General features: G+C 40.7%; 3 protein-coding genes and 1 non-coding gene across 9 annotated transcripts; 1 reads left to right on the top strand and 3 right to left on the bottom strand.

The window, feature by feature from the left end:
• Positions 1–140,831: 140,831 nt before the first annotated feature.
• Positions 140,832–214,995, bottom strand: IRS1 (insulin receptor substrate 1). Of its 2 annotated transcripts, none has more exons than XM_010355686.2 (2): positions 210,228–214,995; positions 140,832–145,570 (listed from the first exon to the last, which is right to left on the bottom strand). In XM_010355686.2, the coding sequence occupies exon 1, from the start codon at positions 213,984–213,986 to the stop codon at positions 210,249–210,251; it is 3,738 nt and encodes a 1,245-aa protein (XP_010353988.2). In that variant the 5' UTR covers positions 213,987–214,995; the 3' UTR covers positions 140,832–145,570; positions 210,228–210,248. The 2 variants fall into 2 exon arrangements, with proteins under 2 accessions (XP_010353988.2, XP_010353994.2); XM_010355692.2 differs by lacking the exon at positions 140,832–145,570 and adding an exon at positions 207,365–207,597 and having other exon boundaries at positions 210,228–214,028.
• Positions 214,996–258,840: 43,845 nt separating this feature from the next.
• On the top strand, positions 258,841–439,666 carry RHBDD1 (rhomboid domain containing 1). Of its 5 annotated transcripts, XM_030916558.1 has the most exons (8): positions 258,841–258,994; positions 288,191–288,713; positions 290,792–290,924; positions 330,846–330,934; positions 332,841–332,897; positions 338,233–338,376; positions 414,715–414,841; positions 439,652–439,666. In XM_030916558.1, the coding sequence occupies exons 2-7, from the start codon at positions 288,281–288,283 to the stop codon at positions 414,807–414,809; spliced, it is 951 nt and encodes a 316-aa protein (XP_030772418.1). In that variant the 5' UTR covers positions 258,841–258,994; positions 288,191–288,280; the 3' UTR covers positions 414,810–414,841; positions 439,652–439,666. The 5 variants fall into 5 exon arrangements, with proteins under 5 accessions (XP_030772418.1, XP_030772413.1, XP_030772417.1 ...); XM_030916553.1 differs by lacking the exon at positions 439,652–439,666 and having other exon boundaries at positions 414,715–416,691; XM_030916557.1 differs by lacking the exons at positions 258,841–258,994; positions 439,652–439,666 and adding an exon at positions 259,088–259,106 and having other exon boundaries at positions 414,715–416,691.
• Positions 387,619–387,753, bottom strand: LOC115893373. The gene has a single exon (XR_004053385.1). It is a non-coding gene; the product is annotated as a small nucleolar RNA SNORA48 (small nucleolar RNA).
• On the bottom strand, positions 431,876–565,636 carry COL4A4 (collagen type IV alpha 4 chain). The gene is made up of 47 exons (XM_010375626.2): positions 565,534–565,636; positions 562,644–562,686; positions 558,293–558,370; positions 537,427–537,561; positions 536,308–536,352; positions 535,058–535,174; positions 531,345–531,413; positions 528,401–528,436; positions 526,062–526,124; positions 525,670–525,705; positions 525,424–525,465; positions 521,397–521,477; positions 520,544–520,597; positions 520,172–520,231; positions 519,248–519,292; positions 518,870–518,923; positions 516,985–517,054; positions 516,058–516,162; positions 511,502–511,666; positions 507,294–507,383; positions 506,161–506,324; positions 499,108–499,180; positions 497,441–497,547; positions 494,492–494,675; positions 486,193–486,261; positions 483,765–483,872; positions 483,039–483,257; positions 481,082–481,243; positions 479,587–479,757; positions 478,234–478,377; positions 475,648–475,755; positions 474,333–474,514; positions 473,422–473,485; positions 470,802–470,876; positions 466,649–466,756; positions 465,740–465,847; positions 457,578–457,649; positions 456,294–456,422; positions 456,091–456,201; positions 454,680–454,835; positions 452,182–452,289; positions 450,454–450,462; positions 446,334–446,459; positions 437,174–437,290; positions 435,305–435,493; positions 433,097–433,383; positions 431,876–432,668 (listed from the first exon to the last, which is right to left on the bottom strand). The coding sequence occupies exons 1-47, from the start codon at positions 565,602–565,604 to the stop codon at positions 432,405–432,407; spliced, it is 5,073 nt and encodes a 1,690-aa protein (XP_010373928.2). The 5' UTR covers positions 565,605–565,636; the 3' UTR covers positions 431,876–432,404.
• Positions 565,637–576,716: the final 11,080 nt, after the last annotated feature.

Raw genomic sequence — 576,716 nt, 5'->3', positions numbered from 1 at the left:
AGCTCTTTGATGTGAGCATTTTAGTGCTATAAATTTCCCTCTTAACACTGCTTTAGCTGCATCCCAGAGATTCTGGTGTGTTGTCTCTTTATTCTTGTTAGTTTCAAAGAACTTGATTTCTGAATTAATTTCATTATTTACCCAAGAGTCATTCAGGAGAAGGTTGTTCAATTTCCATGTAGTTGTGTGGTTTTGAATGAATTTTTTATTCTTGAGTTCTTATTTGATTGCACAGTGGTCTGAGAGACTCTTTGTTATGATTTCTGTTCCTTTGCATTTCCTGAGGAGTGTTTTTACTTCCAATTATGTGATCAATTTTACAGTAAGTGCCATGTGGCAATGAGAATAATGTATATTCTGTTGCTACTGGGTGACGAGTTCTGTAGATATCTTGGAGGTCCACTTGATCCAGAGCTGAGTTCAGGTCCTCAATATCTTTGTTAATTTTCTGTCTTGATGATCTAATATTGACAGTGGGGTGTTGAAGTCTCCCACTATTATTGTTTGGGAGTCTACATCTCTTTGTAGGTCTCTAAAACCTTGCCTTATGAATTGGGATGCTCCTGTATTGGGTACATCTACATTTAGGATAGTTAGCTCTTCTTGTTGAATTGAACCCTTTACAGTTATATAATGTTCTTCTTTGTCTTTTTTTTTTATCTTTGTTGTTTTAAAGTCTGTTTTGTCAGAAACTAGGATTGCAATCCCTGCTTTTTTCTGCTTCTGTTTGTTTGGTATATTCTCCTCCATCCCTTTATATTGAGCCTATGTCTGTCTTTGCACATGAGATGGGTCTCCTGAAGACAGCATACTGATGGGTCTTGTCTCTTTATCAAGCTTGCCATTCTATGTCTTTTAATTGGGGCATTCAGCCCATTTACATTTAATGTTAGTATTGTTATGTGTGAATTTGATCCTGTCATCATGATGCTAGCTGGTTATTTTGCAGACTTGTTTATGTGGTTGCTTCATATTGTCACTAGTCTGTAGTTCCATGTGTTTTTGTAGTGGCTAGTAATGGTTTTTCCTTTCCATATTTAGTGCTTCCTTTAGGATCTCTTCCAAGGCAAGACTGGTGGTGAAGAATTTTCTCAGCATTTGCTTGTCTGAGTAAGATCTTATTTCTCCTTCACTTATGAAGCTTAGTTTGGCCAGATACGAAATTCTGGGCCAGAAATTCTTTTCTTTAGGAATGTCGAATACTAACCCCTAATCTCTTCTGACTTTTAGGATTTCCACTGAGAGGTTCACTGTTAGTTTGATGGGCTTCCCTTTGTAGGAAACATGGCCTTTCTGGCTGCCCTTAACATTTGTTCTTTCAACCTTGGAGAATCTGATGATTATGTGTCTTGGAGTTGATCTTCTCATGGAGTATCTTACTGAGGTTCTCTGCATTTCCTGAATTCGATTGTTGGCCTGTCTTGCTAGGTTGGGGAAGTTCTCCTGGATGATATTATGAAGTACATTTTCCAAATTGACTCCATTCTCCCCATCTCTTTCAGGTACCCCAATCAGTCATTATTAGTTCAATCTCTTTACATAATCCCATATTTCTCAGGGGTTCATTCCTTTTCATTTTTCTCTCTACTCTTGTCTGCATGTCTTATTTCAGCAAGACAGTCTTCAAGCTCTGAGATTCTTTCCTCTGCTTGGTCTTTTCTGCTACTGATACTTATGATTGCATTGTGAAGTTCTCTTGTTGTGTTTTTCAGCTCCATCAGGTCAGCTACGTTCCTTTGTAAACTGGCTATTCTGGCTATCAGCTCCTGTATTGTTTTAACAAGATCTTTAGCTTCTTTGCACTGGGTTACAACATGCTCCTTTAGCTCAGCAAAGTTTGTTATTACCCACCTTCTAAAGCCTACTTATGTCAATTCAGTCATCTCAGCCTCAGTCAAGCTCTGTGCCCTTGCTGGAGAGGTGTTGTGGTCATCAGGAGAAAAGACCCTCTGGCTTTTTGAGTTGTCAGCATTTTTGCATTGATTCTTTCTCATCTTTATGGGCTTATCTACCTTCCATCTTTGAGGTTGCTGATCTTTGAATGGGGTTTTGTGGGGTCATTTTTGTTTGTTTTTCTTTTAACAGTCAGACCCCTCTACTGTAGGGCTGCTGTAGTTTGTTGGGGGTCCACACCAGACCCTAGTTGCCTTGGTTTTCCCCTATACCTGGAAGTAACACCAGTGAAGGCTGTGAAGCAGCAAAGATGGCAGCTTATTCCTTATTCTGGAAGCTCAGTCCCAGGGAGGGTCACTGACCTGTTGCCAGCCCAAATGTGCCTGTAGGAGGTGGCTGGAGACCTCTGCTGGGAAGTCTCACCGAGTCAGGAGGAACAAGATCAGGGACCTGCCCAAGGAAGCAGACTGGCTGTCTGTTGGTAGAAAAGGTGCACTGCATTGAGGGGAACCCTTCCTCATCTGGACGCTTTGTATTCTCCAAATCTGGCAGGCTGGAATGGCTGAGTCTACCAAACTGCAGATATGGCTTTTTATTATTTTGAGGTATGTGCCTTTAATACCTAGTTTATTGAGAGTTTTTAACATGAAGGGATGTTAGCTTTTATCAAACCACAGAGATGGCAGCTGCCCTTTCCCTGGGAGCTTCATTCCAGGGAGAAATGAGAGCTTTGTCTGTAGAATAAGCCCCCACAGGGAGGTCTTGCCCAGTGTCCTGGAGGAATGGATTGGGGTTCTACTTAAAGAAGCAATATGGCCACAATCTGGCAAAGTGGCTGTGCTGTGCTATGGGGGACCCTTACTTGTCCACCTGTAGTCTTCAAAGCTGGCAGGCTGAAATGACTGAGTCTACTGAACCACAAGGATGGTGGCCACTCCTTCCTCTGGGAATTCAGTTTTGACTCAAGCAAACTCCAGCCTGCTGCTGCTGGCCAGCTGGAATTTCAAGCCGGTAGGTCTCAACCCATGAAGCCTGGAATTGGGGCCACAGAATGATGTATCTTGGCTCCCTGGACTCAGCCCCCTTCCTAGGGATATGTATAGATGGATCTCCCACTTTGTCATGGATCCCAGGGCCAGAGTATGCAAAACTCCTGGGTTTCTGTGCATTCCTGAGCAGCCACTCTGCTGAGACTCCACACAGCTCCATATATCAGACCTAAGGCCCCGTGGTGTGGGCTCATGAAGGGATCTCCTAATTCATGGAATCCAAAGATCCATGAAAGAAGCATGATTTCCCAGGCAGAGTCATACAATCACTCACCACTTCCCTTGGTTGGGGGAGGGAGTTACCTTTGCTCTATGTTGCTCCTTGGTGGGTGTCACCCCACCGTGCTTCTCTTTGCCTCCATGGGTCAAGCTGTTTGCCTAGTTAGAACCAATGTAAGAACCCAAATATCTAAGTTGAAGGTGCTAAATTCTCTTGCTCCTTTCATTCATTTCCATGAGCATTGCAGACCATAGCTGCTTCCAATCGATCTTCTTAGCTTTCCCAGAAACCAAGTATTTTAAAAATTGCACAAAACAATCATTCTTACTATTGCCCTCTTTCAGAAATTAACGTTTAACATATGTTTTTATAAATAAGTTAGAAGAGCTCAGTCAGTTCTCAATAAGATAAATTTCCATTATGGTCTGGAAGAGTGTGAAAAAAATAAAGTAATAAATATTGGCCAAGAATAGCCATCTATTCCCTTTTGATAATATCTCTAACCAAATTCAAAGGCTGGACTTTTGCAAGAGTGCTAATGAGCAGATATAAGAGAAAGGGAATGGAAAACAGAAGTACATTTTTGAAAACGGAAGTACTTCTTTTCAAAAGGCACTGGAATAGGCAGCTTATTGACATCACAGGAAATCCATACAGCTTTCCAGGTCTGCTCATATTTTTTGAGGTTTGGGGACATGGAATCACTTTTCCAACCTCCCACAATTCACTCAAAGAACCAAATGAGTCTTAAAATATCAGCTTTATAATTGGCCCTTCCTGTTCTGAACCTTGACCTTGGGACTCCCCCACCCCATCCACCCCACTCTCCACTCCTTACTCCAATGCTGAGCCTCCACTACCCCTGTTTCTGGAAGCAGCAGACTTTCCCATGGGAACCTCCATTCTCCGCATCACTGTCCAAAGTGGTTCTGTAAAGTAAGTGCCCTCCTGTAACCCTCCATATATAGGGATGGGCACATTTCCCAATGTAACCTGTACCTCTATCTCATTTCCTTGGTCATGTGACTGGTTAAGAAACAGGCATGAGACTCACATTGGTCCACCAAGAGTCCATCCTGGGGATTAAGAATAAAACCTGCTTTCCACTCATGTCTGCCGTGCTTTCCCTGAGAATGGAGATGCAAGACAGAAGCAAACACGACATGCTTCTTAATTAGAAAGCACCTGCCAGAGGTCTCTCTAAAGCAACCTGTGTGACTCACATTTTGTGTTAGACACATGTCCCATATTTCAACAATGAATTTACTGAGAAACAGGGTAATGTGTGAACTAAATAGTATTACAAAATTATCATAAATGTTAAAATTTCAATAAAAGGAGACAGTAAATACTGCTCATGGGTTGGTGACCTACATCTACACTTATCACCAATGTACTGGAACTGGGTATTGATTAGTCTTCCCAGTTGGGAATCACAGTCATTTTCTCTTCAGTTTGAATGAGATGAAAATTGCTGAAAGTAGCTTTCCCCACATTACCTGTGGCTAGGTACTGCATACCAAATCAACAAAAAAAGTGATGAAGAGGATTATTTTTTCCCCAACAGAAGGCTTCATTAAGTACCTCAATTCTGTGGGCTTAGAACCTATGATAAATGGAGGGACAGTGGGCAATTGGGATTTGGCAGTTTGTTTCCAAGTACTTATTCTATTTTGTGTTTAATAAAATTTTCATGGTATTTTACCCCAGCTCCTCTTTCTTTGGTGATTTAAACATATAGATGCCAAATAAAATGTAATTAGTGTTTTCTTGCATGTTTTAATCAAAAAAAGATGTTTATAAGAGACATTAATAATTACTAAATAATCACAGCATATTCTATTTTGAACTGGGAGTGAATTTTTGCAAAAAATAAGCCAAAATGGAAGGTCAAAGATATGGTCAAGATCACAGCTAAATTTGTTTCAAAATAGGGCCAGTTCCTGGGGAAGGGAAAATGGGAACCTTCTATGGTACTGGAAAAGTTTCATATTCTGGTCTGAGTAGTGCCTACACAGCTTTATTTATGTAAATATTCATCAAGATTTAGGTGCATTCATTGTACTTCCAATATTTCACCTAAACAGTTTAAAATGAGGCCATTCTAGCTATCTCTAGATAGAAATTTCAACACAAAGCCTTCCAAAAAAAATGTAAAAATTCTTTAAAAAATTGAAAATTTAAAATAAATTTTTTTCTAGAATCTAGGAATAGAGATAATTGGGAAACATGATCCGTTGCCTACAAGCACTTTACCCTTTGAATGCAAACACAGCCAGCAAGAAAGTTGATGGGAAGAAAGTTTACACACACACACACACACACACACACACGCACATACACAGCCCTAAAACCCACTCCTCTCCACCCCAGTTTATCCTTACGTTAGTGATTAGATTTGTATCACTAGAAACCTGAGTGTGCTCAGCTCTTGATTTTGTTGACTACTCCCTTCAAAGAAAGAACTTTCTATGACTGAAAGTCATGACCAGTTCCAGTCCCTAACCTATTTCCAGCCTGAGGAAGGACCACAAACATAAACCTAAAATCTTCATCTAAATGCTTATGTGTTGGCAAGTTATGTGTTGACAAATGCTAACGTGTTGATGTATTGATGACCACCATCATCTATAATTCTCACACTTTCAATCTTGAAGACATGCCATTTTTTGGTTAAAGATACAGCAGTTTTGGTTGAAAGAGAGGAGGAAAAGAGAGGAAAAAAATAGGAATTTTGAAGTGTCCCCTTTCTTCTTGACTATCCCTATGTGTTCCAGATATTCTTGGGGGCAGTGGGACGATGGGAACAGCTCCAACTTGGATCCTACAGGTCATTTATTCTGGTGCAACTACTCATTAGTGACAAGATGTCAGGACAGTTGTTTTAATTTCTCTGAGTTTAAGTTCCTTCATCAAGAGAAGGAGGAGTTGTGTAGCATTATATGTGAAAGAACTTTACAAGCTACAAAGTGATATAAAAATATAAGTTCTCAACACTGCTGTCAAGACCCCTTTGCAAACACTGTTGGATCATGTCATATCTGTGTTCAAACCCTGATGTTTTCCCATCTCCCTCAGAGTAAAAGCCAAAGTCTCACCTCAACTCCAAATCATCTCCCCTCAAATCTCCTCCCCTCATTCTCACCCTTCAAGCAACCCCTTGGCTCACAGGCATGTTTCCACCTTGAGGCCTTTGTATTTTCTGATCTTTCTGTCTAGAATGTTCTCTTCCCAGGAACCACATGGCTCATTCCTCACTCCCTTCAGCTTTTCATTCAGAATGTTGGTTCTCCGTGAGAACTTTCTTGTCTACGCATCCAAGGGTCTCACCTCACTTTCCCTCAAGACTTCATACTCTCCTCTACTTTATTTTTCCTTCTTAGAATTTACCATTATTTATCTCATTCGTTATCTTCCCCTAGGTTTCTTGAGAGACATACACATACTGATGCCAAAACACTGCTAGAATATTCTGAAACAGTGCCTGGCATATGTTATGCACTAAATACATATTTGTTGAATGAATGGGTTTATTATCATCCACATCCTCCCCTCCTTCTCTTAATCATCTCCTTCATATATTGCCATTTTCCTTAAGAATCTGAAATCTTGGTCGGGTGTGGTGGCTCACGTCTATAATCTCAACACGTTGGGAGGCCAAGATAGGCCAGTAATTTGAGGTCAGGAGTTCAAGACCAGCCTGGCCAACATGGTGAAACCCCATCTCTACTAAAAATAAAATTAAAATTTAGCCAGGTGTGGTGGCGCATGCCTATAATCCCAGCTACTTGGGAGGCTGAGGCAGGAGAATTGCTTGAACCCAGGAGGTAAGGTTGCAGTGAGCTGAGGTCATGCCACTGCACTCCAACCTGGGTAACAGAGTGAGACTCCGTCAAAAAATAATAATAATCTTAAATCTCATTCATGATTCAAAGTTCATGCGTTCACCTCCTTTGTGAGGTCTTCTTCATTTCCCTCCCTTTTTCCTCTTCTTCCTCCATAATATAATTAATTAATTCCTTTTCATTTTCCCTGTAGTACATGGTTTACAATTGTTGTCTAGCATTTATGTTTTATCACATTGTATTACAATTTGTGTGATCATTTGCATAGACACACATCCATATATTGTGTTCAGTCAGGGTTGACTGTCCAAAATTATCACATCAACTATTTCAGTCCCTAATATATAGAAATCTCTCAATAGATATTATTAAGTATTTACATATACATCTTAAATGTTACATTTTAAATGTTATTTCCATTAACAATGACGAATGTGGTTTTCAGCCAAATGTCTACTCGCATTTCTGTTTTAGAGAAGATGATAGCAGCCTATGCACTTGCTGTCCTCTCAAAATCTCCAGCTCAGAACAGCAAGGTTAAAAATTACCACTGTTTTCCATGATGACTCTGTTATGCTCTCTAAACACTCTCCATTTTGCTTTTGTTCTTACCCATTCCTTTTTACCAGCCCCATTGCAATCAGAGACAGAAAATTTGGGGTTTTAATAACTTGCATAGCATGTAGAAATATGAAAAGCCACAGAAATATGTACTTTGAAAAAACAAAAAATTTAAGATCTTCTTTATTAAATAAGAAAATAAAGATCCTCTTCAAAATAGACATCTTTATTTGAACTCTTCAGAGATTTCAAGGCTCTCAAATATTGCTCTCATTTTCAATGACATTAATTCTCAAATTGTAGCCTCCTCTCTACCCACATACATAATAACTACTATGAACAAGGGAAACCAATGACTCTTTTTATAGCGTCTTCACACAAAATCTTCAAACCATTTGTTCAGATGACTGATCTCAGCAAAGTGGGTGAAGGGCATTAATAGACATTTGGAAATCCCTGTAAATCCATCATCCTGAAAGACAGTGCAGCAGTGTTCATGGCGACTCCAGAGGGAGTGAAATGAAATATGCCATCGACTCTCCAGAGGTTAATCATCGATCATATTTCTGGTGCTACTTGGTTTGACATAACCAAATTTGCACTGAAAATCAAGTCATCTATCTTTGTTCTGGTCAACTTTAAAAATTTAATCCTATTTGACCTTTCCCGAGGTGCAGTCAAAGAAAAACAGATTCTTTTCTGAGCTAGGCAACCCCCCTCTTATCTCTATTACAGTCACCTGAGCAGGTCCATCTTTGCTCCAATTTAAGAGCACTGAGCAGCCCGTGACAAATCTCGTCACTGGCTTTTTGGCCCCCAACAGCATGAAGACTGGGAGATTTTATTCGTTTTACTTCGAGATGGTAAAGGAAATTTATTTTAAGAAAAATTAAAGAGAGAGAAAGCAACAGAGGAAGAGTAACATGATGCTTTGATTTACCATATGACTGAGGCTGAACTAAATCCAGATAAATCATTAGGTTCCCACAATCAACTAATTTTCTCATGGAAACAATCACCACTGCCCGACTCTCACTGTGACCTCCAGAAAGCAGACTTGTTTTTATTAACTTAATTTAGAACTTAATGGAAGGATGCTACATACAAGCTTTCTTCCCAGGAACACAAGAGAATTTGAAGTTGTATTTCAATGACTTTATAAAGGGATTTTTCCCTCTCCTCTGTCTCTTTCTTTCTCTCTCTCTTGAACACTCTTTTGTTCTCAGTCTCTCTCTCTCACCAAATATTGCTTTGCATACCCTTTGTTAGATGTCTGAAACCTCTAACGTTCATCATTGTTGCCAAGAGTCCCTTGTTACAAGAGAACTTCCCAGGAAAGACTCTGAAGATAATGGGTGCATTTGATATGTTTAAAGTGGGGCTAAATTTCTGCAGGAACTATTCAAGGGGAAGGCAAGTCAAGCTGACAACAAAGAACACGTGTATCCACTCATGATGGTGACTGGAATGTGAACCAAGCAGAGAGGATGAGTATCTGGAACCAAAAAGATTCACCTGTGAAAAAAGGCCATTTGAATGTGATACTGTAATGTCCATCTCACATATAGTCTTTGGGGACCCTCAGGCTCTTCACACACGCAATGTATGAGTGGACAGTGACCAAAAAAAAAAAACAAGTTGTTCTGTTTAATATTTGATTCTACCACTTGGTTCTTCATGTGTGTGTGCACATGCATGTGTGTGTAGAGGCTAAATCAAGCTCTTGGTCCTTTTAGCAGAGATAGGAGAATGTGAGTAGGTGACCTTAGGATTTTCTTTCTTTGCCAATTTTACTTTTCAGGGTTTTTTAAAAATATAAAAATAAGAAAAGATATTTATTTGCATCACTACTAATAGGTATTGTCCTCAGTTTTCACTGAGATACAATTCAAAATGTCAGCCAATGCTTTAAAAAAAAAGAAAAAGAAAGAAAAAGCTTTGAGAAGAGAAGCACTTCAGTCAACCCCCTCTCCTCTAATATGCTGAAACTCAGCTGGATGGTGGCATCCCTCACCTCATCCTGCATCACAGGGTAATCGCTGTGATCACCTGCAGAAGAGAGCAATATAAATGCAGGTGATTTAAAACCCAAGCAAACATCCACTTTAGAAAAGTTGGTCCTATATGTGTTCTACAATGCATAGGAGAGCATTTTTACCTGATAACTAAAAGTTAGCAAATTCTGCACTAGAACTCTAGGGGTCTCTGAAACATCCTTATGTCGAACCTCTCAATAGTATAATCATATGAGACATAGATATATAAAATAATAGCATAATATATGTTATATGAATAACACAATATAAACTTCTGTTAAACTTTTATACTAGGTAAGAGTCATCTAAAACAGAAACAAACGCTGATCAAGCACTAATACAAATAATGTTAATATTTGTTTACATTCTTTGTGCACTTACCACACACATGCTAAGACTGTTTTAAGTACTTTATATGTTTAACTCATTAACCTTAATGACCACCCCAGTAGCTACAGTAATTTTCTCCATTATCTAGATTAGGAAATAAAGGCACAGAGAGTTTACATAAATTTTTCAAAGTACTATACGAAGAAAACTATAAGCTTCACAACTATAACAGCAAGCATTTATTGAGTGTGTACTATGGGGAAACCATTGCACTAAGCAGTTAACACGCATTATCTTTCTTAAACTTCAAAATAAAAAAGTCCCATGAGATAGGTACTGCTTTTAACCCTAATTTATAGAACTATAAAGAGCAAGTAGAGTCAATGACGCCCAGATACTAAGCTGTGTCACAACTCTCAAACTCAAAGAGGCCTACCACAAAGACAATATTTTGTCCTGACTCTTTCTATGGACTATTCCATTATTTGAAAAGGAAGAAAGACAGAAATGCCCATCTGCTGTGACCCTTCCTCCATGGCAGGGATTGGCTATTCTCCTTTACATATATTATCTTGCTTAATGCTCCCAACGACCTGTTATGCAAGAATTAATACCCCATTGCACATATGACGAAATAGTTTGAGTAATGTTGTTCAAGATCCCATGGCTACCGCGGGGTGGAAACAGCATTCAAACCCAACTTCTTCCAATACCAAAGTCCTAATGTGATCACTTCATGGCTTTCTCTCCAGGCTTTTGATCTAAAAGAATGCTGAGGATTCTGCAGCACTTCCTGTAAGCGTAGGTTCCTTCTGTATGCCTCAGGGTGGAGGGATAGGAATGGAAGAGGATGGAGGAGGTGGAAGAGGGTTTTCCACACTCTATCCTCATCTCTCCCTTGCCGTTTTAGTGGTGATTGCGTGAACTATAGCTAAACATGTGATGACATGACCTAAAGTAAACAGTGCATTGTTATGAACTCTAGCAAACCAAAATAAATGAAGTTTCATATATGTTAAATATGTGACAACTAGAACAATGTTTCTGTGATAGACCTTCTCACATGGCTCCCCAGAGTCCCTGCTTCCCAGCATTCACAGCCTCATGTGGTTCCCTCTCCTTGACTATGGGCTGAGCCTAGGAACTTGCTTCTAATGAATGTAAATATGAAATATGGCAAAAGTGATAAGATGTCACTTCTGGGATTAGATAAGAAAAGACTGTTCCTTGTGCCTTGCTAGCATTCTCTCTCCCTTGCCATCTGTTCACTGGCCTTGATAAAGCAAGATGTCATGTTGAAGAGCCCCATGTGACAAGGAACTGAGGGGGCCTCCAGCCAACAGCCAGCGAGGAATGAAGGCTCTCAGGCCAGCAGCCCACAGTGTCCTGAATTCTGCCAGTAACCATGTGAGTGAGCTTAAAAGCAGAGTTTCCCAATCGAGCCATTAGATGAGAACAGAGTCCTGGCCAATGCCTTGATTGTGAGATGCCTGGAGACAGAGAACCCAGATAGGTTATTCCCAGACTTCAACCCACAGAAACCATGAGATAATAAATATGTTTTAGTTTAAGTTGTTAAGTTGTAAGAAAATTAGTTATGAAGTAATAGAACTTACTTATGAAGTAATAGAGGATACATAACCTCCTTCTTCCATAAAAAGCTCTTCCAGAAAAGTATTTGCTGTCACTTTAAGTTTAGCCGGATGTATTTACATCTACAGAGAATGAAGAACACTGATGTCAGAAATCTCAGAGAACAGAGAAAGCCATCTTGTTTTGCTCACCTCATTATTGCTGGAGAAGTCTATAAGTGGTGGTTATAGTGAACAGAACCCTGAACTTAGAGTCAAAATACCTGTTTCTGCCATGAGCTCAATGTCAGTTAATCTCTCTGGGACTTGCATTGCTATTTGATAAAATGGAGTGAAGGTGCCTGCTGGAAATTACATCTGAAATTTTTTCCAGCATGATGTACACAGAGAGTATCCTCAACAGCACTAGGGTCCATTAAAAGTGTTACTATTCACTGATAAACAACTCCATTCGCTGTTTCACAAAAAACATCTCAGCTAGGAACTGTTGCTACCTAATTAGTATAAAAGATTGGCCTTTCCCCCTTAAAATGGATTACAACCCAAAACAGGGATCTAATGAGCCATAGCATTGAGTTACCACCTTGCTAGGGTCCTACCTCAGGCCAACCTGATTCTAACAATGACCCAGCGGGAACGCTGGAAGTCAGAATGGATCTCTTCCCCATCCCAGCCTCCATGCCTGGAGACCATGCCTTCATCGGAGAGTTCAAACGCTAGAAGTCAGAATGGATCTCTTCCCCACCCCAGCCTCCATGCCTGGAGACCATGCCTTCATCGGAGAGTTCATTTAACCCTGAGACACAAGAGTATGTACAAAAGATGTCCTCAGTTATAAGTTATATGCTATGCTACAAATCACATTTCCAGACCACATCAAGGCTGATGGAAAAAGAACTAACTCACTAGAAAACCATGTATGGCTAAGAAGTAAAATACCTAAAAAGCCATATGTTCTTTAACAGTCTTATATCAGCAGACACAAACAAGAGTCTTGTGGTGAATCACTGGCACTTTAATGATTTTGAGAAGTCTGAACTCTGCAATTCTGAGTGACAGGAAACACCATCTGAGACAGTAGCCTTAAATGACAATATTCTTTTTAAAGTGGAAAATAATTTGGCAAAGATTTAGGGAGATCTATAAACTATTTGTAATCTAGCTGGGAAAAATCTAATAAAAAACTAAAATTAGTTCCTTATGATTTTCACAGGCTCACAACTGGAGAGCCATCCAATAATTCACCAGGAGGGAGTGGTAATTTGCTTTTGCTTCTATGCATGAACATATATGCCTTTTCAATGAAGAGACAGCTTGGCATGTGACTTTGAGGTTCACTATTTGTTAACCATGTCATGTATGTTATTTTGGCAGGAGTTGTTTCTATTGTCTTATTAAATCTAAACAGCTCTACAGTGGAAATAAAGACAACACACACACAAGCACACATACACACAAACAAACAATGTCTGCATTGTTTCTTAAGTGAACTATATCCTTTCATCTTTCAACTGTTTAGCAATTCTCCAATGAATCTAATCAATATAGACAGCCAACACAAATAAGTCAGACATAACTGATTTTTATGAAGTAGTCAGTATGTAATAAGCCTTTACTGCTTGTTAGCATGAGTTCTGCAGATAATTGACTTCATTCTCCTTTTCCCTTTTGTGTCTAGAAGCAGCTCAAAACAGTAGCCAAAAGAAAAAGGTATGGCAAGTATGGTTTGGTTGGCAACCATTTATTTTGGAGACCATTAAAGAAATAATTTGGGCTGTGGTATTTTCCACACTACTGTTTCGCATCTCTGGCATGCATGTCTCCTCTAGCATATAAGTCTCTGATATTTAAAACCTTGGAATCAGTTGTTCCTGGTTCTGGAATCTCTGAGTGTTCATTTGTCAGTCTTTTCTTCCTTGAGGCATGAATGTTTCTTACATGTAATCACTCTCTCAGACACAAGCAAGTGGTTGCAGTATTAGGACAAACTCATGGGATCAAAACTGCCTGGAAATATGCTGAAGAGTCTGATCTTGTTCCAGAAATTAATGCTTTGTTGAAATTTAATACCACATATTTTACTAGTATATATTTAATGTACAGCAGTGGAAAGGATTTGAAATAGCAAATTTTAATGCTAATCCATAAGGTGCTATTTCCAGACACTGCTTACAAGATCTTTTTAAAATTTTCTTAAATTCCCATGACCATAAACACTACCAACAATAGTAAGTAGTAACATCCCTGAGAGCACCTTTGAATCTGCAAAACACTTCTGTATGGGTATAAAAGCCCCGTGAGACAGACAGGACAAGACTGATTATTTCCAATCTGCAGATGAGGGAATGGAGCCCAGGAAGGGTAAAATAACTAGTTTACAGGTAGAAATGGAATTAGAATCCAGGCCCCTACAGTAAGCCAATTCAGCATGCTTTAGGACATAAGAAGACCAGGTTTAATCAAAAATATATAAGTAAAATAGCAACAATAATCATGTTGACATTTTTATCATAACCGGGAGAGACTAAAATAGAACATGGGTAACATTTGGAAGTAGCAATTGGGAGGAGGTACGGTTCACTTGGAAATATGAGTAGAGATTTTCTATCTAAAAAAAGAACTGAGACTCATCTATGGACCTGTTGGTCCTCTCAATTTCCATTAGCTGCAAGGGTGCCAGATACCTGAGGTTACCAATAAGCACCTCTCAGCAAGACAGATGAGGCCAATGTCTTCATTGAAGAATGTCTTTAGCTTTTGCGATCCCAGTCCCTGACGTGTGTGCAGCTCTTTAAGACTGACCAAACATTGCTTACTGCACGATTGTATTCTGTTTTCCCCACAACCCTACAAACGGACCAGAGCAGACATCATACCCCCTGTTTCCTTCAGAGGACTCTAACTTACAAAAACACCTCATCGCTCATCTGTGCATGCAAAGGTTAGTACATCCTGGGTGGTGACATTCGAATTTGGGATTGACAATGTCCTGTTTGAAATTGATCTCTCTATACCAAGCTCCATCTTATTAATGACTATTTCAGAGTCAGAGTCCAGTCAGCAGAGAGCAGAAAGGGTATAGCATAAAATTTTTTACTAGGTAAACAATGAAAACATTGGCTTCATCCGTCTCAGTGAGAGATGCTTATTAGTAATCTCAGGTAGCTAGTATATTTGCAGCAAATGGAGATTGACAGGACCAACAGGTCCATAGATTAGTTTTAGTTCATTTTTCAGACAGAAAATCTCTACTTATATTTCCAAATCATCTCCTTGATACTCCTCATCTACTTAGAAAACTGAAAAGCCAGAAAGAGAGTGCTGAAGTATCAGAGAGGTAGCAGCTGCAGGAAACAGCTACCACCCCAAGGGCTGGGAGAAATAAAGATTAGAATTTAAATTTCTAGAATCTTGGAGAGGAGCCCTGCAGAAGAAACACAGACCCCTGAGAAAAAGGCATGGCTCATCAGGTGCTTTTGTCCCTGAGGGGCAGATGAGGAGTGCTCTGCAATTGTTGCAAATGCTACAAGCAGGACTCTCATGCTGCTCCAGGAAGGCTCTCTCACTTATGAACTGAAGAAGCATAACCAGAGTCATTTTCACAGGTACTAGAAGCATCTTGGAAGAAGCAGTCTCTCTTTATCTCCTCTAGCCTCTAAGACCCCCATCTAGTGTCCCCTATTAGCAGAGCATAACCAGGAGCCATCTAGCTAAACAGAAATATGGTTTGCACAGTCCTAGCCAAGCAACACTCAGTTGAGTGTAAAGGGGTAGATCTGGAGCTAAGAGGTAACATGAAGAAGCAGGCACTGTCCACACCCTTGGGTACTGAGCATCCGTGAATATCCTTCTATTATTTTAACTTCTGTACAGTGATAAAACCAACTTTGTGTTTCAGCCTAACAAGATGCAACTATTCTTACTACAAATAAAGGAATTCTCATTCTCTTCCTTAAATGAGGAGACACAAGTCCAGAGAGTCTTTGTATCCATCTGGGTACTATGTCAATTACTCCTTGAATCCAGCCAAAGTCCTTTCTGAATTGACTTTTAACCAAATACTAATTTGTAAAGTTAGCCTCCAACAAAACTTGTATAAAATAGTGAAAGAAAGAAGAGGCAAGAAGATAACAGATAATACAAACAAAATAAACAAAGAAACAACATGTGTATTTCCTGTGACCCTAAGTGGACATGAGGCCATAATGGAATTTGTCACTTCCTTCTTTCATTATTCTTTCCAAGTTTCCTTTGCCCCTAACTGGGGCCTCAGCGAACTGGGAGTATTGGCATGGTGGGTGATCTGAACCTTCTTGAAGGGTCTAAATACTCAGTGGTCCAGCCTCTTTATAGTTACTCTAGTTCTTCATTAACTTTTCACACTGGCTATGAAAGTACTAAGAGGCAACCCCAGAGAACTTCCTAGGTTCCAGACATATTATTTGTCCCCAATGTGAGTAACAATCCAACTTCCTCAGCGTCACTCACACTGGCTACTAGAGTAACCCCTTTCAGATTTGCTGGTTCAATGGTGTGAGTAGCCCAGACTGGCCAGATGGCAGTCTCTCATCTTCCAATTCAATGGAACACCTGTTGTGGGCCATCGAGGAAGCATTTACCCAAAACCAAATGGAAAGCAAAAAAAAATGATGATTCAGTTATTAGTGAGATAAACTACTAAATACATACCCAAGATCCATGTCTTCTGGCCATGGGAGAGACAGTTCCAATGAAGTTCTGATCTCAAACACATAGCGACTCTTCCACTTAGGATGTTGTTTCCTAACTGACAAGGTAAGTCTAATTTTAGAGCATGATAATATAATTGCATCCCTTTTGATGGCACCATGGAACAAAATGCTTGTATGAAGGACATCGCTTCCTATATTCCTGTAGTTTGTTAAACTGAGCCCAGAAAAAAAATCTTCTCCTAAGCTTACATTGTCAAAGTAAAGATAGTTCCACTAGAGACAAAAGAAGATCACTTTGTACTTTAAAAGAAACAGTAATCAAAGCAAGTCTAAAACGGCTGCATATTGTATGATTCCAACTCTACGACATTCTGGAAAAGGCAAAACTGTGGGGATAGTAAAAAGATCGCTGGCTGCCAGAAATTGGAGATAGAGAATGAATAGGCAGAGCACAGAGGAATTTTAGGACAGTGAAATATGCTGCATGACACTATAACAGTGGATACATGTCATTATATATTTGTTTAAAACCTTAGAATGTAAAACACTAACACTAATGTAAACTACGGACTTTGGGTGACAATGAGGTGTTAATGTAGGTTCATCCATGGTAATAAATGTACCAATGTGATTCAGGGTGTTAATAGCAGGTGAGGCTGCGAGTGTGTAGTGGCAAGGGGTATATGCGGAATCTCTCTACTTCCCACACAGTTTTATTGTAAATGTAAAAAAAAAAAAAACTGCTCTAAAAATAGTCTATTTTTTAACAAAGACATTAATCTGATTAAAGAAGAATCAATAATTATGCAAAAAGGACACAAATTTGGATATACTATTCATTTTAAAGAAAGGGTAGAAAAGTAAGGTCAGATGGTAAAAGAGAACCAAGAGCATCAACATATTTGAAAGAAATAAATGCAAACTGGTAATATGGCAAAAGCCCTGAAGATCTTTGGATGACTGCTTCACCCCACCATTTTCCCCTTCAATTCACACCCTGGAACGCACTAGCCACCTTCCTCACTCTCCTTAGTGACCTGTAGCCCCTATAGCTGAGATAGCCCCTTTGATCAACACCATCCTGGTTCTTTGACTGCATTTTCAGGTAGCACTAATGAAGAGAGAGCATTCCTCAAAGCTGATAAAAGCTGGCATCATTTGCATGTGTGATTTAGATGTTTTGGGGTACATTTTTGTATTTAGACATTCATTGTGTACTATTTCTTTGATCCTCAGTCCAAATGCTAGGTCCCTATAAATCTGCAGAGAGAGCAAGTCCTAGGAACAAGACATTCAAAGAAAAATCACAAGGTATTATCGGGGAGGGAAAAGTGAGTGAGATGGAGAGGATATGTCGAAGGCTCTGCTCCCTCTGGGCTTCAGAGAAGATGCTCTGGATTCAGAATCTCCACTTCCATCCAATACTGGCTGCCAGAGCCCAGATGCTTCTCCCAGAGCCTCCCCATCACCCACACCCCTCCTTCTTACAGCAAGCCAGTGGCCATGAGGTCTTTTCCCAGATAAGATGATACAAAGCCAGGAAGCCAGTGGCTTACAGAGAGGTAACTTGGACAGTGATGAAAAGACCATGCCTACATTTGAGAAAAACACCAAATGGCAGACATAAGAAGGACGGTCCCAGCCCTACATTAAATCACTACTGTGAACTTTCTAGCTCACTCACTTTCTTATCTCACACTCTTTCACCGGATTCTTGCCATAATATTTTGTAATGCCTGGGAAACAGTCGATTCTGACTAAATTTTTGTTGAAAGGTAGATAAATGGGTGGATGAGTCACTGTAATATGTCTCCCTGAGTGCAACCTCTTTTCTTTCTAATTCATCCTTCACAATATCAAGTAAATTATCTTTATGTATCTATCATGTCTATTTCACCCAGCAACACACTCCACCCACAAACAAACAAAAGACCTTCAAAAGCTCCCCTTATTCCCAGAATATTAAATTAAATTCCTTAGCACAGAATTAAAATGTGATCCCTACACCACTTTCCACTACATCCCTCCACACTCCTTCACTCTCCTTAAGTTCCTGCCATGCCAGTCACTAACTAGTTTACCTTGGGAAGTTATTTACCTTTATGGGCCTCCAATTTCCAATGCATGCTATGTAAGGTTGACAGTACTGGCCACACATTTCCTCCTGCCCTTCCCTATCCCCACCCACCTCTGACCACTAGTCCACTTTCATAACTTTCATCATTTAGAAATCATTGTCTTCTTTTGAGGTGCTCTCATATAGTATTTTGTATATGTTTTACCTGTGATTTATTCTGCCTTACTTTATTGTTATCAGTTGTTGTTTCTTCCCTCTCCTACTAAACAGTGAGATGTTTGAGGGTGGGGACTGGTTTTATTATAACTATTGTATCTCCCACAACATTTGGCTTTTTGGCTTAAACATTGCAAACTCCCTTTAATGACTCGTCCAATGGATTCACTCTAAAAGAATAAGCAGTCTGTTAATTCAGGACGTGATTAGAGGGGAAGTGAGAAGCCAACATGTTTTCTCCCCTTCCCTGTCTGCAAATTCTTTCACACTAAATTACTTTTAAAAAAATACGCCATCACAGAATCACTCCTGTAGCTTAAAACCTTGTCTTCTCAGAAGTAAAATGGATATCCTTCTTGGAAACAATAGCCCTCTTCTGGGGATCATGCTTCTAAGTAAGAACACGTGTATCTGATCTCTTCTGAGAAGCAGATTTTCACAGAAAAGTGGAGAGCCTAGTGCTACTGAGACATGAAGCAGATTGAAAGACACAAAAATGAGAGCCTGGGAACACCAAGATAAACTCCAACCACTTCATAATCTTGCCCAAACCGATCCTGACTGGTGTTCCCAAGTGCCTCCTAGGTGGTCCATAGACGGGTTTCTTGAGGAATTCATGTTTATAATATGACTATGTCTTTGTTTTTGTTTCTGGAATGAATTAATCATTTAGTTAGAATAGTAAATGAGGATCAGACGCTGCCTTTCAACAAATGCAGTTCCTTTTGTCTCATTAGTCCTTCAGAAAATGTTGGCACTGTAGAATGTAGGTAGGTGAAATGTGTCAATTACAAGGTCTTCTCTCCTGGTAACATGATACAAAAGAAAGACAAGTATGGTATTCCTGTGATTATTCCTCCTGATTTTACACAGTTTCTCTCTAAGCCATCAAATTACAACCATCGTCAATATTAGGTTATCAGTTCACTTGAGAATGTCATGTTATTCCTGGTCTCCAAGTCATCTTCTGGAATATTCATTCCACAGAAGAGACTCCCCCTCATCTGTCCAGAAACATTTTCATCTCTCGAAGTTCAAGTAGAATACCATTTCTCCTTGGAAGCCTTTTCTGATTCCTCCATATAAGTGTAGACAGCCACCTATGATCTCTCACTTGTCTATTTTATAGCCAGTGAATTGAACTTGCACACTTATTTGTCTATCTTTGTTTTAGTTATGTATTACTATGTAACATACCATCTCAAAACTTACTAGCCTAAAACAATAGCATTTTTTAAAAGTTTTCATGAATTGATGGGCCAACCAGGTTCAGCAGGGCCATTCTTCTGCTAAGTGTTGTAGTAGTTGAGGTCACTCATGTAGCTGCATTCAGACGCTGAGAGCAAAACATCAACGATGACATCTCATCGTCTAAGGCCTCTCTCCACATGCTGGTTAATCACTCAGTGATTGAGCTTGGGCTTCTTACAGCACAGCAGCTGCACAAGAGAAAAAAAGTGGGAGTTGCCAGTCTTCTTAAGGGCTGAGCCTAGAACTTGGATAGTACCACGACCTTCACTTTTTATTGAACAAAGCACGTCACAAAGCCATCCAAGCCTGGGACAAGGTAGTAAGAATGTACCTCTTGAAGGGGGAGCAGCCAAGTATTCATAAGCCTCTTTAATCTACCACCTTTCCCCATCAGACAGTGAGTCTTTCCAGGACAGAATACTACTGACATTTCTGAGACAATATTGGAAGAAATCAAACCTCTTTGGACATAGTCATCTTTGAGAAGTTAGGAAGACCATTTAAAGATATGTCAAATGGAATTTAAAATTAAAAGCAAGAAAAGAGGTCCCATAAACCACATTCTGAAGTTTCATAAAATTCTGGCTTCGACAGGGTTCAGGAAGAACAATAGAAGGAGAGGGAGTAGCCACCCATCTCATCTGCTGTCTCTCCAGATGCCTAAGGAAACAAAGCTTCTTGTACCAGAACTATTATGAAAACATGCACTTCTTAAAGCTCTTTTGAGCTAAAAAATCCTCCATGTTCCACCTCAATCCAAAGGTCCAACTAACATGAGATTAACCTGACATTAGGACTCAGGCCACTTGATACATTTAAATACATTTTCAGCAATAGTTTTATCTAGTACACAATTATAAATGAATTAATAGGACCGAACCTCTAGAATTTCAGGTGTTAGTTCTGAATATGAAATTGTGTACTTCATTTGTTAAAGGCAGGATTCATGCAATGGAAGGAAAATAGAAGATTTAATAACTAGTTGCATCATTTATCAGAAGAACTCATGTAGCCAGATTCATAACATAATAAGGAATTGATTCCTGATTGTAATTTTGGGGGAAAATTTTGCTGGAGTTAAATTTGACAACATAAATAGCAAAAATGTTAAAATTTTTACATATCCTTTAACCTATAAGTTCTCCTAAGAATTTGTCCTAGAAGAAATAGTCATAAATACTTACAAAGATATAAGATGTTTGCTGTAGCATTATTTGTAACAGTGAAAATACTTGTGACAAGCTATATTCAAGTGATATGAGATTATAAACTACAGCACATCTGTAAGATGGGATTGTAGGTAGCCATCAAATTTATACTACAGAAATACATCTAATATGAAAAGGTAATTTATGATATAATAGATAAAAAGCAAAACATGAAATAGTTACTGACCATCAACATATATGTGTGAGAATCTGGAAAGCTATATACCAGATAATTATAAGTGATTAACAGTGATTATCTCTGGGTAGTAAAATTTTATTATTTTTAATTATTTACATTCTACATAAGGAACATAGAGCTGTAAGAAATGTAAAATTGTGCACTTACAGTTTTTTTTTTTTTACTTGTACATTACCAATTTGTGGACTGTTTGGAAGGTGTTAGAGCAGTTTAATTCAGTCAAGTCAGGTGACTAGATCATGGAAACTGTTATTTACTAAGCTATTTCCTGAAATCAAAAAGTTGTTTGTTTAATGAAAAGTTATTGAAACATGCAATAAGTCAGACACACCATACTACACAAGAAATTGTGTTTTCTCATTATATGATGTGACTTCAGAACACACTGAATCTGAAATGTCTCTGAGATTGAGACTAAGGAATGGAACTGTAGTTATAGGCTGTAAATTCCAGGAAAGTAGAGATTTCACTGGTTCCATTAAATAAATATGCTTTGAATGGATGAATGATGAGATCACACGAATCATTAATCTCCTACAATATAGTCCTGAAGATAGCTTCCTAGATGACCTGAGGTCTCATAATTATGTCCTCTGCTGTGGCTGCCGCAAACAGCCCACATCCCAGGAACTTCTGAAGACAGGTTTTAATAGCTATTTTTATATACATACAGAAAGAGAGCTGGAAAAGGTCTCAGTATATACTGAGGCCATGAGGAAGTTGAAACCAAGGAGAGTTAGGAGAGAAAGACAAAGGACAGATTTTGAGGAATAAAGATAGAAATGAGCTTCACTGTATTCTCTGCCCACATGTCCATCTGATCTTCAGATGTGGGATTTCACAGCTTCTCACAGCAGACTGACTTCACCCTAGGTTCAAAAGAGCACAAAATCAGTGCTCAAGAGATCCCTGCCTGGCCAGACAGATGTCCTGCCTTATGCCTGAGATCTAGACATCACATATTTATCCAATTGTCTCATATTTGACTTTTATTCTAAGTGTCTTATTCCTTACTCCAGGTTTTTTTAGACAAAGTGTTCTTGCTTTGTTTGAGCCAGAACTCTCAGTTCTGGAGTCCTGAATTCTGTCTATCTGAGACCCTCTGCTTCTCTGTACCTCTGCTGTTTGCCTATTGCCAACTCCCAATTACTCCATCCACCTATTCAAATTCCCTCTTATTGCTCATTGCCAGACTTTGTCAGATTGTTTGTGTTGGCAGTTTCTTCACAGTGGATTTTCTTGAGCTGTCTACCTTCTGTTGACCAAGCCTAGGGTCTGACAGGTAAAGGAAACATTTCCACAGCGACCCTCATTTATGCTTTCCTTCTCTGAAACAGGAGTCATTTAACTCCTGTTATATGTATGGAACTGGAAAAAATTCTACGTTGGTTATTTACTGGCTCAGTGTTGAGTCATTCTTGATACTTTAATTTTGGATTAACTGGATTAATGACTTTTCTTTCTTTTTTTTTTTTCCTTCACCCAAGTTCTTTTCCTTAGAAGGGAAAAGAAACACAGGTCTTCTTGGGCCCAGGTCTCCAGTGCTTGCTGGGTGTTTGGACAGTCCTCCTCTGAAACCTCGGTCTATCCTTGTCTCTGGGATCTCTTTTCTTTTTTTTTTTTTTTTTTTTTTTTTTGAGACAGACAGACTCTCACTCTGTTGCCCAACTGGAGTGCGGTAGGGTGAACTCAGCTCACTGCAACCTCCGCCTCCCGGGTTCAAGCTGTTCTCATGCCTCGGCCTCCCGAGCAGCTGGGATTACAGGCACGCACCCCCACGTCCAGCTAATTTTTGTATTTTTAGTAGAGACGGGGTTTTGCCATGTTGACCAGGCTGGTCTCAAACTCCTAGCCTCAAGCAATACACCCACCTCGGCCTCCCAAAGTGCTGGGATTACAGGCGTGCGCCACTGTGCTCAGACTGGATCTTTTTGATCCTACATGGATCTCAAGTCTAAAATCTTGGACTTATTTTTAGACATTTGCTGAAGGTACTTGTGATGCTTTCCAGTTGTGTTTGCTGTGACTGCCTTCAGGATGAAAGCACTCAGTTTTGGTTGAGTCCATTGGATGTATATTCTAAATGTCTGTCCATGTAATATATTTTTGCCTTTTTTCTCTCTATAAATTTTTCACAGTTACCAAGGCCTGGACTTTCAAGTGATTTCTCTTGCTCCTATCTATGACCAGACCCAAAAAAAAAACGTTTTCACTAATAAAATAGCAGTATGTTCCCAGTGGATGTTCAGGAGCAAGACTGATGATACAAATTCTTAATTTTCATCCTCGTGCTTTAAAACTCTTCTTCTTTCAAGTCTGCCTTTTTGCTTCTAGACAGTTCTCTAGATATACTATTCTTCCTCCTCCTTTTTCTTCACATTAAAATTTTGAACAAAAACAACTCACTGGTCCACAGGTTGAGCTGTAGCACCAGTTAATGACTGCAGCCCCTCATGGCCACCAGGATGCCCAGCAGTGCAGCTGTCTTGATCCTCTCATGTCAATACATCAGTCAATTAGTCGTCCTTAAGAGAATATTGATAAAGTAACTATGTTTAGAGCTTTTTGGTCCAGTTTTGTTGGGATTTTTAAATAAATTGCATTCATTGGATATCCAATAGTAGCCCAAACACATAGGAACATAATTAGAAATATCACAGTTTCAAATTTCATAATTTGAAACATCACAAGAACTCAAAATAATCTGCCTTACTAATAATCTGCATTAAGGCTGATGGTATTCAATAAGAAGAGTAGAAAGTTCTTACCCAATGGGTTTAGAGCTGCCAACTTGGGTACAATAGAAATGATGTTGTTTTCAAAGCCACAAGTCAAAGATTTTACTTGCTGTTTTAGGGAATAGCTAATATACTATTTCATTTCGCCTGTCTTGAGTTTTCTAAATGAATTAGACCCTAAGACAAAGGATGGTGGGCAGCTGATAGACATCACACACCACACACACACACACACACACACACACACACACACACAATTTTTTAATTAAGTTATAGAAATTTTGTTCCCAGATTAGCAAAGCAATTATTCCATAGTACTTTACGCTTCTCTGTTTTCTCTGGATTATCAATTATAAATCAATTGGAGATATTCAAATGGAGAAAAATATATATTTGCCCCATAAGTAAAAATCCCACGGTCAGTGCTGAAATGAACACGGCAGGATTTAGGGCCCACATTATACCATCAGATTCACTTTTCCTCTATCTCTGGGCTTAGCCTTTCAACCATTTTGATAAAGCCAATGTAAAGGTAAAATAGCAACAGAAGCTCTAGCCCCACCTCCTCTCAGGCTTAAGACCCAGTGGAAAAGCTCAAACAGAAGTCCCAAAATTGAATCGTTTTCATCCTGATAGGTATGACTTTGGTTATGTGCCTGTAACAAATCCATCCTCCTAGCCAGTGGGATGGAATGTGCTGACTACTTTGGGCCATGGATGCAAATGCTTTCAAGGCTGAAGTCTGGTGGCTATTTTTTTTAAAAACCAAGAGTTAATAATTGTTGGCAAGGATGTGGAGAAGAAGGGACTCTTTAACACTTTTGGTGGGAAGGTAATTGGTGCAGCCATTATGGAGTTTCCTCAAAAAACTAAAAATAGAACTGCCATACAATGGATAGATATTTGAAGGAAAGGAAATCAGTAGCTTGAGGAGATATTTTTATTTCCATTTGCACTCTCATTAAGACCTTATTCATAATAGCCACAGCGTGGAAACTAAGTGCCTATTAATGAATGAATGAATGAATGAATGAATGAATGAAGAAATTGTGGTTCATACATATAATGAAATATTCAGCCATAAAAAAGAAGGAAAGTTGGCCATTTGCAGCAACATAGATGAACTTAGAGGACATTATGCTAAGTGAAATAACCTCGAAATAGACAAATACTCTATGATCTCATTTGTATGCAGAATCTAAAAGAGTCAAACTCATAGAAACAGAGAGTAGAACAGAGGATGAGAGGTGAGAGAAATGGGGAGATGTTGATCCAAGGTTACACATTTTCAGCTATAAGATGAATAAGTTCTGGAGAGCTAATATAATATACAGCATGGGTGATGATGGATGTGCTACTTATTTTGACTGTGGCAATCATTATACACAATGTGTACATTTATCAAATCATCACATTGCACTACTTGGATATATCCAATCTTTACTTGTCAGTTAAATATTTTAAAATTTAAAAGCAGATATATGGATAAAAAAGACTGAAGTTCAGGATGACATCTGCTTCCCTGGGAATAAATGGTCAGAAGAAGGCTGAGGATTTTCTAGAGGAAAATTCAGGTAGGTACCAGATGGAACATAAACAGCATCTCACCGATAGGCAAGGCCTTGCCCTCAAAGAGTTCATGTTCTAGAAGATAAAGAGACAATGAGCAAAATACTTAAATAAGATGAATGTCAGACAGTGTTCAGGACTCTAAAGAAAATAAATCATATGATGACAGACTTACAAGTATAATAAATTAGAAAAGATGACTAGAAAAAGCCTATCCCAGGAGGTAAATTCTCCATATAAGATTATATTGAGGCAAGTGAGGCTTTGGTTTACATAATTCTTCAGTAAATACAAATTATTTCTTTTCAGGTTATTTAACACAAGTGTTTCTTAAGCATTGTTCAGTTTATTGGAGACGATTTATACAGATTTTCAACAGATGCTGGCAAATCTAAATATTTGTTCAGTTCTTAAGGTTGTTTGCTGAGGGAAGTATTTTATATTTTTACATAATGGCATTTGTTTGTATGTGACCTGGGTTTGTTGCAACTAATTGTCTGATGATCTCAAATTTGTCTGCAGTTAGTACAGTGAGAACTCTTCTGTTGTCTTTTCCACTTTAATTCTTTTTTTCATCTGATGATTACCATTGTCCAAAGAATTACAAAAGGGACCACACTAAGAAAAGACCCGCATGGGAATTTTTTTTCAAAAACTAATTTGGACAGCTAATTTATTCGATTAAATAAGTGCTCCCGCCTGAGCCAGAGGTACCATCTTTGCAGACCACATCTATGAGCAGAGGGACACAACTACATTTTGTGGGAGATGCATTTCAGCATCAGCAGGCAGTTAAGTTTTCACAGGTCATCCAAGGACTAAATGGACAATAGCTCACAAGTCTTTACACCTCAATTCCAGAGACAAGCTCTGTGCAATTACTATTGTCTTACAGTTGTGGAGATTGAGGCACACACTGGCAAGAAAATTGCTTTAGGAACTACCATCAAGCAGGATCAGGAAAGAACTGGCCTCCGCCGAACACCGCATTCGGGTGAGCTCGTGTCCTAGATATCAGGGTATCAGTCTGTCTAGGTCCCAGCTATATTCCCAGTAACTGGCAGAGTTTCTGGGACAAGGTAGGTACCTGCAATAGAAGGTGTTCTATTGTCACAGTAACAAATTACCACAAATTTGGCAGCTTAAAACATTTACTATCTCACAAATTCTGTAAATCCAAGGTCCAGGTGTAATACATTGTGGCTCAGGGAGAGCCCTCAGCTTAGAGTCTTATAGGCTGAAGTCAAGGTGTCAGCAGGACCGTGTCCCTTTTGGGAAACTGTGGGGAAGGACCCATTTTCAAGTTAACTCAGGCTGTTGATCAAATTCAGTTCCTTGTGACTTCAAAACCAAGGTCCCTGTTTGTTTTCTAGACGTAAACTGAGGACTAATGCAAAAGAGGCCATCTGGCTCATGACCTCCTTCATCTTGAAAGCCAGCATCGATGCACTGAGGCCCCTCTCGTGCCTTGGCTCTCCCTTGCCTCTTCTTCTGCTGTATTTCTCTCTGATGCTTCTCCCTTCCCTTTAAGGGTCCATGTGATTATATTGAATAATCCAGAATAATCTCCCTATTTTAAAGTAATCTGCAATATCCCTTTGTCACATGATGCTAAAATATTCACAGGTTCTAGGGGTTATGGCGTGAATATCTTTGGAGGGGGCATTATTCTGTATGCTGCACTTAATTTTTTTTTCTTTTTAAATTTTTATTTTATTTTAAGTTCTGGGATGCATGTGCAGAACGTGCAGGTTTGTTACATAGGTATACATGTGCCATGGTGGTTTGCAGCACCTGTCAACCTGTCATCTAGGTTTTAAGCTGTGCGTGCATTAGGTATTTGTCCTAATGCTCTCCTTCCCCCTTGGTCCCCACCCCCCAACAGTCCCCAGTGTGATGTTCCCTTCCCTGTGTCCATGTGTTCTCATTGTTCAACTCCCACTTATGAGTGAGAACATGCGATGTTTGGTTTTCTGTTCCTGTGTTAGTTTCCTGAGAATGATGGTTTCCAGTTTCATCCATGTCCCTGCAAAGGACATGACCTCATTCTTTTATGGCTGTATAGTATTCCATGGTATACATGTGCCACAATAAATGAGGAATTAACACCTAACAGCAGATGCTAATAATATTGTCTAGGCCGAGCAGCAATATACCTGAAGACTGAATCTGATGCATCGGGTACTTGTGTAGACAGAAGAGGAAAGAAGAAAACATTATTGCACACACATTCTGTACCAGGCCTAGACTTAAGTGTTTTCTTATGAAAGCTTTCTTTGAACACAGACTTTGTGAGCAAGCATGTCATCCCTCATGTTTAATGAGGACATTGAGACTCAAATTAATTATGTGAACTGTAGCAGAGCCTTCTACATTGAAGTTCATGTAGTTTTCTGTCACACACAGTCTCTTCATGCTTAGATCTGTGCATGTTATACCCATATGTATTAGGTACACAGACTCTGGAGCAAGAATGCCTAGGCTCAAATTCAGGTCTAGGACTTACCAACTGTATAACCTTGGGCTAAATGCTTAATATCTCTGTGCTTCTGTTTTCTCATTTGTAAAAACAAAAATGAATATAATAATTGTACCAGGATTATAGAGTTATTGTGAGGATTAAATGCATTAATATAAGCAAAGCTCTCAGAACATTGCTCTAGGAGTGTTAGTTATTACAATCTTACATGTTTGAGCAATTGGATTTCAACCACATTTGTTATCTTTCAATTGATAGTTTTTAACTATCTTCCCATGAATAGAGTTTATCATCTCTGGATATATTTGTGTTTGCACTGCCACGTTTATTGTTAGTCTTTCTCCATCAGCTCTACTAAATGATAGAGAAAAGGAAGTGATAGTGGTAAGACAATACTTTTGAAATGATGACCATACCTAAATAATAGATTAGGAAGGATAAGTGTTGCAGGAGTCTGCCAGACACCAGAAGGTTTCTCCAGCGTGGCATAAGAAGACACAAACCTGAGAGAGGTCAGGGGATCCCAGACAAGGTGGCTGGATGTAAGAAAATTATAGAGGTCAGAGTGGTGTCACTCTGCAGACACCAACCAGCCTCCAACCCTCACACAAGCACACTCACACAAGCACACTCACACAAGCACACTCACACAAGCACAGGCTGGCTGGGCTCCATTTGAGAAACAGAGAGCACGGCCCCACTCAGGAGCAGCGGGGTGGTGTCTACGGATGACTTCCTTTCAACAGCTGCAGACACTGCCCATGGATCATGAAGCAGGAGCGTGCTCATCCATTACAAAGTTTTATACCCCATTACCCTCTTTCTCTTCTCTCCCCCTCTCTTTCTACCCCTCTTCCTACTCCCTCCTCTTTGGCACTAAGATTATGAGAGCACCACTCTTCATAGCAAGGAAGACCACTGTCAAGGTCCCGAGGCCCAGGATGAGCATCCAGCGCCACCTGAGCTGACCACTGCTCCCAATCATTCCACAAGTGACACCAGACACAACTTCTTTCTTGTCTTTACGCGAGAGAGGAAGAAATCTTTACTAATCCAATATGAGTGCCAAGTAATCACCAGCAACATGAAGCAGAAACATGTGTTCCCAGTGGAAATACATTACTGATCACTATAACCTAATGAACACCAGAATTGAACCCACATGAAGACATTTATTCTTTCACTCACAATGAGTGAGATTTCACTATATTGAAGGAGCACTAAGAACGGCGCTTAAAGAAAGAAGTCATGCGAGGAAAGTGAAATCTTTTCATGCTGTCAGTAGTGTGTGAACATTCATTTGATCATTCCATTCTGTGATCTCTTCATAGCAACTGTTGGATCATATAGCCGTCCAGCAAACAAGTCTCTTCCATAAATTCTATTTCCCTCTTGGGCCATATGCCAAGAATAACAGATTGAACTTTAACTCCAAGTCTGAAAAGTTTCCTTTTACTGACTAGAGTTCAACCCCAGTCTATTATCCTAAACTAACTGATAAAGCAATCCTTTGATGCTGTCCTTTGAACAAGTTGTGCAGCTAAAACTCAGTAAGAAAGAAAAAAGCAGCATATAAAGGAAGCTTTTGAGTTAGCAGCTATGCTAATTCTTAATTGCAGACACAGTACAAACATTTCACACCTTAGGGTTGCAATAACAAGACCCACAAAACTTCAAAAGTACAGGCGGATATTTCTGACTTCATTCCTTCATCTCACACAAAAACCTAAGTGGCCATATGTTACCTTATTTTTCCTGAGAGCTATGATTCATGTACATTCCATTTTCCCCTGAATCTGGAAGCAATTACCCCTGAATATGAATGTGAAGGCAATAGAGGAGGGAGGGTAGGAAGTGCCGTGTTCACCCAGAACAGTGTTTACATCCCTGGCACTCTGAATATACTTCTAATATAGGGTGTGGCTGTTTATGTTGCAACTATTTATTTAAATCTGCTTACTTGTTTATTGCTTCCATGAACCATATGCTAAATTACCAGCCAGGAAAATGTGTGTGAGCCCTTGGCAAAAGACAGGCAGCAACAACACAACAACAACAAAAAAAAAAAAAAAAAAGAAGAGGAAGCAATAGAAATATTTTGGTAGATATTTATTTTAACAAAATTATTGAAATAATCACTCACTACAGGAAAAACTCAGTACTTTGTTAGACTTCCTTCCACTTAGTTTAGTGTTGTTTGAGTTTGAATTGTATTAGGGTGGGAAAGGGCCAAGGTAACCTTTTCATTGCCTGGAGCTTTTCAAGGAATTGATCTGTCCCTCCCACTCAGTTCCTAGAAAAGAGGGAGCCTCCAGTGTTAATCTTGGGTAAAAACGTTCAAGAATGGGTCCTGAGCCAGAGTACCGCCTGGCACATAGGAAGAGTTCAACTGTGAAAGGATAGAAATTGCTATCCCTAGTACTTAGCACGTGCTTTACTCCTTAGTAAGCATCAATATTCAATAATCAATGTTCACTGACTTATGACAGGGTGGTGGCAAAGTTTAAGTTTTTCTCCTAGAAAGCCAGGCGAACAACTAAAAAATAAAAGTATTTGCAGATAAATATATCAGGTTACATATACACACACACACGCACATACACTCCACAACATGCCTTATAACCAGATTCTTCTGAAGCCACGTAGCCGCAACCTGCTGTTTTTCTTTATACCAGTAAGTTATTTTATTTTCTCCTCCATGTGTTTTGTTTGATTACATTTGTTGTATCTAATGACTTGACCAGATTGAAGAATGATAACTGCGGGCTTGCATGGTTGAAGATGCCTGCAAGCCAGGCACAGTGGCCTGCACCTGTAACCCCAGCTATTCTGGAGGCTGGAACAGGAGGATCCTTTGAGCACAGAATTTTGAGATCTGCCTGGGCAACACAGCAAGACTCCATCTCAAGAAACTTTTTAAAAGATGCCAGGAAGTTGAACTAGCTATGTTCCCTAAGGTGGCCCATGAATTGGGGTAAGGGTTAGGAAAGAATCCAGGGGCAGCAATGGTTAAGTAGAGGGAACATCCTGGCCAAACAGTGACAAGCAGCAGCCATAAATATTGCAAACAGCTATCACAGGGGAGGTCAGGGAGGAATCATGGTCTTTCCTGATGGGCCATGGAGCTTGAAAACAGGGACTTGGGAGCAGGCACTATTTAGTCACTCTGAAAAATGGCCAAGGTGTCTGAGATTAAAGAGCATAGCTCATGACAGATCTGGGCTCATATATGCATAAAGTGGACAAAATACGGGCAAGACAAATTCTGCTGTCAAGTACCTGCTGGGCTCTTGTCTTGGGAGGCCTAACCGTGCAGCTAGGTTGACAAGGCAGGAATTTAGGCACAAGAGAATTGATAGCCATCTACTAAAACTAGAGTCTGTGGTGGGGACTCCGTGCCATGAACAGGGCAGAAACCCAAGTCAGAACAAAACTGATGCTGGTAGGTGCCTTCCGTTCAATCTCCCTCACCTCCCGATTACAGCCTGCAATGAGACTGACCAGAGGTGGAGATGTAGGTGCCTCGGCACATCTTCATCGATTTGCTTCTTCATTTAGAAAACATCCTGTGGCTGCCACCTCTGTGCCAGGCACCAAGAACTAGTGGAGATGACAACGGCATAGCCCAGCAGAGAAAGAGAAGAGGGAGCACATTTCAAGCCCTAGGTGTGCTGCAAGGAAGCCCAGCAGGGAAGGGAGGTCTTCAAAAGATGGATCTAAGAAAAGTGGAGAAAAGGAAGACAGGAAAACTAAAACATTTCGAGTTACACTATGTTTTCTTCATAACTTAGGTTTTTCTTTACGCGTGATATTCAGTGACTTGGTCTTTAATTAGAACTTACAACTTGCAGTGAATTGTCTTTTCACTATGCTGTGTTTATATTAAACTCTAGAGACCATCATGAAGGGTGAAACTAACACAGCCAAAACAATGCGTGTGGTTTTCATCCCCAGACCTGTTTCTCTTCACCTCCCCGCTTCTGTAAGGGTACCAATTATTCACTATTTGGAAAAAACGAAAACCTAGGAGTCATCCTTGTTTTCTCTCTTGGTCTCATCACTTCTGCTCCCAACAACCAAACTATTGGCACACTCTTCCATTCGAAGGCTACTTCCAGAATATATCCTGAAATCATTCACTTCTCTCCATCTGTGTGCCACCTCCTAGCCCAGGACACCCATCTCTTACCTGTACCATCTCAACAGCTTCCTAGCTTATCTCCCTGCTCTCATGGCTGCCGCTCCCTAAATCCACTGTCTGCCAGAGTAGTCACTTCATTACCTGCCTAAAGGCAGTCAGTAGTGTGCTGCCCCATTGCAAGACCTGGCTTGGACCTACCTATTCCTGTGTTCTGGTGCCTAACGCCTGTCACACCATGCCTCTCCCTGCTTATCCACTATATCCCAGCCTCACACTGCCTGCTTCTTTTTCCTTACTCACCAATCCATTCCCATCTCAGGGTATATGTACCTTCGGATTACTCTGCCTAGAATGTTCACGTCCAGTCTTTGCATGGTTGGCTTCTTCACATGGGTCAACTTGGATTTCCTCTCCTTAAAGAGGTTTTGTTCTAGGCCGGGCAAGGTGGCTCATGTGTGTAATCCCAGCACTTTGGGAGGCCGAGGCAGGCAGATCACCTGAGGTAGGGAGTTCAAGACCAGCCTGACCAACATGGAGAAACCGGGTCTCTACTAACCATACAAAAATTAGCCAGGCGTGGTAGGGCATGCCTGTACTCCCAGCTACTCAGGAGGCTGAGGCAGGAGAATCAGCTGATCACGAAGGTGGAGGTTGTGGTGAGCCGAGATCGCGCCCTTGCACTCCAGCCTGGGCAACAAAAGCCAAACTGCGTCTCAAAAACAAAATAAAACAAACAAACAAAACAGGAGGTTTTGTTCTTTTAATGTTAAATCTTAAAGTGTGATTATAAAAACAACCCTTTTGTTACTGAATTTTAAAATCTTCCTCTATTGTTGTATATATCATTCTGAAGATGGTGTCCATTTTCTCCAGTTAAAAATAAACATAAAGAACAGTGGGCTCGCTGAAATCTTTCACCTTAGAAACTGCTCAGTTCACTGGCCAAAAGGAAGGCGTTTTGACCACAGGTGTCTTTAGCAGGTTAATTTTGCAAATCTCCCTCTGCTGGAGTTACTGTGGTGGGTGAGGTCACTGGGAGCTCTGCTGAGTTCCAATAGAACCTATCTGGTAGACGTAGCCATTTATTTTTTAAACGACAGACATCTGAAGCACCGTGTCCCGGCAAAATCGAGTCCTGGAGTTTGACTTTGCCAGTTACTGCATGTTGAACTATGGATAGCAATTTTCTGATTAGTATGTGATAGCAAATTTAACATTTCAATTTCAATGCTTAGAGAAAATCACAGATGTGGACTTACAATTCCTACCATCAGAGCCACAGAACAGCGACAGAGGTTCCATTCAATGGTACTGTTAAAGGTCTTTAGTAAAGAGTATTTCACTCCTCTTGGTGATAATTCCTGCCTCCTTAGAGAAAATGAACCTCTGGCTAACAAACCTAAACTTGGGTGTCCAAGATAAGAATAAGCACTCTTTACTGGGCCAGAAATCACTTTAAATGCTTCACATTCATAATGTCTAACTGTTACATTATGAAAAGGTCTGCCTCATTTTTTATACGAGGAAACTGAGGCTGAAGGACCACCCAGTGAGTTGGGGGATAAGCCTGTATTCAAATTCTGGTTCATCCAGCTTTAAGTCCCTGACTAGTCCTACTGCCACCATTGGCCCCCAATCTCTTCAACTAACTAAGCTAGGACTGAGGCTAACCTAACACCGCTAGAGAATAAAATGAGTCTTGTAATACGAAGGAAGTGAAACAGAAAACAGCATAAAAAGAGAAAGGGCAGAGATGGTAATAAAGGAGAAAATTGGCACAAACCCTTATTATTCTTCGAAGTGGAGAGAGTTTATTGGATTTCTAGCAAATCCACTTTATCTTCTCAATTCAATCAGATTGATAAACCCTCTGAAGATTTATACCATGCTGTCATTGTTTTTCTGACCCATCTGGTGACTGTGATCATGTTCAAACATTAAATGAGAGGAAAATAAATGTGCATTCTTTCTGGAATGACAGACACATATGTTCTCAGCCTGACAAGTCAGATTCAGCTGAAGAAGACACACACCAAAAAATGGATTTGCTTAAATGGGAAAAGGCTCAAATCAGTTCGCAAGCAGCTGCTTTATTTTGAGCAAAGCTGCATGTAATACTAGATGGGATTAAACCTCTCTTTTTCTGATGAGGAGCCGGCCAAATGTTTCCTAGTTTCTAAGTATGTACCCTGGTTAGATCCCGAAGAGGAACTAAAAGGATTTTCCAAGATATCGTCTGTTGAAGATGTCATTAAGGATTCTCCCTCACCAGACCTTTAGTAATTGGAGAAAAATGTCTCTAGGTGAATTGTCTGAGAATAAATCATTTTGATCTGCAGAGCACTTTAGTCTTTATTTAAGCATTCTGAGGCTTCGGTGAAATTCTTTTCCTTTTTTTTTTTCAGTCAGGTGCTAATATTTATTGTGGCTTTTAATGGCATGCCAAAAAAGATCCCCCCACCATGTGTGTGTGCATGTGTGTGTGTGTGTGTGTGTGTGTGCATGTGTGTCTGTCTGAATGAAGATACTGATTAGCTGGCGGTAAAGGCTCTCTTTTCCGTAAGAGAATCACAAGAATATTTTGTTTTTAAAGAGCATTGATTCCTTAGGCACAAAAATTATTTTTCAGGAGGTACACTAATAATTTCATGTAAATTCCTGTGAATCATTTAAGGGACACACAGCCTTTTGTGCCCACTTCACAAATACAAAGAGAGGCCAGAGAGGCATGACATGACTTTACTGGATGGTAAATTCCAGGCTGTAGAGACTAAGCCAGACCACCAGCCAGCAAGTTCTTACAAACTACGTTTCCTTCCTTAGGTATGTTTTACAACTTTTTAAAAGACTGCTCTATGATTTTCCCATTTATAGCATATCCTACTAGAAATGACTGTGTTAGTCAATTTTGCATTGCTATACAGGAATACCTGAAGCTGAGTGATTTATAAAGAAATGAGGTTTATACAGAAAGTAATCCCAGCACTTTGGGATGCCAAGGCGGGCAGATCACTTGAAGTGAGGAGGTCAAGACCAGCCTGGTCAACGTAGCAAAACCCCATCTCTATTAAAAATACAAAAATTAGTGGAGCATTGGGATGCAAGCTTATAATTCCAGCCACTCAGGAGGCTGAGGCAGGAGAATCGCTTGAACCCAGGAGGTGGAGGTTGCAGTTAGCTGAGATCTTGCCACTGCACCCTAGACTGGGTGACAGAGCAAGACTCTGTCAAAAAAAAAAAAAAAAAAGAAGTGAGGTTTATTTTACCTCATGGTTCTGCAGGCTGTACAGCAAGCATGGTGCCAGCATCTGCTACTGATGAGGCCTCAGGAGGCTTACAATCAAGGGGGAAGACAAAGGGGAACCTGCATGTCACGTGGTGAGAGAGGGAGCGAGAGAGAGAGGAAGAAATGCCAGACTTTTTTACATAACCAGCTTTCACATGAACTGGGAGTGAGAACTCACTCCATCACCAAGGGGATGGTGCTGAGCCATTCATGAGGGATCCACTTCCATGACTCAAACACCTCCCACCACGCCCCACCTCCAACACCAGGGATTACAATTAGACACCAGATCTGGAGGTATATTAGTCCATTTTCATGCTGCTGATAAAGCCATACTTGAGACTGGGTAATCTATAAAGAAAAAGAGGTTTAATGGACTCACAGTTCCACACGGCTGGGGGGGCCTCTCAGTCATGGTGGAAGGTGAAAGCCATTTCTTACATGGCAGCGAGGAGGAAAGAATGAGAGCCATGTTAAAGGCGAAACCTCTTATAGAACCATCAGATCTTGTGAGACTTAGTCATTACCATGAGAACAGTATGGGAGAAACCACCCTCCATGATTCAATTATCTCCCACCAGGTCTCTCCCACAATATGTGTGAATTATGGGAGTTACAATTCAAGATGAGATTTGGGTGGGGACACAGCCAGACCATATCAGGAGGGGACAAATATCCAAACCATATCAATGACCAAGTGTTTAATTTTATATTTGTCTTCCATTCCACAGGATAAAATTCAGTTTCCTCTCGTGATCTCCTTTTTTGATTTCTGAAGTTTTCTGAAACTTCTGTGAATAAAACATTCTTGTGTCAGTGAGGGGGCAGAGGGGTGCTACAGTATGCACCAGAGGCAGGTGCTACTTTGGGAGGAGTCGGGAGGCAGGGATGTCCCTTGGTCTTTGCTTGTCACCATCCTTTCGGTTTATTCTTGTATTCTCAGAGCATGAATTACTGACCTTTGGAATTTGAAGACCGTGCTTCAAGTGAGATCTTGTCTCTACAAAAAATAAACAAAATTATCCAGGTACGGTTGTGCATGCCTGCAGTCACAGTTACACGAGAGGCTGAGGCAGAAGGATCACTTGAAGCGGGGAGGCAGAGGTTGCACTGAGCCAAAATAGCACCACTGCACTCCAGCCTGGGAGACAGAGCAAGAGAGCAAGACCTTGTCAAAAAAAAAAAAAAAAAAATGAAAGAAAGGAAGGAAGGAAGGGAGGGAGGGAAGGAGGGAGGGAGGGAAAAGTAAATGATCCTACTCAAGAAAGTTCCATTTGGTTGAAAATCAAAGCATGGCAGGAGATGGGCATATTCTAAGACATTTCTTAGCTACCGTGATAATATTCTTTATAGCACCAAAATGTTAGAAAATATCTCTGGTCAGAGATCAATTTGGTGGCTTAGAAACAGACATCTTACCCTTGTCCCAGCATATCTCTTTGTTTTATGAGTGCTGTAGAAACACACGACCTTGCCTTTTGAAAATGTGGCTTATCAACATGTCATCTCATCTGTTATGGGTCACTTTCACGAAAGCTTGCTTCAGAAACTTGGATTGATGGGAATTTTGCTTGTCTGGTTGGTTGGTTAATTGTTTAAGATACATCTTTTCTGCATTACAGGTGCCACAGATAATAGAAATAATTCATTATTGGATAGTATCATGCTTTTATTGCTTACACTAATGTAACTTTGCTTGCTTATCAACTGGAATTTATTGGCAGTTACTTAATTATCTATTATTTCTAACACAAATAAGCAATTTTTAAATCATTGCTCCAGATATTTTACTGAGAAAAAGACAAATTAAACAAGGAGAAATGAAATACAGATTTTTAGCAAAAAGGACTGGGTTGGTATCACATGAAGGGAAACAGAATTAAAATACTGATATAGTTTGGCTGTGTCTTCACCCAAACCTCATCTTTTATTGTAGCTCCCATAATCCCCATGTATCATGGGAGGGACCTGGTGGGAGGTAATAGAATCATGAAGGTAAGTTTTCGCCATGCTGTTCTCCTGATAGTGAATAAGTCTCAGGAGATCTGATGGTTTTACGAAGGGCAATTCCCCTGCACATGTTCTCTTGCCTGCTGCTGTGTAAGACATAGCTTTTCTCCTCCTTCACCTTCTGCCATGATTGTGAGGCCTCCCCACCCATGTGGAACTGTGAGTCCATTAAACCTCTTTTTATTTGTAAATTACTTAGTCTCAGGTATGTCTTTATTAACAGCATGAGAACGGACTAATACAAATACATAATTTTGCCTAGCACTAATCTGCTTTCAGTGGTGGAGGAAGGAGGATTAGCCTAGGTGAAGGGATTTGCAAAGTCAAACCTGGAGGAGAAAGACTCTTCCCTGAAGTTGTTAGGATCATCAAAAGAGTTCAAAACCAAAAATTATGCAAGGCATGAAGTTCAAGAAACCAGGGAGTTCTGTGATGGAGGATGCTGACCAAGAAGTGCAGGTTGAGTGAAGTCAGAAGATCTTGGGCCTTTTAACTGGAAATGACTTTATGTTCTACAGCCAGTGTTTATGTGCTAGCTGCTGCATGCAGGATGAGAGTGCCCGCTGTAGGTCAAGGCAGATGGTATCAACTGCAAGTTCTAGGTGAATGTTTTCCAGCTACAGGTCTCTACCCATTAGTGGGTCATAAAATAAATTCCTGCATAGCAAAAGGTGTCTGTTATCTTCATGAAGTAATAGAATGTGATAGAATACATAGATTAAAATAGAATAAAGAACATTCCACATGGTAAAGGACGTATCATTTGGGGAAACTCTATGTGTGCATGTGTGTGTGTGTGTGTGTGTGTGTGTGTGTGTGTGTGTGTGTGTGTTTGTGTACCATGATACAATTTGTTTTTTTTTAAATGTTTTTTGTGGGCACACAGTAGATGTATATATGTATGGGGTATGTGAGATGTTTTGATACCATCATACAATGTGAAATAAGCACATCATAGAGAAGGGGGTGCCCGTCCCATCCATCATTTATCCCTTGAATTACAAACAATCCTATTACACTCTTTAAGTTATTTAAAAATGTACAGTTATTATTGACTATAGTCACACTATTGTGCTATCGATGCAATGTAATTTGCATTTCTTAATATATATCAAGGTCAAAAAAGGCTCAAGAACCACAACTAGTATTCCAGATAGACCCTGCCTGCTCTCATCCCGATCATGGCAGGCTTTGAACAGGCAACTTTCAGATATAATTGGGTCTGTATCCTGTGTTCACTTGGCTTAGTATTTGGTTAGCACCACTACCACCATCCCATCCCACCAACTCCATCCTTGGGGCCATCTTTAGTTGCCTTAAGCCTAGTCAAGGTCATCTTCTTAGGAATCCACATAGCCTCCAGCTCCAGCCTTTCCTGTGAGCCCAATACATACGCAAGGCCCTTTAATGAGTCTTCTATCCTTATTGGCACTGAAATTCCCAGCCAATCCTGAAACTTTGCTCTTAAAACCCAGAGTACTTGACAAAATTCCTAACAACCTTCCTAAATACTGCTTGATGTGTCTTCCCAAGGATATAAAGACTGCCATTTTACTCTGCAGATGAGCTGGAGTCCCATGCTCATCCATATGCCTCCCTCTTGGAATTCTGCCTGTGCCATAATTAGGAACATCACCACTGCTAGAAACTCTGGCTACTATGTCCCCAGGGCAGCCTCAACTCAGCTCCCAACTGAACTACAGATTATAATTACTCATCTGAGCTTAGCATTGGGATTCGTCTAGAGGAGTGATTCTCCAAGTGTAGTCACAGATGAGCAACATCAACATCTCTTGGGAACTTACCAGAAATACAGATTATTGGGCCCACCACAGACCTAGTGAATTAGACACTCTGCAGGTATGGCCCAGCCATCTGAGGTTCAACAACTCCCTTAAAGTCTGCACACTAAAGTCTTTGGACTATTGTTCTAGCAAATACACATGTACTAGAACATCTATCGATATATGATGACCAGGATAGAACATCTTTTTTTTTATTCGCTCACATGGATTGCTATGTGATGGTGTCATGCTCAAATGAAATGTGTTCATTTATTAACTTTATTATGTTAGATTAGGAATCTTCTCACTGCTGTTTGTTCTTACAGTTTTACTCAATTGAAATGTCAGGACAGTTAAGTAGCGACCTGACTAAATAAAAACGGAGCACATAGCAGCAGAACTGTTTTGAGGTTTGCAGGTTTACATAATGCTAATAAAAATTCACTTGTTAAGTTTCACTGGCTACATTTCTTTCTTCCAGCTGGGACTATTAGTAAAAGACATGTGAATATCATGAGGCATCTTTTTTTTTCTCAGGAAAACACAAACCAGTGTTTGCTTTTTTGTTTTGCTTTGTTTTGTAATGTATTCATCCATTTTCTGTTGTTATAATAGACTACTATAGACTGAGTAATTTATAATAAAAAAAAATTTATGTCTCACAGTTCTGGAGGGTGAGAAATATAAGGCTGAGGGGCACACCTAGGGAGGTCCTTCTTGCTGTCATAACATGACAGAAGGCATCACAGGGTAAGACAAGGAAGCCACCATGCTGGCTTTTATAACAGAGCCATTCTCAGAGATAACCAACCCACTCTTTTGATCACCCATTAATCCACGAATTCTTTCACCCAATCACCTTTTGTAGGTCTCACCTGGTCCTACCTCTTTAAACCATCACAATGCCAATTAAATTCCAGCATGAGTTTTGGAGGGGAAACTCAGGTGATAGTAAAGATGGTTCAAGACATTGGGTTCCTTATCACATATGTGCATTTTTTAGTTTGCCCATCAGCCATTGCCTTAAAGCCCAGATTACTGCTGCATCTTATAGTACTGTAATTCAAAGGTAAACACTTGAGATAGCAGCATACCTTCCTGGAGAACAAACTATTAATATTTTTTGGTCTGTGATGCATTTATGAACTTTCTTATAAAGAGACAGCTGCTTCCAGGCATTAACCTACTTCTTTACTCCAAACCCAAGCACGGATGTGTCTGTGTACGCTGACAGTTACACACATACACACATACCCACCAACTCTGGTGTTTTTGCTTCATAGACTGGACACGCTAATTAGGCAGAGAGTAGAAGCTACCAATTAACCATTACAGATAAACATGGAGTTGGTATTCCTGTGATATGCTTTGGCTCTGTGTCCACACCCAAATGTCATCTCGAATTGTAATCCCCACGTGTGGAGGGAGGGAGGTGATTGGATCATGGGGGTGGTTTCCCCCATGCTGTTCTCATGATAGTGAAGGAGTTCTCACGAGATCTGATGGTTTTATAAATGGCAGTTTCCACTGGGCTTTTCACTTTCTTCTCTCTCCTGCCACCATGTTAAAAAGCTCCTTGCTTCCCCTTCACCTTCTGTGCCAGATTGTATGTTTCCTGAGGCCTCCCCAGCCTTGTGGAACTGTGAGTCAATTAAGCCTCTTTCCTTTATAAATTACCCAGTCTTGAGTATTGGGTATTTCTTTGGAGCAGTGTAAAAACAGACTAATACATCCTGAGTTCCATTTGTAGCCCTGTCAGTGACTAGCTGTAGTGTGCAGGTATTTTTTCTGATCTGTCCAGCATCCCATCCTTTGGGGAGTCACCCCTCCACCATTTTGGGAGGGACCTCTCCTTAGACCATGTTGTGCAGGTGAAATTGATATCACCTTCCTGCTGAAGAAGCAGCCATGACCCAGGCTAGGTCATTCAGGGAACTGAGCCCACATCCTGGGCATGGTGGTTAGGTCAGGAAAGGGTTCCTTCCTCAGACTGAGCCATATCATAATGTTCCCAGCACTCTTGCCATGACAGATGGTTTCTCTTTCTCTGTGATTATGAACATTGAAAGCCACATGCATCTGGAACTCTTGGGGGTCATTGTGCTACTTCTTAGGGAGAGGATGAGAGGCAAGCCAAGCCGAGGAAAGCATCTCCAAGAGGTCTGAAACCACGGATGCCTAAGGTCAAGTATATGTCTTTGGCTCCCTAGTTACCCCTGTCAATCTACTCCCCTTTTTCACAAAATCTAGTTTGAGTTGGGTTTTGGTCATTTGTAATCAAGAGCCTCACAGAGTTGGCTGAATAGTCCTATAAAGTTAATTTTCTAATTGACTCAATAAATGGGCAAATCATTCTCAATGGCCTTTTTCCAGACCTATGACTCTAAAAAATATTCTATTCCCTAACTTGTGCAGGTTATTTTCTAATAGAGCAACTAATTTATTTCTGGACCGGTTTTATGTTGCTTAAAACGATATTGAATTTATCCCCCCTTAATTTTCTGCAAAGATGAATTAAGTCCAAATTTATGGATGCTGTGAAGAGAAATTCCCACTCTGGCCTGCTGCAAAACAGTTCAGTGACTGTTGCACAGGCACTGGATTCTGCGAGGCCAGCTGTGTGAGGTTCGTCTTCTTGCCATTGACCTTGTTTTGTAACTGGTACATCAGCCCCTTATTTGGTTCTGGTGAGAGCAAAGGCAAAATGTGCTGATCATATTTGCTGACGTATTATGAGCAGTCAGAGCATAAGAACTGAAGCATTGGCGGCCCTGATAAACCCGAATGAACACAGGAAAAGGTTACATTGCTCTATAAACAGTTTTTATATATAAATGTCACATGAAAGGCAGTGGGATTAAAGATTTATGCCGTGGGGTTGCCTGGAAAATATCACTCGAGCACTGTTGTTCCTTTGGCAGTAGATGTGGTGGCACTTACTGCTTCTTTAATCTGGGCTTCTCTTTCTTAGAACTCCACACTGTCAAAACAGTTCTTTGTTCTTAGTTTATATGTGTAAAATTTTATTAAAAAGAACTGAGGCCATTTTATTTCTTTTATATATTAAAAAAAAAAAAAAAAAAAAAAAGACCAGAGGCAAACAGGAGAAAATGTTAACAAAGTCTTCTTCTGGGTATCGGGAAACCAGGTGTTTTTTGTACAGAAAAATGGACTTAGAGCTCTAATGGTTGCACCAAATTATTACTTATAAATAACAAGACTCCAGAAGGATTCATGAATTCATTTTCTGTCCTAATAGTAGCACTTAAAAAAAGTTCTCATCGAATAATATTACACTAAGCCCGGAGATGAAAAATAAACTACACTGAGATGAGAATACTTGAAAGCTGCTCAAAACATCAGTTGCTAAACCTGGAATTTACCTCCAAATCTGTCTGAGTGGCAGGCAAGGAGCAAAAGCTTACCCACCATTTATTAAAAGCAATTTCTTCACCTTTAAGATGAGAATTTAGGTTGTGCAGGGACTAAAACTACAAGAAGAATGCTGCAGAAGGCCAATAAAGAAATTTTATGTGCAGAGGAATTTGCCATATATGTGTAAATGGTACAGTTATTTTGTAGATGATATGCATTTTTATTGCTTTAGTTTTATTTGTCATTTTCATTATTACTTGCCAGTGCTTAATGGCAAGAAATGGTTTTTTTTTTTTTTTTTTTGTAGCATAAAAGCAATAGCTGTGTTCACTTATGCATATTGATTTAATCAATGTTATTAACACAGTGCTTACTCTAGGAATGTAATATTATAATTATACACCAAAGGAATTTTTCAGACAAACGTTCCTTTCATGTCATTTTGTATGTCAATTATAGGACAGTGTTATTTATTCATGGAATCTGGCATTATAATCACTCAAAATATATTGTTCTAAGCACAGCCTGCTTCAGAGAGATACTGAGACTCCAATGTTCCAAATCTCTCACAGTGATTATTAGATCTGCTCAAAGAAAAGGTCCCTGGCCTTACATTCAAATACGGGCAAATAAACGTGCATTTAAATGTGTAAGGTAAGTACTATTTTTTACGATTCCCCAAAGTAAAGTGCTACTTTCATCAAATAGAGAAATTGACAATCACAAGTCTTAGTTGAGCAAAAACTTATTATAACATCATAATTTATATTTATTGGTTTTCCATTTTTACAGTCAACCTATAGACACAGAATAATACAAGAGACTTAATTACATTTACAGAACATGATGTAAATGCTGAAATGGTGACTAACATAAATGGAAAGACAGAACTGACAGAAGTCAGCAGTAAGAAGAAAGAAAGCTACCTGATGTATAGGAGGCTAATTTCCTCCACCTGTGTAGTTAGGCATCAAAGAAATACCACCTCAAATTGAGGAATTAAGAAATAAAATCGGCCGGGTACAGTGGCTCATGCCTGTAATCCCAGCACTTTGGGAGGCCTAGGTGGGCAGATCATGAGGTCAGGAGTTCTAGACCAGCCTGACCAACATGGTGAAATCCCATCTCTACTAAAAACACAAAAATTAGCCGGGCGTTGTGACACACGCCTGGAATCCCAGCTACTCAGGAGGCTGAGGCAGGAGAATCGCATGAACCTGGGAGGCGGAGGTTGCAGTGAGCCGAGATTGCACCACTGTACTCCAGCCTGGGTGACAGAGCGAGACTCTGACAAAAAAGAAAAAAAAAAGAAAGAAAGAAAGAGAGAGAGAGAGAGAGAGAGAGAGAGAGAGAAAAGAAAGAGCAAGAGAAAGAAAATCAAGAAATAGAGATATAAGCATAAGCAAAGTGCATAAAGTAACATGAGTTATCATGAACTAAAAATAACAGAACCTATAAAGAAGAGGTTAAATCAAAAAAGGTGAATATACATAGGACAAATCCTTATCTTTAAGAGCAGAAATCAATGCTGATATATTTGATGAAACAAAGAGAAGTATAAATATATTGCTTTTTGTCACAGTAAAACTATTAAAAAATGAAACCAGAAATGGTAAATCCCCAGTCCTCCCCTTATTTGACCTGTCAGCGAACTTTTTCCCTGACATCTGGCCTCTCTAGGCTTTCAGCACACACTCTTCTCCTCTCCATCTTTCCTCCTGCTGCACTTGCCCTTTCCCAGACCTCCTGGCTGCTTCCTCCTCTCTAACTGGTTAATGTCAGCGTGTCCCTGGACCAGTTCTTGGCCCTCTTTTCTTCTCTTTCTGCATTCATTCCCTTGGTAGTGACAGTCTCTTGGCGTAGGATCATCTGCATATTTCTCTGAGATGTTGAAAAATGCAACCAGTTGTAATAATTTTAGTCGAAAAATATTTATGAGGCACTTATGATATCAAAAGCATGGTATGAGGTTCTCAAAGAGTGTTATTCACTAGAAATTTCTGTTAGGTAGAAGCATTCCATATCTGCACTGCCCAGTATGATAGCCACTAGCCACATGTGATTACTGAGGGCCTAAAATGTGGCTAGTGTGTATATGAGAAATTGCATTTTTAATTTTAAAAAATTTTAACGGCCACATGTGGCTAGTGGCTACTATACTGTACATTACATTTCTAGAGATGTGGCTATGAACAAGGAAAAGATCCCACTAAAGAAAAGACAGTGTGAGAAAATAGAGGTTAAAACAATTCTTTATCTCTACTATAAATGGGCCAAGTTCACTCAACTACATCATGTAAAGATTTTGGAAAACTAGTTCTAATTTTTACTGGTGAAACATAAAGATAGCCAAATCAACTTTTGTCATTCTTACCATTATTTTGCTTATGATATTAGAATATCAATCCCATTTTTAACTCTGTAAATTCTGGTGGTTAGGGAATACAAAGTTAAGAACTAAACTAAAATCAAGGCACAATAGACTCATTCTAGCCAACTTAAATTTTCCATCTTCCTTGGGTTTCAACATTTTCTCTTCAGTTTCAAAGCTCTCATTAGAACTGTTGTTATTTAATCGGTCTCTAATTCTGGGCTTCTTACTCTGATTTTATTTCCTGATATTTATCACAGGCATTGTGAATATTTCCCTGCATCATTGATACTTGCCTTTTATCATGCAAGCCTTCTGTGTTTATAGTCCACTAACAGCTGCAATAATCTCAACTCATTCCTGGCTTGGAAGGGAAATATCTGACATTTCATCATTCTGGTTTACATATCACCATATTAGAATTCCTGTTTGTTTATTGTACATTTTCTCAGGGCAGATTTTCATATGGTGAATATCTAGGTTTTAGTTGCTTAGTCATTTTGAGGTTTTTTTTTTTAATTCCTTGTTTAAAATTTTTAAAACTATGTTTAGATGAATAAATGTCTGCTATACTTGCATACTGTTAACTACTCCTGTCTATTTCATATTCCAAAAGCCACACCCACCATTATTTTTAAGACATGCCTTTATCTCTGGCCTTCACTCTTGGCAGTGGAGCATGAGGCTGCTGTGGGACCAGTGACATTCATAAGTTTTCTAAGATACATTTTGTCTGGCTGAAAGGGTATTCTAGTCACCATTTTATTCCTTCCACAGGTTTTTAAAAGTTGTTAACAGCCCAACTTTTGCTTTGGTCTTTAAGCCTTGGAGCAAAGGTTAGAGTGAAAGGCCATGTCTTGCTGGAGTACCTAAACTTGACCTCTGTGATCAGGCTGTATCTTCATTTAAGAATCTCCTACTGAATGGAGAGATGGTCTGAGAAACTCATGTTTTTCCGAACCAGCAAGTTCTGGGTTTTCTACAGTCCCTTGAAATTCTATTTGCAAGCCAGCTGGTTATTTTCTGAGCTCATGATATCATATAGCTAATATTATATATTAGCTGGCTAAAAGAAGCCAGCCAATACTTCAACATTCTCATAGAAACCATCTTTCCCAAGTCCACAAGTTCATTGATTACATAGCTACCTTCCAGTTTACCACAGTTAGAGAACATGGGCCATCCCTTTTGCAGGCTGCTAATGATGGTTTCTTCAGTATTTTACCAACATATACCACCACCCAGTCCCACATAATTTAGGTTTTACTTATAGCCAGCACACCACTTGTTAATACGAATTTCTATATTCATTTGCAATTGGTACGGAAATCTTGCATAACGAACAGCTTTAAAAAACCTCAGTGGTCGGCCGGGCGCGGTGGCTCAAGCCTGTAATCCCAGCACTTTGGGAGGCCGAGACGGGCGGATCATGAGGTCAGGAGATCGAGACCATCCTGGCTAACACGGTGAAACCCCGTCTCTACCAAAAAAATACAAAAATCTAGCCGGGCGAGGTGGCGGGCGCCTGTAGTCCCAGCTACTCGGGAGGCTGAGGCAGGAGAATGGCAGGAACCCGGGAGGCGGAGCTTGCAGTGAGCTGAGATCCGGCCACTGCACTCCAGCCCTGGCGACAGAGCCAGACTCCGTCTCAAAAACAAAAACAAACAAACAAAAAAAAAAAAACAACAAAAAAAAAAACAAAAACAAAAAAAAAAAAACCTCAGTGGTATGCAACGGATAGTTTGGATGTCCTCTTCAAATCTCCTGTTGAATTATAATCCCCAATGTTGGAGGTGGGACCTAGAGGGAGGTATTTCAGTCATGGGGGCAAATCCCTCGTGGCTTGGTGCTGTCTTCACAATAGTGAGAGTTCTCTCAAGATCTGGTTGCTGTAAAATGTGGTAGCTACCCCCAGCTCTCTCTTTCTCTTGCTCCTGCTCTGGTCATGTGATGTGCAAGCTCCTGCTTTGCTTTCCACCATGACTGTAAGCTTCCTGAGGTCTCCCCAGAAGCAGATGCCAGTGCTATGCTTCCTGTACAGCCTGCAGAACCATGAGCAAATTAAACATCTTTTCTTAAAAATTACCCAGTCTCAAATATTTCTCTATAGCAATGTAAATACGGCCTAACACAGCAACAATAAACATTTATTTAGCTCACGTTATCCGTAGATTGGCTGGGGAAGGGTCTGCTTAGCCATGCAAATATGGCCTAACACAGCAACAACGAACGTTTATTTAGCTCATGGTATCTGTAGATTGGCTGGGGCAGGGTCTGCTTATCCAGACCCTAGGGCAACTCGGCTGGGTGGCTGAGCACTATGTATCTCATTCCCCTTCTGGAACCTGCGAACTAACCTGGTCATGTTCCTTTCATGGAAACAGCGGATGTACAAGAACCCAGGACTTACCATACAAGAGCATTTTCAGCCTTTGTTGAGTCACAACTGCTAACATCCCATTAGCCAAAGCAAATCACATTCTAAGACCAAACTCAAGGAGTGGTGAAATACTTTCTATCCACTATGAAGCCAAAGAAAGCCATATGGTGAAGTCCAACTTCAGAGAAGTTTACTCCTTTCATGAAAGTGAGAAGGGAGGGAATATATCTGACAAGAGGTAAATCTCACATACACATGCACACACCCTTCTTGTTTCTACTTTACTTTCATAATTCCTACATAAGTTAGGCACCTTTTAGTATATGCAACTAAAATAAATCTGGCGAAGCTAATCACAAAGAAATTCATCAAAAGAGTATGGGGAAATTCATAGAATTAAAAAACAAAATCTGACCATACAGACCTCAGAAAGGATTAGAACCAGAAAACTCAAAAGGTCTAAGTAGCAGAAACTAGTAGGCAGTCTCGGGTCACAGAATGGGGACAATTTTCCATCAAGTCACTCAGCTGAGGATTCAAATTCTCAAGGGAGACAGTCTAATTGAGAATTCTGCCCAGCCTTGGGCCAGTAAGGGGTCAAGACACTGTCCTACCAAATCTGCAAATAACAGGGAAAATCTGACCCCAAAGGAAAATCAATGTTTTGTTATCAGGAGTTGAGAGGACTGCGTGCTAAGAAGACAAAAATAACGGGTGTGCCCACCAGCTACCTTATGAGCCGATCTCTCAGGATTTAAGGACATTAAACTTGTCAAAAGTAGTATATTATGCAAACCCACTTACATATGTTTATCCAATTAAAATTTGTATGAAGAAATAAACCTATGTTACCGTGCCAGTCACAGTGACTCATGCCTATAATCCCAGCACTTTGGGAGGCCAAGGCAGGAGGATTGCTTGAGGCCAGGAATTCAAGATCAACCTGGCCAACATATTTAATTTTAATAAAATTTAATTTAAAAAATAAAAAAGGAAACAAGCCTATGTTAGTCTAATACACATTGTTCATCAGAGGTCTTGGAATCAGAAGACTTAAAGTTCCAAGTCTACCTTTTACCATTTATATGACCATGGGCAAGTCACTGGCCCACAGTCATAAAACAAGAAAAACCTGCTTTATCATAAAACAAGAAAAACCTGCTTTATCAATTTCAGTGCATTGTTGTGAAGCTCGAATGTATTCACAGATACATATACAAAAGTGCTTCAAAACCTGTAAAGTTACTCCCACGTGACAGCAACTCTTATGTGTCTCATAAGAGTCTCATAAGAGGGGCTCTCCCTTCCCCGGTAGCTTGCTCATTCATGACTGCTACTTTCTACAGTCATGCCCCAGGTTATGTCTCACCTTGTGACTGATCTCTAGTTGTTCTTCCATTCATGTAGCAGAATAATATTTTTGCAGGATTATCTTATTTGGTTTTATCTCATGGTAATTTCCCCTCACACAAGCAAAGTTGTAAACTGGTATCAGTTTACAATTTCTTACAAGACTCATCAGCACAACCTCCACAACCTGTGCCTATTTATTGTTTCATCTAGAAATGCAGGCAGGTCAGAAAAACTTTTCCTATTTAAGTTAATTAGTTATAATTATAAGAAAAAGACACTCTGAATGTAGCATCCCCAAAGAATAAAGAAGGGAAGAGGGAACGGTTATTTGCATGCCACTGTTGGAATACAGTCTTAGCAAGGTCCAATGCTGGGGTCTATTACTGTATTCCACTATCATAAGAAGTACTTAGGATACTTCCAGTTCAATATTCCATTCGCACAAGTACTAGGTTGGGAAAGTATTCAATAGTCATACAAGGTGAAGTGGCAGAGGCAGACAGAGAGAGTCAGACAAAGGTATAAAGAAATACTTTTCTGCACTGAAAATTCGAACTCACATGATCACACCACTGCACTCCAGCCTGGGCAACAGAGCAAGACCCTGTATCAAAAAAAAAAAAAAAAAAAGAACAGAAAAGTGAAGTTCAGAGTTGGCCGAATGAATAGCAGAGACTGTGTATATGCTAAACAACACCTTACTTAATTCCATACTTAATGCCTTTCACCCTTTTGTATATTTTCCATTGGAACAAACTTGCAAAAGAAAAGGAACAGGAAATAGCAGAGTATCCGAACAACCTTCATGTATTCTGCTGAGGGAGCATAAAATACACAAAAGTGGCTCAGCGAGGCAGTCCTTGAAAGATTCGCCCCAGCTGGGGCAACACTGCCTTACCTTCCACAGCAGCTTGAAGTTGATAACTTGGTGAAGACTGTACACAAGGAGCGGGCATCAGCTCCCCAAGGGCCCCACACAGAAGCCCTGGTATCTTGAATTCCTCCTCGAAGGTCTAGCCACGCCCACAGGGGCACAGAGGGACGCTCAGCCCTCACCGCTTAAAGATGGAGCCTCCCGGGCGCGGTGGCTCACGCCTGTAATCCCAGCACTTTGGGAGGCCGAGACGGGCGGATCACGAGGTCAGGAGATCGAGACCATCCTGGCTAACACAGTGAAACCCCATCTCTACTAAAAATTACAAAAAAATTAGCCGGGCGTAGCGGCGGGCGCCTGTAGTCCCAGCTACTCGGGAGGCTGAGGCAGGAGAATGGCGTGAACCCGGGAGGCGGAGCTTGCAGTGAGCCGAGATCGCGCCACTGCACTCCAGCCTGGGAGCAGAGCGAGACTCCGTCTCCAAAAAAAAAAAGATGGAGCCTCATCGGGCTCTCCCTTCCCGGGTGGCTTGCTCATTCATGACTGCTACTTTCTACAGTCATGCCCCAGATTACGTCTCACCTTGTGACTGATCTCTAGTTGTTCTTCCATTCATGTAGCAGAATAATATTTTTGCAGCATTATCGTATTTGGTTTTATCTCATGGTAATTTTCCCTCACACAAGCGAAGAGTAGGCTCAAGGGTCCCTTGCCCCAGAGGAACTGGTGTGGCAGAATCTCCAGGGCATGTGTGGCTCCAGGAACTTCCGCCCCTCGGAGATCATGCTGGTGCCTCTGACGCGGACATCACCGCAGGGGTCTGCTTCTGGGAAGATGGAACAAATCAATGGGGGAAGAAGTTCCCTGCAGGTAGAAAAAGGTTTCCTAAGCTGAGGTAAGAATAAGGGAGAAAGTGATGCGGGCAAAGTCCTGAGTGGGTCTCAGGTAGAACGCCTCCCCACACAGACACACAGACACACATGGTCACAGAGACCCAGACACACATGGTCACAGAGACACACACACACATACAGATAGACACACAGAGACATGTATGGTCATAGCAACACACATGGACATATATACACAGGCACACAGATGTATATAAACACAAATATACAGCTAGAGACACATAGACACATAGATGCACATGCACACAAACATATTTATACAAATGGCACACACATATACAGAAAGCCACACATAGAGACACACATGGACATATATACATGAGCACACATACAGATAGACATGGACACACATACACACATGGACACATATATAGGCACACAAACGCACATGGACACACAAACAGATACACAGACACACATATGCATATAGGCACAGACACGGATACCCATGGACACCCAGGACACACACAAGGACATACACATGAAAACACCCTCCTCTCCTGTTCTCATTCTTGGACAGGCCTTTGTGGACTGTGTCCAGGTGACTGGGCCATGGGAAGCCCCGCTAAAATCACCATATTCCAGCTTACAGTCCCTCAGTTATTAGACTTAAAGAGGCCCAAAAGGAAAAGAATAAGATGGTCTCAATCCATGGGCACCCAAGGACCAGGCAGCTCATACAAGTCCCAGAAGATACCACAATGGAAAAAAAAAAACACAAGAGTAAACATTTTCTTGACATCCCTAGCGTTCTTACTTATATATTTAATAAATATTGATTCACTGAAGAAATGGTATTAACTAGAAGATAATTGATCGTTTTAATGTCAATTCATTTAGCATAGTATTCTGCATTCTCAAGTGATCCATCCACCTCGGCCTCCCAAAGTGCTGGGATTACAGGCATGAGCCACTGTGTCCAACCAGGTTAATTAACTCTTTGTGCACATATCCAGAGTTATACCCAGATAGACACACGTGGATACATATCCAGATCAACACATATAGATGCACAGACACACAGGAACACACATGTTGGGCACATGTTATCTCATTGAGTCCATAAAAGAACTACTTTTATAAGTGAGAATACTGAGGGCCATGGTGATAGTGACTAATCTAAAGCCAGACAGTGAAAGACAAGGAATGGATTTGAACCTGATTTTCTGTTATGTTCTATTCTCTTCCCAATATCCTAATGAACCAAACTTGCCAGAAAGGCATTGTTATAAGTGATTGTTAGGCCTTTCATTCAGGCCACAGTATTTTATTGCTCAATAGGAACTGGCAAAAGAGATTCTTACCTTATTGGTCAAAAACATCATTTTTATTCATGAAAAAGACTTTCACAGGGTGATTGCTCATCAGAAGGCATCTGATTTCCATCTGGAAAACAGGCAACAATCTCATATGTGATTCAGTTTAAATATCCTTCTTTATTTCAAATTCTTTCTGGATTTATTTGCCTTTCATGAAAGACAGACTTACTGTCCCAATGGTTATTACTATACCGCTGAAGACATTGTAAGTGCTCAGAGAGGCAATGTCTAACAAAATGAGGAAAAACAATTTATAAAAGATGTATAGAATTAATACTTCTGGTAGTTCATTCGTGCATCTTCTGTTTGCAAAGAAATTTCTCTCGAACTCTACAATTAAATTGTAAATGAATTGTAGAGTAAAACTGATTATGTCATCTTTCAGACAAAATTCTTAGGACTGACATGCTGCCCTAGGGTTGGAGAAATGTCAGGGAGCTTAGGGGAGAAACACAGGTGAAATAAGTCCATAGTACTGCACCTGAGACCCTCATTAAATTGTGAGTTGCATGATGAAGAGACCATGTAATATCTCTCCTGCTATACCTGGAATTTCTCTTCAACATAATATACTTAATTTAGCCAACACAGTGCCACATTTAGACAGAGGTAAAGAAATGTACACATTAAATGAATGCTGCAGCGTGCATACAAAATTGAATTAGTCTTGGCCGGGTACAGCGGCTCACACCTGTAATCCCAGCACTTTGGGAAGCCAGGGCAAGTGGATCACCTGAGGTCAGAAGTTCGAGACCAGCCTGGGCAACATGTTGAAACCCCATCTCTACTAAAAATGCAAACATTAAATGGGCATGGTAGCGTAATCCCACCTACTTGGGAGGCTGAGGCAGGACCATTGTTTGAACCCAGGAGGCAGAGGCTGCAGTGAGCCAAGATCGCACCACTGCACTCCAGCCTGGGCAACAGAGAGATTAAAAAAAAAAAGAAAGAAAGAAAGACACCACAAAATTCAATTATTCTTGTAATTGCTTCAACATAGTAGCAATGCAGCTAGTTTGGGGTGACTGTCACAAGGCAGAAACAACCTTGATACCCATCTGCCAGAACCAGGAAACCTTGGTTTGCCCTGGACAGCCCTGGTTCCCACTGTCGAGCCAATACAACCATTAATAGGTCTTCTCTTCACTTTCAAATGTGTCCCCATTACAACAAATTATATAGTCACTTTATTTCTGAGTGACTTTCATTTCTGCACAAACATCACTGTTTCTTAATTTGCCAATTATGCTGGGAATCCTGCCATGCAAAGAGAAGAGTGATGAGTATAGATGCAAGTGTCTCCAGATTAAAGAAAGCATGGAGTAAATCAATAGTAACAATAACACCACCTTAGATCTCCATCACGAATACCTGAGGAGACATGAATTTTTAAAAAACTTTTCTCATTAAGTTCTTACAGAGAGGCAAATGCAGTCATTATCACCACATGACAGGTGAAATCAAGCAAAGTTAGTTAAAAAGCATCTGACAACCCGATTCCTCAAGGATCTAGAACTAGAAAGACCATTTGACCCAGCCATCCCATTACTGGGTGTATACCCAAAAGATTATAAATCATGCTTTTATAAAGACATATGCACACGTATGTTTATTGTGGCACTGTTCACAATAGCAAAGACTTGGAACCAACCCAAATGTCCACAAATGATAGACTGGATTAAGAAAATGTGGCACATATACACACCATGGAATACTATGCAGCCATAAAAAAAGATGAGTTCATATCCTTTGTAGGGACATGGATGAAGCTGGAAACCATCATTCTGAGCAAACTATTGCAAGGACAGAAAACCAAACACCGCATGTTCTGACTCATAGGTGGGAGTTGAACAATGAGAACACTTGGACACAGGATGGGGAACATCACATACCGGGTCCTGTCGTGGAGTGAGGGGAGAGGGGAGGGATAGCATTAGGAGATATACCTAATGTAAATGAAGAGTTAATGGGTGCAGCACACCAACATGGCACATGTATACACATGTAACAAATCTGCACATTGTACACATGTACCCTGGAACTTAAAGTATTAAAAAAAAAAAAAAAGCATCTGACCACCTACTACTTGGTGATGAGCATAATTATACGTGATTGGACATGAAAGCACCTAAAAATAAAACATATTGTTCTATCCTCAAGGTGCTTGGAACCTATTGTGGGAAAGCCCAGGCCAATGAAGAAAAAGTAAGAAGTACTAAATGACAGGTACAGACTGTTACGTGCAGATGTTGAAAGATCCCTCTCCAGGTTACATGAGAAATATGTGTCAGGGTTAAGAATAGAAGGAGTAGAAAGAAAATAAACATTTATCAAGCACATACTATAAGCTTTACATCTACGCACCAGCTTTATGTCTTATCTCACTTAATTCTCATTACAAGCCCTAGAAACAGACTCTTAAAGGAAGGAACTGGCCTGAGGTCACCCAGGGTCCACTCCAGACAACAGAGGCCAAAGCCTATGTTCCCTCCCCTATACTACATGAATTGCCTTCATTTTTCATATCCCAGGGCAGAATTGGCGAATAACAGGAATCCATCAATTGTCTATACTCAGGAGAAATCAATTCAAAATTGTACAAAATGTAATACCAAAAAAAAATTAAAATCAGATTTTTTTTGAACTGTAAAAAAAAAAAAAAAATGAAAGAAGACTGCTACACCACATTTCCCTCATTCAATTTCAACAGCAAATTCCCACGCAGTTGTGTACGATTAGAGAAAGAAAGAAAAAAATGGGGGGATTGTGTAAAAAGACATAGTGATCCAAGAAGTGTTTGTTGAGCTCCTCATGTTGAATTCCGCAGGAAGACTCCCCTATGGAATATATTACCATCTGTTTGCTCTTCTCCTAATGCTAATCAGAACAAAATCCCCTATTCTGTGCTGCCATCATTGTATAGTAGGGTCAGGAATTGCTGAGCTCTGCTGAAGGCTTCAAAGCCTCTGTCCTGTTGTTGATTCAACTCCCTACCCCTCCATTTATCAGATAGTTTGCAGTTGCAAAGCAAGGTTTTGGATGGAGAAAGGGAGTTGGAAGGAGAATTGAGACACAATTCCTACCCACTTGTACTATCCAGCAGGAAAGCAGAACCAGTGTGTGTACAAGAGAAGTCACAATGCAGTGAAACAAGAGTGAGGTAAATCATGTGCCCTTGAAGACACTAGTGCCCAGTCACAACGAACTCCCCTCTCCTTTTCTCTCCCACAGATGAGCATGAATGTTCTTATTGAAACAGGGCACCTAATACCGTCTAGGACTTCTTCACTGGTTTGTTATAAGAATGTAATTTTTTATTGAAACAAAATCACTGAATGTGCACTTTGAAAACTCTAGTATACAAATGAAAGGTATTATTTTTAAAGAAAACTGAGGCCCACTGTTTAATGCAAATCCACACTGTCCTGCTAAATGATGAATCAAACAGGCTAACGTGCATCTGCTGAGAACTGCGAGTGCACTTGGAGTCTTGGGTTCCTCCCATCTCTGCAGCCTCCCTGCCTGGTCTCTGTCCACTCTCCTCTAGCAGCCCAGCCAAGGCCGTCTTTCACATTGAACTGCCTTCTCCGATGATCTCATGCACACTCATGCTTCAGTTCTCTGTTGACCCGAAGTTATGCCTCCAGCCCAGACGTCTCTGAACTCCAGACTCATACATTTCCTGCCTAGTGGAGATTTCCACTTAGAAGTCTCTAAAGCCTGTCCAAAAGGAACTCGCTATCTGCCTACTCCTCCAAAGAATATGTCCACTTCCCATGTTCCCATTCTCAGTGAGTTCCGCTTGCCATTTACTAGTTACCCAAGTCAGAACATGGCCATAAACTCGGCACCTCCTGCCCCTTCTCCTTCTATACAGAATTTTCTTCTTTCACTTAGCTTGTTTAGGATATCATAGAGGGAGGGAAGTTGGAAGATAATATTTCTTATGCATGGGCTTCTAGGAAAATGCTTTTTTTTTGAGACAGGGTCTCACTCTGTCACCCAGATTAGAGTGCAGTGGCACGATCACAGCTCACTGCAGCCTTGATCTCCCCGGCTCCAGCAATCCTCAGCCTCCTGAGTATCTGGAACCACAGGAGCATGCCACCATGCCTGGTTAATTTTTGTAGTTTTTGCAGAGATGGGGTTTTGCCATGCTGCCCAGACTGGTCTTAAACTCCTGGGCTCAAGCAATCTGCCTGCCTTGGCCTCCCAAAGTGCTGGGATTACAGGTGTGAGCCACCGTGACCGGCCACCAAATGGGATTATCACTCTAGCCCCAAGAAATGAACAAGATGATTCCACCTGCTTAGAACACACTGACAGTATAATTTGTGTACAGATGTGATGTTTGACTTTAAGACGGTGACTCGTTTTTTTGCTGTTGTTGGGCTTGCCTGCTTTTTGATGTACCTGAGCGAATCATGAGCTAGATGAGTCTCTGCACCCTAGCTTGCATGAGCTTGGTTGTTTTCACTGGCAGCCCTGACTCTACCAGTCTGTCCTGCCAAAGGACGAGGCCTCAGGTCCCTTCCCAAAAATGGACTGAGGTAACAGGACCCACAACCGACTATTGCTGTTGCTCCGCTGGGACCTGCCACCATACTGGCTATCCCCACTCTACTCCCAGTGAAGTATTATACATTAAATGCAGATGTGGCTGGCTCCACCTGCCAGCACCATGCATGTTACCCTGCCCAGGGTCTGAAAGCAGTGACCCTTCCCCTCTCCAGAGCTGGACTCGCCCTTTACCCCCAGTAGGTGTAGGGGTGCTAAAGGCAGTCACAAAGTTTGCTTTACTTTTACTCTTATTTTATGAGTCTGTATTCTGAGAGAGGCCCAATCAGTTGAAGGAAAGGTACCTATGCTTTGTTCCCTCTTTGGCATTAGCACTTAACCAGTCTAAAGCACAAGGGAACCCTACATACTTGAGCCTCATTGCAGAGCCACAGTACTCAGCAGCACAGCAGTGTATCTGAGGAGTCCTGCCGCCAGGAACCTGCTTGCTTTCCTTTAGTCTAGTTTCCCAAGCTATTTTGAACATGGAACACTTTCGGACAACCTGCTTTATAGGGATCCATGTTGATAAAGACTGGCAAAAGTCCTGGGGGCTTTGCAAGGAGCTCATGCTGCAGGATGCTCTGGGTGAGCCCAGACTGATTTAAGCTTTCATTTGGGTCAGAACAGGTGGCCTAGGAAGGGTTGAAATAATCTGCATGTGAGCTCCAGATCTTGTGCTGGTGAAGTGGGTGGAGTTGGTGCAGGAGAACCCGAAAGGAGGAAGAGAACAGGGAGCAGAGAGGCCAGAAGGAACAGTGTGGGATCTGCCTCCTCCTGCCACCCCTACCCTTCCTACACACCTTCCACGGCCTCTAGCTTGAGCACCTGGACAAAGAAAGCTCAGAGTAGCTCTGAAAACCATGGCATGGTAGGCGCAGTAAGACTGCGAACACAGTGGGAGCCACTTGGGGCCTAGAGCAATACTGAGTTGAAAAGATAAACATTCTCTTTTTAAATTTCAACTTTTATTTTAGATACAGGGGGCACATGTGTAGGTTTGTTACATGGGAATATTATGTGATGCTGAGGTATGGGTATGGCTCCCACCACACAAGTAGTGAGCATAGTACCCAATAGGTAGTTACCCACCCATACCCCATTTTTTCCTCCTCCCTCCAGTAGTCCACATGTCTATTGTTCCTATATTTATGCCCATGTGTGCTAAATATTTAGCTCCCACTTACAAGTGAGAACATAGGGTATTTGGTTTTCTGTTCCTGTGTTAATTCACTTAGGATTATGGCCTCCAACTGCATCCATGTTGCTGTAAAAGACATGATTTCATTCCTTTTATGGTGGTTTAGTATTCTGCCACGTATATGTACCACATTTTCTTTATACAATCTACCACTGATGGGCACCTGGGTTGATTCCATGTCTTTACTATTGTGAATAGTGCAGCAATGACCATACAAGTGCATATGTATTTTAGGTGGAATGATTTATTTTCCTTTGAGTATATATGCCCAATAATGAGATTGCTGGGTCAAATGGTAGCTCTGTTTTAAGTTGAGAAATCTTCAGACTGTTTTCCAGAGTGGCTGCACTAACTTACATTCCCACCAGCAGGGTGTAAGTGTTCCCTTCTTTTTGCAGTCTCATCAGCATCTGTTGTTTTTGGACTTTGAAGTGATAGTCATGGTGACTGGCGTGAGGTGGTATTTCACTGTGGTTTTGCTTTGTATTTCTCTGATGATTACTGATGCTGAGCAATTTTTCATGTTTTTTGACCACTTGTATGTCCTTTTTGAGAAGTGTCTGTTCATGTCCTTCACCCATTTTTAACGAAGTTGTTTTTTATCTTGTTGATTTGCTCAAGTTCCCTATAAATTTTGCATATTTCGCCTTTGTGAATGTCTTCCCGCATTTGGTAGGCTGTCTGTTTACTCTGCTGACACTCTGCTTTGCCACTTCATCCCCATCCCCATTTTCTGGCTACAAACTGCAGCATAACTTTGGCCCCTAAGCTCAAAAAGAACGGCCTGGAGGGAGGCAGCCACTGAAGAACCAGTAAAGGACCAGGCCAAGGTGTCCAGAGGGGAAGACAGATCCAGACTTGTCACTGAGCACAGGCAAGATATCAAATGCAGGAGCATGGAAGGATAAAACCACCACCAGTAGGCCTTACTGTGCCTATAATTACACTCAGAGGCTGGGGGAGCCCGGGCACTCGGACTCTATTCCTTTCGCTGTTAACCTTCTGGTTTCCTCCTTCCCTTTTTCCCAGGCCACACTTTCCCCTCCCTCACAGTCTCTCTGGAACAATCAGATTCAAGGAGGAAGTAACTGACAGGCAGGGCCTTTTCTGTTTTATTCAGGCAACTCAGTGGGTGGTGGTGTCAAGGCCCCCCATGGGGTTACTGTACATGAAACAAGTCCATAAAACAAACGGTCAAACTCGGGTCGGGACTGTTGCTAGTAAAGGGAGTTCCCGTTGTCTTAAATCACCCTGGATTGTTTACTGCAAAAGGCAGCGGTTAATCTGAAACACAGACAGAAATAACTGCAGCCTTGTGCCTCTGCATGTCTTGGCTGAGCCCAACTTTTGCATTCTAAGCACTGGAAGTAGCAAGTGGCCAGGATGGCTGGAAGCCAAAAAGTAATGTTTCCTTTTGCTGTTGTTGAGAAAGGCATTCAGGAAAACAATTGAGCACAATAAGGGCCTTCCTGTTCCGGCAAGCAGGCAGCCGTGTGAACCACCCAGCAGACGTGGAGTGAGTCATCCTGGTGCACTGAGAGCTTCCTTTGCCTTTGTCAATAAGCTCGCTCAGAAGCAGCTGTGGGGAGCATACAAACACAGCCCCAGCAGGCTGCAGTACTGCGGATGGCTCCCCTATTCTCATTTCCGAAATCCATTTCTCCCATTTCTCCAGGCACCGCAGGATTCCCCCCCAACAAAGTCAGTGTTTACGCAGGGAAATGTCACAAACACATTTTGGTTGGGAAAGGCATTGGCCATACATTTCCCTCCAGCCAGGAAGCCAGTTCTGCAAGGGAAAGCTCACTGAGGCTTACTCTTAGAACATTCGAAATGCCTAAATTTCATGGGCTTTTCATTATGTGGTGTACACAAACTGTGGTGACTAACATGCCCTTGGCTAATTGTAGCTGACCATAAGGGGCAAATGACAATGATTGAGTTCAAATGAAACCAGCTATGAACAAAATTGGTTAGAATGAGACAGGAAAGAGAGAACACCTTAAAATGTGTTTTGACCTTTAATTTTTCAGGCAATGAAACTGAAATACTAAGTTGTACTGAGATGTCCTGGGTCACTGAGAAGGACCTGGAGAGATGTAGGATGGTCAGTGATTCCTTCATAGTGGTCAAGACGGAGCATGCTCTCTCTCGCTTTTCCTTTCCCTTTCTATCAATCTCTCTCCCTTTCTTTTTGCCTCTCTCACCTACTTCTAGGGTATTCCATTTTGCCATGAATGGAATCTAAAGTCTAAAAGATCTTTCAGAGCATAACCCAGTAGAGATGGTAGACTTGACGTCATTCCTCATACCCTGTTTCAGGACCCCACCTACAGTGGTGCTTACACCAGAGTTAGAATGATTGACATTAAGTTTTAAGCATCCATTTTGCCTGCTCAAAAAGAGTTGCCACTAGCCATTCATGTTTTAATACAGCGAGACAATCTATTTAGGTAAGAGACAATATGCTGTATAGTATTTTGGAACGACTGTGAGTTTGGAGTCAAATGACACTGTTTGGGCCTGAACTGTTCTGTTTTCTAGATTTACCACCAGGAGAAGTCATCTGACTTCACTGTGCCTCAGTTTCCTCATCTTAGAATGGGGATAATAATAGTGTCTACCTCACAGAATTGCTATGAGGATTAAATGAGATGACCTACATAGCTAATTTTACTTAGAGTCTTACTCAGTGCCCAATAAATGTAATTAATAATACTACTACCACTACTACCATCACTACTACTACAAACACTAATAAACTAATCAAATAGCCATTCAACTAATTATTTTAATTAAAGGTCTAATAAACCGGGTTTGGCCAAGCTAAAAGCATATTATCACCCCTTAAAAAGGTATAGCCTCTCTCTTCTGCCAAACTAAAACTAGGCTTCTTAGGGGAAGATGTTTTTGATGAAGGATGAAGGTGATTTCAGTTGAAGAGTAGTATCATTTTGCAATTATAGTAGAAAATATTTCAAAAACATGCAAGGTTAGAGAAGAGTAAAGCTATCAGATTTCTCTAAAAAATTTGTTGATCATGGAAATTGATACATAGTTACTAGAAATTTACATTTAAAACACACTTAAGTTTCAACTGAAGAAATCAGTTAAAGCAAACAAAAACATTAATTTGTATTACATTGAAATACATGCCAGATTTGTGCACTAACTGGATTAGGCTTATAATTAGAGGAAATTCTAGGCTATGTATTCTCTTCACTCAATATGAAGCAATCTAAAAAACAAATACACTTGAAAATCCATTCTTACAAGTCAGGTGGCAGCCTCTTGCACATCTCCGTCAGTCAATAAGAAAACATTTTAAACTGAGCTACTCTGAAGAAGCTCAGACATTCTTTAAGTTAAGGCACATCTCATTTCCCAGCCACAATCTGCATCCCTAAGAGAGATGCAACTTTGATCCGAACAGTTCTGTGAAAGAAACATTTCCACAAAATCAAGAAAACCCAAACTTCAGCAAGATTTTGGCAGTGTGGCCAGAAATTTAAGAATAATTCTGGTTAATATACCCAAAGTTTTTACCAGTGGTCTTAGTGAGCAAGGTCCATTTTCAGCTCAGTCAGATCTTTGGGAAACTGAACCACAGAAAGAACGTTGATGCTGAGTAACTCAGACATATCCCGTGGTTTTGTGCTTCAAAGGTAGCCACAAATTCTTAAGATATGATTCATAGTCATCAAAATCTATGAATCTCCTCTGAAATTGTTCTTTCACTTCTACTAAATAGCTCTGTAATTCTTCAAATCTGTGACGCCATTGAGGTCAAGGAAGTTCAACAGTAAATTATGAATGCAGTAGGAAATGAGAGTAGTTATTAACTGCTTGACCAGTTGGCCAGTTAGAACCTGCGTTTCCTTGAACAAGGAAAAGAGAGAAGTCAGGGTTCATGGAAGAGCTACTGAAACAGATATTCAAAGCCCACGGGCTTCTGTCATCCAGGATTATGTGCCAAAATTTGAAAATTCTATCAAACAACCTAAGTCCATACATATGCCAGTCAGGAGAATTTAGGAGCTAGGCTACATCAGAAAAAATGCTAGGGAGAAGAAACCTATTGATTCCGCCAGAAGAAATACTCTATTAATTCTTTACTCCAAAGCAGGGAACCATAAAAATGCTCAGGGAACCTATATAAGGAATGCCACTCTAGGCATTCCTTATCAGTTAGTTTTTATTATATAAGAAACCACTACAAAACACAGTGGCTTAAAACAGTAGCCATTTATTTAGCTAACAGTTCTTCAGGTTGGTAATAGGGCTGTGATCATCTGGACAGTTCTTCTGGTTTCAGCTTGGTTTATAAATAGGTCTGTGGTTGGCTGCTAGGCCTGTAGGCTGCTCTAGAAGAGTATCAGCTGTGATAGCTAGTCTTTATTCCACAAAATCTTTCATCCTCCAAAAGTTAGCCAGGGCTTGTTCATAAATTATCTTAGCAGTGTTCCAAAAGGGAACAAGAAAGGTGCAAGGCCTCTTGGAATCTATGTTCAAAACTAGCACACTGCCGTTTCCACCACATTCCATTGCCAAAGCAAGTTACAGAGTCAACCTAGATTCAAGAAGTAGGGAAATCAATTCCACCTATTGATAAGAGGAGTTTCAGAGTCAAATCCAGGCATAAGAAAATGTGGCCACTTTTGCAATCCAACAAAACCCTCTCTCCCACGTGCTCCTTAATGTCCCACTAGCTAAACCAACAAGACAGATCATAGTCAGCATTGACTGAGTGCAGCATTTCTGTTTAAGACAAATCAGAGCAACAGCAAGAAGGCCTGATGTTCCTTCATGGCAGCCTTCCCACTATTTGGTACTCTCAAGATGGGAGATAATCCTTTTTGCATGAGTAGTAGATAGCTACTGCTTCCCAGAGTAGTAGACAGATGTCCCAAGTAACTTTGTAGTAAAGTTCAGCTTTGCGTCTCTGGACAAATAACTGGAAATGGTGACATGAAGGAAAGCACAGTTGGAATACCTGAGCTGAGAGAGCCAGAGGAAAAACACGGAGATCCTGATAAAAGAGGACTCGTGCTCCTCTGGGAAATTGAGATTTTATTTTATGCTTCATATAAACTAAAACTACTGTGGGAAATTGAGATTTTATTTTATGCTTCATATAAACTAAAACTACTATGATAGTTCATTTTACATGCCAACCTGACTGGGCCATGACATACCTAGATATCTGGTCAATCATTTTCCTCAGCATATCTGTGAGGGTGTCTTGGGATGACTTTAACGTCTAAAGCAGTGTGCCCTCCCTAACATGTATGGGGCTCATCCAATCCATCGAAGACTTGAATAGAACAAAAGGTTAAGTCTCCCCCAAATACCAGGGAACTCCTCTTGCCAGATTGCCTTTGAACTGGGACATTGGTTACTTCCTGCCTTTGGACTCAAGCATCAGCTCTTTCTGGGTCTCAAGCCTGCCAGCCTTCAGACTGGAATCACACCATTGGCTCTCCTGGATCTCTGGCTGCTTGCCAACTTACAGATCTTGAGATTTGGCATTCTCCATAATCATGAGCCAATTCCTTATAATAAACATACACAAACACACACACACATACACACACACACACACACACACACACACACACACACAACATCCTATTGATTCTGTTTCCCTGAAGAACTCTAATACAACGACTTATTGGGATATTGTGCCAGGCAAAAGGGCAAATGAATATTTGATGCCTGGTAAAGGTAAATGACTGATTTGTACCCAGGTTTGCCATCCCTTGTTTCTTTCACTGTTAACAAATAATCCCAGGCATCATGGGAAGAATATAAACCTTGAACTAATAACTCTCTAGTGTTGCTGTTGATCTTGTTATACTGTTGTCACTCCAGTTGCTCTTTTTTGTTTTGGCTGTTTGTGTTTTGTTTTGCTTTTGCCTAAAATGGTTAAGCACCTCAAGTTCAACTGTGAGATGTGCACCTGTGCCACCTATCAACAAACACTCCCAATGTGGAACTTCTCTAGGAATCTTCCAGAAATCCAGCCCACAAGATCCAGTGTGCAAAGAAGCTCTGTCCTTGGAACCTGATAGCAGAAATGCTAGGAGTAAACTCATGGTGACCAATCATTTTTTCCAGTTTGCTCAAGTATCTCTTGCAATGATGAGAAAGTTTACACAGGTACCAGAGAAAGACATTACTAGAGAAAGGCATTTCAGTGGTGGGCTTTGGTTTGTTATTGTGTTGGCTTTGTAATTTTTCAACCTGGATCAATTGAACTACAATCCCCAGAATTCTCTTTCTAGTTTGTTTCTGGCTAGCATGAACTACAAAGAATATCCTTTCCTGGAAGGAGGATGGAAAGGGGGCGGCAGCCATATTATAGCATGTACCTACCTTCTCCTAGTGATTCAGCAAACTCTTATCCAGGTGCCAGTGTAAAGGGATCTTGCAGGTGTAATTAAGGTCCCTACTCAGTTGACTTCAAGTTAATTAATAGGGAAGTCCTGTTGATCAAGGTGGAAGTCCTTTAATCAGTAGGAAGGCCTAGACCTTCCCTGAGTTGAAAGATTCCACATTCCAGCTCATGCTTCTTGGGTTCTGGCATGCTCATTACTTCCCTTCTGACCATCTTCCCTATGGGCCTCAGACCTGCATAACCAGTCCCCATAATTGCATAAACCAATTTGTTCAGATAAATCTCACACCAGTTCTGCTTCTCTGGTTGAACCCAAACTGATATAATTGTCATCTGAAAATAACAAGAATATATTCAAGTTTGCCATTTGGATCTTCCACAAAAACATGGGCCCCTACAAAATATAGTGGGGAAACCACAGACTCAGGGGCCACGTGGCCTACACCTTCTCCCAGCATCTTTCTTCACCAGCCAAGTGACTTTGGGCTACTAAGTCTCATAACCTCTCAGCACTGTCTTTTTACTTGTAAAATAGTACTCGTACTAAATCCAAGCTTACCAACTTTCCAGGGTTGTTTTGAAAAATCAAAGGAGATACTGTATGTGGAAGCACTTTGTAACCTGCCATACAAATGAGAGGTGTTTAGTTTTAAGATCACCTAGCCTAGCATTTTTAGTTAGGGGAGGCAGCGAAATAATAAACATTTACTTATGCCCACAGTGTATAGGAAATATGAATATATTCTCCTATGCAGTCTTCTAGACTTTCTCATGAGGCAGACAGTGTTTGCCCCACATGAGAGATGAGAAAACTGAAGTTCTAAGTAGTTGGCTAACTTCCCTGGATCACAGAATATGATTTGCAGTCCAGTGTGAAAATGGTTCTTACAACACCAAAGTCTGGGCTCTGTGTGGCCATGCCAACCTCCTTCGTAAAAGAAGGACGTTTCTTTGCATGTGACACCATGATAGTCATGCTAACTCCTAGAAAACTTTCAAGACATACTTTCAGTATCTCTTTGGAATTTACTAGTTTAACTGGAGCAAATAATCTGTTTTAATCAGTGAAGAAGTTATTTCATCTAATATGCTTTGAGTCACAACACTTAAGAAACCAATAAAAGAAAAAACATTTTTTCCTTTTTATATCCATCAAATTTTCTTTTTTCTTTTTTTTTTTTAATTATACTTTAAGTTCTAGGGTACATGTGCATAACGTGCAGGTTTGTTACATATGTATACTTGTGCCATGTTGCTGTGCTGCACCCATCAACTCATCAGCACCCATCAACTCGTCACTTACATCAGGTATAACTCCCAATGCAATCCCTCCCCCCTCCCACCTCCCCATAATAGGCCCCGGTGTGTGATGTTCCCCTTCCCGAGTCCAAGTGATCTCATTGTTCAGTTCCCACCTATGAGTGAGAACATGCGGTGTTTGGTTTTCTGTTCTTGCAGTAGATTGCTGAGAATGATGGTTTCCAGCTGCATCCATGTCCCTACAAAGGATGCAAACTCATCCTTTTTTATGGCTGCATACTATTCCATGGTGTATATGTGCCACATTTTCTTAATCCAGTCTGTCACTGATGGACATTTGGGTTGATTCCAAGTCTTTGCTATTGTGAATAGTGCCGCAATGAACATACGTATGCATGTGTCTTTATAGCAGCATGATTTATAATCCTTTGGGTATATACCTAGTAATGGGATGGCTGGGTCATATGGTACTTCTAGTTCTAGATCCTTGAGGAATCGCCATACTGTTTTCCATAATGGTTGAACTAGTTTACATCCCACCAACAGTGTAGAAGTGTTCCTATTTCTCCACATCCCCTGCAGCACCTGTTGTTTCCTGACTTTTTAATGATTGCCGTTCTAACTGGTGTGAGATGGTATCTTATTGTGGTTTTGATTTGCATTTCTCTAATGGCCAGTGATGACGAGCATTTTTTCATGTGTCTGTTGGCTTTATGAATGTCTTCTTTTGAGAAATGTCTGTTCATATCATTTGCCCACTTTTTGATGGGGTTGTTTTTTTCTCGTAAATTTGTTTGAGTTCTTTGTAGGTTCTGGATATTAGCCCTTTGTCAGATGAGTAGATTGCAAAAATTTTCTCTCATTCTGCAGGTTGCCTGTTCACTCTGATGGTGGTTTCTTTTGCTGTGCAGAAACTCTTTAGTTGAATTAGATCCCATTTGTCAATTTTGGCTTTTGTTGCCGTTGCTTTTGGTGTTTTAGACATGAAGTCCTTGCCCATGCCTATGTCCTGAATGGTATTAGATAGGTTTTCTTCTAGGGTTTTTGTGGTATTAGGTCTAACATTTAAGTCTCTAATCCATCTTGAGTTAATTTTCGTATAAAGAGTAAGGAAAGGATCCAGTTTCAGCTTTTTACTTATGGCTAGCCAATTTTCCCAGCACCATTTATTAAATAGGGAATCCTTTCCCCATTTCTTGTTTTTCTCAGGTTTGTCAAAGATCAGATGGCTGTAGATGTGTGGTATTATTTCTGAGGACTCTGTTCTGTTCCATTAGTCTATATCTCTGTTTTGGTACCAGTACCATGTCCAGCAAATTTTCTTTTCCCAATTTACAGTAAAACTATTCCAAGAATAATGAAAGCGAAACTTTATTATTTACTGATTTTGATTGCCCCGGTCTTTAAGTACTCAGAAAAGACACTTTATTGTTTGCGCCCACAGGGAAATTATTGTGATTACAAGTTAAAGTTATGCAAAAACAAACAAAAACATTAATGTGCCTTTTCCTCAAAAATTTAAAGCAGCCAGGATAATTTATGGGTTAGGCATTTGCTGAGAGTTGATGATCAACTATCTGAAAAGTCCTTGAGACAGTTAGTTTGTAAATGGCCAGGAAGTCCGCTCCACTGGGCACTGGGGATTTTGCGACATTTGTTATGCAAAAACAGATCCTGAAGTAAGCAAACATATATCATAGAGACTAGGATTTTTTCAGATCACTATATTATATATAAAATTAATTCTACTCTAATTAACTTTAAAAATACAGGAAGAAAACATACAATATTTATTAAATACCCACCAATTATTATGCTTGGCATTTTAAATCACTTTTCTCCTAATTCTCACAAAATTTTCATGTTTATTAACCCCATTTTGATGAGAAGGAAACTGTCAGTTCACGGACTCACATAGCTATTAATAGTAAGAGCAATGCTGGGATTCATAGTCAGTTCCAGTCAAAGTACTTGTAGTTTCTACTTTTTGCATACCCGTAGCCTTTTATTTAAATGTTCATCTATTGTAATTATAAAATAAGAAAGAGTTCTATTTTAATAAATAATGTGTTAACCTTACAACTTGGCTCAAAAACAAAATGGAACCCAATGTGAAAAAAAAAAAAAAAAAAAAAAAAAAAAAAATTCATTAATGCTGTTTAAAGCTTTGTGACGCGAATTCATCTTTCATCTCTCACAGAATTTAAATTTTTATTACTTTTTATGTGGGGGCCAAAGAATTTTAGTTCCTTCTTGGTTCATGGGCTTCTCCTAGTGCAATCCCTGATGGTAGGGATCTTGTTTTTACCCTAATCTGTATATTAAACTTGGATTAAACTAAGGTTGTCAACACACAGTAAGTGCTCAATAATTGTTGATTAATGAATCCAATCTTACATATGCCTGGTGCTTTGAAACTTACAAATCATTTTCACTCATTATTGATTGTGACTACCACAATAAGACTGTGTGTGAGTTAGTGACAATCATTGTTAGCATCACTTTAGAGATAAGAAAATTGAAATGTAGAATAAGTTGAGTAATCTGCTCAAAGCCTGTTGGATTTGACCACAAATCAAGGTCTCTTGAGTACAAAGAACAAAGTTTTTGTCCTACTACAAACACTCCTCCATTAAGGAATATCAATTTTTGTCAATGTTTGGCAAAACTACGCCTCTAATTTAAATAAAACTCTGAAATGAACAGACCCGGATAATACCAAACTGCATGTTAGAGTTTGAAGTCACCAGTTTATTTGAAGTGCTTGAATGTGCTTTTATCATACTGACCATCTTCTAAGATAGATCAGTGTTGTCAACCATGATATTGGGTCAGCAGAGTATTGATGCATCTGAGATCAACACATGAGAAAGGAGAGGATTTGGAGCTGGAAATTGCAGAATTATCTATGCAGCAACTCTGTATGAGCGGCTGTTACCAATAGGAAGGTTAGCCATGAACAGCATCTATGGGAAGAAAGGTGGGGAACTAGTGAACTAGAATGATTATCAAAAGGCCAAAACAAAGAAAAGATAAATAATGGAGGTGATGAATATCCCAATTATCCTGATTTGATCATTGCACATTATACACATGTATCAAACAACAAAAACAAAACAAAGAAAAGATAAATAATGGAGTGATGAATATCACATGTACCAAAATCAAGTATACCCCAAAATACGTACAACTGATATGGATTATTTTTTATAAAGGCCCGAACAATGAGAATTGTATTTACTTGGTTAACTATGTGTTGACGTGGCCTTTTTTGAGATTTTTATATTTAGATCATTTTGATAAAATTGGATCATTTTTAAGAAAAACTTTTATGTGCTTATGTAACATCAGGTTTGCAAAACTACAGTCATAGTAAAACCAATACAAGCCAAAAACTAAATGTATGAGTGTGTGTATGTGCATCTCTTATAATATGGATTACATTGAAATTAAAATGTTTAAAGGGATTCATTTCCACTGGAGCTATCCCCATGTGTGAAAATAAACACATTTTCTTCTCAATTACCTGTGGTCTTATTGGCTCTCCACAAACACTTGAAGGGCTTGACTAAGCCAAGTTACGTATTACTCAATGCTTTTTAGCAGTATCTCTTAGACTTTTGTACCTCCATCTAATCCCTGGTCATAGCCTCTGGGAAATTCAACACTATGGAGAAAGGGCCATTTGCTTCCAGGTCTTACATAAAAGAAGTTATCACCCAAAAGTCATGGGATATGTTGCTGACTCAACCTACAGAAGGATTTCAGGTTGGACCTGCAGCATATCCCAGGAGCTGAGGCTGCCAAACCTCCTCTTAAGGCCAAGTCACAGCAAGTTTACTGAGACAACTGGAGAGATACCTGTAATGACTGCTGGAACTCACTCCAAAACCAGCATCTATAAAAAGAAACTTCTCTTGAATCTCCAGTCCAAATCATGAAACCTATGTGTTTTCCTAACAGGAAATGGAGAAGAAACCACTTCTCCTCTTCACTTTGGCCTCTCTTGAGAAAGAATACAACTTCTGAATATTCAGGAAAAGAAAGTGCTTTTTGGTGTGACAATGTAAGCAACTCTCTAAGTCCCCAAGGAGCAGGAAATGTGTAGAGAATAGGCACCTGTGTGTATATTACCTATTTCCAGGCACTCTTTTTTGTTAGCCAGCAGCCAGGTTGCAAGTAGATAATCTGTACTTGTGCACCATTTGAGGACCACCAGATAATTCAGTCACACTCACATCGAGATATTTCTCCTCTGTCTCCCTGGTGTAGGGAATCCTCAGTTCCCCTACACTAGCCTGGGAGTTAAAATAACACCACAAAATAGCAGTGACCCTGTCTCCTTGACTGTCACTTCCCCTCACATATCTCTAGCCCCACTGAAAGTCCTATCTACTCGTTAGTAAGAGTGTTCCCGGGGTGACCTCAGGTGCACCGGGAACCATCCAATTCCCTCTGTCCCGTCCTTACTGCAGCTATCTCCTACTGTCTTTCTATGAGGCCTCTCTGAACTGTGAGGCCTTGGAGGGGGCCTCATTGCCAGCCCTGCTCTGGGCCCCACAACAAGAAAATTGCCCTCCCGTCCGAAGTGTGTGTTCTCTGTGGAGGTCCTGAAGCTCTGTGGTGGCTTCAGCCACTTCCACTGCCAGCTCCACCAACCAGGCACCACCCGACGCAATTATCACAGGAATCCCTGGATTTAATGCCAAAGTGCGAAGAATAATGACTGTAGTAGTCTAGTAGTCAGGATTCTCCAGAGAAACAGAGAAAATAGCTAAGAAGCAGAGATGAGAATGTGTGTGTGTGTGTGTGTGTGTGCATGTATAGTGTGTGCGTGTATACATATATTCAGAGAAAAAGAACCAATAGAGAGTGTGTATGTGTGTGTCTGTGTCTGTGGGTATCTGTGTGTCTGTGTGTGTGTATATATATGTGTGTATATATATATATTCAGAGAAACAGAGCCAATAGGGAGAAAGAGACAGAAAGAGAGAGTGTGTGTGTCTGTGTGTATATTATATATATATATATATATATGTATATATGTATATGTGTGTGTGTGTGTGTGTGTGTGTATCTTCAGAGAAACAGAACCAATAGCGAGAGAGAGAGAGTGTGTGTGTGTGTGTGTGTGTGTAGAGAGAGTGGGGGGCGGTGTGCAATTTTAGGGAATTTGAGCAAGTCCTGAATCTGCACAGCAGGCCGGCAGGTTGGAGACCCAGGGAACAGATGACACTGCAGAGTCCGAAGGCAGTCTACTGGCAGAATTCTGCTTTCTGTAGCGAGGTCAGTCTTTGTTTTTTCTTTTAAGGCCTTCTACTGGGTAGATGAGAGCCATCCATATTATGGAGGGCAATTTGCTTTACTCAGCACCTACTCATTTAAACGTTAATCTCATCTAAAAAATATTTTCGCGAAACATCCAAATGTTTAACTAAATTTCTGGGTACTGTGTCCCAGACAAACAGACACATAAAATTATCCATCACCTTCTGTGTTTGACATTTTAGTAACTCTCCTTAGGGTCCCACCTCCCTTTTGGTGGGCTTCCAGCCCAAACCAGCCATTCTCAACTCCAAAGGACATTTGTGGCAGTCACAGCTGGGGGAAAACTACTTGCATCTAGTGGGTAGAGGCAAGGGATGCTGCAAAATGTCTTCTAATACACAGCATGGTTCCCAACAACAGAACTTTCCAGTCCTAAATGCCAATAGTAGCATTGCAGCTGAGAAACCCTGCTCCAAATGACCAGTTCACTTCCTGTCTCTAACCCTGGTCATTATTGCTTCATCCTCTCTGGCCTCCTTTCAGGTCACAGAACATGCCAATTCCTTCCCTCCTTGGGGCCTTTGCAGTCATCATTCTCACTGCTTGAAACACTCCTCTCCTTGCAGGGTTGGCTCTTTGTCATCTCTCAAGTTTCACCACGAAATCCCACCCCCACATGCCCCTAATCCCTGTCAGTTTCATTAACCTGATTATGTCTTCATCACCAGTTGACATTTGCTTGCTTTACCTCATACATCTGGATCTTGTTCTCCTCAAATATAAGCAGGATGAGTACCTATCACTGTGCTCCAGGGACAAGTGCCAGGCCTGGCACATAGTAGGTGCTCAACAAATAATTAGGGAAGGAAAGAAATTAAGGAAGGAAAGAATGCTGTAGACTTTTTTTTTTTTTTTTTTTTTTTTTTTTTTTTTTTTTTTTTTTTTGAGACAGAGTCTTACTCTGTCACCAGGCTGAAGTGCAGTGGCACGATCTCAGCTCGCTGCAGCCTCCGCCTCCTGGGTTCAAGTGATTCTCCTGCCTCAGCTTCCCAAGTAACTGGGACTACAGGTGCATGCCACCATGCCCAGATAATTTTTGTATTTTTAGTAGCGACAGGATTTCACCATGTTGGCCAAGATGGTCTCCATCTCTTGATCTCGTGATCCACCCACCTCGGCCTCCCAAAGTGCAGGCATGAGCCACTGCACACAGCCAGACATTTTTAATGAATGTCAGTCTCCCCCTGTGTTTGATTTCCAAACACACACACACACACACACACACACACCACCACCACCACCAACAGCAGCTCAAATATGTGTTTATAGGATCCGTTTCCAAAAGTTACCATAAGAGGAATTCCTGTACACTGACCCTGCCCCCAGAATGCTGAGTTGTTTTCTATTGAACTTAGAACGTGTACCCAGACTTTTTCTCAATGACGTCCTTCTCCCAAGACACAATGTGGCCCCTCATGCCAACATGTGTGAACTCTACTCCCCACCCCTTAATCTTCCTAACATGCAGAGATCCCTTAGATTTAAAGTGCAACCCTTGCTATGAATGAATAACTTTAGAAGGACTTACCACAAAAAGAGATGAACATGAGAAAGCTAAGCACATATCATCAAAACAGTTCACTTTAAAAATACCACCACTCGTTCTATCTGTGACTACAGATGCCTCCTCACAGAAGTGGGGCAAAGGTCACTAGCCAGAACCATCTGGCGGGTCATCTGTGTCTCCCCCATCCACCCCGATTCCATTCCCCACTGTCTCCTTATGTGTTAAGTTCTCCCATGTTCTTATGGTGTCAGCGAAGAATTTATACATGCCTCTAAAGTGACTCATTGCATGCATGAGTGTTACTGTTTATTTTTAGCACCTTGTTGTTTTCCCTATAAATCCATCTAAATGTCATTTCTCACTGCCTGGCCCCTTTCAGGACAACATGGCATGCTCCTTGAAATGTCCTCTCACTGTGTCCCTGTGTTCTCAGTTCTGCCCACAAGGCCACTGCACATGGCTGCCCACGATGGAACTGACCTGCCTCTGCCATTTCTAAATCTGGAATAAATCCCATTCTTAAGTAAATATCCATCCATCAAGTGGGCAGGATAACTATTCCCTCCAGCACACCCACTGTTCAGGAAGAGAGATGGAGATCTCTGAGATGGGGCCACCAGGAAAACCATCCACAAGGGAAACAACTCTGACCCTGGACTCCCTTGCTGCCTCCATTCGAAGCACCCCGTCTGAGAATTAAGTTGGGATGAGAGATCATCTGCCTTGCAGGTACAGAGGCAGCAGAAGAGCCACCTGTGTTTTCCCTCTGCCTTGCACGTGGGTGATTGCAATACTCTGGATATGCACCTTCCACAGCCGTAGTTTGGATTCACTGGCCTAGAAGAAGACACTGGCCGAGAACAGGTGGCAAAGACCCATGTTTCCCATGACACTTGTGAAAATGAAGAGTAGAAACCTCTGAAGTATCACTCAGTCTACCTAGAAAAGAGTAGAATCTGTCCAGTTTAATTTTTGATCGTTTTATGACCAAATAATCTCAAACTTTAAAGAGGCATTAAAGACCATCTAAACCAATTCTCTCATGGTACCAAGGAGGCAAGGCCCACAATGGGTGAGTACCAGGCCTAGGGCCACACACATAAGTTATGGTACAGCCGAGTCTGGACTCCAATGCTGTCTTAGTTGATTTTCTGTTGCTATAACCAAATAACCGAGACTGGGTAATTTATAAAGAGAAAGAATTTATTTCTTACAATTCTGGAGGCTGGGGAACCCAAGGTTGAGGGGTTGCATCTGGCGAGGGCTTTCTTGCTGGAGGGGACTTTGCAGGGTACCCAGGTGGTACAGGGCATTACATAGCAAGGACTTCATGACACATAACCAAATTGGCTTTTTTAACAGACCCACTGTATGATAACTAACCCACTTCCTCAATTGCCCATTAATCCATTAATCCAATAATGACCCCATCACCCCTCAGATGTTCCGCCTCTGAACATTGTTGCATTGTGATTCACATAAACTTTTGCAGGACACATTCAAACCATAGCAGATGCCTTGACTTCTAGGGTTGATCGTGTAACAACTGCCACATCATCTTTTCTTTTTCCTCCTGTCCCTTCTTTCTTCATCTTATAAACTATCTATTCCCATTCCACATGTTTCTGCTGGGGGTTAAAAGTCCCTGCCTCCCACCAACTTCCTGGAAACTGATTAGTCCAGAGAGTAGCCAAGTGACCTAAATTGAAGTAATGAGATTTTTTTTTTTGAGAATTGATACTGATATACAGATCACGAGAAGTGTATTAGGGCAAGCTCACTGCTGTAACAAACAACACCAAAATTGTAGTGGCTTAACACTGTAGAGGTTGATTTTTGTTGGCTTGTTTACTCACTTAATGGCCCAATGTGGATATTTGCTGGTGGCCTTCCACCGAGTCCCCCTGTATCCCCTGGGCCATGGAGTCCTCACTGAATCCCCTGCAGTCTCCCAGCAGCCGGGGGAAACAGACCTGAGGTGAAGACTCGTGGGAGGGAGGGACACGCATCTCTTCTGCCCACCTCACATTAATCAGAAACCATTTTATGCTCCCACCTAATTGCAAGGAAGGCTGAGAAAAATAGTCCAATTGTGTGCCTAGGAGCAAAAGGAAAGAGTAGGACAAATGACCCAGAGGGAGTTACCAGGATCCGTATTTCCTGCCATGTGGAAAAAGAGCCGCTGGTAGATGAAAACAAAACATAGCAAAGCAGAGATTAAAAATAAATAAATAAAAGATGTGAGAAATGTTATCTGATCCCCTGGATAGGCCATATCTGATGTTGGACCAATTCCTGCTCCTATCATTTCAAAGAAAGCGTTCTTATGTTTATCAAAACATATTCAGCAGGATAATCATTCAATTGGGATGGCAGATGAGAAATTTTAAAGCTTAAATAGGTGTCTGGATTGGCCTATGCTTGTGTACAACTTATGCATCCTCTTGGGCCCACCTCTTCCTCCAGCCACTTCTTTCAGAGTCCAGTTCTGCCAGGCTTTGACCAGGCTCTCCCAGGTGCCAGCTGGCAATGCCTCACTTTGGCCCAATGCCTAGAGCTTCTCTCTTCCTGCCTTGGGCTTCTGTGACCCTGCAGCCCAGTTCTTCCATGGGAACTGCCCAGCCATCATGGAGGGGCAACCCAGAGGTACAGGGAGCCAATGCACATGGGAATCACTCTTGACCAAGATGGTTCAGGAGCCAGTGGGTAAATGCTCCCCTTTTGCCTCCTCCTGGGACAATTCAAAGACACAGTTGATAAGGCCCTAGTCAGAGGCTCAAATGATAGTTCCCAAGATTCCAGTCCCTCTTTCTGAACTTTTTGCCCTGCTTTCCCAGGTTTTCTTTTTATTTGGCAGAAAACCCCACAGTGTTGAGCACCAGGTGCCCTTCATGGTGGCTGACTCGTGACACATTCTTCTTTTTTTTTTTTTTTTTTTTTTGAGGCGGAGTCTCGCTCTGTCGCCCGGACTGGAGTGCAGTGGCCGGATCTCAGCTCACTGCAAGCTCCGCCTCCCGGGTTTACGCCATTCTCCTGCCTCAGCCTCCCGAGTAGCTGGGACTACAGGAGCCCGCCATCGAGCCAGGATGGTCTCGATCTCCTGACCTTGTGATCCGCCCGTCTCGGCCTCCCAAAGTGCTGGGATTACAGGCTTGAGCCACCGCGCCCGGCGACACATTCTTATATTGGCCTCTTCTCCTTCCCTTTCTCACTCTCCTTTGCTTCTTGCCCTGCCCTCTGTCTGCATTTACACTTGCAAATAAATTTCACACACACAATGTTTGGAAGTCTCTGCTTTTGAAGAGACCCAGGCAGCTCTACTGAAAGAGAGGAATTTTAATATGCCGATATGTGCTGTGATCCTCCTAGAAGTAGTAGGCAAAACTTCCCAAAGGTATCTGACTGGGCCACTCCTTTGTGTTCTTCCCAGAACCTACAGAACTAAAATAAACTGCCTCTGTATTGATTTTGCTCCTTCATTATAGGGTGTCTGATTCTCTAATTTTTTAGCATCTCCAACCAGTTCACAGCATTGAAGGAGCAGACATTGACCCATTGATAACCCCAATCTGCCACACAGCAGCAGGCACAAAGTTAGACACACAGTAAATACTCAATAAACACTTGTCATTGGGTCAATAGGAGGCTCACTGGTTGAATAACACTCAAATTTTGAACTATTTTCAATGATGGTTTAAATCAAAATGTTTTCAATTTTTATTTTTCTTAATTAGAACAAAATGAAATATTATCCTTTCAGTCTCTGTGACAGCACACTGATTTTTTCTCTTCTTCCTTTGCTCACCTTTTTTCTCCCCTTTTCTTCTTTCTCTCTCATTTCCTTTTTTCCCCTCATTTACTTTCTTCCTTGCTTTGCATCTCTTCTACCATTCTTTATTTTCTCTTTTTTGTTGTTGTTTAAAATTCAGAGGAAAAGACTCCAGGGACAGTGAGTCAGTAAATGAAAACTGTATCGACTCCCTTGGTAGAGAAAGTTGTAAACCACTGAGAATTCCAAAATAGACGTATTTCTTGTGGGAAAATCACCACCATGTCTTCCACTCCCATAGATTATGATGTTGATTTGCCTGTATCATTCTTCAGTGTTTATAATTATCTTGGGCAAAGTATTTTTTAAAGAGTGTCTTACCTATCTCCCAACTCCCACCTACCACAAACTCTGCATTTTCTTGGTGGTGCTTGCACAGCCCAAAGACTGGAACCTCAGTGAGAAAGTAATAAAGTGCTTAGAAGTAATAATTGATGGTCAGCCCGTCTTACATTTGGGGGTGTAAAGGCAGAGTCCTTGTAAGCTCTCCTAATCCTATGTATTAATGGTTAGCAAATTGTGATTATCAATCAAAATCAAAGTGTGTGTGCTGTCTCCTTGAGCTTTGGGTGGTAGAAATTCTTTTTACTCCTTCAACTCCTATGTGTTTATGTGCACCTATTAGGACCTTTGATATGTGTAGCATGTGATAAATTTATTATTATTAAGAGCCATTGTCTATTAAGAGATGACTATTTGATTCCATACCTAGTCTTGTATATACATTATTGTGTTTAACTTGATTTTCACAAAGATTCCCTAAGGTAGGGATTGCTATCCATACTTTATAGGGAGGTTAAGTAACTGGCCTACCATTACACAGCTAATCAGGCGGCACAGGTGGGATTCAGACCCATATTCATCTGAATTCAAAACCAGCACTACATGAGTAAACATCCATTTGACTGACATGAGACAAATCAGAGATCCAAAATGTTAAATGACATAATATATGTGCCTAGCACTGTCCATATAGCACATAATAAAGTCTAAAAAATGATTACTGCTAGGAATATTATGATTATCATTATTACTGTCATTATTACTGCTACTATTATTTTCATTATCCAAAGCTCTAAACCTTCAGATCTAATTTCCAGGACCTAGAAATATCTAAGTTGTTAAAATGATAGGTACAACTTTAAATTCCCTAAACCATTCGCCGAAGGTGAAATAACAAGAATCCAACAAGTTCATAAACACATTACCAAAATGCAGAATAAATTAGTGAATTTAAATAACAACTATCTCTAAAGGGCTCACAATTATTCACAGAACTTCACATCTTTAATTGATTTTTTAAGGAGCTATCCAGATGAGAAGTATATTTATTTCCATTGAAGAGAAAATGTTGAAGATGGAGAATTATGTGACCTAGCTATAGTAAGGGCAAGCAGGTAACAAGTTTCTGGAACATAAGAGACTAGTGTTTCTTATCATACAAGTGAAAGATCATATTCCAATTTCATGATGGACATATCCCACGTTGATGTTTATACCAAATGGCAGAGAAATTGCTGATAAAGGAAGTCAACTTCTGCAAGCTATTCAACACTGAGTCGCTTTACCTAGAAAGATGGTAAATTTCCTTTTCCAAAAGTGCAGTTTCTGGTTGAGTATAGTGGCTCAGGTCTGTAATCCCAGCACTTTGGGAGGCCGAGGCAAAAAGGTTGCTTGAGCCCAGGAGATCGAGACCAGCCTGGGTAAGATGGAGAAACCTCTGTCCGTACAAAAAAGTCCTAAAAATTACCTGGGCATGGTGGTGCGCACCTGTAGTCCCAGCTACTCAGGAAGCTGAGGCAGGAGCATCCCTGGAGCCCAGGAATTCAAGGCTGTGATCGCACCACTGCACTTCAGCCAAGGTAACAGAGTGAGATCCTGTCTCTAAACAAAATAAAAATTAAAAAATAAGCGCAATTTCTAACTCACAAACAATCTGTGTTCTAAAAACAAGTCAGCTACTTGGTGTCTGGTGCTCAGAATGCTCTTTTCCACCTTCATATGGTGTAGTCAGGTCTAGGGCCAACCCACAGATATTTTTTATAGGCAGAATACAGCAAAAGAGCCCTGTAATCACCATGACCCACATACTGTGGACAATGGGAAAGTGCTCCTGGGATTCCAACCCAGGATAGCAAGAATGTGTCTGCCAAGCTGCAACCCTAGAAGCAGGTGAAAGTTACCCTTCACCTCTTACCTGCTAGCCAGGAAGTAGAAGAAAAGACCCTACTGGATCTCTGAGGCCTGGGATAGTGGCTTTGGTGGAGAAAAGGCCAGAGAAATGGTGAAGGGTTCAATCAGGGACTCAAAGTGAGAGCAGCTAGGAAAGGCTGCAAACTCTTGGAAAGTACTGGAACTACTTCCCATTCTGTGTGTTTACCTAGCCCAAGTCCGCAGGCTAACTTCTTCAAGGGCTTCTAATGGTATTTCCTCTTCCCCTTATACACGGAAGAGACAACCTCAAGTTTCCTTGCCCTTCTTTGAGATTCTCAAAGGACTTTTCTAAGCTATTTTATTGCATCTGATGTTTCTCAAAATGTGAGCTGCAGACACTCTTCTGTGGGGCTCTAGAATACGCTATAAGGATAGGCGGTTAAATTCCAGCCCCAGGTAATGGACCACGCCTTGCTCCTCGGTCCTTGTTTAGATAAAACGTTCCCAACTCCTTTATGGAAATTACCCCCTCCCCACTGTTGAGACTCTCTAACGGGACTTCACCTCTAGTGGGAAGCACTGCAAAGTCATATGGCAAAGGGATGGATGGAGAATGGAGAATGATAACTCTTCTCAGAACCAGGGAGCCACTGAAGGTTCTAAGCAGATGAGTGACCTAGTCTGACTTTCGTTTAACATCGGTGTGGCTAGTATGTTGAAAATAGAGAGTAGGAGAGCCAACGTGGAATCCAAGAGGCCAGTTAGAAGCGATCATGTTACTCCATGAGAAACACGGTGGTGGCATGGAGCAGAGAAATAGCAGAAGAGTTAGTGACAAGTGGGAAATTCTGGAAATATTTTAAAACTATAGTCAAGGGATTTGCTGATGGACTGAACATGAAACGCGACTCAACATTTTTTAGTTAGGCAACTGTAAGGATAGATTTGTCGTTTTTCAGATAAAAGGACTGTAGGAAGAGTGAGTTAGAGGAAAGGGGATGTAGAAAGTCTAGTCTGGGACATGTTAAGTTTGCAACATGCATTTGACATCCAAGCAGAGATATTAAATAAGCAGTTGGCTATCAGACTGAAGTTCGGGAGAGAGGCCTGGACTGGAAATATAAATTCTGGAGTCATCAACATGCAGATGGTATGTTAATTTGTATTGCTGCATAACAAAACAACAGAAACTGAGCTTCTTAAAATAATATCCATTGTCTCACAGTTCTGTGGGTCAGAAGCCTGGACACAGCGTGGCTGGGTTCTCTGCTCAGGCTCTCACAGGCTGAAATCAAGGTGCCAGCTGGGGCTACAGTGAGACTTTGGTCCTCTTCCGAGCTCACCGGTTGATGGCCAAGTTCGGTTCCTTGTGACTGTGGGGCTGAGGTCTCCATTTTCTTGCTGGCTATTGGTCAGGGGTCCCTCTCAGCTCCCAGGAGCTACGCACGGTTCCAAGCCTTGTGGCCTCTCTACAACATGACAATTTTCTTCTTTAAGGCCACCAAGAGAATCTCTTTCTCATAAAGACTTTCACTCCAGCAAGGGTCCGGTCCCTCTTTTCAGAATTCAGCTGATCAGACCAGGCAAACCCAGGATAATCACTCTTTTGATGAAGTCAGTCAACTGATTAGTAATCCAATCACAGAGGTGAAGTCCCACCACATTCATACTCCCACTCCCCGTCAGAGGGAGGGGATTACACAGGGGATAGGAATGTCAAGGCCCCCGTCTTAGAATTCTGACTACTATAGATAGTTATATACAACCTTGGGATTAGATGCAATTGCCAAGTTGAATATAGAGAGAAAATATAATTAGTTCCTTCTACCCAGAATCCCCAAGCTGCCCAAATCCTGGCTGCTTATAACATCCAGAGCAGATTTCTGTTACTTACAACCAACAAACACCAATGGATTCATCCTTGGATGAGTCTTACTCACACCAAAGTTTCGGAACCACTGGTTCAGACCATCAGAGCAAAATTGATGCAAATAAATGATAATGAGTCTTTTGTACCCCAAATTCAGAAATGAGATTTATTTTAGTTATGTTTCAGAGGAAATCCCATCTAAATGATTCTCTCAGTAGTTGCTTAATGGAAAAGAGAGGAGCCTCTGAGCAGAAAATGTAGGAATATGGCAGAATAGTGTTTTCACGTTTACTTTAGCTGACTAATTTCTTTTACTTCAAAATCGGTGACAACTAGCATCTTGGTTCATCTTGCTGTTTTTTGCCTGGATGTGGCGGATAGAAAAGCCAGGGGGAAAGTGCAACAGAGAGAAAGTGTGACAAATATAGAAAGACCATGTAACCAACCAGTGGCCTACATCTCATCCCTACCTTCTCAAAACTTTGCTTTTAAAAAGGCAGTAGACAACAGTAACAAAAGCATGGGCTTTAGTGACAGACAAATCTGGGTTTAAAGCCTAATGCTTCCATTCACCAGCTGTGCAACTTTGAGCTCATTACCTAACTTTTTCTGCATCTCTTTTTTCTCATCTGTCAAATGCAATAATATTACCTTCCTCCCTGGGTTGTTGAAAGGATTAAACGAGATAATGGATGTAAATGCATTTATATCATGTGCTAAGTAACTATTTCGGTGACTACTGCTGTGGCTATTGTGACTGTTTTTCTCTTTGAAACAGGAACTAGAAAGATGACCTCCCTTTGTCTCTTAGCGTTGCCAAACACACGCAGATCAGAAACCTTAAGAGAGAAAAGCTGTAAAAAGCATGAGGCAGCAGCATGGCTAGTTCATATCCTTTGCCCTAATTGTGACTTGCTAATATTATCCATCCCTCATCTAAGCTTCACTTTGGATTGGACAGAATATTAACAAGCGGGTGGGGTGGGGCAGGAAAGGGAACCTGTACCATTGGGCTATGCCACATGAGTGCACACCAAGGCAACGAGATAGGAATGACAAAGTCCAAAAAAAGTAAAAGCAAGTTAGAACATTAAAAATCTTTCCTTACATGAATGCAAATTCTGAATGATTGCACAATTTATGACTTTATTCCAGTTAACAAGTTCTCCTGGATCAATCTGGAGAAACAACACTTTAAATGTGCATGCCATCGTGTCTGTTCATTCGAACATTTTTTACTACATACACGGTATGACAACTGAATGTTATGTTTTCAGATTTTGAAGATGTTTTTCCATGCTTACCTACACCATAACTCTCTCTTCTGGTGTATTTGAAATCCTTATATTGCCTTCTGCCTATGAACAATTGCAATTTGTGCCAAACCCAGCTATTAATTTTTCTCAATAAATCTCACAGTTCTACTAGTGAAACTAATGAGATGCACCCACCATTACATGGTTTATTTTAATGTTCCTTGATTGCAAGGATTCTCTGCATTCTAAAAGATAAGGATGAGTCAAATATTCTCTCTCAGAGTTCCACTTATTCATCAATGCTTTAAACAAATCAGCTGCCACCTGATTCTAAAAGACGGGGTTCACATGTGTATGATGCTCACCCTATCATTTTTCCTGGGTATAGACCCCTGAACACCCAAATATCTTCCATGTCAGGGGATTTGAAGACATCACAAATAACAGAGAAAAACCAGAGGTCTAGAGCAAATATGATTGAAAGTTCTCTTGACCTAATAGTCCCTGGTTGACATGTTCTAATCCTCCTCCAAGTATCACCTCAGCTAAACTATAATATTTATAGGACAGAATATAAAACAATTGCATCTTCACTAAAGCAAAGAGAGAGGGATTTTAACAATCAAAAATGCAATTGACGTGATTGTGGTGGCTCATGCCTGTAATCCCAGCACTTTAAGAGGCCGAGGTGGGAGGACCGCTTGAGACCAGGAGTTTGAGACCAGCCTGGGCAACATAGTGAGACCCTGTCTCTATTTTTTTTAAGTTTAAAAATTAGCTAGACATGGTGGCACCCACCTGTGGTCTCAGCTACTCTGGAGGCTGAGGTGGGAGGATCCCTTGAGCCCAGAAGATCAAGGCTACAGTGAGATTTGGTTGCACCATTGCACTCAGCCTTGGTGATAGAGGGAGACCTTGTCTCGAAAAAGATGCAATTCTACAATAGGATGAAGGATTAAAATTATATTTAACCTGTGAATTCAAAACTTCTACTTCCCATTTTAATTTGTAAGGGCTTAGGGGGAGGAAGAAAAGTAAATAATTTATAGAAAACAATCAAGGCCATTTTATAACTTATCAATATCCTTGCATGAGATTCAATAAATAAACAAAGGTGTTTTGGGGCCAAATCAACTGGGTTTGTGAGTCAGTAGGTTATATTAATTTCATCTGCCATTTTGTCAGGTGTTAACCCAATGTCATCATTACACAAATGACTGATGTAATACATTCAGTTGTACTCAAGAGCCTTGGTAGAAAAACTAATTTTGTTCACAAAACAATGCCTACATTAACTTAAAGATGGAAGAAAAACTTTAGAGGTCAGAAAACTATTGCATGTGTATACTTTTTGACTCCCAATGTTTGCATATATATTTATTTCTTCCATCTCTCCCTTTTCTCCTATTTCCTCTTCCCTTTTCATTTTTTCTCCCTTTTTTCTTTTTTTCATATTTATGGTGAGACATCAGTAGTTTCACAGGTGTTATTAAAAACCAAAGAGTTAATTCACTCTTAGCTCATATTATTCAGGATTACTAATATCTGTTCTATAGTCTCATAGCATTTCCTGGGAATTACTTAAGATTCACTAGATTCACCATTGTGTGGAATTCATTCACTTGAGTTTCCTTTGAGTCAAATGCAGAAAATGACTCCAATTGTCAACCCAGGGTGTTCATACCTCAAAGCCAACAGGAAGCCTAGTAAGGTAATGATGAAGAGAGAGTAGATAAGGAAGGGGATTAGATGTCAAGAAATAAAGCCCTTTTTGTGGTTAGAGAAATCTAGCAACCACAAACTGATAAGAAAGGCCCTGAGGCGGCCTTCCCAAGGAGATGCCAATAAGGAAAGCTGATTATGAATTCAGAGGAAGCAGCTGCCTGCCAGAGAAGGGTGGAGGCCAAGTGGAATGGCAGAGAGATGGTGGCAGCAGCAAAGCCCCTGAGTCCAGCATCGAGTCTTGCATGTGATATTACAAGCTACATGGCTCCATGCCAATCATTTCATCTCCCTGAGTCTTAGTTAACCTCCTCTGTACGACGTAGATCATAAGTTTACTCTAGAGAATTGTCCTAAGACTCAAATGAAATCAGGTATTAGGGTAGTAGCAGTCCCTTGCAAAGTGGAAAGTGATTTATAAATGTCAATGTTAGCCCTTGTTATTATTTGCTGGACTCATGGCCCAACCTCATGATCTTTGTCTGGAAATACAGGACAAGTTTCTGCATCAGTCTGGTGCAATTTGGAGGGTTTCAAGGAAATTTTCAAAAAATGAGTCTTTAACCTTGATTAATGGGAAAAAATAATCCCATCTCCAGACTACTTGGATAGAGTGCTGACTCTCAGGCATGTTTCAAAGTATGAAAAGTTCGTTTTCTGGTATTCCTAGCTCCCTTTCCTTATACCCTATTCCATCCAGTCCTCCTCTGGGAAATACTTTTCTTTTCCCTCCTTCATGGCTCTATTTATTCTCCAGTACTCAAAACCCTATTCCAGAAAAAAAACACTAAGAAACCCATTGTATTCATTACATTTGATTTTTTAATCCAATTGTTTTCAACAAGGCAGAATGTATGACTCACTTATCTGGAAGTCTTGACAAGGGCTGGACAATCCAGAGGCTGGACAATGTAACACTCAGGTCGGTACTATCTCTGCTCTGCTAAACACAATATCAGCTTCATTCCAAGGTTGTTTTCCATGTGGTTATAGGGTTGTTATGTGTATCAGTTAGGGGTCTATGCTTCATTGTTCATGTCCAAGGAGCAACAAGGGACTGGGGAGAGAGGCGAGAGGAACAGGAAGGAAAAGAAAAGAAAACAGCTTTTCCCCAGACATTGAATCAAAGCTGTCTCTTCTGTCTGATTGGATCAACATATGTCACTTACCCCTGAGCCATCATACATAGAATACCACACTCTGTCTGAGTTTTTGAACCAGTTACTGACAAAGGGAAGAAGGTTACCATGCTTGGCCAAGAATAATCAGGGTCCCTCTCTCCCTGGAGTTGGGTCAATATCCAATCCCCATAGCTGCTACCCACAGTGGGAGCAGTAGAGTGAAGATTGTGGAGTCAACCCCAATACCCAGCACATACCAAAGGAAAACATTGTTGATGAGATTTCTTGTGTCACTTCTCCCAGATTTATCTGCATGCTATCAAAGATAGAAAGAAGATGAAGGAATTAATACTGAAATGTTATATTTCGGTACTCTGATTTTAAAAAGTTTCCCTTAATGACTCTAATATTATATCCTAGAGATGATTGTTGGTATTTGGGAGGCAAGAAAACTTCTCAAAGTCAGTGTGAGAGAAAGCATTCTCACTTATAAATGGGAGCTAAATGATGAGGACACATGAACACATAGAGGGGAACAACATACCGTGGGACTTAACGGAGGATGGAAGGTGTGGGGAGGGAGAGGATCAGGAAAAATAACTAATGGGTACTAGGCTTCGTGCCCAGGTGATGAAATAATCTGTACAAGAAATCCCTATGAAACAAGTTTACCTGTATGACAAACCTGCACAGGTACCCATGAACTTAAAAGTTAAAATAAAATTACTTAATAAATCCAATAACCTAATTTTAAAAAATCATAGAGCATAGGCCAGTCCATGAGGCATTTTACCTTAAGAACTGTTTTCAGGTGTGCACAACCCAAAGGAGAGAGGATAGCTTGGGTTGGGGTAGGAGGACATAGAAATGAGATCAAATCTAAGAAACTGCAAAATGAAGACAAGATGAAGGAATTAATGTTGACCAAATACAGAGGTTGGGGGTCAGCCAGTGAGGTCAGAAAGTTTGGAATTAAATCAGAAAGAGCTGGGTGTGGGGTCTTTTGGGGAAAGCTTGGTAGTAGTAACACGTTCTTAGAGGAGTCACTGAGACTTGGCCAACTCCAAGGTAATATTTATGACCACCAAGGGAAAAAGGAAGATGTTCTCCTTTTCTTTGACTCCAGTGTGCTTTTATTGCTTTCCAGGTTACCTTGTAAGTATACATAACTCAACAAACTAAATGAATTATCTCTACCAAGAGGATATCCTATGTAAATATACAATGTTCAATTGAAGCAGAAATCATAAAGAAATGTAACATAAAATTGTTTTTTGAGGCTAGGCGCAGTGGCTCACGCCTGTAATCCCAGCACTTTGGGAGGCCAAGGCGGGCAAATCACGAACTCAGGAGATCGAGACCATCCTGGCTAACAGGGTGAAATCCCGTCTCTACTAAAAATACAAAGAATTCGCCGGGCATGGTGGCAGGTGCCTATAGTCCCGGCTACTCAGGAGGCTGAGGCAGGAGAACGGCGTGAACCTGGGAAGCGGAGCTTGCAGTGAGCCGAGATTGTATACACCCACTGCATACCAGCCTGGGTGACAGAGGGAGACTCCATCTCGGGAAAAAAAAAAAAAAAAAACTGTTTTCGGAGGTCTCTAACAACCTTTATCAATATATTTTGTTGAATTAGCAGGACTATCTTCCAAACTGTATCTTCCCACGTAGTAGAATAGACCCGGTTTTGGTAGGATTTGTAAGTAGTGATTACACTTAGTCCTTCTATTCAAGAGAAGTCTGTTTTCAAGATTGCTTAACATACAAGTTACTCTCTGAATTAATCATGACTCTTTGTATTTCAAATGATGGAAATTCAACTCAAACTATTACTTGCAAAAGAGGCATTGCTTATTTCTGGAAGGTCTAGAATGAACACTAGCTTCAAGCACAACTGGTATTGGGACATACATACTATCCTCAGGACTCGGCTTCTCTGGTCCTCATCTCTCTTGACCTAGCTTGGCTCCATTCTTCAAACTGAGTCTCTCCAAGATGACCTCCAGTGGCTGCCAGCCACATAGTCTCGGTGTAGCAATTCCAGCAGAAAAACAATTAACTGAAAGTTAACAATTTTAGGAAATACAGTGATTGACTCAAATTAGCCAATGTGCCCTTCTATGAACCGATTACTCTAGCCATGGATAGGGACTATTCTGGGTCATCTGCCCCACTGCTGTGGTCAGGGGAGGACAGGCACTGTGACCTCCAGCCCCACCAAGTTCACGCTGAACACACGGGGTTAGCACCAAAGGGAGAACAGAGGGCTGCTATCAGAAAGACCCTGAAAAATCACGTAGGGTAGAGAGAGGCCACAGTTACCACTGTCCCTCCTGTTCTCTGGGTCTTAATCTTTACTCCATGATGTCCTGAAAGGTCATTTAAATATGTTCAGTACCCCACCTTGAATATAAAATCATGGTAATTTCCACTCACCCACATCAGAGTAACTTTGTAAAATCACCTAATAGACGAAGAGTTCAGCACATTTAAAACAATAAAATGTTTAATAATAACATGATAGAAGAGACCAAGAATATTACCGTGATGAAAGTGTTTACTCACTTCCAGTGGAGTCTGACCTAATTAGATGGTAATCACATTTATCTGGTACACAGTGTTCATACATAAGAAATAGGCACGGTGAATGTTTGATCTGAGTACCAGTAATCCTGGCAATGTTCTGCTTTTACACACAAAAGTCTTCAAAGGAGGAAACTTTTTACCTAAATATTTTTGTATGTGCTTTGCTCCTTTGTAATTAGCTTTGAAGGATTAAAAAAAAAAAGAACTTTCCCAAATCGTATGAGCATAGATGTGTTGCAGCGTGCCTAAATGTCTTTCAAATAATTCTCCATTAAGATTGTGCCTTCAGCGCTCTCACAAAGTGAGCAGAGCTGGGAGGCATAGCAGTATTTGTTTGACTGAGAGATTCTACCGCCCTCTGTTACCCTGATTTGGATTTCCTTTGTAGTATATCACAGGGCAATTAAAGACATTGTTCCTTAGATACATAGCTAGATTGTTTTTTTAAAAGTCATTTTGCTAATTAGAAATTACAACATCAATATGTAACTATCCAAAGTTACTCTTTGTAACTATCCTACCCATCCAAACACTGACTTCATATGAGCATCTCTGAAAAACTTCCCCCATCAAAAATATCTTTGGACATGAAGGTCTACGGAATACTTCACATGTAATGTATTCACCTAGTAATAAATAGCAGTTACGTTACTCTCACTAATAAAAGAACTGCTTACTTATCTGTAACAGAGGAACACATATAGAAATATCAACTTCGCCGCCGGGCACAGCGGCTCATGCTGGGTGAATCACTTGAGGTCAGGGTTTTGAGACCAGCCTGGCCAATATGATGAAAAAAAACCGTCTTTACTAAAAATACAAAATTAGCTGGATGTGGTGGTGCATGCCTATAATCTCAGCTATTTGGGAGGCTAAGGCAGGAGAATCGCTTGAACCCAGGAGACAGAGGTTGTAGTGAGCTGAGAGGGTGCCACTGCTATCCAGCCTGGGTGGCAGAGCAAGGCTCCGTCTCAAAAAATTAACAAATAAATGAATAAACAAAAATCAACTTCACAAGATGGTTGCAAAAGTCAGCCAAACAACAGCAAAAATCTCCTTTCCCTTCAAGGGCTGTAAAATTCAAAATGGTTCACATTAGTAAAAAGCCCAGGCCTTTTGTTTTTTGGGAAATAAATATTACAATATAACTCCCCTGAATAACATTGGTCCCATGCCCAAAATAAGGCAAGGCGCAAATTGCAACCTATTTGTGGGGCTGCAAAGAGCTGCCTTTTTTTTGTAATTGTCTGTGCCCGCTAGAGATGCCTGACCTTGCTTATCTAAGCATGAGCTCACTGCTGAGTTCAGTCTGGACCTCTCCATATCTACACACGCTGGCAGGAAAACTAAGCAGGCCTCTCCACGCAGGTGGCCTGGCTGGCATATGCACTGCCTTCGTGGCCCACTCACATGCTTGGTGTTATCATGGGTGTTACACACAAAAATCCATGGAGACGTTGGAGAAGTCAATGGGTCTGAAGTCATAAAGGAAAGTAGGCACATGCCACCTGGGCTCTTTTATTTCAGCGTGTTTCTATGACACTTCTCTTTTATATTACTGTATATCGAGGTAGGGGTAGAATAATCATCACAGTTATCTATTTTGCGGAGGGGATTTTACGATGGAACAAATATGTTTGGTTATTATTCCATATGTATTTGTATTTGTGTACATTGTCTTCCAAAAGAAAAAATTACCAAACAACCTAATTTAAAGATCATGCTTCGCCGGGCGCAGTGGCTCACACCTGTAATCGTAGCATTTTGGGAGGCCGAAGCGGGTGGATTGCCTGAGCTCAGGAGTTTGAGACCAGCCTGGGCAACACAGTGAAACCCCATCTGTACTAAAATATAAGAGAAATTAGCCAGGCATGGTAGCATATGCCTGTAGTCTCAGCTACTCAGGAGGCTGAGGCAGGAGACTTGCTTGAACCCAGGCGGCAGAAGTTGCAGTGAACCGAAATAGTGCCATTGCACTCCAGCCTGGGGGACAGAGCAAGACTCCATCCAAATAAATAAATAAAAAACATCATGCTTCACAAACAGAAAGATCTAGATTTAAGTGTAGCTTAGGGACGGTCTCTCTTTGAGGGTAGGGACTATGTCCTGTCTACCTTTCTGTCTCCGCTGCCTAGGACATGCCTAGCACATACACATTTGCCCTATGAATGAGCAAACAATAATTGTCAGAAGTATTTGATTCATCGTAGAGTCTCATCTCCCTGAAACGTCTTCCTTCTACTGTCCCAATCTTTAGAAGAAAGAAGTTCTCATCTGTGTGTCCCATAATGAAAGGAGCCTGTGCGAACTAGCCACCATCAGGCCGCATACTGTCCTGTAAGGCTTTAAGAAGGACATGGCATTTTGGCTGGGTTGTACATTTCCGCAGTGAATGGTGGAAAGGAAAGGCACTTCAGGAGGAAGAAAAGGTACTGAGAACGCAAAGGTGAAAACCTGCATGGGACAACCTGTTGGAGAAGAGACTAGGAGATAGAGCCAAATTCTAGAGGTTCTTAAATGTCAAAATAATTCTTCTGTGTTCTGCTCTCCTGAGTTAGCTCAGCTGTCAGATGGGTTGTGTGCATGAGATGACCTACCACAGTGCCAGGAGGTAACACTATAACACGATCCTCCACTTCACTTTGTTTCCCTTTACCAGGCACAGGGACTTCACAACCTAAGGAGGCTGTGCTCAGCTGGTGGGCTCTTGGAGCCATGTGCCTGCTGATAATCCTTTTAGAGCCTCTGCTAAATCAGTCCTCACTCTGTTCTTCTCCTAAGAGAACTAGACATTAAGTCTTACACGTTTGAGAGCTGAGATAATTAGACGTATAGGGACACAACACAGGAGTTCAAGAAATATCATGGATGCTTTAAAGTAGGCTTTGAATCCTTTTTTTTTTTTTTTTTTTGAAATAGAGTCTTGCTGTGTCACCCAGGCTGGAGTGCAGTGGCACGATCTCTGCTCACTGCAAGCTCCGTCTCCCGGGTTCATGCCATTCTCCCGCCTCAGCCTCCCGAGTAGCTGGGATTACAGGCGCCCGCCACCACCACATGGCTAATTTTTTGTATTTTTAGTAGAGATGGGGTTTCACCGTGTTAGCCAGGATGGTCTTGATCTCCTGACCTCATGATCCACCTGCCTTGTCCTCCCAAAGTGCTGGGATTACAGGCGTGAGCCACTGCGTCTGGCCTTTTTTTTTTTTTTTTTCTTAATGATTGCTTAGGAACACTGAAGTCCAAACTGTAAGTTGAGAGCCTTACACAGTCTCAAAATCTAGCACAAGTCATCAAATAATACATAATAGACTCTCAGGAGCCTTCCCTTTAATAACAATAAGGACACCAAATGACCTCAGCACTACAGCAAGATCCTGCGGACCCTTTTAGTTGGAGAAATTCAGAAAGTCCTGGGGAGGAGGTAGAGTCTCTTGAGGACTGAGAGGCAGTGAGTGACTATTTAACAATTAGTATGGAAGTACTAGGTTAAATCACATGCTATTACTGATTTAACCATTTGGGGCCTATAATACTGTCCATTTCATAGGGTTCTGGCTAATAACTCACTATGTTAATAACAACACAGCCCTATCAGTATGTACATGCCAAAAAGGAAGCAGAGATAATATCTCCATAATAATGGGCAAAGTTCAACTCTTGAGTTACATTTAAGTAGCACAAATAAATATAATCTGGTAGGTATTTAGTTTACCTTATCCATGCAGGCAAGCAGATATTTTAGATCACAAGTAGAAGGTACTGAGACTGGAGGCATACATTTCTCCACACCCCATGAAGAAGCAGTTAACCTCTTGGGAGCATGTCTTAGGTTCTCCATATTTTTCTAAAACCATTCTGCGAGTTCACTTACTAACTTCTTACACAACCCTACATGGTGGGTTCTATCATCACCCCCATTTTATGAAGAAACTAAGAGAGAAAGATAAAGTTTCCAAAGTCCAATGTGAGTGATAGTAGAGATTGGTTTTGCATCCAAGCTGTCTCCAAACTCCATGCGTTTGCATTGTTCAGGGTTCTGCAGAGAAACACAACCAACAGGAATACATACATATATAGAAAAAGTTTCAAATCAGGGATTGGCTCACGTGATTATGGAGGCTGAGAAGTCCCACAATCTGTTTTCTACAAACTGGAGGCCCAGAAAAGCCAATAGTGTAGTTCTGGTCCAAGTCTGAAGGCCCGAGAACCACGAGTACCAGTGTCTATGTCCATGTCTGAAGGCAGGAGATGATGGATGTCTCAGCGCAAGCAGAGAGCAATCTGCCTTTCCTCCACCTTTTTGTTCTATTCAGGCTGTTAACGGTTTGAGTGTGCCCACCCACACTGGGGACAGCAATCTTCACTCAGCCTACTGATCCAAATGCCAATCTCTTCTGCAAACATCCTCCCAGACACTCCCAGAAATGTGTTACCAGCTATCTGGGCATCCCTTCGCTCCGTTAAGGTGACACATAAAATTAACCATCACAGCAGTTCAGCAGCACTCTAGAGCTGGCTGGGGATCCAATGTGAGGTCAACAGAGGCAGCAGGGCATAGCAGACATTCGAAGACCAAAATCGCAAATTTATTACCAACAAAAGCTAGGTTGGAACACAGGGCTTAGTACCACTGTGGAAGACGTTAGACATCCACCTCTGAAAGAGACAGATTTGCCACTGGGTCAACTGCAGGTCCCCCTTATGGGGGTGTGCTGCTCCAGCAGGACAGAGAGTGGATGGGAAAGTCAGCATTGTGCAGACAGGCTAGAGAGAGAAAGAGAGCCCTGCAAGAGGCTGAGCTGAGCTGAGTTCCTTTTTCTAAAGTTACCAGTCAGATACTGTCTAAAGGAATAAGGAAAGGGTGGCCAACAGAGGTCCCTGGAGAGAACTCAGGCTGACCTATGAAATTGGAGAGGGGAAAAATTGCTTCTTTATTGTCTGTCTGTTAAATTGCTTCTTTAACCTCTATCGGACCTACTAACGTGTAGCTGAAATTTAGCATTTCCTTCAGTGGTGAAAGGAAGCTATAAGCCAGACTTACAGGAGCAGGGCTTGTGACTCTGTCAGCAACAGCTGTCTCAGACATTTTCATACTACGCTACGACTGCACAGAGATGTGGAATCTCCCTTGTGTATATCATGACTACAAAATTTTGGAAGTTCAGACCTGCTGCTAAATCTTGTTATAGTTTATTAAGAAATACATATATTGGCCAGGGGCAGCGGCTCACGCCTGTAATTCCAGCATTTTAGGAGGCCAAGGTGGGCACATCACTTGAGGTCAGGAGTTTGAGACCAGCCTGGGCAACATGGCAAAACCCTGTCTCTACAAAAAATACAAAAATTAGCCAGGCGTGATGGCGCGTTTCTGTGATCTCAGCTACTTGGGAGGCTGTGGTGGGAAGATACCTTGAGCCCAGGAGTTGGAGGATGCAGTGAGTCGAGATCATGCCACTGCATTCCAGCTTAGGTGACAGAGTAAGGCCCTGTCTAAAAAAAAGAAAAAGAAAGAAAGAAAAGAAAAGAAATACATATATTACTAGATGATAAATTTCAGTATTTTGATAATCACATTCTGGGATAATTAATCTCTATAATTCTATGTGTTGTCTCATATAATTTTAAAATATTATTCTGAGAAGGAATTCATAGGCTCTGCCAGACTTCCGAAGAGACCTCAAAAAATGTAAGAACCTTTGCTCTGGAAACAAGAGCCCCTCCGACACTGCTCTGCCCTAAAAGATGTTTCTTTTACACCAAATAATCTTGTTTCTCTAGGTTTGATGTCTCTTCCCTCTACTTCATGCATCTGGTCACATCTCTCCGTTACAGTCTTTAAAACACCGGGCTCTAAAAGGAAGTCTCTGATGCTAGAGTAGCAGGTTGGAGTTTTTCTTCTTTCTATCCTGTCTTCTGTTCATCACAAATTGCTTAAACTGTGCATAAGTGTTAAATGTATATTTTTATTTTTGTTTTATGTATTCATGTCCTGTCTTGTTCCAAAAATAGTTTTAGGGATTATTAAAATGATGCCTTTTAGGATCATCATGCTGCAGTGTGACTGATTCTAGTGATTGTTCCGCTTACAGCTGCCCAAGCACCTTGCCCTGAGTTTCCTTTTAAGCTCTGCTGGCAGTCCAGGCACAGGGCAAGGCAGAGGCTCCGCCTAGAAAAATGCCAAAGAAACTGCTGCCACCAACATTGAGGGATGATTCACTTCTAGTTTACAAAAAATAGAAACAAAATTCTTGTTCTAGATACCACTTTAAGAGTTTAATTACATGTGTACATCAGGAAAGTTTTCACCAAAATGAGTTTGTGTCACCCTGAGGATAGATCACCTCATTGTAGGAGTCTTGGTAAGGATCAGACTCAGCTTTGCCTGGAGTAGAAAAAAACAAGTGGAGTTCATGCTTTCTTTTTGTTAACATAATTTCTCATTGTCCGACTGGGAAATTGAAATTCAGAGTGAAAAAGAAAGAGAGAGACACAGCCTGATGATTTAATGCCGACTTAATCTTAAGTCTTCAATTAGATTTTATTGGTCTTCTACTAGCTTCTTTTTGGAGTTTCTTTTTTTTTAAATTCTATTCATTTTATTTTATGTATAATTACGCATTGTAATTATGTAATTAGGTCAGCCTGTAATAAATGTTTAATAAATTATTGGGTAATTTTTTTAATTACACTTTATGTTCTAGGGTACAAGTGCACAACGTGCAGGTTTGTTACATATGTATACATGTGCCATGTCGGTGTGCTGCACCCATTAACTCGTCATTTACGTTAGGTATATCTCCTAATGCTATCTCTCCCCCCGCCCCCTTCCCACAACAGGCCCTGGTGTGTGATGTTCCCCTTCCTGTGTCCAAGTGATCTCATTGTTCAATTCCCACCTATGAGTGAGAACATGCGGTGTTTGGTTTTCTGTTCTTGCAGTAGTTTGCTGAGAATGATGGTTTCCAGCTGCATCCATGTCCCTACAAAGGACATGAACTCATCCTTTTTTGTGGCTGCATAGTATTCCATGGTGTATATGTGCCACATTTTCTTAATCCAGTCTGTCACTGATGGACATTTGGGTTGGTTCCAAGTCTTTGCTATTGTGAATAGTGCCGCAGTAAACATACATGTGCATGTGTCTTTATAGCAGCATGATTTATAATTCTTTGGGTATATACCCAGTAATGGGATGGCTGGGTCATATGGTACTTCTAGTTCTAGATCCTTGAGGAATCGCCTTTTTTTTTTAAGTAGTAGCCCACATATTTGCTCCGAAAACTCAAGTCTTTCTCTGTATTCAATCATATCATCACTTCTTTATGTCGCTATTTTGAAAGCCTTAAGAATTTGATTCTCTCCTGAAACTTCGAGGAAAAAGAAAATATGCAAATGGATTTCCCTCCCTATCTCTGCCAAATATAAACAATTCGTGCAGGACCACTAGCAAGAGTGCTGCTGACTCACGCAACATAGACTGTGCCCAGGGTGGAGCAAGCTTATCTGGGCACGCTCTGGGAGGAGAGCTATGTATGTGGTCAGCCTCCTCAGAGGATCTGAAACTCATATGAATGTATCAGTGCATTCCACCTGGTACTGATATGTGTATAAAAATATCTGAACGGGTTCTTTAACTCAAGATTTTATAAAGAATCTATTGAAAGTGACAAAATAAAAATTCAGAGGGAGACTACTAATTAATATAAGCATGTACACACACACACACACACACACACACCAGTCACAGCAGTGCCACAGCTGCCACCACACCCAAAAAACAAATTACAATTACCATACTATAAAGTTCTGGTATTCACTTCTCAACCTTTCTTACAAAGGAATTGATAAAAATTCTTGGCCAGGTCCAGAAAAGGGTACTGCCCTGGTTTAGCCTGTCCATATCCTCTCTTGCTATCACGGTCTCAATTCTGCTGCCTAAAGACCTGTTTCTAGTGGCTCTAAACCTATTTGCACCAGTGTGTTCTTTCTTTGTAGCAAGCCATTTAATATTGGCTGCAAATGATTCTCAGTCTGCAGTTGCTTTAAGTGGCAATTTTAAGTACACAGTCTTTAGCAATCTTATTCCTACCATGATTGCTTTCATTCAATGCCTCCTGAAATGCTAGCCACCTGTCAACATGGACATGGTCATTGAGCTTGCAAGGCACTCAAAATCTGCCTTTATTCTGCACCTAGAGTCACTATAACGTTGGAGTCCTGTCCAGCCTCTGAGAGGCTACAGCATTTCAGAGGACTTTTAAAGCAACTGACATTAATTTCCAGATTGTATCCAAACTGAAAGAGGTCTCCTCTACATGTGGAACTCATGGACATCCTGATAGTTCCTGGGTAGCCCCTTTCAACATGCTCCTAAGGGCACATGCAAAAAGTCTTAGAATTATACCCTTTTTCCCATGGTCTGGTAGGCAATACCAGGCGTTCTCAATCCTGAGGCTGTGACACTATGAATATTAGTCAAGCACAAGATATTTTGGAAATAAATCATTACTGAAATTAGAAAATGATTGGATCCTTTAATAAGTCAGAGCCAATTCCAGGTTATTCCCATAACAGTGGCAACTGTACTTACCCTTCTTTTTATGCAAGAAAAACCTATGGACATTTGCACCAGGAATAAAATGTAGTCTAAGACCCAAGTTATCTATGCCACGGACCCTTAATTCTTGTGATGATAAGAACTGTTATTGCTGTTATTTCCTCCATTTCCCCCCTCCCATTTTGGGGTTTCAATGAAATCTGAGTATATACAGGAAGTATGTGGTATCAAAGATGAACAAAGCTGGACACTAGTCAGAGTGGTAAGGATAGATTTTAATCAGTACTACACTACTGCACTGAACTCCACCTTGATTTGTACAGCGGTAGCTGGGTGTTTTAAAGTGAGAAAGAGAGAAAAAGGAGAAGGGTGACCAAGGACTCAGAAGAGTTAGGGAAGTGAAAATTACAAAAAGCAGGGAGGGAGGCATCATTCCATGTGAAACCATCTGGTTACTGACATTTACTAAAGTTAGGCTCCTACCCTCCCACAGAGGCTGGGAGACAGGGGCCCTATCTTCAGGTGTTGACTGGAAAAAAATAGTAAATTCTTGGACAGGCACGTTGGTTCATGCCTGTAATCTCAGCACTTTGGGAGACTGAGGTGGGTGGATCACCTGAGGTCAGGGGTTCGAAACCAGCCTGGCTAACATGGCAAAACCCCGTCTCTACTAAAAATACAAAAATTAGCTGGGCATGGTGGCAGGCACCTGTAGTCCCAGCTACTTGGGAGGCTGAGGCAGGAAAGTCGCTTGAACCTGTAAGGTGGAGGTTGCAGTGTGCGGAGATCGTGACATTGCACTCCAGCCTGGGCATCAAGAGCGAGACTCCATCTTAAAAAAAAAAAAAGAAAGAAAGAAAGAAAGAAGAAAGAAAGACAATGAAGGAAAGAAAGAAAGGAAGGAAGGAAAGGAAGGAAGGAGAGAGAGAGAGAGAGAGGGAGGGAGGGAGGGAAGGAAGGAAGGAGAGAGAAAGAGAGAAAGAAAGAAAGAGAAAGAAAGAGAAAGAAGGAAAAAAGAGAAAGAAAAGAAAGAAAGAGAGAAAGAGAAAGAAAGAGAGAAAGAGAGAAAGAGAGAGAGAAAGAAAGAAAGAAAGAAAGAAAGAAAGAAAGAAAGAAGAAAGAAAGAAAGAAAGAAAGAAAGAAAGAAAGAAAGAAGAAAGAAAGAAAAAGAGAAAGAAAGAAAAAGAGAAAGAAAGAAAGATTATTTTGGCAGCCTTCAGTTTCTCAGCTGGACACTTCAAGGGGTGCTGGGGTCATCCTAGGGTTCAGCTTGCACTGTTTGAAACTGTGTTACTACTTGTGCAAATCTTCATAGGCCAAGGCTGAGGCCTCGACTCAGAGGATGCTGGCTAGAGTTTGGCCAGGGAAAGAATCTTTGTCAGTAGTTGTGTCAATGTCAATAGCTATAGTAGTAAAGAGGTGTGTGGAGGTGGTGGGGGTGGGGCATAGAGAAAAGTTAAAATGTCTGATATAGTTTGGATATTTGTCCTCGCCCAAATCTCATGTTGAGTTGTAATCTCCAATGTTGGAGGTGGGCTCGGGTGAGAGGTGTTTGGGTCATGGGAGCACATCCCTTATGGTTGGGGGCTGTCCTTGCCATAGTGAGTGGGTTGTCAGGAGACCTGTTTGTTGTGAAGTGTGGCACTTCCCATCCCCCTGCTCTCAAGTTTCTTGCTCCTGCTCTGACAATGTGATATGCCTGTTCCCACTTGGTCTTCCGCCATAGGTAAAAGCTTCCTGAGGCCTCCCTAGCAGCCGAACAAAGGCCAGGACCCTGCTTCCTGTACAGCCTGCAGAACTGTGAGCCAATTACATCTCTTTTCTTTACAAATTACCCAGTCTCAGGTATTTATTTATAGCAATGCAATAACAGCCTAACATAATACCTGAGCCACTACTGATCCCTTTTGCAATCACCCTGGGCAATACAAACCGAAAAATAACCATTCTAAGTGAGACCATCAGAAATGGCCAATATTTGACCATTTCTGACCCATAAAAAGAGAAATTTCATATGGTTTAATTTAATATTATTCACATTGCATTTAAACATTTAAATCTGGAAAACAGATTGACAAAATTTACCCCCATCTACCCTAAGGGTCTGCAGGTGGAGGAAGCAGACAGTTTAAAATGGTTTTATATTGTTTCATTTCATTCCATTTTAACTAAGAAGACTGCAACGATATAGATTGTTGTAAATGCTTCCTTGTTTACACTCATGTTTGGATAGTACATCTGAGAATAGTGATGAAATTTCTTCCTCAGAAGAAATTGCAAGGAGAGTACTTCAACACTACAAAAAAGTCCATCAGTAGAAATTAAGAATAATTGCGTTGCCCGGCGCGGGGCTCAAGCCTGTAATCCCAGCACTTTGGGAGGCCCAGGCGGGCAGATCACGAAGTCAGGAGATCAAGACCATCCTGGTTAACACGGTGAAACCCCGTCTCTACTAAAAATACAAAAAACTTGCCGGGCGAGGTGGCGGGCGCCTGTAGCCCCAGCTACTCCGGAGGCTGAGGCAGGAGAATGGCGTAAATCGGGGAGGCGGAGCTTGCAGTGAGCTGAGATCCGGCCACTGCACTCCAGCCTGGGGGATAGGGCGAGACTCCTCTGTCTCAAAAAAAAAAAAAAAAAAAAAAGAATAATAGCGTTAAATTCTCCAGAAATGGATAGCTGTTCTTTTAAAATTTCTGAGGAAACATTTAACACAGAGGAATAAATTATCTCAACTTGAACTTCTCTGATTGAGTGTCTCCATCAGTAAAGGGCGCGATTATGCCTGACACTATAAGTTTAGCCCAAAATACAAATTAAAATGACTTAATGTGTGAAGTTGAGGAATGATTATATTCTTTTAAAGTTTTCACTACATTTAATTTCTCAAGATAATTTGGTGGTTGTTGGTGTTGTTACAAGAAGGGCATTAGGCAAATACATTATAAGTAAGCTTTACCATGCTGGAATTCTTCCTTAATGTATTTAACTATATGTATGGAACTAGATCATGCTCCATTGCCAAGATCATAACAATTGTTATTTCAAAACAAAGATGTGGCCATAGGTAGTTTAAACATTGGCAGTCTAGATCTTCCTCTTTTTAGTACTTAATTGCCATAAAATGAGAAATGCTCAGCACTTCAGGTCTTGCCTTTCAATTAAACGTTTAAAATATATGCGTCGTGAAAATGCCTTAAACATTGTATCAAGTCCAGGCCAATCAGAGAGTGTATTCAGAGATGTCTTTACCAGTTGACATTTCCAAAAGATTTCAACCTCTGATAAGGGAGGAAAAAAGAATATGGAGAGGGGAAAAAATGTTCAATTGGCCATTCCTTGATTACTGAGCCATAACCATATAATTTTTTCAACTCAACAGTGGCAATGCAAGTTTTATTAGTCTGCTCAGGTTGATATAACAAAATACCACAGTTGGAGTAACTTAAACAACAGACAATTATTTCACACAGTTCTAGAGGCTGGAAATGTGATATCAAGATGCTGGTAGATTTGGTTCTTGGTAACATCATCTTTCTGGCTTGTAGACATCTGCCTTCTTGCTGTGTCCTCGCATGATGTGGAGAGAAATAGAGGGGACTCTGGTTTCTCTTTGTCTTATAAGAGCACTAGTGTCTTAGATTTAAGTCCTTGATCCATCTTGAGTTGATTTTTGTATAAGGTGAGAGATGAGAATCCAGTTTCATTCTCCTACATGTAGCTTGCCAATTATCCCCAGCACTATTTGTTGAATAGGGTGTCCTTTTCCCACTTTATGTTTTTGTTTGCTTTGTCAAAGATCAATTGGCTGTAAGTATTTGGGTTGCTTCCTGGGTTCTCTATTCTGTTCCATTGGTCTATGTGCCTATTTTTATACCAGTAAAATAGGCACATATTTTGTGCCAGTAAAATATTTTGTGCCAGTAAAATAGGCACATATTTTGTGCCAGTAAAATAGGCACATATTTTGTTTTGGTGATTATAGCCTTATAGTATAGTTTGAAGTCAGGTAATGTGATACCTCCCGATTTGTTCTTTTTGCTTAGTCTTGCTTGGGCTATGCAGGCTCTTTTTTGGTTTCATATGAATTGTAGGATTGTCTTTTCTAGTTCTGTGAAGAATGATGGAAAAATTCTGGATCATAACATCAGAAAAACCCTTCTAGACATTGGCTTGGGCAAAGACTTCATGACCAAGAACCCAAAAGCAAGTGTAACAAAAACAAAGATAAATGGATGGGACTTAATTAAACTAAAGAGCTCCCGCACAGCAAAAGGAACAGTGAGCAGAGTAAACAGACAACCCACAGAGTGGGAGAAAATCTTCACAATCCATACATCCAACAAAGGACTAATATTCAGAATCTACAATGAACTCAAACAAATTAGCAAGAAAAAAAATGCCATCAAAAAGTGGGCTGAGGACATGCATAGACAATTCTCTAAAGGAGATACACAAATGTCCAAAAAACATGTGAAAAAAATGCTCAACATCACTAATGATAAGGAAAATGCAAATCAAAACCACAATGTGATACCACATTACTCCTGCAAGAATGGCCATAATTAAAAAATAATGGATGTTGGCATGGATGCAGTGTAATGGGAACACTTCTACCGTGCTGGTGGGAATGTAAACTAATACAACCACTATGGAAAACAGTATGGAGATTCCTTAAAGTACGAAAAGTAGAACTACCATTTGATCCAGAAATCCCACTACTTGGTATCTACCCAGAGGAAAAGAAGTCATTATACGAAAATGATACTTGCACATGCATGTTTATAGCAGCACAATTTGCAATTGCAAAAATACAGAATCACCCCAAATGCCCATCAGTCAATGAGTGGATATAAAAATTGAGATTATATATATATATATATATTTATATATATATATATGATAGAATACTACTCAACCATATAAAGGAACAAATTAATGGCATTTGCAGCAACCTGGATGGAACTGGAGACTATTATCCTAAGTGAAATAATTCAGGAATGGAAAAGCAAACATCATATGTTCTCACTTATAAGTGAGAGCTAAGCTATGAAGATGCCAAGGCATAAGTATGATACAAAGGATATTGGGGACTCAGAGGGAAAGGGTGGGACGGAAGTGAGGGAAAAAAGACTACAAATTGGGTTCAGTGTATAATGCTTGGGTATACCAAATCTCAGAAATCACCAGTAAAGAACTTACTCATGTAATCAAATACCACCTGTTCCCCAAAAACCTACGGAAATAAAAAATTTTTAAAAACAAAATAAATGGCCAGGAGCAGTGGCTCACGCCTGTAATCCCAGCACTTTGGGAGGCCGAGGTGGGCAGATCATCTGAGGTCAGGAGTTCAAAACCAGCCTGACCAACATGGAGAAACCCCGTCCCTACTGAAAATACAAAATTAGCTGGGCATGGTGGCACATGCCTGTAATCCCAGCTACTCAGGAAGGTTGAGGCAGGAGAATCAACTGAACCTGGGAGGCAGAGGTTGCAGTGAGCTGAGATCACGCCATTGCACTCCAGCAAGGGCAACAAGAGCGAAACTCTATCTCAAAAAAAAAAAAAAAAAGAAAAAGAAAAAAACACCAAATAAATAAAACTGACAAAAGATAAATAAATAAATAAGGGCACTAGTGTCATCCTGAGGATCTCAACCTTATGACCTCATCTAAAGCTAGCTATCTCCCAAAGTCCCCACCTCTAAACATCACCACATTGGGAGTTAGGGCTTCAACATATGAATTTGAAAGGTAGACACAGTTCAGACCAAAGCACTGATTAACAGCAAAAAAACAAAAACAAAAACACAGTTAAAAGATCTAATTCATCTTAGAATGCAGCTTTCTATAGATATTAATTTAACAAGTATTAATAAAACACAGAGATGGTCATTTTAAAACTAAGACCCTGAATGTCCTTCTGTACATATATTGCATCTTTAGCAAACTATGGCTACACACCAAGAAGCTTACATTATCCTTCTCTTTGAGCAGTTACATTTCCTTTCTTTCTACTCACTCCCTGTATCTGTTTGTGTCTATGTGTGTGTGTGTGAATGGGGCGGTGGAGGGGGGGTTTGTTAGTTTAACAATTTGGCTTAGTGTGCTAAAAATAGCCTCTGTGCACTGTTTTTCCTTTTAGCTTTACTGTTGCACACTAATTTTTAATTGTCTCTGAGACTAGGAAAATCTCCTGTGAATGCAGTAAGCACAATTGATGGAAGCCGATGAGCAGACTGATGCAGCCCTAGATATGGGGCCACAGTTCTGATAACTTCAGCACTACCACTTCTTAATCATACACTCCTTTGGAATTTATTTCTGCCCATGCAGAATCTGGATATTAAATGCTCCAGTTGCTATAGTTAGATAGACTCTATTTTTAGTAACAAACTGTTTCCCTGAGATACATACAGCTGCTCATTAACACTGGAAGCCTTTTTCACAAAGCTCATATTCTCATCCTTCCTTTTTAATGCCCAATAGGCTTAGGAGGGAAAATACAAACAGGGGTTATATTTAGTTCTCTACTCAGCTATGTCAAGCCCTAAATCTAGAGGAAGTTATAAATACACTACAAGGAAAATGCTCTCATTTCCTTTTAAGAAGCATTTTAATACCACAGCATTGTGGTATAAAAAGTAGAGGGAGCCTGTATTAAAGTAAGAGGGTAAGTAAATTAAAATTTGACTTTCTGAAGACATTGTCCTGTATGTGGAGCTGACGTTCACACTGGGTAATATTGAGAGCCCAGGATATAGTAGATGCTCATGAAATCTTTGTGGAATGTAGAAGAATTCATGCTGTGTAGCACACACCCAAAAAGGGTGGATTGCTTGAATGAACATACCATTTTGTATTGTTTACTCTTTAAGATCACAGAGAACACTCTCTGAAGCAAATTCCCTGAAAAAGGTGAGCATTGCAAAACCACAAACTATTCCACACACCCCCAGCAATGGATCTAACAGTCAGCGTTTGCAAATTGTCTCAGCTGCTTCCTCTGTGGTAAGGAGCTTTCATTAACGCCAACAGAAGAGGCATTCCCTGCATTTGGAACCCCGGCTCCTTAAAACTTGGAAACCTGCTGCCAGCCAATGGTCTTGCAATCAATCCCACCTCACTCCTCACCTGCTTTTAACTCGTTTCCTAAGCTCTCTTGGGGACTTGGTGATTGGCACCAGAAATCAATTTAACACTCCCCTTCAGCACCTCTTTTCATCCTTCTCAAAAGACGCCTACACCCCACGGTCACCCACCTTTCCATCTCTCACCCCACACAGGGTAGCACTAAGCAGTCAGGAGGATTGGTGTAAATCCAGGCTGCCTTTTTTTTTTTTTTTTTTTTTTTTTTTCGAGGCGGAGTCTCGCTCTGTCGCCCAGGCTGGAGTGCAGTGGCCGGATCTCAGCTCACTGCAAGCTCCGCCTCCCGGGTTTACGCCATTCTCCTGCCTCAGCCTCTGGAGTACCTGGGACTACAGGCGCCCACCACCCCGCCCGGCTAGTTTTTTTTTGTATTTTTTAGTGGAGATGGGGTTTCACCACGTTAGCCAGGACGGTCTCGATCTCCTGACCTAGTGATCCGCCCGTCTCGGCCTCCCAAAGTGCTGGGATTACAGGCTTGAGCCACCGCGCCCGGCCCAGGCTGCTTTTACCTGGAGGGGGTGGGATATACATTGAGTGAGCTGTTTAATCTCTAAACTTCGGTTTCTCCATCTGAGCAATAAAGGGAAAACACCTACCTGCTTCAGATGGTTGTCATGAGAATTACATGAAATAATTAATGTAAATGATCTAGTCCAGCTCCGGGTGATGGGTGGACATGCTCTCTCAGTGGAGGATGGTTATTGTTATTCACAAGTCTGTGAATTTCACCTCCAGCAGCCATCCTAAATTTTGACATTGTCCTTTTTTCTTTCTTTCAACTTCTGTCCATTATATATCAGTTCCTTTCTTCCTCTCAATTTTTCTTTATCTCCTTCTCTTTGTTCCACTCACAAATCAAAATAAGGCTACTTAGGGAGTCTAAGAACAGCATTACTAACATGCCTACGAATACGAAAAGCTAAACCATCAACTGTGAAATGAAATATTTGGAGCAAAATATAGGGTTAGGATAAATAAATGCAAACACCCTTAAAAATAAGCCCAGAATATTCAAAATGTCTTCTTTAGAATGTCCCCAGAAGTTTCCCTCTAATTCTAAGCTTAATCTGCTTTTCACTGAGCAGTCAACACTTAAAAACAAAACAAAACAAAAACTAGTTTCTATGTAATGTTTATTTCTTTATGGAGAGTAGTATTAGTGAATTAATATTGCTGGATTTTGATGTGGGCTTCCATTAACTTCTATTCCACAGAAGTATTTTCTGATATTTGTATTATAAATATACCACTCTTCAGCCCCATCATGGGCAAAATTGACTACCATGGATGAGCCTTGGAAACTAGCAAATTATGAAAGTGCTTCCATAAGACAGCATGTTCCAAATTCCAAATAAGTGATGTACAGTCACGTATGGACTGACCTGGTAGCAAGTTGGGACCTGCCCTGTTCAACGTTTTCTCACACTGAGCACATCTTCCTCTGTCTGTTATTGTTTTCCTAATATGTGGCTTGGAAAGGAGTTAGACAGCTCTCCAACACCGACGGAAGTGCAGAAATCCAGCATCCAAAAATGACTGGTAGTGGTAAAATGCTTGAAACATACCACTTTTCATCACAGCAAATGTTGGCCAAGAAATAATCATCAGTCTTTCTCCAGGAACACCTGTAACCTCAGGGTTTTTTTATTTTCTTTTCTTTTTTTAATGAGAGTCTTATATTGCAGAAACATCTTATTTTATGATCAGCCTTGCAGCTTCACGAGAAAAATTAATAGAAACTCCCAATACGTTAAAAATATAAACTGAACATTGTCTCCACAATTTTAAATTGTACATGAAGCAGGTGATCACATTCCTGCTGCTGTTTTTCTAGGACTGTGCTGTCCAATATAGACTCCACCAAACGTACGGGGCTATTTAAATTTAAGTGAATTATAAATAAGTAAAACTAAACATTCAGTTCTTCAGGTTCAGTAGTCACATGTGGCTTGTGGCTACCATGCTTGGACAATGCAAATATAGAATATTTCCTTTATTGAGGAAAGTTTTATGGAGATCTACACTGTCCCTATATGATACACTCTTGCAAGGAAACTTTACTGTTCTTCACCAGTATTCAAATAAAGCCTTCTTGATTTTAATACATGACTACTTTGAATGTCCCAGTTTGTGACACAAGAAAGCCATCACTCTGCTCTTCTAACTTAGTAGCTTGTTGCTTCAGAAATATATAAAGCCACAGATTCAGACTTCTCTCTTACACAATGCAGAAGGCAGTGAGCGGGCAGGCAGTCAACCTTTGTTCTAACCCACTTTGTTAGCAGGCAAATTGGGCAAGGACAAAAATCTAGTTATCATGTTCTCCCTGAATGCAACAGGGATTACGTGTATAGCCAAGGTCATAACACAGCTCTGCGAAGAAAGCTTCCCTAGTTTCCTGTATGACATTTATGACACTTATAAAAATGCCTCTTGACATTTTTGAAAACTTCAGCACATGGACCACCTGCTCAGGAAGGGAAGTCGGATAACAGAAAACCATTTCCACAAAAGACTGGGCCAGTCTTCTGCTGTAGTCATCTCAGTTCAAGCACAAGAAATATTCTTCTGACCTACTTCCCTTTATGGTTTGGATACAAATTTCCACCTTCTAAAAGCCATCTATTAAATTTGGTATCCCAGTAAGTGTTTTTGTTAAATGTGGGTTGAGCTGCCTTTCACTTAACTCTACCATGAGCTTATTACATTAAATAGAAAGTGTTAAGAAGATCAAAGTTCCTTCTTTTAATTCCTTTAGATCCTTTGGGGAGACCACTGTTTATCTCTGTAAAGTTCAAGTCTGCATAACTCTAAGTCAGCCAAATCTGACATCCAACCATGGAATCTTGCAGAGACCATTTCCTCCTCCTTTCTCAGTCTTCATATTCCCATTCCCTGCCCAGACTACAGTTTGGAAGTTGCTGAATGAATTCACAAGTACTACCATTTGCACTTTCACACACTGTTTAAAGGCAGAAGTATCAGATTTCACAGCACTGTGAAGAAGTTGGCAACTACTTCAAAGCAATTTCGAAGCATCTATTACATTATTAAGCAAGGGCAATAATGATCTACAAAATGCCAACCAGCTCATGTTTTCCTGTCCTTCCTGCATTTCATTGCAAATATCGCGTTCTCTATTTTCCTGTTTAAACATCAGTTATTACATTGCCTTTAAAATTATAGATCTGACAGCAATCACAAATAAGAACTAAAACCACGTAACTAAATGACTTGCACAGCTATGAGAGCTGTGGTGGGGTAGAAAAGTCTGCTGTAAAATAATTTGTCTTTTGTTGTTTTGTGTAGCAGTATGTACTTTGCTCTCCCCCTCCTTCTTTTCTGCCCTCTGTCTGTTTCTACAGATACTGTGAGACTCAATAATAGCCCATTACAAATGGTCAATCCCTGCAGTAACTCGGCAGATCTTTGAATGTTTCCATTGGGTGCAACATTTGCTAAAACCCAAGTAAAGATGATATGAGTACAAATACGCTGTCCTATATTCAAGGAATATACAACCCAACCTTGGAAACAAGTCTATCCCACATTAGGCAGCAATGAAAAATGCTAGAATAATTAAGTGTGAATTTGGGAAAATGAATTATCCTCCTTGGCTCACTTTCTATTTTAATGCCTTATAAATTCCAGGACTGTATAACTAGTGGGCTCCTTCATGCCTTACAGGCTGTAAGTTGCAGATGTTAAGAGCCGAAGTGACAATTGAACTGCCATTCCTGAAACTTGACCTTGTCACTTTTCACAAGGCCTGTTCTTACCAAGTGATCCCTTGCACTTAGAACCTATTTGTCAGCAGCTAGTGAAACTCTACCCTAACTGATATCTACACTGACTTCTCCCCTCCCTGATAGTCCACGCTGGGTTAGATACATGGAGATGAATGACTTTCAAAGTCACAGTAACCAAGTCTGCCTTTTCAATGTTATCCATTAGTATTTGGTCCTGTCCAAATTTTCTTCAAGTTTCTATAAAGGAAAGAAATTCCATGAATTCTAAATGTTTAATCTATTATTGATCTTTATTTATTTATTTTATTAGTAGTAGTAGTTTTGATACGGAGTTTTGCTCTTGGTGCCCAGGCTGGAGTGCAGTGGCATGATCTCAGCTCACGGCAACCTCTGCCTCCCAAGTTCAAGTGATTCTCCTGCCTCAGCCTCCCGAGGAGCTGGGATTACAGGAGCCTGCCACCACGCCCAGCTAATTTTTGTATTTTTAGTAGAGACAGGGTTTCACCCTTTTGGTCAGGCTGGTCTCAAACTCCTGATCTCAGGCGATCTGTCCACCTCGGCCTCCCAAAGTGCTGGGATTACAGGTGTGAGCTATCATGCCTGGCCCAGCCTTTCCATTTATATGTAAAATAGGCATGGTTTAGCAATTACAATCCCTCTAACACACACACACACACACACACACACACACACACACACACACATCAAATCAAATGCTGGAGAATTTGGAAATAATATCTTCCCAGGAAAGCAGAGGCAAGCAAACTTCAGGGATTATCTATCAATATAGACAGTCATATGAGTATTTGAGAACTCAGGCCTGAGGCCAATGTCTATCTGATGAGTATACTTGGGTATAGCAGGGCATAAGGGGATGGGAGAAGTGAAATAGGTCACTGAGTGTCTTCAAATCTGTTCACAAGATGGAGCCACCTCCCAACTGCTCCCTTTGATTAAGGTCAAAGTTAAATACCTCCTTTGACCAAGCCAATGAAGCTCATCTAATAATTAAATAATGACCTGCAATGGCATTTTATGAAAAATTGGAGTTAAAAGATGAATTTGTGTTCTTTGTCCTACATTGTTCTTGAGTCACAGGAATAATTTCTTGCCATCACAAGTAATCTAAATTCAAAGGGGGTAAATCCCAATAGATATGGAAGCAGAGGAAACATTTCCATATGCAAAGGGCTAGCAAAAGTAGTTTGGAGAAATGATAGATGAGAACTGGAGTGTGAGGCCCTGAACAGTATTGCCTGGCTTGATCAGTCACTTTATTTACCCAGCTTGACCCTCAACTACCGTTGGCTTTTCTCAAAATACCATGTATGTTCTTAGGCAGCAAGAAAGTTCAGAATGGTTGGGGCAAAGATAGTATCGTTGGGATGAGATTTTAGTTTACAGTTTCCCAAGAAAACATTTCTAAAGAACCCACAGGTAAACACCTAATGACTGTTTCATGCCATGGTGCACTTCCCAGTGCCACAACTTTGCACAGTCTTCCCCACAACTGATGTGCCCTCAGACACACACTACCCCTCTACCACCATCATCCCTGCCCCATAGGTCTCATCTCTTTCTTCTTAAATCTTGCACCAAAGGTTAAGTTTTGTATTTTCCAGGAAACTTTTCCTGACGAAGAATCCTACTCTTTGTCAACTCATAGCCAAAGTTGATTCGATATTTGTTATGGACTGAATGTTTGAGTCCCCCCCAAATTTATATGCTTAAATCCTAACCACCAATGTGATGGTAGTAGGAGGTGGGGCCTGTAGGAGATAATTAAGGTCATAAGAGTGGAGCCTCGGGAATGGAATTAGTGCCCTCATAAGGGTCCCTAGAGAGCTCTGTAACCCTCTTTCCGCCACATGAGCATAAAATAAGAAGTAGGAAATCTGCAGCCTAGAAGAGAACCCTCACCAGAACCCAAACTTACTAGCACCATGGCCTCCAATTTCCAGCCTCCAGACCTGTGACAATATATTCCTATTGTTTATAAGCAACCCAGTCGATAACACTTTCATTATAGCAAACCAGACTAAGACAATATTCCTTTAGCTAATTCTCTTTTTCTACCAGAAATGTCTCATATTCTTTTTCTATATTGGTCCTCAAACCCTGTTATTTATCTTTTCATACATTGTTTCATGTGTTCTTCCCCAATTAAATTGTAAAATATTTGAAGGCAAAGATCTCTGTTGGGCTTTATTATATTCACCATACAATCCAACACTATGCCTAGGATGCAGTGGACACTCAATAAACATGTATTAATTTATCAATTGCAAGATGACTCTTGTTATCCTCACTTGTATCTAATATTTTCTTCTTAAAATTTTTGGATATGTAAAAAATAAAAGAAAAACACATAGGCCATTGGATATACTCTTGACTTTGCACAAATGATACAACTTTCATCCTTGCTTTCAGCCAACAAATATTTATTGGGCACCTCCTCTATGACAGCCATGATTCCAGATGCTGAGAATACTGCTGTGAAAGACTGGAGATTACCTCTTTAGTGAGGGGAAGAGGGACATAGTTGATTAATAATAATAATAACAAATAAAAAGTAAAATAGATATGATGTCAGATAGTGACAGGTGCTACGTAGAAAGAAAAAGACATGGAAGAGGATTGGGGAAAATGTAGTGGGGGCCCACGCAGAGGGTACAATTTTAAATAGGGTGGTCAGGGAAGGCCTCAATAGGAGGGTGCTATTTGAGGAAAAACCTGAAGAGAATGGGATATCTACCCACGTAACATGTAGAGACCATGGAATATGCTCAAAGAAACAAGGATTCATACAAGTGGTTGTAGAAGACCTTAGCATTTCAGTGGGTTCCCTTCTGAGGCTGATGTTCCCTTTCCAGAGTCCCCAAGGTAACTCCATATGCCCCTGTGCTTACTTACACCCAAATATGAATCACTGTGTGCACTAATGTTTTATAATATGTCTCCCTCAAGAGACTGTGAGTTATTTGAAAGCAAGAGTTATCTCATTTATCAATACAAACCTCATAGGATTTAACACAACTCTAAGCCAGCAGTGAGAAATCAATTAATGTTTGTTGATTATTGAATAAATCTTCATTCAGGTAAACAATTCATCACTAAATTCAAAACAGAGCTTATACTAATTTGGGTAAAATGGCATTTGCTATTCATTTATTTATTTATTTTGAGACAGAATCTCACTCTGTTGGCAGGCTGGAGTGCAGTGGTGCGATCTTGGCTCACTGCAATTTCCACCTCCCAGGTTCAAGCGATTCTCCTGCCTCAGCCTCCCGAGTAGTTGGGACTGTAAGCGCGTGCCACCATACCCAGCTAATTTTTGTATTTTTAGTAGAGACAGGTTTTCACCATGTTTTTCACCATGTTGGCCAGGATGGTCTCGATCTCTTGACCTCATGATCCACCCTCCTTGGCCTCTCAAAGTGCTGGGATTACAGGGGTGAACCACCACACCCGGCCGATATATTTATTTTTTAATGTAAACATTTGGCAAACTTTTCTTGAAAAAGAATTAAATTTCTTATCAAAAGTCAGATAAAGCTGGCCACATTACCTCTTTTGTCACTTCTGACTGGATCATAGAGAAGTCACCAAATATGGCTTTGAAACTGGGTAGCATATTTGCTACTATTCACTAAAGGAAGTACAGCTAGTACAAGAAGAGATGGTGCAGGTTCCCATAGGAAAATTTTAAACTAGTACACAGTACTAATTTAGCCCTAGAGTTATTAACGTGAAGAAAGAGTAAAAGTTCAAGTTGTCCAAACACACAAGAACAAGTGAGGTGACTGTACAGCCTCCCTGGCATGATCACGGTTGTGTAGAGGCATCACTTTCTTGCTGGCTTTTAAGTGGGTGGGGAGGGTGGGCCCGAGGAGGGGAGGGGACTATGAAGAATGCCGGTGTCTTCTAACATCTCATGAAGGAGATGTTTTCTCTCTTTTAACTCATCTTCATTCGTTCCCTTAATGACGGTTAGGACCTCCAAACCAGAGCGGTCTAGCGGTCTGTCATCCTGGTCATCTGTCCAGAATGGTTGGACAAAGGCTATCCATTGAGCAGCCCTGAAGGCTGACATCAACTCCCTGTTAATGAGCTTCCTAGCGACACAGTATCCTAAGGAAGTGTATTCCAATCAAGTAAAATCTATTGTAACGATAGTTTATACAGCAGGCCAAACAAAGTCATTTGGTGTCACTCAATACCCAACTGTGAGCATTGCACAGTGTCTCTTGAAGCGCTTCAACAGAACACAGATGACTCAGGGGCTCCCCCGTATGCTCCTTGGCTCTGAGCTGGTGTGACAGTTCCAGGGAAATCTGCTGCTGGCTTCCAGCCAGTCAGGATCCTGCCTGCTAGGACTGTTCTAGTCAGTTAATAGTTGGCTGGGTCCAGTTGTTGCCTTAGTGGTAGCTCTCTGCCATCCCCAGTGGTGATAAGGTGCCTGGAAAAGGCTGCTACAGAGGCCCCCACAGCCACTCTCAACCCTCTTGACTCATCTGGTTTCCCTCCTATTGGCTGGACTATTTTCTGTGCATGCATCCTTCAGATTGGCAAATGAAGCTAGATGGTTTTATCTGATTTTATTTCTGTTCTACCCTAGATGCTACTTCCTTCCGTTACTAAGCATTAGCACCAAGGGCACGGGATGGCCATCCCTGACCCTCTCAGTACCATCCAACAAGTGTCCCAGGCTACTGCTCATCTAGGAGGGGACATGCATGAAACATCCTCTATGACTCTACATCAAAAAAAAAGAGAGAGATACAATGTATCAGCTTGCACAATGGCTCACACCTGTAATCTTAGCACTTTGGGAGGCTGAGGCAGATGTATCACTTGAGGTCAGGAGTTTGTGACCAGCCTGGCCAACATGGCGAAATCCTGTCTCTACTAAAAATTACAAAAATTGTCTGGGCATGGTGACACGCACCTAAAATCCCAACTACTTCAGAGGTGGAGGCTTGAGAATCTCTTGAACCCAGGAGACGGAGGTTGCGGTGAGCCAAGATCACGCCACTGCACTCCAGCCTCGGCAACAGAGTGAGACTCTGTCTCAAAAACAAACAAATAAACAAACAAGTTATGTATCAATATTTACATGACAGTAGAAATCTGCCATTTTTTCATTCTAAGGCACACTCTAAGCCGAGGAATAGTGTACAGAGAATCAGCTATGTGCTCCCGGATGCTCTGGGCTGAGTATGGCCAACACACCAGAGAGAAATGGATGTGCTGTTCAGATGAGTGGGCACAAGGTAGATGGGGACATGATTTTGCCAATTGATTATAAAGACAAATATTTTGAAGAAGGTAATCATGGGGTAGCTCAGGAAGATTTTTTTTTTTTTTTTTTTTTTTGAGACGGAGTCTCACTCTGTCACCCAGGCTGGAGTGCAGTGGTGCAATCTCGGCTCACTGCAAGCCCTGCCTCCCGGGTTCACACCATTCTCCTGCCTCAGCCTCCCGAGTAGCTGGGACTACAGGTGCCCGCCACCATGCCCGGCTAATTTTTTGTATTTTTTAGTAGAGACAGGGTTTCACCATCTTAGCCAGGATGGTCTCGATCTCCTGACCTTGTGATCCGCCCGCCTCAGCCTCCCAAAGTGCTGGGATTACAGGTGTGAGACACCGCACTGGGCCAGGAAGATTCTTAAGTCTCATTTGTCTATGACCTTGAAGTTCTACCTTTAGAGAGCAGTGAATATTATGAGGCAGCGTGGAGGTTATCTCTAAACCAGTAGGCAGAGACCCCTGAAGCTTAGATTTTGAGGAGGGTTGGAGCTGGGCTTGAAATTTTAATTCTTTATTTTATAGGTGAAAAACCAAGGCCTTGGGAAGTTAAACGATCACCACCAGGACTTCTGCTGGAGCTTTTCCATCTTTCTTTCTCTCTTTTTTCAGACACAGAGTCTCTGTTGCCCAGGCTAGAGCTGCTGGAGTTTTTCTCCTTTTTTTTTTTTTTTTTTTTGAGATGGCATCTCGCTGTGTCACCCAGGCTGGAGTGCAGTGGTGCAATCTCAGCTCACTCCAACCTCCACCTACCCGGTTCAAGTGATTCTTCAGTAGCTGGGATTACAGGCACCTGCCACCATGCCCAGGTGATTTTCATATTTTTTAGTAGCGAGAGGGTTTAACCATGTTGGTCAGGCTGGTCTTGAACTTCTGACCTCAAGTGATCCACCCTCCCCAGCCTCCCAAAGTGCTGGGATCACAGGTGTGAACTACTGCTCCCAGCCAGTTGCTGGAGTTTTTCTGTTGAGTCTATTCAGACCTCTGTTTCTAACTGTTGATTTGAATTCATATGTGCTTTACACTAACTCTCATTCCTCTCCAAATTCTGATGATGTTGAATATCCCTTCCCTGAGAGAAGAACCGCTAAATGTTATGAAATAGGCAAATTACATGTGGTTTCCCCAAATTACTCAAAGAAATGAACCCTGAGGTCTCCCTCTGACTCAATACTCCCAGATGGCGCCTACCTCTTCAGAGGCTTCTATCTCCCCAACTCAGCTATAAGCCTCATAAAGCCAGAGACGGTCCTCACTGTGGTTTTTCCCGGGGCTTAGTACGTAATTCATTATTAGCACACAATATGTATTTATTGAATAAATGAATGAATCCTCCTAATGTTAAATGTAGGATGAACATGTGGACACATGGGCAACTGTTTCTTATTATCTCTGACTAGTAAGCTCTCTTGGTTAAATTATTTCAGCAAAGTCATAGTTGGATTATTTTATTAACTGGTTGTTTGTGTTCTATCCATAGAAATTATTTTCATCCATAATCTACTGGTCTTCTTGAAGCTAGGCACTATAAATGAAAAACCGTTTGCATCAAGGGCCATAACAAGGTTTGTGCTGTATGACTTGGTAGTTATAATTTTAGGAAATCAATTTTCAGGAAAGAACCCCGAAAGCAGGTGATTTTTAAATATGCCCAAAAGTATTCATGGCAATATTATTTATTTTAAAATATTGTCCACAACTGAAGAGTAAATAAGCTAATTAAAGCTCATTCATTAATATATGTGAACATTTGGTTACTCTCTATTAATTGCCTACTGTGTCCAGGCACTACCTTAGTCACCTGATAAACTCTGGTTAGCAAAATAAACAGCTCTAACATTTTGGAGTTTGCACAGTGAAAAAAAATATATCCTTGAGAGCATTTAGTTAAATAGAAAAATGCTTGACATTTTATGTTAAGTAAAAAAAAAAAAAAAAAAAAAAAAAAGCGGGATACAAAATTATATATTCAATACAACCTTTATATAGCTACAGAAAATTATTAAAAGATAATAAGTCAAAATGTCAACAGAAGTTGTCTCTGAGTGCTGAAATTGAGTTATTTTTCTTTTTGTTTTCCTATAGTTCACTTTTTAAAATAAATTATTTCTAATGAGCAACTTCCATAATCAGATAAACATTGGAGCAGGCAGGAGAGTAACACACTCACCTGAGTCACAGGAATCTGGAACTCTTGTTCTAAAAACGCCTGCTCTGTGTTCCTTGCAGGCAGCGTCATTTCTTTTCAAGCATAGGTTTCCCAATCTACAAAGGCTCTTTTTAGCATTTCTTCGTCTGGCAGCTGAGAATAGCAAGCAATAGCCTGCCATGAGACAATTGCTGCTCAGTGTTAAATGTGTTTGGAGCTGATAAGTTAATGAGTTGATTAGGCAAATGTAAACTGTGATTTGAGATATTACATATTATAATATCCATGGAATTATTTATATAATGCTACTTGTATACAAAGTAGATTGAGCATCTCTGAACATAATACACCAGGACACACACACACACACACACACACACTCATCAAACGAAGTGTAACAATCCAATAGCCGGGTGCTGTGGATTTCCTAAAACGGTCTAGATGTTATCTCACTTTATTATTATCAACACAAGTAACTTTTAAACTAAATTATTCTTTAATTTGTATCTCTTATTTGTATTTTGAACAAATAGATATTTAAACATCAGGGGAAAAATGCTTTGTCAAACCACATGTCCTAATTTTCGTCTCAGAATCTAAGGATACCAAAAGAAGAGCAATATAGAAATGCTCATGAAATAACCTGAATAAGGAGTCTTACCTTTTTAAACCCAAAGAGATTATCAAGTATGCACAAACATATCTAATTGTTCTACTATTTGCCTGTTTGGCTGTGTGTTTTAAAACACATACATGCACACACACACACACACATAAAAACTGAGCAAGAAACTAAGATGAGCAGGAGGAGGGTGCCTTGAAAGCATAATAAGTTAGGTGAAAAAAGGAATAGGCACAATGATACAAGTATCAGAAATTATATAGCATCTCAGCTCTGGTTAATAGGATTAGGGGAGATAAGATATGGGATAAAGGGAGAGTTGGGTGTCTGGGTTTATTATTATTATTATTAGGAGCCATTTAATCAATACCTTTGAAGAGAAAAAGGAGCCTCAAGTACTTGATTAATACCTGAAGCGGAATAAGTTCAAGATTATTTATCTAACCAAAAGATTACCTTTTGGGGCAAGGTTAATGACCGCACATTAAGAAAGAATGTCATGTCACAACCTATTGCAGTAGGTACAACTACTGAAATCGCCGTACAATAAGTGGTCGCAACTTATTGCTGCCCTTCCAACTAGGTGACTTGTAGAAGGAGCTCACTACAGAAGGAAAGAAAGGGAATACAAAAGACTGTTCAAAATTTTTCTCTAAATTAGTAGTGAAAAGAAAAGCAATCTCTTTCAGCCCCAAGGACCAAAGAGTTTACTGACATGTGAACAAGCCAAGCTTCGAGAAGCATTCTGGGGTCAGAAAGTCTGCAAAGCAGATGCCTTGGTTCAGAGGGGACAGCTGGTAGGAAGAGGGCTGTCTTCCCCGGGGAGTATGTATAGATTCCATTCCCTAAATAGCTTAACCTTCTACCGTGCAAAGAACACTGCACAAGGGGAAGGGATACGGACTCAGATTACTTTTTTCCTGTCGCTGTGTTCATTTTTTGTATTGACAAATACAAATTGCCTTGTTGTGTGTGTTTCTTAATATAGCAGCAGTGCACATTAATACATGTTTATTATGGGACATATAGAAGCAGGACAACACAAAAATAGCAATTAATACTACTTATAATCTCATCACTCAGAGATGCTAAACTTTAACATTCTGACATATACCCAAGCTGCCTTGTATTTACAATGCATAACATTTTTATTTTTATTTATTTTTATTTATTTATTTTTTTGAAATGGAGTCTCGCTCTGTCGCCCAGGCTGGAGGGCAGTGGTGTGATCTTAGCTCACTGCAAGCTCCGCCCCACGGGTGCGCGCCATTCTCCTGCCTCAGCCTCCTGAGTAGCTGGGACCACAGGTGCCGCCACCACGCCCAGCTAATTTTTTGTATTTTTAGTACAGACGGGATTTCACTGTGTTAGCCAGGATGGTCTCGATCTCCTGACCTCGTGATCCACCCGCCTTGGCCTCCGAAAGTGCTGGGATTACAGGCATGAGCCACTGCGCCTGGCCAACAATGCATAACATTTTTTAAAAATTGGGAGTCAATAGGAACACACTGCTTTGTAACCTGCCTTTTAAATTTTAAATAATATCATGGTATCTGGCAATATCATTAAACATTCTTTTAAAACATGATACCTGATGGATGCATGGAATGCTATATCATATGGACACCCTCTAGTTTATGTAACTATTCCCATTCTCATATTTGGAATGATTTTGACTTATGCAGTTTTTGTGATACATATTCTCATGTATAAGACTTTAGCAAATCTTCTTTTTATTTTTCTTCTAGATAACTTCCTAGAGTTGAAACTGGGTAAATGGCTATGCACATTTTTCGGGCATTTGGAAGCTGATGTCAAATTGTTCTTTAGAAAAGTCTGCTGATTAGTATTTCACCAGCAGTGTGTGAGACCTTCTTATTCTCCCATATCCTCAATAACATTAAATGTCACTCTAAAAAGAATCTATTGGAGTGATATTTAATTATTATAGTATATTGTAGTTTCCTTTGAAATTTTGAAACTTATTGCTAAAGTTTCCCTTACATTTATTCGTGTCTTATGTTTTAATATGCAAGATAAAATCAAAATGCAATTTTCTATTGCACACATCTTTCTACATGAAAATAGATGGGGCACACAGACTTATCTCCACTCCTTTCCCACTCTTGAAGTACCATGTTCCTCACTGTCATTTTTCTACTGATATGACAGCAAAATGATTAATAAAGAGGAAAGAAAGGAGAATAACAGGAAAGGATATCAAAAAAAGTTTAGAAGGCTGGACGCAGTGGCTCATGCCTATAATCCCAGCACTTCGGGAGGCCAAGGCAGGCCAATAACTTGAGGTCAGGAGTTTGAGACCAGTCTGACCAACATGGTGAAATGAACATCTCTATTAAAAGTACAAAAATTAGCCAGGCATGGTGTTGCCTGCCTGTAATCCCAGCTACTCAGGAGGCTGAGGCAGAATTGTTTGAACCCGAGAGGCAGAGTTTGCAGTGAGCCGAGATCACAAAACTGCACTCCAACCTGGGCGACAGAGCGAGACACTGTCTGAAAAAAAATTGTTTTTAATTTAAAAAATTACAAGTTTAGAAGAGGGAAAGCAGATGGACAAGTGGAAAGTGACTTGGGTTTCAACTTCTGTGGTCTTGAAAGAGAGGACTCAACAAGAAGCGAGTGAATTTTTGCAAGAGATCGTTGGGAAAACTCAAAAATGAGAGGCACTAGTGCCTCTGACAGTCTGTATTAAGAATAGTTCAACCTCCACATTCACTTTTTCAACCCACAGGGCCTGCAGCTGTTCCTCATCCCTCCCAGGGGAAAATGCGGGGAGCATGGTTAGCTGGAGGGCGGCCATACAGCCCACTGTGCCCAGGCGAGGATACTTACTATGTGGCATTCCGTCCAGTTTAGTATTTGTAGATTCCAAACATGTCTTAGTTTGAAAGAAAACTATGCATTTACTGTATTGGGTTGAATTGTGTTCCCTGCAAGATATCCATCCACCTAGAACCTCAGAATGTGACCTTACTTACTGTAAGGGTCTTGGTAGGTATTATAAAGGCAAGGATCTCAAGATGCTATCACTCTAAAATAGAATGGGCCCTGAATCCAATCAGAAGAGCTCTTAGACAGAAAGATTGGCTGAGTGTGGTGACTCATGCCTGTAATCCCAGCTTGGGAGGCCAAGGCAGGTGGATCACTTGAGGTCAGGAATTCGAGACCAGCCTGGCCAAAATGGAGAAACCCCGTCTCTACTAAAAATACAAAAATTAGCTGGGTGTGGTAATATATGCCTGTAATCCCAGCTACTAGGGAGGCTGAGGCAAGATAATTGCTTGAACCCAGAGGCGGAGGTTGCAGTGAGCCAAGGTCGCACCACTGCACTCCAGCCTGGGCAACAGAGCAAGACTCTGTCTCCAGAAAAAAAAAAAAAAGAAAAAAAAAAAGAAAGATGCAGACAGAGACACAGGGGAGAAGGCCATGCGAAGATGAAGGCAGAGACCAGCGACTGTACTGCCACCAGCCAAGGAACACCAAGGATGGCCAGCAGCCACTTGAAGCCAGGAGAGAGGCGTGGAACTCTCCTTGAGACCTTCCAGCAGGAAACCACCCTGCTGAAATCTGAATTTGGAGCTTCTGTTCTCCAGAACTGTGAGAGAATATGTTTGGGTTTTAAGCCACCCAGTTTATGGCATTTTGCCCTGGGAAGCTAATATAGTCACCCTGATTTGAAGAGGACATCCGAGGAGCTTGAGAGAGTAAGGCAACTTCCTGGACACAGGAAGGTGAAGTGAATAGGTAGATACCTTCATCAGCCTCCTTTTCCTACTTAGCTTCGGAACTCAGTTTTCAGGTTGATTACATCCACCTCTTGCTGGCTCAGGCAGGAGATGGGAAGATATTTCTCTGGAGAAGCCAACTGCTCTGACTGATGGTCCTACTGAACACTCTCCTGTGAGGCCTTCAAGTCAGCAAGCTCTGTCCTTATGGAATCGGCTCCCAATCATCTTTCCATGTAGCACGCTTCACTATACATGGACACCAACCAATCAGAAAAGGAAACAAATTCAGAGAATCAAAAGAATGGCATGCACAGAGATATACAAGTTGTCGGAGCATTGCATTCTGTAGGAAACTGTCCCTCCTTCCCACAGCCCCAGATCCCTCTGGTTTCCTCTCGATTCTTACAGTATGACCCAGCTGCCTTAGCCTTGTGACAATTATTTAAAAAAAAAAAAACTTTTAGATTTATTTTATCATCTCTTTCAGATGCTATGTACCAGGAAGGTTGGGTCTAAATTTTATACATTTCTCCCTTCCTCATAGCATTGCCTCCTGTAAATAGTCTCTATCTACAAGACTAAAGATGAGACTCAGTACATTTCTCCTCACACATATTGTCAGCATAACCTTGGTGAGTCAACCAGCAAATCCATGTCCTAAGAGTCCCCAAGGGGGGACACATTATCCAGAAGAGCCATCATAAGTTGAGTGCTTCTAGATGCCAGGCACCATGCTGAAAGCTTGACTCAGATTATCTCATTCAATCCTTGCAGCAACCCTAGAACTAGGAACTGCAATTGTCTCCATTTTATAGATAAGGCAACTGAGACATTGCAAGATTTTCCGACTTGCCCAAGATCATACAGTCCAGATTTAGACCCAGGCAATCTAACTCCAGAAACTGGGTGCTTAAGCCTTGTATCTGTTTGTTTTCATGTTGCTGATAAAGACATACTAGAGACTGGGCAATTTACAAAAGATAGAGGTTTAATGAACTCGCAGTTCCACATGGCTGGGGAGGCCTCACAATCATGGTAGGAGGCAAGGAGGGGCAAGTCATGTCTTACGTGGGAGCAAGTCATGTCTTACATGAATGGCAGCAGGCAAAAAGAAAACCTGTGCAGGGGAACTCTTCTTTGAAGAACCATCAGATCTCATGAGACTTATTCAGTATCATGAGAATAGCACAGGGAAGACTTGCCCCCATGATTCAGTTACCTCCCACTGGGTCCCTCCCACAACACCTAGGAATTCAAGATGAGATTTGGGTGGGGACACAGCCAAACCATGTTAAGCATTAAGCTGGTTCTTTGTCTGACATCATCTGGAATTCACAATATCCAACTATAGACCTCACTCACTCCTCCATATAGCATCCCTAGCACCGTAGGTCACATGCACTAAGGGCTCATGGCAAGAAGTCTGAGAGGGAATGTACTACTCAGTGTCATAGATGGGGCTCTATGTTGTGGAGTGGAAAGTAGCCAAGTCCACAGCCTCATACAGGATCTCTGGAGGATCCCAGGCAGCAGGGCTTCTTGTCAACGCTCCTGCAAGGTGATTAGACTTGCATTTGGAAAGATAAAGGGCACAAAAGAAGAGAAAGGGATCACCAATCATCTTTCTTTTCTTTCCCTCCATTTCCACACAAACTCAGGCAAACACTGCTTACTCTGGTTAGTCATGCAGATTGAACATAAAGTAGTGGTAGTAGTTGTTACCGATAAAAATCTAACCTGGTTCCCAAGCCCCTCTGTGGGTATAAATTAGGCCTTCAGAAAAGTAGATGAACTCCTCCTTGGGGCCTCTAGAATAGCACAGCTTGCTGGCACAGTGATTATACCCATGCCTTAAAAGAGGGCCTCAGATGTACCCATGAGGAAGCTTTTGATCTTGCAAACAGTGGTTGGCTGAATGATGGTCCCCTAAATATGTTGAGGATGTAACCTCCAGAACCTGGCTTATTGTAAATAATACATAAGAGTTTTTGTGTGTATGTATGTTTTCAATTCTTAAGTATATACCTAGGATGGAATTGCTGCATGACATGATAACTTTATGTTGAGATTCTGAGAAAATGCCAGGCTGTTTTTTAAATGGCTGCAACCATTTTACAGTCCCAAGGTATGAGGATTCTGACATCTCTATATCCTTGCTAACACTTCTTATTGTGTCTTTTTTATTTTTATGTATTTATTTATTTATTTATTTTGTGCTTTAAGTTCTAGGGTATATGTGCACAACGTGCAGGTTTGTTACATATGTATACATGTGCCATGTTGGTGTGCTGCACCCATTAACTCATCATTTACATTAGGTATATCTCCTAATGCTATCCCTCCCCTCCCTCCCCACAATAGGACTCGGTGTGTGATGATCCCCTTTCTGTGTCCAAGTGATCTCATTGTTCAATTCCCACCTATGAGTGAGAACATGCAGTGTTTGGTTTTCTGTTCTTGCAATAGATTGCTGAGAATGATGGTTTCCAGCTGCATCCATGTCCCTACAAAGGACACGAACTCATCCTTTTTTATGGCTGCATAGTATTCCATGGTGTATATGTGCCACATTTTCTTAATCCAGTCTGTCACAGATGGACATTTGGGTTGGTTCCAAGTCTTTGCTATTGTGAATAGTGCCGCAGTAAACATACGTGTGCTTGTGTCTTTATAGCAGCATGATTTATAATTCTTTGGGTATATACCCAGTAATGGGATGGCTGGGTCATATGGTACTTCTAGTTCTAGATCCTTGAGGAATCGCCTTCTTTTTTTTTTTAAGTAGTAGCCCACATATTTGCTCCGAAAACTCAAGTCTTTCTCTGTATTCAATCATATCATCACTTCATTTATATTCGCTATTTTGAAAGCCTTAAGAATTTGATTCTCTCCTGAAACTTCTTTGAGGAAAAAGAAAATATGCAAATGGATTTCCCTCCCTACCTAAGCAACTTCAGCAAAGTCTCAGGATACAAACTCAGTATCTTTTTTATTATAGACATTGTCATGGGTGTGATGTGGAATCTTGTGATTTTAATTGGCATTTCTCTGATGACTAATGTTGAGCATCTTTTCATGTCCTTATTGGCCATTCATATATCTTCTTTGGAGAAATGTCTAATCAAATTCTCGGCTCATTTTTTAATTGGGTAATTTGTCTTTTTATAGTTGACTCGAATGTTCTTTACGCATTCTGAACACTAGATTAATCAGATATATGATTTACAAATATTTTATCTTTTTCTGTGGGTTGTTTTTTCACTTTATTGGTAGTATTCTTTGAAGCACAAAGGTTTTAAATTTTGATGTTGTCTAATTTATCTGTTTTTTCTTTGTTTGTGCTTTAGGTGTCATATGTAAGAAATCACTGCCTAATATAATGTCATAAAGATTTATACCTATGTCTTATTTAAAGGGCTTTATCATTCTTGCTGTTAAAATAAGGTATTTGGTCAATTTTGAGTGACATTTGTACACGGTGTGAGCATTTATTGTATCTTGACACTGCATTAAAAATTCCAGGTCAGCATCCTGTTGCATAAGGACATAAATTATATTTTGATAAATAAGAGGTGGCAAAAATATGCCACTAAAGAAAAGTGTTTAAACACCTTAAATAGCTATTAGTTACTAAAATTAAAATATTATTTGTATGTATGTTACAAATCATCCTGTGTATTGAAAGAGATAATCTAAGGTCCTTATAAGGCAACAGAGTATTGCCTCTATTTGACTTACTATTTTTACTTGAAAGTAACACAAGTGATATTTCTTTTAAAAGTCATAATGTATAACTTTTAATGCATTTGAGTTTACTCCAATACTTAATAACTAATTTCTCTAAGGAAAAATATCCATACAAATGAACTTATTAGTCTTATGACTATAACCCACATTAAGCATGTGTTAACAAAAACATTTTTACGCAGAATTGTTTTTGCTAAAATTTGGGTACTTGGCAAAGAGAAATATCCTTGCAGCCTTCTGAGTCCTTCTTAAGTGAAGTCTTAGATAAAGTGTCAAGGAAGAGAACTGTTGGTAAGCTGCCATCAGAGCTCACTGCATTCAGAAATTCATGAAAGCACAAAGAAGAACTTTCTAACTCAGTAGGTGTGAGAGGAGAAGCGGGGAAGGAAAAGCAGTGTTCAGAGATGTAAGAAAAAAATCTTATGATAGAGACAACTGAAAAATAATGAAAAATGTGCTTCTGGGGTCAGGCTTTCTGTGTCTGCAACTCTGTTCCACCACCATCCAGTTCTGAACTTGAGCAAGTTAACTTCTACAAGCCTCAGGTTCTTCCTCTGTAGCATAGATTTTATGGTAGTCTGTCTTGTAAGATTGCTTGAAGATTAAATGAGTTAATGCATGTAGAGCACCTAGCTCAATCCCTTGCTTATAGAAAGAGCCCAATAAATGTTAGCTTTATTAATTATCATTATTTTAAACAACAGATTGCTTGCACAGGGCTTCCAAATTGCCAAAAATTCTTGGATTCAGCAGTTAAATTCCAATTCCTTGGAGTTATTATACGATACATAATTTCAGGATAAGACCCCAAGCAAAACGTTTCTGTATGCAGGTAAATTGGATTGTCATTCCAGCCTTTGTCATGAAATTTGGAGATCTAATTTTACACACAGGGAAAAAGCTTGGGAGACCCATGGAGTAGTTATTACACCATGAACACTGAGGAAGAACCACCTTAGTAAAAATGAGGGAGCCAAAACGCAGAAAACGAGCCCTATAAATTCAGTGAATCAGTAGGAAAAAGCAGGACACCTGAATTCTAGCCCGACTCTGACAATAGGCAAGACAAACCACTTACTTGGGATTTCATCCGATGATCATTAAAATCAACTCCAGACAAAAGGTCCTATGGTTACAATTTCAAAATGATTGTGACCATTCATTTATTTTCAATTGAATGCAACACTGTACCAGAAAAGAACATTTTAAAGATTATCACTTAGAGTGAGAATACATATAATCATGTTAGCACAGAATTTTTAACTTCCTTTTTAAGTTATCTGTTTGATTTTTTGAACAGGTGATACATCAATGTGACTCAAACAAGAAAGCTTACAAAAGGGTATACCGTAAAAAGCCTTCATTCATCCCAGTTCCAAATCTCTCGGTGACTCCCAAAACACGTACGCACCAGTAGCTGTGATTTCACTTTCTTACTATCCTTCTGGACACTGTTTATAAATTTATATGTGCAAGGCAACACAATGGATCTCTTTTTTCTCCTTTTCTACACACTGATAATATACAACGCACTGTCTTCTGCACCCTGCTTTTTTCAAATGATGCGTCTTGGAGATCTTTCCACATCAATAACAAAGATTTTCCTCATTCTTATCCTTATAGGGATATAACATTTCATTGTGTGTATGTAACATTTCATCGTGTGTATGTTATCATCATTTATATAACTAGTCCCACTGATGACTAGACTGGTTTCCGGTCCTTCTTTATTACATGCAATGCTGCAGTGAAGAATCGTGTGCGTACTCCCATTGGCTAGTGTACCTACTGCATAAAATTCATGAGACAGGATTGTGGAATCACAGGTATGTGGATTTGTAATTTTGATACCTAATGCCAAACTGCTTTTCATACAATACCAATTTACACTTTCTTCAGCAGGGAAGGATTGCCAACCCACTGTGTTTTTAACTTTTGAAATTTTTGCTAATCTGATAGGTGAAAAATCATTTGTAGAGTAAACCACATATTCCCCATGGATTTGAAATGCCCCTTCATTCATAAACAAAATTTCCATAAGCGTATTTTAGTTTTTTCTAGTTAGCCCTTCCCCCATTATTCATTCCTGACAGAAATTCTCTGGCTATTTTTACTTGCATACTTTTCCATGTTAATGTTAGAAAAAAACTTCCTACATAGGAAAACAAAACAATTGGTATTTTCACTGGGACAATGTTAAATGCACAGGTTAATTTAAGGAGGATTAACACGGTTATGAGGTTTTACCTTCCAGACCCAAATTGTGGCATGTCTTTTTATATATTTCAGTCTTATGTTTTCTTCCTCAGAATTTATAAGTTTTTCTCACATTTGACTTGCATATTACTCGTTAAATTTACGCATAGATAGTTTATCTTTTCAGAAGCTATTTTAAATGGTATCTTTTCTATCATTATACTTTCATACTGGTTTCGAATATCTATAAAAAGGCTATTGATTCTTGTAATATAGTTGTTATGTATGTTATAATCTTATACATAACATTTAATGATATCTTTTCATCTTTACTGGAATTCTTCCAGTGTTTCTCCACTGGGCATAATGATGGCGTGTGTGGTATGGATGTGTGATGTGTGTGTGTGTGTGTGTGTGTGTGTGGTGGGGTGTGTGTGGTATATGTGTTTATGTGGTGGAGTGTGTGTGTGTGGTGTGTGGTGTGTGTATGTGAGGTGTGTGTGTGTGGTGTGTGGTGGTGTGTGTGGTGTGTGTGGGTATGAGAGGAGTGCGTTATGTGTGTGTGGGGTGTGTGTGGTGGTGTGTGGTGGTGTGTGGTGTGTGTATGTGGAGCGTGTGCGTGTTGTGTGTGGTGGTGTGTCTGGTGTGTGTGGGTATGGAAGGAGTGGGTTATGTGTGTGTATGGCGTGTGTGCAGTGGTGTGTGGTGATGTGTGGTGTGTGTATGTGAGCTGTGTGTGTGTGTGGTGTGTGGTGGCATGTGTGGTGTGTGTGGGTATGGAAGGAGTGGGTTATGTGTGTGCATGGTGTGTGTGGTGGTGTGTGGTGGTGTGTGGTACATGTATGTGGGATGTGTGTGTGTGTGGTGGTGTGTGGTATATGTAGGGTGTGTGTGTGGTATGTGGTGGTGTGAGTGTGATGTGTGTGGTTGTAGGGGAAGTGGGTTGTGGGTGTGTGTGGTGGTGTGTGTGTCGTGTGTGTGTGTGTGGTGGTGTGTGTGGTGGTGTGTGTGGTCTCTGTGGTGGTGCATGGTATGTATGTGGGATGTGTGTGTGGTGGTGTGGGGGGTGGCTTGTAAGTGTGTGTGGTGGTATGTGTGTGTGGGTGTGGTGTGTATGGATGTGAGAGGGTGGGTTATGGGAATGTGTATGTGGTGGTGTGTGTGGTATGTGTGTGATGTGTGTATATGGTGTGTGTGCACATGTGTGGTGTGTGTATGTGGGTTATGTGTGTGTTGTATGGTGATGTGTGTATGGTGTGTGTGGGGGGGTGTGGGTTTGGTGGTGTGTGTATGGGGCATGTATGGTGTGTGTGTGTGTGTGTGTGTTGAGGTAAGCTCCTATTTCTCTTTTACTAAAGGATCTTTTTCATTTAAAAAATGTATGTTGAGTGTTATCAAAAATATTTTCTGCATATGTTGAAACAAATGACCTTCATAGTTTCAGCTACTGGGTTGCTAAATTATATTAAACTTCTTGATTTTAAATTATGCTTATGTTTCTAAAATAAACCCCACTTGATCATGGTGAATTATTCTTTTATGTGTTACTGGAGCCTATTTGCCAATATTTTATATAGGATTTTTGCACTGATAGCCATGTAATATTGTTTATGGCACTCTCTTTCTGCTCTGTCAGGTTTTGAGGTCAGTATTATCCTGGCCTCATAAAAAATCATTTAGGAGTGTTCCCTTATTCTGCCATAACACAACCTGAGTGACACTGGAGTTATCTGCTCTGTGAGGGTTTGGGAGAACTTTATGAACCCAGGGCCAGGGGCTTTCCAAGGTTTCGTTTTCACAAACTTGTATTTTGTTTATAGAATTGGGCCTGTTTTCATTTTAGTTTAGTTTTGTTTTTTAAGCCTCTGGTACAGAAGGTTGGGTTTGTCATACATGCCCCTTAACTCATGACACAGTATTACTATTCATTTCACAAGGCCCTATGTTTTTACTTTTAAAAACACGTATTTTTTTCACCCTCTTTTCCCTTCCATTCTCTTTTTTTCTCTTATATAGGCAACCATTCTAATATGTGTAATGTATATTTTTTTTAAATCTCTGTAACGTGCAAAGTGCATGCATTCTTTTTTTTTTTTTTTTTTTTTTTTTTTTTTTTTTTTTTTTGAGACGGAGTCTCGCTCTGTCGCCCGGGCTGGAGTGCAGTGGCCGGATCTCAGCTCACTGCAAGCTCCGCCTCCCGGGTTTACGCCATTCTCCTGCCTCAGCCTCCCGAGTAGCTGGGACTACAGGCGCCCACCACCTCGCCCGGCTAGTTTTTTGTATTTTTTAGTAGAGACGGGGTTTCACCGTGTTAGCCAGGATGGTCTTGATCTCCTGACCTCGTGATCCGCCCGCCTCGGCCTCCCAAAGTGCTGGGATTACAGGCTTGAGCCACCGCGCCCGGCCGCATGCATTCTTTTATTTACACAAATGATACTGTTATAAATCTCATTCTATTCGTTACCTTTTCCCTCAAGCACTATGGTTTAAGATTCATCCATGTCACTTTGTGAATATCTAATCCATAGCTTCTGATTGGTACAGTCAACTCCAAGGAGTGGATCCACTTGATTTGACATCACTATTCTTCCTGTGATGGGTGACCTTCTTGCCACAAGTGGCTATGCAGTTAATACCACTGCACATGCCTCCTTAGGAACCCATGTGAGCCTTCATCTGGTGGAACTGATGGATCATAGCCTATGTGTCTATTTAATCTGACCCCCTGTCCATGGCTCCTAAGGAACATATGTGAGAATTCATTTGGTAGAATTGCTAGATTATAGCCTATGTGTCTATTTAATCTGACCAAGTAGTGCCAGCTTGTTCTCCAGAAGATCTGACTGGTCTACACTCCCACCAGCAGTACGTAAGGATTTTTATTCCCCCAAATCCACCGATTATTTAGTTTTCTAACTATTGTCAGTCCAGTAGGGGCACACTGATGTACCACTGTTACTTAATTGTGAATTTTCTTCAGCTACTGGTTAGTTTTGGGGGCATCCTCATAGGTATTATATCTTTTCATATCCTTTGCCCGCTTTTCTAATGAACTTGTTGTATTTTTCTTTTTATTTTCAAGGGTTTCTTGATTAAACCAGGTGTTAATCTTTAGCTTTAGACATTGCAAAGATATTCTCTCATTCTGTCATTATTCTATCCACTTAAGTCGTAATGATATTTGCTGAACAGGAATCCTTAATTTTGATTTAATCAAATTTCTCAGATTTTTTTTTTGTTTTTAGTTTATGATCTTGTTTTTGAAGTTTTATTTTAAAAATCTTTCCCTGCTCTAGGTAACAAAGGTATTTTTCTGTATTTTTTCTATTAACTTAAGAGTTTTTTCTTAGATTTAATTTTCTAATTAAATCTATTTTGAATCTGCCTTTATTTGAGATATCAGGGAAAGATCCAGTTGTATTTTTCTCCAAGTTTTCTTACTACCACCTTAACCGGATATGTAGTTATAATATTAGGTTAAATTTACACATCAACTTGGCTGGGCCATTGATTCCAAATATGTGATCAAACATTATTCTGGATACTTCTGTGGCGGTGTTTTGAATTAGATTAACATTTAAATTGGTGGCCTTGATTAAAACAGGTTGCCCTTCATAATGTAGGTAGGCCTTATCCAATCAGTTGAAGGTCTGCATAGAGCAAAAGGATCACCTCCCATAAGCAAGAGAGAATTCTGCAACAGATGAACTTGGGACTTGAGCTGAGCTGCAGTATTGGTGACTCCTCTGTGAGTCCTCAGCCTGCAGTCCCATCCTGCAGATTTTAGGTTTACCAACCTTCATAATCTCATGAGCCAGTTCCTTAAAATAAATCTCTTTCTATATAAACACACATTCTGTTGGTTCTGTTTCTCTAGAGGACTCTGACTAATACAGGAGCTTTAGCTTTAAGTATAATTTATTAAGGACCGTACATTCAAGGCTTCAGACTTGAGTTCTTTATTCGTGTCATTGTTCTATTGGTATAATTGGTATAAATATTTCTTTTTTATTACTGTCTGTGTAGTATGTCATAGTACTTTATAGGACAAGTCTTACTTCTAGTCCCCTTTCTTAAACTGACTTAATAATTTATAGACTTTTATTCCTCTATGTACATTTAAGGATAAGTTTATTAAGCTTCCCTTTAAAAATATAAATGTATGGCGAGGCGTAGTGGCGTATGCCTGTAATCCCAGCACTTTGCGAGGTCAAAGCAGGCAGATTACTTGAGATCAGGAGTTCAAGATCAGCCTGGTCAACATGGTGAATCCCCATCTCTATTAAAAATACAAAACTTAGCTGGGCATGGTTGTGTGTGCTTGTAGTCCCAGCTACTTGGGAGGCTGAGGCAGAAGAGTCACTTGAATCCCGGAGGTGGAGAGTGCAGTGAGCCAAGATCATGCCACTACACTCCAGCCTGGGTGACAGAGTGAGACCCTATCTCAAAAAAATAAAATATAATATAATATAATAAAATAAAAAAAAATAAAAATGCACTTTTGATTAGGTTTGCCATGAAATTATAGGGAAATTTGTCACAACCAAGAGCATAGGTATTTCTCTACTTTTCTTAATATCTTTCATGTCTTGTATTAATATTTTCTCCATAAAGATCTTGTGAATTCTTGGTTAAGCTAGCTCCTAGAAACCTTATACTTTTGTTCTCATTGTGAATGGGGTGTTTTTTTTTAATTATATTTTCTAGTTGGATATTGTTGTGAAATGCTATGGATGTTTTAGAGAATGATTTTGCATTCAGCAGTCTTATTTAACTCTCTTATTCATTCTAAAAATTTTTGCAATTTTTAATTTTTTCAGATTTGTGATCATATCATCAACAAATAATCACAATTTTATCTCTTTTTTTCCACTGTATACACCTTTGATTTTGTTTTGTGTTTTGGTCCTTAAGGCATTGGTGAGAACTTCAATTTAAAGAAACTCTAAACCTGTAGGACTACTACTCTTTCCAGAGTGCTTCAGTCCGTTTTCACACTGCTATAAAGAATACCTGAGACTGGGTAACTTATAAACAAAAGAAGTTTAATTGACTCACAGTTCCACATGGCTGGGAAGACACAAGAAACTTACAATCATGGCAGAAGGTGAAAGGGAAGGAGGCTCCTTCTTCACAAGGCGGCAGGAGACAGAGTGCACAGGGGAATCTGCCACTTTTAAACCACCAAGACTTTGTGAGAGCTTCCTCACTATTATGAGAACAGCATGGAGGAAACTGTCTCTATGATCTAATCCCCTCCCACCAGGTCTCTCTCCCAACATGTAGGGATTACAATTCTCCATGAGATTTTGGTGGGGACACAGAGCCAAACCATATCACATAGTAAATGGGTATTAACACATATGGGAAATTTCATTTGCATCTCTTGAGACAAACACCTTATTTTTCTTCTTTAGTCTATTAATGTAACAAATTACATTGAAAAAGTTTACAGTGGCAAACCCTCCTTGTTTTCCTAAGATAAAAATCTTAGGAAAGGAGATAATTTCCACCCCCAGTTAATTTTTGTATTATTAGTAGAGACGGGGTTTCACCATGTTGGCCAGGCTGGTCTTGAACACCTGACCTCAAGGAATCTTAGGAGATTGCCCCACTGCACTCCAGCCTGGGTGACAAAGAGAAACTCTGTATCCAAAAAAAAAAGGGGGGGGTGTATAAGTATGATTGATCTGCGTAGGTAGGGACATTTAATCATTAAAACTTGGATTTAAGCGGTCAATGGGAGCCCCCAGGCTAGACAGGCTTAGGAACATTTAGACTATATCTGAAATTAAAATGTGACTCAATGGGAAAATGCATTTTTGTATATTAATAATAAGGTTGCTTGAACAGAAATGTGAGATTGTAGATGTGTATATGAAGCTCTTACTCTAACAGATACAGAGGTGCACTTTTGTCTTTAAATAAGAATCCAAGTTAGAACTGTACACAATAAGAAAATACTTCCTACTACAACTACTACTTTTGAATAGAATTCAAATTCACTTTGTCTTTCTCTCTACTGTACCATCCTCTACTATAATGCACAGACACATACAACATGAGAGCCTTCTGGCCTTTTCTATCAACATGCATTGGGATTTCACATTCTCCCTCCAACAGTCCAGATCCCCTCACCATAGTTCAGAAAAAGAAAATCACCTTGTCACGAACCCTTGCCCAGAGACCATTTCTTCCTCCTTTGAATTCCCATGATGTTTTATCTGTACCTCCCATGAGACTTACCTCTTTCTATCTTATCTTATAGTTGTTTACGTGTGGTACATGTCATGGTCAAGAGGGAAGAAAGTCTGCTGGCTTTAGAGTCAGACCTGCCTGAGGACAGGTCCCAACTCCATCCCTCACTAAGTGGGTGGTCTTAGGAAAATACCAACTCTTGGGAGCCTCCATTTTTTTTGTTTTGGCAAAATGTAAAATTATCCTCTCTCTCATAATTGTTTTGAGGACAGTGCTTGGCAAACCAGAAAAGAAAAAACTCAATCATTTTTATTGCTATCATTACTAGTGATGTTATTCTTGTTATTTCTTATGCCCCCTGCTAATGTATTTGTTTATCCATTCATTCAACAGGTGTTTATTGAGGACAAACTATGTGTCAGGCACTGGTTGACTACATGGAAAAAAAAGACAGAGTTTTAGGGGTAAAGGCAGCAAATAAACAGGCAGACAAATAAATGCAGAGATAATTTCAGATAAAGATGTCCTGTGAAGGAAAGAAAACATGATATGCAACAGAGCGTGAGAGAGACTGGGGGAGATAAGGGAAGGCCCCTAGGAAGGGAGCATTTGGGCTGAGACAAGGATAAAAGGGAAGCACCTACCTATGAGAAATTCTAAAGCCAGAGCATCCCAGAGGTGGGGGCAGCACAGCAAATGGGGAGCCTCTGAGTGGGTAACGAGCGGACAGCAGAGTAAGCAAAGGAAAACATGCTGTGTGGGATACTGAGATATAGGCAGGGCCAGACCCTGCAGGACCCAGTTGGCCCTGATAAAGAGCATGGATTTTATCCTCAGTGTGACTGGAAATCTCCCTGAAGCATGGTTCACTGGGTCATACTCAGAATCATACTTACCTCCTGGAGAGATGCTACCCAGCAGCCAGCCTACAGATTTTTGCAAGAGGTAGAGGTGGAGAGAGGGAAGGAAGTCTGAAAAGAAGACAGAGAAGGGAGGAGAGCTGGAGGGAGCAAGGAAGGAGGGAGGTAGGGAATATCACAGCAGACAGACATCCACGCAGATGAATCTGATGGTTCTCCCCACTGTCAGGGACTCAAGTCCAGACTGAGGCTGGCCTTGGTGGGTGGGGGACATTTTCCATCCTCCTGTGAACATTTGGTGTCACACTGGTCTCGTTCCTCGGGTGGTCCCAGATGGCGGTGGGGGGCTGGGGAACTGGGAGGTCTTGCAGAGGAACAACTCATCACGGCCTCTGGCACTCATCGCTGGCAGTTCTGTCTCTCAGGTCGCAGATAACAACTGTCAGATGGTCTCACTGTGAAGCAATAAGCTTCCCCAAAACACGGAGGCAGGCCAAGCCCCAGAAAGCTGCAGTCTGGACAAAACACACAGCCTGGAAAGAATTAAAAGTTCCTGTGCCATGAACAAAGCACCTCGGGGAAATGCAAGGGGTTAAATATAAGCACACAATGTTCCCAACGCCCTTGAACACACAGGCAGGAAAATCTCACGCATCCTTGGTAAAGGGAAAAAGAAGCAAGGAGAGAAACAAGTTGATGCTCCCATATGAGAACTAAAAATACTGCTGTGAAAGGTTGGCCCCGCCTAAAAATGGAGGGAGACAGAAATGAAAGACCGTAGGGGAAGGTAAGAAACAAGACAGGAGGAAGAGGCAGAGGGCAAGGCCTGCTCGGTGCAGCCCTGCTCAAGGCTCTCGGCTCCTTTCTCACGCTCAGGGCACTCCCTTCATCTGGGTAACAGAGCCGGGATTGGCAGGGTTTCTCAGGACACCCTCCCAGCCCTTCTCCCTTTTTTAAAGGCACTGTCGTGAGGGGAATCCAATGCACGAATGAAAGAGAAACAACAGGCTCTTCTTAAATATTTTTCTTCTTACATTTTGATCCGAAATACAAAAAGAACTGAACTCAAACCTGGCCAACCCCAGTGGCAAAATGGTGTATGAGGTTATTTTCTAATGGACCAGCATCTCCAAAAGAACACTTCTGGTTCAGAACAGAACAGTAACACTTAAATGAGCAAGAAGTGTGAGAGTGAGAGAGTCTGGAATCATACATGAATGCGCCTTAAAGGTTAGCGAGCCTGGATTGATGGGAGTTTCTGGTCGCAACTCCTGTCTGGAGGAAGCAGTACAGTAGTTAGAATTAAAGGCAGAACTAGCTGGCTTGTTCCTTATTCCTGACCTCCGTTTCCTCATCAGGGCCAGTTTGGTGCTCAGAAACTGTATGAGTGCAGTTCTGAGAAGTAGTGCCATGATCACAAAAATCCCATCTTGGCTTCATCCTGAACTTTCCCTGAACATTTTTTTTTTTTTTTAACCACAAAGATAGGATAAGGACTACAAGCAAGGAATTTCTCCTCTTGTCTAAGGCCTTTTAAACTTCACAGTTACAAGAAGGTAGAGCAAACTGGAATGAAGGAAGAGATTTTGTCCAAAAGTTGTAAAACTGTTGAGAATTAAAATTATTATGTAATGTCTACAAAGTACTCAGGGTCAGCTATGGATGAAGCATTTTCAAAATGCTTTGCCTACGGTGGGGTGCCTTTAATAACTTCCCAGACCTCTGCAAAGTATCATCATCCCCACATTGCAGATGGTAAAACTATGGCATGGAGAAGTTAAACAATTTTCCCATGGCCTCTTCGTGAGTTAGTGGAATTCCCAGGTTGGCCTAGGGCTACCTCATTTCAATGCCAAAGCCCATTTTGAGAATATAAACTCATCTCTCCATAACTGATAAAAAAAATTAAATGGCAGATTTCAATGGCATGGTCACCGCTGGTGAAAATCTTTAATGGTTGATTATGGCTTCATTGGGGTTCAATATTTTTATGGAACAAGCACACGGTGCGCAGACTTCTTACCTGACGTGCTATAGCGTCGGTTATTAGAGAAGGTATTTTGAGCTCATAATCTCCAACGAGTAATGTACTTTTTTTTTTTTTTTCCCAGAGACAGAGTCTCACTCTGTCACCCAGGCTGGAGTGCAATGGCGTGATCTCAGCTCACTGCAACCTCCATCGCCTGGGTTCAAGCGATTCTCCTGCCTCAACCTCCTAAGTAGCTGGGATTACAGGCAACCCCCACCATGCCCAGCTAATTTTGTATTTTTTTTAGTAGAGATGGAGTTTCACCATGTTGATCAGGCTGGTCTCGAAGTCCTGATCTCAAGTGATACACCCACCTCGGCCTCCCAAAGTGCTGGGATGACAGACATGAGCCACCACACCCAGCCTGTACTTTAAAAATTTTTGGCTGAGGGTTTCTTTGTGTCATGAAGATGAGCTCCATCACTGGGGTACGGAAGAGTAAAAATAGATTTCCCATTAGTAGCAACAAGGAGTTGTTTGTCAGCCAGAAGGAAATTCTTTAGTTCTTTTCCTGTTTCAGTTCTTTTTCTGCCAACATAATTAAGCAAGGTTCATGTTGGGGTAGGTCAGAGCCAGCTTGATATACTGATGGAATCAGGGGTCGTCTATAGAAGATGACTTCAGAGATGTGAGAAAAAGGGTGTTGAACTCAGACAGGACTTGAGAGCACCAGTCAAGCAGGGACCCCCGCTCTCCAAAAATAAAGGAGAGGAAAAGTATATCTCTGGTGAATTTATCCAGAATTAAAATTACTCCAAAAATTTAGAAAGGAGCTTTTTTCATTTAGCAAACATGCAAGTTCTATATCATTTGTAAAGTCAAGTTATTTATTTATTTATTTATTTATTTATTTATTTATTTATTTATTTATTTTTGAAACAAGGGTCTCACTCTGGCACCCAGGTTGGAGCAATCATAGCTCACTGCAGTTTTGACCTCCCAGGTTCAAGTGATCCTCCCACCTCAGCCTCCCAGGTAGCTGGGACCACAGGCACACACCACCACACACGGCTACCTTTTTTTACTTTTTGTAGAGGTGGAGTCTCACTATGTGACCCAAGCTGGTCTCGAACTCCTGGGCTGAAGCAATCCTCCCACTTTGGCGTCCCGAAATGTTGGGATTACAGATGTGACCACTGAACCGGGCTCAAAGTACAGTTCCGTTTTGTTGTTGTTGTTGTTGTTGTTGTTTGTTTGTTTGTTTTTAATGACATGGAAGGGAAAAGGACCACTTCATCATCATAGTTTGCAAGGCTCACTGTCTGTAACATGCTAGATGTGTCTCAACTCTCCCCCTAAAATATGTCCCCACACTGATACCTAAAATGCCACCATTAGAAATCAGTCCCTTTTTGCTAAAGTGTCTTCTTTCTTCCCTCAGGGTAGGTTTTCTTTTTGAGGCAAATACCTAGGAGCTAATACATGAATTTCATATACCTCTGGGAAAAATAATAAGCTTATCAGATACATATTTTCCATTCCAGAAAGACTCTGGGTCCCATGAAAGCATTTGGTAAGGGGGAGTACCCACTCTCAGCCAAGGTGTAGCGATGAGGGGAGAAAGAATAGGGTGTCCTAGGGCAGTTCCTAATTCTATAAAATTTGCGAGGGAATCACAAAAATCATGCTTCTCATAAACTCAAACACAGAATTTTATTGCAACTACAAACTACAAAACCCAATCATAGCCTTTTTTCTCTAATAAACATGTCTGAGGAGCTAGTATCAACAACCTAAAGAAACGGCTAAACTAACACATCTCCTGCTTGAGCCTGTGGCCTCTCTCTGCCTGTTCCTGTAAGGTGCTGTTGACTGTGGAGTTGGAAGGGATGCTGGCTCACAGCCTGCTGTCCTAAGGAGGATGACTTCTTTCTTCACTTGCTGTCTCAGCTGACCCCCTCAGGAGGCGTAGCTGAAAGTTTAAAATCATGAAATGTTATGCTTTTACAAACCATTTCTCTGCAATCACAGCATCCTTGGTGAATTCGCTGGAAGTCACAATCCCTTTTCCCCAGGAAGCAAAAATGGACACAGCCACACCCACAAAAAACACTGCATTCAATTTGAGAGTGTTGAGAAAATTCTGAACCCCAGGTTAAGATCAGATATCCCTCCTATTTTATAAACAAAGAGCTGGAGAGCCAGAGAAGTGCTTTGCTTGAAGTCACAGTTAGTTAGTGGCAAGACAAAACTAAGATCTGAAGTTTTCACACGGTCATTAAAAGAAATGCTCCCCGTCAGATTTCCATCTGTCAAACATTTCGGCAAACAGAAATGGGAGGGTTACTCTATTCAGGAAGAAGTTTGTTTAGCTCAGCCAAACTTACTTTATTTTTCAACAGATGAAGTAAACCAGACTCACAACTCTACATCTTTTTTTTCACATATGGGGGATGGGACTCTCCTAACTGGAATAGTTCGTGTGTGGTGGGAAGGAGAGGAGGATGTATAATTAAATGAAGCATTTGAATTTAAACCAGAAACACCCTGCTGATGTAAAAAAACAAAAAAACAAAAAAACACACAAAAGTGCCCCTTTTAGACAAATCATTAACATTTCCTCCTTGAATTGTGTGTGTATATGAACGGGGTGTGTTTGTTGGTGTGTGTGTATGGGTGGAATGTGTTTGTGTGTGTGTGGCTGACTGTATGGGTGGGTGGGTGGGGTGAGGGAGTGTGTGTGTGTGTGTGTGTGTATTTGGCTTCCGTTTTTTGTGAAAAGCAAATGAGACGCAGCGTGTACCCCATTAGGGTAGGAAAAAACTTTTAATTAAGAGTTGTGTGTTAAGAGGATAATAAGAAACAGTCAAGGAGCGCTTCCATCCTGACTCAACCAGAAGCCTTCAGAAGCGCTGGAGAAGGAAGTTGGATTGAAGAGTGGGCCCTGGGGAGGAGCATGACTTGTGTCTGGAGCATCAAAACTGAAAATCAAGAGATTCTCCACGGCATTTTTTGTCAACCAAGTGACGTAAAGGTATATCAGGATTTTAAAGGACATGGATTTCTTTTTCAGTTTCCATGTGTTTGGATTATTAATGAAACTAAGTTGGAATCCCACTTTCCAACTGGGTGGCCTTGGACAAGTCCCCTTCTAGACCTTAGGGTATGATGAATGAATATTGGGATTTTATGATCAAAATGCCAAGGAAATGCCTTACTAGTTTATCTATGACTCAATTTAGAACAATGGTTCTTTTTTTTTAACCCGGTAATCCCCAAATATTTTATCCTCCTCTGATAGGTTACCGTGCACTGTCTTCCTGGACAGAATTCATGTTCCTGGAACTCATCTCTATTCTCAGCACTGGAGCTGATCCCCTAAGTTAGAAAAAGAGAATGGAAAAGACCTGCCTGTTTATTGTCCCTCCTATGGGGTGAGGTCCTGTCACTCTGGGTGCCACAATTGGCTCTGAACTTCCTGTGGACCCTTGGGGAAACCCAATGTCTATTTGAAAAGGACCACTCTAACTGATTGCTACCTCTTTTGTTTATCTAGAAAAATTGAGGCATCAACAAAAAAGTGTCATCCTAGCTCTCCTCTAATTTAGCTCAACTGTATTTACTTGCCCAGCTGTAAATGCTCTGGTGTTTGTAGATAAACACTTTTAAGAAGTCCTTTTAGCACTTCAACAATGAATTGCATAAGGAGTCAGAGGGGATCATGAACTCTGTCCAACAGCACTTGTAATTGCAGCAACAAAGCTCCAGCATCTTCCAGGATAGCTTTTTCAGCAGGTCCAGGAGAATTTCAGAAGCCCAGGGCAAGGAAGTTTGCCTCAGATCCCACTTCTGTCTTGCAAACATCTATGGCAGGGGCCAGCAACTATTTTCTGTGAAGGGCCAGAGTATTTTACTTTTCAGGCCATTCAGTCTTCGTTGCAACCACTCAGTTCTGCTGTCATAGTGCTACGGGCAATGCGTAAATGAATGAGTGCAGTTATGTTTCAATAAAACTTTATTTACAAAAACAGGCAGCAGGCTGGATTTGGCCTCCAGGTCCTAACAGGGAATTGATCTTTGATGTATAGACTATGGAGTAGCAAGATTAAATGTGGGGATTCACTAAGATTCTCATCCAACCCCCTTTGTATTTTTAAATAATATTTTATTGTTTTCTTTCTCCTGATAAAGAGATATGATTATTATGAACATTTGCAAAAAAATAGAAAAGAAAATTATCCACAATGCCATCAGACATACCACTTCTTAATATTTTGGAACAGAGCCTACTATTTACGTATATATATATGCATATATATATATATGCTTATTTTATAGTATTAGGAAAATTCTGTATGATCCTGTATATATAAAAATTTGCCTAATACATTTATTTTCATGCTACTTCCTACATAAGTTTAGACAAATTTTACTAATTTTTACTTTATGGGTTGTTTGCTTTTCAGGAGCAATGAGGAACTCCAGCTGTATGATTTCTTCTCTCACATTTACAATTATGGGACTTTAGTCCTTGAGATTTGGGGCAACTAACATAGAAATGGAAGCAGATAGGATATTGCCTAATGAACTCCAATAATGTGTTTCTCCAAGGTCAGGTGTAGAACGACCCCAGAGAGAAGGGAGAAGGGGTTGTGTGTGTGTGTGTGTGTGTGTTTGTCTGTGTGTTATTGGGGAACCGTTTATTGATATAGTTTCCTGTAACCCTTGTTAAAGGTATTGTTTTATGCCCTGTTGAAACTCTGATGCAGGTGATGTGCAGCTCAAGCTCTGAAAAACACTGAGTGTATATCAGAGAAGAGCTTCAATCATTCATTCGCTTCAGGTGAGGACTCATTCTCCAATTCAGATGATACTCAAGCATCTGCTTCACATTTTTCCCATTGCCAATCTTGGCCATTTTTCTAATCACTGATATCCCTAACAGATAATAGTAGGCGTTCTCATTTAAAAGGGTTTATAGGAGGTAATACATAAAACCTAATGTCTAAAACCACAGCTGTTAGGATTTCATGTGGCTTTCACGTTTAACCTACTGTCCCGTGTGTTCCTAAAATAAAGCCAGATATTTCAATCCTGTTGCTGAAAAGAGGTGCACTTATTGGGAAAATCAATAGGAACCAGAAAATGACTTGACACAAATGATCTAAGCTAGACACCAAGACAAAGAATGGAAATAAATAGAATAAGGCCCTGTTACCTTGTAGGGTGAAAGTTATCAGTTGGACAGAACTTTACTTTCAGGCTCATGTGAGATGATGTTTGCTCAGCAAATTTGCTACACAAGGCAGCTGGAGTAACAATGTTTTTAATTAATGGAAAATTATTTTTGAAGTACTTGGAAACCAGAGATTTGCAGTGGTGTCAATGAGAATATAAACCATCAAGAAGTCGTCAGGCCAAGCACAGTGGCTCACGCCTGTAATCCCAGCACTTTGGGAGGCTGGGGTCCTGTCCTTGAGTGGACTACTTAAGGTCAGGAGTTGAAAACCAGCCTGGCCAACACGGTGAAACCCTGTCTCTATAAAAAATATGAAAATTAGCTGGCATGTTGGCATGCACCTATAATCCCAGCTACTTGGGAGACCGAGGCAGGAGAATCTCTTGAACCCAGGAGGCAGAGTTTGCAGCAAGCTGAGATCCCATCACTGCACTCCAGCCTGGGCGACAGAGTGAGACTATGTCTAGGAAAAAAAAAAAAAAAAAAGGAAGTCCTCAGTGTGGAAAGCAGTTCCTCCTCTTAGCATCCTGTGACCACAGACTTACTCCTTATCTACCTCTGGGTTGCTGGGAAATTAAAATAATTGATATAAATTCTAGTGGCTAGCCTACAATGAACGCAGAATGAACGTTGCCATTGTTTATAATAGAATCAGTGAAGTGATTACAAATTTTCCTTGACCATTAATTCTTGAAGGGCTTTTGCTGACGTTTTACTTGCTGTTTTGTTTCTGTATGTATATAAAGGTAATAAGACAATTATGCTATAAATTGCACTGTTCATTCATTCCAAGTAGACTTCCCTCAAATTAATACTAATTAGTGATGTTTACATATAATTTCAATAGGGATTAGAGTGATGTTTGCTTTGCAATATCACTGGGAGGGAAAAATCAGTGTTTAAGTATAAATGGAGGAAGATCATATAAAGTGTAGATCAAATAATGACTTCTAAGTATTTACTAAATCATGTTGTGTGCTGCTTCCTCACAATAAAAAAATCACTTACACTGGCAGACAGAAGGAAGATCCCTCTAGCCTGGTGCACCCAATAAGGGTGGAAAAGTCAGTCTTTATACTCTCAGTGGAGCATCACGCTCATAAAAATTTTTGTAATAATATTACATTTTTTTAATTAAAATTTTTTTGAGATGGGGTCTTGCTCTGTGGCCCAGGTTGGAGTGTGGTGGTGTAATCATAGTTTGCTGCAGCCTCAACCTCAGAGGCTCAAGCAAACTTTCCACCTCAGCCTCCCAAGTATCTGGGACTACAGGGGCACACCACATCTGGCTAAATTTTTTAATTGCTTTTACTGATAGGGTCTCACATTTTTCTGCAGGCTGGTCCTGAACTCCTAGCCTCAAGTGATCCTCCTGTCTCAGCCTCCCAGATTATAGGTGTGAACCTCCTGAGATTATAGGTGTGAACCACCATGCCCAGCCTTAAATACTAAAGCGTCCATTAATGCGAGTTTGCCCTAAAACATAGGACACATCAATCATATTCTATTTTAAGTTGTTTAAGCAAGATAGCTCAGAGAAGCAGGGGAGGGCTTGACTGCTTCGATATTGGCAACATGATTTATTATTTTCAAAAATTACAGGTGTTATTATCCTTTCTAGTGGTGAAATGGCCCACAAAGCTCCGGTTGTACAGAAATCAGGATTTCCCAAACTTTCCAAGCAGAAGAGTCACCTGCTTAAAAATACACATGCCTAGACCACTCCAGGGAATCGGGATCTCTAATAGCTGCTCTATGGTAATCTGATAAGTTTGGGTAACTCTTTCCAGCACTGGTTCTTAGCACTGACCACTTGCTAGGATCTGCTGGGAAGCATGAAAAACAGCAGCAGCAACAACAATGATAACGGATGTCCAGGCCCCACCTCCGACCAATTCAGTCAGTATGCATCTCCTGACTTGGACTGGCCATGGATGTGTTTTCTAAAGCCACTCAGATCATGCTGATATGCAGCCAGACCTGAGAAACACCAGCTGCTTTGCCTCAGTACTCAGTGTCATCAGAACTAGCAGGACTGGTCTCTTCTGGGAGCTGGGTAGAAGTGCAGGATCTCAGGCCTGGCCCCGGGACCTGAGATGGCGATCTGCATTGTTTTTTGTTTTGTTTTGTTTTTTTGTTTTTCCCCAAGATGGAGTCTCGCTCTTTTACCCAGGCTGGAGTGCGGTGGTGTGATCTCGGCTCACTGTAACCTCCGCCTCCCAGGTTCAAGCAATTCTCTGCCTCACCTTCCCGAGTAGCTGGGATTATAGGCGCCTGCCACCATGCCCAGGTAATTTTTTTGTATTTTTAGTAGAGACAGGGTTTCACCGTCTTGGCTAGGCTGGTCTTGAACTCCTGACTTCATGATCCACCCACCTCGGTCTCCCAAAGTTCTGGGATTACAGGCATGAGCCACTGCACCCGGCTGAACAAACTCTTTAAGAGATCTATGTGCACACTAAAGATTCAAGTATGCGTGTCAAGGGAACAGAAACCTTTCCACCGTGAGGATGGATTTTTACTCCCCTCTCCCCCCTCCCTTTGCCAGCACACCATCAAAAGCAGCTTAAAATCTTGACTGAGGTTTTTTCTTTATACACTTGGCCAATCGAAAGCCAACTGAAGAGTGGTAGGGTGAGGTCCACGTATCTGCTCCAAAATCATTTAGGAAAGTATGTTAAATAGCATACACTGCTCTTACCCAATCAAATGTCCCAGCCCAGCAACATTTAATTGGCAGTTTGTTTCATGTCCAGCAATCAAAGACATTAAGGACCACTAACATTTACATTCATGAATTCATTTAGACAGTTTTCTTTAATTGATGATAAAGACACTACAATTCTAAGTACCAGACAGAATCAGGAAAAAAAAAAATTGAAAATAAGCATAACACTATAAAGAAAACTTGGAAAAGTGAAACACTTCTAAATAAAAAATATATACCTGGCCTGGTACCCATTACATATATACATAATACATGTTATACACATATATACAGTAAATGTTTTGGTAGCAATACAGACCATGCATTGGTCTTTGTGTACACAGATGAAGTAGCACCAGGGACAGCACCACCATCTTAAGATGACAAACCAAACTACACATACATTAAATGAAAATACATATGTGTTTAATTTGGCCCACCCTGTAGCCCAGAGGTGTAAGGAAAGTACTTTGCAAGAAAAAAATTGTTTGGGGAACTACATTCTTAAGCCAATGGCGAAGTTCTAAAAAGGAAAAAAAAAAAACAAAAAACCCTACAAATGTCTATGCAAATACGGACAAGTTTTCTTGTTTACTGAATTTATCCTATCCTATGGCATACTGGTTAACAGCATAAGGAAAGAGAGATTTAAATGCCAGGTGAATGGCAGAAGTCTAAAACACCAGATCTTTTTGGTGTATCTGTCACAAATGGCAAGTCATTCACAAACTAGAAAAGAAAGATAACTCTCCACGTAAGTCATGTGTTTTCTGATCATATTAGCTAATTATAAGCTCTTTATTCATAATAAATTCCTCGAGGAGGGTTAAGCACCTCCAATATCATTCCACCTCCTCCCTGCACTTAATATGATGCTCTGTTTACAAGCAGTGGGAGACACACAACAGGTTACACTTTCTCTACCCATACTTAGGAGACAGACTTACAGAACTATGGAAGGACTACGAAGATCTTCTGTGGTGCTGCCTCCGAAATGACCCACGGCACCAGTGTTTATCCTCGGTGTTCTACTGACTATGGGGCTGTTTTTGTTCTCCCTGAGCTCACATTCTGGAGGTGTTTTAGTCTTGGCAAGGTCATATTTCCTCACATTCCTAGAGCATGCTTCTTCCTCTCAAGTTTCTCACAAGCCTATACACACATATACATATACAGATGTATATATACATCTATATATCTAGTGTATATCTATATACACACACACCCCACACACACGTCACATACACACACACACGTCATATATATATACACACACACACACACACATATACATTACCTCCAACTAACATTCATCATTCATGGTATCCTAGGAACATTAACTCCCATGTCAAGTCATTGCAAAGAAGAAATTTCATATTGGCTTCCACCCATTCTCCTTCCCATTCCTACCAAAAGGGTCCTGTCTCTCCCCAGTCAAGGTCTTGATTCACAGTGTCTGGATTCAGGGCCTCCTTGTGTGATGGACTGACCTACAGAGCACTCTGCAAAAGCAGCATGAGATCAAATATAGGATCACTGTCACCAGCAGTTGGAAGACTGCACATGGATACTATTTTTCATGGCTCTCATTGTCAGTGGATGGTGAAACCCTTACCACCTCCCCCCCGGCCCTTTTTTTAACCATCTGCAGTAAATAAAAGTTTCCGACTTTGTGTTATATTGCATTCAGGATGCAAGACTGAATAAAATAGGGCTTCAGTATTGTAAAATACTGTTTCTTACCATACAGAAAAATTGTTTCTTAATACTTCAAATGTCTCAAATTTAAATGATAGCTAGAAGACAAAAGCCAGAGAAGGAAAGGTTAAAAATCTCTACTTCTGGCTAGATGATTTTTAGTAGATCCATTTTTGCAGTCACTAGATTAGTCAAGAGAGTCCTTGACCTTTGAAAGTCAGCAAGAAATAGCCACAAATGTAACATCGGTACTGATTTGTCATTATTGACTCAGGTGGTTGATCATTAATGGATTCTCTTCCCTTCTAGCTGGTTCTAGGGCCATTCTTTTGCCCAGAATGAAGATATCATCAAAGTCATGAAACATATTTGTTCTTTTCATAAAAGAGGATTTTAAAACTCTGCCTAAGTCTCTAAGGAAGAACGCTGTGAGAGGTTGGTGTCATGAAGAAAAACCCACTAACTTCTAGGTTAACCAGAGGCCACTAGAAGCCTCAATAATGAAAGCCCTTGGCTGGCCTACAAATCCTTTGAAATGGATAAAAGCCAACTCTCCTCAATGGGAACTGAACACAAGGACTTAGCAGCTGACTGACATTGCTCAAAGGAAACCCCTTGTGTTGCCAGAGCATGAGTTTTTGGTTTGAGTACCAGCAACTTCCAGTTTTAAATTGGTAGTTTGATGCCACCATCAAAACCAGCTCAGGTACCACTAGAAGCAGCTTAAATAAGAATTTCTACCTTTATGCTATTTGACTCAAAAAGTCAGAGAAATAGAAACCAAGAGATAGATTTTTCCAGTCTGTTCATTTCTGCTCTCATCCAAAACATGTTGATAATTCCACATGCAGAGGTATCTCGGTAACACATATTCAAAGTGTAGGTTCCTTGAGAAATAATAACCAGCTTTACAGGAAAACGGTTGGGAGTGACTTTCTTCATTGATTTCTCTTTAACTATTTCAGTCCTCAAAGGAAAAGAGCAGGGCAGCTTGCTCTCGTCTTCCACTAGCAAGCGTATGAATCAGAATGCTTGAAAATATGAAAAGTTAGTTTGACTAAGAAAGTCTTTTTTACAAAAGAGTAAAAAACAACTTTCATATCAGATTTTCAAAATGGGTAGTCCTCTCTACTAATAGGAAATGATGTAATTCTGCAAGTTCCTTGAAAACAATGGATTCTTATGACTCTAGACCCTATTTATCTTAGAAATTGATGAGCATGCAAATGATTAAAATCTGCAACAATGAACATTGCACAACAGTCTGTGAGGTACATGCCATCTGGTTGAATGAACAGTAACACGGGCCTCAGCAGTGTGAGGGGTTCCATTTATCTCTGCTCCCTTTTGAGTAGAGCTGGGGTCCCCACACAGTTCATCAGGAGGCAGCAGCCACCACAATGCCCTCCAACCCTGGCCCCTACTTTGTAGTCCCCACTCCCACCCAGGGAGCTTAGGTGTTCAGAGAAATAAAATGTTGCTCCTTCCAATAGTAGGGCTGGGAATTCCTGAGAGAGAGATAGAGGCTCACACAGACTCAGAAGGAGCCTGATAAGTGCATTAATTCATTTAACCTTTCAGAAGTGTCCTGGTAAAAAAGATTTAAAAATCTGTCGGCAATATCTTTAAATGCATTCATTGCCATTTCTTTTTCACATGGAAAAAATTCCAAGACGTGTATACTTTCCAAACAAGAAAAGAATTAACATTTTCACTGCTGGCTAGATGTTTCAGTAGCAGATCATTAAGCTTTTATGTGCTCTCTGTATACTGTGTGTTATTAACTAATCACTAATAGGCCAGCACCCACCAAGGCAAATGGGCCAATTACATTCAGTTAAATAATGTAACACTGGAAGTTCTCAAAAAATACGAGATAAGGTAAGGGTCTTAGGGAAAGTGACACGTAGCCCTGGTCATAATGCAAAACACTTTCTGGAATTTTAATTTCTGGTTAGCAAGACCTCACTTGTCTTATCATCTTTCTCAAGACAATGCAGGAAATGAAATATATCATAATGTGTGCACAGAAAAAAAATGGTGGGAATAGAGTGGAAACTTACAGAAGTGGTGGGGGGAGGGAGAGAAGAAAAGATCAACAGTATCTAGTTTATTATGAATAGAAAGACATTTCCAGAATTTATAAACACCCACATTGTTCATTCCAAAGACAGTTTTTGATTTGAAGGAATCACCCATCTCCTTCTCTTTACAATATATACAATGGAAGACTTTGATTTCCTCTTCTTATAATTTTGCTTCCATTCAATTGCCAATTTTAAGCTGACACTTAAAAACACCCAGTCAAATATATCCTTCTTCAGTTTAATTAACATGGCCTATTGTCTTATAGGAAAAAATACAAAATTAAGAGTACTTCTTATGAGGAACTCAGCTCAACATCAGATTTATATTACAAGAGATAGTATCAGCAAATATAACTATACAATTGAGGACCATCTATGGCACTATGATTCTTATATTATTTTTTCTGAATTACAATCTTGAAAACAAGGATCATACCCTATTCTACTCTTTTAAGCCTTGTTTTAAGCATTTGCTCCACTCTTTACAACAGAACATTGTATATCTCCGTCCCACATCCAAAAAAAAGATGTGCTGTAAGAGAAGTTACATTTTCATTAAAAAAATTACACATATAAATCAAAACCTATGTTAAATATTTAATACTCTCTCCACCCAACGTGAACAGTTTTGTATGAAATAATTTACAATGATGCTTTGTCGTACACAGTTTCAGCAGCAGATGAAATGGATCTTGTAAATGCATTGAGAGTAAACCCATTCTCTCATGACATGGTGATGGGCACATCAGCTCATTGTAGCCAGCTAAGTCCTTAAGGTTGAAGATGAAGTTTATGCAGACTCCTTGTTCTGGTGTCACAGTGCTTTTTTTTTTTTTTTTTTTTTTTTTTGCTTGGCACAATATAGAACGTGCAGTTCAGTCAATAAAATCCTGAGGATTGGATAAAGTAAACAAACTGAAATGGATGCATCGTACCATCTACTGATGAGGAAGACATGAGGTCCTAGTTGTGAATCGTGAAATATTTAGAGTCTGGGCACCCATGAGTTAGAGGAGGATTTGCTGAGGTCATTTAGGTCTTCATTCTGAAAAGAAAAATGAAAGAATTCATCACCACAGGCATCTCAAACTGCACAATCACTATTTCAGAACCTTTCTTTTACAAGGAGCAGTGTCGTATAAACTGAAATTACAGGAACAAATAGTACTGTCCACCTAAATACAATCAACAAACTGTATTTAGCTTTTTATTTATTTCAAAATGCAGGAGTCTAAAGAAATCACTAACTAAAAGTCATCAATGTGGAATCTGTAAACAAATCAACATGAGCTGGATGTTTCAGAGGTTTAGCAAAGGAAAAATAGAAAATTCTTTGGTGTTGTGATGGAAGCAAAAACATACATTATAGTTGCTATGTAAAATGACCATCCAGTATGAGCGGGTTGTAGTCAGTCTGTGTTCCATCTCCCTCTGGTTAAAAGTCAGCTGCAGAGTTGCAGAGCTTCACATGACAGGATCGGAAATCAATTTTTAATGTGCACAAACATTGTTTGACATGAGAATTTTAGATGCAAAGGGAGACCCAAGCAAAATAGACCTACTTAATGATTAAATAAGAAAACAAAAGGATTCAGATTTACGTCTAATAGAAATAAGTTATTTAGGCAGAAGCACAGCATTTCTTCTTCGCAAGTCAAGGAGGTAAATTTTAAAGGGGCACTATCCATGATTCCCTTTCAGAGTGAAGACTCTTTTTCAACCTCATAGAGCATCTTTTACTCAAAGATTACATTACATAGTCTTTTAGAGGTCCTTATTTTTCATGCATTCAAAACTTATCTATAAATATCAGTATCTATAGAGTGCACCAAAGGGTATTTAGCAGAAAGTAAATAAGAAATACTTGTTGAATGAGTACATGGTTGCACTAAATACTAGGAATTGTAGAGAGTTGAATTCTGTTGGAAACTCTGCCTTTTAGTAATTCCAGAAAGGAAGGCAAGTTCTGTTCATAAATACATGGCATGTGAAGTAGACATCAGTACATGCTGTGATACATGCATGGGGGCAACAGCTCTAGACACGTGGAGGACAGAAAGAATCCTCCCAGCTGGGGGTGTAAGGGAAGCACCTCACTGACACACCTGGCTTGGTTTTGGAAGAAAAAGAATAATTTGGGGAGGTGGAAACAGGGATTGTGTCTATGTTGCTTCAGTGTTGCAGTCCCAGAACATAACATAAGGCTTGCCACATAGCGGAACTTAATAAATAGGAGTAAAATACATGAAAAGGAAAAGGACACTTCCCATTGAGAACATATGACAAGGTCCTACAGGGTGAGATCGCAGCCGTGAGCAGGCTCAAGTAGAGGAAGTGGCTTCACTGGACCCCAAGATATCTAAGGAGGGATAGAAGGAATTAAGTCTATGAATGTAGGTTGAGGTAGATGGTGAAGAACCTTGAATGACAAGCTAAGAGGTCTTTATCTAATTATAGAGACAACAAGGACATGCTACATTGACATATGGTCAAGATGTAGCAGTAATAATCCACATCACCTACAAGGATAGTGACAACTTCCAAAATACACACGACGTAAGTGTAGACCAATATATTAGGTTGGTGCAAAAGTAATTGTGGTTTTTGCCATAAAAGAAATTACAAAACCCACAATTACTTTTGGACCAACCTAATATCTTTTTCCCTCTGTCTCGTCTTGAAGGGAATGATCATGGCTGGGATCAGTCATCATTCATTACGCAATGGTTTTCTGATAAGTGAAAGTTTACCAAATGAGGACTCTAGTTTTAGGAGATTTCTGTTTATTTTTAAATATTAACTCTGCCTCTAAAAGACAGGTAAACAAACTATTTTTTTAACTGACTAATGAAGACTTGGCATGACGATCCCAATGTAAAAACAAACGAAAAATGAAAGCATTCCAATTTTGCCCCTTTAATTGCCAGAGAAACAGGATTTACTCTGTGTGGTGTCTACAAATGAAAGGAAAGCCCATCCCTTCACAAGCCATTGGTATGCTAGGAAACTCCCCACAACAAGCTCCAGATCTCTTTCTTACTGTCAAGCTTCTCCTGAATGCATATAGGAATGTTCCCACTAGAATTTCTAGATTAGTGCTTAACAGAGCTTCACAGCTCTGGGCCTCTAATTAGGTAGGAAGGCCATACTTTATTAAAGGACTTGTGACAAACAATCAAACTGCCGAATATAAAATGGGGGAAAAGCAAAGGGCATATGGTATGTTTTTCATTTCCTATCTGGCTCTTCTCCAGAAGGGGTGGGTGAAGAGCTTTGTACAGGAACACACTGTACCCTCTTTTATCATCACACGTACCAACCTGCATGGATGCATGAGGACAGAGACCCGGGGCCCTTTGAGGAGAGGGAAAAAAACGTGGCTTCACTGGGTGCTGAAATTTACTGCTTTGGGCCACTTGGAAATGATCCCTGTCATTATCCACAAGTATGTTCAAAGGGCAGGGAATAAACGGACATATCAGGTCCACTGATACCTTCCTTCCACAGTCTTACTTAGCACACTACTTCTCAAAGTCCCTTATCTGAAGTCCTGATCAACACTTGTCTCAGCCACAAATGCTGTCCGTTGGTGGCATTCAACATCAGAGACTATGAAAAAGTGAAAGTAAGCGGTAAAAAGTGTGAGGCAATGCTGACGAGGGGGTGGCAATGGGAACAGGCAATAGAGATCTGGACAAACATAAAGGGAAAGTCTGAAGTTCACACCTGTTTGTCTTTGTACAGGACGTGTGTATCTGTGTATGCACATAAAGTTCAGCTACATGGACATCCTTCAGTGAGAACTGTCCTTCACAACAGCCACCTTGGGGGCTGCATACTTATTCCAGTCATGTAGCCATTGTTTGCAGCATTTTTGGAATGCCTGCTCAGCCTTGGGCATATTCTTTTGAATAGTCTCTATAGTAGCCAGTCTTAGCCCTCTGAGAACATGTTTCATCTTTGGAGACAGCCAAAAAGCTTCAAGAGCCAAATATGGTGAATAATGGGACTGACTAAGCTGGGTAATAGTTCCCAGTGAGGTATTATCTAAAGCCAAAGAGCTCCGAGACTGAAGTTCCAAAAGCAGAGTTGTACACAACACTTGCTCTGATGAGTCTGTTGGTAAGGAAGTCTCCTGACTTTAGAGACAGACCGCAACACAAGCTTAATGAGACTAAAGTTCATCTGTCTGTATCTGCCTAGCTCCACACACTTACAATCAAGCAAGGCTGAACTTGAATAAAGCAACTCACTCAAAAAAGGCAAACATTTGTGTAACTTAATATATTTTTAAAAAAGAAAAAAAGCAATGCCCATACTAGGGTATTGCAGTCTGTCATTCAATGCAGTAAGCATAAATACAATGATAAGGACTGGAATAAGCAGGGAAAAAGCCTGCATAGCCATACATGTTTAATACACTTTATATATACACCACTTCAATTGACTGAAAGGAGACAATTGACTGACCAGAGGTAGCAAATATTGCTACAAAGTTTTACAAATGCAAAAATTCATTTGTAACATGCAGAAACTGGAAACAAAAGGCAAAACATTTCCTTAAGAGAAGACACTGAAAATATCAAGTGGTGATGTTTCTACAATACATTCTGGTTACATCATTGGGGAATAACTTCTGAAGGCAGAAATACAATGCACCTGTCATGAGATTTAGTAGCAGGAAATTACATTTTGACAAAATTTCATCACCACATCAGTATCTACTATGCCCCTCTGCGTGTATATTCTCGTAACATAAAACCCACCTAATCCTGTTGCCAGTAATGAAAAATGTAATTTTTAAAGCATTATCAAATAAGTCAACACTTGAGCAATGCAACTTGAGACCTATGGATTATTGCATTATTGCATCTAGTAGGAATTTACATCTTCTGGGTTCTACCGACTTAAACTATGCCTACAATAGCTGAAAAACAAATAAAGGCTTTGCTTCCTTTTACATTGTCTCAGCTTACTGATCATTTTACTGGGAAAGCAGCTGGAAACAGCACGAGGGTATAAGTATGATGGAAAGGTCTGTACACTTTCAGCAATGCATTCTTGGTCAAAACAATTGACAAATGTTTTTATCCTGTATTCATATGTTTTGAAACTTCTTGCCAATATGTTAAATCAAGTGCAATATAGTAATAAAAATCTAGTTGGGGCATTGCTAGTCGTTTCTACTTTTACTAGGGAAATAAGAGTAAAATATTCTAAGTTTCTTGGCTACTGTCATAAACTAAATTGTTAGAAAGTAACTCTTCCTTATCCAACTGTGCTTTAAAAGAATGACTGTAGTGATGACTTTTTTTTCAATAGAGGTCATTGTTTGAAATCTTATGTTGTAGACGGAAGTAGAAAATTCATATAAATTAAATTCCTCCACTTGAAGAAATGAATCAAAACAGCATATTTCGCTTTCAGTTAACACAAACAGCTGTGTTTTTTAAAAAATATATCTTGAATATAAGACAGAAAATGTATAAAATACAGGAAGATGTAAAGAAGGAATAAACATGACTTATATTCCCCGCCACCAGGAAAACCACTACTCAGCTGTGGTAGTAATTTCACAATCCACTTAAAGGATTTGAACTTTTAAAATGCTACATTTAATGTCTCCCAAAAAAGTCTAAGTAGGAGAGGAAAATACTGTTTTAATCATACTTCGATCTTTCCCATTCTTAAAAATCCATGATGAGAAAATTTTTTGAAATGTTATCCAACTTTTTAAAGCCTCCTGGTATTCCATCCCATTCTCATCATCCCAATGCATTGTATAATATGGGGAGAGCAGGAATTTGAAAGTAGGAAAATCTTCTGGCTCCATGGCTTTAGTTTCCAAAAGCCTCAGTATTTAAGGGAATGGCACAGGCAAAATATTTGGAAGAGCCAGGAGAGCAGAAGGATTCCTCTCAGGTTAGAAAAGATTCCCTTCATGAGAGCAGAGGGGTCAGTGGGTAGCTCTGTACCTTGCAAGATTCTGATAGTGATGCCTGTGACCTCTCTCTATTCTGTCTTCCCCCGTCTGTTGATTTCTTATTTCTACATAATTACATTAAACTGCATACCCTTCCCTCCTACCACAATTCATTTCTTCAGTTACCTCACTGCTAATACACTTAATTCATAGTACCACTAACTGGAAGCAAATCATGTCTTCTAGAATGCATATTAATAAAGCACCTTACAACACACACATTCAGCATACCTGAATCTGGCAAATGAGCCCAGTAAACACACACACACACACACACATATTAGCAGCAGTCTCAAATACCTTTATAGTTCTGGTAATAGATGGGTGTTCCTCATTCAAATTCATACTTCAATAAAATCCCACTATAAAATCTCAGATGAATAAAAACGACCACTGACCTATGGATAGACTGTGAAACACTTATTAAAGGAATTTCCCAGCTTAAAGCCTTGGTTCTAGCATTTGAGTTAGTAGCATAGGAGTAAGCTGCATTCTCTTGGCCTAGCGCTATTAGCTATGGTCATATTGCTGATACAAAAAGAAGGGCTAAATCCAGAGAGCCTCTAAAGTCTGGGACGTGGGATAAGCTCTCCGTTCTTTACAAGGGACAGCTGGGAAGTATGGGGGCAAGCTGAAGCTTGGAAAAGGAGAAAACTAACCCGTGAATTCTCAATTCTCAACTCTAAAGCCTTCAGATCATACTCACCCACATCAAGTGAAGATTGAGCTAAAGTTAGAGGTAAGACCAACATGTTTGCTACTTGGATGTTGAAAGGAGAAAGCCATTTTAGTTAAAGAAAGGAAACCAACTTCTTTTAAAATAGGCCAGGATTGAGCTGGAAAGACTTGGTTTTGTGGTCTTAAATGGCAAAGGGTAAGCCAACCAGCCAAGTCAGTGCTTTAATGGAGCTGCTTAAATAGCACTTTTGCCTGGTGCAAGTCACATGGGAGAGGGCTGGTGAAAATAACAAGGTTGCTGGCCAGACCTTCCAGTGTGCAGCGTTGCCAAGGAAGAAAATTCAGGGAGAGTTGCCAACATGTGAGAGGCCATCTCGCTCCAGTTCCCCTTTTGTCCCAGTGAAAGAGCTTCTGGCAGGGCTGGTGACTTCAGGAGACCACCAATGAAGAAAGGCACACGCATTACGAAAAAAAAAAAAAAAAAGAAGACCAAAAGGCAACCATCAAGTCTGTCAGCTCTGGCTGAGGCTACCAGGCTGAATTCTGTCAGTCCCGTGAATTTCTCCTTCCCCAGCTACCAAAGGCAGAAGGAGATTCTGGAAACCTTTCAGGATGGTTAGGAATTTGTGGAGAAGACAGACTAAAACAACATTTAATTCTCAGTAATTAAAAGTAGTCTGTCAATGATATATTAAGGACATCTGAATAAATACTAATACATCTTTTAAGCCAAAGAATATCCACTTCCGTTATTTCCCATTCTTTTTATTAACAGGAAGCTTGCTGATAATGAAAATGAGGTTAAGACCATAACAGCTCCTCCCCTCAAATATAAATCAAAATGTTTCCAATCTCCCTTTTACCAATACTATAGTTTGTCCTATGTACATGACAGATTCAAGGTAAAAGTACTCAGGAAAAAAAACAAAAAAAAAAAAAAACAAAAAAAGTCCCTCTTCAAGTCAGACCACATGTACTCTCAGGCAAGAAGATTTAATTTTTTCTTTTCTTTTCTTTTCTTTTTTTTTTTTTTGAGACAGAGTCTCACTCTGTCACCCAGGCAGGAGTGCCATGGTGCCATCTCGGCTCACCGCAACCTCCCACTCCTGGGTTCAAGCAATTCTCCTGCCTCAGCCTCCCGAGTAGCTGGGATTACAGGTGCACACCACCACACGTGGCTAATTTTTGTATCTTTAGTAAAGACGGGTTTCACCATGTTGGCCAGCCTGGTCTCGAACTCCCAACCTCAGGTGATCCACCCGCCTCGGCCTCTCAAAGTGCTGGGATTACAGGTGTGGGCCACCGCGCCCAGCCAGGAAGCTTTAATTTTAACAGAGTTCAACCGAAATAAACCGGTTACGAAAAGACATAAAGGTAATATGGCAGAATAGTCCCTACCAAGTGAGAATGTCATACTAATGTCTTCCTTCTGCTTTCATGAGCACTATTTCTGCAGCGTCTTTTCACTCACAGAAATTGCATTTCAGTTCTGAGGTTTCTATTGTAATTTCACATCACTTTTGGGTTTTGGATTTTGTTTGTAATGGTCAGATTACAGGATACAGGTTTTATAGGTCTGGCTTTGATACAAACCAGTAGACTTACATTACAATCACAACTTCATTTAGTGTATGGATGGTGAAAATTGTGTGCAATACTGTTTCTATAATTAGACAAAAGGGAATCAGACAGACCCTATTTTCACTGACTTTACTTTTTGTTAAAAACTGATATTTCATTCTTTGCCCTCTCCCTGGAGTCAATTTGCTTCAAGAAAGCAAGCGTCTGATTTTACATTTGAGGAACTGTCTGACTACCCAATTGTTTCTCAACCATCATCAGTTTTTCCATAATAGCCCAGGAATCAGGCACTGAACAACCATTTGCATAGACATCCCTGGTCTTCAGCGAACTGAGGTAAGAATCATTAACACCACTGACATCACTTTTGGCAGCTAGAGAAGTGGGAAAACCTGTGTTTAATCTATTTCCTACTCACCGCAAGTTTTAGCTGGAGTCCCCGATAGTATGGGTTGTGGTTGACTTTATGGAAGAACTTGGTCATGTAAGAAAAATCTACTGAATTGAGCAAGCATCTTCCAAAACAAGCATGAGGTACCTCAGCTGTGGCGCCATGATCTTCCCATAGGTTTTTCTGATTCCTAAACAGGCCTAACAGAGGACAATGCCACTCCCAATAGTTCCTAATAGGAGCAAGCTCAAGCTCAGTAGGTTTTCCCTACAACATACATCTAAGGCAGGGGTCCTCAGGTCCCAGGCTGTGGACCAGTAGAGATCCATGGCCTGGTAGGAACCAGGCTCCACAGCAAGAGGTGAATGGTGGATGAGCAAAACCACCTGAACTCTGCTTCCTGTCAGATCAGCAGTGGCATTAGATTCTCACAGGAGTGTGACCTCTATCATGAACCGTGTATGCAAGGGATCTAGGTTGCATATGCTCCTTATGAGAAAAGAATGCCTGATGAAACCATTCATCCCCCCACCACCAGCCATGGAAAAACTGTCTTCCATGAAACCTGTCCCTGGGCCAAAAAGGTTGGAGACCCTGATCTAAGGAACCTCTCCAGGAAGCCATCATCTTACAGAAGCAAAAAAGGTTCAGCCGTTGTTTTCCTTTTTGCTTTGAGGAAAATATCAGGGGGAAAATGTTGAGAAGAATTTGATCTGGGATTCTTTGAATTGAATTGTTCTTTAAAAAAAAAAAAAAAAAACAAAGTGATCTAACTATTGAAAAAGGACTCCCTCTCTGAAACCAATTGAAACTGATTATAATACAAGTATATGGCAGCATATTTCAAATGTATTTGACCCACAATTCTCATTTGCTTTACCTGAAGAATATTTGTTATGGAAATGCAAGGCATAAAGATTTCTGGGCTATGATAGTAATTCTTAAACAAAAGTCAATGTAAAAGGAGTAAGGAAAAGCATACCATTCATCTTAGATTTCAGAAGGCCATACATAGGCAGGAACCATATTAATTAGCCTGATGAATTCAAGAGAAAGCTATGAACTGTTGCTTACAGTAAAGCAATAATGCAATAAATGTGTGTTTCCCTGGAGTTGCCTCTTTCTGAGTGACAAGTGAGTAACCTGCGTGTGATTTTGAATTAAAAAATGTACTTTAGGGAATTCAACCCCAAAAAAGGTTATTTTCAGAATGAAGACGGAGCTATTACATGGCTGTCATACTTTTTAAAGACTGATAATTTTGTTTAAGTCAAAACTTATTTCTGAATTAAAATTCGAAAGGAAACTAAGACAAGTTCCATTATCCCATCTCTCACTGTTCTTTTCTCTGTGATTTCAGGCAAGTTGCTCACCCTCCAACATCCCAAATGTTTTCATCTGTAACACAGGAGAGCATTGCCCATTTCACAGGGTTATCATTGAGATTAAATGAGATAATACATGACATTTTCTTATCCTTGTGCCTGACACATAATAAGCCTTCAATCATTAGCTCTTAGTGTAACTACTGTTATGAAGAACTAGAAACCCTTGGATCCCACATCTTTTCCTGATACCTGAAAACACACCAGCCAAAAACACTGTGGTGGAACTAGCAAGCATGGATGACTCCACCAACCAAATGCTAGGCAAGGATTGAATCTGAAGCCAAAATGAGGATGCATTTTGCGAAGAGAGGACAAAGTTATCTCAGAAAGGAGGAATGGGAAAATGCCAGAACAAAAAGAAAAAGTAAAAGTCACAGCAGTAGTAGGGCTAAAGATATGATTTGTAATACAATGTTATACAAGAACCTGTCTACCTACACAGGCAAGAGTACAAATTCAGTATCGAGACAATAGCAGTCACCTAAAACGGGGAAGATCTCAAATGAATGCTGTCTACAGAAATATCAGAAAGGCCACTTTTATTGCTTGAAAAAAATCAGAAGTTTGAAGTCCCCTACTCTTTCTAAGTCTGCTAATGAAAGACTTCTAATACTACTGAAAGTATTTACGAAGAAATCACATGAATATCCTTAAATGGGTGTTCAGTGAGATTCTTAGGCATTATTTCCAGGTTCTAAAGCATGTTTATAATTGTTGGGGGTGGGGGCAGGGAATTGGGTGGCTTTTGTTTCCAAATTCTTTTCCCCAATCTCTCATCTGAAGGAACTGAACAGGAGTGTGATCTAGCCAGTCAATCCTGCCGGAGTAACTTGACGAAAAACTGAAATTGCTGCCAGATGCACATCTAATCGTTGGCAGCTGGAAGAGGAGGGGGGAAAATCTGAGAAAGATGATCTAAAATAATTGATAATGCATCCGCTGCTTGCAGCTCTAAGGTCACTGAGGCAGACAATGGCGCAAATTTCTAACTGACTGCAAACACTTCTTTACTGCCTTGTGTAAAGAGGCAAAATTTTTCCAGTTGACAAAGAGGGGCCGACCTTTCACCTCCTGACCCCAAAGCTCCTGGTCCTTTGCTTTCATCTTTCAAGTCTTACTTCCACTTCGTTCCTGCCCCTCTCTATTTTCTCCATTATCTGACATTTCAGCCTCTTTCTTTTTAATGTGGAAAAAGCCTCTTGCTTAAAAGTTCCCTAACAGCATTCTTTTTTTTTTTTTTTTCTTTTTTGAGGCAGTCTTGCTCTGTCAACCAGGCTGGAGTGCAGTGGTGTGATCTCAGCTTACTGCAACCTCTGCCTCCCAGGTTGCAGCGATTCTCCTGCCTCAGCCTCCTGAGTAGCTGGGAGTACAGGTGCGCACCACCACGCCTGGCTAATGTTTGTACTTTTAGTAGAGACGGGGTTTCACTATGTTGGGTAGGTTGGTCTCAAACTCCTGACCTCCGATGATCCACCCGCCTCCGCCTCCCAAAGTGCTGGGATTGCAGGTGTGAACCACCGTGCCCAGCCCGTAACAGCATTCTTAAATGAAACTGCATATCACATTATTGCAGTGTTGAGCTGCCTGTCTGGCTGAGCTAAAAGCAGCTCCCCGTGAACTGTTGTGTCCCATTCTTAATAAACAGGTAGTGACAACTTTTAGCTAAGGAACCATCATTAAGAAATATTTATAGTGACTGTTATGGACTGAAACGTGCCTTTCCTTGCAATTTATATGTTGAGATCCTAACCCTCAACATGCTGGTCATTAGGAGGTGGGGCCTTTGGCAGGTAATTAAGTCATGAGGGTGGAGCCCTTATGGGTGGGATAAGTGCCCTTATGATGAAACATGAGAGCTTGCTTTCTGCTCTCTATCACAAGAGGCTACAATGAGGAGACGGCCATCACAAACCAGGAAGAGGGCACACCAAACCAGGGTCTGTGGTGCCTCATTCTTGGACTCCCTCACCTCCAGAACTGTGAGAAATAAATGTGTGTTGTTTAAGCCACCATCAACTCAATTTTGTAATAACAGCCCAAACTAAGACAGAGACTCTGAGGGGACTGCAGTCCCAAGGGAGATAAATGGGGTAACCTTTAGGCCCATGGAAGGGCCAGACAGAAGCCATCCATCTGGCCTTTGGCAGAAACATGCTCGTGAGGCTCAACCAACTTCTCTTTGCAGACACCCTCTACTCTCCAAGCATTTCATTAAATCTCTAGGGTAGTAGTGGTTCTCAATTTGTGTGGGTGAAAACACTTTGCCCCACAGGGAACATTTGGCAATGTCTGCAGATATTTCTAGTTGTCACAACCGGGATGGGGTGGCGGGGGAGAGATGCTTCTGGCTTCTAATGCGTAAGGGCCTGGAATACTGCTAGACACATTACAACACAGTGGACAGCCTACTCCAACAAATGAACAGTTTAACAAAATGGAGAAAATACCTGGTTTCACAATCATTTGCAAAGTTCAGGGAGATAATAGGTAAGGCTGCAGTGAACAAGGAGACACATTACTTACACAACCCATTCATCACGCTCGTTGCCCTGAAATCTCTGCGAGTCAAAAATAAAAATAAAAATAAAAAATCCTCAAGGGCCGGGTGTGGTGACTTACACCTGTAATACCAGTACTTTGAGAGGCCAAGGAGGGCAGATCACATGAGGCCTTAGGAGTTCAAGACCAGCTTGGCCAAATGATGAAACCCCATATCTATTAAAAATACAAAACTTTGCCAGGCATGGTGGTGCACATTTGTAATCCCAGCTACTCGGGAGGCTGAGGCGCAAGAATCACTGGAACCCAGGAGGTGGAGGCTGCAGCAAGCTGAGATCTAGCCACTGAACTCTAGTCTGGGAAACAGAGTGAGACTCTGTCTCAAAACAACAACAACAACAACAACCAAAAAAAAAAAAAAAAAGAAACAAAAAACCCTGAAATATTAGATTCCCTCTGTTCCAGAATTTGTAGACTTTAAAAAATAAACCCACTAACTTTATTCTCTAAGAGGCTGTTCCCAAATCAGAACACTGTTTCATAGAGGTTTTCTCTACTTTATAAGATAAATATCCACACCCACCTCGGAAGATAATTTATGATCAAAAAACAAAACACACACACACACAAAAAATCCAATAGTCAAATGCAAGACTGAGATACAAATTGTAGTTGCTGTTTCTGTGGTTTAAAATGTCTTCTCAGGAAGACGCTTTTAGGTCTGCTTTCCCCAAATTTAATATTGACAAAAAACAGCAAAGGGGGGATACACAGGGCACATATATTATTATCCATGAGTACACAGGGTTCCAGATTCTAAAAATTAGACACTGAACAGAACAAGTTGATTTCCAGGTGGTTAAATACCAGGGTTTTCAGATTGAACCCTAAGGCAGTGGTAAGAAGAACAGATCCTCCTTAAATACAGCAACAGGAGCTGCTCCAGGTCCCAAAGTACACCAAGAAAACAACAGCTTCTATTCTTCCTAGACCATAGCCTGAGACGCTGACAAAATGCTTTCAAAATAAAAGGGAGCCACACAATTTTACCTTACTATCAAACATCAACAGGCTATAATTAACACTTAATTAACAGCATTATGGTGAAATCTGCTTATTCTCCTCAAAAACTGCCTGAAGCTTTTTTTCCCCATAAAATTATTGTATGTCACAAGCCGGCCATGGCCTACCTGTTCATTTGGTTTCACCATGCTTTCCTTCTGTAACAATATAAGGAAGAGTTGTGGCCAGGCAAATGTCCTTGGAAAGCCTTACCCCTTTAGAGATAGTTTTCTTCCTTCCTGAATTCTCTTCACTCCCAACCATCAGCAATACTCACCAGGGCCCCTAAACACAGCCACTGACTTGCCCCACATCATTTCTTCTCGCATTCTCTTTGTGGGAATTTCTAGTAGAAACAAGGACCTTTCCAAGTACTCTTGAGCAGAGATGGGAGGAATGCTAAGTCCTTGCTAATTTCCCACCTCTCTAATGCATAGTTAGAAAAAGTCAATAGGAAGTTGACTTGAGAACCATTTGCCATAAGTCAATAAGCTGGGACCCTTCTCCATGGTGGCCTCTTTCCTCTGCCTTCGACAATTTAGTGGTTTACTTGCACTTTTTCCAGAGATAGATCCAAGAAATAAAATGAAAACTGAACAAAAATTCAACTTAGTCCATTTTTCCCACCTGAGAGTTCTATAAAAGTGGGAAGGAAGATGGACTGATGACTAACCAAAAGATGCACCTGGATGAGTTATTCCAGTGTTTGTTTTAAATGCCCTGTTCTCATTTCTACAGGCAGCATCCACCACATGACCAAATCACCCCATAAAAAGCTCATTAATCAATATGGACAGAGCAATCAAAAAGTCCCAGGCCTGGTATTATGAGGGTTTCCTTGATTGTATGGTATTGTTGACTTAGAATCATTAAATGAGTGGCCAGGCATCATGGCTCACGCCTGTAATCTCAGAACTTTGGAAGACCGAGGCGGGTGGATCACTTGAGGTCAGAAGTTCAAGACCAGCCTGATCAACATGGTGAAATCCTGTTTCTACGAAAAATACAAAATTAGCCGGGTGTTACGGTCATGCCTATAATCCAAGCTACTTGGAGGCTAAGGCAGGAGAATCACTTGAACCCAGGAGGCAGAGGTTGCAGTGAGCCAAGATCCCGCCATTGCACTCCAGCCTGGGCAACAAGAGCGAAACTCCGTCTCAAAAAAAAAAAAAAAAAAAAAAAAAAAAGAATCATTAAGTGAGTTGTCTGAGTTCATGCAACTTGTTAGTAGTAGCACTAGGGTGAGACTAAGGGGTCTCCTCACTCCCAAATCAGTGAAATCTTAACAGCATAACTATTTAGAGAAACAGAAAGATCCTAACAAAAGACAGAAAACAAGGTGATATTCAATATAAGCGCCAAAGAAGATTCTTAGCTGCCAAATCACTAAATTAAAATATGGGGACTTCCACAGGTGAGGGGGGTAAACATATAGCAGTAAAAAAGACCCAAAAATGTCGTCAGTGACTACAAATGCATTGTAAAGGAAGAATACACATCAAATTTAGTTCAAAATGTTTTAATATCATGGGTATTAAATTAACAGAAAGTTGAGGCACATAAATACTTGCTAAAACATTTCCACTATACTTGGTAATGTCCAAGTCATCAATATAGGACCATGTCTAGTTTTAGTGTCCACTTTTAAGCCATACTAAAGAAAAGCACAGAGAAAATATCCAGATTATAAGGATATGGAATAAAGTAGCACTTCTCTAACTTAAATGTGCTTAGGATCTCCTGGGGGTTTTGTTAAAAATGCAGACTCTGCTTCATTACATTTGGGGTGGGATCTAAGATTCTGCCCTTCTAACCAGCTTACAAGTAACCCCAAGGCTGGAGGTCTGAGGACCACACTCTCAGAGGCAAAGTAGTAAAGAACCAAAAAGGAAGCAGGAAACCTACCATTTAATTACTGTAAACGAATACTAAGAGGCTTAGTTGAGGGCCAATAAGGAGGCTACAAGCCATGTCTATAGGTTGAATGGGCTTCGACTGCAGAAAAAGTTTTGAATTAAAACATGAAGGAAATTTTCCAGGTGGATAAGGTTTTGTAAGAGTTAACTAGAGAAGAATGAGAAACTTCTGCCCCCAGGGCTCTTGAACAATACAGATTTGGATGACTGCAAAGAGGACATTGGGGGAAACTACAGTAGTTAGAATTCCTTAAAAGACTCCACACAGGTATTTTGTTTAAAAACCCTGCTTAGCGTTCAGGCTAAGGAGAAAGGAAGGCCGAGTGACAGAGGCAGATGCACGGGGGAGGGAAGAGGGATCGAAACTGTGACCCAATACATTTCTAGCTCTTTACAAAATCAATGCAGGTGGCTCTGACACCTGAGAGGCTCAGTTAGGAGGAAATGAGGTAGGGCCATGTACGTTAGCTCAAAAGTGACAGAACCAAAAAGAAACAGGCATTCCCGGCCGGGCGCGGTGGCTCAAGCCTGTAATCCCAGCACTTTGGGAGGCCGAGACGGGCGGATCACGAGGTCAGGAGATCGAGACCATCCTGGCTAACACGGTGAAACCCCGTCTCTACTAAAAAAAATACAAAAAACTAGCCGGGCGAGGTGGCGGGCGCCTGTAGTCCCAGCTACTCGGGAGGCTGAGGCAGGAGAATGGCGAGAACCCGGGAGGCGGAGCTTGCAGTGAGCTGAGATCCGGCCACTGCACTCCAGCCTGGGCGACAGAGCAACACTCCGTCTCAAAAAAAAAAAGAAAGAAAGAAAGAAAGAAACAGGCATTCCCCAAACTCAGTGAAATACATCGCCCTGCCCTACAGCCACGTTTTACCAAATAAACCACAAGGCACAAATTGGAGGCTAGTTCCCAGCTCCACATCTTTACTGCTTGAGAGGATTGCAGGTATATAAAGTCACCAAACTGCCAACTCGATCTCATCCCAAATAAATGAGTAGAACTGACATAACAGGTAAATGACTCTCATGGTCTATGACACCTTCAACTTTGAAATATCAAAAGTACTGATATTAAGACATGCTCGCTCCCATGTTCTGCTGAGTATTAATTCATCCTCAGAATCTTTCTTAAGAACAAGAAGGACTCCTTGTGCAGGTAGCTCATTACCAGAACCGTAGATGCTTGCAGAGAAAGATCCCGAAGCAGCACATTTTGTATTATCAGGGGGAGCACAGAGGCATAATGACTCAAAGGTACCAAAATTTAGAAAAGACTAAAAAATAAAAAAGAAAGGATGGTTCGTGTGTGCTAATAACTTCCACTGAGGCCAGCAGACAGTAGCAAACTGGTCCCCGATTTCTATAGGAAGGCAAACAGGCCCTGAATCAACAGCACACATGTCAGCCCTACTTATTAGGAAGTCAGCCACAAGATTCTCTTTTCCAGTCAATGAAGTTTTATGGCAGTCAGCAGGCCTTAATTATTACATGGCAATTTCATTCATCAGGCCTAACTCTGGTCTCTAACCCCAAGGTGAAGCTTTACCACTGGTCTGCAAACATAGGCTACCAAAGGCTTTAGGAAATGATGAGGTGGCCAGAGATACTTCCCAAGAGCTAATTTCCAAACCACTGCTGGGCAATGCAATTCACATATCGTGTGATTCACACAAGTTGTCTTCCTAACCAGTTGAACAGAGTGAGAATACATTTTGCCAAGGGATATGGGATACAATGAGAATGTAATATATAACCTTTAAAACGGTATCCAGTATATAATCCTACCTATAAGGTACTCACTGCTGGACCCATGTGACCACTGGACAGCAGGAAGACCCCAGCTCCACTTACTGATATGTGACCTCGGGCACTTGATCAGCCTCACTGAGCGGTGGTTTCATGGTAAAACAGTGATAAAATTACCTAACTCACTGTTGTGAGGATTAAATGAGATGGTGACGGTAAAGCACGTGGTACAGATCCTAGCAACTAAGAAATGACAGGACCATCAATTCATTCAATCTAGTAGCAAGAAGCCAGCAGAAACCAAAATGGCCCCGAGGGGGTGGCAGAAAGAGGAACTGAAAAGGGATGGAAGGGACTTGACACTGAAGCTCTGCCTCTTTGCAGTTCTATCTGTTTGCAGAGAAAAGAACCTCAAAAAATCATGCCATGAAAACCCAGACAATTACATGAATCATGTGATATCACAGGCCTTCAATAAGGAATATTACCAAATTACCACTGTTTTATCACTGGGTATAAAGGTACTTCCTATTTTGCTTTAAACTTATAATTTTAATCATTGACTCATTATTTAAAATGGATTGTCCTTAACTAAAAGGGCAATTCAGAAGCACCCTAAACTTTTGTAACCTGCATTATTACACTTCATTAGCTGAAAGGTAAAATTGTGTCTAGGCAGAGTAGAATCATACCATACTCCAAATATGCCATGAAATGTAATTTTCTGAGACTGTGAATACACTTACATTTGATTACAACCCTTTACTAAACAGTTTAAGAGGTTTCTTACGTCTAACTTTCTACCTGATCCATTACAGTGTTTTATATATAACTGGTACTCAATTAATAAATGTGTATACCAAGAAAGGATCTATAAGAAAATCATAGGTACTGATACATATAGTCTAAGATTCATATGACTTGATTAAGAATAAGTAATTTCAGTCAAATCAAAGATAATGAACTCTGAAGTCTTTGTGACGAGATCCTCATAGTTGGCAGTGTTTAAAGGGGTTTGTTAACCTTTTGAAAGTGTTATTTTCTTTTGATAATATGTTTTTAAAACTCAGCACTGATTGATTGATTGATTGACTGATTGATTAAGACAGGATCTTGCTCTGTCACCCAGGCTGGAATGCAGTGGTGTGATCATGGCTCACTGCAGCCTAAACCTCCTGGGCTCAAGCAGTCCTCCCACCTCAGCCTCCTGAGTAGCTGGGACTACAAGCACATGCCACCATGCCTGCCTATTTTTATTTTTTTGTAGAGATGGAGTCTCAGCATGTTGCCTAGGCTGGTCTCAAATTCCTGGGCTCAAGTGATCCTCTTCCAAAAGTGCCAAGATTACAGGCACGAGCCACCACCCTTGGCCTCAGCCTATCTTTTAATGCCACAAATTAAATCTCTCTACCAAGAAAATAAAGCAATTTTAATATTGATGATAACTGTTCTCAAATTACACTAGTATTCTCCTCCCTCCCAGTATATTTTAGTAAACCATTCCTGGAGTGGGGCGGGGTATGTAAACTAACCCAACCCACAAACACATGCACAGTAATTTAGAATTGCCAAAAACAATATAGCCATCATTTATTACATGTCAGGCACTATGTGAACAGCAATAACATGCATTATTTCATTTCATTCCAGCCATGATCCTGAGACTGCATTATCATTCCTGTTTTAAACACAAGAAAACCGAGGTTTAGAAAAGATGAATAAATAAATTCCTCAAGATCTCAAACTAGTAAAAGGGCAGTTAGGATTCAATATTCATGTTATTAACCAAAAATTTATAGACAATGCTATAAAAAGCATGGGTGGAAGTACTGTCAAACCTTTCATCTAAATAGAGTTCACTGGAATATACAAAGTTATTTTTATAAAAGGAAACAGGGTAAGCTTTGTGTTTACAAAGGTAATGAGAAATTACATACTGAAATGCCATTCTGTAAATCTAAACTAAATCAGTTAAAACAACATTTCACTTAATAGGCACTTGGATATCAGAAATACCTTCACTTCTAGAAAACAGCTTGCAAAAAGAGACTGTCATTGTAAAAGCATGTTTTTTATCTCTTATTGTATGTCCTCCTATAAAAACACTAAATATGAAATCTCATTTCCAGAACAATCTAGACAGTGGTAGACACAACAAACTGGGTGTGACTAATAGATTTTGATAAACACAAACAGCCAAAAGGTAAAGTGTGAGGCCTGACATTTATTGATCCCATAAAATAGAAACCCTTTTAGCTCTCCTGCCACACTGCATGACCTGGTAGGCATGGGGATATTTTTATTCAACAACTTTCCTTCAGTCCTTCCGTCCTTTTTTAGAAAGCCAAAATAAAAACCAGAAAAGGCATACTTATAAAGTCATAAGCCATATGCTGTAATAGGTAAATAAAAGTCCTTTGACATTAGAAGCCACGAAAGAACAGAAGATTAAAAACTAAATCATAAACAGCTGCATCTTGCCTCCCAGTGTTTACATTCTTAGACATCCACTTTTTAAAAATATTCCCTCTGTAGATCAAAACATGCTGTACTTTGAGAAGGGGAAAACAATGACGTTAACGTTAAAATATTGTACAGTTTACATATAAACAGAGCTAAGTTTATGCACATCATTCTAGTTGGCAGCAACTCATCTGAATGGCTCAAACTGAGAGCTATAATTAAGTGTGTTAATTATCTGTCTACACAAAAATCTAAAATATATATGTTCCTTATTATAGAGCATAGAATACAACTGGTTTAACAAATCAAAATAATCCAAAAAGCTTTTTCAAGTTAAACTTGGGTGCTCTGAAGCTGGATGAAACTAGGTTCAATTATTGGGGGACCTCTGTTTCTTCATCCCCTCCTTCCCCTCCCCACAACTTTTTATTCCTTTCCCTCAGTAGCTTTCCCCTTTCAACTAGTGCCACCCACAAATACTGCTCAGCTTATTACTGACATTCAGGCTTCAAAAACTGGGTGGCCCCATACCGATAACCACTTTAAAAATTACTGCCTTCAAGCATTAAAATGCTAACCCAACAGAAAGCTAAGCTTAAGAGCATGGAGCTCCTCCTCCCAAAAACATACATGTATATGGGAGAGAAGCAAGGATGAGCCACGTCTTTAAAATTCTAGTTTGTAACATATTCAAGAGATAAGCAGTTGGCAGAAAGTTTTCAAAACACAATGCCCATTCACAGACTTTCTGCACTCACTTTCAATCATCCTTATAAAGGGAAATACTTCATCCTGAGAAGGATGTAAGTTTTAACATAATAGAGGCCAACTTCCATCAGAAGCAGCAAATTAGTATCAATGGTAAGAAGGCTAATAAGTTCAGGCAGATGCAAGATTCGAGTGCTCTGAATTATCATTAAGAAAATATTTATCTTATACCCACATGTCTAAGGTACAAGCCAAGGTGAATCACCAACTCATTTGACTGAGGAAGTTGTGTTGCTAAAATCTGGTATCGCTGACCTCACTGAATCAAAACATACATGCTCCTTTGAAGGTGGTGAAACATCTCGAGTCAGTGAATCACCATCTCTCAAAAATCTCCAAGGATTATAGGTAATCACGAGCCCTGCCACTACAAGTCAAAGTCTTGATATCCAAAGAACTGGCTCTGGTGTTAATACATGCCCAAGGTTTAATGAGGATGAAGAAAAGAAAACAAACAAACATATTTTCCCTATAGAAGACAAGTAGGACACATGGTTTTTTAAATCAGATGACTTATTGATCAACTATAATATGCTTACTGATGCAGAACAATAGCAACATGATCTAAGGCTCAGGGATTCAATCCACAACTGGGATAGGTTACAAGCAAGAACAGAATTGTCTCCTTTAAAATACAATGGCTCGGGCGGGCAGCGGTGGCTCACGCCTGTAATCCCAGAACCCTGGGAGGCCGAGGTGGGTGGATCACGAGGTCAAGATATAAACACCATCCCGGCCAACATGATGAAACCCTGTCTCTACTAAAAATACAAAAATTAACTGGCGTGCGCCTGTGGTCCCAGCTACTCGGGAAGCTGAGGCAGGAGAATCACGTGAACCCGGAAGGTGGAGGCTGCAGTGAGGCGAGATCACGCCACTGCACTCCAGCCTGGGTGACAGAGCGAGACTCCGTCTCATAAATAAACAAATAAATAAATAAATAAATACAATGGCTGCTTTCCCTAACAGGCCGTATATAGCCAAAGAGAGGCCTAACTGCTTGTGTGCTTGCTTCCAATGACAAAGTGCGTGCATAAGAAGCACAGATATACTTGACTGTTTATAAACTACTGCAATTAATAATTTATGACAACGACTGCAAGTCATACAACATCTGAAGGTACCTATAATATACACAGCAAGAAGCTTTCACTACTAGAGGATGGTATGGTTTGAACTCTCCTGGAGCCCTGGTCCTGGACATTCAGTGGGCCAGCAGCTCCTAAACATGTTCTACAGAACATGAGCTCCATGAGAAACAGTCTTGTGAGGCCGTGGCACAGTGGCTCACGGCTGTCATCCCAGCACTTTGGGAGGCTGAGGTAGGCAGATCACCTGAGGTGAGGAGTTCGAGACCAGCCTGGCCAACATGGCAAAAACCAGTCTCTACTAAAAAATACAAAAATTAGCCAGGCATGGTGGGGTGTGCCTGTAGTCCCAGCTATTCAGGAGGCTGAGGCAGGAGAATTGCTTGAACCCGAAAGGTGGAGGTTGCAGTGAGCCAAGGAAAGAAATAAGTGTCTTGTGTCCAAAGACATTTAGGACATATCTCTGTCCTGACGTCTCTCATCTCATATTAGAGCTTTGACATTTTGTTTAACCATGCGTTTCCTACACTTATAACCAGAAAATACGCAGTTTTCATTTGCTGTCTGTACTAACTACTCTAACATCTTTAAAATACATTTTGAGAAATATTGCATTAAAATTCTCCCTCAAAAAGCCTTTTCCCTTGAACTTTGTTATTCACAAAGCATTCTGATAAACTATTAGACAAAAGATATATAGGCATAAGCAAAAAAAATACGTTTTAGAGTAGAAAAGATTTAAACATTAACAACAAAATGTTTTATTTAAGAATATCATATTTGTGTTTTTAGCCCTAAATTTTTAATATGGTTTGTAGTCAACAAGAAAGATACTAACATATCGATAATTTACAATTTGCCAAAACATTTGTATGTCAAAAGAATTCTTTCCTTCTCTGATTTTGAAGGAAAAGAAAATGAGAAAGGCAGAGAGAGAAAAAAATGGATTGAAAAGTGGAGAGAGAGCTTCTTCCCCTAATTATTCACAGATTCCATGTGAATTCAGAAAACGATTCTTCACATTTCAGGACTCATGTACGAAGGTCATTGTATTTTTACTTCATGATGTTGGTAGATTACTGTTATATAAATTATTATCACACAAACAATTTTAAATAATACTTGAAGAATGAGACAAAAATAATATTTTACATTTCTAGAACACCAGCTATATCATTAGTCTACTACCATGATCACCACCATGACCCAACACGTGATGAGTATGTCTAAAATCATAAAAACACCATAAATGAAACCAAATACCTTTATTTTCTAAAACATTAGGCAGAATGTTATATTACTTTTTAGCCTAAATACTTTCCCAATATACAGTTGAATATCAGGAATATGCAAAATTTGAATGCCTACATATAAATATTTAGACTTGGGTGGAAATTCTCCTCTTATTAGAGGGTTAAACTTTGATATAATACAGAAATAATTATAATGAATCATTACTTTGATCCCCTTCTTGGTTTCCAAGAGGCTGTGATGACACACAATATTTTCTAAGATATCCCTATGTGCCTAAAGTATATACTGCTAGAAATGTGGAAATGAAACATAAAAGTCATCATGTTTGCAGGGAGTTTTTAAAAAAAGGTGTCAGTGAAGGGATGAGGTTAAATGATTGGATGCAAATGGAAATAACCGCCAAATTAGCCAGACAGGACACACCCCATCTACCCTTCCTAAAATGTCCAAAGAAGTGAAATTTGTGATGATGCTCTACAGACAGATACGGGGATTGTCTTTCAAGATCTTCTTGTAAATTCCTTTAGCAAAGATGCTCATTGGACATTACAAATTATTTTGCCCAGCAACTGTGGAGTAAGTGGTTATGTAATCATACATTCACTTCTACTTGTGTCCAGAGTATGACTCAAAGAGGCCCAATGGGGGATAATGAAAAAGTCAGCTCTAATATCCAAAACTGCCTGTGTCCGGGGCTGGTGCAAGGGATTACACAAGGCTCAAAACACAAATAAAAGTCACAACTAGCAAGTCATATTCACTAGGCACCCATGTGGCTTTGAAAGACAATTTCAAATGCTTATATAAATGTGAGATATGGTTGCTAGATTTTTATAATGCCATGATAGAAAATTGAAAAATTCTTTCTACAAAGGAAAACATTTAGTCTAGAGAAAACGTTTACAGAGGTTTGCAGCAAATAAACTTCTAAATATAGTACCAGCACTTAATAAAGGGACAAATAAATTCTGGGTTCTTGAGCCTAAAGTTTTCAAGGATTTTGACACAGCCCCAATGAACCATGGCAGAACCATGGCAGCTGACAAATGCTCTGAACCATTAGCCACCAAACAGCTGCTGAAGCAAGTCACATTCCACAATTCTGTAGCACTTCCTATCGTATAGTAAAAGTTGGTATGTGCCCAAATTTATTTTCTCACTAAAGCTGAATGAAGATCATGTGAGCAGAGAAAAGCTTTTATGATTAAAGCAAATATACATTTTCAGATGTATTTTTTAAATGAATGGTAAACAACAGAAACTTTTTCAAAATTCATGCAAAGACAAATAAACACCCTTTTCTGATCTAATTTAAAACTACGTAGTTTCTTTATAGCCGAGAAAACACAAGAGAATCAGAAGTCACAATAAAATGCAAATATGCCATGAAAAGCAAAGCCATGAAAATGCACTGAACGTTTTGTCTCCTAGCACTCTGTTGGAACTTGTACATAGGCTTAGCCGAGAAAGAAGAGTTATGTGCTGGGTGCTGTGGCTCACACCTGTAATCCCAACATTTTGGGAGTCCAAGGCAGGCAGATCGCTTGAGCTCAGGCATTTGAGACCAGCCTGGCCAACATGGCGAAACCCCATCTCTATTTTTTAAAGTACAAAACAGCCAGGTGTGGTGGTGCATGCCTATAGTCCCAGCTACTTGAGGGGCTGGGACTGGAGGATCACTTAAGCCCAGGAGGTTGAGGCTACAGTAAACCATGATTGTGTTACTGCACGCCAGGCTGAGACCCTGTCTCAGAAAAAAAAAAAAAAAAAGAGTAATGCATACAGAATAAGTCCACCATCCAAATGAGTCATTTAATTTATGTGCACAAATTAAAATTTTTTCATTTTTTTTTGTCTTATTGCAAGATTAAAAATTAATTTTAAAACTACAATTCAATAAGTGGCTTTACTAAAATGTCCCTTGAAATATTATTTTGACAAAAGCTGGCATTAAGAATCTCCTTCTTACTCCTCGGAGAGAGTTGAAAATACCCAATTACTTTATAAAATGTCAATATGAGAGGATCTCACAGATAGCAAATCCAACAGTGTCCGGTCCACACTTCCCTACAAATACATGCAGTCATACTTTTTTTTAACCTCTTAATCTGCTGTGGCTCCATTAGTAAGCCCCTAAAAATGCAACCTGGCATTTACACTCTTGTCCATCTGGAATGTCTCTGCATCAGAGGAAAACCCTCAACCCCACCCCGCTCTGCAAAAGATGAACAAGTGCACAGCTGGTAGAAATCTGGGCACACATGAGGGCAACCACTTGCATGCATGCATACGCAAGGCTAAATGTTTAATCCCTCGAGCACCCTCTTCTATCCATTTTCAGATGATGCTAGGAAGGATATGATTTGCTTTCTTAAAAAATTGAATTATGTACTTTTATTAGACACCAAACAATTCCTTGTTAAAAAGATATTGCAAGAAAAAAGCTTGAAAACTTGCCACCAAAGCTGTCTGCAGTCCAAAGTGCTGTCTTTGCCTGTCACCAGAAGACTTGGAACCAAATAGGCAGAATGCTAAGGTCAATCTTGTGAAAGAATCATTGTGAAACCTAACCCTAGACCTTTGTCCTCCTCAGAGCAGCAGATTCACATATGTGCATTTCAGCAGAGATGCAGAAATTGCTGAGGTTTTCTATGCTGCTTCCATGAAAACCAGCACTTGTAGGGTTCACTGCCAGCTCATGATGTGAAGCTAAACTTAGAAATCAAGTTGGGTTCTATATCAAGCTACACCACCTAAATAGCTGTGGGCAGGAATATGACTATATAGGCAACTCCAATTCTTAACTATTGGTTTTTAACGAGCAGAGCAGACCAATAAAATTCAGCTCTCTAAAACAACATAATTGCTTTGGAATGCATTTTGGTAATAAATTTGGCTGCTGTAACAGAGATTTTGAGAGGACAACTACAGGGGGCACTATTTACACCATTCTGGGTGTAAAAACAGTTCCATGGAATTGTGCCGTACACAGCCCAGGTGACTGCCGGTTTTATTGACATTCTATACCAACTTCCAAGATCTCTATCCCGGGGAAAAAAAATGATCCATTGTATCTCTGATACTTTCCTATTTTGCTATATTCCTCTATTTCTTTCTGGCCCCCTTCTCCATTCTGGTCAACTGTTACTTATAGTGACAGCTTTGTTTCTTATCAAACTTTAAATCAAATAAAAGCTAGTTGAGGTTCCAAAGACCTTTTCTCTTCCCACGAAGAATCCTAAGTTGTAGATGATTCAGATACTAAAATTTGAACAGAAGTAGAATTTTATAGGTACCTCAATAAACCCGAAATTCCCCAAATCCAAAACTTTGAAAGAGTTCCATAACCTAATTAAGCTACACATTGTCAATCTTGAAACTTAAATGACTGTTTCATGAATGCAGTTTGGAAATCATGACAGAGCCATAAGTACAGACATGAACAACAAAGGTTGCCAGGTGGCATTACGTTCCATCATAAACTACAGAAAAATTAAAGTATTTCATTACTTTAGCCAAGACCCCTGGTTACTGGATTACACGGGCACTGCATTCCGCTTGTCCAAAAAGCAAGTCAGAGAGAACTAAAATGGCAGTACAGAGGCTGAGCTGTTGTCCTGCAACAACATAGCCCTTGCTCATTACAGAAGCACTAGGCACCCTAAGGTTCATTTTGTTCCAACAACTGGCAATCATTATTTTCCAGAAAAATGGAGATGTGAGTTTGGTTTATTAATTTAGGTATTCAAAATCTTGCCCTTAGTGACTGTAAATATGCTCTATCGCCATTCAAGGGTGGCATCCTCACTTGGAATCTCTGGCCAGAATTCTTTGGGAAGTTATCATTGATATCTTATTGCACTGATACTTAATAGACAGATAGCTCATTCCTCCTGAGATATTACTATCTAAAATGCCATCAGAACATAAAAATGCAAAAAAAAAAAAAAAAGTGCAAATCTTTATCTAAACCGAAGCTTTACCGACCACAGGTAACACTAGTGAAGCATCTGTATAATTTACTCATTGCACTAAAAGTTTTAACCACTGATGCGTCGGCAAACTTTCTAATAGGGTCAGATTGCAAATATCTTGGGCTTTGTGGACTATGTATATAGTCTCTATTGCAACAACTCAACTCTGCCATTGTAACCCAAAAGCAGCCAGACAATACATAAAGAAATGGTTGTTCCAATGAGTTCTACAGAAACAGGTGGCAGCTGGATTTGGCCCTAGTTTGCTGGCTCCTGGTCTACTGTAAAGTCAGTAGAACTATAGGTTGGTGCAAATGTAATTGCAGTTTTTGCCGTTACTTTTAAAATGACAAAACCTGTAATTACTTTTGCACCAGCCGAATACATATTTCATTGTAAATCAGGAATAAAAATCCAAAAGGGGCTAATAATAAGCACAAAATCAGCTCAAAGTGACAAGCCTACAAATATAAAACACCTTCCAATGGAAGGAATCAGGTACAAATATTAGCTAACAAGTGGTCTGCCAGAGGCTAACAAGTGGTCTGCCAGAGCATTAATGGGCATGTATTTGTTATTCTTACAAAATGGTATCATACTCTTGTGATCATCCAGAAGGGAAAACTCATTTGGGAACATTTATATCATCATCTTCCTTTAAACGCTTTTACAACAAAGAATGTACAGTAACTTTCTGAATAGAAAGATAAAGGGGGAAAAATGATGAGACGGTACCTCCAAAGGCAAGAAAGGGAAGATGGTTGATTTCAGGAAAAAAGAAAATGAAGAGAACGCATTGCTGAAGGCCTTGTACTGCTGGAGGGTCGTCTCAGTTTTAATTCACCATTCCCTAAACACTTCTCATACCATCCTATTTTAGGTTTCTTTTTATTCAAATTACTACATTTTTGGGGTTTTTCTTTTTATACCATGTTGTGGTTTCTACAGTCTTGAATTACACAAGATTCTCAGAGTCCTGCATTAAGTCTCTCTTGGAAGACTACTGTCCACATTCATGACAAAAATACTACAATGAAATCCACAAAAACTGCCATTCATGCCACATCTCAGATCCTGGTGGTTACCCCCTTTGAATGCCAACATGAAAATGAAACGAGCAATCCAGGGAGCTTGAATTTCAAGGATATTTTTAAAAAGATGCCATCTGCTTTCCAAAAGCAACACAGACACAGAATTAGTTCTCTCCTTGACTAGCACCTACACTCCAAAATATTAGATCATGGTGAGTGAATCCCATCACTAGTGACCCAGGTATCCACATTTTCTGGCCTTTCTCTCTTGGTTTCTGTGATACTAGTCAAGTTTTATTTCATCTGGAACTATTCACTATCCTCCCAGTAATTCCCAATCAACTTTAATTGCCATTAAAAAAAAGAGCCTACATAAGTTTTCCATTCAAACAAACAAAAACTGACTTTCGAATCAAATTTCTCTTTAGCAATACCCAAGCTACTCTTTTCTTCATTGTGGAAAACTACAATGAATCTCGGGGTATTAATCTATCCTATGATAATCTTTGGGCCAATCACTTAGTAATCAGAGCTTCCAAACTCATTTGTATGACTGTTGTATAGTAAATGAACTTCAAATCCAAATAAAATGAAAATCCCTATACACAACTCTGTAGTTCATGCCAAATGATGAAAAATGGAGCACGGATAAACTTCAGCAGAACACACTCCAAGAATCATTTCCATTCAGTCTGAAAGTAAGTTTTGTGATTATTCCCCATACCAGATTTCCTAAGTAATATTTTCCTTTTGCTTTTACTGCACTGCTAAGGGATATGTTGCTTTAGAAACATCAAAGGATCACTGATGGAATGTGGCAAGAATCAGAGCTAAAAACATAGCTTTTTGGCCAGGAACAGTGGCTCATATCTGTAATCCCAGTACATTGGGAGGCCAAGGTGGGAGAATCATTGGAGGCCAGAAGTTTGAGACCAGCCTGGGCAACATGGCAAGACCCCTTCTCCAAAAAAACATAAAAAGTTAGCTGAACATGATGGTGCTCATCGTAGTCCCAGCTACATGGGAGGATGAGGCAAGAGGATCACTCAAGTCAAGGAGTATGAGGCTGCAGGGAGCCATGATCACTTTACCACATTCCAGCCTGGGCAATAGAACAAGACCCTGTTTCAAAAAAAGAAAATCTATTTACCTACAGAGAGACTTTTAAAATTATCACGAAAAGTATCTCAAAGCCTGAAACATACGTTATTAGTCTCAGTGAAGATCAGAATAAGGAGAGAGAATTAAAGAGGGTGACATTACCAGTTCTAGAAAAGGGAGTGAAAGCAGATCACAGTGATGGTGCACCACACCATAACCTCTGTGAATCCTCATGCAATTCACCTCTTGGGTTGCCGTCGTCAAGGTTTAATCGCTCATCTATATGCGAGCAGATCAGAAATGGACCAGCTGCCTAGCTTGTTGTTCTACAAGATGTACCACAAGACACTAATCAACTACTCCTTAAAGACAACAGTGCACATGTATATCTAAGCAGTGGTTACAGAAATGCCGTCAATCGTGTACTTAGAAGTCTATCGCACAAACTTTGTTTCTTGTTAATTTTCCTCAAAGCCAAGAAAATCTACTTATACTTCTGTGTCACTCCTTTTGAATTATATATTTAACTTTCCCAAGCTTACCCTATAGCTTCACCAATTCATATTCTTTTTATAAATATTACTCATTCATTCATTCATTCATTCATTTGAGATGGGGTCTTGCTATGTTGCCCAGGTTGACTCAAACTCCTGGGCTCAACCAATCCTCTGGTCTTAGCCTTACGAGTAGTTGTGGCTATAGGCATGTGCCACTATGCCCAGCTCACCAATTCATATTCTTTCCTTAGAAAAAAATCTGCTAAGACTTACCTCCCTCGGGAAGTACACAGTTGAGCTGAAATGGAAATTAGACAAAAGATAATGCCTTTAAATTTTTATTGACTAAAAGGTAGCAAAAACTCTTACTGAATCACTATTGTTGTCATATAAGCTTCTTTGAAGGGTACTCTGTGCATCCTACCCCCGGACTGGTCCACCTAAGGGCCAGGAAGACTTTTTATTGCGCCCCTGTGGGGAACTGCCAACTTATTTGGGTTTCCTACAAAGTTGACTAATACTGCTCTCTGAGTTCTCTAAAACAACCCTATGAGCACTAATGGCCTTTCCTAGACTCACAAGAGTAAAGTATTCATGGAGCTTTTCCACCTGCCTACTCAACAGCTGGCCTCACAGCTTTGGAGCAATGAGAAAACTCCAGTTCCTACTTCGCAAAAATTGGGCAGGAACAGTAAAGGCCTTCCCACATTTCTCCTCTGCCACTTCTATAAAAGAACTACGCAGGATGTCTTCATCAGCTGAACATAATCGGAACCAAAGAGAAGCTACTTCATTTATTTATTTATTTATTTATTTATTTATTTTTGAGACGGAGTCTTGCTCTGCCGCCCAGGCTGGAGTGCAGTGGCCGGCTCTCAGCTCACTGCAAGCTCCGCCTCCCGGGTTCACGCCATTCTCCTGTCTCAGCCTCCCGAGTAGCTGGGACTACAGGCGCCCGCCTCGTCGCCCGGCTAGTTTTTTGTATTTTTTAGTAGAGACGGGGTTTCACCGTATTAGCCAGGATGGTCTCGATCTCCTGACCTCGTGATCCGCCCGTCTCGGCCTCCCAAAGTGCTGGGATTACAGGCTTGAGCCACCGCGCCCGGCCGAGAAGCCACTTTAAAAAGCAAATCTGTTGAAAACATGGACCTAATTTTTATTGTAAATGGATTTAACTGAAATTTTACATTAGGGAATAAAACTGAAATATAAGGCCGGGCGCGGTGGGTCAAGCCTGTAATCCCAGCACTTTGGGAGGCCGAGATGGGCGGATCACGAGGTCAGGAGATCGAGACCATCCTGGCTAACACGGTGAAACCCCGTCTCTACTAAAAAAATACAAAAAATTAGCCGGGCGAGATGGCGGGCGCCTGTAGTCCCAGCTACTCGGGAGGCTGAGGCAGGAGAATGGCGTAAACCCGGGAGGCGGAGCTTGCAGTGAGCTGAGATCCGGCCACTGCACTCCAGCCCTGGGCGACAGAGCCAGACTCCGTCTCAAATAAATAAATAAATAAATAAATAAAACTGAAATATATGAAAAAACTATCTTGCCTCATGTTTAACAAAGAATGTTTTAATTGAATCTACTAGAAAATTCTTATAATGAACAAAGTTGGATCAAGTGTTCATGTTTTTGGATTACTTTTCCTTCACGTTTCAACTTGGACTTCTTGCTTGGTCTTCATGGAACAATCATAGAAAGAATCGTTTCTGTAGAACTATTCAAAGGTTTTATCAATTTTCCCAAGGCCCTCTCTTAATCCCATATTTTTATTATTATTATTATTTCTTTTGAGACAGGGTCTTACTCTGTTGCCCAAGCTGGAGTGCGATGGCACGATCTTGGCTCACTGCAACCTCTGCCTCCAAGGTTCAAGCAATTCTTGTGCCTCAGTCTCCTGAGTAGCTGGGATTATAGGCATGTGCCACCAACCCCAGCTAATTTTCGTATTTTTAGTAGAGATGGGGTTTTGCCATGTTGTCCAGGCGGGTCTTGAACTCCTGACCTCAAGTGATCCACTTGCCTTGGCCTCCCAAAGTGCTGGGATTATAGGCATGAGCCACTGCGCCCAGCCAATCCTATACGATTTTTATCATGTATTTTAGACTAAAGTAGTCATTATCTTTGATTTGTTTCTTCAGCAGTTGACTCATCTAATTCTGCTAGATCTTTACGGGTCATTGACTACTTGTGAAACCCAGCAATCCTCCAGCATTACTTTCATTGACTTTATGAAATGCTGCATCTTTCACAAACGGTATATTTCCACACTGAATAAAATTGGATGAAGGATCACTGGTATTAAATATAAAGAGATAATAAGCAAGGGGAGAGTTCAGAAGTGCTTAGTTCATTTGTGAATATTTTTATATCTCCTACTTCCCTACTAAACCCTTATAATTGCAGGAACTCAAATAATGAAGATCACTCTCTTGCCACCATCCATATGGTAGGATTTGGTTTCATCAACCCACTAGCGTGCCTTCATGAAACCATACAGCCAGCTGTCCAGAGCAGCTCAAAACAAAAATGGTCACAGAATTAACACCTAAAAGCAAATGGCATAATAAAAAACATCATTAAAAGTTTACTCAGCCAACACAATTTTCCAGGAAGTCAGTAAAATCAACTTAAAAAAAAAAAAAAAAAGGCAATGAAGGTCAAAGCTAACTCACATTTACCTGATTAGTGCCAAATGTTTCTACTACAGGTTTTGAATGTCACCAAAAAAAGGCCTGATATGTAAGTGTTAGAGCAGAATAGTATCTAGCCTACAGGAAGATTAAAGGATTAAAATGAACTAATACTCTGCTTCCTAAAACATACAGACTTCTACACAGTGCCAGTCAAATGGCAGCCAAGTGTTATCAGCAAGGCTAAATTTGGATCACATAACCTAAAAACCACTTAAGATAAAAAGAGTGCTGAAATAAATGCAAGTCATAATAAGGGCCAGTGAGAGAACGGGTCATGTCAGGTGACATGGTTTCCGAAATAAAAAAAGGCCAACTCAAGATACATAAGAACTGGGATAAATTCTTGATAGCTGGAATGTTTGGTGGAGGCTTAAAATGAGCACCTTACACCCCACCCCCAACAAAAGGGCCCTTAGCCATTCTTTATAGAATTGAGATCCTGCTTTAAAGAAACCAGAGCACACATGTCTTGCAAGGAATGCATCAATGATCATAACCTGGGTGGCCAAGCATACAGACAGGCCTGGAACTAGGAATCAACTCTGGTGGCAATATGCAAAGGGCCTGGTTTGACCAAAGGGTATCTCAGAAGCTAGTGCAGCCTGGCGCTGTGGCAAGACTAAAAAGGAAACCCTTTGGATCCACCCCTAAAATATGTCTGCGTGATGCTGGTAATGAATGTATGAAAATGTAGGGTAGAGGTGGCTTTAGTTCATATCTAAGAGGTCTCAGCTGTTGGCACTACCAAACTTAAAGGCATGAGGAGTAACAGGTCACACAGAAGAAGACCATGTCCCTCTAGAATAGAACTTAATACCATGGTGAGTGGTCCAGGCACACATGCTGACATTCCTGGGCTTTCATCATATTTTGAATGAAATTCAAGCCACTTCCCATAGCCTATGAAGCCCTGAGAGACCCTAGCCTACTACCCCAATCTCACCTTCTACCCCATCCCTGCTGCTCCAGATGCACCGGAACATAGGATCGTTCCCAGCATAGGATTCTGCATCTGCTGCTTCTACTGGGACACTCTTCACCAGCACACAGCCTCACCCCACAAGTCTCTTCCTCGCCTCACTAAGGTGTTTGCTCAGTCACTGCCTCCTTTCTGGCTACCCCTATCAAAAATGGCCCACCCTATCCATTCTTCTCTATCCCTTTACACTGTTTCATTGGTTATCATTTGTTTCTTCCCTTGAAATAATATAAACTCCACCAACACAGAAACCTACTGTCTGCCTGATTCACCATATAGTCTCTGTTTTCCAAAAATGTGTCTGGGCACACAGCAAATCTCAACAAGGAATGATGTTTGGAATAAATGAATGGACATATACTCATTGCATTGATACAAATACATGTTATAAAGTAACAAAATATTAAACAAAAATAATAAGTAAATAATAATCAATAAGACTAAAATAAACCAAACCAAAGCCAAAGGGTTAATCAAAAATTTGAATGTTTGTGAGCTAAATATTGTACCAACAGTGGCTTGGTAAAACCACCCTGAGCTCTCCTCTGTACCTGCTGACCTTAAAATCCATTTGAAACTAGGTTCCGGCTGTTACTAAATCAATCTGAATGCCATCAGAAGTTCTCCAAAACCTTGACCCTTTTTTTTTTTTTGAGATGGAGTCTCTCTCTGTCACCCAAAGCTGGAAAGTAGTGGCACACTCTCGGCTCACTGCAACCTCCACCTCCTGGGCTCAAGCAATTCTTCTGCCTCAGCCTCTGGAGTAGCAGCGACTAAGGGCACATGCCACCACGCCTGGCTAATTTTTGTATTTTTAGTAGAAACAGGGTTTCACCATGTTGGTCAGGCTGGTCTTGAACTCCTGACCTTGTGATCCTCCCATTTCGCCATCCCACAGTGCTGGGATTACAGGCGTGAGCCACTATACCCAGCGGATCCTTCTTTAAAGTAACCAGAGCTCACTGAGACAAGAGAGATGGTGCCTTCGGTGACCCATTCTCTAACAACAATGTTGTAGCACTTGTTTGCAAAATAGCAACTCATGTTCAATATGTTTTATTTAACTATATTCAATATATTGCAATATTGTTTATGTAACTGAAGAGACAATCAGAACCTAGAAACTAGTAATAGGATTCTCCTAATTCCATACTCCCACTATAATCAAATCACTCTGTGACCATAAATATATTCTTAAAAGCATGGAGTACATGGCAAAGATGAAAATCCGCTAAGCAGAGTCAAAAAAGAGTTAAGAATAGATGATGAAACTGAAGACAACTAAGGCCACCAGCCTTGCCCTGCCAAAGATGGTCACTGGCAGTGCAGCACACATGGACACTGAACTCAGGACAGTCCAGGTTCAAATAATCAGTGACCGACAAGGAAATGGAAGCTGCTGCAAGACTGCCCGGAGTGTCTTCAGGAAGCAATTAGGTCTATGGAAGACTAGACCAAGGCAATGCAGGCCTGCAGCACCCCATGGAACCACAGAGCCATTTCGAGGCTGTCCTTCCAGCCAACCAGACATAGATGGAAGATGTAGACATGCAGATGTTATTTTATGCTTCCTATGCATTTCATGGGAGGCTTAGAAACTTAACTTTCACTTGAAAAGCAACAACTTACCAACTCATCATTATACCTCAAAGTTGTTTAACAAAGCTATTGTTTTAGTAGGAATGAGGCAGATAATGGGGAAGGACTACTCTTGTCATTATCTCTAGAAAACTTTCTATTTATGACTCCAGAAAAACAGGTACATATAAAAATGTGTCATAAGCCAATGGAATGGAGTCTTCCAACTTTTCTGAATGTATCGGGCCACTCACTGATCACAAATATACATTCGTCTTAGTTGAGACATATCAGCCATTGATCGCCTTACTGCCATATAAGGTACGACCCTTCAAGTTTTACAAAATGTAGCCTCCCAGTTTCACTGCTCTCCTGTCTGGTAAGCAGTGGAGGCACTAGGAAACCTACTCCTCTCCCAGAAGGGAAACAGGAGGTTGAAAAAAAGAGCACTAATAAAGTCCTAGCAGTCATGAATGCATTTTGAAAACTTTATGACTAGGGTTGACTATGTCATAGATACAGGCAATTGATTACCAGTGTTCAGAAAGTATTTTCAAGCAGGACTAACAATCAAACACTCTACATGAAAGAGAAAACTTCATTTAACAAGCTACCTTTTAAAGCCTTTGATTATTCTAATAAATTATAATTTTTCCCCTTAGACATATGTATGAATCTCTGAATGGCATCTTGCCCAGTAGAATTTTTCAAAAGAAACTTCAAAAACAATAAAACTAAATATGGGTGTGGTCCACTTAGCTTCTTTGATAAATTTAGGATGATACATTGTTCATAAACTCCTCTACCCTGCCTGATTTTTCCAAAGAGTACTTACCACTATCTGAATTAACTCGATCTGTGTAGTGCCTATTTCTCCCACTAGAATATAAGCTCTAGAAGCATGGAAACTAAGTCTTATTCCTAGCCCTATTCCCAGCACCCAAAATAGTGAATGGCTTTACGAATATTTGCGAATCAAATGAATGAACAATGACATCTATAACATACAGTCTTTGGATACATATATATGTGAATATGCAACATATATGTACAACATGTTGTATATATAGATACAAAACAGACAAAGCATTTTACACATGCACAACCTGATGTAGTATAGCACGGGAGAAAACATTAACCTGGAAATAAAATATCAAAATAGAATATCAAAAAAATATTGTTTTTGTTTTTGTTTTTGCTAACTCTACCATGTAACAGCTATATCATCTTGACCAAGTTACTTACACTCTCTGGTACTGAGTCTATTTGTCTGTAGAGAGAACATTCTGAGCTTTATTATCTTTAGGGATACTTTTAACTTGAATATTTTTCTCAACAAACTCAAGACTCTTTGGAAGTCTGAGGTGGAAGGATCTCTTGAGGAAGAGTTTGGGGTAAGCTATGATCACGCCACAGCACTCCAGCCTGGGCATCAGAGTGAGACCCTCCCTCTTTAAAGTTATATATATATAACTAGAGTGAGAATGAGAACTAGCTAGATCCTGTCACTGTCAGTGACGGAAGAACGTTGGTAGTGTGGGCTGTGTTGTTTATGATTTTAAAGGTTACCCTATTTTTATGGGAGGGAGTGGTGTATGTAAATATGAACTCATTCTTGGTCCTGCCTGTGTTTATCAAGGTCAGAAGGTGTTGAGGAAGGATGATAGTGATGGGGCATAGCATGGCTGCTGAGGAGTTTATAGCTGGGGCCCCTTTCCTGTGCCCAGACACATGGTATTAGTCGGCTGTCCGGTGGCCCAGTAGGCTCATTTGTGTTCCAAAATTACTTCAGAGCATTCGACCCCACCACTCAAGGAAAAGGAAAATAGAAAATGAGGAGAGGAACAAAGGAGTAGGTTGGAGGAGGGGTGAAATTCACTGGACAGTTTTATAGAGAGCCATGAACTACAGTTAGTTACTGATTTATAATTACCCAGAGGCCAGGAGTTAGAATTTTAGTAGTTTCGTTATTTTGCTTTCTTTACTGCATGGATTATGTAAATTGTTGTATATATGTCTCTCGAATATATATATTATATATGTATATTTAAACATCTATATATATGTTTATATACATATATAAACCCATCTCTTTAAGATGCTCATGCCTTCTGCCCAGCACAGCACATAGCACTGGATCTCTCTGTCAAAGAGTCCTGAGACTCAAGAGCAGGGACAAGAATTCTACAGAAGAAAGCATTCAGCACTCCCCAGTCATACTTTTATTTTCAATTTTTTATATATAATTAAATCCACAGGAACTATAAAATGCATGTACCTAGCTCCCTTTAAAGTTTAATAAATATATTTCAGCCTTTGATCCCGATTTATACTTACAGCTTATAACAGAATTTAGCCCATGAGTAGAACTTTGCTTTTTCTATGCCAAGCTAATAAATGCAACCCAGTTTCCTAGAATTTAACAGTACACCATACTCATACTTCGTAAAATAAATATCTGAACAAGAGAGTCAACATTGGTGTATCTTTTCAGGCACTCAATCATGATATACTCTTACAGCCAAGAAATCTAAGAAGCTGACTGAGTTCGAAAAATATTTTTAATAAGGAAGGAACAAAAACCAAAACCACCCCTGTGTTCTAAGGGTGAAAGGGGCGTTGGTGGGATATAACTCAAACCATGACAAACTCTATGTACGAGAGGAATTCATAGTTTACAAATTTACTTTCATATATTATTTCATTTGATCCACAAAACAACAATATAAGACAGACTGGGGCAATATTACTATCTCCAATTTTGTAAACCAGAAAATCAGGTCAAAGAATGACAGTTCCCAGGAGGTGGCAGAATCGGGAATAAAATTCACATCTCTTTTCTTGTCCATGATGGTTCTATACTTTCATTTGATCTTTCACTTACAATAGTCAACCTAGTCTTGCACTAAAACAAATACAAAATCAATACTATCCACACAAAATAGATACAGCTAATGAATGAGTGAACAGTAGCATATAATTTGTCTCTTAGCCAAGCAAATACTATGAGTGGCAGGAAATGAAAGGACCTTATCAAGACAGGAAAAATGATGCTGGTAAATTATTTCTCTTCCCCCTATCTGGACTTTTTTTTTTTTTTTTTTTTTTAATTCTAAGTCCTCTTATAGAAGATGATTACAAGAAAATAAATCTTGGGATCAGGAAAGCAGAACTGAAACCTAAAGCTTATCACGCTGATAAGGATATTTACACAGGAAGCAATAAGTTACCACTGCTTCCTGTTTCAAGTATCTTATCTGTAAGACACTAAATTTTTTTTCACCACAGAACCTCACATTTAGGACACTTCCCAAAATAGCATCTTCTGATCTTCAGCTGTCAGCTGAAGTTGTTTCATAAATAGCCCAGCATATGTACTCCAGAGAACTGGTCACACTCTAAAATGCAAATACAATCCAGTAATACCAATTCCTTTTAGGCTTTGGTGACAACATGAAACATACAAAATCAAACAGCCACAGAACCTTCTGAAGCGAATACCGTCTGTAGCTAATGACCTATGTAACTCTAGCTGGACTATTTCTGGAAACTTTGAAACAAAGGCCATTAGCAGATATATATGCCCATTTTTTACTATCGGTTTATAAAGGAACATAAGGTTTGTTTCCGGTTAGTTAATATTTAAACAATTAAAAACTCAACTTTTTTGCAAAGATTCATTTTGGTGACTAGGATGTATATATAGAAACAGCTGGGTTCTCTATTTGAAACAACTTTTCTGGGACCCTTCAAGGTCAAAGAGTACAGACAGCAAAACTGATTATAAGGGAATGTGTTTGAAATATTATACATGTAACTCTAAAGATATGGAGAAAACACATACATACACACTAATATAAAAGAAGCCTCGCTGTAATCTGTATGATCTAGCATGTCAGGAATTCTACTGCCAGAATTATACAATAAGCTGAGACAATTTCGGTGAGAGAGAAAGAAAAATCAATGTCTCTGTTTTTAAAAGAAATAAAGAAAAGATTGTATAGAATGGGACTGTATAATCTGTTAGCTTGCAAGTTAAAAAAAAAAAAAAAAAAAAAAAGAATGGGACTATGGAGTATACCTGGGATTTTATTTTCTTTTGCATCTCGGTCCTTAAACAAAACATGTGTGCTTTTGTGACCTCCTTCCCACACCACCCCCTGCCTTTACCCAGCAGCCCCTCCCCAACACATCTGCCCCAGGAAGGCAGAGAAGGGGTTTTGCCTTGGTTAACTGTAGCCACTCCAGGGGAGTAGTCTTAAAGTTGCTTCCATGCTGTACATAGTAAAGGTTCAAAAATATTTGTTGAGTGTTGAAAGACTGTATAAATATGATCCTCAAACCCTTTTAGCTAATAGGATAGTAGCTGCCTTTTTTCACATAAAGGTGATAGACAGTGAGGCATGGCAGAGTGGCCCTCCTTATGATCCCAGAGGTAATTCCCTGTGGTCCAACAGAGAAAGCCCTGTTCCTACACTACAAATCCAGACAGGGATGCTCAGACCAGGCAGTCCAGGCAGTTCCAGATTCCCACTGGATGTCCAGAAAGCACAACAGCCAAGCTTCAATGGACTTCATTAACTTGATTTCCTGAGACTTAAGAGTCCATTATAGTAAGAAAGAATAAAAACGTTATAAATGTCTATACTGAATGAAAATCACAAAACACGTTTTAAAAAAGACTATACTGCTAGACGGGTTCAAATAAATCTGCTTTTTAAAATGCAAATAACTATCCTTCAAGGAAGAGAGCTTAAAAAGGCTCTGATGATCATAGTGGCTCCAAGGTGGTACATAATCTACAAAGTTCTGTCATTGAAAAAGTAAAACACTAACATGGGGCAAATTAAAATGGAGAGAACATGGGGAAATCAGGAAGCAAATGTCTAACTATGTCCAGTCTGGAGTTGGTTTGAAACACTGTACTACAGAATGTTGGACAATTTGGGGGAGGAAAATGATGTTAAAAAAACCAAGCAAACAAAAAAAATTCAAAGTTTGGGAAAGAGCCACAAAATTAATTGAAGATTTGAAAAATAAGAATGATAAGTAAAACCTAAAAATGATTAGCATTAAAGGAAAACTGAGACCTGACTTCACAAATGTCTTCAAACACATCTAGAGAAACATTCCATAAAAGGTCGGTGGTCTAGGTAAATAAACTAAGTTTCATCCATAAAAGAGTATTAACCAGCAATAAAAAGAAATGAGCTATCAAGCCACAAAAGATGTGGATGAATCTTAACTGCATATTGCTAAGTAAATGAAGCCAGCCTGATAAAAATACATACTGTAATGATTCCAATTTTATGACATTCTGGAAAAGGCAAAACTATAGAGACAATAAACAGATCAGAGATTGCCAGGGGCTGGGGAGAGAAAGGAAGGGTTGAATAAGTGAAGCACAGAGCATTTTTAGGGCCTTGATACTATTCTGCATGATACCGTAATCATGAATACAAATAATTAAGCATTTGTCAAAACCCACAGAATTTATAGCACAAACAGTAAACTTTAATGTATGTAAATTAAAAAAATACAACTAGGAAGTCACTGATCACAGGATGGAATGTAGAATTTGACAAAATAATCTAAATGTGTTACAAATTCATGAAAAGACTTCGTAAAAGTGGTAGAATAAGGTGCTGACCTAAGTAACTCCGGAAATGAGGGGAACTTTTAAGACTAAAGGCAAAAGATACTTGACAGAAGCATTGTACTCTAGTTAATAAAGTTGTTTCCCATGGGGCTAGAGTTAACAATCCTGAACTGCTATGTATACATATGTAGTGAAATTGAACAATTAAATGGATCAAGGATAGTAGCAGCCAGACTTCCCACTGTTGGGATGGGAGGTGACAGATAAACAAGGAGGCGAGAATGGTCCATGCGGAAATGGACTGGAGTTAGAGACAGCAATGTGAACTCATGTTTAGCTTAGTACAGATACAGATGGTTACATATAGAAATATGTATAGATATGCGTATATGTATGGGTTAGTACACACATATATTTCCTTGCTCTGTCAGCTGAGAAGGCAAAAAAGAGATGACATCTCAGTAGTGACAAACACTGCTAGGTCCCAGATCTTAGTTTCCAATATAATTGTCCCTCAATTTTCTGTGGGGGATTGCTTTGATTCCTGTGCCTACCAAAATCTATGGATGCTAAAGTCCCTTGTATGAAATGGTGTAGTGTTTGCATATAACCTATGCACATCCTCCAGTATACTTTAAATCATCTCTAGATTACTTATGATACATAATACAATGTAGCTACTATGTATAAGTGCTATACTGTATTGTTTAGGGAATAATGACAAGGAGAAAGTCTGTATATGTTTAGTAAAGATGCAACTATCCTTTTTTTTTCTTGAATAGTCTTGATTTGTGCTTGAAATCCACGAATGCAGAATCCAAGGTTACAGAGGGCAGACTGTAGGTTCTCCAATAAAAGGAAGCAGCTCCTTAGAGAAATAGATGATTTTTAGAACTGGGGCAGGAAATGAACAAGGTGATGCTGTAGCATATTGGAGTGTCAAAAAGTAAGGGAATGCTAAAAAATAATACAAAAGCAAGAACCCACAATGATGGGAGTATGTCAAAGGGACACAGGCACCAACTGAAAGGGCTAAAGCTGGGACAATTTGAGCAACAAAATAAAGTGTTACTGGATTATAACTTGAAGCATAAAATAAACAGCCATGAGTCCATACTAATATAAATATAATTGACTAAATAAATAAACAAATCTGTGCAGAAGAATCGTGTGTGTGTGTGTGTGTGTGTGTGTGTGTGTGGCAGGGGCGTAGATAACTGCCCTCTCCTTAATTGTGGGTTGTGTAGAGTGACTTTCTGCCAAAGAGCACAATATGGACAGGGGGGAAAAGGCTAACTTTATAGTAGAAAAACCTGAAAAACGCTCCTTCAGCCAAGTTATCAAGGTCAACATCGACCTTGAGAAATCCTGTTGATAACAAGTACACTCGATCGGTGATGAAATGGCACTTCATCTTTGTGGTCTTCATCCCCAAAACACATTACCCAGTCTAATTATGAGAAAAACATCAGACAAATCCCAATTGAGGGACATTCTACTCCTCAAAACTGTCAAGGTCATAAAAAACAAGAAAAATCTGGGAAACTGACACAGTCAAGAGGTGCCTAAGGAGATACATAATGTAATGACTAAATGCCATGTGGTATCCTGGATGAGACCATAGAACAGAAAAATAAGGACATTAGGGGAAAACTGAGGAACTCTAAATAAAGTATGGACTTCAGTTAATAATAATGTATCACATTAGTTCATTGTGACAAACGTATAATACTAATGCAAGACTTTAGTAAAGGCAGAAACTAGGTGTGGAGTACATAGTAAACCTCTGTTCTGTCTTTGCGATAATTCTGTAAATCTATAACTGTCCTGAAATTTAAAAAGTGTATTTTAAAAATGTTATTGAGTTAAAAATGAAAACAATATTAGATAAAACAAGCTTAGGTGACTATATAAATACTCAAGTATTTTGTTTTCCAAGGGATTTTCAAACATATTTAAAGTTCCTGACCACTTATAGAACCCCAAATTGTAAACTGTATTTGATGAATTATTGTTCTTCAGAGAATAGTTGGATGACGCAAAATGTCTTTCAGAGGAAACTGGCTGATATGGTTTGGCTCTGTGTCCCCACCCAAATATCATCTTGTAGTTCCCATAATTCCCATGTGTTGTGGGAGGGACCCGGTGGGAGATGACTGAATCATTGGGCGGGTCTTTCCTGTGCTGTTCTCATGATAGTGAATGAGTCTCATGAGATCTGATAGTTTTAAAAACAGGGGTTTCTCTGCAGAAGCTCCCTTTTTACCTGCTTCCATCCACATAAGATGTGACTTGCTCCTCTCTACCTTCCACCATGATTGTGAGGTCTCCCCAGCCAGGTGGAACTGTAAGTCCAATTAAACCTCCTCAATATATAAATTGCCCAGTCTCGGGTATGTCTTTATCAGCAGCATGAAAATGAACTAATACACTGACCCTGTTATTAAATTTCAGCAAATAAATATATGTTATATTTGAAACCCAGAAAAGTCATAGTCAGTTTAATTACAATTGCCTGATCAATTATAAAATACTTTCTATTTATAAATATTTTTCTAAGAATTTCTTAGAAAATTCATTTCCTGTCTTATTTCCTCTTTTAGCAAACTGATTATGCAGTACCAAGGTTATGATTTTTCCATTTATTCTTCTGCATATCTACATATGGTCATCGTGTTTTATTTTAAATTTGTTTTTAGAACTTAATAGTACTTTACAGTATATTTCTATAATTTAAATCTTCTGATAAAAATATAATTTATAGCCTTGTTTTTTTTAAAAAGGCCACTTGTCACTACTGCTAAAATCAAAATGAGGGAAATTCTCTCACACGTAAATGAAGGATTTAAGTTAGAAATAAAGGAATTTCCTCACCACAGAAGCTGTTATCCACTAGAAAAAGCAACCTCAAAACTGTGGGATTTCTTCTTGTGATGTATGGATTTAACAGGAATATGCCTGAAGATCCTTACTTGTAAAATACACAGCAATACCAAAGTAAACTTTTATATAAAAGCAGTTTCAAGATAGTCTTTCCTCCCAAACATTAAATACTTTTCTAACAGAATTTTCAAAAAACACTTTTGGAAAAAGAAAGATTAGAGTACACACGTTACCACTTTTGCACACTAGTCTTAAAAAGAAAACTCTTAATAATACCCAGCGAAAATTACTACCATTCAATGCTGCAACATAAGCTATGGTTCATTACACCCCTGCTCCCTCCAACACCCAATGCCCAGTACACATAGGTGGCCACACTAGTGGCCAGCTTCAGTCTTCTCTAGGGCTTCCCAGATGTACCACATACTCCTAACATCCTTCTCACAATATGTCACCTGTTCCAGATCTTGACTTTCATGTAAGACTCTCTCTGAAGCACATATACATCAACTTCAACTCTTACTTCCTTATCTTTTATAATTTGCCCTATTAAATCACAAAAATGTGCCCTGGGGAAGTTGGTCCTCTACAGCTTTCACGCTCACATGGCCCTCAAGAAAGGAAGTTCTAAGAAAGCTTGAATTTTTGTCTGTTTTCTCCACAGTTATAATTCAAGAACTTAGGAGTATCCTGGAACTCAGTAGAAATTCACTAACTCCTTATTGTACTACTTAACCAGAATGCTCTCTCATGACAGGTCTACAAACATTTGAGTCTTCAGCGACTCCCCACCAAGATCTTCATGACTGGTTACGATTTCTGTTAAATTTCAGGTTCATCAATTACAACAGCTTACTTCTGCAATGAATGGAAAAATGTAAGAAAATATTCAATACCCACCAAGTGTTAGCAGTAGTAATGTCGTTAATAAAAACTTTGTTTTCCTGAATAGAATATGATTCTAGTCTACAGATAAATGAGGTGCTGGTATATTTCCCATATTGTGCTTTAAAACCCTATGGTCCAACATTCATTCATTACTTACATACAACAAACAGTATCTACCAAATGCCAGACTCATTCCACTGAGCATTCAAATCTATTCAGCCACGGTGGTGAAAAGAGAAAGAGCCTAGCTCAATACCAGACACATACCTATAAGGACACACATCTTTAAGTTTTAGAAAGCAGCAAAAATGTTAAACGACTGGGAAGGGCCAATAAAACTGAAGTCTTATTTAAAATAAAATAGAACTAATTTATATTACAGATATTGTGGAGTTGTGGGTTTCATACCCAAATGTGGCAAATGTTCTGCTATAAGTATTACAAAAGTGCTTGGATCCTAAGTTTTAGCTCAATACTTCAAATGTCCAACAATGGTTAAAAACAATTGCTACAATAGCTGGCACACCAGTTTAGAATACACATTCCATTATTTTGGTCATCACACCAGTTCAGCCTCAATGAAGTGTGGAAACAAAAGTCAGGGAATGCAGGGGAAAAGTCTCAAAGCAATTAGGTTCAATTTTCCAGACCAAGGTAACATTTTAGTAGAGGAACTACCAAGGGCTACACTGGCAAAATGGACTCATTTAAATATAATTCCTGGGGGGCGGAGCAAGATGGCCAAATAGGAACAGCTCCAGTCTCCAACTCCCAGCGCAAGCGACACAGAAGACCGGTGATTTCTGCATTTTCAACTGAGGTACTGGGGTCATCTCACTAGGGAGTGCCGGACAATCGGTGCTGGTCAGCTGCTGCAGCCTGACCAGCGAGAGCTGAAGCAGGGCGAGGCATCGAATCACCTGGAAGCGCAAGGGGGAAGGGGATCCGTTTTCCTAGCCAGGGGAACTGAGACACACAACACCTGGAAAATCGGGTAACTCCCACCCCAATACTGCGCTGTAAGCATACAGGCACACCAGGAGAATATATCCCGCACCTGGCCGGGAGGGTCCCATGCCCACGAAGCCTCCCTCACTGCTAACACAGCAGTCTGCCGCGATCTATCCGCAAGGCAGCAGCGAGGCTGGGGGAGGGGCGCCCGCCATTGCTGAGGCTTAAGTAGGTAAACAAAGCCGCTGGGAAGCTCGAACTGGGTGGAGCTCACAGCAGCTCAAGGAAGCCTGCCTGTCTCTGTAGTCTCCACCTCTGGGGACAGCGCACAGCTGAAGACCAACAGGGGAAGTAGCGGGAGCCGGTGCAGACGCGAACGACTCTGTCTGACAGCTTTGGGGAGAGCCGTGGATCTCCCAACGCGGAGGTTGAGATCTGAGAACGGACAGACTGCCTGCTCAGGTGTGTCCCTGACCCCTGAGTAGCCTAGCTGGGAGAAATCCCCCACTAGGGGCAGTCTGACACCCCACACCTCACAGGGTGGAGTACACCCCTGAGAGGAAACTTCCAAAGGAAGAATCAGACAGGTACACTCGCTGTTCAGCAATATTCTATCTTCGGCAACCTCTGCTGCTGATACCCAGGCAAACAGGGTCTGGAGTGGACCTCAAGCAATCTCCAACAGACCAACAGACAGTACTTCTGACTGTCAGAAGGAAAACTATCAAACAGGAAGGACACCTATACAAAAACCCCATCAGTACGTCACCACCATCAAAGACCAGAGACAGATAAAACCACAAAGATGGGGAAGAAGCAGGGCAGAAAAGCTGGAAATTCAAAAAATAAGAGCGCATCTCCCCCTGCAAAGGAGTGCAGCCCATCGCCAGCAACGGATCAAAGCTGGTCAGAGAATGACTTGGACGAGAGGAGAGAAGAAGGCTTCAGGCCATCAAACTTCTCAGAGCTAAAGGAGGAATTACGTACCCAGCGCAAAGAAACTAAAAATCTTGAAAAAAGAGTGGAAGAATTGACAGCTAGACTAATTAATGCAGAGAAGATCATAAACGAAATGACAGAGATGAAAACCATGACACGAGAAATACATGACAAATGCACAAGCTTCAGTAACCGACTCGATCAACTGGAAGAAAGAGTATCAGCGATTGAAGATCAAATGAATGAAATGAAGCGAGAAGAGAAACCAAAAGAAAAAAGAAGAAAAAGAAATGAGCAAAGCCTGCAAGAAGTATGGGATTATGTAAAAAGACCAAATCTACGTCTGATTGGGGTGCCGGAAAGTGAGGGGGAAAATGGAACCAAGTTGGAAAACACTCTTCAGGAAATCATCCAGGAGAACTTCCCCAACCTAGTAGGGCAGGCCAACATTCAAATTCAGGAAATACAGAGAATGCCACAAAGATACTCCTCCAGAAGAGCAACTCCAAGACACATAATTGCCAGATTCACCAAAGTTGAAATGAAGGAAAAAATCTTAAGGGCAGCCAGAGAGAAAGGTCGGGTTACCCACAAAGGGAAGCCCATCAGACTAACAGCAGATCTCTCGGCAGAAACTCTACAAGCCAGAAGAGAGTGGGGGCCAATATTCAATGTTCTTAAAGAAAAGAATTTTAAACCCAGAATTTCATATCCAGCCAAACTAAGTTTCATAAGTGAAGGAGAAATAAAATCCTTTACAGAGAAGCAAATGCTTAGAGATTTTGTCACCACCAGGCCTGCCTTACAAGAGACCCTGAAGGAAGCCCTAAACATGGAAAGGAACAACCGGTACCAGCCATTGCAAAAACATGCCAAAATGTAAAGACCATCGAGGCTAGGAAGAAACTGCATCAACTAACGAGCAAAATAACCAGTTAATATCATAATGGCAGGATCAAGTTCACACATAACAATATTAACCTTAAATGGTAATGGACTAAATGCTCCAATTAAAAGACACAGACTGGCAAACTGGATGAAGAGTCAAGACCCATCAGTCTGCTGTATTCAGGAGACCCATCTCACATGCAGAGACATACATAGGCTCAAAATAAAGGGATGCAGGAAGATCTACCAAGCAAATGGAGAACAAAAAAAAGCAGGGGTTGCAATCCTTGTCTCTGATAAAACAGACTTTAAACCATCAAAGATCAAAAGAGACAAAGAAGGCCATTACATAATGGTAAAGGGATCAATTCAACAGGAAGAGCTAACTCTCCTAAATATATATGCACCCAATACAGGAGCACCCAGATTCATAAAGCAAGTCCTTAGAGACTTACAAAGAGACTTAGACTCCCATACAATAATAATGGGAGACTTCAACACTCCACTGTCAACATTAGACAGATCAACGAGACAGAAAGTTAACAAGGATATCCAGGAATTGAACTCATCTCTGCACCAAGCGGACCTAATAGACATCTATAGAACTCTCCACCCCAAATCAACAGAATATACATTCTTCTCAGCACCACATCGCACTTATTCCAAAATTGACCACATAATTGGAAGTAAAGCACTCCTCAGCAAATGTAAAAGAACAGAAATTATAACAAACTGTCTCTCAGACCACAGTGCAATCAAACTAGAACTCAGGACTAAGAAACTCCATCAAAACCGCTCAACTACATGGAAACTGAACAACCTGCTCCTGAATGACTACTGGGTACATAACGAAATGAAAGCAGAAATAAAGATGTTCTTTGAAACCAATGAGAACAAAGATACAACATACCAGAATCTCTGGGACACATTTAAAGCAGTGTGTAGAGGGAAATTTATAGCACTAAATGCCCACAAGAGAAAGCAGGAAAGATCTAAAATTGACACTCTAACATCACAATTAAAAGAACTGGAGAAGCAAGAGCAAACACATTCAAAAGCTAGCAGAAGGCAAGAAATAACTAAGATCAGAGCAGAACTGAAGGAGATAGAGACACAAAAAACCCTCCAAAAAATCAATGAATCCAGGAGCTGGTTTTTTGAAAAGATCAACAAAATTGACAGACCGCTAGCAAGGCTAATAAAGAAGAAAAGAGAGAGGAATCAAATAGATGCAATAAAAAATGATAAAGGGGATATCACCACTGACCCCACAGAAATACAAACTACCATCAGAGAATACTATAAACGCCTCTACGCAAATCAACTAGAAAATCTAGAAGAAATGGATAATTTCCTGGACACTTACACTCTCCCAAGGCTAAACCAGGAAGAAGTTGAATCCCTGAATAGACCAATAGCAGGCTCTGAAATTGAGGCAACAATTAATAGCCTACCCACCAAAAAAAGTCCAGGACCAGATGGATTCACAGCTGAATTCTACCAGAGGTACAAGGAGGAGCTGGTACCATTCCTTCTGAAACTATTCCAATCAATAGAAAAAGAGGGAATCCTCCCTAACTCATTTTATGAGGCCAACATCATCCTGATACCAAAGCCTGGCAGAGACACAACAAAAAAAGAGAATTTTAGACCAATATCCCTGATGAACATTGATGCAAAAATTCTCAATAAAATACTGGCAAACCGGATTCAGCAGCACATCCAAAAGCTTATCCACCATGATCAAGTGGGCTTCATCCCTGGGATGCAAGGCTGGTTCAACATTCGCAAATCAATAAACATAATCCAGCATATAAACAGAACCAAAGACAAGAACCACATGATTGTCTCAATAGATGCAGAAAAGGCTTTTGACAAAATTCAACAGCCCTTCATGCTAAAAACGCTCAATAAATTCGGTATTGATGGAACGTACCTCAAAATAATAAGAGCTATTTATGACAAACCCACAGCTCATATCATACTGAATGGGCAAAAACTGGAAAAATCCCCTTTGAAAACTGGCACAAGACAGGGATGCCCTCTCTCACCACTCCTATTCAACATAGTGTTGGAAGTTCTGGCTAGGGCAATCAGGCAAGAGAAAGAAATCAAGGGTATTCAGTTAGGAAAAGAAGAAGTCAAATTGTCCCTGTTTGCAGATGACATGATTGTATATTTAGAAAACCCCATCGTCTCAGCCCAAAATCTCCTTAAGCTGATAAGCAACTTCAGCAAAGTCTCAGGATACAAAATTAATGTGCAAAAATCACAAGCATTCTTATACACCAGTAACAGACAAGCAGAGAGCCAAATCAGGAATGAAATTCCATTCACAATTGCTTCAAAGAGAATAAAATACCTAGGAATCCAGCTTACAAGGGATGTAAAGGACCTCTTCAAGGAGAACTACAAACCACTGCTCAGTGAAATCAAAGAGGACACAAACAAATGGAAGAACATACCATGCTCATGGATAGGAAGAATCAATATCGTGAAAATGGCCATACTGCCCAAGGTTATTTATAGATTCAATGCCATCCCCATCAAGCTACCAATGAGTTTCTTCACAGAATTGGAAAAAACTGCTTTAAAGTTCATATGGAACCAAAAAAGAGCCCGCATTGCCAAGACAATCCTAAGTCAAAAGGACAAAGCTGGAGGCGTCACGCTACCTGACTTCAAACTATACTACAAGGCTACAGTAACCAAAACAGCATGGTACTGGTACCAAAACAGAGATATAGACCAATGGAACAGAACAGAGTCCTCAGAAATAATACCGCACATCTACAGCCATCTGATCTTTGACAAACCTGAGAGAAACAAGAAATGGGGAAAGGATTCCCTATTTAATAAATGGTGCTGGGAAAATTGGCTAGCCATAAGTAGAAAGCTGAAACTGGATCCTTTCCTTACCCCTTATACGAAGATTAATTCAAGATGGATTAGAGACTTAAATGTTAGACCTAATACCATAAAAACCCTAGAAGAAAACCTAGGTAGTACCATTCACGACATAGGCATGGGCAAGGACTTCATGTCTAAAACACCAAAAGCAACGGCAGCAAAAGCCAAAATTGACAAATGGGATCTAATTAAACTAAAGAGCTTTTGCACAGCAAAAGAAACTACCATCAGAGTGAACAGGCAACCTACAGAATGGGAGAAAATTTTTGCAACCTACTCATCTGACAAAGGGCTAATATCCAGAATCTACAAAGAACTCAAACAAATATACGAGAAAAAAACAAACAACCCCATCAAAAAGTGGGGAAAGGATATGAACAGACATTTCTCAAAAGAAGATATTCATACAGCCAACAGACACATGAAAAAATGCTCATCATCACTCGCCATCAGAGAAATGCAAATCAAAACCACAATGAGATACCATCTCACACCAGTTAGAATGGCAATCATTAAGAAGTCAGGAAACAACAGGTGTTGGAGAGGATGTGGAGAAATAGGAACACTTTTACACTGTTGGTGGGATTGTAAACTAGTTCAACCATTATGGAAAACAGTATGGCAATTCCTTAAGGATCTAGAACTAGATGTACCATATGACCCAGCCATCCCACTACTGGGTATATACCCAAAGGATTATAAATTATTCTACTACAAAGACACATGCACACGTATGTTTATTGCGGCACTATTCACAATAGCAAAGACTTGGAATCAACCCAAATGTCCATCTGTGACAGACTGGATTAAGAAAATGTGGCACATATACACCATGGAATACTATGCAGCCATAAAAAAGGATGAGTTTGCGTCCTTTGTAGGGACATGGATGCAGCTGGAAACCATCATTCTTAGCAAACTATCACAAGAACAGAAAACCAAACACCGCATGTTCTCACTCATAGGGGGGAACTGAACAATGAGATCACTTGGACTCGGGAAGGGGAACATCACGCACTGGGGCCTATCATGGGGAGGGGGGAGGGGGGAGGAGGGAGGGATTGCATTGGGGAGTTATACATGATATAAATGATGAATTGATGGGTGCTGACGAGTTGATGGGTGCAGCACACCAACATGGCATAAGTATACATATGTAACAAACCTGCACGTTATGCACATGTACCCTAGAACTTAAAGTATAATAAAAAAAAAAAATAAATAAATAAATAAATAAATATAATTCCTTTTCCTAAACCTTATCCATATTTTAGTAGAGGGACTAATTAGCAACAATATTCCCAACAGGAACAAAAAGGAGGAGCAATGGGACACATCAAGAGGGAAATCTATGAATCATAAACTTTCTAACTGGCCTCTTTTTAAAAATAGAGGTAGCGGCTGGGCGCGGTGCCTCATGCCTGTAATCCCAGCACTTTGGGAGGCTAAGGCAGGTGAATCATGAAGTCAGGAGTTTGAGAACAGCCTGGCCAACATGGTGAAACTCTGTCTCTACTAAAAATACAAAAAATTAGCTGGGCGTGGTGCCAGGCGTCTATAATCCCAGCTACTTGGGAGGCTGAGGCAGGAGAGTCACTTGAACCCGGGAAGCGGAGGTTGCAGTGAGCTGAGATCGCGCCACTGTACTCTAGCCCGGGCAATAGTGCGAGATTCTGCCTCAAATAAATAAATAAAATAAAATAAAATTAGAGGTAGCTGTGATATAATGCTATTTTTCAAATAATTTTCTCATTGCCTTTGGTATCTGAAACCTCAGTGAAAATGCTACGCTATGACCTAGATCAGTAAGCTACAATTAACATCAGAAGAACTATATTAGTAGAATAAAAGTTGATGAGCTAGTGTTGGAAGCACAAAAATAAATCTTGTCAAAACAAAGCAAAGTTCCTGTCAATCTTCAAAAGAATGGTTTGGGGGAACGGAGGAAGTGTCCAAGACTTAAGATACCTAGGAAGTTGCAATTAATTTCATCCAAGTTTTTATATCCAGTCATACCACGTTACAAAAACTCTTGTAATTTTGATCGACTGTTTTTAATATATCTGATATTGTTAAATCTGAATTTTTAAAATACTTGACAAATGAAACGGTTTGAGGTACTCGAAAAATAACCACATTATTGTTCTTGTTTGAAACTTTTCTAAAGCCACCCTCTCCCTTGATCCAAGACTCTTCCCTGAACTGTTGATAAATACGTGGCAAGTGCTTTGTGAGCACCAACTTGGATGATGGAGTCATGAAATGAAGAGTGAGCCTACTCTCAAATAGCTCACAATTTTTAGTAGGAAGGAGTGCCATAAAACCAGTAACTGGAGCAAAGAGAGGTGGTGTTACCGCTTCCATCATCCTTCACGAAGGGGTCAATTTTCTGAACTAAAAAGAGAGGTAGGGTGGTAGGTACACTTGAACCCAGCTAATATAAGGTTTCGGCATTTTCTTTGTTCAATGCATTTAAATGCATTGATTTTACATTGCAAATGTGATTTTACTTACTTTTGCTGGAAATCCATTCAGAACTCTTCTTAGCTAAGAGAGTTGTTCCTAAATACCTTCCGCCATTATTTTTTAAAATAGTATTTCCCATCCACAAACAAGGAAAAGAAAAGAAAAATGCTGAAGTTTCCTAAACTGGTGAGTAACAGTAAATCCTATGAGTCAGGCTAAGGAGGGAGCCGTGGAATGAGGCTCTATTCATAGAGAAGAGACACATGAATTAAAAATCCACCTAAAAGGAGCCAGTGAATTAGATCGAATTGGGTGGTATGGGTTTTTGCTGTGTACTTGATAATGCAAAGACGTTTTCCATGAGCCCATCTAACTAATACAGCGTGGTGGGAAGCAGGCTTTGAAGACACAATAACATTCCTCCAGCGAGCTTCAAGCTGGAAGCTAAAGCACCAGCCATTCATTTTTCCATCTTGAGACACATTCTTCACCCAGTTCAAAGGCCCAAGAAAACAACAAGCCTGCACACTTTCTGAAGGTCGGCCTTTGTAGGGACTTGTGGGGGATCAAAGGCTCAGGCTGCAAAATATTTTTAAAGACCAAGTTTTAGGAATGTAACCTTTTTTATTGGACTGCAGTTTCCACTCCCTAGTCCTCCTCCTCACCCCTAAATACACACACACACACACACACACACACACATACACACACGTTTGGGAAAAAGGGAGTTTTAATTATACTCTTGGTAACTTCCAGGGTACTCTACAAGTGGAAATAAAATATTTTTAGAAATTAATTTATTACTCATTCCTTTAAAAATGTAGTATTAATATTCCTTAACCTAACCAGAAGGAATGGGATTCGCTTTGAAAGGAAGTTATTGTTTAGCTGTGGTTCAAAGAGTATGCTGGAATTGGGAAGGGGGGCAGAGGGAGCTAGTAAGGGGTGGGTTAGTGGGGTGGACTGGAGCTGCCAAGATAACAATATAAATACCACCACATCAAACTTTCAGTTTCTCCCACTTGGCTCCCTCCATGACATATTTTATCCAGTGTCTTGTTTTGTTTTGTTCTGTAACCTCAGGAACATTTATTAAGGTGTTTGAGATTCTGGTAAAAGAAAAATGTAAATAGTAGCTGATGGGAGAGCTGGGTGAAGAGTTAACTAAAGTACTGCCTTTGCTTTGAGTGGGATATGGCAAACCATTTGCATTTGCCTTCCAACAATCAGCAACTCTGTGTTACCCAAATCTAGATTTTTGCTCAGGCAGCAAAAGCCCTTTCAAACCATTTCAAAGTCTCTGACTCCATTTAGGCCCTTGCTATCCACCTCTCCCCTACAAAATGTCCAGCGCCCTGCACCAGTTCTCATGTGGCTCAGCTTGTTGTGTAAGTGGGGACAAGCAGTCAGCCATTGGTGAAGGGACAGTGGGAAGATATCCCCTGGCTCTGGGTTCCCTTCCAGTACCATATTCGTTTTCAAGTCCTATGTGAGCCACCTGAAGACTGTTACAAAGTGTAATCCTTGGTTGGGTGCTGTGGCTCATGCCTGCAATCCCAGCATTTTGGGAGGCCAAGGTGGGCAGATCACTTGAGGTCAGGAGTTCATGGCCAGCCTGGCCAATATGGTGAAACCTCGTCTCTACTAAAAATACAAAAATTAGCCTGGTGTGGTGGCGCACCCCTGTAATCCCATTTACTCAAGTGCTGAGGTAGGAGAATCGCTGGAACCCAGGAGGCGGAGGCTACAGCGAGCCAAGATCGCACCACTGCACTCCAGCCTGGGCAACACAATGAGACTCTGTCCCAAAACAAAACAAAATGAAACAGAAGTATAATCCTCTAACCAGCTCATATTAGACATCTAGAACAAATAGTATATTTTTACCAGCCACCAATGGCACTAAAAATAGAGACAACCACATCTACTACTAGAAACCTCAATAGTCATTTTTCAATGTTTTACTTAGAGGTGAGCTTTCAGCCTTCACTCATCTAATAAGAGGTATTCTTAAGGAGATCTAACTCTTAAAAAGATGCCATCAAGACCTGAATCTGCACTTGGCCCACAGAGCATGTAATATAAAAATATGTGTTTCTCCTTTACAAACCTGAATAACAGAAGTACATTATGTATTTTCTGAAATCATTTCCTGCCCCTACATTTACAGTAGTGCCCATTATTCGACTTCATTAACACTCTGCCCTTCCTCTTCCTCACGCCACATTTTGCAGTAGCATATTTCTTTATTTACTTGTCTATTCTTTGCCCCCTGTAAAGTGCCACAAAGGCAGGGACACATCTATTTCAGTCTCCACTGCCTGGCTCATAGAATAAACTCAATCAGTATTTATTTAAGGGAATATACGTGTTCATGTTTCCAAAAAAATTAGTATGAAGGAAATCGCTGATATTTCACCCAAAAGTAGAACTGTTCACTATAAACATCTAAGAATAATTTGATTCTAAATGTTCAAATGCAGTTGATAAACATTTAGTAATGACAACAAAATAACTGCACTTAGTATACTATGGTATCATAGTAAGTCAGAAAATACGGATTTTCTAATAGTATCTCTATTTTATCCCCTTGATACTGGATGTGGCTATGTGACTTGCTTTAGGCAATGGGATAGTAGCAAATGTGATGTAAGCAGAGGCTTGAAAAGTACTTATGCATTCACTGCTTCCCTGCTTTTGCTGCTGGGAACCGGTTCAATACCACATGAGGACTGGGTCAGGCTGCTGGGGACACGTGGACCAGTCAATAGCAAGCACCAAATGACAGCCAGCATCATCCACTAGATATGTTAGGAACAGAATCCTAGACAACCAGCCCCCAGCCAATCCTCCAACTGACTGAACTGCATGTGTTTAGCCTGATGAGACAAGCAGAAGAACTGCCCAGCGCAACTCGGCCTAAATTACCAACACACAGAATTGTGACCTAGTAAACGACTAATGTTTTAAAGCACTTTATTTGGTTGTGGTTTGTTACATATTGAAAGCCAAATGATATATACTCCTGAGAAACTAGACATAAAATTCTTTAACAACTTTTTAAAATTTTCCTTCATATTGATGAATTTCATTCTTCCTTACTTTAATCTGGAAGAAAACTGATACTACTGCTATTAGTATACTCTTATTGGTAAGTCACCAAAAACACGATCAAACACTGATGATTCTAATTCAATTTTTTTTTTTTTTGTAGATGGAGTATCGCTCTTGTCTTTTAGTCTAGAGTGCAGTGGTGTGATCTCGGCTCACTGCAATCTCTGTCTCTCAGGTTCAAGTGATTCTCCTGCCTCAGTCTCCCGAGTAGCTGGGATTACAGGCACCTGCCAGCACGTGCAGCTAATTTTTGTATTTTTAGTAGAGACAGGATTTCACCATGATGGTCAGGCTGGTCTCCAACTCCTAACCTCAGGTGATCGACCCACCTTGGCCTCCCAAAGTGCTGGGATTACAGGCGTGAGCCACGGTGCCCAGTCTCTAATTCAAATGTTATCTGTTACCACATTCTCGAAAGTTTCTATTTTGTAACAAGAGCTACCCCATTCTATTCATTCTCTTCCTGGACCACAATTAGCAAGAATAGCAGGGTGTCAGTCATCAATGTTTTTGACCATTAGAGAAGCTCCTCTTTGCTTCAAAATAGAAATTATCTCAGCGATACCCACCTTCCTTAGGAGATAGGGTAGATTCTCTAAATTCCATTCCTGTCCAGTATTAATAACTTTGGAGAAAAGAAGTAAGAGGACATCGCCAGTATAAATAAATTTCATTAATTAGTTGTATGTAGTCCTATGTACAAAATAAATTGCTCCCAGAATTTGAAATGTTGAAAGACTATTCCAATAAAAAGCATTAATTCTTTTGAGCACTGAAAAATAGGAGGCATTGGTATCCAGAAAGTCTTCAAAAAGATCCTTAACCTTAATACTTAATCCCATTACACTATATTAAGAAGTAGCTATTCACCCAGTCTTGGGGGAATGAATGCCTAAGTACCATGGAAGTGAACAGGAAAAGAAAATGAAGTAATAAAGATTTAAATTGGTGGTGTTTAAAACTTAAAACTTTTCTGGCCAGGTGTGATGGCCCACACCTATAATCCTGGCACTTTGGGAGGCCGAGGCGGGTAGATCACTTGAGGTCAGGAGTTCAAGACCAGCTTGGCCAACATGGTGAAACCCCGTCTGTACTAAAAATACAAAAATTAGCCAGGTGTGGTGGCACACACCTGTAAGCCCAGCTACTCAGGAGGCTGATGCTAGAGAAAGGCTTGAACCTGGGAGGCGAAGGTTACAGGGAGCCAAGATTGTGTCACTGCACTCCAGCCTGGGTGACAGAGTGAGACTCCATCTCAAAAAGCAAACAAAAATAAACAAACAAATAAATAAGACACATTTCTTAATTTGCACATTTCGAACTTGAAAAACCAGATCATTTTTTAATCTATATTTTCCCCTTTCACTGTTGTGCTAGATTGATTAATCTCTAGAAATTTTTTTTTTTTTTTTTTTTTTTTTTGAGGCGGAGTCTCGCTCTGTCGCCCAGACTGGAGTGCAGTGGCACAATCTCGGCTCACTGCAAGCTCCGCCTCCCGGGTTCACGCCATTCTCCTGCCTCAGCCTCCCGAGTAGCTGGGACTACAGGCGCCCGCCACCTCGCCCGGCTAGTTTTTTTTTTTGTATTTTTAGTAGAGACGGGGTTTCACCATGTTAGCCAGGATGGTCTCGATCTCCTGACCTCGTGATCCGCCCGTCTCGGCCTCCCAAAGTGCTGGGATTACAGGCTTGAGCCACCGCGCCCGGCCTCTAGAAATTTTTGAACCTCAGGATTGAAAAGAGACATGGAAAGTAGTGTGTCCTTTTTTTCCCTTTAAGAATAACAAACAAACAAACAAAAAACAAGTAAGTCTGTTGTACGAGGTGTATTATCTGCTGTGCCCCTTTAAGTGCTGAAATTTGGGATCTGAGCATATTCTTCCATAGAAGACTTGGAGCAGTTGGGCATTTAACCAACTTTCTATTACAAAGCTTCAAAATTTATAAGCAGTCTATCTCTGGAAAGATAAACAAAACCCAGCAGTGATGGTGGCCTATGAGAAACTGGGGACAAAGGTGGGAGGAAGTTTGATGTTTCACTCTCCACGTTAAAAAAGAAAAAAAACCACTTGAAACTTATAGCATGTACATGTATCACCTATACAAAAATATAGACAAAAAATAGTGTGAAGAGACCCAGCAAGCTATTATAAAACTTGGTAGTCTTAAAAAAAGCTTTTTAAAAATGTTTCTGTAAGAGACTACCACAACTTAAAAATAAATATGACTGCACAGCATCAAAACACAGGGAGAGAAATCTCAAAAGTGATTATACTTCCAGCCAGAAGCAAGCAAGGAACCACAGTTAAAAGTGTTGGAACCTTTCTTTATTAAAAATAAAAACCACCCACCCAAAGGAAAAAAAAGAAAAAAGTCCTGTAATAACAAAGCTAACAAGAAAAGACTTGAAAATTTCTTTTGTAGCCCCTACTTTCACCCCATGTTTCCTAACACTGGCCACCCATAACAAGTCCACATTCAACCCCTCTTCATTTAACAGTTGGATGCCTCTTCTTCTGGCTACTTTCACTGGGACTAAAGATCCAAAGCCAAGATATCTTTTTCCTGCTTTTTGTCAATATTACATTTGCAAGCTTAATATCCAAAAATGGGCCATTCTTCCAAATGAGAGTTTCAACAGCCTTCCTGATTATTTAGTATGCTGATGGTATTGTCAGACAGGAAGCCACGGTTAGAAAGATTCAGAAAAACACAAACCTTTAAGGCAGATGGGCACTTTTGCCCTTTAGGTTTATGAAAAATGCCAACTTTTGTGAACTACACAATCTGAATCTTGATTTGTTTCTCCTGGATAACTTATGTCATAAGAAATTTGGTAACTACTTTGGTGATCTCCTCTCAGTACCATTTTTTACCTCCATTTCCATGAATCTACCTTCATCCCCTTTCAATAAAAGGTGTACTACATGGAACACGATAGGTGCTCAATAGTGCTTACTGAGTAAAAGGAAGGAGAGGGGAAGAACAACAAAAAATGGCTTAGGGCCTATTTGACCAAAAGCAGATAATTTATGTTAGGCTTGAGAAATGGCTGATGGGCTTGAACAGTATTAAAGACAATTAAAGAGCTTCTGATCTTCTGATTGTTCCCATAAGCCCTAAAACTCAAGAGTAAATATAATTATTTTTCATATCCATAGAGCCCTCCAAATAATTTTGAAGTGAATAGGGACATGACGATTGGAGAAGATTAGATAAATTATAGTTGACTACATAGCAATTACTGAATATTCCAGTGGCCTTTAACTAACTGCTAAATGTTTATAAATGGCTTTTAATATTTTGCTAGCTCACTTAGATCATATCCTTCCTAAAAGTAAAAACCATGACTTTCTGTGGAAAACATAATTTGTTTGCCACATTACATATATTTGCAAAAAAAAGTCTCTTTGATCATTTCAACAAACGTGAGAAAACTTCTCAAGATTAAGTGATACTGTTCAGCAACATGACCTAAATATGTCAGGGAGGATCAGAGAACACGCATCAAAGTATTCTTTGGTCAACAATAAAAGCAGAGTGCAAGGATACAGATGTAATATTCAATATTTTAAAAACTTCGGATGGTAAAAGGAATACAATGAATGCAATCCAACTCAGCTTACTCAATAAAACCTTCCTGGTAGAGTAATAAAACCACAAAATCTCCATTCTGCTTTAAGATAGCTGCAACTAGAATCACAGTCTGACCCATGTGTTCAACTCTACTGCCATTATCAATGGAAAATACAGAAAAAGGGTCAAAAAGCCTTTTCAACATAAACACATCTTTTTCAAAGCTCTATTATTCAAAGATCACTGACTCACTGAATAAGCACAAATAACATTTATCCAACCAAATTTATTTCAACAAATAGATTATAGCAGAGCCTGCTGCAAGACTACTATTAAAATGAAAAGTGTTCCTTTTATCACACATGACAGTACCTTATACTTATCTAATCCATCTTCTCCCTTTTTCAGTGAATTAAGAATGGGAGAGATACTACTATTTCCGAAGTGTAAGACGAAAATAGGAGCAAATAGATGATACTTACTAATCTATCCTCTTAAAAAGCTTTACAATAAATTTTAGTAACTATGTCATACTAGTTTGAAATTACTATACAATTATTATATCATACTAATATTTAAACGTAATTTTAAGTTAAAACTCAATATGATTACACTTTCTGAACATGTTTCAACAACATTTAGAAAGAACTTTCAAAGTCTGCTGCATAGTTATGGACTAATAAGGTAACGAAAGAATAAATCAGTTACATAATTATAAATGTGGTAGAGGCAGGATCTATTATTTTACATACAAAAAAATACTAGTATGAAAAAAAGTTACAGGATCTTCAGTGTGAAACTGGCTTCAAGCATGATTCACAAGAAGCTATTTTCCTTGAATACAATTTCCAGTAACTTTGTAACATAAGGAAATAACTGAGGAAATGGCTTTCTTTAAAACAAAACAAAACCTTAAAACCGTGAAATGTTCCAATATACTAAATTAGCAACCCATCAAAATAAAAGGAACGATTTATATACTATTCAACTAAGACACATATCTGATTATAGTGAGAGGATTGGAAGAGAATAAGTCCATGGAGTTTCTTAAGAGGCAACAGACTATTTTAATGACTTGTGAAATCCACATGGAGGGACAAAAAATGTAGGAGCTTCTGAATATACTGGCAACTCAATAGCCAAGATAACACAGGGTTGGAAGAGCAGTGTTGGCTCAACTAATCAAAAATCCTAAAACACAAAAAAATCTGGACAACACTAATTTTGCCAGCAAGAGAAATACTGAGTTGTTTCATACACCTAAGCAAGAAAAATAAAGCTAAACAAAAAATTTTGGAAGCCCTCCTATAGTTCCCAATTGGCTTCTCAAATTTCCTTTCCATTCACTTAAATGGCTATCTCACTGAAGAACACTGACCGTACAAATGCGAAACATTATCCACAAATACGCCACCCCCAAAAAAGAGGTGATTTCCAACAGGATGCATGTGTTAATTTCTGCAGTGTGCACTGGTCAAAGCTTAATCTATACTGTGGGGAGGGGTGGGATGTTTCTGAGAGCTGACCTTAGGATGTAGGAACTAGCAGGTGCCTTGCCTTCCCACACACATTTTATTTTTAAAAATGCGGAAGGAAGAGGAGCATAATCCACTCTAGAGATGGTTCCAAAAACTTAGGCTGGTTAGTCAGGAGGGTTTGTCTTGGGGTCTGTTAAAACTTGAAAACGCCCCTTTGAAGCAAGAAAGGTTAATGTCAGGCCTGAATCAAACAATGTTTTCCTTCCAGGCCCCGGTCTGGTCGTAAAGAATGTCTGATCCAAAGGTTAGAAATGGACAGAACAGGCTATTCTAATGCTTTATGATGACCCTGTCAACAGCTTCTTCTTCAGAATCCTCATTGCAACTGACCCATTAAAGAGTATCAGTCATTTTCTCCACAACATTCCTATGTTTAGAGCTGCAAAGGAGGTTAGAATAATTTAGAACAAAATCCTCAAGTTACTGATGAAGAAATAGGTCCAGACAAATTAAGTGACTTGCCCAAGGTCACTCAGCTGGTGAAGGGCACAGGCTGTGTTGGAGCCCAAGATCTCTGGCTCCCAAGAACTGCTTTTTCCATTGCATCATTTAAGATAGCACAAAGCTATTTTCCTGGAATTCTGATTAAAAAAAAAAAAAAAAGGTTGCATGCCCTTTGGATCCCAAGTCTCTTCCTGTAAGGCAATGCTGGAGATAGTATTTATTGAGGGTAAACTAAGAGAAATGACTACAATATATGCAACATTTTATGGATTTTTTTAAATATAAAAAGCTACCTAAACAATTGCAAACGTTAAGCAAATTATTAGATGCTCAAACTTTTCTGGAATAACAGAGAAACTCTCTCCCACTGCTCAGTAGCAGTTTTGGGGCATAGCATTTGCACCTGCTTGGTACGTTTCCACCTGTGATGTTTCACTTGGCCCCTCAGAAAAAGCGCTGCCCTGGGATCTTATGATTCAGTGATGCAAGAGGGATGCTGGCTGGTGAAAAATGCTTATTTGAGAGGGAAGGAGGAGAAAATACGCCCATAGCACTTCTCTTTCTTATTTTCCTTATTTTAGAAAGGCCAAATCTCAACACATTTTCCATCCCATGTAGTAATATATCTCACATAATTTTGGTTACTGGAGGGTGCACAACACAAATGTAGTAAGCTTTCAAAATCGATGTGCCTAGCCTAAATTGACGGGCTGTCACTGGGACTGTCAATGATGGAAAAATGAATGTGTCTGAGAACGCGACAGCATTTCCTCTAAGCCTTGAAGGAACACACTACCCAAACCCTTGTCACACCGAGTTCTCAGGATCTGCAAGCCGCAGTCCCGTCTTTCATTTCTCTGTGAGCTCCCTCACAGCCCAGGAGGATGCGTTTTCCCAGCTCTTACCTAGCTCAGGTGCTTTGCAGTAAAGCCTATGGAGCCTAGGGCACTTTCAAGCCAAAGGAACTTCCCCTCCCCCAATGACCAAAAACGATGGCAGCCGCAGCACTCGCAGGTCTCTCTCCCTCCCTTGGTGGCGGGGGGCGGGCAGGAATCGCCGACCAACCCCACCCGGCCCGCAGGCCCGCAGCCACGTGCGGGGCTCCCTTCCTGCTCGCGGATCTCGAGACAGGAAGACGAAGGAACGTGGCCTCGTAGTAAACCGTAGTAAAGAGAGGAGGGAAACAAAATGGGGCTCGTCACATGGTTACGGCCTGGATTTTTCTCAATTAAAAATAAGAGGAAGTGTGTGTTTCCGGCCCCCGTCCGTGGGCTGGTTGGACTTTTTCATTCTTAGGATTCTGGTCCCAATGCAAGAATACGGCTGAGGGCACAACGTCCTCAGTCGGCGGGCGCGGTGCGGAGGGGGCCTGTGGCTCAGCCTGCGGGCACCCGCGGGAAAGAGGTGTCAGGCGGGGTGGTAAAAAGCAGCCCAAAGCCGCCCGCCCGCTACCACCGCCAGGGGACCTGCGGAAAGCCCCGCCCCCCGCCCGACCCGGCTCAGCCGTTTCACACGCTGATTGGCTGTGGAGGGGGCCAATCAGCGCCCAGCCGCCCCGCCCGCCCGGGACCCGGAGTCGCGCGGCTGTGCCCGAGGGCGGGGCCTAGCCAGCCAGCGCAGACCACGCGGCCGGGGAAGGGGCCCGGCCGGCCTGGACGACCCGAGACGGGCTGGGGCGGGAGATCCGAGGGCGGCCTGGCTCCAGATTCCCCCACCCGGGGCGAAAGGGGGCTCGGAGGAGGGAGGAGAAGGAATGCAGGAAGCGGAGGTGACCCGGAAAAGGGAAAGTGCCAGGGCTGAGAGGGTTTGCGCCAGCCAAAAAGGCCACACTGCTGGGGAAAGGGGAGGGAGGGGAGGCAACCTTGGAGGCACGGAATCCTTGACATCACAAAAAAGGAAACAGAATGAAAAAGAAATGGAAAGAGTCTTTTTCTGTTTTTTTCTGGTTTTTTTTTTTTTTTTTTTTGTCTTTTAAAGGGGGAGGGTATAACAAAGAATGACAAAAACAAAAAACTGAACCCAAAAGGCATGGCTGGGGTCTGTGTCTTTGTCAGCTGCAGTTTCAAAACTAAAAGACAAATTTGATGCCGGATAAAGGTGGCGGGGCTGCTATGACCGAGTCTGAGAGGCTATTTTTGCCCTGCTTCTTGGGCTCTCAATTTACTCTCTGCAGAGAGTGGGCCACAAGTACTGCGAAATTCTGAAAAGGAGCAAAAGAAAAAAACGACAATGTCAGGAACATGAAATAAGAGGTGGAAACAAAGGGATGGCAGGGGATAGTACTAGAAAACGAGCAGGCCAGAACTAAGAGGCGATGCAAGAGAAAGGGCAGGCAGAAAAGGTTACTGGACTACAGGTAAAGCAGAAAGGCTTCCAACAAGTAGAGCTCCTGAGCTCAGTGCTTCACAAGTGTTCTCCTCTAACACAATGAAAAATTTTAAACAAGCCGAGATGTTTCAACAGAGCACACCCCTCCCTCATCATACCTCTATTCCTTTCACCGAGTCTCAGGTTTTACCTGAGAAATGAGGAAAAAAAGCAAAGACAGCAATTGCTGAGGAAGTGAGGAAAATAATGTTTGCACACACATACTCATTCGGAGCAGAAGCTGTTTGCCACTCACAGGTCTGACTTCTGTCTGTTTCAGATAACTATGGAATAACATCTTTGGACTCAACAGGGCACAGGCAAGCAAGCAGAAATCAGGATGTAAATGTGCCAGGTAGCATTTGGTGCCTCACTTTAAACACCAACACAAACATCTCAAATATGCATTATAGAATTTTCCTGGTACGGTGCAAAGCATGGTCTATTGTTACTCCAGAATTATTAGAAATAGGATTATATGATTGATTTTTCCAGAATATTTTATTTTCCCAAAGAAGGTTAAGGATAGAAGGTGGTAGAGTTTTTTGTTTTTTTTTAATGCATCCAACACATAGGAGAATTTTATTTTAAAGCCCTTTTTAAAAATGAAAATTCTAGTTGCACATCAATTTTCTTCAGAGCAAACATTATTTATTCTACTCTATAAAAAGAAACCTAAACAAATTAAGATGACAAGTAAGAAAAACTTACTCTCTTCATCTCCTTTAAAACCAAAATTTTAGTTCTGCTGGGCTTGTTTCCTTCAAATTCTCATTATTTTACCAATGAGGCACTTTATAATACAAATGCTTAAAGTGTTGAGGGATTTTGACTCCCAAAAACATCATTTGATATAACAAGATTTGTACTGTTGACATTCACATACACAATTAAATCTTCTAGTGAATGATGAAAATAAATGTTGAAATAAATACTGCTAAAATAAATGCTTTTTATAACATATCACCTAAAATCTTCATTTCGGTGTTCATATACTTTTTTCTTGTTCTACAAAATAGAGAATGATATGGATCGAATATTGGAAACAGAATTAAGAAGACTATGAACACATGATAAACAAATACCTATCAATAGGTAACCAGGACACAGATTAATTTCTTATGAATTGACACAAATTAAGAAAAATCAATGCTTTGAAAAGCTTATTCTGTGGAGCATAGATAAAATTCACAAGACAATCAGTTTGTCAGAGTAAAATGTTTCCAAATGCTGGAAACTTCTGTATTGCCAACTCATCACATTATTTGCAAACTGTACTCCTCTCTTCTACCCACAATCATGACCACCAGAAAACAGGATCAACAGAATGAAGGGCAGGCTAATTTCCTATTACAAATGTTTTTCATTTTCAATATGGCATTAGCCACAGAAGACCTAAAGCCAACTTTCAGCATTTACTGTGGTATCTACTCTTGAACTTAAAGGCACACAACAAATACCCTAAAAGCGGAGGGTATACAGTTTAGCCCTTCTATTCAATGCAAAACAAAACAAAACATATTAAGGCATGTTCCTGACTTAGTATGCATTCTTCTCAACAAATAAAAGTTATTTTACAGAAGATGTCTAGTAGCCCCCAAATGATATCTGTAATGTCTCAGTGCAAGAAGAGGTAACTGTAAGGCAGACATCCTAGGATGAACTCCCATAACTCTTAATCATGGGTCCCAGACACATACAGAGTTTCCTGCATATCCTATATGAGAGAGGCCAGGCCCGTGGGATGGTGGGTTGGTGTGTGAATAATATTTCACAAATCCTGGTACACGAACAAAAGGACGACGTAACCCATAATTACTTTGAGAGATCATAAAAATAGATAGGCACTTCTCTCTAAACACGTATTTCTAAAAAGCTCTTACTCCTTATCTTTTTAGGGCAGGATGAATAGAAATCAATGTTTCCCGCTGCTGTTTATGTTGCCTTGGTATTATGAAATCACAGAACGAAAGTACAGAGAACAACTCGATAAGATCACCCTTAAGGGCTCCCAGAAACTATCTTAAAGGAAGGGTTTAGCCCAGAAACTATCTTAAAGGAAGGGTTTAGCCCCTGTTAATATTTTCTGTAGAACGGTCCCTGTAGGGGCTGACTTAAATATATAGTGAAAATACAACTTCAACAAACCAATCAAGCTTCTTATGTAGGAACTTTACAAACCTCAGAACTGGCATAGGATATACGTTTTAAAAATATGGCAGTAACTCCTTCACTTGGAAATTCTCAAACGAAAAAGCCCTCCTGTGGCTGCTCCTACATGTTTGTTTGACTCTCTGCCAGATGTCAGTGTGTGGTGAGCATCTTGTGTACCCTGAGAATGTAAGCGCATTCTCCCTGAGGAAGCAGTGGGAAAGAACAGGAAGGGGCAGAGGCGAAGAACAGAATTGAAGCACAAGGTTAAAAACAGTTTTGTCTTCTGACTTTTGTCACCATGAAACGCACCTGCTGTGATGTCCAGTTGAGCTACTGAAGGTCCTCTGGCTGCTTCTGGAAACTGATGCTGGCATAGGCGCTTAAATCCTCACTTGAGCGGCGGCGGGTGGAGCTGCTCTCACTGCTACCCAGGGGTTGATGAGGAGGTGGGGGTGGGGGAGGCTGCGGTTGAGGGCTGCACTCCTGAGGGCGCTGTTTGAAATCCTTGACCAAATCCAGATCTATGTAGTTAAGACCATTCTCCAAACCCCCAGCAGCCCCACACAGTTGGGCTGGCTCCTTGGGGGCTCCCCCAAGTTCCCCAGGCCTCAGCCACACATTCTCAAAGGAAGCAGAGCTGTGGCGTTTCACATCCTCGCTGCTGCTGCTGCCGCCACCGCCCCCTATTGCTGTCCCGGCTCCAAAGGGCACTGTGTTGCCCACCCGGGTGGCACTGGGTGTTGAGGAGAAGGTCTCGGAGCTATGCCTCCTCCGGCACCCTTGTGGGTCTGCACGGATCACTTTGGCACTCTGGTTGCGGTTAGGACTGAGGTTCACCCGGGTAAAGGCGCTCATGCCCCCAGGTCCTTGTGGGCCCCCCAGCAGGGATGAGTGGGCAGCCAGCTCTGCTGCCCCTTGAGGCCCAGTGGGGGAAGCAGAGGCTGCTGAGGATGAGGAGGCAGCAGCCATGGTGGCCCTGGGCAGGCTCACCTCCTCTGCAGCAATGCCTGTCCGCATGTCAGCATAGCTTACAGGGGCAATTGGCGAGGTGTCCACATAGCTCTGGCGGGGACAACTCATCTGCATGGTCATATAGTCACCCCGGCTGCTGGGCACTGCCCGGGTAGGCCTGCAAATGCTAGCAGCCCCGGGAGGTGCGGGGCCCAGTCTGCCCATCTCGACCCCAGTGCTCTCCTGCCAGGCTGCCCTCCGGCCCGGCCCCAGGTCCATCTTCATGTACTCCTCAGTGCCAGTCTCTTCCTCTCTGGGAGCTGGCTGGAGCTGGGATGGGCACCTGACAGAAGGTGAGCTACGGGAAGCCACCGGGCCAGACAAGTAGCCAGGCTGATCACTCCCGAATTCAATATTCACATATTCCCCTGGGCTCTTGGGCTCCGGAGGGTGCAGCAGGGGCTGCTGTTGCTGCTGCTGCTGCTGCTGCTGCTGCTGCTCTCGGGCCCGAGGTAAGGTGCTGGCCTTGGGATCCCCCAGGGACAGCCTTGTAGGCCGGGCCAGGCGGCTATTGGTCTGAGCAGACGTGTCCACCTTTCGAGGCAGATGGGGCTGCAGAACCTGATGGTGGGGATGTGGAAGGCTGGGCTCCAGCCTAGCCCCACAGTATCCCCCACCCAGGCTGTCGCTGCTGGTGGAGGAGGAAGAATCATCCGCTGCTGCAGCATAGAGAAGGCGACCAGAGCTAGTGGAAAGGCGGAGGTGCTGATGCCGGGCACCCTCCTCTGGCTCCCCGGGGCGCTGGGTGTGCTTAAAGGATCTTGGCAATGAGTAGTACGAGAGGACTGGCTTGTGCTGGGGGTCCTCAGGGCCACAGTAGCAGTCGGAGGGGCTGCTGGTGTTGGAGTCCCCCACTGGTGACATGTTCATGTAGTCACCTGTGCAAGGTAAGAGCTTGCCACCGCTGCTCTCCACTGGGGGTTTGGGGTGAGGCAAGACATGAGAGTGGTGGCCCCCTACCCCGTTTGTCCACAGCTTTCCATAGCTGCTCCCGGAAGGGATGGCACTGCTGCTGCTGCTGGGGCCACCTCCAATGTCAGGAGAGCAGCCGCCGCTGGGGGACATCATCATGTAGCCATTGGGGTCCACTCTCTGGGGATGGCGTCTGATGGGATTGATGATCTGCTGTGGGGCAGACACGCTCTTGGGGCTCATGGGCATATAGTCTCCACTGCCCTTTCGGCTGCTGGGCACTGGGGCCACCCCTGGGGACATGGGCATGTAGCCATCATCAGTGTGGAGGGTAGAGCTGTCTGGGCGGTGGTGGCCCCCCCGACGCTCCAAGGGGTGCATTTCCAGACCCTCCTCTGGGTAGGAGTGGGTGGGCACGAAGGCAGAGTGCCTGTGTCCCGGCAGTCGGCCTCCACTGCCACCTCCTGGTGGGTAGGCAGGCATCATCTCTGTATACTCCTCAATGGAAGCCACTGAGGACTGGGACGGGGTCTTCTGGTGGGTAATGGTAGGGGATGTGCCTGCAGAGTGAGTTCTCTTTCGGAAGCGATTATCCAGATCCGCAGCACTGGATGCTTCATCCCCAGCCAAGGCTGGACTCGTGCCCAAGCCTGTTCCTGGGGTGTGGCGGTGGCCATTGCCACCCCGAGACAAAATGTAGTGACCGTTGGGGGCGGTCAGGGTGGAGGGCCCCTTGCCGCCCATGCAGATATAGTTGCTTAGCTCCTCCTCACCGCGGGCTGGTGGGGTGTGGCCCAGGGAATCTGGAGTTACACTGCGGAAGGAACTCCGGAAATCGCAGGGACTGGAGCCATACTCATCTGAGGAGATGAAACCGCCATCGCTGGGGGAACCAGACACCGAAGCACTAGATCGCCGTGGGAAGAGACAATCCGAGGTGGAGCCATGGCCACTGGTGCTGCTGGACGACAGACTGACGGGGCTGGTGGCCGAAGGCGAGCAGCGGGAAGCTGGCATGGGGATGGAGCGGCTGTGGTTGAGCGGGGGGTGCAGCCGGGCGCTGCCCCGATGCCGGTGGGCGTGGGTTCTGTTGGTGTTCGGACTCACAGGGCTGCCATCCACCGAGGCTGGGCGGGACATGGTGCCTTCGCCGTCACTGGAGGCGCGGACGCGGAAGGAGCCTGGCTTCCCGCCCACCATGCTGGCCGGGGAGGTGGCGGTGATGCTCTCAGTGCGAGATCGGCGGGTCAGCCCCACCTGGCTGGGCGGGGGGTTGTTGAGATGGTGCCGGCGCAGGGGGACGCTGATGGGGTTGGAGCAGTTGGACGAGGACTGGCTCTTGCTGCGAGGGCGGAACTCATCGCTCATAGCCCGCATGGCCTCCAGGATGGTCTCGTGCATGTTCTGGGCCACTACGGAGTCATCCACCTGCATCCAGAACTCCCCGGGCCCCGTCACGGCAGAACGGCCCACCTCGATGAAGAAGAAGTTCTCCGAGTGGCCGCAGCGCCTGATGTTCATCAGCTGCAGCACCACGGCGGCTGCCTCCGAGTTCAGCTTCACGAAGCTGATGGTCTTGCTGGTCAGGCAGAGGCGGTAGATACCAATCAGGTTCTTTGTCTGACCCAGGCCCTTGGGCTTCAGGATCACCTGCCAGACCTCTTTGAACGCGGGTCCTGGGGGCACGTCACCGTAGCTCAAGTCCTCCCCGGCCTCACCAAGGCCGGAGCTGCCGCTGCAGCTGCCCCCGCCACCTCCCGCCCCGAGGGCCGCAGCTCCGTCGTGGTGACCCTTGGCACGGTTGTGTAGCTGTAGGAGAGCCTGGTACCAGCTGTCTTGCTCCGCCTCGCTGTCCGCCGCAATGGCAAAGTGCTCGTCCCGGGTGTAGAGAGCCACCAGGTGCTTGTTCTTGGAGTCAGCCCGCTTGTTGATGTTGAAGCAGCTCTCAAGGGGGATAGAGCGTTTGGGGGCGCTCGACTTGTGCCGCCACTTCTTCTCGTTCTCGTAGTACTCGAGGCGCGCCGGGCCCCCAGCCTCGCTGGCCGCGCGCAGTACGAAGAAGCGTTTGTGCATGCTCTTGGGTTTGCGCAGGTAGCCCACCTTGCGCACGTCCGAGAAGCCATCGCTCTCCGGAGGGCTCGCCATGCTGCTGCCGCCACCACTGCCGCTGAGCAGAGGGAGGCGCCGAAAAACAACCGGGTGGGGGGCGGAGGCTCCTCGCTGCGGCCCCGCACATGCAAACAGGGCTGGAGGCAGCAGAAACCCCGACTCCGAAATCCACGCCGCCCCCCGTGCCGGGGAGGGGCTGCTGAAGGAGGACGCAGCTGCTGAGCCAAGGAGAGAGCCCGACCGGAGTTTTCGGGCGCTTCACGCCCGGCGGGGAGGCAGTGCGTCCGGGGTGAGGGCAGCCCCGATCCTCCGAGAGCCAAGTCTCCTCTCAGCCGCCGCCGCCACCAGGAAGGGGCGAAGATGCATCTCTCGTGGCCCCAGCTGGAGTCTGGCGCGGGGAGGCGACAGTCGGGGGTCCCTGCGGTGCCCCTCCAGGAGCGCGCGCGCGCGCGCCTTCCCTCCTGAGTTCCCCTCTGGAAGTAGCGATTCCCGAGGCAAATTAAATATCCTTGGGCAGGGGGAGGCGGGTTGCCAAGTCCCAACGTTGCACGGGGTTCTCCCTCCTCCTCCTTCGCCTCCTCCCACCCCCCAACCGTCCCAGCCGCCACCAGCCGCCCAAATACCAGCTCAATCGCAGAGACCGCGGCGCTGCGGCTGTTGCTGCTGCTGCTGCTGCTGCCGCCGCCCGCGGGCGCGTCCTCTGCAGCCCCCATTCGGGCCCATCTCGGCGGGCGGAGAAAGTGGCTTTTCCATGCGAAACGCTACCAGGCAGCCAGTGCAGCTGGGGACCGACCGGAGGGACAGGCTCATCCCTGCCCCTCGCTCCAGTCGGCAGGGGAGGAGGGGAGGGGGCAAGGGCGAGAGGCGATGGGGGAGGTTTTGAAGGGTTCGGGGAAGACGCCTGTTCCTAGGGAGGCGCTGCCGCTGCAGTTACTTCTCCCCTCCTCCCTCCTCCTCCTCCTCGGAGAGTTGCCGAGAGCCCCAACCAAAACAAGCGGCGGCGGCGTCTGGCTCTGCGCGCCGGCCCCCTCCGACCGCGCCGCCGTCTCACTCGGAGGAGAAAAACACGTGACGGAGCCTCCGCGCTCGGCAGCCGGGCAGCCGCCGCCGCCGGGAGGCTCCCGCCCGGGTCTCTACATTCCGGGCCGAGCCCGCCCCGCGCCCGCCCCTCTCCGCCCCCCGGCCGTACTGCAGCGGCGCCCGCGCCGAGCCCCGGCGCAGCGCTAGGACAGCGCCCCTGCGCGGCCGCCAGCCCCGGCGCAGCGCCTCCCTCACCGCGCGCCACCCAGGGCGCCCCCGGCCCGCAGGAATCCCCGCGGTGGGCGCGGGCGGGGGTGTTTGGGTGGCTACCCGAAAGCACGAGGGGAGTCTGGGAAAACGGGAGGGGGCGAGCTCGAGAAGACGCAGGAGTGAGGGTGGGGGGCGACGGGGGGGGCACTGCGGCTACAGAGCCCCGAGTGGGAGACCGGGGGAAGGCGGGGGCGCGGGAGCTGGGCTGCCTCTTACCTAGCAGGTAAGACTTACCCACGGGAGGGAGGTTTCTAGTCAAGGCTGTTTCTCCCAGGAAATTAAAAAGCTACATTTCGGCTTCAGGGCGATAGGCCGTGGTGAGGGGATCTGTATTTTTGTAAGGTTTTCTAAAGGACTTCTGGGCCAGCCCTCCACCTTTGGATCCCCAGATTTGCTGCCGTGAAGTACCTGGAAGGCACAGAGGGACGCCGAAGGGCAGTGACTCGGGGCAGTTATGGTCAGTGCAAAAGGAGAACAGGGATCCCCAGGAAGTGTCTCACATCCGGCGCTAGGGATTAGCTGCTGATCAATTAGGGAGAAAATGTAAATATCACCTTTTCTTCTGCTCCCCTTGCCCATCCGAGTGAGGGGGGGATTCACACATAAGGCTGAGGGCATGGGGGAGGGGAAATGAGAGGTCCCTTATCATATTCCGAAGTCTACCCGTGACTTTAAAAAGCTGTTAGGGACCTTCAGAGGGTTCATAAGGCCAAAACCCTACTGTGCAAATATTGGCTGAAATGTTTTTTTCACACACAGCTCCCACACCCATTGAACCACCCTATAAATTTTTAACCTTGACCTCAAGGATAATAGGGAGAAAACAAGGATGGTGCCAGCTCAACTGTACAGGAAAATGGGTACTTTATGAATGGACCAGATCAGCAGCCTGGGTCTACTTGAAGCGCCCCTTTCAGGGTCACCTTGCGGTATCAGTCTCCTCACAAGCAAATGTTCCCCAAAGTTTTTTTATTTTTTAAGCTGACCTATAAACAAGCAGTTTGTCCCTGCTTGCTCGCCTGGCACTAAGGACCCACAGAGATGTCACTCGGTTTAATGCTGTCTCATTTTGATGCCCGGCCCGTTTGGGGTTGCCGCCCCTTTACTACGCCGGGACCCTCCTCGGCCTCGGGCTCCCAGGCACTGCAGGATGCCGGCGGGGCACTCAGCAGTCTAGGCGCTGGGCATGCTCAGTGGCCCGGACCCACCGGGCCGCGGGGGAGCGCGCCTCGGCCCAATGCGGGCTGAGGGGCGGGGCGAGTTTCCCTGTGCGGCCTGCTGATTGGTGGGATGGCCTGTTTTTCAAGCCTTGCACTGCAGAGGGAAGGTGGGGGAGAAGGGTTGAGGGTACCAAGGTAGGTTGCAAAGCGTAGTAAAAAAAGAAAAAGAAGATGATGATGATGAAGGAGAAAAAGAACCATAAGCGCCATTCAGAGGCGTGCGATACGTAAATTAGGGGGATTGGGCATCTGTAGAGGGGCTCCTCCCTACCCAAGCCTGGGAGCCTCTCGTTTCTCCTCTCCCCTTCCTGTTCCCGGTCGTCCTGCAGCCTCATCTGAACCTGGTTAATCTATAATTTGAGTACACGTGTTGAATTGAAAGCCCTCCCTCCTTTTCCTCTGACAGCTTGGTGATGTGGGCACACGTGCCCACTATAGCAAGGCTATTAATAGCAGATATTTGGAAATGGAAACGAGGCGGCACTCACAGTGACCGAAATTCTGGGGGTATAGAGTGCCTTATGGAGGGTTGGGCAGGGAGGTGCAGAATAAAGACGCCTGAAGTTGGTGGAAAAGTGTAACTGTGTGCCTGGTTTTACCCTAGACAAGAAAAAAGAGAGATGATAAAAGGGTTGTTTACTAGTAAAAATGTAATCCAGATAAGGCCAAAGGGCTTTTTACAGGTTTGATGTTTAGCGCTGCGATGGGGGTAGTGGAGTATTTAACGTTTTGTAAGACAACAAATCAAATCCATACACATTTACTTTTCAAATGGGCCCAATCCCCTACCTTCGTCCCTCCAAACCCCTCCCCACAACCAACCAAAAAAAAAAAAAGCTAAATAAAGGTACTGTACCTCTATGGGGGAAAAAATACTCTTTTCTGGAAGGAGAGGAGGGTTGGAAAATTTATTTGCATGTATTTTACAATTATCTTCATAGGAAGGATTTTGATCATAAAAAGCTAATTATGATAATAAACCTTTTTGAAAATATATCTCTCAGTGTTAAAGCATTTCTGCCTTAAAAAACACAATTTCAGTTGCTAAATATTCGATAAAATTATGAAATAAACCGCACTGCTGTGACAAATTATGTTCAGACCCATGGGTTTCCTATGGAAGATAATCACTGATCATAGGATATTAGTGCCATTTTTCTACTTGCTGATGTTTTACTACCAATTTAAAGGTGGTTAATATTTGTTATAATTATACTACAGTAAATTCAATTGTTCTCTACATTTTTTTAAATTAATGGGCTAACTGGAAATGCATTTACATTTGGTTCATGTAATATATAGAATAGAAAGAGACGCGTTTATGGCAACTCACTGAAGTAATGCTGAGCAGGTATGAATATTATTCTGTCACCTAAGCTAAATTAGTCTTTTGGTGTATTGTAATGAAATACACTGTATGGAAAATTTACTCCTCACTGAAAATTCACGGAACAGAACAAGCTGTTACCAAAATCTGTTGCTCGATGCTGCCATCTATAGGAGAGTTAGAGCCGATTTGCGTAATATGCTGAGGTGCATTTTAAAAGAGGGCTAAAATAGTGATTCATCACAACATTGCAACAGCTATGTTGATGTCACTAATACAATACTAATTAAAGGAGTTAAGAGTTTACATGCTGTGGATGCACTTTGGGGCAATACCTCTACAACTAGCTTTAAAATCGAATTATTGGTTTATGTATGATACTACCAGGAAAATAATGCAAAATTTATAGATTAGTACATATATCTGTAAAGGGCTTGAGTTGGGTAGATGTAAAACTAAACATTTCAAAATTATAAAACACTGCTTGTATCAAAACACATGTTTTCCTTAAGATGTATGGGTCATAACTGGAGGAGCTATTTAAATACTGGCATCTCTTAGAATTAATTTTGACAATTTAGAACAGGGCTTGAAGGACAACTGAATGTGGATTTTCTCACTTTAAGATGTATTTTTATTTTAAGATGGCTCAATAGTAACAAGCATTTGAATGCCTACTCTGCAAGGCAATATGAAATACATAAAAAGACAGCTTCTTACAGCTTTGATGGAATAAGAGAGTACAAAATAATAATTGATGACTAAAATGTGTGTGTGTGTGTGAGAGAGAGAGAGAGATGTCAGATAACAAACAATTGGTATTTACTTTCATGATGGAAGAAATAACTAACTAAATTTTTACAGAAGAGAGGAGCCTTAAGCTTGAACTTGAAATGGGCTATAACTCAGATACATGGCACTTTTTTTCCCACTCAAGTATTTTGGAACACCTACTTGCATTAGGCACTAGGCTGGACACTGAGGATTTAGATATCAAAGACATGCTGCCCACAGGAAACTTACATTGAAAATGGCAGATGAACACAAGTACAGAGCACTATGATCTCTTTTGTGGAAAAAATAGGCACAGGGCAAATGAGATCACATAACAACCAATTGCCTTCTGACAAAAACATTATTAGTCACAGACAGTACAATTTGGGAGTCTGAAAGGTGCCTCTTCCCTTAAAAACTTTGTTTTCTCATGTAATTAAAATCTTTCATCTCTTTTATTTAAAAAATATAAAATAGGCCAATTAAAAGTGAGCTGAAAAGTCACACTTGGCTTGTAAACGGCTAGATCAGGGTTTCTCAAACCCTAGGATCTTGTTAAAATGCAGAGTCTGGTTAAATGCAGAAGGTCAAGGGCAGGCTGAGGCATTGCATTTTTAACATACTCTAGGTGGTGCTGATTCTGCTGGGTAAGTAGCATAGTTCCAGCGACTGATGCTTAATTGAAAGACACAATAATTTGGTGCTGCGATATGCAAGCAAGGCACTTATACTTTAGTATTACATACATGTACAAAGAGAACAATAGCAAGAAAAATTCTACTTAACTGAGGCATCATTGTGTTTGGGCTTCTCTCTTTTCAATAACAGGCATCAAATCTTTCTGGTAAGCATGGAGAGTTATTATCAAACAGTTGTGTTAAGTGTTTTCCAAGGTGTAATTAAAAATGGAGATTTCTTACCTCATCCCAGTCCTACTGAACCAAAATCTCTTAGCAATATATGGGCCCCCCTGCATTCACAGTTTAAGCAGCATTACAAGAGATTATTATTTACATTAAAATTTAAGAATCATTGGCTTAAATACAAAGAAAAAAATTGTAATTATATACTTCCAGAATTGGCAAATGCACAGCCTTAACCAGTCAACAAAGATCTTCACCTGTGAACTGTTTACTACAGCTGAGTGGAGCAGGCAATGACCCAAACCTGCATGAATCTCCCAATATGAATTGATTTTCCTTTGAAGAAAATCAATTACTGGCAATCAGCTAGTGAGAATCCAGTCTTGCTCTCATCTTGATTTCATCCCTCGTCTATTCTAGAGAACTGAGGGAAAATAAATGCACCAAGAACTAACATGGGATTTCGGAAAGACAGTAATGCCCTCAGCAGATGATTTCAAAACATTTGCTGTTTGGGGAGCAAATAAAGCATGAAATAAACAGATGGAAGGGGTTGCAGGAAAGGAGGGAGGTGAAAACTCAATGCCACTGTTTAATTCTTTCACTTCAGAAATTCTAGTGATTAATTGGTGATTTTGGGGGCGGTGGGGAGAATCCATAAGTGATATTTGTCTAAAAAACTTGGTCCTGGTCCAGGCATGGTAGCTCATGCTTGTCATCCCAGCAATTTGGGAGGCAGAGGAAGAAAGAACCTTGAGCCCAGGAGTTCAAGGTTGCTGTGAGCTATGATCATGCCACTGCACTCTAGCCTGGGTGACACAGTGAGACTTTGTCTCTAAATATAAATAAAAAGATGACTAGCTTTTCCTTTTTTAATTTTCTTGATTTCCTTAACTATTATATTTTCATTTTCTTTTACAGTCTTGTTTGATAAGAATCAGGGGTCTGCCAATTTGTTATCTTAGACAATGCTAGTAATGTTTTCGGTCATTTAATCCAGAGAAAGAACCTCCAGCTTTCCCTTCCTTCCTTCCTTCCTTCCTTCCTTCCTTCCTTCCTTCCTTCCTTCCTCCCTCCCTCCCTCCCTCCTTCCCTCCTTTCTTTCTCTCTTTCTTCCTTCCTTCCTTCCTTCCTTCCTTCCTTCCTTCCTTTCATTTTTTTTGAGGCAGAGTCTCACGTCTCACTCTGTCACCCAGGCTGGGGTTCTATGGCACGATCTCAGCTCACTGCAACCTCCGCCTCCCAGGTTGAGGCAATTCTCCTGCCTCAGTCTCCTGAGTAGCTGGGATTACAGGCATGCGCCACCACACCCAGCTAAATTTTGTATGTTTAGTAGATACGCGGTTTCACCATGTTGGCCTGGCTAGTCTTGAACTCCTGACCTCAGGTAACCCACCCGTCTTGGCCTCCCAAAGTGCTGGGATTACAGGTGCGAGCCACGATGCCCAGCCACTGTTTCTTATATTTGAAGAGCCAAGTGTTACATCTAGAGAAGCACATGCTTAGAAAGATTTGCAGACTTTACAACACCTTTTGCTGGTTTTGCCCCCTTCTTTATCTTAAATTTGTCTTTTTGGTGCAGTGCCCTCTAAACTTTCTAAATTTATATTTATATTTAAAGTCTAAAGTTTGATAGCCCAAAAATGTCTTCACAGTAATCCCTCAACTTCATTTGTTTATTTTTTAATGTGAATTTCAGTAATGAAGAATGTCTCATGTCCTCTATTCAGTGGGCAGGATCTAGAGGTAGAGCTAGTTGGTTTTACTGTGGTTGTACTAACAAAGAATTGCTGGGTCACCATGGCCCCCTCATTCTTCTCACATCCTCTCCTCAATTGCAAGGTGAATAATCATCTCTTTTTCTTAGTAATGATGGATGTCCCATGCTCTCTATTCACTTGGCAGGGTCGGTGGTAGAACTAGTTGGTTTCACTAACAAAGAGTTGCTGGGTCACCATGTTCCCCTCATTCTTCCCACATCCCCTCCTCAACTGCAAGGTTAACGACCATCTCTCTCCCTTTCTCCCCTGCCCCCTCCTCCTCCTCCTTCTTCTTCTTTTTACTGGATCTCATCACTCCAGGGTTCATTTTAAGAAAGGAAAAAAAAAACTAACTAGAAGCTTAAGGACATTAGCTTTGTGTGGATTGGGAAGATACAAGCTAATTTGAACTTAAGAGATTTGTAATTACATCACTACCTGTGGTGTTGTCTGGTCTGACTCTACAAGTGGGCAGAGGGTTACCCATATCAGAATCGCCTGTGGAATTGTTCAGATCAAAGCTTCCTGCATCCCACCTCTGACCCTTCTAAATCAGATCCTCTGTAGGTCAATGTGTGACCTACATGTGTGTGACCATTTCCCATTCCCACCTCCGTGAGTTTTATGTATGCTAAGATTTGAAACCCACTGATTGGCCTATCTCTAAAATCCTAGGTTACAAATGAAGATATTAGGAAATGTATGCAATATTGACCTCCAGCAACTGTCACAACTTTGGTCAATAGTTTTTCTGAAATATTTTACTGCAGTGACTTTAAAACTTTTGACCATGACCTGCAGTAAAGATACATTTATAAACACATTGTACATCAGTGCATACACACACAGTCAGACTCACTCATGACTAAATACAACTTAGCCTTACTACCTGCAATGCACTCAGATCTTTCTACCTTTTCTTTTTCTCTCTCTTTCTCTCAATCTCACACTTTCTTTTTTTCTTTTAATGCTTTCTACGAGCCACTAAATTCATTTCCCAGCACACTAAGGTGTCATGACCTACAGTTTGAAAACACCAACTTTCTATCTGAATATTTCTGAATTCAAAAACAACAGAACAATGATAATCTCTAGATCCTTGGATGCACCACCCATACAACACCTAAGGAGGAAATTCACAATGCTTCCAATGGATTCAAGTTTACTTAACATTATTTTTGGTACTAACCAAGAATGGTTTTTTACTGCTTTTTTTCTTAAGTGGTTGGGCACCAGTCTGTTCCTTCTAAGCAATGAGATCTGATGCACTTACAGTTTTCATACAGTGGAAATCTGAAGACAGGCAAAAGGCAAATTAAGAACATTGAATGTGATTCAGTTACTGTTTTTAAAAATAGACATTTATCCTCACTTCCCAATATTATTTCATTGTAATAATTGAGCTAATGTTGTTTGCTATAAAAAGTATTGGAGGAAAAGAAGCTAGAGATTATAAATATATTTAAAATATATTCTTGTAAATTTGTATTTTATATTTGCATCAGTTTTGGATTGGGGTTAAAGGAGAAAATAGCTGTTTCCCTTTATAAAGAAGACAGATTTTCAAAAACTGCTTACTAGGAATTTAAATTATTAGTTTTATTAACAACATTAGTTTCATAAAAACTAGATAAAATGTTCCTATTTTGTGTTTCTTAATTTACCAAACAAATATCATTGATTCCTAGGAAATTAAAATTTTAAGGGCTAATTCCCCTTAATTCATTCAACAAATGTTTACTATGATGAAGAAATGTTCCATGCAGAGGAAATGGCCAATGCAAAGAGCTCCTGACTGGAGGGCATGTGGCACATTCTAGGAGAGTGAGGAGGTAAGTGCGGTGGGAGCAGACTGAGGAAGGGGAGAATAGGAGGAAGCACGCTTAGTGAGGTAACAGTGGACACAATCATAAGGGATCATGTTGGCCTTTGTAAGGACTTTGGTTTTTACTCTGTGAGGGGAAACCACCGGAGGGTGTATAATAGAGCAGTGATGTAATCTGACATATTTTAAAGACACTCTGGGCTGGGCGCCATGGCTCAGGCCTGTAATCCCAGCACTTTGGGAAGCTGAGGCAGGCATGGTGGCAGGCACCTGTAGTCCCAGCTACTCCGGGGGTCTGAGTCAGTAGAATCCTATGAACCAGGCAGGCAGAAATTGCAGTGAGCTGAGATCGCGCCACTGCACTCTAGCCTGGGTAACAGAGCGAGACTGTCCAAAAAAAAAAAAAAAAAGACACTCTGGAAGCTCTGTTGGAATAGACTGTTGGGAGGAGGACAGGGATAATGGCAGAAGCAGACCTCATAAAAGGCTACTGCAGAAATATGGTCAAGAGATTATGGTCATTAGTAAAGATGGTGAGAAGTAGTAAAGTTCTGAATATATTTTGAGGGCAGCATCAGCAGGATTTGCAGGTGGTTTGGATGTGACATGGAAGAAAAAGAATGTAGGATGACTCCAAGATGTTTTTTACTTGTACAACTGAAAAGATAAAATCCCCATCGGCCGGGCGCAGTGGCTCACGCCTGTAATCCCAGCACTTTGGGAGGCCGAGGCGGGCGGATCACAAGGTCAGGAGATCGAGACCACGGTGAAACCCCGTCTCTACTAAAAATACAAAAAAAAGCCGGGCGCCGTGGCGGGCGCCTGTAGTCCCAGCTACTCGGGAGGCTGAGGCAGGAGAATGGCGGGAACCCGGGAGGCGGAGCTTGCAGTGAGCCGAGATAGCGCCACTGCACTCCAGCCTGGTGGACAGAGCGAGACTCCGTCTCAAAAAAAAAAAAAAAAAAAAAAAAAAAAAAAAAAAAAAAAAAAAAAAAAAAATCCCCATCAATTGAGACAGTGTATCAGTTTTCTATGGTTGGGTTAAGAAACTACTCTAAAGAAATAATTATGAGGCCAGGCGCGGTGGCTCACGCCTGTAATCCCAGCACTTTGGGAGGCCGAGGTGGGCGGATCACAAGGTCAGGAGATCGAAACCATCCCGGCTAACACGGTGAAACCCCGTCTCTACTAAAAACACAAAAAAAATTAGCCAGGTGTGGCAGCGGGCGCCTGTAGTCCCAGCTACTTGGGAGGCTGAGGCAGGAGAATGGCATGAACCCGGGAAGCGGAGCTTGCAGTGAGGCGAGACTGCGCCACTGCACTCCAGCAGAGCGAGACTCCATCTCAAAAAAAAAAAAAAAGAAATAATTATGAAACATCAACTCTTTTATTATACTCTAGGATTCTATGGGCCAGGAATTCAGACAGGGCACTGTGTGGATGGCTTGTCTGTGTCCCGGTTGGGATGGTTCAAATGGTTGTGGAACTATTTGACCTGAAAGGCAGGAGCCTGGAATCATTTGAAACATTGTTCACTTATGTGTTTGGCACCTGGGTTAGAATGACTGAAGGCTACATCAACTAGAGTACTTACATCTGGTCTCTCCATGTGACTTGGACTTTTCACAGCGTGGAGGCTGGATTTCAAAGGTGAGTGTCTGAAGATAGACCATCTCAAGAGTTAACATGCCAAGAGGGAGCTTCTAGAGAGGAGATGTTCCAAGAGAACCAGAGAGAAGTTGTGTAGCCTTTTGTGATCTTATCTCAGAAGTCAGAGCTTCATTTCTACTGTATGTATCCTATTGATCAAAGTAGACATGAGCCCACCCAGATAAAAGGGCAAGAAACCTAGACCACAGTTCTTGATGGAAGTAGTGTCAAAAAAACAAACAAACAACAACAACAACAAAAAACACTTATAGTCATTGTTTTAAACTACAGATTGAAAGACTGTGGCTAAACAGGAATGGGGAAGATGGGGGAAGATCAGGAGTTTGGTTCTAGACATGTTGAGTTTCAGGTGCTTATTGATCCTCCAAGTGGAGATATCAAGTAGGCATTTGTATACATGAGACTAGAGTTGAAAAGATGAGTCTGGGCTCAAGGTATAAATGTAAAGGTTGTCAACCTATGAGTGGGATTTAAAGCTCATAATACTGGATAAAATCATCAAGAGAGAGAAAGTAGATAGAGAAAAGAATAGGACAAAGAGGCCAGCAAGGGAGACAGAAGAACAACCAGTAAAGTTGCTCTCTTTTAGGCAAAAGGAAGACACTGTATCAGGAAAAAAGAGTGAACAACTGAGTCAATTGCTGCTGATGATCAAGTCAGAAGAAGACTTGGAATTGACATAAGATCTAGCATCATGTTTGTGTTATGTGTAAGATATTTACATTGATCGCAGATGCACACAATGTTTATGATCTGACTGAATAGTAGAATCACAAAACTTCAACATACTCAGATGTGTACAGTAGGTTATTAGAGTGTGTAGGAACAATTATGGCAACGTACTTCATATTTCCTAAATAACTTTAACTTGAAAAATTCCTATGAGGATAGAGATACTAAAGTACAGTGGATGCTATATTTAGTCTCACTATGCAATTTAGTCTTCTTGTCTCTAAGATTAGACTTCTAAACATTCTTAAGATTTTGAGAAAGAGAGGGAGAGAGAGATATTCATATTAATAGGAAAAATTACCAAGATATGTCCTAATTTTTAAACCAAATACTTTAAAATCTTTTAGACAAATGTTTATATCTAGGAATATACTGCTGGATTTATGAGTCTTTACTGATTTAAAACTTACAAAATAACAATAGCTTTCACCTTTTAAAAAATTATTTTAAAATATTAATGTAAGGTAATTTAGTGCAAAAGACAAATACCAATACCAACACCTAGTTTTAAGTTGGAAAATGTGAAATAAAATCTTATGTAAAATACATAAATACCCAACAATATAATAATAATGTAACATAAAATCACCATGTCATTGGCGGGACACACAATTTACTAAGGTGTAAAAACCATAACATAACTCTTGGAATCTCTATAGAACTACAAAATATAGTTGATGCGTGAACAATGCAGGCATTAGGAGTCGCAACTCCACAAAGTTGAAAACCTGCGTATAACTTTAGACTCTCCAAAAACTTAACTTCTAATAGCCCACCATTGAGCAGAAACTTTACTGATAATGCAGTTGATTAGCACATATTTTGTATCTACATTATATACTGTATTTTTAAAATAAAGTAAGCTAGAGAAAAGTGAATGTTGACCGGGCATGGTGGCTCATGCCTGTAATCCTAGTGCTTTGGAAGACCGAGGTGAATGGATCACCTGAGGTCAGGAGTTCGAGATCAGCCTGGCTAACATGACGAAACCCCGTCTCTACTACAAATACAAAAATTAGCTGGGTGTGGTGGCGGGCACCTACAATCTCAGCTACTTGTGAGGCTGAGGCAGGAGAATCGCTTGAACCCAGCGGGGCAGAAGTTGCAGTGAGCCGAGATCACACCACTTCACTCCAGCCTGGGCAAAAGAGCAAGACTCTGTCTCACACACACACACACAAAGTGAATGTTAAGAGAATCACAAGGAAAAAATATATATATACTACTCCTTAAGTGAAAGTGGAGCATCCTAAAGATCTTCATCCTCATCATCTTCAGATTGAGTAGGCTGAGGAGCGGGAAGAAGAAGAGGGCTTGGTTTTGCTGTCTCAGTGGTGGCAGAGGCAGAAGAAAATCGTGGATAAATGGACCCATGCCATTCAAACCCCTGCTGTTCAAGGGCCAGCTGTATACTTAACACATCTCTGGGGGTTGTGAAACTAATGTTACTGTTGTTTTCATTTTGCAATTTTCCATCATGATATAAAAGCAAAAGTAAAGCTAATCCATGTGCAATTTATTATAGGTCAACTGAGAATGGCAGAGGACTCATCTCACTTTTGCCACATGGTGACTCGCCCCACTCCCCCAGGTGACCTTGCTCGTGCATGTGGATATTTGCTCAGATTAACGTTTCCCACAAAATTGCTTGCTCTCCTTCATTCTGTCCGTGGTTGGTTGTGGTTTATTTGTTGATAACTGAGAGTATTTAAAAATTGCCAAAACAAAAACCATTTCTTTTCTCCTCGAATAGCCTCATTTTCTCTATTCCCTGTTTCCCCTCCTATTACATTTCAAGGGAGTCAAGATGGTTCAGGACCACGGAGAGCGCACGGAAGGGGAACTACCAAAGCGTTTTAGTCATGCAGGTGGGGAAAGAGATGAACCTGAAATTGTTTTTATTTTTTTATTTTTTTGAGAGGGAGTCTCGCTCTGTTACCCAGGCTGGAGTGCAGTAGCACCATCGGCTCACTGCAACCTCCGCCTCCCGGGTCCAAGAGATTCTCACGCCTCAGCCTCCTGAGTAGCTGGGATTACAGGTGTGCACCACAATGCCCAGCTAATTTTTTGTAGTTTTAGTAGAGACAGGGTTTTGCCATGTTGGCCAGGCTGGTCTCGAATCCCTGACCTCCAGTGATCCACCCGCCTCGGTCTCCCAAAGTGCTGGGATTACAGGCGTGAGCCACCACGCCCGGCCAATCCTGGAATTGTTGCTGGACAATTTTTATTTAAAAGACATTATTGTAAGGAGTAACAGTGAATTCTGGCTCCTTGAAATTTGAGGAGAATGACTTTTCTGGACATTCGGCCAGTGCTTTCTAAACTTCTCCACTGAATTCTATCTAATGAAAGATGAGAGGACACTGAAAGTAGGAGTAGCCATAAGTCACTAGTGCCAAATGTCTTTTGAAGTTTGCATTTATTGATTGCTACCATTTATGTAAAGTTTTACAGATTTGACAGTTATGGGGTGCACCAGTTCAGCATAGAAGAGAATTAAGTCATGCAGAGACAGCAGGGTTTAGAATGGATGAGAAGAGGATGTGCAGGCTCCAGTCCCTAAAGTCTCCAGGACGGTCCTAGAACCTGCAGCTCATCTGTCAATTTTGTCAACTACCCAGGATCCTCTCAAGAATTATCCCTCAACATCCACCTTTTACATTTCCTCGAGCTAGTTTCATTTGAGTTTTGTCACTTGCAACTGAATGAGCCCTACTAATGCAGGTAGATTCCATTGAGAAGGGGAATTCTAGGCTAGGAGTACAAGATTACCGGCAAGGAGACAGGAACATAGCTTGGGATTTCCTGGGGCAGTGAGAAAACTGACTTTAAAAAGTGAAATGGTTTCTAAAAAGTTTATACAGCTTCTCTATATGGCAATGGAGTAGGAGTATAAATCATTTCAGCTTCTTCTGAGGTCAGTTGAACAAGAACTATAAACATTTTGAATGCTGATAGCATTTCACCTAACAATTCCACCTCTAGAAATAAATTCTACAGTAGTAATCATAAAAAAATTCATTGAAATGTTATTTTCTCATAGAAAATGTAAAACAACATACATGTCCATCAATAGAGAACTTGCTAAATGATTAATACTACCTTTACATATTGAAATATTGCATAGCTGTGGAAGAGAATTTAGTAGATCTATATGTCCCATTATGGAACAATCCCCATGGGGGGAAAAAAGAATAAGGTACAGAATTGTATCATAGATGTTCTCTTTTTTCTTTTTTTCTTTTTTGGAAAGCACACATATGCTTTTATATACACAGAAAAAATCTAGAATGGCAAACAAGATATCTTTGCAATAGCTTTTTTCTGGGAGGGTACTCATTTAAAAAATTATCCCGTATTACTTGTTTTGTTTTGTTAAATGCATCCGTGTATTCCTACTTGGGGTAAGCTGTAACTAAATATGATTAAAATATAGAACAATAAAAACCTTAGAGATGTATGCATAAATATCACTTGCTTAGGAATTTCTAGGTAGGTACTATTTTAAGCCCTCTACATATATTATCTCATTCAATCCTTGGAGCAACTCTAGGAGGGAGGTGTTCTCCTCAAATTGCAGATGAGGTTGATGAAGCTTAAAGGGTAATGATGCCATGAGTCCATCCTCTGGCTCCAAAGCCCTTGTGTTTAACTGTTCTCCCTTTTTCATCCCTGTGCTAAAGTGAGTTTGCTATAATATCCATAAGGAAGAATTTCGGTGTAAAAACTAGATGTCCTTGCAGGCAGTCTATTGGTGATATCCAATAAAGACTGAATAATGGCTAGCAATACAAGCCACACACACAAGAAAAACTTTTCCTTTTGTACCAGGTACTTAGATTAGGTGTAGTGATTTTCTTAAATTGACTGTCAAGGTAAACACCACCTCATATATTTCATCAGAGAGCAAGTATATAACAGTAGTTTCTCTCTCCAGCAGTGGGAGCCACGGAATCAGGACAATGCCACACAGTTGGGCTTTTACATTAGATCACTCTTATAGTTTTGAGGGATGGAATTACAAGAAAGGAGATTGGAGGCAGATAGGCTATTGTCATGCAGATTTGTAGGGTGTCCATCCAGCATTCACTTTGTCCATCTTTTGCCAGGGGTACTCTACACAATATCACCAGTCATTTAATAGAATGCCACTTAGATTAGGCTTAGGTCTGGACTGCCTTCCTTCACTCAGCTCTGCCACTGGCCATCATTGTAAAAGCAGATGACTTAGTGCCTTTCATGCTTCAAGTATCAATACTGTAGGAATAGTAATAGTTTCACATTGAATTATTGTGGAGTTTTAAACAGTTGATACTCGTGTTATCAGTGCTCAATAAATATCAGCTGTCCTCCTCCTTGTTGTTGTTGTCCTCAACCATGTATTTTAAATAGGATTAGTCATACCGCTCCTCATGTCCCCTAGACATTAATACCTGACTCCTTTGCACAGCAAGGCTTAGCATATAGTGGTGGGGATTACAAAATCATTACAGAAATTTCACATGTAAAGAAGGGGCAAGAGTTGACCAGTTTGACTCTTACTTAACCTATTTTATTTTTCTTAAATATTACAATATCACCAGATATACTTTCTATTTATTTGTTCTCTGAGAGTATGTAATTTGTCTGATTTGTTGCCTGCTGTCTTTGGGATAGTGATAAATATGAGTTCAATAAAGGGGGTGAAGAAAGCATTCCGTGAGTGGGACTGTATGAACAATGGAGAAAAGTCATGAAGGAAAGATGGCGTTCCATGCGAACTGGAGTAAAGTGAACATGATGTCTTGTCTATAAGAGGGATCATGCATTTAAAGCATTCAGTATCCTGTAACCATCACAAAAGTCATTCCAAGAAGAGATTTTGAGCTTTTAGAGGGAAAGGAAAGTGTCCTCTTCCCTTGAGAAGCATTCAGAGCATCTAGTACCATACTTGGGATATAGCAGGCACTTGGTATTCAACTAAAGAATAGAATGGGATTACATAACTTTGAGGGCCCACATGGATGACTTTGAATACAGATCAAAAATTTGGACTTATCTTGTCAGTAATGAGGAGACTTTGGTATGATCAACAGAAGTAACATAAGCAGAACTGACATATAGAGTAAAATGGAAATCTTGAGCAAAGGTAGATTAGTTAGGAGTCTGTTTCAATAGACCAAAGGAGATGGAGAGCATGAGGGGTTCAGTTAGTCTTGTGGTGGTGGAAATAAAGAGGAGAAAGCAGGTGCAGAAAAAAATCAGAGGAGGAAACAATGGGCTGTTGAAACAAATTGGATATTTGGGACAATGGCAAGAGAAAAGTCAAAGATGACTGAGATTTTAATCCTGAGCAACTGGTAGGCTAGTGAGACATCTAACCACTCTCCCCATCTCCTTCCTCAATAAGTTAATTACTCACAGAAAAATCATTAGCCAGAAGTCAGCATGTTTACATCAGTTCCTTAACCCTGCAAGTCCACATTGGTGATGCAGGTGGCCAAGACAGGTGCTGCACACACTAGATTACAGCACGGAAGAGGAGCCCAGGGCCATGGAGGCGCCCCAGCAAGTGGCGAAATATGGGCACCTTGACCTTCTGGGTTGCCTCTGTGACCGGCTACAGAAGCTGCTCAGTGTTTGGAGATGGAGCTGCCTGCAATCTGGCCACTCAGCAAGAATTTTCAGACTGTTTCTATCCCATGGTGGATGCTCCTTCCAACACCATTCTTTTAAAGTGCATACTTCTGATCACTTTCCAACTGTAAATGGCCTGAATTTATTTTCTTTTCTTTACCAAAAGCTAACCTAAGTAATTTTTTTGTTTCCATGCTCCTTACTCATGAACTCTAATTGTTGGTAACTTTGAGAGCATTGGTCATCTTAATTTCTTACCACTAATGACATGACAAGTTAATTTCTGTAATAAGTACAGCTGAAATTATTTTTCTATCTTATAATATTTTGTCATGAATACTTTCTTAGAATCTTCCTTCTGGAATCCCACTTTTTATGTGGTTTGGAGATTCTTTTTTCTGAAATAGAGATTAGCATGTAAGATAATAAAGTTATTATATATTTCATCCAAACTATTAAAAAAATTGAATATTTTACTTCTTAATTCCTCTAGGTAATATAAAAGTATTTTAGACAGTTTTATATTGTATTAATTGAAGCACATCAAAGTTGATTGATTTCTAAAGACAGTGAACTTAACCCACATAAGAGGAGGCAAAAGTAAAGATTAGAACTTGCCATTTCTATTCCAGTCCATTAATTCTAGCTTAAGCTATTTCTGGTAAGTGTGTACTTTGGAGGAAAAAAAAATGTTATTTGAAGAGTGGCCACTATATTTGTTTCTAGCTAAACTAAAGTTTTAAAATTCCAGTTCCTCAACAAATGGAAGATGAAATTTTCCAGTTCTTCAAAGTACTATTCTTAGGACTTGCTACTAAAGGTTAAATTTTCTCTCTCTGTTACAACATATTCATGGATTCTTTAGACATTAAAGTAAAGGTGGGGTGGAAGAGTAGAAAATAACATAATCTATTTATAGCTTTAGGTTTTCTTATCAATTGCCCTCTGCTCTGTCTCTAGTTTGTGACATGATGCTGATAGCATGTCTATTAGTGTGTAGGTGACGCTGTCTTCAGCTAGAAGCTGGGTTCAACAACATTAAGCTGACTTGCAGGTTACAAAGCCTGTGACTAAGGTCATCACATCTAGCACCAGATTTGATGTCAGGAGCTGATGTTCTTTTCACCTTCTTTCCCTATGAACTTCTTAACTTAGTATTTCTAAGGATATTATACAGTGGCATCGTGCTGACTTGGGCTAGGCAGTGACAAATTTAATGTTACTTCACCTCTGCTAGGGGGAATTCAAGACTCATCACCATGCCCAGAAACCCAATAGCATATTTGAATATTCTGAACTGCAAACCTGGTTGCATTAACAAGAATGGTATGGGAATGGTGAAAAAAAAAAAAAATTAGCTGTGCGATAAATTATCAGTTTACTTTCTGGAGAAGGTTACTTTGAAGGTCATCAATTTATTCTGTCTAAGGATCCCTGGAATGGTTTAAGAAACAGCTACGTATGGTCAAAGTTAAGAAATGAATAATCTCTTAAACTATGCCCCATATCCAATACTCTGTTGTTTACAGGTTATACAAAGAAAATATAAAACACAGGTCTAGGCCAGGCACAGTGGCTCAAGCCTATTATCCCAGCACTTTGGAAGGCCAAGGTGGGTGGATCATCTGAGGTTAGGTGTTCGAGACCAGCCTGACCAACATGGTAAAACCCTGTCTCTACTAAAAATACAAAAATTAGCTGGGCATGGTGGCAGGCACCTGTAATTCCAGCTACTCGGGAGGATGAGGCAGGAGAATCGTTTGAGTCCAGGAGGCAAAGGTTGCAGTGGGCCAAAATCGAACCACTGCACCAGCCTGGGTGACAGCGCAAGACTCCATCTCAAAAAAACCACACACACACACACACACACACACACACACACACACACACACACACGTCTAATACCTTTTTCTGAGGGACAGCTTGCAGTTTAGTTCATTTCTCACTGAAGCAAAATAACAATTTATATTTAAATGGTGGTTTTCCTTAAACATACGAAAATGTATAGCTCTTGAACACACCAGTCTATTGGCATTTTCTACGGCTAATGCTTCCAGTGTCTGAAGTGGTGTGACATCATCTATACCACTTTCATTATACTATTTTTGTCCCGTGTAGGAGTGCATAATGAGCTATGTACTCCTAGTAATATGTTTATTCCTTGTGTTTAAGAGCAGGCAAGGTCAGAAGTTACACTAATTCTTTGGGGATGAGTTCATTGGTCAATGTCATCAAATAACTTTTCTGAGAGCTAAAAATTGGTCCAGTTATTGGCTTAACTAAAATGCCTAGAGTGTTACAGTAAATGATTGTTCAGCTCAGTCACAGACAGTTGATCTGGTAGGCCTAGTTGATGGTGTTCTAATTAATGCCTTATAGTAGTCAATCAAAAATTACTGGGCACCGATCAGGTACATTAGACTGATACTCAGCAGGGAACCAAGAGGAAATAACCCACTAAGGCATTAGCTAAATGAAGAGCAACCATAAACTGGAAGCTAATGAGGTAGACATTTGTCATTATGAATGTATCAACCTGAAACTATGTAATTGAACAAACCAAATGCACAGATGAGTTCCAAATCACCCAACCAAGCAGGAATCCAAAGGATCCCAAATTTGCCCTGTTTAAATGGAGCTGTCTCTGCGTGGAAGAATAGGAAGACAACAGCAGTTAAGGCTGGCAGTTAAATGACATTGTAGCCAGTATATTCTCAAAGGGAGGAACTCCACTCATGTTTATATGTGAATCATTTGGGGATTGGGGTGCTCACACAAAGTTAGATTCCTAGGATCCACATGAGACCAGATAAATAAAAAATCCAGCATGCACCTTTTTAACAAGCTCTTCAGTGAATTCCGCAATCAGTGGTTTACAGTTCACATGTTGAGAGATACCCTTTATGGTTTCACATAGATCCCTAGGTCTTTCCTGTTTGTATTGGTAAAGTCTAACTTAACTGCATTGTTAAAGTTATACAAAAGCTAATTTAGAGGTATAAGAATTCAGAATGACATGATAATTTGGAGGGCATTCTTTCTCCTATTACTTGTTTGAATCAGGAGTTGCAAACTTCTGGCCAGATGTGGTTGGTCCATGGATAGTCTTTTAAGTGGTCCAAACAGTATTTATTTATTTATTTGTTGAGATGGAGTCTTGCTCTGTTGCCCAGGCTGTAGTGCTGTGGCACAGTCTCTGCTCACTGTAAGCTCCGCCTCCCGGGTTCACGCCATTCTCCTGCCTCAGCCTCCTGAGCAACTGGGACTACAGGCGCCCGCCACCAGGCCTGGCTAATTTTTTGTATTTTTAGTAGAGACGGGGTTTCACCGTGTTAGCCAGGATGGTCTCGATCTTCTGACCTCATGATCCACCCGCCTTGGCCTCCCAAAGTGCTGGGATTACAGGCATGAGCCACCACACCTGGTCCAGTATTTTTTACATTATTTGCCAACATTAAACATTAGAAGATGATACACCAAAATCTGAAATTCTAGTTTCTCTTTAAAAATCAGATGACCTGGCCGGGTGCAGTGGCTCACACCTGTAATCCCAGCACTTTGGGAGGCTGAGGCAGGCGGATCAGAAGGTCAGGAGTTTGAAACCAGCCTGGCCAACATAATGAAACCCCATCTCTACTGAAAATACAAAAGTTAGCCAGGCGTGGTGGCGGGCGCCTGTAATCCCAGCTACTCAGGAGGCTGAGGCAGGAGAATTGCTTGAACCCGGGAGGTGGAGCTTGCAGTGAGACCAGATCGCGCCATCGCACTCCAGCCTGGGCAACAAGAGTGAGAATCCATCTTAAAAAACAAACAAATAAACAAATAAAAACAGATGACCTGAGAGTACTGAGCCCTGATTTCTACAAGACCTCAGTCAGCTAGAATTGAAAAGCAGCTGCCCCTTTCAATGGGTAGTTTTCCATAGTCCCATGACTCCAGATCATTTCCCTGATACCGTGGCCAAATGTCAGGTGCCATTTGTCACCACAGTGCTTCAGATGCTCTCTTTCATCTGGCCCACTTGACTCATTTATATCACCTGCCTATATTCTCTAGGCACTTGAGTTTATGACCCCTGTCTTAAGGGTACTTCAAAACCAATTGCTTTTGAACAGTATTTGATGATGAAGACAGATATTCCACATTCAGACTTACTCTGGTGCATTCCCCTGGGATCCACATACTATGCTCCTGGGCAGAATCTGGGCTAATTCATTTAAAGAATGCTCATTAATCAAAAGAAAGTCCAATCTAACTCAAGTCTTTCTAGAAGACTACACAATTTGCCATGTCTAATTGATGTACATATTTTATTTTCTATTTTCTACAGCAAAAGGAAAGATACTGCTTAAGAGGCTGTTGTTTTACAGAAAACATGGCTGTTTATAGTCGTTTACAAAAATTTAACCGTTTTAAAAACCACTCTAAAATACTCATCCTTGTGTAATTCTGATGTGTCAATGTAGGTTCATCAATGGTAACAAATCTACCCTCTGATGGGAAGGCTCATAATGTAGGAGGCTATGCAGGGGGTGTATGGGAAATCTCTGTACTTTCTGTTTAATTTTGCTGTGAACCTAAAACTGCTCTTTTTTAAAAAGTCTCAAAAAAATTTCATCTGAAGTTTTTTTCAGGTGCTTAACAGCCCAAGAATATTCAATGGTCAACATTCCCTATGTTTTTACTACTTCATAAAAAATATACTTTAAAATATTTCACATTATTTCTCAGTAGAACCTTGAAAAGTGAACATGCTATCTTTTTTCCTAGATCAAATATGACATAGCATTGCAAAATAAGCCTTTCCCCTCGTTACTTTCACTCCCTTGATTATGTGCACTAAAAACACGTCTCAAGAAAACCCAAGATAAAAACCTGTTGGTAAAATATTAAGTTCAGGTTTAAATGTGAAAACTACATATTGATTTGTTTGTTTGTTTGTTTGTTTGCTGAAATTCAAGTCTCTCTTTTAGCTAGGGCAGCTAAAAATCTGTGGGTGAATTCATGGTAATTTAGGTTTGGGTTTCAAGTTTCTCCCGTTTTGGCACTGTGAATTTGAACTAGTTACTTTGTTTCTGTAAAATGAGATAATAATCCTACCTCATAGACTCATTAAAAGGACACAAGTAGTTTGATGAATAAAGTACATGGCACACACTCAATAAATGATAGCCCTTATTTTAATTAGTGACAACGAATTTCTTTCTGTACTGACCAAACAGTATTTCCACAGGACCTAAGAAAAGTGCTTTAAAAAGGAAGTCGTAAACCCTTTTTTCGACTTTTCTTTTAAGCAGCTTTATTCACCCACAAAAGGAAAGGTAAGTGAATTTATTTTCCATGACAACATTGTTTAGGCTAATAGCCAGTTATAACTCCTACCTAAGACTCCATCCTGCTCACTCTTATATTTCTCAGGTAAAAACTCCAAAGAATTCCACAGAGAAGTAACTTTCTTTTAAAAATTAACTTTTACTGGCCAGGTAATCTCATGCCTGTAATCCCAACACTTTGGGAGGCCAAGGCGGAAGGATCTCTTGAGGCCAGGAGTTCAAGACCAGCTTGGGCAACACAGTGAGACTCCATCTCCACAAAAAAAAAAAAAAAAAAAAAGACAAAAAGAAAAAGAAAAAAGAATTAGCCAGCCATGGTGGCATGCACCTGTAGTCCCAGCTACTCAAGGGGTAGGATTGCTTGAGCCCAGGAGTTGGCATCACTGCACTCCAACCTGAGAGACAGAACAAGACCCTGTCACTAAAAAAATTTAAAAGTTGATTTTTACTTTTGAAAGTAGTATCAGAAAAGCCATTAACACCGATCAAAAAGGGGTTGCCAGAAAGTTAGCTGGTGTGTCAAAGAATAATGATGAAGAAAAGGGGCCTGTAACTGGACCAGGAAGGTGAGCAAACAGCATCCCTGGCATCAGTCAGACCTTCCCTCTGTTCCTCCAGGCTTCTGGTACCCCCATCCTCTCCTATGTCTGCCACTCAGGCTCTTCCTTTTTTCCACCCAAAGCAGAAAATTGAATGTGAATGATGGCAAGGTTGATATTATAGTTAACATTTTTTGAGTCCCCTACTATGTTCCAGTCACTGAGCTGTATGCTTTATTCACCTTAATTAATCTTAACAAAAAGCCACAAAGAGAAGAGTTATTGCCCCATTTCAGAAGTTGGTCATACCATCCAGTCCTTAGGCTAGAGCTGGGGCTGAAGCTTGGGTTTATCTGATTTCAAGCTACTTCTAAATGCAGTAGTGATGGGTACTGTGTTTTTTTGTTTGTTTGTTTGTTTGTTTTTAAGCAGTGGATGAACTTTTAATATTTGTCATATTAAATTAAGAATAACTAATTTGTTCTTTGCTTGAGTTAGTGTCCACAGTCATTGACTTTGTTGTATTTTTTTCTCCCCTGCCCCCACGCCCCATGACTTACTGGCTCTCAATAGCTGGAAATGTGTTTAAGTTTTGCCCTAGTTTTTTTATTTTAATAATTATTTATTATTCTAGAATTTAGGAGTTTTATTTGTTCAGAGCTGTCATTACCTCTTATAGACATCATAACATGAGATATATTTATTAAGTAATTGTGAGTTGTATTTAGCTACTGACTATTTCTTGGTTCTGTTTCTTCATTCCAAAATATAGCAAAGGTGTATATTTCATTCCTTTCATTTTCTATACTATAAAACTTTTAACAAAATCTATATGAATGTTTTAAATATGAAAAATTATGGTGATTCTTATTTATTTGTATCTCAAAATTTTACCTTTTCTTTGGCTCAGCAACTCTTACTTCTAGTAATATTTTAATATTTTTGTCATCTTTGATTTTTTTCTAATATGCTATTTACTTTTTACTCTAGATCTTAGAATCTTAAAATAATCTGGAAGAGATCCTTCTTAGAAAAAATTTCATGTTATTATGTCATCTTATAGTTGAGAAAACCAAGTTTCAGGGGGTTTGAATGACTTACTCAAGGCCACATAGCTAGTGGTAGAGCTGAAAATCATATTCTGTGAACTTTCCAATTTTCTATGCTTTCTTTCTCATTGTAAGTCAAAGGTATTAGGAAAAAAAAGAAAAAAAAAAAATCTTCTGTTAGGCCCGCAAATAGCTTTATAGCTTTATGTAACAATTTTTACCATAGCCTGTTAGACATATACCTCCCCTGACTCTTTTGGTCCCACTCTGTAATAGCTTGTTTCTTTTGGATGAATATTATATTCATTCAAGCAATTAATTTTAAAGCTCTGGGCTATTATTTAGTCAAATGAATTTAATTTTGTTGGGATGCTTGCTCTTTTGCATACATTAAGAAAGAAATGTGGCCAGGCACAGTGGGTTACGCCTGTAATCCCAGCACTTTGGGAGGCTAAGGCGGGTGGATCACCTGAGGTCAGGAGTTTGAGACCAGCCTGGCCAACATGGTAAAACCCTGTCTCTACTAAAAATACAAAAATCAGCCGGGTGTAGTGGTGGGCGCCTGTAATCCTAGCTACTCAGGAGGCTGAGGCACGAGAATCGGTTGAACCTGGGGGACTGAGGTTGCAGTGAGCTGAGATCGTGCCACTGCACTCCAGCTTGGGTGACAGAGTAAGACTTTGTCTCAAAAAAAAAAAAAAGAAAGAAATGTTTGAGTCATGTTGGCAGTTCAAAGAGTGACAATGTTTATGGTGTCCCTCCAAAATTCATATGTTGAAATTTAATCCCTAGTGTGTTGTTTTTAAGAGATGAGACCTTAGGGAGGTGACTAAGACATGAGGATGGAGACTTGTGAATGAGTTTAGTGCCCTTTTAAAGAGGCCTAAGGGGCCAGGCGCGGTGGCTCACATCTATAATTCCAGCATCTTGGGAGGTTGTCGGGGGAGATCACTTGAGGTCAAGAGTTTGAGAACAGCCTGGTCAACATGGCAAAACGCCGTAGCTACTAAAAATACAAAAATTAGCTGGGCATGGTGGTGTGCGCCTGTCGTCCCAGCTACTCAGAAGGCTGAGGAAGGAGAATCGCTAGAACCCAGGAGGCAGAGGTTGCAGTGAGCCAAGAAGACTGCACCACTGCACTCCAGCCTGGGTGACAGCGAGATTCCGTCTCAAAAGAGCCCTGAGGGAGCATGTTTGCCCCTTTTTGCCCTTCTGCTACATGAGGATGCAGGAAGAAGTCACCATCTATACTGCAGAGAGCCCTCGCCAGATACCAAATCTGTCAGTACCATGAGCAATCAATTTCTGTTGTTTATAAACCACCTAGTCTAATGCATTTTGTTATAGAAGTCCAAATGGATTAAGACACAGTCAATCTGCATTCTGTTTCTTAAAAATCTAGTTTGTATTCTGCTTAATATTTGGATGTACAGTCGAGTAGCCGTCAGCATTTCCTCATAACTGAGTCCCATGGCACTTGAATACTGCCAACTTAAAATGGGTAAAATGGTGCACTAGACTTGCCCTGGAAATTTATGAATAATATATTTTTCTTAAAAGAAGTCCTTGTTTTTATAATGAAATGCCTACTGCAGCAAAGGGGCATCTTATCTACAATGTGCATGAAAATGATTCAGAAAAAAAATGTGGATAGATATGTCTATCTGAGTCCAATTTATGCTGCTACAACAGAATACCACATACTAGGTAATTTATGATCAACAGATATTTGGGTAATTTATAATGAACTGACATTTATTTGACTCAAGGTTCTGGAGGCTGGAAAGTCCAAGATCAAGGGGCTAAATCTTCTGATAGCCTTCGTACTGGATCATAAATCGTGGAAGGCATCACATGGGCAAGAGATGGCAAGATGGGGCTGAGCTTGATTCTATAACAAACCCATTCCCACAATAACCACATTAATCTATTCATGAAAGCAGACAGCCCCTCATGATTAAATCACACCCCAGTAGGCCCCACCTCCCAACACTGTTGCATTGGGGATTAAGGTTCCAACACATGACCTTTGGGGAACACATACAAACCACAGTAATACTTAACAGAATTATAACTGATACACCTACACACACACTTTTTCCTCTCTCTGTCTCTATATATATATACACACACACATATACACACATTATATACATATAAACTACATAAACATTTTATATACACTATATATACACGTATATGAGAGAGAATACGATATAGCAAATGTTAACATTTAGGACATTTGAAGAATACACAGGAATTCTCTGTACAATTTTTGCAACTTTTCTATACATCTGCATTTATTTCTAAGTACATTTGAAGAAACAATCGGCAGCATTAAAACTTGTATGATTGGGCATCCACTTAAAGACTTGCATCCTCAAAACTCAAGAAAAATAAATGAAATTGTAAAAAATCTTTTCCACTTATGTATATTTAACATTCTCAGATAAGAGACAGCTTTTACTTAATTAGCTCTCAAAGAACACATTCCCTGGAAAAGAAAGGATTGAGTTAAGTCAGGCATGTTAAATTAAAACAGAAAAGGAAGAAATCTAAATTATGTAAAGTGGAGCTATCTGTGATTGGACGGGATGTCAAAAATTGCCCCCACTCCTTGCTTCACTCCATGGCTTCTATTTTCTAAGCCCTATGGTAGTAATTTGGCTAGAATCTTAGCAATACTTCTGCAAATTTTTCAACTGTGTCTTTTGTCCCAGGCTCCCTTCACTCAAGATCTTCTGCCTCCCACTCCCTCCGGTCACCATCCAGGGCTGAACAGATTGACCTTAACTGAAATTCATCCTTCCTTGTATACATGATATGTCTAATTGTGGATGTAAAGACCTCTTTGAAGGGATTTTTAATCATTAGTAAGCAGTGGCAGAGATACAGCTGTGTTTATGAGGTTATGGATGTGCAAACATATGCACAAAGGAGGTCCTAAAATCACTTTCAGACTACAAGCACACTGGCAAGCTAAGCCAAAATGCCTGAGAGTCATCTGCTACTGTTATTATCACAGACTGATTTCCCACGTTTTGATGCAAGTTCCTTTTTGGACATTTATTTCCTAGCAGAACATTCATAGCTTCTCCTTTTCTAACAGTTCATTATCTACATTAGTTTTTCATCAAGCACATATACAGTATTCATGAACTATTTTGCCAGAATTTAGGAGGGGTGGTTTAGAAAGTCTCCTATGAGGTCTCCAATGGCACACAGTGAATGTGATTTGGAAGCTGCGGCAAAATTTTTCATTATAATCATGGAAGCATCAGAATTTTAGTTGATTAAAAAAACAGAAGTGGCAGTTGCAGATGTAAAAAAAATTTAAAGGAATGTTTATTAAAATAAACTGCTTATTTAAGATTTATTATTTGAAGGAAACAAGAACTCTCAAACAATATTCTACTATTATCCTGTGACCACAGGACCATATCCTGTGACAATTGGACAGCTGTAACCAAATTTAATTTTTAGAAAATACTCATAACGAGTCAAAATAAGATTAAGATTTATCTAAAACACTCAATAGATAAATACTCCTTAAAATAGAAAAATGTAGAAAATTGGAAAGAAATACATCATTCAAAATAATTCTGAAATAGACAGTAAATGGTTATTTTCATTTTGATAGTTTAGATAATTAATAAAACAATGGAAACTTAATGCAAACATGCATGAGTAAAAACAAAATTGGCTTTTATATGGACCAATGATGCATTCAATGACACCCAGTACTAGACATTTAATATTCAGAAGTAGAAATAATACATTCGAAAGAAAGATGGAATCATTAATCCCTTTGCCCACTAGCTACATGAGCTTTGGCCAAATTACTTAGACTTTCTGATGCTCTGTCTCCTCATTTGTAAAATGGAGACGAAGTGCCTCACATGCAGCAGACACTCAAAAAATGCTAACTAATATTATTAGCTAAAATAACAGTTATTGGGCATGGAGAGTTTATTGTGTGCCAGGCACTTTGATAAAAGCTCTAAATGGATTATCTTTTTTAGTTAGTAGGGGTTACACTGCTGGTTAACAGTGAACTCTTACAGGATGTTAGATAGAGGAGTGATAAAATTTTAAAATCTAAAATAATAATGAGTTGTAACAAAAGGCGATCTGGCTTATTTATCTACTTCTTAGGAAAACATGCAGATGATGCATGAGTAGAGAATGAGGTTTTATTGGTTTAACACCCCAAAATAGGAAATAAAATGATCTATTTATGGTGAGATCGGAAATCAGGGCATGGCTGATTTAGAGGCAGGAATTTAAGCATTAACATTGTAAGTATTAAAACACTTGCAGTGTAACACAAATTATTTTATTGTTATCTCGGCTCTTCTCAGTTCCATTAGATTAACTGAGAGGTGATTAGTGAAAATTGATATGCAATTATAATAATGGCCATAAGTATGTCAGGATAATTAACCTTGGCATGTCTACTTGCAAATGCATTGTTTCTATTTGTAGTTTTGGTAACAACTTATTACTGACAGGATTCTCCTGGCTATAGAACAATCATGATAGTTCTTTTTTTTTAGACAGAGTCTCCCTCTGTTGCCCAGGCTGGGGTGCACTGGCACAATCTCGGCTCACTGCAACCTCCACCTCCTGGGTTCAAGCAATTCTCCTGCCTCAGCCTCCCAAGTAGTTGGGACTACAGGCGGGTGCCACCACACACAGCTAATTTTTTGCACTTTTAGTAGAGATGGGGGTTTCACTGTGTTAGCCAGGATGATCTCAATCTCCTGACCTCATGATCTGCCTGCCTCAGCCTCCCAAAGTGCTGGGATTACAGGTGTGAGCCACTGCACCTGGCCTGATAGATTCTTAATTGTACATTCTTCTTTTACACCAGTGAAAAACCATTTGAGTTCTAAAGCACGAATTTCTGTATAAAGACTCAAATAAAAGATCATTGTAAGAATTTCTAAGACACGTTAATAGATTGCATTTTTAATTTTTTTATTATTATTTCTTAAGAAAGTGCCACTATTACCCAGGATGGAGTGCAATGGAGTGATCATGGCTCACTGTGGCGTCAACCTCCTGGGCTCAAGAAATTCTCCCACCTCAGCCTCTCGAGTAGCTGGGACCACAGGTGCATACTACCATGGCAGGTTAATTTTTGTATTTTTTTTTTGTAGAGACCAGGTTTTGCCATATTTTCCAGGCTGGTCTCAAACTCCTGCGCTCAAAATGATCCACCTGCCTTGGCCTCCCAAAGTGCTGAGATGACAGGCATGAGCCACTGCGCTCAGCCTAATGGTGTTTTTAAAAGTAAGATTTAATATTCTCCATATTTCATATCCATAATCTACAGATAACCTTTCCATTATCCCAAATAAATTATCTACTCCATGTAGTCCAATGTCCACATAGGAATGCTCATGCACCAAGAATATTGCACATGATGGCATACTTATCCCTCTTATTCCTTACTGTTGATCAAAATGATACCCTGCTAAAATAGTACATAAAACATACATTACCATAATGATTCCTCAAAATATTGTTTGCTCGTCACCTTTTTGTTTTGTTTTGTTTTGTTTTGATTTGGCCTGGAATGCTCTTCCATTTAACTCAGTAAGTCCAATCCCACCCATTTAAACATTAAGTATTGAAATGCCAGCTCTACAAAGTATTCTCCCATCTCTCCAGCTCTAGTCAATGTCTTCATCCCATAAACTCCCAAGTTAATTTCAACTTCACTTAAAGCAGGTAGCTCTTTCTATCTGGTTTCACTGATAGTAATGTAGATCCCTTGGTTTCTTTACAAGGCTAGAAGCTCTAAGAGTATGGGATCCACTTGTGATAGTTATCCTTCATCACAAGAATAATTTCTTGAGCACAGCATGTGGATGGGTAGGGCATGGGTAGAACTTCCATGGTCAGTCTTTACCAGGCCTTGGACATAAGTGACCATACGTGTACAGACTGGTTATCTTCTTTAAATGGCTTTGTTAAGGTGGAATTTACATAGCAAAAAATTCATGCATTATTTGTGTACAGTTTGTGATTTTTAATAAATTTATAGTGTTAATAAATTTATAGGCAACCATCATCACCATCCAGTTTTAGAACACTTCCATCATTCCAAAAAGTTTTCTCATGCTCATTTATAGCTAACCTGCTCCCACTCCTGGGAGCAAAGATCTGTTTTCTGTTTCTGTACATTTGTCTTTTCCTAACATTTCATGTAAATGGAATCACACTATATGTAGACTTTGGGTTTGATTTCTCTCAAGTAACATAATGTTTTTGAGGCTCATTCGTGTTACAGGATGAATCAGTAGTTTGTTTTTCATTGCTTAATCATTAACAGTTGTTGAGCATTTGGATTGTTTATAGTTTTGTCTATTATGAATAATGCTGTCATAAAATTAGCATGCAAGTCTTTTGTGGACATATGTTTCGTTTCTCTTGGGTAGATTCCTAAGAGTGAAATTGCTGTGTTGTATAGTAAATGTATGTTTAACCTTCCAAAAAACTGCATAACTATTTTTCAAAGTGGCCACACCACTTTATAATCCCATCAGCAATGTATGAGTATCACAGTTTCTCCACATTCTTGCCGTAATTCCATCTTTTTTATTATAGTAACTTAAGGGAATGTGGAGTGGTTTCTCATTGTGGTTTTAATTTGCATTTTCCTAATGACTAACGATGTTGAGAATATTTTCACATGTTTATAACTCATACATCTTCTTTGGTGAAGAATATATTCAAATCTTTTGCCCACTTTTTAACTGAATTGTTTTCTACCTGATTGGTAAGAGTACTTTAAATATTCCAGAGGAAAATCCTCTATTAGATATTTGCAAATATTTTCTTCCAATCTCTAATGTGATTTTCATTTTCTAAATAATGTCTTTTAAATACTTTTTAATTTTGAGAAGGTCCAATTTATCAATTTTTTTTCTTTTGTGGATTGCACTTTTCCTATCATATGTAGAAGTATTTGCCTAATCTAAGATGACACAGATTTTCTTTTGTGATTTCTTCTAGAAATTTTAGAGTTTTAGCTGTTACATTTAGGCCTATGATCCATTTGGAGTTAATTTTTGGGTATTGTGTGGGCCCAAGTTCATAGGTTTTTTTCAAAAAGACATCCCAACACTGCCAGCATTCTTTGTTGAAAAGACTATCCTTTCCCCATTAAATTGCCTTAGCAATTTTGTTGAAAATCAACTGTCCACATAGGGCGTCATTTCAGTTCTGTTCTGTTGATCTCTATGCCTATTCTTACACCAATAGCACACTGTCATGATTACTATAACTTTATAATACACTTTGAAATTAAGTAGTATAATTCCTCCAACTTTATTCTTTTTCAAAATTGTTTTGGCTATTCTAGGTCTTTTATTCTAGATTATAGGGATCAGCTTATCAAGTCTGTACCCCAAAATAGCCTGCTGAAATTTTGAGAGGGATTGTGTATTGAATTTATACATTAGTTTAAGAAAGAGTGTCATTTTAACAATATTGAGGCTTCCATTCCATGAAGGTGACATGTCAATTTATCTCAGCCCTGTTAAGTATTTTTCAGTGTACAAGCCTTACACTTCTTTTATTACATTTGTTTTGAATATTCCTAAGTATTTTATTCTTTTGATGCTACCTGGAATGAAATTGGTTTCTCAATTTTATTTGCAAACTGCTAATTTGTAGTATATAGAAATATGTTTTTTTAAAAAATTTTGTATCCTGAGACTTTTAAACTTATTAATTTTAGTTTTTATCTCTCTCTCTCTCTGTGTGTGTGTGTGTGTGTGTGTGTGTGTGTATTTTCCTTAAGATTTTTAGGCAGGGCGCGGTGGCTCAAGCCTGTAATCCCAGCACTTTGGGAGGCCGAGACGGGCGGATCACGAGGTCAGGAGATTGAGACCATCCTGGCTAACACGGTGAAACTCTGTCTCTACTAAAAAAATACAAAAAACTAGCGGGCTAAGTGGCGGGCGCCTGTAGTCCCAGCTACTCGGGAGGCTGAGGCAGGAGAATGGCGTAAACCCGGGAGGCGGAGCTTGCAGTGAGCTGAGATCCGGCCACTGCACTCCAGCCTGGGCGACAGAGTGAGACTCCGTCTCAAAAAAAAAAAAAAAAAAAAAAAAAAAAGATTTTCTACATATAAGATCAGGTATCTGTGAATGAAGAGTTTCACTTTTTCCTATTCAATTTGATGCCTTTTCTTTCGTTTCCTTTATTACACTAGCTGAAACCTCCAGTACAGTGTTCAATAGAAGTGGTGAGAGCAGACATTTTTGTCTTGTTTCTAATCTCAGGGGGAAAGCTTTTGGTGTTTTATGTTATGTATGATATTGACTGTAGGTTTTTTTTATAGATGCCCTTTATTATTACTAGATTGAGGGAGTATCCTGTCATTCCTACTTCCTGGAGAGCTTTTATCATAAATACGTGTTGGATTTAGAACAGTGCTTTTCTACATCTATGGAGATGATGCTATGGTCTGAATGTTTGTGTTGCCCCAAAATTTGTATGTTCAAATTCTAATCTCCAAGGTGATGTTATTAGGATGTGGAGCCTTTGGGAGGGGATTAGGTCATAAGGACAAAACTCTCATGAATGAGACTGTGCCCTTATAAGAGACCCCAGAGAGCTAGTTCTCCTTTCCAGCATGTAAGGACACAGCAAGAGGCCAAGAGGGCGCTGCCTATGAGGAAGCGGGCACTCATCAGACACAAACTGCCCATGATGCTTCATTTGTCAACTTTCCAGCCTCCAGAACTGAGACATAGATTTCTGTTGTTTATAAGTCACTCGATTTATGGAATGTTTGTTATAGCAGCTCAAATAGATTAAGATGATCATGTGGTTTTTGTCCTCTAGCCTATTACTATAGTGTTTTATATTAATCTTTTGCTAAGAGGGTCTTGCTATTTTGCCCAGTCTGGAGTGCAGTGGCTACTCAAAGATGCAATCATAGCCCACTAGAGCCTCAAATTCTTGGGCTCATGTGATTCTCCTGCTTCAGCATCCTAAGTAGCTGAACCTACAGGTGCATACCACAGTGTCCAAATATGAATTTTTAAGAGGTGGGATCTCCTTTACTCAGGCTGGACTGGAGTGGCACAATCACAGCTTGCTGCTCCTTGAACTACTGAGCTCAAGTGATCCCCTTACCTCAGCCTCCTGAGTAGCTGGGACTATAGGTGTGTGCCACTGTGCCTGGCTAATTTAATTTTTTGTATAGACAGAATCTCACCATCTTACCCAAGATGGTCTCAAATTCCTGGGCTCAAGGACTCTCCCACCTTGGCCTCCCAAAGTGCTGGGATTATGGATGTAAGCCACTGCACCTGGCCTTTTTTGATGTAAAGTCAAATTTGCATTCATGGTATATGATTTATCCTTCATACATATTGCCATATTTGGTTTGCTAATACTTTATTGGGAATTTTTGTATGTTCACAACGGATGCTGATCTTGTAATATCTTTGTCTGAATTTGGTATTGGGGTAATAACATCCTTGCAGAATAAGTGGAGAACTGTTCTATTTTCAGAAACAGTTTGTGTATGATGGTATCATGTCTTCCTTAAATATTTGATGGATTGATATCAGTTAATCCATCTAGACCTGGGCTTCTCTTTGTGGGAAGATTTTCTTTGTGGACAGTATTACCTTTCTGTACTTGTTACATGTCTGTTATGGCTTGAACTGTGTCATCCAAAAAGATGTGTTGAAGTCCTAACCCCCAGTACCTTAGAATATGTTATTTCAAAAGAGGGTCATTGCAGATGTAATTCGTTAAGATGAGGTCACACTGGAGTAGGCTGGGCACTTCAACCTCTAGGAGACAGGCACATTGAGGGAACAGCACCTGTGGAGATGGAGGCAGAGACTGAAGTGCTGCAGCTGCAAAGCCAAGGAGCACCAAGAAAGGCTAAGGGTTGCCGAAAACACCAGCAGTGGGAAACAGACGAGAATTCTCTCCTCTAGGTTTCAGAGGGAGCACACCCCTGCCAACACTTTGATCTTGAGCTTCATGTCTAGAACTGTGAGATAATAAATTTCTGTTGTCTTACGCCACCTAGTTTGTAATACTAACAACAACCATATAAAATGAAGTCTTTTTGAATTTTCTATCGAGTCAGTTTTGGCAATTTGTGTCTGTCTAGGAATTTGTCCAATTCATCTGCATTGTCTAATTTATTGGGACAAGGTTATTTAGTCTCTTACAATCCTTTTCTTTTTTTCTTTTTTTATTTTTATTTATTTTTATTTTTATTATACTTTAAGTTCTAGGGTACATGTGCATAACGTGCAGGTTTGCTACATATGTATATTTGTGCCATGTTGATGTGCTGCACCCATCAACTCGTCAGCACCCATCAATTCATCATTTATATCATGTATAACTCCCCGATGCAATCCCTCCCCTCTCCCCCCTCCCCATGATATGCCCCAGTGTGTGATGTTCCCCTTCCCGAGTCCAAGTGATCTCATTGTTCAGTTCCCACCTATGAGTGAGAACATGCGGTGTTTGGTTTTCTCTTCTTGTGATAGTTTGCTAAGAATGATGGTTTCCAGCTGCATCCATGTCCCTACAAAGGACGCAAACTCATCCTTTTTTATGGCTGCATAGTATTCCATGGTGTATATGTGCCACATTTTCTTAATCCAGTCTGTCACAGATGGACATTTGGGTTGATTCCAAGTCTTTGCTATTGTGAATAGTGCCGCAATAAACATACGTATGCATGTGTCTTTGTAGTAGAATAATTTATAATCCTTTGGGTATATACCCAGTAGTGGGATGGCTGGGTCATATGGTATATCTAGTTCTAGATCCTTGAGGAATTGCCATACTGTTTTCCATAATGGTTGAACTAGTTTACAATCCCACCAACAGTGTAAAAGTGTTCCTATTTCTCCACATCCTCTCCAACACCTGTTGTTTCCTGATTTTTAATGATTGCCGTTCTAACTGGTGTGAGATGGTATCTCATTGTGGTTCTGATTTGCATTTCTCTGATGGCGAGTGATGATGAGCATTTTTTCATGTGTCTGTTGGCTGTATGAATGTCTTCTTTTGAGAAATGTCTGTTCATATCCTTTCCCCACATTTTGATGGGGTTGTTTGTTTTTTTCTTGTATATTTGTTTGAGTTCTTTGTAGGTTCTGGATATTAGCCCTTTGTCAGATGAGTAGATTGCAAAAATTTTCTCCCATTCTGTAGGTTGCCTGTTCACTCTGATGGTAGTTTCTTTTGCTGTGCAGAAGCTCTTTAGTTTAATTAGATCCCATTTGTCAATTTTGGCTTTTGCTGCCGTTGCTTTTGGTGTTTTAGACATGAAGTCCTTGCCCCTGCCTATGTCCTGAATCCTACTACCTAGATTTTCTTCTAGGGTTTTTATGGTATTAGGTCTAACATTTAAGACTCTAATCCATCTTGAATTAATCTTCGTATAAGGAGTAAGGAAAGGATCCAGTTTCAGCTTTCTACTTATGGCTAGCCAATTTTCCCAGCACCATTTATTGAATAAGGAATCCTTTCCCCATTTCTTGTTTCTCTCAGGTTTGTCAAAGATCAGACGGCTGTAGATGTGTGGTATTATTTCTGAGGACTCTGTTCTGTTCCATTGGTCTATATCTCTGTTTTGGTACCAGTACCATGCTGTTTTGGTTACTGTAGCCTTGTAGCATAGTTTGAAGTCAGGTAGCGTGATGCCTCCAGCTTTGTCCTTTTGACTTAGGATTGTCTTGGCAATGCGGGGTCTTTTTTGGTTCCATATGAACTTTAAAGCAGTTGTTTCCAATTCTGTGAAGAAACTCGTTGGTAGCTTGATGGGGATGGCATTGAATCTATAAATAACCTTGGGCAGTATGGCCATTTTCACGATATTGATTCTTCCTATCCGTGAGCATGGTATGTTCTCCCATTTGTTTGTGTCCTCTTTGATTTCACTGAGCAGTGGTTTGTAGTTCTCCTTGAAGAGGTCCTTTACATCCCTTGTAAGTTGGATTCCTAGGTATTTTATTCTCTTTGAAGCAATTGTGAATGGAAGTTCATTCCTGATTTGGCTCTCTGCTTGTCTGTTACTGGTGTATAAGAATGCTTGTGATTTTTGCACATTAATTTTGTATCCTGAGACTTTGCTGAAGTTCCTTATCAGCTTAAGGAGATTTTGGGCTGAGACAATGGGGTTTTCTAAATATACAATCATGTCATCGCAAACAGGGACAATTTGACTTCTTCTTTTCCTAACTGAATACCCTTGATTTCTTTCTCTTGCCTGATTGCTCTAGCCAGAACTTCCAACACTATGTTGAATAGGAGTGGTGAGAGAGGGCATCCCTGTCTTGTGCCAGTTTTCAAAGGGAATTTTTCCAGTTTTTGCCCATTCAGTATGATATTAGTTGTGGGTTTGTCATAAATAGCTCTTATTATTTTGAGGTACATTCCATCAATACCGAATTTATTGAGCGTTTTTAGCATGAAGGGCTGTTGAATTTTGTCAAATGCCTTTTCTGCATCTATTGAGATAATCATGTGGTTCTTGACTTTGGTTCTGTTTATATGCTGGATTACGTTTATTGATTTGCGAATGTTGAACCAGCCTTGCATCCCAGGGATGAAGCCCACTTGATCATGGTGGATAAGCTTTTGGATGTGCTGCTGAATCCGGTTTGCCAGTATTTTATTGAGGATTTTTGCATCGATGTTCATCAGGGATATTGGTCTAAAATTCTCTTTTTTTGTTGTGTCTCTGCCAGGCTTTGGTATCAGGATGATGTTGACCTCATAAAATGAGTTAGGGAGGATTCCCTCTTTTTCAATTGATTGGAATAGTTTCAGAAGGAATGGTACCAGCTCCTCCTTGTACCTCTGGTAGAATTCAGCTGTGAATCCATCTGGTCCTGGACTTTTTTTGGTGGGTAGGCTATTAATTGTTGCCTCAATTTCAGAGCCTGCTATTGGTCTATTCAGGGATTCAACTTCTTCCTGGTTTAGTCTTGGGAGAGTGTAAGTGTCCAGGAAATTATCCATTTCTTCTAGATTTTCTAGTTGATCTGTGTAGAGGTGTTTATAGTATTCTCTGATGGTAGTTTGTATTTCTGTGGGGTCGGTGGTGATATCCCCTTTATCATTTTTTATTGCATCTATTTGATTCCTCTCTCTTTTCTTCTTTATTAGTCTTGCTAGCGGTCTGTCAATTTTGTTGATCTTTTCAAAAAACCAGCTCCTGGATTCATTGATTTTTTGGAGGGTTTTTTGTGTCTCTATCTCCTTCAGTTCTGCTCTGATCTTAGTTATTTCTTGCCTTCCGCTAGCTTTTGAATGTGTTTGCTCTTGCCTCTCTAGTTCTTTTAATTGTGATGTTAGAGTGTCAATTTTAGATCTTTCCTGCTTTCTCTTGTGGGCATTTAGTGCTACAACTTTCCCTCTACACACTGCTTTAAATGTGTCCCAGAGATTCTGGTATGTTGTATCTTTGTTCTCATTGGTTTCAAAGAACATCTTTATTTCTGCTTTCATTTCGTTATGTACCCAGTAGTCATTCAGGAGCACGTTGTTCAGTTTCCATGTAGTTGAGCGGTTTTGATGGAGTTTCTTAGTCCTGAGTTCTAGTTTGATTGCACTGTGGTCTGAGAGACAGTTTGTTATAATTTCTGTTCTTTTACATTTGCTGAGGAGTGCTTTACTTCCAATTATGTGGTCAATTTTGGAATAAGTGCGATGTGGTGCTGAGAAGAATGTATATTCTGTTGATTTGGGGTGGAGAGTTCTATAGATGTCTATTAGGTCTGCTTGGTGCAGAGATGAGTTCAATTCCTGGATATCCTTGTTAACTTTCTGTCTCGTTGATCTGTCTAATGTTGACAGTGGAGTGTTGAAGTCTCCCATTATTATTGTATGGGAGTCTAAGTCTCTTTGTAAGTCTCTAAGGACTTGCTTTATGAATCTGGGTGCTCCTGTATTGGGTGCATATATATTTAGGAGAGTTAGCTCTTCTTGTTGAATTGATCCCTTTACCATTATGTAATGGCCTTCTTTGTCTCTTTTGATCTTTGATGGTTTAAAGTCTGTTTTATCAGAGACAAGGATTGCAACCCCTGCTTTTTTTTGTTCTCCATTTGCTTGGTAGATCTTCCTCAATCCCTTTATTTTGAGCCTATGTATGTCTCTGCATGTGAGATGGGTCTCCTGAATACAGCAGACTGATGGGTCTTGACTCTTTATCCAGTTTGCCAGTCTGTGTCTTTTAATTGGAGCATTTAGTCCATTACCATTTAAGGTTAGTATTGTTATGTGTGAACTTGATCCTGCCATTATGATATTAACTGGTTATTTTGCTCGTTAGTTGATGCAGTTTCTTCCTAGCCTCGATGGTCTTTACATTTTGGCATGTTTTTGCGATGGCTGGTACCGGTTGTTCCTTTCCATGTTTAGGGCTTCCTTCAGGGTCTCTTGTAAGGCAGGCCTGGTGGTGACAAAATCTCTAAGCATTTGCTTCTCTGTAAAGGATTTTATTTCTCCTTCACTTATGAAACTTAGTTTGGCTGGATATGAAATTCTGGGTTTAAAATTCTTTTCTTTAAGAACATTGAATATTGGCCCCCACTCTCTTCTGGCTTGTAGAGTTTCTGCCGAGAGATCTGCTGTTAGTCTGATGGGCTTCCCTTTGTGGGTAACCCGACCTTTCTCTCTGGCTGCCCTTAAGATTTTTTCCTTCATTTCAACTTTGGTGAATCTGGCAATTATGTGTCTTGGAGTTGCTCTTCTGGAGGAGTATCTTTGTGGCGTTCTCTGTATTTCCTGAATTTGAATGTTGGCCTGCCCTACTAGGTTGGGGAAGTTCTCCTGGATGATATCCTGAAGAGTGTTTTCCAACTTGGTTCCATTTTCCCCCTCACTTTCAGGCACCCCAATCAGACGTAGATTTGGTCTTTTTACATAATCCCATACTTCTTGTAGGCTTTGTTCATTTCTTTTTCTTCTTTTTTCTTTTGGTTTCTCTTCTCGCTTCATTTCATTCATTTGATCCTCAATCGCTGATACTCTTTCTTCCAGTTGATCGAGTCGGTTACTGAAGCTTGTGCATTTGTCACGTATTTCTCATGTCATGGTTTTCATCTCTGTCATTTCGTTTATGACCTCTGCATTAATTAGTCTAGCTGTCAATTCTTCCACTCTTTTTTCAAGATTTTTAGTATCTTTGCACTGGGTACGTAATTCCTCCTTTAGCTCTGAGAAGTTTGATGGACTGACGCCTTCTTCTCTCATCTCGTCAATGTCATTCTGACCAGCTTCGATTCGTTGCTGGCGATGAGCTGCGCTCCTTTGCAGGGGGAGATGTGCTCTTATTTTTTGAATTTCCAGCTTTTCTGCCCTGCTTTTTCCCCATCTTTGTGGTTTTATCTGCCTCTGGTCTTTGATGATGGTGACGTACTGATGGGGTTTTGGTATAGGTGTCCTTCCTGTTGGATAGCTTTCCTTCTAACAGTCAGGACCCTCAGCTGCAGGTCTGTTGGAGATTGCTTGAGGTCCACTCCAGACCCTGTTTGCCTGGGTATCAGCAGCAGAGGTTGCAGAAGATAGAATATTGCTGACCAGCGAGTGTACCTGTCTGATTCTTACTTTGGAAGCTTCCTCTCAGGGGTGTACTCCACCCTGTGAGGTGTGGGGTGTCAGACTGCCCCTAGTCGGGGATGTCTCCCAGTTAGGCTACTCAGGGGTCAGGGACCCACTTGAGCAGGCCGTCTGTCCCTTCTCAGATCTCAACCTCCGTGTGGGGAGATCCACTGCTCCCTTCAAGGCTGTCAGACAGAGTCATTTGCGTCTGCAGAGGTTTCTGCTGCTTTTTTTGTTGTTGTTGTTGTTTAGCTGTTCCCCGTCCCCAGAGGTGGAGTCTACAGAGACAGGCAGGTTTCCTTGAGCTGCTGTGAGCTCCACCCAGTTCAAGCTTCCCAGCGGCTTTGTTTACCTACTTAAGCCTCAGCAATGGCGGGCGCCCCTCCCCCAGCCTCGCTGCTGCCTTGTGGTTAGATCGCAGACTGCTGTGCTAGCAATGAGGGAGGCTCCGTGGCCGTGGGACCTTCCCAGCCAGGTGTGGGATATAATCTCCTGGTGTGCCCATTTGCTTAAAGCGCAGTATTGGGGCGGGAATTACCCGATTTTCCAGGTGTTGTGTGTCTCAGTTCACCTGGCTAGGAAAAGGGATTCCCTTCCCGCTTGCACTTCCCAGGTGAGGCGATGCCTCGCCCTGCTTCAGCTCTTGCTGGTCGGGCTGCAGCAGCTGACCAGCACTGATTGTCCGGCACTCCCTAGTGAGATGACCCCAGTACCTCAGTTGAAAATGCAGAAATCACCGGTCTTCTGTGTTGCTCGCGCTGGGAGTTGGAGACTGGAGCTGTTCCTATTCGGCCATCTTGCTCCGCCCCCCTACAATCCTTTTAATTTGGGTTGGTAGTGACGTACCTGCTTTGATTCCTAATTTTGGTCTTTTTAATTTTTTGGCCAGTTTAATATTGGCTCATTAATTTTACTGTTTTTTTTTCCAAAAAAACAAACTTTTGATTTTCATTTTCTCTATTTTTGTTACTTATTTCATTGATTTGCAATATGATAATTATTTCCACCCTTTGCTAAAGGTTTACGTTCCTCCTTTCTAGTTTTCAAGGTGGAAGTGTAGATTTGAGACTCTTTTTCTTGTTGTTTAAAGGACTAAATACCCTTTTGATCACTGTTTTAGCTGCAGTGCATGACTTCAATGTTTTCACTTTCATTCATTTCAAAATACTTTCTAACTTCCTTTAGTACTTCTTCCTTGGCTCATGAATAACCTAATTTCCAAACATTTGGGGATTTTCCAAATTTCTTTCTATTGTTAATCCCTAATTTAATTCCATTGTAACTAGAGAAAATAGTTTGTATGATCCCAATTCTTTTAAATTTACTGAGACTTATTTATGGCCTACCACAGGGCTATCCTGGAGAGTATACTTTTTTTTTTTTAGATGGTGTCTCTGTCTGTTGCCCAGGCTGGAGTGCAGTGGCGCAATCTCGGCTCACTGCAAGCTCTGCCTCCCGGGTTCACACCATTCTCCTGCCTCAGCCTCCTGAGTAGCTGTGATTACAGGCTCCTGCCACCACACCTGGCTAATTTTTTTTTGTATTTTTTAGTACAGACATGCCCGACTAATTTTTCTGTATTTTTTAGTAGAGACGGGGTTTCACCATGTTAGCCAGGATGGTCTCGATCTCCTGACCTTGGGATCTGCCCACCTCGGCCTCCCAAAGTGCTGGGATTACAGGCGTGAGCCACTGCACCTGGCCCAGTATACTTTTTAAAAAGAACATCAATTCTGCTGCCATTAAGTACAGTGTTCTGTACATATCAGTTAGGTTGAGAGTCCTGTTCAAGGCTTCTACATACTTAGTGATTTTCTGCCTGGTTGTTCTATACATTATTGGGAGTAGGGTACTGAAATATCCAATTACTGTTGTTTGTATATTTCTCTATTCAATTCAATCATTTTTGCTTCATGAATTTAGGGTTCTGTTACTGGGTGCATATACATTTATAACTGTTATATCTTCCCAATGTATTGACCCTCTTATCAGTATAGAATTTCTGTCTCTAGAAATATTTCTTGTTGGCCAGGCACGCTGGCCTGTAATCCCATTTGGGAGGCTGAGAAGGCTGGATCACCTGAGGTCAGGAGTTCGAGACTGGGCTGGCCAACATGGTAAAACCCCATCTCTACTAAAAAAAAAACAGAAAAAATTAGCCAGGCGTGGTGGCGGGCACCTGTAATCCCAGCTACTCGGGAAGCTGAGGCAGGAGAATTGCTTGAACCTGGGAGGTGGAGGTTGAAGTGAGCCGAAATTATGCCATTGCACTTCAAAAAAAAAAAAAAAAAAAAAAGAAAGAAAAAATATTTCTTTCTTAAAGTCTATTTCATCTGATATTAGTATAGCCACTACAAATCTCTTATGGTTCGTGTCTGCATAGTCTACTGTTAAGTATCATTGGTATTATAATCATTATGGTACATGAACCAGTTTCTCACTTTTACAGTTCTTAAATTGAGATCTGAATTATTTAATTTGCAAGCTTTTCTATAACAAGAAAGCTATAAATTCTTTGATCAGCTTTATACATATTTTGGTACAGTTTTGGGTAAAACAGTAATCAATACTTGGTTCATTAAAAGCAATTAGAAACCTAAACAAGCTTCTCCCTTCAAAAGATGATCCAGTTGTGTATTTGTTGCATGGTGTTGTTGCATGGTATTGTTGCCTGACGTTGTCTCACTTTCAGGCTGGGTTCTGAAATCTGAGAATGACACTTGTCTACCTTCCTGCCAGTTCCAATCCTGGATTTATGAACTGTACAAGGGTTGTTACCAACACTCCTCTGCTTATGTGCAAGGACCACATCTTAGAAACACTCATTTAAGTCAGGTGGCTTAATCATAGGTATTGCTGCTTTTCCTGTACGCCTTAGATAAAAGTTAAAATTTATTTTATAGCATTCAGTGTCTCACATATTATGCATAATGTGCACAGTGTTGCCTCGTCTCATCATTAAGATACATACTTTTCAGCATTTAGAAATCATTGTTTTATATGGTAATGTAGTGATTACATATATTTTAAGTTAAAGAATTTATTCTGGCATTGATTCTTTTGGTATTTTTAAGCCTTGCTCAGTGAAAGGATGCTGCTGCTGATTGCTTCATATGTTAATATTTAAGATAGACAATTATTATCCAAGTGGTTTGTCAATTTAAATGGGATATGAGCATGTTACAACATGCTCATTTCAATAAAAACGTTTAAAAAACCCAGTCTGCTCAACAAATCACATAGGGCAAAAGAGAAGGTCATTTTTAAAAAGGTAGGTATTTTTTTCTACCTATTAAATGTCTTTTACCTCTTAAATGTCTATGACAATTTTCAGTGATATTTGAAACATAACATAATTACCTAAAAATATTCCTGTCCCTATATATTGCTACATTTTAATGAAATTATTGAATTGAGACTTCTCGATTTGTGGCTCCCTTAAAATCACCTCTACATTTGATGTATTATAAGGACAAGAAAATGATGCAATTATAGAAAGGTGTATAGAGTGATGGAAAACAGAAGATAGGATTAATATTAATTGAATGGATTCATATGATAGTGGATCAGAAGGATAAATGAGGACTTCTTCCTTTTGAGAAATTACACATTCCCCCCTCTAGGGAAATACAGAAAATACCTCTATAGGCAATTTACTTTTCCCCGCATTCATTTGACTTTTCATTTCCAGAAATGCAGTTTCTCATCGTCAGCTGAGCTTTAGGAGGAGTATATTGTTTTTCTAGGAAACGGGTAACTTACAAGTCTTAAAGAACACATACAATTTGCTAAGAATTTTCTTTGTCACTTAAAAGTCATATGTAAACCCACACCTATACACGAGCCACATTTTCACTTAAATTTCAAACTCCAAAATAAATATTCCTATGAAGAGTTTTAATACACAATGGCAAAAGATAAACTCTTCTGGTTTAGGCAGTTTTTGTTTTAGCAGACTATCTAAACACAGCTGCTACAACTTCCAATAAACAAAGAGCAACACTAAACCACCTGTATTCGGATATTCGGATTCCTTCTTGGAAAAAGAGCATCTTTACCCTAGCTAACTGAAAATTCCATACCAAATAATAAGTGGGTTTTTTTTTTTTTTTTTTTTTTTTTTTTTTTTTTTTTTTTTTTTTGAGACGGAGTCTTGCTCTGTCGCCTAGGCTGGAGTGCAGGGGCGAAATCTCAGCTTACTGCAACCTCTGCCTCCTGGGTTCAAGGATTCTCCTGCCTCAGCCTCCCAAATAGCTGGCATTACAGGCGCCCGCAACTATGCCTGGCTAATTATTGTATTTTTAGTAGACACGGGGTTTCACCATGTTGGCCAGGCTGGTTTTGAACTCCTGACCTCAGGTGATCCGCCCGCTTCAGCCTCCCAAAGTGCTGGGACTACAGGCGTGAGCCACCGCGCCAGGCCTGTTGTTGTTTTTAAAATAGAGACAAGGTCTCACTACGTTGTCCAGGCTGGTCTCAAACTCCGGAGCTCAAGCGATCCTCCTGCCTCGACCTCCCAAAGTGCGGGGATTACAGGAGTGTTACCGTGTCCGGCTGTAAGAGTTTTTTCATATCATATTAAATAGACATAGCATTGCAACATTTAACTTAGCCTGACTCCTACAGCTGAACATAAAACTTGCTCCGATAGCAAACAATTAAAATGGTATCAAATGATCTAGTAATCGAAATTCTATTAACTGAAATACGAAACACCTAAAGCCCTCAAAATGGGCAAACGCTGCGTGGTGCAGTCCCAGACCCAAGCTTCTGGGAGTGAAAGGTGCACCCGCAACCTTCTGGCTGGCTCTGGGACTCCGCGATAAACCGCCCTCTCGCCGTCTGCAGATAGCTCCTGAAGCGGGAGAGTGTCTTTCCCACCCTCCGCCTAACAGGCTACGGTATCTGACCCTTCCAGGCAGCAGCTACCCAGGCTGCGGCTGCGCTGGGGCCCAGAAGGACGAAGCTTCACGGCAGAGAATCTGGGCAGAGGCTCCCGCTGGGGTAGGCGGCCGGGACCCACTCGCTGCTTCTCCCCTCGTCGTCGGGTCCCTTGAACGCAGGTCGCTTGTTTGCTTTACGCGTTGTGAGCAGCCAGTGGCTATTTATGGCAATAAGGAGTATTATTATCCACACTTCACGTGGAGCTTGGAAGACAGGGCGAGAGTGCACACTCTCCTTACTGCGCTCTGCAACGGTCCTGCCCCGCCGTGCCCTTGCAGCCCCCTCGGGGCCAGTGCCGCCGCACGCTGCCCGCAGACGGCAGAGCGCGGGCGCGCACAACTGGGCATGCGCCATGGCCAAGCCGTCCGCTTTAGGGCCCTCCCCTCCCGTACCCGGCCCCGAGGAACCGGGAGCGCCCGGGAATCGGGAACGTGCGTGATGACGCACGTGCGCGCGAAGACGTGGGGACGCAGGCGGGTCGTAGAGAGCGTGAGTTTTCGCGTCTGTTTGGTCCGGCTCCTGTCGTCGGTGCTGAGAGGCGTCTCTCGCTGTTTTCCCGGGCTGCGGGCGCTAGCCGCCGGGCAGGGGCTGCTGGGCGGAGGTCGGCGCCTCCCAGGGGGCTAGGGCGAGGGAGGCATGGCAGGGTCGGAGGCACAGCCTCCCCGTCCGGGGCAAGTTCGAGAGCGGGGAGGGCGTTTCCTGAGGCAACTCCGCCGGGGTCCTGTCGACGTTGCCCCTTCTCCGCCGGACCGCACGGTGAACGACGTGCCCACACTCGGAGGAAGGGCGAGTTTAAAGGGTTCTCGAGTTTTAAAGGGCTGAGCGAGTTTAAAGGGTTCCTTTTGAAAGCAGGAAGTTTGAAGTGAAGTTGCGTCAGCAGCAGAGCATGCAGTTTCAGGTGCTCTCGGACAGCTTTCAGCTTCTCAGAACAAGCCTAACCCTCACCGCAGTAATAACTTTTATTAGGGGACAAAAGATTCACCAAAGTAAAACCCTTTCTGCCCAAACCTAAAAACCTTTGGATAAACGTTTGCAGGAAACGGATCACAGCCTTATTTGTTTTTCTAAACTGAGCATAAACTCTTTTGAAGACTCAGCATTACTGTCAAAATGAATGATTGCCTGCTTACTTACGATTCAGTTATCGAGGTGTTTAGGTCTCCTTGCAGTACACTCAGTGACTCCCAGACTTTTTTTTTTTCCTCCCTTTGAAATTGCTTGTTAGAAGGCTTTAATTTCTCACATTTGTGTGTCTTTTTGAGGTGGTTCTAATAAACTTTAAAGGCTTCTGATTTGCTGCGGGCCTGCCATCGCTGTGGAAAGGAAGTATTATTTCAAAGGAGAATAGAAGTGCTTTGGTTTCTAAATAGTCCCAATAGGACACTAGCATCAGCATCACTTGGGAGCTTTTTGGAAATGCACATTTTGGGATCTTACCCCAAACTTACTGAATCAGAAATATGTTTTAACAAGCCTTCCAATTGATACCAGTGCACCTGGATGCTAAAGTTTGAGAATTACTGGCGTAGTGATAACACCCATTGTGGAGTCACATATAATGGAATTTGAATTGAAGTAATTCCTAGATGGAGAAACTTGGATATGTTACCTCACAGGGCAGGAATATGAAGATGCAAGAAAAATGTTTAACACCAAACACATAGAAAACCCCCAAAGATGTTATTAAATAACTTACTAGAACTGCATAAAGTAAGTACATAGTTTGTGCTGGAAGGATTCTTCAGCGGGGTAGATACGAGTTGTAGTGCATGGATATTAGGACCACTGCTTAGAGGGTATTTTGTTTACCTCGGGATTCTCAATTCTGTGTAGTCAAGGTTGTTGGATGCAGGATGTTCAGTTAAAAGTTGAAACAGTACATACTAATGCTATTGTGGTTGTGGGATTTTTAAGAATAACGTTAGTATTTATGTTGAAGAGTAGTTTTTAATTCTTTGACCTTCTGAGCTCTTCAGTTTTATTTGTTTATTTGGAGACAGTCTCTTTCTGCCGCCCAGGCTGGAGTGCAGTGGTGCGATCTGGGCTCACTATAACTTCTGCCTCCCCGGTTTAAGCGATTCTCCTGCCTCAGCCTCCCAAGTAGCTGGGATTACAGGTGTCTGCCACCACTCCCAGCTAATTTTTGCATTTTTAGTAGAGGTGTTTGCCAAGTGGTCTCGAACTCCTGACCTCAGGTGATACACCTGCCTCGTCTTCAGTTTAGTTATACCTTGTTTGACCCAGAATTTGGTAGAGACCAGAGGTAAGCACTAGTTTTGGAGTTGAGAAGTATTGTAACATAGTGACTTGCAAGCAAAATCCAAGGCTGAAGATGTTTCTATCCTTGTCTTTGTTTCCCATATGTCATACAGCTGCACGGTAGCAAAGATCTCATGTCGACTTTAGATACCTCCCTTTTCAGGAAGGATCACAGGAGTGCCCTCAACCTGCTGTGTTTTTTAGATGCAGTGTTTTCTTACAACTTTAATTCCTTCAGGGGCCCATTGTAGGGGGAAAAAGAAATATTCAAGATTTAAAGCAGCTGCTCTAAAGGCTACGTTCACTGCAGTGTTGAGAAGGTCAGTGCCAAACCGTGGCCTACACATGTCGTTTTGATTAGAGCACACTGTTCCCAAGGCTACACCATGGCTCCTGGATATTGAGAGTTTTCAGGTGAAACATGAATCACTTTGGATGGATTATTCTGGAAATAACTTCGTTAGCTCTGCCGCCAAATTGGCACTGCCCCATCATGAAATGTTTATTTTTCAAAGGCATCAAATTTTTTTGTTGTTGTTGTTCTCCCTATCGGAAAGGCAGATCTCTATCCGTGGTTTTGGGTGAGACAAGTCTTTCTGCTCTGAATCTTGCGTCTGCTACTTAGTGATTGAGTCCCTTAGGCAAATTAACATCCTCCCCACTTGAATTTCTGTAAAGTAGGAGTCATAGGATGTGCTACTGCAGGCCATTGAATTAAATGAAATAACGCATAAAACATGTTTTAGGCACAGAGGCTCAGTAAATATGTGTCGGACAAAGGGAAAAAAGGTATTTGTCACCTCAAACCTAACTTTATGCCATTCATTTTGTAATATTTTTATAAATGAGGTAATTTTATTACCTAACTGCACTGCTTTTCTTTTTAACCATAAAATGCTGAAATGGAGTCAAAGCTTTCACGTTATTGTGAATGAGAAAAAACACTTGAAAAAAGTTGAAACTTTAACATGGAAAAACACCATCTTCAGTTTTATCACTGTAACAGCAACTTCTAGAAATTGTTTTGGATGTTTACGGGAAGGTAAACATCCGAAGGTCAGGGGATGAGTAATAAAGTATCTTCAGTTAGTTAATGGGGACAGTCAGCTAGAGAAGGGGACACTGTCACAGGAAATGAGACCTCACTGAAGGTATGCATCAAAGGATGAGAAAATGCTGTTAGCCCTGAAATTGCTAATATTTTTTAAAAACACAAGTTCTTAATAGCGAAGTGAAAAGTTTTACATTCCATTTTTAATAAGGGATAACAAAATTCTTACATGTATTTTTGTGTGTATATATTGCATATGAATGTATGAGTGCGGAAAATACTTGAAAGGACTCACACTAGGTCATAATGTTTATTTGTCAGTATATTGGAATATGGGGGTGGGGACCAAGTATAAAAGGAAATTATACATTTATGTAAAATTAGATACATACATGTATATGTAAATGTTGTTTAAAAAAATCTATTAAAAACAAGCGATTCTTTAAAAGGTAGATTTCCTTTTATGTTACAATTTCAGCCATGTAAGCAGTGGTCCTCATATCTTTTTTCAACAGGGAGCCTCTTTTACAGAATCTTATCTGTAAAACTCAGGAGCCGAGAAGCTTTAAGAGCAGTAAGGTTGAAGGGCACAGGCTCTCGGTCCTTGGTAGCGATGCTAGGAGGTGTGCCTAGGGAACCTAGGATTGTGGGGAGCTGGACGTGAAGCTCTGTGGTGGAACAGAAATCCTCAGGGCATGAGCTATACCTAAAAAGTAATGGTATTAAGAATTCTGGTAAGTGGGATTCACAAACTTGTTCTAAAGACAGTTTCCAAAGTTGTCAGCCATGTCACCATATGGATGGCTTCTCATGCAGGGGAGTGAGTGATTATTGAGAAAAAAAAATCCACCTGACCCATATTTTACAAAGTAGGATTCTGTGCTCTTTTTTGAGGAATTAGCTTTTAAAAAAATCCCTCCAAGTTGTGACAGCTGTATCACTATTAAAAGTTATTTGGCATTTTAACTGACTGTTGTTTAGGATTACAAATGACTCAGGGAAAAAGAAACAGGGAGTCAAAGGAAATGTATTACTTGTGTTTATAGCACTGTCATTTTTTTGTTGTGTGGAAGCAACTTCTCTATATTTATATGGTAAAGTGTTTTTTTTTTTTTTTTAGAGAGTTAATTTTCAGTTAATGAGCCTTCATAAGAAAAACAAGTTCAAATTTTAAGTATTTGTTAGATTGTTATTAACAGTGATAGTGATATTACATTGTCTTTTTCACACATCGAAGAGGGTTTCCTGGTGACAGCTGGAGCTTGGGGGAGGGGGAGTTACTTTCAATCAACCAGCTGCTTTGTGGCAGTATCATGATGGTGATATTGGAAAGCCCATAGATAATTTTGGCTGTATTCAGGGAAGAAAATCTATCAAATTTCTGGGAAGCAACAGATAGTGGGCAAGAGCCCTTTGGGATCTAGGTGATGGCCAACTAACAATGTGTGCATTCAGGTTTGCATGTTGGAGTTACTTACCATCTAGTTTCTTGGACATTGTTACATGCACCTCATAATTACACAGCAATAGAATCTAGTTCTAAGGGCAGGAAAGGCTGATTAAGGAGAGGAAAGGAGAGTGAAAAACTTTGGTGATGTGCTACACGCTTTAGTATAATACCCTATTTCATCTATTCTTGATGGTGATTCTAGGATGTAAGTGGAATTTTTTTCCATCTATGGATAAAGAAACAGAAGCTCTACAGTACCGATTATATGACTTGCCCAAGGCCACATACTAGTATACAATGGCATCCATATTTGACCTCAGATCTTCTGACATTAGCTCCAGGAGTGTTGTCATTACACCAACAGCTGTTTCTCCAGGTGTTAACTTGCTTATGCATTTTTAATGCAGAGTCACAATATCAGGATAGTAATGAATGAAATAAATATAAATGTTACTTATAATGACTTCAGTTTTCTAAATAATATATAGGGGTGTGTGTGTGTGTGTGTGGACTTGTGTGTGTATATGTGTGTTTTGGCCACTACATATAATTTGGGTTTTTTTCCTTGAGTAAAAAGTCTCTTGGGCAATACTGTGAAAAACATTTCACTACCTTTTTTTAAAAAATATATTACTGATACCAGCAATATTGCAATTATGTGTGTTGCAATGAATCAGTTATGGTTCTAAATTTGAACAAGTCGAGGAATGAGTTTTGTGCACACTGCCCATGTAGTCCCCTTATCCTAACATATTGAAGGAAATTTCTTTTTTTTCTTTCAAGGCATATTCATTTTTCATTCATTTATTTATTTTTTTGAGACAGAGTCTCACTCTGTTACCCAGGTTGGAGTGCAGTGGTGTGATCTTGACTCACTGCAGCCGGGACCTCTTGGGCTCAGTTGATCCTCCCACCTGAGCCTCCCAAGTAGCTGGGACTGCAGACATGTGCCACTACATCCAGCTAATTTTTTTTCTTCAGCTTTTAAGTTCAAGGGTACATGTGTAGGATGTGCAGGTTTGTTACATAGGTAAATATGTGCCATGGTGGTTTGCTGCATAAATCATCCAGTCACCTAGGTATTAAGCCCCACATCTATTAGCTATTGTTTCTCCCTGCCTACCACACCTCCCTGATAGGCCCCAGTGTGTGGTGGTCCCCTGCCATATATCCTTGTGTTCTCATCATCTAGCTCCCAGTTATAAGTAAGAACATGCAGTGTTTGCTTTTCTGTTCCCATGTTAGTTTGCTGAGGATAATGACTTCTAGCTTTGTCCATGTCCCTGCAAAGGACACGCTTTCATTCCTTTGTATGGCTGCATAATATTCCATATGTGCAACATCTTCTTTATCCATCTGTCATTGATGGGCATTTAGGTCAATTCCATGTTTTTGCTATTGTGAATAGTGCCGAATTGAACATATACATGCACGTATCTTTATAATGGAATGATTTCTATTCCTTTGGGTATATACCCAGTAATGGGAATGCTGGGTCAAATGGTATTTCTACCTCTAGGTCTTTAGGAATCACCAGTCTGTCTTACGCAATGGTTGAACTAACTTATATTTCCACCAACACTGTAGTAGCATTCTGTTTTCTCTGCAACCTCGCCAGCATCTGTTGTTTTCTGACTTTTTAATAATACCCATTCTGGCTGGCATGAGATAGTATCCCACTGTGGTTTTGATTTGCATTTCTCTAATGATCAGTGACGTTCAGCTTTTTTTCATATGTTTCATGGCTGCATGTATGTTTTCTTTTGAGAAGTGTCTGTTCATGTCCTTTGCCTACTTTTTAATGGGGTTGTTTTTTTCTCCTAAATTTAAGTTCTTTGTAGACTCTGGATATTAAACCTTTGTCAGATGGATAAATTGTAAAAATTTTTTCCCATTCTGTAGGTTGTCTGTTCATTCTGATGATAGTTTCTTTTGCTGATTAAACTCTTTCGTTTAATCAGGTCCCATCTATTTTTGCTTCTGTTACAATTGCTTTTGGTGTTTTCATCATGAAATCTTTGCCCATACCTATGTCCTGAATCGTATTGCCTAGATTTTCTTCTAGGGTTTTTATAGTTTTGAGCTTGACGATTAAGTCTTTACTTCAACGTGAGTTAATTTTTGTGTGTGATATAAGGGGTCTAGTTTCAGTTTTCTGCATATGGCTACCCATTTCTCCCAGCACCATTTATTAAATAGGGAATCCTTTCTCTATTTGCTGTTTTGCCAGGTTTGTCAAAGATCAGATGGTTGTAGGTGTGCGGTCTCATTTCTGAGTTCTCTAATTTGTTCCATCTGTCTATGTATCTGTTCTTGTACCAGTACCATGGCTGTTTTGGTTACCGTAGCCTTTTAGTATAGTTTGAAGTCTGGTAGTATGATGTCTCCAGCTTTGTTCTTTTTGCTTAGAATTGTCTTGGCTACTTGGGCTCTTTTTTGATTTCATAAAATAGTTTTATCTGAATCTGTGAAGAATGTCAATGGAAGTTTAGTGGGAATAGCATTAAATCTATAGATTACTTTGGGCAGTATGGCCATTTTCATGATATTGATTCTTTCTGTTCATGAGCATGGAATGTTTTTCCATTTGTTTGTGTCCTCTCTGATTTCTTTGAGCAGTGGTTTGTAGTTCTGCTTGAAGAGGTCTTTCACTTCCCTTGTTGGCTGTATTCCTAGGTATTTTATTTTTGTAGCAATTGTGAATGGAAGTTCATTTATGATTTGGCTCTCTAATTGCCTGGTGTTGGTGTATAGGAATACTAGCAATTTTTGCACATTGATTTTTGTATCCTGAGACTTTGTTGAAGTTGTTTATTAGCTTAAGAAGCTTTTGGGCTGACACGATGGGGTTGTCTAGGTATAGGATCATGTCATCTGCAAACAAAGGTAATTTCACTTCCTCTCTTCTTTTTGAATACCCTTTATTTCTTTCTCTTGCCTGATTGTGCTGGCCAGAACTTCCAATACTATGCTGAATAGGAGTGGTGAGAGAGGGCATCCTTGTCTTGTGCTGGTTTTCAGGGGGAATGCTTCTAACTTTTGCCCATTCAGTATGATATTGGCTGTGGGTTTGTCATATATGGCTCTTGTTATTTTGAGGTATGTGCCTTTGTCATATATGGCTGTTATTATTTTGAGATATGTGCCTGTGTCATATATGGCTCTTATTATTTTGAGGTAAGTGCCTTTAATCCCTAGTTTTTTGAGAGTTTTTAATATCAAGGGATGTTGAATTTTATCGAAGGCCTTTTCTGCATCAGTTGAGATAGTCATGTGGTTTCTGTCTTTAGTTCTGTTTATGTGATAAATCACACTTATTGATTTGTGTATGTTGAACCAACCTGGCATCCCGGGATGAAGCCAACTTGATTGAGGTAGATAAGCTTTTTGATGTGCTGGTGGATGCAGTTTGCCAGTATTTTGTTAAGGATTTTTGCATTGATGTTCATCAAGGATATTGGCCTGAAGTTTTCTTTTTGGTTGTTGTATCTCTGCCAGGTTTTGGTATCAGCATAATGCTGGCTTCATAGAAGAAGTTAGGGAGGAGCCCTTCCTTTTCGATTGTTTGGAATAGTTTCAGCAGGAATAGTACCTACTCTTCTTTGTACCCTGGTAGAATTCAGCTATGAATCCATCTGGTCCTGGGCTTTTTTTGGTTGGTAGGCTATTTGTTACTGTTTCAATTTCAGAACTCATTGTTAGTCTATTCAGGGATTCAATTTCTTCCTAGTTCAGTCTTGAGAGGGTGTATGAGTCCAGGAATTTAGCCATTTCCTCTGGATTTTCTAGTTTATGTGCATAAAGGTCAGCAGCTAAGTGAGCTCTTGAGGTTTGGGGAGACTTGGTAGATCTAGAAAACTCTTCAAATTAACGCTCTGAGAACCAGCTCCAAAAGTTGTTGATCACATAGTTTCTCAGCACAAGTTTTAAATTCCAGGGAAATAGTTATTATTCCAACTTTGGTCACTATCACCTTGGACCAGTATTAGAAATGGCACCCTTGATTGATAGCTGCCCCCCCCCGCCCCTGCCCCCCACCGAAGACCACATCCAATGGGAGTGAGAGACAGATTCCTGTTACTGAAAGAATGAAGTATTGATGCTATGCAGGCAAAAAGCCCTAAGCTGTTCCCTATCACTTGATAATTTGTGGACATCCCATGTGGTTTGTAGTAGTATAACATATATTTGAAGCGTGGCATGCTTTTTCCCTCTTTTCACTAGTTGTTGTGCAGGGAAGACTTCAGTTACATAAATAATTCACAAACATTTCTTACACAGATTAATTTAAATGGGAGCAGGGAGCGGTGGTAGCTCTCATTTTTTCATTGACTTTAGGTAGACAAAGAAATCTGGTGCAGAGTAAACCTGAGAATGGAACGACTTAAATCCTATTGAAGCAGCGGCGATCATGGGATGCTGGCATTGCTGTTCCCTTTGTGCCTCCTGGTTTAAAAACCTAGGTCTGAAGGGCTGTCAGTTGGAGAACTTTAATGAGCCCTCATTACACTAAACCTTGTGGTCTCTGAGAGAAGAAACTGGCTTATGATTGATAATGGAAATCATAAATGGCGATGGGTCAGAATTGGAGTTGGCACTAATTCACCTAGCAGTAGAGAGAAATGTAAGGTTATATACAAAATCTGGTAGTTTCATTTTTTAGCCATTTTTTTAATGTATAAATATAGTCTAATCATTTTCGTTTATGCTATGTAACACTTCTAAAAGGTGGAGAAAGAATTTTGCCAGCTGACGCTGACTTTTTTTTTCCTCCTAAAATGGAGGCTCATTAAATTCTCAAATCATCAGATAATCTTGACAGAGATCCTGGTTTGAGATTTTACATAAAGCTTATTTAAATTAAAACACAATTTCTGCTTTCAGGTTGCTTCTCTGTATTTGTTATACTTTTTAAAAAATGTATGTGTAATTTAATCACATTATGCAGTTTTAAAATGTAGGGTCACAGAAAGTCATGGAAAATGTTAATTAGTTACTATGTTGTCAAAAACATTTTAAAACTATTTTAAGTCTTATTTGTTTATAGGGGCAAAACCACTATCATGTCACAATTTGTGATTTTGTGTAATAAATATATATACATAATCCCATTTAATCCTTGTGAAACCAAATAAGGCTATGTTATCTTCTTTTACAAGTGAAATTCTGAAGGTTAACTTTCCTAAGGGCACGTGGCTGGTATATCGCAGAGCCAAGGACCATGCCCTTAACTGCTGTCCTATACTGCATATGTTAATATTGCTACCCCGTATATAATTTTGGCAAAAAGCACTGGGACATTTCTTTTCCCAAAGCCCATCTCTTTACTTTCAGTTTCCTGACAACTTCTTTATATTCTGAAACTGTTAAAATGTGTCGTATTATCCATCATCTTGTGCTTCTGTTTGCTGTGAATGTGGCAACAGCTCCTGTATTGCAGCAGTGTGCCCTGTGAAGCCGTTTGTTCTTTACGTCTTAGAGCAGCCTGACAGCCTTTCGTGTTGAATTCAACAAGATTGCTTTTCATTTAACAAAGCTGAATGTTGCTTTCTAGGTGAAAAATAATTAAATGCTTTTAAAGATATGTTTGATTAACAGGAAGCTGATCTGTGTAAATTAATTATAACTGTAATGATGTCATAGCCTTGTCTTTTGTTATTAACCAGGTAATTGACCAGCAGTTTAGAAGCTTATTGTAACTGACAGTTAGTAGTTTGACCTTGTGTGCTGTCTGGAAGTGAAACATGCGCAATGAATGTAAATGCAGTTTGTTCATTGAGCTGCATGTGTTGTCAGAACATCTGATCTTGGGTTCTTGTTTTTATTTTTCCATTACTTCTTTGTTGAAATTGGTGGTCAGGATTATATACTCACAGTGAATATTATACTTATTTATCTTACTGAAAGCATCTGGCCAAATGCAAATGTTGCTTGTGTCCTTGAATAACTATAATCAGACATGAAACCTTGGCACATTTAGGACGTACAGTCAAGTAAACAAATGCCAAAATTAAATGAATCTCATTTTTAAAGTTTGTATGAAGGATAGTAACACAACTTTTGATAGAGAAATCAGAAAAGGAAAAATAGGGGCATATTTGATAGAGAATTTATCCCCTCTAATTCTGATTTGTCTGAGAAAATTAAAAGCACGTGGTATATTGAATATTTGAATAAGGAGAACTTCTAACTTTTGTAGGTTTGATTAAAGAATGGCAGTGTAGGCCGGGTGTGGTGGCTCACACCTGTAATCCTAGCACTTTGGGAGGCCGAGGCGGGTGGATGACCTCTGGTCAGGAGTTCAAGACCAGCCTGGCCAACATGGTGAAACCTTTTCTCTACTAAAACTGCAAAAATTAACCAGACGTGGTGGCGAGCGCCTGTAGTCCCAGCTACTCAGGAGGCTGAGGCAGGAGAATTGCTTGAACCTGGGATGTGGTGGTTGCAGTGAGCTGAGATTGTGCCATTGCACTCCAGCCTGGGCAACAAGAGTGAAACGCCATCTCAAAAAAAAAAGGGAATGGAAGCGTAAGAGTAAAACATGGAGAACATGCAGTAGAAGTGGGATAATAATGACTGACAACCAGCCATTATTAAATGGTTAAAAAATACGTAAGTACTATGAATGTAAGTAAATATGGCATTTTACCTTCAAAAGTCCTGACCTTTGCTTGTGGAAGTAGTTGTCAGGATTGCATCTTAGGAATTATTGTCAAGTGGTAGAAGGAGGGTTTTGTCAAGTAGTGGATGGAAAGTTGTTAACTGCACATGTGGATAGGTATAGCTTATAATGTACTCTGAACTGGGGTAACTGATAGATGTTTGAAATGTATAAAATTATTCATTTTGTCAATTTCTGCGCAGTTTGCCTCAGCAGGGTGCAGTTTTCTGCATGCATCAAAAGTGAAATTTGTGCTTTTGCTCAAATTATTCCCTAATATACAAGTTGCATTTGAGCAAATTTTTTCATTTCAAAACAAGCATTATAGCAGAGCAAAATGGAGCATACTAATTACTTCTACATCCCTAAACATTATTGTATTTTATGTCTCTACGGTAACAGCACATACATGCTATTTTCTTTCTTTAAAATACCTTTCTTTCATCCACTTTTTATCTTTCAAAGCCTGACTGGGGTGAGGAAACTTCCCTAAGGTTTTCTCTGAATTAGATTGACTTAACATTTTCAATATTGACGTGTATTTTTACATTATTTGCCCATTTCCAAAAAGTATCTGTTTTAGGTGACATAAGACACAAGCTTGTAGTAAAGAAAGAAAACAGCCAACCCAAATGGTTGAGTGGCTTTCAGCAGAGAGAAGCATATTCATTCACTAGGCAGACTTAAGCTTTTTCTAGCTCTGATGAGATTTTGCATGAGAAACATTGTCTGAATGGTGCTTCACAACAATATAAAGATGATTCTTTGGGTGAGACCTATGTCAAGGCCTCTAATATTAGATTATATCTCTGCAAACGTCATTCTACAAAGACAACATGATATGTTACTAGTATAAAGTTACTAGTATAATGAAAACATGCAGCTTTCAGTGATCTGGCAAAACACAGGGACAGTGATCCTTTATACTAGTAATTCTTAAAAGGTAGAAAAGCAGTTTTTGCCTCTCTGTGACTTCTCTCTCAGAGTAATCCTTGCTTTGCAGGGTAGGGCCTGGGGGTGAAGGAAAGCCAAGATGGAATGCCTTGCAACTCCCCGACCCCCTGAAGTCCTCCCAACCAGAATCCTAGCCAGCCAGATGGCTGGCCCTGGTAGGATAAAGTTGGAGAAGGTGTGGGTGCTTTTCTGTTTACATAGAATACATTCTAAGATGAGAAAAATGAAATTTGGATTATTGTTACTTTTTTTAAAAAACTTGATTTTTAAAACTGATTTTTTTCTTTTCTTTTTTTTTTTTTTTCAGCTGTGACTGTGATAACAATTACCAAAATAAGTTGGGTATTTGAACATTACTTGGTACTATTCTCTATAGTATTCTATGCTATATAGATCTACAAATTGACTTGTCCTCAAGAAAACAGTTACAATTGGTGTAGAATATAAGTTTTACATAGTGAGATTTTCTATATTTGAAATGTTTTAAAAATGCATGAATATTTTAACGTGTAATGGAAGTCACCAGATACCTTTCTTGGGAAAAACTATTCCTTATGCCGAGATGATGTCCTCCCTAATTTTTTGGTAGTCAAAGTGTCATATCTTACTAGTAGACAATTGGGGGTAACTTCTGGTCTCAGCTCTGACGCATAAAGATACTAGAAGTCATCATCGTCACAATAAAAAAAGCTGGACAAACTGAAAAATCAAATACTTTCCTTAGGTCCCTCAGATAATTGAGGTCACAAGTCAAATCACCACCCCAAAATCTGAAAGGCTCATTTAAAGAATCAGCCAAGATCAACTTACTGGAAGCCACTAAAGGCAGTAACCAGTAGGGATGCTTAAACGGTAATTTTGGTGAGTTGCTGAGTGTAGACTAGCTTGAGAATTAAGAACTCTTTTCTGCAGACAAACTGGACCACAATTTCATTTTAAGGACAGAGCCTTGGGAGCTAGATTATTTTGATTAAAATCCCTGCTCATCTATAAAATGGTTAATAATAATACCTACTTTATAAAGTTTAGAGGATTGCATAGGGTAATCATGTAAAGTTTGAGAGCAGTTCTACAGATTAACTAGTAATGTGGTTGTATGTCACTTTGGCTGGTGGTTTGACTTTTTGTATTTTAGAATAACTATCAATCAGTAGCAAAATGGGATTTCTTTTACAGTCATTAAAAAGTAGCTGTGATTTATTGAGTGATTACTGTATGCCCAGCATTATCTAAGAATCTCAATGTTTTAGGTCATTTAGTTTGTATAAGAACTTTAGAATCAGGTTTAGCTATTATTACTACTCCATCTTACATGGTGGGAAACTGAGACATAGATTAAGTGACGTGGGCAAGGTCACATAGCTCTTAAAGCTAAAGCCAGTCAGTAGGACCAATTTAGGTTCCAGATTGTATGCTCTTAAGCTCCAATGTATAAGGAAAATACACCATTTGGAAGAGATGATGAAGGTTCCCTGGTGAATCCTGCTGGCACCCGTGGAGCGAGCATATGTGCAGGAAGCATTTGGGAGGTTAGTGAGCACTGGCATGCGCAGGGAGCCTGTCAGGAGGGAATCAGGTTGGGAGCTGGCTTTGAGGATTGGGAAGAAATTGCATGGGTTGGTGGAGGCAGGTGTGTGTCTCAAGCTAAGGTGCCACGGTAGCATTGCCCTCAGGCTCCGCCCACATCCCCTTGCCCTTAGGGGACATTCCAGAAGGCTTCTAGCCTCCAGACCCTACATTTCTTTAAGTGCTTTCTCTGGCCCCAGATATCCTTTTTGCCTTCTGTGGTAACGTGGCAATGACAGAGAGTCAAGGCAGGCTCCTTTGCCCTGTGGGCATAACACTGAGCCATATCTATATATCTATATCTATATCTATATCTATATCTATATATATGTCTTTATCTATTTCTATATCTATATTCTAGCTCTCAGAGTTCCCCAGTGAGATTAAGCTCCAGTCATTCACAGTGATAGCTCTTTTGAGAATATATATATATTTTCTGTCTCTCTACGTATATATGTGTAGGTATTTATTTATTTTTTACATCTTGCCATTCCTGTCGTGCTTCCCTACTCCCCAGTCAGTGTATTGGTCACCTCCCAAATAAGTGACTTCCACAGGGACACTTGTCTTAGAGTCTGCTTTTTGAGGAAGCCCAGACTAAAACAGTAATGCACAATAATAATAACAACAAAGAGCTTCATTTGTTAAGAGCGTGCTAACTGAATCTTTACTGACCTGTCTTACAGATTGGGAAATAAACGGGGGTTGATGAGATAATTTGCTCAAGGTATCTAACACAATGAATAGACTGGCCTAGTGGTCTTGAGTGGCTTGATGCTAGTCAGCCATCTTACCCACCTCTTGGCACTGAGCAAACACCTAAAAGCAAACATGATCTGATTGGGAAACCAGTCGTAGGAGTGTAATAGAAAATAAAGTTAAATACTCAGTGTTTTAAGTTAAATTTCTGCGGTTTCAGAGAGGTCTTTTAGCAAGGGTCCTCTATCCTGCCATTACAAGAATGCACAAAGGGTTTCATTCTTTTTTTTTTTTTTTTTTCATTCTTTTAAAACTGTTTGGGTTGGATTTATGGCATCAGAGTGACCCCAGTTAATCTGGAGTTTTGAACTTGTTTTTCCCAGTTAGGAAAGTACAGAGAGGAGCAAAACCTAGCTGCCCTCCTAAGATGGTGCCATGTTGGTCTCAAACGTGGATATGCAGGATTCTAGGTGGTGTCTGTAGGGGAGATGACCTTACACTGTCCCCCTTTCCAGAAGTTCTAATCCATAGGAAATCTAAGACAGAGTGATTTTTAAGAGGCTCTGTGCACATGTATGATTTTCTGAGGTCCCTTGTAGATTCCACTGAGATTGCGTGAAATCCACCCAGCAAATGGGCAACAGTAAATGAATAAAAGTGTTTGTATGCATAAAAGGACTCCTATTTGCTGCAGAATCTTCTGTGAGACTTCTTTGGTGATCATGAGAAAAGGAAAGCTGGGGTAGTTCCGTACGACTCTATTACATGTGTTTTTCTAAATCTACATCCTTAGTCACGTTAGGGAGTTGAAGCATTGTCTCCTGTCTGATTACATTCAGGAAATAAAGCAACTTAACTCCTTTGAAACAAGGAACAATAAATGTGCCCTATGCCTTTTTTTTTTTTTTCCTTTTTCTCTGAGCCTAATAACTCTGCCTCACCTGTAGAAGATGGTCAGTATGTTATTTGTTTTGAGTCCCGTTGATGACCTTGTTAACATTTAGCCTCTTCCAGGAAGGAAGGAAGAAGCTAAACTTTTTTCCATCAAGGAGAATGGATAAATTCCTCTCCATTTCTCTCTGTGTGTTTCCATGTCTTTTTCTGCATATATGTCTCTGCATTCGAGGGTGTGTGTGGGTTCCAAACACATTCCCCCCAAATGCAGAGACAATAGACGGAGAAAGATTTTCAGTCTTAAGACTAGAATTGAACTTCCTGAGCTCTGTGTGCAGCAGAGCAACTTGATGATCCAACTGAGCCTAAAGAAACCAGTTGTTCAGGAGGTTGATGACCTTGGATATCCAGGACCACACAACTAGGAGCCAAGTCAGGATGGGCAGAACCAGGACAACTGGCAAAAGTAGAGGTGGAAGTGTCACCTCTCTGGGAAGTAGTCCCTCCAGTTATTTTTTATCGTTTTTGCTTTTTTTAACCTCAAGTTTCCAAATTGCCTGGGGATCCCCTACACCTCGCTCAGCACTACCAAGGCCTCATCTTTTCCTCTCACTTTGGCAAAAGTCTGTCGTCCCTCGGAGTGAATTAATTGTGAATCCTATACCTTCGCTCTGTGTAATTTAGTTAAACTGACAGATGAGCCTTTTTGTTGTTGTTGCTATTGTTGAAAGTAGTTTAGAGCATTTCCTAAATCTGCAGTTCCCTTCCTCAGCCTTTTGCCTTTACCTGAAACCAACACGCATGTAGTTCCTTTGGATATTTTACCCTCAACAGCCAGTCTTCAGTGTGGTAAAGCTTGGTGTTTGTTGTGGTGGTGGTGGTGGTGGCTTTTTGTTGGCTTCTTTTATCTTTTAGTTCTTCAGCTGTTCTATCCTCCTCCTCAGTGGCAAGGCCAGCACAGTTGCTGAAGTCTTCGGTTTAGCCATGTATACTTTCTACGCTGCATATTTCCTCTTCAGTGAAATTGATCTCACCTTTCCATAAACAGTCTGAATCAATCTTACTGCCCCTTGAATTTTGTGGAATCCCTAGGATAGAACTTATTATCAAGACCTGACTTGCCAGTTTCTTTTGGTGGTTCTATTTATTGCCTTGGACCTGCATTTCTGTAGTTTAGAATAGATGATAGTATCATTTGAAATCACTTTCCCATAGTTAATTTAAACTTCCATTTTTATAGCTGCCACCTTAGTTTTGCCACAGTAATTTTTGTGTTTACAAAAATAAATTTTGTAAAAATGTCTGTGTGCAATGGCTCCAGAAATTCTGGTGACTCTAGAATACGTAAAGTGATGGTACAAGGATATGGTGGAGCCTTTGGCAAGTTATTAGGTCATGAAGGTGAACCCCTCATGAATTGAATTAGAGTCCTTATGAAAGGGACGCCAGAGAGCTCTCTTGCTCTCTTTCTACCATGTGAGTATATAACAGAAAAACAGTTCACAACCCATAAGAGGGCCCTCAACAGAACCTAACCATTCTTGTACCCTGATGTCACACTTGCAACCGGCAGAACTGTGAGAAGTAAATTTCTGTTGTTTATAATCCTCCTGTCTATGGTACTTAGTTATAGCAGCCTGAACTAAGACAATTGCCAGAAACAATATCTAACTTAAAATTTATTGCTGTACCTTGTCTCTTTCAGTAAGACCTTATTTTTTAAATTTAATTAATCTTATTTTTAGAGACAGGGTCTCACTCTGTTGCCCACTATGATAGCTCACCACAGCCTCAAAGTCCTAGGCTTGAGTGATCCTCCTGCCTCAGCCTCCTAAGTACCTAGGATTATAGGTGTGTGCCACTGTACCTGGCTAATTTTTTGTTTTTTTATTTTATTTTATTTTGTAGAGATGAGGTCTTGCTATGTTTCCCAGACTGGTCTTGAATTCCTGGCCCCAAGCAATCCTCCTAAATTGGCCTTACAAAATGCTGGGATTATAGGCGAGAGCCACTGAGCCAAGCCTGCAGATTTTCTTTTCTCATTATTTACTTCAAATTAAATTTTACACTGCATATTACAGATGGAGGTTGACGTAAAATGAAGCATTGTTTTGGTCCCATTTAGTACTTTTTTTTTTTTTTTTTTTTTGAGATGGAGTCTCGCTCTGTCACCCAGGCTGGAGTGCAGTGGTGTGATCTCCGCTCACTGCAAGCTCCGCCTCCTGGGTTCATGCCATTCTCCTGCCTCAGCCTCGCAAGTAGCTGGGACAACAGGCTCGTGTCACCACACCCGGCTAATTTTTGTATTTTTAGTAAAGATGGAGTTTCACCACATTGACCAGACTGGTCTCTAATCCCTGACCTCGTGATCCACCCGCCTCTGCCTCCCAAAGTGCTGGGATTACAGGCATGAGCCACCGCACCTGGCCCATTTAGTACTTTTAAAACATTCAAACTTCAGCTTATCCTCCAGGAAGCATTTATGTGAAAGAAAAGTCACTGACATCTCTTCTAAAGGTTCCTGGTCTAGTGGCTTAAGTTAAAAAATATTGGCCATAAAGTAGAACATTGAACTATTTCCTGGCATGCCTCTAGATCACAGTCTAGAATTTTATAAGATTTTTATTTAACTACTTATAGCTATTTAAGGCATCTGCTACATGCTGTGGAAGTGCAGAATGTGGAACTTGGCTTTCTTGAGGCAGGCCAGCATGCTGGTGCTGCTCACAGGCATAGGGGCCCCCAAAAGGGTCACAGCTGGGAGCCAGGAAACTGCAGGGCTTCACAGTGGAGCAGCACTGTCTGGTGGGAAGAGCTGAGTTTGAGTCCTTACACTCCAGCTTCTGGGCGTCATCACCTTGGTTTCTTTATCTGTGTAATAAAAAAAGTAGAATTTCTTTCTGTCTTTCGTGGTTTCACACCAAAACTGCTGGAAGGACTTTCACTAAATTGAGCACAAGATGTGATCTGTGGGAGGCATGAGAAATTCACTTTCGTCACCTCTTGTGGTGAGAGAGTCCATGTGACTGCCCATCTGTGGGAATGGCCTTGCTTATTAAGCACCTTGGACAGAGAAAGTGAAGGCCTGAAATTTCAACATCCCCAAAAAGTCTGAAGGGCTGAAGCTCCATGGATGTACATCTCACGTGGGCAACTCTACGGAGCGTGTTTTAGAATGGGCAGCTGGACAGTTCAGTGATTTTTCTTGGCAGGTGGTGGGTAGACCAGCTAGTAGATAAGGTGGAACTAATTTCGCCTGCACAGGATTGTGAGAATTAAGTGAAATGAAGCAAATTATATATAATTACTTTTAAACTATAATTGCATAAAAGTTATTGGGAGGTATGTAAATATCTTTATAAGACCTTGATTTCTGGGCTGAATAGCTTGAAGTTGATCAGATAATGTTGATAAATATTTAATATCTACTAATACTTATGTAGTACTTATGTTTCAGGCATTATTCTAAGTGTTTTACCTATGTTACTCATCAACAACTCTATGAGATGTTCCTTATTATTACTTAATATCTGTTTTATAAATGAGGAGACTGAGGTAGAGATTGATTAAGAACTTAACCTAAGGGCCGGGTGTGGTGGCTCACACCTGTAATCCCAGCACTTTAGGAGGCTGAGGCAGGTGGATCACCCAAGGTTAGGAGTTCAAAACCAGACTGGCCGACATGGCAAAACCCTGTCTCTACTAAAAAATACAAAGATTAGCTGGGTGTGCTGGCGTGCACCTGTAATCCCAGCTACTCAGGAGGCTGAGGCAGGATAATTGCTTAAACCTGGGAGGCGGAGATTGCAGTGAGCCAAGATCGCACCACTGCACACCAATCTGGGTGACAGAGTGAGACTCTGTTTCAAAAAAAAAAAAAAAAAGCACTTACGTAATGTCATGTAGCTCCCAAGCAATTAAGCAGGATTTGAAACTAAATCACTTGACTCCAGAGTCCATTCCATTATGACACTATTCATCGTTTTTTTAAAATCTGCTTAAAGATATTTTTTCCATAAAGAGTATCACTACCTGAGACACTGTGCAGTGTTTTAACCATGAATATAGAAAGCCATTGGGTGGATTGAGGTGGGGGTACAACGTGGTGAAATTGGATTTTAAGCAAGTTGAGTCAGGTACTGTGTAAATAGACTAGGGGAAGAGTGTAAGGTGATAAAGGCCTGATTTCTGTTGAGATCTTTCAGCATATAACATACGTTCTTATTAATGGCTTATCTGTCTAGAACATTCTTCATATGTCCATTTAGTGGTCTTAAATCCCAGCTCCTCAGAGGTTACATATTTTACCTATACATGCCTTCCACATGGGTGGCATTGCTACTAAAGGCAGGCTATTATAAAGCACATCTGAACATTATCCCACTAAGGGATCAGAAATTTTGTATTCGTGTTCATCTGGGCAGATGGTGTATGAAGGAAAAAAGGAAGGAGGAGCTTTTATGTCTTAAGAACTCTAGGTTTGAGCTTGGGTGTGGTGGCTCACACCTGTAATCTCAATACTTTGGGAGGCCAAAGTGGGAGGATCGCTTGAAGCAAGGAGCTCAAGAGCAGCCTGGACAATACAGCAAGACCCCATCTCTACAAAAAATACATATAAAAAAATAGCTGGGTGTGGTGACACTTGCCTGTAGTCCCAGCTCGGGAGGCTGCTGTGGGAGGACCACTTGAGCCTAGGAATTCAAGGCTGCTGTGAGCTATGATTGCACCACTGCACTCTAGCCTGGCAGCAGAATGAGACCCTGTCCCTAAAAAGCAAAAAAAACCCTCTAGGTTTGATAAATTAAAGTCAGAAAGATATAGGCAACTGTCATTAGAGAGAGAGTCGAATGGTTGTGTCCAGCTGGGTGAGATGGTTTCTTAATATGGAACAATGGAGGGTGTGAAGTTGGAGAACCATCATATTAAAGATCTCAGTAGGCTTCAAAAGGAGGAAATGCTCACGGTTCCCAATTGCTTCTGGAATGGAGTCTAAGTTGTAGATATTTCCATGAATAGATACTGGAATATAATTATTGAGAGAGTGTCACAGTAGTCATAAAGACGAGATTCCCTAATGTAATTTGATTCTAGTTTTTATTTTTTATTCATGAAGTCAGTTTTCATTCATTTAATTGTCTTCATTTCTTTGTATCTCTGCCATTAATGTGAAGGAAGGAAACAGAGGTCCTTACTCTAATTCCCTCTGATTTTATCATTAATGTAGCTCTGGAAGCCATTTAACAGATTAGATAGCCGGAAAAAAAATGTCATTTATGTGCAACTAGTCATCAAGTAATTATGCTGTCTAACTAAGGTTCCATGCTATACCCCCAGGACTCCCTATTTACTAATCAACTCAGGTAGAATATGCATTCTGGTAAATTGAACATGGTGTAATGATGTGAAGCCATACCATCTGCCCTTATGTTAAATATTTAAATATTACATTTTAAAAGCACAATTTACATGTTATTCAAACAACTATGTTTTGCATATAGCAGAGCTTTTCAAAATGCATTCATGTATTTGAAAAGAGAAAACAGATTACTTTGTGAGTATTCGGTTAATAAATTCTTGTTTTTCACTAAATGCAAATATATATTATACCATTTTCTTATTTTCAAAACTATCTTGAAAATCTGCATTTTGTAACTGGATTCTCTTGGAACCTAAGGAAACTAAAGCTTTTAAGAAAAATAAAATTATGCTAAGTAGTTTTATTGGAAGAACAAAGAATTTTATTGTTATTATCTTGGACTAAAATGTTCTCATCCATTGGCTCTATAGTAACAGTAACAAGTGGAGCAAACAATTTCATAAGTTTGGACTAGAAAAGCCGTGAATGAATAAGATTCCTGAGAGAGTTACAAGGGTTGGAAGAAAAGCTCTAGTTCAGTTTATTCACAGAGAAAGATGACTGTAATGAAACAAAATAAGGGAGAAAAAATGCATCTAGTGTTTGTGTATATTTTGACCACATTAATGCACTATTTGTGATGCACAAATTTGCTGTCTAGCTCTTGTAATTAAAAAAGCAGAGGAAGTTTTTATGTTTAGTATAAATAATTTGCTATGTTCGTAGCATTTTTGCTTTGTTTGCATTATTAAAACACACTAACCTTTTTTTTTTTCTAAATAATTGCACAGAATTTGTAGTCAAATGTGTTGGCCTAAGCAATATCTTGCCATTGGAGTACATTCGCATTCCCTTCCAACATACTATATCACAGGGCAATGGTAGAGCTGCAGTCTTTGCAGTTTAACCAGGACAGTTTCTTTGTGGTTTCACCTTTCTTTCTGAAGATTTCTCTTGACCTGAACTCATTAAATAATTTTCTGTAGAAAGTGTGAGGGAGTGTGTATGTGTATGTGTGTTTGGGTACATGTGTGCTTGTGTGTGTGCCTGTGAACATGTGTGTATTTGTATTGTATTTTAAGCAATGACTATCTAAGCATTTTCTCAGTATCATGAGTCATTAGGGAAATGAAAATCAGTATTACTTCACATCCACCAGGATGGCTACAGTAAGAAAAGATGGATAAATACAAGTATTGTTGAGGATGTGGTGAAACTGGAACCCTTGTACGGTGCTGAAGGGAATGTAAATGGTATAGAAATTTGGAAAACAATTTTGCAATTACTCAGAAAGTTAAACATATAGTCACCATATGAGCCAGCAATTTCACTCTTAGGTATATACCCCAGAGAACTGAAAACATATGTTCATAAAAATTGTACATGAATGTTTATAGCAGCGTTATTCATTAGAGCCAAAAAGTGGAAACAAATGTCTATCAGCTGATGAATGGATGAACAAAATTGGTATAATCATACAATGAAATACTATTTGACTATAAAAAGAAACAAAGTATTGATACCTGCTACAACATGGATGAACTATGAAATCATTATGCTAAGGGAAAGAAGCCAAATACAAAAGGCCATATGTTGTGTGACTTCATTTATATGAAATGTCCAGAATGGGCAAATTCATAGGGACAGAACGTATTAAAGATTAATTGTTGCCAGGCACTAGGTGGGAAGTGAGTGAGTGACTGCTAATGGGTATGGGGTCTCTCTTTGAAGTCATGAAAATTCTAGAACTAGATATACACAACCTCGTGAATATACTAAAAAAACACACACACTGAATTGTGCTCTTTAAGATTGAATTTTATGGTATGCGAGTTATATTTCAGCTTTTAAAGATGAATGCTAAATCCCAGTTATGCCTAGTGTTCCATTATTGGAATGCTAAGCTTATGGGAGTTATTTATATCCTACTGTTCAAGGTCATCACCAAGGTCTAGTTTTTCACACACAAAAAATTGCAACCTCCAGCATAAATGGGTTAAGCATCTGGAAGGTCAGGTATTAGCAAAGTACTGAGTTTGAGTGATAAGAGGACTCTTGCCAAATGACTTGAACAAACCTAAATTTTCCCCTGTTTCTTAGAGCATATACTTCAAATATTCAAAACTGTTAAATGAAACTTACCAAAGGCATGAAAGTAGTGCTAATGATATAGCATTAATATATCTCAATTATATAGTGATAGACTTTTCTTGAATTGTAAAGGGGAAAAAAAAATACAATTTAAGAATATTTTGGTGAATAATTTTGGAATTTGTTATACTTTTAGTAATATGGAAGTCTCAATGTTCAGAACAGCATTTGATTACTCCCATTAAGACTCTGTAGTTCCTGTCTTTCTTGTGAAATTAATTTTGTTGGTAGCAGACACCAAATTGGGAATAGAATTTATAACTGGTATATATTCTTGCAATTTAATGGTCTCAATTCTTATTGAACATTTAAATCTGGAAATTGAGATATATACTGCCTTAGTAAATGATAATGATGAAATATTTTCTGCTTTGTAAGTAGAATTGAAAATCACTGTAATTAGTTTCTTTTCCCTTTTTACTCCTTTCTCTCCCCCTTGAGACACATTGGTTTCCCAAGTTATGAATTCAGTTTCTTTTGTTTGTTCTAGCTGCTTAGTCTTTCTTATTACATACCTGTTTAATTTTTAATTTCTCATTAAAAGTAAATATGGCTAATTTTCCTATCAATATTTCAAGAAACCTTCCATTTCTCTCTGCTACAACCTTGATATAGTACTGTCTAGTCTGTATTATTACATAATTAAAATGCTTTTTTTTGGTCAAATAGTTCTGGCAAAGCAACTTATCAATACATTTTAAATGGATCAGAGATTTATTTCTGTAATGTTGAGATTAACGTTATAAATACTGTCATGGACCTAAAAATGCTAAGTGGAATAGTATGTACAATGCTCTGGGAAAAGTTGTTAAAATTGCAGGAAACATACTTAAAGATGAACGTGTCATAGGTATTCAGATCTTCTTAATCAGTTTCATTTATCATATAATGTAGACACATTAAAAAAAAACACGAATCTTGAGTCATTTGAGAAATACAGTTGGGCCTCCATATCCGTGGATTCTGTGTTCATGGATTCAACCAACTACAGATTGAAAATTTTTGGCAGGTGTAGGGTGGGAAATGGATGATTGCATCGGTGCTGAACATGTACAGACTTTTTTTTTCTTGTCATTATTCCCTAACAATGCAATAAAACAACTATTTGCAAAGCATTTATGTTGCATTAGGTATTATAAGTTACCTAGAGATTATTCAAAGTATATGGGAGGGTGTGCATAGGTTATATGCAAATACTACACTGTTTTATGTAAGGGACTTGAGCATCCATCGATTTTGGTATCTGTTGGAGGTCCTGGAACCAATCTTCCATGGATACCCAGGGACAAGTGCATTTACTAAGCATGGACCATATGCCTGTCACTGTGTATTTGTGGTGATCCTATGGTGGCTCTGAGTACTGTTGGTGATCAAAATGGATAAGGTTATTCCTGCCCTTGGTTGTTTATACTCCTGCCCTTGGCTGTTTATACTGTAATCCTGGAGCTACTGATTTGGTAGCACCCATGCAACTGGAGCATAGTGACTGATGCAGAGACCAGCTTGAGATGAGACCACCTGGGTGGTGGGCAGGGAACTGGTGATATAAGCATATAGTTATGGGAAAGAGTTTGGACTTATTCTTGCTGTGATAACAACCCATCAAAGGCTTACTACTGGGGAGTCCAACTTCAGTTTTATACAAGATTATGCTAAGCAGTGGTGGAAAACAGTTAGTAGGTATCAGAGGAGAAGCAGAGGATTCAGTTGGTTGGATTTTATGGTAATCAGGCAAGCTATGATGGTGACCCAGACTAAAGTAGTGGCCCTAGAGCTAGAAAGAAGTAGATTGATAAAAAAACTGTTTAGAAGAATTAATAAAACTTGATGGATAGGATTTGGGAGTAGCAGGGTAATAAGGTTAAGGTCAAAGGACATGTCAAGGACCTTTCTACAGAATCTTTGGCTTGAACAACTGGATAGGTGGAAATCCCGTGTCTTGAGGTGGAGAGCATGAGAGGAGGAGCTGATTTGGAAGGGGCAGTCCAGTGTTCAGCTTGGGGTACGTAGAGTCTGGTGGGGAGGGTGTGTTTGTAAGGTACGAGAGCACGGAGACTGTCCTTTCTTGAACTCTGGTAACTGGCTTGTGGTCTGGATACAAGTTATAATACGTAAACCGTTTCTAAAACCCAACAGATTTTACAGGTTTTCAGTTCACAGATAAGTTGCTATAACTGATGATGCCTCTGTGATCTTTCAGATAGCGCAGCGCTCTAAAAATTTCTATGTATTTGATAGTCAAAACATTAACAATATTCATTTTATAGTCAGTGCTCACTTACTGTGATCTGTCTTCCTTGGTGTTCCTAGAACCGTGCCTCTCTGGCCCACAAGGTCAGGTTACAGATTTGATCTTTACATGGTTAAGTTGGATTTTCTAAGTTGTCTTTTGATAGGCTGCATCCCTCACCTTAGATGGCTGACTTGGTAACATTAGGAAGGAAACTGCTCTACAGTTGTTATGAACTAGGACTGATTTGTCTTTCCTACTACTTAAGACTCAAAACGTATGTTCTACCTACACTGGGACTCTAATGGCCTTTGTTTACAAAGGTGGAGCCCAAGAGATAAGCACTTCTCACATTGGCTATGGTTATATCTCCTTTGGCATTAAGTATGCATTTATGGAGAAGTAAAGCCACACAATTTTACTTCTCTTTTGATTTCCTGTGGACAATATTTTTATTCCTTCAACAAGTATAAGTAGGCCATTTAAAGGCTGGGAAGATAAGTGTTTTGTTATTTGCTGTACCTCCAGTGCCTGGCACAGGGACTGGCATGCATATGGCACTTGATAAATATTTATTAAATACATGAGTGAAAGAAGGAATGGCTGAATCATTGTTCTGTGAGAAAGGATAATTCAGTTTTCAGAAACCAAGACAGCAAGCAAACTATATTTTCCTCTAAGATTATGTCCCTGGAACCTGCTGAGAAATCAAAGCTGAAAAATAGAAATTTGGGCATCATCCTGATAAAAAGAATTACAAAAATCATGAAAGTGGAAGAAGCCCTTTAGTGTGTGCAGGAGACAGTAGGGATAGAGGAGAAGCGAACAGCAGAGAAACAGGTTGGAAGGAGGAGTGAAGCCTCAGGAAAGCAAGGTGTCCCATGGAAGCAGGAGCACTCAACAGTGGAGAGCTGGGAGGTGTGAAGGGATGCAGACACAAAGACACCTTTTCATCTGGCCAGAAGTAACTTAGGAAAGTGCAATCAGAGCCTGGAACACAGTGTAAAGTAAAACTGGGAATTCTGTCCTTTTATCTATATTCTTCATTACTAATGATTGTAATTGAGGGGCAAGTTTTTCTTGAGCAAAGATGTAATTAGTTTTGATTTTCTGCTACATAAAGCCCAGCATCATAAGACACTCTTGGCAATGATATTGAAGGGTTTATTTTGTCATTTCTTGTAAGCTGATTATTTACTGATCAATGATCAAGGCCAGTTTTTTCATTGTTCCTATTAAAGGTAATAATGTTTGATATATATAATATACATATTTATGTGTATGTGTGCACACGTGTACACACATGTTGATAAATTTAGGAGAATTACAAAAAAGTCACAGTAAGAAAAGATTTGAAAATTGACTTGAGTTCTAATGTGAAAAATATAGGTCATTTATCTAGAGTTATTTGGGAGCATTTCAGTTTAAATTTCATTAAATTCTCTAGTTCATAAGAATGCTACAGAGCTACAATAATAACAATATAGAAACTTGGGTTGTGCTAATACATGGGGTTGTGCCAATAATGTGTGTGTGCATGCATGTGTAGGTATATGGCTAATTGTATGTGTATGTGTGTGCATGCATATGTAGGTATATGGCTAATTGTGTGTGTGTGTGCATGCATGTGTAGGTATATGGCTAATTGTATGTGTGTGTGTGTGCATGCATGTGTAGGTATATGGCTAATTGTATGTGTGTGTGTGTGCATGCATGTGTAGGTATATGGCTAATTGTATGTGTGTGTGTGTGCATGCATGTGTAGGTATATGGCTAATTGTATGTGTGTGTGTGTGCATGCATGTGTAGGTATATGGCTAATTGTGTGTGTGTGTGCATGCATGTGTAGGTATATGGCTAATTGTATGTGTGTGTGTGTGCACACACACATTTGAGTCTTTTTGGGATGTTAACCATTTGCAAAGGAATTAATTCTCACATAAGTAAGTTTACTTTATAGAAATGAAAGTAGTAGCTACTGTTTATTCTGCAGCTCTTTTGTTCCAAGCATGTTACAGTAATCCTGGGAAGGAGGTTTTATGATTCTTAAAGTGACGAAATTGAAGTTCAGAAAGTTTAAATGATTTGCCCCAAGTCACAGACCTGGAAGATAGGAGAATCCTGCCTTTTTTTTTTTTTTTACTCTAAAGCTCATGCATTGTCCAGTGTGCAGTTAGAGTCCTTAGGGTATAAGAGTGAGTTACCTGTTTGGTTGGGGGCCAATTAATCTCCATAGAGAAAACAGAAACCATTAGATGAGAACTTTTTCAACATTTTGCACCTAATCTATTTAATATCCATAGCTACACCTGTTTTTCTTTTCTTTCTGTTAAGAGGAAAAGGCTCTTGCCTCCAAGCACTTCATCCTTTTTGTTTATCTGTGTCTCGGCCTGCACCTCGTCCCTTACTAGCTTCTTCCCATGAGCATTAACCAATTTCTCCCTGTCTTAGTCTGTTTAGGGTTGCTATAAATACCTGAGTCTGAGTAATGTATAAAGAAAAGAGGTCGATTTAGCTCACAGTTCTTCTGGCTTAAAGTTCAAGATTGAGCATCTGGTGGGGGCCTCAGGCCACTTCCGTTTGCGGTGAAAGGTGAAGGGGAACTAGCATGTGCAGAGATCATGTGGTGAGAGAGGAAGCAAGGGAGTGGGGAGGTGCCAGTCTCTTTTAACAATCAGCGCTGGCAGGAACTAATAAGAGTGAGAACTCACTCACCCCCTGACCCCAGGGAGGGCATTCATCTTTTCATGAGGGATACTCCCCATGACCCACTCAAACACCTCCCATTAGGTTCTACTCCAATACTGGGGATCGGATTTCAACATGAGGCCGGGCGTAGTGGCTCCTTGCCTATAATCCCAGCACTTTGGGAGGCTGAGGCAGACATATCACCTGAGGTCAGGAGCTCAAGACCAGCCTGACCAACATGGTGACACCCAGTCTCTACTAAAAATAGCCGGGCATGGTGGCACATGCCTGTAATCTCAGCTACTCGGGAGGCTAAGGCATAAGAATCATTTGAACCCGGGAGGTGGAGGTTGCAGTGAGCCAAGATCATGCCATTGCACTTCAGCCTGGACTACAGAGTGAGATTCGGGCTCTAAACAAATAAATACACTCATTCGTTCATTCATTCAACATGAGGTTTTGGAGGGACAAACACCTAAACCATAGCACTCCCCAAAGGCAGTACCTTCTGTATTAGTTGTAATTGTTGCATAACAAACCACTCCAAAGCTCAGTGAAGTAAACCAAGTACCATTTATTTAGCTCACTGTTTTGTGGGTCAGCAAATTAGGCTGGGCTCAACTGGACTCGCTTGTATATCTGTGGTCAGTTAGACAGCTTCACTTCTGGAGTAGTAGCTGACCAGTGGCCAGGAACTTCAGGGTGACTGCAGTCTGTACCTTTCTTTCATTACTCAGCACACTGGCCTAACGTTCACATGGTTGCTTGAGAGGGTTTCAAGAGAGAAGCCTATAAATCATCTTGAGGTGTAGGCTGGGAGCTCATGTAGTATCCCTTCCTCCACATTCTGTTAGCCAAAGCATGTCACAATGCCAGCCCAGGTCCAGCGGGGTGGAGAAGCGGGCTAGTAAGCCATGGAACTTCTCATTGTCATTAACCCCAAATCATATTGTTGGGATCAACAATATCACCCTTGATTTGGGGTTAATGTTAGATCTCATAGTTCTTATAGTTAGATGACCACCTCAGGCTGCGTTTGTGCCTGTGCTCTGGGTTCCCTCTCTCACTGCAGTTAGAACATCATGTGGCCACTGTTGGTTTATTTCTCGGTGGAAAGTGAGCCTCTTAAAACCAAGGACTGTGTATCAACCCGGGATTTGGCTTGTAGAGGAGGTAACGAAAAGCTGAAGTTGTTGTGAAAGTAGACGTCAGACCACTGGTATCTGGCAGCATGGAAATTGAGATTCAGGACAATGTATGCTTGTGTCTTCAAACTTGCTTCTTGATGTTTAAAAACTTTGGAGCAAACTCATTCTAACATATCAAAATCAAATATTTCTTTGAAAAAAATGGAGGGGGTAAAGAATCCTGGCTAGGATTCTGAGTAGAAATCATTTAATGCTTGCACACTATCTTTGTAGGTTTTTCATGAGGTTACATGTTTGTTTATAAGGAAGTCAAGTTAATTTCGTGACGTGTTTGTCAGAGAAAACTGTCCATTAACTGATGCATTGGGATTTGGGATAAAATTTCTATTCTAGAATGTAAAATGAAGGAAGGGTGTCAGTCAGCATCCTAGATATTACTCTAGAAGATGTTGAACATAAATATTTCTGTTAGAATGAGTAGTAGCATTTACCTCATGGGAGTTTGTCTTGAAGTGAGTATGTCTTATATGTGTACTAATTCTTAATTGATGGTTTTTCACATGCATTTTGTGTTTTAGGTTCAGCTGTCTGTGTATCTCCCTAGATACCTAAAACTGACTACCTGACCACGTTTTCCCATTGCTGAGCTATTTCCCTGATATCTGGCCATGCAACGAAGATCAAGAGGGATAAATACTGGGCTTATTCTACTCCTTTCTCAAATCTTCAATGTTGGGATCAACAATATTCCACCTGTCACCCTAGCAACTTTGGCCCTCAACATCTGGTTCTTCTTGAACCCTCAGAAGCCACTGTACAGCTCCTGCCTTAGTGTGGAGAAGTGTTGCCAGCAAAAAGACTGGCAGCGTTTACTGCTCTCTCCCCTTCACCATGCTGATGATTGGCATTTGTATTTCAATATGGCATCCATGCTCTGGAAAGGAATACATCTAGAAAGAAGACTGGGAAGTAGATGGTTTGCCTATGTTATCACCACATTTTCTGTACTTACTGGAGTGGTATACCTGCTCTTGCAATTTGCTGTTGCCGAATTTATGGATGAACCTGACTTCAAAAGGAGCTGTGCTGTAGGTTTCTCAGGTAAGGGAGACAAAATTTTGAGGTTGCATGCATAAAGGAAGCAAGGGAGGTGTGGCTGCTGTCATTTTATGAAGTGTGGGTCCCTAGTTGGTGAGAGGAACCAAATTCTGAGTGGTTAATGGCTGCTGATGCTTTGCATCTTGAAGAGGAGGCTGGAGCATGCAGGGACTAGTTTTTGCCATTTTACATTATGCTGCATCATTCACTTCTAGACAGTCTGCTCTAGGACCTGCTGGGAGGTGGTTTTGTAGAAGACATAGTATTGGAAATATGCACCAGCTCCATATGGTAGGGTCACAGAAAGACCCACAGATGTATTTGTAATAGGGAGGTCTCAAAAAAGGTGACTGTGCTTGGGAAGTAGGCTCAGTGTGCTGTCTCTGGTTACCAACTTGTCTGCACCTGGTTAGACAGAGCACGCTCATCTGCAACAAGTTACATGAGGCAGATTTAGTATTTACAGTTAGGCAGCAAGGGACAACAGGAGCCTAGGATTCATTGTGAGCCCGTCCTTCAAGGCTCAAAAAGCTGCCCAGGGCTGTTGGAGTCTTGACTGTGTGTGCTCCTTTCATGCAGAGAAGGAAACCCGAAGAGGCAGCCAGGTACAAACCTGGGAATCACATGAATCACTGGGCAAAGCTTTGAAAGACATCCTATTCGGGGAGAGGATTAGGCTGTTTCAGCCAGCCCCCTTTTATCTCAGGGTGTTGAATTTCCAGCATATTTCCACAGTTATTCTTGAGAACCACAAGCGAGAAAGGAGGGGGAGAACTACATAGGTCCAAGTCCACCTGGAACTGTCCTGCATATGCCTCTGGATGATTTTGTTAATAAATGCACCACACCCTGGTATGGCATGCTGGCCCTGTTTTAGGAGTCATGATAGTCACTCTGCATAACCTAACCAATTTAATTTATACAGCAGATCCATGTGGAGATGGGATTGTCTTGATTTTATTTTATTATTTATTAATTTTTTTGAGACAGAGTCTCGCTCTGGCACCAGGCTGGAGGGCAGTGGCGTGATCTCGGCTCACTGCAACCTCTGCCTCCCAGGTTCAAGTGATTCTCCTGCCTCAGCCTCCCGAGTAGGTGGGACTACAAGGCACGTGTCACCATGCCCAGCAAATTTTTGTATTTTTAGTAGAGACGGGATTTCACCATGCTGGCCAGGATGGTCTCTATCTCTTGACCTTGTGATCCACCCACCTTGGCCTCCCAAAGTGCTGGGATTATAGGTGTGAGCCACTGTGCCTGGCCGTGATTTTATTTTACTTTTTTTATTTTTAATTTTTTTTTCTGATCACCTGCAGACTGTTGAGGGGTTGTCCTGATTTTATAGATGAGGAAGCCAAGACCCAGAGAAGTGAAGTCACTAGCACAAGGTTACCCAGCTAGGAAGCGATGGAGCTGGGATTTGAACCCAGTCTGCATATTAGCTGTATGATGCATTGTCTCTCACCTTCTTCGTCACTAGTTCCTTTTTACGGATATTTCATGGGACCAAAATTTCCAGCAGGATTTAAATTAGGTGTTCTAAATACTAGAATGTGAAGGGGAGGAGAGAAGTAGTCCTGAAACAAGGAAATCTAATCCTTCCTTCTGCTTTTCCTGACATCCTTCCCCTTTCCTTCCAAGATGTATCCTTATGCAACTAATTGTGGGAGAAGAAAGAATGTATGCCCTGCCTTCAACATGTTTTTCCATAGAGGTTAGAAAAATACAAATTACTGGTATTTTTTATTGAGTTAAAATTTATATAGCATAGCTATTTTATAGTGTACAGTTCGCTGGCATTTAATACCAATGATAGTATTGTATTCACGTGTTAGGTATTATGTATTTAGTAGCATACTGAACACCAATATGAACTTCTGTATTTAGAAACATCAAAGGCGTGACTGCCTTTAACGTTGTCTTTTTACCAAATGCAGGACTTTAAGGAATAGGGTATGTTTTAAAGCACAAAGTTGGATGTAATCGAATAATCATTTTCACTTTTAATTGGCTTTCTTTGTAAATATTGATACTCCTACTTTTGGATTGTTAATATTTGCATGTTCTTCATTCTCTTTTAGGAGTTTTGTTTGCTTTGAAAGTTCTTAACAACCATTATTGCCCTGGAGGCTTTGTCAACATTTTGGGCTTTCCTGTACCGAACAGATTTGCTTGTTGGGTCGAACTTGTGGCTATTCATTTATTCTCACCAGGGTAAGTGTTTTCTTTTAGGGAATACAGTTGAAGAACCTGATGTTCCATGGAGAAAAAAAATTGCAATAATAACAAGGAAACCACTTGTTTTCCACAGTGAGGTTTGTTCTTTATCTATTAGGACAGAATCAAGCTTAATGGTTTTAATGTCAGACATTTCTGGGTTTAAATCTTGTTAACCATTGAGCTGTATAATTGTGGGTTACTTGTCCTAACTGAGTTGCAGATTCCTCGTTTTTTGACTAGGAGAAACTGTTATACAGATTTGAGGATCAATATTAACTGGCCAATCAGCTGGTTAATTCTGAAAGCAATATTCCAAAGAAGCACATAGAAACCATATAACTATAAAGATTAAAAAGGAATATGGTATGTTGATCTAATGCTTTTTAATGCTTTTTTTTTGTCTGTCTGTTTCTGAGACGGAGTCTCACTCTGTTACCCAGGTTGGAGTACAGTGGCGTGATCTCAGCTCACTGCAACCTCCACCTCCCCGGTTCAAGCAATTCTCCCGCCTCAGCCTCCCAAGTAGCTGGGATTACAGCTCCTGCTACCACGCCCAGTTAATTTTTGTATTTTTAGTAGAGACAGGGTTTCACCATGTTGGCCAGGATGGTCTCCATCTCTTGACCTCGTGATCCGCCCACCTTGGCCTCCCAAAGTGCTGAGATTGCAGGCATGAGGCACCGCGCCCGGCAGATCTAATGCTTTTAAGCCATTTTAGCTGTCAATTGTCTTGGTAATAGAACTTTTTAAACAAAAGGCTTTACTTGACACTCAAAATGTGAAATGGATCAGCTCTGAAGTCTTTTGGGTTGAGAGGTGGCGTGGGGCCCCTTTCACCGTACTCCCATGTTGCTGTGGCTTCCTCAGAGGAGGCACCTCCACAAAACCCTAGAGCTCCAGGAAGTGCAGTTTCAGAACTGCTGATGTAGATGAATTTTTTCCCTTACAGAGAAGGATTTGGAAATTCGGAAGGTTAAGAGATTTGTCAGCAAACAGTTTGTGGTAGACACCAGCCTCATGAGGATTCAGGCCCCCGACTCCTGTCTGGGGCTCCTGCCTATTCATGCTGCACTTTCTTCCTTTGGTTCCTTTCTCTGCTTTTTGTTTAGAAAAAGGAGGATAAGTTGTGTTATTTGTCCGCCTCTTCCACCAGCTTCACTTTCCTTAATCTGTCTTGTACAACTGGAAATACATGATGTTTGTTTTTACTGTGGGACTGGACGTTGGCGAAGGGTGAGATTCAGGAAGGTTCAGAAAGAAGGAAGATTTCTGTTTGCTACTGTTCTTTACAGACAGTTTTTATTTTGGTTTTGATTTGTGTGACTGTGCTGGGTGTCTTACCTTATGCGAGAGTATTCTCATTGGGCTGTGTGTCAGCCCGGTAACTCCGGGTCCTTCTTTAATGCTAATTTCCCATCACGGGCAGCCCCTGGCAGCTGGCCTATAAATGGCAGTGATGTGGCCCCTGAGTACCACTCATTTACAATTGCATTGCTACTTTTGGCAGTTCCACGAAGAAAGTCTAACAAAATCTTCAAAGTTTTCTTTGAAAAAGCATCCAGTAATGTCTGTCCCTTATCTGAACAGCCCTCTCTATACCTTGTCACTCACTGCTCCTCTGACTTGCTTGATGTGACTTGGTTCTCTGTGTCAATGATAGGCTCTTGTATGTGACTGGCAACACCCAGCATTCATATGAAAATCACTCCCTCTGCTATTTGAACTTTTATCCTGTGATGAATCCATTGAATAACAGTGCATTTGATATTCTTATGCAACTATTTCTGAAGAGCTTTTTATGCATTTCACTTTTTAGGGTTCCCCCCAACTTACATGGAAAAGGCATGGTTGTGTTTTTGTGTCATATGCATATTCTGTGTGGAGGGACCGGTAATTCTGAGCTTGGGAAGTAAATGAAATTTCCTGTCTTTGAACTTGAAATCTTTTGATTTTTAAGATTTGACTGCTGTGAATGATAAACTTCTAATATACAAGCATCTACTTATGCATGTATCCAAATAAAGACTACACTAAACACCGGTCCAGGAAACCTAAGCAGTGAATGCTTCTTTGAGATGGATCTTGGAAGAATGGGTGAAACTGGAGCTCTCTTTGCAATGCATTGTTATTTGCCTGATGGTTGTCAATTAGAATTTTCATTGGGAAAACACTGTAAATCTTTACAACAAAGCTTGCTTTATTGCAGGACTGTATGGGCTGCCCTTTGGGAGGAAAAAAAAAATCTGCCAAAGCAAACATTTGGTGGACCTCTGTGTTTTATGAAAGCCACAGAATTAGTAATTTCCGTGGTTACAGTTACAGAGTTTCATGAAGGAAAGCCACTCCAAATAGGCATTGTGAGGAGTATGAGGGGTGTGGACTTGATGGCAGAGTGAAGCAGTCTCACTCATTCACGTGGTGCTTTTGCTTCTCACAGTCTCTGTGTGTACTTACTTCAGAGGTTGCTCTGCTTCACACGTGGCTTTCCATTTTCCTTCATGTCCTGGGACCCTGATAGGTGATAGTGTCTGAAGAGGCGTCCAAGGAGGGAGATGTGCAGTCCACCTCTGGTGCCTCCTTCCTAGACCGGGCTCCTGTCCCTTCCCACCTCCTACCCCCAAGATTCTGTTGATGGAAGGAAGGGGGATGTGTTGCCTGGTTTTACCTTCTAGCCAGATTATGGACCTCTGTGCATTCTCACCTGAGCCTTAGGCCATCTAGACAGAAAACCAAAGTGGAGAATCATGAACATCACCCAGAGTAAAAGAACCACTCAGCAACTGTGCTAGAGGAGAGCAGTTGAATGTGAGGGGGCCAGGCCCACATACTGGCCGTGGGATCTCGGGCAAGGTACGTAGCCTTTCCGAGCCTCATTTTCCTCACCTGTGAAATGGGATATTACTTACCTTCTCTGTTTAGTAAGTCAGTTTTAAGGAGTCATATGTGAATGACCTCTTTATAAACAATAAGAAGTACTCAACCCTTTTATTACGAAGTAAATCTCTGGATGTGTACACTGTTCCTAAATAGAATCATACCTAATTTCTTTTTCTTTCTAAAATTAATAAATCAGCTGTTATTTACTTTTGTTTGTTTGACTTCCACTCCCTGCTTTCCTTTGCTCCTACCTGACTTTTTTCATCCTTAATGACAGCAGTCTAAAAATGCCCATAAGCCACTCTTAAACACTAGATAAGCAAGCCTAGGCTGCATTTGGACCCTGGGGTATTACAGTTGACCCTTGAACAACTTGGGGGTTAGGAGTCCTGAGCCCCCATGTAGTTGAAAATTCGTGTATAATTTTTGACACTCCAAAGACTTAACTGTCAATAACCTACTGTTGACTGGTAAGTCAGCCTACCCAAAAACTGGTAAGGCTTTACCGATAACATACACACACATTTTGTATGTTATATGTATTATATACTGTATTGTTACAGTAAGCTAGAGAAAATAAAATGTTTTTAAGATCATCATAAGGAAGAGAAAATGTATGCACTATTTGTTAAGTGGAAGTGGATCATTATAAAGGTCTTTATCCTCATCATCTTCACATAGAGGAGGAGGAGGAAGAGGAGAAGGAGTTGGTCTTATTGTCTCATGGGTAGCAGAGGTGGAAGAAAATCCTTATGTAAGTGGACCTGCATAGTTCACACCCATGTTGTTCAAGGATCCACTGTATTTGGTAAAATATGGCAGCTGAAAGCATTACCCCCTAGGCTTTAGATACTGTTTTATTACTAATATTTGAGAAGAATAAAATTACTTTGATCCAACTAAAAACTCTTTGGCTAGATTGATCAAATGAGATAAAAAATATATATATTTTTTTACTTGTTTCCATTTTTTATTATACAGATTTTCAATTTACTTATTTTTCAATTTAAATTTTATTTTCAATTTATTTTTCTACTTGTTTCAATTTTTTATTTTCAAAAATATTTATAAATTTATAAATTTTCAAACATAAAGAAAAGTTGATGCACCATTTGACAGTAAGTTGTAAACATAGTAGCTTCACCCCTAAAAACTTCATCAGGCGTCTCTTAAACATAAAAATATAATTTTGCAAAACCACATTACTGTTGTCATGCAAAGGAAAATTAACAGTAATTCTTTAATGTTGTTTAGTAATTGGTTCATGTTCAGATTCTCCTAGTGTTCAAAATGTCTTTAATAACTGTTCTTGTGGCCCAAGGAGAACCAGGATCCAAAATTCACATATTACCTTTGATTATTATATTTATTTATTCTTGTATTCTAAGACGGTCTTCCCACCTTTTTACTTTTCCATGAAATTGACATTTTAAAGATATCAGATCTCTTGTTTTCTAGAATATCCCACACTCTAGACTCGTCTCCTTGTTTCCTTTGGGGCTTGTTTAACTTGTCCCTCTATCCCTTGCATTTCTGGAAACTGAAAGTTAGGTCTAAAGGCTTAATTAGATTCAGATTAAACTGGCTCTTTTTTGGCAATAATACTCCATAGGGATGATACAGGTTTCATTACATCAGGAAGGACATACATGCTAGGTGGCTCCTCTGTTAGGAATTATAAGTTTAATTACTTGGTTAAGGTAGTCTCCATTATAAGGGCACATTTATCCCTTTGGAATTAGCAAGTACTATATGAGGTGACACTTGGACACCATGCAGATAACTTGTTTCCAGTAACTTTTTGTCTTACGGTTTTTGTATAGATCAGTGGTTATCCTTGTCTGGATTGTTTATTTTAGGGAGACTTATAAAGGATGACTTTCTCATTGGTTATTCTTTTTACACTTGTTTGATGAGATTAATTCGGAGTTGGGGGTTAAGACCCCAAGGCAAGGAATTGAGGAAGATGAATGTTTGACAAAGGCTGATCTTAGTTTTACAGACTTCAAGCTTGTTTGGTTTTGTGGGTTCTCCTTAGGAAAAAGGTACAAAACTGCACAAAAAAGTAAAAATTTTAAGGAGAAAGGGAAAGACAGTTCATAAAATTTTAAGAGCTGACAAATATTATAAACATGAAATCCATAAAAATAATATAATATTAATTCCCTGACACACCTCTGTAATATTTTCCCCCACAGGTTTTGCTGCATGCTTTTTGATCTCTTTTCTCATATGAAAATAATCTGGCAATAGTATTTCCATAGAGAGAACATCATGGTGGCTCAAAATTAGTTTTCTATTATTAAGAGTTTAGAAGAGCTTTCTTCATAGCTCATCATGTAAATTTTTAGAATCACTGTCCAACTTTGGAAAGCCTCCATCAAGGTTCTTTTTACAATCAAGCTGTAAAATTTCAGTACTTTTCAAGTTTTTTTTTTTTTGTAAAGTGATCAATATCAAATGTTTTTTGAATTGAATTGAATGTTGTCATTGACCTTTAGTGGCAAAGTGCAGGTTTTAGTTTTCTTCATTGATATACTTTGTTCTTAAATCAGCAAGTAATTTAAGTACTTTATTAATGTTCTTGTGATGCATTCCTCTTCATTAATTGTCAGAAAGCCAAAGTCCTACTGATTATTTGTTTATACTTTTTGATGTGATTTGCATATAATTTTGTTTGAGAATTATAAACCTAGGAATTCTGATAAAGTTAGTTTGCAGGTTTCTCCAAAAAGGAAAGGAACATGGTACATTTATAATTGCATATACTGCATTATCATAGATGTTCCTGATGTGGGAGAGCCTCTAGTTTCAGTTTTGACTATGTGAATGAGAAGTGAATCCTCTTCTTACAGTTTTACATGCTTGGTGATTGGAAGATTTTTCCCGACACTGGATCCTGATTCCAGCATGATGACTTTACTGCAAGTGCCGGCTGCCATAGGACACTTGAGAGTGCTCTCGGACCGCTGCTCTTGCATATCCTGTTATCATCTGGGTTACAAATGCACAGTGGGCATTGAGTATTTCTGGAAGCCATTTTTGCACTGTAAAGACTGGCAGTGACTCAGCTATGCACAGAAATGACCACAAACCACATAAATTTACCATGCTGAACCCAAACCAAATGTATCCTCAACTCAACGTCCCTTTAGCTGAATCCCAAAAATGCCTATGGCTACTCCAGTGACAACTGATATGGGAGGAAGTGTGACAGAGGGGGAGGTAGAGTGGAAAGAGACAGCAGTTTTAGTAGGTTGTGGTTAAGATATCTCACTTTCACAAGTATAAAAGAAATATGACCATGTGAACATGTTGCTGGGACCCCTCCCATAGCCCTGAAGGAGCCCAGGCAAGTGAGGGACCTGATGCCTCATGAGCTTCTTGCCAAATCTGCATGTTTCTGTTGAGAGGGGGTTGGTGCAGTGATGACTCTGGGGAAGGGAAAGTCATGGAGCTGAAGAACCTTGTAGACTGCAGGATAATGGAGGAATTAAGAGATAGGAGGTTTTGTCAAGTTTGAAAACTGAGAAAGCTGTGAGAATAGGAACTGGTAGTCAGAGGAGAGGATGCTGGAGTTGGTTTTGCTGGTGACATGGCCCTGAGCATGTCTATGGTGGTATGAAATTGGGACATGGGAGAAGAAAAGGTTGTGGGAGTCAAGGAGGTGTTCAAGGGGTTGTGAATTTAAGATGTTGGGTGGGTCTGTTTTCACACTGCTGTAAAGAATATCTGAGACTGGATAATTTATACACCAAAGAGGTTTAATTAACTCACAGCTCCCCATGGCTGAGGAGGCCTCAGGAAACTTACAATTATGGCAAAAGGTGGAGGTGATTCAGGGTCGTCCTACATGGTGGCAGGTATGAGAGAGAGCACAGGGGAAGTACCAGACACTTATCAAACAACCAGATCTCCTGATAACTCACTATCATGAGAACAGCATGAGGGAAACTGCACCCATGTTCCACTCACCTCCCACCAGGACCCCCCTTGACACATGAGGAGTATATTCAGATTATGATTCAAGATGAGGTTTGGGTGGGGACACAGAGCCAAGTCATATCGGGAAGATTATCTGCATGGGTAGTGACATTACCTAGGATGACTATAGGAGGTAGGCTTCGGGGACAAAGAGTGTGAGGCTACTCCAGTGTTCTCTGTGGATGTCAGGAAATGCTATTAGAGGCAGATAGTAGACAGCATCTTTATTAGTTTCTTATTGTTGCTGTAACAAAAGTACCACAAACTTGGGGGTTTAAAATAACATAAATTCCTTCTACGGTTGGTGTTGTCAGGTGGAGTTCCCCCTAGACTCTAGAGCAGTTCGTAGGGGAGAAACTATTCCTTACTCCTTCCAGCTCCTGGTGGCTGCTGGCATTCCTTGGCTTGGGGCTGCATCGCTCCATCTCTGTGTCCCAGGTCACGTGGGCTTCTCCTTTTCTATCTGTGTCAAATATCCCTCTGTCTCTTTCTCATCAGGACACATGTGATGGCATTTAGGAGTCACCCTGGTAATCCTGGATGATCTCTGCACCTCAAGATCCTTAACTTAATCACACTTGCTAAATCCTTGCCATATATGGTTACATTCATCAGTTCCAGGGATTTAGATGTAGATGTCTTTTGGGGAACCATTATTCAGCCTACTACAGCATAAACAAAAAATAGGAAGCGGTGGGAATTCAAACTCAGAATGCCAATCACATGTGTCTCGGCCTGTGTGTGTGCGTGCCTCTCTTCCTTCTCCCTGGCATGCCTTTTATTCTCTCCTTGTGAATTCCTGGTTATTCAAAACCCAAATCACACAATATCTATTGTGTGCTACTTTTCCTGATGCCTCCAGGCAGTGTTAATTACTTCTTTGTCTTTGCTTCTATAGTGTTTGTAGATTTATCTACCATAAGCACTTCCTCCATCATAATTTTTCTGTGTTTTTCACTTTCTTTCTAGGCTATGAGCTTCTTTAGGGACTGTTTCTAATTTACCTTTGTATCTTAACCATCTGCCTGACCCAAACTAGGCACTTAGTAAATATTTGTTGTTGAATGGACATAAGTTAAAGAGCATCGGTTGTTTCCATGGTTGCTGTTTGCCTTGAAATGGCTTGCTAGATTGTTTTATGACCTCTCTCAGGTATTTTAACTTTATTCTTTCCATTATAAGGTGGAGTGATATCTCATTGTTTTAGAACTTGGTATCTCACTCAAATGTAAGGAGGTAGCAATCTTGAACAATGTTGAATTAAATCTTTAGTAAAAAAGAATGTTTATTCCCTCATGTGCCTGTGCTTTTGAGATCCTTGTTAAATGTTGACCTAAATCAATACACTATTTCCCTACCCATAGAGACTTCACAGTTTAGCAAAAGAAACACTAACTACCCACCAAACCAAAACAGAAGGTGGGAATGTTAGTTCAATAAAAGTAGAGGAACAGAAAAGGAAAGTAACTCTGATTGGAGAAATTAGGAGGCTTTGCAGAGGAGAGGGGTATGTATATTGAGTGTTTGGAAACCATAGGGCAGATGATGAGACAGACTGCTCTTTGAAAGGAGAAGAGAAAGAACAAATACTAGGAAGCATGGCAAATTTATGAAATCACAATCTCTCCACAAATGCTGGGACATAAAGCTAGTGGTGTTCCTTCAGATGTGTCCTTTTGACCACTAGTTCCTTGAGATGTATCCTGAAACAGGGCTTCCTGGTCAGTAAACTTCAGCTCATGTGATGTTCTGTGTTCCTGCAAAGGCACAGTGCACATGAACATGTGAAGGATTCTGAAAAGACTGCAAGATGGAAATCGGATTTGCCAATTAGTTTCCCAAATTTGTTTGACGATAGCACCGTTTTGTTTTAGCACTAGCGTGAAGCAATCTACAGAACACATGTTCTTCATGGTACATTTTATAAACTCCAAGTTGGGAAGAAGCAAAACCATAGAGAAGAGACTAAATCATAAAGGGCTTTGGATGGCAGGTTAATAAATTTAGACGGTGCTTGTAGTCAGAATGGACACACACGGCTTTGGTTTCTGAGAAGGAAAAGCCATGAATTAATATGTGGTTTAGGACAGGAGGCCAGGAATAGTATAAAGATTTGCAGAATTGGTGGCAGGTGTCCGTTTACACTGTTGACATAGATAAGAGAAGAAACTAAAGGCTAGAACTAGTGCAGTGACTGAGAGAATCGAAAAGAGCAGCCTCACAGGAGAGGCATTTCCAAGGCCCAGTGACAGTTCATGGACCATAATAGGAATGACTGGTGTATTGGGAACTTCCTACATGCCAAAAACCATTTAAGCTCTTTACATCTATTATCTCATATCATTCTTACACCTACTTTGTGAAGAAGAAATTATTATTTCTACCACTGAAGAGATGAAGAAACTGAAGCACAGGAAGTTAACTTATTGTAGCTACTTAAATATCAGCTAGTCCATTGGATAGCCAGTATTTAAGTTTCTGCAATCAGGCCCCTAAATTCATACTCTGAACTAGTGGTTCTCAAACTTTTGGTCATAAAACCTGTTTAGAGTCTTGAAAATTGTTGAGGACCCCAAAGAGTTTTGGTTTATATGGATTGTATATATTAATATTTACCATATTGGAAATTAAAACTAAGAATAAAAAAATTAATATCATAATTCATTAACATTCATAACATAATTTATCAATAATTCCTTTTAAATATCAGTAGTAAGCACAATATGTGTTCACATAAATATGTTTATGAAAAATTAAGATAGTTTTCAAACAAAATGAGATGAATGACAATATTTTTGCAAAACTTTTAATGTTTGGCTTAGTAAAAAAAAAAAAAAATCTGTTTTCCATATTTGCTTCTGTGTTAACTCCTAGAGCTGTATCATTTTGGTTGAGTGTCAGTTTGGCCTCACACAGGTATGTACTTGGGAAGGGTAAGAGGGATTGTTTTAGCAGCTTTTTCAGATAATCGTGGGTATTCCTCTTCGCACTACATCAAAAGTTGGCATGTGGTAGTTTCTTGAAGGTTAGGTTAGTTCCAAGGTGGAACCTGAAACCATATCCGTGAACCTGACCACATTCTGTAACATTAAAATCTGTCGATCTGTCTTGAAGTTTGAATAGATCTTTTCCCCATCTATGATTTTCTAATATTATGCATTGATTATTTGGAAATAGTGGTTTACTGATGACGTAGACTTTGTAAATATTGACTTAATTATACAATATCAAAATATCACATTTGTTTATGTCACCACTGATCTCATCAGAAAACTCTTAAAGTATTGGGAAGTTATCAAGCTTACAGTGCCATATAGAAGTTTTCCAAAATTCTAATTTTCACTTCAGTGCTCAGATCTTATCATTGACAACAAATTCATTCGTCATTTTCCTTAAAGTCTTGCTTTATTTTTTAGAAAATGTGAGCCATTTTCCATTTTTTTTAAACCGTAGTTCATTAGTTTTTCTTTTAAGTAAACATGGCAGGGGAAAGTGGGGAGGGCCCATGAAAACAATGGCTCGTTCATCTCACAGCTCAAACAAACCCAAAAGTGCTTTTCTTTTTCCACAAGCATCTTTCTTTGCTATACAGCTGAAGTGCTTTATGTGTATTTCACATTTCATCACACAGTGTATTAAAAAGATGTGGACTAATCTTTGGTGTTTAATAAAATTAGGAATTTTACCACTTTGTCAAAGATATTCCTAAAAACCATGAATATGTGTCTGTAAAGAGTACAATGACTATTGGTATTGTTTGGGGCCACTGCCTTGATTCACTTGACTCGTGCTAAGGCATCAGCAACTGTCTTCTTGCTTTTGTGCCATTAATGTAAATGTCAACATGTTTTTTTTTTTTTTTTTTTTAAAGGGCAGATCATGTCTTAATGTTGCTGTGAAAATAGTTTTGACTTTGTGAACCTCTGGAGGGGTCTTAGGGCCTTCTCGTGATTCATAGAGCACATTTTGAGAATTGCTGCTTTAAACGCTGATGCTACCTCTCTAGTCACAGGAGGACTGTTTAGCTTGTATGAAAGGAGAGATGGTTATTTGCAACCTGGGAGCTTCCGAGGGAGCTTCATGCAGTTAGGGATGGGAGGGAGAGGGAAGCAGTAGAGTACGTAAAATTATATATAATCACTGAAGTTGCCAGTTAAGATCTGTGGACTTGAACTGTTAACTCTTTGTATAAAGAAGAATGGCTACTAGCAATTTAGAAGATAACTGTAACAATAGCTTCAGTCCCCCATGTTCTTTTCACACTTTCCCACTCAGCCATTAAGAGGTGGAGTCCAGTTCACCTGTCTGCTAGTTGGGTGGATTTGTGTCTTGCTGTAACCAATAGAATCCAGTGTTAAGTATCACATTGCTTCTGAAACAAGAATTTTCTTGCCTTGTGAGCTGAAACGCTTGTCTCTGGAGCCCATATCAAAAGACTGCAAGTTTCTTGATGTCACCAGGCTGTGAGGAAGAGTCCCGGCCATCAGTGGCATCAAAGCCAGACATGTGAGTATGTGGCCTTTGATAGAGCCCACAAGTTACCTCCAGTTTTCTCTGCTGAGGCTGCTGACATCATGGAGCAGAGACCGACCACCCCGTATGCTCCTTTTGAATTCCTGACCCACAGAATCTGTGAGTCCAAGAAAACGTTTCTTGGTCCCACTAGATTTGGGGAGACTTGTTCTGTAGAAGTGATAATGGCAACCATGAGTTGAATGAATATAGGAAGAGTAGAATGAAAAGTGTGCAAAGGACAGGGTTGAGGAGTCGGGGAGAGCAGAGTGAAGAGAAGAGAGTGAAAGAGTCTTGGGGACAAATCTGTACTGAGCTGCTGTGCTACTGTGAGTCCTAACAACATCACCCATCAAGTAACGGAGTTTTATATCAATGGTTTTCAACTGTGGGTTCTAACTCACAGTTAGAACTTGTTAGAACAAGTGTTAGAACAAGTTTTTAGGAATATCTTTGGCAAAGTGGTAAAATTCCTAATTTTATTAAACACCAAAATTAGTCCACATCTTTTTAATACACTGTGTGATGAAATGTGAAATACACATAAAGCACTTCAGCTGTATAGCAAAGAAAGATGCTTGTGGAAAAAGAAAAGCACTTTTGGGTTTGTTAGGATGTGAAATCAATATAGTGTGTCACAACTGGCATTCAAAAAAAAAAAAAAAACCAGATGTAGAAATATCAGTGTTACATATAGAAAGGGTAAGTATTATTTCAAGGACCTCTGATTTCAGCTGTGTTTGTATATGTGCCGGGTGAAGTCTAAAATAAGTTTTTATGTGGAACACAGTACACAAATTTTGAGACATGCTGCTTTAAACGATCTACTAGTTGCTTAAGCTAGATTTAAATATGTGTGTGGGATGAGCATCATTTATTGCCTTCAGTGGAAGAGGGAATTAGATTGCCAGGACTCTGGTGGCAATGAGAAGAACAGGCCGTGATCATAGATTTCTTCTAATTTATTGTCTTTTGTTAGAACAAGTACTGTTTGTTCACGAGGCTTACTAATGAGTGTGCCAGCTCTCAAGATAGTTGTCCGTATACAGAAATGTGTGCTCACGGATTTAGACTTCACCTGAGCCAGAAATGCTAATAACAGTTGTCCAGTTATACACAAAGTTATTAATAAAACCCTTTAAAAATGCAAAAAGAAAGGGTTATCTAGAGCAAAGGAGAAAATGAGGTATAAAATTTAATACATTTTCCCAAATGAAAGTATAACGTTCCTTTCTAAATTGTTTGAAATGTAAAAGTATTTCTGACAGCTTAGTAGAAAATAAAAACCAGTGGATATAGGGTCAAAAGATACATTGGGAGTTCATATAAATAAGCAAGTGACAAACATAGAAATTCAGCAATATCCAAATTAATCATTCTTGGAAGAGAAACCTCCTTCATCAAAAATAACCTGATGGATGAGGACTCCAGAAGGAATTTTCGTCTTCTCAGAGTTGGGTTCGTGTCTGTGGCAGCTCTTCGAGAGGGGAGAAGGACAGCTGTCTCAGATTTAGGTTTCTAAAGGAAGGTTTAGGTTATTTTTCAAGAAGTTATGTCAATTTATTGTGTTATTTTGGTCAAGTTGGGCACAGATTGGCCTGTGTGTGCATGTCCATGTGTTTATAAACACACATTTGTTTGTTGTCAAGGATGAGCATTTTCTGAAGCATGGTTTTCTGTTTATATTGTAGGATTGCATCTTTTGTCTTTGTATCTACTTGGATTGTTGCATTTTTCTAATAAGCTTGGATGGCAAGTGTATATAGAATGATACCCTGTTTCATTTCACGGAAACATGTTTTCCTAGTTTGCTAGAGTTCAGTTTCAGTCAACATTCCAGGACTGTCCCAAGCAGATTGGTGAAGTAGGGGAATTTTTTCTTCTGCATTTTTTGAATGTTCGTTTATGTGTAATTCCTCCCTTTCCTCTTTACAGACTCCCACAAAGGAAAGTTATTTGAGTCATATGAAAGAGTTAATTTGTCCTACCTCCCAGCAGGGTTTACAGTTGAGCAGAACTCAAGGTGAGAGCAATATTTAACCCAAAACAATGATTCCCTTGAGTTAGATTTTATGAGATGAGAAGGAGAAATTTTGAGGCAAGGGACTTTCCCTCCCACTACAATTGGAACTCTTTGAGAGAACGGAGGTGTATTAATAATCTCTGCCTCTGAAGTCCAATTCTGTGGGGAGAGAGAGAAGCCCTAGCCCTGTCCTGAACAGCTGGACAATGATCTTCCCATTCCCTGACCCACCATGGGAAGAACTTAGAGCACAACTGGGGACGCGTTGAGAACAGAAAAGACAGTTTCATCTGACTACTGAGTTTTCTTTAGGTGTTCTTTTCAAAGAGATTTAGTACAACAACTTCTTTTAAATACTGGTTGAAATACATAAATAAGCTGAAAAGAAAGTAGTGGCTAAGTGAAAAGGTAACCTTATTTCTGAACCTCTGATTGAAAGAACAACATATTCCTTGTAGAAAAGTTGCAGACATACAAATATATGATGAAGAAACCAAACTGCCTGTATTAGTTCATTTTCATACTGCTGTAAAGAACTGCTCAAGACTGGGTAATTTATAAAGGAAAGAGGTTTAATTGGCTCACAGTTCCACATGGCTGGGGAGGCCTCAGGAAACTTACAATCATGGTGGAAGATGAAGGGGAAGCAAGGCACCGTCTTCACAGTGTGACAGGAAGGAGAAGTGCCAAGAGAAGGGGGAGGAGTCCCTTATAAAACCACCAGATCTCGTGAGAACTCACTCAGTAACAGGAGAACAGCATGGGGGGAACCACCCCCATGATTCAATTGCCTCCACCTGGTCTCTCACTTGACACTTGGGGATTATGAGCATTACAATTCAAGATGAGATTTGGATGGGGACACAAAGCCTAACCATATCACTGCCCAATCTCCCACCCAGAGAAAATTATTAGCATTATTCTCTTACATACCCTTGCCCTTGTATGCAACTGTATTTTCAATTTTTTCATTTAACGTGCTATAAGCACAGATAGAGAAGCCTCCTTTTTAGTGACTGGGTAATGATTTCTCCTGTAGTTCCTTAGCTTATTTTCTGATTCACTAATTTTACACACTAATTTTACTACCTCATCATTCAGATTATAAATGAGGATGTCTGTCACAGCATTATTTGTAGGTCTTGGCTCCCAGGTCTGAGTATGTCCTTGGAGTAGATTCCCAGAACAAGGTGAAGTGCTGAAACTATTTTCATGTGTCTTTATGCACACTGTCACTTGCTTTCTATATGTTTGTTCTAGTTTATAGGTCACCAGCACCACATGAAAGTGCTGGCTTTCCCATCCTGGCCAGTCTGAACGTTTTCTGGGAGTTCGATATGTATTAATGACAAAAATTACTCCACTGCTGTTGCTTACAGTTCTTTATTAGTGAAATGGGACACTTTTAACATTTCCTTTTTAGTCAGTTCTATTTTCTTGTCTGTGATTTGTCTGTTTCTGTCCTTTATGTATTTTCAAGAAGCTGTGATTGTTCAGTCTCAATGAGTGGGGATCACAAATACCAAGTGGTTCTTCTTATTAGATTATATATAGTAATAGACCTTAACTACACAGTACGATTTTAGGTTCTATAAGTAATAGCATAGATGATGCTTATGGAGAATCTCTTTTTTGTTGACATTAATGGATACAGATTTATCATGCATCATAGCTAAGAACAGAAAGTGTTTTATACTGAAAATAAATGATATGGGCCCGGTGCAGTGGCTCACGCCTGTAATCCCAGCACTTTGGGAGGCTGAGGCAGGTGGATCACCTGAGGTCAGGAGTTCAAGACCAGCCTGGCCAACATGATGAAGCCCTGTCTCTACTAAAAATACAAAAATTAGCTGGGCGTGGTGGCAGGCACCTGTAATCCCAGCTACTCTGGAGGCTGAGACAGGAAAATCACTTGAACCTGGGAGGTGGAGGTTGTAGTGAGCTGAGATCGTGCCATTGCAGTCCAGCCTGGGTGACAAGAGTGAGACTTCGTCTCAAAAAAAAAAAAAAAAAAGAAAGAAAAAGCAATGATACGATGGGTTGTGTTTTGTGGGAGATGGAAGATATAGGCTTTATTATTTACTTCTGTATTTTAAGTAAATTCTATTTTTTAAAGTGGATTTAGATTTACAGAAAAATTGCCAAGATGTATAGAAAGCTCCCCCAAACCCCACACCCAATTTTACCTATTATCAATGTCTTAACATTAGCATACTTTTGTTTTTTTGTTTTTTTGTTTTTTTTTACAGTTAATGAACCAGTATTGACATACCATTATTAACTGAAGTCCATACCTTATTCAGGTTTTCCTAAGTTTTACCTAATGTCCTTTATCTATCCCAGGACCCCATCTGGGATATCCTTTTAATGACTGGGTAATGATCCTTTTAATGACTGGGTAATAGTCCGTGTGTCTTAGATTCCTGTCTTAGTCAGCTTGGGCTGCCATAACAAATACCATAGACTGTGTGGCTTACACAACAGGAATTTATTTCTCACATTTCTGGAGGCTGGAAGTCTGAGGTCAGGTTGCCATCATGGTTGGTTCTTGTTGAGGCCACTCTCCTAGGCTACATTCTCACTGTGTCCTCATGTGGCAAGGAGAGAGCAAGAAAGCAAGCTGTCTTATGTCCCTTCTTATAAAGGCACTAATCCCTTCACGAAGGCCCCACCCTCCTAACCTCATCTAAATCTAAATATCTCCCAAAGACCCCATCTCTAAATAGCATCACACTGGGAGTTAGAGCTTCAACATATTAATTTTGAGAGGACACAGTTCGGTCCATAAGAGTTCCTCTTGGCTGTGACACTTATTTATTTCTAATGAAGAGTTATAAAATCATTCCTGAGCATCTGCATGTGTGAACATTAACTCTCATTGACCCTCATGTGTTTCAGAAACAGTGTTCAATTAGCCACATGGCGTGATTTCTAAGCAAGTTTTAAATTTAGGTGCATGAACACATACTGTCTTCTGTAATTAGACAGGCCTGCTGTGGTTCCATTTAAAAATGTACACATCATACACAGAGGTGGAATTAAACCACAGGGATATGAGACATTTTTATACCAACCAGAAGGGGCTAGCCATGGAGGACTCCTGCTGTCTGTCCATTAGTCGGACCTTGTTTAGGGTCTGTTTTACTCAATTCGCTTGCTCAGAAGAACAGAGAAGAGCGGTAGGTAGAAACAAGGAAGCAGCTGTTTTTCTAGTTGAACAGTTATCTGGAATAAGGTTCACTACCCAGGTTGAAACTAATTGGCTATCATGCTGGGATATAATTGTGGGTGTGTGGATGATAACACCTACCTAATCTGTACTTAACTAACTAGGCTTGTTAATGATCAATTTTGGTGACTTGGTGACAGGTGCGAGACTTGAGTACTATGTTGGATGTCCCAGATAATGATGACTGGAGGTTATTTTAAAACGGTAAAATTTTTAAAAATTAAAGAAAAGGCCTGTGTCATGGGTTAGTAGGTGATAATCAATAAATGGATCTAATTCAATTGATGAGCTCTGTTAACTGTATTTTACAGGAAAAGGGTGTTTTTAATATGAGAAGTTAATTACAAATGTAGCAATTATTTTGACTTGATTTTTTTTTCTGACTAATATTTTTCCGTTACAAAAATCATGAAGCCGCTAAAGCAATGTATTTCCCTTTGGAGTATTTAGAATGTGCACTTTGGCCTGTTTGGAATTTTTTTAGAAGACACTATTGGAGATAAATGTTATACAATTAAATATTCATTCTCAACTAATAAGATGATAAATCACATCTCTGGAGATTTCTAATGTGTTTACTTAATTCTTCCCATTTCAGTATAAGGAGGAATGTTTTAAAATAGAGAGTTTTTTATTTGCTAATTTCCGTTTCCTCTTCTGCTTCTGCAGTATTAAGTGATTTTTAGTTAAAAGTCATGGGAGTTAAATAGGCATGAGGACTGTTTCCATTTACATTCAGGTTTGGTTCAAATTAGTAAAATGAAGACAGTTGGTGCTATGAGTTGAAATCATTAGTACATCAATTATTCTGTGATAACCAGCTGAGAACAGGCTGCAGCCTGCATAAATGTTCCCTCCATTTAAAGATGGCTTCTCATTAGCTTATATGAGAGATAAAATAATTTGATTCTAATTTATCTCTCTTTAAACGGACGTTGTTCCCCTCTGAATTCAAGAGGAGAACATTTTAATTTCGTAGTCATTTATAACACACAGGTCAAATAAATAACAAGTTTTATTTCTAGCAATATATGTCACTTCGGTAATTTATATTGCCATAGTTTCTTGATTCTAAGACACACATCTTTGTATGACATAATTGGCCACAAATGTGATAAAGAGAACGTGAAAAATCAGTAGAGAAAAGAGTTTTTAAACAATGTTGCTGAAAGAATTTTTTAACCATTTGGAAGAAACTAAAGTTAGAGTTTTGCCTCACTAGACTCTAAAACAAATTGCTGATGTTTAGAATGTGTAATAAGCCAGATCTGAAAAATATCTAAGAATGTGTGAGGAAAATTTTAATTTCTAAGTATAAAAACAGTGAACATAATTTTAAACGAAGACAAAAATAATATGCTGTTTTTGATAAAATAAAGGGCAAAAATCAGAAATAAATGAGAAAAAAATAAATTATATTTTTAGGATGAACAATACTAACTACCAGAAAAACACTGACAGGCAGATTGGCAAGGGCTATCAATAAGCAATTTATAGAAAAAAATCTATCAGTGGCCAATAAATGTCTAACATAAAAGCTTAGTTTTGTTTGTTTGTTTTTTTTCTTTTCTGTATAACACTGGGTAACCAAAAAGCTCATTATTAAATAATGGAAAATTAAATTATTTTAAAATTGTTACTGTTGAGGTTTGGGTTAAATGGGAATTTACATCAACTTTTGTTGGGGCTGTACATTGGTATAAAAATTCTGGAGAGTAATTTGAGCATGTATATCAAGATTTGTAAAAAGGTTTATACCCTTTGATTCAATAATTACCTTTCTAAGAATCTATCTAAAGTATAAATGGCCAGAAATACACGAAAAGATGGATACCAGCATATGTATTGTCATGATGTATCAGAAAATGGGGAACCCCCTAAACATCCAGTAGTACATGATTAATCATCATTATACAATATTGTATAATGTACATCAATAAATCATGTCGTACATCATGATACAATATTGTACAGTCATTAAAATGGTATTGTCAGAGATTATATTAGTTGGCTTAGAAAACACGATAAAATAAGGGTAGAAAGAAGAATACAAAGTATTACATATAAAGTGGTTTCAATTTTTTTCAAAGTAAAAATACTCATACAAAAAGGACTAGAGAGAAACACATCAAATATTAATAGTGGTTAACTCAAGGTTGTGGAATTATTGGTATTATTTATAGTTTTTCCTTTAAACCTTTCCCCCCCAAATTTTCTACAGGGAGCATGCATCATTTATCGTGGAAAAATTTAGTTCTTAAAACATACATATATATGGCAGTTCCCCCATTATCTTCAGGAGATACTGTTGAAGATTCCCAGTGGATGCCAGAAACCACCACAGATAGTACAGAACAATATATATGCTGTGTTTTTTTAATCCAATAACTGAGATGGCTGTTAAGTGACAAATGGGCAGGTAGTGTATGCAGCGTGGATCCACTGGACAAAGGGATGATTTGTGTCCCACATGGGATGGAGCAAGACAGCGTGAGATTTCATCACAGTACTCAGAACAGCGTGTGATATAAGACGTGTTTATTTATAGAATTTTCCATTTAATATTTTCAGACCAATGTTGACCATGGGTAACTGAAACCGTGGAAAGTGAAACAGCAGATAAGTGGGGACTACCATACCACCCTATTTTTGCACCCTTGTTTGTCTCTTCCAAGTTCTAGAGGGCAAGGATATTCTCTATTAGTCTTGTTCTCTGCTTATCCTCAGTGACTAAAATAGGGCTTGGTACATTGTAGTTACTCAATAAATATTTGTTGAATAAAGCCAGCGTTTAGGGTGTCTGGCCCAGCTAAAGATAAATAGCAAAGTGTAAAAATAGCTGAGTTAGGGACCCAAGTCCCGAAGTTTGGAGTGGGCAGCAAGGAAAGATGTCAGATCCAAAATCTCAGCACATAGCTAGAAGGCAGAGTGTGAGCTTCAAACAAGAAAAGGGAAAATGGAGCATGCAGAAGACTTGAAAATGCGGCTGAGCAGCTGGACTAGGACAGTGGAAGCTCCGCCTGCAGGTGTTGTGCAGGGCATGGCCCTGCCTCGTCTCACACAAAGATGACAAGATTAGACTACAAAGGCAACTTCAATCTTCTCTAAAAATACAGAACTGTATAGGGCATATTCTCATCACAAGGTAATAATGACTTTAAAAACTGAACATGAAGAAAAGGCAAAACAATAGTCATAATCACTTGAGAACTAACTCCCTAATTAAGGGGAATTTTTTTAAAAAAAAGACTTTAGACATAAATATTGAGAATACTACATATCAAACCTGTGGACTTTGGCAAACTTTTAAATGCTTTTTATTATATACCAAAAAATTTTAAAGAGTAAGTAACTAGTCTTTAATGAGCTAGAAAAGGAACAAATAAATAGAGGAACATGGAACTGATCATGATAAAGGCAAATTTTAATAAACTAAAAGGAAAAAATGATAGAATTAATACATGAAGAACTATATCTTTGAAAAAACAAGTAGACAAGTCAGTGGCAGGCTTAATTAAGAAAATTAGAAAGAATACTTAAAACAGTAGATTTGAAAAAGATGTAGCCACAGATATGGAGGAGGCTAGGTCAACTTTGAGGATGATGTGTATTTTGGGAGAGGATAACTTTTTCTGTTTTAAGACTGTTTTAAGAGTCACTGTTGTTTTGGAGTTTTTAAAAGTTGTTGACTAATATTATAAAGCTTTTCTTTTTAAAAGAAAGCCTCACTGAGATATGATCCAGTCAGTATTTATTATATAATTATTAAAATGTCTTTGAGTTTCTCTGATGTGTTCTACTTGCATCTGTAGTTGTAGATTTCATTCAATGAGTTCTTACCCAGAGAACGTTCAATTATAGTGTCAGTTTGTTGAGGGCTTATGATCCTGTAATTTTTGAGGGAGAATTCCTCAGTGTAACTGACATTGAACAGATTTTGACGAACCAGTTAATTTTACTTAAAGGGTGGTATAAATTCACTGCATGATATATACCAAGTAATTTGAACTCTAAACAGAGGATCCTCTTCTTTCAGGCAGTTTTGTGAAGTGTGATGCAAAAGTAGGTAAAAATACTTTAGGGCTTGCTAATGAAAGACAGTGTGTACAGAATCTGCTTTTCTAGCACATATTTTTATAGATGTTGAAAATGCTCTTGTCAAACAGTATTTTAAAAACTGTCAGGGGTGTGTGTGTGTTTTTCAAATGTTTTAAATAATTCAGTACTATGCAGGCAGCAGAAAAATGACTTTATAAACTTGCAATGCTCTTTTGTATTGAATGTACAAATAGAGTCTATGAATTAAAAATGAATACTATCCGATCCATCTTTTTACTAATAACCAATGTAGTGTTGATGGAAGTTTACTGTTTACTAATGTTTTGTATTTTTCCATTAAAGAGTAACCTTAAAGTCATTTCAACGATACAACATGTACAAAGATGGTGAAGTTCTAATAGAACTCCTGTCTGGTTTATATCGCTCGATGGCCGACTCAGGGTGGCCTCCTTCCCTTTTCTTCCCTACTATGAGCTGCTGAATTGGAAGTGAGGACACATTAGACATGGAAGATAGTTTACTTCAAGTGAGTAAGTGTTAGATTCCTTAGTGCTTGCCCATCCAGCCACATATTTGGTGAGCAGCGTTGGTGGAATAGTTTAAGTTCCCTCCCTAATTACACTGAGGAATTCTCCCTCAGAAGTTACAGGATCCTAAGCCCTCGACAAACTGATGCTATAATTGAGTGTTCCCTGGGTAAGAACTTACTGAATAAAATCTGCGACTTCAGATGCAATAGTGTTACAGCAATTAGAACACATCAGAAACTCAGACTTTAAAAAATTATATATTAAATACTGTTTGGATCATGAACTCTCAGTGACATTTTCTTTTCAAAAATTCAGTTTTAATATTAGCTAAAAACTTAAAAATCCAAACCACCAGTGACTCCTGTAAAAAAAGGTCTAGATTCTAATTGGGAGTGGAAACCTAAGGATCAGACTATTATGAATCTTACCACATTTTTCATTGACTCATTTTTCCTAATTCTCATCTTTACCCTGAGCTTTCTGTCTTGTTTTTGTTCTTTTTAAGGTGTAGCAAGGGAGAAACTTGTGTTTGTGAAAAGGCTATGTGTAAGGTATAGTACATGTACATTTCTTTCTTTGCCAAAAGGCAGTGAAGAACTCTGGTTTTTCTAAAGGGAGAGACATTTTCCTTTTTATCATTATTGTTGTGACTACAATTTGGTTTTGTTTTCCTCAATCGGGTGTTTTACATGAATAACAGTTGTGTTAGTTGCGATCAGGAGTTATCAAATCTCTGGTCTGAGAATCTGCACTTTAGGAATTAAACGACTTCCGTGGCAAGTGATTTAAGGTGTATTTGCAGGAATTGGGAAATGGCTGAAGTTACAGCCACAGAGAGGATTGTAGTTAGATACAGAAAGGGTGAAAACATGTCTGGGAACATTAAGTTCAAAGCTTTTTACCTTGCAGCAGTAATTTTAAAGATTTGCCCCAAGAAACTGTAAAAGTTCATTTAAAATTCATAAATTCCACTCCAGCGTCTCTGAGTGCACTGCCTGTGATTGCTACCCAGGGTCTTGAGCATGCTGATTGTGTACTGTTTAACACACATGGTTTGTCTTGGTATTTCCCATGCTGCCAGACTGGCTTGTTCTGCTTCTTCAGTCTGAAAGGACTCGTCAGAGCTGTTGTCACCCATTCGGCTAGAGGTGAACTGCCCAAGTAATGAGAGAGGTGTTCTTTATGTGCTCTGCATTATTTCAAGGTCCTCTTCAGAGATCTTTATTTTTAACAATGGCTTGAGGTCCGCCTTTGATCTGGGTTTTTTACATTTTCGCATGTTAGTTGCGATTGAGTTTTCTGAAAGTTCAGCTAAGAACCAACAGTAAAATAGGGGTTAGAGGGGAAAGGGACAACAAAAGATCTCAAAAAATAATAAAGGAGATTAAAACTATCTGGTGAAGCAAACCTTTCAGCAGACTCGAAGGCGTGTAGTGTTTTTGGAAAAGTTTTGTTGAGGAATACAAATTAGAAATCAGTAGATTTCATTTTCTCGAAGTGTTTTATGGGTCAAAACACATTGTTAGACTTGTGTTTACGTAGTTATATGGCTTCTAGTCAGACTGTCGCTTGTTCTCATGTTCTCCATGACAGATTATAAACCCTAATTATACCTTTCCAGACATAGATGCTGAGCAAAGGCCAGCTGAAGGTATATCCGTCAGGGATGAAGTACTGGGGATGGCTTTCTTACTGAATTCTCCTTTCAGCACACCTTTTTTGAGTGCCACTCCCTCTTCCTCCTAGCTCTGTACTTCATAGTCCTAGGCCCTTGATTCAGTTCCTTTTCTAGGTATCAGTCCCTCATCTGTAAGATGAGACCGGTAATAGTACCCATGTCATGGACTTGTTGGAAGAATTAAAAGATTGCACAAGACGAATGCTGAAGTCTGTGTCTGGCTGATGGGCAGGCTGCTGCCGTTTCCATGTCCCTGACCCATCACCTGCAGGTGCAAGGAGAGAGTTGCTAAAGCTCAAGCCAGTCAGGGCATGTCCACGTCTTCCAGAACTATGTAAATCGTGGAATCCCCTTGAAAGTGTTTGCTAACAACTTATTGAATAACATAACTACAGATTTTAGAGAGCCCTTTAAAAGACATAATAAATGAGTACTTAAAAATAGTGCGTCTGTTTTTAAAACAGTGAGATGTTTGAGTTTTGACTCACATTTCATTTACTTGCAATGTGTCAGCCATTCTACAGGATTCTTTTGTATGTATTTTCTCTTTTAATTCTTACAATATTTTTATTATCTCCTGCACATGAGGAATGGAGCTGTATCTGTTATAAGGTTCTGGGAATTCATTCAGTGATGAACATCTGCATTAGCATTTCTTCAGTGTGATAACATTCTTGACTCTTACTAGAATCATCAGGTCCTCCATTCCACCTGTGGTCTGCCTACCCTGGAGCTGAAATAGAGTGTTTAGCCAAATTCTCTTTGAGAGATTGAGGCCTGCTGGATTCTATAATGCCTCTGTCATCTTTTGGCACCTTGGCTAGGAGTCTTTTGGTTACAATTTAAAGAAACCCAGTTCTTTGTGTTACATACAGTCCAATTATGCACTTTTAGTTATTTTAAAATGCTTGGGGTGAATGATACCCCCATTTACCCTGATGTGATTATTAAGCATTGTGTACCCATACCCAAATATTTCATATACTCCATAAATATATACTCCTATTATGTACCCATAAACATTTAAAATAAAATTTTTTTGAAAAGTAAAAAACCCAACTCAAGCAAATGTGATCAAAGAAAAGGACACTATTAAAATTTCCAGTGGTGTACTTTAAGGTTCCAGGAACTTCAGATATGATGAAACTCAGGGTCTTACTGTCATTAGGATTCTGTTTCTCCCTCCTGGCTCTATCTCACTAACCGTCCACTCCCAACCCCTGTTTTGGCTTTTGTGTTAGTTATCTATTGCTATGTAATAAATGATCTCAAATCTAGTGGCTTAAAACAACCACATTTACTATCTCACAGTGTTTAATAGTTCAGGAGTCTAGGTATGGTTTATCTGGGTCCTTGGTTTCAGGCTCTCTCAAGACTGCAACAAAGGTGTCAGTACAGAAATCTTATCTGAAGGCTTGACTGGGGAAGGATCCAATGCCAGCTCCTGTGGTTGTGGGAAGAATTCAATTCCTTCTGTGTTGCTGGACTAAGAGCCTCACTGTTGGCTGGAGGCTGCCCTCCGTTCATTGCCACTTGACTGTCTCCCTAGGGCAGCTTACAATGTGGTGTCTTCCTTCAGCAAAGAAGAGTCTGCTAGTGAGGCAGAAATTACAGTCTTATGTAATATTAATAGCATAATCATAGAAGTGACTTGTATTCTGTTGATTAGAAACAAGTCACGGGTTCCACCTGTGCTCATGGCAAAGGGTCTATCCAAGGCGTGAATACCCAGGAATCAGGGATCAGCAGGGGTCATCTTAAAGTCTGTCTGCCCAGTTTCATTCTCAGAAGAGTTCTCTCCGCATGGTGACAGAGCTGATACCAGCAGCTTCTACATCCTAATGCTGGCAATCTTGGAGAAAATGCAGCCACTGTCTCCTTGGCATTTGTATAAGTATCTGTACCCTACCAATAGAATTCTTCGTTGGAAACCCTAGAAATAAACTTTGGCAAACTGAACCATAAAAAGCCTTACTGGAAGGATATCAGGTAGCTTCTAGAATTTTTGAGAATACTGAAGACCTGGACTGGAAGAACCTGTAAGAACTGGCAGGATGCTTGTTGCCATTGGTCAGTGCTTCATTAGACCGTCATCACTAGACTCTCAGTATTAGATACAAAGGGTATCTGATTGGCCAGTGCAGGTCACATGCCTGTGCTCTGGCTGCCAGGAAGATGACGGACTATCTGCACCTCTTAAGCCTCCACTGGAGGTGGGGCTGTGTTTCTTTGATTGTGACGCTACTCTGAGATGAGCCCATGGTGTCACCTGGCTTAATTAGGATCACTTTTAAATGTTCAGCCTAGCAGCTTGCATTGCATAAGCAGATTCAGCTCAAATGGGCAGCTTTTAGAACTTTCTAGCTAGTGGTTCTATGCTCTTTGTTTAACATTAACTGTGCCTTACGGACATACCAGAAAGCTGCCACAGAGCAGTATGTGATGTTGATGGCACATTCAGGTCTCTGAGTCATGTAGTAGATGGGGCATGTCTGTTTTTCATAGTCAGAATTTTTATTCATACCAGATTTAACCACAAGCAGAATTTACTTTTTCTGAAATTATGGGCTAACTTTACAATGCAGTTTTTGTCCTAATCTTGGTGTTGGCTCTAGGAATTCCGGGATTATCTTAACTTTTTACTTTCATCATCTTTGGCCATGTGCATATGACTTTTTGTACATGTGAGTACACTGACTTGAGGTATCAGGTTTTTATAAGTACAAAGAACTTGTGAATCTTTTGAAATAAGTTCATGTTTCCTTGCATGCATTTTCAAAGCTGTATTTAATTCTTATGCAGCATTACAGTAGAATAGAATAAGTAAGACCAACTTACCAAGAAGGGAAACAGATGCCACTTCTATGGGATAGTTTGTGAGGTGCAATCTTGCCTACTCTCGAAATGTTTTTCTTATTGGCCCAATATGGCAACTGAAATCTCACCATTAGAACTTAAATTTTGAGTTAAGGTCAATGAATCTCAGCCTGAACACATTGGAATTTCCTGGGGAATTAAAAACAACATTTCAAAAAAATAACAAAACGGAAAAAAAACAACAACAACAATGTCAGGACTCTACCCCAGACCAACGTTGTATAATTTCTGGGAGTGGGGCCCAAGGAGCAGTAAATTGTGAAACTTCTTTAAGGGATTCTAAAGTGCAGCCAGGATTGAGAACCAGCAGATCATGACTAGAACCTGGGAAGGGCAGTGCGTTCATTCATGTTATGATGTGTACAAGGAAATACACTAGACAGCATTTCCACAGTTCTATTTGAGACTGTTTCCTGCCATTCTTTCTTCTTCATGTATCTGTATGATGAACTTCCTTTAACAAAGATCAATAAGTCAGTCTTTAGACTTAGAGCAACCTTAGAGAGTCCATCTACCATAGGGCCATGGAATTTCTAGCTATGGCATTGCTTGTAAAAATACCTCCCAAAGACTGAACTCACAGGGATATCTATTTGCTTCATACCAGTAGCACATGTTAAAATCAGGCTATAAACAATCCAACTTCTCTTTCATTTTATATTTACTTTCTGGAGGTAATGTGCAAATAATCATTCATGTGGTATCCAGAAATATTTTTGTCTATAGTAATAGCAGATGGCAGAGCATTTTTCCTGTGCCAAGTCACATTTATTCTACCACAGTGCAATGTGGAAGTGATCATAGCCTCTTTCAAATATTCAACTCCCCATGTGCATTTCAGTTGTGGTGGGAACTTTTCTTGCATATCAGTTCAATATGTTGTAGATTGACTTGGAATCCTTGGAATTTGTGCATAGTATAGTCACATGAGAAGTACTTTGAAAAGAAATAGTTTCGAAGCCTCATGATTAAAAGTCATCAATTCAGTGAACATTTAATAAGCATATTTTGTGTGCTAAGCCAGTGGTTTTCCACTGGGATGGGTGGCTTTGTCCCCAGGAGGGATTTTGGAAATTTGCAGGGTTGTTCTTAGTAATCCTAATGATTAGCGGGGGGTGCTACTGGCATTTGGGGTACAGGAGCCAAAGGTACTAGCTGTCTCGCAGCTTACAGGACAGACCTCCACAATAAAAACGATCCTCTACACACAGCACTACCCACACCTGGTCTATCGAAAGGGCATTCATGTAAATGAAAAACCTGCTTATGATTATCTGAGCCTAAAACCTAAGTGTGCTTTTCATATAAAGAGCAGTTTTTGGGGGGACATGGATTTAATATACAGTGACTTTTCCAGGAAAATTATATTAATACATTGTAAATGTAAAGTGAGGGAAAGTTGTACTTTGCTTTATTTGGAATCAAGAGTTTTTTAACCTCACGTAAACTCACATGACCCATGGAACCTTGAATGTGGTACTCGAGTCACAAAAAGCCTGCATCTGTAGCCACCTGCATTCATTATTCCCATATTTATGAGGATTCCATACATAGGTGCAAGCAAAGGGCTACTTTATATGTCTCCTGCTGGTGGTGTGCCTGAGCAATTGTAATTCATACTATTTTTATTTATTTATTTATTTATTTCAAGACAGAGTCTTGCTGCGTTGCCAAGGTTGGAGTACATTGAGATCATCTTGGCTCACTGCAACCTCTGCCTCTTGGGCTCAAGTGATTCTCCTGCCTCAGCCTCCCAAGTAGCTGAGATTTACAGGCGTGCACCACTACACATGGCAAATTTTTGTATTTTTAGTAGAGATGGGGTTTCGCCACGTTGGCCAGGCTAGTCTTGAACTCCTGTTGTCAAGTGATCCGCCCCCCTCGACCTCCCAAAGTGCTTGGATTGCAGGCGTGAGCCACTGCGCCCAGCCTATAATTCATAATATTTTATTTTATTACTTTTTATTCTTATTTTTATAGCTAGGATATTATGTTGACTTGTGATTATGTGTTTGTATATGTATCTGTGCTTTAAAAAGTAAGTGTATAAGATGTGTTATTCATAAATTTTATTTCAAGAAGGAGCATTACAAAATATTTGGGTTATAGGGGGGTATTTGGTGTGATTGGGTTGAAAGTCACTGAATTAAATAGCAGGGTGATATCAGACAAATCAACAGACAGGGAAACTTGAGCATGCTAGAGGAGCACAGGCGCCACTGCAGGATCCGGAGGAGCAGCCTCTGCCAAGTCCTGAGGGAGTGTGGTCCCACTGGCCCGGCATGATCAGGAGCTGGGGGACATGGAGGGCAAAAGGAATGGCACATACAAAGTCCTGAAGGGTGGATGCTTACGTTGGTGAGTGGCTAGGGCCCCTGGTGTGGTAGGGCTGAGCCCTGGCAGAGGGGAGAGAGAAGGCTGGAGAGGCAGACAGAAGTCCATGAAGAGCCTAACAAGCCTTGCTTGCATTTTATTCTAGAGACACTGGGGAGCTACCAAAGGGCTTCTGGGCTAGGATCAGGTTTGCTGGTTAGACAGACACACTTGTCACAGTGGTGAAAATGGGCTAGATGAGGGCATGGTTACATGAGCCAGGGTGAAGTCTGAGCTAGGCAACCATGTAGACTGCTGGGCTAACACTTTTGCAGGCCATGTGAACCTTTCTGAGCTCTCCTGCTGCCTAGCAGCAGTCAGCCCTGCAGTCTCACCCAGCAACTATGCTCTTGACTACTTTTCTAAGAGGTTGGGGTATGGGTGGGAAGGGGTGGTGCAGAGAAGATGGAGAGGATTGTGGTCAGTGGGAGCTACTCAGCATGGAATATGGAAGATACAGGGTAGGGAACTCTAGGATGTGTCTGGTTACATGAAGTGTCTGAGGAAAAGAACACTAGCCTCACAGAATCTCACTGACTGTTTAGCCTCTGTGCCCAATTAAAGGAGTCGGGGGAGATTCTTGTCCAGTTATTTTGTGTGATTTCACTTACCTTTGCTTTTATTTAACTTAGTACAACCTGTCATTTTGTTTTGAAGGAGATTTAAATAACAACACAGATCCTAAAGAAACTTTGTAATACTGCAAAGCTAATGATTATGACTTTCATCCAGAGCGTTATTTAGAAACACTTGCCCATGCCAAATGGAGGAAGGTGTTCTTAACAACTCACCCCAGCAATAGCAAAACTATTTAAGTTTATCCACCACGTTGACGAGAGAAGTACTGTTCTTAGAACGAGAGCCTTGCTCGGTGTCTTTTCCCTTTGCATTTAAAAATAAATGAAATTACTGAAACACATTAAATTAAAACATTAAATTAAAAACATTAATGAAATTTAAGAAGTTTGGAAAATAAGGGAGATGTTACGTTCCCCACATATTACCTATTAATATTTTTTATGTATTTCCTTTACATCTTGTTTTTAGCTACATTTATGTATATTTGTGCATGTGTATAATATGTATAAATATGTAACATTATAATTGTATATAATCTAGGAATCAACACATGAAATGTGGGAGCACATTTTGAATCATTCTTCCCTCTCAACTTCCAACTTGCAACCTAGCTACCTTCTAATTAGATGTCTCTATTTTGTTGTCCCACAGGCCTCTCAAAGTGAAGAAAACAACTGAGCTCTTGCATTGTCTCTCACCCTGACTTTTCCTTTTTCCAGTCTTCTGCATCTCAGTAAATGGTTCCACTATCCATTTAGTTGTACAAGCCGGAAGCCTAGATTTCTTCCTTTCCCTCACCCTCTACACTGAGTCCATCAGCAAGTCCTTTTATCTCTCCTCTAAAATACATCCCAGATCCATCCGTTACCCTTCCTGGGATAGAAGCAGTCCTATCAAGATCTGTTCTAGTAGTATTAATATTTCTGTAGTCCACTGCTACCACTTTCTTCCAAGCTGCCATAATCTTTTACCAGGACTACATTATCCTCCTTACCTGTCTTCTGCTTAATTTGACCATTCTTACTTCTCTAGGGTCTGTTCTCTCAGCAGGCAGAATAGATCACTCCTAAAAATGCTCCTGTTTGAAATCCTCCAGTGGCCTTCCATTGTACTTGGAAAACAACTCAAGTTCATTACTATGGCACATAAGGCACATGGCACACAGGCCTTATGTACTGTGAGTTTCTAAATTTATGCAGTACCCTGTGCCCGCCCATATTTCTTGCTTACTATTAGTCATCTCAATTTTTTTTTTTTTTTTTTTTTTGAGGGAGAGTCCCCACTAACACTTAGGCTGGAGTGTAGTGGCACAATCTTGGCTCACTACAACCTCTGCCCCTGGGGTTCAAGCGATTCTCCTGCCTTAGCCTCCCAAGTAGCTGGGACAACAGGCACATGCCACCACGCCTAGCTAATTTTTGTATTTTCAGTAGAGACGGGGTTTCATCATGTTGACCAGGCTGGTCTTGAACTCCTGACCTCAGGTAATCCACCTGCCTCGGCCTCGCAAATGCTAGGTTTACAGGCATGAACCATCATACCTGACCATCTCAATGTTTTAAAATACCAAATTCTTCCTGCCTCAAGCTGCTACATATGTGCTTGTCCCTGCCTGAAGCTTCCATTCCCACCTCTGAGCATGCTAGCTCCAAATCCTGCAGTGCCACTTAAATGACACCCCTTGAGAAGCCATCCCAGACAGTTCTAAGTAAAGTAGACTTGCTTTCTTACACTTAACACAGTTTGGGGTGTGTGTGTGTGTGTGTGTGTGTGTGTGTGTGTGTGTGTGTCTGTCTGTCTGTCTGTCTGTCTATCCATGTCTCCTCCACTCTAGATTTTAAACGCCAGGAGGCAAGGACCATGTTTGTCTTGTTTATATTACAGTCACTAAATATTTGATGAGTGAATGAATGAATATGTCTTATTCCATTTAGTGTTGCTACAAAGGAATACCTGAGTCTGGGTAATTTATAAAGAGAGGAGGTTTATTTAGCTCACAGTTCTACCAGCTGGAGTTCAAAACTGAGCCTCTGCTGAGGGCCTCAGGCTACTTCCACTCATGGTGGAAGGTGAAGGAGAACCAGCTTGTGCAAAGACCACATGGGGAGAGAGGAAGAAGTAAGACGGGCAGTGCTATGCTTTCTTTATGAACCAGCTCTGGGCCAGGCACGGTGGCTCACACCTGTAATCCCAGCACTGTGGGAAGCTGAGTTGGGTGGGTCACTGAGGTCAGGAGTTCCAGACCAGCTTGACCAGCATGGTGAAACCCTGTCTCTACTAAAAAAACAAACAAACGAAAATTAGCTGGGCATGGTGGCATGCACCTGCAATCTCAGGAGGCTGAGGCAGGAGAATCGCTTGAACCCAGGAGGCGGAGATTGCAATGAATCGAGATTGCGCCATTGTACTCCAGCCTGGGCAACAAGAGCAAAACTCCGTCTCAAAAAACAAAACACAACAACACCAAACCAGCTCTGGCGGGAACTATTAAAAGTGAGATCTCATTCACCCGCAAGGGAGGATATTAATCTATTCATGAGAGATCTGCCCTCATGACTCAGTCACCTCCCATTAGGCCCTACCTCCCTATACTCCTACAACGAGGATTAAATTTCAACATGAGTTTTGGAGGGACAAGCATCGAAGCCATGACGGAATGTACCTACTTGAACCAGCTCAGGGAATTGTCTTACTATCAGGCATATGGACATGGAATTGAGAGCCCAGGAATTACTAAACATTGTCTGTTACCTTGGAAACTCTTTTGTAAAAGAGGTTTCTGCTACCTTTCCAATACCCTTGTTTTTGTCCAGATTCTGTTTATCTGGGCCTCAAGTAAATGTCAGTGGTCAGCTTCCATCCCTGTGTCTGCAGTTGGTGCCATGCTTACGAAATCATCATGGATTGTAGAGGGTGCACTGTCAGTATAGCTGCCTTTGGGGGACATAATATTGGAAGATGGCTAGGTTTTACTTCTGAGGACCAAGGTGCAGGGAGCAAGGGATGCACGGTAGAGAGCATGTAGACCAGGTCATTCAATCATGCTGGTGTCATGGTTGAAGGAGGCATCAAGGACAGAACACAAGAGGTTTAAAAACAGTTTCTCTTGAGAAGAAGCTAATCCTGTCAAAATCTTTCCTAGTGGCGTTAGCGTTCAAAAACCTGAAAAATTTGTATTACGTCTCATTGCTAGTACTGCAAATCTGGGACCATTTATTAAGATCCCCACACCCCAGAGCTTCTGATCAGTGCAGCCCCTTCCTGCTATTAACTGCTTTTACAGGAGGAAATTGTGGAGAGTACAATAGGCCACTTCTAGCTGACTGCCTCTTACCCTACCTCGTTCCCTTACCTTGTCCAACATCGTGTTTCCAAGTTGTATCCTTAATGAGGTCATTCGCTCTGCATACATAGTGAGATTATGTCTTAGAGTAATACATTTTCTGTTTTCTGAGCTTTGCTTGAGAGGACAACCTCTTCAACTGTGGAAAGAATTTGCCATTTAATAGAGGAGGGCCTTCATAGCTTGTCACAGCTTTCAGTCACAGCTCTAGTTTTTGATTCTGTCACAGTGGCACATGAGAGCAGGAACATTTTGCATAACCACTTAACTCAGCCTTACAATAGCCTCTTAAATGGATGAGGAGCAGCTTAAGCTGGCTTGATAGGAAAGAACACTGTCTGTTGGTGTTAATAATATTCGTATTTAGTTTGCATAATTTAAATCCACAATAATATCTTAATCTCAGTTTTGCTCCAAAATTGCCTTTCTACTATCACTATCCCATATACATAATGTATAGCAACATTGATTTGATTGTAACCTTTTCATATTTTATTGAAATTTTTTTTCTATAAACATATATTGAGCACCCCCTCTGCATCAGGAAATACACAAGTGCTGCATATCTAGAGGTCCGCTGGACAAAAAGTAATGAGTGAGGATTTTCAGAATTGTAAAAGCACATGAGACCTCATGTTGAAAAACACAGCACATCTTAGCAGGTTAAATAAATCTACAACTAGCTACAATGATTGTGGTATAAAGATGGTATGTCCAAAATAAAGAGAAAATCTTTGAAAGCTGAAAGAAAAGACAGATTGCCTGCAGAGGAATGACTTTCCAACTGACAGTACATTCATTATCAGCAGCAGTAGATCCTATACCTGTCATCAAAATAGGATGCTGAAATAAAGACCTTTTAAGACATACAGAGACTAGGATAATTTTTTACCCTCAAATATTAACTGAAAGAAGTGTGAAATATTGTATTTTGGCAGGGAGGAAACTGAACCCAGAAATAGGTTGCACCATTACAGAAACAATGACACGACAAGGAATTTGGACAATAAGTTAATGAACTTGAGTAATCAGAATAAATGGCTTCCTCTGTGCTATGATTTGAGTATAACAAGATGTTTTCCAGTTAAATATAGGACTACTTTGGTTTGGTGCTGATGTCTGAAATTCTTGTTTGTGATGAGTTATTCACCTCAGTCAAGGTTTTTAAGAAGGGGTCCATGGATGGAGTTCAAGGTATCTATGAACTTCCTAAAATTACAGGTGACACACTTTGTGTTTACATAGTTCTTCTGAAGACAGTCTTGTTGACTCTTCTCATCAGACCCTTAAAGGTGCTTAGAATTTGAACTAGTTTAAGAACTACTGGATTAAGTTACTGTTCCTTATTAAAGTGAAATTGCATCGATACTTACCTGGCTCTCAAGTTGAGATACGTGATCTGAATTTGAATAGTAACGTTATTGGTTACCTTGCAGAATCATTGTGACTCTGGAAAAATTATTTTTCTTCTCATTGTAATCTAAATGTGCATTGTATGACCTGTGTGGCTAAAGGCAGCAGTGGTGTGCCTGGCCGGTGTGACTGTATCTCAGTATCACAGTCAGTATTGGATTATAGTTTCGATTTTTCTAAAGAGAGTCGCTATTAAGCTAACAGAAGAAATAAAGCTTTTAAGTTACCAATTTTAAGATATAATAATAGATTTATTGTTTTTTTTTTGTTAATTGAACAGATATTTTGTGTAATACATTGTCCAAGTATATGTAGTGGGGTGGACAGCGGGAGGCTGCGTTCAGTCATTATCTATACCAGTGAGATTTCCTGCTAAAATAGGTATTAACTGGTGACCATGTACAACTTGTATTTTCCCCCCAGCTTTATTGAGGCATCACTGACAAATAAATGTTGTATATATTTAAGGTATATAATGTGATGTTTTGATGACATATACATTGTAGAGTGATTACCATGACCAAGCTAATTAATATATCTATTACTTCAAGTAGTTAGCATTTTCACGTGTGTGGTAAGAACACTTAAGATGTACTCTGCTAGGAAATTTCAAGTGTACAATGTAATGTATTGTTATTAACTCCACTCACCATGCTGTATATTAGCTCTCTTACTTATTCATCTTATAACTGACAATTCGTGGCCTTTGATCAGCATCCCCCTATTTCTCCCATCCCTAGTCCCTGGCAACCACTGTTCTACTCTGTTTCTATGAGTTTGACTTCTTTAGATTCCACATATGAGTGAGATCATACAGTATCTGTCTTTCTGTATCTGGCTTATTTCACTTAGGAAAATGCCATCTGGATTTGTCCATGTTGTCTTAAATGGCAGGGTTTCCTTATTTTTTAAGGATGAATAATAAAATTTCCATTGCATGTGGATGCATGTGTATATACATACCACATTTTATTTATCGGTTGATGGGCACTTAGGTTGTTTTTTTTATCTTGGCTATTGTGAATAATGATATAATGAACATGGGAGTGCAGATATCTCTTTGAAATACTAATTTCAGTTCCTTTGGGAATACACCCAGAAGTAGAATTGCTGGATCATATGGTCTTTCTATTTTTAGATTTTGTAAGAACCTCTGTATTGTTTTCTATAATGGCTGTACCAGTTTGCATTCCCACCAACAGTGTATCGGGGTTCCCTTTACATCCTTGCCCACACTTGTTATATCATTTGATTTTTTATAACAATCATGCTCACACATGTGAGGCGGTATCTCGTTGTGGTTTTTGACTTGTATTTCCCTGATGATTAGTGATGTTGAGCAGCTTTTCATGTACCTGTTGCCCATTCATATCAAAGGAAATAGCAAAATGAAAAGGCAACCTGCAGAATGGAGACTATATTTGCAAATCATATATCCAATAGGGGACTAATATGCAAAATATGTAAAGAACTATAACTCAATGGCAATAAAACAAATGACCCAATTGGAAAATGAGTAAAACACTTGACTAGACATCTTTCTAAAAAAGACATACAAATGTAATGTGATTTTTTTAATACAGTGTATTTTAGATACATGTATTTTATGTGTAATTTAAATTCTACTCTTCTTCTCATCTGGTAGTTATGTACTGAGTGTTAGTGTCAGGCTGTTTACTGTAGAGGCTGTGGTCATGGATGTAGAGTTGGTGGTGATGCTGTCCCAGAGGGAATTCCTCTGAATAAGATAGATAACCAAATCCCCAGTCCTAGCCTAAGACCTGGTAAGGTCAAGAGGAAGTTGTTCCTAGTGGCAGGGTTGTCCCTGCATGCTGCTTCAGATGGCAACTTCCACGTATAGCTAAGAACAGAATGAAGCCACAGGCTTATTCAGAGACCACAAGCTTCACAACTTCTGTTTAGCACGTCTAATTATGGTTGTAACAACCCAGTCTGGTTTTGATGCTGTTACGTTTGAAGGTAGATCCCAGCCACTGATCAGCGCATTCAGATGGATCATCTTCCTCCAAAGCCCAGGGCTTCTTTTGGTCTCCACAGCACCCCCAGCTCAGGGGTAAAGTCCCTAACCCTAGGACTGGTGGACCCACCTTCCCAGTTCAGTTTTCTCCCCGTGTGCAGGTCCATCTGTCTTTTCGCTCAGCATGTGGGTATCTCTTAGAGGGTGAAGGGAAGTGATTTGTCAAATGGTTACCAAGAGCATGGAGAAAGTTAATTTACCTCTTAAAATGAGTTTTATATTCCTTTTACATTGGTGAAATTCGTTCTCCTGTTTGTGTGTGTGTGTGTGTGTGTGTGTGTGTGTGTGTATGTGTGTGTGTGTGTAATGTTGAGTGATTCTCAGTTTTGATTGAATGAGATCATAATCTCATTTTTATTTTAAAATTCAACACTTTCATAGAGCTTAAATGAAACAAGACCAGTTAAATGTTTTGAGATGGAACATAGGTGGAAAATGCTGAATGTTGGAGTGTGATGCAGTGAGTTCTCTGGACTGCCAGCCTCCCTTCCCTAGGTATTTGAAATTATATTAGGGCAATTAGATTATAACTCAAACTTCTGAAAACCATTTAGAGATAGATAAGAAATTCATTTCACTGTATTGTACTCAATATTGTAAATGAGATTCAAGATTAATTGTCTAATAGGTTGAAGTTTTAAATTGAAATTTCCTTCTATGTTATTTTCTATCATATATGCTTCACCATGAAGGTTGATTTGAAACCAGAGTTTCAGAAATACTGATATTATTATATTCTTTTCATCTAAATTGAAGTTATTATTATATTTTTCACTGGTCCTGGCCACTTCTTTGTATCTCTCAGACTGCCACTTTCTTTGTCATTTTTAGAGCTATTAATAGGTGGCAGATTGTACTGAGCCTGAGCATAGAATAAAATAAGTACAGTGGTCCCCATTATCTGTGATTTTTGCCTTCTGCGTTTTTAGTTAGCCCCAGTCAACCTTGATCCAAAAACATTAAGTGGAAAATTCCATAAATAAACCATTTATAAGTTTTAAATTTCACACTGCTCTGCATAGCATGGTGAAATCTCACCCTGTCTCACCCAGGACATGAATCATCTCTTTGCCCTGTGTGTCCATGCTGTCTGTGCTACCCACACGTGAGTCAGTTAGTAGCTGTTGTGATTATGAGACCGGAAAAGCATAGTATATATAAGGTTCAGTACTATCCATGGTTTCAGCCATCCAGTTGGGGGTCTGCAGATAATGGGGGACTACTATACAATTTTTTTTAGCATGGTTGGGGAGCTAAAAGTATAGTTCCTACTATTTTGCCAGAAAATGGGGAAAAAAATGTTTAATCCCATATTTTTATTATATATGAAGTAGTGACATGGACAGGAGACAGAAACAGTGGGTAGAAGAAGGCAGTTCCCAGCAAAGGCCCCACCATCAAGCCTGGAAACCCATAGCCCTAAATGGCAACAGGCATTCCTGTTTTTGCACCCAATAGCTGCCTTTTGGCCCACCATGCCCCGCTCTCCTCTACCCATATAAACCTGAGACCCCAGGCTCCAGAAGGAGACAAAGAGATGAACAGGAGAATGGCGCAACAGAGTGAAGAGGAGCATCGGAATGCCGAGAGGAGTTTACCTGGGGACAATGGGAGAGGGGATACGTCACTGGACAGCCAAACTCCAGGGAAAGACCATCTCCCCACTCCATCCCTCTTCCAGCTCCTCATCAATCCCACTTCCAGCTCCCCATCAGTCCCACTGAGCCACCTCCATCACCCAATAAAAGCTTCACATTCATCCTTTGTGAAAAGGCAGAGGGTCCACTGAGCTGTCTAACACGTAAGCCGACTGTGGACGGCAAAGCTAAAAGAGTACGCTGTAACACACACCCACTTGGGCTTCAGGAGTCGCAGATACACACCCCTGGATATTGCCATGGGGCTGAAGCCTAGGAGCACTCATCCCAGCCCCTGCACCTGTCCATCAGTGTGCTCCCTTTCCCGTAAGGGGTTTAAGCAGGCACGGCCGCCAAACAAGTCACACCCCTGTGGCACATCCTCCAAGGCGGGGTCAGGGAACTCCTGTTTCAGTAGATATATTTGATGAAAATAATGCCCTCCTGAGGGAATAATCGTTTATGTGGTGTGTATGTGTGCACGCGTGTGTGTGTGTGCACGCACGTGTATATGCCATGACTTTTAGCACGTGTGCATGTATATGAGGGCTTGTTTGGGCAATAGTGTCATTTAATCAGCTAACGGGAACAAGAATCGATGCTGTTCTCTTTACAAGACTCCTGTTTTTCTAAGTGTTCTTCATTGCATGTTCTTTTCCTGAGAGCCAACCAGTCTTTTCATAGCTTGGAGACAATGAAAATTACTCAGAACCATCTTGCTTGTGGTGTTTCAGGAACTCTCCCCTAGGCTGCTGCCATAGTAGGCGAAATGTGTTGGTTTTGACTCTGAGTCTCACGTAGGTTACCAAATGGTGGATTCTTAGCTCTGTGACTGCCATGGCTCAGCAAGCACCCTGAGCTGAAGATCTAGTGGTTTTAACTTACCTCCTGATGGTCTTGGTGAAACGGTCCTGGCTCACTTGAGCCATTTACTCAACATATCCTTGAGTGCCTCTCATGTGCCTGGCACTGTCCTGGGTGTTTGGAATACATGTGTGAAAGCCACATAAAGGCTATGCTCTTGAAGTCTCCATCGGGCTCTTTCATAACTTCAGTTTCCCACCTTCTGGAATGAGAGGTCACTATTCCAGGCTGTGGGAATGCATTCATTTGCTTGACTTTTTTTTTTTTTTTTTTTTTTTTTAAGCTTCTAATTTTGTGTAATGTATGAATGAGATACCATTGCTGCCCTCAGGGAGTTTATGTGTGACAGAGAGAGACAGACGGGCAGGCAGACGTGTAAGCACTTTGCCACCAGCAGACTGGCTTCGTGCCATAATAAATTAGGAGCAGCGACTCTGAGGGGAGGGAGGAGAAGGAAAGAGCGACTCTTCAACTGGGGTGGGATTTTTTGACAGAGGTGCCATTTGGCTTAGCCTGTGGCCAGAGAGTGCTTGGGGGATGTGACAGTGGGGCGTGTGGGAATGGATGTAGTAGACGATGAGGGTCTCCACCCTCTGACTTTGCAGAGATGAGCAAGGCCAAGTGTTGGAAGGGCTTGAACACACACTGGAGTATTCTGTGAGAGCCAGTGGATTTCAGAGGATGGCAGTGACGCCACTTGCCTTCTGCCTTAGGAGGATAACTGATGGCTGTGTGTTGGATGCACTGGAGAGCAAGAGCCGGCTCTCAGGGAGACCAGCTGGATGATTCTCTTTCATTTATTTTACTCATTCAACACACATTCATCTGGGGTTCACTCTGTGCCCAACACTGGGCATTTCCAAATAGTTCAGATGGCAGTAAGCGTGGTTGTGGCAGTAGGAATGGGAAGGCTGGGAGGAGTATGAGAGGCATTACAAAGGGGAAGTGGGAGTGGCACACCAGAAAAGCCTAGTTTAAGGTGTCAGTGGATGTGTGCATGTGTGCGCGGGGGTATCTAGAGGGCGGCGGGCAGCTGGAAATGGAGGTCAAGTGCATAAAGAACAGCTCATTGTGTAGGGATCCCGCCCCCCCCCACCAACTCCGCTTTTGTGGTAACATGCAGAGGTTTTTGAGAATCCCCAGTAATTTCTTAAACTCAGGCTGGGTGGAAGATCATTCAGCCAGGGAACTCCACAAAGAGTGTTGCCACTTGGGTCAAAGTAGATCTCTGAAAATAGATTTTATAAGTGATTGCCACTTTTAGATGCCAGTTTAAGAAGAGTTAAACCACTTTCATGCCCTAAGTCATCTTTCAAGTTTGAAATTTAAATTTGTGTTTCTTTGTTCTGAGTGACTGGAAGATAAATATGAAGACAACTTTGGTGGATGCAGGTGGGCATCTCAGTTCCTTTTGCTGAGTTTCACTTGCTCTCTGCTTCACTCATCTATGGTGTAGAAAACTGTAGCAGTCTGCCCTGCTGTAACACAGATGGACATCATCCCTCACAATGGCTGGATAATTCCAGATTTAATGCCAAACAGAGAAAACTGATTCCATTTATGTTTTGTGATAAGAGGTACAGAGAAAAACAAAGCAGTGTAATGACTTGTCTTGACAAAATGCTTCCGCTGTTCTGCAGGAGCCAACCCACTTCCCCTGTTTAAGGAGGGGTGTTGCATTTGAAACATGTGGTGGTGGTTACTCATTGTGCTTTTTTTTTTAAGGTGGGACATAATTGTTCTTTGGACTGAGTTAAATGCAGCTTAGCATAAAAGACGTGATGTGGAACAAAGCCTGCGGACTGTGACTACTTGACATGCACTGGGCTAATGAGGAGACAGAATGTCTCTGATCAGCAGCAGAACAAAACACTCACAAAGGGTCTCCTTCCCTCTTAGGACTTCCTTCGCTGGGCATCTGGCTGGGATTCTTGTTGGACTAATGTACACTCAAGGGCCTCTGAAGAAAATGATGGAAGCACTTGCAGGTACAGAATAAAACACCTTTGGCATGACAACAAGCTGGACTTTCATCTTCATTTTAATGTGAACAGGAGCAACCCCAAGTTTCCCTGTGGTTCAGCTCAGGAATTCCCTAATATGCCTGTTTTTCTTTTTAAACCAAAAGGTAAAACAACCAGTGCAATTCTTTACGTTGCTCCACAAAAGAGGCTGCACACTTAAATTTTCAATCTGATACTTTCTTAGGGGACAAATATCAGGATGCATTTATACCCTCAACCTTAATGCTACCCGCAGAAAACCATGATTTCCTAAAGAATGCAGAGAACTAAAGTGCGTTTAAAAGAATGCATTCTTCTGTAATAGTCCATGAATTAATATATGTGCAAGGCAAAGTTGAAAAAGAAAACGAAGCCTGGACTGAAGTGCATGGCCAGTATTTTAAAGAATTCAGACTGATGACCAGGTCCTCGGTGGATGAGCCATACATTCATGCATGGCCAAACCAAGTGTGTTACTGCTTGAAGCTTAGCTCCTGCTTTTTAAAATGTTGTTTCTCCCTTCAAATTGATACTCAGTGAAAATATTTTATTTAGAAATACTTATATTTTTTAGACCTCTTAATTTTAAATACGATTCTCATTTTGACTTGTAAGAAAACTGGTTTGCAAACACTTGTTTTATAGAGTGAGTTCCACTATTTCATCTTTTATTCATGGGAGAGCTTCTGAGACTATTTTACCTTTTCTTGAACCGTAAATAATTTTTTCACAGTTTGTGCTGATGACTGGTTTTCTTGAGAACCATATAATATTCATGATATTAGAAAGCTTTCCAGGCACTGCCCTGGCACCTTTATTAGCAGGTCGTATTCACTTTTGGTTGGTTTTTACAGGCTGTGTTGCATCTAAGCAGATTCTCATTTTCCCGCATTGGCTTATTAATGTGCTTCCACTGTATGTACTTAGAGGAGGCAGTGGGAACTTCATTTATTGAAAATGTCTAGTTTTATTATATTTTCAATATAATTTAATACTCATTAGTACTGATAAAAGAGATGATTCTCGGAAGTTTAATGTCTTGTTTCTTTTTTCTGTGTCTCATGATGAAGTGGTTAGTAAAGCTTTTTGCAGACATGTTACGAAATTTAAGCAAGTACTTTAATTTTTAAACAGGATTTTCCCCATAATTATAACATTTAAACTCTTAGTTTTAAAAGCCTTAAAAAATGAATGGAGACTTGTTTTTACAGCACTCTATTTTCAAAGTAATAAATACGATAGAAAATTAAATGGGAAAATTAGAACACTCAGTGCAATTTGCAAATAGCCTGCACACTTGGCCTTTTTTCTGCGAGCTGAGAATTGAAGCACACAGGAACCCCATGGAAAATGACCCAGCATGTGGAAGCTGCCATCTGATGCCTCCTGGAAAAGGAGGGTCGCCCTGAGGGTGTGGTCCTTGGCCCTCCCTCCCTCATTTCATTCAGCCGTGCCAAATTGACTGAGTAGACAGTCCTACTGCCTTCTATAGGGACGAGAAAGGGTAAAGTCCCCTAGGAAGGGAAAGGAACGTGGCTCTCCTAACACCCTTGTTTGAGGAAGGTTCTCCATTTAGCCAGAGCGTCTCTGCTTATACAGAGGCATCGAAGCTGAGCCTTGGTACTTTGGCAGGCAAAGACTAAGGAACTTCAGTGAGTGTAAATTAGGGTTTCATTTTCCACTCCCCACCCCCAAACACACACACACACACACATACATTCTTTTCCCTGTCGAGCTGACCCCCAAACAAAAGGGAGTTTATTTTAATAAGTGTTTAGAAATCATTTGAAATGACCTTGGGCTTTGTCCCAGAGAAGTTCCTAATTACTGGAACAATTAGCATTTAAAACTTTATGGCTGCCATTAAAATATTTATTTCTTTTATGTTTAGGCGGTTTTTCCTCCAATGTTGGTTACCCAGGACAGCAATACTACTTTAATAGTTCAGGTAAGCACTTTATTTCATTTAATAAATTTTAACTTATTTTTAAAATTATAGTGTTCAGCTCTACAGAGTATTTTAGGATACTACTAGTTGATGCTGTGGTGGAGTCATTCACACGTTATATAACTGTGCCTCTAACATGCCTGGAAGCTAGTTGGAGGGGTAACCTAGGGAGCATATTTGTGGGGTTGGTAGGGAATGCCAGGGAAGGAGGTAACTCAGACATGAAAACATGGTATGATTGATAGGAGGTCTCTCATGTGTGATAAGATTCATATTAGACCTTGGTGCTTCGAGTCTCAGTCTGAGACTCAACTGCTGGGAAAGTGTTAGGAGTTGGTTTTAGGTATATAGTTCTCCACAGCCCATCCCATGTATATTCAGGAAGCCCTTGCATACCCTAAGATGCTAAAATAGGCATGCCTCTAATAAATGCCATGTCACTTAATGAGGAAGAATGTATTTTTCTAAGTGTCTGTGTAAATAGATAGAAAGGACCTGCTGTTAAAAGCATAAGACCTATTTTAGGCTAAAGCCTTTGCATTCCAGTCTGGGATGGCTACATGGTAGTATCTTAGATCAGGCCTGGCAGCCGGGTGTTAGCCATGGCCATTGGGACACTCATGTCTTAATGCAATGAACTGATGGTGCCCCTCCCCAAATTGATAAGTCGAAATCCTAACCCCTAATGTGATGATTTTAGTAGGGTAGGGATTTGGGGAAAAAATTAGGTCATGAGGGTAGGGCCCTCATGAGTGGGATTAATGTCCTTGTAAAAGTGACCCCCGAGAGCTCTTTAGCCTCCTCACTGCCACATGAGGATATAAGAAGTCAGCAGTCTGCAACCTGGAAGAGGTCCTCACCAGAACTGACCATGCTGGCGTCATAAACTTCCAGCCTCCAGATTGTGAGAAATTTCTGTTGCTTAAGCCAGCCAGTCTATGGCTGTTTGTTAGAGCATATGTGTTTTTGTTTATATTAATTGAGGACCACTATAGCTTAAAGCTGAGACTAGCAGCGGTTTCTTTAAAGGACCGAACAGCTAATATTGCAGGCAATAAGGGCTTTATTGGCCATATAGTCTCTGCTGCAACTAGTTAACCTGTCCTGGTAGCATGAAGGCTGCCATAGACAATGTGTAAACAAGTGGGTATGGGGGTGTTCCAATAGAATCTTATTGCTAGCTCCTGCCTTTTCTACTGTGTAAGGATATGAGATTGACACTCTGTCAGTTTAACCTTACAAAATAGGGCACTTCTACTTACTGTCTTTTCTCTCTCTCTTTTGCACTCCATTTATTTTCTATTTTTTAAAAAAGAGAACTGAAGAGAACAGCTTCTTTCCTTCTTATATGGAAGGAGCACAGTCACAGAGACCAGAGAATGAAGGGCGAAAATAAAAAGCCCTTTTTACCTCTTTTAACCTCTGTGAGATTACCATAGTTATATGCCTTTCTCTGAAGTGATTGGATTTCTTCAAAGGCAGAGCTACATAAGGCCAGGTGGCTATGCTAATGGTCATCTAGGGAACTTTTATGAGAGCATATGTATATCTTACAAGTAATGATTTATTCTTAATATGGCTGTCCTTAGCTGGAAAGTCTTTATAGGTCGAAGAACCTCATGAATGTTTAAAAAGCTGTTACCAATTTTTCTAATCTTGGTGGTGTTTCTTGATCTCCTTTGCCATGAAATCCTGGTATGTGTATAAGGAACAGATGGAGTAGTTAATAGAATAATGATAACCAGATTTTCTTTTACTACAGAGCCTAAGTATGCAACTAAAAAAAAAAAAAAAAATTAAACTAGTATTCCTCTCAGGACATAATTTAAATTTATTTATCTTATTTGTTTGATTGCTAGGTTTTTCCAGGAATGTTTATTATGAAGATTTTAAAACGTCTCACTGGGCCAGTGAAACAGCCATAGAAAATTTTGGGTCCTATGGGAGGAGACCTGTTTTCATGATAATAGATATTGATGAGATTTTGGGTCCTGTTGATGATTTATGATCGATGATACAGAACGTTTAACCACACTGGTCTTTCTGATTTAAGGCACCAAAGCGTTCCCATTTTCTTTCCCCATGTTTTGTCTGACAAGTACCAAATTTGTTTTTATAATATTCAGATGTTTAGAGTTGTTGATTTTATTTCATTGAAGAACTGCTAGATTATTTTAAAATAAGAAATAGCATGAAGAAAAATGTTTTTCTACATCAAGAAAATGTTGCCTCAAATCATCACATGTGTATCTGGCAATTAAAACTCTGTGTAGATATATAATTTCTACATGGTGAGCAAATATTCAGAGACCTTGGGTTATTTTGACTTTTGAATTAACTGAGCATTTTTGGGGGTAGATAGGTAGAAATGCTGTTTAGATCTTACATAACAGAATGGCTTTCCACAGGGGTTTGAAAGTGATAATGAGCCATGTGGGAAATTACCCAATATACTTTTTGTATTCCAGTAAAATAATTGGCACTCTTAGGGAATTGGGCCATTTCTCTATGCAGGGATTGCTGAAGCATCCCATGCTATTCAGTGACGTCTCTATAAATATTCTATTAGTGTTGCAGAATGGTTGCCACTTTCTTTGATTCTTTGTGGAGAAGATATATTAATTGTGTTTTTACCATTTGTTCTCGCGTGAAAGGTCTTTTTTTTTTTGTTTTGATAAGGAATGAAAAATAAGATTTGTAAAAACACTACCACGGTCTCCTTTACTCTCAAGGTCTGAAACTTGCTGGCTGGGTGTTCCCCAACGCAGCAATGGGGGCTGAATTTTTCTGATTCTATTGGATAGAGACCAGTTTAAGAATAAGTGTTCATATTTAAAATGGTAAGATCCAAGTTCAGTTTTAAGCCATTGTGAGGATTTGGAAAATGTACTTGTCTCCTTTTCCTGTTTTAAATATCAATAATGTTAATATTTTGACATGGGAAACAGGTGAGAGAAAATATGAAAGTTGGGTTGTTAGAGGTATTTAGTAAATCCTCATTAATGTTTACTGCACTGGGGCAAGGCTTTTCAGAATTAGTCTCCAAAATCCTAAACAATTTGATTTAATGTTTATTTAAATCATTCCTTTTTCTTTTACTTTCAAGGACATTCAGTAAAATAGAATCAAGTTAGAAGAGTTTTATCACAATCACTAAGAATGGACAAAAGATCTAGGTAGACATTTCTCCAAGAAGATATACACATGGCCAATAAGCACATAAAATGACACTCAACATTATTAGTCATCAATACCACAGTGAGATACCACTTCATATGCCCTAGGATGTTTGTGAATAAAATGGCAAATAATAGCAAGTGTTAGTGAGGATGTGGAGAAATTGGAACCCACATACACTGCTTGTAGGAATAGAAAATGGTACAGTTACTTTGGACAACATTCTGGTGATTCCTCAAATATTTAAACAGAATTGCCATGTGATGCAGCAGTTCCACTTCTAGGTATATACTCAAAAGAAATGAAAGCGTATGTCCATATAAAAACTTGCTCACAAATGTTTGTAGCAGCATTATTCATAATAGTCAAAAGGTAGAAATAAACCAAATGTCTATCAGTTGACACATGGATAAACAAAATGTGGTATAAGCTATACAGTGGAATATTATTTGCCCATACAAAAGAATGAAGTACCGATAAATATAACAAAATTGATGAACCTGGAAAATGTACTAAGTGAAATAAGCTAGACACAAAATGCCACATATTACATTATTTTGTTTATATGAGTTATCCGAAATAGGCATATTCTGTAGAGACAGAAAGTAGATTAGTGCTTACTTAGAGCTGGAGAAGGGATGGGCGGGTGAGGATTGTTAGCTAAAGAGTACAGATTTCTTTTTGGGGGTGATGAAAATGCCCAAAATTGATTGTGGTAATGATGGTGCAACTCTAAAATATACTAAAAACCACTGAGTTGTATTCTTTAAATTGATAAATTGTATGGATGTCAATTATATCTCAATAAAGCTGTTCTAAAAACATCAATAGACACAACTACTTTTCATGACCAATATTTATATAAACATAATTATATTAGGCTATCAGCTGAAACTAGTGTGTTTTGTTATTCGTTGTTTATATGAAAATGAAGTCTACTAGAGTGCCGATTAACAGTTTCCCTTTTAATCTTGCATATTAGGTAAATATTCATAAACAATACAACAGTAAATTTTAAATAGCCTCAGGACCAACTATGAAAAATTCTGAGCATGAAATCTCAATTAGTGAGATTCTACCATTCAATGTTCCTCTTTTGACTGGATTGTGATTTTTTTCTGTAGCCTTATTAAAGCTCTAACTCAGGCCTGTACTGCTGTACTGTGGGATAATATGGAGATCTGTCACAAAGACTCATAGTAAAGGTTAGGAATCTTCATCAGCAATCCAAACCACATTATTTAAATATTTGAAGCATCAATTTCAAAGAATATAATAATGGCAGGAAAGAAGAGAAAAAAATCAAACAGACTGTTTTACTTCTCTCTCTTTATGCCAGAATGAGATTGGTAACCTTCTGTGGGGAACAAAAATCTCTTCCAAACAAATTCTCTATTGGCAGTTAAAGAAAATGTAAGGAATAAACTCAAACTGAAAAGATCAATGGAAATATCTTGTAAAAATGAACTTTTCTCTGTTATTGACCTTTATTAATGGAGTACCTAAGTTTGGTACCTAAAGCATTATTTAATGACCAAGTTGTCTCTTCTCTCTTGTTTTATCTAGCAACTATTTTTCTTTGAAGTTGTATTTTCTTTCTTGTTTTATCTGGAAACCCTTTTTTGGGGGGAACTATAATCTCTGACGTAGAATTACAATTGCAGAGAAACTGGCTGCATCTTAATGTTGTTATTGTCTGAAGTATTCTGTGGGATCTGTATGAAACATTGGTCTGCCCCTCATTGTACAGAGCAACAAGACATTAAGACTTTATTAACTATTGTTTCCACCATTCTCTTGACTCAAGCCAGGAGTTCACTGAAAACTCTCCAAGTATTGAATAGCTCTAAGCTGAAAGAATCCACTCCATATATCAATAGCTCATTCCAGTCTCTTCCCCAGGACTTCTGACTACCCTCTGAATTAATATCTCCTTTCCTCTTTAGCACATAAGGACTCATTCGTGTCCAGCCCCATGGTGGGCACTGAGGATACAGTGACAAGACGATCACCATTTGGCATCTTTTCTGATTTTGAGGATAATTATTATACCTAAAATAATGTTGTGCCTTACTTGCTTGTCTTTGCTTATACAAAACAGGAAGTATAAAACAACAGTCCATAGCTGTGTTCTAGAACCTTTTCCTTGTGCCTGTAGGCAGCTCCGGATATCAGGATTATTACCCGCATGGCAGGCCGGGTCACTATGAAGAAGCACCTGGGAACTATGACACGTACACAGCAGGACTGAGTGAAGAAGAACAGCTTGAGAGAGCTTTGCGAGCCAGCCTCTGGGACCGAGGTAGGAGTCTTGTGCCCTTCAGTTATTTTAAAGCATACCTCTTGTGGTAAGGTAGCCTGAAAAAGGGCTATTTGTAGCAAATTAAATTTTAAATAGTTCAGAAAAAGGATACGTAGATGAAAAATGTGTGCAGATTGTGATTACAAAGAATGGGGTGTGATGCCATATTCCCAGCAACCTAAGCTAGTAAGGTGCCAGACTGGGTATGTATTGTTAAAGTGGTTCTTTTTATAGGCCTGCTGCACTCGATGCTTTGGCATTAAAGTCAAGAACCTTAAAATTCTTAGATGCATGATTAAAAAAAGAGATTTTCTTTGGAATTCATATGTGTAAAGAAGGCTCAGTGTCACTAAGTATCAAAATATTGCCCATAAACCTTCCACAAATCTCCTTCAACATCACGTGGGCTAAGAATTCAAGCTCAGGTTTGACTTCTGCTGAACCAATCTGCCTGAGGGTAGAGCCTAGAAATTTGTATTTTGAACAGGCTTTCCAGGAGTTTCTTTTACAAACCGGTATCTGAAAAAACGCTGTATTTATTCTGCCGTCTTTGTTCTAGGTTTGGATTATGAGTTTGGGAATTACTGTTTTTATTGTTTGAGTAGTGACTAAAAATCAGCTATTCATTTAAAGGGCATTTGTTAAAGTTTTATGTTTCATGTACAGTGGTAGGTACAATAGGGAACACTGTGGTAAAAGGTGGAACCTACCCTCAAAAAGTTGACCATCTGTGTTTGGGCGTATGCCTACTAGATGTGATACCACACAGGTAACCCTAGTATCAGGTGACTAAGAGAGGCTCAAGCTAAGTGCTAGAGGTAGGGAGAAGATGGTGAGCTTTGTCATACCTAGAAATAGCAGATTTTCACAGAGGAGATAGCGTTTGAGTTGGACCTTCAAGGATGTGTAGAACTTGAAGAGCTGTGGACGGGCATTCTCTGTAGAAGTCTGAGTATCAGCATAGAAGTTAGGGTCATGTTCTGCCAGCCCTCACTTTTGAATGGACAATAAGAGAAAAAAGGGAAGAAGATTGGGAAGCTAGGCTGGGGCTGGATCACAGGGGTTCTAGAATTAAATAGGCCAAATGGAAAGTGGATTTAGTATGTGGTATAAATGCCAATAGAGGTCTACATGGAGACTGATGTGGTCAGAGCTCTGTTATAAGAATCTGGTAGTAGCAGTCATTCTGCAAACAAGATTGAGCACCCGTCGGGTACCAAGCATTATGCAGATGATGAGAGTACATAAATTATAACAATATAATTTCTGACTTTAGGGAATACAGTCTTAGCAGCAACAGTGTGCTTGGAGGTGGGGAATGACAACAAGCAGGGAGACAAGTTGGAAGACTATATTGCAGTAACCTGGACAAGAAAGGAAAGCCTAAATTACGAAGGTGGCAGGGGAAGTGGAGAGGAAGGCATAAATCTGTGTTTCTCAGGTGAAGAGTTTCAGAACTGTGATGATATATCAGTAATCTATCACTGTGTAAAGAATCACCCTGAGACTCATGGATTTAAACAGTAAACATTTATTCTTGCTTGTGAGTATGTGAAGCAGCTGGGCCAGGCTTAGCCGATTTTGGCTAGCGAGCTAAGGTGTCTGCAGTGGTCTGCTGGGGTCTGGCTGCTCTAGGGTGGCTTCCTCTACATGCCTGCCTGACTGATGGTGGTGGTATGCCACGCCTCATTCCTCATCCAGCAGGCTAGCCTGGGCTCATTCACCAGGCCACAGCATAAGGTTTACAGGAGAGTGCAGAAATCAACAAGTCTTATGCTGGCACAGTGTCAGTTCCACTGTATTCTGTATACAGTTGCTGAAGCAGGTAACAAGACTAGCTCAGATTCATGGGATAGGGAGATAGTCTCCACCTCTTGGAGGAACAGCAAAGTCACGTGCAATGGTTACGGATAGAGGGAGAGGTGGAGAACTGTAGCCATTTTTGTAATCACTATATCACATGTAGTCAGTGAACTGCCAATATCACAGTCATTCAAAAGCATGCCTTAGCCATGGAATCCTGAAATCCGGGGTAAGGGCCCACAGTCTGTATTTTAACAAATTCTGATGGTTATTCCTGTGCACATAGAGGTTTAATCACCACTGGGCTATCCATGAAATACTACGGGACACGTAGGGCAGGGCAAAACTTCTCAGCGTGGACTTCATACAGCCTGTCTCTATCCCCATCTAGGCTGACTTCAGATAAAGTCCCAAGAGCCAAAGAACACAGCATTAAAGGAAAGATTTGGATTTATATTTGGGGGACATCATCTGATTATTACCTTCGGCTAAGAAAATGTGTATTCTAAAGTAGCAAACCTTCATAAAGAGTGATGAAAAATCAGAGGGAAAAATTAGGTAGCCCGGGTGAGAATATTTGAATGTGAGACATAGAAAACCTCCCGTGTTAAATGTAGTAAGAGAAAGGAAACGCAAGAGGGCAAGCTTACTTTTTGTAGTTTTATTTCTAAAGCGTTGCTATATGCCCCCATAAGTAACTATACAGGAAGTTAGTACTAGTAGTACGGGTGTTTTTTTTAGAAAGAGAGAGAAAATAATGACTTCCTTCAATAATTTGGGCTGAGAGACATGAGCATAGAAGATCTGTAGAGGAAATAGGAAAACATCCTCTGATGACCTTGATCTGTAGAGGAAATAGGAAAGCATCCTCTGATGATCTTGATGATTTTAGAGCAATTTTAGAGACTTGAATCTAGGTACAAAGGAAGGGTCTTACATTTTGGGAGTCAGAAGGAAGTTGGAGTAGATTTTTGAGATGTTTCCTTAGAAAAAAATGTGTTTATTATTAAATTAATATGTCATTAATATTAATTTTTCCTGCTTAACAATAAATGGTATTGAAATATATACTAACAGGCAAAAAAAAAAAAAAAAACAGGCTACCTTGACAGATTTCAGAAAGTCATCTGATAGTAGTGTTGATTTTTCATAAATTTAAATCTCATTCTTAAAAAACTTCTTGTAAAAATAACTCAAGAGAGTGTACTGAACAGAAATAGAAACAACATAAAATTTTTACTACCCCTATTTTAAATTATTTTGTTTTTTCCTATCCTTAAAACATTTCAGTGAAGTTAAGAAATTAATCATTTTTACTTAAAAAAAAAAGGTTTTTACACATCAGATGCTATAAGACTTGCTTGGTGAGAAGAGTATTTCTGGGATTATTTTGAAGCCAAAGGTTTTGTTTCTACCTCTAACTAGTTGCTTGGTCTGAAAAAATCTAGTTTCTACTTTGTGAGTATGGAGTTAAGTTCTAAAACTCCTCACAGTATAAGACTGTTAGGACTAAATGATCCAGAGTTTGTGCTGAATTATTTTTGCTATCTGACCTTTTATTTTAACAAAGTCATAGGTTTTTTCCCCCTTTTTTTCCCTTCCTCCTACACATGTGTTTTCAGAATTTAAAGCAGTCTCTTCTTTCCATTCATGAAAAATCATACAAGTACATAGAACTTGTTTGTCTCTCAAACGGCCACTTAGTACATCTGAAACAGAGTGGCCTTGCTTAGCATTTTGAATTGCAGTGAATGAAATATAAAAATAAATAATTTAAAAAAGAAAATCATGAAATTTAATAATTTATTATTTTTGAATATAGGACTTTCTAAGCAGAAAAGTAATGAAAAAATTGTGAAAGATAGATCAATAAAAACTGTAACAAAGAATTAATATAATCAGTATGTAAAGAACTCATGCAATGAAGTAATTAATACTAACTCCTATTAGGAAAATTGAAAACAATTTTAACATATAACCCAAAGACTTCTAAGTGACCAGTGTGCATCTAAAAATAATTTGCTGTATATTAGCAGAGAGTTAGTTTGTTTGTCTCACCACATTTATTTTTTATTTTTATTTTTAATTTTTGTGGGTACGTAGCAGGTGTATGTATTTATGGGGTACATGAGAATTTTGATACAGGCATGCAATGTATAATACGTCAGGGTAAATGGAGTATCCATCACCTCAAGCATTTGTCCTTTCTTTGTGTTACAAACAATCCAGTTCTACTCTTTTAGTTATTTTTAAATGTACAAAAAAAATTGTTGACTGTAGTCACCCTGTCGTGCTATTAAATACTAGATCTTACTCATTCTAATTATTTTTTGTACCCATTAACCATCTTCATTTCTGCTTATCCTCCACCCCAGCATCTGGTAACCGTCATTTCGTCTCTATCTCCATGAGTTCATTTTAATTTTATAGCTCCCACAAATAAATAAGAGCATGCCAAGTTTGTCTTTCTGTGCCTGGCTTATTTCACGTAACACAGTGACCTCCAGTTCCATCTACGTTGTTGCAAATGACAGGATTTCATTTTGTTTTACGGATGAATAGTATTCTATTGTGTACAAGTACCACAGTTTCTTTGTCCATTCATCTGTTGATGGATACTTAGGTTGCTCCCAAATCTTGGCTACTGTGAATAGTGCTACAGTAAACATGGGAATATAGATATTTCTTTGATACAATTATTTCCTTTCTTTTGGGCATATACCTAGGAGTAGAATTGCTGGATCATATGGTAGCTCTACATTTAGTTTTCTGTGGAACCTCCAAGCTGTTCTCCATAGTGGTTGTACTAATTTACATTCACACCAAAACTGTATAAGGATTCCCTTTTCTCCATATCCTCGCCAGCATTTGTTATTGCCCGTCTCTTGGATAAAAGCCATTTTAACTGGCGTGAAATGATGTTTCATTGTAGTTTTGATTTGCATTTCTCTGAGGATCAATGATATTGAGAACCTTTTCATATGCCTTTTTGTTATTTGTATGCCTTCTTTTGAGAAATGTCTATTCAGATCCTTTGCATGGTTTAAAAATTAGATTATTAGGTTTTATCCTATATATAAGCAGCTGTTTGAACTCCTTATGTATTCTGGTTATTAACCTCTTGTCAGATGGATAGTTTGCACATATTTTTCTCCCGTTCTGTGCATTGTCTCTTCACTTTGTTGATTGTTTCCTTTCCTGTAAAGAAGGTTTTTAACATGATGTGATCCCATTTGCTGATTTTTGTTTTTTGACCTATGCTTATGGAGTATTACTCAATAAATCTTTGCCTAATCCAATGTCCTAGAGAGATTCCCCAACATTTTCTTTTAGTAGACTCATAGTTTGAGGTCTTAGATTTAAGTATTTAATCCATTTGAAATTGATTTTTGTATATGGTGAGAGATGGGGGTCTAGTTTCATTCTTCTGCGTATGGATATCCAGTTTCCCCAAAAGTATTTGTTGAAGAGACTGTCCTTTCCCCCAATGTATTCTCTTGGCACCTTTGTTGAAAATGAGATCACCATAAATGTATGGATTTGTTTCTGGATTCTCTGTTCTCTTCCACCGATCTGTGTGTCTGGTTTTATGCCAGTACCATGGTCTTTTGGTTATTATAGCTTTGTAGTATAATTCAAAGTGGCGTAATGTGATCCTTCCAGTTTGCTTCTTTCTGCTCAGGATAGTTTTGGCTATTTTTGGTCTTCTGTGGTTCCACGTAAATATTACCATTACTTTTTCTATTTCTGTGATGAATGTCATTGGTATTTTGATAGGGGTTGCATTGAATCTGTAGTTTGCTTTGGTTGGTATGGACATTTTAACAATATTGAGTCTTCCAATCCATGAACATGGAATATCTTTCCACTTTTTGTGTCTGCTTCAGTGTTTTCATCAATATTTTATAGTTTTCATTGTAGAGATCTTTGACTTCTTTGATAAAGTTAATTCCTAGGTATTTTATTTTACTTGTAGCTATTTTAAATGGGATTACTTTCTTGGTTTTTCAGATTGTTCACTGTTAGTATATTGAACTGCTGCTGACTTTTGTATGTTGATTCTGTATCCTGCAACTTTCCTGCATTTATCAGTTTTAATAGTTTTTTGGTGGAATTTTGGGGGTTTTCCAAGTATAAGATCCATACCACCTGCAATCAAAGATAATTTGGCTTCTTCCTTTCCAATTTGGATTCCCTTTATTTATTTGTCTTGTCTGATTGCTCTAGCTAGGACTTCCACTACTGTGTTGAATAACAGTGGTGAAAGTGTGCATCTTTGTTGTGTTCCAGATCTTAGAGGAAAGGCTTTCAGTTTTTCCCCTTTCAACATGATACTAGCTGTTGGTCTGTTGTATTTGGCTTTTATTGTGTTGAGGAATATTCCTTCTATACTCATTTTTTAGGGTTTTTTGTCATGAAGGGATGTTGAATTTTATCAAATGCTTTTTCCACATCAATGGAAATGACCATATGGTTTTTGTCCTTCATTCTGTTGATATTGTGTATCACATTGATTGATTTGCTTATGTTAAACTGTCCTTGCATCACTGGGATAAATCCCAAATGGTCATAATGAATTATCTTTTTAATATGTTGAATTCAGTTTGCTATTATCTTTGCATCAATGTTCATCAGGGATATTGGCCTGTAGTTTTCTTTGATATCTTTGTCTGGTTTTGGTATCAGGATAATACTGGCCTCATAGAATTAGTGTGGAAGTATTCCCTCTGCCTCTATTTTTTAAAATAGTTTGTGTTGGATTGGTATTCATTCCTTTTTAAACATTTGGTAAAATATAGCAGTGAAGCCATTGGGTCCTGGGCTTTTCTTTGCTGGGAAACTTTTTATTACGGCACCAATCTTATTACTTTGTATTGGTTTATTTAGGTTTTGGGTTTCTTCATGGTTTAATCTTGGTAAGTTGTGTGTGTCTAGGAATTTATTCATTTCTTCTAGGTTTTCCAATTTATTGGCATACAGTTGCTCATAGTAGCCTTTAACAAGCCTTTGAATTTCTGTAGAATAGGTTTTAATGTCTAGTTTTAATCTCATTTTCATTTGGGTCTTCTTTTTTCTTAGCCTGGCTAAAGGTGTGTTGATTTTGTTTATGTTTTCAAAAGAACAACTTTTTGTTTCATTAATCTTTTGTATTTTTTTCATTTCATTTAGTTCTACTCTTAACTTTATTACTTTTCTTCTACTATTTTTTTGTTTTGTTTGCTTTTGCTTTTCCAATGGTTTAAGATGAATCATTATGTTATTTGAAGTTTTTCTACCTTTTAGATATAGGCGCCTATTGCTATAAACTTCCCTCTTAGTCCTGCTTTCACTGTACCCCATAGGTTTCAGTATGTTGTGTTTGTATTATAATTTGTTTCAAGAAATTTTTGAATTTCCTTCTTAATTTCCTCATTAACCCACTGGTCATTTAGGAACATATTGTTCAATTTCCCTGTATTTGTGTAGTTTCACAAATTCCTCTTTTTAGTGATTTCTAATCTTATTCCATGGTGATCAGAGATGATACTTGATATAATTTCAGTTTTTCTCAACTTTTTAAAAGACTTTTTTGTGGCCTAACATATGGTCTGCCCTTGAGAAGGATTCATGTGCTGAGGAAAATAATGTGTGTTCCGCAGCTGTTGGATGAAATGTTCTGTAAATATCTGTTAGGTCCGTTTGGTCTATAGTGCAGATTAAGTGTTACTTTTCTTTGTCGAGTATTTCTGGAACACTTTTCCATTGCTTTAAGTGGGGTATTGAAGGCTCCAGCTATTATTGTATTGGGATCAGTCTCTCTCTTAAGCTGTAATAATATTTGCTTTATATATCTGGGTGCCCCAGTGTTAGATGCATATATATTTATAATTGATGTATCCTCTTACCGAATTGACTGGCCCCTTTATCATGATATAATTACATTGTCTCTTTTTATAGTTTTTATCTTCAAATCTGTTTTGTCTGATATAAGCATAGCTGCTTCTGTTCTTTACTGGTTTCCACTGGAATGAAATATCTTTTTCCATTTCTTTATTTTCAGTCTATATTATGTATTTTCTTTCTTTCTTTCTTTCTTTTTTTTTTTTTTTTTTTTTTTTTTTGAGATGGAGTCTCACTCTGTTGCCCAGGCTAGAGTGCAGTGGTGTGACCTGGGCTCACTGCAAGCTCCATCTCCCAGGTTTACACCATTCTCCTGCCTCAGCCTCCCAAGTAGCTGGGACTACAGGTGCGTGCCACCATGCCCAGCTAATTTTTTGTATTTTTAGTAGAGACGGGGTTTCACTGTGTTAGCCAGGATGGTCTCGATCTCCTGACCTCATTATCCGCCCACCTCGGCCTCCCAAAGTGCTGGGATTATAGGCGTGAGCCACTGCGCCCGGCCTCTATATGCATTTTCATTCTCTATAGGTGAAGTCTGTTTCTTGTAGGCAACAGATCACTGGACCTTGTTTTTTAATGCATTCATTCTATTCTGCATCATTTAGTCTTTTTTTATTTAATGCTATTAGTGTTTAGTAAGGATTTACTCCTACCATTCTGCTATTTGTTTTCTGGTTGTTTTGTGGTCTTCTCTTTCCTCTTCCCTTCCTTCCTGTCTTCCTTGTAGTGAGTGATGTTCTCTGGAGATATGTTTTAATTTCTTGCTTTTTATTTTTTGTGTATCTGTTGTATATTTTTTTATTTCTGATTACCATAAGGCTTGAAATTAATATGACCTTTTTTTTTTTTTTTTTTTTTTTTTGAGACGGAGTCTCACTCTGTCGCCCAGGCTGGAGTGCAGTGGCCGGACCTCAGCTCACTGCAAGCTCCGCCTCCCGGGTTCACGCCATTCTCCTGCCTCAGCCTCTGGAGTAGCTGGGACTACAGGCGCCCGCCACCTCGCCCGGCTAGTTTTTTTTATTTTTTAGTAGAGATGGGGTTTCACCGGGTTAGCCAGGATGGTCTCGATCTCCTGACCTCCTGATCCACCCGTCTCGGCCTCCCAAAGTGCTGGAATTACAGGCTTGAGCCACCGCGCCCGGCCTGACCTATTATTTTAAACTGATAACAACTTAACACTGATTGCATAAAGAAACAGGCAAGCAAGCAAAGAGAAAATCAATAAAAATTCTACACTTTAACTTTGTCCCCCTAGTTTTTAGCTTTTGTTTCTACTTACATTTTATTATACTGTTTATGTTTGAAAAATTGTTGTAGTTATTATTTTTGTTTGGTTCATCTTTTAGTCTTTCTACTCAAGATATGAATAGTTTACACACCACAATTACAGTGTGTCTTTTTATTCATTTTTCTGTGTGCTTGCTATTACCAGTGAGTTTTGTACCTTCAGATGATTTTTTATTGCTCTTTAACATCCTTTTCTTTCAGACTGAAGAAACTCCCTTTAGCATTTCTTGTAGGACATGTCTGGCATTGATGAAATCTCTCAGCTTTTCTTGGGAAATTTTTTATTTTGCCTTCATGTTTGAAGGATATTTTCGCGGATATACTATTCTAGGATAAAAGTTTTTTGGTTTTTTTCCCCTTCAGCACTTTAAATATATCATGCCATTCTCTCCTTGCCTGTAAGGTTTCCACTGAAGTCTGCTGTCAGAACTACTGGAACTCCATTGTATGTTATTTGTTTCTTTTCTCTTGCTGTTTTTAGGATCCTTTCTTTTTCCTTAATCTTTGGGAGTTTCATTATTAAATGTCTTGAGGTAGTCTTATCTGGATCAAATCTGTTTGATGTTCTGTAACTGTCTTGTACTTGAATACTGACATCTTTCTCTAGGTTTGGAAAGCTCTGTTATTATCCTTTTGAATAAACTTTCTCCCTCTATCCCTCTCTCTCTCCATCCTCTTTAAGGCCAATAACACTTTGATTTGCACTTTTAGGGCTGTTTTCTAGATAATGAAGGTGTACTTCATTCCTTTTGTCTCCCCTCACTGTGTGTTTTTAAATAGCCTGTCTTCAGGGTCATTAATTCTTTCTTCTGCTTGGTCAATTGTGATGCATTCTTGAGTATGTCTATTACATTTTTCAACTCCAGAATTTCTTCTGGATTTGTTTTAATTATTTCAATCTCTTTGTCAAATTTATCTGATAGGAATCTCTCCCTTCAGATAAGTGGGGTCCCCTCTGGCCCAGGACAGGTCCAGAAATGCTTTCCCAGAACCAAGGCCTGGAATCAGGTACCCCAAGAGCCTGCTTGATGCTCTACCCTGCTGTGGCCAAGCTGGTACCTAAGCTGCAAGACAAAGTTCCCTTTACTTTCCTCACTTCTTTCCTCAAGCAGAAGGAGTCTCTCCCCATAGCCACCATATTGGGAATGTGCTTGGGTCACACCTGAAGCCAGCATGTCCCTGAGTCTCACCCAGATACCAGGGGGTGAGTACTACCTGTGTACCACGGTGGCCTATTCAGGTCCCTAGAGCCCTTTAGTCAGCAGGTGATGAATCCTGCTAGGACTGAGTCTTTCTCTTCAAGGCAGAAGGTTTTCTTCTGACCCAGGGTGTGTCTAGAAATGATGCCTGGTAACTAGAGCCTGGAATAGGGGCCTCAGGACTCTGCTCAATACCCTATCCTACTGTGGCTGAGCTGGTATCCAAGTCGCAAAACACATTTTTCTTTACTCTTCCATTTCCTCTCCTCAAGCACCGGAAAATAGTCTCTTCCAGAGCTGCGAGTTGCAGTGCCTAAGGTTGGGAGAGGGGTAAACAACCACTGGCTTGGCTGTCCCGGCTGATGCCTCACTGGAAGGCATGTCCCCCAAGTCCTGGCTCTGAGCCCAGCACAGCACCAGTGCTTACCCAAGAATTGCAGTCCTTGTGGCTCAGACTGCCTTTCAAGTTTATTTAGGACCCCAGAGCACTTTTGCCCATGATGTCAGGGCCTGATGGAACTCATGTTCTGACCATTGGGATGGGCAATTCCCCTCTGGCCTGGGCTGGTGTAAATGCACGCTCTCTGGTTGCTGGCTAAGTTCTACTCAGTATTGCTTTCTGGCAGTGCTGAGTTCTAGTGGGATATCCACAATCACTGTGCTCTGCCTCCCCCAAGTACACAGATTCTCTGTCTGTGCTACCAGGGGATGGATGAGGAGTGGCATAGCAATTCAAGACTGTCTTTCCTTCTCCCTTCAGTGCCTCTTTCAGTGTTGTGAAGTTAAAACCAGGTACTGTGATCACTCACATGATCTTTGGTTCTTATGAAGGTGATTATTTCTGCAGATAGTTCTTCAGTTTGGTGTTCCTCTGAGAAGGACGATCTGTAAAGGTTTCTATTTGACCATCTTGCTCCACCTCCCTCCATCTCACCACATTTAATGTTGGTGGTGATAACAGACATTTCTATATGCTGCTGATATGAATGCAAATTGGTGTAACCTTTCTGGAAAACATATTGGAAATGTATAATCAAGAGGCTTACCTTCAGTGATTTCTTGACTAAGAAACTAGCCTGAGGAAATAATAGAGAGATGGTCCAATATTTGTTTATAAGTTACTTATTCCCTAATTAAATTTAAAAACAAAAACTTAAATACATTGAAATTTGCACACCCTTGTGTGCAAGGGTGAAATCAGTATGGTTTCATTGTAAAATGGAAATATTAGGCATCTATTAAAAACATTTTTGAAAAATTTAGTGGCATGAAAATATGATTACAACGTAATTGCTGGATGAAAAAAAGTAAGGCACAAAATAGTATGTACCATATGGCCAGAAATTTATGAAATAAGCCAATTCAAACCAAATACTTTTCCATAGGAAAAAAAATGAAAAAGGCCTTTGACAAATGTCTACTTGATTCTTACACTTAGACAATTACAATGGTTTCAAAGGAAAATAAAACTCAAATTAATATAAATTTTTATAAAGCTGCTTCCTTTGCCATTGTCAGTTACTGCATAATTCACTTAAGGAGTCTTTTTAGGTCTGTTTCCTTGAAACTAGTTTCACGTGCTGTTCAAAACATTCATTCAAAATAAAATTCTGTGGTCAAATAAGCTTGGAAAATATGTAATTAATTGGTTTCTTAATTGCAGAGCTAATTAGAATCATAAGTAGTATACCAGTGTCACTGTGGATATTCAAGGAAGTATGGTTTGCAGTATTTCTCAAATTTATTTGAATGTAGAGTTTGTGTATTTATGTGTATATGTGTTTGAGAGGGGAAAGGGAAGAGGAGGAGAGGGAGGGAGGATAGAAGAAAGAAACCAGAATTGTTTGGGCTGAACCCTCTGACAGGTTTGGAGACATCCTGTTACTTTGTCTCTAAATCCTTCAATGTGTATCTTTTAAAAATAAGGGCAATTGTGCTACTTATCTAAACATCATGGCCACATCAAAGAATATTAGCAGGAATCTCCTAATAACACCTAACATTTAGTCCAAATATGAAATTTTCTGATTTTCTCAAAGACTATCTTTTATAATCAGGTTTTCAAGGTTCTGATGTTGCATTTGATTATTTCTTTTTAATATAAAAACCATACCATGCCCTTTGTATGATTTAATTTTTCAGGACACCAGTCTCATTGAATGGTATGTGTTTCTTATTTCTTCATGGTGTATTTAAGTAGTTCTCTGCATTTCTGTATATTGGCACTTACGTTTGAGGACTTGATTAATTGAATTTGGGTTACACATTTTTAGCAAGAAAATATCATAGGTAATGCTGTGTTCTTCAGATTGCATCAGGTCAGGAGATACACAGTGTCAAGGCATCCCACTAATATTTGGTTACTAGTGACTGACAAAGCTCTCTGTTGCAAAGGTAAATTTTTCCCTTTGCTCTTTGCGTGTTCCACATGAGGCGATACTATGTCGCCATATGAATATCCTGTTTCCTAAAAATTACTTGAAAACCTTTCAGGTAATGGTTTTTGTAGTCTTTGGTGATTTTTTTACAAGACTAAATATTAGTCATGTATTATGCACTTCTGTATAATAACTGATCACCTATCAGTTATTTCTTTGGGTTCCTTGTTAATATTTTTATTTCTTTAAAATTTATAGTAAAATTTACTCCTTGTGGTGTACACTTATGTGAGCTTTGTCGGAAGCATAGAGTGGTTTATCATAACAATCTAGAATACAGCACAGTTGTATCACTCCAGAAAATTACCCATCACTCTCCCTTTGCAATCAACCTCCCCTGACCCTTGATCCTCAACAAGCACTGTTCTCTTCTCCATCTCCTTAACTTTGCTTTTTCCAGCATGTCATATGAATGAAATCACACAATATTTAGCTTTGAGGGGTCAGACTTCTTTCACTTAGCAAAGTTTATTTGTGATTCATCCCTTTAACTATATTGATAATTTTTTTTCTCTTTTATGGTTGAATCATACTTTAGTGTATAGATATACCAGAAGTTTGTTTTTTGTTTTTGTTTTTCTTTTAATCCTTTCACCAATTGAAGACATTTGGGTTGATTCCAGGTTTGACATTTATGAATAAAGCTGCTATAAAAATTTACATACAGGAATTTGTGTGAATATAAGTTTTCATGTCACCTAGGAGTAGGGTTGCTGGATTATATATGGTAAATTTATGTTTAACTTTATAAGAATCTGCCTGTGTTCCTACGTGTTTGTACCAATTTTCATTCCTGCGGGCAATATATGAGAGTTCCAGTTGCTCTTGGTTCTCCCAGCATTTGGTATTTTCAGTTGTTTTTGTCTTAGCCATTCTAATAGGTGTCAGATTGTAGTTTTCATTTATATTGCTCTAATGACTAATGATATTTCTGTTTATCGGCTACCTGTGTATCTTCTTTGCTGAAGTTTCTGTTCCATTATTTTGTGTACTTTTAATTGGATTGTTTGTTTTCTTATGATTGAATTTTGGGAATTCTTTATATATTCTGAATAAAAGTGCTTCATAAGATATGTGATTTGCAAATATTTTCCCTGAGTCTGTGGCTTTTTCCCACCATTCTCTTAAAAGTATCTTTCATGGCACAAAAGTTTGTAATTTTGATGAAGCAAATTTATCAATGTGTCAAGCTTTTAGTGTTGTATCTAAGAATCTTTTGACCTAACCCAAGACCATGATTTTCTGCTACATTTTCTTTTTTTTTTTATTATTATACTTTAAGTTCTAGGGTACATGTGCACAGCGTGCAGGTTTGTTACGTATGTATACATGTGCCATGTTGGTGTGCTACACCCATTAACTCGTCATTTACATTAGGTATATCTCCTAGTGCTATCCCTCCCCCTCCTCCCCACAATAGGACTCAGTGTGTGATGTTCCCCTTCCTGTGTACAAGTGATCTCATTGTTCAATTCCCACCTATGACTGAGACATGCAGTGTTTGGTTTTCTGTTCTTGCAATAGTTTGCTGAGAATGATGGTTTCCAGCTGCATCCATGTCCCTACAAGGCACACAAACTCATCCTTTTTTATGGCTGCATAGTATTCCATGGTGTATATGTGCCACATTTTCTTAATCCAGTCTGTCACTGATGGACATTTTCTGCTACATTTTCTTTTGGGAGTTCCATGGTCTTAAAATTTACATTTAGATATATAGCCCATTTTGAGTGAGTTTTATATAAGATGTGAGGTATGAGCCAAAGTTCATTTCTTGCTTGTGAACTTCTAAATATTTCAGCACCATTTGTCAAAACAACTATCGGTTCTCCAATGAATTGCCTTTGTACTTTTTTCAAGCAACAATTGAATATGTTTATGTCTATCTATTTCTGAAAATGTAAAAAAATTGAAATCAGATATCTTCTCAGACTATTGGAGAATAAAACTAGAAATCAAATCTAAAAGGAATCCTCACAACTGTATAAATACATGGAAATTAAGCAAATCTGCTCCTTTATGATTTTTAGGTTAACAATGATATCAAGATGGAAATTAAGTAATTCTTCAAGATGAATGATAATAGTGACACAAGATATCAAAACCTTTGGGATACAGCAAAAGCAGTGCTAAGAGGAAACTTTATAGGGCTAAATGCCTACATCAGAAAGTCTGAAAGATCACAAATTGACAACCTAATGTCACACCTCAGGGAAGTAGAGAAATGAGAACCAACTAAACCTAAAGCTAGAAGAAGAAAAGAAATAACAAAGATCAGAGCAGAATTTAAAGAAATTGCAACAACAACAACAACAACAAAAAGATCAATGAAACAAAAAGTTGGCTCTTTGAAAAGATAAACAAAATCATAGACCACTGGCTATCTTAACCATGAAAAGAAGAGAGACGATTCAAATAAGCTGAATTAGAAATTAAAATGGAGACATTACAACCATCATCACAGAAATACAGAAAACCATTTGTGATTACTGTGAACACCTCTATGCATACAAACTAGAAAATCTGGAGGAAATGGATAAATCCCTGGAAGCAGACAACCCTCTTAGCTTTAATCAGCAAGAAATAGAAATCCTGAACAGACCAATAACAACCAGTGAGACTGAGTCCATAATTTTTAAAATTGCCAACAAAAAAAGCCCATTGCCAGACAGATTCACAGCCAAATTCTACCAGACTCTCAAAGAATTGGTAGCAGTCCTACTGAAACTATTCCAAAAGACTGAGAAAGAGGGAATCCTCCCTAACTCATTCTATGAAGCCAGTATCACCATGATACCAAAGCCAGGAAATGACATAACAAAAGAAGAAAAATGCAGACAAATATCTCTGATGAATGTAGATGCAAAAACTCGCAACAAAATATTAGCAAACTGAACCTAACAGCACATCCAAACAATAATTCACCATGAATAAATGAGTGTCATCCCTGGGTTGCAGGGATGGTTCAGCATACACAAGTCAATAAATGTGATTCATCACACAAACAGAATTAAAAACAACCATATGAACATCTCAATAGATGCATAAAAAACATTTGCTGAAGTCCAGCATCCCTTTATGATAAAAAATGTCAACAAACTAGGAATTAAAGGAACATACCTCCACAAAATAAAAGCTGTCTATGACAGACTTACAGCCAGCATCATACTGAATGGGAGAAAAGGTGAAGAGAATTCCCTCTAAGAACTGGAACAAGACAAGGATGCCCGCTTTCACCACTCTATTCAACACATTAGTGGAAGTCCTAGCTAGAGCAGTCAGGCAAGAGAAAGAAAGGACATTAAAATTGGAAGAGAGTCAAAACGTCTCTGCTGATGATATGGTTGTATACTTCAAAAACCCAAAAGATGACTCCAAAAGACTTCCTAGATTTTATAAATGAATGCAGTAAAGTCTCAGGTTACAAAACTAATATATACAAATCAGTAGCACTGCTATACACCAACAGCCACTAAGCTGAGAATCAAATCAAGAACTCATCCCCTTTTATGATAGCTGCAAACAAACAAACAAAACAAAACAAAAACTGGGAATAAACTTAACAAAGGAGGTGAAAGATCTCTACAAGGAAAACTATAAAATACTGCTCAAAGAAATCATAGATGATACAAACAAACAAATGTATGTCACATGTTCAAGTATTGGAAGAATCAATATCATGAAAATGACCGTAATACCTAAAGCAATCTACATATTCAGTGCAATTCCTATCAAGATACTAACACTGTTTTTCACAGAAATGGAAAAAATAACCCTAAAATTTGTATGGAACCAAAAATGAGCCTGAACAGCCAAAGCAATCCTAAGCAAAAAAAAAAAAAAAAAAAAAAAAAAAAAAAAACAAATCCGGAGGCATCACATTACTTGACTTAAAATTACACTACAAGGCTGTAGTAACCAAAACAACATGGTACTGATATAAAAGTATATACAAAGACCAGTGGAACAGAATAGAGAACCCAGAAATAAAACCAAATACTTAAAACCAGCTGATCTTCAACAAAACTTAAAACATTAATTGGAGAATGGACACCCTGTTAAATAAATGGAGCTGGGAAAACTTAGCCACATGCAGAAGAATGAAACTGTATCCCTGTCTCTCACCATATAAAAAATTAAGATGAATTAGAGACTTTAAGACTGAAACCATAAAAATTCTAGGAGAAAACCTAGGAAAAACTCTTCTGGACATTGGCCTAGGCAAAGAATTTATGACTAAGACCCCCAAAGCAAATGCAACAAAAACAAAAATAAATAAATGGGAGCCAGTTAAATTAAGAAGTTTCTGCATGGCAAAAGAAATAATTATCAGAGTAAACATACAACCCACAGAATGGGAGGAAATATTTGCAAATTATGTATCTGACAAAGGACTAATATTCAGAATCTACAATGAATTCAAACAAATCAACAAGAAGAAAAAAAGCCCTTCAAAAACTGGGCAAGTGACATGAATAAGACATTCCTCAATATATACAAGTGACCAAGAAACATATGAAAAAAATGCTTAACATCAGTAATCTTCAGGGAAATGCAAATTCAAACCACAATATGAGAGTCTACCTTAGGCCGGGTGCGGTGGCTCAAGCCTGTAATCCCAGCACTTTGGGAGGCCAAGACGGGCGGATCACAAGGTCAGGAGATCGAAACCATCCTGGCTAACACGGTGAAACCCCGTCTCTACTAAAAACTACAAAAAACTAGCCGGGCGAGGTGGCGGCGCCTGTAGTCCCAGCTACCCGGGAGGCTGAGGCAGGAGAATGGCGTGAACCCGGGAGGCGGAGCTTGCAGTGAGCTGAGATCTGGCCACAGCACTCCAGCCTGGGTGACAGAGTGAGACTCCGTCTCAAAAAAAAAAAAAAAAAAAAAAAGTCTACCTTACCCCAACTGGAGTGACCATTACTAAAAAGTCAAAAAACAATAAGTGTTGGCGTGGATGTGGGGAAAAGGAATGCTTATACACGGATGGTAGGAATGTAAAGTAGTTACCTCTATGGAAAACAGTATGGAGATTTTTCAGAGAACTAAATGTAGATCTTCCATTTGATTCAGCAATCCACTATTAATTATCTACTCAAAGGAAAAGAAGTTATTATATCAAAAGAAGTCATTATGCACACCTGCATGTGTTTGTTTATTGCAGCATAGTTAACAGTTGCAAAGATATGGAAACAAGTGTCTATCAACCAATGAGTAAAGAAAATGTGATATATATATACACCACAGAATGCTACTCAGCCATAAAAAGAATGAAATAATATCTTTTGCAGCAACTTGGATGGAGCTGCTGGAGGCCAATATTCTAAGTATTAATAACTCAGGAATAGAAAACCAAATACCATATGTTCTCACTTATAAGTGGGAGCTAAACTATGAGTATGCAAAGACATACAGAGTTGTATAACAGACTTTTAAGACTCAGAAGGGGAAACGGTGAGAGATTAAAAAGCCTACATGTTGGATACAATGTACACTACTCAGGTGATGAGTGCAGTAAAATCTCAGACTTCACCACTATACAGTTCATCCATGTAACTAAAAATTACCTGTACCCCTAAAGCTATTGAAATAAAAAAAATTGAAAATCTATTTCTGGACTCTTTGGTTTTTTTTTTTCATTGATCTATGTAGAAATCTATCCTTCACCAATACTACATGGTTTGATTTCTTTTGCTGTATAATCAGTCCTGGAATCAGATACCATGGATCCTCTTAGTTCTTTTTCAAAATTGCTTTGGGTATTCTAGATCTTTTGCCTTTCTGCATGAATTTCAGAAGAAGCTTGCTGATATCTACTGAAAAAAATCCTACCAAGATTTTGACTTTATAGATCAGTTTGGGGAAAATTAACATCTTAACAACAATGAGTTTTTCAATCCATGAATATGGTATATTTCTCCATGTACTTAAGTCTTCTTTGATTTCTTTGACCAGTGTTTTATAGTTTTGAACATACAGCTCCTCCATATGTTTTCTTAGATTTATACCTAAGTATTTGAATTTTTTTTGTAGGATGAGGTTTACTGTTTTAAAAAATATTTTCTCTATCTGTTGAGATGATTATATACTTTTTCTTTTTTATTAGCATACTGTATTACTTTGATTTTCAAAGTCAAAGCAGGTTTGCATTCCCAGGATAACTCTCACCTGGTTGTGCTGTATTACACTTCATCCTGGTTAAAATGCCATGTGCACCTGAAAAGAATGTGTATTCTGTTGCTGTTGGATAGAATGTTCTATTTAAGTGTTATTTAGATGAACTTAGCTGATAGTTTTTTCCAGGTCTTCTATATCCCTACTGATTGTCTACTTGTTTTATTGAATACTGTGAGTATTTTGAATTACATGGGATAATTATGAGTAATATTGAATACTTTGAATACCTGTTGTTGCAATAGTTACTCTGGACACATCAAAGACTTCAAATTCCTTTACCATTACCTTATTTTTAGGATGGGCCTGATTTATCAGAGGGTTTTTCTTGGTGCCTGCTTGAACTTTAGTTTCAGGTCCTCCTTTTGTGCTGTGACTCGGATACGTTCTCCTTCCACTCCCTTGTCCCTCTCCCGGTGGTATACTGCAATTCCTTGTTGCTCCATGCTTTGTAGTCTGGTGATGAGAGGCAAGTTATGGGTGTGTCCTAATTAAGCCTTAGTCTTAGGCAGTTACTGTGCCCCTGGGTGTGGCAGTATGGCCTCCTCAGTGTTCTTGCCCCTCCCCCAGATTTAGAGGGTATGTTTTGTTTTTCTTCCTTTTCCCTTCTTAAAGTTGCCATATGTTTTCACTAGCTCCCCAAGGGAAATAGTGATTCTACTAGTCCATTCTCACACTGCTATGAAGAAATACCTGAGACAGAGTAATTTATAAAGGAAAGAGGTTTTATTGACTCACAGTTCCACATTGGTGGGGAGGCCTCAAGAAGCTTACAATCATGGTGGAAGGCAAAGGAGAAGCAGGCACCTTCTTTGCAGGGTGGCAGGACGGAGTAAGTGCAAGCAGGGGAAATGCCAGAGGCTTATAAAACCATCAGATCTCGTGAGAACTCACTGTCACGAGAACAGCATGGAGGAAACCACCCCTGTGATCTAATTACCTCCACGTGGGGATTAGGGGGATTACAATTCAAGATGAGATTTGGGTGGGGACACATCCAAACCCTATCAGTGGTTTTTGCTCTTATTTAAGGCATTATTCCATAGGGTCTCTAGGGGAGAAGGATCTGGGCAGCCTTTCATACATTTCCTGGAGTGTGTGCTGTTCTTTTCCCACTGTACCATAATGACAAAGGATCCTTTCTCTGGACTCTCACCAGTCTTTCTTGTGAGACCAGATGAGGTTCTGAGAAGAGCCTGAATAGAAAGTGGGTGTGAATTTCTTTATCTCATAGCCCCCTGGGGATTCTGGGTTCCCTTGCTTGCTTACAGTCAGCCTTTACCAATCTCACAATTTGGCCGAAATGTTTTTCACTGGTGACCAGCAGTCTGTCCTAGGTGAGCAAGTGCTCATGTATCATTTTAGATTTACATTTGTTTAGTTGGTTGGTCTACAACCTCAGGTCTTTGATGGGTTCAAGAAAAGTTATTAGGTAGTCTCTCTGAGTCTGCTCTGGCTTGGGAGGCTGCCCAATTTTTAAAAACAGTTAATTTGTGGATTATATAGCATTTATGTTTTTTGTAAGGATGAGACTGATGCCCTTTCCAGCTTTCTACATCCCAAGAGGAAGCTAGAAGCATTCCTTATTCTTCATTGGGGTTTGAATCATTATTCCTTGCATACTGTTTACCAGAGTTTGTTTTCTTACATAAAGAGGATTTTTCCATCATGAAATAGATAGAACTATAGTTTCTTTTTAAAAGTCTGGGTAAATAACTCTCTCTTGGATTCCAAGGTTTTAGACTAAGGAGTTAATGTAATAGTTAGCAATAATACTGAGTTTTGAAAAGACCCACTAACAAGCTCATTTGGTAGAGAGAATGCCAGTACCCCAGAGAAACATCCAGTACTCTTTATAGTCATGCATTACATAATGTTTCGCCCAGCAACAGACCACATATGTGACAGTGGTCCCATAACATTATAAAACTATATTTTCACTGTGCCTTTGCTATGTTCAGATATACAAATACCATTGCATTACACTTGCTTATGGTATTCACCACAGAAACATGCTCTAGAGGTTTGTAGCCTAGGAGTAATAGGCTATACCGTGTAGCCTACATGTGCCCTGTAGGTAGGTTTGTGTAACTACACTTGATAATGACCGCACAATGGCAAAATGACCTAATGATACATTTTTCAGAACATATCCCTGTGGTTAAGTGATGCATGACTGTCCTCTCAAACTTTTCTCTTAGTTAAATAAATTGTAAGGGTAAATAAAAAAAATCAAGGTAGCAACTAACCTCAGAATTTGCTATTATTGTATGTCATAATAGTGTCTGGCCATAATTACAAGTCCTAAAGATCATGCCAGGAATAATCATGCCTAAGTTGCCTTTGTAGAAAAAAACATCTAAATTTCTATTATTTCTCGGGGCTTGAACGTTTACTACTACTAACAGAAATCTTATCTTGTTCTGTTGGCAGTCTCAGCTTTTATAAATGAGTCCAAGAGGCAGCTGATACCACAATAATAGAAAAATTTTGGAAAGGAGCCATCTTTTTCTTTGAGTCAAAAGGCAGATGCCAACTAGGAACATTAGCTCATTGCATTTTTTTCTCCCCCTCCCCCACATTCCTCCATGTATAATTTGTGCCTTTTTCTTTCTTTTTTTTTTTTTTAAATAGCCTGCCACCAGGTTAACCTGGTGCTAGGTACAAAGCTCTGTCCTTTTCAATTTCTGTCTGCCAGCGTGCAGCATGGGTACCAGCTGAAGCTGGAAATCCTTACTGACATGTGGAGTAACTTGTGCTTCTTTTCTTAGATTCTTCTGAAAGGCAAATGGCAACAATCACACTTTGGCTGTCTTGTGAAAAAATCAAGCAGAATTGTCACCCCCAACCCTGCACTACACAGTTGGGGTTGCTGCATAGCATATTTGAAACTATGGTGGCATATACTACAAAAGTCTTGGCTAGAGAATGAAACTGATTGCTGCTTTGTTTCTTAGTCTCTAGATGTAAAAATTGGGAAAGCCATATTAGAAAAAAAATTTAGATTTCAAATTAATATGTAGTGCTTTGTTAAGAGAACATTCAATGATCCCTTTGAATCCTGTTTATAAGCATCATCTATTCATAGGAACCAATTGAGATACACTTTAAGTTAAAAAAAAAAAAGGAGATAATTTATTTAATTAAGTTGTACATTTTTCTTTTTCTGATGCAACATCAAGGTATGTAAAATTAACGTTTGTCTTATTGTATGGAAATTTTTGTGAAAAATTGGATAAATTATGTTCATGTTCTTTTTATCTTTTATGGTGTGTTACAAAGAAAAAATGATGGGAATTTCAGTGACCTGAGTTTCATTCCTAGCATAACAATTAACTAACTTTATTTGTGCTGTGAGTCACTGAATCTGATCAGATCTCAGTTTTATTTTTATGTTTTTTATAATGAAGGAATTGAATTGGGTATGCTTCAAAGTCTCTTCCAGTTCCATTATTCTGAGGAGAACATAGCTAAAAAGAGATGGGAATTTGGGGAGATGTCAGGAATATTGGTGCGTTTTTGACATATAAGTCTCAGGGCTTACAGATGAAAGATCTCTGAAAGATACATTCAAACAGCTATACAAAGCAGATCTAACTTGATAAACACATGTATTAGTTGGTAGTACCTTATTCAGCTGCGTGATTATATGAGCCTTTATTGGCCCAGTGCAGGCATAATGCAATTGGCAATTTTTAATGTATGCAAATTTTCACTGCTGCCTTGCTTGGCATAGCAGAAGCATTACAGCCAGGACAGAGATGTACGACTAATTCTGTGTGACCACTTCTTTTTCTTTTTTTTAAAGTAATTTGGTGTGTTCTCCCCCAGGAAAACTTCCTATGTAATAAAAAAGTACCATCTGCCAGATTGTCTAAAAGCAATTTCAATGCAAAAAAACCACTTGCTTTAGATTACTGATTCTTACTTGCTGCCCTGTGTATTGAAGGTTTTCATTTCAGTGAATAAAAGTTTGATATTTGAGAATGTGTCTAGATGCAAAATTTTACAACAGATTGTGCTTATATCTGCATTTACAGTGCTATAAGATTGTACTTAGATTGTGCTCATATCTACCTGTACTTTTTCAAAGCTATGAAATTAGGTTCCATAATTTAAAATATTAACTAAAGCTCAGCCATTGCTTTAAAAAAGAGAGAGATACATGGAATTTAAATGTTTGGGAAACTGACATTAATAGGTATCTGTGAATTAATTTATATGTAATCTTTTCTCTGCCACCTACCCCCCATAATAATCATTTATTGAAAGTCATTATTTGGATGCTGATGAGAAGATTTAACTATAAAAGCCTAAACTGTAGTGAATTAATTCTACCCATATCCCCCACAACTGATGGAGACTACGTTTGGGGCTACCAAATTTTAATGATTTCAGAAATATTTCTTTGCACACTCATGATATTGCTCGGTATCATCATTCATTCTGCTTCTCAACAGAACCTTATTTGAGCCGTTCATATGTGTCATTATAGGCAGCTAAGCACTGTAGGCTATAGAAATGAATAAATCTTGTTCATCACTATCAAGGTAAAAATCTTCTTTCTGCCAAACGACAAGCAATTTAAACAATCTATTTCAGTTAAGCTAAGCAATATATTAGATTTCGGAAAGAGATATAGTAACTTTTGACTTCAAGTGAGGTAATTGCTTTACTTATCAATATGTGACATTCTCTACTTCAGCAACCATGATTCCCTATTATGAAAGAATTTACAGAAAATGAAGTTGATTATAATACAGCGATTTAGATACTCAAGTTATTCATATAATTTTTAGCCTCAGAAGTTTTTGATGTGTATGTTCTGTATTTAATGAGATCACATATAATTGAAGAAAACTTACTTTTTAGGCCTGATTCACAAACTCTTGTCATTTTCATAAAAATGTATTAATTTGGAAAAGATACATCAGACAGTAGCTTTAAAATTGCAATCACTCTTATGTTCTCATTCAACAAAAATTGAGGGTGTGAACAAGTTTTTATACTATGTATCTGTACTAAAAAATAAAACAGTACCCGCTTTTCTGAGCTGCAGACACCAGACTTTGTTTTATAAACTCAATAGTTGATATTTTCAGTGAATAAAATTTTGTTCTCTTTTAATTTGAGCTTTTCTAATTCCTTTCTTTTTTTAACTTTTAAGTTCAGGGGTACATGTGCAGGAAATGCAGGTTTGTTAAATAGGTAAACGTGTGTCATGGAGGTTTGTTGTACAGATTATTTCACCACCCAGGTATTAAGCCTAGTAATTCGATAGTTATTTTTCCTGATCCTCTTCCTCCTCTTGCCCTTCACCCTCCAATAGGCCCCATTGTGTGTAATTCATCTCCATGTGTCCATGTGTTCTCATCATTTATCTCTCACTTATAAGTGAGAACATGTGGTATTAAGTTTTCTGTTCCTGCATTAGTTTGCTAAGAATAATGGCCTCCAGCTTCACTCAGGTCCTTGCAAAAGACATGATTTTGGTTTTTTTGTGGCTGCATAGTATCTCATGGTGTATATGTACCACATTTTCTGTATCCAGTCTATCATTGATGGGCATTTGGGTTGATACCATGTCTTTGCTATTGTGAATAGTGCTGCAGTAAAGATACACATGCATGTGTTTTTATAATAGGGTAATTTATATTCCTATGGGTGTATACCCAGTAATGGGATTGCTGGGTCAAGTGGTATTTCTGTTTCTAGGTCTTTGAGGAATTGCCACAATGTCTTCCACAATGGCTGAACTAATTTACATTCCCACCAACAGTGTAAAAGCATTCCTTTTTCTCCACAATCTCACAGCATCTGTTATTTTTTTACTTTTTAGTAAGCTATTCTGACCGATGTGAGATAGTATCTCGTGGTTTTGATTTGCATTTCTCTAATGATCAGCTCTGTTGAGCTTTTTTTCATAGATTTTTTGCCACATGTATTTCTTCTTTCAAAAAGTGTCTTTTCATGTCCTTTGCCCACTTTTTAATGGGGTTTTTCTAGTAAAGTTGTTTAAGTTCCTTATAGATGCTGGATATTAGACCTTTATCAGATACATAGTTTGTAAAACTTTTCTCCAATTCTGTAGTTGGTTTACTTTGTTGATAGTTTCTTTTGCTGTGCAGAATCAGAAATGATAAGGGGAATATTGCCACCCCACAGAAGTACAAACGACAATCAGAGAGTATTATAAACACCTCTATGCACATAAATTAGAAAATCTAGGAGAAATTGATAAATTCATGGACATACTCCGTTCCAAGACAGAAGCAGGAAGAAATTGAATCCCTGAAGAGACCAATAACAAGTTCTGAAATTGAAGCAGTAATAAATAGCCTACCAACCATAATAAGCCCAGGACCAGACAGATTCACAGCTGATTTCTATCAGAGGTGCAAAGAAGAGCTGGTACCATTCCTGTTGAAACTATTACAAAAAAAAGAAAGACAGAAAAAAAAAAAAAAGGACTCCTTGCTAACTCATTCTATGAGTCCAGCATCATCCTGATACCAAAACCTGGCAGAGATAACAACAAAAAAAGGAAAACTTTAGGCCAGTATCTTTGATGAACATCAGTGCAAAAATCCCGAACAAAATACTGGCAAACCGAATCCAGCAGCACATCAAAAAGCTTATGCATCGGGATCAAGTAGGCTTCATCTGGGGATGCAAGGCTGGTTCAACATTCACAAATCAATAAATGTAATTCATCACATAAACAGAACTAAAGACAAAAATCACATGATTATCTCAATAGACGCAGAAAAGGCTTTCAATAAAATTCAACATCGCTTAATGTTAAAAACTCTCAATAAACTAGGTATTGAAGAGACATACCTCCAAATAATAGAAGCCGTATATGACAAACCCACAGCCAATATCATACTGAATGAGCAAAAGCTGGAAGCATTCCCTTTGAAAACTGGCACAAGACAAGGAAGCCCTCTCTCACCACTCCTATTCAACATAGTATTGGAAGTTCTGGTGAAATTCCTTCTAAGTTAATGAGTATTAGGTGGTAATGACTATGCTGGGAAGATTCACATACCCACACAGAACCCTATAAAACATTTTAAATTATTTTCATTGTTTTAGATTGTGAGGCAGAGGCACAGAGAAATTTAATGACTTTTTCAGGGTCACATTCTAAGTGGTAGATATCAGATTAGAGGGCCAGATGTCTCTATTCCTAGTTGGGACACTTTTTACATTATACAATATTATAGCCTCTTCAGAAAAAGTAAATCTAGGCTGCTACTGAACTGTCAGTTAAAGTAGAGATTAACATGGTTTTCTTGTAAGTCTGTAGCCCACCATGTAATTGGCCCATGTCACTTAGCTGGAGGATGTTTGTATTCTTGGAGTTAGATTGCTGTTGTGATCATCTTTTTTTTTTTTTTTTTTTTTTTTTTTGAGACGTTGTCTCACTCTGTCGCCCAGGCTGGAGTGCAGTGACACGATCTCGGCTCACTGCAAGCTCCGCTTCCTGTGGTTCACGCCATTCTCCTGCCTCAGCCTCCCAAGTAACTGGGACTACAGGTGCCTGCCACCACGCCTGGCTAATATTTTGTATTTTTAGTAGAGACAGGGTTTCACCATGTTAGCCGAGACAGTCTCTATCTCCTGACCTTGTGATCCACCTGCCTCGGCCTCCCAAAGTGCTGGGATTACAGGCGGAAGCCACCATGCCTGGCCGTTGTGAACATCTTGAATTCAGAAAACTGAAAACTCAGAGGTATGTTTGGCCACCTTTGATAATTCTTTGCTAAATTAAAAAGACTGCATTTATAGAGATAACAATGACAATTATCTTACTTTTGTCTTTACCTGTTCATATATGTTTTGATAAGTTTTTTTGTTTGTTTGGTTGGTTGGTTTGGATTTTTTTAAGGAAAAAAAATTTAAAAATTGTTAAACAAATCATTTGCATGGGAAAGAACACCCTCCTTACACAAGAAGCCTGCCTCTTGGGTACTCACAGGACATGTACCCCCAAAAAATGCTTACTACAGACAGTCAGAAGTAATCTGCTGGGCTGCCATTGGTTTCTACCAAAATTGTAGCATATACAAGTTTGAAAAGATGTGTTTTTAATATAAATATTGAATTAAGGATATTTGCATTGTTAATTTAAATAGAACTTAATTTGTCTTTAATAGTTTTTCTTTTAGAAAAGAAATGATTCGTAATAGAAAAGAATAAATGTGCTTGCATTAAGTGTGCCTTAAGACATCACAATTTTATGTTGAACTATTGCCCATTACTCCAGTTACTTATTAGTGGTAATTATTCACATGAGAATTTCCACTGTTGTCTGCTCTGCCTCTCTTAAACAATCTTACTCACAGTTATACACATTCTCCCATCCATTATATTGTGTTGTGTTGCTGGTGAGAAAACCCAAGAGTCATATGTTGGTTTCCATTTATTATACAGTCACAAATAGCTCTCAAAGTGGTCTAGTGTCATCACATGGCAGTTCTCCAGTGATTCAAAACTATAATCCTGTTTTACTTAGTTATGGAGAGCCAGATGTGAGAGTCATGTATTTGTGTATCTTCCCGAATCTCAATCAGAGGACCGAAGATCTCCTTATGATAGATACCTGGCCCAAATTGTGCAAAGTTATAAAGATTACTATAAATATTAAACTGATTATACTGTAATTATTTGCTTTGGAAAAATTGCAGATGGCCTAAGTGTGCAGTCATAGGAGACAGGTGAAATAAATCATGATATGAGTTGACTCTTGAATCATTGCATTCGGGATTCTTTACAGATCAAACCAGAACAACCCAAAGCCCAGTAGTTTTTAATTTTCAGCTCAATGAGTCTAAAAGGGAATGACTTGCTTCTGACTAGCGTGATGCTAAAATAAAATGTAGCTAGCATATGGACATTACAGGAGATAGTGTTTAATAAGTGTACTCTAGAAGTGACATCGATATACAGCACCTACTCTCTTCATTATGTCTTTAAATAAGCTGGGTCTCTGGGGGTTAGTAAGGGCCTTCTTTTGGCACACTGTGCTATGACAAAAATAAATTTTAAACCTTAAGTAATTTACTATTGTGTAGAGCATGCTTTTTGGAGAGGAGGGAAATAAGTCCTTGGCTTACATAACGCAGGCCCAGTAAAGCCTATTTTGAGTTTAACTTTGAGATTGTGCCGCATTTCCTCCCCCGCTGGCAGCCTTCATTATTTGCTCATTGTTATGTTAAAGTTTTATATATTACAAAAGCACATAAACAGTGCTTCTTGGTCTGTAGGCGCACCTGTGCAGTGGACTTCTGGATTTCCCTGTGTGCTCTGAGGAAGGGATCCAAGTGGTCATTGTTGACAGGGCACTGGCCTGTGTTGATGGCTTGTTTCTCTTATGCCTTTGCTCAGTATAGTCTTGCCGGTGGTTGCAACAGGGGTGGGTGGAAGTGAAAGAGCACTGGGTGCCTCTTAAATCAGTTGTCATTTTGGCAGATCCAATCTAACCAAGGATGACTTCCATATGCAATGGCTGTGAAGGACGTTTTGGCCCAAGAAAATAATATTTAATCAGCAGCATGGTTCATCTTATTACTCTGAGGAGAAAATAACCTATCAGCAAATTCTACTCTATTGTAGATAGGAGTTTTTAAAACCAAAATAAAAACATCTGCTGTTTTGTAGCTGCTTGAACCTGAGACTCTGTGCCCCTGGAGGAGCAGCAATTGTACAATTGCTGTGCACTCTGTATCTCTTAGACCTTGCCACCAGGCTAGGGGGACACTGTCAGAGTTAATAAGCAATTAGGACGTTCTTTCCTGTCAATTAACAGGCAGAATAATGAGACCGCAGGAGCACTCTCCTTAAAAATGCCGAGACTTGTGTTTTCTGAAAAGCATGTCTTTCTCTGCTGTTTGCAGTTACATGAGTAGACGACTACTTAACACTAAAAAAAAAAAAAAAAAAAAAAAAAAAAAAAAAAAAAAAAAAAACACACACACTGAAAATTATACCTACAACAAATAGAAAAGAGAGGTATACAAATGGGATATCATTCACTCTAAACTTAGAATTCATGGATTTTCCTTCTGAGTGGCTGTAGTGATATTATAATATATTCTGTCACCTTATTTGGCTTAAAGATTGACAGAATAATTAGGTAGTGAACATCCTTTGTCATGTAAATCAATGTCTAAAGTCTAAGTTTTGGACAATCTGGGTATTGATGGCAAATTTGAATTAGTGAGGTCCTGGCCATGGCCTATCTTGGATTTTGGTTTCGCCTTGAATGTAATGAGACCCTAGTAAAGGATTTTCATAGAGGAGTGAGGGGAGCAAAGAAAACAGATAAAAGCCCAGGAATAGGGAGATACAGTCTTATAGTCTGTTGGAGGAATTAAGTTGGTTGTGGCTGCAATGTATTATTCATGGGGAGATTTGTGGGGCAGGATTGCAATTTATCAGAGTGCAAAGATAAGTAGGAATCAAGTTGTGAAGGGCTCAGTATGATATGTTTAAAGGTTTTGTGTTTAATCCTGAGGACAGTGGAAAACAGATCAAATCCGGTTTTTAAAAATTATTTTTTTTTTTTTTTTTTGAGGCGGAGTCTCGCTCTGTCACCCAGGCTGGAGTGCAGTGGCTGGATCTCAGCTCACTGCAAGCTCCGCCTCCCGGATTTACGCCATTCTCCTGCCTCAGCCTCCCGAGTAGCTGGGACTACAGGTGCCCGCCACCTCGCCCGGCTAGTTTTTGTATTTTTAGTAGAGACGGGGTTTCACCGTGTTAGCCAGGATGGTCTCGATCTCCTGACCTCGTGATCCGCCCGTCTCGGCCTCCCAAAGTGCTGGGATTACAGGCTTGAGCCAACGCGCCCAGCCAATTATTGTTACTAAACTTCTGGGATGCATGTGCAGAATGTGCAGGTTTGTTACATAAGTATACATATGCCATGGTGGTTTGCTGCACCCATCAACCTGTCACCTACATTAGGTATTTCTCCTAATGCTATCCCTCCCTTAACCTCCCACCCCCTGACAGGCCCCAGTGTTTGATGTTCCCCTCCCTATATTCATGTGTTCTCTTTGTTCAACTCCCACTTGTGAGTGAGAACATGGGGTGTTTGGTTTTCTGTTCCCATGTTAATTTGCTGAAAATGATGGTTTCCAGCTTCATCCATGTCCCCGCAACAGACGTGAACTCATCCTTTTTTATGGCTACATAGTATTCCATGGTGTATATGTGCCACATTTTCTTTATCCAGTCTATCATTGATGGGCATCTGGGTTGGTTCCAAGTCTTTGCTATTGTGAGTAGTGCCCCGGTAAACATACATTTGCATGTGTCTTTACAGTAGAATGATTTATAATCCTTTGGGTATATACCCAGTAATGGGATTGCTGAGTCAAATGGTATTTCTGGTTCTAGATCCTAGGGGAATCGCCACACTGTCTTCCACAATGGTTGAACTGACTTACACTCCCACCAACAGTGTAAAATGTTCCTATTTCTCCACATCCTCTCCAGCATCTGTTTTTTCCTGACATTTTGATGATCACCATTCTAACTGGCATGAGATGGTATCTCATTGTGGTTTTGATTTGCATTTCTCTAATGACCAGTGATGATAAGTTTTTATTCATATGTTTGTTGGCTGCATAAATGTCTTCTTTCAAGAAGTGTCTGTTAATGTCCTTCGCCTACTTTTCGAGGGGATTGTTTTTTCTTGTAAATTTGTTTAAGTGCCTCGTAGACTCTGGATATTAGCCCTTTGTCAGATGGATAGATTGCAAAAATGTTTTCCCATTCTGTAGGTTGCCTGTTCACTCTGATGATAGTTTCTTTTTTGCTGTGCAGAAGGTCTTTAGTTTAATTAGATCCCATTTGTCAATTGTGGCTTTTGTTGCCATTGCTTTTGGTGTTTTAGTCATGAAGTCTTTGCCCATGCCTATATCCTGAAGAGTATTGCCTAGATTTTCTTCTAGGGTTGTTATGGTTTTAGGTCTTACATTTAAGTCTTTAATCCATCTTGAGTTAATTTTTGTGTAAGATGTAAGGAAGGGGACCAGGTTCAGTTTTCTGCATATGGCTGGCCAGTTTTCTCAACATCATTTATTGAATAGGGAATCCTTTCCCATTTCTTGTTTTTGTCAGGTTTGTCAAAGATCAGATGGTTGTAGATGTGTGGCATTATTTCTGAGTTCTCTGTTCTGTTCCATTTGTCTATATATCTGTTTTGGTATCAGTACCATGCTGTTTTGGTTACTGTAGTCTTGTAGTATAGTTTGAAGTCAGAAGACAAGAAATAACAGATCAGAGCAGAACTGAAGGAGATAGAGACACGAAAACCCTTCAAAAAATTAATAAATTTAGGAGCTGGTGTTTTGAAAAGATTAACAAAATGGACTGCTAGCCAGACTAATAAAGAAGAAAAGAGAGAAGAATCAAATAGACACAATATAAAAAATGATAAAGGGGATACCACCACTGATCCCACAGATATACAGACTACTATCAGAGAATACTAGAAACACTTCCACGCAAATAAACTAGAGAATCTAGAAGAAATGGATAAATTCCTGGACACATACACCCTCCCAAGACTAAATCAGGAAGAAGTCAAATCCCTGAATAGACCAATAACAAGTTCTGAAAGGTATGTATCCAGCAGCACATCAAAAGCTTATTCATCGCAATCAAGTTGGCTTCATCCCGGAAGCAAGGCTGGTTCAACATACAGGAATCAATAAACGTAATTCATCACATAAACAGAAGCAACGACAAAAACCACATGATTATCTCAATAGATGCAGAAAAGGCTTTCAATAAAGTTCAACACCCCTTCATGTTAACAACTCTCAATAAACTGAGTACTGAAGAAACATACCTCCAAATAATAAGAGTCATATATGACAAACCCACAGCCAATATCATACTTAAAGGGCAAAAGCTGGAAGCCTTCCCTTTGAAAACCAGCACAAGACAAGGATGCCCTCTCTCACCACTCCTATTCAACATAGTACTGTAAATTCTGCCTAGGGCAGTCAGGCAAGAGAAAGAAATAAAGAGCATTCAAATAGAGATGAAGTCAAATCGTCTCTGTTTTCAGATGACATGATCCTACATCCAGAAAACCCCATCGTCTCAGCTCAAAAGCTTCTTAAGCTGATAAGCAACTTCAGCCAAGTCTCAGGATACAAAAATCAATGTGCAAAAATCACTCATTCCTGTACACCAATAATAGCCAAGTCATGAGTGAGCTCCCATTCACAGTTGCTACAAAGAGAATAAAATAGGAATACAACTTACAAGGGATGTGAAGGACCTCTTCAAGGAGAACTACAAATGAATGCTCAAGGAAATAAAGGACACAAACAAATGGAAAAACATTCCATGCTCATGGATAGGAAAAATCAATATCATGAAAATGGCTGTACTGCCCAAAGTAATTTATAGATTTAATGCTGCTCCCATCAAGCTACCATTGACTTTCTTCACATACTTAGAAAAACTACTTTAAATTTCATATGGAACCACAAAAGAGCCCATATAGCCAAGACAATCCTAAGTAAAAATCTGGGTTTTAAGACCACTCTGTTAGGTTAGGGGAAGTTGGGGGCAAGGAATTTAAGTGAGTCATAGCATATATACCAGCAGCATTGTAAGTGACGTGTGTGTGTGTGTGTGTGTGTGTGTACATGCATGTGCACATGGCTGGGAGGCTGACATAGGTCCCATAGCTAATAAAGGGTAGGGCTGAGATTGGATGGAACCCAGTCAGTTTCATTTCACAGTGTATGTACTTTATTGTTACATTGTTTTGCCTTTCATGTTGTATTGGTAGGATATAATAATAGTGATATTTGTATTAATAATCTGATTAATAATTATATTAGTTTGCTAGGACCGTCATAACTAAATACTACAGTCTGGGTAGTTTAAACACATAAATGTATTTTCTCACATCTCCAGAGGCAGGAAGTTCAAGATCAAGGTGCTGACAGGTTTGGCTTCTCCTGAGGCTGCTCTCCTCGGCTTGCAGATGGCCTTTCCCCCGTGTCCTCCCATGCTGTTTCCTCTGTGCATGTGTCCTTAGTGTCCCTTTTTGCATCCACATTTCCATCTCTTATAAGGATACTAGTCAGATTGGATTAAGGATCACTCTAATGGCCTTATTTGTAAAAATTAATTATTTTAGTTGATGAAAATCGTATTTATTTTTCACGTAGTCCACAGTGTTTTGAAATGTATATCCATTGTGGAATGGCTAAACAACCTAATTCACATAAGTTACCTCACATCCTTAGTTTTTGTGATAGGAGCCCTAAAAATCTACTCCTAATGATTTTCAAGAATACAATACATTGTTATCAACTATAGTCACTGTGTTGTACAATCACTGTATTGTACAGTCACTGTATCATAGATAGATCTCTATCTAACTGAAATTTTATACCCTTTTACCCAGGGTCTCCCCAGCTTCCAGCCCCGTAGCCACCCTTCTGTTCTCTGCTTCTGTGAGTTCAGCTTTTTAAGATTCCATATATAAGTGAGATCCCACAGTATTTGTCTTTCTGTGCCTGGCTTATTTTATTTAATGTACTGTCCTCCAGGTTCCTCCATGTTGTCATTTCCAACAACATGGAGGATTTCTTTCTGTTTTAAGGCTGCATAGTATTCATCGTGTATGTGTTACCACGTTTTATTTATTCATCCACCTGTTGATGGACACTTAGGTTCGTTACTTGCTATTGTGAATAATGCCTCAGTGAACATGGGAGTGCAGATATCTCTTCAACCTGCTGACTTCAGTTCTTTTAGAGGAACCTCCATGCTGTTTTCCAGAATGGCTGTACCAACTTACATTCCCACCAGCAGTGTGCAAGGGTTCCCCTTTCTCCACATCCTCTCCAACGCTTATCTTTCATCTTTTCGATAATAGCCATTCTAACAAGTGTGAGGTGATACCTCACTGTGGTTTCAATTAGCATTTCCCTGATGTTTAGTGAGCATTTTTCACATACCTATTAGTCATTCCTATGTCATCCTTTGAGAGATGTCTGTTCAGGTCCTTTGTCCATTTTAAAAATTGGGTTGTTTTCTTGCCTTTGAGTTGAGTTTTGTATATGTTTTTTATATTAATGCATTATCAGATGTATGGTTTGCAGACATGAAATTTTTCCCATTCCATCGGTTGTCTCTTCACTTTGTTGATTGTTTCCTTTGCGGTGCAGAAGCTTTTTCGTTTTATGTAATGTTGTCTGTCTATTTTTGCTTTTGTCCACCATGCTTTCAGGGTCATATCTAAAAAATTATTGCCCAGACCAACATGATGGAGCTCTTCCCCTCCATTTTCTTCTAGTAGGGTTTACAGTTTCAGGTCTTATGTTTAAGTCTTAAATCTAGTCAGGTCTTATGTTTAAGTCTTAAATCTATTTCGAATGGAGTTTTGTATGTGGTGTGAGATAAAAGTCTAATATCGCCCTTCGCCTGTGGGTATCCTAATGGCCTCTGTTTAACTCCATCACATCTTTAAAGGCTCTGTCTCCAATTACAGTCACTTTCTGTAGTACTGGGGTTTAGGGCTGCCACATGTGAATTCTGAGAATATACAATTCAGCCAATAACAATAACATAATAATACTATTATTAATATTAGTATTCTGCTAAATGCTACCAATACTTTGTTTCATTAACTCGTATTTTTTGTTCTCATACTCATTCCTATTGAAGTGAAATTAGAAAATTTAGCAAATTGGAGTTTTGTTTGTAAAATATTCATGAAAACGTTTCAAATTGATTTTTATAAGTGTTGGCTATTAATGATTTACTGGTCAAACTTTAAGCTTCCTATGGGAATTTCTAATGTAGATTTCATGATTAAATATTTTCAGGGTCTTCAGTGGATATCTGGGAAAGGCCAGGGAATATGAAATCCCTAATGTTTTCCAACCCACAGTTAACAGCTGTCTATATAATCTTCCAATTCAATGGAAAGGTAGAATTTAAAGATGATGTTAAGAATAAATAAAGGAGAGTGAACTTTTATGAAAGCTACAACTCACATCAAGAACTAAATATATTCATAGTTGCAATGTCTTCAGGTGATTTCTAAACGAAAGAGAATAACCTTTGTTGTCCAGCATGTTTCAGTGAATTAATGGAGATTGTGCATGTATCCGAGGACTACAATTCAAGAAAGACCAAAGATATACTTTGCTAATAATTTTAAATAACTAGAGGAGATGTTTCTCTCAGAAATTTTGGTTGTTCTCAACCCCGGCTACCTAGTGGAATCATTTGGGGAGCTTTGTAATGTTAGCAGTGCTCTGGCCCCAGAACAAATCAGAATCTGTAGCTCGCGGGGCCGGGTGAAGGAGCGTGCACAGAGATGGCAGCGCGCAGCCCAAGCACTGGAATTGCTCTGTAGCTCGCGGGGCCGGGTGAAGGAGCGTGCACAGAGATGGCAGCGCGCAGCCCAAGCACTGGAATTGCTCTGTAGCTCGCGGGGCCGGGTGAAGGAGCGCGCACAGAGATGGCAACGCGCAGCCCAAGCACTGGAATTGCTCTGTAGCTCGCGGGGCCGGGTGAAGGAGCGCGCACAGAGATGGCAGCCCGCAGCCCAAGCACTGGAATTGCTCTGTAGCTCGCGGGGCCGGGTGAAGGAGCGCGCACAGAGATGGCAGCGCGCAGCCCAAGCACTGGAATTGCTCTGTAGCTCGCGGGGCCGGGTGAAGGAGCGCGCACAGAGATGGCAGCCCGCAGCCCAAGCACTGGAATTGCTCTGTAGCTCGCGGGGCCGGGTGAAGGAGCGCGCACAGAGATGGCAGCGCGCAGCCCAAGCACTGAAACTGCTCTATAAGCTCCTCAGGTGATGCTAACAGGTCTTTATCTCCTCTTAGGAGAAGAGTTCCTTGAGAATCAAAGTGAGAGGCCCTTACTTATTTTTGTATCTCCCAAGAAGCTGTAGCAGAAGGTAGTGAGGTAGTGGGTGCTTCCTTTTTTTTTTTTTTTTTTTTTTTAATAGTCTGGCTGTGTCAACCAGGCTGGAGTGCAATGGCACTATCTCAGCTCAGTACAACCTCTGCCTCCCAGGTTCAAGTGATTCTCATGCCTCAGCCTCCCAAATAGCTGGGATTACAGGCACACGCCACCATGCCCAGCTAATTTTTGTATTTTTAGTAGAGACTTAGTTTCACCATGTTGGCCAGGCTGGTTTCGAACTCCTGGCCTCATGTGATCTGCCTGCCTTGGCCTCTCAAAGTGCTGGCATGCACCACCATGCCCGGACTGACTTTTTTTTTTTTTTTTTAAGTTGAAGATACACATAGTATCATCCACTGAATGTCCTCCATGTTTTATACATAATTTAAAAACATATAGAAAACGTATATTGTGCCAGGTATGAGCAAGATAGCTTCTCCCCCACCCCAACACCCACCCCGTGTAAAGAAAGACAAGAACCAAATTATCTGCCCTCAGGGAATGTGGTCAAATGGAGGAGAGAGACAGGGAGGGAGGGAGGCAGGGTGGGTGGAGGGAACTAGTAAGGCATCAACAAAAATAGCTACTACCTATAAACTAATGCTAACCAAAGAGAAAGACAGCAGATGATTGGGAATGTTTAGGGATGGGGTGGGATGGGACGGGTGGATGGATGGATGAAAGGAAAGTGGTAATATTTTCCTAATTTGTCTCCATGATGAAAAAAGAAGCCATTAAGACCAACTTTCATCACATTCCAATTCTTATTGGAATTGATGCAATTAAGAAAATGTATAATACCGTGGTGTTTTTTTGTGTGTGTATTCTTTAGGCTTGAGTCTCTACTTATGAGGAATGTTAATACAGTGAATTTTAATCATCATTGCTTGTGGTCCTTTCAAAAAACTGCCTTTTGACATGTTTTTTATTAGAGAGGAATGAAATTTTTTTTTCAGGTCTTTAGTGGTTAGGAAAGTTGCAATTCACATGAGCACCAATTAGAGATGATTATAACCTGACGGCATGGTGCGGCATTTAAGGACAGCTCAGCTGACACTTTTTGAAACTGTGGAAAAATGTTAGTTTGAGAGCCAAATGGCAGCGATTTGGTCCTATAAGAATTACACAGAGTCCTCAGTAATATAGTTATTCTAAGGCCTTAGAAATAGCCAGGTCCAGACTCCCTTGGCACTTTGCACCTTAGAAAGAGAGGTTGTTATGAACTCAGAGCCACATGGCCTATCAATCCCTAGGCTTATCTTGGAATCTACATCATTACACTCCCCATTCAAAGCTGTTTCTACCTTATCACCTAAGTTTGTTTTAACTATAATATACAGTCAAAAAAGTTAAATTCTTCAGGAAGCAATAATGCACATTCTGACCATCATGAGCTATTCTCCAGCCATCTTAGAGGATTGTCGGTAAGATCCTCTGGTACCTACATTCACTTTGAGAAGCATCTTGTGAACAACTACAGAGAGGTGGGAAGATCATTATTTTAAAACTTATTTTAAGTTTTAACGAGTTCCAGCGATCATTTTGGTGATGTGTTCTTAAGACCAAAATTATGAAAGCTGACAACCTAACAGGTATTGGAAGACTGCAGCAGGACATCTCTGCCATTTTACGTTTAATGTTAGTTACCTGGTTATTTTGGCTGCTCTCACATGTGGGAAGAGGGTGAGTGGCATTGCACCATCCTCCTCCCACCACGTCCTCTGAAGCACAGGATGAGATTAAATGGAAGTCAGCTGCTCTTCTTCCTAGGCGCTCATAGCTTGCGTTCATTTAATGACTGTTGATCAAATACCTACTGTGTTTCCAGTGCTGTGCTGAGAGGATGGTAAATAAAACAGACAGCACCCAAACCCTGAGTGGAGAAACTGGACAGTAAAGAAGACAGGGAGGGGGAAGAGAGAGACGGAGATACATAGATAAGTTTTTCTCATCTATAATTTCCCTTGGGGGAAAGAAGTTAGCTAAAATGTATGTGTAAAATTTGAGACTTTAAGGAAGTCTAAGGCCTGATTTGTTTCTTCCTAATAGAAGATTAATTATTAATAGTGAGGGTGATTGATTTTTTTAAATTCGGAATATCGATATTTCTTAGACCATAGGTTCATTTTTTTCAACAGAAATTTGTGGAGTACCTACCATGATCAAGAGAATGTGCTTATAGATTTAAGAACCCATGATTTAATAATCCCTTGTTTTGTTTTTATTATTTTATAACAAGGTAATAGTTTTTAGCTTTCCTGTGATACAACTAGACTTTAGTGACAATAAAAATATTAGAAGAAAATAATGATTTCTAGTCACTAGCAAATAAGTTGCTTTGTTCTTTCAACTTTTCATCTGGTATTAAATATCATTGCCCACCCCGCCCCCCAACCAAAAATAAAGAGAGAGAAAGAGACAGGAGAGAGGATGACGAGATGGACAGAGGGATAGATAGGCAGATGGATTGATAAAGGTAGTTAAATTTAGAGGCAGAGCTATGAAGAAAATAGATCGGTATGGTTGAAAAAGTAATGGGATTGGGAGAGGAAACTAGTGGGACAAAGGGTCACCAAAGACCTTTCTAAGGAGATGATAATTAACATTTAGGTTGAGGCCTAAAAGATGAGAAGGAGTGAAGGGGGCCAGTGGTTAGGGAGGAGAGAGTATGTTCATATAACACATGTTCATACATGTATGACGGGATGTGTTAGGGGTGGGAGCAGGCGCAGTGGGGAGCGTTCACCCAGAGGGACTTGCCTTCCAACAGTATCAAGGTGGGCGAGAGATTGGTATGCTTGAGGGCACTGAAAGCAGGAGAAGTTGCCAAGCAGTGAGTCAGGCAGTAGACTGGGGCCAAGAACTCACAGGACCTTGAGGGCTCAGGGAGAGTCGCTTGGCTGAGGGGGAGTGAGCTCTTCTTTTGGATGCCCTGCCTGGCTCTGCCTGAGACCTTGATGACGTCATCAGGGAGATGCAGTTGGTAGTGTCAGAAGGTGGGAGACAGGAGTCCTGTTTGCACACCCTTCCCAAACCTCAGTCAAGGGATCCATGTGCTTGTTTTGCAAGATCTTGGAACCACGTAAGGTAGCAAGTCATTAATTAGAAAGCCACAGTTAAGGTTGCGGTGTTTTGCATTAAAACTTGTTAAAAGTTGTTAGAGCAGGTTAAGCACTCTCACCTTACCCCAGGGGCACATACAGCTTTTCTGAATGTTGTTTTGATGTTACTCTTTGTTGTACAATATGCAGCTTTTTAGTACCTAGGGTCACTGATCTTTCAGAATGGGACCACAGTGTCATGTCAGCCCAGCTGTGTCCTCCCGTACTGGTTTTGCTGTTCACAGTAATATATCTGCATGCTAGGGATGCCATAACAAAATACCAAAGACTGAGTGGCTTACACAACAGAAGCTTGTTTCTCACAATTCTGGAGGTTAGGAGTCCAGGATCAAGGTACCAGCAGGCTTGGTTTCTCCTGAGGCCTTGCCCCTTGCCTTGCAGGTGGCTGTCTTCTCACTGTGTCCTCACTTGGCCTTTTCTCTGTGCACACACATCCCTGGAGCCTCTCCCTCTGCTTATAAGGACATCAGTCCTGTTGGATTAGGGCTCCACCCCATCACCGCATTTAACCTTAATTGCCTCTTCAGGGCCGAATTTCCAAATACAGTCACATTGGGGGTTAGGGTTTCCATAAATGAATTGGTGGGGGAGGACATAATTTAATCCCTAACAAGTAACGATTATCTACCGAGTGCTTAGCACATGCAGATGCTAGGGTTAGTGCTTTACTTGGATTCACATATTGCAATCCCCATGACAGCCCTACGAAGTGCCATTTCAGAGATTTGGAAACTGATACACAGAAAGATGAAATGAGTTACACAGATTGTATGATTAGTCAGTGGAATTCAAATTCTGTGCTATCAAAGTACCATCGGAACCTCACACTGTTTCTCAATCTCTTGGCGTCCCCTCTGGGAGTCCCACTGTGAGTAAGTGGGACTTGCTCTGCTTGCTCCCACGCCCCACTAAGCCGTGCCTGTCTCTATCCTGAGGCGCACAGTCCCATTCAGCCTTCTCCCCAGACTCACATTTTAGCATTGATGTGGTCCCCTCTGCTAGCCAGTCTTCTGGCCTCTCCAGACACCCCCATGCCCTTGTGTCTTTAGTAATGGCTGCAGCAGTAGGTTCCATATTTGATTCATTCCCCAGAAGACACGCAAGCCTGGTGTTATCACGTGTTACCTATTATCACCAGTCCCCAAGGTCTCCTGCTCATGATTTCAGGGTGTAGGTCACACATTCTGCTGGGAAGATAAAATTTGTTGTTGTTGTTGTTGTCAGTGTTCATCTATGTTTGGGCTATATCTTTTGTACTCTGACATCTTTGTTAGAATTCCAAGTAGAGAAATGACTTGGAGCCCAGAATCTTCTAATTATTAGGTTTCCTCTTCCCCAGAACTGCTAACAGAAAGATCTGCCTCCCCCGTGCTCAGAAACATTAGGACAAATGACAGAAGCTGCAGCAAGTGATATAGGAAAGGACACTAGCCAGAAGCAGTGAGCTGCAGGAATCCTAAGCATGACACAGAGACAGAGGGATCGTGGTGTCATTGACCTGCGTGGCTTCTGGCAGTTAGACCAGCTCTTTGGCAATGTGATGTTCCAGGGCCAAATCACCCCTTATTGTGTACCTCTGTCCTTCTAGCTTATGTGTGTCCTCCACACCTGCTTCTGTGCTCTTGTTTACTTACTACTTCAAGGTTGAAAAAGATAAGAATATTTCTTGATTGGTGGTCTCAATGTGGTATCTTTGACGTTTATGGGATTTCCCATCTGTAATAGATCTTAGCAAAAATCGATTCTTTATTCATTTTAGTGATACTGCCCATGGAGGCAGAAAGGGAGGATGAAATTCACCTCAGATTCCAGTATTGTTTTAAGCACAAATAACCAAAAGGGCCCGATGTGAAGGCACATCAAGCACTTGATATGGTTTGCTACTACTGACAGTGGGTAACATGCAGGATCAGGTGTGGAACCAGCTCAGTAATCTAAATGTAAGAGCTAACACTCGAAAAGTCTTAGAAGAAAATATAGATGGACATCTCCATGACCTTGGATCAGGCACCAAGAGAATAACAACAAAAGAAAAATAGATAAATTGAACTTTATCAAAACTAAAAAATGTTTGTGCTACAAAGGGTACTATCAAAAAGTGAAAAGAGGCCAGGCACAGTGGCTCGTGATGCCTACAATGTCAGCACTTTGGAAGGCTAAGACATGAGAATTGCTTGAAGCCAGAAGTTCAAGACCAGCTTGAGTCTCCAGACCCACTCTTTACCCACCCCCACCCCCAAAAAAAAGAAGAAGGAAAAAAAAGTAGTGAAAAGATCATCACAGATTGGGAGGAAATATTTGCAAACCATGTATCTGATAAGGGACTTTTATCAAGTCTATATAAGGAACTCTTACAATTCAATAACCAAAAGACAGCCCACTCAGAAATGGGCAAATGATCTGAATAGACGTTTCTCCAAAGAAGATATATAGAAGTCCCACAAGCACATGAAAATAAGCTCTATGCCATTAGCCATCAAGGAAATTCTGATCAAAACCACAATGAGATACCACTTCACATCCCCTAGGATGGCTATAATAATTATTTTTAAAGGCAACCTTAGGCTAGCAAGGATAAAGAGAAATTAGAACCCTCACCCAAAACTGATAGGATTGTAAAATTGTATAGCTGCTTCGGACAATAGTCTGAAAGTTCCTCAGAAGGTTAAACATACAGTTTAACCTGAATATATTCATCATTGGTTTTTAAGAGAAATGAAAACATATACCTACCTAACTTGTTTGGTTGTTTCTACTTTTTGGCTATTATGAATAATATTATAATAAATGTTCATATACAAGTTTTTTTTTCTGTGAATGGGGTCCTAAGGGATTATGGGTATTTTGTGGGTAGGGAGGTATATTATACCCTCCTCGTGGGGCAGCTGAGTGGGATGCTTACCTGAGACAGGAGATGGAGGGCACTGGCACCAGGAAGGCACTGGGTCTGTTTCCTTTTCTTACCTCTTTCTCTTTCTCCTCTTCCACATGTTTTCTCTCCTCACCTATCTTAGGTCACTTACAGAAATCGTTCTTTTTACTTCCATTTCAATCAATTTTGGAGATTTCTCCAAAAAGATAATAAAGGTAATGAATACTTAAGCAGTAACATTTAGCAAGTCCCTTTTATGTACCAGGAATATCAAGTACATTTCATGCATTTTTTTTCATTTACTTTTCACAAGAACTCATGAAGTAAGGTACAATTAAGGCAGAGAGGAAACTGAGTGAGTGATGGAGTCAGGTGTGAACCCAGCCCTATCTGACTCTAGAGCTCTTAACCACTCTGTATATTGCCCGTATATCTAATTTTAGTAATGCTCAGTTCTCTGTGTTTCCACCCCCATCCAGATGATGATAATATGAAAACAGTAACAGCTGGTACATACCTTGTACTGACCACTGGTCTGCCTGCTTTCCACACATTAACTTGTATAAGGCTCACGGTAACCCATTACAGGTTCTGTTGCTGTCCCTGTTTTTGCGATCCCCATTTTTCAGGTGAGGCAACCAAGGTGCAGAGAGGCTAAGTAACTTGCCCACTTACTCAGGTTCAAATAGACTTATAATTGATGTTCAGTCTGTCATTCTTAATGCCTCGGGTGTCTTTCCCCTGTCACTTCATCATTTCTTAAAATTCATTTTACACCCATTTCAGACCAATCAGAGAAGAGATGGGAACTCCCTCCTGCTTAGCTTAGACATCCCAGCTACTCTTTCCAGTATCCTGTGGAATTCTTTCCTTATCCTTGCTGCAGTCTAAAGTGGTGATATATTGGACATTTCATCCAAAGGCTAAACTGAGACTAATGCCTAAGCGAGAAAGAAAAAATAGCAAATTCATTAACTAGGAATCTATTTACAGTCAATTCCCAAGGCTCATTGTGCAGTCAGTGGTTCTGCATCATTTAGAGTTGCTAATAAATGAAAGTCTTTGCGTCTTTCCAAGTGCCTTGATATTTACAAGTCTCATATTTTACCATAGGAAGTGGCTTCAACAAGCATATTCATGTGTTGACAGTTCTAATTAATACAAGTAATTAGCCCTGACAGAACTGTGAAAAGGAGACCCATTCATAAATTTGCTAATTATGTTACTCTGCTCAGAATGTAATCGCAGTCTAGTCTTTAATCATTTCTGTATATGGGCAAAAGGCCATCTTACTAAATTCTTCAGACTTTTATATTTACTTCTTGTAAGAAGATTTTATTGAAATTAATTTGTGGTTGCAATTTAATGTTCCAGTATGCAGGAACTAGTGAAGAACACAGATTATAATCTTTCCAGAAAGAAACAAGAAAATGAGAAAAGGCAGACAAGGGAGGAGGAAGGCATTAGGTACCTACCATATGCTTTCTCACATGTAAAGCTTGTACCTTTCTGCCTATTTTGATGCCTTTTCTGAAAATGAAGATAGTCTTATTTAGGCCACTGGTAGGTTTATGGTACAGAAAATTTGAAGATGGTTGGTTACTTTGATCCCGATTTGAGCCCTCTTCTCTTGGATGTAAATAGCCTGCTTTTTCAAGTGCTTTTGTTCTCGAGCAGGGGTTCTCAGCCTTGGCACTATTGGAACTTTGGGCTGGATGATTCCTTGTGGAGGTGAGTGTGACTGTCCTGTGTATTGTGCGGTGTTAAGTAGCATCCCTGGCCTCTATCCACTAGATGCAAGTGCACCTCTCCCCTAGTTCTGACCCTCAAAAGTGTCCCCAGACATTGCCACTTGTCTCCTGGGGAGCAAAATCACCCCTGGTTGAGAACCACTATGCTTGAGAGTAAAATAATCCAGTAAAACTTCTATATAGAACACTTGTAGCAGCTGTAGCAAAATCAGTAAAGCACCTTTTCTTAGAATCATTTACCAGGCATCATAGTACAGAATCCAGATTTGGAATGATATTCCTTGAATTACAATACCTCCTTCCTACTTTTCCAGCATTAAGCTCCCTCTGGTCCTCTTAGATAGAAAGTAGACTTGTGCTTGGTAGTAAAGTAGCTTATCTAAAACCCCTTTACTTTTCTTTTGGTTAATAGATACACTGGGCTCTCCACACATTGATGGATTTAACATTTGAAGTTCTGATTACTCGCAGGTGACTCCAGTGTTCTGAGTAATCAACTCCCAGTGTTCTTTGTCTTCCTTTCCAGTTCATTGATTCCTTACTTTGTGGTCTTGCTTTCCTCCCTCCGCTGCTTAGATTTCTGGTTCTTATAAATACCTTCCATGTCCTTGCTTCTCAGCCTTTCTTCCACTTACCTGGAAAAATCCCAGACTTGAGTGAGCCTGGCCACTAGGCTTCTTGGAACGTGGATCTGGCAGCTAAGCCTTATTAGAGAACATGACTCAGCAGAGCAGACTGAGCCTATTACACATGCACATTAACCTGTCAACTATCCTAGACCTTCCCTAAGAAACTGGAATCCACCCCTAGGTAATGCCCCCAACCTCCCATCATGAAAACTACAAATGTACCTATTCTGTACTCACCACCCCCTACTTAACTTGTTCCTTCCTGACACCTGGGCAGGGAAGTCTTCTTCCCTTATCAAAAGCTAATCCTTCACCCACCTACCCCAACTTCTCAGAAAAATATTTTGTCATTGATTATTCCCTTTTCCCTTGTGTCTTCAGCCTCTCAGTCTCTACTGGATCCCTTCCATCAACACTGAAACATATTCTTAGTCTCTGTCCTCTCCTATCTTGAGAGAGAGAGGAAGAGAGCAAGTGAGTATGCAATAACCCATAGCAGCCTTTCAGTAACCATCCCTTGCCTTTCCATTTCCATTCATATTGTCCTCTTCAACTTTGAATCTTGCCTCTACTACTACAATCGTGTTGCTACTCCCATTATTCCAATGAAACAGTTCTAGCTAAGTTCCCCTGCACCTTCTATGTCGCTAAGGCCTGGAGTCACTTTGCTTCCCCAAATTTACTTAACATAGTTAACTACTCCTTCCTTGAAACCATTCCTTTTTTTCTTTCTTATTTTCCCAGTGTCACACTTTCCTGGCTTTCCCGCTGTGGTCTGGTCTCTTTCCTGGGTCTTCTTTGCAGGCCCACCCACCTCCACTTTACCTTTGAATATCAGCCTCCCTAATGACTTAATTCTAGGTCTTCTTTTCTTCTCCCAAGGCTTTAGTTGCTATTTATATGCTGGCAACTTCCGAATTTATCTCTTCAGCCAGTATTCTTTCTGAGCTTCTAAAATTACATATAAATGTACTCAAGGACATCTCAGATGCATCATGTACAAACTGAATTTATAATTCTTTTATACCTTTGCAGCTCATTCCAAGTGTGGCCTTTTGGACGTAGTGAGTAACCAAGCCTTCTTGATGGTAACTCAAGATACATCTCAAAACCTTTCACTTCTTTTTACATCCACTAGTGAGAGCCACTGTTCTTTATAAACAGATAGTAGAAGGTGAGGATGTAGAAATAAGAACCAGGTCACACAGGGCCTTGTAGGCCATCTAGGACTCTGATTTTTCCCTGAATGAGATGGACCCATTAGAGGGTTTTGCACAAAGGAGTAACATAATCTAATTCAACTTAGAAAGATCACTGTGGCTACTGTATTGAGAATAATTTATAGAGCAGCATCAGTGGGCTGAATGCTATCCTCCGAAAGATATGACAACCCAGAACCTCCAAGTATGACCTCATTTGAAATAAGGCTCTTTGCAGATAATTAAGGTAAGGATCTCAAGATGAGACCATCCTGGGTTAGGGACAGGTGTCCTGATAAGAGACAGAAATGGAGAAAGCAGACACACATGAATGAGCCATGTGAAGACAGATTGGAGAGCAGTCACAAGCCAGGGAACACCAAGGATGGTCAGCACCACCCAAGGCTAGAGGCATGGAATGGGTTCTCCTGCAGAGCCTCCAGAAGGAACCAACCCTGCCAACAACCTTGATGTCAGACTTCTGGCTTCCCAAACTGCAAGAGAATAAAGTTCTGTTGTTTTAAGGAACTCAGTTTGTGATAATTTGTTATAGCAACCCTAGGAAACTGATAGAAGCAGCAAGGGTAAAAGCGGAAGACCAGTTAGGAGTCCACTGCAGTAATCCAGGCAAGAGAGGACTGCGGCTGCACTTAGGTAGTAGCTGTGGAGGAGGTATAAAGAGGTCAGCTTCTGGACACATTTTGCAGGTAAAATAAAAGGATTTTTGGACAGAATGCTTGCAATTGTGAGAGAGAGAAGTGAAGAATGACTAAGGTTTTTGGCCAAAACCACTGGAAAGTTGGAAGTAGTTCAGGTTTACAGGAATTAGAGTTCAGTCTCGGAGTTGTATAAATTGAGAGACTTAGTAGAGCTCCATGTGCCATCATCCTGGACCCCTGTTGACTTTTAGGGATGGCATCATGTTTGACAGGCTACAGAAGAGACCCAGAGCCAGTGAACAAGACATAGAGTTTATTGAGAGGACTTACAGCATAGTCTAGAGGCAGCGGGCTAGACAGGAGAACCGCAACTGCTTGAAAAAGCACAAAGCTTATAGCAAAGACACAATGGAAAAAAACCACAGGCCAATATCACTGATGAACATAGACACAAAAATCCTCAACAAAATACTAGCAAACTTAATATAGCAGCACATCAAAAAGTTAATTTACCATGATCAAGGAGGCATCATTCCTGGGATATAAGGTTGGTTCAACATACGCAAATCAATAAATGTGATTCGCCACATAAAACAAAAACCATATGATTGTCTCAGTAAATTGGTAGCTTTTCCAGCATTATTTAGGAGAGTAGTTAACTAGTGTTAAATAAATAGATCCTTGATGCTACTCATCTTGGAGCTATGGAGAGTTCCCCAGGTGAGAATCAGGTCAATCACAAGCAATGCCTGCAATTTGGGCCATCTGTCCTTGCACTCTTCACCGTAAGGCTCATCCTTGGTATCAGTTTTCTCTGCCTATGGTACCTAACTAGATAGAAGGGATTCTTCTAGGGGCCTCCTCAGTAGCCCAAAAGCAACACTGTTCACTAGAAGTATCTGCAGTAACGGACGTGCTCTGTGTTTTCATTGTCCAATATGGTAGCCACTAGCCACAAGTGCTGAGCATGTGGAATATATTTACAAATGGATAATAGGAGGTGAGGATGTAGAAATAAGTACAACTTAGTGCAACTGAGGATTTGAGTTTTCAGCTATACATAATTTTAATTCATATAAATTTAAGTAGCTATGTGTGCCTGGTGGCCATTGTATCAGTGCAGATCTAGAGCACTAATTCTAAAAGTGTTGCCTGGAAGCTTGTTAGAAATGCACATTTTTGGACAGTGGCCTCAAACTCCTGGGCTCAAGCAGTCCTCCCACCTCAACCTGGTGGATAGCCAGCCGAGACTACAGGCATAGGCCACACATCCTTTTTACTTTTTTTTTTTTTTTTTTTTTTTTTGGTAGAAATGGGAGTAGGGTGGGTTGTGGAGCATGGGAGATCTACTGCACCAGAAGCTTTGGGTATGAGATGCAGGATTCTGTGTTTTAATAAGCTCTGCAGGTGTGATTCTGTTGTACACTAAAATTTGAGAACCATTGCTGGATCCCACTCTCAGAATTCCTGATTTAGTTGTTCTGGGATTGGGTCTGAGAATTTGTTTTTCTAACAGAGTCCCTGATGATGCTGTGTTGCAGATCTGGATCATCTGAGATCTGTTATAGAAGATGGACCAACTCCTTGTGAGGTGGCTTCAGTTCCCAAGAGTAAATTGCATAAATCCCACATAACAAATATTTCAAGTTAGGATATCCCAAGTGTACCCTCCATACTTGATGAAAATCTTCCTAGCTTTTTTCCCATGATCTGGTAACAAACTATGTCTGGCTCATAGGAGGGCTGTTAAGTACTTGTTGAATTAATAAAGAGATTATATAAATTAGCCTGAATAAAATATCTGAAGTTGAGAATTCTTATCCCACCTCTGACTTTATGCATGTGAGGGCCTTTTGGCCTTCATGATAATCTATTTGTGGAATTCCACTTTTCTGATCTGTAATTCTACAACTCGTTGTAGAAGTCATTGTTGTAGTAATTTTTCTCTCTGTAGCTTGATACATTTTAATTGTTATAGTGGAAAGAAGATAATTCTTAGCTAGAGAAGGGCGTAGTGTGTCCACACCCCCAACAGGCATTTGCAAACGTGTGTGTGAGAGGGCTTTTGGGTTGTTGAAATGATAGGAGTCGGGATAAAGGGGATATAATTTTCATTCAGTGCCAGGGACCCAGGAATGTTAAATACCCTGCATGCACAGGACTGTCCTGTACAATGAAGGGAAACTCTGTAACCTGTTGGTAGGTGACAGTAATATTTCTTCAGTAAAATTACTTCTAAGGCCATGAGGCTCTTTTGCTACTTATATCTCTTCATGAGCATTTTGGATGAGTTTTACTTATCTCATAGGGAGGTGAAGCACCCTCTGTTGGGCTCTTGCATAATATAATTTAATTCTTGCAGCACATATTTAGTGCTCTGTGGTTTACAAAGATAGGAGACATGAGACTACCTACAAAGAAGTTACAGTACCAGCAATAAGCTGGAAATGATGTAAGAGTTGTATAAACTGTAGGAACACAGAGGGGATATTACCTGGTTTATCAGTTAAGGTTCAACCAAGAGACAAAACCAGTGGAGACATATATTAAGAGCTATTATTGCAAGGAAGTGCTTACGCGATTGTGGAGGCTGAGCAGGCAAGTCCAAAATCTGTAGGGCAGGCCATCAAGAAGAGTGAGCAGGAACTCTCAGGCGCATGGCTGAAGCTGCAGTCCGCAAGCAGAATTTCTTCTTCTTCAGGGAAGTTTCAGCTCTGCTCTTAAAGCCTTTTGACCAATTGAGTTAGGCTCATCCACATTATCTAAAATAATCTCCCTTAAAGTCAGCTGACTATGGACTTTAATCACATCTGCCAGATACCTTCACAGCAGCACTCTGATTAGTGTTTAATTGAATAACCTGAGATGGTAACCTAGCCCCCTTGACACACAAAAAAGAGCATCGCACTTGGAGGTTCAATGTTGGAGCACTTTCTCTGAAAACGTGGCATTTGTTCTGACCCTTGAAAACAGGACATTTTTAAGTGGGGTAGTTGGCCTTCTTGAGGGGGTGATATTAAAAATTAACCAACGGAAACAATAAAAGAAGCCAAGGCATGAAAGTATAATCAGTGTTTGCAGAATGGCTAGTTGTTGCTATGTGGCTTTTCCCTGAACCTCAGCTCTCAATTTCCTCATCTAAGAAGTGGGTTCAGTACTTGTCATAACTGTTCTCCAAGATGGAAGGAAATGATATTTGAGGGTGCCTTTTGGAAACAGTAAGCACTATGATTGCTAAGGGATTTTTTTCTTTCTTTCTTTAACCATCCATGTGTCCAAGGCATGGACCAGGCATAGGCACAGGCCAAAAGTCAAGCAGGGATAAACAAGGGGTTGCTTTGTCTCTGGCTGATGTGAGATGGGCACCACCAACTAGAAGCTACTCTTCCCGCATCAGAACCCTGAGGTGTTTTATAGTCACGGTGGTGGCGACAGTAGCATTGGTGAGAGTGTGAGGTTGGTGTGATAAAAACCAAGGCTCGGCAGGTAACACAGAGCCTGATTGTTGCAGGTTTTGTCTAAAATTTGTGTTTTTAAGAAAAAAAAGTGACAGTCTCTTGACCTTAGTTCCTAATGGGCTAAAAGAATGAAAAACATCCCTGTATATAAGTCTGTGCCCAACTGTCACAAAGAGGCAATAGCCATTTGCTCTGGGCTAAGACGGCTCAGCCTTTTTTTTTTTTTTTTTTTTTTTAAACAGAAGTAGACCTGTTTTTGATGCTTGAGATATTAGGGGTGAGGGAGAGTCATTTATTATAAACGTGTTGAATACTTTGCCTAAATAGGGAAAGGGAGTTAAACTAAGTCCAAGGAAGCTGTTCCAAGTTTCTTAGGTAATGGCCATTATGGCCAATTGACTCCGTCACCAAAGAAAGCACCAGAAAATGATGCTAACGTGAGTACCGTTTGACAGCCTTCTTTCCTTTTCAGAGTGCTGTCCTACAAACCAAACAAGTCTCCCCCAGTTGTTAAAGCCATATGCATTTTGAAGGAAATTTAATCCATATGTTCCTGAGTCACTTATGCCTAAGTCATTAAAAAATTATTTTTTAAATGTGATTTCATGTTTGAAGTCATTTTAGAGTATTTTTAGTAGACGCTCATTCTTCATAATGCTAAATTTTTCTTGGTTTGTTTTCTTGTTTTATTTAAACACACTGTATATCATCTTAACACATCCTGTGGTGAGACACAAAGGGAATCTTGAACTCAGAAGGAGGGTCTGGTGTACTGGAGTAACACATTTGAGGCAGTCAGTTTCTATTTTCAGAAGTTTGTAACTGTTCCCCCTCCTTCATTTTTTTATTTTATGTCCTGGGCCACTTTTAACCTGGTCAGATCATCACCCCAGCCCTCTCCTACCCCATTCCCCAAATGGTTGTCCATGAGATGAAAAGGGAAAAGAGAAAAGTGACAAAGAATAAAATCACATGGCCTCCTAGGATATATTTCTGTGCTATGCTGTGTGATCCTTTCTTTCCAGAATTGAATGTATTTTCCCCTTTTACCTACTGTTGTTGCTAGCCGGGATAATTAAGGTGTTTCTCAAAGTGTCAACAAAAGAGAGAAATAAAACTGAATTGAGGAGCAGTCTCTAGCTTCTCATTTTTAGGGCAAATAGAAGATGGTGTCTGCTTAGAACTGAAACTAATTGAAAAACGGTTTCATTTTTTACTAAAATAAGCTTTCCCCCCAACACCCCCTTTTAACCTTTTGTCTGTTTGAAGTCTCATGATATGGACCAAGTTTTATCTGTACACGAAGCATCCTGGTTTGTGTGTGAATTTGTCCATCGTGAACATCTGTTGGCTGCCAGAGGGCACGGAAGCAGCCTTATTTTTAGGCAGTGTAGAGATCCGTTTCCCTTCCGAGTGCCTGCTCGGGCAGCAGGTGTGTAGCATCAAACATAGCGAGAGGCCTTCACCACCTGGAGGAATAAAGATGTAAGGAGTTCACACTTTTTCTTTTCATCTCTGCCAGCCCATGAAATACTTTCCAGTGTACTTTTTTTACTTGGTTCTCAAAACTGCCCAGAGGACCATGGTTTTATTTTGTTTCCGTAAGGAAACTGAGGCTCAGGGATGCGACTTTCTTCAGGATTTCACAAGGCGATCTTGGGAGCTGGAGTGTGCCTCGGAGAGGAGGGATGTCCTGCCCATCATGTGGGGACATTTGAGGACCTTCGTGGAATTTTACTTTTGAAAGCTCTGCCCCATGTCATTTCAAGTGTATTAAAACATATGCAATCTCATATCTGTCCCACAGATCCCGTGTATAATATATATCATCATATATGTGAGTTGAGTTGTAAATAGTTGAGATGGTATATTTCATAGACACTTAATTAAATGTGTATTACTTCTAATTTTATAGTTTCTTTTTTCATTTTGGAGCCAACTAATTATTTTGAGGTCTGGAACATTTTCATGGGCCTTTAAAAACCTCACCCTCCCTGAGTGCTGTCCCTACAGTGGCTGAAGCCGCCTTTTGTTCTCATTCACTCCTGTTCTCCTCCTCACACCTGTGGCAGAACCGAGGCAGGTGCTTAATAAATACTTGTTGGTGAATGTGCAAGTGAGTGAGAGAAGGAATAGAAGAAGTAACAAATAAGTGAAGTACAAGTAAGTGGCGAAGTCTGGTGTCGAAGGACATCTGAACCCTCTGCGGGCTCATTTTCTTTGCACTGCCATCACAGTGAAGCAGAACGAGCATCTTCAAGCTCTGTGTCAAAGTGTGTTCCTCCTCATTTCTCATTGTTTTGCTCCAAGCCAGTTTTCTTCTCTGTTACAGCTAAGGCATGAGAAAAAATAGACTACCAGGATATTTGACTTCTGATAGCTTCATGAAGCAGCAGTAGCCACTTTCAGATCATACTCCATTCTTTTCTCTCTGTTTAGTTGCTATAGTTTAGTTTTTTGCCTTGCAAATATGGGATAAATGTGGCTACTAATATTCAAATATTCAGACAAGTTTCTTGACAAAACCAGAGAGTGTTTTTTTGCCTGTTGTTTCTTTTGGTTTGTTTTCTTTAGAATACTAGACGTTTGCTCTAAGTTATCTGTCATGTGATTTGTGTGTTTTGGTGAGATATGATTTTTTTTTTTTAATCCAAAGGTGAATTTTTGTAGCCTTTCTTCAAAGCTCTAAAATTTGGTGGAAAGGAACTTATTGAACATGACAGAAAACTAGAGAGAAAGCGAAAGCCCCCTCCTTTTTTTTTTTTTTTTTTTAATTTTACTTTAAGTTCTTGGATACATGTGCAGAACATACAAGTTTGTTACATAGGTACACATGTGCCGTGGTGGTTTGCTGCACCTGTCAGCCTGTCATCTAGGTTTTAAGCCCCACGTGCATTAGGTCTTTGTCCTAATGCTCTCCATCCTCCTGCCCCCTAACACCCAACAATCCCTGGTGTGTGCTCTTCCCCTCCCTGTGTCCATGTGTTCTCATTGTTCAATTCCCACTTACGAGTGAGAACACGTGGTGTTTGATTTTCTGTTCCTGTGTTAGTTTGCTGAGGATGATGGCTTCCAGCTTCGTCTATATTCCTGCAAAGGACATGATCTCATTCTTTTTTATGGCTGCATAGTATTCCATTGTGTATATGTGCCACATTTTCTTTATCCAGTCAATCATTGATGGAAAAAGCCCACTTCTTGACAAAGAAACACAAAGGTGCTAAATGAGAGGAGGGAAGAGAGAGATGGGAATTACCTAAAGAGCAAAACCATCGTCTTCTTTCTCAGCCCTGCTATGCTGCCTGGAAAAAGGGATCTTCCCCTATGAGAGGGCCTGGGAAGGCTGCTCCACCCAGTTCATCTGGACTCCCAGGGTCACTAGATGGCACCAGGGCAGACGTGGGCCACATTCAAAACCCTGCAGTGCTACTTCATGGGCCGAGTTTCTGGGTCAAGGCAGGAGCTGGAAATGGTGGAACTTGCCCTCCATCTATGGAGTTTTTGAGTCAGTCATTCAGCAAATAATGACTGGACACCTGTGATAGTGACCTGACAGTGAGCAGCACAGACTATCTCTTGAGTCCAGGGACTCTCTGCTCACACTTGGCCAGGCTCTTGCTCTTCGAGGGTGCCTTTCATGAAGTCTGTTTGAAATGTTTTGCTTTTTGTCAGTTTTTGGTTGGGTTATAGGTAGGTTCACAAGTTACCATGTGTATTCAGAAGACCAAATCCCTCCATTTATCAACTAAAGTTAAAGAAAGGAAGGAAGCCTGTAGCAAAAAAAAAAATTAAGCATGCAAACCTTTAGGTTCCCCCCATTGCTATATGATTTTCTGTATTTACGTTTTAATCTATTGGTAGGCCTGGATTTCAGAGTAGAGATTCAGACCCCTACCTGAGTTTGGGTTGTGCCCTCTGGCTGCCCTCCTTCCTCACAAAAGTTCCTCCCTGGACTTCAGCCTCGGGGTTCTTGTTCACTTTCAGTATTTCTTTTTTGCAGTTTGTGTGTGTATATGTGTGTGTGTGTGTGTGTGTGCACAAAACTCTATAGTGTTGATTGTCCTTAAATGATCTTCTTCTAAGCTCATCCAAACCATTTAATTTGTAGCAGGAATCCCAAAGTATATCCTCCCCAGAGAAAGATTGAGAATTGCCTGGCATCAAGTCCAGGAAATAATTACTCAAAAAAATTGTGTAAGACATTTTCCTGTGCTAGAGATGTTGGTGACCACGAAATGGGTACCTGGGGGACATGTCTGGCCTCATTGTCTGAGAAAGTTGGGAAGTGGGTATTTGACTATTCCCCTTTCCACTCTGCTTCCTCATTTGCTTTGCCATTTACCCAACTGTCCCCATTCTAAGACTGGTGCTTACTGATCAAGAGCAAAGCTCTACGCCTTAGGGGTAGTTCATAAAATGATTCCTAGATGTAATATTCACTCTCTTCCCTGCCTAGTCCCCTTCAGCAAGGACCTCTCTAACATTTTATGTTTGAATTGTTTTCTTCCAGAGACAAAGGTAAGTTAGATCAAGAGTAAACAGACGGAGATGTTCATTCTTGGAAGCAGCAAGCATTTTGTTATCATTGTTATTGTCTGAGCAAGTGAAAACCAGATGAGAGGGGCCTTGACCTGCCTCCTTCACTAGCAGAAGTGAGGTAGATCATATCTTTCTTGCAGCATTCCTGTGAGTGTTAGAGCAACCCCAGAGCCCATGAATAAGGCTACTCTGTGTTAGAATGATCATTCTGCCTGTTCACCCTCCTAGCTGCCCACCCCTGAGAGTCTCCTTTTCGTTCACTTGGGCTCTTTGGTTGCAGAGTGGCTGCCTCTCTGCAATGAGCTTGAGGGTTTTGTGGGGAAGAGGCCCAGAGCCCCTCACCGCCTTTCCACATGCTTGCCTCCTTACCCAGTTTCACAGGCCTTGACAGATGGCCAGCATTTGTCTCACCTGCGATTCCTTTTTACATAGCACTTGGTGTAACACTTCAAGGAAATAATTAGCATTCTGAGTCTTCTCTGCCCTGTGCATAGAATGTGGGGAGGTTCTGCTGAAGAGGGACTTGAGCCCAGAGTATTGTATGGGTGTTGCCCTTTTGAGTCCTGAGTGTCAAGGTATTAACTTCTTTAGAGTCACTTTTTCATTGAACAAGGATGTACAAAAGAGACATCTAGTTATTAGATTCTTCTGGTTTGGCTGTAAAATAAATGGAAATGTACCTGTGGAAGTGATTTGCATAGATTTCCAGGCACCAGGATCCTCTTTAGTGTCCCGCACCCAAGAGCAGGGTGGATACCCACTGCAGTCTGAGAGTCGTGAACCATACAGTGCTCATGGTGTCATTGTGTAATTGGAGATCACTCTTTTCAGGTACCTAGCCAGTGCATGGCTCAGGCACATCCTGGAGATCTTGGTGCTCCCATTACCATTTTCAGGCCATGTATCCCTTCCAGGCTGTGCTCCTGTGGCACAGACAAAGACCTAGTTCCACTGCTCTGATGGCCACACGTGAACCTGCAGCAGTGACTCCTTGGTACGTGGAGAGAACTGGGACTCTTAGTGGGTAGCAAGAAGATTATGTTTTTAAAACCACCAGCTCCTCCTTCCATTAGTTGATATTTCCATTTCTAACATAAAATCTTTCAGATCTGAGCTCTCCTAGGGCCTCCCAAGATTTAATATGGTACCCCAGAATGATAAATGATAAATGAGAGGACCATGTAGAAACATGATATGAGAGGACCATGTAGAAAACATGGAATCGATTAGGTAACTAACTTGATTGTGGTACTCATTTCACTACACACACAGACACACACACACACATCTGTAAATACATCTATAAAATCATCACGTTGTATAGCTTAAACTTACACAATTTTATTTGTCAATTAGACCTCAATAAAGTTGGAGGTGAGGGAGGTCCGAACTCAATGACAGTTTGCTTTCCTCAGAATGGCCATGGGGTGAGGGAGGGCCCGGCTCCTAGAGGGAGCAACTTCTTGATTTTCCTCATTCTTTCTCATTTCCCCGCCGGGGCCACCCAGAAGCAGTCCTATTCAGATGATAGAAAACCTTGTCAGTCCTCCTAATGAAAGGGGGAGTTTGGTACAGAACAGGGGAATCTGCTTGGATTTAAAGATGGTGTCAAACTATTGTCCAATGCAGGGAAATGCATTTATTTCTACATGAAGAAGGAACTCTTTAAAATCTGTTAGGCTTGGAATTTTCGACAATGATCTATACATAAACTCCTTAAGTATTGCCTTGTGTACTGACATATTAAAAGTTATGATGATGCTTAGGAACTACGTATTATTTGGGAAATATTTGAAAAGAGATAATACACAAAAGCAAGATTTCATTGTCGCCAATAGATAGCAAGCAAGGTTACCTTGTCCCTCTGAGGGATCTGATTGAGTGCATTTGGCTGCAGGAGTAATATAAGTGGCCCCAGGGTGTTGTGTTCTGTATCTAGATCTGGGGGACAGTCACACTTATGGTTCCAGTTGAAAATAGGTCTCCTGCCTCCATTAGCATAACAGGGCCTGTCTGGTCACAAGTCCTGACTGTTTGGTTTGGAGACTATGTGCAGTATGGATTGGAGCAGAGGTGCAAAGCCCCAAGTTTTGGGTACCAGGGACACTTGGAAGGTATGAGAGCACAGCCTGCTGTTCCCTCAAGGCCAACCCGAACTTAGTAGCCAAGCAGGGCTTCTGGGGCAGTCCAGATGTGGAGCTGTTGTCCATTGTCACTTAAGTCCTCTGTCACCTTGTCCGTGTCCTCTGGTCATACTAGATCTTGGATATGCCCACCCCCCGGAGACACCACTAGACAAAGAGAAATGAGGATGCCTAGTCAATGACTTCCCAAGTCCAAGATGAGACGTCTGCTTCAGCTGCTTTGACATGCAGCAACATCAAAGGAGCAGTATCCCAGTATCCCGATATAGTAACGATTTATTGTAAATTATCGAAATGTGTGAGCTTTACCCACACCTCCTTACCTCGAAACCTGTCCCTGCCTTTTCCTCTTCTTTGACCATCCCATCTTCAATGTGTAGGAGACTCACCACCGTACACTGATGAAGAACGCACACAGTTCTGTGCAGTGCTGCCGCTACCTTAAGCTTGTCTAGAGGAAGAGAAGAGACCCCAGTCTGACTTAACACATCAGGCTATTGTCTTATTTTGAGAGGAGGAGAGAAGGGAGGATTAGGAGTACCTTACCAGGGGCCTGGGTATGGCTTGTAAGTGCTGTAGGCACAAGGTACTATGACTTGGGCCTATCGGGTAGGTGTCTGGAGTGAGGCCTCTTGGCCCTAGGGCACAAGGGCAGTGATAAATTTCAGTGACCACCATACTGCTCTGCTATTTTTCTCCATTTGGCAGCATTTTATATATAAAACTGAGGCTTCATTTATTTTGATCCCCTCTTCCCATTGAAAGAGCCATGATCTTTTTCTTAGAGACCCCAAACAAACAGGGTAGATGGCAGAGGCCTCTTGTGTGGCACAAGACTCGGGTTCCTGGTTTACCCTTCAGGCAGGGATAAGGCTAGCCGCACAAATGGGACTCAGAAACAAGCCACTGCTCTCCTGAGTGCCTGTCTTCATGTAAAAAGGGATCTTTGTGGTCATTTGTTTCTATGCCTTTGTTTTGGAAATGAGGAATTTGAGGCCCAGAGAAGTCAAAGAGCATCACTGGATGTCTGGCATCTCTGGTTTCCCAGTTCAGTTTGTGTCTCCCCTTCAGCAAGCTCCCCCTCCCTTTAGTTTTGCATTTAACACAGTCTTGCCTTCATGACTGCCACCTCCTTTTTTTTTGTAAACACGAATATGAAGTGTATTTGCTTTGCTTTTCAGCCTTGTCTGCCCCACTGAGTGTCCAAAATAGCCGGCTGGAATTCATGAGAATGTTATGTCTTCAGATGTTTATAATCCAAAAGAATCCCTTATGGTTTTTTATAATAAAACAACTTAGATGTTGGTATTTTGTGTTGGAAAGGCGAGCGAAGTTCACAATGCAGCAATTAGAATGCAGTGCATTATGTATAATTTGTAGCCTGCCCCAGGAGTGATGGTGAATGGTGAAACACCATCCTGGCCCTGTAGCGTAATTAGCAGGATCAAACGCTGCACAGGGAGAAGCATAATAGTTGTCATCTGAGGTAAATAAAAGTAAGGAAAAGTTCTCATACACCCCAAATTATATAAAGAGCAGCTCCTATATCAGGCTGCAAGTATGTCAAGAGTCTTCATTGCTAATTGAAGAAATCTTTTGAGGTTTAGCAGCTCATAAGTTCACACTGGGAATTGCCCTGTTGTTCTAAGGTTATAAGTCTTGTCTTTGAAATTTAACAGTTGTACTTTTATATTGAGTTCCTCCAGTAGTACCGTTGTAAACTTGAGGAGTTTGCATTTTAACTTAAATTTGAACAATGCGGTTTTAAAAGAGTTCACCACATCAAAAAGAGGCTGTTTGGACATGTTTTATGCATTCTTTTCTCTATAGTATTTAAAGCTATAAATGACTCATAGAAGTGTGTTCCACTTAGATCCATCATGTTGGTGTAGTGTCCTCACTGCCCTTATATTTTCTACTCTGAAATAATTATCTGAAAACAGGTCTAGGCCTTTTGCCAAGTCACTTGCCCTTAATCTGTCTTCAGATCCATAGAAACAATTCTAGAACACTGTTACACTTGGTCTAAACAGCAACGCACTTTGTGCCTTTTCATGGTCATCTTTTTTTTTAATTCAAATATTCAATTTGCACTCTTTTTTCTCCATGTACCAATTACAACCCTTCCTATAGCCTGCTAGTCCCCCATTAAAAATCTCTAATTTTTTGCTAAGCCACTAGTTGGAGTAAAGAAAGGTTGGGTGGTACAGGGAAAGATGTGTGTACTGCTGTCCAAAGCAAACTGGTGGTATACGAAGAGCACTGGGCTTACGTCTGACCCCTGAACATATGGACCATACCATTTTCTGGTGTGAGACCTCAAGAAACTGCCCACCTACCTCGAGCCTCAGTCTTTACATCTGTATAATGAAGGCAGTACTTAGCACTCAACACCTCCTTCCATTGCTGCATTTGTTCATTTATTCATTCATCCCCAGGGCTAGAATGTGGACACAAACCCTCACTGTCCTTGCCCCCATGGAGCTCACAACCCAGTGAGAATGCACACTGTCAAAATGATTAGATTCACGATAATCACTCACCATGGCATCATGTGCTTTGAAGAGAGGGGATCCTATGAGAGCTTCAGGCAAAGAACCTCATTGGGGGTGATCGGAGGACACAGTCACTTTCCTGGAGAAGTTGTGTTTGAGCCAAGAGCCGGAGGACATGAAGCAAGGAGAAGCGGGATGGGGCAAGTGGAGGTGAGGGGAGAGTGGGACCCAAGGGAGCTGGAGAGGCAGCTCGTGGCCACGCCCTGCACTTACTGGGCAGAGTGAGATTTTTTATTTTTGCTGTAAAATAAAAGCCAAGAGTAAAGTGGATGAGATGTTTGTTTTTGAAAAGCTCTCCCGGCTACTCTGTGAAGAATGGCTGGTAGGAAGACAGGAGCAAGTGTGGGGAAATGGTTTAGGGTTGTGTTAGAGTTCTTCAGAGGAATAGAACCAAATAGGATACAGGTATGTATAAAACAGAGTTTATTATGGAGAATCAGCTAAGTGATTACAGGCAAAGTCCTATGATAGGCCATCTGCCTATCAGGCTGGGGAAAGAGAGAAGCCATTAGTGTGGCTCAGTCCCAGTCCAAAAGCTCAGTCCAAAAGCCTCAAAACCAAGGAAACCTACAGCGCAGCCCTCAGTCTGAGGCCCAAGGCCCAAGAGCGCCCACGAGGCCACTGCTGAAAGTCCCAGTGTCCAAAGGCTGAAGAAACTGCAGTCTCATTGTTGTAGGACTTTCTCCTCAGTTCAGCTAAAAACTGGATTCTTGTCACACAACCAGGAAAGATAAGGCTCCTGGACACATAGAAGGGTGAGAAAAGCAGAATTTATTGGGTGAGAAAAGGAAAACACTCAGCAAAGCAAGAGCGGTTCCTGTTAACAGGCCCCCATCTCACCAACTGAATCCCAGGTCACCACCCAGGAACAGGAGGGGCCAGGCTCCTCCCCCTGCAAATGGCTTGAACTTCCCGAGGCCCCACCCCATCCTCCCATTGCACAGGTCAGTTAGAGATTCTCTGGGAGCCCTTTTTACTTGGCTGGCCCATCATATTCAAAGGCAGGAGGACAGGAAGCAACCATCCCACACAGGGGGAGATAGGAAAAGCAAGAAGACTCAGCAGGCTGCGTACCCTTCTACCGTCTGCCCTGTTCTAGCCACACTGGCTGTCCACTGGATGTGCCCACCCACATTGGGGCACGTCTTCCTCTCCCAGTCTCCTGACTTGAATGTCAGTCAGTCTCCTCTGGCAACTTTCAGAAACACCCAGGAGCACTGCTTCACCAGCCATCTAGGCATCCCTCAAGCCAGTCTAGTTCACACCTATATTAACCATCACAGCGGTTCAGGCACTGGTCTAGGCCCACAATACAGGTGACTCAAACAGGGCTAGTGACAGGGCAGATAGAGAAGAATGGACAAATTTGGGAATGTTCAGGTTAAAATGACAAGTTTTGACGGATTGAATTTGGGGGCAGGATGAGTGGAAGAGGAAGATGTCAAGGAAGACTCTAGGGTCTGGGCTTGTGTGACCAACCGGAGGGATCGTGGGGGCATTTCTCAGAAGGGCAGCCTAGAAACGGGGTCATTAGTGTAACAGTCGGCACCACTTACCTTTCATTGCTTTGACCCAGGTGCTCACATCCTTTAATTCATTTGGTCCTCAGAACACACCCATAAGCTAGATTTTACAGATAAGAAAATTGAGGATCAGTGAGTAAAGTAACTCCTCCTAGGGCACAAAATAAGAGGCAAAGCCAGTATTCAACCTCAGCTCTTTCTGGTTCAGAATCCGTGCCCTACTCTCGTTCCCCACCAGAACCAGGTAGCAGAAGGTCAGCTTTGTAAGACACCGATGTCCACTCCAGATTTGGTAAGTGAGGTTTTAAGCAGAATTAAATGCTTGGAAGAGAAAACAGGAGATTTGGGGTGTGGTTCTGTGCCTCTTAGCTCTTAGCAAAACCATTTACCTTCTCTGGACTTCCATTTCCCATCTCTGACATGAGCAAGTCAGATCTACCATCCTGAAGACACCCCTCATGTTCTGGAAATGCATGATTTTTATGATGTCATCCTGGATGCATCTCATACACAGTCTCCTGACCACATTTGATTAAATCTTTAGGACACCTGTCTTACAACCATATAGCCGTTTCTCTGCTAGCTTTTTATCTGGCCAAAGCACATACTTAGATACTTCCAATGAAGTTCAGAGAGCAACATATTCCTCTTCCCTTATCTAAATCTTCAGTTATCCAAGATGAGCCTAATTCTAGGTTCCTAACTTGGGATTGAAATTTTAAAAATTTCGTTCTGGGGTTTTCTTTTTCTGTTCATAAAATAAGTTTTATTTTACTAGAATTTATTAATAATGTCTATTAATAGACATGTAAAGTAACTCATTTTTTGTTGTTACTGAATATCTCTCAGTAGCAGAGACCATTTTAAAATAATTTCCGAGTTTAATTATGTTCAGTTTGAGACTGAGGCAGTCCATTTCAAGGATGTAAAACCAGTCTGAGACACTCCTTGGCCTTCCTGAGACTGGATGGGCTTGTTTGTAAGAGATGTTAGGTTTTCATCATTCTGAGCAAACTGTCACAAGGAGAGAAAACCAAACACCGCATCTTCTCATTCATAGGTGGGAATTGAACAGTGAGAACACTTGGACACAGGGTGGGAAACATCATACACGGGGCCTGTCATGGGGTGGGGGGTGTGGGGAGGGATGGCATTGGGAGAAATACCTAATGTAAACAATGAGTTGATGGGTGCAGCGGGCCAGCATGGCATGTGTATACCTATGTAACGAGACCACACATTGTGCACATGTACCCTAGAACTTAAAGTATAATAATAAATAAATAAATAAATAAGTAAATAAAGGAGCTCATTGAACTTCAAAAAAAAAAAAAAAAGAGAGAGAGATGTTAGGTTTCAGTCACAGAATTGCCCCCTGCCTCTATAGGTTACTAGCACACACACATAAGCACACACTCACGCAGACACATGCAGGCACACAAATCCATGCACTCATGCACATGCACACACACACACGCTATCTCTAATGGGGCACAAGATTAGGATTTGGGAGAGGGATAATGAGTTAATCAGACCTAAAAGAACACACAAAAAGTGGTTAATTAGACTCAGGGTTAAATGCCATCAAATACAGAAACAAGCATGGTTTTAAAATGACCATCATACTTCTCAGACAGTTTTTCACATCACAGAAACTGGCTTCCCAGCCATCACAATTCTAGGCTAACTCTGACCCACATAAGAATTTCTCAGCTCTGGGGTCCAGAGAGCAAGGCTCCTGCTTGCTTGTGCCTTTCTCCAGATGGCTTCTCACTGCCACGTATCTCATGGAGCTTATCCACTCCAAACGGATAAAGGTTGCATCGCCCTCATGGTCCAAGTTATCTAGACCTTTGTGGAGAAGCCCACCGTGGTTTCCTAAACCACAAGCTGCTACCTCTCAAAATTCATGGCTATCATACTTTCGATGAGTATATCGTTCCTCTTTCACATATTTTCAACTTCCCCCTGCCCTCTTTTCTTTTCTGGCCCAGCAAGCACACATCTAGCCACAGGCCTTACATGTGGTAGGGTTGGGCTGGGAGGTTCCCAGTGATTCCCTCAGCCCTGCCCCTGATGATTTGGATACCTTTGATACCAGCCATGACTCACTCTAATTGCAGGTTTTTCTCAGAGCAGTTTGTCTTCCTCTAGTTCCACCTGCAAAAGATGGATGCCAGGTGGCTGTCAGCTTTAATAAGGGCTTTGGACCACTGTGTTCTCCTAGACCACAAATAATCTCAGGGACAATTTGCTAGGTCAGGGATTGTTTTTCTAATTATGCATTGATATTGGTATTTCTGTAGTTATGTACAATCAGGCTTATGGTATTTGAAAAGTAAAGATAATTTGAACTTTTTAAAACATTTAAGACAGCATTCAGCATAAATAGATGTAATACATCTCATATCTCAGCCTATTTCTAGCTACTGAATGTTCTTTGATGTGTCCAGAACCCCAGAGCCCAGGCAAATCTTGTGAATTTCATAGAGAAAACAAATCGACTGAATTGTGTTCCAAAGTCTGTGGGCTTATAGTCCCCACTCACCTGTTCCTCACTATTTGTGTCTCAGGATTTGAGAGCTATTTAGTGGCTGAGGCCAGAAATGGAAATTTGCCCTCATGGTGTGTTAGCTTGTTCTTTCATTCATTCCTCAAGCATTTATGATGCACCCACTATGTACCAGGCACCAGGGATCCAGAGGTGAATTCCTTTGTTCCTAGGACTGGGAGAGCAACATTGGGCCAGTTTCTTCTACTCTAATGTCATCACTAATAGAATTTTAGCTAACAATTGTATTTGCTGTGCTTTTCAAGATAGTTGGGTTGCATTGATATCTTTTAAAATCTACATCATCCAAGGTGAAGCATAGCATGACCTAGGAAACTACCAGAGTCTTTGACTCATAGTAAATGTCACCAAAAACCTACTTATACAAAACCAAATGCCAGGCTGGCACAAATGGTCAAAGACAAACATAACCACAGAACACAGTATGGCATTCCTGTGATCAAAGTTTCTCCAAGTGGGGCATGTGGACACCCAGCTCACTTGAGGTGCATGTTAAAAAATGCACATTTCTGGGTCCCCCAACAAACATTGATCTGGCATCTCCCATTAGAACCCTAGAATCTGCCTCTCACCAAGCTCCCCGACGTGGGTTTGAGAATCACTGTTCTAGATCCAGCATCTAGTCTTTAGCCCTTCAAAGAATGCTGTGTTTTCTGCGGGAATGTGGCATAGAAGTATTGGGTAGGTGTGAGACCTGGGGCCACTTACGTGGTTCACTTTACTTGCTGCTAGTCAGTCAGGCCACCTACCCTAGGGGCCAGCCACCTCAATCCACTTCCTTTCCCAGGCCCAACAGCCTTGTTTTACTAGACACATGGTTCTCTGCTGTAGTTGTCCAGTGTGACCTAAACTTGATCACTCGGGGATGGTTGTTCTCAGCAGAAGTTGCCAACTTTTTGTCCCTTTTCAAAGTTCTTTTCCCACTGGCTTGTCTTTTTTTTTTTTTTTTTTTTCCTTATTCCTTGAATGCTTGGAACGATGTTTACTTGTACTTTTTTTCATGTACAAAGGTTAAAGAGTGTTTTAAGAAGATTGAGGTTTCTGAGGGAAATGTTGGCTAATTTCAAATGGTCTTTGATTTCAAAAGTCAATGAAAACATTCCCTTGACCCTTGGTTTCAAGGACTGGAAATTGGGCCGTCTCTCTGGTTTGAAACTCAAGTGGAAAGGAGTGAGAAAAAAACAAAACAGGTCTAAATGTTATCAAAAATGCTTCTTTATACCTTTATTTGAACAGGAGATCTGAGCGCCTGGGCAAAATGCAATGGTGTGGGGGACCTTGTCATTTGTGAATGGAGGAACTGCCCCTGCTCGTGTAGGAGGGTGAGCCATGCAGCTGGCATTGTGTCCCTTGGAGGGAGGGAGCTGCTGTCCCAGGCAATTATGAAACCACCACTTAGGACAGGGTCCCAAGAAAGATGTGCTTTCTTCTCCACCAGAAAGCACATCTGTTCACCCCTCTGATCACTGGGGGCCTGCCCAGCAGCTGTGACAGCCAGCACCTGCTGAACTACCAGTTGCCAAGCTGCCAACTTCAAAGATGCTGTCTTAGTGAGTTTAGGCCGCCTTAACAAAATACTGCCATGGACTGGGTGGCTTAAACAACAAAAATTTATTTCTCACAGTTCTGGAGGCTAGAAGTTCCAGGTACTGATATGATCAGGTTCTAGTGGGGTCCCTCTTCCTGGATTACAGATGGCCACCTTCTCACTGTGACCTCACATGGCAGAGTGCAAGCTCTGGCCTCTTCATTCCCTGATAAGAGTACCAATACCACCACGGGGGCTCCACCCTCATGTCTCATGTAAACCTAATTACCTCCCACAGGCCCCACCTCCACATACCATCACATTGAGGGTTAGGACTTCAAAGTATGAATTTTGAGGGAACACAAACGTTGAGTCCATGACAGCCTTTGTGACCTCTCTGAGCCTAGGCATACCAGGCAGAACAGCAACAGCTAACTCCCTGGGGTCATAGGCTAAGGAATTAGAAATATTCTCCTGAAAGGAACCACTGGTGCTGGAGACTTTTGCAGATTCCAAGAACTCATGGAATACTCACTTTATAAGCCCTGGTCTTGTACATTCACTCAGTGCTAGGCCAGAAAAACCTCCAAGTCAAACCAAGTTCTGAATGTCCTTAGACAGCAGTGTGCACTCTGAACCAGGCATCAGGCACAGTCAGAATGGGAGCTAGATGGGCCTTTTATCTCACTTCCGCCCTTCTGATGCTCTCCTGGGGTTGGGGTGGGGGCTGAGGAGGAAGGGCAGAAGCAAAGAGGAGGATTGGGGACAAGTACAAGTGGGGGGGAGGGTTTGAGTGAAAATGTGAGCCAGTAACCAGTACCACCTGGTTAGGCCTAACATAGATCATTTTGAGTATTACTGCATCCAGGATTGATTGTCTTATTACCATAGATTGTGTCTGTTTATCTCCTCTGATTTGGAGTTAGCATATTAAGGAGGCTCCGGATCATTCCTGCAAAGCACTCACTGACACAAGGCAGCATGCACAATAGCAGGAGGAAATTCAGAATTAGAAATAGTTAAACTATCTGCATTCATATCCATATCTGTATCTATATCTCTCCCAGTGCCTTGTCAGTCTCCTCTGCTCTGGAAGAATTCTGATATGACATAGAAACTGCTAGATGCTGGCAAATAATTCCTGGGTTTCAGGCCATCTAGACAATAAACAACTCCATAATATTCAGTGCAGCAGCCTCTGTAGCGCCCATCTGTTTCAAAATAACCCTAATTCTGCTTACAATGCAGAATGCTTTGTTGACTGGAATCTGTCCTAGTTTTCTTCAGTGGATTTAATGTTATAGGCCTCTGGTTCCACCTGCTGGCAGATATAAATACCAGAATGAAACTCGCGTGGATATTTTCAGTTGCAAGAAAAATCTGAGCTGTAGCTCAGTGGTTCTCAAAGGCTGATGTACATCGGAGTCACCCGGGAGCTCATTAAAACTACAGCAGCCTGGGCTCGGTGGCAAGCCCACCCAATCAGCAGCTATTTCTTAAACAGCCCTCCTGGTGATTCACACACCCATACCAACGTTAGCAGACCCCACTTCATCTGGAATGAGGGGTGCAGAACCCAGCAAGGTTAGGGATGATTCCAAACCACTGTATCCTACTCATGGCCAAGCAGGGGGTGACAGAGTGACAAAGCCACCTTTAGATACCCACCCCCACCTCTTCCAGTTTATCCAGGTAACTCTTAGTGGCAAAGGCCAAAGCTTTATTCCCTTGGAACTCATTTAAAAAAAGAAACAATTCAAAGTGGAGAAACCTGGTGAAAGCACTACTTATCTAAGCGCTCAAGGTTAACGTCACCAGTGATAAGTCATGTTGACAGCACATTGATATGTGATGAGGGCATTTCACCTCGGTGGTATTCTTCACCAAAACCCATAACCCCAGTCTAACCATGAGGACAAATAGCAGACAAACCAGACCGAATGACATTCTTCACGATATCTGGCCACTACCACTCAAGACTGTGAAGGTCATGGGGGTCAAGAAAGGACTCAGAGCCACAGACCAAAAGAGACTAAGGAGACTTGATAACACAATGCCCTATGGTCTCCAGGATTGGACCCCAAACAGAAAAAGAAAATTAGTGAAAAAACTGGGGAAATCTAAATGTCTGGAATTTAGTTCAACAGAATGTATCAATGTTGGTTTCTTAGTTTTGACAAATGTACTGTAAGATGTTAACATTTAAGGAATTGACTTGTCTGTAGTATCTTTGCAACTTTTACGTAAATTTAAAATTATTCCAAAACAAAAAGTTTATTTAAAAAAGTTACAAAAAAAAAATAACCCCATCAAAAAGCGGGTAAAGGATATGAACAGACACTTCTCAAAAGAACACATTCATGTGGCCAAGAAGCATATGAAAAAAAGCTCATCATCACTGGTCATTAGAGAAATGCAAATCAAAACCACAATGAGATATCATCTCATGCCAGTTTGAATAGCGATCATTAAAAAGTCAGGAAACAACAGATGCTGGAGAGGATGTGGAAAATGGGAATGCTTTTACACTGTTGGTGGGAGTGTAAATTAGTTCAACCATGGTGGAAGACAGTGTGGTGATTCCTCAAGGGTCTAGAACCAGAAATACCATTTGACTCAGCAATCCCATTATTGGGTATATACCCAAAGAATTATAAATCATTCTACTGTAAAGACACATGCACCATGTATGCTTATTGCAGCACTATTCACAATAGCAGACTTGGGACCAACCCAAATGCCCATCAATGATAGACTGGATAAAGAAAATGTGGCACATATATACCGTGGAATACTATGCAGCCATAAAAAAGAATGAGTTCATATCCTTTGCAGGGACATGGATGAATCTGGAAACCATCATTCTCAGCACAGTAACACAGGAACAGAAAACCAAACACTGCATGTTCTTGCTTATAAGTGGGAGTTGAACAATGAGAACACATGGACACAGGGAGGGGAACATCACACACCAGGGCCTGTCAGGAGGTGGGGGCAAGGGGAGGCATAGCATTAGGAGAAATACCCAATGCATCCAGGGCTTATAACCTAGATCGACAGGTTGATGGGTGCTGCAAACCACCATGGCACATGTATACCTATGTAACAAACCTGCACGTTCTGCACACATATCCCAGAACTTGAAGTATAATAAAAGAAAAATTTAAACATTGGGATGGGAGGATGGCACTGAAGAGAGACAGAATGTGTTGGAGGACATTGCCAAGGAGCATAGCGTGGCTGCTTCTCTACCAGCTGCCAAAAGTCATGAGCAGCTAGCTGGTAGGACAGGCAACAGTCTCCAGAGAAGCTGCCCAGAACAGCTGGCCAGAGAGGCGGGTTGCTGCTGTGACACATTTGCACTCTCCCATCTGTCTGCCACCCGACCCCTGTGTTTCACTGGGAACCAAACAGTCATGGACACTCGAACCTCTGTGTGGGAGTCAGAGGTCCAGGCCCCTCTGGGTACAGATGAGGGGCCTGAGGCCCAGGGAGGGAAGTGACCTGTGCCAGATCCTGGTGGAGCCCCGATATGAACCCACATCTGGTTGAAGTGAATTCATTTGCCACAGCATTTCTCAGTGACTTGATACATTATCTGCAACAGAGTCATCTGGGTGCTCATTAAAATGAAGTTTCTGGGCTCCAGCCACCACTTACTGCATCAGAATCTGTGGTGAGGGGGTGGAGGGGATCCAATAATCTGCATTTTGAACAGGTTCTTCATTTCTGTGCACGGTTCAGATTAAGGACCACTGCAGCAAACTGGGCAACAGTTGCTGTTTGATGGAAACTTCTATGCATAGGGCCAGGGCTGCTAAAAGCTAAGAATGGGAGAATCCAGCCGCTGCCATTCTCTTAGGATGAAAGTCATAGTAGGTGGCAAGCAGCAGGGCCAGGACCCAGTGTGTTTCAGGAGGGGCAATATTTTATTCTATTTTGCGCTCAGTGTATTATCATTTAAACACTGTTGCCCTCACTACTCTTCTCTTTTTAAAATAGTGAAGGTAAAACTTACCCAAAGACAATCTCAAGATCAAGAAGCAAGAGGTTGGGAGTGGGACTCATATCAGGGCCCTGAAGAGACCACTGTAAGTCTCTTCCTCTGGCCTTCCCTGCCACTATGCCCCATCTGAACATCTTCAGGAAAACCAGGCCAGAAAGAGACAATGGCAAGTCTCCTGGACCCCAAGATAAAGGTCAGAACAGACAAAGGACCCAGATGCCTGGGAAGCCTGAAGCAGGCCGCAGTTTGGACCTAAGGAATCCTTTGAGGCTGCAGAGTCTCTGTAGTGGAGTTGAGCAAAGACTCAGGCCATGCGAGGTGGAGAGCAGCTGCCCACACTGTGCCAGGCTGGCCCTCTCTGCGGACTGGTGTGGAATCTGCATCAGAAACATCAGAAGAGGTCGGGGGCTCAAGCTGCCCCTCTGAGCAGACACATTGGCCCTGGAGCTTCTGAGAGGAAGGTGGGATTTTAATATTCCAAAGGGTTTAAAATGATACTTTTTGTATCATTTTACAGACCTCATATACATAGATATAGATATATTAAGAGATAGAACGAGCATGGAGAATTATTCCTGTAAGAAGTTATAAACTGTTCTCTATTTTAGAAAATACTTGAGAGTTAACTACCAAGGCTGATTTTTGCAGCTGGACCTATCTGTTGCCAAACCTTACTCCTTGTCAAAGGAGATCCTAATTTTGATGCATCCAGTTATCCAACATAAAGCCTTACTATTTGCAGTGAGCCTTATTTAAGGCAGAAGATGCATTGTTTCTGCTGTCTTTTAAACAGACCCTGTCTCCAAGTCCTAATTAAGGCAATAATACCTTCTGGAGGTTTACATATGCTGATGTAGGGGCTGAGGAAGACAACATGTCTGAAGGAGAATAGATGGGAATCTAGGTTTGAGTTCCTGACTCAGCCACTGACCAGCTATTTGGCTTTGCCAAGTTGCTTAAAATCTTTAAGCCTCAATTCCTCACCTATAAAATAGACAAGAAAATTCTACTTGGAAGGATAAGTAGGATAGAAACCACTTAAACAACATGGATGAATCTCACAAGAATGATGTAAAATTAAGCCACTCACAAAGCGTACATATTGTATGGATCCACTTATGGACAGAAATAGGGAAAAAATCTATAGTTAGAAATCAGGATCATGGGTACTGTTGGGTATCAAGGTATAGTAACTGGAAGGGGGCATGTGGTGGCTTATGAGTGCGGGAAATATTCTGGTATTTTCAGAAATAACCTCGTATCTTGACCTGGATATTGGTCTCACACGTCCAGTTTGTGAAAATGAATCAAGTTATACACTTCAAGGTGTAGTGGGGGGTGGGGCAGTAAATAGAGTGAGCATGTAGCAGTTGTCTCACAAATATTCTTTGTCTCCCTTTGACTTTTCTTTCTTTTTTTGGGAGGTGGGGGAATTCTAGAAGTCAGACCATATCTTGTCTATATTGCAGGAAACACTGACCTGACATAGTGGACCTGATGTCATAGGTTACTCAGATTGTTACCTGGATTATAGCCTGTTGATTTTAAGTCATTTGTGTTCATTAACGGTCTCCGAAATTAACCAGCTGGAGGGAGAGAAAAGTACAACAGGTAAAGTGGTAAACCAGGGGCTGAGCTGATCTCTGTTTCACAATGCAGAGTGCTAACCACTGTAAATCGTAGAGATCTCCGTTTCAAGGCTTCTTGTTTTCAGATTCCAGATATTATTTCAGAATTAGGGAATCTCCACTGTTACAGTCTTGATTGATTGAAGAAATAGAAACGTGAATGTTTTCTCTCTAAAGTCACATCTAAATATTGCCCTTCTCATAAACCATACTGTAATTTCCATTTGTATGAAAGTTATACCATTTTAAGTTAATTTCATACTACTTATAAAGAGAGAGAGAATATTATAATTAGCGAGTCAAAACGTAAAGTGTGGTTACTGCCTTTAAGCATCTCCCCTTTTCAAAGAATGTCTTGCTAAATTGTTAGACCTGGGGTTCCTTCCAGGCCTTTTTGGTCTTTGACGGTAAATGACTTAACAACCATCCTTTCAGGAGGCATTTTGGAAGCTTTGCAGTTCATGGAATGCTAATAAAGTAACATTCTTGAAAGAGAGAACATGGGTCCCATGCTGCTGCCCTCATCTGACAATAGAAATCCCAGAGAACACTGGTGATTTATTTAGAGGTTTCCTGGTTTAGAAAAAAAAGTGATTGCCTCTTTAGCTCCCTAATTTAAGGGAGAGATATTATGCTATCCTGCGGCTTCAGTATAATTTCACTGCATGGCATAGTGTGTTCATCAGATCATGGGCAGGATCTATGAATACCAGCAAAGTAAACGTCTAGATTTACACGGATGGCAAACAGTAGGGAAAATGGCCATAAACTCATGGTGCTCCTTTTTAGCAATTCTTATCTGGATAAAATTGCTTCTCTTCCCTTAGATGTAAAATGCAGAGGCTACTGCATTTTACATAAGGGTAGAGGACTGAACATTTTTTCATAAAGAACCACAAATCAATAAATTCTATGATCTTACTACTGGTGCTGTAATTGAGGTAAATCATCTTAACACGAGCAGTGTTCCTGAGGTTCTTTGAAGCATGCTCACTGCTGCTTTGAGTAAAATTGAGGGCTGACCTCCATTGACAAGAACACGGAGGCAAGGCTCATAAATACTCATATTCTATACCAAGTTCTTTGGAGCAGGGCCATTTCACGCAGGCCTGTAAATGTCCAATGTATGATATAACTAAGCAGAGAAAAGAAGATCTTGGCTGGACACTCCAGCTCTGTCAGTCACCCAAAGGCTCCTTCATGTGACTAAAGCATGCTACTTAATGGAAGTCATTAATTACCTTTTTATGTCTATTTCTTAGAAGACAGATATTTAGTAACTAGCAACCCAACACTGTACAAAGCACTGCCAAAGGGTTTGCAAACAGAATTGAGCTCTGTATTTTAAGAAGTCACAGGTTTTGTCATTTTGTATATCTTTTTTTTTTTTTTTTTTTTAAGACAGAGTCTCTCTCTGTTGCCTGGCTGGAGTGCAGGGGCAAGATCTGGGCTCACTGCAATCTCTGCCTTCCGGGTTCAAGCCATTCACCTGCCCCAGCCTCCCAAGTAGCTGGGATTACAGGCCCGTGTCACCACACCCAGCTAATTTTTGTATTTTTAGTAGAGTCGGGGTTTCACCATGTTGGCCAGGATGGTCTCAATCTCCAGACCTGGTGAACGGCCTGCCTCGGCCTCCCAAAGTGCTGGGATTAGAGGCATGAGCCACCACGCCCAGCCCATTTTGTATATCTCGTATACAGAGTTAATGATAGGAACAAGTAGACATTTAGCACATGATTCTTGATGATGTTAGAGATGAACAATCATACCATCCAATGTTCAGCCGGCATTTACTGTCATGTGGCACCCAGCTAAACATTTTATGTGGATTATCTCTTCTAATCCTTCAACAACCAACCAAAGGAACTACTCAGTATTCCCATTTTATAGATAAGGAAACTAAGACCAAGAGCAAGAGGGTTACCTACTTGCTCAAGGATGTGTAGCTAAAAAGTGGAGGAGCTGGGATTTAATCACAGGTTGTCAAACTTCAGAGTCATGGAAAGGACCCTGGAAGTCCCCTTTTTCAGTAGCCTCCTCTCACATATGATTCAACTGGAGACTGCTGAAATGAAGCATAGGATTCAACTGGAGACTGCTGAAATGAAGCATAGGATTCAACTGGAGACTGCTGAAATGAAGCATAGGATTCACCTGGAGACTGCTGAAAAGAAGCATAGGATTCAACTGGAGACTGCTGAAATGAAGCATAGGATTCAACTGGAGACTGCTGAAATGAAGCATAGGATTCACCTGGAGACTGCTGAAAAGAAGCATAGGATTCAACTGGAGACTGCTGAAATGAAGCATAGGATTCAACTGGAGACTGCTGAAAAGAAGCATAGGATTCAACTGGAGACTGCTGAAAAGAAGCATAGGATTCAACTGGAGACTGCTGAAATGAAGCATAGGATTCACCTGGAGACTGCTGAAAAGAAGCATAGGATTCAACTGGAGACTGCTGAAAAGAAGCATAGGATTCACCTGGAGACTGCTGAAATGAAGCACCTTGTGAAGGGTGTCTCCACGATTCCCAGGCAGAGCTGGGAAACTGTCTCCTAATTCCCTACTAACACTTTTTCCTTTTACACCTATGGGGACGCCTCCTTCTACCACCCCAAGGAGGCTCAGAAACACAAGGGTAAGACCCTTCGAGAAAGCCTGCAGAGAATGCTGGAGGTTAAGAAGACAGGTAATAGATCATATGACACAAGTGGAAACTATAGAAATAGTTTGACACATAAATGCAAAGGTGGGGAAGTAGAAGACAGAGCATACCTGAGACTGAGTGGACAGCCAGGTAGTCTTGTGCCGAGTGTGACTCCAACTCAAAGCACACCCACAGTAGTCAGTGTACGCTAGTGGCTGACATCAGCTTTGTGATTGTCTTCGAAATAAGTTTTTATGCTTAAAAACATTCCCCCCAGATCAACTCATATTCAGAACAGTGTAGTTTTCAGAACTGGAAACAAAGCAATTCAGCCATTCTTCAGAGAGTAAGATGGCTTTTATATCAAAAACACTGAGTTGGAAGGATTTAAAATACCTTAAGAGCTGGCATGATTACAAATCGGGCTTTATTGTGGTTTGGGTTGTTGTATTGTTATACCCAATGCCTTCTTGGTTCTCCTAGAAAGCCAAACCGTGCTAGCAGCCAGTGGAATTTAAGGAGACCCACATGGGAACTTTAGATTCACATCTTTGATATCAGCAGAGTCCTACAGAATTGAGAACTTAGACTGGACCTTCTTATTTTTCTGTTTTCAAATAGCAGTGAGCTTCCCACATGCCCATATCCGTGAAGAAAAAGGACACTGGGTTTGGGCAGGAAGGGCGGGGATGGTGAGAGGTGCAACCCTGAACGCTTTCAGTGTGAAAACCGATGGCCACATGGGAAAGTGGGAAGAGACTCAGAAGGTTTGCTGTTCTTCATGCTAGCTTAGTGACCTCAGATGTGTCCCTAATACCTTCTGAGCCTGTTTCCTCATCTGCAAAACTGAGATGATTCTATTGAGAGTAAAAGCTAAGTGGAAAAGGGCACCTTGAAAGGGCTTTATAAAGAAGAGTGTGATGATTGTTCTTCTCCTGACATGAGTTTTCTACTTCAGCATGTGGCATTTCTTTGGTTGGCTCAGCCCTGGTTCTCCTCGAATGCCCTGCAAATGGGTCCAAGGCTGTGTGTGCTGGCTGCTCCTTTTGAGAGCTGGACCTCGGGCACCTTCCCAGTCTGCCTCTTCTAATTCCTCCATGCAGTTCCCTTCATGGAAATTATTAATCTGCAGGCTTTTTCTTTTGAAGAAACGCTAAAGAAAACACCAGAGGACTCTGTGTTTCCCTCTGGGAGTCTAAGCAGTCTTTCAGCCTCCATGGGTTTCTGCCCTGTGGCCCGGAGTCAGGGTGCCACGTCGACCTTGCTTCTGACTCTGCCCGTAGCTAGTTCTAACAGAGTTCCCAGTCCATCTGGAATGAGGTGTCAAGTCCTGGCCTGCATTCACAAGTGCAATTAAGACCGGTCTTTTTAAAAACAACTGTTAAGGGGAAAAGGAATATTTGGAGCTCATCATATAAAAGTTTTTTTTTTTTTTTTTTTTTTTTTTTTGAGACGGAGTCTCGCTCTGTAGCCCGGGCTGGAGTGCAGTGGCCAGATCTCAGCTCACTGCAAGCTCCGCCTCCTGGGTTTACACCATTCTCCTGCCTCAGCCTCCTGAGTAACTGGGACTACAGGCGCCCGCCACATCGATCGCCCGGCTAGTTTTTTTGTATTTTTTCAGTAGAGATGGGGTTTCACCGTGTTAGCCAGGATGGTCTCGATCTCCTGACCTCGTGATCCACCCGTATCGGCCTCCCAAAGTGCTGGGATTACAGGCTTGAGCCACCGCGCCCGGCCATAAAACAGTTTTAAGCAATCAACTAATGGTGATTTGATTCATGAATTTGTAATTTGAAAGCATTTACCATTTTGAACAAAGAGAGATTCCTTTACAAATACATATGGCAAAAACAGTATCTAGGTTTTTAACTTTTAATCTTACAGTATTTATAAAATCTTTATGGTAAAAGTGTTATAAGCCTATAATATGTTTGAGTATCAGCTTTAATGAAAGTTAACAAATTGGTCTATTTTTCACTGTATCAAAATGCCTTGAAGTAGGGATTTATCCAGCAGAAGTGAGTGTGGGGGCTAGGCCTGCCCTGTTTGTTTTGGGGTGTTCTAGTCAGGAAGGGTACAAGGGGTTGGGGAGGTATAATTCTCCCATGCTCTCAACAGGAAATGAGAATCAGTTCTGGGGAAGCATTGGGATCTTCATCAGTAGAGAAGCAAAAATATAAAAAAGGGGTTGGCTTTGACTACTTTTTTGAATTTCTCTTTGACAACGGAAACTTCAGCTGTGGATTGAAAAGACGGACTCCGTTTCCCACTGCTTTCTCTAACATCTTTTCATTATGGTTTTAACAGTTGCCATGTCAGCTTATACATAAATGGACACATCTTTGAAAAGGTGCCACTCTTGGGCAATAAGCAAGAGGGATCGACCGTTTGTTCACTTGCTTTCCCTCCTGGCTTACCTGTGCTTTGCCCACCCTCCCTTCCCAGCCGGGCCAGTGCTGCCAGAACATTTGGTCCCGAATGAGTTGTTTCAGAACCTCACTGGGCAGCGTTGGAAGTCGTAAGCAGGTGCTGTTGAGTCAAGTCCATACACTTATTGAACAGCTACTGTGTGTTCAGAACTGTCCCCGACGCTGGGGAGAGGGAGACATGTCAGAGGGATCCCCCACCATTTTAGAGTTTATGATCCTGTTAGGAGAGAGAAGAGTGGTCCAGAAATGCCTACACATCTGGCAGGATGTGGTGATGATTGAAAGAAGACAACCAAACGGAAGGTGCTGAAAGCTGAAGAGTTTGAATTGGGAGAGTTCTTCTGTTGGTTCCATCGGGGGTGGCCTAGCATTACAAGAGTGAGTAAGACTTCTGGTTGATGTAGGTGATGGGAGAGAGCCTTTCAGGGCAAATTACCAGGGTTAGCAGAGCTATAGTAATGAAAAGGTACAGCCTTTTCGGTCCTCATGCTTAGAAGTAAACCTCTACTTACCCGTATCTATCAGTGATGCGTCTTCCCGGTTGCCTTATAGGGAATATTGAAGCTCTTTCATCAGCTTTAGGTTGCTGGTTCCTTGAGATCAATGACTATGTATTTTTCTCCCCTTATTACTACTCATGACGCCTGGGAGAATGTTTTCTTACGTAGTGATTGAAATTCTTGTATCATTACAAACTGTGTTTTTGGTAAGTTTGCATCCCTGAGAAACTCTTTTCAGTAACAATTTCCACAGTCCTTCATATGATCTTGAAGTATGATGCCTGCATTTTTGTTTGCGTGCCCAGATATTGATCAGTATAGTAACTCTGCTCCAGTGGTTGTGTGTTTCAATCACGCGTGATTCTGATTAGCCACATTGGTGCAGGAGGCAGCACGTTAGAAGGAAGAAAAGGAGCACCCAAAGGCTGACCAGAAGAAGCCAAACCAGCCTAGTTGGTGGGGGAAGTTAGAAAAGGTGGCAACAAATTATATATGGGTATTTAAAAAAAAGACAATAAGCCCTTGAGACACTATGTAAGCCTGAATGATGCAAATTATGGAGCACGGTGGAAGGAAAAATACAAGTGGGAAGATTATCAAAAAGCCTCAAAATGAGTCAAATCAGGTTCGTGGCTGAACCACTCTAAAAATATTTACTTGATGTTGAAATTTAGTACTGACAGCTGAAGTTGAAAAATCTTTGTTATATTTCTGTTTTGTGTTAAAATAAAGATGACACTCAAGCTATCATTTTGTTCCCTTGGAGTCGTAGGGTACACACGCCTTGTAATGTCAGAACGATTGATTTTTCCTTTGGCTTTCTCACTACAGGAAATACCAGAAATAGCCCCCCACCCTACGGGTTTCGTCTCTCACCAGAAGAAGAAATGAGGAGACAGCGGCTTCACAGATTCGATAACCAGTGAGGTGGCGTCTTGGGAAGACATGGTCTATTCATGTAATTATTGCCCATTTGGCTCATTCCCGAAGCCCCTAATTCATTTTAATTCATTTTAAACAAAAGCAGAGTACACCGGTATGGCTCCAGACCGCTCACATCACCTGGGACAGTCCTCCCAATGGCCCCTATGAGTCAACTCACAGCTTGCTGGGAGTGGGCCTTCTCCTGGCCTTGTTCTTGCTCATTAACAGGTCACTTCCTCCACGAAGGGACCAGTTTCCACACTCCCTTCTCTCACTGCTGACTCAGCAATGCCTCTGCTTTGGTCTGCTTTTGAAGACTGTGACCTTCACCAGGTTTTCCTTTCACCAGTCAGGAAGATTAGTCCCTCATTCTGCCTGGAGAGCCCCGTGTTTGACTTGGCAGCGGGTGTGGAGCCATCCCCACGTCCTCCTGGCGCATTGCCACTGCAGCTGTCCAGGAACAGGATGTGGTTGCCTCAGCCGAATGTTGTCCTACTCTCCCCAACCCCGACGCCTCGGCACTTCGGGCCCCTGCATCTGGCTGGTGTTTGCAGGGCTTTTGCTTTGCTCTGGTATTGCTCTGCCTTTATAGAAAGTCTTATTGAAGAAGTATAAGAAAGACCTAAGGTGGGGAAGACTCCTACACACACCGTTAGTATCAGTGACACCAGCAGTGTAGGTTCCCAGCCACTTCCCAGTGGCAGCTTATGTGCCCAGGAGATAGGACATCATTTAACAAACCAGCCAAGTAACAGCAGATGCAACATACAGAGTAGAGCAAAGGCATTTGGTGGATCGGTCACTAGAGATCTATCTTGCAGAAAGTATGTTTTTCCTCATAAAAGTGCCTCTTAATTGGCCATTGTACCAGCCACTTGTCCTAGCCAAATGTCCAAAACACGCCCTTGGGCCCCGCAACGTTACAATCCACAGATTGTCTGAGTCATTTAAGGCATTTCCTGGTGCTTGTGTTCCATGAATAAAAGGACAAAAGTCAGAAGATCACTGATGTCTTACTGTCACCGAGATATTTTAAAATAGAGAAGTAGGAAAAGATCTTCCTTTTTTGATCTACAATTTATATAGTTTTCTGATTATGCACATAAAAGATATGCCTTCCATATGCATAAAGCAAACATGTGGAAAGAAATATACCCAAATGTTAGCAGGGGTCATCTTTGGGAGTGGAGTCCATGGGATTTTGCTTTCTTCATTTTTATAATTTTATATTACTGTGTTGGAAGATGTGTTTACGTGTGTGTGTTAATATAAATTGTACCTGTGAGTCTAGAAGCTTTAAATGTGTTAAAATTAAAATATTCAAGCTAAATGTTACTTCTCTCTCCCAAATTCTGTAAGTTTGACTCCCGTTGCCCCAAGTAGAAGTAACTTCTTTCTTGTGTGCCACTTTTATAGCATTTGGTAATTCTGCTATAACACTTATATCTTGCCCCTATTATTATCTGTGCACAGCTACACAAAGGTGTGCCTTCTACCTGGGAACATGGATTGTGAATGACTCTGTAATGAGGCCTGAGTCTTAGTTATCTTTCCACTCACTCCCTGTCTCCCCTTTCCAACCCTAAAGGTTCATTAAATGTCAGTGTTTCACCAAAGTTTTTTTTCAGTTGTATTAAGATTCCAATCACTGTATATGGAAGTATTTTATTTTTTATATCATTTGAGACCACTAATAGTACTTCCTTGCTCTGTTTGACTTGTCAGATACAAAGACATAGGATTAGATTTTGGGTGGTAAAATTGTGATACGCGTGGCTGTTTTTGGAGTGGAACATCTTAGTGATGTGAGAAAGGTCATTTTAGTTATAAATGTAAGCCAGTTATTTTAGCACAACAATAAAGATGTTCTGGAAATTATTATAATTATTTTAGTTAGCCGGGCGTGGTGGCTCACACCTGTAATCCCAGCACTTTGGGAGGCCGAGACAGGTGGATCACGAGGTCAGGAGATCGAGACCATCCTGACTAACACGGTGAAACCCCGTCTCTACTAAAAATACAAAAATTAGCCGGGCGCTGTGGCGGGCACCTGTAGTCCCAGCTACTCGGGAGGCTGAGGCAGGAGAATGGCGTGAACCCGGGAGGCGGAGCTTGCAGTGAGCTGAGATCTCGCCACTGCACTCCAGCCTGGGCGACAGAGCAAGACTCCGTCTCAAAAAAAAAAAAAAAAAAATTATTTTAGTTAATAGACTTGCCTGTAACAAGTGCTTATTGTTTGGAATGTCCATTTTATTTTATTTTCCTCTACAATAAGGAATCCCTAAAGTTATGCCAACAAACTGGAACTGGATTGAGAAAGACAAAAGCAAGTGAGCAAGTGTATTAGACTAATTATCTCTAGTAGGGAATAAGCACTTGGAGCTAATTTTTTAATTTGGTTTATTTAATAGTAGTTCCCTGATTGTTAAGCCCCTGGTTCCCACAGTTTGGTGTGGTCAGTCAACTTAAGAGACCTCTTAATGCAGGATCTTTACTTGGTTCTGAAGAGGAGGGAGTAGTTAAAATTGCTTCCTTTTAATGACTCTGAATGTATTGCCTGTGATTCCAAAGTTGTACATAATTGTTCAGACCTCCTCCATCCTTTTAAATTGCCTGCTGCAGTAAATAACTAGTTTGAGTAGAACTAGAGCCTGTCTACCTATTTGACAAATGTCCTGCTGCCTGGAGAGTAAGCAAGCTAAAGGGATGAGAAAGACCACCTCCCCCTACCCTGCAAATTGCACTGCAAGGCAGAGCAAGAATGGGGAAGCTGGCAGACCTGGCCTCCTTGTTCCCAGTCTTAGTTTTTCTTGAGAGATTCAGTATTCAGTAAAGAATAGTAGTCAATTTGAAATATATATATATATATATATTTATATATATATTTTTTATTTTTTTATTATTATACTTTAAGTTCTGGGTTCATGTGCATAACGTGTAGGTTTGTTACATATGTATACTTGTGCCATGTTGGTGTGCTGCACCCATCAACTCGTCAGCACCCATCAATTCGTCATTTATATCAGGTATAACTCCCAATGCAATCCCTCCCCCCTCCCCCCTCCCCATGATAGGCCCCAGTGTGTGATGTTCCCCTTCCCGAGTCCAAGTGGTCTCATTGTTCAGTTCCCACCTATGAGTGAGAACATGCGGTGTTTGGTTTTCTGTTCTTGTGATAGTTTGCTAAGAATGATGGTTTCCAGCTGCATCCATGTCCCTACAAAGGATGCAAACTCATCCTTTTTTATGGCTGCATAGTATTCCATGGTGTATATGTGCCACATTTTCTTAATCCAGTCTGTCACAGATGGACATTTGGGTTGATTCCAAGTCTTTGCTATTGTGAATAGTGCCGCAATAAACATACGTGTGCATGTGTCTTTGTAGCAGCATGATTTATAATCCTTTGGGTATATACTGAGTAATGGGATGGCTGGGTCATATGGTACATTTAGTTCTAGATCCTTGAGGAATTGCCATACTGTTTTCCATAATGGTTGAACTAGTTTACAATCCCACCAACAGTGTAAAAGTGTTCCTATTTCTCCACATCCTCTCCAGCACCTGTTGTTTCCTGACTTTTGAATGATTGCCATTCTAACTGGTGTGAGATGGTATCTCATTGTGGTTCTGATTTGCATTTCTCTGATGGCGAGTGATGATGAGCATTTTTTCATGTGTCTGTTGGCTGTATGAATGTCTTCTTTTGAGAAATGTCTGTTCATATCCTTTGCCCACTTTTTGATGGGGTTGTTTGTTTTTTTCTTGTAAATTTGTTAGAGTTCTTTGTAGGTTCTGGATATCAGCCCTTTGTCAGATGAGTAGATTGCAAAAATTTTCTCCCATTCTGTAGGTTGCCTGTTCACTCTGATGGTAGTTTCTTTTGCTGTGCAGAAGCTCTTTAGTTTAATTAGATCCCATTTGTCAATTTTGGCTTTTGTTGCCGTTGCTTTTGGTGTTTTAGACATGAAGTCCTTGCCCATGCCTATGTCGTGAATGGTACTACCTAGGTTTTCTTCTAGGGTTTTTATGGTATTAGGTCTAACATTTAAGTCTCTAATCCATCTTGAATTAATTTTCGTATAAGGAGTAAGGAAAGGATCCAGTTTCAGCTTTCTACTTATGGCTAGCCAGTTTTCCCAGCACCATTTAGTAAATAGGGAATCCTTTCCCCATTTCTTGTTTCTCTCAGGTTTGTCAAAGATCAGATGGCTGTAGATGTGTGGTATTATTTCTGAGGACTCTGTTCTGTTCCATTGGTCTATATCTCTGTTTTGGTACCAGTACCATGCTGTTTTGGTTACTGTAGCCTTGTAGTATAGTTTGAAGTCAGGTAGCGTGATGCCTCCAGCTTTGTTCTTTTGACTTAGGATTGTCTTGGCAATGCGGGGTCTTTTTTGGTTCCATATGAACTTTAAAGCAGTTTTTTCCAATTCTGTGAAGAAACTCATTGGTAGCTTGATGGGGATGGCATTGAATCTATAAATAACCTTGGGCAGTATGGCCATTTTCACGATATTGATTCTTCCTATTCATGAGCATGGTATGTTCTTCCATTTGTTTGTGTCCTCTTTTATTTCACTGAGCAGTGGTTTGTAGTTCTCCTTGAAGAGGTCCTTTACATCCCTTGTAAGTTGGATTCCTAGGTATTTTATTCTCTTTGAAGCAATTGTGAATGGAAGTTCATTCATGATTTGGCTCTCTGTTTGTCTGTTACTGGTGTATAAGAATGCTTGTGATTTTTGCACATTAATTTTGTATCCTGAGACTATGCTGAAGTTGCTTATCAGCTTAAGGAGATTTGGGGCTGAGACAATGGGGTTTTCTAAATATACAATCATGTCATCTGCAAACAGGGACAATTTGACTTCTTCTTTTCCTAACTATATACCCTTGATTTCTTTCTCTTGCCTGATTGCCCTAGCCAGAACTTCCAACACTATGTTGAATAGGAGCGGTGAGAGAGGGCATCCCTGTCTTGTGCCAGTTTTCAGAGGGAATTTTTCCAGTTTTTGCCCATTCAGTATGATATTGGCTGTGGGTTTGTCATAAATAGCTCTTATTATTCTGAGGTACGTTCCATCAATACCGAATTTATTGAGCGTTTTTAGCATGAAGGGCTGTTGAATTTTGTCAAAAGCCTTTTCTGCATCTATTGAGATAATCATGTGGTTCTTGTCTTTGGTTCTGTTTATATGCTGGATTATATTTATTGATTTGCAAATGTTGAACCAGCCTTGCATCCCAGGGATGAAGCCCACTTGATCATGGTGGATAAGCTTTTTGATGTGCTGCTGAATCCGGTTTGCCAGTATTTTATTGAGGATTTTTGCATCGATGTTCATCAGGGATATTGGTCTAAAATTCTCTTTTTTTGTTGTGTCTCTGCCAGGCTTTGGTATCAGGATGATGTTGGCCTCATAAAATGAGTTAGGGAGGATTCCCTCTTTTTCAATTGATTGGAATAGTTTCAGAAGGAATGGTACCAGCTCCTCCTTGTACCTCTGGTAGAATTCAGCTGTGAATCCATCTGGTCCTGGACTTTTTTTGGTTGGTAGGATATTAATTATTGCCTCAATTTCAGAGCCTGCTATTGGTCTGTTCAGGGATTCAACTTCTTCCTGGTTTAGTCTTGGAAGAGTGTAAATGTCCAGGAAATTATCCATTTCTTCTAGATTTTCTAGTTTATTTGCGTAGAGGTGTTTATAGTATTCTCTGATGGTACTTTGTATTTCTGTGGGGTCGGTGGTGATATCCCCTTTATCATTTTTTATTGCGTCTATTTGATTCTTCTCTTTTCTTCTTTATTAGTCTTGCTAGTGGTCTGTCAATTTTGTTGATCTTTTCCAAAAACCAACTCCTGTATTCATTGATTTTTTGGAGGGTTTTTGTGTCTTTATCTCCTTCAGTTCTGCTCTCATCTTAGTTATTTCTTGCCTTCTGCTAGCTTTTGAATGTGTTTGCTCTTGCCTCTCTAGTTCTTTTAATTGTGATGTTAGAGTGTCAATTTTAGATCTTTCCAGCTTTCTCTTGTGGGCATTTAGTGCTACAAATTTCCCTCTACACACTGCTTTAAATGTGTCCCAGAGATTCTGGTATGTTGTATCTGTGTTCTCATTGGTTTCAAAGAACATCTTTATTTCTGCCTTCATTTCGTTATGTACCCAGTGGTCATTCAGGAGCAGGTTGTTCAGTTTCCATGTAGTTGAGCAGTTTTGATTGAGTTTCTTAGTCCTGAGTTCTAGTTTGATTGCACTGTGGTCTGAGAGACAGTTTGTTATAACTTCTGTTCTTTTACATTTGCTGAGAAGTGCTTTACTTCCAATTATGTGGTCAATTTTGGAATAAGTGCACTGTGGTGCTGAGAAGAATGTATATTCTGTTGATTTGGGGTGGAGAGTTCTATAGATGTCTATTAGGTCCGCTTGGTGCAGAGATGAGTTCAATTCCTGGATATCCTTGTTAACTTTCTGTCTCGTTGATCTATCTAATGTTGACAGTGGAGTGTTGAAGTCTCCCATTATTATTGTATGGGAGTCTAAGTCTCTTTGAAAGTCTCTAAGGACTTGCTTTATGAATCTGGGTGCTCCTGTATTGGGTGCATATATGTTTAGGATAGTTAGCTCTTCCTGTTGAATTGATCCCTTTACCATTATGTAATGGCCTTCTTTGTCTCTTTTGATCTTTGATGGTTTAAAGTCTGTTTTATCAGAGACTAGTATTGCAACCCCTGCTTTTTTTTGTTTTCCATTTGCTTGGTAGATCTTCCTCCATCTCTTTATTTTGAGCCTATGTATGTCTCTGCATGTGAGATGGGTCTCCTGAATACAGCAGACTGATGGGTCTTGACTCTTTATCCAGTTTGCCAGTCTGTGTCTTTTAATTGGAGCATTTAGTCCATTTACATTTAAGGTTAATATTGTTATGTGTGAACTTGATCCTGCCATTATGATATTCACTGGTTATTTTGCTCATTACTTGATGCAGTTTCTTCCTAGCCTCGATGGTCTTTACATTTTGGCATGTTTTTGCAATGGCTGGTACCGGTTGTTCCTTTCCATGTTTAGGGCTTCCTTCAGGGTCTCTTGTAAGGCAGGCCTGGTGGTGACAAAATCTCTAAGCATTTGCTTATCTGTAAAGGATTTTATTTCTCCTTCACTTATGAAACTTAGTTTGGCTGGATATGAAATTCTGGGTTTAAAATTCTTTTCTTTAAGAATGTTGAATATTGGCCCCCACTCTCTTCTGGCTTGTAGAGTTTCTGCTGAGGGATCTGCTGTTAGTCTGATGGGCTTCCCTCTGTGGGTAACCCGACGTTTCTCTCTGGCTGCCCTTAAGATTTTTTCCTTCATTTCAACTTTGGTGAATCTGGCAGTTATGTGTCTTGGAATTGCTCTTCTCGAGGAGTATCTTTGTGGCGTTCTCTGTATTTCCTGGATTTGAATGTTGGCCTGCCCTACTAGGTTGGGGAAGTTCTCCTGGATGATATCCTGAAGGGTGTTTTCCAACTTGGTTCCATTTTCCCCCTCACTTTCAGGCACCCTAATCAGACGTAGATTTGGTCTTTTTACATAATCCCATACTTCTTGCAGGCTTTGTTCATTTCTTTTTCTTCTTTTTTCTTTTGGTTTCTCTTCTCGCTTCGTTTCATTCATTTGATCCTCAATCGCTGATACTCTTTCTTCCAGTTGATCGAGTCGGTTACTGAAGCTTGTGCATTTGTCACGTATTTTTCGTGTCATGGTTTTCATCTCTGTCATTTCGTTTATGACTTTCTCTGCATTAATTATTCTAGCTGTCAATTCTACCACTCTTTTTTCAAGATTTTTAGTTTCTTTGCGCTGGGTACGTAATTCCTCCTTTAGCTCTGAGAAGTTTGATGGACTGAAGCCTTCTTCTCTCATCTCGTCAAAGTCATTCTCTGACCAGCTTCGATCCGTTGCTGGCGATGAGCTGCGCTCCTTTGCAGGGGGAGATGCGCTCTTATTTTTTGAATTTCCAGCTTTTCTGCCCTGCTTTTTCCCCATCTTTGTGGTTTTATCTGCCTCTGGTCTTTGATGATGGTGACATACTGATGGGGTTTTGGTATAGGTGTCCTTCCTGTTGGATAGCTTTCCTTCTAACAGTCAGGACCCTCAGCTGCAGGTCTGTTGGAGATTGCTTGAGGTCCACTCCAGACCCTGTTTGCCTGGGTATCAGCAGCAGAGGTTGCAGAAGATAGAATATTGCTGAACAGCGAGTGTACCTGTCTGATTCTTCCTTTGGAAGCTTCCTCTCAGGGGTGTACTCCACCCTGTGAGGTGTGGGGTGTCAGACTGCCCCTAGTGGGGGATGTCTCCCAGTTAGGCTACTCAGGGGTCAGGGACCCACTTGAGCAGGCAGTCTGTCCCTTCTCAGATCTCAACCTCCATGTTGGGAGATCCACTGCTCCCTTCAAGGCTGTCAGACAGAGTCATTTGCGTCTGCAGAGGTTTCTGCTGCTCTTTTTGTTGTTGTTGTTGTTTAGCTGTTCCCCGTCCCCAGAGGTGGAGTCTACAGAGACAGGCAGGTTTCCTTGAGCTGCTGTGAGCTCCACCCAGTTTGAGCTTCCCAGCGGCTTTGTTTACCTACTTAAGCCTCAGCAATGGCGGGCGCCCCTCCCCCAGCCTCGCTGCTGCCTTGCGGTTAGATCGCAGACTGCTGTGCTAGCAATGAGGGAGGTTCCGTGGCCGTGAGACCTTCCCAGCCAGGTGTGGGATATAATCTCCTGGTGTGCCCATTTGCTTAAAGCGCAGTATTGGGGTGGGAATTACCCGATTTTCCAGGTGTTGTGTGTCTCAGTTCGCCTGGCTAGGAAAAGGGATTCCCTTCCCGCTTGCGCTTCCCAGGTGAGGCGATGCCTCGCCCTGCTTCAGCTCTCGCTGGTCGGGCTGCAGCAGCTGACCAGCACCGATTGTCTGGCACTCCCCAGTGAGATGACCCCAGTACCTCAGTTGAAAATGCAGAAATCACCAGTCTTCTGTGTCGCTCGCGCTGGGAGTTGGAGACTGGAGCTGTTCCTATTCGGCCATCTTGCTCCACCCATCTATATATATATATTTTTATATATATATATAAAACTTCCTTTCCCTTCCCATGAATCATTGCAGTCATTCCCTAAGTTTCTTCTTTCTCTCTTTTTTTTTTTTCATGGATGCTAGTATTGTATTTTAGAATCACAGATGCTCAGCTTAGAGAATCTCAATATCTCAATTATTTGCTCTGTTCAATACTCATAATAATACTTCCTCACTCAATTCTACATAACTCCAGCTTAGTCTCCTAAAATTCACTTTCATGATGCCACTCAGTATCTCAAATACCTTTCATTGGCTCTCTGCTGCCAAAGGATAAGGGTCAAAGTCATTAGCCTCGACAGTGGGCTCCAACCAACCGTTGGACCTCAGCCCCATTTATCCATCACAGAGGCTGGTAACTAGTCTCACTGCTCAGGCTGTGAGTGTTCCTGATCTTGTGACATTCTGTGCTGTGCTTTTACATGGAACAGCTCTTTCCTTTCTCTTGGCCCATCCAGATCCTTCTCATCCAGCCCCCATCTGAATCCTATAACCGACACAACCACATCAACACAGTTTCCACATACCACTTGGAATTGCTGGTTATGCTGCAATGAGAGAATGATTTTGTCTTTAGATTGTAAGCTTCATGAGGGCAGGAACCATCTGTTTCTCTCTCTCCTCACAGTGCCTTTAGAAGTGCTTTGTCTGGAATGTCAGAACCGATAAATACTTGTGGATTGAAACAGAAAGAGAAGCTCATTTATACTGTCACCAGTGGTGCACATAGACACTAGTGCCTGCTGCTTATTGATGCTATTGTAGGTCTTTTTTTTCCCCTTGAATCACATCAAGAAAAGAATGATGGAAAGCATTTGCTGGTAGAGATAGCGACTTCGGGGCCTTTGTCAGTCTGAAGACATGTCCCACTGCATCGAATGCTGTGACCTGGTACGCAAAGCTCAAGATTCCCACACAACAAAGAAGTGTCACCAAGGAGTCCCTGTGAATAGTACCACATCTGGCCATGTGCTTTTTATAGGTCTGCGTGGGATGTGTCTGTGCTAACATTTTTTTCTTCCGTGATATTTAGGGGCAGAGAGAGAATGATCTTGACATCTTGATCAGATGACAGATGAATTGGCAGATTTAGATATATGATTTATACTTTAGAAAAACTAAAATGTTGCTAATATAGAAATAATTAAATTTGGTCATAATACATATTGCTGCTTAGGAAGAGAGTACTGGCATAAAATCAATGGTATCATGTGGCTTAAAGAGACACACACAAGCAAAACCCTAGAAAAAACACTTCTGCTATGTGGCTCTCTGGATGCGAAACTGGATCCCTTCTCTAAGTGTTTTGAAAAACACTGCTCAGCCACCTCCAGTGAGGGTTTCTGCCAGGAAGTTGTGAAATTACTGTTTCTTTCTCTCACTCTATTTCCCCCTTAGATAACTTGTTTAGTGCCTGGATGGAAATTCTAAAAATGAAAATCAAATGAAAGTTTGTAACTTAAGAGATTCATGATATTTATTTGAGATGCTTGCAAGTTATTGCCTGCCTCTGACCTTGAGATACTGTCTCTTTACAAGATCCTCTCCCTCAGCAATTTAAATTATCTTGCACATCCTTAGTATCAGATAATTATTAACACAATTGAACAAGGTCTTCAGACTCTCGTTATAGAGGAGCACAAGGCCAACCTCTCTGCTCTTCAGGGTGTGCACCCAGGGCCCACAGCACCTGGGAGCTTCTACAAATTCAGACTGCTGCTCCACAGACCAAATAATCAGAATCTACATGTTAGCAAGTCCCCTGTGGTTTATAGGTACCAAAGTACTTCTCAAATTTCAGTGCACACAAGTGCTTTTAACACCATTTATTGCATGTAAAGCGGACTGACTGCTTGGGGACCAGAAGAACATTTTACTCCTCATTATACAATTTTCCCTACTTTTATCAAACATAATAATGATTACAGGTTGAGAATTTCATCTTTGGCTGATAAAATTATAACCACTAAGTATATAATCACTGAGGATGCAAGCTACCCCCTAGAAATAATGTATGAAGGAATTGCCTTGCTGGCAAATGGGAGAACAAAAATGACTAAGCTGGCTGGTGCTGCAGAGACTGAGCATCAAGTAAGGGCCTTCAGATCCTCCTTTCTCCAGCTCAGAGCAGTTGCCCTAAATGACTGACCTTGGGTTTCTAGGGGCTCCAGAGGTGATATGGTTTGGCTGTGTCCCCACCCATATCTCATCTTGAATTCCCACATGTCATGGGAGGGACACAGTGGGAGGTCATGGAATCAGGGGGCAGGTCTTTCCCGTGCTGTTCTGGTGATTGATAGTGAATATGTCTCACGAGATCTGATGGTTTTGAAAAGGGGAGTTTCCCTGCACAAGCTCGCTTCTCTTGTCAGCCGCCATGTGAGACGTGCCTTTCACCTTCTGCCGTGATTGTGAGGCCTCCCCAGGCCCGTGGAATTGTAAGTCCAATAAACCTCTTTCTTTTGTAAATTGCCCAGTCTCGGGTATGTCTTTATCAGCAGCATGAAAATGAACTAATACAGGAGACATGGCCTGAGATATAGGCCTCTGGGATCCCCCAAAAGAGCTCTGTCCTCATGGGTTCCTCACCCCTTCCCTCCAGAACAGCTTGAGAGAGTCTCCAAGCTGAGCTGGATGGGCTACCTTAGAACCCGTAAAACAAGGGGCTTTGCAGTGACAGGAGCAATCCAGGACACCTCTATGTGAGACCCTCTATTTTCTAACCAATTCACAAATGGGGAAAGCCCCTGGGAGGTAATGGAGTAAAGGATAAAAGCATTATCTTTAAGAACAGACAGACGAGGGTTTGGATTCTACTAGATGGTGACCGTATGACCTTAAAGAAGTTACTTATTCTCTCAAAAGCTCAGTTTCCTTGTCTGCAAAATGGGACAGCTGTAGGGTTGACAGGAAGCATATATAGCAGAGCCAGTACTGCTCCTGTCACATAGTAGATGGTCAGGAAATGTTAGTTGAGTATCCTTATTTCTCTTATCAGGTAAAAGGTTGACCCAAATACCAATGAAGTTCCTTCCTATTTAAAAGTAAGTCCAAGGCTGGGTGCAGCGGCTCATGCCTGTAATCCCAGTGCTTTGGCAGGCTGAGGCAGGAGGATGATTTGAAGCCAAGAGTTTAAGACTAGCCTGGGCAACAGAGCAGGACCCTGCTTCTACAAAAATTAAAAATTAGCCACAGTAGCACATGCTTGTAGCCCAGCTACTGGGGAGGCTGAGGCAGAAGGATCACTTGAGCCTGTGAGGTCAGGGCTCCAGTGAGCCATGATTGTACCACTGCACTCAGCCTGGGCAATAGAGTAAGATCATGACTCTTAAAAAAAAAAAAAAAAAAAAGTCCACAAAACAGTTATTAAATATCTACACTCCACCTATCCCCATGTCTGGCTGTAAAGAGAAATGTAATCAATACCTAACTCCTGACTTCAAGTCACTGTGGTTAAAACTAACAATGTCTTTGGTTTCATAAATCTCTTTGTAGTTGACGTTCACACCTTGAATCCCCCAAACAGTGCTGTGAAGCAGGTGGTCTTATTCTCTCTCACTCAGCTAATAAGACAGCTGAGGCCAAGAGGGTGTAAGCCCCATGCCCACTGGCCACTGCCCAAGCACCTCCCCTGGGGTTGATACAGACCTTCCCTATGAGGCCTGCTTTCATTCCTCTTCTGCGCCCCATCACTGTGCATAGAACAGTGTTGCCAAGAGCCTCCGAATCCCATCCTTTCCAGCCTACACTCTTCCCTTCTGCAGTTCACACTTCCACAAGTGTGAGCCACATTACAATGTAAGCTAGAAAACAAAAAAAAAAGTAAACCCACGTTGGCTTGAAAGAAAATAAATGCACCAGATAAAACACAGTTGTTTTTGGAAGTCATCACAGAATTTTATATATAATGAACCATGTTATAAATCATAATACAACAAAGATTTAAGTGCCAATGGCAGACCAGGCATCTTGCAAAAGTTACATGCTAAAAGTCTTTAGCTTTACAACCAGAGGTTAGAGAAAGGGATGCAATTTCTTAGACACATTTCACATTTTTCCCATGAATCATTAAATATTTAAGCACCATAAAATTCAAGCATTTCACATGGATGTGGCAGCCAGCCTTGGTGGTTTAAAATGCATTATGCAGAGTTTCTGGCAGATAATAACAGTGACAATTGCAGAGTACTGATTTTTAATGTCAATTGTTTGTTCCCTGCAGGACTTACTGATAATATCCCTGCAGGAAATTGTGATATTTTCTGTGCTACAGTAACTTTGAGGATTGAAATGAAACAGCATTCCCAATGACATTAAGAATTGGCCACATATAAATAATTCTAATCAGTAATTTATATACCCTGTGAGAATAATTCTGTGTAAAATAAAAACAAGAAATATTTTTCGTATTAGTTTATTTTAAATACAAAATGTGACCATCATTAAGTGTATGATGACGGGTATGCTAGACAGGTAATCTAACTTAATTTTCAATGCAAGAGTAGCTGTTATGTCCCACCGCATTAATGAGGGAAATGAAGCTAAGAAAGTTGGCAAAACTCACCCAGGGTAACGGCTGAAAAATGACTAAGCCAGATTTCAAACCTGGGTTCGACCAACTCTCAAGTCCTCCTCTTTCCACTGTTCTTGCAGCCATACCAAGTAAAAGTAACAATTATCAGATTATTCCAGTGAACTGATAGAAACACAGATCTAATATAATTTCCTGGAACACACTGAATGGTTTGCTTTACTATAATCTACACAACGTTCAGAATAAGATGATAAAGCCCAGTTGTAGTACACCATTCCATTGACTATTTTTCGGAGCACCAATAACATGTATACAGTCGTTTAGCAAAGATTTTATGCTAGGAAGCTCTTAAATCCTGAGGAAATAGAAATTACAGCATAAGGTAAGTCATGTCACATTTTACTGTGGGGTCTTCTCAGTCAAATCTCTCAAATCTCATGTCTGAAATTTCCGTTTATAGGAAAAACAAAAATCTGTTTTTGGAGGGGTGTGATAAGCCCATTGAAACCTTATCAGTTGGCTTTCTGGCAATAATTGTAACAAGAGAATGTGGGTATACAGATAAGTTGAGCATTAAAATATTCTGAAGTAGGAAATGGTTTATACTTGTAACCATCTTACTGATGAAGGCCTTATATGCAGAGCTGAACACCTAATGCCTAAGGAGTTTAAGGAATTGTCATTGAAAAAAAGAATTGGCAGCAGTGTGTTCAACTCTGTGCTAGGCATTGGGCATATCAAAACGAGTCAAGCATGGTCCCTGCCCTCAAGGGGCTTGCATTTTGGCAATGGAATGAAGGAAGTGCACTGAGATGCTAAAGAAGCAATGGGGAACGGAGAAAATGAGGACAGCCATGTGCACTGCACAAGAGCAGCAGAAGGGAGCCCAAATTTCCCCCAGGGAATTCACCTCCCACACAGGGTAAACTGACCCCAGGGAGGACACCACTGGTGAAGCAGGAGCCAAGTCGAAGAGGTGCTGGGAGTGTCTAGAGCTGCACACAGTTCATCGTGACAGGAAATACTCCCAGAGGGAACCCTCGAACAGTCCCCAGTGGACCTTTCACCCCATAGGAAGTCATTTGGACTTCATGGGCAGTGGAGTCATAGGAGGATTCTAATCCAGAGGGTGACAAAATCAAGTTTGGGTGGATCTTAGATGGCAACTGGGATTTGAAACTAAAGCATCAGGTGGGAGATGCCTACTGAAAGGGTGGAGGTGGAAGACAAAGGCTGTATGAGACAGGCATAGGGCTAAAGAGGAGGTAGCCATCCAAAGTAGCCATGATTCAGCTTTCAATGTGGGGAGTGTGAGAGCAGAAGGAAAGGGCCACACAGAGCATGGAAACCTGCCTGGATGAATGGGCTCCACTCACTGAGAATCAGAACCCAGAAGTAAGCATCCCAGATTTCCAGCACGGGCACAGAACAGTTCCCATTAGGGCAATCTAGACATGTTCCAGTCTACAAGGTTGGTGGGGAGACAGGGAGAGGAGGGTTTGATAAGGATCATCTCCAATAATGGGTTAGGAGAACAACTTAAAAGCTTTGTCCATCACCTCCACAGAGAAAGACTAATTGAGGGCACATTGATATATAACCAGGTGAAGAAAATAATGGTTTAAGATAATAGGATCTTCTATTCCAATAAGTTATTTTTCCTATTTTTCTGCCCTTCTGATCCTTTAAAATTCTTTTGCAAAATTAGAGGGCAGCGTTAATGCTGCATTTAGAGACAGCTCTTGTAATACTAACATTTGAACAGTCTGATACCTTCCCAAGCTCACTTGGAGTAAACTGTCTACATAATTTAGGCTGTGTTTGTGTGGGTTCTTTTTTTTTTTAACTTATTTATTAACTTATGAAGATAATATTCTAATGCCAACATTAAAGTGTTTAAAATAATTAAACAAGCAAGATACGTTTTTGATGTTCCATTTGTCACCCTTACCTCTTCCCAGAAAATGTTCTCAGGTCAACAAGATGAACAAGTTGAACTTTTAGGAGAGTTGACTTTTGGTAATAGATACAGCTTTTTTGGAAGGAGAAAGGTAAGTATAAATAAGATTGGAATTGGCTCAAATTTTAGGTGCACAAAAATATTCAACATGCCAGAGCATGGTTTAAAAAATATTAAATGGGCCAAATGAACTAGGAAATATTTTGCTACATCAAGAAAATATTTCATCTTAAAATACACATTTTTCTTTTTACCAGAAAATACTCTTAAAATGAATTGCCACCCTGGGGACAGCCCATAGCAAAACTCATTTGAAATTTGTTCTGCATATAAGAGCTCGTTCCAAATCAAAGTTTGGCAAGGAAAACATTTCTTATAAACAAAATTTTAATTGAGTTTTTCTTCTCAATTAAGATTTTTAAGTGCATGGAAACTAAGCACTAAAATGAGTGTTGTGCTCATGAGACATTTATTTAGTTTTTTCTAAAATGCCTTTTTCTTTTAGATGAGGAAGGTGAATTTCCTAAAAATTTTTTCCCAACAAATCTTTTAAATTTAGGATTAGATCACCAAATTCCTAGCAAAATAGAAAAAGGGATCTTTTGCTTTACAGAAAAAATACTCAGTGTAAATTGACACACATTCTAAACTTTTATACAAAATACTAATGCCAAATATCAAACTGTTGCCTTGGTATGAGACTGATATAAAATACAAGAATGTCTTTAAAATTGGCAAAATGGGATGCTCCTGTAACAGCCAACCACGGGAGCATAAAATTCAAATTATAAATCGTCTTTGTTTCGTTTAAAGATAATGCCATGTCCTCCTGGTGGGGTAACCCTGACTTAAATGAATCTTCTTACCTAAGTTTAATTAAGTCGGCCCTTAATTTTCTCCCAAGTGCATAATGATAGCTCTGTCACGTCCCCGAGTGAGCTGCCATTATGTGTGTGGAGAAAAGTGTCTGTTGTGAGTGCAAAAAGCTGTGCAGGCTCTCCTGGGGAGGGGAGTGAGATGCTTTGTATGAAGCGTGTGCCTGCCTGAGTAAGCCCTATGTAGCGCCAGTCCCATTAGCACGCACACACCGGTGACACGCCGGACCCCGACTGGGGAAAAGTGGTCTGTCTGGAAGTTCCCTGCAATGGGGAGTCAATTTTTGTGAATAACTACCTTAATATTCACTAATAGCTTTTAGGCTCCTAATCTCTTATTGAATATATTTTTTTTCCATAATTGCTACTTTTCAAAAGGGTTGCCAAAGTAGGCACTTCTATTCTCTGAAAAATGCAGAAGAGAACATAATGTTTTATATTCATCTGTGATGTGTTTATGCTAATGTCGCATCTCTGGAATACGGCGACTGTGGGCCTTTCTGGCATCATGATTCATTCTCCTTTGAAACGAACTGTTAATGCTGGCAGTGTGATTTTTTTTTTTTTTTTTTTCCTCTTTAAAAAAAAGAAAATCACTTTGGGTCGTGGTTTTACCATTATTTAAAGTATATGGAAAAATAGATTACAGAGGAAATCATTCTGAAATGTTGAAAATCTCTGCTTTCTAGTTTCATTCATTGACTTGTTTATTTTTTCCTGTAAAATCCATCCAGAAGCCCACTGTATTATACAGTAATTGACTTCTATTGTTTGAGACACTGTTCACCCACAAATGAAGTTTTCAGTAATGTAATTTGTAATCTGGCCTTTATCATCTACTTGACTTTCTGAGAATTAGCATATGTTTAAATAAAGCCAGTTCTTCGGTCATCCTCAGTAAAATAAGAGTATCTAGGTTCCATCTAGACTGGGAGGTCCAAACAGATCCATCCGTGCAGCATTTGCTTAATGTGTAAAGGAACCAGAGGACTCTAGGAATAACCACGACAAAACAGAAGGAACTACTGAAAGAGAGTCCAAAATGAGCACCATGACGTCTCTTAGCACAGTCTAGGAAGTCTTAGCCCCCTAGGAAGTTTCTCTTGGCCATGTGTTGGTGAATTTCGCATTCTCTAGCTATACTTCACACAGACCTGGCACCGGCTGATTTTCTGGCGTTGGGCCTGGCTTTCTTTTAAGGTGTCTGGTGCTGGAGCAGGGGAAAACTGCAAGTCTGCTTTCACTGTTGTCAGCCAGAAGCTATACTCATTTGCAAAAAAGTGGCAAGTTCCCTGCCGGCCTTGGCATTCAAGGAATGGTGCTGCTCTGAAATCTTCCAGGCAGCTGCCGGGTGACATGAGGGCCTGCCCTCCTCCTTGGTCCCCAGCTCCTGTGTGCTACCCAGAAAACAAGAGAGAATTAGGGCTCAGACACACACAGACAACCCCAGACCCAATCAGGGACACACCCAGGTTTGGGTCTGATCTTAACATTTTTTCCTTAGATTATTCTATAAAGAATAAAATACAAGCTGCTGAAAAGGAGCCGTAGTCAGTGTGGTGAGTATGCACACAAATTGGCTCCAGTTTCACCGACGGCTGACGCAAATTCATCTTCTAAATTCTACCCATGTGATCAAAATCAATCCCAGTGTTTTTAAAAGATAATGGCCCTGCATCCCAACAGGCTATGGTTTGCAACAGCCTCTGTGACCTTATGTCCTAAGTGCAGAGTGCTCCGAATTACTGTCCAATCCAGACAGAAAGGACGGGAGAAGGTGTTAGGAAATGGTGAATGTGCCAGGGTTCAAGAGCATGGGACTCACCATCAGGAATGAATACCCAATCCAGAGGCTCCTCCAGGTCTGCGGACATGGGGGGATGGACTGGTCCTGGCTGTGCACCGCCACCGCCTGGGCCGGGGCCTCGCATACCGCACAGCGGCTGACATAGGGGCGGATCGCCTCTTCAGAGAGTGGCATCATGGGGAGGGGTGCAGCGCTGGCCAGCCAGTAGGATCTGTCGTTTCTCTGGGCATAGTGGCACACCTGGTGGATGTTGCAGTAGGCAAAGGGCAGCGTGCTAAACACGGGAAGGCAAGACCCTGCCAGACCTTGGGAAGGAAGAAGAGACAGCTGGTGTCCAAGCACCCCCCATGCAGGTGTTCCCAAACCCTTCCTTCCTCCATCTGGCCTTTGCAGATACGTGTTCTGGAATCTGGAGGCCCTCGCCAAAGCCTACTTCTGTGGTGGGGAAGCCATTTCTGACACCTCCCTGGTCCTGTGGGCCAGCCCTCATCCCCTCATCCCTCATTCATGAGCCAAGCAGGAGGGCAGGTGCTGGAGGTGAGCACCGAGCACATCTCTGTGTTCAGGAAGCTCATGGCCTAGCGGGGAACTGGATGAGCAAACAAGCAATGAAAATATAGCACAACAAGCCCTAAGAATGAGAAGTGTAGGGTTCTGGGACCTCAAGGAAGGATAACTGGAATATGTGATTTTAAGTTAGGACTTGAAATATGAAAAGGATTTAGCCAGGCTTGGAGATGGTGGTAGTGACTACTCAAAAGAGAGATACAGCGTCAGAGGGGGCCGGAGATAGGGGAGCGTGGAGCTCAGAGAACTCAGACATGTTCAGTGCAGGGAATGTGAGGAGAGGGTGTCTGTATTGTCTGTCTGTCTCAGGGGTGTCCAGTGATAAATCAGACCATTGGATGTGACCTTTGTCAATCTCGTTAAGGAGTTTGGACTTTATCCCAAGAGTTCTGCAGAGTTTTAAGATGTGTGCTCTGGTTAGACCAAGGGGGGAGAAGCAAGACTGATTATACAAACACCAGGCAGGAAAGAAATTGATGGCAGAGGGAGAGGAGGAGAGAAGGAAACTGATTCAGGATATTAAACATCACTTCCTCCTTTATCCTGTGCTCCAAGAAACTGGCCCCTTGTGATGGGAAAGGCCATGCCAAACCCAAGGGAGAAATGCAGGGGATGTATAAGTAGTTGCCACACCAGGTTTGCACTCTTTGACCACCCTCATTAACAGCTGGGGTCACTGCCTAGTGAGAGTAATGGCAAGCACCTCACCGTCAACTGTCCCCGTCAGCATATCCTTCCTGCACCTTCCATTCTAACCATGATTTTCTTGGAAAGACAGTGTTTCCCAGCAGCCAGGTACTTAAGCCTTTGACGTAAAATCAGTCCCTGCAGCTTGCAAATTTACTATTGAAAATTGACAAGGGCTGGGTGCGGTGGCTCACACCTGTAATCCCAGCACTATGGGAGGCCAAGGCGGGCAGATCACCTGAGGTCAGGTATTCGAGACCAACCTAGCCAACATGGCAAAGAAATACAAAAATTACCCAGGCATAGTGGCACAAGCCTGTAGTCTCAGCTACTCAGGAGGCTGAGGCAGGAGAATCGCTTGAACCCTGGAGGCGGAGGTTGCAGTGAGCCAAGATCGTGCCACTGCACTCACTCCCGCCTGGGCAACAGAGCAAGGCTCCATCTCAAAAAAGACAAGAAAGGAAAAGAAAATTGACAAAGAGCACCAAGAGATGACCCTCAAAATAAACTTCTGTAATTTAAGAACAAATTGTAGTAGGGTAGGGAGTTGATGCTGGCAAGTGCTGTAACATAACCATCAGGGTGCTGTGGCTGCACCACTTTACATATAAGTACAGGAACTGACCACATTCTGGTTAATTTACATTTAGAAGCAAAAAGTACATTTGATAACAGAGTTACATTTAACTTACTGAGGAAGAATCATTTTTATAACACTAATAATATACTTATTAGCCAGATAATATACTTATTATAGCCAGATAATAATTATAGCCAGAATGAGCTTCTTTGACACTTCATAGGATCATAATTTTAAAGGATTAGCTGAGAATGAGCATGCCAGTGTTTTTTTTAAAAAGTCAGAATAATCCCATATAAGATTAGTGATCATTTAAGGTGTTGATGAATCAGTAAAATTAATCCCAAATTTTACTCTTCAGGCAATGGACATGGGTGATCCTGTATCCATACCAAGGTCTTGATTGTGAGCTTTCTCTTGTCCTTCCAGGTATAACAGACTATACCCAGTCCAGAGCCTGGGCATGCCCAGGGGGCAGGTGGGCTCCTGGTCTGTCTGACTGTGGAGAACCAGTAGGAAGCCACTGAGGTATCCAGCGCCAAACCCTTTGGGCCCAGGATCCCCAGTGGGACCAGGAGGCCCTGGAGGAACAAAGAAAAAAAAACGAAGGCAGGTTAGGGGGTTCGGTTTAACAAATACATTAAGCACCTCTGTTCTGGCACTGTGCTAAGCACTCAGGGAGCAGAGGGGAGCATGACTCAGCCCCTCCCCGCCTTCTGGAATGTACACAGCTGCACAGCCAAGGTACACACAACTCAGTCAGCAAGTATTTGTTCCAAGCAACTCCTAGGTGCCTGGGCTACATTAGCATAAAGACAAAAAACAGAGAAAAATCCCTGCCCTCCTAGATCTTGCATTACACTTGAGGAAGAGAAATAAGAAACAATAAGCACAACAAAAAGGTAAGTTATGAAATACGCTAGGAAGAAAAGAACGAGGACAGTGTAATGACACACCGCAAGTGTGGACTCCCCAGACTGAACTGCAGAAGAGGTGCTTCCCAAAGTCGGTCTTTCTTATACCTCCCAGACCTCTTCCCTGGTTCCAGCATATTGTCAGCTTCATTCTGAGAAGGGCAAAGGCTTGGGATCCACATCTACAAGTGTGGCTCTCTTCTTTGAGAAGAGAGGGAAATGGAAGGAAGGCCTCATTCTAGCATTGTTGTTGGCAGATGGGAAACCAACAGTTCTAGAGAGCGTGAGCAGGGTCTGTATCCTCCAGCACCTCTAAAGCACTGAACTATTGAAGAAGGCCAGGAGCTGTTTCTAATTACCAAGAGCAAAAGGTGAAGTTAGACATTGAAACCAAAAGGTATTTTGTTTTTGTGTTCTACTCTTGGTTCTGCAAGACTGGCAGGTTCTCCCTGTCTACACTGTCAACCAGAGATGACAAAGCGGTACCCTGTGGACTGAATCAGGCCTGCTCATGTGTTTTGACCTGTAAGGATTTTACAAGTTGATATTTTGAACTTGAAAAGAGCAGAGTGTAGGCCCACATTTCTGTAGACTATAATTGGCTGGAGCTGAGCTGCAGCTTTTAGCCAAAGCTCCATTCTGCTACAGACCCCACCCAGCCCTCCTCATTCATTTCTACCCACTACTAACCTGGTACAGGAGTTTGCACCCCTGGCCAGGTACTCTCTGGGGATGGGATTGTGTCTTGGGCTCTTTGGATCCATGTGCCTAACGAGCTTCCTGGTGCATTGTTTCACACTTCTATTCTGAAGAGTCCTAGCTCCCCTTTCCCAACACCACTTCCCCCCCGCTTTTTTTTTTTTAAGAAAGAGCCCTGTTTCCTACATCAGTGTACTAATAGTTATATGATAAGATGATGTGAACTCAGGAAATCAGGCAATTCGGCCACTTACAGAGGGTGAGAACACACACATCATCCCTAAGGTCTTCATCACAGCCTCTCAGGGGTGACCCCACGGCCACCAGGCTGACAGTCCCTTCATGACCTTGGAAAGTGAACCGCAGAAATGGCCAATACTTCGATGATGATGTATAGCAGTTTGGGAAAATACTGAATAGGATGCAGGGCCTTGTCTAGGTTTTATGATGGTTTAGCATCAGTTAGATCATAGGAGATGCATCCCACTCTGTTCTCATTGCTTCTGTCTCTGATACCTGGTGAGTCAGCATCTAAGGCAAATGATCTGAATAGGATCCTGTTTGGAAAGCCACTTGAGAGGTCAGAGATTTTGTATACAACTCTAAGATTTACAGTGTCAGAGAAAAGAGGAGAGACTGAAACTCTACCTGGTCCTCCGGGATAGCCGTCTTCTCCTGTGTCACCTTTACGTCCGGGAGGCCCAGGAGACCCAGGAATGCCATCCATGCCCCTCCTGCCGTCCAGCCCAGGCTCTCCTTTGCACCCTGCACAAAAGTTTATGATGCTGGTGGTGAAAGCAACCATGACACCTGCTAGCATTTACCGTGCCTATACCATGTGCCCGCCCCAGGCTTCCTTCCCACTTTGGCTGCATGCATCAGCTCGTTCAGTCTTTGCGATGATAGGAAGTTGGCATTTTACTATCACCGCTTGCAGTTGGGGTAACTGAGGCTCTGAGAGGTCAAATAATTTGCTTAAGGGCTGGGCCAGGATTTGAAGCCAGACCAGGGAGATGCTGAGAGACAGGTTTTCACATTTTCTTCATCGTCTTGTATATTTGACTTAAAAAAAAAAAAAAAAAAAAAAAAAAAACTACTGAACATGTATGGCATTTATAATAAATATGTTCCTTAATAATGATTGTTTAAAAGCCTAGATGGAGAAATGAATGAAATTTATTTGGTTTCATTTGGGGTCACATTAAATCTGGAGCATGATAGGTGCAGCAATTTTTAAAAACAGCTTTTTACTGAGTGTTTACAATGTGCTAGGTACGATGCTCATCCCTGTATGTGGATTGTCCGGTTCAGTCTTGCCAGCAGCCATATGACTAGGTACTCGTACGTGCCAGTGGTACCAGTGAAGAGACTGGGGCTCACAAAGGTCACAGAGCCAGTCACATGTGGAGAGGAAACTTGGGCCCAAGAGGGTGAAGTGCAAATGGCCATCAAGCACCAGACCCTGCCCCTGACAAGCTGCAGAGCTCTGGATATAACCTGGGGGACTCGGCCGCAGTTGGGGTAATCCTTGAGGGGTTCTCTAAGTATGCAGTTACTTTTTTGTCAAGGCCTCAATTCATTAGCCACCATCTCCCTTCAGTCAGGGGAGCGCACACACAATAATTGTCTTTGGACGAGTCTATTGCTATTACACCTAATTTCCTGAATTACTAGCCTTCTCCAGATTTCCAGTCTCTACTTATTATTCTATTCGCTTTCTATTCTCTCTCTCCTACAGAGTAGCCTGGTATGGGCTGATCTGTGTACCCCCAAATTTCATATGTTGAAGTCCTAGCCCCCATATCTCAGAATGTGACTGTATTTGGAGACAGTACCTTTAAGGAGGTGATTCTGTTCAATGAGGCTGTTAGGCTGGGCCCTAATCCAGGCTGACTAGTCTCCTTAGGCAAGGAGAAAATTTGGACAGGGAAAGGGACCCCGGGGATCCATGTCCCTGGAATGGCACAGAGGAGAGGCCATGTGAGGACACAGGAAGATGGTGGCATCCGCAAGCCACAGAGGGAGGGCTTGGGAGAAACCAGCCCTGTCGTGGCTCCTTGATCTTGGATTTCTGCATCTAGAACTACCTGTTGTTTAAGCCACCATGTCGGTGATACTTTGTTGTGGCAGCCCGAGCAGACCAACACATCGCCTAAAATCAAACATTAAGTCAAAGGGGCTTGCTTAAGTGGCTTTCACTCTTGCCTCCGCCCTCCAGTGACTGGGGGATGATGACAAAGCTGAGGATGCCAGTCAACTGAGGAATTCATGGAGCCTCCCTCCCCTATCCTACTAAGGGACCAGCCTTGCCTGATAACCATTAAATGAGTCTGTTAACACAGACACTGACCGAAACCCTCTGCCCTTAAAGCAGCAACCCTGTCATGAAAAGGATGCATGGAGGGTTAAGGAGGTTTGACTTGGTGTTGCAAGCTACCAGGAATCAAAGATTTCCCACACAGGCCCCTCCCTGTCCCTCAGTGGCCCCAGGTGAGGCCCTGACTGTGCATCCACACATAGTAGAGTAGCTAACTTGCCTAGAGCAACCCTGGACTCTAATCTTCCTCCTCCAATCCACCTGAGCAACATCAATAGGAAACACAGGACTAAACAGCACAATGACACAGTCACTACTGCTCCTGAGAACAGAGACATTCTGCAACACTGGCTCACACTTTGGTAGCAATCAGTATCTGCCTTGGTAGGTCTGGGGTGGGGCCTGAGAATCTGCATTTCTAGAAGTCTCCAGGTGATGCTGATGCTGCCAGTCCCAGGAACCACACTTCGAGAACAAATGCTGTAGATGATTTAACTTTAAAACTCTTTCCGGTGATGACCTTAGTGGCATATTTTGAAAATCCTACATTTCTGCCTATTCTTGAAACCAGAAATTCTACTCAGGGAATTTAGTTTAAAGAAACAACAATAATAGCAAACACATGTACTGTTTATTCTGTGTCAGGTCGTGTTCTAAGTGCTTTTTATGTTAGTGAATCCACATAATCCTCACAATCAGCCCTTCTTACAGACCAGGAAACTGAGTCATGGGTTATGTGGTAGAGCCAGAGTTATGAACACATGTCATCTATTTCCAGAATCTCTACTCTTTTTTTTTTTTTTTTCCAGATGGAGTCTCGCTCTATCGCCCTGGCTAGAGTAGAGTGGCAGTATCTCAGCTCACTGCAGCCTCTGCCTTCCGGATTCAAGCGATTCTCCTGCCTCCCCAAAAGGCTAAAGGTACAGCCTCCCGAGTAGCTGGGACTACAGGCATGCGCCACCATGCCTGGCTAATTTTTTTTTTTTTTTTTTGAGATGGAGTCTCACTCTGTTGGCCATGCTGGAGTGCGGTGGCATAACCTCAGCTCACTGCAACCTCCGCCTCTTGGGTTCAAGCGATTCTCCTGCCTCAGAGCTGGGACTACAGGTGCACGCCACCACACCCAGCTAATTTTTTTGTGATTTTAGTAGAGATTGGGTTTCACCATGTTGGCCAGGCTGGTCTTGAACTCCTGACCTCAGGTGATCTGCCCACCTCAGCCTCCCATAGTACTGGGATTATAGGCGTGAGCCACCACACCCTGCCCTTATTTCCAGAACCTCTATTCTTATCCATTACACTATTTCTTCATGATAATCAGGGATGCACATACGTAAGATATCATTACCAGTTGCTTATCGTAGTGAGAAAGTGGAAACTCCTTAAATCAGAGTAGTTACTGGACTAGCAGCAGCAGTGGCAGCACCTGGGAACGTGCTAGAAATAAAGACTCTCAGAGCCCTCTCCTTACCTAACAAATCAGGTCTAGGGTGGGCCCCAGCGAGCTGCGTTTCAACAAGCTCTTCAGGGATTCTGATGGTCCGTGAAGCTCGAGAACCAAAGCCTTAAATATTCCTTGTGACGCCCCCTCCGTACCCCCAGGTTCAGCTCCCCTTTTAGAAATTCCCACATTACCCCTTGTTAACACTCAACACTTCCGAACTGACTCGCTCCATGTCTTCATTTTCTGCTAGCCTGTGGCTCCAAAAAGCAGGGCCTTGCTGGATTAACTTATTTCTAGCAGAGCAGCTAGCAGCAAACCAATCAATAATTGGTGAAGGCAGTGGTTAAATAAATTGTGGCACAATCAGATATGGCAATGTTCCTCAGCTACTACAGATAATATTGTAGGAAAATATGTAATGACATAGAAGTAAGGTTAAGAACAGTTTGCCAAAGAGTCTGCCTAGGATGATCATGCGGCAATAAAACTAGAAAAATACCCAGGCAATTGTGTCTTTTAAAAGTGTGTTTAGGGTTTTTTTGTTGTTTTGTTTTGTTTTTTTGAGACAGAGTCTCACTCTGTCACCCAGGCTGGAGTGCAGTGGCACGATCTCGGTTCACTGCAAGCTCCGCCTCCCAGGTTCACGCCATTCTCCTGCCTCAGCCTCCTGAGTAGCTGGGACTACTAGCTGGTGGCGCCCGCCACCACGCCCGGCTAATTTTTTTGTATTTTTAGTAGAGACGGGGTTTCACTGTGTTAGCCAGGATGGTCTCCATCTCCTGACCTCGTGATCCACCTCCACCTCGGCCGCCCAAAGTGCTGGGATTACAGGCATGAACCACCATGCCTGGCCAAAGTGTGTTTAAAGTTACCTTTTTTTTTCTTTTGTAATAAAGTTTTTTTTTTTCCCCTTCACCAAATGCCTCCCCAAAGGCTAAAGGTGCATCTCCCATCTCCTGCCACATCCCTCTCTAGGTAAATGGTCTTCAACATTGGGTGGTTCTGCACTGCCGCCCCCCACCCCCCAGCAGACACTTGGCAATATCTGGAGGCACTTTTGATCCTCAAATGGAGGAAGAGGTCATTACTGGCATCTAGTAGGATAGGGGCGAGAGATGCTGCTCGACATCCTAGAATCCACCAAACAGCCCTCCAGGATAAAGAATCATAGGGCCCCAAATGTCAGTAGCACTGAGGTTGAGAAACCGCTCCACACAGTAGGCTACATCCAAGAGTCATGTATTCATTCACCAAATGTTTACCAAACACCCTCCATGACCCAGGCCTGTGTGTGGTTATCACACTGAATAAAACAATATCCTGCCCTCAAGCTTCTTATGGTCTCTAGAACGGTGGTTGGCAAATTACAGCCTGTGGGCCATTTACTGCCCATTTTAGTAACCCCAGTTACAGTGGAACACATGCATTCATTTACGTGTTATCTACCGCTATGCTGCAGCAACAAGGTTGAGGGGTCGCAGCAAAGATCATCTGACTCCAAAGCCGAAGCAGGGGACTAAAGTGCTCGGGTGATGAGGTAGATGTCTCACTTCCTGCCCTTGGTTCCACATGCCCCACTGCTTGTAAAATGGTGTCCTCAGATTGCCTGCCTGAGAGTGTCCCCTTCTTCTTCCACCCCTATGACCAGCTGGTCTCTCCCCTCCATGCCCTGTGCTGGTTGAGCTACACTCAGTGTAGACATCTTAGCATCCGATATGCTCCTGTTATGCTTTTGTACTCCCAGGATTAGAAACGAATTATTCCAGAGTGTCCTGGACTGCATGCTGTATGTGGTTACCATTCAGTAGGTGAGAAAGGACACATCCCCTTCTCTCCATCTGGATGAGAGGAGCCCTGCCCTTCCTGGTGACTGGGCAGAAACCTCCTCTTCCCGGGGTGGCACTGCTGGTGGCATCTGGAACTCCACCACCTTCCAAGAGAGTATCAGTTATCTTGGAAGGAACACGGGGCCCAAACAGCGAACTCAGAGCATTCCTTTCTCTGTCCCACCCAATAAGATGATTCCAACGTGCAATATATTGAAGAAAGGGCTGCCCTAGTGCATATGGGTGAGGAGTTCCCCCTTCCACTGAACAGGCAGCAGCAGGCATTCCTCCTGATGTACAGACTCATGGTGAGATCACTGAGGATCTGGGAAAAAGAATCCTGACACCAGATGTTATCATGTGGGCTTTACTCCTTTTAGGGTGAGGCAGAGAGAAATTGTCAGGCGGAAGACATTTCCCGAGAAACAGGAAGGAAGGCTCTTGTTAACCCGAGTTCTATGTTCAGAGCTTTCTACATTATGGACTTGCTCCCTACTTGGAACTAGTTTTAGAGAATAAAACTAAACATCAAAAAAACCCTCCAGTGTTAGATGGATGACCTCCTGAGAGGGCAAGTGTTGCCTTGAAGAGAAACACAACCCTAACGGTGTGGGAACGTCCATTAGGCAGGAACAGTTCAAAACAAAATGGATAACACTTTTGAGTTCACTGAAGGAAGCTTCAGCCTTTGAGGGCCGCCCTGGAAGGAAAAGGTGTAGATCAAAGAGATCAGTGTGTAGAAGAGCGTTAGGCCTCCCGTGGTGGAGAACTCCTAATGGACCCACTTCATGGTGGCTGTCATCCACACACACTGGGGAGGAAAGAGCCAGAAGTTTGTTCATTTTTATGTAAGTCTTAGCTGCAGCACATGGTTACAAAATCAGTTAAGTGACGAAAGAAAAGACTTTTGAATTTTTTTTTTTTACCTTTGATTTTAGGTTCAGGGGTACATGTGAAGGTTTGTTACATAGGAAAACTCATGTCACGGAGGTTTGTTATACAGATTATTTCATCACCCAGGAATTAAGCCCAGTACTCAGTAGTTATCTTTTTTGTCTACTTGAGGGTGGCAGGGAGGAGGAGGGAGAGGAGCAGAAAAGAGAAGATTTGGAAGGGAAAATAGGAAGATACCAACAATGTCATTTTAAGTGAACATTGTTCTTTCTAGTGGCAGCCGTCTCTTCATGGCAGCTGTTTCTTTATGGCACTCGATCTTGAGGGTGGTATATATGGTGGTGGTATATAAGCCCTACCTTTCCTTAAGGCTATGCTCAAATACCAGCTCTTGCTGGAGTCCTAGCAGTCCTGCAGTTCTCCACACTGGAATTAACCTCTACCCATCCCATTCTCCCAATACCTTTGACTTGCAACTCTTTTTTTTTGGCTTTGTTTTGTTTTTGTTTTAGACGGAGTTTCGCTCTTGTTGCCCAGGCTGGAGTGGTATATATGGCCCCTCACACCCTGCTGAAAAAATGCCTTCAGGAAACGCTGGAGAATGAGCAACATGGCCTGCAGATGGCCCAGGTCAGCCAGGGCTGGCCATTAGGCCCTTAGAATAGACCTATCACTCTTCAGTAACTGGACAGGATGGCCAGTACAGCCAGTGTGGCCAATGGGCCATAGACAAGGCCGAGGAATACATGGTGGGGAAGAGAGGTCCTTTGTAACAGGAACCCAGAGGCTCCTATCAGAGAAGAGGGGACCCAGAAGAAAGTAAGGGCTTGGGAGTGGGTGCACAGGACAAAAAGGAGCCCCAGGGAAGCTGGGCCACATGGTGAGAACATAGGAAGAGAAGGCAATGCTTCACCAGAACGACGGGGCACTTTGTAAAAAATATCATAATCATGTAGATGGCAGAGAGGTGGCCTTGGAGTGTCCCCACTTCCAGCAGGCAGGGTCAGTGGCTCCAATGAAGAGAGGGCACAGGAACCCAGGGAAGGCCCTCCTGTGGCCACGTGCAGCTGATTAGCCCATGCAACCCTAAGTCAGGAGGAATTAGACATCACAGGCGAGCACACCTGGGCCACATAAGCACTAGACCCTCTTTCAGAAGCTCATAGTCTATGGAGAGAGAAACTTGTTCTTGTTCATGTCAGAGATAACTATCATGTTCAAGGGTAAAGAACTGACCCGCTCACATATTTTTCTCTTCCCAGTTACTTTCTTTGGTTATTTTGCTAAGCCACCACAGTGGGTGACCCCAGCCACCCCTCTCACCTCAGTTTTTATGTTGAGGTGGAGCAATGCGTTTCAACCTGCTATAGTCACTTGGGGGGCATTGAAAAATGCTGACATTCAGGCTTTGCCACCTTCCACATTCTATTAGTCTGAGATGAGACCCAGGCGCCAATAATCTTTCAAGATCCTCCAGGTGATTTTAACCTGCAGCTAGTATTGTCTTGCTAAAAAGGTTCTACTCTTAGCTGAATCTTTAAGGAGTGCATTCATATAATAGTCAGGGCGTCTCAAATTTGAATATGTATGCCACTATTTGGGGGACCTTGTTAAAATGCAGATTCTGATTCTGTAGGTCTGGGGTGGACCCGAGTTGCTGCTGGTTCCTGAACCAGGACCACAGTTACAGTAACAAAGATGTTGCCTGGTTATTAGGCCAGTCCTAGATGCCTGGTTATTAGGCCAGTCAGCCTGGCCTGTGCTCCCACCATCTCCCTGTTGAACAATTCTGGCTCCTCAACTTGCAACTCTTTTTTTTGTTTGTTTTGTTTTAGATGGAGTTTTGCTCTTGTTGCCCAGGCTGGAGTTCAGTGGTGCAATCTCAGCTTACGGCAACCTCTGCCTCCTGGGTTCAAGCAATTTTCCTGCCTCAGCCTCCCAAGTAGCTGGGATTACAGGCACCTGCCACCATGCCCAGCTAATTTTGTATTTTAAGTAGAGACAGGGTTTCACCATGTTGGCCAGACTAGTCTCAAACTCCTGACCTCAGGTGATCCACCCACCTTGACCGCCCAAAGTGCTGGGATTACAGGCATGAGCCACCGCGCCCGGCCTGCATCTCCTTTTTAACATGAATTGTGTAATAATCTACCATTACTTTAAGTTATTTATATTCTGCTATTTCTTTCATGGGATTATGAGACCCTGGAGGGGGAAAACACATCTTATTCATCTGTGTATCACTCACACCACCTAGTAGCATACTTTACAAAGAGTAGAGGGAGTCTGGAAGTACTTACTGAATTGAATTTGCAGAACCCAGTTACAGGTCACATCTTTGACCTGGAAGTTATTTTTATAAGTTGGAGGGACCCAGCTCTGGATATTGCAAATATGTACATAACAAGGCAGCTTGGTTTTAAAACGAGGTTGAGTGACCAGTAATACCGACTGACAGAACTTTATCCATGCAAGGAGTATCAAGAAAGATGAGTTAAGTAACGACTGGCCCAATTCCCAGTTCTCACGGGCCATTAAAAGAAGTTGCCGCAACCAACACCCAAATAACCTGGTGCACAAACACAGATGCAATGCAACAAACACACACAACGAAAACCCCACATTAATTTGAGGAAGGCTCCAGGGCTGTTTTGGCCACCACCTAAGAACCAGTCTGACTCCTGTTGAGAGGGACATCTCTTGAGCACTTAACTTCTTGGTTTTGAGGAACCAGAAGAAAAACAAACGGTGCAAGATTCAGCTCTGACTCCAATTCCTGTGTCCCTGAACCAAAAAGAGCCCAAATCACAGTGGGGCCGTTGGGGGGTGAAAGGAAAGAGAACACCCTGGTTCCTGTAATCCCAGCACTTTGGGAGGCCAAGGCAGGAGGATCGCAAGGTCAGGAGATGGAGACCCTTCTGGCTAACACGGTGAAACCCCATCTCCACTAAAAATACAAAAAATTAGCCGGGTGCCGTGGCAGGTGCCTGTAGTCCCAGCTACTCGGGAGGCTGAGGCAGGAGAATGGCGAGAACCTGGGAGGCGGAGCTTGCAGTGAGGCGAGATGGCACCACTGCACTCCAGCCTGGGCAAAAGAGTGAGACTCCACCTCAAAAATAAAATAAAATAATAGAAGGGATATGTGGATCCAGTTAGCCTATGATTGATGTACTTTGGATCAAGGTAGAAACAAATTACAAAGGGAAAGACATGTTTTCTTCTCACTAGTTATTGATCTCCATATCAAAAGCTACAAAATAAAACATCTAGAATTTCATTTCAGCAATATACAGTGAAAATAAGGAACAATCAGCATGCGGCTCATACCTGGTCCTGGGGGGCCTCTCATTCCAGGGAGTCCCATGGCTCCTTCTGGTCCTCTCAGGCCTGGCACCCCAGGAAGCCCTGGGATTCGGGGACAGTCATTCGCATCTGCAAGTGGCCCCGGTTCACCTGAAATTGGAATTACTGCTTGTGTAATGGATGCACACAGGCTTATGAACAAGCTCCTTCTACAGTCTCTGGTTAAACTTGGACTTCTGACACTATGCTGAAATTCAGTTCACATTTAGTATAAATTTCAGTATAAATGCTTGTAAAGGTTCAACAATCCAGTACAAGTTCCAAGAAGGCAGGAATTTGTCTTGTTTCCTGGAGGGTGCATGAAAAACTTCCAGAATGTCGGACTGACCGAATGAGTGAATGGAGTATCAGAGGAAGCAGAAGGATGAAACGGTGAAGATCGGATGATGCAGCAATGTGATGACCCTCACAGGATTACCCAATCTCTGGGCCACGTTCTACTGGAGTAGCGGCCACAGGTGGCATTGCAAGAGGGACTGGTGGGTTCCTAAAGCTCAGCTTCATGTGTCCCTGAGTCCTTACCCTACACTGCAGCGCCACATGGGTTTCCATAGTGTCCGTCACTCACATGGAATTTCAGGATTGCTAGAGGCTCAGAAGCAGTGACTTTCAACCCTGAGTGAACGTTGGACTTATCCAGGGGAGTCGTGGAAATATACCGATGCCTGGGTCCCACTCCCAGAAATACTGGTTTACTTGATAATAGGATGTGGCCCGAGCAGTGTCCTCATCATTGGCTGCATAATAAACTCAGCTGGTGAGCTTTTCAAATGTACTTATTAACATTGGGGCCCCATCTAGACTAATTAAATAGGAATTTCTGGGGGTGGGACCTGAGTGTCAGTAGTTTTTTGTTTGTTTGTTTAACTCCCCTGGTGATTCCAGGGTCCATTAGGGCTGAAAAGCACCGTTGTAAAGCTATAACTCTGACTGTAGCACCTCAGAATCATTTCGCTAGTTTGTTAGAAACCAGAGTTCCTGAGTCAGGAGGTCTGAAGTGGGGGCCATGTACATTTCTAACATGTTCCCAGGGAGGCTGATGGCATTGATCTGCGAATCTCACTTTGAAAAACACAGGCTGGGCACGGTGACTCACACCTGTAATCCTAGCACTTTGGGAAGCCGAGGCGGGTGGATCACTTGAGATCAGGAGTTTGAGAACAGCCTGGCCAACATGGTGAAACCCCATCTCTACTAAACAAAAAAAAAAAAAAAAAGAAAAGAAAAAAATAGCTGGGTGTAGTGGCAAGTGCCTGTAGTTCCAGCTACTCAGGAGGCTAAGGCAGGAGAATCACTGGAACCCAGGAGACAGAGGTTGCATGAGCCGAGTTTGTGCCACTGCACTCCAGCCTGGGTGACAGAGCAAGATTCTGTCTCAAAAAAAAAAAAAAAAAGAAAAGAAATGAAAAAAAGAAAAAAGAAAACCACTATACTAAAGATGTGACGTTTTTTTCTTTTACCTTCACATCTTTAAGACATGTTTAATAAAGCTTCATTGAGTCATCTGCAAACATCACACAGGGATAAGAAATAATAACACTGAAAAATAATGATAACAGCTAAGACTCACTGAATGCTTTATCATAAATCAGGCCCTGTGCTGAATGCTTTTACTATTAAATCCTCCCAACAAGACTGTGTATGTGCTACTGTTATGAGAAGGTTATGGATGAGAACACTCAGGCTTGGCCAGGTGCAGTGGCTCACACCTGTCATCCCAGCACTTTGGGAGACCAAGGCAGGCAGATCATCAGGTCAAGAGATCGAGACCAGCCTGGCCAACATGGTGAAACCCCATCTCTACTACAAATACAAAAATTAGCCGGGCGTGGTGGTGTGCACCTTTAGTCCCAGCTACTTGGGAGGCTGAGGGAGGAGAATCACTTGAACCCGGGAGGCGGAGAGCTTGAACCCGGGAGGCAGAGACTGAAGTGAGCCGAGATCACACCACTGCACTCCAGCCTGGCGAAAGAGCAAGACTCTGTCTTAGAAAAAAAAAAAAGAACATGCAGGCTCAGGCAAATAAGTGACACTTCTGTGGTGACACAGCTTACACATGGCAGAGTCTGGATTGCAATACAGGGCATTCTAGCTCCAAACCCATGTTCTTAACCACCTCATCAGACTGCATCAGGATCTCAATATCTGGGTAACAAATTCTCAGATATGAAACTTATTTTAAAAGGAATCTGGCCAGACATAGTGTTTCACGCTTGTAATCCCAGTACTTTGGGAGGCTGAGGCGGGTGGACTGCCTGAGTTTGAGAGTTCAAGACCAGCCTGGGCAACAGGGTGAAGCCCCATCTCTACTAAAATTGCAAGAAATCAGCCAGGTGTGGTGACACATGCCTGTGATCCCAGCTACTTGGGAGGCTGAGGTAGGAAAACTGCTTGAACCTGGGAGTGCAGTGGTGGGATCTCCAGTCTGGGCACCAGAGCAAGACTCTGTCTCCAAAAAAAATAAAATAAAAATAAAAGATATCATCTGATTAGCCATGGTGTTTTTCAAATGTATGCAAAAGTGTGAAATAATTTCAAGAACATCAATCATAAAGCAGTAAGAAATCCTTAACAAAATGGAGCATAACAACAAAGTTTTAGCCTCCTAATACTTACTGGGCCTGTGTAAAATGACTTGGAATTCTTATGAGCTATTTGGAATTTAACCCCATGTAAAATATGGTATAAAACCACAGGCAACACAGGGCCAAATGTATTTCTATAATAAGTACCGTTTAATGTAAAACGTGGCTTTTCTACTACAGGTGACTTGAGAGAGACGCATAGAGGCATCTCCTATTTTCCCTGAGTAATGTCTGGCCCTTCCCAGTGGCAACGGAGTTGAGAAAGAGGGAGAAAGTGTGAGAAAGTGGGAGTTGAGAAAGTGGTTGGTGCTTCCTATTTAGAATTTTGATGTTCTCTTGAAATGACTTTATACCTACAATCACAGAGAGACAGGATTGAAATGAAAACATCAAATAGGGTTTAATTTTTAAATATAAGCATTGAAAATACCAGGACTTTTTAAATTTTTGATTTTGCTTTTCTTTACTTTCTAATAAGTCAGAAGCTGAAAAATAAAAAGCAGGAGTGGGGCGGGTGCGATGGCTCACGCCTGTAATCTCAGCACTTTGGGAGGCTGAGGCAGGCGGATCACAAGGTCAGGAGATTGAGACCACGGTAAAACCCCGTCTCTACTAAAAATACAAAAAATTAGCTGGGTGTGGTGGCAGGCGCCTGCAGTCCCAGCTACTTGGGAGGCTGAGGCAGGAGAATGGTGTGAACTCGGCAGACGGAGCTCACAGTGAGCTGAGATCGTGTCACTGCACTCCACCCTGGGTGACACAGTGAAACTCTGTCTCAAAAAAAAAGGGGGGGGGGTGGGGGGCTGAGGCCTCTTTTCTAAAGACCTTAAAAGTAATACATGGTGTCTGTATTCAGAGCAATTTTCATTAGGGCTAATAACAGAGGCCGGGAAAGAACAAATGAAAACACTCACAATTTTTCTTTTTCTCTTTTAAGAAATGCTTTTTATTTTCTTTGAAAATGCCAGGCACAAAATAACATGTTGTTTTTGCATTGCAGAGCATTAAGTGAACATTTTCCTTTTAACACATGAAGAAATGTGCTCCTTAAAAATGGACTTGAGGGTGTAATAGGAAAGGCTTGTCACAGCCCCTTACTGGGAGGTGAGGCCCCATTTTTTAATGTTGTGTATACCATTTATTTTACAGATGCTCTATGTATTTATATTGTAGAATTTAAAAAAGGAACTTACATTGGTATGTACTATAGCCTTTGACAGAGAAAGCCCACATACTTCATGCCCCAATTGAAACTATGTAGGCTAAGGATCTACACTGCCTTGACAACCTATCAATGAGGCTAAGTATTAGGATGCTCTAATATGAGGTTACTGTATCTGTAACGAGGAAGCAAAGCACTGCAGCCTAATATCCTTAGAGCACCCCATCTATAAAAATGTAACAAAGTTTAGCTCACCCATACAGAGGAAAAAGGACAAGTACAGAAATGACTAGAAACCAGAGTGAGGGGAAATTACCAATTCTATAGCAAAGCTTACCTCTGGGACCTGGAGGAATCCGAAGACAACAAACAAGGCCAGGCCATGATTTTCACAGGGTGCGAAGAGATTGCAAATTTGTGGATTAGGACAAAAATGAAATAGATTGAGAACATACATCATAATTCGAGGCAGCATCAATGACAGGCAGAATGGCAGCATCTCTTTACATAAAAAGTCCACATCAGTGTGACTGACAGGAGCAGCTATGATTTAGTAATGGAGTTTGCATCTGTAGAATGACTTGAAATGAAACTCTCTTGAGCAACAGAAAACTCTAGTTGATTTCTAATTGCAAATATCCCCTCATTTAATGCATACAGGAATTCAATCCATTTAAAAGCTTCTGAAAATTTCATATTAATTTGCCAAGTATAGGGTATGCATAGAAAGGAAATGTGAAAAGAATCAACATATAGGGCGCGGTGGCTCATGCCTGTAATCCCAGCACTTTAGGAGGCCGAGGCGGGTGGATCATGAGGTCAGGAGATCGAGACCATCCTGGCTAACACAGTGAAACCCCATCTCTACTTAAAATACAAAAAAATTAGCTGGGTGTGGTGGCAGGTGCCTGTAGTCCCAGCTACTAGGGAGGCTGAGGCAGGAGAATGGGGTGAACCCGGGAGGCAGAGCTTGCAGTGAGCCAAGATCACTGCACTGCACTCCAGCCTGGCTGACAAAGCGAGACTCCGTCTCAAAAAAAAAAAAAAAAAAAAAAAAAAAAAAAAAAATCAATATATAAACCCTTGTTCCTCCTGTACTATGATACATCATAAAGCAGTGTGATTTATTTATTCTTTGAACTAGAGTGCTAACTTAGGACATTGCAAAATATTCTGAACTGACACCACATTACCATAATATTGATTTAGGATCTTGAAAGATATTACTTCTGCCCATCTCAAATACACATGTCTGTTTGCCCCTTCTCTCCCCAACTCTTCCTTGTCATAATTTGACCCTATGGTTAAAAACTGTTGCCTATAGAGTTAAACTGAATAGCTTTTTACCTTCCTAGGAACAAATGGACTTTACAGAAAAATATTAAATAAAACATCTAGGAAAATCAATGAAAATTCAGGGATCAGAACTGAATATAGGATCCTAACAAACAATAATCAAATCAGTCTTTGCCTCTTGCATAAAGGAACACATATTTGTTTCCCTTAGAAATAGTCTATGTGGGCCAGGCACAGTGGCTCACGCTTGTAATCCCAGCACTTGGGGAGGCTGAGGTGGGCTGATCACCTGAGGTCAGGAGTTTGAGACTTACAGCCTTGCCAACATGGTGAAACTCTGTCTCTATTAAAATACAAAAATTAGTTAGGCACAGTGGCACACACCTGTAATCCTAGCTACCTGAGTTTGAGTCAGATGGATCACTTGAACCCAGGAGGCAGAGGCTGCAGTGAGCTGAGATCACACCACTGCACTCCAGCCTGGGTGACAGAGCGAGACAGTCTCAAAAAAAAAAAAAAAAAAAAAAAAAAAAAAAAAAGTGTATATAAAATCAATTCCTAATTTTCAAACTTACTTATTCTGGCAACAAATTATTACTTTACCAAACATGAGACTTTGTAGTGCAGCCTGAAAGAAATATACTCTTAATAAAAGAAAGGGCTTAAGTAATAAAAATGTGCTAGCAATTCAGAATATTAACTACTTTCTGAACGATGACCATTTTAGTAAATGTTTAAACAAAACGCTCTACGTAGGTTGGAAGCTCACCTGGAAGACCAGTGGGCCCTTTTCTCCCTGGAGGTCCAGGTAAACCCTTCTCTCCAGGTGGCCCAGGAAATCCATGTGGTCCCTGCGGCCCTGGGAATCCCATTGGTCCTTTAAAAAACCAAAACATAAAAATGAGGGCACTGGAATGAGACAAGATAAAAACAATGACAGTTTGATAGACTGAATTCAGAAATTCACCCCAACATAATGCAGGGCATAGCTAGCCTGAGAGTCAAGATGAGCCTCGCTTTCCTCTGTCAGGCTTAGACGGGTTGCCTCTGAAGGAAACACATGATTGACCAAAAGAACTAAGGAAATGGTTCCAAGATCAAGACAAGACTAAATTACAATGAAAAGAAGTCCTATAACCGTGAACTTTCTCTGGAGACAATGGACTGGAACTGAAGGGAAAATCAGGAAAGAGCTTTCAATATCCGAGAACAATGTGCCTCCCCAGCCGAGTTCAAACCACTCTCCTCCTCACTCTCTTAGTTTTAGGCACAACGGTTCAGTTCCTCATATGTGATGTTCCTTTACTTCCATATCCATGGTGTCTTCCTCATGTTTTAGAGTTAAGACCAAGTCTCACTTTCTCAGGGAAGCCTTCCCTGGAATCCCAACTGAAGTTTAGTTGCTTTTTGATAAGCTCTTCCTTCAGGACACTTAACTGGATTTAAATGGACATATCCCTTAGCGTGCATGTCTGTCTTCCATGAAACTACGCTTTTTATAAAAGAAATTTTATTATTATTAGCTCCATTCCCCAGGCTGGAGTGTAGTGGTACAATCATTGCTCACTGCAGCCTCCAACTCTTGGGTTCCAGTGATCCTCTCACCCCGGCCTCCCGAGTAGCTGGGACTACAGGCATACACCACCATGCCCATATAATTTTTTAATTTTTTTGTAGAGAGGGGGTCTCACTGTGTTGCCCAGGCTGGTCTTGAACTACACTGGCCTCCAGGGATCCTCACACCTTGGCCTCCCAAAGTGTTGGGATTACAGGTGTGAACCACTGAGCCAGGCGGAAACTCTGTCCTTATAAGATTAGAGACTCTACTTAAATTTGTTCACTACTATATTCCTGCAGGTGCCTAATATTTCTCACTGTGTAAGTCATAAAAGGTTAACTGAGGAAACTCACTCTCTTTATAGTAAAGCACTGTTTGGCCATTATATTCTCTGGACTAGGAGTCAAGAAGCATGATTAGTAGTTCCACCAATATTTCTAACTCCCTGTGTATTCTTGTGTAGATCACTCGTATTCATATGGTGTGTTATTTCCTCAGTCCTGAATTTTATGTCCAGAGAATTATTCCCTAGAGTAACTAAGGAGGAAGAGTGTTAGCCAGCCCCTTCCTCCTTTCTGTTGGTGACTAGAGTGTTAGCATGTCAGTCCAATTCTGAAGTTCAATAATTGGAAGCCTACTTACCTGTAGATTTGAGCCACATTCTCTAAAATTGATTTCATTGCTAATATAGATGAACAGGCTTGCTCCATACTGTTGTACAGGCTGTGCACTGCACAATTCCACAGATGCCATTTGCACTATAGTCATGGCAGCCTCACAGTGATTTTTATCTGTGATCTAATCTTTTGCCTTATTTCACACTTGGTTCAGAACCCAGGCAAGGTGCTAGTTATTGGGCTCCTTTTGCAAATTTCAACTGCTCTTTTTCTGATATCCAGCTTCCTTATTTATGAAATGGGGGAGTTAAAATGGATACTCATTAGTCATGTTTTTTCAACAAAAAGCTTCTTTGAACCTAAAAATTATCTGAAATTCTGGCGACCAAAAACTGATCTCCCCAAATATTAGCAGTTGGATAAAAAATAATTAAAATAAATATTTTAACCTCAAAGAGTGGGGAAATTCAGTGATTGGGAATCTTTGCATGAATATAAAAAAGCAAAGTCAGCAGTCTAAAACTAAGCTGTCCAATACAGAAGCTATTAACCACACACGGCTAGTTAGCACTTGAAATGTAGCCAGTCCGACCTGAGCTGTGCTGTTAGCATGGAACACACATGGGATTTCAAAGGCAGGAAGAAGGAGTGTCTTATTTGCAAAAGGAACTAGGTTTGCACAATCAGCTCAATTATTTCATTAATAAATGTATATTAATTATATGTTAAAATAATATTTAAATATATTATGTTAAATCACATAAAGTATGAAAGTTCACTTGTTTTTACTTGTTAACATGTGACTAATATATTTTTAAATTGCACATGTGGCTTGCATCACATTTCTACTGTTCAGTTCTGGCCTGGAAGATTACCAAGAATATTATTAGGGCCTAAAGATGAACTTGTGTTTCTTCCTTTTACTTGTTCAACTTTGACCCAAACTTCAGGACTCTTTGGGGAAATAAGGACATTTTGGAAAGGAGTCACTTTGTTTGCATAGGAAATAGAAATGGTGGCACAGTACCCCAGACCCTCAAGAGTAAGATAACCAAGGTGTTCACATACTAGTTAACGGAACAACATTCATACCTTTCTGGCCATCTTTTCCATCACATCCTGGAAAGCCTTTGTATCCTGGAGGGCCTGGTGGGCCGGGGAGACCTGGTGGCCCTGGTAGACCACAGTCACCTGGCTCCCCTCTCAGGAGGTCAACACTCCCAGGGAGGCCTGGAGGCCCAGGTGCTCCTAACCACAGAGAAGAGACAAAAAATACTCTTTTAGTCAAAGACAAATGTGTATAGTGGCTGCTTGACAGCTTCTGAAGAAAAACAATTTAATGATTTGCAAGCAAGGAATAAAGAGAATTAGAAGAATAAGGAAGTCAATGATAACAGAAATGAAATAGAATGGATCGTAATACCAAGTTGAGAAATGGTGTAGATAATGGGTTGGTAGCTGTTAGACAAAATGAACCCGAGCAAAACCTTCCATCCTTTCAAAGTCATTCCTGTTGAAAATATCATTTTGGGTTTTTGTTTGCATTGCCATCTTACTGCTTTAATAAGATGGATAGGTGGATAGATGGTTGGATGGGTGGATAGATGGATGGATGGATGGATGGATGGATGGATGGATGGACAGATAGACAGGCATTTGAGGAAATATGTCTGGTGGGAAAGGAATGTTCACTCGATTAAATTTATAATCCTAATGGAAAACAACTTTCCACAAATAGGAATAAATTGACCCCAATTATATTCCTACTTAGCTTCTGTACTTCTTAGCACACTTTTGAGAGCTTTATTATTTTCAGTGTACAATCTCTAATATCCTAAAGATTCAAAGATGATGGGCATGTGTCTTTAAGGAAGAGTTCTAAGAGCTTGTATGAATGCAATTGCCTGCATTTAGCAAGATATCACACGGAGCCACACTCCTCCCAATTCCCAACCCAGCTCTAGCCTAAACCCACTTGGTCAGCTTAGTAATGACTTCTAACATCTTTCCTTACCAAAGTTTGCCCCTGTGAAGTGATGAAAGAAACAACATGTACTGTCAGCAGCACATGAAGAGACTATTTCTTGTGTGCAGCAGGCCTGCATCCTGTCACTCTGGGCTAGTGCCAGTGGTTTATGTGACAGTTGCTAGAGACCAACAAGGAGGGTGCGATTCCCACTTGCCACCCACTCCTGAAGACTTTTGGTCAATATCAAGCTGGTGACAGAAACACTTGCTTGTCAGTTTCTACCCTGAATAGGCGAGGGCCTGACACAGCTGAAATAGAAGAGTGACAGGGCCAAGTCCTGGTCCTGGATACGGTCCTGAGAGCCCACCACTACCCACAGTCCCACCCTAACTGTGTCTCACTTATCCACCTGCCAAGCTGATCGGGGGCTGCTTCAGTGCTTCTATTCTGCCACTCTCTGGTCCCACATTCCCCCAGAGCTGGCAGCATCTAACAAAGGGAGCACTGCCATCCTTTGTCATGATTCTCTCATACCTCTTGGGCCATCGGGACCAGGAGGTCCCTGATCTCCAGATGGACCCGGGTCAGGAATGTCCTTAGGTGCTCTTCCTGTGGCACCTGCAGGACCAGGTGGTCCTGATCTCCCTAAGAAGAGACATGTTCACACATTAGCTTCATTGCATTTGGAAGGTTTTGGTTTAGTTATTGAAAGAAGGGCAAAGCATGCTGCAGCTTACCTGGGGGACCTGGGAGACCTTTTTCTCCACAAGGACCTGGAGGAGAGATTCCTGGGCTCCCAGGATCTCCTCTCTCCCCTTTTAGCCCAGGCATTCCCACTGGACCAGGTGGCCCCACATCATGCAAACCTTAATGGGGAAAACAGAATTAATACTGTATCTTCTCTTTGGTTGTCCCTGTTATAGTGCCTGGAAAGGAATCACTTCCCAAGAGCAGCAGAGAAGTGGCTGGTTCTGCAGACACCAACCACTGGTTGCAATGGTGATCCAAATGTCTACACTATTTCTCTCTTAGGACCCACCACACTGGCCAGCCATAAGTTTTATTTCTTTTATAGTTATTTTCCAGCTTTTAGAAAACAACAATTTGGAGGCAATACCAACACTCCGACCTCTACAATGGATAGAGTAAAAACAAATGAGATACAATAAGTAATTATACATAAGTTCTATTGAAATTTGAGGTGGAGACTGGCATAATTAGAACTATTGAGGAATTTCACACTGGGAAGGAAGGACATCAGTGTTTTCTTGGAAGGAACACACATTTAATCTGGCTATTTGGAGGAGCTACTAAATGAATCTTAGTGACCATATTACTGGATCTTCCAAACTATAAAGATTTCACCTGTCTCCAACAATAAATTCAAACCTAGCAGCACCATTCCTGTTCCTCAGGGTCACTCAACTTTGCATGTTAGGTTTCAGCTACTTTATCTGATCATAGGCGGTTTTTCTGAGAAAGTAACACAACAAATATTGATTATACTAAACAGAACAAGAAAAAATACACTTGTCAAAGATTAACCTATTTATGGTATGAAAATAGTAGCAAATTGTGGAGGTAATTTGTTTTAGCGGTGGCCATAAAAGGATGCTATTAGTACTATTTTGACCTATGTGGTCAAACATAGCATTACTATACTTAAAACAATACAAAAATCCTAAAATCCCCAACTATTTACTTGTTAGGATAACATTTTGAAATGTGGCTCCATTAAAGCAATTGTTCAGAGCACTTTTGGTAGACAGAAAATTCCAAGCAATACCAACAAAGACACTGTTAACCAACCATTCCTTCTTAAATAGGGTTTTCTCAAATGTCCTTTTCATATGTCATTTTCAGCACTAAAAATAGCTCCAATAGCGTGTCTCTAACCTAAGCCAATTTTTTTAGTATTGCCTCCAAATCTCATGAAGTACAGAAATACCAGGGGAGGGTACCACTTTCTCTCATGAACCATTGACTGAAGCTCAGTCTGTTACAAATGATTAGGTGCTTACCTGAAGCACCTTTGGTTCCTTTCTGACCCTTCAATCCATGTAAGCCGTTCAGGCCAGGTGATCCGGAGGGACCTGAAACATACCACAGGCCTGTGACCGGAAGGGAAGACCAGCCACCGGTCCTCACTCCAGCTACAACCGCAGGCACTGCCCAGCAGAGGGCATGCTGCTGGGGCCAGCAGACAGCTCTAAGCGTCCGGACTTCGTCATCACGGTGGAAACCCAGGCCCAGTACTATTTAACACATTCGTCCGATAAAGATTTTCTGCCAAGACAGCTTAACACAAACATTTCTTTGGTTTTAAAGTACTGCTGTTGGTTTCTGATCCTATCATGACCAGATAAGGCCTAGAATGACTGAATCTTGGCGTAGAAAGTGACCTTTGATTTTATGACAGTAAAATCACCCTAGATGAGGAAACGGATGGGATGGGGCAAATCCAGGCCTCACACCTGCTTGGGGTCACTGCACCCTCCCAGGGGCTGCAGGCTCTAGTTTCTTCAGGATCTACTCATGGAGATGCAGTCAGATGAGAGGATGCGTGGCACCTGTGGCATGATGGCAAATGCTGGCCCTGCGATGCTCAGGCCTGCATGGCGAGTGTGGCTCCAGCTACTTTCTTGCAGTCACTTCTTTCACAACCATTCTGATGCCTTTCTGCAGAACCTAAGTTTATATTGCGATGATCACTGAAAACTCCGTCTCTGTAAATAGACATTACCCCGCTGATGCCTGTTCCTTCTCTCAGAACCTTCTGTTTAGTTCTCCAAAGAGCCGTCCACCAGCCTGGCTTGACTGAAGTTGTCACTAAACACTTCCAGCGGAAAATTTTTCTTAAGGTTTTTCATCAAGGTATGTTGAGTTGTGTTGAAATTGTCTGAACGAGAGCCTTTTCAAATGACACTTCCTGATGGCCCTTAGTAAAGTTGGAGGAGGAGAGGGAGGGAAGAAAGCAGGTAAGGAAAATTTATCGAGCATCTCCTGGGCACTGAGCCATCTGCTGGGTGCCTTCTCACAAGTCCTGTCCCACTGATGGCTATGAGCGCTGCAGCTTCTCCCCAGCCTCTGGCCAAGCCTGGAAAACTTCCTATCTCATCAGTAGATCTTCCACCCAGTAGCTGTTCTTTCTTATCCAAGACAAGAGCCTCTTGGTGCACAGCCAGCCTGTTTACTTAGTTTAGGGTCACATCTCTCAAATTGGGGATAAAAATACCATCAGCTTATAAGGTTGAACACAGAAGGTGCCCCCCACCTACCCCCATGATATAGGACCCCCTTGATTGTTGATGTCCACCCCACACTGTGCAACAATCATGTCTTTGGGTGACTATATCCCCTGCTCAAGGGTAAATCAGAGTTCAAGACTAGGTCCTATGGATGTGTTCAATAAATGTTTGTTGAGTGAGTGAATGAGAAAATATGGAACAAGGTGGATGAGGGAGAAAGCTACAAAAAGGAGTAGGGTAGAATTTTTATTTGTATACCATATCTTTCTTTAATAGATTTATAGGACAAATATAATTTACAGAAGTTAGAGTTATTAGTTTGCATATAAATAATTCAAGTGCTAATTATTATCTATTCATTTTAAGCAAGTCCTCTATAGATTCTTATTAGAAGGTGGTACAGTTAATTGCTTCCGTTCTATTTATCCTCAGTACTTGAAACAGATAGTTGTTATTCTTTTAAGATCTAAGCTTTAGATTGGTTTAAATGAGCTACATTCTCTTGAAAAAAATGGGAGTGCATCTTTATTTTCCCTAAATCTCTTATTCCTAACCACATTTTACAGTTCTGGCTTAGTTTATTCTCCAATCCTCTTTCCTATTTTATAAGCCAACGTTTCAAGTTTGCACCAAAAGAACACACAGACCTTCTTTATCTGCCAAATCTGGATATTTATTGCAGTCTATCTGAAATGATAATAAATTTTTGGGGGGACCACTTCGCTATTTCCACATGTTTTGATCTCCAGCTTTAGTCACCAAGATTGATGGCTTGGGGACTTGGCTGGGGTGGAATGTCTCTGCTCCTGCCAGCTCCCCATTGTCACATCAATACATCCAGATCCTAGATTGTCACAGCCCCAGCCTCTCGCCATTGTTGAACTGGCCGACCCTTATCTGACCCATTGTTATCGTTCTAAATTGAATGCAGCTACATCTGAGTAGGGTTGTAAGGGTAATTTTTCCTTCTTACTGAAAGCTTTTTATCAATCCCATCTCTAAATCAGAAAGTTGTTCATGCATAAAATATATACAGTGCAGATGAGAGGCAATTAGGCTAACAAAGCACATTTCTGGGTAATGAGGAATTTTTATTCACCTCTCTGGTCGTCCTCCTGCTAAACAACCATCATTTCATTATTTCAGTCTTTAAGGCTGCAGCACACTGTACTTTCAGGCCGGGTGCTCTTTCTCCAGTCAGTGAATCTAACCTCCAATCCAGCTGGAATTGTGGCTCCCCTCTTTGTTAGCCAGTGAACTCTTTACGACTGGATTCCCACTCTCAGGCTCTATTTTGCCTGAAATACAGGCTGTATAAAGCCTGAAAACATTACTCTACACACCCAAGAGCCTTTATATGGGTTCATACTTTTAATAGAGAGGGTGACCAATGTGTCCCTGTTTGCCTGGGACTTTTTCCTGGTTTTAGCACTGAAATTTCTACATCCTGAAATACCCACTCAGGCCCAGGCAAAACAGGACAGCTGCTCACCCTAACTTTAAAGCTGATGGGAATAGAGATCTTTGTGATTGTAAGTAATGGTTGAAAAACCTGGAAGATTCTTATCAACAAAGATTCTGAAATAAGATTTAAATATTTTTTATATCAGCAAATATGTGAGTGCCTACTAAGGGTGTAAGATGTGTTTCCCTAATGCACAGAGAGTCTGCCCCAAATGTACCTCCTGGCAGGTGCTGTCAAGACAATGCGGGACAAGTCTGTCCCTGATGTAATGGAACAAATGGGCAATTACATCCTGTGTGGTAAGTGCTGAGGGGGAAGGGCAGGAGGGAAGTAATCTAGTAAAAAAAGCGGGGTGGGGGGGTGAATATTTCCATGATGTTCATAGCTCTAAGGGACATGGCATTTCTTTTCTGAGGAAAGCCATTCCCAGATTCTTCTTTCTTATGAAACGTTTTACTTGCTACCAGCCAAGATATGAAATCCACATTCTTTCCAGTTCTTGCTATGCTACAGATAATATTCTTTAGGTTTTCATTATTTCAATCTTATATTACTTCCCAACTAGGAATTGGGTGTCTTCCTTTTAAAGGGCATATGTACTTAAAATTTTAAGTCTAGGAATCAAGCCATTTTATTATTATTATTACACTTTAAGTTCTGGGATACATGCGCAGAATATGCAGGTTTTTTACATAGGTATACATGTGCCATGGTGGTTTGCTGCACCCATCAACCCATCATCTACATTAGGTATTTCTCCTAATGCTGTCCCTGCCCTAGCCTCTCACCCACTGACAGGCCCCGGTGTGTGATGTTCCTCTCCCTGTGCCCATGTGTTCTCACTGTTTAGGTCCCACTTATGAGTGAGAACATGTGGTGTTTGGTTTTCTGTTCCTGTGTTAATTTGCTGAGAATGATGGTTTCCAGCTTCATCCATGTCCCTGAAAAGGACATGAACTCATTTTTTTTTTATGGTTGAATAGTATTCCATGGTGCATATGTGCCACATTTTCTTTATTCAGTCTATCATTGATGGGCATTTGGGTTGGTTCCAAGCCTTTGCTACTGTGAATAGTGCTGCAATAAACATACATTTCATAGGTCTTTATAGCAGAATGATTTATAATCCTTTGGGTATATACCCAGTAATGGGGTTGCTGGGTCAAATGGTATTTCTGGTTCTAGATCCTTGAGGAATCACCACACTGTCTTCCACAATGGTTGAACTAATTTACACTCCCACCAACAGTGTAAAAGCATTCCCATTTTCCACATCCTCTCCAGCATCTGTTGTTTCCTGACTTTTTAATGATTGCCATTCTAACTGACATGAGATGGTACCTCATTGTGGTTTTGATTTGCATTTCTCTAATGACCACTGATGATGAGCTTTTTCTTTCATACGTTTCTTGGCCGCATAAATGTCGTGTTTTTTTTTTTTTTTTTTTTTTTTTTTTTTTTTTTTTTTTTTTTTTTTTGAGAAGTGTTTATATCCCCACTTTTTGATGGGGGTTCTTTCTTGTAAGTTTGTTCGAATTCTTTGTAGATTGACAAATGGATAGATTGCAAAAATTTTCTCCCATTCTGTAGGTTGCCTGTTCACTCTGATGATAGTTTCTTTTGCTGTGCAGAAGCTCTTTAGTTTAATTAGATCCCCTCTGTCTATTTTGACTTCTGTTGTCACTGCTTTTGGTGGTTTAGTCGTGAAGTCTTTGCCCATGCCTACATTCTGAATGGTACTGTCTAGGTTTTCTTCTAGGGTTTTTATAGTTTTAGGACTTATGTTTAAGTCTTTAATCCATCTTGAGTTAATTTTTGTATAAGCTGTAAGGAAGGGGTCCAGTTTCAGTTTTCTGCATATGGCTAGCCAGTTTTCTCAACACCATTTATTAAATAGGGAATCCTTTCCCCATTGCTTGTTTTTGTCAGGTTTGTGGAAGATCAGATGGTTGTAGATGTGTAGAGTTATTTCTGAGGCCTCTGTTTTGTTCCATTGGTCGATATATCTGTTTTGGTACCGGTACCATGCTGTTTAGATTACTGTAGCCTTGTAGTATAGTTTCAAATCAGGTAGCCTGATGCCTCCAGCTTTGTTCTTTTTGTTTGGGATTGTCTTGGCTATAGGCTCTTTTTTGGTTCCATATGAAATTTAAAGTAGTTTTTTGTAATTTTGTGAAGAAAGTCAATGGTGGCTGGAATCAAGCCATTTTTAGCATATGTTTAAGTTAAAGTTTAAATCTGATTGAACACAAGCAGGATGCAAAATCCATATGGCCTGTTCTAGCAGAGCAAACAACTTTGAGTTCAGCAGCTGGTTTGTTCAAACAAGATAATCAGTCCCCTTGACTTAGTTAGAACATACTTCAAATATTTAGTTTCTCAGTTCAAAGTGTTTCTGCTGGAGTGCGGTTCATTTTTATATCAACATGACAAGCTGCAACAATAAATTTATACTGTAGATGTTTTAACTTTTAGGAATACATTTCACTGTTTTGTTTTGTGTTATGGTTTTTAAAGACCGGTTGTTCTCTGAGCTGTCTGAAGTGAAACAGCGTCACTGTATGGGGATGGAGCACCACTGCAACATCTGTCTGTAGGTGGTATAAACAAGTGAAGTAATATGTTCATTTCCTCACCTTCTCTTTTTAACACACTATTTCATAGCACAGAATTATAATGTGATTGGAGATTAATTTTGGGGTGATTTTGTTATGGATCAAATTTACTAGCTATTTGTTTTGTTTTTTTGAAACGGAGTCTTGCTCTGTCACCCAGGCTGGAGTTCAGTGATGCAATCTCAGTTCACTGCTACCTCCGCCTCCTGGGTTCTAGCGATTCTCCTGCCTCAGCTTCCCGAGTAGCTGGGACTACAGGCACCGTCACCACGCCCACCTAATTTTTGTATTTTTTTAGTAGAGACGGGGTTTCACTATATGCTGGCCAGGCTGGTCTCGAACTCCTGACCTCAGCTGATCCACCCACCTCAGCCTCCCACAGTGCTGTGATTACGGGCATTAGCCACCATGCCGACCAGCTATTAGTTTTGTAATAGCATGCCATACTGAAGTTGTGTGATAAATGCAAACAAATTCAAGGGAAAGAAGGATCAACAACAGTGACATGAGCCCTGTCATTTTGACCAAATTGGGTGCATGTTGTTAAGCCACCAAGACACTTAAAAATCCTTGCTGTGTTACTAAACTGGGAGGGTAAGAAGAAGTGGAAATGCAGTGGGAGTGGTTAATGATAACAAATGTTTTCTTTTGGTTCTTTACCAACTGTCTTCCAGACACAAAAGAGTGTCAAAGAATATGCCATGAAGGCTGTAGAGATGGTCAGAGACAGGAAATGGTCACAATCACCAGAGAAACTTTCAAAATAACAGAATGATCATTTTGCCTGAAATCCTAAATTTATCATGAATTGCTGTAATTCACATTACTAAAAGTGTCAATGAAGATGGAGAACAGTACAAAGATGTCTTGTGAAGGGAACTTTTCCTATCAAGTTATGTGAATGCATGAAAATACATGAGTATACCAACTCTTCAACATAAACGGCTCCTGTCTCCACAGAATCACACCAAGTAATACCTACCACACTACAACTTCTGGAAAATTACAATTATTTCAAAGCTATCCAATGAGTGAAGAGGGCAAAGTGTCAGAAAATCATATTTGAATTTTCAAAACAATAAAAGGATTAATCCCAGAAGAAGGGGTTTCCAACTCAGTACCTTCTGAAAGAAGGTACTTTTTATTTTACCAGGATTTTGTATATGTATGAGTCAATGAGCAAAGGCAGATGGAAGGAGAAGGGAAGGAAGAAGAAATAGAGGAAACCTGGTTAAAAGACTCTACCAAGTAAGCCGGAACCATCAGCTATTGGTTCAGGTAAGGACTGCAACCTCATGGCTACCAGCTCAGATATTCATTCTCCTGTTTGTCCATCCATTCATACCACCAACCAATATACTTACTGGGTAGTGACTGGGTCCCAAGGATATATGAAAGGTCCTTGCTTTTTAAAAAATCACACTCTTTTTGATGAGAAAAACCTCCAAACAAATGCGATACAATGTAAGTGTAATGCTAAAGATATGCCCAAAAATACCCATAGAAAAAGTACTTTTTCTTTTCTTTTCTTTTTTTTTTTTTTTTTTTTTTTTTTTTTTTTGAGATGGAGTCTTACTCTGTTGCCTAGGCCACAATCTTGGCTTACTACAACCTGCACCTCCCGGATTCAAGCAATTCTCCTGCCTTAGCCTCTCAAATAGATGGGATGACAGGCATGCACTACCACACAGCTAATTTTATTTTTAGTAGATATGGAGTTTCACCATGTTGGCCAGGCTGGTCTCAAACTACTGACCTCAAGTGATCTGCCCACCTCAGCCTCCCAAAATGCTGGGATTACAGGCATAAGCCACCACTCTCGGCCAAAAAAGTACTTTTTCTAAAGTGGAAGAAATGGACTGAAGAGGGATTGATACCATGGATGAATGTGAGGGCATAAAGAATTGTTAAAGACAAGTATGTTATAGTATATTGTATTGTATTATATTATTATATTATAACCAGACTTTTCTAACCAGTCCACTATTGCCTTTACAGACCAAGAAATTCAACCCAGAAAAAATTATCCTTGATCAAACAAAGATGGTGAACACTAATTACTCTATCTCTGTAGCACCTTATTATTTTCTCTTCCACTTATCACGATCAGTAAACATATATTCATTTCCACATGTATTATTAATGTCTTTCTCTCCTGCCATACTGTCAGCTCCATGAGGGCAGGAAGCAGGTCTATTTTCTTCAAAACTGTACACCCAGCATTTAGCACAGAATCTAGGACATAGCAGGAGCTTAGCCATAGGTGAAGAGAATACATAAATAATGGGCCTAAACATCATAAAAATCATTTGGCTAAATGCCTTCAGAAATAAGATGGCAGCAGCCGGGCACTCACATTCTAGCATTTTGAGAGGCCGAGGCGGGTGGATCATTTGAGGTCAGGAGGTCGAGACCAGCCTGGCCAACGTGGTGAAACCCTGTCTCCACTAAAAACTACAAAAATTAGCCGGGCATGGTGGTGTGCGCCTGTAATCCTAGCTACTTGAAAGGCTGAGGCAGGAGAATCGCTTGAACCTGGGAGGTGGAGTGAGCTGAGATCGCGCCACCGCACTCCAGCCTGGGCGACGGAGCAAGACACCGTCTCAAAAAAAGAAAGAAAAGAAAAGAAAATGGTAGCATGGTAGCACTACCATCTCCCTGGTAGAAGGCAGGTCAGCTGGCTGGATGGGCACTACAGCCCTGGCTAAGGAAGAGTAGGAAGATGCTAACAGCACCTAGAGAAAAGAGTGGGATGACCAAGAGCATGGTCACTCACTGGTACAGGAAAAAAACACCATTAATTTGCCCTCATTGGGCTGCATTTTTCTGGTGAGATGGGCTTCCTTTTGACTTACCTTTTATTCCTGGAGGACCTGGTATCCCTGGATCCCCCTGGAGGCCTCTTGGCCCAGGGTCTCCCATTTCTCCTGGCTGTCCCCTCAGCCCAGGCATCCCCTGATCACCTGAGGATGACAGGGAAGTTTTGCAGATGCCCAGATAATAAATGAGTTACATTCACTGCAAAAGTCATCTATGTTCTTAATAAATGGCTAGCAGAGAACATTGTCTCATTACTTTTTCTTCCTATATATCTGAACTCTACGGAGAAAAATACGTTTAAATTCAGAAGGAGAAAATACACTTCCAAATGAATGAAGTTGCCAATTATAGTTTTAAACTTTCTTTTTTCTGAATTGGCAGGAAAAGTATCCATTAAAATACTGTGCTGTAAGTGTGACATCTGCCTTAGGTCTAGACGAGGGGGGGGCGGGAAGAATCCTGAATGGCAGGGGAAATGCAAAGGGCTAGAAAGGAGCTGCTATCTGGACCAGGCACAGTGGCTCATGCCTGTAATCCCGGCGCTTTGGGAGACTGCGACAGCCTCCCTGAGGCCAGGAGTTCGAGGCTATAGTGAGCTGTGATTATGCCACCATACTCCAGCCTTGTTAATAGAGTGAGGCCCTCTCTCTCTAAAAAAACAAAAACTAAAAAGAAAGGAGTTGCTATCTGTCCAACCATTCCTTTGTGTCTGGTGCCATGCTAGGCACTTTACAGGTGCTGTCTTAATCTACTCCAAGTCACTCGGTGAAACCCGCTAGCTTATAGGTGAGGCATAGCTGAGCTTAAGTGACCTATCCAAAGTCACAGGTCTGGGAATCGGCAGAGCCACATCTGAATTTAGGTCTAATTAAAGACTGGTTGTTTCTGAAACACTCTGAGACACAAGAGTGCTCAGGAAGTTTCCAGATTTCCTTTCAAGGTACCTGGGCACCCTGGTGGTCCAGAGGAGCCAGGTGGTCCTGGCCTTCCGGGTGATCCTCTGGGCCCTTGAACGCCAGGCAAGCCCCGGTCTCCGGATGCTCCAAAATGCCCTAAAGAAGGAAAGATCAAACATTGGAGTTGCTGTTTGAGACAGTGACTCTGTAAAATCACCAACTTCAGCCCACCCTATTCTTTCCTATCCTTACTTCTTTATTTTTAAATAGTTGCTATTGGAAAGGAAAATAACATTAATGAGATATTGATAACAAAATGCCCATAATCCCACCAGCTTAACACAATTCTCCATATGTGCATACACGTACAGATGATATCCACAGTTTTATATTCTGACTTTTAAAACTAGTGTTGTAGCATAAGTAATTTTCCAAGTTTATATTGGTTTTCCTAATTATGATTTTTAAGTGAATGGCCATTAGCTTTTTGAGTCGATCTTAATTACATTAACTAATTCAATTTTCTTTTACTATTGGTCATTTAAGTTATCTCTAACTCTGCTGTTACCCATAATGCCCTTTATATGTCTCTCATCAATTTTTTTCTCCTATTAAATTATTTCCTTAGGAAAAATTCCTAGGAGTAGAATTTCTGGATAAATAGCATGATATTTTGGTATTTTCAAATGCATTTTAAATGCTGAAGTATTTTAAAGTACATCACACCATAGTGTAAAACCATCCCTAAATACTTCAGGAGGTAAAAAGTCTGAAAAATAGGAACGTTTTTCTCCATTGCCAAAATAACATTTTCACAGCCAAGAAAATTAATAGCAATTCTTAATACCATCAAACACTCATCCCCATACTTGAATGCCCCCAATTCTCCCCTTAATGTCCTTCACAGTTGGTTTGTTCACACCATGTTTCATCCTAGAATCACCCATAACATCTAATGGATAGGTCTTTTCAATTTTTCACAATTTAAAATGGTCCTTTTCTCGTGACAGTGACTTGCCACAGGGCACAATTCAGTTCTTCTCTAGTTTTCTACAACAGACCATTCAACCTTTGGTTCTTGATACAGGTTGCCAGTACTTTAGAGTAAGTACTGCACTGACTCATACCACTATGTGGAACCCCCCCCCACAGCTCCAAGAGCATGCCATGTTCTTACTGAGGACATTTTTGTTTGCTGACTTCTTTTCTTGCTAATTTACTAAGGATAAAATGATATTTTAGACACTCGAAATTACATTTCTTTGATTACTAAAGAGGATGACTATTTCCCCATGGGTTTATTTACAATATATGAGTTTAATGCATGTTTATGGGATAAATCAAGAGTGTGTGCTGAAAATCACTGGTTGAATCTGCACATAAAATATATGTCTCTGTATTTACAAACCATGGTGGGGGCTATAGTCATCATTTATTACAGCACACATGAAACAAGCTTTCGTTCATCTATAACTGTTCCCTGATCAAATTTACCATTTATTAGTCTCACTCTATATTATCTTATTTATCCTGAAAACATTCCTACAGTAAAGGTAAAGCAGCAGTATTCTCATCCACAAATGAAAACACTGAAATATTAAAAAAACAAAAAAACAAACAAAAAAAACTTTGTCTCCTGAATTTTGTGGGTTTGTGTTAAGAACAGAACTTCTGAGTTAATTTGTACTATATTTTCTCTCTGAATAGAGTGCAGAGTGGGTAGGACTGAACCCAGGATAATCACATATAATCCCAAAACCAGCTGCAAATCTATGCCTTCTCACGATGCTCATTCAAATTCAATGCAGCTTTCTCCAGTCAATGGAAATAGTGTATTAAGTAAACTCTACACTGGTGAATAACATATAATATAATTTAAAATTTCTAAGCTGAGGCCGTGGCATATGGGAAAGGGGCCAATTTAAATGGTGGTAACCACATGAGAACAGGCAAATTCTGCCAAGGCAAACTTTCTGAAAAAGTTAGCCTAAGTGTAAAATCACTCAGATTTACGATTTTTAACTTAAAATACTAGGTAACATCACAGGCCCCCATTTTGGACTACTCTGAGCTTATAAAATCTTCTCTTTGGGGTTTACATAAAAATACCAATAAGTATAGGAAGATGTCTTCAGGTTTTGCTGACGGATGATAATGATGACAACGATGATGATCATCGCACTTTACATTTACATAATCATTTTCAGTTTCAGGTTGTTTCATTTGATGCTCAGGACAATCCTGCAATATGCATAGGGCCAGTTTATAGGCGAGGAAACTACGCTCAGAGAAAATACTCAACTTATGCAAGATCACAGGTGAAGCAATAATGGTGAGCCACTGATTTTTCCCTTCTGAGGCTTCTCACTTTGATATTTGTCATGAACTCCCATAATGCTGACCTCAAAACTATTTCCACCATCAAATGTACACTTCAGTTATACAGTTCAGTTAAAATATTATACTATAGCCTAGGCCGGGCACAGTGGATCACACCTGTAATCCCAGCACTTTGGGAAGCCGAGGCAGGCAGATCACTTGAGGCCAGTAGTTTGAGACCAGCCTAGCCAACGGGGTGAAACTCTGTCTCTACCAAAAATACTAGCTGTGGTAGAGCACACCTGTAGTCCCAGCTACTTGGGAGGCTAAGGTGGGGGAATTGCTTGAACCCAGAAGGTGGAGGTTGCAGTGAGCCAAGATCGTGCCACTGCACTCCAGCCTGGGCGACAGAGCAAGACTCCATCTAAAACACACAGACACACACACACACACACACACACAAACACACACACACACACACATACAAATATACACTATCTAAATGTATTTGTTCATGTCAGAGGTGAAAGACCCATAAGAAAGAGTGGGAAGAAGGTGGGAAAGGTCATTTTTGTCACTGTACTAACTTGTTTTTGTTAGACTTCCATTTTAACAATCTTATAATATAAAAACAAAGAAAATAAAACTTCTCATCTAGTTCTGCTCACAAAATATCTAATATTCTTTCTGTTATATGAAATGAAACACAGCTCTTGCCAGAGGGAATTTTAAGGTAATGCACACATTTATTAATATGAGGTGTTTTAATTTACAAGGGACCCAGCTAAACACAAACCTGGTTTCTAACCTGACCACTATTGGCTGAATGCCCTGGGGTATAACTTATTTAACCAGGCATCTGTGGATGGACATTTGTTCCATCCAAACAATGCACATTCCTGGGCATGCATCTTTGTACACTTGTCTGATTATTGACTCCCGATAAATTGCTAGGAGAATTCCTAAGTGAAGGGATATGCATATTTTAAATATTGATGCATTTCTATAGGGTCCAGAAAGGGAGGACCAATTAATGTCTACAACATTTTCTGAAATGTAACATATATGAGTGCAAATCAATAGAGCATTCTGTTCTAAGGCTGCTTTCTCCTCTAGGGGTCCTATTTCGTTGGCTTGAACTCAAATGGTTTCCCTTTCCCTGTAAAACATGGAGCTGTGCATAGCACTGGCCCCTTCCTTCTGCTGTGGGTCATCTAATGTAGCCAGTTGTGGCCTCAACTGTCACAAGAACTCAATGGTGCATCACAATCCATTCTGAAGGATTCCATGTTAATTGTTGTTGAGAAGCAAAATACTGTTTTAAATGACTTAGATTTCTTGTTGGTGATGAGGCTTGTGTTTGCTTGATTTGGTTTGATTTTTAGTAAATTAAAACAGATTCAATGATAGCTCAACAATGGTGCACCTCACTTACACTGGCATGTGCTTTTCTCAGCAGAAAGAAAGAGCTGGAATGACAACCTGCAGCTGTAGTCAGTGTGAGTGGTTATTGCGAATGCATCATTTTAAATGATAGAGGGTGCAAAATGGTCCAGATTTTAATTGTTTGCAATATTCATTTTTGAGTTTGCCAAAATATGGGCATGCCTGGGGAGTTTACTGTTGTGTCAGCATCATCGGTCACATGAGCCATGATGGAAAAATGATTGCGAATCCTTAGTGTATAACCCCGGTGTTCTTCTAGGCCAGGAATGCTATGAAAGTGTTTAGATATAATCCATTTTATCTGTACCTTAATGCACAAAGGGGGAAGAAAATATTGATACGATCATTGCCAGCTAGAAGTAACTGTTCTGCTTTTCAAACTAAACTATTTTTTTGTTGTTGTTGTTGTTTTAGTAAGAAAAATATGCAGCTATACCTGGACATCCAGAGCTACCTGGCTCACCCTTTGGACCAGGTGGACCAAAGTGACTGGCAGGGTCACCTTTGTTTCCTGAAAGGGATAAAATGCATGTTACATTATTTTAGACATTTAATTTGGTCTCATACAGGTGACAATAACATTTATGGTATTTGTCTATATAGCTTATCTTCAGATATTTTAGGAGAGTATTTTTAAATATTTCTTTTCTAAACAAGAGCAAATAGAAATATAAAATGTCAAGATGCATTTTACATACCACACACACACATACACACACACAGTTTTAGAGTTCATCACAATCATAAGAATCTCCAGGTCTTGATAAAGTTTGAGTTTTTAAGTCCTGAAAAAATTTTCAAATTTAACTTTCTATTTAAGAAATTATTTGGCATTGAGTGACTATATCCTTATGTTTTTGAAACAAAAAGCAACAATTGTCACTGTTTTGGCTGCTGCAATCATATTTCAAGCTCTTTTATAAGGCAGCTCAACTCAGTGTCCTAGAAAAAGAAAATCACAAAGGCATACTGCATTGATGACAACAGATGGCACATTCAAAAGTCACTGTAGGCCATGACTCCCACAGTCCCACAAAGCTACTGGACACTCCATAATGCTTCCAGACACAAGGACCTACATTATGGTTGGGAGCCAGTTTGAAGTGGAGGACTCAAAATGGAGTGGGAGGAAAGGCAAGAAAATAGATGGGGTTTCAAGAGAATTAGAGAGGTAAGTTAGGTGTATCTTACAGTAATTGCCCATTTACATCCCTTTCTAAAGGGGTCCCACCAGCACCTTGTGGAAGCCTTTCTCCTATCTGACTCTACTCATAATCGTGGCCAATTGCTTGAGGGGTGGAATTCTGGCCCATTCCAGGTCAAACAAGTCTTTCCTTGAGAAGATGGAATAAGAAAGTGAGAATTTGAAGTCCTTGGCTATTGGGCCAGAAACCAAGAGCATTATCATGAGTTGTCCTGATGTAGAACATATTAGAGTGCAACCCAACATATCCAGAAATATCCAGAAAAGATACTGTGTAGAGAGAGATGAAGCCAGTTGGTAGACAGTTAAGTAAAAAAATATACCATGGGAAAAAGTGAGAAACCATGGATTGCTTAAGGGCTAGGGTCCCTTTAGCCTTGGCAGAACTATGTCTCCTATCTGTGGGATCCATAAGACATCTTTGACTCCAGGTATCTTGAGTGCATTTCAATTCCTTGTAAGCATGGCCCAATACAAGTATGAAGGAAGTGAGAAGAGGTAGGTTTTTACTGTGAAAGAAAGGTAAAGAGACTATAATAAATGTATAGGTAAGTGGAAAAGGAGTGACTTCTGAACCCTGAAGTTATAAAATATCAAAATCAATTATAAAATTTTTTCTATTTGTAACCATTTCCCAAGAAGGGATCTAGATTATATTCTTTCTGAAGAAATAAGCTCACACGGGTCATGTTTCTTACAGCACTTAGCATATTATTTATAGAGTGTCTCTCAAAGTAGTAAGACAGAGGATTGTAGGTGGTTCATTAACTAGTATTTTATATTTTCAATTTATTTTAACTTATATCAAAATAAAGGATAATTGCATGTTAACTTGTGAATTTACAGCTAGTTAGGCTAAGGCTAAGGTTAAAAAGGTGAATCATTTCAAAGTAGATTTAAAGAAAAATATCAACCCAATGGTATACCAAGATAGTAAAACTATTAAAGGTTTCATGCAAACATTGCAACAAAGATATCCTGCTCTTTGTTTGTTTACTTGTTTGTCTGAATAAAGGGTTAATGAAGCCTCTCTTTCACTAGAATGTTAGGTGTGTTACAATGCAACATTGTTTTTGACACAAGGTAAACTAAGGCCCGTGGGGCCAAATGTAGCCTGCAGCCAATTTTGCAGATAAAATTCTATTGGAAAACAGCCACACTCCTTTGTTTACATATAGTCTATGGCTGCTTTCACACTATAACAACACAGTTGAATAGTTGTAACTGAGACCATATAGCCCAACAAGCTGAAAATCATTATTATCTGGCCCTTTAGGAAAAAATATTTTGCTGACCTTGACTTATAGTGAAAAAACAAACAAACAAACAAAAAACAAAACAAAAAAAAACCCCAATTGTAAATTACATCTATCCTGGAACTTCTCAAGTGAACTCTTAGCACCTGCTGGAAAGTCATGGCTTTAGCCTCTATGTCCTAACTGGGACTCTAAAAGCTGTACTTATGGAGTCCTTAGAAAAGATACTGACTCCTGTGGGACATAGGGTTTCTAAGCCAAGGTGGGCACTGCCCACTGATGTGGATCTGTTATCCTTGCAACTGAGCTGTTACTTGAGGGGCTGCAGTCACTCCATGGACTGCTGCTGGGACTCTCACGGAGGAGGAAGACATGAAGAGCCTGCAGGCACGCTGTTTTCTGTCTGATACCCTTGGATCTGAGTGACAACTGTAGAACATTTGGATCTTGAGTGTTTGACTGTCTAAGAAGAGCCCCTTGGGTGCTGCAGTTTCTTTGATACACTTTGCTTATCATGTAAAAGGCACTTGTTTATAATGATAGAAACACTCGGGACTATGCATTTGACAGGTGGCTTCTGCATCTCCAAACCATACCTTTAGGTCCTGTTGCTCCATCGATTCCTGAAAATCCAGGGGGACCTGGAGAACCTGGCTCACCCTGACAGTTTAATGAAACAAAAGGCCTTAATCAGATTTCAAATACAAATGGCACATGCATGACACGATCCAGTTGTAATTTTCTGTAACTAATTTGGTTTTTGTAATTTGCAGTGGTAATGAAAGTTGAAATGCATTGCAAGTCTCCCACTACATGTATCTAGTTTTTCAAAGTTGATATAGCTCCTCCAGAATTAAAGTTCTCAGTAGCAACTGGTAGCATCCCATTCTCTACACTTGGTTGTGAAACAGTAATTGTGTTACTAATTTGAATTTTAAATTACAAATAAATAAGTTGATACTAAATAAAATAGTATTATAAGTCATAGCATATGAAAGACTTTAAAAATCCATTTCATTCCAAAAGATGGATAGTGAGTTATGCATTTTCCAGAAGTATAATGTTGGCTACTACACATATTGTATCTCCTGGATTCTCAAAGGGTATTTCACTCATGGTTGTGAAGACTAAATATATTTAAAGCAAAATCTGCGATATCTGAAACTGGAAGACTTTAAAGAGAGGATTTGGGTGATTTTTCAGGACGACTTTCATTCCAGTAAACCAGTGGTCATGAGGCAAGTCTTCGTGGGTGGTTTAAACCTGGCTGAGGGATAGCGATTACGTGCCTTGGTCCTCTATTTTAGGGGAACCAGGCAGGTGCACTGGTCAGAAATTTCATCGTGGCCTTCTAGAAGGCTCTGTTTACTCCTTGGGCTACACCTTACATTCTGAAAGCCAGTGAAAGGGCAATGGTATATATGCCGGCAAATTATAGCCCCTTACGGACATCCTAAGAGTGGAAAGGTTTTATTATCTCTCCCCCCACAAAGCACTAGCCCCTTACCTGGTCACCTGGAAGTCCTGGAAAACCAATGAACCCTCTTAGACCAGTTGAGCCTGGAGGGCCTGGGTGTCCAGGAGGCCCTGGCTGACCTTTCTCACCAGGTTCCCCTCTGTGAAATCCTGGTGGTCCATATCTTCCCGGCTCTCCTCTTCTCCCTTGCATCCCGGGAGTTCCTTTATCACCTGATGAAGTTGGAAGTGTTACAGGTCTCTGCTGAAATTTTGAGCTAGGTAATAGTTAGGCTGAGGGACTTCATCCTACTTTTAGGAGATAAAGCCAAAGGTTATTGAGGATTCTGATTCCCGCCCCAAGCCGCTTCCTGATCATTTCTGGTTTCAGTGACTTCACTGATGAAAGAAGCTGCCTGAGAACATCTAAGGACTATCAGAGGTGGGAGGGAGCACACAGGATTATTTGCTTCGACTGCTTATTTTACAAATGAAGAAGCACTTACCCAGAAAAGTTAAAATATTTGCCCTCTAACAACTAGCTAAGAGATGAGCACCTCATGCAGATTAAGTCTGACGTTGGAAGAGCACACAAATGGGGTTGTCAAAAATCCTCGCTCTGCAATGTTTCTGCGGACCGTTAGCACGGGCATTGGGGCGTCTGTTAGAAAGGCAGGATCTCTGGCTGCTCCAGAGCTGCTGAATCAAAATCTGCATTTTAACAAGCTCTCCAGGTGATTAATGTGCACTGAAGTTTGAGAGGCACTGGTCATAATGACTTGAACAGTCATTGTGCTATTCACTTTAAAATCAAGTACCAAACCTGAAATCAGTAGTTTTTGTATAGCTCAGGTTGATCCTAGTTTAGAATATACAAATCTAGGAATACACAGGAACTTCGGCTAAGTTTTAGCATGGAGAAGCAAAAAATGTACCACAAGGTTTATTTGTGTTTATTTGTATCCAAAAAAATGGCCTTTTCTCGCGGTGGCTCACACCTGTAATCCAGCACTTTGGGAGGCCAAGGCGGGTGGATCACCTGAGGTCAGGAGTTTGAGACCAGCCTAGCCAACATGGTAAAACCCACGTCTCTACTAAAAATACAAAAATTAGCCAGGTGTGGTGGCATGCACCTGTAATTCCAGCTACTCGGGAGGCTGAGGCAGGCAAATCGCTTGAACCCAGGAGGCAGAGGTTGCAATGAGCTGAGATGGTGCCACTGCACTCCAGCCTGGGCGACAACAGCAAAACTCCATCTCAAAAAAAAAGTCCTTTTCTAATCTCTGTTATTGGGGAAAGTTGCCTACACATGTGATCTGTAAGGATGTCAACTTATTTGATATGGTTAAAAACTCTTAAGTGTTTACCTCTTTCTCCTGGGAATCCATCATCTCCAGGAGGTCCAGGTTCCCCGGGTTTTCCCTTTTTGGAAATGATAGCCATTTCTCCTTCATCTCCGGGAGGTCCTATGGCTCCTATAGATAATAATTATGCAAGAACAAAACGAACAGGAACATCGCACACATAATTCATCTGTTACCACATTTCACTCCCAAATCACAAATTCCCACTTAACCTACGAAGCTGTATTTATGTAGATCACAAAATGTCACCATCGTTGGCTGATTTCCTAAAGGAAGGTCAGTCATCTTTTACATTCCTGACCCCACTTGTCCAGTCACAGAGTCTGGTGTACCGGGAGTGCTCGCTCAATGTTTGCCAAATTCAGCCAAACTGGTCTGGGTCTTCACTGAGGTTAAGACAGATTTGAAAAGTTCCAGTCTACAAAAAAATGTCGCTTTGTGCTATAAAGTTTGAATTTGCCCATCTCATATTTTCAGTTCCATGTCTCCTCCTAGCCATCCTCTCTTACTTTCCTTGTATTGAAAGAACAGACACTTATCTCAATGTGGCACTCCTCACAGTGACTTCCGAAAGGTAGGAAGGACATAGTGTACTTCTGCCTGATTTTGTAAACACTGCCCAGCTGTAGCAGTGTGCAGGCGTGGGCTCCTACCAGCTTGACGACTGCCAATTACCACAATTCAAGAACCCTGCAAGCCAGTTGTTAAACCATTGCTAACTTTAAATCAGCCATGGCGGGAGTATTACAGCATGGCACTCAGCAAACACTATAAACCACAGTGCCTTTTTTTTTTTTTTTTTTTAATTTCAAAGAACTAGTTTATTAGCCCATCACTGGCATTAGTCCAAATTTTAATTTTCAGTGGGATAATTGTATAGTAGCATAATAGCACAGCAAGCATCACTTATCTAAGCTAGCAAAGAGTGACTCTTTGGTTCCTTGATTCTACATAATGTACAAGCTAGTAAAACAAAAAATTGTGGTAGAATCAATAAACTAAGAAGAAAAGGTAATTTTAATTCAATATGAGGCTACTTGCCCAAAAGGCCTTAAGGGCAAAAATCCTTGGGTCTGAAAATTGTCAAGCATTTTTTCTCAACACTGGAAAGGAAATATTACCTTCACCCATTAGTGCCCCAGAACTAAGAAGTGGGAGTAAACACTTACCAGCGATGAGGACATAATATTTAAACCATTGGTCTCAAAAACTTATTTTTCATAGTAAAGAAAACTTTTTTTTTTTTTTTTGGAGATGGAGTCTCGCTCTGTCACCCAGGCTGGAGTGCAGTGGCGCAATCTCGGCTCACTGCAACCTCCGCCTCCCAGGTTCACACCATTCTCCTGCCTCAGCCTCCTGAGTAGCTGGGACTACAGGCACCCGCCCGCACGCCTGGCTAATTTTTTGTAGTTTTAGTAGAGACAGGGTTTCACCATGTTAGCCAGGATGGTCTGGATCTCCTAACCTTGTGATCCCTCCACCTTGGCCTCCCAAAGTGTTGGGATTACAGGCGTGAGCCACCGCATCTGGCCAGAAAACATTTTTTTCAAATGAAACTTGGGGAAACTCTACTCGTGGCCCAGATGCAAGTGGACTCATGGTAGTTCAGAGGTTGGCAAACTGCAGCCCATGGGCCAAATCCCTCCTGCTACCAGTTTCTGTCAGCACATGAGATGCGAATGGTTTTTACACCGTGAAATGGTTGAGGGTTAAAACTCAAAAGCAAGGTGATATTTCATTGTGTGAAAATTATATGAAATTCACACTTTAGTATCCATAAATACCACCTTATTGAAAATTTTATTTTATGTTTGTTTCTGTGTTGTCTATGTCTGCTTTCATGCTACAAAAGCAGACTTGAGTCACTGTGACAGAGACCAGAAGGCCTGCAAAGCCTGAAATTGTTATTATCGTGCTTTTTACAGGAAGAGCTTACTAGCCTCTGTTCTAACTGAAACAGAGGTTGGAGAACAAGAGGCCCCCTTCCCAAAAGGTGAGAAAGTTCTCTGAAACCTAGAAGCTATAAATCAGTGCATTAAGAACTACTTGTTAGGCCAGGGACGGTGGCTCACGCCTGTAATCCCAACACTTTGGGAGGCCGGGGCAGGCGGACCACAAAGTCAGGAGATCGAGACCATCCTGGCTAACACGGTGAAACTCTGTCTCTACTAAAACTACAAAAAATTAGCCGGGCATGGTGACGGGCACCTGTAGTACCAGCTACTCGGGAGGCTGAGGCAGGAGAATGGTGTGAACCCAAGAGGCGGAGCTTGCAGTGAGCAGAGATTGCACCACGGCTCTCCAGCTTGGGCAACAGAGCGAGACTCCATCTCAAAAAAAAAAGAAAAAAGAACCACTTGTTAATTATTTTTCAATAAATGGAGCAATTCATTTGCCATGTATATGTAATAAGATTAAAAGGTAAAGAAAATGAATTTTGTTTAAAAATCTAAAACAAACACCATACAACTAAAAGGAAGAGGAATCCAAGCTTCAGAAAGGTCCTGTTTTATATTTCAGAGATCACATTTCTAGGTTTGGATCAAATACCAGAAACAAACGCATGTTGCATGGCTGTATTTTATTTACCTTTGGCCCCTCTCACTCCCTGGTCTCCGGGAAAGCCAGACGTGCCCTTCTCTCCGGGTTCTCCCTTTGTGCCAGGACATCCCTCTGCACCAGGCTTTCCTCTTTCTCCGGGAAAACCTGGGAAACCAGGCAGCCCCCGGGGGCCTGGTGAAATGAGAGCATAAAGTTTTAGGAAAATATTTTATTATTTATTTGTTTTTTCAACGGGGGGAGGTGGACAGAGTCTCATCCGTCACCCAGGCTGAAGTGCAGTGGCACCATCTCGGCTCATTGCCACCTCTGCCTCCCAAGTTCAAGTGATTCTCCTCCCTCGGCTTCCCGAGTAGCTGGGATTACAGGCGTGAGCCACCGCATTTGACTAATTTTCGTATTTTTAGTACAGACGGAGTTTCACCATGTTGGCCAGGGTGGTCTCAAACTCCTGGCCTCAAATGATCCACCCGCCTCAGCCTCCCAAAGTGCTGAGATTATAGGTGTGAGCCACTGTGCCCGGCCCTAGGAAAACATTTTAAAGACTAGTATGATTCTTATATATTGTGTTCCTGTAGTTCATCTACAGATGCAAACTCCTGCCTAACGCTGAGTTTGTATTCAAAGTAAACAACAATTGTCAACCTCACTGCGCTTAATAGCTGGGCTCGGTTGGGCACGGTGGCTCAGACCTGTAATCCTAGCACTATGGAGACCAAGACAGGAGGATCCCTGAGGCCAGGATTTCAAGATCAGCCTGGGTAAAACAGCAAGATCCTGTCTCCTAAAAAAGAAAAAAAAAATTTAGCCAGGTGTGGTGGCACATGCCTGTAGTTCTAGACTCACAGGAGGCTGAGGTGGGAGGATCACTTGAGCCCAGGAGTTCAAGGCTGCCGTGAGCTATGATCCTGCCACTGCCGTCTAGCCTGGGCTACAGAGCAAGCCTCTGTCTCAAAACAAGAAGAAAAGAAAAAAAGAAAAAAATCCTTGCTCTGCTGCCCTGTCCTCAGTTTCCTACCTACAGACCTGAAGTGTGGGCCCTGATGTGTCTGAGTCCTAATCCCCCAACTGGGGGTAGGGATGAGAGTGGGGACCCCATCCAAAACGAAAATGCACCTTCCCCGACCCTAGGACTTTACCGTGCTACCCAGTCCTCATGAATTCTGTGGCCCTAACACCTTCAAACCCCTTTTCCCATTGACCAGCACAGAAACATTCTGCCACTGGAAATAACGATACAGAGGACAAGAGCAAGGGAGGCATCGTTAAGGGAAGGACAAAGCCAGACTAACAGTTAACTCTTTTCATGTGGTCATGAAATCCACTTGACAGTGGATTTCAGGTTTCTAAGATGGGGGGACATCATGGAAAAGCACTACCTACCTTTTGGACCTGGAGGACCAGGTAGCCCATCATCCCCAAAGGGACCTGGGATTCCTGGGAGGCCCGGGGGACCATGTGCCCCAGGCCGTCCTGGGAGTCCAGGGAGACCTTTCATTCCAGCTGGCCCAGGAGGCCCCACATCTCCTGGCTGTCCTTTCCCACCTGGAGCACCTAAGACAAACCACAGTGACCACAGTGTGTGAAGGCTGAACACTGGCTTCACACACAGCAGGAAAAACATACAGTAGCTTAAACAATGCATTAAACAACAGTAAAACAATATTTGTTGGCTAAAATAATAGTAGCAACTTTCCATCAATCTAAGAATACATTTTTCTAGATGATATAAATAGAAGGGCAGATCACTTGAGTAAATGTTTCCCAGCAGGGATGAATGAAGATTATAAAAGTATTTTTAATGGAAAACAGAAAGAAAAAACAAACATTGTATTTGTATTTCCTCTTGGTGGAGGGAAACTAATAGAAGAAAACTTTCCAGGTTTTTCCTGAAGCTCTACAGCCGAGTGAACTTCAGTCAGAAGTCAGAGCTGATGTCTAGCATTGTTGGTGCTAGAAATACGGCTGTAGTGGAAAGTTTTGCCACAATCTTGTTTTAATTTTTCAAGTGTATATATTACTGCATTTGGATAAAAGCAATGGGATTTAAACAACAGAGTAAATAGTGAAATGAAGATCATATTGAAAATAGCTCGTGCTATGTTCTGAATGTGTCTCTCCAAAATTCATATGTTGAAAGTTAATCACCAACGTGATAGTATTAAGAGGTGAAGACCTGGGGAGGTGATTAAGTCATTAGGGCAGAGCCCTCATGAATAAGATTGGTGACCTTATTAAAGAGATGCAAAAGAGCTGTTTGCCTCGTCCACTTGTGAGGACACAAGGAAGGCACACCAGATCTGCTGGCAGCTTGATCTTGGACTTCCCAGCCTCCTGAGCCATAAGAAATAAATTTCTGTTGTTTATAAATTGCCTAGCTTAAGATATTTGGTAGAGCAGTGCAAATGGACTAAGACAGCCTCCCTGCACCTTGTATTAGGAGACACTCCAGGGGTCTCTTGTGTTCCTACATCTTGATGGATATGCCAAGAATGCAAGATCCTGATGCTCTTTCCCTGGGAAACTTTTCAAGCTTGTGTTTGCAGCAAGCACCCTTGATAGATGATATAGCACTTTCCTCAATAGGAAAAGCAGGCTTTCTCACAGGCTGCTATAAAGCAGTGGTTCCTTGGCTCAGGGCCCCTCTCATATAAAGGAACCCACTGTGTGAGTGGTCTACTAGCCCACTATGTTGCCCCATGAGACTTGGGTGACACAGGGAAATGATGCAAACCAACATGAAACTCAGGAATAACGAAATCCTTTGTCTCTGACTCAGGACTCTTGCTTCTGGCGGCATCCATAAAAAAGAAAGCAGGGAGCTTATTTAGTTGTAAGTAGGGTAAGCCCCAGACCCTTCACAGTTCTTGACACTTACCTGGGCTACCTGGATCCCCAGGGAGTCCCGGTTGCCCTGGTATTCCTGGAGCACCTCTTTCACAGGAATGGCCAGGTGGACCTGGGACACCTGGAAACCCAGCATGTCCCTCTCTGCCTTTGGGACCTTTGAGACCTGGGAATCCAGGAATGCCAGCTGGCCCTGAAATGATACAATGCATCCATGACATTGGTGACATAAAACTATACAGATGGCCCATGATGAATTGTTCAGGCATATCAGTACTGGAGGTGCACATTTTCATCCTGAATCAGTGCTCAAATGGGTTAAGTCTTTAAATGGATTTCTTATCATAGATGTAATGAGTTCCTTATGAATAGAGAACGCATTGCTAAGTGAGTTACTTGATAAGGTTATGTGAACTGCAAAGTTGCCAATGCAAATAAGAAACCATTTGGTTCTTCCTAATTTTAATTAACCTCTAACTTTGCATCAAGCTTCACACCAAATCTCTACAATATTTACAAACCCAGTTTGCACTGTATGGATTTGCATTTTATGAGCGATTTCATCACCTGCACTCTCAAATTTCTACTTACTGGAAAGACAGTGTCATACTCTTCAGGAAAGAACATCCCCCATAATTCCACACCCTAACCCAAAAATCTACTTTGTTTTCCTATGTTTTCTTTGCATTTTGGTTCACATGTTTACATTTAAAAATAGTAATCACAGTGCAAACTCAGTTGTTGGAGCACTTCAGATTGCATATTAATCTGTAAATGTTTTCCATTTTGTTGCAGTCTTTACAAATATGATTTTAATTGCTAATGACTGGATGATATTTCTTTGAGAGAGAGAGTGCGCGTATGTGTGTGTCTGTCTTTGCTCTTCCCAATTATTCCTCTGCTGTGGATAATACTACAAGAGCATTTTCATATCTATAACTTTCTTCCATTGAACACTTCCCTTAGATACATTTTCACAAGTGAGATAGTCGGATTACTGGGTCATTATTTTTACTGACTTACATCATGTTTCACCTGTTACTTTCCAATTAATTGCTTCTTTGAATATGAATATTTTTATTTACAAACTTCCATACAAGCTCCTTGAGGGTGCTAATTCTCCTCCTCCCCTCCACACGTCCTGTGCTAATGTACTCTAGTGCATGCCTAACAAACACTGGCCCACCCACGTTTAGAAAAGAACTAGAATGTTGTTTGTAAACATCTGGTCTGTAGTCCACATCTTGATCACCATCACCCAACAGGCCCACTGAAGTTCAGATGTGGGGCCCCACCCCAGAAATAATGAATCAGAATTCCTCAGACTGGGGTCCTGAAGACAATAATTTTCATGAGCTGCCCCACCCCTACTTGGTTATTTTTAAGTACATTAAAACCTGAAAAACTCCACTGGGGATCATGAAGGATCCTTACAGATTTTAGAAAAGGATATGAATCAGCGTCCGGGCCATCTTCCTCTTTTGCGCTTGATGCCCTGCCTGCCACCCCAGACGGAATGAAAGTCCCTCTACCCTGTCTCCTATCTGAAGACAGCTTGTCCTCTAGGCTCAGCTCATGCCCAGCTCCCCCACAGAGTGTTCCCAGATGCCAGTCTACAGCTCCAGCCTCTAAGCTACTCTGCCTCTTACAATCAGGCCTGCCTACCTTCCACCTGGCAACAGCCCCAGACAGGTTACACAGTCCCTGCTCTTGGCCTTTGCAGCACCAACATACTAGCTGCAGAACCAAATTGAGTTGAATGAACAACAGTGAGCTGCCCTGCATTTGAAAGCAACCAATCAAATGCAAGGACAAGGCTGGAGATTCAGGTTATTTGAAATGTAACCAGCACCCCATATGAGGGAAAACACTTGGGTAAACTGTTCATATTCTACATGGCTAAAGCAAAATAATCTAAACATTCTTCAGTGACCTGGTCCAAAACTGAGCCCGCTCTATGCACTGAAAGGACAGCAAAGCCCTCATACCTTCAGCCCCTGGATATCCCGGATCACCTCTGGGTCCTTTTATCCCTGGCACTCCTGAAAGACCCCTCCTTCCCGGGGGTCCCAGGTGACCAAATGCAGGGTCTCCCGGGATTCCTTTCTGACCATTCACTCCTGGTGACCCGGGGGGGCCTGGGGGCCCAACAGGGGAAGACCCCTTTTCACCTCCAAAACCCGGATCTCCTATGTCACCACGGAAACCTATTGAACAACAACAACAAAATTAATGATAACACGTGCGAGTATAGAACAAATACATATAAGACTACTTTGATAAAAATATGTTTCTTAAAAACACAGGGGTATTTACTAAAATTAAGAGCAGTTTAACAGGTAATGTTGTTTTGCCACCTTTTGCAGAGAGATAAACTGCAACTTTGTGTTTCCTACAAGCCAGTGGTGTTTCTGTAATTGCTTTCCTTCTCTGGCAAACATTCTGGCTGGACTGAGTAGTTTCAACAACATAATAGACAAATAATAGCCCATAACTTACGCTTCAAAGTGGAAGGAGGCTTGGCAACTTATAAAATTATAATCTGAAGTTATCACAATATAGCTAAGAGTCTATCAAGAAACAGCATTTCCCTATTATCTAGGGATCCCTGGACCATTTCCTCAGTAAAATCATCCATCGGTAGAAATGTTAAAAAGTTCCTGATAGATACTCCCAAAGCAGAAAAAAAAACAAACATAAAAAACTTCACTGACCAGGGGGACCTGGTATTTCCGATGTTCCTGGTGTGCCAGGTCTGCCTTTATGCCCATCTGAACCGCTCAGCCCAGGGGCACCTTGGGGACCTGGAAATCCCTTTGGACCTAAACAATTACAGCAACAAAACACAGACTCAATAAAATAAAATATAATGTGAACAAAATGAGATATTTTTTTTAAGTCTATATTAAGTCCTTTTAGAATATTTCTACTTTATGGAAGTAAGGATGTTGCCTATCCTGATTTACAAAATTATGTTGTAAGTCATATGATCCAAATGAATGTTTTCTAGGAGTGATTTTCTTAAGGCACTTTCTCAGAAGCCATCCTGTGAAGGATTCTTCCTGAAAGCCTTTGGAACTTGCACCACCATTCAGATGACTTTTTTTGGTATCTTCCTATGCTAGGTCTGAAACACAACTATGCAACCGTCATCTGCCCTTGTAGGGGTAAAGAGGTGGTGGCTAGTGTCTATCTTGATAAGAAAGGATCAGATTAAAGACCAAAATCTATTTCCTTGCATCTTACTGAATTTGCCCTTAAATAAAGTATAGGCAAAAAGCACTTGCAAAAAGTAATAGAGAATCTTTTTTTTTTTTTTTTTTTTTTGAGACAGAGTCTCGCTCTTTCACCCAGGCTGGAGTGCAGTGGCACGATCTTGGCTCACTGCAAGCTCCGTCTCACGGGTTCACGCAATTCTCCTGCCTCAGTCTCCCAAGTAGCTGGGACTACAGGCACCCGCCACCATGCCCGGCTAATTTTTTATATTTTTAGTAGTGACAGGATTTCACCGTGTTAGCCAGGATGGTCTCGATCTCCTGACCTCGTGATCCACCCACCTCGGCCTCCCAAAGTGCTGGGTTTACAGGCATGAGCCACTGTGCCCGGCCTAGAAAATTTATTTTAAACCTTCTGTGATTTTCTACAAGGAGTTATCTCAGCTAAAATAACTTATTAATCATAAACTTCAATGGAGGCACAACTGTCAAATTAAAATTTGAGTAATCACTTCTCTCGAAGTTAAAAGCTGCTGAAAGTAATCAAACTTTTTTTTAATCCACTCATGTCCAGTAAAAGTAAAAATGAATGTTCAATCCGTCAACCTGCAATTCTCAACTCCGCTGATATGGAATTATATTTCCACACACTCTTGCCATTGCCTTGTGGTGGGCGGAGTGTAATCACCTGCCCTTTTACCCAGGGCTTTGTCATGTGACTTGTTTTGGGCAATAGCAAATGAATGACCATGATCCAATCAGAGGTGTGGAGGGAGCCCGTGAACTGAGCCGGCCCTCTTGCATTTCTGCAATCACATGAGAAAAGCCTGGCCTTGCAATGAGATGCATGTTGCAACCCCAAACCTAACTTGGAGCTCTACTCTAAGCCAACAGAGACCATCTTAGATCAGCTAAACCCAACCAACCTGCAGACCCATAAGATAGAAAATAAGTGTTTGTTGTTGCAGCACACTGAGATTTTGAGATTATTTACACATTATTGTCATGAAATTTGACGGTAGAGAGAGTAACAGTCAGTCATTATTCATACTAGTAATGAATGGGTAGGGAACTCTAAAGAAAGAAGAGTTAGGCAAAATATCTTAGATTTTGGACTTAATTCATCTAAACCTAAGTGATTGATTCAAACGAAGCTGTGGCATGAATGTGCAAACAAGGACACAGATATTTGAGCATTTTTTTCAAATGTTTCTGATCAAATATTGGTTCTTTTGGAAAGTAAAACAAAGTAAAACTTACAATCAATAAACAAATGATCATTTTTCACTCTTGAGGCACAGGAAAGGAAAGAAGATACAGTTTTAAAACTTTCAGGCCAGGCGTGGTGGCTCACACCTGTAATCCCAGCACTTTGGGAGGCCGAGGTGGGTGGATCACAAGGTCAGGAGTTTGAGACCAGCCTAACCAATATGGTGACACCCTGTCTCTACTAAAAATACAAAAATTAGCCAGGTGTGGTGGCGGGCATCTGCAGTCCCAGCTACTTGGGAGACTGAGGCAGGAGAATCGCTTGAACCCAGGAGGCGGAGGTTGCAGTGAGTCAAGATCACACCACTGTGCTCCAGCCTGGGAGACAGAGTGAGACTCCATCTCAAAGAAAAAAAAAGAAAAAAGAAAAAAAAAATTGCAAGGGACAGACATTTTAACCGATATGTGAGCAAATCAAGGTAAATTTTGTTGCACAAAGATTTGAAAAGCCCATCTGGAGTGTTCTCAAACCAACAGACTGGAGGCCCAACTACAAATTACTACAAATGCCATTTTCCCCTATCCACGGTCCCTCAAAACTTTGGAAATAATTTTGGAAATGTCCTAACTAGTCAGAGGACTCACTATTGGTTTATCTGTCTTGCTGGTTCTTTTACTCTGGGAAGTATATAAGACAGTAACTTCTCATTGCTAATACCTGGAGGTCCATCAAAACCCGGAGGGCCTTGCCTCCCGGGATAGGTTACGTTGCAAGAAATTGTGTCACCTGGAATGAGAAAAGAAAAGCAACATTCACATAACTGATAGCCCAGTGGAATGTGAGGCTGTCTCAGCCACAATTTGCTCAGGATATGTTTCTGTATAGTACATGTAGAAGTCAAAGTAACAGACTCCCAAGTATCATTAGATCACTTGAGCTGCTTTCATACAGAATTTTTAGATTTTTCCTGAAATCTGAATTTCAACCGTCAGAAGAGTTATAAACATAATGAACAAAAGAAAGATATTGATTCTAAAAAGTATAAGTTTCAGTAATCTAGAAAAACAATGTAGATGATAAAAATGTAATGGAGATGAACTACACGGGTAGTAGATAATAATAATAATGTAACGGAGATGTATTACATGCATATCTAACACAATACAATGAGAAGTTTTGATAAATCATGAAATAGCAGCAGGTGTCCAATGCTGAGTTCAGAAAATCTGTCTCTTACTATGAACATGGGGGAAATTGTGCACATGAAGAGCCCGGGCTGGATGTGAATAGCTACCATTTATTGAGGGTCAGGTGCTTCAACTATATTGTCTCGTTTTTCCTAATGACTTTCACAATCTAGTAGCATCATCCCCCATGTTAAAGAAATGTTTGAAGAAAGTTAATAAGCAGTTCAGGGTATGAATGAAATTTTTTTTTTTTTTTTTTTTTTTTTTTTTTTTTTTTTTTTTTTTAGTAGAGACGGGGTTTCACCGTGTTAGCCAAGATGGTCTCAATCTCCTGACCTCGTGATCCACCCGTCTCGGCCTCCCACAGTGCTGGGATTACAGGCTTGAGCCACCGCGCCCGGCCGAAAAATTTTCTAGAGAGATAGTTATCATCAATAAGACAGCAAAGTTTGAGCCTGTCAGTTCCTGTCTCCTAAAATGGAATGTTTCTCTTTTATAATAGGAATAATATCTCATAATACATTTCTTTATATGCTGTCAGATCAAAGATATATGAGATGAATAAAAATGACATCAGATTTTATTGGGTTTTAGAGCATGAATTTATACCTTATCAAATACCAAGATACTTGTTTGCCTTTCTATATTATCAAAACAAGAACTAAGGATATTACTTTGTTCTAAAATTTCACAATTAGCAATGTAGCTCAAGATATATATATATTATAAAAGAAAAAAACTTAAACCTTTTTGCCACCTACTTAAGAGTTTTCAGCTATAATCCTGAAAGTCATTTTATTGTTTGAAATTCACATAACTGTAAAATATATTTAAAATACCTTCTTTTTTCTCACTAGAATGCCAGCAAATGGTTTTTCATGGACAATGACAGTTTAAATGATATACTAGTTTTTAAAAATTAAGATATATGGTATTATCTCAAAAGACTATAAAAAATAATTCTATACTTTGAGTATGTGTATATAATATATATACATATATGTAATTTTAATATGGTCAGATTGTGTGAGTTCATACTGAGAAATGAAGGAAAAGCAATTTTGCTATGTCAAATAAATAAAACAACAAAGATATTTTAGTATCTTAAGGATTTACTTTAAATATTGATTGTATTGTAATGTTTTTATTTGTTTAACAAGGTACAAGGTTTGAACAGTGCCTGGATGAAATTTTATTTAGCTGTTATGCCATAGCTATAATAACTTTGCCCAGAAGAGACTCATTTTAGCTTCCATGATTTCATGTGACATTCTGCCACAAAAATATTCACAATTACCTTTCTGGGTGAAAACATCATAAATAAATTTAAAAAGCAATTCAGGATATGAACAAAAAAATTCTCTAGACAGACAGATATAATCAACAAAACCAATCAGAACTTCGACAAATGAAAGACATACTGAGGGAATTACAAAATGCAGTGGAAAGTTTTAATAGACTAGAACAAGTAGAAGAAAGAATTTCAGAGTTCAAAGACAAGACTTTTGAATTAACCCAATCAGACAAAAATAAAAAAAAAAGAAATGAACAAAGTCTCTAAGACATATGGTATTAGTAAAATAGCCAAACCTAAGAATAAATAGTGTTCCTGAGGGAGAAGAAAAAAGAACTAATTTGAGGGAGTAATTGAGGACAACTTCCAAGGCCTGGCTACAGATTTAGATATCCAAAGCCAAGAAGCTTAAAGAACTCCCGGGAAATTCTTTGCAAAAAGATCTTCACCGAGCCATGTAGTTATCAGACTATCTAAAGTCAAAATGAAGGCAAGAATTCTAAGAGCAGTGAGACAAATGCATCAGGTAACTTATAGATGAAAACCTACCAGCCTTACAGCAGACTTCTCACAGAAACCTCACAAGCCAAAAGGGATTGGCGTCCTATCAGCCAAGAATTTCGTATCCCCACAAAACTGAATTTCATAAATGCAGGAGAAATAAAGTCATTTTCAGACAAGCAAGTGCTAAGGAAATTTGTCATTACCAAACATAACACTACAAGAAATGCTAAAAGAAATTCTAAACCTTGAAATAAAAGCCTGATATGCACCAAAATAGAACCTTTTGAAAGTTTAGAACTCACAGGGCCTATAACACAGTAACAAAATAAAAAGAAAACTATCTGGGTAAAAATTAACATGATGAAGAGAACAATACCTCACATCTCAATATTCATGTTGAGAGTAAATGCTCCACTTAAAAGATACAGGATGGCGGCCGGGTGCCGTGGCTCAAGCCTGTAATCCCAGCACTTTGGGAGGCCGAGACGGGCAGATCATGAGGTCAGAAGATCGAGACCATCCTGGCTAACACGGTGAAACCCCGTCTCTACTAAAAACTACAAAAAACTAGCCGGGCGAGGTGGCGGTCGCCTGTAGTCCCAGCTACTCGGGAGGCTGAGGCAGGAGAATGGCGTGAACCCGGGAGGCGGAGCTTGCAGTGAGCTGAGATCCAGCCACAGCACTCCAGCCTGGGCAGCAGAGCGAGACTCCGTCTCAAAAAAAAAAGATACAGGATGGCAAAATGGACGAAAACATCACAATCCAAATATCTGCTGCCTTTAAGAGGCTCACCTAACACAAAAGTATTCATATAACTCAAAGTAAAGGGGTAGGAAAATGTATTCCATGCAAATAGAAACCAAAAGCCAGCGGGCATAGCTATTCTTCCATCAGAAGAAAACAGACTTCAAGAAAACAGACTTCAACAGTAAAAACAAAAAGACAAAGATAGTCACTATATAATGATAAAAACGATCAATTCAACAAGAAGATACTACAATCCTAAATATATATGCACCAAACACTGGAGCTTTTAGATTCATAAAACAATTACTGCTAGACCTAAGAAATGAGATAGACAGCAAAACAATAATAGTGGGAGATTTCAATACACCACTGACAGCACTAGACAGATCTTCATGACAGAAAGTCAACAGAGAAACAATGGATGTAAGTGATACACTAGAGCAAATTTACTTAACAGACATTTACAGAACATTCTTCCCAAGATCTGCAGAATATACATTCTTCTCAGAAGCATGGAACATTCTCCAAGATAGACCATATGATAGGCCACAAAATACGTCTCAATAATTTTTTTAAAATTGAAATCATATCAAGTCTCTTCTCAGACCACAGTGGAATAAAACTAGAAATCAACTCCAAAAGGAACCCTCAAAATTATACAAATACACGGAAATTAAATAATCTGCTCCTCAATGATATCTGGGTTAACAATGAAATCAGGATGGGAATATAAAAATTATTTGAATTGAATGATAATATCGACACAAGTTATCAAAACCTCTGGAATACAGCAAAAGCAGTGCTAAGAGGAAAGTTTATAATGCTAAATGCCTACATCAGAAAGTCTGAAAAAGCACAAATTGACAACCTAAAGTCACATCTCAATGAACTAGAAAAACAAAAGCATACTAAACTTAAAGCTAGAAGAATAAAAGAAATAACAAAGATTAAAGTGAACCAAATGAAATGCAAACCAAAAACATATGAAATACTAATGAATAAAAAGCTGGTTAAAAAGCTGGTTCCTTGAAAAACTAAACAAAATCAATAGACCATTAGCTAGATTAAACAAGAAGAGAGAAGATCCAAATAAGTTCAATTAGAACTGAGACTGGGGTCATTACAACCAACACCACAGAAATACAAAAGACCATTCAAGACTGCTATGGATAACTTTAAGCACACAAACTAGGAAATCTAGAGAAAATGAACAAATTCCTGGAAACATACAATCCTACTAGATTATATCAGGAAGAAATAGAAACCTCGTACAAACCAATAGCAAGCAGTGAGAATGAATCAGTAATTTTTAAATTCCCAACAAAAAAAAACCCCAGGATCAGATGGATTCACAGCTAAATTCTATCTAGACATTGAAAGAAAAGAATTGGTAAAAATCCTACTGAAACTATTCCAAAAGATTGATAAAGAAGGCATCCTCCCAAAATCATTCTATTAAGCTAGTATCATTCTGATACCAAAACAGGAAAAGACACGCACACACACATACACACACAAACTACAAACCAATTTCCTTGATGAATATAGATACAAAAATCCTTAACAAAATACTAGATAAATGAATTGAACAGCATATCAAAAAGAAAATTCACATGATCAAGTGGGTTTCATCCTAGGGATGCAGGGATGGTTTAATATATGCAAGTCAATAAATGTGATTCATCATGTAAGCATAATTAAAAACAAAAACCATATGATCAATAGAGGCAGAAAAAGCATTCGACAAAATCCAGCATTCCTTTATGACAAAAACTGTCAACGAACTAGGCATAGAAAGGACCTATCTCAAAATAATAAAAACTATATATGACAAACCCACAGATAATATCATACTGAATGGAAAAAAGTTGAAAGCATTCCCCCTGAGTATGGGAAGAAGACAAGGATGCCCACTTTCACCACTCCTATTCAACATAGTTCTGGAAGTACTAGGCAGAGCGATTAGGCAAGAGAAATAAATAAACAGCATCAAAATTAGAAAACAGGAAGTCAAACTACCACTGTTTGCTGATAATATGATTGTACACCTACAAAATTCTAAGGACTCTTAAAAAAATTTAGATATGATAAACAAATTCAGTAAAGTCTCAGGTTACATAATCATTATACATAAATCAGTAGCATTGCTATACATCAACAACAATCAAGTTGAGAATCAAATTAAGAACTCAATTCCTCTTACAACAGCTGCAAAAAATAAAATAAAATAACTAAAAATATACTTAACCAAGGAGGTGAAAGTTCTCAAAAAGGAGAACTACAGAACACTGTTGAAAGAAATCATAGATGACACAAACAAATGGAAATGCATCCAATGTTTATGGACTGGGATAATCGATATTGTGAAAATGACCATACTGCCAAAAGTAATCTACAGATTCAATAGAATTTCCATCAAAATATGAACACCATTTTTCACAGAATTAGAAAAAACCATCCTGAATTTTGTTTTGAACCAAAAAAGAGCCTGACTAGACAAAGCAATCCTAAGCAAAAAGAACAAATCTGGAGACATCACATTACTGAACTTCAAATTACACTATAAGGCTATAGTTACCAAAACAGCATCGTACTGGTGCAAAAGTAGGCACATAGACCAATGAAACAGCACAGAGAATCCAGAAACAAAGCCAAATACATACAGCTAACTGATCTTCAACAAAGCATACAAAAACAAAAAATTGGGGGATAGACACCCTATTTAATAAATGATGCTGGGAAAATTGGCAAGCTACATGTATTAGCAGAATAAAACTGGATTCCTATCTCTCACTTTATACAAAAATCAACTGAAGATGATTCAAAGACTTACATATAAGACCTGAAACTATAAAAATTCTGTAAGACAACACTGGAAAAACTCATATAGATATTGGCCTAGGCAAAGAATTCATGAATATGACCCCAAAAGTAAATGCAACAAAAACTAAATAAATAAATGGGACCCAATTAAACTAAAAGGCCTCTGCACAGCAAAAGAAATAAATAAATGGAGCAAACAGAAACCCACTGAATGGGAGAAACTATTTGCAAACTATGCATCCAACAAAGGGCCAGTATCCGGAATCTACAAAGAACTCAAACAAATTACCAAGAAAAAAACAAATAATCCCATTAAAAAGTGGGAAAAGGACATGAATAGACATTCCTCAAAGGAAGATACACAAATGGGCAACAAACATATGAAAAAATGCCCAACATCACTACTCATTAGGGAAATGCCAATTAAAACTGCAATGAGATATCACCTTACTCCTGCAAAAAATGGCCATTATTTAAAGGCAAGAAACAACAGATATTGGCATGGATGTGGAGAAAAGGGAACACTTATACAATGCTGGTGGAAATGTAAATTAGTACAACCTCTGTAGAAAACAAGTGTGGAGATTCCCTAAAGAGATAAAAGTAGATCCAACATACAACCCAGCAATCCCACTACTGGATATCTACCCAAAGGAAGAGAAGTCATTATATGAAAAAGACACTTGCACGTGTATATTTATAGCAGCACAATTCACAATTGCAAAGATGTGGCACCAATCTAAGTGCCTATTGACTAATGAGTGGATAAAGAAAATGTGTTTTACAAAAAACGTGGAATACTACCCAGCCATTAAAAGGAACAAAACAATGCCTTTTGCAGCAACTTACGTGGAGCTGGAGGCCATAATTCTAAGTGAAGTAACACAGGAGTGGAAAACAAAAACTGCATGTTCTCACTTATGAGTGGGAGGTAAGTAATGAGTATGCAAATGTAAAACCCAAAACCATAAAAAACCCTAGAAGAAAACCTAGGCAATATCATTCAGGATATAGGCATGGGCAAAGACTTCATGACCAAAACACCAAAAGCAATTGCAACAGAAGCCGAACTGACAAATTGGATCTAATCAAACTAAAAAGCTTTTGCGCAGCAAAAGAAACTATCATCAGAGTGAACAGGCAACCTACAGAATGGGAAAAAAATTATTCAATCTACCCATCTGACAAAGGTCTAATATCCAGAATATACAAGGAACTTAAACAAATTCACAAGAAAAAACCAACCCCTTCAAAAAGTGGGTGAAGGATATGAACAGACACTCCTCAAAAGAAGACATTTATGTGGCCAACAAACATGAAAAAAAGCTCATCATCACTGGTCATTGGAGAAATGCAAATGAAAACCACAATGAGATACCATCCTAAGGCAGTTAGAATAGAGATTATTAAAAAGTCAGGAAACAACAAATGCTGGAGAGGATGTGGAGAAATAGGAATGCTTTTACACTGTTGGTGGGAGTGTAAATTAGTTCAACTATTGTGGAAGACAATGTGGTGATTCCTTAAGGATCTAAAACCAGAAATATCATTTGACCTAGCAATCCCATTACTAGGTATATAACCAAAGGGTTATAAATCATTCTACTATAAAGACACATGTAAACCTATGTTTATTGCAACACTATTCACAATAGCAAAGACTTGGAACCAACCCAAATGCCCATCAATGATAGACTGGAAAAAGAAAATATGGCACATATACACCATGGAATACTATGCAGCCATAAAAAAGAATGAGAACATTTTCTTTTGCAGGGACATGGATGAAGCTGGAAACCATCATTCTCAGCGCACTAACACAGGAACAGAAAACCAAACACCACATGTTCTTGCTCATAAGTGGGAGTTGAACAATGAGAACACATGGACACAAGGAGGGGAAAATCACACCGAGACCGGTCACGGGGTCGGGGGTAAGAGGAGGGAGAGCATTAGGACAAATACCTTAATGCATGTGGGGCTTAAAACCTAGATGATGGGTTGATAGATGCAGCAAACCACCATGGCACATGTATACCTATGTAACAAACCTGCTCATTCTGCGTATGTATCCCAGAATTTAAAGTAAAATTAAAGAAAGAAAGAAAGAGAGAGAGAGAGAGAGAGAGAGAGAGAGGGAGGGAGGGAGGGAGGGAGGGAGGGAGGGAGGGAGGGAAGGAAGGAAGGAAGGAAGGAAGGAAGGAAGGAAGGAAGGAAGGAAGGAAGGAAGGAAGGAAGGAAGGAAGGACGGACGGACACTTGAATACTGAAAACAAAGAAGGGGGAGAGAGGAAGGGTGTCTAGGGACACAAAAAACTACACATTAGGTAAAATGTACACTACTTGGGTGATGGGTACACTAAAATCTCAGAATTCACTACTATATAATTCTTCCACATAAGAAAAAAAAACACTTGTACCCCAAAGCTATTGAAATAAATAAAACAATTTTTTAAATTACCTTTCTGACCCTTCAAGCCACCAGGGCCCCTCACACCTGGGCAGCCTGGAACTCCTGGGTGGCCTCGCTCTCCTGGTGGACCAGGAAATCCCAGTCCCGGGGGGCCCACAGGTCCTGCTTTGCCCGGGGGACCCAGAGGTCCAGGAAATCCTTTATCACCTGGAATCGCATCTTCATGATCCCCCTGGGAATGTTATGTCACATATCAATTACCAACCACTGAAAGTCCATGAACTCAAAGCAGTCATTGTAGGTTATAGAAACACATGCAAAAGTCCATAATTTCAGGAGATAGTTACTCTTAAGCAAATGTAATTTTAAAATAAATAACTTAGATACTTCTTAATATTTTAAATATATATTTAATATATATATTAAATATTTTATCCTTCTACATGGCCTGGTCTCAAATGTGGTCTACCACAGTCTTACAGATCTGGATTGTTTCAATGAATCTAGGAGATATATATATATATATGTCTAGCATATATATATATAGAGAGAGATATATATATCTAGGATATATATATATCCTATATATAGAGAGAGATATATAGATATATAAATATAGGAGGTATATATGTATATGTGTGTGTGTATGTATATATATATAGAGAGAGAGAGAGAGAGAGAGATTCTCTCTCTGCAACTCAGGCTGGTGTGCAGTGGTGCTATCTTGGCTCACTGCAGCCTCCACCTCGCAGGTTCAAGCGATTCTCCTGCCTGAGCCTCCTGAGTAGCTGGGATTACAGGCACCCACCAGCTCACCTGGCTAATTTTTGTATTTTTAGTAGAGACTGAGTTTCACCATGTTGGCCAGGCTGGTCTCGAACCCCTGACCTCAAGTGATCCACGTGCCTTGGCCTCCCGAAGTACTGAGATTACAGGCGTCAGCTACTGCGCCTGGTCAAAATACATATTTTACATCTTTATATACACATACATATTTTATATACACATACATATTTTATATATACATATATATTTTATATATACATATATATTTTATATACACATATATATTTTATATATACATATATATTTTATATATACATATATATTTTATATATACATATATATAATATAAGCATGTGTGTTATGTCTCAAATACTGGAAACAATGTGTGTGATACACCTTAAATACAGAATAAGAGATTTTATGTCAAACCATTTTTTAACATCATATGTCATAGAATATAGAAATACGTAGATCAAGGGAGGTGGTGGGATTACAAATCAAATACATTCTTATGCATTACCTTGAGAATATGCATAGATAGACTCCATCATCCTCCACCCCTGTGGGTAAAAGCCTAACAAGTCCTTTCCCCTCCTGCATGAGAATTTGACTTTTGGTTCACTGTCTGGTTCTGTTCCTCTCATAAAAATTAGATTGTCAACTACATTCCTAGGCAGTATTGCTTATAGTAAAATCAATCCCCAGCTGCAAAATTTGCATCTGGTCTGGAAGAACTGTGGGAAAGCTGCATCAAGGGTTCCCTCACTGGCAATCCCTGGTGGGGTCCTCAAAAGCTGTGCAACGGATTAACAGCTCCCATGGGGAATGAGGCTTTCAAGTCAGGGCTGCCTCCATGTCCACCATATGTGGGCCTCATCCCTTCTTTCACCCCACTGGACTGAACAGCTGCAAGGACTTTCAAATGCAAGGAATATCTGACACTGTCCTGCTGGCATTTTGAGTGATCTTTTATCCTTCTACATGGCCTGGTCTCAGATGTGGTCTACAACAGTCTTATGGATCTGGAATGTTTCAATGAATCTAGGAAGACCTCAGCAAATGTTGAAATTCTTCTTCCAATTTGATCTATATAGACACAGCTTTTTCACAATTAGATGAGTACTTTATGACAATGTCCACTCAGTGACAATGATTTCTAAGTAGTTCCTTAAGGGGAAGAATGAATTAAGCAGAGATTACCAAGCCTAAAGCAGAGATCATTCACATACTTGTGACCAGGAGAAAGGTCAGAAAGCTATAAACACCATCTAAGCCAATTTCCAGGCTTCTCTCTCTTATTCACTTGGATTCTGCCTGAAGGGTTTCCTGTAGAATCAGGACATGGTCTTTCCCTGTTGCAACACTCTCAATGGCTTCCCATTATATATGGCAGGCAGCACAGGTTGGTGGAAATAGCATGAACTTTGAAATAAGACAAAGTTTCAATCCTATTTTGTCTATTTGACAGATGGGTGGTCTTGAATATCAGATGCTAAGCCTCCATTTTCTTACTGTAAAATTGGAAAGGTATTGCTTTTCAGAAGACTGCTGTTATGTGGAAACCATCTAGCCTGGTTTCTGTGATATTGTAAGGATTCAGAAATACTGCATATATTTAAGATATTTTAAGTTCCTAAGCATTGGACCATCTCATCCTCGTCTTTTATGACCTTAATCACATACACATGGTATCCACCCAAAGCATGTCTGAAAAATGCAGCAACATCCTTTATCAGTGAGATTTTCCATCAGCCAATGCCTTGACTCTGTGGGTTTGCACTAGTTCACCCTTTCACGCTCACTACTTCCCCTGTATGCATCTTCTCCAGGAAACAGAACTGATGCTAAACATTGGGACCTGAGCTCCATCCTCCACCCCACAGAGTCAACTGAACACACCTAAAATCAGTGGGGCCCTTCTAAGATATAAGTTTCTCTGAAGAAAATAAACACCATGAGAATGATATAAAGACTGAGGACCAAAAGTCTTGCTAGGACTGAACTGCCACTGAGGATTTTAGACCGTCTCCAATGATGCTATACCTTTTATAACAATCATCTTTCCGTGTCAGGGTGCCAAAGGGGACTCTGATTTATGGCATGTTGATATTTTACTGAATTTCAGCTTGGCAAATAGAGAAGGGGGAAACAGTTGCTTGTATGACCATGTAAGAAAGTGAAATTCTATGGCAAGAGAAGAATTCTACATACTGGGAGTCCTGGATCCCCTTTTTCTCCAGCATGTCCATCCAGACCATGTGATCCTGGCTGCCCTGGAAATCCTGGGGGCCCATCAGGACCTCTTTCTCCTTTGTGCCCTGGGAATAGAGGTCAAAAGATATTCAAGTTCTTATCAGCCGGGGGTAAAGTAGGATAGAGAGGACAAAAAATAAAGAAAATGACCTTGATCCTGGGTTGGTACAGTTTCCTATGTATCTCAATTGCCCAAGTCACATAAAACATGCCAAAGCCAGAGGGGAGAATGACAACTGCTAGAACCATGAATCTCTTTAGTTGGGAAAAGCTGCTTTTCCCTTTTCCCATTCCAACAAGGAGCTGGTGTATAAAGGTGTCAATCACAGAATTTTCCCCTACCTGTGTGATGCCAAGCACAGCACTCTATCCCTGGCCATCGGAAAGGGGGAATGGTCTGCCGTTGGGTACTTGCCCTAAGCTAATCAATCCTTTCTGAAATTATTTTTCTATTTGGACCTGACAAAGCAGGGCTCTCTCCATCTCTGGATGTAAGAACTTAGAGCTGCCTGGGGGTAAGAAAATCGGTCTGATGGGAGAAAATATAGATGGTGGAATGTGAGATGAAAGATGCAGGGAGAGCCTCTTGATGCCACTGGAGGCCTGGATCTGGTTGTCCCAATGCAAACCTGTGATGGTTAATATTAAGTGTCAACTTGATTGGAATGAAGGATGCCTACATAGCTGGTAAAGGGTTGTTGCTGGGTGTGTCCGTGAGGGTGTTGCCAGAGAAGATTAACATTTGAGTCAGTGGACTGCGACAGGAAGTCCTATTCCCCGTGTGGGTGGGCACCATCCAATTAGCTGCCAGCACAACTGGAACAAAGCAGGTGGAAGAAGGTGGGATAGGCTGGCGTGTTGAGTCTTCTGGCTTTCATCTTTCTCCTGTGCAGAATGCTTCCTGCCCTTGGCCATCAGTCTCCAGGTTCTTCGGCTTTTGGACTCTTAAATTTACACCAGTAGTTTGCCAGGGCTCTTGTGCCTTCAACCACAGACTGAGGGCCACACTGTTGGCTTCTCTACTTTTGAGGGTTTTGGTCTCAAAAGTAGGAAAACCACTACTTTTAGGGCTGAGCCACTTCTGGCTTCCTTGCTCCTCAGCTTGCAGAGAGCCTATAGTGGGGTTTCACCTTGCGATCATATGAGTCAATTCTCCTTAATAAACTCCTTTTCGTATGTACGTATATCCTATTAGTTCTGTCCCTGGAGAACTCTTACTGATAAAAAACCTTACCTTTTAATCTTTCACATTTTGTTTAGGTCAATACGTTACTTAAAAAAAAAAACTATTTCAAGCTGGGCTTCTTTCATTTACAACTAAAATATTATAGACTAATATAGAACACTGGAATGCGGTGAATAAACACCAGCCAAGCCAAAGGAGGGCTTGAGTCAAACCCAAGTTCACTAAGATGAAGATGTGAATGTGTGGCTGAAGGAATATTTACATTTTCAAATAAGAGACAGGGGATTTGGCTCAACATTCATACAACCTTATGAAGGGCAGAAGTATTTTTGTAAGTAATCTCAACCATCCTAAATTGTATAGAATTGATCTATGGTCACAGGGGAAATTACTGCAAGAGGAGGGTCCATACATCATTAAAGTGATGGATTATGCTCACCTTTAACTCTTGATATGACCACGTCACCCTTCGCCCCTTTGTTGCCGGGTGGTCCGGAGGCACCAGGCTTTCCCTTGGTGAAAAATAAGAGCAACAAATTAGATTAATTGTGATGGGTCAACAGTTCCGTCTGTACATATTGAATCTCTCTCTTCCTCCCTCCTAAATCTCTTGTTAAAGATTCCAGCTTGGCATTCTTGTTCTTACCCCCTTCCCTGCCTTCCAAGGTAGTCCTATCTTGCCAAATTGAGGCTCTTTTAAACTGCATGTAGAATGCAAAAGCTGGTGAAACCTGAATAAGGTCTGCACCTGAGTTAAGAGGACAGTTTCCTGGTTTTGACAGTGTACTGTGGTTATGCAAATATGGTTAGGCATATGTATCATGGGGGAAGCTAGTGGAAGCATACATGGGAACTTTATGACTGTGCAACCTCTTGTGAATCAACTGCCTCAAATTAAAATTTATAATTAATTTTTGTCATTATCGTGGGCTTTGTAATGTGAAATGGAGAGGAAAGAAGAGAGTGGGATAACCACAAGAGTTGCCACTAGAGCTGAAGGTAGAGGTTTAGGGATAAGTTTGTGATGAAAAGGCGTGGAAGTGATGTGCTGCTAAGGAAAGTTGATGAGCAGGGGAAGAGGAAATAAGAACCTTTTCTGAAGCTCATATATTTATTATGTATAACAGATAAATAGCTAATTTTGGCTGACAGGCTTGTGATCTCTTCACCACATTACTCACAACTAAATAATTTGAGTCATGCTTTTTAAGTGTTACATATTACTGAATATCAAACCATGTCAAAAATATGGGAACCTGGCTGGGCGCAGTGGCTCACATCTCTAATCCCAGCACTTTGAGAGGCCGAGGAAGATGGATCACTTGAGGCCAAGAGTTTGAGACTAGCCTAACCAACATGGCAAAACCCCGTCCCTACTAAAAATACAAAAATTAGCTGGACGTGATGGTGCACACCTGTAGTCATAGCTACTTGGGAGGCTGAGGCATAAGAATCACTTGAACCCAGGAGACAGAGGTTGCAGTGAGCTGAGATCATGCCACTGTACTCCAACCTGGGTGACAGAGCAAGACTCTGTGTCAAAAAATATATATATACACATATATATACACACATATATATATTTTTTGACAGAGCATATTATACATATATACGTATATATAAACATATATGTATATATAGACATATATGTATGTATATATAAACATATGTATATATGGACATATATGTATGTATATATAAACACTTATATGTATATATAAACACACATATAATGAATCTATTGTCAGTATATTAGGGTGGCCAAGCACCATATCAAATACCATTATAGAAACACCATACAGAGCCCGAGATTACTTACCTAGTGATATCAATAACCAAAAAATCACAGCAAAGAAATAGGAGGGAGGTAAAAATGACTGAGCAGGCCAGTTCCTTTGCTCACACAGATGCCACTACCTTGTCGTATTTTCTTTTTCCTTTTTTTTCTTTTTTTGAGATAGTATCTCACTTCACCCCCCAGGCTGCAGTGCAGTGGCACAATCATAACTCACTGCAGCCTTAAACTCCTGAGCTCAAGCGATCCTCCTGCCTCAGCCTCTCAGGTAGCAAGACTGCAGTGCCACCATGACTGGCTAATTGGATTTTACTTTTTTGTGTGTAGAGATGGGGTCTTGCTGTGTTGCCCCGGCTGGTCTCAAACGCCTAGCCTTAAGGGATCCTGCTGCCTCTGAAAGTGTTGAGACTACAGGAGTGAGCCACCACACCTGGTCTTGTCTTAGTTTCACACAATCTAACAATGTATTCAAACAAGCTTAACTATCTTTTTTTTAACTGGCCCTACTAATTTATAAGCTGAGAGCTATAGAGGGGAGGAGAGTACCAGTAGAGATGAGCACACTGGCATCAGCAATCATCAGGCAGCAACAGTGAAGAGGGAGCCAAAAATGCACATAACAGCCACAAAAACTCAAATGGACAAAAGGGTTGGGAGCCATTTCATGCAGAGAAAAAAAACAGTGTCCACACATAACTCAACATCTCTGATATCACTCCAGTATAGCATCCTGTTTGTAGCAATGTCTGTGAACCATCAAAAAGGTGGGTAGAACCAATTTCTTAGTATAAATCAAGACATTAGAAAGAATTAGAAATCATAAAGTGCTAATGTAGGTTGAGTTTTGTTTTAATTCTTACTTTTACTATATGTGCTAGTCATAAGTAGCAATGGGGCCTGGCCAAAGTGTATGTCATATGGTGTCCTGCCCAAGAAATGGATAAAGAAAATGGCCTTCTGATGAATAAATTATCAGGACAGAATACCATTCACATAGCATTTGGACCGATTTCTTTCCAGAAAGAGAACACAGTGGAATGTTTAATAAATAAGGCTTTGGTACTTTGGAAGAATGAACCCACTCCCAGAAGTCTGAGTAGTTTATTACTCAGCACATTGGAGACTTCAAATGTATGATGAATTGCTCTAATGCTCTGTAGGTGTTGAATTTTAAGTACTAGAGTAGATCATAGACTTGTTTGAGCTAGTAAGGAAAAAATTATCAGTGCTGTTTTTGGATTTCATTAAAGAAACATTTACTGAAAACATTACTGAACCATTACCAAACCATTACTAAATGGCTTAGTAAATGTTACTAAACATTACTAAAACCATGACTGTAGTTTTCTTTGAAAACTACAAAGACCCAGGCATTACTCTGAGTACTGAGAATACAGCCGTTAACTAGTGAAATAAACGTGTAATCTAAGAGATTCCTAGGGCAAAGGTTCTCAGCAGCTTCAGATAGTGAGCTACTTTTACAATCTTAAGACCTGAGATCACCAAACACTTGTGTTACTCTAACGACGGAAGCCCAGTAGCAACAAAAACTCCTCTCTGGGCTGGATGCAGTGGCTCATGCCTGTAATCCCAGCACTTTGGGAGGCTGAAGTGGGAGGATCACCTGAGGTCGGGAGTTCGAGACCAGCCTGACCAAAAAGGTGAAACCCTGTCTCTACTAAAAATACAAAATTAGCGGGGTGTGGTAGCACATGCCTGTAGTCCCAGCTACTTGAACGGCTGAGGCAGCAGAATCACCTGAACCCAAGAGGCAGATGTTGCAATGAGCCGAGATTACGCCACTGCATTCCAGCCTGGGTGACAAGAGTGAAATTCCACCAAAAGAAAAAAACAAAAAAACACCTCCTTGCCCAGGCACAGTGGCTCACGCCTGTAATCCCAGCACTTTGGGAGGCCGAGGCGGGCAGATCACGAGGTTGGGAGATAGAGACCAGCCTGGCTAACACGGTGAAACCCCGTCTCTACTAAAAATGCAAAAAATTAGCCGGGCGTGGCAGCTGGCGCCTGTGGTCCCAGCTACTTGGGAGGCTGAGGCAGGAGAATGGCGTGAACCCGGGAGGCGGAGCTTGCAGTGAGCCGAGATCACGCCACTGCACTCCAGCCTGGGCGACTGAGCAAGACTCCGTCTCAAAAAAAAATAAAAATAAATAAATAAATAAATAAACAAACCTCCTCTCTGCCAGGCATGTCCTAGTTGTTCAGTCTAGATAAGGGACATCAACTGCAGATGCCCACAGGGGCAGCGACTGTCCAGTCCAAGGGGAACAGGTGGGTGGGCATGTGGGGAGTCAGCCCACAGGCACAGCAGCAGTGGGAACACAATAACCTTGTGCTCATAAACTTCTAATGTCTCAGGAGAAGCCATAAACCTCACATTAATAATTTAAAAACAAACACCACGAGGACACAAACAAACATTCCAGCAGGTCAGAGATAGCCCATATATTAGTCCATTTTTGTGTCGCTATAAAGAAATACCTGAGGCCGGGTAATTGATAAAGAAAAGGAGCTCATAGTTCTGCAGTTTGTACAAGCCTGGCACCAGCGTCTGCTCAGCTTCTGGTAAGGCCTCAGGAAGCTTCCAATCATGGCGGAAGGTGAAGCGGGAAGCCAGTGTATCACATGGTGAGAGAGGGAGCAAGAGAGGAAAGTGGAGGTTCCAGACTCTTTTACACAATCAGATCTCCTGTGAACTAACTGAGCAAGAACTCACTCATCACCAAAGGGATGGAGCTGAGCCATTCATGAGGGATCCGCCCCCATGACTCAAACACCTCCCACCAGGCTCCACCTCAAACACTGGGGATTACATTTCAACATGAGATTTGGAGGGGGCACACATCCAAACTTTATCAGCCTGTGACAGTTTGTGACCTTTTGCTTGCTCTGCAGCCTCCTGGACTTTAATTCACTGGTGTGTACTTTATACAGTGTGCAAAACACATGACTCAATCGAATTCTTACCAACAAGCCTCTAAGATGGTGTTCTTATATCCATTTTATAAATGCTGCAAGTAAAACTCAGAAGACTGCAGAGCTCCCAAATGTTGGAGATGGGATCTGAAGCTGGTCCACTTGCTCCTAGGCCCTAATGCCTTGCACTAGAGCATGCTGGCCGGAAATCCCATCCTAGGGAACACTGTCAGACTAAGGCAATGAATGCAGAGACTTGGTCCAATTATACAAACAATTGCAAAGAACTTAAGCCTACTTTTCTGTTTTCTACTTTTCTACCAATCTGTGGCTGCTAGGGCCAGAGACCAGCAGACCATCTCCAGAGTGAGGAGATGTAGGGAGGATGGAAAAACCTCCAAGAGCGAGGGCACCCCATAGTCTGCACTGTCTTTCATGCTGTCTCTTCTGTCTGTCCTTCCTTTCCTCCTTTCCTTTCTTTACTTCCCTCCTTCCTTTCCTTCTTTCTTTCCCTTCCTTTTCTTCTCTCCCTTCCCCTTCTTCTCCTCCTCTCCTCCCTTCTCTACCCTTTCCTTTCCTAGTGCCCCATGGTATGACCCTGGTCCCTGACTATGACCACAGTGTAATGAATTTAATGCAGAGAAGCCATATGGACAGAATCATATACACAATAGACATCAGAAACGTGGCCAGCCTACAAAGGAAAGCCCTATGAAGCAACTGAATTAAGTATACCTTAGCCATGATAACCCTAGATAAACAAGCAGTCCTCACTCAAAGATGTTAGCCCTAAGTAGCAACTCAACAGGAAGCCACAAAAATATTTTAGAGCCATTAAAAGCTTCACTAAGAAGATTAAGTAACAACCACACACAAAAATGACTATAGTAAAATGTTGAATTTAAAAAGGAGACAATAAAATGCAAATTACTTAACAATTGCAACCATGCTCATGTACATACATGCATTGAGGACCTAGCTTCCTATTGAAGCCAGTGTGCTTTGTACATGTGGCCAATGTGCTTTGTACATGTGAGAAGGGTGCTGCTGGGACACCTTAATCATTAACTTCACTTAAGGCCCTCAGGTTGGAACCTTATTTTCATGAGATTTTCTGGGGAAAATGGAAAAAAGTCCTTTGGGGCTTGATGGTCAAGTTCCAGGCCATCCCAGGATTGAACCTTGTTAATAAGGAGGGGATAGAGGGCTCTCTCCATTCTCCAGGGGAGTACCCCAGTGGGCAGTGCTTTTATTCTGAGCAATCAGACAGCTGAGAGGCTTTGCCTCAACATGGGTTATCTGTAACTTTCACCAAATGAGAACCATCTTGAGATAAATCTCATCTACTCTCTGGCACAATATCACATAAACTCTGATAAAGCCAGTATTTATATCCTGAGCCCGAACTTCTCATCTGAATCCTTAAGTTGAATATCATCCTACTGCCTACTTGACTTCTTGACTTGATTGTCTAACAGGCACCTCAAACTTGAAATGTCTCAAGTAGTACTGCTTTCTTTCCTCAGCCAATGGCCACTCTTTCCATTGCCTTCCCATCTCAGTACATGGCAACTGCCTTCCTCCAGTAGCTCAAACAAAAAAACCTTGGTTCTGTCCCTTACTTCTCTTTTCCTTATATCCTATGTCCAATCTAACAGCCAACCTGTTGGCTCTATCTTCAAAATATATCCAGAATCTGACCACCTTGCACCATACCCAGTACCACCACATTAAGGCATTGGCTGTGGTATCTCACCAGAATTACACAGCAGCCTCCCAGTTCATCTCCCAGCCAATGTCCCTTGTCCATATGGTCTATGCTCCACAGAGCAACCGGAGTGAGTGATCCATTTAAAACTATTGTCTCGCTCTTCTTAAAACTCTCCCCTGGCTGTTCCATGTAGTCTAGAGTAAAGGCTCAGACCTGACCCATCTGTAAAGCCCTGTGCTCTGCGGCCCTTCTGAACCTCCAGCCAGTTCCCTGACTTCATCTCCTGCTCTGGCACTCTCTCTCTTCTCTCCAGCTACAATAGATGGTGATGGCGTTTATCACCACAAGCTGTGCTGGATATTTACTTGATGATCTGTTAGATGGTCTGTGTCCTCTCTGAAGCTCTAGGAGGGCAGAGACTGGGCTCTGATCCCTGCTGTATCCCCAGCACCTGAAACAAGGCCTGGAACATAGTAGGCACTCAATAATACTAATTAGTTGAATAAGTAAACAAAGGATGAATGGATGAATAAATATACTGTTTTTGTAGTCGTTAACATAATGTTTATAGGTTCAAAACATAAAGCAGATATCACACTATAAATTAGAAAGAGGCATCTCGATTTTTATGTCTACATGTCTGGTATGGTTTGGCTTTGTGACCCCACCCAAATCTCATCTTGAATTGTAATCGCCATAATCCCCATGTGTCGAGGGAGGGACCAGGTGGGAGGTGACTGGATCATGGGGAGGGTCTCCCCCATGCTGTTCTCACAATAGTGAGTGAGTTCTCATGAGATCTGATGGTTTTACAAGGGGCTCTTCCCCGTTCATGCTGTCACCTGCTGTCGTGTAAGACATGCCTGCTTCGCCTTCTGCCATGATTGTAAGTTTCCTGAGGCCTCCCCACCCATGCAGAACGGTGAGTCAGTGAAACCTCTTTCCTTAATAAATCACCTAGTCTTGCGTAGTATCTTTATGATGGTGTAAAAACAGACTGATACAGTCTGTGTCTCTTTTAACTGGAAAGATGACTGATAAGAGGTACTCACTGGTAGCCCTGGAGGTCCTTCAGCACCAGGAGGTCCTGGGTCACCTTTTGTTCCAAGCCAGCCAGGGAGCCCCAAGTCTCCCTTACTCCCCTGCCTCCCGGGAAGTCCTGGAGGTCCAGGGGGGCCCATGGGACCAGGCTCACAGGCACAGAGTCCTTCATTTCCTAGACAGAGGATCAATGGAAGATTTGTCATATTTCCTGAATAAAATCCCAATAAGGGCTTTACTGTACAAAACCAATAGCATAAATGAACAACAAAGAGTCCAGTATGCACTTATTGCAGACAATTGAGAGGGCGTGCTGTGGGGGCTGGGTGTAGCATGGGGCACTGCGTGGGGTGCTTAGCCACGGGATGTAAGGTGGGCATACCATTTCTAAACAAATGGAGGCTTTTGTTCCTTAATAAATTCATCCTGACAAATTCTAGAGAAAAGCTGATATCCAATTCTACTGAAGAAACATTAAAAATGATACAACTTTTTTATTTTCAAAAATTTAAAAGCCTGTCCTTTGGTTCCTCCTGAAAAAAAAAAAAAAACTGAAAAAATTAATTGGTGTGTGCACAAACCCTAAACAATTAAGGAGACAAAATAATATGTGGAGAAAGATTTTGACTGCATTGAATATTATAATTGATAATTCACCACAACGCATTTTCCAATTATCAGGACTTTTTGTCTTAAACAAATGTCTTCAGGGTAGTCAGACTCCTCATCTGTGTTGATGCTGTCACACCCACCTGACTCCGCTGCCCAAAACGGCTCCAAACAATTTAGAGTGGAGAAACAGAGAGACAGGCAATTGACGAGTCTGGGAAATATAGGTCCCACAAAAATCAAACATCAATACTCTCCTATCACAGCCACTCTCAAGGAATCAAGAGGACCTCGTGAGCAAAGTCACCATTTGCAGGCAAAATTCATGGCAGGCAAATGTTGCCTCTATATTCTAAGACACGAGGCTTTGACTTTTCAGTGATTTGTAATCTCATAGCACTTAATGGAGTACTCTAGTGGGTGACTAAGGTAAGTAACAAATCTGAATGAAATGCCACATTACATGTCTCAGAAATACCCCCAATCGTCCATGTACAGTTGTCTTCTAGAAATTCTACACTTGGTGCCTACTTGCCTTTTTCTCCTTTTGAGCCTCTTCCTCCTGGGGGACCCACTTTGCCTTTTATTCCTTGTGGTCCAGGGTTCCCAACACTACAGTATGTCGCTGTCAAGGGGGTAAGGGGATGGGCAGAGAGAATCACATAATTTTTCTGACTGTCTTCTATAGAACAAGTGACTTTTGCACTCACATCCTCCCCCACGTGTTTCCTTTCCCAACCCCAGTCTTTGCTCCCTTGTTTTCCTAGGATTCTTTCTGTCTGAAATAAGAATATACACACATATAGATGATGCAGTAGTTATGCCATGCTTTTGCTACCATAACCATTGATAAAGCCAACCCTAATTTCAGCCCTACCCTAAATTAATGGGTTGCAAAACAAGATAATGGACGACAAAACAAAACAAATAAAAAAATGGAGTCAGTGTGTGAAAAAGATATTCCCCCACTCAGTGATCAATTCTTAGCTAATGAAGAAAATGTAAAAGCAGAGCTTGTAAAAACAAAATTTCAGAGATGTCAGTTAAAGATGACAGATAAAATGCAAAGAGTTTGGCATCCTCCCCAAATCCCAGTAGAGTAAAAGAATATTATAAAAAAGCATAAACCTGCCTGGTGCGGTGGCTCACACCTGTAATCCCAGTGCTTTGGGAGGCTGAGGTGGGTGGATTGCTTGAGAAGGTCAGGAGTTCAAGACCAGCCTGGCCAACATGGTAAAACCCCGTCTCTGCTAAAATCACAATAATTAGCCAGCCGCGGAGGTGTGTGCCTATAATCCCAGCTACTTGAGAGGCCAAGGCAGGAGAATAGCTTGAATCTGGCAGGCAGAGGTTGCAGTGAGCTGAGACCGCACCACTCTACTCCAGCCTGGGTGACAGAATGAGACTCCGTCTCAAAATAAATAAATAAGTAAATAAGAAAGTAAAAAAATAAATAAAAATAAGCATAAACCTACAGGACAAGGAAAAAAGGAGAGGAACCAACAACAACAAGTAAAAGAACTTGGCAGATCCTTGGAAAAAAAAAAAAAAAAGCTGAATTTGAAGCAGGAAGCTTAGAAAGCTGAGAAAGAACCTGATTTACCCCAGAAATGTCTCCTAAATTTCGGGAATCTGTACCTCTGGAATAAGAACAACAGTGAGGTCCAAAACAGGATGATTTGTTTAAAAAAAAACAGACCAAAAGATCCCCTTCCTGCAACTGGCAGCAGGAAAATAAAAGACTCCCTACTACCCCCACCAAAAAAACCTAGAAGAAACATGCATCACAGCAAGCTATTTTAATTTATTTTATAATTAAAACAGATGAGGGAGAGTATTGTATCCCTGAAACACGAACAGCCTGCTACAAAAGGAAACATTAAAAGAGAACAACAGCAACTGAAAATCCTTGAAATTAAAATAGATATAGACAGATACAGATATAGATATAGATATAGATCATGATAGCAGAAATTTAAAAATTCAGGTGGAGGGTTGTAATGTAGAATTGAGGAAATCTCCCAGAAAGTGTTTCAGAAAAATAAATAGGTGGAAAGTAATAGAGTAAAGATTTAAAAAAAAAAAAAAAAAAGACATGTAGGATTGATTTCCTGACAGATAGATAGAGTCCAGAAAGAGAAAAAAAGAGGAAAAAAATGGAGGAGACAATGTTTTCAAAGGACACTTGATCTCTTCTCAGCCTTTTGGCTAAGATCAAATGCAAAGAAACACTTGAAGAAAATTTTTCAGAAATGAAGGATGTAGGGCCAGGCATGGTGGCTCACAGCTATAATCCCAGCACTTTGGGAGGCTGAGGCTGACAGATCACCTGGGGTCAGGAGTTTGAGACCAGTCTGGCCAACATAGTGAAACCCTGTCTCTATTAAAAAATGCAAAAAATTAGCTGGGTGTGATGGCATGTGCCTGTCATCCCAGCTACTCAGAAGGCTAAGGTAGGAAAATCGCTTGAACCAAGGAGGCAGAGGTTGCAGTGAACCAAGATTGCATCACTGCATTCCAGCCTGTCTCAGAAAAAAGAATGAGAGGAGAGGAGGAGAGGGAGGGGAGGCGAGGAGAGGGCAGGAGACAGGGGAGGGGAGGAGAGGGCAAGGGACAGGAGAGGAGAGGAGAGGAGAAAGAAAAGACATGAAGGCCATGTGCTGGATTAAAACTGCCCACCGACTGTGTGCAAGCCAGTAGAAATGTACACACACTAAGGCAAATCAAGTGGAATTTAAGACCCTGAAAGCAAACAAAAAAAGAGCTCCTACCCAGAAAGGAAAACGGATTTCAAACCCCAAAAATCAAGTATCTAAATGTTATGAGTTCTCGGTAGCCAACACTGGAAGCTAGGAAACAATAGAAAATGCCCTCAAAATCCTGAGGAAGAAAGATTTCCTACCTAAAATTTTATAATCAGCCAAACTAGCAATCAAAGTCCACAGCAGAATAAAGGCATTTTCAGACGAGCAAGGTCTCTCAACTTTTCCCTTTTATTTATACTTTTTCCCAGGAAATACAATGAGGTAGTAAAGCATTAAAAAATATATGGGAAATAGAGGGCCCCAGAGAAAGAGAGAGGATGGAGGAAAGACTCAGAATATTGGTAAAGGAAGATCTCAAGATGGTATTCTGGCAACAAATTAAAAAATGTAATCTGACCTAATCTGAACAACTCAAAAAGCTGCCAGAGAGATTTATTCAAAGAGCTAATACTAATGGAATAGTTCATGAGTTAGAGTGTATAATGATGAAATTTAGATAATTCTGGGCAGTCTGAGGTTAAATTATAAGTATATTGAAAACCAAGCAGACAGACAAAGGAAACAAGACAACTGACGAGATGTTCTGGAAAAGCAATAATTTATACTATTATATGGCTCAGTTGGTGAATAGCCCTTATATAACCAACTATTCAGTGTAAACTCTGAATATTTATGTAACCAAAATTATGACAATAATTGTAGTTTGTGGGAGTAGAAAATGTACACGTGTCGGGTGGGGGGTTGGTGAAAGAAAGCTAAATTCATCTTCTGTAGAGGAAAGTCAAAAGATAATGCTGAATTGGAAAAATTGAGAAATAGCAATACAAGTACATCAAATGTCAGTATAGAGGCGAATAACAAAAGATCCAGGCACATGTGTTGAAATGATCGTCCTTGGTGAGGAAGGATTAGGAGAAGGAGTTGTGGGGGACTTCAGTTGTCCATACCACGCCTTGTAGAACAGTTTGACTCTTAAACCTGAAACTACCCTTGCAAAAATTCTCACAGTGAAAAAATTGTGACAGTGAAAGAGATACCACCTAAATAACTTCATCTTGTCTTTAGCCTCTAAACTGCCCTTGGCCATTTCTGAGCATGGGCCAAGCTAACTTTGAAAGAATTTAGTATAGTTTAAATAATAATAGCCCTTCCCAAAACTAAACTGCCTTTATAATGTTAATAAAAGGCCACCAGGTAAACTAAACAAAACAAGAAGGGCCTGTATTCTGCTAAGATGTAGGTATACTTAAATGATTAGCAGCATTATTATTCCAGAGGTCTCAAGATTTGCAACTTCCCCAATTATTCCCATAAATAATATCACTATTATAAAGCCTAAGATGGGCCTTTTGAGATGTCTTTTCAGACTTTTGCGTTTCTGATGACTGGATGGCTCCACCTAGACCCAAGACTCATGACTCAAGGGTCCCGTGGCCCCCGCCTAGAAGTGGATTCAGCACATAAGGACCATTTTCCACACCCCCATGATTTCATCCCCAGCCCCCTGCCTGCCAAACTATATTTACAAAACCCTAGCCTCCAAATTTTCAGAGAGGCTGATTTTAGTAATAATAAAACTCCGGTCTTCCATTTAGCGAGCTCTATGTATGTTAAATGCTTTCTCGATTGTAATTCCCCTGTCTTGACAAATCGGTTCTCTCTGGGCAGTGGGCAAAATAAGCCACCGGGCAGTTACAAACCAAGCCCGTATATAACCTCTGATGAAAATTAAAACTACATTTAAAAAATAAAAATTGGTATGATTTTACAAAGTTCTATCATTTACACTGAAACTCCTAACCAAATGATTGTACATACTTTAATTGATGTGAAAGTCCAACTTCTGTTTATTTGTTTGTAAAAGACTACCAACTTAGCTCACAAAACATCATATAACTTTTAAAATATTTAAAAACTACACTTTCTGAACGACAAAAGCAGTATGAATGCTAATGAATATGAATAAGGAGTACTTTACCACTTGATCCTGGGAGGCCCTGCAGGCCTGGTGCTCCAGGCAAGCCAGGTGATCCTGGCTTCCCTGGTTTTCCTGGAGCAGAATCAGGTCTCCCAGGAATACCAGCTTCTCCTGGAAGCCCAGGAAGACCAGGAAATCCTTGTGGCCCAGGGGGACCTATCATGCCTGCAAGATAAATCAAGAATGAAAATTACATATACTCTCAGAGTAAACATCTCTGTACAAGAAATCAACATCAGTACACACCTGGTTAGGTTATCGAATGTTTTAAAGGGAAAGAGATGGAGTTGGAGGCCATCATGCTAAGTGAAATAAGCGAGACACAGAAAGAAATACTACATGATCTCACTTACAGGTGGAATCTAAAATAGTCAAACTCATAAAAGCAGAGAGTAGGATGGTGGTTGCCAGGGGCTGGGGAAAGAGAGGAATGGAGTGATGTTGGTCAAAGGGTACAAAGCCTTAGTCATACAAGGTGAATAAGTTCCGGAGATCTAATGTACCGCACGAAAATGATAGTTAACAATACTGTATCTTATATTTGAAATTTGCTAAGAGGCTAGATCTAAAATAAATCTTCTCACCACCCCCCATAAATGATAATTATGTAGACGTGACAAATAGGTTAATTAGCTGGAATGTGGTGATCATTGTACAATGTATACATATATCAAAAATCAAGCTGTGTATCTTAAATATAAACAATTTTTGTATGTCGGTGATATCTCCATAAAGCTATTTTTTAATGCTCTAGACGACGGCTTTCAGAAGTAGAAAAAAAATAAGTGATGTATAAAGTTTGCTTTTCCACAGAACAGATTACTAGTCATAAAGCAGGAGTTATAATAATTTGAATAAACTGCATTAAAAGAAAAAAACGTAGCTCAAAAATAAAGACCATATACCAGTCATTAAAATGTCTTGCCTCCTTTGAAATAAGCACACGGTGGAAAGAAATGGGTTTAGAGAATCAGATTTTCTTACCTTTTCCCCATTCTTTAGGGTTATTGGGGAAGAAACATATTTGATTTAATTAAAATGACTAATTTTTCAATCTTTCTACCTTGATAACTTGGTAAAAATAATTCAAATAAACATATTAGCATACTTAGTAGGTAAAAATTTAGACCCACATAATCAACTACATAGAACATAAAATATTGCACCTATCACAGCTGCCCAGGTTGATGGGGAAGGATGGAGGTGCCTGATTTGAACTTGGCCTCTCTCTCTCTAGCCAGGGGACCTTAAGCAGGTTATTCAACTTATTGAATAGTCTGTATATACCTCCAGAGGCTTGTTACGAGGATTAAAGAAAATAATCCATGTAAGAAGCTTAGTGTAATATCCAGCAAGAGCACATCCTCAGTGAATGTTCAGATGTTCAGTGTGTTCAGATGAGGTCAGAACAAATAATGCAACAGCACGAAATCCTGCTTCCCCTTGACATCCTACTCCCCTTGCTGCTGTCTTTGGCTGAAAGCTGGCCAGACCCGGTGGCTCATGCCTGTAATCCCAGTACTTTGGGAGGCTGAGGCAGGTGGATCACCTGAGGTCAGGAGTTTGAGACTAGCCTGGCCAAAATGGTGAAACCCCATCTCTACTAAAAATTACCTGGGCATGGTGGCAGGTGCCTATAATCCCAGCTATTTGGGAGGCTGAGGCAGGAGAATCGCTTGAACCTGAGAGGCAGAGGTTGCAGTGAGCCGTGATCTTGTCATTGCTCTCTTGCACTCCAGCCTGGGCAACAAAAGCGAAGCTCCATCTCAAAAACAACAACAAAAAAAGATAGCTAGAAGCCTCTGTGAGAGTGGCCACCTTTCACAGCTTCTTTTTCCTCAGTGTGTCTGGTTCCAGATCCTCTCTGTGGAAGACTGCATTTTTCACTGACGCCCATCACGGGAGCTCTGTCCCACATCCTCTGGTTGAACTTTGACATTTCTCTATCAAAAGGTGGCGTGTTTCCTCCCTTTGAACGAGGCCATTAGAAAAGATAATTCAGCTTCTGCCTTGTGAGCCAAAACACTTGTGGCTGGAGTTCTGAGCTACCATATAAGCAATGATAAGAAACTACCATATTGTAAGGAAGCCTTAGCACACAGCCCACCCAGGGAGGCTCCTGAGACTATACAAGAGAAATCAGAGAGGTGTCCAGCCAGGCCCAGCCCTTCCTGAACTCTTAAACTGCAGAAAGAGTGAGAGGTACTGTACTGATTGCTATTGTTTCAAACCACGAGGTTTTAGGAAATTTTTTCAGCAAGAGATAACTGAAACCCTGTCAGTAATCAGTAATGTAGCATGTTTATTAAATTAATGGCTGTCATTATTGTGTCCATATGTGCTGGGCTTCCGTAGACTTACAAACATATTCACTCCTTGAACAACCCTGCAAAGTTTATACCTTATAGGTAAGGCACAGAAAGTTTAGGCCAAATATCTGTACTAATAATAGCTAACATATTGAATCTTTACTATACACTAGACTGCAGTCTAAAGGCTGTATACATATTATTTCTTTCACCCCAAGACCTTGTTTTACATATAAGAAAACTGATGTACCGACAGGTTTAATAAATGTCCAAGACCACACAGCTTGCAAGTAGGAGAAACTGGAACTTTTCTAGTTCATAGTGCAAATGCTTAAGTATGTCACTGTACCACATTATACTATAAGGCTTTCACGAAATGCTAAGGTGGGATTTGATTACAAGTGTCTGACTCTAAAATTGTGCTTATCTCATGGTAAATACTGTAGATAATTACCAAATTATCTACAAGATATTGTATACATTGTATATATAGTAAATACTATAGATATAACCAATAATATCTATAATTATCTACAAATTATATATTCTAGTATATAATAAGACTAGATACATTCCTGTGCTTAGAACAAAATGAAAATGAGCCCCTGTGGATTTGGCTGCCATGTTGTCTTCATGGCATTTCTAAGACCTGATGTGGACTCTATACAATCAGTCATTGGATGAACCTGGGTGCTGCCTGCTGCCTTGTCCCATTGCCAAGAAGAATGTTTAACCACCTGCCAACAGGGAGAATGGGCTACGGTGTGTGGTATATTGCAGTATTGTCCACCCAACTGTAGAGCACGAAGTCAATAGAGTCAGTTGTTGACAGCATTAAATTTTTTTTATTATAAAAGAAATGAATGGGATAGAAGAGTGCGTCACATGTATACGTTTGTGTATTCTTGTCTCAGTCACCTGTACATATGGATACATACATGTTCGTGTAATGTAAATGTATGTTTTGCATATAAATGCAATGTAAAATCAAATGCATTTCTTACTATGGGTCATAGTCAAGATTTGAAAGCTATTGGGTTGATTTATTTTTTAAAACCCTGTGAATTAAGGGATTTCCTGGATTTGAATCCACTAGAGACACTTGTTACTTACTATCAGATTTTCATTTTAATCTGCTGGAGACACTATTTTATTACAAACAAGCCTGAATGGAGAATTCTAAGACCAGAGTCCAGTGCTTTCTGACCAACGGAATACTCTATATGATTTACACACTCCTGGGTCAGTTAGGCTAAGGCTGTGCTATCTAAAGATTAAGTGAACTAGACAAAGCTTTTCCACCTTTGTGGTTATCGAATCCTGCAAACTGAAAGCTAGATCCATGGAAGATTAAACAAGAGTTTTGTAGTTAGCAGTTGAATATCTCAGAAAACTTCTCACTTCTTCTCGGTAAATATAACAAGAGACATAAAACTGGGTAAAACTTCGTTTCTTCAAGACTTTTCTCCTCACGGGTTTAATCAGTTCTCCTGGGTTCACAGACTGCAAATACCCTCTAAACTTCAATTCCTAATCTTACTAGGAATATTAACCAGTGCAGCACCTGAAGGAGTTCAAAGTCCTTATGCCAAGAGGACCCTTTCCTAGGCTTTTTACCAAATGCCACTGTGACCCATCATTTTCTTATTTTTGTTTTTATTTTGAGGGGAGGGAAGAAGCCTTTTTTAAAGTAATTATGAATGAACGTTTTTTTAATCATAATTTTTACTTCCACCTTTCATGCAGGAGATTTAAGCAAGGGATTAGGTGAGCGTACTAAATTTTACAAGTAGATGTCAACAGGGAGAGCCTTCCAGAAGGTTGGGAAAACATGGGGGAACACTAACCCTAGCAGTGGTTTCCAAGTCTTATATGCATGTGATAATTTTGTGGGAGGCCTGTTGTTATACATACATGTTCCTTACAACACCCCTGTGATATTGATTGAATGTTCTGGGGTGCAGCTGAGAAACCTGTATTCCTCCCAAGTAAGTGATTAATTGGTTTGAGTTCAGTGGTTCTTAACCCTGGCGATATATTACAAATACGGGAGCACTTCTACAATATCAGATCCCCAGGCCCATCTCCCAAGAGTCCAACAGTCTTGGTCTGGGGTGTGCACAGGCATCGGTATTATTTTACACAATCCTAAGGTGATTCCAGTATCAGTTACAGTTGAAAGCCACTGGTGCCAATGATGATGCAGGAAATCTGACCTGTAAAGCCAGGGCATCAGGGCATCCGTACCTGCACAGGCTTCCCCTGGTCTGCCCAAGAGACCTGGGGGACCAGGTGGTCCAACATCCCCTGTTTCTCCATAGCGGCCAGGGAATCCTGGGTCCCCTGGTGGGCCTGCCAAAAAATGGCACATGAGAATAAACAAATGACATGTACATTTTAAAATTCAGACAACAATTACTTTTTGTGAGACTCAGTAAAGTATAAATAGGAGACATTTTTGCAGTTTCTCATTACATTTAAAATGAAATACCTGAAATGTGAACCCCTTTGGCTATGCCTCTTCCTCAGACATGTAAATATTGAGTGGGGCTTTTTGTCTTTGATTTAGGCTATTCTTTTTGGCGGCAGCATCTTGATAGGTGTCAGTCAAATAGTTTTGTTTTTGTTTTTGTTATTTTTTGAGATGGAGTCTTGCTCTGTCACCCAGGCTGGAGGGCATGATCTCAGCTCACTGCAACCTCCAGCTCCCAGGTTCAAGTGATTCTCGTGCCTCAGCCTCCCAAGTAGCTGGGATTACAAGCATGTGGCACCACACCCGGCTAATTTTTGTATTATTAGCAGAGATGGGGGGTTTCACCATGTTGGTCAGGCTGGTCTCGAACTCCTGACCTCAAGTGATCTGCCCGCCTCAGCCTTCCAAAGTACTAGGATTACAGGCATGAGCCACTGAAACCAGCCAATAAAATGGTTTCATACTATTTTTAGCGATTAAAAAATGACTTTCTGAAAGATGACATAATAAAAGTTCCAGCATACAGTTTATGTACTGATAAAAACCTCAGGCACATGTATAATTTTACACTCATGCTAAAGTTTGTACATTCAGCCTGCCTAGTGTGCAAGCTACGGAAATACTGGGCCAGACTCTTCTGTCCTGGCCACTCAACTCCTATTTCTGCATAATTTATGGAGGAACTGAATGGGAACACAAACCTTTGAGTGGAAGAGGTGGAGTCACCAAAACACCTGGTGGTCCTGGGTGCCCTCGGTCTCCAGGATCCCCCTGAAATCATTCATTCATTCACTTTTTAAAGGAATATTAATTTTACTCATGTTGCCTGGCATCAAACCAATATTAGAATGACCATGTGCACATTCATATAAGAAGCAGAGATTATAGGCTGACTAGAGAAATGAAGCATCCATGGAGTTTTAGGAGCAGCAAAGATGCATCTACTCTCTTACCAACAAGTAGTGGAAGTAAATAGCTAGTCACAAAGCTTCCACAAAAGAAAAGAAATTTAACTCCAATAAAATTATTCTATGCCTATAAATTGGATACCTCTGATGTCACCAAGTTTCTTAAATATACTATGAGCATTAAGGTCTAACATGGCATCGATGACTAATAGTTTATTCACCTAACAAGGTCCGAATCTACATTTTATTTTAGCAGCAAATAGTGTCCCCCTAAATCGTGTTCCTTTAATGCCACCATGGCTTTAAGGGAACACAATTCCCTTGCACATACTGAGCAAGTGCCAGATGTGAGATCACAGAGGTTAAAAAGGAAAGAAAAACTGCAATGGTATTAAAAGCAGAAAACTCTCTAAAATGCCCTCTGTTTCTAATCTTAATATTATGTGAGCCCATGCATTTTTTAAACTTTCATGATTATTCCCCTTCAAAAAGATCACTTCTCAAAAGTAGAACATAATAATGCTTAATATGACACTGATATGATAATATGATAATCATGCATAATAACACACAGCAGGCATTAAAGTAATATACAGTCAGCACTCTCATGCAAAATATTTTAAAAACAATAACAATCCAACGATAAAAATAATAAAACAACAGAATATGACAACTGTTTGCATAGCATTTACATTGTATTAGAGATTATAAGTAATCTAGAGATTATTTAAAATACAAGGTAGGGCGTGTGTAAGTATTATGCAAATACTACATTGTTTTATATCAGGGACTTGAGCATCTGAGGATTTTGGTAGCCTGGGGGTTCTGAAACTAATCTCCCACAGATAACGAGGGACAACTGATATGGTTTGGCTGTGTCCCCAGTCAAATCTTATCTTGAATTGTAACTCCTACAATTCCCACCCATCGTGGAACGAACCCGTGGGAGGTGATTAAATTATGGGGTGGATCTTTCCTGCACTATTCTTTTTTTTTTTGAGATGGACTCTCGCTCCGTCGCCCAGGCTCAAGCGCAGTGACCGGATCTCAGCTCCCTGCAAGCCCCGCCTCCTGGATTCACGCCATTCTCCTGCCTCAGCCTCCCAAGTAGCTGGGACAACAGGTACCTGCCACCACATCCAGCTAATTTTGTTTTTGTATTTTTAGTAGAGACGGGGTTTCACCATGTTAGCCAGGATAGTCTCGATCTCCTGACCTTGTTATCCGCCCACCTTGGCCTCCCAAAGTGCTGGGATTACAGGCATGAGCCACCGCGCCCAGCCTTTCCTGTACTATTCCTGTGATATGAATGAGTCTCACAAGATAATGGTTTTAAAAAATAGGAGTTTCCCTGTACAAGCTCTCTTTTTGGCTGCTGCCATCCATGTAAGATGTGACTTGCTCCTTCTTGCGTTCTGCCATGATTGAGAGGCCTCCCCAGCCACGTGTAACTGTAAGTCCATTAAACCTCTTTCTTTTGTAAATTGCCCAGTCTTGGATATGTCTTTATCAACAGCATGAAACACAGACTAATGTAACAATTGAATAAAATATTAACTGTGTCTCTTCTAAAAATTACATTATTGAATGATTCCTGGCAATACTTTTAAAAATAAATTAGATAACATTAAGGATATAAACTTTTATCAGAATATATTCAAATAGGCTCACTTTTTACCTTTGGGCCAAGAAATCCAAATAGACCAGGATCTCCAACCAGTCCTACTTCTCCCTATAAACAAGCACAAACATGCCTTTAAAAAAAAAAAAAAAAAAAAAAAAAAGTGACTGGGTGACAAATTATCTCATTCTCATTTAATTTAAGCAACACATTGCCCACTGAGACCATGCAAAGTCTTAACACTGTTCATCGGTTGCATCAGACAATCTTGTGCTTCAATTTTTACACCCACAGCTAAATCCTGCAATCCATAAAATAAATGTGTCTGCCTTCCTAATTACTGTGTTTGCACGCAACAGTACAACTTCTGAATTATACTAAATTGCATTTACTAGTGAAAATGTATTTATTATCTCCATAATGAGGTACATTTACCTTTAATCCTGGGAAACCTGGAGATCCATAGGAACCAGGATCCCCCTAATAAAATTCACAAAAGTCAGGATAAACAGAATTAAATCAAAATGCATTAACCAGCTCAATGCATCATTTTTCACCTTGTCAAATTGTTCCATGGATATTTGGTCTTGTTTGCAAAGCTAGCTGAATAAAAGGAAATAAATATAAAATAGGTTCCATTTCTTTATAACATTTGCTACTTGAAGTGACTTTTATTCTTATTCAAAAAATTCATGTCATTGCCAGTGTTTTAATTAAGAATGTATTTTTGTTGTCGTTGCTTTCCCAATTTTAATTTATTTAACTTAGTGCTTGCACTGGGCCAAATATCTTTAAAATCCCTACAATATAATTTGCCTGGAAATTAATAGTTGCTCTGTGCATCATTAGCAATAAAAATGACCATGGAAACCAATATTGCCCCATTCAGTACTAAATCTAGAACCAAATAAACTCAATGTCTACGCCAGCTGCGGTCTGGCCTCCATGGTGACTCTATGAATGGGCTTTCTATCAGTGACACGTGGTGATGTTTGGAGCTTAATATTGTATTTTTTTCTAGCTACTGCCCCTAGATCACCATGTTGTTTTATCAAATAGACTTAAATTAATTATTCCAAGCTACTTTCATATTGACACTGAGGTGCCAGACAAGAGATGTCACAATCCTGTTACTTTTCCCAAATTGTTCTATCTTTTGCTTGCCTGTTTTATCTAAATGATGTCAACAGAAGGATGCTCTGGGATATTTAGCTATTCCATAATTCTTGTCCAAAATGTTTTGTTCTTACATGAGATATTCTTCACTTTTGAGCTTGTGGGACTACTGACCTGTTTTTATAAAAACGTGAAAGAGAAGTACCTCCAAAGTCACTGATGTTAATAGCAAATGATGCTTACCCAAGGCCCTGGAAATCCAGGGATGCCTTTTTCTCCTTTTGCCCCGATACCAGATTCTCCCTTTAAGAGATGACAACATTTAGAGGGGTTCAAGCAACAATATTTCAGCAATAGGGAAAGCAAAAATAAAATGAGAAACAAAAATTATGGTCAGCAGCTTAAAGAAAACAACTACTTTAGAATAGAGGCTCTATAGGATTACGATAAGATAGTGAAAAATTCTGGTAATATATATTAGCACTTAAAGCAATGATAAAGAACATGAGAAATAACATTTTAAGTTAAGATAGCACATCACACACACACACACACACACACACACACACACACACACACACACACACACACACACAAAGTACTTAAATAAACTACCTTGCGTCCTGGTGGTCCTGGCAGTCCAATCATTCCAGGAATTCCTTTTATGCCCTAAAAATTACAATGAATATTATTTGGTCTATTCTTATTATTTAACATACTGAATTCCATCTCCTTGAGAAATCATCTCTTTTTACAATCTGTTTCACCTTAAAAAAAAAAAAAAAAAAAAACCTTGAGATTACTTTTCACCTGTTCTAATTAGCACTAAGATCTAAGCACACTTGTAAACCAGACTCTATTTGAGCCAGTTCTCTGTGTGAGAAGTAAATGGGACACCATGGTGGACCACCATGGAGCCAGGCAGCAGATACAATTTGGGAATGTAGTCATTGAAAAAGTGGCTCATTTTGAGCAAAGTAGAGAAATTTAACGCAGCAATTGAAAAGCAATGACAGAATCTGCATGTGGCACTAGTAATATTAGCACTGGAAACTGACAGAGGAATTAATATTTGCCAAGAGTCTATTATGGCCCAGTTCTATGCATTTGTTACCTTCTCAATTATCAAGACATCAAACTCATCTGTAACATCTAAAGGACAACTGGGCTTCCAGTGGTCTTTTCAATCCACATATCAAAACAACGTTAACAAGCACATGTCATAATTTAGCAGCTTGAGCTAGGTCTGCCACTCAGCAGCTGGGTAAACTTGAGAACACTGGGAACCTTCCAAGCTTCATTTTCAATTCCGCACGATGGGGCCAATAGTAGTACCAACCTATTAAAGTAGGTTTGTGACTAGTGCAGTGATGCATGGAAAGACCTCCGTACTTTCTGCCACAGATACACGTTCAAAAAATGTTTTCTATTGCTACTTTCCTAGGTGACATATGGATTTGGGAATTACCTTTTCTCCTTTATAGAGACAAAAGTCAGGTGGCTCTACCAACAGGGTGGGTCCAGGAGAACCTTGCTGACCAACCTCACCCTTAAAAAAAAAAGCAAGATAATAAAAATTTCATATTAATTTATGTTTTGAAGATTTTCACCCATATATTATGGTATAATGCTTCCCATCCTATGTGTCATGGATTTAAAATACAAGTCGTGGCAAGTACCTCACAGAATATAAAAGGATATTTACTGTTTTTCTTATAAAAATTTAATACACATTATTGTTAAAAATAAATTTAAAAAATGAAAATGATTCTTAATCCTATTATCCAGAAGTAATCTCTATTAAAACTTTGATATAATTTTTTTGCGGTGTGTGTGTGTATATGTACATATATATGTATATAGGTGAATAAATAATTTGTTTTATGTATTTGAAAATATAATCAGAATACTATATAATAAACAATTTAAAATATACAGCATATTTTATTAAATTTTTAAATAATTTTGTATTTTTCTTATAACAATATATTGTGAGCCTTTTCCTATCATACTAAAAGCTCTTCAGAATCCTGATCCTTTTTTTTTTTTTGAGACAGAGTGTTCCTGTTACTCAGGCTGGAGCGCAATGGCGTAATCTCAGCTCACTGCAACCTCTGCCTCCCGGGCTCAAGCGATTCTTGTGCCTCAGCCTTCTGAGTACCTGGGATTACAGATAATGCACCACCATGCCCAGCCAATTTTTGTATTTTTAGTAGAGATGGGATTTCACCATGTTGGCCAGGCTGGTCTCAAACTCCTGGCCTCATGTAATGATCTTGATTTTTAATGCCAATACAATAATCTATCATAAGAATGTACTGTGATGTATTAAGCCATCCTACTCTGGTTAGATTAGATTATTTCATTTTTTTTCAATATTTTAAAACTATAAAATAATAGCCAGAATTTTTATTTATGCCATGATAGATGTTTTTCTACTGAAGAATGTTTCTTAAATGAATTTTGCCACAATCATAAATTCTCACCATTAATTAGAAGATAAATATTTTGTGCTTTTCTGGGTATTCCTATTATTCTACACTTACTATGATCTTTCCTCTTTGTCATAGTTAAGAACAGGCTATAGGTCACCCATATTTGCAAACCAGGCCCTTACCGACTCTGTCACTCGGGGCAAGTTCCTTAAAACTTCTCTCAGTCCACATTTCCTTACTTCCTTGAAACCTCATTTTTCTTCTCTGTGAAATGGAGATTGTAATATTACCTACCTCAAACTATTCTTCTATTGAATAGATAATATACATAAAATGCTTCCTGTGTTGAGGGTAACAGTAAATTCCCTAATATATAATTACTAAAACTACTAATGCTTTTGACAGTTGGGATTTTTAGAAGAACATCAAGTTTAAATGAAAAAAAAAAAAAAAAAAACCACAAGAGTTCAATTTCTACCTAAACCTGGGAAATTGCAGAAAAGCCAGGTTAGAAACATCGTCTGCTTTGTTTTTTTTTTTTTTTTACTTGGTTTATCTATGCACTTAACACAGTGTTGGTGTAGCACCTGCCCTAAAGATATCTGCTGCATGAATAAACCATTGAACAAACACATTAACGAAACATGAGTAAATGCATAGTAGGTATTGGTGAAGATAGTCACTCTTATTCTTGTAATTGAGATAAACCTGAACAAAACTCTTAAAGGGTGACAAGCAGGCACCTTCTTCAAAATATTGGTCATATTGCTTTATTTTTTCATATTGTAAAAGTGCCATATGCTCAGTATAGTCAAAGGTACAAAGAAGGAAAACTATGAAGAATTAAAATGTAAAAGGCCCATAATTATATCACGTAGGCATAATTAGAAGCAACCATTTAGGGCACTGTTTCTTTTTACTTTTTTTTAAATTATACTTTATGTTCTAGGGTACATGTGCACAACGTGCAGCTTTGTTTCATATGTATACATGAGGGCACTGTTTCTTAAAATGAAGTGGGCAAATGTGTTCTAGAACATCTGGGAATTCTGCATCAATATTTTATTTTTTATTTTATTTATTTATATTTTTTGAGACTGTTACCCAGGCTGGATTGCAATGGCACAATCTTGGCTCGCTGCAACTGCTGCCTCCTAGGTTCAAGCAATTCTCCTGCCTCAGCCTCCCAAGTAGCTGGGACTACAGGCACGGGCCACCATGCCTGGCTAATTTTTATATTTTTAGCAGAGACAGGGCTTCGCCATGGTGGCCAGGCTGGTCTCAAACTCCTGACCTCAGGTGATCCGCCCGCCTCGGCCTCCCAAAGTGCTGGGATTATAGGCGTGAGCCACTGGGCCTGGCCCAAAATCATAAAATTATGTGTTCATTCACCTGACAACCTAAAAGAATTAATGTAAGCACATTTGGGATCATTTGAATGGCCATCTCATAGCCAAATACTTCCAAGTTATTCCACAGTCTGAGTTTACAAATGTGTCTGATTGGACTGGCGCGGAAAGTGACTAAGATGCCAATGCTTGCTGGACTCTGCAATGGCGCATGGGCTCCTGTAGCTTTGATGAACATATTCCAGAGCTCCATGGCTTCCCGAACTTGAAAAACATTGTTTTGGTATATTTTCAATCAGTCATTTCTGTAAGCCAGAGATTCTCAAGATGGGGGATAGGGGATAGTTAGGCAACCCCTTCCCGCAGGGACATTTGACAATGTTTAGATACATTTTAAGTTGTCACAATTGGAGGGACGGGATGCTACTGACATCTAGTGGGGAGAGGCCAGGGATGCGGCTAAATATCCTGTAATACACAGGATAGCCCCCACAACAATGAAATAGCAGCAGCCTGAGGTTGAGAAATCCCTCTCTGTGTATATTTTAATGTCTTTCTTGTTGATGTTGCTTTTACAAAGTTGAGTTTATATTTTTGTAACCTGTACTTTCTGTTCAGCATTGTATCACAGGCACCTCCCCACATCATGAAGTCTTCATATATACTTTTGACTCTTGTGCTGTTCTGTTAAATGTCTATACCATGACTTATTCAATCACGCTGGAACTCCATGAGAGCAGGGATCAGGTCTGTCTTGCGAAATCCCCACACCCAGTGTCAGTCCTGGCTTGACATGAAGCAGATGCTTACTATTGATTTGCCCTAAGTTGTTGAAAGAGCCACACACCTACTGCTGGACATTCAGGTTGTTCCCTAGGTGAGTTGCCTTCTGAAATCACTTTTCTTTTTTGAGACGGAGTCTCACTTTGTCGCCAGGCTGGAGTGCAGTGGCGCGATCTCGGCTCACCGCAACTTCTGCCTCCCAGGTTCAAGCGATTCTCCTGCCTCAGCCTCCCAAGCAGCTGGGACTACAGCCACGCACCACCACGCCCAGCTGATTTCTGTATTTTTAGTAGAGACGGGGTTTCACCACTGGCCAGGATGGTCTCAATCTCTTGACCTCGTGATCCGCCCACCTCGGCCTCCCAAAGTGCTGGAATTACGGGCGTGAGCCACCTTGCCCAGCCCTTAAATCACTTTTCTAAAGCTTATTCTTACTAAGTTGTATGCTTCAGCCAAAAGGACAGTGGGTGTGAGTGGCGGGCAGAGACGGGGAGGAGGGGTGTAGAAAAGGAGTGGGTTGGAGATCGTGTATTGCTCAGGGCTCTTGGTTCCAGTCATTTATATTTGCATTTATATGCATATTTATGGGTGGAACTTAGGATTTATGTGAAATTAAGCAAAACAAATCCGTGATTTGACAAAATTGTTACTCTGGTCAGAATATATTGTCAAAAACGTTCGATCTCTGTTTGCTAGGGTGAAATGTGTTACACAGATTAACCTGAATGTGGTGTTAAATTTTGTCAGATCTTTCATTTTACAGTCAAGGGTAATGGTGCCATCATAATTCGGCAAAGAAAAGTTCTCAGCCATAAAATTGGGCAGTGACTAGATAATGAATACAAGTTCAAATCATCAGAACAGCCTCCACCCCTGAGCAGCACACACACTTTGCCATCTGCTCCTCTGAACAAGAGGGGATTCTTACCGGGTCTCCCATTTGCCCCTTTACTCCCACACCGGGATTTCCCTGAGAAAGAAAAGAAAAAGAATCTAATTGCTTTTGCATTTTAAAAAAGTAACTAAAAGTTATTAAGATTTCTGGCTACACAATTTAGTTTACTGAATACTTTGGGAAATCTGATAAGAGGAAAGCCATAATTCTGACAAACACAGTGGTCAATTATTTCATTGTTCAGGGCTCTATTTATGTATCTTGCTCATGACTGCCTACCTTCAAACCTGGAAGCCCTGGTTGGCCCGGAGGTCCCTAAATCAAGGGCAAAAAAAAACCACAAATCAATCTTCAGACGTAGAAATCAGAATGTGCCTTCTTTTGTTGCTCCAAGATCCTATTTAGGAAACGCTTAATTTTAAAACATGCAATGATGGAGTTTCTATCATGGATGGGCTGTTGTTTTTGGTGAAGATGATGTCAGTGGCTCCTCCCCAGGGGACATGTGCTTCAAGATGGAATCCCACTGATACTGGTGGGTTTTCACTGATTCATCGATGATAATCTCTCAAACGGCCCACCTGTGTCTGACCCAAAATGGCAACTTTGCTTCTTTATTTTCATACAGAATCTGGTTTTCAAAGGGATTACATCAGCAGTGCTGTACTTACCACTAACCCTGGCTCTCCAGGATATCCTGTGGGGCCTGCCGGTCCTCCTGCACCCCAAGATCCCTAAACATGAGAAAAATCAGTGCGTCTGTTACCAAAATTGTAATCCTCTTTCACAGAAAGAGTTACATGTGATCCCACGTGAATAAAAACCTCTAAAGAAATCACAGCCCCCAGTATCTGCCCTGCTAGGACATTTTCAACAGCAGGTTTGATGCAGCCCTAAGAGGGCCCCAAGCAGGCCGGGCGCAGTGGCTCACGCCTGTATTCCCAGCACTTTGAAAGGCCAAGTGGGGCGGATCACAAGGTCAGGAGATCGAGACCATCCTGGCCTACATGGTGAAACCCCATCTCTACTAAAAATACAAAAATTAGCTGGGCGTGGTGGCGGATGCCTGTAGTCCCAGCTACTCGGGATTGTCCCAGCTGAGACAGGAGAATCACTTGAACCAGGGAGTTGGAGGTTGCAGTGAACCAAGATCACGCCACTGCACTCCAGCCTGGTGATAGAGCAAGACTCTGTCACAAAAAAAAAAAAAAAAAAAAAAAAAAAAGAGGCACCAAGCTAAAGGTAGTAGCATTCTGGTAGTTGTAATAAAGTCCTTCATTTAGGGTCCAGAGATCAATCTTCCTATTTACAAATTTAGGACCCAGAGATCAATCTTCCTATTTACAAATACATCCTGTAATAACAAAAGCGGAGAACAAAGAAAATGCATTACCACCTACTCCTAAATTCTGTGTTACAATTTTGATACACATCAGGATGCTTTTAAAGTATTATTATTAATTAACATTACATATTAATGTCTTTATTCTTCTTAGCATATTTTTAAAACATGGTCTGCAAGATCTCAAATTGGGGAAATATAGTTCCTAATTTGAGATCAAGATGAGTCAGCCATACAACATTTTCTACAACATGTAAGTTGTAACACAATTATACACAAATTGTCAAGAAAAGGTACAGGCAATCCTGGAAGCGTGGAGAGATGTTCCCCAGGCTCCTGCTGACTCTGCCCAAGTCAAATGATTGGGGAGTGTGTAATGAAATTGCTCTGTTTAGGAGGATGAACTGATATTTATTTTAACAGCAACATTGAGGTATCACATTTATTACATGGACCTGAGCTTCAATCATACTAAAGAAACCAATCCAGAAAAGTAGTTCCATCACTAGCCAGAAGTTACAAGGCAAAATTATAGGTTAACTATTGGAAGGCAAAACGGAGTCTCGCTCTGTCACCCAGGCTGGAGTGCAGTGGTGCAATCTCAGCTTACTGCAACTTCTGCCTCCCGGGTTTAAGCAGTTTTCTGACTCAGCCTCCCAAGTAGCTGGGATTACAGGCACATAGCACCACATCTGGCTAATTTTTGTATTTTCAGTAGAGACGGGGTTTCACCATCTTGGCCAGGTTGGTCTTGAACTCCTGACCTTGTGATCCACCCGCCTCAGCCTCCCAAACTGCTAGGATTACAGTCTTGAGCCAACTCACCCAGCCTTTTTTCTTTTTCTTTTTCGATGGAATGTCACTCTTGTTGCCCAGACTAGAGTGCAATGGCACCATCTGGGCTCACTGCAAGCTCTGCCTCCTGGGTTCAAGTGATTCCCCTGCTTCAGCCTCCTGAGTAGCTGGGATTATAGGTACATGCCACCACGCCTGGCTAATTTTGTGTTATTAGAGAGAGGGTTTCACCATGTTGACCAGGCTGGTCTCAAACTCCTAACCTCAGGTGATCCACCCACCTCGGCCTCCCAAAGTGCTGGGATTACAGGCATGAGCCACCACGCCTGGTTGGCAAAACTGCTCTCAATTTTAATCTTGTAAATATTGAAAAACTGGAAAGACTAATATAATCATTGAATTGCAGATTTCGGAGAGATGAAGATAGGTAAAATATTAAATATAATATATAAATACTGATTCACCAGGCAAAATGGTAGCAAGAAGCAATGCAAGATTATTCTACCTGGTATATATTTTATACGTAGTTGCTAAGTGGACTCACTTTCCTAAATATGAAGTAGCTGCATATACCTGAGTAATGCCAAAAGATCATTAGAAGACAGAAGAGGAAGGCAGGAGGGAGCCTGCTGAGCTTCAAATACAGCTTCATGGGCATGAGACTGGTGCAGTTACACAGGGCCCCAAGCTTGAGTTAATGTTCTGCTGTTGCCATCTTGAAATTCTTAATAATATTTGAATGGGGAATCCACATTTTCATTTTGCACTAGGTAAGCCACACAAATTATGTCGCTGGCTTTGCTGGGATTAAAACGTGGATCATAGGCTATTTGAGGAGGAAATAGAAGCCTAGAGCCTGCTCAGGAGACTTACTGGTAAGCCAGGCAGTCCTGGGTCGCCTCTGTCTCCCTGCAAAAATAAGAATGCATTGCTTTATAAGTCCACACAAAATTCCTAAAACACGGATCATGTAAAAACAGAAATACATACAAAAATTATTTGGACTCATCTAATTGTGCAGTTTGTTCAATTTTTTTGGTGTTGACTAAAATTGAGGAAGGGATATACGGAGGTGATTTTCTTTCTCCTTAAGTTCTGAATTCTCCTTCTACCCAACAGAGAAAGATCGCTGGAGTAATGACAGGGAATCAAAATGAGATTTTTGTCTTTATTTAAATTGTTCTAAATTCTCAATCCAGTGGTCCCATTTCCTCACAGTTTACCTGTTGCTGCTCTGGTTCCACACCCTGCTATGCTTTCTAAACAGCTTGACCCCCTTGACTACCCTATAGAGGACAGAAAAGAAACTCAGGTGGAAATTGCCTCACACCAGCCTCTGTCTACCTCTCTCGCTTTGTGACTCTGTGCTGAGACTCAACCTATTTTAAAAGATCAAAGCCTATATATTCTCTTGAATGAAGGCTCTTTTTAAAAAATGTAAAATATATGTAAGTTCAAATTTAACATTTCAACCTTTTTTTTTTTTTTTTTTTGAGACGGAGTCTGGCTGTTTTCGCCCAGGCTGGAATGTAATGGTGCCATCTCGGTTCACTGCAACCTCCGCCTCCCTGGTTCAAGTGATTCTCCTGCCTCAGCCTCCCAAATAGCTGGGACTACAGGCATGTGCTGCCATGCCCGGCTAATTTTTTTGTATTTTTAGTAGAGATGGGGTTTCACCATGTTGGCCAGGCTGGTCTCGAACTACTGACCTCAGGTAATCCACCCGCCTCAGCCTTCCAAAGTGCTGGGATTACAGGCGTGAGCCATTGCGCCCAGCCCTTTTCAACCATTTTTAAGTGTACAGATAGTTCTGTGGCATTAAGTACATTCACATTGTTATTCACCCATGACCACCATCCATCTCCAAAACTCTTACGTCTCCTCCAATGGAAACTCTGTTCCCATTAAACACTAACTCCCCATCCCTCTTCCCCCCAGCCACTGGCAACCACCATTCTATTTTCCATCTTTATGAATTTGACTATTTTTAAAACTTCATATAAGTGAAATCATACAATATCTGACTGGTTTATTTCACTTAGCATAATATTATATCTTCAAGGTTCATCCATGTTGTTGTATGTGTCAGAACATCTTTCCTTTTTAAAGCTTTTACAATCTTCCATTGGATGAATACACCACATTTTGTTTATCCATTCATCTGCTGATGGACACTTTTACTTCCACCTTTTGGCTACTGTGAATAAAGCTCCCATGAACATGCAGGTACAAATATCCATTCAAGTCCTTGCTTTCAGTTCTTTGGGGTATATATCCAGAAGTAGAATTGCTGGGTCATATAGTAATTCTATGTTTAATTTACTGAGGAATTACCGTATTATCTTCCATAGTGGTTGCACCATTGTCCATTCCCATCAGTAATGCATAAGGCTCCAACTCTCCATGTAGTTGCCAACAATTGCTAGATTTTTTTTATCATAGCCATTAGAATGGGTATAAAGTGGATATAGACTCTTAAGAGCATTGTCTCTAAGGGTTATTGATTTACAGATCATTTTTATTAGGGATCTTCTGTTTCCCCTTAAGATAAGGATTCTCTATATTCATCCCCCTTCTATATTTGTATATCACATGTCCTCTATTACCACAATTACAAAAAATGCTCACTATAAATAATATGATATGGGACATTACCATTTACAGTGTGCTGCAATATAAATTATTATAACAGTCTTAACAACACTAAGAAAGAGGCAGGGTAAATATTATTTGAATCTTCTTTCACAAATAATGAACATGAGGCTGAGGAGGCTAAGGGAGTTGCTTAAAGTCACAGTGGAGAGTAAGCTTCAGTTCTCTCCTTCCAATACACCATACTGGTTCTGACCCTGCTGTTGACATTTACTTTATTACTATACCATTTAAGCTATAAACAAATCCATCGTTCTTGCTGTTTAAGAAGGACAAACAGGCACAGAGGCTACACACATAAACGGTGAGCTCACTAAAGGGATCACTGCTCAGGTGTGTCCATTCTGGGTGGCACAGAACCTAGGGTCTCATAGAAGCAATCTAGGACAAGTGCTATCTAATTGCTGCAGAATATTCTTCCTTAAGAGAAATGACCACACATCTTGAAAATGGGCTGTATTTTCCTGTTAAGGCATAATTTCCACTGATCCCCATCACTCATCCATGGCTTCTCATCTGAGAGATGAGGTGGTCACTCAACAGTTTATTTCTGAACATCTGTACGTCACTCCCTGCTAAAAACACAACACCATTAAATGTATCAAGCAAAGTGCTATAAGGTTTACATCATTTTCAAGTTCAATAATCATGACTTTTACTGTACTGGATGGCAAGTACTAATATTACAATGTTTTAATTACAAATAAATAAGTGGTCCTCCACTGGGGTGACTTCCCCCCAGGGGACATTTGGTAATGTCTGGATATACGCTTTGGGGAGTTCAGAGGTGGGGGATGCTACTGGCATCTAATGAGTACAGGCCAGAGACCAGGGATGCTGCTCAATATCCTATAATGCACAAGTCAGCTCCACACCAAGTAAATATATGGCCCAAAATGTCAGGAGTTGAGAAACCTTGAAATAAATACATCCCTTGAAGTTCTGACTAGTTCAGAGGTACCGGAATTTTGCAGTGCTGGAATTTTACTGATGACTAAAGCCAATGCCTTCACACAAAAGTATGGTGCCATCCCTGAGGGTCAGTGTAATAATAAAAACTGGTGTATTCAGGGACATTTTGAAGAAAAATCCTGTCTATTTCCTGCATGGGCTTACCTATTTGGAAAAAAAAAATCTTTTAATCCATCATGATCATAATACTTACCTGAATACCTTTAATGGCACCTAAAATGAACACTGAATTTCCTTTTTCTCCCTTTTCCCCAGGATGGCCCTGAAAATAAAATATTTATGCACTTAAGAGGAAAATAACGTATTACCATTTCGGTATTTTCTTTTCTATATAAAATATTACTCATCAGTTAAAATTATTGACATGATTGTCAATTATTGACATGATTAACAAGCAGACATTTCTTTATCCTCTTCCATATTATTATCACCCTAAGGTTCTCACATATATTTACTCCATATTCAGTTAAGATCTGTTAAGGAATCTTCTAAGACAGAATATCTACTTATATATAGCTATTTAGCAGAAAATTTTCAATTTCCTCACAATATAAAACACATGCATTGTTCCTACAAATAACTAATTTTGCAATTGTTAATTTATGACTTAGAAACAGTAATATATATATATATATATATGTATATATAGTGGGAGAGATTTTATCCATTTCAGTACTTGTATTCAAAATAGGCCTAAGTATTCTTTTAAAAAAAATAACATATTCCTTTCGGAAGGTTTTTGTATATAGTTGCTAGTTTCTTAAAGTTAATGAAATACCTCAGTGTATCCTTCCCCCTCCCCATGGTTTCCCTACTTAACATCTTAATATCCTACTTCAATTCTTAATATAACTTCTCTTGGTTACCACATAAAAATCCTACCATCTTTATACATCAAGCTTATATGAAAGATATATACATTTCAAAGTTAATCTCTCTTAGAGGATTGCTTGACTTGGCTTCTGATGGGAGATATTTAACAGTTTAAGGTTAAATTACATCAACAATTTACTTGAGAAATCAGATTTGCTAGTATCTGCAGTTTTGGTTTTGCACAGTTCCAGTCTGAATGAATTTCAGTTTCATAGCTAAGTTAAACAACACCAGTTCTCCAAAAACATGGTTCAAATTTCAGTTACCATTGTATATTAACTGAGTACTTGCATAACGTACAAACTTCATTGCTAGCGCCTCAGCCCACAAATCACTATATAAATAACAGATGTGAATTGTGATTACTGCATGATCATATGATGTTACCAAAACATGTTGCACAGAAAGCCAATGACTGAGAGGACAACTACTGCCAAGGAAGAAGGCTTTAATTGGGTGCTGCAGCTCAACAGATGGGAGATCAGTCTCAAGTCCATCTCCTAGACTGACTAAAACTAGGGGTGCACATAGCAGGGAAGAAATGTAACAATGTGTTGGAAAACAGGACCTAGGTAAGGAAACACAGTCAGGGGTTTGGCATCTCATTGTCCGGATGACATGATCTGGTGAGTTTCAGTTCTTTGATACTTTTTGAGAGGCCTAGGGGTCCTCTCCTGAGAAAGGAACTCAGATAAAACACACAGGTTTCAAACTTTAAGATCAGAAGGATCCATTTCTACATTGATCCAAAGAACATCTACGGGACTATTGGGTCAGTTTCAATGATTTCTGTCAAAGTCTGTCTGTGATTGGCCCCTGCACACGTATTATTCAGAGCACACACAGACACAGACAGCAAAGCTTGTAGCTGGCTTGCTTCCTTATCTCCCAGCAATAAACCCAAATAACATTTTACAAAAATGGATAGTTGGAAGAGGAAACTGGCCAATAATGATGAAAATGAAGCAAAGAAATGAAAACAGTAATGCTGGAAATGAAATTCAAGTAAAACGTAAGTGGAGTTATAGAAGAAACAGCTCATCATGGGAATAACGATATTGTTGTCATTTGAGAGACTGTACTTGCAGCCAGAGGAACTTAGTAAAGATAAACCAGGAAAGCGGTCGTGATGAAAAGGATGACAGTGTCCTACGTAAAGTGACACCAATGAAAACTTCACATTAAAGGAACCCTTAGAGATACTTCACAACACTGGAAACAGATCCAAACTTAGAAAGGAGTATCATACTTCATCAAAACATAAAAGACATATTCCTTTAGTATTGCAAGTTATACGATGAGAAAAAGGCAAGTACTGTTGAAACTACTCTTGATAAGTTTTTACAAAGAAATAAAACACTTTGGTTCTCAATGTTTCAAATTACAGTATATTAAATAAATATTTAGTTTTTTCGTTTCCTTATATATTTATAACTGACAAAGTTTCTAATGTTTTAACAAAACTTTTTATAGGTCATGGGACAATAGTAATTTTCTCATCAGTTGATAAGGTTTCTTTGTGTGGTTTTTAGTTTGCCTGGTCATTCTTAACATGACTGTGCAAAGTGAGGGGTGTCTGTACAGTAAATGAGTCAAGGGGAAGTTGGTTGTTTTGCACAGAGACCATTACGACAAACTTCAGGATTGTGGTCGGTACTGCATGCTATGTTAAAGTTAAAACCGAGAATCCTTGCTCTCTTGAATGCTCATGAATCTGTAGAATGAGGTTTGGCCTGATTTGAGGAGCTTAATAAATGTGCATTCGCCAGACTGCACTTGAGTTTTCAAATGGCTGAGTTTGAAAGTAAAGGATGGTTGAAAAATTTAACAATGAAAGGTGGTGGTTGTTCTTATTTGATACCAGAAGAAAAATGTCAGTATGGAAATTCTTTTTAAGTTTAGTGTTCAGATCAGTTCCTCTAGGATCTGGAGCAAAAGGGAGACTCACGAGTGACAGCAGAATGAACGATTATGGTGGTCATGCTAAGAAAACTTTCTAGAAAGAAACTTGTGAAATGATATTTGATTAAGGAAGGGAGAAATACTTTTAAAAAAAATCACAGAAAAACAATTTTGAAAGGTCACATGATCTCTGATCTTTAAGTGAAGAAAAAGAGAGAGAGAAAAGGAATATGGGCATTAGCTCTTGCTCTAGTGTGTTTAAATGAAAGTCCAAAATTCTGAAGAAAAAAATGCTAAGAGCGGTAAGGTTTCCCTCAAGTGCTGGATACTATCAACTGTTGTTGGACATCCATTCCAAAGCTTTTCGAATGGCTTTTCTTGCATTACAGGGATTAGAAAGATAAAAACTTCATTGCCCAGACTCCTTTATAGATGCATGTGAATTAGGTTCCACCTAGGAGACGTGGAAGGCAGAAGTTTGGAAGAGATTCTCTTCCTGGTCTGTTGCTGCCACCAAGCAGGAAAGCAAAAACTTGAGTGTTCTGTTTGCTAGTGTCTAGATGTGGGGTGAGAGGCCGTGGTCACAGTGCAGTTACAGCTTCCTGACTCTGGATCTCAGCTAGCTGTGAACCTTTGACATCAGTGGTCTCGTGTGGTCCTAAGTTTTACTCTTCCAGCTATTATAGTAAGTGCCAGACTCCCTGTATCAGATTCCTTTCTGTTCAAAATACCTAGTGGGGTTTATGTTTCTGCAATTAACCCTGAATGATAAACAATTGACATTTTGCTATCTGGTCTCTCTGCTCTGTTTTCCCTTCTATCAATTCTCTTCACAGCAGCCAGAGATGTCTTAATGAAACATCAATCAGATCATGTTGCTTCCTTCCTTAAAACCATCCAGTGCCTTTACCTAACATGGATGAGAAAATCTAGGCTCCTTCCATCATCCACAAAGCGCTGCATGTTCTAAGTCCTGCTTATCTCTCTGTCCTTATCCCCCAGCCACTCCCATTTGTTGACAATGCCCCAGGCACACTTGTATTAACTCTGCTTCTTGAATACATCAAGCCTGTGCCACCATAGGGCCTTTTCACTTAAGATTCCTGTTAAGATGAGCTGTGTGTGTCTTACTGGGGGGCCTCCTGGACCAAGAGCTCCTCTTCCTCCTGGAAACCCTGGGTCACCTCTTGAGCCATTGTAGCCACACTTACCAGGTTTGCCTCTGGGTCCAGGAGGCCCTGGGTGCCCCTGCAGAAAACAACATTATAAGTGAAGCATTTTTGCAAAAATATCATAACACAAAGATTATGCATAATATGAATACTCAAATTATGGCAGTTGTGATTCACACATTTACTGTTTAGTTTTGTGAAACTTTCTCTCTACCCCAAAAGGCTATGTAGCATGTGAAAATAAAACCTAAAATATCTTTAAGATAACAAATTTGAACTAATTTAGTTTGCGGTACTCTGGGAAATTGAGGAGGGGACCTTCCTTAAAATCCTTAGAAATACTATAAAGAATTATAAAGCTCCCACTTACCTCTTTTTATTTCCATTTCATTTTCATATGAGAAATCAGAGTATTAAGCTCACTACAAATATTAGGACTCATCCGCAAATAAAAACATTTCTTATGAGTATGTATTTATTTCAAGAACATTCTACTTGACATAACAAGTATGCCTAGTTCATATTTTGGAATTTTTTCTCTAACCTGTTTGAAAATGTTGCTTTCCAAGTAAAGTGTTTTGCTCTGGGAGTTATTGTACCAAATTTAAATGTAAACACCCTTTCATGCACTAAAATGAGAAAATATAAAAAGAGTTTGCTATATATAATATATACCATGCACCGTAATATATATTATATTAATATATCTTATACCATGCTTTATATGTTATATAATATATAATTAACAGATATAATACATAAACTATATGTAAGATATAAGATATATAATATATAAACTATATGTAAGATATGATATATAGTATATACTATAGTTTATGTAAAATATAAGACATATATTGTATAGTGTACATACTATATATATCTTATATACATAATATATTTGGTGCAAAAGTAATTGTGGGTTTTGCCATTGAAAGTAACAGCAAAAACCACAATTACTTTTGCACCAACCTAATGCATTCTATATCTTGTCTATCTAATATATATCTTTTATATATGTAGATATATATTATGGTGAACAAATATATATATACTATTGTGCTTGTAGTATATATAGCAAATATTTGCTATACATATCTTGTGGTTTATATAAATATATATTTTATGCATATATACATGCGGTTTTAAGGATTTTGATGAGTACTTCTGCCTTTTTTTAAAAAGTGGAGAAATTTTAGGGATACTTACAGGTATGCCATCTAAACCTGGAAATCCAGGAACACCAGTTGGACCCTAAAATCCCAGAAAATAAAACAAAGTTATAAAAATTACTAAATTAATAAGCTGATTTCCTTGAAAACATTAACAATTAATTACTCAGATTTAAACATGCGGAGCAGTCATTGTCACCTATTTTTTACATATAAGAGTCTAAAAGCCAACATTTAAGAATGAACTCTTGCGCTTTTTTTTGTACTTGGGAAAACAACCAGCAGTACTGATTTAAATAAATCATTCGACATGCTGTGAACAGAAATCTAACTGCTCAGAATCTCGATCCTGGAGTAACAAACCCTTCCATGTGAACACAGGCAATTTATAGGATTATTTTTGCACACCTGCACTACCCAAAGTTGGGGTAGAATCTCAAGTGCTCATCAATAGGGAATAAACTATAGTTTTATTCACACTATGGCATATTATAAAATGTGTTTTCAGGAATAAGTTCAATCTACGTAACCTGATAAGGAATGATCTCTAAGACATCTTGTTGAGTGAAAAGAGAAAGCCTCAGTGTGATGCATATAGGTAATGCCATGTAGGTTTTATAAAAAGCCATGAAACAGTGTAACTTCTCACTGGGTACACACATGTATTTAAAGGCACAGAAGAGCATGCTCCTCTGGAAAGGGGCCAAGAATGAGGATGGATTCTTGCAGAGGAGTTCAGGGACTTCATTTATTATAAGGTTCAAGTATATACTACTCATGGTCGTAAAACTCCAGTGCTGGCCAGGCACAGTGGCTCACACCTGTAATTACAGCACTTTGGGAGGCTGAGGCAGGCGGATCACTGGAGGTCAGGAGTTCGAGACCAGCTTGGCCAATATGGTGAAACCCCATCTCTACTAAAAATACAAAAATTAGCTGGACATGGTGGCATGCGCCTGTAATCCCAGCTACTTAGGAGGCTGAGGTGGGAGGATTGCTTGAACCCGGGAGGCAAAGTCTGCAGTGAGCTGAGATCCCACCACTGCATTCTAGCCTGAGCAACAGAGCAAAACTGTCTAAAAAAAACAAAAACAAAAACCGGTACAGTACTGCTGGTGAGTGGTTCATGTGAATCTGCATATAAGATGTGGCTTACCTTATCTCCTTTGTCCCCTGCTGTTCCAGGAGGGCCGCGGTCCCCTCTCATTCCTTTCTCTCCTGAAAGCCCAGTGGGTCCTGGGGCTCCCAGGGGCCCAATTGGACCCTGTGGCCCTGGTGGTCCTGGTGGACCCTGAGAAGAAAGATTAAAAAGAAATGGGGGTGCAATTCTTAATTACTGTCTTCTAACACAAACATATAGTCATTCAGGCCTACAGAAGACTTGGAAATTAGATATGCACAAACTCTGATAATAGAAACAAATGGCTGGAAATGGTGGCTCACGCCTATAATCTCAGCACTTTGGAAGGCCGAGACACGAGGTTCACTTGAGCTCAGGAATTCAAGACCAGCCTGGGCAACAAAGTGAGACCCCCCATCTCTACAGAAAATACAAAAATTAGCTGGGCATGGTGGCATGCACCTCTAGTCCCAGCTATTCGGGAGGCTGAAGTGGAGAATCACTTGAGCCTGGGAAGCAGAGGTTACAGTGAGCTGATCGCACCACTGCACTCCAGCCTGGGTGACAGAGACAGACTCCATCTCATAAAAAAGAAAAGAAAGACAAGAAAAGAGAAAAGGAAAGGGAAATGAAAGGAAAGACAAGACAAGAAAAGAAAATGATTGATTTAATTAAAACATAATAGTGGCATTGCCCTGTTCAATCTGTATTAAGCTATATGATAAATTTCAAGTACTGCACATGTATTCATGTATGTATGTATGTGTGCAGTATGTGTGTACACAGAAACACATATATCAACTGATTATAGTTATCTTACTATTTTCATTCTGTCAATCAAATTTAGAGATCTTAGGCTTTTTAATGAAGCAAGAAACTAAAACATTAAAGTTGTATTTACCTTTATGTTCGTGACACAAATAGAGTAAGAGAAACTGCCAGATCTTTTATTTACTTCAAATAACTAACGATTTGCCTGCCCTTTCAAAGGGCAACATTTCTTTTTGCGCTGCTTTTATCTAATTTCTTAGTCATATTTTGGAATTAGTCTCCATGTCACATTAAATTTATGTAATCCAACTTTCCATGAATGAAAAGACCACCTCTTGTTTTAAGTGAAGAAGCTTTATGGGGCCTCCTACCTCAGAACCCATGCCCCAGGGCCCCATCCCATCTCCCTTCTGGGGTCTGGGCCTGGCCAAGGCCAGCAGCACCATCTAAAGTGACATCCCGACCAGGTGCGGTGACTCATACCTGTCATCCCAGCACTTTGGGAGGCCGCGGCGGGCGGATCACCTGAGGTCAAGAGTTCGACCTGCAATTTTTCAGACCTCTCAAAATGTTTGCAAAGATTTAAGAAAAAATATTTTATAACTTCTTGCCTCACAAAACAGCATGGATGACTGCATTCAATAAGCAAGTAAATCTTGATGTATGGACGGAAAAGCTTGGCAGGGTTTAGGAGATATCTGCTCAGATCAGATGTCTTAGGTCTCCAGGGCTAATATAGGGTTGTCCCTTGGGAGTGCAGGGCCCCGAGCAAAATATTTGTTGCGGAGTCCCATCTACATAAAAACTTGAGTCACCTGAAATCAGCATGCCAGCCCTGCTCTGGCAACCCAATGTGATGCAATCCCATGAAAGAAATACTTCATGGGCAAGTGGAAGTGTTCTGCTAGGCAGCCACCCTCCGAAACCAGGGCTCAGCCACAGGGCCCCAGACAATCCCATAGCCTGAAGGCCAGAGCTCCTGATGTGGCCAACCCCACATTGGGTAGAAGGTCAGAGAGCACCCTGACGGGAAGAAACAGTAACCAAGACCCACCTGGTCCTGATCTACACTTGGGGTGTCACTCTTTTTAACTTTTATTTAGTATTATTATTTTCTGAGACAGGATCTCACTCTGTTTCCCAGGCTGGAGTGCAGTGGTGCAATCTTGACTCACTGCAGCCTCCACCTCCCAAGTTCCAGGGATCCTCCCACCTCAGCCTCCCGAGTAGCTGGATTACAGTTGCATGCCACCATACCCAGCTAAGTTTTGTATTTTTAGTAGAGACTGGGTTTCACCATGTTGGCCACGCTGGTCTTGAACTCCTGACCTCAGGTGATATGCTTGCCTCAGCTTGCCAAAGTGCTGGAATTACAGGTATAAGACACCGTGCCTGGCCGGGATGTCACTTTAGATAGTGCTGCTGGCCTTGGCCAGGCCCAGACACCAGGAGGGAGATGGGCAGGAACCCCATAAGAATAGTGCAAGAACATTCACCACAGTGTTATATGCAACAGCAAAAGAAACCGGAAATCCAGGGGAAAGGCACCAACCTGAGACTCTGAATAAATTAGGGTGCCTTCAAACAGTGAAACCCCTCACAGCCTGACTTCATCTGGGTGCTCCAGGAGCAACAGAGAGGACAAGAAGTCAATGAGACCAACTTCTCCATTTGAGAAGTGAATGAGGTGCAGGTCAGGAACTGAGTGAGACCCAGGGAAGTGAGGGCAGCCAAGAAAGGGGCAATTTCAGGTCAGTTACGCTGTGGACACCTGGGACTTAACTCTGAGGGGAGCCCACATCTCAGTGTTATCCCACCCTAGGGGAAGGGAGTGGGGGTATTTATCTCCCTGGCTGAGGGCCCCGGTGATGGGCATGGAGTGCCTGCCAACTGTGCCTCTGCGGCTTTGAAAAAAGCCCTGAGAGACGCAGATGCCAGCAGCTGAAGTCCCCCAGAGCCCGAGCACAGAAACAACAGGTCTGAGGAAGACGTGTGGGACCCCAACAGCACGTGCAAGCCGCCAGCAAAGTCCATCTGCCAGGCCAATATAGAACATTCTCCCCAAGCTCATGAGGGAGAAACAGAGTGACTGAGCACCCAGGCTATGTGTCAGCCTCCTGGGTTTGAAGTCCAGGACCACACTGACTTGCTGTGTGACCTTAGGTATGTTTCTTAACCTCTCTGTTCCTCCACATCTTCATCTGTTAATGGCTTATGAGCATAAAAAGAATAATGCATGTAATGGTGTTTAGCATAGTGCCTGGCATAACAAATGCTAACTATTGTTATTATATATTATTGTTATAAACGGATAATTGTTAAACGAGAAAAACAAGCCACAGAATAGTATGTCATACAATCCCACTAGTAGAGAAACAAAAGAACAAACACTTTCCCTAAATAGACATTTATAAATGAACATTGCTAGGGCATAAAAGAAACTGCATGTCTCAGAAGTGAAAACACAAGCCAGGGCAATTTTACATTGTATTAGGTTGGTGCAAAAGTAATTGTGGTTTTTGCCTTTTAAAAGCAACGGCAAAGACCACAATTACTTTTTCACCAACCTCACACTTTGTGTACATCTTGCCATCAGCAGAAGTGACTTTATAATAAAAATTAATTACCACTTCTTGTTCACCATTAAGTCATTAACTCAACAAACATGATCGACAACCTTTAACATCTGCCTAAATTTTACAAATCAAAACTATATTTTATATGTATTCTCCCTTTTCTTCATGCTCATTCATCATTGTTAAATAGCTACTATTTATTGATATCCCTATAAATGCTAAAAGCTTAGAATTTTAAAGGAAACTTAGATACATAAATATGTATTATGAAAAAGACAACAATAAAATATGGAGTGTAATTACACAAGCACAAACCATTTGGGGCACTGTGAGGGCTTATCAACTTAAAATAGATAACTGCACAAATTCTAAACTACAGTCTAAAAGTAAAAATAAACAACCACTTCAGAGCACCTTTCTGTCTAACCTGTTGTTAGAAATAAGATTAATTAACATAATTTAAAAGCTCCCATGTTTTCTAAACATAAAATTCAGGAAATAAACGCCTTTTCATTAAGTTTGGGAACGATCTTTTCATCTTGCATGCAATTTATATGCATAAACTCCCCCAAATTATCTTTTGTGAATGCAGTACTTTACAATAATGTATTATTTAGATACATACCAAAATGCACGCTTGAATATAAAAGGGTGACTGACAAATAGACAGCCAATTAACTGACTATAAATCTCTTTAATGTGTTTCATTTTAGGCATGTAATACCGAATCCAGTGAGCTAATGGGAAGTTTGCAGAGGGGAAAAAAGGGAGTGGAAATGTTTTTAATTTTTTTTTTTTTTTTTTTTTTTTTTTTTTTTTTTTTTTTTTTTTTTTGAGGCGGAGTCTCGCTGTGTCGCTGGGACTGGAGTGCAGTGGCCAGATCTCAGCTCACTGCAAGCTCCGCCTCCCGGGTTTACGCCATTCTCCTGCCTCAGCCTCCCGAGTAGCTGGGACTACAGGCGCCCGCCACCTCGCCCGGCTAGTTTTTGTATTTTTAGTAGAGACGGGGTTTCACCGTGTTAGCCAGGATGGTCTCGATCTCCTTACCTCGTGATCCGCCCGTCTCGGCCTCCCAAAGTGCTGGGATTACAGGCTTGAGCCACCGCGCCCGGCCAAGGGAGTGGAAATGTTTAACACCACGGCAAGAATAATAAAACTTCATTAGGTATAGAAATGTGTGCTGATTTGAGAAAATGCCATATAAAATACTTTGTTTTTTTGGTTTTTTTTTCTTGAGACGGAGTCTCACTCCTTCTCCCAGGTTGGAATGCAGTGGTGTGATCTCAGCTGACTGCAACCTCTACCTACCGGATTCAAGTGATTCTACTGCCACAGCCTCCCCAGTAGCTGCGACCACAGGCGTGTGCCACTACACGCATCTAATTTTTGTATTTTTAATACAGACGGGGTTTCACTATGTTGGCCAGGCTGGTCTTGAGCCACTGACCTCGGCTGGGTGCAGGGCTCACACCTGTAATCTCAGCACTTTGGGAGGCCGAGGCAGGCAGATCACAAAGTCAGGAGATGGAGACCATCCTGGCTAACACGGTGAAACCCTATGTCTACAAAAAACACAAAAACTTAGCCGGGTGTTGTGGCGGGTGCCTGTAGTCCCAGCTACTCGGGAGGCTGAGGCAGGAGAATGGCAGGAACCCGGGAGGGAGGCAGAGGTTGCAGTGAGCCGAGATCAGGCCACTGCACTCCAGCCTGGGCTACAGAGCGAGACTTTGTCTCAAAAAAAAAAAAAAAAAAAAAAAAAAAAGAAGAAGAAGAAAAGAGAGAGAGAGAAAGAAGAAAGAAAGAAAAGACAGAGAGAGAAAGAGAGAGAGAGAGAGAGAGAGAGAAAGAAAGGAAGGAAGGAAGGAAGGAAGGAAGGAAGGAAGGAAGGAAGGAAGGAAGGAAGGAAGGGAGGGAGGGAGGGAGGGAGGGAGGGAGGGAGGGAAGGAAGAAAGAAACTCCTGACCTCAAGTGATCTTCCTGCCTTGGCCTCCCAAAGTGCTGGGATTACAGGTGTGTGCCACTGCACCCTGCCCCTACAAAATACTTTGGGAAAAAAAAAAAAAAAAGTAAGGCAGGGAATGGTTATTTGCATTATTGAAGGATGCTAGCCCCTCTCTCTGTCTCCCCATCTCCTCCCTCCTCCCAGCCTGCCTCCCTGACCTCCCTGCACCAGATTTCTAAACAAGCTCAGTTCTTTCACAGCGTTCGCGCAGGCTGTCCTGTCCCGGGAGCGCCCCCTCTCTGCCTCTGGCTGATTCATCTCTCAAGGCTCCAGTGGAAGGATTCCCCTGATCTCCTGCCCCTGTTCTGGAGAAGGAGATGCCTCTCCAAGATGCCTCTGCAGTAACACTCTCACCCGTGACTATCATCCTCTCTTTACTTGTCTGTCTCTCCCAAACACAGCCACCCAACCTCTGCTCCTGAAGGGCTGAGTCTAAGTGCCCAAGGTCATGATGGTAAGAAAGGCAGAGAACAACAAACACTTCACAAAATAATAAGGTAGCCCACCTCTACCACAAGGCAAGGTACCATAAGGTAGCCCACCCACCTCTACCACCGCCCCCCCTAGAGCAGGCACAAGGCAAGATGAGCGGCCCTCCATATCCCTGGCTCCCAGTCTGAGGACTCAATCGATCCAGATGGAAAATGTTTAAAAATCAACAAACAGAAAAGAACAACACAACAAAAATTAAAAATTTTAAAATACAGTATAACAACTATATACTGTACATAGCATTTACATAGAATTCTAAATAACCTAGAAATGATTTATAGTATTTGGGAGGAAGTGCATAAGGTTATATGCAGATACTATGCAATTTCGTATCAGGGACGTGAGTATCCATGGACTTTGGTATCTACAGGGGAACTGGAACCAATTCCCCAGGGATGCAAAGGGATAAGTGTAAATGCTTTCTTATGTCTCTAAATTGTCATTCCTAGAACATTGGTTAAAAGCAGCTATGCAGGCCGGGCGCGGTGGCTCAAGCCTGTAATCCCAGCACTTTGGGAGGCCAAGTCGGGCGGATCACGAGGTCAGGAGATCGAGACCATCCTGGCTAACATGGCGAAACCCCGTCTCTACGAAAAAATACAAAAAACTAGCCGGGCGAGGTGGCGGGCGCCTGTAGTCCCAGCTACTCGGGAGGCTGAGGCAGGAGAATGGCGTAAACCCGGGAGACGGAGCTTGCAGTGAGCTGAGATCCGGCCACTGCACTGCAGCCTGGGTGACAGAGCGAGACTCCGTCTCAAAAACAAACAAACAAAAAAAGCAGCTATGCAAAATGGCAATGATTCCACAGCAGTGTGCAGAGTATGACTTCACACCACGAGCAATGACTCTGAATAACAGGGATGTTGGTGCTTTTTGCTGTTGAGCTATAACGTAGGTGTTGTTATGCCTTTATTTCAACCGTATGAAACGGCAAATACTACTCCTACTTTGCAGGTGGAAAAACACACATAAATGTCTCCTTTTTTACAGCCATGAAGACTTTGTGATTTTGTCTTCAGTGTAGCTTTTTCGTATTAATAAGTATTCTGCTACATGATAAATTTTTAAAGGAAATACATTAAACCTTGAATAACAGCACAAAATCTGTCAGAAAGCTGCTCACCAAAATTTCCCAAACACCAATCTTTGAAATAGTCATTTGTTAGGTCAAATTTACTCACCCAATTTGAGTAAATAGTTTATTCACAGCATACAGAGAATAATTCTATTTTCTTTAAATTGTTTCATGTAAAAGGATGGGTCAGTGAAAGAACTTGTGCTTACGAATAAATACGCAGGCTTACTTTTTCATAAGGTTATAATAGAATTCACTTCAGGACAAATAGACATAAGTAATAGGCCCATAAAATACTTTTTTATAACTAGAGAATCATTAAATAATCACAGGAATTTTGCATCATTTAAAAAAAACTTTAAAGAAATATTTCACCCAGTCCTAACCCCGCACTCTCCACCACCGACAATAACCTGCTATAAAACAGGCTGCTGTGCCAGATTCAGTCGAGCAAAAAGAGAAAAACCACCCAGTGGAATGGCTGTCTTTCAGACGCACAGCAACCCTGGGTTTTTTGGCTACCGTGTGCACGCAACTGCCTCTGCAGCTTCTGAATTTCAGTGTGAGACGGTGAAGTCAGAAGACAGAGCCGCTGAATCCAGAAATGACAATCAGCTTGACAGCTGAGGAAACTCGGACATGCCATGTGAATCCACTAGATCATCTCTTCCTTTCTTTCTCTCTTTTGGTTCAAAGGCCAGATTGACACCGTGTCATCAAACCTGTTATTTGCGCCTCCCTAGAGCAGCAGGAGGCTCTCCGGCCAGCTGTACAAATAAAGGATGAAGGAGATGAAAGCGGACACGGAATCGCCGGCCTCCCTGTCTTCTGAGGCCAGGGCATTCCTTTAGGATTTTGTCCCTTGTCGGTTGCCTAAGTCTAGAATGTCTCTTGAACAGGGCTAAGATAAAATTACTTTTATTTCATAACAACTTAGTAAAAGAGACCAAAAGATAAGAGGACATGTATTGTGCTTTTCAAAAACCAAAATCTTCAAATCAGCCTTCTTGGCTGGCAATGATCTGGTTGCCCCAGGGACCAAAACCTATGGGGAATGACAAAAATCTAAGAAATTGCTTGTCATTTTATCAGTAGGAGCACTAGGAGAAGCACCTACAAATATATGTACAGCCACACTTTTTCTGCCATGACTTCCCACTCCTTCTCAGCCAGAAGTTAAATCAGTGCAAAGTGTAAATAAATGAATAACTGAACAAACAAGAAAGAGGCTTTTGTTATACTAATTATACAGATTTTCCAAATCACCCTTGAACTCTAAGACCATGACGTTGATCATCAAAAATGTCACAGGAAGGGGAAGGAATGTATTTATTAGGCTTGGTTATGGATTTTGTGGCTGCCATGCTGCATACCTTACCTTATTTAATGCAACTAGCAACACTGAAAAATGTAGGCTATGATCCCCATATAGATGAAGGAAGGTGTAACTTATTCAGGCCCTCACATCTAGCAAGCTCAAATTCACACCTGGACCAGTGAGTCTCTCTCCCAAACCTCTCCTCTTCCCCCTACCTGAGCCTGAGCCTGAGTCTAGCACAACGGAGGGTCCACCCAATAAACTGTGCTCATGCCATGCCTGGGGTGACATTTCAATCCCTTCAAGCCTCTTCTTATTTTTACACTTAAAAACAATCTATCCAGATATACCCGCTGTTCTTTTATAAAGTTTCTTTAGGACACAATGTTATTAATTGAATTAATCAAAGACCTCTATTTTTTGTGGTTCCCAAATTTAACTTTCTGGTCTTATCCAAATCCCCAACTGTTTTCTAGAAACTTTCTTGCATCCTCTTGCCCTGTTAATTCATCTCACACATTGGGTCAAAGCTGAGCTCAGCCCTCTGCCTCCTCCTTCCCTGTCACTGAAGAGAGTGACTCTGTTTCTTGCATCGTTCTAAGCTCACCATCCAGCTGCCAGCCTTGTCACCCTCTTTCCCTCATTCTCCATGTCCTTCTCATGACCAAGTCGATCACATCTCGCTTTGGACCAAAACCCAAATCTCATGCTCCCGTCTTACCTTCCTCCCACTGCCAAGCACCTGGCCCATGGTCTTGTCATCTCTCACATGGGTTCCACAAGCACCAATCTCCCTCGTCTCCTTAACCCTGATCTTCTCCCCACTGCCTCATGCAACCGTCAATGAGTCTTCTTCAGTCTCCCCTTTCCTGGTGTCATTGCTTTCACCAACACCTACAATGGGGACAATCTCCCTTCCACACACAGGCCAACCTTATTTCCTGCAGTTTCCACACCCACACCCTCTGTCCCAATCACGTGTGCTTCCATGAGGTCAGAGTAGTCTTTCTTTACCGTAGCTCCAATTCTGCTATCCCTCCACCAACAATATCATAATCATAACAGTAGCAGTAATAACTGCCACCATGTATGAATCTAGCCTCAACACAACAGTGTGTTAATACATTCTTCTCATGGAATCCTTGCCACCCTGTGAAGCAGAAAGTCATCCCTGTACCTACGACCTCATTCCCAAAGGAGGAAGCTGAGGCTCAAAGACATGAGACAGAGGACCTGAGGCTGTTCGGTTCTCACTTCAAGGTTTCTGCTTCCATTTCACCGCAGTCCTCATCAATTTCACTCCCCTCCAAACTACCACATCTACCCCCAAATAATTAATGACTAAATAACGTCATCACCCGGTTTTCATTATTGCCTTGTGCACACTACTTTGCTTAATATCTGCTTGGGGTGATGTCTTCCAGTATATATTTTTTGAGATGGAGTCTCACTCTGTCACCCAGGCTGGAGTACAGTGGCTCAATCTCAGCTCACTGCAACCTCTGTCTCCCGGTTCAAGCAATTCTCCTGCCTCAGCCTCCCAAGTAGCTGGGATTACAGGCGCCCACCACCACACCTGGCTAATTTTTGTATTTTTAGCAGAGATGGAGTTTTGCCATGTTGGCCAGGCTGGTCTCAAACTCCTGACCTCAAGTGATCCACCCCCATCAGCCTCCCAAAGTACAGGCATGAGCCACTGCGCCTGGCCTCTGGTACACTTTTTGTAGCCAGGGATTCATGTACGTTTTTATTTCCATCCCAGCATCTTGGCCACTGTCTTGCACAGTATAAATTCTAAACATATATTCATGGATTACATGATCAATTAAAACTTCCACAATTAAAATTAACAAATAAATATTCTTTTAAATATATTCATCCTTTTATGGGTTTTATTATTCTTAATCCATTATTATCATTCCCTTCTTTTTTAATGCGTCCCTCCTTTTTAAGGCTTGGTTGTAATTTAAGCAGTCAGCCACTGGGTGGCACTACAACATCACTCACAAATCCTGTGGCAGTGCCTCCAGGGGTCTCCCCTATTGCAGGTAAAAGGCCCTTTGGTTATCAGGAAGTTAGCAAAATAAGTAACAAAAGGTGTCATCAACAGGAGACAATCCAGAGACTGGACTGCAGTGGCAGACTGTTTTCTTGTACCTTAAAGTAACCGCACTTGTTCACAATGAAATAGGGGTAAACCGAGTGATTTAGCCTGGAGTAACACTCATTCGAGATTTTAAGAGGCAGCATGGTGCAGTGGGAAGAACCCTGCACGGAGAACCAGGAGACGTGGCTTTGCCACTGAACAACAAGGTCGCCCCTTACTCCAGGCCACTCGAGAAGGGTTTTCCCATTTTAACACAAGGCATCTGCATCTGCTGTGGGGCCTAAACAAGGCTAAGGGCTCCTAGTGAGCTCCCTGACGAGCTCTAACCCATTTGACTCTCCCTCCCTCTTGCCTGCCCTGTTCTCCAGCGTCCCTGCCCCTTGGCCTTGCCTTGATTTGCATGCTGGCCCTCTTCCTCCTGGTTGGAGTCTCCTCCAGAGCTCTTTAGGGCTGCCCTGGCTTCTTGTCACTTTCTCTCCAGCCAAAGCATCCATTTCCAAGGGGTCAACTTCACCCACAGTCAGACAATCCCTCCGTGTCCCTCACTAGCCTAGCCCTTTCTTTCTGAGCACCAGTCACATACCCAACTGACCTCAAGCCTGCAAGTCCAAGCCTGGACTCATGATCGCCCCTGAAACGTGCTTCCTGAGCACACACTGCTGTCCACACAGCAGCTTACACCTCTCCTAGGAGTCCCACATGCCTCTTAACTGCCTGACTCAACTGCCCCAGGTGAGTCTCCTCATTCCTATCCAGTCTGCCTCCCAAATATCTCCACCTCCCATCCACTTCCCTACCGTCCACACTCACCCCCTCGCTAAGCCACCAGGACTTCCCACCTGCGTGACTGTAGCAGCCTCAGAACAGGTTTTCCCTAATACTACGTTACCTGCCACCAGCCACATTCTCCAAACAGCACCAGATCATCTTCTTATAACATAAATCCAATCTGCTTCTTCCCTTCTTAAAATCTTTCATCAATTTCTTATTACGCAGGAAAACCTGTCTGCTTCTTTTTCTTTTTCTTTCTTCTTCTTCTTTTTTTTTTTTTAAAGATGGAGTCTCACTCTGTCACCCAGGCTGGAGTGAAGTGGTGTGATCTCAGCTCCCTGCAACCTTCGTCTCCCAGGTTCAAGCCATTCTCTGCCTTAGCCTCCCAAGTAGCTGGGATTACAGGCACCTACCACCATGCCTGGCTAATTCTTGTATGTTTTTTAGTAGAGACAGGGTTTCGCCATGTTGGCCAGTCTGGTCTTGAACTCCTGACCTCATGATCCACCCACCTTGGCCTCCCAGAGTGCTGGGATTACAGGCGTGAGCCACCGTGCCTGGCCCCCGTCTGCTTCTTAAGCAGCATTGCCTGCTGCCGGCTTCCTTACCCACTGCGGTCAAACCTCTCTCTAGTCACGTTTCAGTCCCTCAAACATGCCAGCCTGTCTCCGTCCCACTTCAGGACCCGAGCAGCTGTTCCCCTTGTCTGAACACTTGTAAGAAGCTGACTGGCGCCACAAAAAATGATACGACATGTCTTAAGCCTATAGCCTGTGACTATTGCCTTAGACGGCGAAAGACCTGATAAAGTAAAGGATCTTGAGCTGAAGACTTTCTCCCGGGTGATTTAGGTGGGCCCTAAATGCTACTACACGCACCTTTATAAGGAGGACACAGAGGGAGATTGATGCGGACACACAGAGGAGCAGGCGATGTGAAGACAGGCAGAGACCGGAGTGAGGCCACCAGGAACCAAGGAATGCCAAGGACTGCTGATGCCACAAGGAGTGGAAGGAGGCGAGAAGCAGGTTCTCCCCCAGAGCTGCGGAGGGAGCCTGGCAGTGCCAGCAGCTTGCTTTTGGACTTCAGGCCTCTAGAGAATACATTTCTGTTGTATTAAGCCACCATGTATATGGTCATTTGTTACACAGCCATAGCAACTGATGGAAGACTCCTCCTCCGGGCTGTGGCTAGGGGAGTTCTAATTCCACCCAGTTCAAGCTCAAGTGCTAACCCACAGCTCCCTGTGCCCTGACCCCCATATGCTCCCATGCAAAGCAAGCCAGGGTACCACATTGTCCACCTGGGGAGGGAGCAAGGATTTTTGTCTCGTCTTTTCCCTGATGTGACTCGAGTACCTCGAACAGTGCCTGGCGCTCATCAGGCAGCCAGAAATAGTGGTCGGAGGAGAATCCTGTCTGTCTCTAGGCTCGGCTCTGAGCTCCAGGCTGCAGGGACTTTCTTTATGACTGAGGCCTTCATGGCCTGGGTGAATGCCTGGCATGTGGTAAATGCTCAATGGTTACTTGCCAAATGAATGGAAAGGTATTATTATTGGCATTATAATTCGTTGCAGTTAAGATTGTGTGACAGAGGCCAAGTGCAGCGGCTCACGTGTGTAATCCCAGCACTTTGGAAGGCCGAGATAGGCAGATCTCTTGAGGCCAGGAATTCAAGATGAGCCTAGTCAACATAGTGAAACCCTGTCTCTACTAAAACTACAAAAATCAGCTGGGCATGGTGGCTGGCGCCTGTAGTCCCAGCTACTTGGGAGGCTGAGGCAGAAGAATTGCTTGAACCCGGGAGGTGGAGGTTGCAGTGAGCCAAGATCGCGTCACTGCACTCCAGCCTGGCAACAGAGCCAGACTCCATCCAAAAAAAGAAAAAAAAAAAACAAAAGATTGTGTTATAGAGAAATAAGCACCTTGGAGACAGCTGTTTGTGGGTTTCTTGGCAAATTACTGAATATGGTTGTTTGAAAGGAGAAATTTGCTTTTATTTCCTAAAACCTTTATAATTCCTCATCTTAGCTAATTAGTCAGACGTTACATTTGCACTACAGAGGTATCCTTATACTCAGTGCTATTTTCCTAAGTAATGGACTGTTTCCCCCAAACTGTGCCCTGCTTTTGAGCGCACCTGTATCGCTAGCCGTTATTCCTTGCCAATAACAAGTTCAGCGCGGCCCCGCATTTACTGAGCTCTGCACCCAGCCTGGCCCGGGTCATGCTGGGTCACACAGTGTGGCAGTTGTTGCTATGGAACAACTGTTGCAAATCACTGACAAGTTAATGAGGTGACTGACCAGGGCAGATGTGCCCAAACCTGCCTTCAGACCCAAACCGTAACTAGGATTCCCAGGGGAGAGTCGATACGTCAGCTCTACACATAGACTTGGTCTGTTTGGAAAATAGGTAATACATTCCACAGTGTAGTAGGCAGATAAAAGCTTCTTTTCTCTCTTTTCTCATGCATGGATGCTGGATTTAAAGATATTTCTCAGCCTACTGAAATGATGTTAGTTAGTTGGAGTTATTTTCCCGTGTAGACATCAGCTGCTGCCACTATTTCTACCACTATAATTTATTAATAGGCCAAATAGTATTAAATGATAGGCAGGGATCCTTCCTTTACTCTCTAGGCCTCCCAAACTCTGTTCAGAAATCCTTACTCAAGGCCAGGCATGGTGGCTCACACCTGTAATTCCAGCACTTTGGGAGGCTAAGGCAGGCAGATCACCTGAGGTCCGGAGTTTGAGACCAGCCTGGACAACATGGCAAAATCCCATCTCTACTAAAAATACAAAAATTAGCCAAGCGTGGTGGGGGTGCCTGTAATCCCAGCTACTCTGGAGGCAGAGGCAGGAGAATTGCTGGAACCCAGGAGTCGGAATTTGCAGTGAGCTGAGATAGCACCACGACACTCCAGCGTGGATGAGAGAGACTCCATCTCAAAAAAAAAGAAATCCTTACTCAAGCGCCTACACAGATCATCCTATAGCTGAAGATTCAGCCTCTAACTTTTGCAAGTTTTCTATTCTTCAGAAATCAAGGTTCCTGTTCTTGACGTGGGGGAACACTTGAACAAGCTAAGCCCAAATTATAAACTGGAAGCTGGTGGGCTGAATTTCACTGGGGAGTATGTTTAATTGCTAGTCTCTAGGCTTTTAAAAAATTCTGAATTCCGATGCCTTTAAATGACAAATGCACTGTCCAGCTCCTAGTAGCCCCGTCCTGAGCACCTCCTCTCCCCATTGCCACATTCAGGTCACCAGCTGTTCCCCAAGGGCATCTGAGTCTGCCACCTCTGACAGGGACTTCATTTACCAGGGAATTCTCCAGTAGTGACAAAATGAGCCAGAGAGTTCTTGGAGGAGGAAGGTACAGCAAGAAGAACAAAAAAGCAAACCCAACAAGTTCTGGGCTTGAAAAAAGACCACCTTTGCCAACTTCCAATTGTCACTGGAACTTGTTTACATTAAAATGGAACACAATTGACTTAAGTGAACTTTGGGGACATAAAAATTATTGTTCTGAACGATGTATCAGGCTGCAGGTGGAAAATGTCCTAAAACACAGCTGTGTGGGTGATGAGACTGAGTTCTCAAACTTCGAGTGCAAGTAATTCAATGAAATGAAAAATGTTAACGGTAATTAAAATTTCCCAAGTAAATTCCATTTTTATCACGGAATGCAAGCTCTTAGGAGTATAAGGGATGAGTGAATGAGATCACAGGGAAAATGCTTGCATTTTTTTAGCTACTGAAATTCTCAGAAGAAAGAATGACTCACTCATGTTTGATTTTGGTTTTCAAACCAAAAAAACTAAGACAATTCTTGACCTTTAAGCCATTTGACCTCCGTGTTTGTAAACCCACCACATTGTAAGATTTTGTTAATTTCACAGTTGTTATACTCCCTTGAATAGAAAACATGGGGAAAAAACTGGACAGTGTCTCTATTATCATCCTTGTTACTAAAGTATAACTTATACAATGTCCCCATTCTAATTTGTAAGGACATGTAATTTTCCCTGCAAGGAGCACATCATTAAACACAGAGAGCTTCCTCCCTTGAAACTGATAAGGAATAATAGAAAATCCTGCCTGATACATCCCATTCACACCCTTAAAGACAGGCCATAATGAGGTTCAGGGAAATGTTAGGGCCTCATCACAAGTCATTTGGGAAACCAAGTAAATAGCTGTCATATGTGAAAACCCACGCCCCACATCACAGAACCACGGGCTGCTAGAGCCGAGAGGGACCAATTAGCCCCCTCTAGGACAAGTTCTTATGTCCCAGGTGAGGGCTCTGAACCTGAAAAAGATCAAGGAGGTAAGCTCCGGTCTCCTCCCCTCAGCCTGGAGCTCTTCCCAGGGTGCCACTGCACCTTAACAGGTCCAAGAGCTGCAACCCTCTTATTTGTTGCTGCTGCTCAAAGTGCTTATTTCTGACCCTACCTGAAATTCGCAAGGGAATTTGAACGATGTGAGATTATTCATTTCATAACAGGCTTAAATGCCAGTGTGTGCGGAGGAAGTCTAGGGTTGGGGAAGAGACTCCCCACTAATTGTGTCCGCCTCTTCTCTTGGGTATGGGAGATCCCCCTCCAGAGCCCCTGCATGCTGGCCTGACCACCAGCTCAGCTCCCAAATCCTGTCCAGGCTGGAATCTAATTTTTTTTCCTTTTCAGACAGTTTTGCTCTTGTCGCCCAGGCTGGAGTGCCATGGCAAAATCTCAGCTCACTGCAACCTCCACCTCATGGGTTCAAGCAATTCTGCCTCAGCCTTCCAGGGAGCTGGGATTATAGGCACCCACCACCACGTCTGGCTAATTTGTTGTATTTTTAGTAGAGATGGGGTTTCACCATGTTGGCCAGGCTGGTCTTGAACTCCTGACCTCAGGTAATCCGCCCACCTCAGTCTCCCAGGGTGCTGGGATTACAAGCGTGAGCCACTGCACCCGGCCCCTGAATTTTAGTTTCTTAATTTATATGTACTCACCGCCTGTTGTGTGCTATCTACTGTGATAATCTCAAAGTACAAAAAAATGACCCCCAGTTTAAAAAGGGGAGAAGTGAAGGTAGGTAAACTATATTTCAAGGGTGTCAACAGTGGCTCAGGAGTCGGGATCAACGTTTTACATGTGTTCTCATGACCACCTTCAGGAAGTGTATGCTTGCCGTCTAATCCATAAAGTCAGGCACATTCACACTCAAATCCAGCCAGAGCTACAGGGCAGGGCAGGACAAGTACAGCGAAAGAGAAGCAGGTAGGCAGGCTGCTGGGAGGCTGTGGCAGGCAGACACTGACACCGGCTGTGATGAGCAGAAAGGCCTTGTGGTTTGGCATCTCCACTGAGCTCCTCTGGGGAGAACAGGAAAGACAGAGGCAGAGTGCAAATGGGAAGGCATTCAGAAACGGGCATAGAAGTGGAAATATTCAGATTATCGTCAAGAGTGAGTGAGTGGCTCAACTGTTGCAGCTGGAAAGGGTCAAGGGGGTAGTAACGGGGATTACGGATGAAACTCATGCTGGGGCTAGACTGTGGGCCTCCAGCGGTACAGTGATCGGACTGGACTTTATTCTGTAGACGTCAAAGGAGGCCGCCCTTAGTTCTCCACCTTAGATCGCTCCATCTCCACCTCTAACTCTAGCTCTCCTCTCCAGTTAAATTGTGAACCATGGTCATTCCTCAGCACAGAACCAGCCTTGTCTGTCAACAATCGCTTTAGACATAGCAGTTTTGATGTGGGGTTTGATGAAACTACTACCTGCTCCTACTCCGGGCATTAACCTGTAAGAGAGGAACACTTTCCTTCTTAGGAATACCCTGTTACACCACTTGAGGGCTGTGCAGCCTCAGGCAGATCCCTCAAGCCTCAGGAATTGGGTGTTTTCCTATTCTGATAGTCCCCCTTGAGCCGCCACTGCAGCTCAGAAGGTTGGCCGGCTGCTGAGGGTTTGAGCGTGTTGCTTTCCCAAAGCACCTTCCGTTATGCACAAGCCACACCCCCAAATCCTCAGCTGGAAGATGTCCCAGCGACTTGCAGCCTTCCCACGGAAAACCCATGCATCTCAGGAAGACCGGAGGCTCCCTGGTGTGGCGCACACAGCTCTCCTGGAACACACAGACACAGAGACACACACAGCAGAGTGCTGCTCAGGACCAGAAGCCTTCATCATCCAGAGACTGCTCAGAGGAAAAGTGCACTATCTACACATGCAACGCCTTGTTTAACAGCACAAGGTTAACAGCAAGTAAAGGCCAGAGTGCTGTTCAACATCTTCCAATGCACAGGACAGTCCCCACACCAAAGAATTATCCATCCCAAATGCCAACTGTGCCAAGACTGAGATGCCCTGTTGTAATCTCACCTCTGCTCTGTGATGCAAGTATTCTTATTTCCACTCTTTAGAGCAAGGAAACTAAATTCCCAACAGTTCTAAATAACAGTTCTAAATAACAGAACAGCCACTCATTCACTCTTGAAGACAATCTGAATATTTCCACTTCTCTGCCCATTTCTGAATGCCTTCCCATTTGCACTCTGCCTCTGTCTTTCCTGTTCTTCTCGAAGGGGCTCAGTGGAGATGCCAAACCACAAGGACATGGAAGAGGAGGACCAATGGGGGTACATGCGAGGAAACCCAGGCTTGGTCAGATCAAGTGGCAACCTGAGTTTACAAAGTGATGCTGCAACCCAGCAATTGGGACCTTCGTGTAACCATCTTTCCACGATCGTGGAGCAAGTGCTGGGGCTGAAGCCAGACACTTGGGTGTGATTCCTGGCTCTTGCACAGCCTAGCAGGTTATTTAGAACTGTTGGGAATTTAGTTTCCTTGCTCTAAAGAGTGGAAATAAGAATACTTGCATCACAGAGCAGAGGTGAGGTTAGAACAGGGCTTCTCAGTCTTGGCACAGTTGGCATTTGGGATGGAAAATTCTTCGGTGTGAGGACTGTCCCGTGCATTGGAAGATGCTGAACAACACTCTGGCCTTTACTGGCTGAAAACCAGTAGCATCTGCCTTTCTGCTAAAGCAATTCTCAGCCTCCTTCACATTGGGCGCCCACTGAAGTGCCTTTATCAAAGCAACTGGTCCTCTTCGTTTTGTGGTCTGCTCGTCCCTTTCTTGGGATCAGATCTATTTATCTTGGTCCTGAAGCTCAAAGTCATAAAATTTAGAGGTACTGAGGTTGTTTTTCTTTTTACATTTGTACCATCTTGATATATTTATATTAATAACCTCACAAAAAAAGTCAGGCTTTTTTTCCTATATAATGTGCACATTTACACAAAAAAGCTAAGGACTTTGTTTTCTTGAAGTTTCACTCTTAAAATTATATTATGAAAGTGGCTGAAGACTGGCTGGACATAGTGGATCATGCCTGTAATCCCAGGACTTTGAGAAGTCAAGGAGGGAGGATCACTTGAGGCCAGGAGTTTGAGACCAGCCTGGGAAATGTAGCAAGACGCCACCTCTACAAAATAATAATAATAATAATAATCAAAAAAATAATTAGCCTCGTGTAGTGGCATGTGCCTGTAGGCCCAGCCACTTGGGAGGTAGAGGTGGGAGGCTCACTTGAGCCCAAGAGTTTGAGGCTACAGTGAGCCAAGATCATGCCACTGCACTCCAGCCTGGGTGACAGAGTGAGACCCTGTCTAAAAAAGAAAAAGAATAGAAAAGAAAAAGCTCTGGCTGGGCACGGTGGCTCACGCCTGTAATCCCAGCACTTTGGGAGGCTGAGGCAGGCAGATGGTGAGGTCAGGAGATGGAGACCATCCTGACTAACACGGTGAAACCCTGTCCCTACTAAAAATACAAAAAATGAGCCGGGCATGGGGCGGGCACCTGTAGTCCCAGCTACTCGGGAGGCTGAGGCAGAAGAATGGCGTGAACCCGGGAGGAGGAGCTGCTTGCAGTGAGCTGGGATCATGCCACCGCACTCCAGCCTGGGTGACAGAGTGAGATTCTGTCTCAAGGGAGGGAGGGAGGGAGGGAGGGAGGGGAGGGAGGGAGGGAGGGAGGCGGAGAGAGGAAGATAGGAAGAGCAGGAGAGAGCGAGAGAGAGAGAGAGAGAGAGAGAGAGAGAGAGATGAGAGAGAGAGAGAGGAAATGAAGGGAAGGAAGGAAGGAAGGAGAAGGAAGGAAGGAAGGAAGGAAGGAAGGAAGGGAAGGAAGACGGAAGGAAGGAAGGAAGGAAAGAAGGAAAGAAGGAAAGAAGGAAAGAAAGAAAGAAAGAAAGAAAGAAAGAAAGAAAGAAAGAAAGAAAGAAAGAAAGAAAGAAAAAGAAAGAGCTCAAGATAAATTCTGATGAACAAAATTTTTGATGCACTGAAGAAGGAACAAAGCAGTTTAAGCATCAGGGGATTTGTCATAACTTATGCTCAATAAGGTAGCTGCTCCCAGTAAAATAGGCCAACAAAGGAACCCATTGCACACCTGCTGTGTAAAGTTGAAGCAATACCATGAGAGAAATATGTGGTCCCTTCTCTCAGGAAGGTAGTGTTTTGTGTCCTTGTAGACTCCTCCTTACTCTACTGTGCTTTTTGAATGTCATGCACAGCCCCCTACGATTGACTTGAACACTGTTACAGACTGAATATCTGTAGCCCCCAAAATTCATATGTTGAAATTCTAACCCCCAAGGTGATAGTAGGAGGAGATGGGGTCTCTGGGAGGTAATTAATCAGAGCAGAGTCATTGTGAATTGAATGCCCCTATCAATGGGGCCCCAGAGGGCTTTCTCTCCACCATATGAGGATACAATGAGAAGGCACCATCTGCACACCAGGAAGCAAGCCTTCAGCAAGATGCTGGATCTGCTGGCACCTTGCTCTTGGGGTTCCCACCCTCCTGGACTGCGAGAAATCAATTTCTCGTAAGCCACCCAGTCTATGGTATTCTGTTACAGCAGCGAGAATGGATGAGGACACATTTGAAAAGAATCGTTGATCTGACTCAAAAATTGTCCCAAACTTCTATAACACACTCCTTTCTTGTGAGATTGTGGGAGTAATTATAATTAAAGAATTGTTTGATCTAATACTTTATCACAAATGAATTAATGGGCTGCTGTCAGAACATGGGGGAGATGTTAATAAATGTTCAAGAGACCTGACAGACAGTAACCAAAGAGGTTCTTGGCTTTGCAGAACACAGACTCTAACATGTTCATCAATGCCACCGTTCTGGGTGGACTTGAGCAAGACACTAACTTTCCTGGGCTTTGGTCTGTTGCCCTGCAAACGTGGTATCCTAAGAAGATTCTTATGAGAAGTCAATGAGCAGAAGCATTTTGAACTCATAGAACAGTGCCTGGCACATAATAAGCATGCAAAAAATATAACTATCACTTCATTAGAACACTGTACCACTTGTTTCAATAGGGACAATCCAAGAAAGAGTCCTATAGTCAACTGTCTGGAAAGACCAAACAAACTTGGATTTTTTTCGACCAACTTCAGTACTTCTCAGAGCCTTTGAAATGCCATATTTCAGGATGGTGACCCAGTAGGTACCATTTCACACCAGGACCCTTCCTCCATAGGGCAATTCATATAAAATAATGGGTGAATCGCAGCTTCCTAGACTGTCTTCAAAGCCCAAACTGTCTAATATAATTGAGATTGCTATTAGAATGTGAAAAACATTGGCTGTGAAATACATAAACATTATCAAGGACTAAAATTGGCCAAGACTCTGAGACTACTTAACATTAAATATGCACAAGGTTTCAAAATTCAGGAATGCTGCCCATGTCGGTTTTTACATCACTTACCCGAGACCCCTTTTCAGGAACGCAGTGGCAAACAGAGCAATCTCTTCCTCCACAAGGACCAACGTATTTCTTTCCACTCTGGAAAGTGAAGCATCTTATTTAGTATACCAGTACTCATCGTTTAACTGGGTGCATAACACATACATTATAAAAAGCACTCTTGGTTTACCTTTGACTCCATGAGAAGAAAAAACTAATCATGACATATAAAAAGATGAAGAACTTACACAGTAGCTTAACAATAAGGAGGGTTGATTATATGAACAAGAAGCTTCCAAAACTAAAGACGCTGAAGGAAAATAAGTCTCCTTCTAAAGTCATTTGGCTTTAACTGGAATCTTCTGCAATTTCTCCCTGTCAGTAAGACTGAATTTATTAAGTTGCGAATAGTCTTAGAGTGTAAACTATGTGGTTATGCAATCCATACGAAGACAATGGAGTCTAGTTTAAATGAAAAGCTTGGCTTTTTTTCAGGCCCGTTTTGCTTTATCTTCAAGATCAGCTGTGGTGTGTCTCCTCCCTCATCAAATTGTCCTTCATAGGACACTTCTCCTGTCACATCCTTGGGCTTAAAATTAAAATTGTTCTTCCTACAATTTGCTGAGACTCCAAGATGGTTTCTCTAATGTGTTTCTCAAACAGAAACTCCTGAACTTGAATAATTTGGACCTTTTCCCCACTTTCAGCAAACTTTCCAACACTCTCTTTAGAGCAACACACACACACACACACACACACACACACACACACACACACACCCTTTGGGAAGAATCAGCTCCTTGTTCTCATGAATCCTAATCACCTATATCCAGAGACATCATCCACTTCCATACAAAAGCATAGTCCCAGAGTACTATTTCCATAAGCAGATCCCTTAACAGCAATCACCATGATGCCCCTGCAATGAACATGAGCACTGAGCGCACATTCCCAGGCTGGGCCTGCCAGTGAGGAGGCAGTGGTGGTTTAGGCCCCCATGTAGTGGACAAAGTACCTCTAGATGCTGGGACCTGAGGGCATGGACAGGAATATCAAGAAAGCATCAGAGGTAAGTTTTGTCTGGCTCATGATCTGACCTAGCCGTCATTGCAACATTTATACATTGCCCATACAATTTTATGATTGATCAACCTTTTTAAACTTAAGGCTGTAAACTCAAGCCTTTAGACCAGTGTATGATGGGAAAACATAAAACAATAAAACTAATATTTATAGTTCCCATGGAAGACATATATACATATGTATGTGTGAATGCCTATGAATATATATGCGTATATGTGAATATACATGTATGTATACATATATATGAACAGGTATATGTGTATGGGAGGGAAAAGAGTCTAATCAGCATATATTATTTTTCTTTTCAATCACACAATTTAGGCTAATTTTTTGAAGAAAAATATGCTCAGACACAATCCAAAAGAAAATATCTTTAAGCATTGATTTTAAAAAGACATCTTTGTAAACAATATTCTCATGGATCATTACAAGCATACAAGAAATTTGAAGCTTGACAAGAGCCATGCGATTAGATAATTTAAGTTTAAAAATGTGTTTGAAGTTTCAGAAATATATGCCTCTTGAGTTTTGAGTAACATTGTTATCTATAAATGCAGAAATACTAAGTTCAACACCCTGATAAGGTTAAAAAAAAATTAAATGCCCAGGCCCAGGTCAGGACAGCATGAAAGCACTTAAAGTAACTAGACTGAATACTTGGGTTCATTTAAGGTTGGGCTTCATTACTATGTGTTCACTGAAATATCCAAACAACTAGAGGAAAAAAATAAGGTCAGTTGATTAGATGGCTTGATAATAAGGGCAAGTTTGTTATTATTATTTCTTTGCTTATTTTTGCCAAACATCACTAAGATGTTTGCAGCAAAACTATGTTTCAGGAAAGAATCAGTTTAAAATTAGCAGATTCTAAAAAAAAAAAAAAAAAAAAAAAAAAACGGAAGAGTCACATATCAAGCTTTGACTTGTATCAGTAAAAGGAAAAAGCAAGAGGTGATTTTATCCGCTGCAAAGTTCTTCTACCTAAGCATACTCCAATAAACATTTCAAAGAGGAGGGTAAATTTGTAGAGGTCTGCACCTCAAAAATAGATTGTATAAATTCATTTTAAAAGATAAACACAATATTTCAGACAATTAAACATTCAAAGTATGAGCCACATTCACTGGGAATACATTCATACTCTCGGAAACTAATGTTACTCTTCTTCAAAGAGAGAAAAGGAAAAGTCACTATCTGCCTTATCTCAGATATTGTTAAACTTATATTTGTCACATAGAAAAGTTCAAAGGCTGGCTGTGGCGGCTCATGCCTGTAATCCCCGCACTTTGGGAGGGCAAGGCTGGCAGATCACTTGAAGCCAGAAGTTCGAGACCAGCCTGGCCAACATGGTGAAACCCCGTCTCTACTAAAAATAACAAAAAAATTAGCCAGGTGTGATGGCACATGCCTGGAATCCCAGCTACTCGGGAGGCTGAGGAGGGAGAATCACTTGAACTGGGAGGTGGAGGTGGCAGTTAGCTGAGATCATGCCACTGTACTCCAGCTTGGGCGACAGAGTGAGACCAAAAAAAAAAAAAACAAAAAACTTCAAACAAGTTATTAATGTCTTATACTTGTAATTCCATCTTCTTTTTTTGAAAAACAAATAATATAGGCAATAATTTTAAAAATTCAAATGGTGCAAAAGAGTATAACAGGAAAAGAAACGTCCTCTTTCAACAATGGCCCCAAGTTCCCTCCTATATAGGATAATTTTTTTCAAATGGGTGTCTGGGCATTAATAAGCATATTCATACAATGACCTCATTCACACACACACACACACACACACACACACACACACACAGAGGCAGATGAGCACATGGGCACAAACGCACAGATGTGTAAAAACACACTTTTGGTGATTTTTGACTTGTTTTATTTTTATCCAAATGGTGGATTGCTCTACATTTTGCTGTTTTCACATAATTGAAAGTCTTCAAAATCATTCCGAAGTAATACATATGCCTATCTGTCAGACCATGTACCATACCTTATTTAACCAGTTGTTGAAGGAAATTTAGGGGGCTCCCTTCTGTCTGTACTGAACACTATCCTGAAATTAGTATTCTTGGGCATATTTATCTGTATGCGTGAATCAGAATAAACAAGTATGACAAATTCCAAAAAGACACATTCTGTGTCAATAGGTACGTGCATTCGAAATCCGGATGGATAATACCAAATTGCTTCCCACAGACATTGCATAACAATTTGTATCGCTACCTTTAAAACCCAACAATAGTATGGCCCCTCCCTGTGTGAAATCTCTAGAATCTCTGCACACCACAAGCTGGTAGAAGGCCTGGGATAGAAAAATCTTTGGTTCAGAAATTATATTTACTCATATGCAATATTTTAAAAAGGCAAAATCTAGGACTCTGCAGACTTTTATAACATAAAAAAGAATATAACACAAACTTTTAAAAATCAGATAAGAGAAATATAAAAAGTACACATGTATATATCACAGTATTGTTTACACTCACTATTTCAGGTGATGCTCTCAAATGCATGTCAACAAAGTTGGGCAAGTCTTATCATCCCTACTCAATACAGGAGATAACTGAGTCTTACATAAGTTAAGAAATGAATCATTGGCAGAGTCAAGAACCACTGGCTCCTCATTCTTTAACCTAGGTGTTTTCTGCTCCCAACTTGTGGGAAAAGGAGAACAGAAGGTAATTTTGCATTTTGATTTGCTTTGAAAATACCTACAATAACTTGACTCACTGAAGTTTCATTGGGTGGATCCAAGATGGAGAGTATGAACAGATAAGGATGTGTTCACTAGAGTGATTTAAACCAAGTCAGGTGTCTCAAGATCAACCTGAGTTGCAGGCAGACCACAATGGGATTTCCCAGACACATCTGAGGGTGAGTTTAATGACTGAGATTCTTCAGTGAGGAGGCAGAAGAAAGATAGCTTATTACAGAATGTTCTGGACTTATTTTTCCTCTGAGCTAAAATGTTCAAATTATTCTTATACTTCTTGATTTAATCTTGAAATGACCCAGCTGCCTCCTGTCTCCAAAAAAAAAAAAAAAAACCTTAAAAAAAAGGGTTATGTTCGTATTAAAATAAAGAAATCCCCAATACCTAGGCAATTCAGTAAGCAGTCTTGACTATAAATATAAAATAAATCTTAGTGTTTATTTGGTCCTATTCTCAATTTCACAGGTAAGAAAACTGAGTCCCAGAGGGCGATTTCTTTGAAAGTACAATAAAAATTATGCATTTGATAAAGTGAATTTTCACAACGCAACCAGAGCTAGTGAATGTACTTACCCCATATACATATTGTACAGAAAAGAGAATGAGTATAAGTGACCTACAGAAAAACAAAAATGCAGATTAATTTAAACAGTTTATTTTCATATGAAACAAATTAAAAAGAAAAAGAGGAAAGGAATTAATTCCAGAAAGCTACTTTTTATTTCTAACAGGCTGCTCCGACTAGCCGACTTATCATCAGTGACAAGATCCTCGCTTTCCTCTCTCTGGCTGCCATCATTGCCTTTCCTCTTTTTAATCAGCCAAGAAGTATGTGTTGAACCCCTTGTGTGGTCCTCATTGTGCTGGGGACCGTGAGGACACTCTGAAGGTGAGATCTGGAGGGATACACGAGTGAAAGAAGATGATTCTCAGACTGCAAACTGCAGTAGAGAGGGAAGGAGGCAGCTTTGTTCGGAGACACACACTGCTGAGACAGTGTATCCCAAATGCCATTTAGTGGAAGCAACTAGAAGGAGAGAATGTGGAAGGAAACCTAACTGGACTGGGATGATGGTTTGGAGAAAAAGGGAAATAATATGGAAGATTTAGGGAAAAGTTGTGTAGTCCAGGGTTTATAAGTGAGGCAGAAATCTGACTGGGGTAACTTCATTATTACAAACACATTTTAACAGAGGAAATATGCAATTTTAGAAGACCACTAAAAGGCCAAGCGTGGTGGCTCACGCCTGTAATCCCAGAACTTTGGGAGGCTAAGGTGGGCGGATCACCTGAGGTCAGGAGTTTGAGATCAGCCTGGCCAACATGACAAAATCCCATCTCTACTAAAATACAAAAATTAACTGGGCATGGTGGCGCATGCCTGTAATGCCAGCTACTCCTGAGGCTGAGGTAGGAGAATCGCTTGAACCTGGGAGACAGAGATTGCAGTGAGCTGAGATCGTGCCACTGCACTCCAGCCTGGGCAACAGAGTGAGGCTCTGTCTCAAAACAAAACAAAACACCCATTAAACATTTACGTATATTTTCTAGACCTTATATTTGTCAAACAGCTTCTGGATCCATCATCTCATGTAATGCTTAAAAGAGCTTGTGGAGATCACACCATTCCAAAGGATACTAGGAGAACTGGGGCTCAGTCCTGGGCCGTGATTTATCCGCCATCCTTGTTCTTTCATTCTCTGTAGAGCCTTCTCCTCTCTAAAACCTCATGTCCTAAGTGAGCCTTTGTTCTCCACCCTCTACTTCTTCCTCTTGTGCTGAGTTGCCGACAAACACTACAGATGTTTATAGAGCTCTGGATCTAGATGAGACCCTGACTAGGAGATGAGTAACTAGGTCCAGTCCATACTTAATGGCTCCCACACGAAATTCCCTCTCTCTCCAGCTGTTTTCATGATAATTCCAGTACAAGCCAGGTTGGCTTTTCATTGTAGTAACCAAGTAAATAAAGAAAAATATGAAGGAGGTGTTAAACACTGGGAATCAACTGCTTTAAATTAGGTTGAATGTGTATTTACAACTCTTGCTTCTTAAATGAGTTATTATCACTGGACATTTTTAAACAGGATATGTTGCATTTTATAGCAATTGTAGCTTCTCTCTCTATAATCTCATTAAGGATTGTAGGCACAGCATGTTTCTTAAACCTTTTATAGAAGAGCAGACTTAGAAAAGTTGGACAATATGCTCCAAAGAGTGCAGACAGAATGGCCCCGAGGGGGCCAGCTCGGGTCAGGTCCGAAGCTCCTTCATAGTCCCTTTATCCTGCACTGGACTTGTTCTTTCTGCCACTGCAGATATTAAAAAAATAAGATCATTCCTTTTTTTTTCTTTAAAAAAATGCACAATTAAGATTCCTTTCCATTTCTTCTACATCCACTCCAAATCAGCTAAGACTGGACCATATTCCTTCCCACCACCTTCGCTTCTTTCACTCCCCATAATTTCTTGTTCATCATCCTCAGAACTTTTTGTGTTTTTTTCACTATTTAACATTTCCCTGTGTTAACTCCCAATGTCTTTTGGAGTCTCGTCGAACAATCTCATGTTGGTTTCCTGTTTTCTTATTGCTGCTGTCACACGTTACCACATACTCAGATGCTTAAAACAATGCATATATATCATCTTACAGTTCTGGAAGTCAGAAGTCTGAAATGGGTCTCGCTGCCAAGAACCAAGGTGTTGGCAGAGCTGTATTCCTTCCGAAGGTCCCCGGGGAGAATCTGATTCCTTGCCTTGTGCAGATTCTAGAGGCTGCCCACATTCCTTGGCTCCTGGTCCCCTTCAACCTTCAAAGCCAGCAGTGGCCAGTGGCGTCTCTCCTGCTGCATCCCGCTGGGCTCTGCTTTTGTGGTCAAAGCTCTTTCTCTGACTGTTCTCCTGCTTCTCCCCTTCACTTCCAAGGATCCTTATCATTATATTGGGCCCATCCAGATAGTCAGGCTCAGGTCAACTCCTCCATCTCAATGTCAGCTGATCAGCAACCATAATTCTATCTGTAGCTTTAATTACCCCTTGTCATCTTGCCATGTAACATAACATATTCACAGATTCCAGAGATTAAGATGTGGACATCTGTGGGGAGCTGGGGGTGTTATTAATCTGTACTTGTGGTCTGTCCTAACTCTACTAGTTATAGGGACCCTGACACTTTGGGCATGTACGTCTTTTGCTATTCAAACCTGGTGAGTAAGAGAGCAAGAATCTGGGGCCTTTCCTTGTGCAACTTCCCATTTGATGATTATGTAGGTGCATTTCAGGGAAAATTAAGAGGGTTGGTGTTCAATAATAAAAATGAGTCATGAAATGGCAGACATACCCTTAGCTTTCTGGAATGATTTGATTTTTTGGCATATTAAGCATTCAGATGATTTATATCCATAGAACAAACATTGAGTAGAAACTACAAATAAAAGCAGGCAATCACACTGAGGATACTCACCATGGACCTGTGGCCAATGACTTGGTCAATCTGAAGGAGCACCTCATTAGTACTACATGCAGAGACGACATCACAGGCAAGTCTTAGTACTTAAAAAATATTCTGGCCGGGCGTTGTGGCTCAAGCCTGTAATCCCAGCACTTTGGGAGGCCGAGACGGGCGGATCACAAGGTCAGGAGATCGAGACCATCCTGGCTAACATGGTAAAACCCCATCTCTACTAAAAAATACAAAAAACTAGCCGGGCTAGGTGGCGGGCGCCTGTAGTCCCAGCTACTCGGGAGGCTGAGGCAGGAGAATGACGTAAACCCGGGAGGCGGAGCTTGCAGTGAGCTAAGATCCGGCCACTGCACTCCAGCCTGGGCAACAGAGCGAGACTCCGTCTCAAAAAAAAAAGAAAAAAATATATTCTGCCAGTCTTCTCTTCCAGAAGGTTCTTGTTGACAAGTGAGGTTCTGTGTTCTGGGTCAAAGTCTGTTCCTGTTAGATATAAATATATCGCTTAAAACACAGCATGCATTATCATGTTGAAAATAATTACTTTCATTTTTTATAGTTATGGAAGTATTTTCTAAAGGGTAACGTCAATAAATTTTAGATATAACAATCTTTCCTTAGTGATGGTGAGACGGAATAAATATCAGTTTTTATCTTCAGAAATAAAAAATCTTCAAACCCTTTCTACATCATAAATATATTTTTGATAAATGGAAAAATTGTGTATATATATTATATTTTTAAAATATCTATTTTATACGTGTATAAATGTTTCATTTTTGCTATGTGCAATTTTCTTCTGTTTAATTCTTTCCCTTGAACATCCAAGTTAAAATTCACTCAAATGCTTCTTTTACTTTATGAAACTAGAAACTTCTAGTATACAAATATACATTTTTGTATATTTGTACACATACAGCAAATACATATAAAAGTGTTTTTATGTAAAATGATGCAACTACTGTGAAAAATATTTTGGCAGTTCCTGAAAAAGTTAAACATAGAGTTACTATATGATCTAGCAATTCTACGTCTGGGTATATGCCCAAAATAATTGAAAACACATATTCACACATAAACTTGTCTATGAATATTCATGGAAGCATTATTCATAACAGCCAGAGGGTCAACACAACCCACATGTCCATCAATGGGTGATCAATAAGAAAAATGTGGTACACCCATACAGTGGAGTATTATTCAGCCATAAAAAGGAATGAAGTACTGATATGTGCTACAGAATGAATGAATCTCGAAAACATTATGCCAAGTGAAGGAAGCTACATATTTTATGATTCCATGTATATAAAAAGTCCAGAGCAGGAAATCCACACACATAGAAAATTGATTGATAGTTGTCAGGGTTTGGGAGAGGAAAGAATTGGGAGGTACAGAGTTTCTTTTGGGGATGATGTAATTGCAGTGGTTATGACTGCACAACATTTTGAATATACTAAAAACCACTGAATTATAAACTTCAGAAAAGTTAAAATGGTGAATTTCATCTTGTGAATTATATTTTTATTGAGATAAAATTTAATTTTATCAATATAAAATAGAAAACTATTTTTAAACTTGACTCAAAGAACTCTTCACTTTGATAAAAGATATATTTGGCTCAAATAATTGAAATGTATCATTTAGAAAATTTTGGTTTCTTTAAAAGACCTGTCTCTATGAGAATTAGGTAGAGAGAAGGAAACCAGGAGTACTCAATGTTACCAACTTTTTTTTTTTTTTTTTTTTTTTCTGAGATGGGGTTTTGCTCTTATTGCCCAGGCTGGAGTGCAATGGCACGATCTCAGCTCACTGCCGTCTCTGCCTCCCAGGTTCAAGCGATTCTCCTGCCTCAGCCTCCCGAGTAGCTGGTGTGCCACCAGACCCAGCTAATTTTTTTTTTTTTTTTTCCTGTAGAGACGGGGTTAAGCCATGTTGGCCAGGCTGGTCTCTAACTCCTGACCTCAGGTGATCTGCCCGCCTCAGCCTCCCAAAGTACTGAGATTACAGGCATGAGCCACCGCACCTGGCCATTACCAACTATTTTTAAATTTCTAGGTAAAATCTGAGTAAATTAATTCAATGCTGTACGTATGGAAGGCTTGTTTCCCAAGTAAGTGGTAGAACAACATTCTACAATAAAGTTTCGATATCAAGCAGAAACCAATTCACTTTGAATACCCAGATCTTTTCCTATCCCTAAATCTATAATTTTAAATTTGTTTTAGTTATAAACTCAGGGGTGCCCAAGGGAGAGAATTCAGTCATAGGTTCCTAGTTTCTGTTTCTGGTTGGGCCAGTAAAGCCCCTTCCTCATCTCTCTTTTCTGCTTATCACTAGAGACAGAAACTAAAAACCATGGTTTCAGGCTGCTAAAAGCCTAAAACAAAACAAAAGAGAACAACAACAAAATAAGGCAGGTTGGACAAGCTTGTCTAAAGCACATCTCAATAAAATACAAATTGTTTGAATTACTCAAATTGCATTTGATGTTTTTTAACAAATAGGAAATACAGTCAAAAATAAGAGAAAAACCCGAGATATTTACATTTTAATCCCAAAATATATGATACAAATAAAATTCACATGTATTGCGATAAAGGTTGTACAGAGGAGAATTTTATTAAAATAGAGTGTTGTTGTGGTCATGTTCCAGAGTAGGAAGGCCTGTTTGTGGTTCTAACACCTGGGAGTTTCTCAGTACATTTTCATCAGATGGATGGATGGATGGATGGATGGATGGACGGACGGACAGACAGATAGACCGACGGATGGATGGGCCAATTTGCAGAAACATAACTGCTGTCTCACTAGCCAAAACAATGAAAGGACACTGGGAGTAGTTAGTGCATTCTCATCACATGCCCTTGGTTACCATATAAACTCTATAATAGTGATTTTGTCTTTTTTTATTCACAGATGTATCCCCAGTGCCATCATAGTGCCTGGAGTGTATTAAGTTCTCAATATATATTGGTTGGGTAAATGAGCATATAGAAGAGACTTTGGGACCTTTTGAATGTAAATCAAGTATATTTAATAGGGGATAAGAAAGGAGGCTAACTTTGACTATAAGTGAGGGCGTGGAGGAAGGAAGAATGAGAGAGGGATAACTGGCCTTGGGAAAAGTGGAGAGAAACCGACACTTTGATCACATGTAGGATATCAAGTCACTTAATTCTCACCATGACTTAGTAAGGAAATTATTATTTTCATCATGCAGGAAAAAAAAGTGAATTCAGTTTAAGTAATTGTGCAAAATCACAAGGCTACTAAGTGGCAGAACCAGATTTGTTGACACTAGTATGTGTCACTTCTCCCTAGTGACACTCCAGCTTAGCTACCTTTGGACTTCTCTGCTCTTTTACTAAGCATTCTCTTATTATAAGAATTATCTTATAATAAAATATTTTAAACTATACACTTTTGTATTAGTCCATTCTCATGCTGCTATGAAGAAATACCTGAGACTGGGTAATTTATAAAGAAAAGCGGAGATTAATTGATTCGCATTTCCACATGGTTGGGGAGGCCTCAGGAAACTTACAATCATAGCAGAAGGCACCTCTTCACAGGGCAGCAGGAGACAGAATGAGTACTGAGCAAAGGGGGAAACCCCTTATATAACCATAAATCTCCTGAGAACTCACTCACTGTCAGAAATGGCATAGGGGAAACAACTCCCATGATTCAATTATCTCCACCTGGTCCCTCCCTTGACACATGGGGATTATTACAATTTAAGGTGAGATTTGGGTGGGGACACAGAGCCAAACCATATGAGCCCTCCTTTAAAAAAAAAAAAAAAAGTCTTAAAACTTTCATCTTCTCTTTTAATAGCTACAAAGAATATAATTCCTGGAGTATAATAAATGATGACCTTTAAAATAAATCTACTACAGCATTATTTTAGATGCATCCAATAAATCAAAATGTCACAGCAGTCTGATTTTTACCACCATCAGCTTAAAATATAGGCACACAAGCTCTTTAACAGGAATTTTACATTGCTATTTTTAAAATTCGTATTTCCATTCCATTCTCCCACATATATCCTAATGCAATGTATTTCCATACTTGAAAATAATATATTGATCACCCTGTTATGTTTCTCTGCAACAAAATACTTATGATTATAATCTCTAATTCTTAACATTTTTCCAAAATTGGCTTTCATTATAATTATTAGTAGTATATAATTCATCAAAAACACAAATTTTAATCTTGATAAACAATTATCAAATACCAAAAGTAAATTTTGTGGGAAATGTAGTTGTTAGTGAATGAACTGGGCCTTTTTATTTCTTATTAGCTTATTTAGCTCAAGATCAGTGATCCTTTCTACTGAAATGAGACAGGTTCAGCAACAATCCTATTTCCATTTTAGTTTCCAAAACTGTAGGTTCTAATAAAATTTATTCAACATAAACAAGAAGTTGTGAATGAAAAAAATGTGCTACGCAAATATCACTCAATTCTTTTTTTTTTTTTTTTTTTTGAGACGGAGTCTCGCTCTGTCGCCCAGGCTGGAGTGCAGTGGCCGGATCTCAGCTCACTGCAAGCTCCGCCTCCCGGGTTCACGCCATTCTCCTGCCTCAGCCTCCCGAGTAGCTGGGACTACAGGCGCCCGCCACCTCGCCCGGCTAGTTTTTTGTAGTTTTTAGTAGAGACGGGGTTTCACCGTGTTAGCCAGGATGGTCTCGGTCTCCTGACCTCGTGATCCGCCCGTCTCGGCCTCCCAAAGTGCTGGGATTACAGGCTTCAGCCACCACGCCCGGCCGCTCAATTCTTTTAACCTCTCTTGAGTAGTAAACTGCCATGGTCTGAATGTTTGTGTCCCACACCCCCAATTTGTATGTTGCAACTTAACTCCCAATGTGTTGGTATTAAGAGGTGAGGCATCTGGGACGCTATTAGGTCATGAGGATTGAGCCCTCCAGAATGAGGTGAGTGCCCTTACAGAAGACACCTGAGAGAGCTTGTTTGCCCCTTCCTTCCACCATGTGAGGATGCAGCAAGAAGGCACCACCTGTAAAGCAGAAAGCAGCCCACACAAGACACTGAATCTGCTGGTGCCTTGGCATTGCACTTGCCAGCCTCCAGCACTGTGAGCAATAAACCTACTATTCATAAATTACCCAGTCTTAGGTATTTCGTTGTAGCAGCCTGAATGAACTAACATATATACCAAAAGCAAGATACTAATTTATCATCTAGAATTAATTTGAATGATTTCCAGGCAGACAAGTCCTCCCTCCATTATGATGAAAGCACCCTGACCAGGAGGTGTGGAGCTGGTAGATTCCTGTTCTTGACACCAGCAAATGCGCTGCCCCTCATTCAGCCCCCAGACAGTTGTTACACCCTGGGACAAAGCAGGGTAGTAATATTGGGGGAAATGGTGGTCGAGGGGTTGCCTTTCTTTCGAAAAGCAGGGCAACTGTGAAAGAGGAAGTGAAAACTGACAAAACACCCATTTTCGGAGAGAGCAATTCTACAAAAGTATATACATGACAGTTGAGAATCTGGAAACGGAATCCTTTAGTGAATGTTCCAAGTAGCTTGCATAACTCCTGAGAATCGTTTTGTCTCCCAAGGGTCCATGTACTTCAGTTTGAAGATCTCTATCTTGAATGAGCTGCTTAAGGTTAAAAACTGCCCTTTTCACTGTTTCACCAGAAGCAGGCCTTAGAGGACCTAACAAGCCACAAAAGAGCTGCAGAGAGTTTTATGACTGTTCTCCTGCCTAAGATGCAACTGCTAGGTGACAGCTGAGCAGAGCCCCCATCTTGCTGTTGACCTGACACTGTAAACAGCAGTGTGCCTGGCACTTTGCAGTTCACAAAGTGCAGCCACATGTTATCCACAACTATCTAAGAGGGTTTTCTTTGTTGCAACCATCTGTCTTAAGAGCACAAAATATTTTATTTCAACCAAGCTTTTGACTGCACCAAACAAAAATACCCCATCACTCAGCAGAACATCCCATTCATCTGCCTTCTCACGAATGAATAGGTGTCATCGTGTGGGAATAGATGAAGCAGTGAGTTTCTGTTCGAGTCTATCACCATCACAAAAAAAAAAAAACGTAACTTGTATTTACTCTGTTCTCACTCTGCTAATAAATACACACCCAAGACTGGGTATTTTGTAAAGGAAAGGGGTTAACTGACTCACACTTCCACATGGCTGGGGAGGCCTCACAATTATGATGGAAGGTGAATGAGAAGCAAAGTCGTATCTTACATGGTGGCAGGCAAGACAGAATGAGAGCCAATAGAAAGGGGGAAATCCCTTATAAAATCACCACATCTCATGAGACTTATTCACCACTGCAAGAACAGTATGGGGGAAATCACCCCATTGATTCTATTATCTCCCACTGGGTCCCTCTCAGGAGACTTGGGAATTATGGGAGCTACAATTCAAAATGAGATTTGGGTGGAGACACAGCCAAACCATATCATAACTGCAACAAGCCAAAGTGTTATAGCACTAACATTGCAGACAACAGTTTTAGAAGATTGCCTCTACAGGAAACTTCTGCAGAGGTCCTGTGCCTTTTAAAGGGCATGATTTTGCTAACTGTTATTCTCAAGGAGGGAGCATTCTCTACAGTTGTGTCAGAGCCCCACCTTCAGCTCAGCTATGTGGAGGCATGACCAGGTTTCCTATCATCTGATTTTGTCTCCCCAGCCACACGGAAAGCCTCGAGGTAAGCCACTGACCCAAAGCAGCCCAACCCAGAGCTTGACTGAGTGACACAGAACTGACTCTGGGATGAGGATGGTATAGACAGAATGTGGATCACTCCTCTAGGAGAGCTGAAATTAGGACACCGAGAGAAGAAAGAGAGAGATGCAGAAAAAAAGATGCATCAAGAGATACCCTGATGTAGAATTGGGCATCAGATGGCTGAGGCAGGCCAAAGTGAAAGGCAAAACTAAATACAGAGAAAACGGACGCACTGAGTAAGCATGAAAACCTGTTTCAAAAGAGGAAAATGCAAAAAGAGAAGGACAGATGGTTTCATTAAAGGATAAATGATCAGCTTACTCCTGAGAGCTGCCTCATTCCTGAGGTCAAGTCTTACAATCAATTGACTTGAGCAAACTGACCTCTGCAGCCCAGTTGGACAGAAGGCATTGCCCCACCCTTCGCAGCTGGGTCTAAGGCTTCACCACCACAAGAAACAGCTCACTTCCTCCTCCTCCTCTCTTCCAAGAGAGAAATGGAACATAAGCACCCTGGGCCTTTGACATCCACCTTGCTCACCAACCCAAGTAAGATCAACAACCTCTTTCCCAGCAGCAGTCATTTCCAGCATGTATATTCAGCAAATGCCATTTGGTTATCCTCCTCTAACTCCATGAGCTTTTTGTTTCCCCCCTTCACTCCATTATGAAAATCCCTGGACCCCAGTTCCCCCGGGACTCCTTATGCATCTCTGCCCACTGCTTTCAAAATGACAGGTTTGGGAACAAGATCTGAGATCTTCCAAATCATTATCTCTACCACAGGGAATTTATTTTCTCAGCAACCCAATCTTGAAAACAAATACACCCACAGAACACTGAGTATTGGATGTTTCCAGTCACAGAAAGGTAACAGAAGCATAAAAACATTTTCTCCTCCTCCAAAGTAACATTAAATCTTTGATTTCTGTTTAATGATAATTTTTTATTGGTTCAGTAAAATGATTTACTACTAACTTAATGACTGCACATACTTTCCTTTTTGGTCTTTTGACACTGAGCCATCTGAATACTCTCTTTCCAAAATAATTTTTGTGATTGCTTGAACACCTGTTTCTATATACATTTCTCTTTCTAAACTAGAATTCTCAAATACTCAGGTTTTGTAGAGAAATAAGCAGAGGATCTCAGAGGTCACGAAAGTGTTCCCTGAAAAAGAATGACATGTCCTATTCACCTCCATCCACGTGGACACCTCCTTTGGAGTGCTACATTTTTTTCTGTTCAGAGTCAACCTAACCATTTCCCAACATTCAAGCTGGTTACTTGCTTTTGCTCTTTCTAAAATCCCACTTTTTGGGGTTGACCCTACCTTCAGACCGTCAAAGAATTTATGTTGGTTTGAGTTCTTTAGCAAAAACAGTCACTCTCATCCCACATCCCAAGGTTTTCAAAGTGGGTCATGAGTCTGTGTGGTCCATGGACCACTGGAATGTGGATGGAGCTTCATGTTCTCTGAGAAGCAACAAGGAAAACTGGACAATTACTCAAGTAAATTCTTGAGAATGACTTGGAGTTCCAATTTAATCAGAATGTGCTGGACTATGGCCAAGCCCACCCCCACCTTTCCTTCCCTCCAGATTCAGCTGAACTGTTTGAGACTGCTGCAGAGTCCTCAGTTGACATTGGAGTTGAGTTTGCTAGTGCAATTGGACTAGATCTCAGTTCACCCACCATCTGGCAATATAGGCTTTTATTATCATTTTCCCCTGAGGTCTCCTCCCAATATCAACAGAAAATTTGACAGCAACCATAATAATGTCACTTCTCGGAACCACACGAAGGTGATACATGTTCCAAAAATATACAACTGTCTTTCCAAATCAGAGGAGCCCTTTGCCTCCAAGTGAGGAATGACATCTTAATTCAGACTACTGTCAAGTCTCTTGCTAAAACCACTAATCCCCCACATATGTCTTGCTGTATGATTATCCCCCTAAGGAGGACTGAGACTCTATCTGAATTCTCTGGACCTTTCAGACCTCCCGGAATTGCCTTGGGGGTGAACTCCAACAATAACACTCAACAATTCCACTGGGCAAAGCCCACTCGCAACTACAATGTGAGGCTAACATTTGCCTTCGATGACTTCTCACCTCTGCCGCCACTTCCCCTCCATGGAAACCATCTGCCTCCCTCCATTGCTATCTGTGTGCTCATGGTTAATGAATGAAAGTACAGCTTTGAAGTTAAGATTTGTGTTCAGATCTTGATGATGCCAATCATATAATTAATTATGCAACTAAAAATTACACTTTGCCGTGTAATCCTTAGCAAGTTTGTAGCCCCTGTGAGCGCTTGATTTCTCAGTGTGTAAAATTAATACCTAACGGACTTAAATGAGTAGGACTTGGTGCCTACTGCAATGCCTGGCATGTAGGAGCAGCTCAATAAATGTTTCTTTCTTTCCTTTCTAATCTGCCATGGAGGAAAAAAAAAAAAAAAAAAAAAAAGAGCTCACCATATATTGGGGAAAAGCCATAAACATAAAAACCTGGCTGGGCGTGGTAGCTCACACCTGCAATCCCAGCACTTTGGGATGCCAAGGTGGATGGATCGCTTGAGGCCAGCAGTTGGAGACCAGCCTGGGCAACATGGTGAAACCACATCTCTACAAAAAATACAAAAAAAAAAAAAAAATTAGCCAGCTGGCTTGCACATGCCTGTAGTCTCAGCTGCGTGGGAGGCTGAGGTGGGAGAATCACTTGAGCCCAGGAGGCGGAGGTTGCTGTGAGTGGAGATTGCACCCCTGCAGCCAACCTAGGTGACAGAGTGAAACCCTGTCTAAAAAATAAAACAAATAAAAAAGTGAAAACCAGGGAACACCGGGCAGACCCCAGGAAGCAGGCAAGACTTGATTTAGGAAGGAAGGAAGATCTGGGGAAATGAAAAAGGAAAAAGGAACAAACTATGACAGTACCTTATAAAGTACCTTTTAAACATCAGGAGAGAAAAATCACAAGCGATAAATTTTTCAGTTAGTTAGAAGGAGATATACAGGACAATTCTAGGTAGAATCACAGTTAGCATACATTCATTCTGAGAATAAAAGACTGGAAAAAGATATACCACACAAACAGTCAGCATAGGAAACCTATAATGAATATATTAACGGCACATAAAATAGACTTCAGGATAGGCAGTGACCCTTGATAATGATTTAAAATTAATATTGCAGGAAGCTATAAATAGTAATATATGTGCTTAACAACAGAACTTCAAATTAGATGAAGGAAAAACTGCAAAATTGAAGGAAAAAATAGACAAATCCTAAAATATAGTTGGGAACTAATATATCTTCTCTTGGTTATTGATAGAACAAAGTACAATATCAGTTAAGACATAGAAGATCTGAATAACACTATCAACCATCTTTACTTAATTTAATACATACTAGCTCATTATACCAAACAATCATGGTATATATTCTTTTCAAGTGGACATGGCATGTCCACCAAGATAGATTATATGCTGGATCATAAAACAAGTTTCAACACATTGCAAAAGACTGAAATCTTGCAGAGAATTACACTAGAATTCAATGGTAAGCCATCTAGGAAAGTCCCAAATATTTGGAAATTAAATAGCACACTTCCAAATAACCCATGAGTCAAGGAAGAAATCAGAAAATATTTTGAGATGTATGATAATAAAAACACAATATATCAAAATTTATAGGATGCAACTAACCCAGTGCAGAAAAGGATCTTCTAGGTATAAAAGTTTCTATTAAAAAAGAAAAAAATCAAAAATCAATTACCTAAGCTTCTTTCTTAGAAAACTAGGAAAAGAACAAAATAAACCTGAAGCAAAATGAATGAAATAATAAATACTAAAGAGGAAATTAACAAAAGGAGAAGGCATTCAAACAGTAGAGAAAAATCAATGAAACCCAACGTTGGTAGTCTGGTTCCGTATACAATTGATAAGCCTGAAAACTTGGGAATGTTAAAAATGATAATATGATGGTATCAAATGACAAAGGAGATTAAAAAGATAATTGGAGAATCTTCTTATAATTATATGCCAATAAATTTAACAATGTAGAGGAAATAAATAATATTGGGAAAGACATCAATTATCAAAACTGACACAAGAAACAATAGAAAATTTAAATGGCCTATAGCAATTAAATTTATAATTAATGAATTTTGTAAGTAAAAACCTTCCCCAAAGAAAACTTCAGGGCTAATTGGCTTTACTAGTGAATTCTATCAAACATTTAATGAATAAATAATAACAGTTTTTTTATATACTCTTTCTGAATATAGAAAAAAAGAGAATGCTGGCCAACTTATTTTAGGAGGCTAGCATTATTTAAATACCAAAACTGACAAAGATATTACAGGAAAACTACAGATCAATATATCTTGTGAATATAAACACGACTCTCCTTAACATAATACTAACAAATAAAATCCACATATATGTAAA

The sequence above is a fragment of the Rhinopithecus roxellana genome, chromosome 14 (genome assembly GCF_007565055.1).
Source record: "Rhinopithecus roxellana isolate Shanxi Qingling chromosome 14, ASM756505v1, whole genome shotgun sequence".
NCBI lineage: Eukaryota > Metazoa > Chordata > Mammalia > Primates > Cercopithecidae > Rhinopithecus > Rhinopithecus roxellana.
Note: the sequence above shows the minus strand (reverse complement) of the source record. Positions and strands in the feature narration are given on the sequence as shown.

Excerpts from the sequence above, each read along its gene's own strand:
- IRS1 (XM_010355686.2), bottom strand. The coding sequence starts at position 213,986 with ATGGCGAGCCCTCCGGAGAGCGATGGCTTCTCGGACGTGCGCAAGGTG.
- RHBDD1 (XM_030916558.1), top strand. The coding sequence starts at position 288,281 with ATGCAACGAAGATCAAGAGGGATAAATACTGGGCTTATTCTACTCCTT. Across the intron at positions 290,925-330,845 it reads ATTCATTTATTCTCACCAGG|GACTTCCTTCGCTGGGCATC; the intron begins GTAAGTGTTTTC and ends CTTCCCTCTTAG. Across the intron at positions 330,935-332,840 it reads AATGATGGAAGCACTTGCAG|GCGGTTTTTCCTCCAATGTT; the intron begins GTACAGAATAAA and ends TTTTATGTTTAG.
- COL4A4 (XM_010375626.2), bottom strand. The coding sequence starts at position 565,604 with ATGTCGTCTCTGCATGTAGTACTAATGAGGTGCTCCTTCAGATTGACC. Across the intron at positions 519,293-520,171 it reads CTGGATTTCCAGGGCCTTGG|GGGGATCCTGGTTCCTATGG; the intron begins GTAAGCATCATT and ends GAATTTTATTAG. Across the intron at positions 478,378-479,586 it reads TGGTCCTCCAGGTCCAAAAG|GCCCCCGGGGGCTGCCTGGT; the intron begins GTAGGTAGTGCT and ends TCATTTCACCAG.